Genomic DNA, 489,801 nt, shown 5'->3' with positions numbered 1-489,801 from the left:
CCTTCTCACACCACCTCCCCCCTTCTCACCCCCCTCCCCCTTCTCACCTCCCTCCCCACTTCTCACCCCTCTCCCCCCCTTGTCACCCCCCTCCCCCCTTCTAACCCTCCATCACCCCCCCTCACCCCCTTCTCACACCCCCGTCCTCCCCTCCCTTCCTTCTCCCCCCCTCCCCTCCCACCCTTCTCCCACACTCCACCCACCTCCCCCCCACTCCACCAACTCCACCCTCTCTCCCCCACTCCACCCCCTCCCCCCACTCCACCCACTTCCCCCACTCCCCTCACTCCACCCACTCCACCACCCCTCCCCATCCCCCCCCCCCTCCCCATCCTTCCCCTCCCCTCCACCCCTCGCTGTCAGAAACACAGACACTGACAGACAAAGAGTGAGAGAGACACACAGACAGACAGAGAGATAGAGACACTAATAGAGACACACTGGGGGGGGGGGTTGGGGGGGCGCGTCCCAGCATGCTGTTGGAGGACTCCTGGTACTGCAGTCAGTAAGTAGAAAATGGTTTATTTTTTATTAATTTTTCTTGATTTATTTATTGGTTGATTTATTGATGTATTTATCATTTGTTATTGATGATGGCTCTTTTTGTAAAACTGAAGTGTTTAATGTTTGTAAACTTCCCTTTAAACCCCCCCATCCCCCCATTCCCTACGCCTGATTTGTAACCCACGCCTGATTTTCTAAGTGTAGACAATGTTTTTCTGAGCATACAAAAATCTACACTTACTCCATTCTAAGTTAGTTTGGAGTAAGTTTTCACTGTCTAAACTTTCAAAACGGGTGTAAGTGGCCGGACACGCCCCCTTTTGAAAAAGAAAATCTGTTCCAAACTGAAACTGTTCTAACTGACTAGAACTGGAGCAAACTAAATGCCGAGAATTGCAATTTCTAAGATAGTCCATTCTAAACCAGTTGCTCCAAAAAAACAGGAGCAACTCAGGCCGAAACTTGGCCCCATAGAAACTAGGTGCAGGAGTAGGCCATTCAGCCCTTCGAGCCTGCACCGCCATTCAATGAGTTCATGGCTGAACATGCAACTTCAGTACCCCATTCCTGCTTTCTCGCCATACCCTTTGATCCCCCTAGTAGTAAGGACTACATCTAACTCCTTTTTGAATATATTTGGTGAATTGGCCTCAACAGCTTTCTGTGGTAGAGAATTCCACAGGTTCACCACTCTCTGGGTGAAGAAGTTTCTCCTCATCTCGGTCCTAAATGGCTTACCCCTAATCCTTCGACTGTGACCCTTTGGTTCTGGACTTCCCCCAACATTGGGAACATTCTTCCTGCATCTAAACTGTCTAAACCCGTCAGAATTTTAAACGTTTCTATGAGATCCCCTCTCATTCTTCTGAACTTCAGTGAATACAAGCCCAGTTGATCCAGTCTTTCTTAATATGTCGATTTCGCCATCCCAGGAATCAGTCTGGTGAACCTTCGCCACACTCCTTCAGCAGCAAGAATATCCTTCCTTAAGTTAGGAGACCAAAACTGTACACAATACTCCAGGTGTGGCCTCACCAAGGCCCTGTACAACTGTAGTAACACCTCCCTGCCCCTGTACTCAAATCCCCTCGCTATGAAGGCCAACATGCCATTTGCTTTCTTAACCGCCTGCTGTACCAGCATGCCAACTTTCAATGACTGATGTACCATGACACCCAGGTCTCGTTGCACCTCCCCTTTTCCTAATCTGTCACCATTCAGTTAATAGTCTGTCTCTCTGTTTTTACCACTAAAGTTGATAACCTCACATTTATCCACATTATACTGCATCTGCCATGCATGATACAGGGCTATGGGGAGAGAGCGGGCCAGTGGGATTAGTTTGGGATTGATACAGGTCTATGAGGAGAGAGTGGGGCAGTGTGATTAGTTTAGGATTGATACAGGGCTATGGGGAGAGAACAGAACAGTGGGATTAGTTTGGTGATTGATACAGGGCGATGGGGAGAGAACGGGGCAGTGGGAATAATTTCGGGATTGATACAGGGCTATGGGTCGAGAGCGGGGCAGTGGGATTAGTTTGGGGATTGATACAGGGCTATGGGGACAGAGCGGGTCAGTGGGATTAGTTTGGGGAATGACACAGGGCTATGGGAGGAGAGCGGGCTGTGGGATTAGATTGGGGATTCATACAGGGCTATGGGGAAGAGCGGGGCAGTGGAATTCGTTTCAGAGAGAAAGCGGGGCAGTGGGATTAGTTTGGAATTGATCCAGGACTATGGGGAGAGAGCGGGGCAGTGAGATTAGTTTGGGGATTGATACAGTGATATGGGGAGAGAGCGGGGCAGTGGGATTAGTTTGGGGATTGATACAGGGCTATGGGGAGAGAGTGGGGCAGTGAGATTAGTTTGGGATTGATACAGGGCTATGGGGAGAGAGCGGGGCAGTGGGATTAGTTTGGGGATTGATACAGGGCTATGGGGAGAGAGCGGGGCAGTGGGATTAGTTTGGGGATTGATACAGGGCTATGGGGAGAGAGCAGGGCAGTGCGATTAGCTTGGGGCTGATACAGGGTCATGCCAAGAGAGCGGGCCAGTGGGTTTCGTTTAGGATTAATACAGAACTATGGGGAGAGAGCGGGGCAGTGGGATTAGTTTGAGTTTGATACAGGGCGATGGGTAGAGAGCGGGGCAGTGGGATTAGCTTGGAATTGATAGAGGACTATGGGAAGAGAGCGGGGCATTGGAATTAGTTTGGGGATTGATACAGGGCTATGGGGAGAGAGCATGGCAGTGGGATTAATTTGGGATTAATACAGGACTATGTGGAATGTGGGGCAGTGGGATTAATTTGGGATTGTTACAGGACTATGGGGTGAGCGGTTCAGTGGGATTAGTTTGGGGATTGATCCAGGGCTATGGGGAGAGAGCGGGGTAATGGATGCAAATCTTCCAACAAATGGTGCTTGTTGTTGTGTTGGGACCATTCCTTCTGCTCACACAATCTTCTCTCACTGTTTCTCTGTCTCCCTCTGTTTCTCTCTCTGTCTGTCTACCTCTTCTGTCTCTGTCTCTGTCTCTCCTTCTGTCTCTCTGTCTCCTTCTGTTTCTCTTTCTCTCTCTGTCTCTCTCTCTTTCTTTCAATCTCTCTCTCTCTCCTTTCTCTTGCTCGCTGTCTTTCCCACACCCCGTCCCACTCTCTCTGTCCATCTGTCGCTCTCTGTCTGTCTGTCTCTGTCTCTCTCTGTCTCTCATCTTCTCTGTCTGTCTGTCTCTGTCTCTCTCTGTCTCTCTCTGTCTGTCTCTCTCTGTCTCTCGCTCTCTCTGTCTCTGTCTCTCTCTGTCTGTCTCTCTTTGTCTCTCGCTCTCTCTGTCTGTCTCTCTCTGTCTCTCGCTCTCTCTGTCTCTGTCTCTCTCTGTCTGTCTCTCTTTGTCTCTCGCTCTATCTGTCTGTCTCTCTCTGTCTCTCGCTCTCGCTATCTCTCTCTCTCCCTCTATTGGGGCTCGGTGCTGTTTGGGGTCCTGATGTTAACTTTTCTCTGCTTTCTGTTGCAGGTTAGGGAATTGCGTTATGCGCAGGTGTTGTCAGGAAGATGTCCACAGTGTGTGCCACTGATACAGACTATGGTGAGTCATTCTGTTCCCCAATTAGACCCTGGAACCAGGATTTCCAACGCTTTGAACATCAACATATTTATTCGTCTCACAACTTAAAATATTGACACCCTGTTTCACTAACCCTATTTTTCATCCAATTTTCTGCCCTCAATGTCTCATTCAAGCAACCAGACTTTCTGTGTGAACTTTAGGAACATTGGAACAGGAGGAGGCCATTCAGCCCCTCGAGCCTGTTCCGTCATTCCGTCATTCGACCGAACTCCATGTACCTGCCTTTTCCTTAATCCCTTTGGTTAACAAAAAGCTATTATTCTCAGATCTAAAATTAACAATTGATCTCGCATCAATTGCCATTTGCGGAAGAGAGTTCCAAACTTCTACTACCCTTACAGGCAATTTGATCAAGGGGCAGTCAACTTTAACCCTGATCCTCGGGGCCGAAATTCGTTACCTCACCGCCCGCTGCAGCCGACATTCCTCCTGAAGACCCACCCAGTGCCACTTTCGGGGTGGCCTGGAGTGTGCGGGAGGGGAAGGGAGAGCTGCCGGGAAGCACCCGCTGACGTCAGCGGACGGCCGAGTGACGCAGCTGAGCTCCCGCCCGCCGAGCTCCCAGGTTCCTGCGGGCGGGAGTCGGCGGGAGTCGGTGGCAGAACGGGGATGGACCGCTGGCTGGAGGCTGGTCTGTCCCCGACGGTATGTCTGAAGAACCTGAAAAAAAGGTAAGTGAACATTTAAAAACATGTTTCAACAGCGACTTAGCGGCATGGGGTCCCCTGAAGGTCTTCCGATAGTTTAAAATAATTTTTACTGTTGATTTTTTTTCAAGTGGGCCCGACTCCATCCTCGGCGGCACTTTGGCGACAAGCGCCTCTGGCACCGACAATGAGAGCTCACGCCCGCTGCCACCCAGATTGGTGGCGTACATCATCCATTTGCCACCTCCGGCCATGAATATCCTTCCCAAAATACCGTCCAGTATCTCAGCAGCCATCAACGGCACTTTGACACTTGGGCGGGCAGAGGCATTGATCAAAATCGACCCTCAGTCTCACCGGACACACACACGCACGCACACGCACACACACACGCGCACACGCACACACACCCTACTCCTGATAAAATGTCTACAACACAAACTTCTCATGACCAACACCCTGTTCCGCCAGAGGGACAAATACAAGGCATCGTGGCAACACCCTCGCTCCAAACACTGGTACCTGCTGGACGATGTCATCGCTCGAGCCAGGGATCGCAAGGATGTGCGCATCACCCGCGCCATGACAGGAGCTGATGACTGCTGGACGGACCATCGCCTAATCCGATCCATCATCAACATTAACATTGCCCCAAAGCAGAGGGGACAGCAGAAGCTGCTCTGCAAAAAAGTTAATGCCGGGGCACTGAGAGACCCAGCTAAGAGAGCCCTATACAGCCAGCACCTCACAGCTAATCTGGCGTGCCTTGATGACCCTGAGATGCTGAATGTCCACAGCACTTGGTCTGCTCTCCAGGCCTCCATAAACAGTGTCTGTGAAGAGACACTTGGTCACTCAACCAGAAAACACCAGGACTGGTTTGACGAAAACGATAGATCGCAAGTGCAAAGCAATTCTGAGCCTCAAGCAACAACATTACAGACGGCTCAAGGCTCAGGTCCAACAAAAAACCCGGGACCTAAAGAACAGGTGGTGGATGGAGAAAGCACAGGAGACACAACAACTGGCCGACAGCCACGATATGCGAGGATTCTTCGCTACAGTCAAGGCCACCTACGATCCAAACTCCCAAGGCCCCACCCCACTCCTGGCCAAGAACGGGGAAACATTCATCAAGGACACCAAGGCTGTCAGGGCCCGATGGAAGGAGCAGTTTGAAGATCTCCTCAATCGAGACTCTGCCTTTGACTCGAGTGTTCTCGACTCCATCCCGCAGCACACGACCCGCCACCACCTCGGTGAAACTCCAACGTTGCACGAGGTAGGCAAAGCCATAAAACAGCTCAAGAATAACAAGGCTACGGGTGCGGATGGAATCCCTGCTGAGGCGCTAAAGTATGGCAGAGAGGCGCTGTTGTCGCGGATACATGACCTCATCTCTCTCATCTGGAGGGAGGAGAGCATGCTGGGAGATCTCAGAGATGCAGTGATCGTGACCATCTTTAAAAAGGGGACAAGTCCGACTGCGGCAACTACAGGGGAATCTCCCTGCTATCAGCCACTGGGAAAGTTGTCGCTAGAGTTCTCCTCAATCGTCTTCTCCCTGTGGCCGAGGAGCTCCTCCCAGAATCATAGTGCGGATTTTGTCCCCTACGGGGCACAACAGACATGATCTTTGCAGCGCGACAGCTGCAGGAAAAATGTAGGGAACAGCACCAGGCCTTATACATGGCCTTCTTCGATCTTACAAAGGCCTTTGACACTGTCAACCGTGAGGGTCTATGGAGTGTCCTCCTCCGTTTCGGATGCCCCCAAAAGTTTGTCACCATACTTCGCCTGCTCCACGATGACATGCAGGCCGTGATCCTTACCAACAGGTCCAATACCGACCCAATCCACGTCCGGACCGGGGTCAAACAGGGCTGCGTCATCACTCCAACCCTCTTCTCAATCTTCATCGCCGCCATGCTCCACTTCACTGTCAACAAGCTCCCCGCTGGAGTGGAAGTAAATAACAGAACCAGTGGGAAGCTGTTTAACTTACGCCGCCTCCAGGCCAGGTCCAAGACCTCTCCAACCTGTTGTTGAGCTGCAGTATGCGGACGACGCCTGCGTCTGTGCACATTCTGAGGCTGAACTCCAGGATATAGTCAATGTATTCACTGAGGCATCTGAAAGCATGGGCCTTACACTTAACATCCGTAAGACAAAGGCCCTTCACCAGTCTGTCCCTGCCCCACAGCACCAATCATCAAGATCCACGGCGCGGCCCTCGACAACGTGGACCATTTCCCATATCTCGGGAGACTCTTATCAACAAAGGCAGACATTGATGCGGAGATTCAACATCGCCTCCAGTGTGTCAGTGCAGCCTTCGGCCTCCTGAGAAAAAGAGTGTTTGAAGACCAGGCCCTCAAATCTACCACCAAGCTCATGGTCTACAGAGATGTAGTAATACCCGCCCTCCTGTATGGGTCTGAGGCATGGACTATATACAGAAGGCACCTCAAGTCGCTGGAGATATATCACCAACAATGGCTCCGTAAGATCCTGCAAATCCCCTTGGAGGGCAGGCGCACCACATCAGTGTCCTCGTCTAGGCTAACATCCCCAGTATTGAAGCACTGACCACACTCGATCAGCTTCGCTGGGCAGGCCACATAGTTCGCATGCCAGATACGAGACTCCCTAAGCAAATGCTTTATGCGGAGCTCCTTCATGGTAAATGAGCCAAAGGAAGGCAGCGGAAATGTTACAAGGACACCCTCAAAGCCTCCCTGGTAAAGTGTGACATTACCCCTGACACCTGGGAGACCCTGGCCACAGACCGCCCGAGGTGGAGAAAGTGCATCCGGGAGGGCGATCCCTTCCCTCGACGAATGTCTGTCCCACCTGTGACAGGGTCTCGTATCGGACTGTTCAGCCATCAAAGAACTCACTTTGGGAGTGGAAGCAAGTCCTCCTCGATTCCGAGGGACTGCCTCTGATGACACTCACACACACTCACTCACACACACACCCGAACACACACACACACACTCACACACACACACACACACTCACTCTCACACTCACACACACAGACACACTCACACACACACACACACACACACACACACACACCCGAACACACACACACTCACACACACACACTCACTCACACACACACACACACCCAAACACACACACACTCACACACACACACTCACTCTCACACACACACACACACCCAAACACACACACACTCACACACACACACTCACTCTCACACACTCACACACACACACTCACTCTCACACACACACACACACACACACACCCGAACATACACACACTCAAACACACTCACTCACTCTCACACTCGCACTCACACACACAGACACACTCACACACACTCACACACACACACTCACTCTCACACTCACACTCATGCACACAGACACACTCACACACACTCACACACACACACACACTCACACACACACACACACACTCACACACACACACTCACACTCACACACTCACACTCCCAGACGCACTCACACACACTCACTCACTCTCACACTCGCACTCACACACACAGACACACTCACACACACTCACACACACACACTCACTCTCACACTCACACTCACGCACACAGACACACTCACACACACTCACACACACACACACACACTCACACACTCACACTCACACACACACACTCACACACACACACTCACTCTCACACACACACACACACACCCGAACACACACACACTCACACACACTCACTCACTCTCACACTCGCACTCACACAAACAGACATACTCACACACACTCACACACACACACTCACTCTCACACTCACACTCACACACACTCACACACTCACACACTCACAGGCACAGACACACTCACTCTCACATTAACACCCACACATACACACTCACACACACACCAGACATGCTCACACTCTCACACACACACACACACTCACACTCACACTCTCACACACACACACACACACACACACACCCGAGCACACACACACACAAATACCCAGACACACACACACACACTCGCATAAGAATATAAGAATTAGGAGCAGGAGCAGGCCATTCGGCCCCTCGAGCCTGCTCCACCATTCAATAAGATCATGGCTGATCTTCTGCCTCACTCCCACTTTCCTGCACTATCCCTATATCCCTTGAATCCCTTAGTATTCAAAAATCTATCGATCTCTGTCTTGAATATACGTAAAGACTGAGCATCCACAACCCTCTGGGGCCAAGAATTCCAAAGATTCACCACCCTCCGAGTGAAGAAATTTCAGTCCAAAATGGTCGACTCCTTATCCTGAGACTGTGACCCTGGTTCTAGACTCCCCAGCCCGGGGGAAACATCCTCCCTGCATCTACACTGTCAAGCCCTGTAAGAATTTTGTATGTTTCAATGAGATCACCTCTCATTCTTCTAAACTCTAGAGAATATCGGCCTAGTCTACTCAATCTCTCCTCATAGGACAATCCCCCCATCCCAGGAATCAGTCTGGTGAACCTTCATTGCACTCCCTCTATGACAAGTATATCCTTCCTTAGGTAAGGAGACCAAAACTGTACACAATACTCCAGGTGTGGTCTCACCAGGGCCCTATATAATTTCAGTAAGACATCTTTACTCTTATACTCAAATCCTTTTGTAATAAAGGCCAACATACCATTTGCGTTCTTAATTGCTTGCTATACCTGCATGTTAACTTTCAGTGATTGGTGTACAAGATCACCCAGGTCCCTCTGAACACCAACATTTACCAATCTCTCACCGTTTAAAAAATACTCTGCTTTTCTATTTTTCCTACCAAAGTGGATAACTTCACATTTCCCCACATTATATTCCATTTGTAGTTTACCCACACAAACTCACAAACGCATACAGACACACATACACACACACAGACATACACACACTCGAACTCACACACACCCAAACTCTCACACACCCAAACTCTCACACACCCGAACTCACACATACATACATTCATAGTCACACAGACACACAGACAGACAGACACACTCACACACACACACACACACACAGACATACACACACTCGAACTCATACACACCCAAACTCTCACACACCCAAACTCTCACACACCCGAACTCACACATACATACATTCATAGTCACACAGGCAGACACACACACACACACACACACACACACACACACACATACACACACTCGAACTCACACACACCCAAACTCTCACACACCCGAACTCACACATACATACATTCATAGTCACACAGACAGACAGACACACACACACAGACATTCTCGAAACAACGCATCGATAATGGTGCCTCTGCTCTCCCAAGCTTGTGGGATGAGCAGCTTGTCTGACTTGAGCACATATTGGGACACTCTTTGGTACGTCCCTTTAGTCCCGTGAACACAGCCTGCTGCTTTGTTTAACTTATTTGATACATGTTCAATCGTTTGGGGCTCGCCCGCTACTTTTGCTTGCTGCACAACACTCCCGACCCCGTGCGGTGACATCTCACTTGCTATGAATACTTTGTCAGATACATATACAACTGGTTGGGGTTCGCCCGCTACTTTGGTTTGTTGTAAGGTGTCCCCAACGCCATACAATGGTACATCATTGGCCGCGAAAGAGCGCTCACATGGGTTACATAGTGCACACAACTTATTGGAATGTAGTGGGTTCCTGGCCTTCACTGCGGCCACCCCTTTACCTTTGCTCCAAACCCAGTCGTCTTCCTTGCTGGGCAACACATTCCTCCGTTCCGTTGCGGCGACTTTCGTGGTCTGGACGCTCTCTCGTCCCGTGGTCTGGACACTCTCTTGTCCCGTGGTCTGGACGCTCTCTCGTCCCGTGGTCTGGACGCTCTCTTGTCCCGTGGTCTGGACGCTCTCTCGTCCCGTGGTCTGGACGCCTTCTCGCCCCGTGGTCTGGACGCCCTCTCGTCCCGTGGTCTGGACGCTCTCTCGTCCCGTGGTCTGGACACTCTCTCGTCCCGTGGTCTGGACGCTCTCTCGTCCCGTGGTCTGGACGTTCTCTTGTCCCGTGGTCTGGACGCTCTCTCGCCCCGTGGTCTGGACGCCCTCTCGCCCCGTGGTCTGGACGCCCTCTCGTCCCGTGGTCTGGACGCTCTCTGGTCCCGTGGTCTGGACGCTCTCTGGTCCCGTGGTCTGGACACTCTCTCGCCCCGTGGTCTGGACGCCCTCTCGTCCCGTGGTCTGGACGCTCTCTCGTCCCGTGGTCTGGACGCCTTCTCGCCCTGTGGTCTGGACACTCTCTCGTCCCGTGGTCTGGACGCTCTCTTGTCCCGTGGTCTGGACGCCTTCTCGCCCCGTGATCTGGACACTCTCTCGTCCCGTGGTCTGGACGCTCTCTTGTCCCGTGGTCTGGACGCTCTCTCGTCCCGTGGTCTGGACGCCCTCTCGTCCCGTGGTCTGGACGCCTTCTCGTCCTGTAGTCTGGACACTCTCTCGTCCCGTGGTCTGGACGCCCTCTCATCCCGTGGTCTGGACACTCTCTCGTCCCGTGGCCTGGACACTCTCTCGTCCAGTGGTTTGGACGCTCTCTCATCCCCGGTCTGGATGCCTTCTCGCCCCGTGGTCTGGACGCCCTCTCCGTGATGCCGACTGCCGTGATCTTCCTCCCCAGGTATTTTGCCTCTGGCATTGGGAAGACGCATTCGGATCATTTCGGCCAGAGTCCCACCCTGCATGGTCAACCTGGAGCCTTTTCAATTGTCACAAAGAGGTCGTCGGCTTCGGGTGGTGGGTACCTCGCCTGTACCGCTGCTCGGTTGATCGTCACCTCCTCGTGGTTGTGATGAGCGGCCTGTGCATCGGGGATCTGCAAATGGATCTGCACTTCGATGCCTGGTTCAGCTGGAAGTGGGGGTTTGATCGGCCTTTGGGAAAAGGAGGCCTCGTTCACCGGCGAGGGTACGCAGAGGTCTTCCCAGTTCCACCGAATTGTCCCGATCCACCTCCTGCCAAGCAGCATTGGCCCATTACCTGAAACAATCCACAGTGGTAAATCGTGCACTGCTCCCTTATGGAGTATACCCTTATGTTCGCACTGCCAATAACTGGTATCAGTTCCTTGGTGTAGGTGTGCAGCTTTGCCTGAAGCGGGATCAGCTTGGGTGGCTGTGCTTTGTCGCTCCACAGCCTCTCGAAAGCCTTCTGGCTCATAACTGACTGACTTGCCCCCGTGTCTAGTTCCATGGAGACTGGAGTGCTATTAAGTTCAACTTTTAACATTATCGGAGGGCTTTTGGTGGTGAAGGTGTGTATCCCATATACTTCCTCCATCCTCAGGTTCGGTTGCCTCTCCTGCTTGTTCAGCATGATCCGCGCTGGATTGGTTGTCCTCTGCTGACTCTGCCACGTGGTGAGTCAGAGATCATTTGCACATTCGCTGGAGGTGCCCCATTGTTCCACAGCCCTTGCACACATAGTGCTTGAATCGACATTGATGGGCCCTATGGCTGTCCCCGCAACGCCAACATGGTGTTAATGGATACGTATTCACGCCCCACAGCGGCCTCTGAGTCACTCTAGGCCTAGGCCTGGCCTCTGCAATCGGGTGGGTCCTGCTCTGTACAGTTCTGCCTGCTGCAAACATTATTTCATGCACAGTACTTGCCGGTGAGCCTCGATGCTGTAAAGATATCTGTTTTGTGTTGTCACTGGTGGATATGAAAGCTTGGGATATTGTGATGGCCTTGCTCAGATCGAGGGATTCGGCAGACAGCAGTTTGCGAAGGATGACCTCGTGGCCAATTCCAAGCACGAAAAAGTCCCACAACATTTCCCCCAAAGATCCGGCAAATTCACACTGTCCCGCAAGACGTTTTAGGTCGGCGACAAAACTCGCCACGTTCTGGCCCTCGGAGCAATGGTGCGTGTAAAAGTGATACCTGGCCATTAGGATGCTCTCCTTTGACTTGAGATGTTCCTTAGCCAGAGTAAGATTTGTCTGTTATTTTGATCGGTGCCAGCTAATTTTTTAGGAGGCTATATACCGATGACCCATATACGGTGAGGAGAATCGCCCTACACTTAGCCGCCGTCTCAGTCTTGTCCAATTTGTTGGCCACAAAGTATTGGTCGAGGTGCTCAACGAAGACTTCCCAATCATCACCCTCAGCAAATCTCTCAAGAATACCAATGGCAGCCATTACCGTGTGAAAGTTCATGATCCGTTACTCGTCGCCAATTTGTTATGGTCAGAATAGCTCCACAGGACTGTATTGTAAGCTCAAACTGTTGTGACCTTGGTCTCTTTATTCAGACTCCAGAGTGGGGAAGCAGCATGGTGAATCACCTTTTATATCTGCTTGCCCCAGGGTGCACAGGTGACCCTTAGATCTCCCACAGGTGTGCCCTCTACTGACAAGTCTTACATTTGGGTAAGGTCTACATATATACATAACACATGCACACACTGTAAACCTATCTTAGACCATCCTGTATTCTCTTAGTCTGACCCCACCTAATACCACACTATTTATTGCATTAGTGTTAGCCAACTCTCCAAATCTTTTGTGCCCTGTGTTTCTCCTTTCTAATGTTACATCTTGGTGCCCATCCCCCTGCCAAATTAGTTTAAACCCTCTCCAAAAGTACTCGCAAACCCCTCCCGCTCTGCGAGGATATTGGTTCTGGCGCTGTTGAGGTGCAACCTGCCCGGCCTGTACAGGTACCACCTCCCCCAGAAGCGGTCCCAATGTCCCAGGAATCTAAAGCCCTCCCGCCCGCACCATCTCTCCAGCCACGAATCCATCTGCTCTATCCTCCTGTTTCTGTACCCACTCGCGCATGGCACCGGGGTAAACAGGAGATTACTACCTTTGAGGTCCTGCTTTTTAGCTCCCTAAACTCTGCCTGCAGGACCTCATCTCTCTTTCTACCTACGTCATTGGTCCTGATATGGACTATGACCTCTGGCTGTTCACCCTCCTCCCTCAGAATGTTTTGCAGGCACTCAGTGACATCCTTGACCCTGGCACCAGAGAGGCAACATACCATCCTGGAGTCACGTCTGCAGCCGTAGAAACATCTGTCTGCTCCCTTGACTATCGAATCCCCTACCACTATTGCTTTCTCCGTCTTCTTCACCCCCCTCCCCGCCGTGCAGCTGAGCCACCGTGGTGCCGTGGATGTGGCTCTGGCTGCATTCCCCAGAGGCACCATCGCCCTCACCAGCACTCAGAACAGATTACTGGTTGGAGAGCGAGATGGACTCAGGGGACTCCTGCTCTACCTGCCTAGTCCTCCCCTTCTGTCTGGCGGTTACCCGCTCCCTCTCTGCCTGCACACTCCTTAGCTGTGGTCACTTCACATAGCTCTCAGCCTCGCAGATACACCGCAGTGATGCCAGCTGCTGTTCAAGCTCCAAAACCCGGAGCCCGAGCTCCTCCAGCTATCGACACTTCCTGCACATGTGGTTGTCCAGGACACAGGAAGCATCCTGGACTTCCCACATGGCACAGGATGTGCATTCCACGGGACCGAGCCACCCTGCCATGCCTTTATGTATTCGACTATTAATAAGCTTCTTTTTTTAAGAAACTTAGCAGATATAACTTAATACTTAAAAAAAAAATCACCAACTACTCACCAATCAGTTCCTTCCCTTGCATTGACATCACTTACCTCACTCGCGCTCCCTCCGGGCTCTTGGGCCGACCTTTATCTGCGGCCGCTCCTCTCGCTGTCCCGCAGATCCGCTCTCATGTCTATTAACGTACAGACCTTGGGCTCTGTGGTTCCACTCCTCCTTTTCAGTCAGACATCTCCTCCTCGCCACCAAATTCCTCACACACACAAAGATACACACACACACACACATATACACATACACACACACACACACACACACTCACACACTCACACACACTCACACACACTCACACACACACACACTCACACACACTCACACCCACACACACACACATAGTCACATTCACACTTTCACACTGACACAAACCTATACAAAGACAGGCACACACACTCATAGAGACACACATAGACACATACACACTGACACAAACATATACACAGACAGACACACACAAACACACATGGATTCACACAACATTATGGTAGAGGTCAGGCAACAGGATCCCCGGCTGATGGTTCCCCACTCCGTGATCCGGGAGGGGTGTTGGGGTTGCTGAGTCTGATTTGCAGTGCACCACACCTGATGTCAAACCTGAACTCAGCACACACCTGGGATTGAAGCTGGATCACCCCGGTACAGTCCTCATCTTCACTCCCTCAAGTCCAAGGGACGCAGACTTGAATGGATATGGTAGACAACTGGTTTAGCCATTCACTGCCAGATCTGGCTGGTCCACAGAAAGCATTATCGGGTCCTACTCTTGTCTGCCAAAACTGTTCACTATTCCAGGAGCGCTCTGGAATGCAAAGATATCACCCACCCCCCCGGCTTCTATTCCCCACTGCTAACCGTCTCCTTAAATCCCTCCCCCGTCTCCACCACACTCACCTCCAACAACAAGTGCGAGGAGCTCATGGACTTCTTCGTCTGTAAGATCTGTTCAGCTGCCTCTGCCCCTTCCCTTCCTTCCCCGAGCCCACCGGGCCGAACTCCCTCTGAGGTCCCCCCTGTCCTGGCCCTAACCTTGCATCTCTCTCCAGTTTCTCTCCGATCTCCTCTCTTGACCTCTCCGAGCTTATCCTGTCCATCAGACCCACTTCCTGCTCCCTTGACCCTATTCCCACTAAACTGCTGACCACCCAACTTCCTTTTCAGGCTCCCATGTTAGCCGACATTGTTAACGGTTCTCTCTCCTCAGGTACTGTCCCTCTCTCCTTCAAACCTGTCGTCATCACCCCTCTCCTCAAAAAATCAACCCTTGACCCCTCCGTCCTTGCAAGCTATCGCCCCATCTCCAACCTCCCTTTCCTCTCCAAAGTCCTTGACCGTGTTGTCGCCTCCCAAGTCCGTGCCCATCTTTCCCACAATTCCATGTTTGAATCCCTCCAATCCGATTTCCGTCCCTGCCACAGTATCGAAACGGTTCTCATCAAAGTCACAAATAACATCCTGTGTGAGTGTGACACAGGTAAACTATCCCTCCTCGTCCTTCTCGACCTGTCTGCAGCCTCTGACACGGCTGACCACTCCATCCTCCTCCAACACCTCTCCACCATCGTCCAGCTGGGTGGGACTGCACTCGCCTGGTTCCATTCTTATCCATCTAATCGTAGCTAGAGAATCTCCTGCAACGGCTTCTCTTCCCACTCCCCCATCGTTACCTCTGGTGTCCCCCAAGGATCTATCCTTGGCCCCTCCGATTTCTCATCTACATGTTGTCCCTTGGCGACATTATCCAGAAACACATCGTCAGTTTCCACATGTACACTGATAACACCCAGCTCTACCTCACCCCCACTTCTCTCAACCCCTCCATGGTCTCTAAACTGTCAGACTGCTTGTCCCACATACAGTACTGGATGAGCAGAAATATTCTCCAATTAAATATTGGGAAGACCGAAGCCACAGCTTTCAGTTCCTGCCACAAACTCTGTTCCCTAGACACTGACTCTATCCCTCTCCCCAACTCCTGTCTGAGGCTGAACCACTCTGTTTGCAACCTAGGTGTCATATTTGACCCTGAAATGAGCTCCTGGCCACATATCCGCAGCATAACTAAAACCGTCTATTTCCACCTCCGTAACATCACCCATCTCTGCCCCTGCCTCAGCTCATCTGCTGCTGAAACCCTCATCCGTGCCTTTGTTACCTCCGGACTTGACTATTCCAGCGCACTCCTGGCTGGCCTCCCACATTCTACCCGACATAAACTAGAGGTGATCCAAAACTCAGCAGCCCGTGTCCTAACTCCCACCAAGTTCCGCTCACCCATCACCCCCTGTGCTCGCTGACCTACATTGGCTCCTGGTTCAGCAACGCCTCGATTTCAAAATTCTCATCCTTGTTTACAAATCCCTCCATGGCCTCGCCCCTCCCTATCTCTGTAATCTCCTCCAGCCCCACAAACCCCGAGATGTCTGCGTTCCTTTAATTCTGCCCTCCATCTCTGATTATAATCACTCTACCATCGGAGGTCTGCCTTCAGCTGCCTGGGCCCCAAGCTCTGGAACTTCCTCCCTAAACCCCTCCGCCTTGCTACCTCTCTTCCTCCTTTAAAATGCTCCTTAAAACCTACCTCTTTCTGCCACAATTTCTTCTTATGTGACTCGGTGTCAAATGTATTTGTTTTGTCTTACAACGCTGCTGTGAAGCACCTTGGGACGTTTTACTACGTTAAAGGCGCTATATAAATACAAGTTGTTGTTGTTTTATATATTTTTTAATAATATGGCGACCAGAACTGTACGCAGTACTCCAAGTGTGGTCTAACCAAAGTTCAATACAAGTTTAGCTTAACGTCCCTACTTTTTAATTCTATCCCTGTAGAAATAAACCCTGGTGCTTGGTTAGCTTTTGTTATGGCCTTGTTAACCGGTGTCGCAACATTTAGTGATTGGTGTATTTGTATTCTGAGATCCCTTTGTTCCTCTACCCCACCCAGACTCACCCTCCAAGTAATAAGTGACCAAAATATAATACCTCACATTTATCTGTGTTGAACATCATTTGCCAATTATATGCCCATCTACAAGTTTATTCATGTCCTCCTTTAATGTGTTGCAGCCCTCCTCAGTATCGACTATCCAGCAGTTTGGTGTCATCCGCAAATTTAGAGATTGTGTTTTTGATTCCAAAGTCTAAATTGTTAAAGTAAATAGTGAACAACAGTAGTCCCAGCACTGATCCTTGAGGAACACCATTACCCACCTTCTGCCACTGTGAATAGCTGCCCTTTATCCCGACTCTCTGCTTTCTGTTTTGAAGCCAGCTCGCGATCCATTCTGTTACTTGTCCCCTGATCTTGTTCATCAGTCTATTGTGGAGAACCTTATCGAAGGCCTTTTGAAAACCTAGATAAATTACATCTACTGCATTACCCTTGTCTACTCTCTCTGTTACCTCGTCAAAAAACTCAATTAGTTTGGTCAAGCAAGACTTTCCCCTTTGAAATCCATACTGACTTCATTATTATATTTTTGGTTTCTAGATGTTCTTCTATTTTCTCCTTTAGTAGGGATTCCATTATTTTCCCTACCCCCGATGTTAAGCTGACTTATCTATAATTCCCTGGACATGGGGTATGGCGGGAAAGCAGGAATGGGGTACTGAAGTTGCATGTTCATCCATGAACTCATTGAATGGCGGTGCAGGCTAGAAGGGCCGAATGGCCTACTCCTGCACCTATTTTCTATGTTTCTATGTTTCTATGTTCTATCCCCCTTCTTAATTATAGGTATTACGTTAGCTATCCACCAGTCCTCTGGCACTACACCTTTTTCTAATGAATTATTAAATATGTGTAGTAATGCCTCTGCTATCCCTTCCCTCAATGTGTGGATGTAATCAGGGTTTTCTTCCTCTTTGAGTTTGCTTGAGTTTATTTAATATATCCCCTTTATTTATTTTAAATGCACTTATCTCATTACTAATCTCATCATCCAATGTCATGATCACCTGTTCTATCTCCCTGGTAAATACTGAAGCAAAATAATGATTTAATATCCTGCCATCTCTCTATCGTTACCTGTGGTATTCTCCTGTCGATCCCTTTAAGGCCCTATTCCCATCCCAACCTCCCTGTTTTAAGTTATGTGCCTATAAATTATTTCACTATTTTGTTTTAAGTTCCTTGATAATTTAATTTTGGTGTTGTGGGCAATATTTATCACTTATCAATAAAACTGATTATCTGGTCATTTATTGCATTGCTGTTTGTATGATTTGCTGTGCGCAAATTCCCTGCACGGTTTGTCTACATTATAACAGTGACTGCACTTCGTACAGAAATAAACAAAAGGCCTAGTATTGAGGGACTGGGGCAAACTACACTGATTTGCAAAAGTTATCTTTGTGCCTACATAACGACAGACTCTACACTTCAAAAGTAATTCATTGGCAGTGCATGGCAGTGGGATTTTTCTGAGAAACGTGATATACGAATGCAAGTTAGAATCATAGAATCAAACGGCCATCGTGCCCGTGCTGGCTCTGTGGTGGAGCTGTGCAATCAGGGCCTGGCTCTGTGGTGGAGCTGTGCAATCAAGGCCTAGCCCTGTGGTGGAGCTGTGCAATCGGGGTCTGGTCCTGTGGTGGAGCTGGGCAATCAAAGCCTGGCCCTGTGGTGGAGCTGTGCAATCAGTGCCTGGCCCTGTGGTGGAAAATGTCTGTAAGCTTGTAATGTTTGTAGCGCCACACTGTGGATGTGGACATATTGTGTACTGCAAGTGTAGGGTTAATAATAAACAGAACCAGGCAGATTCCGGAGGCTTCCGAGAGAGCTGCCTGCCATGTTAGGAGCTGTGTGTGCTGTGCTGTGTGAGTATATCTCTTTTGGCAGCAAGATGGGATTTTTTTTGGATGATTTAAAGCTTAAATTTTGTTGATGAAGGATTCAGCCAGCCGACAGAGGGACTTTGGAAATTTCTGTCTTTGGAAAAAGCTACAAAAATCCGAGGTAAAATACAGCACACGGTGTGAACAGCTAGAGATTAAAATGGCAGGTGTAATGGAACACTTGGGGGAATGTAGACATGACCGGGAACATTTACAAACGTATGTGGATCAGCTAGAAATGTATTTCACTGCAAATAATATAATCGAAGTTCCAGACAATGCAGTCCAGAACCGGGCTGTGTTGGAACGTAAGAGAGCGATCTTCTTATCGGAGGCGTGTCCGGCATTGTATGAAACATTGGTAAATCTGCTTGTGCCTGACGAGCCAAAGGACACACTGCTTAAAGAGATTTTAATGAAACTGGAGCAGCACTATAACCCCAAACCATTAGAAATTGCTGAAAGCTATCGTTTTGGGATTTGGAATCAAAAGACTGATGAATGTATCAGTGATTACATCATAGCATTAAAAAAGCTATCACTGCACTGTAATTTTGGAAACTTTCAAAACCGAGCATTATGGGATCATTTTGTTTGTGGAGTGAAAAATGATGCGATCAGAAGGAAGTTATTGACGACGGATGACTTGACTTTTGAGATTGCTTGTTAGACAGTGAGGTCGATGGGCATAGCCGAACAATATTCCCGAGAATTAAATAATAATTACGGTCGTCAGTCAACCGAGGTAAATCACCTGCATGTTCAAAATAAAAGACGGTGGGAGGCCAAAGTCTCAGAAACTGGAAATTCTAACAGAGCGTCGAAGTCGTGCTATAGGTGCCTGGGACAACACATTGCTCAAAGTTGTCCATACGTGAAGGCAGAGTGTTTATTCTGCAGAAAGACTGGGCATCTTGTGAAGGCATACCGACTGAAGGGTAAATCAGTTTTTAAAGCTATGAGTCTAGCGTTCAAAGCTATGAGTAGAAATCCCAAGAGACTACATAGCATGGAAGAACAACAACAGGACAAGGAGATGTTAGAGTTACACGTCATCAGGAGCACGAGATTAACGGACAGCGATTCGAAAGGCATCAAAATCCACATAGATGTTGCGGGATTCAAGATACCAATGGAAATTGACATGGGTGCATCCATGAGTGTAGTACCGGAGTCACTGTACCTCGACAAATTGCGTGATTTCCAACTGGAGAAATCCAAGATAGAGCTGCGAGGCTACTCGGGAGAGAAAATTCCTGTTGTAGGTCGTATCACCGTACCGGTGAAATATAAAGATCAATTTCAGAACTTGCCTCTAATAGTAGTGAAAGGAGACAAGTCTGCCTTACTAGGAAGAAATTGGTTGAGCTCACTGAAGCTGGATTGGAGTAAGATTTTCTGTGTGGAAGCGAGATTTTCATCAACGGATGAGGTTATCAAAAAGTATCCGAAGGTGTTCTGCGAATTGGGCAGTCCGATCCAAGGCTTTAAGGTGAGTGTCAGGGTCCAGAAGGACACTAGATCGGTTTACTACAAGCCACGTTCCGTACCAAATGCACTCAAGGAGAAAGTTGAGCAAGAACTCAAAAGACTAGAGACTGAGAACATTATTTGTAAGATAGATCGATGTAATTGGGCTACACCCATTGTTGTTGTACCTAAGTCCGATGGTAAGGTAAGATTGTGTGGTGATTATAAAGTAACCGTAAACCAGGTTCCAGAGGGTAATGTCCCCAATACATTGCTGAATATAGAAGATTTATTCACAACACTGACAGGTGGTCAGATCTTCTCAAAACTGGATCTTACGAAAATGCCTACTTACAGCTTGAACTAGATGAGGAGTCCAAGTCATGTTTGACTATAAATACTCATCTTGGCCTATATCAATTTAATAGGCTACCGTTTGGAGTGTCTTCCGCCCCTGCCATATTCCAAGAGGTGATGAATCAGATTTTGCAAGGTATTGAAGGGGTAGTATGTTATTTGAATGACATACTCATTTCAGCACCAAACAGGAAATTTCATAATAACATATTGAATGAAGTCCTCAAATGGCTAGAGAAGCACAGAGTACAAGTTTCTGCTCGTAAGTGTGAGTTATTTAAAAACTCAGTGGAGTACTTAGGGCACAGAGTAGACAAAGATGGTATACATTCAACCATGGAAAAATTGGATGCAATTAGAAATGCACCCACTCCCAGGAATGTCACTGAACTTCGTTCATTCTTGGGGTTTTTGAACTATTATGGGAAGTTCCTACCAAATTTGGCTACAGTATTACATCCACTGAATGAACTTATGAAAAAACAGGTCCATTGGAAGTGGTCAAAAGAATGCGATACAGCATTCAAGGAGTGTAAAAGCAAATTGGTAGAGAGCACCATGTTAGTTCACTAAGACATATCTAAGGAGATTAAGCTAGCATGTGATGCCTCTCCGTATGGAGTTGGGGCAGTGATCTCTTATATATCACATAGTGGGGAGGAGAGACCAATTGCTTTTGCTTCATGCACTCTCAGTGCCAGTGAGCGTAATTATGCGCAAATTGAAAGGGAAGCTTTGGCATTAATTTTTGGGGTCAAGAAGTTTCACAAATACTTGTATAGTCGTAAGTTTACCATCGTTACAGACCATAAGCCCCTAACAGCAATCCTCCATCCAAAGTCCCCAGTTCCAACATTAGCTGCAGCCAGAATGCAGAGATGGGCTTTGATTTTTGTCAGCATTTACATATGATATTGAATACAGATGATCAGCTGATCATAGTAATGCTGATGCAATGTCTAGATTGCCTTCCCCATCACAAGTTACACCCGATAGGGAAGAAGTGTTTTATTTTTCATTCATTGATGAACTGCCAGTCACAGCTGAAGAGATTGGTAGAGCAACTAAACATGACCCAGTGATGTCAAAGGTGTATGAGTATATTGCGAATGGCTGGCCAAACCAGGTAACAGATAAAGATATACATCCATTCTTCATTCGTAGGAATGAATTATCAGTCGATAAAGATTGTATCATGTGGCGTGCAAGAGTCATTATACCAAATAAATTCAGGTCTAAATTATTAGGAGACCTCCATGACCAGCACCTGGGAATGTGCTTGACCAAGAGTTTTGCAGACAGTTATTTATGGTGGCCAGGTCTTGATAAAGATATAGAGTACATCGTGAGTCAGTGTACGACATGTCAATCGGTAAGCAAGCAACCACCACCAGTACCATTACAGCCATGGAAATGGCCTCCCAGGGTGTGGCAAAGGCTACATATTGATTTTGTTGAGTTAGAAGGACCACAATTTCATTCAGAAGAATTTGCACAATTCACCAGCAAAAATGGTGTGAAATATACCAAGGTTCCACCATAGCATCTGCTTCGAATGGTGCAGCAGAGCGCACTGTACAACGTGCCCTCATAAAACAAATGTTAGATCCAAATTCAAGGAAATGACTGTTGTCATTAGATCACAAATTGGCAAATTTTTTGATTACGTATTGAAATACTCCTCATACAACTACTGGTAGAACACCAGCAGAGTTGATTCTCAAATGACAGCCACGAACCAGATTCTCGTTGTTAAAGCCAAATTTGGCACAGTCCGTAGAAGAGACACAATTAAGATAGAAAGAGAATCATAATAGAGGTAGAGTAAAAGAGAGAAGTGTGAAATTAAACCAGAAGGTGAGAGTGAAGAACCATCACCATAACTGGTTAAAGTGGTTACCAGGAAGAGTGGTGAAGATATGTGGTGCTCGCACATATTTGGTAAAGATGTTTGATAATGGACAGGTTAGGTTTGTTCACATTGATCATATTTTACCTACAGACATGGAAAGAGTTGAAGGTGGGAATGATTCAATTATTTCTGACTCATCAGATAGTTTTGATATACCAGTGGCAAATCCTAAATCCAATGTACTGGAAACAAATCCAGGAGAGAATCAGAATGAAAGTCTGTGTCCGAGTCAGGAAAACAAAGAGCCTGAAGTTAGAGTGAGTTCAAATGAAAATCAAGGAAATTCCGTGGAGGAAAACATTCCTCAGGATGAGCCTCGAATGAGTTTAGATTCGACACCATGTTTGGAAGGTTCTGTTCGAGAGCGAAGGTATCCTCTTCGAAACAGAAACCAGGTGGTAAAGTTAAATTTGTAAATATGAAAAAAAAATAAGTTTATATCCTGTGTTATGCATAAACATGAAAGTTATGTATGGTTATGTATGGTGGAGCTGTGCAATCAGGGTCTGGCTCTGTGGTGGAGCTGGGCAATCAGTGCCTGACCCTGTGGTGGAGCTGTGCAATTAGAGACTGGCTCTGTGGTAGAGCTGGGCAATCAGGGTCTGGCCCTGTGGTGGAGCTGGGCAATCAGTGCCTGGCCCTGCAGTGGAGCTGGGCAATCAGTGCTTGTCTCTGTGGTGGAGCTGGGCAATCAGTGCCTGGCCCTGTGGTGGAGCTGTGCAATTAGAGACTGGCTCTGTGGTGGAGCTGGGCAATCAGGGTCTGGCCCTGTGGTGGAGCTGGGCAATCAGCGCACTGTATTTTCCAATTCCCGGTTAAATGTCACTGTTGAATTTGCATGTTCCACCCTTTCAGGCAGTGCATTCCAGATCATTACAACTCGTTTCTCCCCATCTCGCCTCTGGTAAAAATTAACATTTGCAAACCCTGTGCCTTGCAGGAGAAAGCAAAGTGTTTGTGCATGGACCGCCCGCACTGCAGGAACTGAGCCAGGACCCCCGCAACAGCTGGCTCCGAACAGCCAGAGAGCCCGGGAATATGACAGGCGCCCCGCTCCATCTCGCGACTCACAGCTACTGCACTGCAAGTGTGAAAATAGCAGCTGGGCTCTTCCATTACACCGAGCACAGTATGGGTGAGCAAAGTGCTCATGGGCAACGCCGGGCTCCTCCACACACACACTGCAAACACACCGCAGGCACTGGCACTGTGTGGGCACTAGGGAGGTACTGGCACTGGGGGACACTGGCACTGGGGGGCACAGGCACTGGGGGGGCTGGCACTGGGGAGCACTGCCACTGGGGGCTAGCACTGGATCGGCACTGGCACTGGAGAGGGCACTGGCACAGGGGGCGAGCACCAGGGGGCACTGGCATTGGAGGGAAACTGGCACTGGGGGTCATCTGCAGTGGGGGGCTAGCATCGTGGGCCACTGGCACTGGGGGGCTGGCACTGGGAGGAACTGGCACTGGGGGGGCACTGTCACGGGGGCGGCACTAGGGTGGGGCACTGGCAGTGGGGGGCTAGCACTGGGGGCACTGGCACTGGGGGGGCACAGGCACGGAGGGGCATGGCATTGGGAGGCACTGCACTGGGAAGCAATGGCACTGGGGGGCACTGGCTCTGGAGGGGCAGGTCCTGGTGTAAAACGGCGCAGCATAGAGTGACTGAGGGGAGGGGTCAGAGAGGGTCAGAAAGGTGAAGGTCGGGGGAGGGTCAGTAAGGTGAGGGGTCGGGGAGTGGTTAGCTCAGTGGAACGTTGGTTTTGGGCAACAGAGGGAACTGAGCTGCCATCTAGTGGCGATGTCTGTCACAGCTCCGCATTGATCAGATCGAAGCGACATTAAACCCCATTCAGTGACTGAATCTATTCACAGTGTATAACGTGCTCACTGACTGACTCTATTCACAGTGTGTAACCTGCTCACTGACTGACTCTATTCACAGTGTGTAACCTGCTCATGACTGACCCTATTCACAGTGTGTAACCTGCTCACTGACTGACCCGATTCACAGTGAGTAACCTGCTCACTGACTGACACTATTCACAGTGTGTAACCTGCTCACTGACTGATCCTATTCACGGTGTGTAACCTGCTCATTGACTGTCGCTATTCACAGTGTGTAACCTGCCCACTGACTGACCCTATTCACAGTGTGTTCTGCTTACTGACTGACCCTATTCACAGTGTGCAACCTGCTCACTGACTGACTCTATTCACAGTGTGTAACCTGCTCACTGACTGACCCTATTCACAGTGTGTAACCTGCTCACCGACTGACCCTATTCATAGTGTGTAACCTGCCCACTGACAAACTCAATTCACAGTGTGTAAACTGCTCACCATCTGATCCTATTCACAGTGTGTAACCTGCTCACTGACTGACCCTATTCACAGTATGTAAGCTGCTCACTGACTGACCCTATTCACAGTGTGTAACCTGCTCACTGACTGATCCTATTCACTGTGTGCAACTTGCTCACTGACTGACCCTATTCAAAGTGTGTAACCTGCTCACTGACTGACCGTATTCACAGTGTGTAACCTGATCACTGAATGACCCTATTCACAGTGTGTAACCTGCTCACTGACTGACCCTATTCACAGTGTGCAACCTGCTCACTGACTGGTCCTATTCAATTGTGTAACCTGCTCATTAACTGACCCTATTCACGGTGTGTTACCTGCTCACTGACTGACCCTATTCACGGTGTGTAACCAGCTCACTGACTGAACCTATTCACAGTGTGTAACCTGCTCACTGACTGACCCGATTCACAGTGTGTAATCTGCTCACTGACTGACCCTATTCACAGTGTGTAAACTGGTCACTGACTGACCCTTTTCACAGTGTGTAACCTGCTCACTGACTGACCCTATTTACAGTGTGTAACCTGCTCACTGACTGGTCCTATTCACATTGTATAACTTGCTCACTGACTGACCCTATTCACAGTGTGTAACCTGCTCACTGACTGACCCTATTCATTGTGTGTAACCTGCTCACTGACTGACCATATTCACGGTGTGTAACCTGCTCACTGACTGACCCTATTCACGGTGTGTAACCTGCTCACTGACTGGTCCTATTCACATTGTGTAACCTGCTCATTGACTGACCCTATTCACGGTGTGTAACCTGCTCACTGACTGACCGTATTCACGGTGTGTAACAAGCTCACTGACTGAACCTATTCACAGTGTGTAACATGCTCACTGACTGACCCTATTCACAGTGTGTAAACTGGTCACTGACTGACCCTATTCACAGTGTGTAACTTGCTCACTGACTGACCCTATTCACAGTGTGTAACCTGCTCACTGACTGACCCTATTCACAGTGTGTAACCTGCTCACTGACTGACCCTATTCACAGTGTGTAACTTGCTCACTGACTGACCCTATTCACAGTGTGTAACCTGCTCACTGACTGACCCTATTCACAGTGTGTAACCTGCTCACTGACTGACCCTATTCACAGTGTGCAACCTGCTCACTGACTGACCCTATTCACAGTGTGTAACCTGCTCACTGACTGACCCTATTCATTGTGTGTAACCTGCTCACTGACTGACCATATTCACGGTGTGTAACCTGCTCACTGACTGACCCTATTCACGGTGTGTAACCTGCTCACTGACTGGTCCTATTCACATTGTGTAACCTGCTCATTGACTGACCCTATTCACGGTGTGTAACCTGCTCACTGACTGACCGTATTCACGGTGTGTAACAAGCTCACTGACTGAACCTATTCACAGTGTGTAACATGCTCACTGACTGACCCTATTCACAGTGTGTAAACTGGTCACTGACTGACCCTATTCACAGTGTGTAACTTGCTCACTGACTGACCATATTCACAGTTTGTAACCTGCTCACTGACTGGTCCTATTCACATTGTGTAACCTGCTCATTGACTGACCCTATTCACGGTGTGTAACCTTCTCACTGACTGACCCTATTCACGGTGTGTAACCAGCTCACTGACTGAACCTATTCACAGTGTGTAACATGCTCACTGACTGACCCTATTCACAGTGTGTAACCTGCTCACTGACTGAGCCTATTCACAGTGTCTAACCTGCTCACTGACTGGTACTATTCACATTGTGTAACCTGCTCACTGACCGACCCTATTCACAGTGTGTAACCTGCTAACTGACTGACCCTATTCACAGTGTGTAACCTGCTCACAGACTGAAATTATTCACATTTATAACCTGCTCACTGACTGACCCTATTCATAGTGTGTAACGTGCACACTGACTGACCCTATTCACAGTGTGTAAACTGGTCACTGACTGACCCTATTCACAGTGTGTAACCTGCTCACTGACTGACCCTATTCACAGTGTGTAACCTGCTCACTGACTGACCATATTCACAGTGTGTAACCTGATCACTGACTGACCCTATTCACAGTGTGTAATCTGCTCACTGACTAACTCTATTCACAGTGTCTAACCTGCTCACTGACTGAACCTATTCACAGTGTGAAACCAGCTCACTGACTGACGCTATTCACAGTGTGTTACCTGCTCACTGATTGTCCCTATTCACAGTGTGTAACCTGCTCACTGACTGACCCTATTCACAGTGTGTAACCTACTCACTGACTGACCCTATTCACAGTGTGTAACCTGCTCACTGACTGAACCTATTCACAGTGTGTAACATGCTCACTGACTGACCCTATTCACAGTGTGTAACCTGCTCACTGACTGAGCCTATTCACAGTGTGTAACCTGCTCACTGACTGGTACTATTCACATTGTGTAACCTGCTCATTGACTGACCCTATTCACGGTGTGTAACCTGCTCACTGACTGACCGTATTCACGGTGTGTAACAAGCTCACTGACTGAACCTATTCACAGTGTGTAACATGCTCACTGACTGACCCTATTCACAGTGTGTAACCTGCTCACTGACTGACCGTATTCACAGTGTGTAACCTGATCACTGAATGACCCTATTCACAGTGTGTAACCTGCTCACTGACTGACCCTATTCACAGTGTGCAACCTGCTCACTGACTGGTCCTATTCACATTGTGTAACCTGCTCATTAACTGACCCTATTCACGGTGTGTAACCTGCTCACTGACTGACCCTATTCACGGTGTGTAACCAGCTCACTGACTGAACCTATTCACAGTGTGTAACCTGCTCACTGACTGACCCGATTCACAGTGTGTAATCTGCTCACTGACTGACCCTATTCACAGTGTGTAAACTGGTCACTGACTGACCCTTTTCACAGTGTGTAACATGCTCACTGACTGACCCTATTCACAGTGTGTAACCTGCTCACTGACTGGTCCTATTCACATTGTATAACTTGCTCACTGACTGGCCCTATTCATACTGTGTAATCTGCTCACTGACTGACTTTATTCACAGTGTGTAACCTGCTCACTGATAGGCCCTATTCACAGTGTGTAACCTAGTCACTGACTGACTCTATTCACGGTGTGTAACCTTTTCACTGACTGACCCTATTCACAGTGTGTAACCTGCTCACTGACAGACCCTGTTCACAGTGTGTAACCTGCTCACTGATTGACCCTATTCACAGTGTGTAACCTGCTCACTGACTGACCGTATTCACGGTGTGTAACAAGCTCACTGACTGAACCTATTCACAGTGTGTAACATGCTCACTGACTGACCCTATTCACAGTGTGTAAACTGGTCACTGACTGACCCTATTCACAGTGTGTAACTTGCTCACTGACTGACCCTATTCACAGTGTGTAACCTGCTCACTGACTGACCCTATTCACAGTGTGTAACCTGCTCACTGACTGACCCTATTCACGGTGTGTAACCTGCTCACTGACTGTCGCTATTCACAGTGTGTAACCTGCCCACTGACTAACTCTATTCACAGTGTGTAAACTGCTCACTATCTGACCCTATTCACAGTGTGTAACCTGCTCACTGACTGACCCTATTCACAGTGTGTAACCTGCTCACTGACTGACCCTATTCACTGTGTGTAATCTGCTCACTGACTGACCCTATTCACAGTGTGTAACCTGCTCACTGACGGACGCTATTCACAGTGTGTAACCTGCTCACTGACTGACCCTATTCACAGTGTGTAACCTGCTCACTGACTGACCCTATTCACAGTGTGTAACCTGCTCACAGACTGAAATTATTCACAGTGTGTAACCTGCTCACTGACTGACCCTATTCATAGTGTGTAACCTGATCACTGAATGACCCTATTCACAGTGTGTAACCTGCTCACTGACTGACCCTATTCACAGTGTGCAACCTGCTCACTGACTGGTCCTATTCAATTGTGTAACCTGCTCATTAACTGACCCTATTCACGGTGTGTAACCTGCTCACTGACTGACCCTATTCACGGTGTGTAACCAGCTCACTGACTGAACCTATTCACAGTGTGTAACCTGCTCACTGACTGACCCGATTCACAGTGTGTAATCTGCTCACTGACTGACCCTATTCACAGTGTGTAAACTGGTCACTGACTGACCCTTTTCACAGTGTGTAACATGCTCACTGACTGACCCTATTTACAGTGTGTAACCTGCTCACTGACTGGTCCTATTCACATTGTATAACTTGCTCACTGACTGGCCCTATTCATACTGTGTAATCTGCTCACTGACTGACTTTATTCACAGTGTGTAACCTGCTCACTGATAGGCCCTATTCACAGTGTGTAACCTAGTCACTGACTGACCCTATTCACGGTGTGTAACCTTTTCACTGACTGACCCTATTCACAGTGTGTAACCTGCTCACTGACAGACCCTGTTCACAGTGTGTAACCTGCTCACTGATTGACCCTATTCACAGTGTGTAACCTGCTCACTGACTGACCCTATTCACATTGTGTAACCTGCTCACTGACTGACTCTATTCACAGTGTGTAACCTGCTCAGTGACTGACCGTATTCACAGTGTGTAACCTGTTCACTGACTGACCCTATTCACAGTGTGTAACCTGCTCACTGACTGACCCTATTCACATTGAGTAACCTGCTCACTGACTGACACTATTCACAGTGTGTAACCTGCCCACTGACTAACTCTATTCACAGTGTGTAACCTGCTCACTGACTGACCCTATTCACATTGAGTAACCTGCTCACTGACTGACCCTATTCACAGTGTGTAACCTGCTCACTGACTGACCCTATTCACAGTGTGTAACCTGCTCACTGACTGACCCTATTCATTGTGTGTAACCTGCTCACTGACTGACCATATTCACGGTGTGTAACCTGCTCACTGACTGACCCTATTCACGGTGTGTAACCTGCTCACTGACTGGTCCTATTCACATTGTGTAACCTGCTCATTGACTGACCCTATTCACGGTGTGTAACCTGCTCACTGACTGACCGTATTCACGGTGTGTAACAAGCTCACTGACTGAACCTATTCACAGTGTGTAACATGCTCACTGACTGACCCTATTCACAGTGTGTAAACTGGTCACTGACTGACCCTATTCACAGTGTGTAACTTGCTCACTGACTGACCCTATTCACAGTGTGTAACCTGCTCACTGACTGACCCTATTCACAGTGTGTAACCTGGTCACTGACTGACCCTATTCACAGTGTGTAACTTGCTCACTGACTGACCCTATTCACAGTGTGTAACCTGCTCACTGACTGACCCTATTCACAGTGTGTAACCTGCTCACTGACTGACCCTATTCACAGTGTGCAACCTGCTCACTGACTGACCCTATTCACAGTGTGTAACCTGCTCACTGACTGACCCTATTCATTGTGTGTAACCTGCTCACTGACTGACCATATTCACGGTGTGTAACCTGCTCACTGACTGACCCTATTCACGGTGTGTAACCTGCTCACTGACTGGTCCTATTCACATTGTGTATCCTGCTCATTGACTGACCCTATTCACGGTGTGTAACCTGCTCACTGACTGACCGTATTCACGGTGTGTAACAAGCTCACTGACTGAACCTATTCACAGTGTGTAACATGCTCACTGACTGACCCTATTCACAGTGTGTAAACTGGTCACTGACTGACCCTATTCACAGTGTGTAACTTGCTCACTGACTGACCATATTCACAGTTTGTAACCTGCTCACTGACTGGTCCTATTCACATTGTGTAACCTGCTCATTGACTGACCCTATTCACGGTGTGTAACCTTCTCACTGACTGACCCTATTCACGGTGTGTAACCAGCTCACTGACTGAACCTATTCACAGTGTGTAACATGCTCACTGACTGACCCTATTCACAGTGTGTAACCTGCTCACTGACTGAGCCTATTCACAGTGTCTAACCTGCTCACTGACTGGTACTATTCACATTGTGTAACCTGCTCACTGACTGACCCGATTCACAGTGTGTAATCTGCTCACTGACTGACCCTATTCACAGTGTGTAAACTGGTCACTGACTGACCCTTTTCACAGTGTGTAACATGCTCACTGACTGACCCTATTTACAGTGTGTAACCTGCTCACTGACTGGTCCTATTCACATTGTATAACTTGCTCACTGACTGGCCCTATTCACAGTGTGTAACCTGCTCACTGACTGACCCTATTCACAGTGTGTAACCTGCTCACTGACTGACCATATTCACAGTGTGTAACCTGATCACTGACTGACCCTATTCACAGTGTGTAATCTGCTCACTGACTAACTCTATTCACAGTGTCTAACCTGCTCACTGACTGAACCTATTCACAGTGTGAAACCAGCTCACTGACTGACGCTATTCACAGTGTGTTACCTGCTCACTGATTGTCCCTATTCACAGTGTGTAACCTGCTCACTGACTGACCCTATTCACAGTGTGTAACCTACTCACTGACTGACCCTATTCACAGTGTGTAACCTGCTCACTGACTGAACCTATTCACAGTGTGTAACATGCTCACTGACTGACCCTATTCACAGTGTGTAACCTGCTCACTGACTGAGCCTATTCACAGTCTGTAACCTGCTCACTGACTGGTACTATTCACATTGTGTAACCTGCTCATTGACTGACCCTATTCACGGTGTGTAACCTGCTCACTGACTGACCGTATTCACGGTGTGTAACAAGCTCACTGACTGAACCTATTCACAGTGTGTAACATGCTCACTGACTGACCCTATTCACAGTGTGTAACCTGCTCACTGACTGACCGTATTCACAGTGTGTAACCTGATCACTGAATGACCCTATTCACAGTGTGTAACCTGCTCACTGACTGACCCTATTCACAGTGTGCAACCTGCTCACTGACTGGTCCTATTCACATTGTGTAACCTGCTCATTAACTGACCCTATTCACGGTGTGTAACCTGCTCACTGACTGACCCTATTCACGGTGTGTAACCAGCTCACTGACTGAACCTATTCACAGTGTGTAACCTGCTCACTGACTGACCCGATTCACAGTGTGTAATCTGCTCACTGACTGACCCTATTCACAGTGTGTAAACTGGTCACTGACTGACCCTTTTCACAGTGTGTAACATGCTCACTGACTGACCCTATTCACAGTGTGTAACCTGCTCACTGACTGGTCCTATTCACATTGTATAACTTGCTCACTGACTGGCCCTATTCATACTGTGTAATCTGCTCACTGACTGACTTTATTCACAGTGTGTAACCTGCTCACTGACAGACCCTGTTCACAGTGTGTAACCTGCTCACTGATTGACCCTATTCACAGTGTGTAACCTGCTCACTGACTGACCGTATTCACGGTGTGTAACAAGCTCACTGACTGAACCTATTCACAGTGTGTAACATGCTCACTGACTGACCCTATTCACAGTGTGTAAACTGGTCACTGACTGACCCTATTCACAGTGTGTAACTTGCTCACTGACTGACCCTATTCACAGTGTGTAAACTGCTCACTGACTGACCCTATTCACGGTGTGTAACCTGCTCACTGACTGTCGCTATTCACAGTGTGTAACCTGCCCACTGACTAACTCTATTCACAGTGTGTAAACTGCTCACCATCTGACCCTATTCACAGTGTGTAACCTGCTCACTGACTGACCCTATTCACAGTGTGTAACCTGCTCACTGACTGACCCTATTCACTGTGTGTAATCTGCTCACTGACTGACCCTATTCACAGTGTGTAACCTGCTCACTGACGGACGCTATTCACAGTGTGTAACCTGCTCACTGACTGACCCTATTCACAGTGTGTAACCTGCTCACTGACTGACCCTATTCACAGTGTGTAACCTGCTCACTGACTGACCCTATTCACAGTGTGTAACCTGCTTACTGACCGACCCTATTCACAGTGTGTAACCTGCTAACTGACTGACCCTATTCACAGTGTGTAACCTGCTCACAGACTGAAATTATTCACAGTGTGTAACCTGCTCACTGACTGACCCTATTCATAGTGTGTAACGTGCACACTGACTGACCCTATTCACAGTGTGTAAACTGGTCACTGACTGACCCTATTCACAGTGTGTAACCTGCTCACTGACTGACCCTATTCACAGTGTGTAAACTGCTCACTGACTGACCCTATTCACGGTGTGTAACCTGCTCACTGACTGTCGCTATTCACAGTGTGTAACCTGCCCACTGACTAACTCTATTCACAGTGTGTAAACTGCTCACCATCTGACCCTATTCACAGTGTGTAACCTGCTCACTGACTGACCCTATTCACAGTGTGTAACCTGCTCACTGACTGACCCTATTCACTGTGTGTAATCTGCTCACTGACTGACCCTATTCACAGTGTGTAACCTGCTCACTGACGGACGCTATTCACAGTGTGTAACCTGCTCACTGACTGACCCTATTCACAGTGTGTAACCTGCTCACTGACTGACCCTATTCACAGTGTGTAACCTGCTCACTGACTGACCCTATTCACAGTGTGTAACCTGCTTACTGACCGACCCTATTCACAGTGTGTAACCTGCTAACTGACTGACCCTATTCACAGTGTGTAACCTGCTCACAGACTGAAATTATTCACAGTGTGTAACCTGCTCACTGACTGACCCTATTCATAGTGTGTAACGTGCACACTGACTGACCCTATTCACAGTGTGTAACCTGCTCACTGACTGACCCTATTCACAGTGTGTAATCTGCTCACTGACTGACTCTATTCACAGTGTCTAACCTGCTCACTGACTGAACCTATTCACAGTGTGAAACCAGCTCACTGACTGACGCTATTCACAGTGTGTTACCTGCTCACTGATTGTCCCTATTCACAGTGTGTAACCTGCTCACTGACTGACCCTATTCACAGTGTGTAACCTGCTCACTGACGGACCCTATTCACGGTGTGTAACCTGCTCACTGACTGTCCCTGTTCACAGTCTGTAACTTGCTCACTGACTGACCCTATTCATTGTGTGTAACCTGCTCACTGAATGACCATATTCACAGTTTGTAACCTGCTCACTGACTGACCCTATTCACAGTGTGTAGCCTGCTCTCTGACTGGTCCTATTCACATTGTGTAACCTGCTCATTGACTGACCCTATTCACGGTGTGTAACCTTCTCACTGACTGACCCTATTCACGGTGTGTAACCAGCTCACTGACTGAACCTATTCACAGTGTGTAACATGCTCACTGACTGACCCTATTCACAGTGTGTAACCTGCTCACTGACTGAGCCTATTCACAGTGTGTAACCTGCTCACTGACTGGTACTATTCACATTGTGTAACCTGCTCATTGACTGACCCTATTCACGGTGTGTAACCTGCTCACTGACTGACCGTATTCACGGTGTGTAATAAGCTCACTGACTGAACCTATTCACAGTGTGTAACATGCTCACTGACTGACCCTATTCACAGTGTGTAACCTGCTCACTGACTGACCCTATTCACAGTGTGTAACCTGTGCACTTACTGATCCTATTGAAATTGTGTAAACTGGTCACTGACTGACCCTATTCACAGTGTGTAACTTGCTCACTGACTGACCCTATTCACAGTGTGTAACCTGCTCACTGACTGACCCCATTCACAGTGTGTAACCTGCTCACTGACTGACCCTATTCACGGTGTGTAACCTGCTCACTGACTGTCGCTATTCACAGTGTGTAACCTGCCCACTGACTAACTCTATTCACAGTGTGTAAACTGCTCACCATCTGACCCTATTCACAGTGTGTAACCTGCTCACTGACTGACCCTATTCACAGTGTGTAACCTGCTCACTGACTGACCCTATTCATTGTGTGTAACCTGCTCATTGACTGACCCTATTCACAGTGTGTAACCTGCTCACTGACGGACGCTATTCACAGTGTGTAACCTGCTCACTGACTGACCCTATTCACAGTGTGTAACCTGCTCACTGACTGACCCTATTCACAGTGTGTAACCTGCTCACTGACTGACCCTATTCACAGTGTGTAACCTGCTCACTGACCGACCCTATTCACAGTGTGTAACCTGCTAACTGACTGACCCTATTCACAGTGTGTAACCTGCTCACAGACTGAAATTATTCACAGTTTGTAACCTGCTCACTGACTGACCCTATTCATAGTGTGTAACGTGCACACTGACTGACCCTATTCACAGTGTGTAAACTGGTCACTGACTGACCCTATTCACAGTGTGTAACCTGCTCACTGACTGACCCTATTCACAGTGTGTAACCTGCTCACTGACTGACTATATTCACAGTGTGTAACCTGCTCACTGACTGACCCTATTCACAGTGTGTAATCTGCTCACTGACTGACTCTATTCACAGTGTCTAACCTGCTCACTGACTGAACCTATTCACAGTGTGAAACCAGCTCACTGACTGACGCTATTCACAGTGTGTTACCTGCTCACTGATTGTCCCTATTCACAGTGTGTAACCTGCTCACTGACTGACCCTATTCACAGTGTGTAACCTGCTCACTGACTGTCGCTATTCACAGTATGTAACTTGCTCACTGACTGACCCTATTCACAGTGTGTAACCTGCTCACTGACGGACCCTATTCACGGTGTGTAACCTGCTCACTGACTGTCCCTGTTCTCAGTCTGTAACTTGCTCACTGACTGACCCTATTCACAGTGTGTAGCCTGCTCACTGATTGACCCTATTCACAGAGTGTAACCTGCTCACTGACTGACCCTATTCACAGTGTGTAACCTGCCCACTAACTGACCCTTTTCACAGTGTGTAACCTGCTCACTGACTGACCCTATTCACGGTGCGTAACCTGCTCACTGACTGTCCCTGTTCACAGTGTGTAACTTGCTCACTGACTGACCCGATTCACAGTGTGTAACCTGCTCACTGACTGACCCTATTCACAGTGTGTAACCTGCTCATTGACTGAACCTATTCACAGTGTTTAACGTGCTCACTGACTGATCCTATTCACAGTGTGTAACCTGCTCACTGACTGACCCTATTCACAGTGTGTAACCTGCTCACTGACTGTCGCTATTCACAGTATGTAACTTGCTCACTTACTGACCCTATTCACAGTGTGTAACCTGCTCACTGACGGACCCTATTCACGGTGTGTAACCTGCTCACTGACTGTCCCTGTTCACAGTCTGTAACTTGCTCACTGACTGACCCTATTCATTGTGTGTAACCTGCTCACTGACTGACCATATTCACAGTTTGTAACCTGCTCACTGACTGACCCTATTCACAGTGTCTAACCTGCTCACTGACTGGTCCTATTCACATTGTGTAACCTGCTCACTGACTGACCCTATTCACGGTGCGTAACCTGCTCACTGACTGTCCCTGTTCACAGTGTGTAACTTGCTCACTGACTGACCCTATTCACAGTGTGTAACCTGCTCACTGACTGACCGTATTCACGGTGTGTAACAAGCTCACTGACTGAACCTATTCACAGTGTGTAACATGCTCACTGACTGACCCTATTCACAGTGTGTAAACTGGTCACTGACTGACCCTATTCACAGTGTGTAACTTGCTCACTGACTGACCCTATTCACAGTGTGTAAACTGCTCACTGACTGACCCTATTCACGGTGTGTAACCTGCTCACTGACTGTCGCTATTCACAGTGTGTAACCTGCCCACTGACTAACTCTATTCACAGTGTGTAAACTGCTCACCATCTGACCCTATTCACAGTGTGTAACCTGCTCACTGACTGACCCTATTCACAGTGTGTAACCTGCTCACTGACTGACCCTATTCACTGTGTGTAATCTGCTCACTGACTGACCCTATTCACAGTGTGTAACCTGCTCACTGACGGACGCTATTCACAGTGTGTAACCTGCTCACTGACTGACCCTATTCACAGTGTGTAACCTGCTCACTGACTGACCCTATTCACAGTGTGTAACCTGCTCACTGACTGACCCTATTCACAGTGTGTAACCTGCTTACTGACCGACCCTATTCACAGTGTGTAACCTGCTAACTGACTGACCCTATTCACAGTGTGTAACCTGCTCACAGACTGAAATTATTCACAGTGTGTAACCTGCTCACTGACTGACCCTATTCATAGTGTGTAACGTGCACACTGACTGACCCTATTCACAGTGTGTAACCTGCTCACTGACTGACCCTATTCACAGTGTGTAATCTGCTCACTGACTGACTCTATTCACAGTGTCTAACCTGCTCACTGACTGAACCTATTCACAGTGTGAAACCAGCTCACTGACTGACGCTATTCACAGTGTGTTACCTGCTCACTGATTGTCCCTATTCACAGTGTGTAACCTGCTCACTGACTGACCCTATTCACAGTGTGTAACCTGCTCACTGACGGACCCTATTCACGGTGTGTAACCTGCTCACTGACTGTCCCTGTTCACAGTCTGTAACTTGCTCACTGACTGACCCTATTCATTGTGTGTAACCTGCTCACTGAATGACCATATTCACAGTTTGTAACCTGCTCACTGACTGACCCTATTCACAGTGTGTAGCCTGCTCTCTGACTGGTCCTATTCACATTGTGTAACCTGCTCATTGACTGACCCTATTCACGGTGTGTAACCTTCTCACTGACTGACCCTATTCACGGTGTGTAACCAGCTCACTGACTGAACCTATTCACAGTGTGTAACATGCTCACTGACTGACCCTATTCACAGTGTGTAACCTGCTCACTGACTGAGCCTATTCACAGTGTGTAACCTGCTCACTGACTGGTACTATTCACATTGTGTAACCTGCTCATTGACTGACCCTATTCACGGTGTGTAACCTGCTCACTGACTGACCGTATTCACGGTGTGTAATAAGCTCACTGACTGAACCTATTCACAGTGTGTAACATGCTCACTGACTGACCCTATTCACAGTGTGTAACCTGCTCACTGACTGACCCTATTCACAGTGTGTAACCTGTGCACTTACTGATCCTATTGAAATTGTGTAAACTGGTCACTGACTGACCCTATTCACAGTGTGTAACTTGCTCACTGACTGACCCTATTCACAGTGTGTAACCTGCTCACTGACTGACCCCATTCACAGTGTGTAACCTGCTCACTGACTGACCCTATTCACGGTGTGTAACCTGCTCACTGACTGTCGCTATTCACAGTGTGTAACCTGCCCACTGACTAACTCTATTCACAGTGTGTAAACTGCTCACCATCTGACCCTATTCACAGTGTGTAACCTGCTCACTGACTGACCCTATTCACAGTGTGTAACCTGCTCACTGACTGACCCTATTCATTGTGTGTAACCTGCTCATTGACTGACCCTATTCACAGTGTGTAACCTGCTCACTGACGGACGCTATTCACAGTGTGTAACCTGCTCACTGACTGACCCTATTCACAGTGTGTAACCTGCTCACTGACTGACCCTATTCACAGTGTGTAACCTGCTCACTGACTGACCCTATTCACAGTGTGTAACCTGCTCACTGACCGACCCTATTCACAGTGTGTAACCTGCTAACTGACTGACCCTATTCACAGTGTGTAACCTGCTCACAGACTGAAATTATTCACAGTTTGTAACCTGCTCACTGACTGACCCTATTCATAGTGTGTAACGTGCACACTGACTGACCCTATTCACAGTGTGTAAACTGGTCACTGACTGACCCTATTCACAGTGTGTAACCTGCTCACTGACTGACCCTATTCACAGTGTGTAACCTGCTCACTGACTGACTATATTCACAGTGTGTAACCTGCTCACTGACTGACCCTATTCACAGTGTGTAATCTGCTCACTGACTGACTCTATTCACAGTGTCTAACCTGCTCACTGACTGAACCTATTCACAGTGTGAAACCAGCTCACTGACTGACGCTATTCACAGTGTGTTACCTGCTCACTGATTGTCCCTATTCACAGTGTGTAACCTGCTCACTGACTGACCCTATTCACAGTGTGTAACCTGCTCACTGACTGTCGCTATTCACAGTATGTAACTTGCTCACTGACTGACCCTATTCACAGTGTGTAACCTGCTCACTGACGGACCCTATTCACGGTGTGTAACCTGCTCACTGACTGTCCCTGTTCTCAGTCTGTAACTTGCTCACTGACTGACCCTATTCACAGTGTGTAGCCTGCTCACTGATTGACCCTATTCACAGAGTGTAACCTGCTCACTGACTGACCCTATTCACAGTGTGTAACCTGCCCACTAACTGACCCTTTTCACAGTGTGTAACCTGCTCACTGACTGACCCTATTCACGGTGCGTAACCTGCTCACTGACTGTCCCTGTTCACAGTGTGTAACTTGCTCACTGACTGACCCGATTCACAGTGTGTAACCTGCTCACTGACTGACCCTATTCACAGTGTGTAACCTGCTCATTGACTGAACCTATTCACAGTGTTTAACGTGCTCACTGACTGATCCTATTCACAGTGTGTAACCTGCTCACTGACTGACCCTATTCACAGTGTGTAACCTGCTCACTGACTGTCGCTATTCACAGTATGTAACTTGCTCACTTACTGACCCTATTCACAGTGTGTAACCTGCTCACTGACGGACCCTATTCACGGTGTGTAACCTGCTCACTGACTGTCCCTGTTCACAGTCTGTAACTTGCTCACTGACTGACCCTATTCATTGTGTGTAACCTGCTCACTGACTGACCATATTCACAGTTTGTAACCTGCTCACTGACTGACCCTATTCACAGTGTCTAACCTGCTCACTGACTGGTCCTATTCACATTGTGTAACCTGCTCATTGACTGACCCTATTCACGGTGTGTAACCTTCTCACTGACTGACCCTATTCACGGTGTGTAACCAGCTCACTGACTGAACCTATTCACAGTGTGTAACATGCTCACTGACTGACCCTATTCACAGTGTGTAACCTGCTCACTGACTGAGCCTATTCACAGTGTGTAACCTGCTCACTGACTGGTACTATTCACATTGTGTAACCTGCTCATTGACTGACCCTATTTACGGTGTGTAACCTGCTCACTGACTGACCGTATTCACGGTGTGTAACAAGCTCACTGACTGAACCTATTCACAGTGTGTAACATGCTCACTGACTGACCCTATTCACAGTGTGTAACCTGCTCACTGACTGACCGTATTCACAGTGTGTAACCTGATCACTGAATGACCCTATTCACAGTGTGTAACCTGCTCACTGACTGACCCTATTCACAGTGTGCAACCTGCTCACTGACTGGTCCTATTCATACTGTTTAATCTGCTCACTGACTGACTTTATTCACAGTGTGTAACCTGCTCACTGATAGGCCCTATTCACAGTGTGTAACCTAGTCACTGACTGACCCTATTCACGGTGTGTAACCTTTTCACTGACTGACCCTATTCACAGTGTGTAACCTGCTCACTGACAGACCCTGTTCACAGTGTGTAACCTGCTCACTGATTGACCCTATTCACAGTGTGTAACCTGCTCACTGACTGACCCTATTCACATTGTGTAACCTGCTCACTGACTGACTCTATTCACAGTGTGTAACCTGCTCAGTGACTGACCGTATTCACAGTGTGTAACCTGTTCACTGACTGACCCTATTCACAGTGTGTAACCTGCTCACTGACTGACCCTATTCACATTGAGTAACCTGCTCACTGACTGACACTATTCACAGTGTGTAACCTGCCCACTGACTGACCCTATTCACAGTGTGTAACCTGCTCACTGACTGACCCTATTCACAGTGTGTAACCTGCTCACTGACTGACCCTATTCATTGTGTGTAACCTGCTCACTGACTGACCATATTCACAGTTTGTAACCTGCTCACTGACTGACCCTATTCACAGTGTGTAACCTGCTCACTGACTGGTCCTATTCACATTGTGTAACCTGCTCATTGACTGACCCTATTCACGGTGTGTAACCTTCTCACTGACTGACCCTATTCACGGTGTGTAACCTGCTCACTGACTGACCGTATTCACGGTGTGTAACAAGCTCACTGACTGAACCTATTCACAGTGTGTAACATGCTCACTGACTGACCCTATTCACAGTGTGTAAACTGGTCACTGACTGACCCTATTCACAGTGTGTAACTTGCTCACTGACTGACCCTATTCACAGTGTGTAACCTGCTCACTGACTGACCCTATTCACAGTGTGTAACCTGCTCACTGACTGACCCTATTCACGGTGTGTAACCTGCTCACTGACTGTCGCTATTCACAGTGTGTAACCTGCCCACTGACTAACTCTATTCACAGTGTGTAAACTGCTCACCATCTGACCCTATTCACAGTGTGTAACCTGCTCACTGACTGACCCTATTCACAGTGTGTAACCTGCTCACTGACTGACCCTATTCACTGTGTGTAACCTGCTCACTGACTGACCCTGTTCACAGTGTGTAACCTGCTCACTGACGGACGCTATTCACAGTGTGTAACCTGCTCACTGACTGACCCTATTCACAGTGTGTAACCTGCTCACTGACTGACCCTATTCACAGTGTGTAACCTGCTCACTGACTGACCCTATTCACAGTGTGTAACCTGCTCACTGACCGACCCTATTCACAGTGTGTAACCTGCTAACTGACTGACCCTATTCACAGTGTGTAACCTGCTCACAGACTGAAATTATTCACAGTGTGTAACCTGCTCACTGACTGACCCTATTCATAGTGTGTAACGTGTACACTGACTGACCGTATTCACAGTGTGTAAACTGGTCACTGACTGACCCTATTCACAGTGTGTAACCTGCTCACTGACTGACCCTATTCACAGTGTGTAACCTGCTCACTGACTGACCATATTCACAGTGTGTAACCTGCTCACTGACTGACCCTATTCACAGTGTGTAATCTGCTCATTGACTGACTCTATTCACAGTGTCTAACCTGCTCACTGACTGAACCTATTCACAGTGTGAAACCAGCTCACTGACTGACGCTATTCACAGTGTGTTACCTGCTCACTGATTGTCCCTATTCACAGTGTGTAACCTGCTCACTGACTGACCCTATTCACAGTGTGTAACCTGCTCACTGACGGACCCTATTCACGGTGTGTAACCTGCTCACTGACTGTCCCTGTTCACAGTCTGTAACTTGCTCACTGACTGACCCTATTAATTGTGTGTAACCTGCTCACTGACTGACCATATTCACAGTTTGTAACCTGCTCACTGACTGACCCTATTCACAGTGTGTAACCTGCTCACTGACTGGTCCTATTCACATTGTGTAACCTGCTCATTGACTGACCCTATTCACGGTGTGTAACCTTCTCACTGACTGACCCTATTCACGGTGTGTAACCAGCTCACTGACTGAACCTATTCACAGTGTGTAACATGCTCACTGACTGACCCTATTCACAGTGTGTAACCTGCTCACTGACTGAGCCTATTCACAGTGTGTAACCTGCTCACTGACTGGTACTATTCACATTGTGTAACCTGCTCATTGACTGACCCTATTCACGGTGTGTAACCTGCTCACTGACTGACCGTATTCACGGTGTGTAACAAGCTCACTGACTGAACCTATTCACAGTGTGTAACATGCTCACTGACTGACCCTATTCACAGTGTGTAACCTGCTCACTGACTGACCCTATTCACAGTGTGTAACCTGTGCACTTACTGATCCTATTGAAATTGTGTAAACTGGTCACTGACTGACCCTATTCACAGTGTGTAACTTGCTCACTGACTGACCCTATTCACAATGTGTAACCTGCTCACTGACTGACCCTATTCACAGTGTGTAACCTGCTCACTGACTGACCCTATTCACGGTGTGTAACCTGCTCACTGACTGTCGCTATTCACAGTGTGTAACCTGCCCACTGACTAACTCTATTCACAGTGTGTAAACTGCTCACCATCTGACCCTATTCACAGTGTGTAACCTGCTCACTGACTGACCCTATTCACAGTGTGTAACCTGCTCACTGACTGACCCTATTCACAGTGTGTAACCTGCTCACTGACCGACCCTATTAACAGTGTGTAATCTGCTCACTGACTGACTCTATTCACAGTGTCTAACCTGCTCACTGACTGAACCTATTCACAGTGTGAAACCAGCTCACTGACTGACGCTATTCACAGTGTGTTACCTGCTCACTGATTGTCCCTATTCACAGTGTGTAACCTGCTCACTGACTGACCCTATTCACAGTGTGTAACCTGCTCACAGACTGAAATTATTCACAGTGTGTAACGTGCACACTGACTGACCCTATTCACAGTGTGTAAACTGGTCACTGACTGACCCGATTCACAGTGTGTAACCTGCTCACTGACTGACCCTATTCACAGTGTGTAACCTGCTCACTGACTGACTATATTCACAGTGTGTAACCTGCTCACTGACTGACCCTATTCACAGTGTGTAATCTGCTCACTGACTGACTCTATTCACAGTGTCTAACCTGCTCACTGACTGAACCTATTCACAGTGTGAAACCAGCTCACTGACTGACGCTATTCACAGTGTGTTACCTGCTCACTGATTGTCCCTATTCACAGTGTGTAACCTGCTCACTGACTGACCCTATTCACAGTGTGTAACCTGCTCACTGACTGTCGCTATTCACAGTATGTAACTTGCTCACTGACTGACCCTATTCACAGTGTGTAACCTGCTCACTGACGGACCCTATTCACGGTGTGTAACCTGCTCACTGACTGTCCCTGTTCAGAGTCTGTAACTTGCTCACTGACTGACCCTATTCACAGTGTGTAGCCTGCTCACTGATTGACCCTATTCACAGAGTGTAACCTGCTCACTGACTGACCCTATTCACAGTGTGTAACCTGCCCACTAACTGACCCTTTTCACAGTGTGTAACCTGCTCACTGACTGACCCTATTCACGGTGCGTAACCTGCTCACTGACTGTCCCTGTTCACAGTGTGTAACTTGCTCACTGACTGACCCTATTCACAGTGTGTAACCTGCGCACTGACTGACCCTATTCACAGTGTGTAACCTGCTCACTGACTGAACCTATTCACAGTGTGTAACCTGCTCATTGACTGACCCTATTCACAGTGTGTAACCTGCTCACTGACTGAGCCTATTCACAGTGTGTAACCTGCTCACTGACTGACCCTATTCACAGTGTGTATCCTGCTCACTGACTGACGCTATTCACAGTGTGTAACATGCTCACTGACTGACCATATTCACAGTGTCTAACCTGCTCACTGACTGACCTTATTCACAGTGTGTAACCTACTCACTGACTGTCCCTACTCACAGTGTTTAACGTGCTCACTGACTGACCCTATTCACAGTGTGTAACCTGCTCACTGACTGACCCTATTCCGTGTGTAACCTGCTCACTAACTGACCTTATTCACAGTGTGTAACCTATTCACTGACTGACCCTATTCACAGTGTTTAACGTGCTCACTGACTGATCCTATTCACAGTGTGTAACCTACTCACTGACTGACCCTATTCAGTGTGTAACCTGCTCACTAACTGAACTTATTCACCATGTGTAACGTGCTCACTGACTGAGCCTATTCACAGTGTGTAACCTGCTCACTGACTGACCCTATTCAAAGTGTGTAATCTGCTCACTGACTGACCCTATTCACAGTGTGTAACCTGCTCACCGACTGACTCTATTCACAGTGTGTAACCTACTCACTGTCTGACCCGATTCAGTGTGTAACCTGCTCATGAACTGAACTTATTCACCGTGTGTAATGTGCTCACTGACTGACCCTATTCACAGTGTGTAACCTGCTCACTGACTGACCCTATTCACAGTGTGTAACCTACTCACTGACTGACCCGATTCAGTGTGTAACCTGCTCATTAACTGAACTTATTCACCGTGTGTAACGTGCTCACTGACTGACCCAATTCACAGTGTGTAACCTGCTCACTGACTGACCCTATTCACAGTGTGTAATCTGTTCACAGCAAAATTCTAAAAGGACAAAGGGTGTTAATAAAACAAGCCTGAAGGCTTTGTGTCTTAATGCAAGGAGTATCCGCAATAAGGTGGATGAATTAATTGTGCAAATAGATGTTAACAAATATGATGTGATTGGGATTACGGAGACGTGGCTCCAGGATGATCAGGGCTGGGAACTCAACATTCAGGGGTATTCAACATTCAGGAAGGATAGAATAAAAGGAAAAGGAGGTGGGGTAGCATTGCTGGTTAAAGAGGAGATTAATGCAATAGTTAGGAAAGACATTAGCTTGGATGATGTGGAATCTATATGGGTAGAGCTGCAGAACACCAAAGGGCAAAAAACGTTAGTAGGAGTTGTGTACAGACCTCCAAACAGTAATAGGGATGTTGGGGAGGGCATCAAACAGGAAATTAGGGGTGCATGCAATAAAGGTGTAGCAGTTATAATGGGTGACTTTAATATGCACATAGATTGGGCTAGCCAAACTGGAAGCAATACGGTGGAGGAGGATTTCCTGGAGTGCATAAGGGATGGTTTTCTAGACCAATATGTTGAGGAACCAACTAGGGGGGAGGCCATCTTAGACTGGGTGTTGTGTAATGAGAGAGGATTAATTAGCAATCTCATTGTGCGAGGCCCCTTGGGGAAGAGTGACCATAATATGGTGGAATTCTGCATTAGGATGGAGAATGAAACAGTAATTTCAGAGACCATGGTCCAGAACTTAAAGAAGGGTAACTTTGAAGGTATGAGGCGAGAATTGGCTAGGATAGATTGGCGAATGATACTTAGGGGGTTGACTGTGGATGGGCAATGGCAGACATTTAGAGACCGCATGGATGAAGTACAACAATTGTACATTCCTGTCTGGCGTAAAAATAAAAAGGGGAAGGTGGCTCAACCGTGGCTATCTAGGGAAATCAGGGATAGTATTAAAGCCAAGGAAGTGGCATACAAATTGGCCAGAAATAGCAGCGAACCTGGGGACTGGGAGAAATTTAGAACTCAGCAGAGGAGGACAAAGGGTTTGATTAGGACAGGGAAAATGGAGTACGAGAAGAAGCTTGCAGGGAACATTAAGGCGGATTGCAAAAGTTTCTATAGGTATGTAAAGAGAAAAAGGTTGGTGAAGACAAACGTAGGTCCCCTGCAGTCAGAATCAGGGGAAGTCATAACGGGGAACAAAGAAATGGCGGATCAATTGAACAAGTACTTTGGTTCGGTATTCACTAAGGAGGATACAAACAACCTTCCGGATATAAAAGGGGTCAGAGGGTCTAGTAAGGAAGAGGAACTGAGGGAAATCTTTATTAGTCGGGAAATTGTGTTGGGGAAATTGATGGGATTGAAGGCAGATAAATCCCCAGGGCCTGATGGCCTGCATCCTAGAGTACTTAAGGAGGTGGCCTTGGAAATAGCGGATGCATTGACAGTCATTTTCCAACATTCCATTGACTCTGGATCAGTTCCTATGGAGTGGAGGGTAGCCAATGTAACCCCACTTTTTAAAAAAGGAGGGAGAGAGAAAACAGGGAATTATAGACCGGTCAGCCTGACCTCAGTAGTGGGTAAAATGATGGAATCAATTATTAAGGATGTCATAGCAGTGCATCTGGAAAATGGTGACATGATAGGTCCAAGTCAGCATGGATTTGTGAAAGGGAAATCATGCTTGACAAATCTTCTGGAATTTTTTGAGGATGTTTCCAGTAAAGTGGACAAAGGAGAACCAGTTGATGTGGTATATTTGGACTTTCAGAAGGCTTTCGACAAGGTCCCACACAAGAGATTAATGTGCAAAGTTAAAGCACATGGGATTGGGGGTAGTGTGCTGACGTGGATTGAGAACTGGTTGTCAGACAGGAAGCAAAGAGTAGGAGTAAACGGGTACTTTTCAGAATGGCAGGCAGTGACTAGTGGAGTGCCGCAAGGTTCTGTGCTGGGGCCCCAGCTGTTTACATTGTACATTAATGATTTAGACGAGGGGATTAAATGCAGTATCTCCAAATTTGCGGATGATACTAAGTTGGGTGGCAGTGTGAGCTGCGAGGAGGATGCTATTAGGCTGCAGAGTGACTTGGATAGGTTAGGTGAGTGGGCAAATGCATGGCAGATGAAGTATAATGTGGATAAATGTGAGGTTATCCACTTTGGTGGTAAAAACAGAGAGACAGACTATTATCTGAATGGTGACAGATTAGGAAAAGGGAAGGTGCAACGAGACCTGGGTGTCATGGTACATCAGTCATTGAAGGTTGGCATGCAGGTACAGCAGGCGGTTAAGAAAGCAAATGGCATGTTGGCCTTCATAGCGAGGGGATTTGAATACAGGGGCAGGGAGGTGTTGCTACAGTTGTACAGGGCCTTGGTGAGGCCACACCTGGAGTATTGTGTACAGTTTTGGTCTCCTAACTTGAGGAAGGACATTCTTGCTATTGAGGGAGTGCAGCGAAGGTTCACCAGACTGATTCCCGGGATGGCGGGACTGACCTATCAAGAAAGATTGGATCAATTGGGCTTGTATTCACTGGAGTTCAGAAGAATGAGAGGGGACCTCATAGAAACGTTTAAAATTCTGACGGGTTTAGACAGGTTAGATGCAGAAAGAATGTTCCCAATGTTGGGGAAGTCCAGAACCAGGGGTCACAGTCTGAGGATAAGGGGTAAGCCATTTAGGACCGAGATGAGGAGAAACTTCTTCACCCAGAGAGTGGTGAACCTGTGGAATTCTCTACCACAGAAAGTAGTTGAGGCAAATTCACTAAATATATTCAAAAGGGAGTTAGATGAAGTCCTTACTACTCGGGGGATCAAGGGTTATGGCGAGAAAGCAGGAAGGGGGTACTGAAGTTTCATGTTCAGCCATGAACTCATTGAATGGCGGTGCAGGCTAGAAGGGCTGAATGGCCTGCTCCTGCACCTATTTTCTATGTTTCTATGTTTCTATGATCCTATTCACAGTGTGTAACCTGGTCACTGACTGACCCTATTCCGTGTGTAACCTGCTCACTGACTGACCCTATTCACAGTGTGTAACCTGCTCACTGACTGATCCTATTCACAGTGTGTAACCTGCTCACTGACTGTCACAGTTCACAGTGTGTAACTTGCTCACTGATTGACCCTATTCACAGTGTGTCACATGGTCACTGACTGACCATGTTCACAGTGTCTAACCTGCTCACTGACTCACCCTGTTCACATTGTGTAACCTACTCACTGACTGACCCTATTCACAGTGTGTAACCTACTCACTGACTGACCCTATTCACAATGTGTAACCTGCTCACTGACTGACTCTATTCACAGTGTGTAACCTGCTCACTGACTGACCCTATTCACAGTGTGTAACCTGCTCACTGACTGACCATATTCGCAGTGTGTAACCTGCTCACTGACTGACTCTATTCACAGTGTGTAACCTAATCACTGACTGACCCTATTCACAGTGTAATGTGCTCACTGACTGACTATATTCACAGTGTGTAACCTGCTCACTGACTGACCCTATTCACAGTGTGTAACCTGCTCACTGACTGACCCTATTCACGGTGTGTAACCTGCACACTGACTGTCCCTGTTCACAGCCTGTAACTAGCTCACTGACTGACCCTATTCACAGTGTGTAACCTACTCACTGACTGACCCTATACACAATGTGTAACCTGCTCACTGACTGACTCTATTCACAGTTGTAACCTGCTAACTGACTGACCCTATTCACAGTGTGTAACCTGCCCACTGACTGACCCTATTCACATTGTGTAACCTGCTCACTGACTGATCCTATTCACGGTGCGTAACCTGCTCACTGACTGTCCCTGTTCACAGTGTGTAACTTGCTCACTGACTGACCCTATTCACAGTGTTTAACGTGCTCACTGACTGATCCTAATCACAGTGTGTAACCTACTCACTGACTGACCCGATTCAGTGTGTAACCTGCTCACTAACTGAACTTATTCACCGTGTGTAACGTGCTCACTAACTGTCCTTATTCACAGTGTGTAACCTACTCACTGACTGACCCTATTCACAGTGTTTAACGTACTCACTGTCTGATCCTATTCACAGTGTGTAACCTGCTCACTGACTGACCCTACTCACAGTGTGTAACCTGCTCACTGACTGACCCTATTCACAGTGTGTAACCTGGTCACTGACTGACCCTATTCAAAGTGTGTAACCTGGTACTGACTGACCCAATTCCGTGTGTAACCTGTTCACTAACTGACCTTATTCACAGTGTATAACCTACTCACTGACTGACCCTATTCACGGTGTGTAACCTGCACACTGACTGTCCCTGTTCACAGTCTGTAACTAGCTCACTGAATGATGCTATTCACAGTGTGTAAACTACTCACTGACTGACCCTATTCAGTGTGTAACCTGCTCACTAACTGAACTTATTCACCATGTGTAACGTGCTCACTGACTGACCCAATTCACAGTGTGTAACCTACTCACTGACTGACCCTATTCACGGTGTGTAACCTGCACACTGACTGTCCCTGTTCACAGTCTGTAACTAGCTCACTGAATGATCCTATTCACAGTGTGTAAACTACTCACTGACTGACCCTATTCAGTGTGTAACCTGATCACTAACTGAACTTATTCACCATGTGTAACGTGCTCACTGACTGACCCAATTCACAGTGTGTAACCTGCTCACTGAATGACCCTATTCGCAGTGTGTAACCTGCTCACTGACTGACCCTATTCACAGTGCGTAACCTGCTCACTGACTGACCCTATTCACAGTGTGTAACCTGCTCACTGACTGACCCTATTCACGGTGCGTAACCTGCTCACTGACTGTCCCTGTTCACAGTGTGTAACTTGCTCACTGACTGAACCTATTCACAGTGTGTAACCTGCTCACTGACTGACCCTATTCCGTGTGTAACCTGCTCACTAACTGACCTTATTCACAGTGTGTAACCTATTCACTGACTGACCCTATTCACAGTGTTTAACGTGCTCACTGACTGATCCTATTCACAGTGTGTAACCTACTCACTGATTGACCCTATTCAGTGTGTAACCTGCTCACTAACTGAACGTATTCACCATGTGTAACGTGCTCACTGACTGAGCCTATTCACAGTGTGTAACCTGCTCACTGACTGACCCTATTCAAAGTGTGTAATCTGCTCACTGACTGACCCTATTCACAGTGTGTAACCTGCTCACCGACTGACTCTATTCACAGTGTGTAACCTACTCACTAATTGAACTTATTCACCATGTGTAACGTGCTCACTGACTGACTCTATTCACAGTGTGTAACCTACTCACAGACTGACACTATTCACAGTGTGTAATCTGCTCACTGACTGACTATTCACAGTGTATTACCTGCTCACTGACTGTCCCAGTTCACAGTGTGTAACTTGCTCACTGATTGACCCTATTCACAGTGTGTCACATGGCCACTGACTGACCATGTTCACAGTGTCCAACCTGCTCACTGACTCACCCTATTTACAGTGTGTAACCTACTCACTGACTGACCCTATTCACAGTGTGTAACCTACTCACTGACTGACCCTATTCACAATGTGTAACCTGCTCACTGACTGACTCTATTCACAGTGTGTAACCTGCTCACTGACTGACCCTATTCACAGTGTGTAACCTGCTCACTGACTGACCATATTCGCAGTGTGTAACCTGCTCACTGACTGACTCTATTCACAGTGTGTAACCTAATCACTGACTGACCTTATTCACAGTGTGTAATGTGCTCACTGACTGACCCTATTCACGGTGTGTAACCTGCACACTGACTGTCCCTGTTCACAGTCTGTAACTAGCTCACTGACTGACCCTATTCACAGTGTGTAACCGACTCACTGACTGACCCTATACACAATGTGTAACCTGCTCACTGACTGACTCTATTCACAGTTGCAACCTGCTCACTGACTGACCCTATTCACAGTGTGTAACCTGTCCACTGACTGACCCTATTCACAGTGTGTAACCTGCTCACTGACTGATCCTATTCACGGTGCGTAACCTGCTCACTGACTGACCTTATTCACAGTGTGTAACCTACTCACTGACTGACCCTATTCACGGTGTGTAACCTGCACACTGACTGTCCCTGTTCACAGTCTGTAACTAGCTCACTGAATGATCCTATTCACAGTGTGTAACCTGCTCACTCACTGACCCTATTCACAGTGTGTAACCTGCTCACTGACTGACCCTATTCACAGTGTGTAACCTGCTCACTGACCGACCCTATTCAAAGTGTGTAACCTGCTAACTGACTGACCCTATTCACAGTGTGTAACCTGCTCACAGACTGAAATTATTCACAGTGTGTAACCTGCTCACTGACTGACCCTATTCATAGTGTGTAACGTGCACACTGACTGACCCTATTCACAGTGTGTAAACTGGTCACTGACTGACCCTATTCACAGTGTGTAACCTGCTCACTGACTGACCCTATTCACAGTGTGTAACCTGCTCACTGACTGACTATATTCACAGTGTGTAACCTGCTCACTGACTGACCCTATTCACAGTGTGTAATCTGCTCACTGACTGACTCTATTCACAGTGTCTAACCTGCTCACTGACTGAACCTATTCACAGTGTGAAACCAGCTCACTGACTGACTCTATTCACAGTGTGTTACCTGCTCACTGATTGTCCCTATTCACAGTGTGTAACCTGCTCACTGACTGACCCTATTCACAGTGTGTAACCTGCTCACTGACTGTCGCTATTCACAGTATGTAACTTGCTCACTGACTGACCCTATTCACAGTGTGTAACCTGCTCACTGACGGACCCTATTCACGGTGTGTAACCTGCTCACTGACTGTCCCTGTTCACAGTCTGTAACTTGCTCACTGACTGACCCTATTCACAGTGTGTAGCCTGCTCACTGATTGACCCTATTCACAGAGTGTAACCTGCTCACTGACTGACCCTATTCACAGTGTGTAACCTGCCCACTAACTGACCCTTTTCACAGTGTGTAACCTGCTCACTGACTGACCCTATTCACGGTGCGTAACCTGCTCACTGACTGTCCCTGTTCACAGTGTGTAACTTGCTCACTGACTGACCCTATTCACAGTGTGTAACCTGCTCACTGACTGACCCTATTCACAGTGTGTAACCTGCTCACTGACTGAACCTATTCACAGTGTGTAACCTGCTCATTGACTGACCCTATTCACAGTGTGTAACCTGCTCACTGACTGAGCCTATTCACAGTGTGTAACCTGCTCACTGACTGACCCTATTCACAGTGTGTATCCTGCTCACTGACTGACGCTATTCACAGTGTGTAACATGCTCACTGAGTGACCATATTCACAGTGTCTAACCTGCTCACTGACTGACCTTATTCACAGTGTGTAACCTACTCACTGACTGTCCCTACTCACAGTGTTTAACGTGCTCACTGACTGACCCTATTCACAGTGTGTAACCTGCTCACTGACTGACCCTATTCCGTGTGTAACCTGCTCACTAACTGACCTTATTCACAGTGTGTAACCTATTCACTGACTGACCCTATTCACAGTGTTTAACGTGCTCATTGACTGATCCTATTCACAGTGTGTAACCTACTCACTGACTGACCCTATTCAGTGTGTAACCTGCTCACTAACTGAACTTATTCACCATGTGTAACGTGCTCACTGACTGAGCCTATTCACAGTGTGTAACCTGCTCACTGACTGACCCTATTCAAAGTGTGTAATCTGCTCACTGACTGACCCTATTCACAGTGTGTAACCTGCTCACCGACTGACTCTATTCACAGTGTGTAACCTACTCACTGTCTGACACGATTCAGTGTGTAACCTGCTCATGAACTGAACTTATTCACCGTGTGTAACGTGCTCACTGACTGACCCTATTCACAGTGTGTAACCTGCTCACTGACTGACCCTATTCACAGTGTGTAACCTACTCACTGACTGACCCGATTCAGTGTGTAACCTGCTCATTAACTGAACTTATTCACCGTGTGTAACGTGCTCACTGACTGACCCAATTTACAGTGTGTAACCTGCTCACTGACTGACCCTATTCACAGTGTGTAATCTGTTCACTGACTGATCCTATTCACACTGTGTAACCTGGTCACTGACTGACCCTATTCCGTGTGTAACCTGCTCACTGACTGACCCTATTCACAGTGTGTAACCTGCTCACTGACTGATCCTATTCACAGTGTGTAACCTGCTCACTGACTGACTCTATTCACAGTGTGTAACCTACTCACTGACTCACACTATTCACAGTGTGTAATCTGCTCACTGACTGACTATTCACAGTGTATTACCTGCTCACTGACTGTCACAGTTCACAGTGTGTAACTTGCTCACTGATTGACCCTATTCACAGTGTGTCACATGGTCACTGACTGACCATGTTCACAGTGTCTAACCTGCTCACTGACTCACCCTGTTCACATTGTGTAACCTACTCACTGACTGACCCTATTCACAGTGTGTAACCTACTCACTGACTGACCCTATTCACAATGTGTAACCTGCTCACTGACTGACTCTATTCACAGTGTGTAACCTGCTCACTGACTGACCCTATTCACAGTGTGTAACCTGCTCACTGACTGACCATATTCGCAGTGTGTAACCTGCTCACTGACTGACTCTATTCACAGTGTGTAACCTAATCACTGACTGACCCTATTCACAGTGTAATGTGCTCACTGACTGACTATATTCACAGTGTGTAACCTGCTCACTGACTGACCCTATTCGCAGTGTGTAACCTGCTCACTGACTGACCCTATTCACGGTGTGTAACCTGCACACTGACTGTCCCTGTTCACAGTCTGTAACTAGCTCACTGACTGACCCTATTCACAGTGTGTAACCTACTCACTGACTGACCCTATACACAATGTGTAACCTGCTCACTGACTGACTCTATTCACAGTTGTAACCTGCTAACTGACTGACCCTATTCACAGTGTGTAACCTGCCCACTGACTGACCCTATTCACATTGTGTAACCTGCTCACTGACTGATCCTATTCACGGTGCGTAACCTGCTCACTGACTGTCCCTGTTCACAGTGTGTAACTTGCTCACTGACTGACCCTATTCACAGTGTTTAACGTGCTCACTGACTGATCCTAATCACAGTGTGTAACCTACTCACTGACTGACCCGATTCAGTGTGTAACCTGCTCACTAACTGAACTTATTCACCGTGTGTAACGTGCTCACTAACTGTCCTTATTCACAGTGTGTAACCTACTCACTGACTGACCCTATTCACAGTGTTTAACGTACTCACTGTCTGATCCTATTCACAGTGTGTAACCTGCTCACTGACTGACCCTACTCACAGTGTGTAACCTGCTCACTGACTGACCCTATTCACAGTGTGTAACCTGGTCACTGACTGACCCTATTCAAAGTGTGTAACCTGGTACTGACTGACCCAATTCCGTGTGTAACCTGTTCACTAACTGACCTTATTCACAGTGTATAACCTACTCACTGACTGACCCTATTCACGGTGTGTAACCTGCACACTGACTGTCCCTGTTCACAGTCTGTAACTAGCTCACTGAATGATCCTATTCACAGTGTGTAAACTACTCACTGACTGACCCTATTCAGTGTGTAACCTGCTCACTAACTGAACTTATTCACCATGTGTAACGTGCTCACTGACTGACCCAATTCACAGTGTGTAACCTACTCACTGACTGACCCTATTCACGGTGTGTAACCTGCACACTGACTGTCCCTGTTCACAGTCTGTAACTAGCTCACTGAATGATCCTATTCACAGTGTGTAAACTACTCACTGACTGACCCTATTCAGTGTGTAACCTGCTCACTAACTGAACTTATTCACCATGTGTAACATGCTCACTGACTGACCCAATTCACAGTGTGTAACCTGCTCACTGAATGACCCTATTCGCAGTGTGTAACCTGCTCACTGACTGACCCTATTCACAGTGCGTAACCTGCTCACTGACTGACCCTATTCACAGTGTGTAACCTGCTCACTGACTGACTCTATTCACAGCGTGTAACCTACTCACTGACTGACCCTATTCACAGTGTGTAACCTGCTCACTGACTGACCCTATTCACAGCGTGTAACCTACTCACTGACTGACCCTATTCACAGTGTGTAATCTGCTCACTGACTGACCCTATTCACGGTGCGTAACCTGCTCACTGACTGTCCCTGTTCACAGTGTGTAACTTGCTCACTGACTGAACCTATTCACAGTGTGTAACCTGCTCACTGACTGACCCTATTCCGTGTGTAACCTGCTCACTAACTGACCTTATTCACAGTGTGTAACCTATTCACTGACTGACCCTATTCACAGTGTTTAACGTGCTCACTGACTGATCCTATTCACAGTGTGTAACCTACTCACTGACTGACCCTATTCAGTGTGTAACCTGCTCACTAACTGAACGTATTCACCATGTGTAACGTGCTCACTGACTGAGCCTATTCACAGTGTGTAACCTGCTCACTGACTGACCCTATTCAAAGTGTGTAATCTGCTCACTGACTGACCCTATTCACAGTGTGTAACCTGCTCACCGACTGACTCTATTCACAGTGTGTAACCTACTCACTAATTGAACTTATTCACCATGTGTAACGTGCTCACTGACTGACTCTATTCACAGTGTGTAACTAGCTCACTGACTGACCCTATTCACAGTGTGTAATCTGCTCACTGACTGACTATTCACAGTGTATTACCTGCTCACTGACTGTCCCAGTTCACAGTGTGTAACTTGCTCACTGATTGACCCTATTCACAGTGTGTCACATGGTCACTGACTGACCATGTTCACAGTGTCCAACCTGCTCACTGACTCACCCTATTCACAGTGTGTAACCTACTCACTGACTGACCCTATTCACAGTGTGTAACCTACTCACTGACTGACCCTATTCACAATGTGTAACCTGCTCACTGACTGACTCTATTCACAGTGTGTAACCTGCTCACTGACTGACCCTATTCACAGTGTGTAACCTGCTCACTGACTGACCATATTCGCAGTGTGTAACCTGCTCACTGACTGACTCTATTCACAGTGTGTAACCTAATCACTGACTGACCTTATTCACAGTGTGTAATGTGCTCACTGACTGACCCTATTCACGGTGTGTAACCTGCACACTGACTGTCCCTGTTCACAGTCTGTAACTAGCTCACTGACTGACCCTATTCACAGTGTGTAACCGACTCACTGACTGACCCTATACACAATGTGTAACCTGCTCACTGACTGACTCTATTCACAGTTGTAACCTGCTCACTGACTGACCCTATTCACAGTGTGTAACCTGTCCACTGACTGACCCTATTCACAGTGTGTAACCTGCTCACTGACTGATCCTATTCACGGTGCGTAACCTGCTCACTGACTGACCTTATTCACAGTGTGTAACCTACTCACTGACTGACCCTATTCACGGTGTGTAACCTGCACACTGACTGTCCCTGTTCACAGTCTGTAACTAGCTCACTGAATGATCCTATTCACAGTGTGTAACCTGCTCACTCACTGAACTTATTCACCGTGTGTAACGTGCTCACTGACTGACCCAATTCACAGTCTGTAACCTACTCACTGACTGACCCTATTCAGTGTGTAACCTGCTCACTAACTGAACGTATTCACCATGTGTAACTTGCTCACTGACTGACCCTATTCACAGTGTGTAACCTGCTCACTGACTGACCCTATTCAAAGTGTGTAATCTGCTCACTGACTGACCCTATTCACAGTGTGTAACCTGCTCACCGACTGACTCTATTCACAGTGTGTAACCTACTCACTAATTGAACTTATTCACCATGTGTAACGTGCTCACTGACTGACTCTATTCACAGTGTGTAACCTACTCACTGACTGACACTATTCACAGTGTGTAATCTGCTCACTGACTGACTATTCACAGTGTATTACCTGCTCACTGACTGTCCCAGTTCACAGTGTGTAACTTGCTCACTGATTGACCCTATTCACAGTGTGTCACATGGTCACTGACTGACCATGTTCACAGTGTCCAACCTGCTCACTGACTCACCCTATTCACAGTGTGTAACCTACTCACTGACTGACCCTATTCACAGTGTGTAACCTACTCACTGACTGACCCTATTCACAATGTGTAACCTGCTCACTGACTGACTCTATTCACAGTGTGTAACCTGCTCACTGACTGACCCTATTCACAGTGTGTAACCTGCTCACTGACTGACCATATTCGCAGTGTGTAACCTGCTCACTGACTGACTCTATTCACAGTGTGTAACCTAATCACTGACTGACCTTATTCACAGTGTGTAATGTGCTCACTGACTGACCCTATTCACGGTGTGTAACCTGCACACTGACTGTCCCTGTTCACAGTCTGTAACTAGCTCACTGACTGACCCTATTCACAGTGTGTAACCGACTCACTGACTGACCCTATACACAATGTGTAACCTGCTCACTGACTGACTCTATTCACAGTTGTAACCTGCTCACTGACTGACCCTATTCACAGTGTGTAACCTGTCCACTGACTGACCCTATTCACAGTGTGTAACCTGCTCACTGACTGATCCTATTCACGGTGCGTAACCTGCTCACTGACTGACCTTATTCACAGTGTGTAACCTACTCACTGACTGACCCTATTCACGGTGTGTAACCTGCACACTGACTGTCCCTGTTCACAGTCTGTAACTAGCTCACTGAATGATCCTATTCACAGTGTGTAACCTGCTCACTCACTGAACTTATTCACCGTGTGTAACGTGCTCACTGACTGACCCAATTCACAGTCTGTAACTTGCTCACTGACTGACCCTATTCACAGTGTGTAAGCTACTCACTGACTGACCCTATTCACAATGTGTAACCTGCTCACTGACTGACTCTATTCACAGTGTGTAACCTGCTCACTGACTGACTCTATTCACAGTTGTAACCTGCTCACTGACTGACCCTATTCACAGTGTGTAACCTGTCCACTGACTGACCCTATTCACAGTGTGTAACCTGCTCACTGACTGACTCTATTCACAGCGTGTAACCTACTCACTGACTGACCCTATTCACAGTGTGTAACCTGCTCACTGACTGACCCTATTCACAGCGTGTAACCTGCTCACTGACGGACCCTATTCACGGTGTGTAATCTGCTCACTGACTGTCCCTGTTCACAGTCTGTAACTTGCTCACTGACTGACCCTATTCACAGTGTGTAGCCTGCTCACTGATTGACCCTATTCACAGAGTGGAACCTGCTCACTGACTGACCCTATTCACAGTGTGTATCCTGCCCACTAACTGACGCTATTCACAGTGTGTAACCTGCTCACTGACTGACCCTATTCACGGTGCGTAACCTGCTCACTGACTGTCCCTGTTCACAGTGTGTAACTTGCTCACTGACTGACCCTATTCACAGTGTGTAACCTGCTCACTGACTGACCCTATTCACAGTGTGTAACCTGCTCACTGACTGAACCTATTCACAGTGTGTAACCTGCTCATTGACTGACCCTATTCGCAGTGTGTAACCTGCTCACTGACTGAGCCTATTCACAGTGTGTAACCTGCTCACTGACTGACCCTATTCACAGTGTGTATCCTGCTCACTGACTGACGCTATTCACAGTGTGTAACATGCTCACTGACTGACCATATTCACAGTGTCTAACCTGCTCACTGACTGACCTTATTCACAGTTTGTAACCTACTCACTGACTGTCCCTACTCACAGTGTTTAACGTGCTCACTGACTGACCCTATTCACAGTGTGTAACCTGCTCACTAACTGACCTTATTCACAGTGTGTAACCTATTCACTGACTGACCCTATTCACAGTGTTTAACGTGCTCACTGACTGATCCTATTCACAGTGTGTAACCTACTCACTGACTGACCCTATTCAGTGTGTAACCTGCTCACTAACTGAACTTATTCACCATGTGTAACGTGCTCACTGACTGAGCCTATTCACAGTGTGTAACCTGCTCACTGACTGACCCTATTCAAAGTGTGTAATCTGCTCACTGACTGACCCTATTCACAGTGTGTAACCTGCTCACCGACTGCCTCTATTCACAGTGTGTCACCTACTCACTGTCTGACCCGATTCAGTGTGTAACCTGCTCATGAACTGAACTTATTCACCGTGTGTAACGTGCTCACTGACTGACCCAATTCACAGTGTGTAACCTGCTCACTGACTGACCCTATTCACAGTGTGTAACCAGCTCACTGACTGATCCTATTCACAGTGTGTAACCTGCTCACTGACTGACCCTATTCACAGTGTGTAACCTGCTCACTGACTGACCCTATTCACAGTGTGTAACCTGCTCACTGACTGACCCGATTCAGAGTGTAACCTGCTCATTAACTGAACTTATTCACCGTGTGTAACGTGCTCACTGACTGACCCAATTCACAGTGTGTAACCTGCTCACTGACTGACCCTATTCACAGTGTGTAATCTGCTCACTGACTGATCCTATTCACACTGTGTAATCTGCTCACTGACTGACCCTATTCACAGTGTGTAACCTGCTCACTGACTGACCCTATTCACAGAATGTAACCTGCTCACTGACTGACTCTATTCACAGCGTGTAACCTACTCACTGACTGACCCTATTCACAGTGTGTAATCTGCTCACTGACTGACTCTATTCACAGTGTGTAACCTGGTCACTGACTGACCCTATTCCGTGTGTAACCTGCTCACTGACTGAACCTATTCACAGTGTGAAACCAGCTCACTGACTGACCCTATTCACAATGTGTAACCTGCTCACTGAATGTCGCTATTCACAGTATGTAACTTGCTCACTGACTGACCCTATTCACAGTGTGTAACCTGCTCACTGATGGACCCTATTCACGGTGTGTAACCTGCTCACTGACTGTCCCTGTTCACAGTCTGTAACTTGCTCACTGACTGACCCTATTCACAGTGTGTAGCCTGCTCACTGATTGACCCTATTCACAGAGTGTAACCTGCTCACTGACTGACCCTATTCACAGTGTGTAACCTGCCCAATAACTAACTCTTTTCACAGTGTGTAACCTGCTCACTGACTGACCCTATTCACAGTGTGTAACCTACTCACTGACTGACCCGATTCAGTGTGTAACCTGCTCACTCACTGAACTTATTCACCGTGTGTAACGTGCTCACTGACTGACCCAATTCACAGTGTGTAACCTGCTCACTGACTGACCCTATTCACAGTGTGTAACCTGCTCACTGACTGATCCTATTCACAGTGTGTAACCTGCTCACTGACTGACTCTATTCACAGTGTGTAACCTACTCACTGACTGACTATTCACAGTGTATTACCTGCTCACTGACTGTCCCAGTTCACAGTGTGTAACTTGCTCACTGATTGACCCTATTCACAGTGTGTCACATGTTCACTGACTGACCATGTTCACAGTGTCTAACCTGCTCACTGACTCACCCTATTCACAGTGTGTAATCTACTCACTGACTGACCATATTCGCAGTGTGTAACCTGCTCACTGACTGACTCTATTCACAGTGTGTAACCTAATCACTGACTGACCCTATTCACAGTGTAATGTGCTCACTGACTGACTATATTCACAGTGTGTAACCTGCACACTGACTGTCCCTGTTCACAGTCTGTAACTAGCTCACTGACTGACCCTATTCACAGTGTGTAACCTGCTCACTGACTGACTCTATTCACAGTGTGTAACCTGGTCACTGACTGACCCTATTCCGTGTGTAATCTGCTCACTGACTGAACCTATTCACAGTGTGAAACCAGCTCACTGACTGACCCTATTCACAATGTGTAACCTGCTCACTGAATGTCGCTATTCACAGTATGTAACTTGCTCACTGACTGACCCTATTCACAGTGTGTAACCTGCTCACTGATGGACCCTATTCACGGTGTGTAACCTGCTCACTGACTGTCCCTGTTCACAGTCTGTAACTTGCTCACTGACTGACCCTATTCAGTGTGTAACCTGCTCACTAACTGAACGTATTCACCATGTGTAACGTGCTCACTGACTGAGCCTATTCACAGTGTGTAACCTGCTCACTGACTGACCCTATTCAAAGTGTGTAATCTGCTCACTGACTGACCCTATTCACAGTGTGTAACCTGCTCACCGACTGACTCTATTCACAGTGTGTAACCTACTCACTAATTGAACTTATTCACCATGTGTAACGTGCTCACTGACTGACTCTATTCACAGTGTGTAACCTACTCACTGACTGACACTATTCACAGTGTGTAATCTGCTCACTGACTGACTATTCACAGTGTATTACCTGCTCACTGACTGTCCCAGTTCACAGTGTGTAACTTGCTCACTGATTGACCCTATTCACAGTGTGTCACATGGTCACTGACTGACCATGTTCACAGTGTCCAACCTGCTCACTGACTCACCCTATTCACAGTGTGTAACCTACTCACTGACTGACCCTATTCACAGTGTGTAACCTACTCACTGACTGACCCTATTCACAATGTGTAACCTGCTCACTGACTGACTCTATTCACAGTGTGTAACCTGCTCACTGACTGACCCTATTCACAGTGTGTAACCTGCTCACTGACTGACCATATTCGCAGTGTGTAACCTGCTCACTGACTGACTCTATTCACAGTGTGTAACCTAATCACTGACTGACCTTATTCACAGTGTGTAATGTGCTCACTGACTGACCCTATTCACGGTGTGTAACCTGCACACTGACTGTCCCTGTTCACAGTCTGTAACTAGCTCACTGACTGACCCTATTCACAGTGTGTAACCGACTCACTGACTGACCCTATACACAATGTGTAACCTGCTCACTGACTGACTCTATTCACAGTTGTAACCTGCTCACTGACTGACCCTATTCACAGTGTGTAACCTGTCCACTGACTGACCCTATTCACAGTGTGTAACCTGCTCACTGACTGATCCTATTCACGGTGCGTAACCTGCTCACTGACTGACCTTATTCACAGTGTGTAACCTGCTCACTGACTGACCCTATTCACAGTGTGTAACCTGTCCACTGACTGACCCTATTCACAGTGTGTAACCTGCTCACTGACTGATCCTATTCACGGTGTGTAACCTGTCCACTGACTGACCCTATTCACAGTGTGTAACCTGCTCACTGACTGATCCTATTCACGGTGCGTAACCTGCTCACTGACTGACCTTATTCACAGTGTGTAACCTACTCACTGACTGACCCTATTCACGGTGTGTAACCTGCACACTGACTGTCCCTGTTCACAGTCTGTAACTAGCTCACTGAATGATCCTATTCACAGTGTGTAACCTGCTCACTCACTGAACTTATTCACCGTGTGTAACGTGCTCACTGACTGACCCAATTCACAGTCTGTAACTTGCTCACTGACTGACCCTATTCACAGTGTGTAAGCTACTCACTGACTGACCCTATTCACAATGTGTAACCTGCTCACTGACTGACTCTATTCACAGTGTGTAACCTGCTCACTGACTGACTCTATTCACAGTTGTAACCTGCTCACTGACTGACCCTATTCACAGTGTGTAACCTGTCCACTGACTGACCCTATTCACAGTGTGTAACCTGCTCACTGACTGACTCTATTCACAGCGTGTAACCTACTCACTGACTGACCCTATTCACAGTGTGTAACCTGCTCACTGACTGACCCTATTCACAGCGTGTAACCTGCTCACTGACGGACCCTATTCACGGTGTGTAATCTGCTCACTGACTGTCCCTGTTCACAGTCTGTAACTTGCTCACTGACTGACCCTATTCACAGTGTGTAGCCTGCTCACTGATTGACCCTATTCACAGAGTGGAACCTGCTCACTGACTGACCCTATTCACAGTGTGTATCCTGCCCACTAACTGACGCTATTCACAGTGTGTAACCTGCTCACTGACTGACCCTATTCACGGTGCGTAACCTGCTCACTGACTGTCCCTGTTCACAGTGTGTAACTTGCTCACTGACTGACCCTATTCACAGTGTGTAACCTGCTCACTGACTGACCCTATTCACAGTGTGTAACCTGCTCACTGACTGAACCTATTCACAGTGTGTAACCTGCTCATTGACTGACCCTATTCACAGTGTGTAACCTGCTCACTGACTGAGCCTATTCACAGTGTGTAACCTGCTCACTGACTGACCCTATTCACAGTGTGTATCCTGCTCACTGACTGACGCTATTCACAGTGTGTAACATGCTCACTGACTGACCATATTCACAGTGTCTAACCTGCTCACTGACTGACCTTATTCACAGTTTGTAACCTACTCACTGACTGTCCCTACTCACAGTGTTTAACGTGCTCACTGACTGACCCTATTCACAGTGTGTAACCTGCTCACTAACTGACCTTATTCACAGTGTGTAACCTATTCACTGACTGACCCTATTCACAGTGTTTAACGTGCTCACTGACTGATCCTATTCACAGTGTGTAACCTACTCACTGACTGACCCTATTCAGTGTGTAACCTGCTCACTAACTGAACTTATTCACCATGTGTAACGTGCTCACTGACTGAGCCTATTCACAGTGTGTAACCTGCTCACTGACTGACCCTATTCAAAGTGTGTAATCTGCTCACTGACTGACCCTATTCACAGTGTGTAACCTGCTCACCGACTGCCTCTATTCACAGTGTGTCACCTACTCACTGTCTGACCCGATTCAGTGTGTAACCTGCTCATGAACTGAACTTATTCACCGTGTGTAACGTGCTCACTGACTGACCCAATTCACAGTGTGTAACCTGCTCACTGACTGACCCTATTCACAGTGTGTAACCAGCTCACTGACTGATCCTATTCACAGTGTGTAACCTGCTCACTGACTGACCCTATTCACAGTGTGTAACCTGCTCACTGACTGACCCTATTCACAGTGTGTAACCTGCTCACTGACTGACCCGATTCAGAGTGTAACCTGCTCATTAACTGAACTTATTCACCGTGTGTAACGTGCTCACTGACTGACCCAATTCACAGTGTGTAACCTGCTCACTGACTGACCCTATTCACAGTGTGTAATCTGCTCACTGACTGATCCTATTCACACTGTGTAATCTGCTCACTGACTGACCCTATTCACAGTGTGTAACCTGCTCACTGACTGACCCTATTCACAGAATGTAACCTGCTCACTGACTGACTCTATTCACAGCGTGTAACCTACTCACTGACTGACCCTATTCACAGTGTGTAATCTGCTCACTGACTGACTCTATTCACAGTGTGTAACCTGGTCACTGACTGACCCTATTCCGTGTGTAACCTGCTCACTGACTGAACCTATTCACAGTGTGAAACCAGCTCACTGACTGACCCTATTCACAATGTGTAACCTGCTCACTGAATGTCGCTATTCACAGTATGTAACTTGCTCACTGACTGACCCTATTCACAGTGTGTAACCTGCTCACTGATGGACCCTATTCACGGTGTGTAACCTGCTCACTGACTGTCCCTGTTCACAGTCTGTAACTTGCTCACTGACTGACCCTATTCACAGTGTGTAGCCTGCTCACTGATTGACCCTATTCACAGAGTGTAACCTGCTCACTGACTGACCCTATTCACAGTGTGTAACCTGCCCAATAACTAACTCTTTTCACAGTGTGTAACCTGCTCACTGACTGACCCTATTCACAGTGTGTAACCTACTCACTGACTGACCCGATTCAGTGTGTAACCTGCTCACTCACTGAACTTATTCACCGTGTGTAACGTGCTCACTGACTGACCCAATTCACAGTGTGTAACCTGCTCACTGACTGACCCTATTCACAGTGTGTAACCTGCTCACTGACTGATCCTATTCACAGTGTGTAACCTGCTCACTGACTGACTCTATTCACAGTGTGTAACCTACTCACTGACTGACTATTCACAGTGTATTACCTGCTCACTGACTGTCCCAGTTCACAGTGTGTAACTTGCTCACTGATTGACCCTATTCACAGTGTGTCACATGTTCACTGACTGACCATGTTCACAGTGTCTAACCTGCTCACTGACTCACCCTATTCACAGTGTGTAATCTACTCACTGACTGACCATATTCGCAGTGTGTAACCTGCTCACTGACTGACTCTATTCACAGTGTGTAACCTAATCACTGACTGACCCTATTCACAGTGTAATGTGCTCACTGACTGACTATATTCACAGTGTGTAACCTGCACACTGACTGTCCCTGTTCACAGTCTGTAACTAGCTCACTGACTGACCCTATTCACAGTGTGTAACCTGCTCACTGACTGACTCTATTCACAGTGTGTAACCTGGTCACTGACTGACCCTATTCCGTGTGTAATCTGCTCACTGACTGAACCTATTCACAGTGTGAAACCAGCTCACTGACTGACCCTATTCACAATGTGTAACCTGCTCACTGAATGTCGCTATTCACAGTATGTAACTTGCTCACTGACTGACCCTATTCACAGTGTGTAACCTGCTCACTGATGGACCCTATTCACGGTGTGTAACCTGCTCACTGACTGTCCCTGTTCACAGTCTGTAACTTGCTCACTGACTGACCCTATTCAGTGTGTAACCTGCTCACTAACTGAACGTATTCACCATGTGTAACGTGCTCACTGACTGAGCCTATTCACAGTGTGTAACCTGCTCACTGACTGACCCTATTCAAAGTGTGTAATCTGCTCACTGACTGACCCTATTCACAGTGTGTAACCTGCTCACCGACTGACTCTATTCACAGTGTGTAACCTACTCACTAATTGAACTTATTCACCATGTGTAACGTGCTCACTGACTGACTCTATTCACAGTGTGTAACCTACTCACTGACTGACACTATTCACAGTGTGTAATCTGCTCACTGACTGACTATTCACAGTGTATTACCTGCTCACTGACTGTCCCAGTTCACAGTGTGTAACTTGCTCACTGATTGACCCTATTCACAGTGTGTCACATGGTCACTGACTGACCATGTTCACAGTGTCCAACCTGCTCACTGACTCACCCTATTCACAGTGTGTAACCTACTCACTGACTGACCCTATTCACAGTGTGTAACCTACTCACTGACTGACCCTATTCACAATGTGTAACCTGCTCACTGACTGACTCTATTCACAGTGTGTAACCTGCTCACTGACTGACCCTATTCACAGTGTGTAACCTGCTCACTGACTGACCATATTCGCAGTGTGTAACCTGCTCACTGACTGACTCTATTCACAGTGTGTAACCTAATCACTGACTGACCTTATTCACAGTGTGTAATGTGCTCACTGACTGACCCTATTCACGGTGTGTAACCTGCACACTGACTGTCCCTGTTCACAGTCTGTAACTAGCTCACTGACTGACCCTATTCACAGTGTGTAACCGACTCACTGACTGACCCTATACACAATGTGTAACCTGCTCACTGACTGACTCTATTCACAGTTGTAACCTGCTCACTGACTGACCCTATTCACAGTGTGTAACCTGTCCACTGACTGACCCTATTCACAGTGTGTAACCTGCTCACTGACTGATCCTATTCACGGTGCGTAACCTGCTCACTGACTGACCTTATTCACAGTGTGTAACCTACTCACTGACTGACCCTATTCACGGTGTGTAACCTGCACACTGACTGTCCCTGTTCACAGTCTGTAACTAGCTCACTGAATGATCCTATTCACAGTGTGTAACCTGCTCACTCACTGAACTTATTCACCGTGTGTAACGTGCTCACTGACTGACCCAATTCACAGTCTGTAACCTACTCACTGACTGACCCTATTCAGTGTGTAACCTGCTCACTAACTGAACGTATTCACCATGTGTAACTTGCTCACTGACTGACCCTATTCACAGTGTGTAACCTGCTCACTGACTGACCCTATTCAAAGTGTGTAATCTGCTCACTGACTGACCCTATTCACAGTGTGTAACCTGCTCACCGACTGACTCTATTCACAGTGTGTAACCTACTCACTAATTGAACTTATTCACCATGTGTAACGTGCTCACTGACTGACTCTATTCACAGTGTGTAACCTACTCACTGACTGACACTATTCACAGTGTGTAATCTGCTCACTGACTGACTATTCACAGTGTATTACCTGCTCACTGACTGTCCCAGTTCACAGTGTGTAACTTGCTCACTGATTGACCCTATTCACAGTGTGTCACATGGTCACTGACTGACCATGTTCACAGTGTCCAACCTGCTCACTGACTCACCCTATTCACAGTGTGTAACCTACTCACTGACTGACCCTATTCACAGTGTGTAACCTACTCACTGACAGACCCTATTCACAATGTGTAACCTGCTCACTGACTGACTCTATTCACAGTGTGTAACCTGCTCACTGACTGACCCTATTCACAGTGTGTAACCTGCTCACTGACTGACCATATTCGCAGTGTGTAACCTGCTCACTGACTGACTCTATTCACAGTGTGTAACCTAATCACTGACTGACCTTATTCACAGTGTGTAATGTGCTCACTGACTGACCCTATTCACGGTGTGTAACCTGCACACTGACTGTCCCTGTTCACAGTCTGTAACTAGCTCACTGACTGACCCTATTCACAGTGTGTAACCGACTCACTGACTGACCCTATACACAATGTGTAACCTGCTCACTGACTGACTCTATTCACAGTTGTAACCTGCTCACTGACTGACCCTATTCACAGTGTGTAACCTGTCCACTGACTGACCCTATTCACAGTGTGTAACCTGCTCACTGACTGATCCTATTCACGGTGCGTAACCTGCTCACTGACTGACCTTATTCACAGTGTGTAACCTACTCACTGACTGACCCTATTCACGGTGTGTAACCTGCACACTGACTGTCCCTGTTCACAGTCTGTAACTAGCTCACTGAATGATCCTATTCACAGTGTGTAACCTGCTCACTCACTGAACTTATTCACCGTGTGTAACGTGCTCACTGACTGACCCAATTCACAGTCTGTAACTTGCTCACTGACTGACCCTATTCACAGTGTGTAAGCTACTCACTGACTGACCCTATTCACAATGTGTAACCTGCTCACTGACTGACTCTATTCACAGTGTGTAACCTGCTCACTGACTGACTCTATTCACAGTTGTAACCTGCTCACTGACTGACCCTATTCACAGTGTGTAACCTGTCCACTGACTGACCCTATTCACAGTGTGTAACCTGCTCACTGACTGACTCTATTCACAGCGTGTAACCTACTCACTGACTGACCCTATTCACAGTGTGTAACCTGCTCACTGACTGACCCTATTCACAGCGTGTAACCTGCTCACTGACGGACCCTATTCACGGTGTGTAATCTGCTCACTGACTGTCCCTGTTCACAGTCTGTAACTTGCTCACTGACTGACCCTATTCACAGTGTGTAGCCTGCTCACTGATTGACCCTATTCACAGAGTGGAACCTGCTCACTGACTGACCCTATTCACAGTGTGTATCCTGCCCACTAACTGACGCTATTCACAGTGTGTAACCTGCTCACTGACTGACCCTATTCACGGTGCGTAACCTGCTCACTGACTGTCCCTGTTCACAGTGTGTAACTTGCTCACTGACTGACCCTATTCACAGTGTGTAACCTGCTCACTGACTGACCCTATTCACAGTGTGTAACCTGCTCACTGACTGAACCTATTCACAGTGTGTAACCTGCTCATTGACTGACCCTATTCACAGTGTGTAACCTGCTCACTGACTGAGCCTATTCACAGTGTGTAACCTGCATACTGACTGACCCTATTCACAGTGTGTATCCTGCTCACTGACTGACGCTATTCACAGTGTGTAACATGCTCACTGACTGACCATATTCACAGTGTCTAACCTGCTCACTGACTGACCTTATTCACAGTTTGTAACCTACTCACTGACTGTCCCTACTCACAGTGTTTAACGTGCTCACTGACTGACCCTATTCACAGTGTGTAACCTGCTCACTAACTGACCTTATTCACAGTGTGTAACCTATTCACTGACTGACCCTATTCACAGTGTTTAACGTGCTCACTGACTGATCCTATTCACAGTGTGTAACCTACTCACTGACTGACCCTATTCAGTGTGTAACCTGCTCACTAACTGAACTTATTCACCATGTGTAACGTGCTCACTGACTGAGCCTATTCACAGTGTGTAACCTGCTCACTGACTGACCCTATTCAAAGTGTGTAATCTGCTCACTGACTGACCCTATTCACAGTGTGTAACCTGCTCACCGACTGACTCTATTCACAGTGTGTCACCTACTCACTGTCTGACCCGATTCAGTGTGTAACCTGCTCATGAACTGAACTTATTCACCGTGTGTAACGTGCTCACTGACTGACCCAATTCACAGTGTGTAACCTGCTCACTGACTGACCCTATTCACAGTGTGTAACCAGCTCACTGACTGATCCTATTCACAGTGTGTAACCTGCTCACTGACTGACCCTATTCACAGTGTGTAACCTGCTCACTGACTGACCCTATTCACAGTGTGTAACCTGCTCACTGACTGACCCGATTCAGAGTGTAACCTGCTCATTAACTGAACTTATTCACCGTGTGTAACGTGCTCACTGACTGACCCAATTCACAGTGTGTAACCTGCTCACTGACTGACCCTATTCACAGTGTGTAATCTGCTCACTGACTGATCCTATTCACACTGTGTAATCTGCTCACTGACTGACCCTATTCACAGTGTGTAACCTGCTCACTGACTGACCCTATTCACAGTATGTAACCTGCTCACTGACTGACTCTATTCACAGCGTGTAACCTACTCACTGACTGACCCTATTCACAGTGTGTAATCTGCTCACTGACTGACTCTATTCACAGTGTGTAACCTGGTCACTGACTGACCCTATTCCGTGTGTAACCTGCTCACTGACTGAACCTATTCACAGTGTGAAACCAGCTCACTGACTGACCCTATTCACAATGTGTAACCTGCTCACTGAATGTCGCTATTCACAGTATGTAACTTGCTCACTGACTGACCCTATTCACAGTGTGTAACCTGCTCACTGATGGACCCTATTCACAGTGTGTAACCTGCTCACTGACTGATCCTATTCACAGTGTGTAACCTGCTCACTGACTGACTCTATTCACAGTGTGTAACCTACTCACTGACTGACTATTCACAGTGTATTACCTGCTCACTGACTGTCCCAGTTCACAGTGTGTAACTTGCTCACTGATTGACCCTATTCACAGTGTGTCACATGGTCACTGACTGACCATGTTCACAGTGTCTAACCTGCTCACTGACTCACCCTATTCACAGTGTGTAACCTACTCACTGACTGACCATATTCGCAGTGTGTAACCTGCTCACTGACTGACTCTATTCACAGTGTGTAACCTAATCACTGACTGACCCTATTCACAGTGGAATGTGCTCACTGACTGACTATATTCACAGTGTGTAACCTGCTCACTGACTGACCCTATTCACAGTGTGTAACCTGCTCACTGACTGACCCTATTCACAGTGTGTAACCTGCTCACTGACTGGTCCTATTCACATTGTGTAACCTGCTCATTGACTGACCCTATTTACGGTGTGTAACCTTCTCACTGACTGACCCTATTCACGGTGTGTAACCAGCTCACTGACTGAACCTATTCACAGTGTGTAACATGCTCACTGACTGACCCTATTCACAGTGTGTAACCTGCTCACTGACTGCGCCTATTCACAGTGTGTAACCTGCTCACTGACTGGTACTATTCACATTGTGTAACCTGCTCATTGACTGACCCTATTCACGGTGTGTAACCTGCTCACTGACTGACCGTATTCACGGTGTGTAACAAGCTCACTGACTGAACCTATTCACAGTGTGTAACATGATCACTGACTGACCCTATTCACAGTGTGTAAACTTGTCACTGACTGACCCTATTCACAGTGTGTAACCTGCTCACAGACTGAAATTATTCACAGTGTGTAACCTGCTCACTGACTGACCCTATTCATAGTGTGTAACGTGCACACTGACTGACCGTATTCACAGTGTGTAAACTGGTCACTGACTGACCCTATTCACAGTGTGTAACCTGCTCACTGACTGACCCTATTCACAGTGTGTAACCTGCTCACTGACTGACCATATTCACAGTGTGTAACCTGCTCACTGACTGACCCTATTCACAGTGTGTAATCTGCTCACTGACTGACACTATTCACAGTGTCTAACCTGCTCACTGACTGAACCTATTCACAGTGTGAAACCAGCTCACTGACTGACGCTATTCACAGTGTGTTACCTGCTCACTGATTGTCCCTATTCACAGTGTGTAACCTGCTCACTGACTGACCCTATTCACAGTGTGTAACCTGCTCACTGACGGACCCTATTCACGGTGTGTAACCTACTCACTGACTGTCCCTGTTCACAGTCTGTAACTTGCTCACTGACTGACCCTATTCATTGTGTGTAACCTGCTCACTGACTGACCATATTCACAGTTTGTAACCTGCTCACTGACTGACCCTATTCACAGTGTGTAACCTGCTCACTGACTGGTCCTATTCACATTGTGTAACCTGCTCATTGACTGACCCTATTCACGGTGTGTAACCTTCTCACTGACTGACCCTATTCACGGTGTGTAACCAGCTCACTGACTGAACCTATTCACAGTGTGTAACATGCTCACTGACTGACCCTATTCACAGTGTGTAACCTGCTCACTGACTGAGCCTATTCACAGTGTGTAACCTGCTCACTGACTGGTACTATTCACATTGTGTAACCTGCTCATTGACTGACCCTATTCACGGTGTGTAACCTGCTCACTGACTCACCGTATTCACGGTGTGTAACAAGCTCACTGACTGAACCTATTCACAGTGTGTAACATGCTCACTGACTGACCCTATTCACAGTGTGTAACCTGCTCACTGACTGACCCTATTCACAGTGTGTAACCTGTGCACTTACTGATCCTATTGAAATTGTGTAAACTGGTCACTGACTGACCCTATTCACAGTGTGTAACTTGCTCACTGACTGACCCTATTCACAGTGTGTAACCTGCTCACTGACTGACCCTATTCACAGTGTGTAACCTGCTCACTGACTGACCCTATTCACGGTGTGTAACCTGCTCACTGTCTGACCCTATTCACAGTGTGTAACCTGCCCACTGACTAACTCTATTCACAGTGTGTAAACTGCTCACCATCTGACCCTATTCACAGTGTGTAACCTGCTCACTGACTGACCCTATTCACAGTGTGTACCCTGCTCACTGACTGACCCTATTCATTGTGTGTAACCTGCTCACTGACTGACCCTATTCACAGTGTATAACCTGCTCACTGACGGACGCTATTCACAGTGTGTAACCTGCTCACTGACTGACCCTATTCACAGTGTGTAACCTGCTCACTGACTGACCCTATTCACAGTGTGTAGCCTGCTCACTGATTGACCCTATTCACAGAGTGTAACCTGCTCACTGACTGACCCTATTCACAGTGTGTAACCTGCCCACTAACTGACCCTTTTCACAGTGTGTAACCTGCTCACTGACTGACCCTATTCACGGTGCGTAACCTGCTCACTGACTGTCCCTGTTCACAGTGTGCAACTTGCTCACTGACTGACCCTATTCACAGTGTGTAACCTGCTCACTGACTGACCCTATTCACAGTGTGTAACCTGCTCACTGACTGAACCTATTCACAGTGTGTAACCTGCTCATTGACTGACCCTATTCACAGTGTGTAACCTGCTCACTGACTGAGCCTATTCACAGTGTGTAACCTGCTCACTGACTGACCCTATTCACAGTGTGTAACCTGCTCACTGACTGACGCTATTCACAGTGTGTAACATGCTCACTGACTGACCCTATTCACAGTGTGTAACCTGGTCACTGACTGACCCTATTCACGGTGTGTAACCTGCACACTGACTGTCCCTGTTCACAGTCTGTAACTAGCTCACTGAATGATCCTATTCACAGTGTGTAAACTACTCACTGACTGACCCTATTCAGTGTGTAACCTGCTCACTAACTGAACTTATTCACCATGTGTAACGTGCTCACTGACTGACCCAATTCACAGTGTGTAACCTGCTCACTGAATGACCCTATTCGCAGTGTGTAACCTGCTCACTGACTGACCCTATTCACAGTGCGTAACCTGCTCACTGACTGACCCTATTCACAGTGTGTAACCTGCTCACTGACTGACTCTATTCACAGCGTGTAACCTACTCACTGACTGACCCTATTCACAGTGTGTAACCTGCTCACTGACTGACCCTATTCACAGCGTGTAACCTACTCACTGACTGACCCTATTCACAGTGTGTAATCTGCTCACTGACTGACCCTATTCACGGTGCGTAACCTGCTCACTGACTGTCCCTGTTCACAGTGTGTAACTTGCTCACTGACTGAACCTATTCACAGTGTGTAACCTGTTCACTGACTGACCCTATTCCGTGTGTAACCTGCTCACTAACTGACCTTATTCACAGTGTGTAACCTATTCACTGACTGACCCTATTCACAGTGTTTAACGTGCTCACTGACTGATCCTATTCACAGTGTGTAACCTACTCACTGACTGACGCTATTCAGTGTGTAACCTGCTCACTAACTGAACGTATTCACCATGTGTAACGTGCTCACTGACTGAGCCTATTCACAGTGTGTAACCTGCTCACTGACTGACCCTATTCAAAGTGTGTAATCTGCTCACTGACTGACCCTATTCACAGTGTGTAACCTGCTCACCGACTGACTCTATTCACAGTGTGTAACCTACTCACTAATTGAACTTATTCACCATGTGTAACGTGCTCACTGACTGACTCTATTCACAGTGTGTAACCTACTCACTGACTGACACTATTCACAGTGTGTAATCTGCTCACTGACTGACTATTCACAGTGTATTACCTGCTCACTGACTGTCCCAGTTCACAGTGTGTAACTTGCTCACTGATTGACCCTATTCACAGTGTGTCACATGGTCACTGACTGACCATGTTCACAGTGTCCAACCTGCTCACTGACTCACCCTATTCACAGTGTGTAACCTACTCACTGACTGACCCTATTCACAGTGTGTAACCTACTCACTGACTGACCCTATTCACAATGTGTAACCTGCTCACTGACTGACTCTATTCACAGTGTGTAACCTGCTCACTGACTGATCCTATTCACAGTGTGTAACCTGCTCACTGACTGACCATATTCGCAGTGTGTAACCTGCTCACTGACTGACTCTATTCACAGTGTGTAACCTAATCACTGACTGACCTTATTCACAGTGTGTAATGTGCTCACTGACTGACCCTATTCACGGTGTGTAACCTGCACACTGACTGTCCCTGTTCACAGTCTGTAACTAGCTCACTGACTGACCCTATTCACAGTGTGTAACCGACTCACTGACTGACCCTATACACAATGTGTAACCTGCTCACTGACTGACTCTATTCACAGTTGTAACCTGCTCACTGACTGACCCTATTCACAGTGTGTAACCTGTCCACTGACTGACCCTATTCACAGTGTGTAACCTGCTCACTGACTGATCCTATTCACGGTGCGTAACCTGCTCACTGACTGACCTTATTCACAGTGTGTAACCTACTCACTGACTGACCCTATTCACGGTGTGTAACCTGCACACTGACTGTCCCTGTTCACAGTCTGTAACGAGCTCACTGAATGATCCTATTCACAGTGTGTAACCTGCTCACTCACTGAACTTATTCACCGTGTGTAACGTGCTCACTGACTGACCCAATTCACAGTCTGTAACTTGCTCACTGACTGACCCTATTCACAGTGTGTAAGCTACTCACTGACTGACCCTATTCACAATGTGTAACCTGCTCACTTACTGACTCTATTCACAGTGTGTAACATGCTCACTGACTGACTCTATTCACAGTTGTAACCTGCTCACTGACTGACCCTATTCACAGTGTGTAACCTGTCCACTGACTGACCCTATTCACAGTGTGTAACCTGCTCACTGACTGATCCTATTCACGGTGCGTAACCTGCTCACTGACTGACCTTATTCACAGTGTGTAACCTACTCACTGACTGACCCTATTCACGGTGTGTAACCTGCACACTGACTGTCCCTGTTCACAGTCTGTAACTAGCTCACTGAATGATCCTATTCACAGTGTGTAACCTGCTCACTCACTGAACTTATTCACCGTGTGTAACGTGCTCACTGACTGACCCAATTCACAGTCTGTAACTTGCTCACTGACTGACCCTATTCACAGTGTGTAAGCTACTCACTGACTGACCCTATTCACAATGTGTAACCTGCTCACTGACTGACTCTATTCACAGTGCGTAACCTGCTCACTGACTGACCCTATTCACAGTGTGTAACCTGCTCACTGACTGACTCTATTCACAGCGTGTAACCTACTCACTGACTGACCCTATTCACAGTGTGTAACCTGCTCACTGACTGACCCTATTCACAGCGTGTAACCTGCTCACTGACGGACCCTATTCACGGTGTGTAATCTGCTCACTGACTGTCCCTGTTCACAGTCTGTAACTTGCTCACTGACTGACCCTATTCACAGTGTGTAGCCTGCTCACTGATTGACCCTATTCACAGAGTGGAAACTGCTCACTGACTGACCCTATTCACAGTGTGTAACCTGCCCACTAACTGACGCTATTCACAGTGTGTAACCTGCTCACTGACTGACCCTATTCACGGTGCGTAACCTGCTCACTGACTGTCCCTGTTCACAGTGTGTAACTTGCTCACTGACTGACCCTATTCACAGTGTGTAACCTGCTCACTGACTGACCCTATTCACAGTGTGTAACCTGCTCACTGACTGAACCTATTCACAGTGTGTAACCTGCTCATTGACTGACCCTATTCACAGTGTGTAACCTGCTCACTGACTGAGCCTATTCACAGTGTGTAACCTGCTCACTGACTGACCCTATTCACAGTGTGTATCCTGCTCACTGACTGACGCTATTCACAGTGTGTAACATGCTCACTGACTGACCATATTCACAGTGTCTAACCTGCTCACTGACTGACCTTATTCACAGTTTGTAACCTACTCACTGACTGTCCCTACTCACAGTGTTTAACGTGCTCACTGACTGATCCTATTCCCACAGTGTGTAACCTACTCACTGACTGACCCTATTCAGTGTGTAACCTGCTCACTAACTGAACTTATTCACCATGTGTAACGTGCTCACTGACTGAGCCTATTCACAGTGTGTAACCTGCTCACTGACTGACCCTATTCAAAGTGTGTAATCTGCTCACTGACTGACCCTATTCACAGTGTGTAACCTGCTCACCGACTGACTCTATTCACAGTGTGTCACCTACTCACTGTCTGATCCGATTCAGTGTGTAACCTGCTCATGAACTGAACTTATTCACCGTGTGTAACGTGCTCACTGACTGACCCAATTCACAGTGTGTAACCTGCTCACTGACTGACCCTATTCACAGTGTGTAACCTGCCCACTAACTAACCCTTTTCACAGTGTGTAACCTGCTCACTGACTGACCCTACTCACAGTGTGTAACCTACTCACTGACTGACCCGATTCAGTGTGTAACCTGCTCACTCACTGAACTTATTCACCGTGTGTAACGTGCTCACTGACTGACCCAATTCACAGTGTGTAACCTGCTCACTGACTGACCCTATTCACAGTGTGTAACCTGCTCACTGACTGATCCTATTCACAGTGTGTAACCTGCTCACTGACTGACCCTATTCACAGTGTGTAACCTACTCACTGACTGACCCGATTCAGTGTGAAACCTGCTCATTAACTGAACTTATTCACCGTGTGTAACGTGCTCACTGACTGACCCAATTCACAGTGTGTAACCTGCTCACTGACTGACCCTATTCACAGTGTGTAACCAGCTCACTGACTGATCCTATTCACAGTGTGTAACCTGCTCACTGACTGACCCTATTCACAGTGTGTAACCTGCTCACTGACTGACCCTATTCACAGTGTGTAACCTACTCACTGACTGACCCGATTCAGTGTGAAACCTGCTCATTAACTGAACTTATTCACCGTGTGTAACGTGCTCACTGACTGACCCAATTCACAGTGTGTAACCTGCTCACTGACTGACCCTATTCACAGTGTGTAATCTGCTCACTGACTGATCCTATTCACACTGTGTAATCTGCTCACTGACTGACCCTATTCACAGTGTGTAACCTGCTCACTGACTGACCCTATTCACAGTATGTAACCTGCTCACTGACTGACTCTATTCACAGCGTGTAACCTACTCACTGACTGACCCTATTCACAGTGTGTAATCTGCTCACTGACTGACTCTATTCACAGTGTGTAACCTGGTCACTGACTGACCCTATTCCGTGTGTAACCTGCTCACTGACTGAACCTATTCACAGTGTGAAACCAGCTCACTGACTGACCCTATTCACAATGTGTAACCTGCTCACTGAATGTCGCTATTCACAGTATGTAACTTGCTCACTGACTGACCCTATTCACAGTGTGTAACCTGCTCACTGATGGACCCTATTCACGGTGTGTAACCTGCTCACTGACTGTCCCTGTTCACAGTCTGTAACTTGCTCACTGACTGACCCTATTCACAGTGTGTCGCCTGCTCACTGATTGACCCTATTCACAGAGTGTAACCTGCTCACTGACTGACCCTATTCACAGTGTGTAACCTGCCCACTAACTAACCCTTTTCACAGTGTGTAACCTGCTCACTGACTGACCCTACTCACAGTGTGTAACCTACTCACTGACTGACCCGATTCAGTGTGTAACCTGCTCACTCACTGAACTTATTCACCGTGTGTAACGTGCTCACTGACTGACCCAATTCACAGTGTGTAACCTGCTCACTGACTGACCCTATTCACAGTGTGTAACCTGCTCACTGACTGATCCTATTCACAGTGTGTAACCTGCTCACTGACTGACTCTATTCACAGTGTGTAACCTACTCACTGACTGACACTATTCACAGTTTGTAATCTGCTCACTGACTGACTATTCACAGTGTATTACCTGCTCACTGACTGTCCCAGTTCACAGTGTGTAACTTGCTCACTGATTGACCCTATTCACAGTGTGTCACATGGTCACTGACTGACCATGTTCACAGTGTCTAACCTGCTCACTGACTCACCCTATTCACAGTGTGTAACCTACTCACTGACTGACCCTATTCACAGTGTGTAACCTACTCACTGACTGACCCTATTCACAATGTGTAACCTGCTCACTGACTGACTCTATTCACAGTGTGTAACCTGCTCACTGACTGACCCTATTCACAGTGTGTAACCTGCTCACTGACTGACCATATTCGCAGTGTGTAACCTGCTCACTGACTGACTCTATTCACAGTGTGTAACCTAATCACTGACTGACCCTATTCACAGTGTAATGTGCTCACTGACTGACTATATTCACAGTGTGTAACCTGCTCACTGACTGACCCTATTCAAAGTGTGTAACCTGGTACTGACTGACCCAATTCCGTGTGTAACCTGTTCACTAACTGACCTTATTCACAGTGTGTAACCTGCTCACTGACTGACCCTATTCACGGTGTGTAACCTGCACACTGACTGTCCCTGTTCACAGTCTGTAACTAGCTCACTGACTGACCCTATTCACAGTGTGTAACCTACTCACTGACTGACCCTATACACAATGTGTAACCTGCTCACTGACTGACTCTATTCACAGTTGTAACCTGCTAACTGACTGACCCTATTCACAGTGTGTAACCTGCTCACTGACTGATCCTATTCACGGTGCGTAACCTGCTCACTGACTGTCCCTGTTAACAGTGTGTAACTTGCTCACTGACTGACCCTATTCACAGTGTTTAACGTGCTCACTGACTGATCCTAATCACAGTGTGTAACCTACTCACTGACTGACCCGATTCAGTGTGTAACCTGCTCACTAACTGAACTTATTCACCGTGTATAACGTGCTCACTAACTGTCCTTATTCACAGTGTGTAACCTACTCACTGACTGACCCTATTCACAGTGTTTAACGTACTCACTGTCTGATCCTATTCACAGTGTGTAACCTGCTCACTGACTGACCCTACTCACAGTGTGTAACCTGCTCACTGACTGACCCTATTCACAGTGTGTAACCTGGTCACTGACTGACCCTATTCAACGTGTGTAACCTGGTACTGACTGACCCAATTCCGTGTGTAACCTGTTCACTAACTGACCTTATTCACAGTGTGTAACCTACTCACTGACTGACCCTATTCACGGTGTGTAACCTGCACACTGACTGTCCCTGTTCACAGTCTGTAACTAGCTCACTGAATGATCCTATTCACAGTGTGTAAACTACTCACTGACTGACCCTATTCAGTGTGTAACCTGCTCACGAACTGAACTTATTCACCATGTGTAACGTGCTCACTGACTGACCCAATTCACAGTGTGTAACCTGCTCACTGAATGACCCTATTCGCAGTGTGTAACCTGCTCACTGACTGACCCTATTCACAGTGCGTAACCTGCTCACTGACTGACCCTATTCACAGTGTGTAACCTGCTCACTGACTGACTCTATTCACAGCGTGTAACCTACTCACTGACTGACCCTATTCACAGTGTGTAACCTGCTCACTGACTGACCCTATTCACAGCGTGTAACCTACTCACTGACTGACCCTATTCACAGTGTGTAATCTGCTCACTGACTGACCCTATTCACGGTGCGTAACCTGCTCACTGACTGTCCCTGTTCACAGTGTGTAACTTGCTCACTGACTGAACCTATTCACAGTGTGTAACCTGCTCACTGACTGACCCTATTCCGTGTGTAACCTGCTCACTAACTGACCTTATTCACAGTGTGTAACCTATTCACTGACTGACCCTATTCACAGTGTTTAACGTGCTCACTGACTGATCCTATTCACAGTGTGTAACCTACTCACTGACTGACCCTATTCAGTGTGTAACCTGCTCACTAACTGAACTTATTCACCATGTGTAACGTGCTCACTGACTGAGCCTATTCACAGTGTGTAACCTGCTCACTGACTGACCCTATTCAAAGTGTGTAATCTGCTCACTGACTGACCCTATTCACAGTGTGTAACCTGCTCACCGACTGACTCTATTCACAGTGTGTAACCTACTCACTAATTGAACTGATTCACCATGTGTAACGTGCTCACTGACTGACTCTATTCACAGTGTATTACCTGCTCACTGACTGTCCCAGTTCACAGTGTGTAACTTGCTCACTGATTGACCCTATTCACAGTGTGTCACATGGTCACTGACTGACCATGTTCACAGTGTCCAACCTGCTCACTGACTCACCCTATTCACAGTGTGTAACCTACTCACTGACTGACCCTATTCACAGTGTGTAACCTACTCACTGACTGACCCTATTCACAATGTGTAACCTGCTCACTGACTGACCATATTCGCAGTGTGTAACCTGCTCACTGACTGACTCTATTCACAGTGTGTAACCTAATCACTCACTGACCCTGTTCACAGTGTGTAATGTGCTCACTGACTGACCCTATTCACGGTGTGTAACCTGCACACTGACTGTCCCTGTTCACAGTCTGTAACTAGCTCACTGACTGACCCTATTCACAGTGTGTAACCTACTCACTGACTGACGCTATACACAATGTGTAACCTGCTCACTGACTGACTCTATTCACAGTTGTAACCTGCTCACTGACTGACCCTATTCACAGTGTGTAACCTGTCCACTGACTGACCCTATTCACAGTGTGTAACCTGCTCACTGACTGATCCTATTCACGGTGCGTAACCTGCTCACTGACTGTCCCTGTTAACAGTGTGTAACTTGCTCACTGACTGACCCTATTCACAGTGTTTAACGTGCTCACTGACTGATCCTAATCACAGTGTGTAACCTACTCACTGACTGACCCGATTCAGTGTGTAACCTGCTCACTAACTGAACTTATTCACCGTGTATAACGTGCTCACTAACTGTCCTTATTCACAGTGTGTAACCTACTCACTGACTGACCCTATTCACAGTGTTTAACGTACTCACTGTCTGATCCTATTCACAGTGTGTAACCTGCTCACTGACTGACCCTACTCACAGTGTGTAACCTGCTCACTGACTGACCCTATTCACAGTGTGTAACCTGGTCACTGACTGACCCTATTCAACGTGTGTAACCTGGTACTGACTGACCCAATTCCGTGTGTAACCTGTTCACTAACTGACCTTATTCACAGTGTGTAACCTACTCACTGACTGACCCTATTCACGGTGTGTAACCTGCACACTGACTGTCCCTGTTCACAGTCTGTAACTAGCTCACTGAATGATCCTATTCACAGTGTGTAAACTACTCACTGACTGACCCTATTCAGTGTGTAACCTGCTCACGAACTGAACTTATTCACCATGTGTAACGTGCTCACTGACTGACCCAATTCACAGTGTGTAACCTGCTCACTGAATGACCCTATTCGCAGTGTGTAACCTGCTCACTGACTGACCCTATTCACAGTGCGTAACCTGCTCACTGACTGACCCTATTCACAGTGTGTAACCTGCTCACTGACTGACTCTATTCACAGCGTGTAACCTACTCACTGACTGACCCTATTCACAGTGTGTAACCTGCTCACTGACTGACCCTATTCACAGCGTGTAACCTACTCACTGACTGACCCTATTCACAGTGTGTAATCTGCTCACTGACTGACCCTATTCACGGTGCGTAACCTGCTCACTGACTGTCCCTGTTCACAGTGTGTAACTTGCTCACTGACTGAACCTATTCACAGTGTGTAACCTGCTCACTGACTGACCCTATTCCGTGTGTAACCTGCTCACTAACTGACCTTATTCACAGTGTGTAACCTATTCACTGACTGACCCTATTCACAGTGTTTAACGTGCTCACTGACTGATCCTATTCACAGTGTGTAACCTACTCACTGACTGACCCTATTCAGTGTGTAACCTGCTCACTAACTGAACTTATTCACCATGTGTAACGTGCTCACTGACTGAGCCTATTCACAGTGTGTAACCTGCTCACTGACTGACCCTATTCAAAGTGTGTAATCTGCTCACTGACTGACCCTATTCACAGTGTGTAACCTGCTCACCGACTGACTCTATTCACAGTGTGTAACCTACTCACTAATTGAACTGATTCACCATGTGTAACGTGCTCACTGACTGACTCTATTCACAGTGTATTACCTGCTCACTGACTGTCCCAGTTCACAGTGTGTAACTTGCTCACTGATTGACCCTATTCACAGTGTGTCACATGGTCACTGACTGACCATGTTCACAGTGTCCAACCTGCTCACTGACTCACCCTATTCACAGTGTGTAACCTACTCACTGACTGACCCTATTCACAGTGTGTAACCTACTCACTGACTGACCCTATTCACAATGTGTAACCTGCTCACTGACTGACCATATTCGCAGTGTGTAACCTGCTCACTGACTGACTCTATTCACAGTGTGTAACCTAATCACTCACTGACCCTGTTCACAGTGTGTAATGTGCTCACTGACTGACCCTATTCACGGTGTGTAACCTGCACACTGACTGTCCCTGTTCACAGTCTGTAACTAGCTCACTGACTGACCCTATTCACAGTGTGTAACCTACTCACTGACTGACGCTATACACAATGTGTAACCTGCTCACTGACTGACTCTATTCACAGTTGTAACCTGCTCACTGACTGACCCTATTCACAGTGTGTAACCTGTCCACTGACTGACCCTATTCACAGTGTGTAACCTGCTCACTGACTGATCCTATTCACGGTGCGTAACCTGCTCACTGACTGACCTTATTCACAGTGTGTAACCTACTCACTGACTGACCCTATTCACGGTGTGTAACCTGCACACTGACTGTCGCTGTTCACAGTCTGTAACTAACTCACTGAATGAACCTATTCACAGTGTGTAAACTACTCACTGACTGACCCTATTCAGTGTGTAACCTGCTCACTAACTGAACTTATTCACCATGTGTAACGTGCTCACTGACTGACCCAATTCACAGTGGGTAAGCTGCTCACTGAATGACCCTATTCGCAGTGTGTAACCTGCTCACTGACTGACCCTATTCACAGTGCGTAACCTGCTCACTGACTGACCCTATTCACAGTGTGTAACCTGCTCACTGACTGACTCTATTCACAGCGTGTAACCTACTCACTGACTGACCCTATTCACAGTGTGTAACCTGCTCACTGACTGACCCTATTCACAGCGTGTAACCTACTCACTGACTGACCCTATTCACACTGTGTAATCTGCTCACTGACTGACCCTATTCACGGTGCGTAACCTGCTCACTGACTGTCCCTGTTCACAGTGTGTAACTTGCTCACTGACTGAACCTATTCACAGTGTGTAACCTGCTCACTGACTGACCCTATTCCGTGTGTAACCTGCTCACTAACTGACCTTATTCACAGTGTGTAACCTATTCACTGACTGACCCTATTCACAGTGTTTAACGTGCTCACTGACTGATCCTGTTCATAGTGTGTAACCTACTCACTGACTGACCCTATTCAGTGTGTAACCTGCTCACTAACTGAACTTATTCACCATGTGTAACGTGCTCACTGACTGAGCCTATTCACAGTGTGTAACCTGCTCACTGACTGACCCTATTCAAAGTGTGTAATCTGCTCACTGACTGACCCTATTCACAGTGTGTAACCTGCTCACCGACTGACTCTATTCACAGTGTGTAACCTACTCACTAATTGAACTTATTCACCATGTGTAACGTGCTCACTGACTGACCCTATTCACAGTGTGTAACCTACTCACTGACTGACTCTATTCACAGTGTGTAACCTACTCACTGACTGACCCTATTCACAGTGTGTAACCTACTCACTGACTGACCCGATTCAGTGTGTAACCTTCTCATTAACTGAACTTATTCACCGTGTGTAACGTGCTCACTGACTGACCCTATTCACAGTGTGTAACCAGCTCACTGACTGATCCTATTCACAGTGTGTAACCTGCTCACTGACTGACCCTATTCACAGTGTGTAACCTGCTCACTGACTGACCCTAATCACAGTGTGTAACCTACTCACTGACTGACCCGATTCAGTCTGTAACCTGCTCATTAACTGAACTTATTCACCGTGTGTAACGTGCTCACTGACTGACCCAATTCACAGTGTGTAACCTGCTCACTGACTGACCCTATTCACAGTGTGTAATCTGCTCACTGACTGATCCTATTCACAGTGTGTAATCTGCTCACTGACTGACCCTATTCACAGTGTGTAACCTGCTCACTGACTGACCCTATTCACAGTGTGTAACCTGCTCACTGAATGACTCTATTCACAGTGTGTAACCTACTCACTGACTGACCCTATTCACAGTGTGTAATCTGCTCACTGACTGACTCTATTCACAGTGTCTAACCTGCTCACTGACTGAACCAATTCACAGTGTGAAACCAGCTCACTGACTGACGCTATTCACAGTGTGTAACCTGCTCACTGATTGTCCCTATTCACAGTGTGTAACCTGCTCACTGACTGACCCTATTCACAATGTGTAACCTGCTCACTGAATGTCGCTATTCACAGTATGTAACTTGCTCACTGACTGACCCTATTCACAGTGTGTAACCTGCTCACTGACGGACCCTATTCACGGTGTGTAACCTGCTCACTGACTTTCCCTGTTCACAGTCTGTAACTTGCTCACTGACTGACCCTATTCACAGTGTGTAGCCTGCTCACTGATTGACCCTATTCACAGAGTGTAACCTGCTCACTGACTGACCCTATTCACAGTGTGTAACCTGCCCACTAACTGACCCTTTTCACAGTGTGTAACCTGCTCACTGACTGACCGTATTCACAGTGTGTAACCTACTCACTGACTGACCCGATTCAGTGTGTAACCTGCTCACTCACTGAACTTATTCACCGTGTGTAACGTGCTCACTGACTGACCCAATTCACAGTCTGTAACCTGCTCACTGACTGACCCTATTCACAGTGTGTAACCTGCTCACTGACTGATCCTATTCACAGTGTGTAACCTGCTCACTGACTGACCCTATTCACAGTGTGTAATCTGCTCACTGACTGACTATTCACAGTGTATTACCTGCTCACTGACTCTCCCAGTTCACAGTGTGTAACTTGCTCACTGATTGACCCTATTCACAGTGTGTCACATGGTCACTGACTGACCATGTTCACAGTGTCTAACCTGCTTACTGACTCACCCTATTCACAGTGTGTAACCTACTCACTGACTGACCCTATTCACAGTGTGTAACCTACTCACTGACTGACCCTATTCACAATGTGTAACCTGCTCACTGACTGACTCTATTCACAGTGTGTAACCTGCTCACTGACTGACCCTATTCACAGTGTGTAACCTGCTCACTGACTGACCATATTCACAGTGTGTAACCTGCTCACTGACTGACCCTATTCACAGTGTAATGTGCTCACTGACTGACTGTATTCACAGTTATGCAACCTGCTCACTGACTGACCCTATTCACAATGTGTAACCTGCTCACTGACTGACCCTATTCACAGTGTGTAACCTGCCCACTGACTGATCCTATTCACAGTGTGTAACCTGCTCACTGACTGATCCTATTCACGGTGCGTAACCTGCTCACTGACTGCCCTGTTCACAGTGTGTAACTTGCTCACTGACTGACCCTAGTCACAGTGTTTAACGTGCTCACTGACTGATCCTATTCACAGTGTGTAACCTACTCACTGACTGACCCGATTCAGTGTGTAACCTGCTCACTAACTGAACTTATTCACCGTGTGTAACGTGCCCACTAACTGACCTTATTCACAGTGTGTAACCTGCTCACTGACTGACCCTATTCACAGTGTTTAACGTACTCACTGTCTGATCCTATTCACAGTGTGTAACCTGCTCACTGACTGACCCTACTCACAGTGTGTAACCTGCTCACTGACTGACCCTATTCACAGTGTGTAACCTGGTCACTTACTGACCCTATTCACAGTGTGTAACCTGGTCACTGACTGACCCAATTCCGTGTGTAACCTGTTCACTAACTGACCTTATACACAGTGTGTAACCTGCTCACTGACTGACCCTATTCACAGTGCGTAACCTGCTCACTGACTGACCCTATTCACAGTGTGTAACCTGCTCACTGACTGACTCTATTCACAGCGTGTAACCTACTCACTGACTGACCCTATTCACAGTGTGTAATCTGCTCACTGACTGACTCTATTCACAGCGTCTAACCTCCTCACTGACTGAACCTATTCACAGTGTGCAACCAGCTCACTGACTGACGCTATTCACAGTGTGTAACCTGCTCACTGAATGTCGCTATTCACAGTATGTAACTTGCTCATTGACTGACCCTATTCACAGTGTGTAACGTGCTCACTGACGGACCCTATTCACGGTGTGTAACCTGCTCACTGACTGTCCCTGTTCACAGTCTGTAACTTGCTCACTGACTGACCCTATTCACAGAGTGTAACCTGCTCACTGACTGACCCTATTCACAGTGTGTAACCTGCCCACTAACTGACCCTTTTCACAGTGTGTAACCTGCTCACTGACTGACCCTATTCACAGTGTGTAACGTGCTCACTGACTGACCCAATTCACAGTCTGTAACTTGCTCACTGACTGACCCTATTCACAGTGTGTAAGCTACTCACTGACTGACCCTATTCACAATGTGTAACCTGCTCACTGACTGACTCTATTCACAGTGTGTAACCTGCTCACTGACTGACCCTATTCACAGTGTGTAACCTGCCCACTGACTAACCCTATTCACAGTGTGTAACCTGCTCACTGACTGATCCGATTCACGGTGCGTAACCTGCTCACTGACTGTCCCTGTTCACAGTGTGTAACTTGCTCACTGACTGACCCTATTCACAGTGTTTAACGTGCTCACTGACTGATCCTATTCACAGTGTGTAACCTACTCACTGACTGACCCGATTCAGTGTGTAACCTGCTCACTAACTGAACTTATTCACCGTGTGTAACGTGCTCACTGACTGTCCCTGTTCACAGTGTGTAACTTGCTCACTGACTGACCCTATTCACAGTGTGTAACCTGCTCACTGACTGACCCTATTCACAGTGTGTAACCTGCTCACTGACTGAGACTATTCACAGCGTGTAACCTGCACACTGACTGACCCTATTCACAGTGTGTATCCTGCTCACTGACTGACGCTATTCACAGTGTGTAACATGCTCACAGACTGATCCTATTCACAGTGTGTAAACTACTCACTGACTGACCCTATTCAGTGTGTAATCTGCTCACTAACTGAACTTATTCACCATGTGTAACGTGCTCACTGACTGACCCAATTCACAGTGTGTAACCTGCTCACTGAATGCCCCTATTCGCAGTGTGTAACCTGCTCATTGACTGATTCTATTCACAGTGTGTAACCTACTCACTAACTGAACTTATTCACCATGTGGAACGTGCTCACTGAATGACCCAATTCACAGTGTGTAACCTGCTCACTGACTGACCCTATTCACAGTGTGTAACCTGCTCACTGACTCACCGTATTCACAGTGTGTAACCTACTCACTGACTGACCCTATTCACAGTGTGTAACCTGCTCACTGACTGACCCTATTCACAGTGTGTAACCTGCTCACTGACTGACCCTATTCACAGTGTGTAAGCTGCTCACTGACTGACCCTATTCACAGTGTGTAATCTGCTCACTGACTGTCGCTATTCACAGTGTAACGTTCTCACTGACTGACCCTATTCACGGTGTGTAACCTGCTCACTGACTGTCCCTACTAACAGTGTGTAACTTGCTCACTGACTGACCCTATTCACAGTGTGTAACCTCCTCACTGACTGACCCTATTCACGGTGTGCAACCTGCTCACTGACTGTCCCTATTAACAGTGTGTAACTTGCTCCTTGACTGACCCTATTCACAGTGTGTAACCTGCTCACTGACTGACCCTATTCACGGTGTGTAACCTGCTCACTGACTATCCCTGTTCACAGTCTGTAACTTGCTCACTGACTGACCCTATTCACAGTGTGTAGCCTGCTCACTGACTGGCTCTATTCACAGTGTGTAACCTGCTCACTGACTGACCCTATTCACAGTGTGTAACTTGCTCACTGACTGACCCTATTCACAGTGTGTAACCTGCCCACTGACTGACCCTATTCACAGTGTGTAACCTGCTCACTGACTGATCCTATTCACGGTGCGTAACCTGCTCACTGACTGTCCCTGTTCACAGTGTGTAACTTGCTCACTGACTGACCCTATTCACAGTGTGTAACCTGCTCACTGACTGACCCTATTCACAGTGTGTAACCTGCTCACTGACTGAGCCTATTCACAGCGTGTAACCTGCACACTGACTGACCCTATTCACAGTGTGTATCCTGCTCACTGACTGACGCTATTCACAGTGTGTAACATGCTCACTGACTGACCATACACACAGTGTCTAACCTGCTCACTGACTGACCTTATTCACAGTGTGTAACCTACTCACTGACTGTCCCTACTCACAGTGTTTAACGTGCTCACTGACTGACCCTATTCACAGTGTGTAACCTGCTCACTGACCCTATTCACAGTGTGTAACCTGCTCACTAACTGACCCTATTCACAGTGTGTAACATGCTCACTGACTGATCCTATTCACGGTGCGTAACCTGCTCACTGACTGTCCCTGTTCACAGTGTGTAACTTGCTCACTGACTGACCCTATTCACAGTGTGTAACCTGCTCACTGACTGAGCCTATTCACAGCGTGTAACCTGCACACTGACTGACCCTATTCACAGTGTGTATCCTGCTCACTGACTGACGCTATTCACAGTGTGTAACCTACTCACTGACTGACCATATTCACAGTGTGTAATCTGCTCACTGACTGACTCTATTCACAGCGTCTAACCTCCTCACTGACTGAACCTATTCACAGTGTGCAACCAGCTCACTGACTGACGCTATTCACAGTGTGTAACCTGCTCACTGAATGTCGCTATTCACAGTATGTAACTTGCTCATTGACTGACCCTATTCACAGTGTGTAACGTGCTCACTGACGGACCCTATTCACGGTGTGTAACCTGCTCACTGACTGTCCCTGTTCACAGTCTGTAACTTGCTCACTGACTGACCCTATTCACAGAGTGTAACCTGCTCACTGACTGACCCTATTCACAGTGTGTAACCTGCCCACTAACTGACCCTTTTCACAGTGTGTAACCTGCTCACTGACTGACCCTATTCACAGTGTGTAACGTGCTCACTGACTGACCTAATTCACAGTCTGTAACTTGCTCACTGACTGACCCTATTCACAGTGTGTAAGCTACTCACTGACTGACCCTGTTCACAATGTGTAACCTGCTCACTGACTGACTCTATTCACAGTGTGTAACCTGCTCACTGACTGACCCTATTCACAGTGTGTAACCTGCCCACTGACTAACCCTATTCACAGTGTGTAACCTGCTCACTGACTGATCCGATTCACGGTGCGTAACCTGCTCACTGACTGTCCCTGTTCACAGTGTGTAACTTGCTCACTGACTGACCCTATTCACAGTGTTTAACGTGCTCACTGACTGATCCTATTCACAGTGTGTAACCTACTCACTGACTGACCCGATTCAGTGTGTAACCTGCTCACTAACTGAACTTATTCACCGTGTGTAACGTGCTCACTAACTGACCTTATTCACAGTGTGTAACCTGCTCACTGACTGACCCTACTCACAATGTGTAACCTGCTCACTGACTGGCCCTATTCACAGTGTGTAACCTGCTCACTGACTGACCCTATTCACAGTGTGTAACCTGGTCAGTGACTGACCCAATTCCGTGTGCAACCTGTTCACTAACTGATCTTATTCACAATGTGTAACCTACTCACTGACTGACCCTATTCACAGTGTTTAACGTGCTCACTGACTGATCCTATTCACAGTGTGTAAACTACTCACTGACTGACCCTATTCAGTGTGTAACCTGCTCACTAACTGAACTTATTCACCATGTGTAACGCGCTCACTGACTGACCCAATTAACAGCGTGTAACCTGCTCACTGAATGCCCCTATTCGCAGTGTGTAACCTGCTCATTGACTGATTCTATTCACAGTGTGTAACCTGCTCACTGAATGCCCCTATTCGCAGTGTGTAACCTGCTCATTGACTGATTCTATTCACAGTGTGTAACCTACTCACTAACTGAACTTATTCACCATGTGGAACGTGCTCACTGAATGACCCAATTCACAGTGTGTAACCTGCTCACTGACTGACCCTATTCACAGTGTGTAACCTGCTCACTGACTCACCGTATTCACAGTGTGTAACCTACTCACTGACTGACCCTATTCACAGTGTGTAACCTGCTCACTGACTGACCCTATTCACAGTGTGTAACCTGCTCACTGACTGACCCTATTCACAGTGTGTAAGCTGCTCACTGACTGACCCTATTCACAGTGTGTAATCTGCTCACTGACTGTCGCTATTCACAGTGTAACCTGCTCACTGACTGACCCTATTCACGGTGTGTAACCTGCTCACTGACTGTCCCTACTAACAGTGTGTAACTTGCTCACTGACTGACCCTATTCACACTGTGTAACCTCCTCACTGACTGACCCTATTCACGGTGTGCAACCTGCTCACTGACTGTCCCTATTAACAGTGTGTAACTTGCTCCTTGACTGACCCTATTCACAGTGTGTAACCTGCTCACTGACTGACCCTATTCACGGTGTGTAACCTGCTCACTGACTATCCCTGTTCACAGTCTGTAACTTGCTCACTGACTGACCCTATTCACAGTGTGTAGCCTGCTCACTGACTGGCTCTATTCACAGTGTGCAACCTGCTCACTGACTGACCCTATTCACAGTGTGTAACTTGCTCACTGACTGACCCTATTCACAGTGTGTAACCTGCCCACTGACTGACCCTATTCACAGTGTGTAACCTGCTCACTGACTGATCCTATTCACGGTGCGTAACCTGCTCACTGACTGTCCCTGTTCACAGTGTGTAACTTGCTCACTGACTGACCCTATTCACAGTGTGTAACCTGCTCACTGACTGACCCTATTCACAGTGTGTAACCTGCTCACTGACTGAGCCTATTCACAGCGTGTAACCTGCACACTGACTGACCCTATTCACAGTGTGTATCCTGCTCACTGACTGACGCTATTCACAGTGTGTAACATGCTCACTGACTGACCATGTTCACAGTGTCGAACCTGCTCACTGACTGACCCTATTCCGTGTGTATCCTGCTCACTAACTGACCTTATTCACAGTGTGTAACCTACTCACTGACTGTCCCTACTCACAGTGTTTAACGTGCTCACTGACTGACCCTATTCACAGTGTGTAACCTGCTCACTGACCCTATTCACAGTGTGTAACCTGCTCACTAACTGACCCTATTCACAGTGTGTAACATGCTCACTGACTGATCCTATTCACGGTGCGTAACCTGCTCACTGACTGTCCCTGTTCACAGTGTGTAACTTGCTCACTGACCGACCCTATTCACAGTGTGTAACCTGCTCACTGACTGACCCTACTCACAGTGTTTAACGTGCTCACTGACTGACCCTATTCACAGTGTGTAACCTGCTCACTGACCCTATTCACAGTGTGTAACCTGCTCACTAACTGACCCTATTCACAGTGTGTAACATGCTCACTGACTGACCCTATTCACAGTGTGTCACCTGCTCACTGACTGACTCTATTCACAGTGTGTAACCTACTCACTAACTGAAATTATTCACCATGTGTAACGTGCTCACTGACTGACCCAATTCACAGTGTGTAACCTGCTCACTGACTGACCCTATTCACAGTATGTAACCTGGTCACTGACTGACCCTATTCACGGTGCGTAACCTGCTCACTGACTCACCCTTTTCACAGTGTGTAACCTGGTCACTGACTGACCCTATTCCGTGTGTAACCTGCTCACTAACTGACCTTATTCACAGTGTGTAACCTACTCACTGACTGACCCTTTTCACAGTGTCTAACCTGCTCACTGACTGACCTTATTCACAGTGTGTAACCTACTCACTGACTGTCCCTACTCACAGTGTTTAACGTGCTCACTGACTGACCCTATTCAGAGTGTGTAACCTGCTCACTGACCCTATTCACAGTGTGTAACCTGCTCACTAACTGACCCTATTCACAGTGTGTAACATGCTCACTGACTGACCCTATTCACAGTGTGTAACCTGCTCACTGACTGACTCTATTCACAGTGTGTAACCTACTCACTAACTGAACTTATTCACCATGTGTAACGTGCTCACTGACTGACCCAATTCACAGTGTGTAACCTGCTCACTGACTGACCCTATTCACAGTGTGTAACCTGCTCACTGACTGACCCTATTCACGGTGCGTAACCTGCTCACTGACTCACCCTTTCCACAGTGTGTAACCTGGTCACTGACTGACCCTATTCCGTGTGTAACCTGCTCACTAACTGACCTTATTCATAGTGTGTAACCTACTCACTGACTGACCCTATTCACAGTGTTTAACATGCTCACTGACTGATCCTATTCACAGTGTGTAACCTACTCAATGACTGACCCGATTCAGCGTGTAACCTGCTCACTAACTGAACTTATTCACCGTGTGTAACGTGCTCACTGACTGACCAAATTCACAGTGTGTAACCTGCTCACTGACTGACTCTATTCACAGTGTGTAACCTGCTCACTGACTGACCCTATTCACAGTGTGTAATCTGCTCACTGACTGACTCTATTCACAGTGTGTAACCTGCTCACTGACTGTCCCTGTTCACAGTGTGTAACTTGCTCACTGACTGACCCTATTCATAGTGTGTAACCTGCTCACTGACTGACCCTATTCACAGTGTGTAACCTGCTCACTGACTGTCCCTGTTCACAGTGTGTAACCTACTCACTGACTGACCCTATTCACAGTGTGTAACCTACTCACTGACTGACCCTCTTCACAGTGTTTAACGTGCTCACTGACTGACCCTATTAACAGTGTGTAACCTGCTCACTGACTGACCCTATTCACATTGTGTAACCTGGTCACTGACTGACCCTATTCACAGTGTGTAACCTGCTCACTAACTGACCTTATTCACAGTGTGTAACCTACTCACAGACTGACCCTATTCACAGTGTGTAACCTGCTCACTGACTGAACCTATTCACAGTGTGTCACCTGCTCACTGACTGAGACTATTCACAGTGTGTAACCTGCTCACTGACTGACCCTATTCACAGTGTGTTACCTGCTCACTGACTGACCATATTCACAGTGTGTAACATGCTCACTGACTGACCATATTCAGTGTCTAACCTGCTCACTGACTCACCATTTTCACAGTGTGTAACCTGGTCACTGACTGACCCTATTCCGTGTGTAACCTGCTCACTAACTGACCTTATTCACAGTGTGTAACCTACTCACTGACTGACCCTTTTCACAGTGTTTAACGTGCTCACTGACTGTCGCTATTCACAGTGTGTAACCTACTCACTGACTGACCGTATTCACAGTGTGTAACCTGGTCACTGACTGACCCTATTCCGTGTGTAACCTGCTCACTAACTGACCTTATTCATAGTGTGTAACCTGCTCACTGACTGACCCTATTCACAGTGTGTAACCTGCTCACTGACTGACCCTATTTAGAGTGTGTAACCTGCTCACTGACTGATTCTATTCACAGTGTGTCAACTAGTCGCTGACTGACCCTATTCACAGTGTGTAATCTGCTCACTGACTGACTCTATTCACAGTGTGTAACCTGCTCACTGACTGTCTCTGTTCACAGTGTGTAACTTGCTCACTGACTGACCCTATTCATAGTGTGTAACCTGCTCACTGACTGCCCCTATTCACAGTGTGTAACCTGCTCACTGACTGTCCCATGTTCACAGCGTGTAACCTGCTCACTGACTGACCCTATTCACAGAGTGTAACCTACTCACTGACTGACCCTCTTCACAGTGTTTAACGTGCTCACAGACTGACCCTATTAACAGTGTGTAACCTGCTCACTGACTGACCCTATTCACAGTGTGTAACCTGGTCACTGACTGACCCTATTCCGTGTGTAACCTGCTCACTAACTGACCTTATTCACAGTGTGTAACCTACTCACTGATTGACCCTATTCACAGTGTTTAACGTGCACACTGACTGATCCTATTCACAGTGTGTAACCTACTCACTGACTGAACTTATTCAGCATGTGTAACGTGCTCACTGACTGACCCAATTCACAGTGTGTAACCTGCTCACTGACTGACCCTATTCACAGTGTGTAACCTGGTCACTGACTTACCCTATTCCGTGTGTCACCTGCTCACTAACTGACCTTATTCACAGTGTGTAACCTGCTCACTGACTGAGACTATTCACAGTGTGTAACCTGCTCACTGACTGACCCTATTCACAGTGTGTTACCTGCTCACTGACTGATCATATTCACAGTGTGTAACATGCTCACTGACTGACCATATTCAGTGTCTAACCTGCTCACTGACTCACCATTTTCACAGTGTGTAACCTGGTCACTGACTGACCCTATTCCGTGTGTAACCTGCTCACTAACTGACCTTATTCATAGTGTGTAACCTACTCACTGACTGACCCTATTCACAGTGTTTAACATGCTCACTGACTGATCCTATTCACAGTGTGTAACCTACTCAATGACTGACCCGATTCATCGTGTAACCTGCTCACTAACTGAACTTATTCACCGTGTGTAACGTGCTCACTGACTGACCAAATTCACAGTGTGTAACCTGCTCACTGACTGACTCTATTCACAGTGTGTAACCTGCTCACTGACTGACCCTATTCACAGTGTGTAATCTGCTCACTGACTGACTCTATTCACAGTGTGTAACCTGCTCACTGACTGTCCCTGTTCACAGTGTGTAACTTGCTCACTGACTGACCCTATTCATAGTGTGTAACCTGCTCACTGACTGACCCTATTCACAGTGTGTAACCTGCTCACTGACTGTCCCTGTTCACAATGTGTAACCTACTCACTGACTGACCCTATTCACAGTGTGTAACCTACTCACTGACTGACCCTCTTCACAGTGTTTAACGTGCTCACTGACTGACCCTATTAACAGTGTGTAACCTGCTCACTGACTGACCCTATTCACATTGTGTAACCTGGTCACTGACTGACCCTATTCACAGTGTGTAACCTGCTCACTAACTGACCTTATTCACAGTGTGTAACCTACTCACAGACTGACCCTATTCACAGTGTGTAACCTGCTCACTGACTGAACCTATTCACAGTGTGTAACCTGCACACTGACTGAACCTATTCACAGTGTGTCACCTGCTCACTGACTGAGACTATTCACAGTGTGTAACCTGCTCACTGACTGACCCTATTCACAGTGTGTTACCTGCTCACTGACTGACCATATTCACAGTGTGTAACATGCTCACTGACTGACCATATTCAGTGTCTAACCTGCTCACTGACTCACCATTTTCACAGTGTGTAACCTGGTCACTGACTGACCCTATTCCGTGTGTAACCTGCTCACTAACTGACCTTATTCACAGTGTGTAACCTACTCACTGACTGACCCTTTTCACAGTGTTTAACGTGCTCACTGACTGTCGCTATTCACAGTGTGTAACCTGCTCACTGACTGACCGTATTCACAGTGTGTAACCTGCTCACTGACTGACCCTATTCCGTGTGTAACCTGCTCACTAACTGTCCTTATTCATAGTGTGTAACCTACTCACTGACTGACTCTATTCACAGTATTTAACATGCTCACTGACTGATCCTATTCACAGTGTGTAACCTACTCAATGACTGACTCGATTCAGTGTGTAACCTGCTCACTAACTGAACTTATTCGCCGTGTGTAACGTGCTCACTGACTGACCAAATTCACAGTGTGTAACCTGCTCACTGACTGACTCTATTCACAGTGTGTAACCTGCTCACTGACTGACCCTATTCACAGTGTGTAACCTGCTCACTGACTGACCCTATTTAGAGTGTGTAACCTGCTCACTGACTGATTCTATTCACAGTGTGTCAACTAGTCGCTGACTGACCCTATTCACAGCGTGTAACCTGCTCACTGACTGACCCTATTCACAGAGTGTAACCTACTCACTGACTGACCCTCTTCACAGTGTTTAACGTGCTCACAGACTGACCCTATTAACAGTGTGTAACCTGCTCACTGACTGACCCTATTCACAGTGTGTAACCTGGTCACTGACTGACCCTATTCCGTGTGTAACCTGCTCACTAACTGACCTTATTCACAGTGTGTAACCTACTCACTGATTGACCCTATTCACAGTGTTTAACGTGCACACTGACTGATCCTATTCACAGTGTGTAACCTGCTCACTGACTGACACGATTCACAGTGTGTAACCTGGTCACTGACTTACCCTATTCCGTGTGTAACCTGCTCACTAACTGACCTTATTCACAGTGTGTAACCTGCTCACTGACTGAGACTATTCACAGTGTGTAACCTGCTCACTGACTGACCCTATTCACAGTGTGTTACCTGCTCACTGACTGATCATATTCACAGTGTGTAACATGCTCACTGACTGACCATATTCAGTGTCTAACCTGCTCACTGACTCACCATTTTCACAGTGTGTAACCTGGTCACTGACTGACCCTTTTCACAGTGTTTAACGTGCTCACTGACTGTCGCTATTCACAGTGTGTAACCTGCTCACTGACTGGCCGTATTCACAGTGTGTAACCTGCTCACTGACTGACCCTATTCCGTGTGTAACCTGCTCACTAACTGACCTTATTCATAGTGTGTAACCTACTCACTGACTGACCCTATTCACAGTGTTTAACATGCTCACTGACTGATCCTATTCACAGTGTGTAACCTACTCAATGACTGACTCGATTCAGTGTGTAACCTGCTCACTAACTGAACTTATTCGCCGTGTGTAACGTGCTCACTGACTGACCAAATTCACAGTGTGTAACCTGCTCACTGACTGACTCTATTCACAGTGTGTCACCTAGTCACTGACTGACCCTATTCACAGTGTGTAATCTGCTCACTGACTGACTCTATTCACAGTGTGTAACCTGCTCACTGACTGTCCCTGTTCACAGTCTGTAACTTGCTCACTGACTGACCCTGTTCACAGTGTGTAACCTACTCACTGACTGACCCTATTCACAGTGTGTAACCTACTCATTGACTGAGCCTATTCACAGTGTGTAACCTGCTCACTGACTGTCCCATGTTCACAGCGTGTAACCTGCTCACTGACTGACCCTATTCACAGAGTGTAACCTACTCACTGACTGACCCTCTTCACAGTGTTTAACGTGCTCACAGACTGACCCTATTAACAGTGTGTAACCTGCTCACTGACTGACCCTATTCACAGTGTGTAACCTGGTCACTGACTGACCCTATTCCGTGTGTAACCTGCTCACTAACTGACCTTATTCACAGTGTGTAACCTACTCACTGATTGACCCTATTCACAGTGTTTAACGTGCACACTGACTGATCCTATTCACAGTGTGTAACCTGCTCACTGACTGACCCTATTCACAGTGTGTAACATGCTCACTGACGGACCCTATTCACAGTGTGTAACCTGCTCACTGACTGACTCTATTCACAGTGTGTAACCTACTCACTAACTGAACTTATTCACCATGTGTAACGTGCTCACTGACTGACCCAATTCACAGTGTGTAACCTGCTCACTGACTGACTCTATTCACAGTGTGCAACCTGCTCACTGACTGACCCTATTCACAGTGTGTAACCTGCTCACTGACTGACCCTATTCACAGTGTGTAACCTGCTCACTGACTGACTCTATTCACAGTGTGTCACCTAGTCGCTGACTGACCCTATTCACAGTGTGTAACTTGCTCACTGACTGACCCTATTCACAGTGTGTAACCTGCCCACTGACTGACCCTATTCACAGTGTGTAACCTGCTCACTGACTGATCCTATTCACGGTGCGTAACCTGCTCACTGACTGTCCCTGTTCACAGTGTGTAACTTGCTCACTGACCGACCCTATTCACAGTGTGTAACCTGCTCACTGACTGACCCTATTCACAGTGTGTAACCTGCTCACTGACTGAGCCTATTCACAGCGTGTAACCTGCACACTGACTGACCCTATTCACAGTGTGTATCCTGCTCACTGACTGACGCTATTCACAGTGTGTAACATGCTCACTGACTGACCATATTCAGAGTGTCTAACCTGCTCACTGACTGACCTTATTCACAGTGTGTAACCTACTCACTGACTGTCCCTACTCACAGTGTTTAACGTGCTCACTGACTGACCCTATTCACAGTGTGTAACCTGCTCACTGACCCTATTCACAGTGTGTAACCTGCTCACTAACTGACCCTATTCACAGTGTGTAACATGCTCACTGACTGACCCTATTCACAGTGTGTAACCTGCTCACTGACTGACTCTATTCACAGTGTGTAACCTACTCACTAACTGAAATTATTCACCATGTGTAACGTGCTCACTGACTGACTCAATTCACAGTGTGTAACCTGCTCACTGACTGACCCTATTCACAGTATGTAACCTGCTCACTGACTAACCCTATTCACGGTGCGTAACCTGCTCACTGACTCACCCTTTTCACAGTGTGTAACCTGGTCACTGACTGACCCTATTCCGTGTGTAACCTGCTCACTAACTGACCTTATTCACAGTGTGTAACCTACTCACTGACTGACCCTTTTCACAGTGTCTAACCTGCTCACTGACTGACCTTATTCACAGTGTGTAACCTACTCACTGACTGTCCCTACTCACAGTGTTTAACGTGCTCACTGACTGACCCTATTCACAGTGTGTAACCTGCTCACTGACCCTATTCACAGTGTGTAACCTGCTCACTAACTGACCCTATTCACAGTGTGTAACATGCTCACCGACTGACCCTATTCACAGTGTGTAACCTGCTCACTGACTGACTCTATTCACAGTGTGTAATCTACTCACTAACTGAACTTATTCACCATGTGTAACGTGCTCACTGACTGACCCAATTCACAGTGTGTAACCTGCTCACTGACTGACCCTATTCACAGTGTGTAACCTGCTCACTGACCCTATTCACAGTGTGTAACCTGCTCACTAACTGACCCTATTCACAGTGTGTAACATGCTCACTGACTGACCCTATTCACAGTGTGTAACCTGCTCACTGACTGACTCTATTCACAGTGTGTAACCTACTCACTAACTGAACTTATTCACCATGTGTAACGTGCTCACTGACTGACCCAATTCACAGTGTGTAACCTGCTCACTGACTGACCCTATTCACAGTGTGTAACCTGCTCACTGACTGACCCTATTCACGGTGCGTAACCTGCTCACTGACTCACCCTTTCCACAGTGTGTAACCTGGTCACTGACTGACCCTATTCCGTGTGTAACCTGCTCATTAACTGACCTTATTCATAGTGTGTAACCTACTCACTGACTGACCCTATTCACAGTGTTTAACATGCTCACTGACTGATCCTATTCACAGTGTGTAACCTACTCAATGACTGACCCGATTCAGCGTGTAACCTGCTCACTAACTGAACTTATTCACCGTGTGTAACGTGCTCACTGACTGACCAAATTCACAGTGTGTAACCTGCTCACTGACTGACTCTATTCACAGTGTGTAACCTGCTCACTGACTGACCCTATTCACAGTGTGTAATCTGCTCACTGACTGACTCTATTCACAGTGTGTAACCTGCTCACTGACTGTCCCTGTTCACAGTGTGTAACTTGCTCACTGACTGACCCTATTCATAGTGTGTAACCTGCTCACTGACTGACCCTATTCACAGTGTGTAACCTGCTCACTGACTGTCCCTGTTCACAGTGTGTAACCTACTCACTGACTGACCCTATTCACAGTGTGTAACCTACTCACTGACTGACCCTCTTCACAGTGTTTAACGTGCTCACTGACTGACCCTATTAACAGTGTGTAACCTGCTCACTGACTGACCCTATACACATTGTGTAACCTGGTCACTGACTGACCCTATTCACAGTGTGTAACCTGCTCACCAACTGACCTTATTCACAGTGTGTAACCTACTCACAGACTGACCCTATTCACAGTGTGTAACCTGCTCACTGACTGAACCTATTCACAGTGTGTAACCTGCACACTGACTGAACCTATTCACAGTGTGTCACCTGCTCACTGACTGAGACTATTCACAGTGTGTAACCTGCTCACTGACTGACCCTATTCACAGTGTGTCACCTGCTCACTGACTGAGACTATTCACAGTGTGTAACCTGCTCACTGACTGAGACTATTCACAGTGTGTAACCTACTCACTGACTGACCATATTCACAGTGTGTAACATGCTCACTGACTGACCATATTCAGTGTCTAACCTGCTCACTGACTCACCATTTTCACAGTGTGTAACCTGGTCACTGACTGACCCTATTCCGTGTGTATCCTGCTCACTAACTGACCTTATTCACAGTGTGTAACCTACTCACTGACTGACCCTTTTCACAGTGTTTAACGTGCTCACTGACTGTCGCTATTCACAGTGTGTAACCTGCTCACTGACTGACCGTATTCACAGTGTGTAACCTGGTCACTGACTGACCCTATTCCGTGTGTAACCTGCTCACTAACTGACCTTATTCATAGTGTGTAACCTACTCACTGACTGACCCTATTCACAGTGTTTAACATGCTCACTGACTGATCCTATTCACAGTGTGTAACCTACTCAATGACTGACTCGATTCAGTGTGTAACCTGCTCACTAACTGAACTTATTCGCCGTGTGTAACGTGCTCACTGACTGACCAAATTCACAGTGTGTAACCTGCTCACTGACTGACTCTATTCACAGTGTGTAACCTGCTCACTGACTGACCCTATTCACAGTGTGTAACCTGCTCACTGACTGACCCTATTTAGAGTGTGTAACCTGCTCACTGACTGATTCTATTCACAGTGTGTCAACTGCTCACTGACTGACTCTATTCACAGTGTGTAACCTGCTCACTGACTGTCTCTGTTCACAGTGTGTAACTTGCTCACTGACTGACCCTATTCATAGTGTGTAACCTGCTCACTGACTGCCCCTATTCACAGTGTGTAACCTGCTCACTGACTGTCCCATGTTCACAGCGTGTAACCTGCTCACTGACTGACCCTATTCACAGAGTGTAACCTACTCACTGACTGACCCTCTTCACAGTGTTTAACGTGCTCACAGACTGACCTTATTAACAGTGTGTAACCTGCTCACTGACTGACCCTATTCACAGTGTGTAACCTGGTCACTGACTGACCCTATTCCGTGTGTAACCTGCTCACTAACTGACCTTATTCACAGTGTGTAACCTACTCACTGATTGACCCTATTCACAGTGTTTAACGTGCACACTGACTGATCCTATTCACAGTGTGTAACCTACTCACTGACTGAACTTATTCAGCATGTGTAACGTGCTCACTGACTGACCCAATTCACAGTGTGTAACCTGCTCACTGACTGACCCTATTCACAGTGTGTAACCTGGTCACTGACTTACCCTATTCCGTGTGTAACCTGCTCACTAACTGACATTATTCACAGTGTGTAACCTGCTCACTGACTGAGACTATTCACAGTGTGTAACCTGCTCACTGACTGACCCTATTCACAGTGTGTTACCTGCTCACTGACTGATCATATTCACAGTGTGTAACATGCTCACTGACTGACCATATTCAGTGTCTAACCTGCTCACTGACTCACCATTTTCACAGTGTGTAACCTGGTCATTGACTGACCCTATTCCGTGTGTAACCTGCTCACTAACTGACCTTATTCATAGTGTGTAACCTACTCACTGACTGACCCTATTCACAGTGTTTAACATGCTCACTGACTGATCCTATTCACAGTGTGTAACCTACTCAATGACTGACCCGATTCAGCGTGTAACCTGCTCACTAACTGAACTTATTCACCGTGTGTAACGTGCTCACTGACTGACCAAATTCACAGTGTGTAACCTGCTCACTGACTGACTCTATTCACAGTGTGTAACCTGCTCACTGACTGACTCTATTCACAGTGTGTAACCTGCTCACTGACTGTCCCTGTTCACAGTGTGTAACCTACTCACTGACTGACCCTATTCACAGTGTGTAACCTACTCACTGACTGACCCTCTTCACAGTGTTTAACGTGCTCACTGACTGACCCTATTAACAGTGTGTAACCTGCTCACTGACTGACCCTATTCACATTGTGTAACCTGGTCACTGACTGACCCTATTCACAGTGTGTAACCTGCTCACTAACTGACCTTATTCACAGTGTGTAACCTACTCACAGACTGACCCTATTCACAGTGTGTAACCTGCTCACTGACTGAACCTATTCACAGTGTGTAACCTGCACACTGACTGAACCTATTCACAGTGTGTCACCTGCTCACTGACTGAGACTATTCACAGTGTGTAACCTGCTCACTGACTGACCCTATTCACAGTGTGTTACCTGCTCACTGACTGACCATATTCACAGTGTGTAACATGCTCACTGACTGACCATATTCAGTGTCTAACCTGCTCACTGACTCACCATTTTCACAGTGTGTAACCTGGTCACTGACTGACCCTATTCCGTGTGTAACCTGCTCACTAACTGACCTTATTCACAGTGTGTAACCTACTCACTGACTGACCCTTTTCACAGTGTTTAACGTGCTCACTGACTGTCGCTATTCACAGTGTGTAACCTTCTCACTGACTGAACCTATTCACAGTGTGTAACCTGCACACTGACTGAACCTATTCACAGTGTGTCACCTGCTCACTGACTGAGACTATTCACAGTGTGTAACCTGCTCACTGACTGACCCTATTCACAGTGTGTTACCTGCTCACTGACTGACCATATTCACAGTGTGTAACATGCTCACTGACTGACCATATTCAGTGTCTAACCTGCTCACTGACTCACCATTTTCACAGTGTGTAACCTGGTCACTGACTGACCCTATTCCGTGTGTAACCTGCTCACTAACTGACCTTATTCACAGTGTGTAACCTACTCACTGACTGACCCTTTTCACAGTGTTTAACGTGCTCACTGACTGTCGCTATTCACAGTGTGTAACCTGCTCACTGACTGACCGTATTCGCAGTGTGTAACCTGGTCACTGACTGACCCTATTCCGTGTGTAACCTGCTCACTAACTGACCTTATTCATAGTGTGTAACCTACTCACTGACTGACCCTATTCACAGTGTTTAACATGCTCACTGACTGATCCTATTCACAGTGTGTAACCTACTCAATGACTGACTCGATTCAGTGTGTAACCTGCTCACTAACTGAACTTATTCGCCGTGTGTAACGTGCCCACTGACTGACCAAATTCACAGTGTGTAACCTGCTCACTGACTGACTCTATTCACAGTGTGTAACCTGCTCACTGACTGACCCTATTCACAGTGTGTAACCTGCTCACTGACTGACCCTATTTAGAGTGTGTAACCTGCTCACTGACTGATTCTATTCACAGTGTGTCAACTAGTCGCTGACTGACCCTATTCACAGTGTGTAATCTGCTCACTGACTGACTCTATTCACAGTGTGTAACCTGCTCACTGACTGTCTCTGTTCACAGTGTGTAACTTGCTCACTGACTGACCCTATTCATAGTGTGTAACCTGCTCACTGACTGCCCCTATTCACAGTGTGTAACCTGCTCACTGACTGTCCCATGTTCACAGCGTGTAACCTGCTCACTGACTGACCCTATTCACAGAGTGTAACCTACTCACTGACTGACCCTCTTCACAGTGTTTAACGTGCTCACAGACTGACCCTATTAACAGTGTGTAACCTGCTCACTGACTGACCCTATTCACAGTGTGTAACCTGGTCACTGACTGACCCTATTCCGTGTGTAACCTGCTCACTAACTGACCTTATTCACAGTGTGTAACCTACTCACTGATTGACCCTATTCACAGTGTTTAACGTGCACACTGACTGATCCTATTCACAGTGTGTAACCTACTCACTGACTGAACTTATTCAGCATGTGTAACGTGCTCACTGACTGACCCAATTCACAGTGTGTAACCTGCTCACTGACTGACCCTATTCACAGTGTGTAACCTGGTCACTGACTTACCCTATTCCGTGTGTAACCTGCTCACTAACTGACCTTATTCACAGTGTGTAACCTGCTCACTGACTGAGACTATTCACAGTGTGTAACCTGCTCACTGACTGACCCTATTCACAGTGTGTTACCTGCTCACTGACTGATCATATTCACAGTGTGTAACATGCTCACTGACTGACCATATTCAGTGTCTAACCAGCTCACTCACTCACCATTTTCACAGTGTGTAACCTGGTCACTGACTGACCCTATTCCATGTGTAACCTGCTCACTAACTGACCTTATTCACAGTGTGTAACCTACTCACTTACTGACCCTTTTCACAGTGTTTAACGTGCTCACTGACTGTCGCTATTCACAGTGTGTAACCTGCTCACTGACTGACCGTATTCACAGTGTGTAACCTGGTCACTGACTGACCCTATTCCGTGTGTAACCTGCTCACTAACTGACCTTATTCATAGTGTGTAACCTACTCACTGACTGACCCTATTCACAGTGTTTAACATGCTCACTGACTGATCCTATTCACAGTGTGTAACCTACTCAATGACTGACTCGATTCAGTGTGTAACCTGCTCACTAACTGAACTTATTCGCCGTGTGTAACGTGCTCACTGACTGACCAAATTCACAGTGTGTAACCTGCTCACTGACTGACTCTATTCACAGTGTGTAACCTGCTCACTGACTGACCCTATTCACAGTGTGTAACCTGCTCACTAACTGACCCTATTTAGAGTGTGTAACCTGCTCACTGACTGATTCTATTCACAGTGTGTCACCTAGTCGCTGACTGACCCTATTCACAGTGTGTAACCTAATCATTGACTGAGCCTATTCACAGTGTGTAACCTGCTCACTGACTGTCCCATGTTCACAGCGTGTAACCTGCTCACTGACTGACCCTATTCACAGAGTGTAACCTACTCACTGACTGACCCTCTTCACAGTGTTTAACGTGCTCACAGACTGACCCTATTAACAGTGTGTAACCTGCTCACTGACTGACCCTATTCACAGTGTGTAACCGGGTCACTGACTGACCCTATTCCGTGTGTAACCTGCTCACTAACTGACCTTATTCACAGTGTGTAACCTACTCACTGATTGACCCTATTCACAGTGTTTAACGTGCACACTGACTGATCCTATTCACAGTGTGTAACCTACTCACTGACTGAACTTATTCAGCATGTGTAACGTGCTCACTGACTGACCCAATTCACAGTGTGTAACCTGCTCACTGACTGACCCTATTCACAGTGTGTAACCTGGTCACTGACTGACCCTATTCCGTGTGTAACCTGCTCACTAACTGACCTTATTCACAGTGTGTAAACTACTCACTGACTGACCCTATTCACAGTGTTTAACATGCTCACTGACTGATCTTATTCAAAGTGTGTAACGTACTCAATGACTGACCCGATTCAGTGTGTAACCTGCTCACTAACTGAACTTATTCGCCGTGTGTAACGTGCTCACTGACTGACCAAATTCACAGTGTGTAACCTGCTCACTGACTGACCCTATTCCGTGTGTAACCTGCTCACGAACTGACCTTATTCACAGTGTGTAACCTACTCACTGACTGACCCTATTCACAGTGTTTAACGTGCTCACTGACTGTCCCTATTCACAGTGTGTAACCTGCTCACTGACTGATCCTATTCACAGTGTGTAACCTACTCACTGACTGACCCTATTCTGTGTGTAACCTGCTCACTAACTGAGCTTATTCACCGTGTGTAACGTGCTCACTGACTGACCCTATTCACAGTGTGTAACCTGCTCACTGACTGACCCTATTCACAGTGTGTAACCTGCTCACTGACTGACCCTATTCACAGTGTGTAACCTGCTCACTGACTGCCTGTATTCACAGTGTGTATCCTACTCACTGACTGACCCTATTCACAGTGTGTAACCTGCTCACTGACTGAACCTATTCACAGTGTGTAACGTGCTCACTGACTGACCCTATTCACAGTGTGTAACCTGCTCACTGACTGACCCTATTCACAGTGTGTAACCTGCTCACTGACTGACTCTATTCACAGTGTGTCACCTAGTCGCTGACTGACCCTATTCACAGTGTGTAACTTGCTCACTGACTGACCCTATTCACAGTGTGTAACCTGCCCACTGACTGACCCTATTCACAGTGTGTAACCTGCTCACTGACTGATCCTATTCACGGTGCGTAACCTGCTCACTGACTGTCCCTGTTCACAGTGTGTAACTTGCTCACTGACCGACCCTATTCACAGTGTGTAACCTGCTCACTGACTGACCCTATTCACAGTGTGTAACCTGCTCACTGACTGAGCCTATTCACAGCGTGTAACCTGCACACTGACTGACCCTATTCACAGTGTGTATCCTGCTCACTGACTGACGCTATTCACAGTGTGTAACATGCTCACTGACTGACCATATTCAGAGTGTCTAACCTGCTCACTGACTGACCTTATTCACAGTGTGTAACCTACTCACTGACTGTCCCTACTCACAGTGTTTAACGTGCTCACTGACTGACCCTATTCACAGTGTGTAACCTGCTCACTGACCCTATTCACAGTGTGTAACCTGCTCACTAACTGACCCTATTCACAGTGTGTAACATGCTCACTGACTGACCCTATTCACAGTGTGTAACCTGCTCACTGACTGACTCTATTCACAGTGTGTAACCTACTCACTAACTGAAATTATTCACCATGTGTAACGTGCTCACTGACTGACCCAATTCACAGTGTGTAACCTGCTCACTGACTGACCCTATTCACAGTATGTAACCTGCTCACTGACTGACCCTATTCACGGTGCGTAACCTGCTCACTGACTCACCCTTTTCACAGTGTGTAACCTGGTCACTGACTGACCCTATTCCGTGTGTAACCTGCTCACTAACTGACCTTATTCACAGTGTGTAACCTACTCACTGACTGACCCTTTTCACAGTGTCTAACCTGCTCACTGACTGACCCTATTCACAGTGTGTAACCTGCTCACTGACTGTCCCTGTTCACAGTGTGTAACCTACTCACTGACTGACCCTATTCACAGTGTGTAACCTACTCACTGACTGACCCTCTTCACAGTGTTTAACGTGCTCACTGACTGACCCTATTAACAGTGTGTAACCTGCTCACTGACTGACCCTATTCACATTGTGTAACCTGGTCACTGACTGACCCTATTCACAGTGTGTAACCTGCTCACCAACTGACCTTATTCACAGTGTGTAACCTACTCACAGACTGACCCTATTCACAGTGTGTAACCTGCTCACTGACTGAACCTATTCACAGTGTGTAACCTGCACACTGACTGAACCTATTCACAGTGTGTCACCTGCTCACTGACTGAGACTATTCACAGTGTGTAACCTGCTCACTGACTGACCCTATTCACAGTGTGTCACCTGCTCACTGACTGAGACTATTCACAGTGTGTAACCTGCTCACTGACTGAGACTATTCACAGTGTGTAACCTACTCACTGACTGACCATATTCACAGTGTGTAACATGCTCACTGACTGACCATATTCAGTGTCTAACCTGCTCACTGACTCACCATTTTCACAGTGTGTAACCTGGTCACTGACTGACCCTATTCCGTGTGTATCCTGCTCACTAACTGACCTTATTCACAGTGTGTAACCTACTCACTGACTGACCCTTTTCACAGTGTTTAACGTGCTCACTGACTGTCGCTATTCACAGTGTGTAACCTGCTCACTGACTGACCGTATTCACAGTGTGTAACCTGGTCACTGACTGACCCTATTCCGTGTGTAACCTGCTCACTAACTGACCTTATTCATAGTGTGTAACCTACTCACTGACTGACCCTATTCACAGTGTTTAACATGCTCACTGACTGATCCTATTCACAGTGTGTAACCTACTCAATGACTGACTCGATTCAGTGTGTAACCTGCTCACTAACTGAACTTATTCGCCGTGTGTAACGTGCTCACTGACTGACCAAATTCACAGTGTGTAACCTGCTCACTGACTGACTCTATTCACAGTGTGTAACCTGCTCACTGACTGACCCTATTCACAGTGTGTAACCTGCTCACTGACTGACCCTATTTAGAGTGTGTAACCTGCTCACTGACTGATTCTATTCACAGTGTGTCAACTAGTCGCTGACTGACCCTATTCACAGTGTGTAATCTGCTCACTGACTGACTCTATTCACAGTGTGTAACCTGCTCACTGACTGTCTCTGTTCACAGTGTGTAACTTGCTCACTGACTGACCCTATTCATAGTGTGTAACCTGCTCACTGACTGCCCCTATTCACAGTGTGTAACCTGCTCACTGACTGTCCCATGTTCACAGCGTGTAACCTGCTCACTGACTGACCCTATTCACAGAGTGTAACCTACTCACTGACTGACCCTCTTCACAGTGTTTAACGTGCTCACAGACTGACCTTATTAACAGTGTGTAACCTGCTCACTGACTGACCCTATTCACAGTGTGTAACCTGGTCACTGACTGACCCTATTCCGTGTGTAACCTGCTCACTAACTGACCTTATTCACAGTGTGTAACCTACTCACTGATTGACCCTATTCACAGTGTTTAACGTGCACACTGACTGATCCTATTCACAGTGTGTAACCTACTCACTGACTGAACTTATTCAGCATGTGTAACGTGCTCACTGACTGACCCAATTCACAGTGTGTAACCTGCTCACTGACTGACCCTATTCACAGTGTGTAACCTGGTCACTGACTTACCCTATTCCGTGTGTAACCTGCTCACTAACTGACCTTATTCACAGTGTGTAACCTGCTCACTGACTGAGACTATTCACAGTGTGTAACCTGCTCACTGACTGACCCTATTCACAGTGTGTTACCTGCTCACTGACTGATCATATTCACAGTGTGTAACATGCTCACTGACTGACCATATTCAGTGTCTAACCTGCTCACTGACTCACCATTTTCACAGTGTGTAACCTGGTCATTGACTGACCCTATTCCGTGTGTAACCTGCTCACTAACTGACCTTATTCATAGTGTGTAACCTACTCACTGACTGACCCTATTCACAGTGTGTAACATGCTCACTGACTGACCCTATTCACAGTGTGTAACCTGGTCACTGACTTACCCTATTCCGTGTGTAACCTGCTCACTAACTGACCTTATTCACAGTGTGTAACCTGCTCACTGACTGAGACTATTCACAGTGTGTAACCTGCTCACTGACTGACCCTATTCACAGTGTGTTACCTGCTCACTGACTGATCATATTCACAGTGTGTAACATGCTCACTGACTGACCATATTCAGTGTCTAACCTGCTCACTGACTCACCATTTTCACAGTGTGTAACCTACTCAATGACTGACCCGATTCAGCGTGTAACCTGCTCACTAACTGAACTTATTCACCGTGTGTAACGTGCTCACTGACTGACCAAATTCACAGTGTGTAACCTGCTCACTGACTGACTCTATTCACAGTGTGTAACCTGCTCACTGACTGACCCTATTCACAGTGTGTAATCTGCTCACTGACTGACTCTATTCACAGTGTGTAACCTGCTCACTGACTGTCCCTGTTCACAGTGTGTAACTTGCTCACTGACTGACCCTATTCATAGTGTGTAACCTGCTCACTGACTGACCCTATTCACAGTGTGTAACCTGCTCACTGACTGTCCCTGTTCACAGTGTGTAACCTACTCACTGACTGACCCTATTCACAGTGTGTAACCTACTCACTGACTGACCCTCTTCACAGTGTTTAACGTGCTCACTGACTGACCCTATTAACAGTGTGTAACCTGCTCACTGACTGACCCTATTCACATTGTGTAACCTGGTCACTGACTGACCCTATTCACTGTGTGTAACCTGCTCACTAACTGACCTTATTCACAGTGTGTAACCTACTCACAGACTGACCCTATTCACAGTGTGTAACCTGCTCACTGACTGAACCTATTCACAGTGTGTAACCTGCACACTGACTGAACCTATTCACAGTGTGTCACCTGCTCACTGACTGAGACTATTCACAGTGTGTAACCTGCTCACTGACTGACCCTATTCACAGTGTGTTACCTGCTCACTGACTGACCATATTCACAGTGTGTAACATGCTCACTGACTGACCATATTCAGTGTCTAACCTGCTCACTGACTCACCATTTTCACAGTGTGTAACCTGGTCACTGACTGACCCTATTCCGTGTGTAACCTGCTCACTAACTGACCTTATTCACAGTGTGTAACCTACTCACTGACTGACCCTTTTCACAGTGTGTCACCTGCTCACTGACTGAGACTATTCACAGTGTGTAACCTGCTCACTGACTGACCCTATTCACAGTGTGTAACCTACTCACTGACTGACCCTTTTCACAGTGTTTAACGTGCTCACTGACTGTCGCTATTCACAGTGTGTAACCTGCTCACTGACTGACCGTATTCACAGTGTGTAACCTGGTCACTGACTGACCCTATTCCGTGTGTAACCTGCTCACTAACTGACCTTATTCATAGTGTGTAACCTACTCACTGACTGACCCTATTCACAGTGTTTAACATGCTCACTGACTGATCCTATTCACAGTGTGTAACCTACTCAATGACTGACTCGATTCAGTGTGTAACCTGCTCACTAACTGAACTTATTCGCCGTGTGTAACGTGCTCACTGACTGACCAAATTCACAGTGTGTAACCTGCTCACTGACTGACTCTATTCACAGTGTGTAACCTGCTCACTGACTGACCCTATTCACAGTGTGTAACCTGCTCACTGACTGACCCTATTTAGAGTGTGTAACCTGCTCACTGACTGATTCTATTCACAGTGTGTCAACTAGTCGCTGACTGACCCTATTCACAGTGTGTAATCTGCTCACTGACTGACTCTATTCACAGTGTGTAACCTGCTCACTGACTGTCTCTGTTCACAGTGTGTAACTTGCTCACTGACTGACCCTATTCATAGTGTGTAACCTGCTCACTGACTGCCCCTATTCACAGTGTGTAACCTGCTCACTGACTGTCCCATGTTCACAGCGTGTAACCTGCTCACTGACTGACCCTATTCACAGAGTGTAACCTACTCACTGACTGACCCTCTTCACAGTGTTTAACGTGCTCACAGACTGACCCTATTAACAGTGTGTAACCTGCTCACTGACTGACCCTATTCACAGTGTGTAACCTGGTCACTGACTGACCCTATTCCGTGTGTAACCTGCTCACTAACTGACCTTATTCACAGTGTGTAACCTACTCACTGATTGACCCTATTCACAGTGTTTAACGTGCACACTGACTGATCCTATTCACAGTGTGTAACCTACTCACTGACTGAACTTATTCAGCATGTGTAACGTGCTCACTGACTGACCCAATTCACAGTGTGTAACCTGCTCACTGACTGACCCTATTCACAGTGTGTAACCTGGTCACTGACTTACCCTATTCCGTGTGTAACCTGCTCACTAACTGACCTTATTCACAGTGTGTAACCTGCTCACTGACTGAGACTATTCACAGTGTGTAACCTGCTCACTGACTGACCCTATTCACAGTGTGTTACCTGCTCACTGACTGATCATATTCACAGTGTGTAACATGCTCACTGACTGACCATATTCAGTGTCTAACCAGCTCACTGACTCACCATTTTCACAGTGTGTAACCTGGTCACTGACTGACCCTATTCCATGTGTAACCTGCTCACTAACTGACCTTATTCACAGTGTGTAACCTACTCACTTACTGACCCTTTTCACAGTGTTTAACGTGCTCACTGACTGTCGCTATTCACAGTGTGTAACCTGCTCACTGACTGACCGTATTCACAGTGTGTAACCTGGTCACTGACTGACCCTATTCCGTGTGTAACCTGCTCACTAACTGACCTTATTCATAGTGTGTAACCTACTCACTGACTGACCCTATTCACAGTGTTTAACATGCTCACTGACTGATCCTATTCACAGTGTGTAACCTACTCAATGACTGACTCGATTCAGTGTGTAACCTGCTCACTAACTGAACTTATTCGCCGTGTGTAACGTGCTCACTGACTGACCAAATTCACAGTGTGTAACCTGCTCACTGACTGACTCTATTCACAGTGTGTAACCTGCTCACTGACTGACCCTATTCACAGTGTGTAACCTGCTCACTGACTGACCCTATTTAGAGTGTGTAACCTGCTCACTGACTGATTCTATTCACAGTGTGTCACCTAGTCGCTGACTGACCCTATTCACAGTGTGTAACCTAATCATTGACTGAGCCTATTCACAGTGTGTAACCTGCTCACTGACTGTCCCATGTTCACAGCGTGTAACCTGCTCACTGACTGACCCTATTCACAGAGTGTAACCTACTCACTGACTGACCCTCTTCACAGTGTTTAACGTGCTCACAGACTGACCCTATTAACAGTGTGTAACCTGCTCACTGACTGACCCTATTCACAGTGTGTAACCGGGTCACTGACTGACCCTATTCCGTGTGTAACCTGCTCACTAACTGACCTTATTCACAGTGTGTAACCTACTCACTGATTGACCCTATTCACAGTGTTTAACGTGCACACTGACTGATCCTATTCACAGTGTGTAACCTACTCACTGACTGAACTTATTCAGCATGTGTAACGTGCTCACTGACTGACCCAATTCACAGTGTGTAACCTGCTCACTGACTGACCCTATTCACAGTGTGTAACCTGGTCACTGACTGACCCTATTCCGTGTGTAACCTGCTCACTAACTGACCTTATTCACAGTGTGTAAACTACTCACTGACTGACCCTATTCACAGTGTTTAACATGCTCACTGACTGATCTTATTCACAGTGTGTAACGTACTCAATGACTGACCCGATTCAGTGTGTAACCTGCTCACTAACTGAACTTATTCGCCGTGTGTAACGTGCTCACTGACTGACCAAATTCACAGTGTGTAACCTGCTCACTGACTGACCCTATTCCGTGTGTAACCTGCTCACGAACTGACCTTATTCACAGTGTGTAACCTACTCACTGACTGACCCTATTCACAGTGTTTAACGTGCTCACTGACTGTCCCTATTCACAGTGTGTAACCTGCTCACTGACTGATCCTATTCACAGTGTGTAACCTACTCACTGACTGACCCTATTCTGTGTGTAACCTGCTCACTAACTGAGCTTATTCACCGTGTGTAACGTGCTCACTGACTGACCCTATTCACAGTGTGTAACCTGCTCACTGACTGACCCTATTCACAGTGTGTAACCTGCTCACTGACTGACCCTATTCACAGTGTGTAACCTGCTCACTGACTGCCTGTATTCACAGTGTGTATCCTACTCACTGACTGACCCTATTCACAGTGTGTAACCTGCTCACTGACTGAACCTATTCACAGTGTGTAACCTGCACACTGACTGAACCTATTCACAGTGTGTAACCTGCTCACTGACTGAGACTATTCACAGTGTGTAACCTGCTCACTGACTGACCCTATTCACAGTGTGTTACCTGCTCACTGACTGACCATATTCACAGTGTGTAACATGCTCATTGACTGACCATATTCAGTGTCTAACCTGCTCACTGACTCACCCTTTTCACAATGTGTAACCTGGTCACTGACTGACCCTATTCCGTGTGTAACCTGCTCACTAACTGACCTTATTCACAGTGTGTAACCTACTCACTGACTGACCCTTTTCACAGTGTTTAACGTGCTCACTGACTGTCGCTATTCACAGTGTGTAACCTGCTCACTGACTGACCGTATTCACAGTGTGTAACCTGGTCACTGACTGACCCTATTCCGTGTGTAACCTGCTCACTAACTGACCTTATTCATAGTGTGTAACCTACTCACTGACTTAACTTATTCACCATGTGTAATGTGCTCACTGACTGACCCAATTCACAATGTGTAACCTGGTCACTGACTGACCCTATTCCGTGTGTAACCTGCTCACTAACTGACCTTATTCACAGTGTGTAACCTACTCACTGAATGACCCTTTTCACAGTGTTTAACGTGCTCACTGACTGACCCTATTCACAGTGTGCAACCTGCTCACTGACTGACCCTATTCACAGTGTGTAACCTGGTCACTGACTGACCCTATTCCGTGTGTAACCTGCTCACTAACTGACCTTATTCACAGTGTGTAACCTACTCACTGACTGACCCTATTCACAGTGTTTAACATGCTCACTGACTGATCTTATTCACAGTGTGTAACCTACTCAATGACTGACCCGATTCAGTGTGTAACCTGCTCACTAACTGAACTTATTCGCCGTGTGTAACGTGCTCACTGACTGACCAAATTCACAGTGTGTAACCTGCTCACTGACTGACCCTATTCCGTGTGTAACCTGCTCACTAACTGACCTTATTCACAGTGTGTAACCTACTCACTGACTGACCCTATTCACATTGTTTAACGTGCTCACTGACTGTCCCTATTCACAGTGTGTAACCTGCTCACTGACTGACCCTGTTCACAGTGTTTAACGTGCTCACTGACTGTCCCTATTCACACTGTGTAACCTGCTCACTAACTGAGCTTATTCACCGTGTGTAACGTGCTCACTGACTGACCCTATTCACAGTGTGTAACCTGCTCACTGACTGATCTTATTCACAGTGTGTAACCTACTCACTGACTGACCCTATTCTGTGTGTAACCTGCTCACTGACTTGACCCTATTCACAGTGTTTAACGTGCTCACTGACTGTCCCTATTCACAGTGTGTAACGTGCTCACTGACTGACCCTATTCACAGTGTGTAACCTGCTCACTGACTGACCCTATTCACAGTGTGTAACCTGCTCACTGACTGACCCTATTCACAGTGTGTAACCTGCTCACTGACTGCCTGTATTCACAGTGTGTATCCTACTCACTGACTGACCCTATTCACAGTGTGTAACCTGCTCACTGACTGACTCTATTCACAGTGTGTAACCTGCTCACTGACTCCTGTGTATTTTCCCCAGCGGAGCAGCAGCCATTGAAGCGTAAGAAAGGCCCAGCCCCGAAGATGCTGGGTAACGAGGTGTGCAGTGTGTGTGGGGACAAGGCCTCGGGCTTCCATTACAATGTGCTGAGTTGTGAGGGCTGCAAAGGATTCTTCAGACGCAGCGTGATCAAGGGCGCCCGCTACTCCTGCAAGTCCAGTGGGCAGTGCGAGATGGACATGTACATGCGCAGGAAGTGCCAGGAGTGTCGTCTGCGCAAGTGTCGGCAGGCAGGGATGTTGGAGCAATGTAAGTCAGTGAAGGGTGAGCAGTGCTGAGACCTCAGAGCGCAAACTGACTGCACTGTGCTGGGACACAGCGGACAGTGAGGGTTCCACTGAGAGACATCAGTGATTGTACAGATATCTCCCTGAGGGAGAGGGACTGAGAGACACCAGTCAGTGCACAGATATCTCCCTGAGGGAGAGGGACTGAGAAACACCAGTCAGTGTACAGATATCTCCCTGAGGGAGAGAGGACTGAGAGACACCAGTCAGTGCACAGATATCTCCCTGAGGGAGAGGGACTGAGAAACACCAGTCAGTGTACAGATATCTCCCTGAGGGAGAGAGGACTGAGAGACACCAGTCAGTGCACAGATATCTCCCTGAGAGAGAGGGAACTGAGAGACACCAGTCAGTGTACAGATCTCACCCTGAGGGAGAGGGGACTGAGAGACACCAGTCAGTGTACAGATATATCCCCGAGGGAGCAGGGACTGAGAGACACCAGTCAGTGTACAGATATATCCCTGAGGGAGAGGGACTGAGAGACACTAGTCAGTGTACAGATATCTGCCTGAGGAAGAGAAAGACAGAGAGACATCAGTCAGTGTACAGATATCTCCCTGAGCTAGAGGGACTGAGAGACACCAGTCAGTGTACAGATATCTCCCTGAATGAGAGGGACTGAGAGTCACCGGTCAGTGTGCAGATATCTCCCTGAGAGCAGGACTGAGTAACACCAGTCAGTGTACAGATATCTCCCTGAGGGAGAGGGACTGAGAGACACCGGTCAGTGTAAAGATATCTCCCAGAGAGAGAGGGACTGAGAGTCACCAGTTAGTGTACAGATATATCCCCGAGAGAGCGGGTACTGAGAGACACCAGTCAGTGTACAGATATCTCCCTGAGGGAGAGAGGACTGAGAGACACCAGTCAGTGTACAGATATCTCCCTGAGGGAGAGGGACTGAGAGACACCGGTCAGTGTAAAGATATCTCCCAGAGAGAGAGGGACTGAGAGTCACCAGTCAGTGTACAGATATCTCCCTGAATGAGAGGGACTGAGAGTCACCGGTCAGTGTGCAGATATCTCCCTGAGGGGTGGGACTGAGAGACACCAGTCATTGTACAGATATCTCCCTGAGGGAGAGGGACTGAGAGACACCAGTCAGTGTACAGATATCTCCCTGAGCGAGAGGGACTGAGAGACCCCAGTCAGTGTACAGATATCTCCCTGAGGGAGAGGGACTGAGAGACACCAGTCAGTGTACTGATATCTCCCTGAGGGAAAGGGACTGAAAGACACCAGTCAGTGTACAGATATCTCCCTGTGGGGGAGGGACTGAGAGACAACAGTCATTTTACGGATATCTCCCTGAGGGAGAGAGACTGAGAGACACCAGTCAGTGTACAGATATCTCCCTGAGGGAGAGTGACTGTTAGATCTCTAAATTTTCAATGAAATGAGAACTCCGGTTGTAGTTTTAACATAAGTTTTATTCTGGCAGCAGCAACATGCTTCTGGCTGATTGCTAGTTGCTATGTCTCACTGAGACCACATGGCCAACATGGCTGTGCTTATACCTGGCTCAGTTTACAGAAAATAATGCGCCTTCTTTGACCTAATTGGCTCAATTGATATTCTGTTAACCTTTAATTGGCTCGCTACCAAAGGTCCTAAAATGTCAAGTTGATTGATGACTTCATGCAACATGCTCCCACTCACGTAGCAGCTCTCTGACTGGGGGTCTGTGAATTTTCACAGACTGTCTGAATGCAGCCTGTTTGAATTCTCTATCAATCCCCCCTTTGACACTTTCACAAATTGAATCATAAAACATCAGCTATCACTGGTTAAACATTCTACAACATAATTTCATGCATGCTAATAGAGTTTCCTTCTAAAATTTGTTGATGTGTTTCGCCACATGTCCGGACCAGTAGCTTCCACACAAATTTACACCAGCCCGAATTCCATCATGGCCACAATGGAAGTCTGGTTTTAGTCAGTTAATTAACCTTGTTCCAATATCTTAATTCAACCAGCAAACAACCTTCCCTTTAGCATAACATACCCCTGTGCCACGTACAGACAGTCTGCTGGGACCTGCAAGGTGTCTCACATGCGGGACAGCAGCTACAGCCGCCTGGTCGCAACAACATTTAATCAACATAAACAAACAATATAAAAGTAAAATAATTACAATGAATAGAATTAAACCTTCCACCAATGAAGTTCCTATTGAACCTAGCCATTCTGTGGCTCCGCTCCACAAAGTGAATGATGGGGGTTGCTTAAATTTTTCTACCTCCTTTTGGATATGCTCCGCTAAGTGGGTAATTTCTTCGGAGCTATCTGGGATATATGTGCAACACTCAGTTCCGAGTAGGGCGCAAGTACCTCCCTTTTCAGCCAGGATGTAATCAAGGGCCAGTCTATTCTGTGGGGCTACTGTGCGGATTGCTACCATTTCTGCATTGATGTTAACTCGGGCCTCTGAGGTATCATTGGCTACCACAACAGATGCCATGTTAATGGATTCCCTTGCCAGTCTGGCGGTCCCATACCTGGGATCAGAATGGCAAAGAACCGCTCTGTTTCTGTGATAGCTCTCTGAGGACGGTGTAAATGTTCCGACAGTGACTTTATATGATACATATAAGGCACAATGTAGGCTAAATAGCAGGATCCCGTCCAATTCTGGGGCAGCCAAGGTTAGGCCTTGCGGCCACACACGCAATAGGTGCCATTATAGGCAATGAAGGTTAGCTGTTTCTTTGTCAGCAACACTCCGGGGCCTGTCCAGGCTTTTCCATCTGTTTTATTCAGAATCACCATTACGTTAAAAACTCCCACATCAGCCCAGTTTGGACGGTCCCGTGGCTTGATTATATTATAATTCTGGGAGCAGTTACTATACCCCATATTTTGGCCTCCTTTGATGTTTCTAATCAGACAGACCGATTCCCCCGGTCTTCCTATTCCCGTTGTATTAGTGATAACAAAAAATGGGGGTCGTTTGGAATTATTGTAGCACGATTGGTATCCCCCTTCAAACATAGTCAGATTGTAACCTGCTGACTTCCATTTACGTGCCCAGTTTTCCGTATCCTGAAACGCATTGCTTGTTTTGTTTTGATTAATTATCCACTCAGCCATTTCCGAGATATTCAAGGTAACTGGCCTCATGGGAATCCCTCCCTTTGAATGAATAGGAATATGCGCGCACACCCAACAATTGGAAATGTTACCTTGTTTGGCATAAATGTATGACATATATAAAAAGGTATTTACATGTAATTCCTTTGCTACTCTACTATTTCCCTTTGGTGCAGAGGGTCGGCTAGTAAGAAGTAGGCCTATGCCTAGAATACCTACAATCAATAATACAGTAAAGTTATACATTTTCGCAAAAAGTAATTGTCCTTATTAGATTTCAGCTTCAGTTACAGGTACTTGTTTTAGCGTGGATCTAGGCTTTCTTTCCTTGGACTTTAACAGCTGCCTTGGTGGTCAATAACACTTGATAAGGTCCCTCCCACTTAGCACCCAAAGGTTCTTTATGCAACTTTTTAACATACACCCAGACTCCCAGGATGATGTTGTGTCCTTCTTCGGGTGGATTACCCCAAGCTGCCGATACCTGTTGGGAAACAGAACGAATAGCATTGGTTAGGTTCTGACAGTATGATAACAAAGTGTCATTCATTAAGTGAACTTCAGCTTTCAGTAAATCAATAGTTCCTGGCAGCTACATGGGTCTTCCTGTTATAATTTCAAATGGGCTTAGACCTGTTTAAGTCTGTTTGGGATTGCCCTAATGCTACATAGCACTATTGCTAGTGCCTGGGGCCATGGTGTTCCTTCTTGGTGATATTTGGCAAGCCGTTGTTTCAGAGTTCGATTCATTCGCTCTACTTGTCCTGATGATTGTGGATGATAAGGACAGTGTAAATCCCACGTAATGTTCAGTAACCTACAGACTTCTTGGCAGACAGCACCTGTGAAGTGTGTTCCCTGATCTGAGTCAATGCTACTCGGGACTCTCCATCGGGGAATGTAATCCTTACACAAGACCTTTGCAGTGTGATTGGCTGTGGCTCTTTTAGTTGGGACAGCTTCTACCCATCTAGAGAATTTGTCGACCATGACAAGAATGTTAGTATATCCTTGGCATGGAGGAAGAGATATATAATCAACGAACAGATGCTGGAATGGTCCGACAGGGGCAGGGGGCCTCAGTTGGGGCATTACCGTGATGGGTCCAGAATTATTTTTCTGGCAGACCACACAGCGGTCTGCTACCAGCTGGGCATGTTTTTTAAATCCCCGACCCTACCAGCTTTTCTGGAACCGTGCCGTCATCTGTTGTGAGGCCAAGTGTCCCCACGAGTGGATCTGTTGGGCTAAAAAAGGCATAAGCGCTTGTGGCGCGACTGGCTTGTCAGTAACTCTTTGTCTCCAGACACCATCTTCGCATAGCTTAATTCCTGCCTCAATCCATGTCCATTTTTCCTCTCGGGAGCACTCGCCTTGCATTGTTTGAAGGTCTCGTGTCAGAGTCCTGAGTGCTTTCAATCTGCACATCTGTGTTGGTTCTTCTGGGTGAACGCCCTGTGAGGCGGCATCTTTAGCTGCCTGGTCGGCTAGGGCATTTCCCTGTGCTTCTGTGGTATTTTCCTTGGTATGGGCCTTACACTTCAGGATGGAGACTTCCTGAGGTAATTGTATGGCCTCTAGTAAGTCTCGGACTTTTTTTCCATTTCGGATAGGTGTACCAGCAGCAGTGAGGAATCCCCTTTTCCGCTATAACAGACCAAAGTCGTGAGCGACCCCAAAAACATAACGTGAATCTGTGTAGACATTAGCTGTCTGTCCTTCTGCTATTCGACATGCTTCTGAAAGGGCCATAACTCGGCCTGTTGTGCTGATGTTCCTGAGGATAAACATCCTTTTGCCACTACCTCATATAAGGTTGTAACTGCCCATCCTGCTTTTCTGGTACCATTGTCAACAAAGGAGGAACCATCTGTAAGCAGGATGAGGTCTGGGTTGTGCAGAGGTTCCTCTGCTGCTAAGGCTGCTTCTTCTGTTTCTTTCAAAATCTCCACGCAGTCATGCTCTTCACATTCTTCCCCCTCTTGCTCCCTCGATTCTGACATCGGGAGCATAGTTGCGGGATTAACCGGGCTGGCCTGGACGATATGGAGATTAGGAGCTTCCAAAATTGCTGTCCAGCGGGTCCATCTAGCTGCCATCACCTGAGACATTCTATTCATAGACAGCAAAGCATGTACGGTGTGGGGACATTTGACAATCAGCTTTTGGTCGAGGACTAGACCCACAGTGATCATTATCGCTCGACATGTAGCTTCCATAGCCCTTAGGCAACTTCCCCATCCAAGGGCTACCTCATCCAGTTTTGCCGAATAATAGCCAATAGGTCTTTGCCGATCCCCATGTTCTTGTGTCAGTATAGCTGTCATATATCCTTCTTTCTCATGGACAAACAGGGTAAATGCCTTACCACTGTCGGGGATTCCCAGAACCGGTGCCGAACACAAAGCCTTTTTCAAACTCAGGAAGGCCTCTTGCTGTTCCTTCGTGAAGGTGATGGCTTCTTTAGAGGCACGTTTCCCCTTTAAGATATCATTCAATGGCTGAGCAAGCTGTGTGAAGGAGTCAATCCAATTTCTGTTAAAATTACACAATCCCAAAAAAGTCCTTAGTTCCTGAATAGTGGTGAATTTTTTAGCAGCCCGAATGGCTGCAGTTCTATCCTGGGTAAGTTCTCTCTTTCCTTGTGAAATCTTTTGTCCCATGTATACAACCTCTTCTTGGGATATTTGTGCTTTGTCGATGCTGGCTTTATGTCCTTTCAGCCAAAGGTGGTCCAGCAAAGCTCGTAAATCTTGTTCATGCTGTTCTTCCATGTTTGAAGCTAGCAGGATATCATCTACATATTGGATGACTGTGGATGACAGGGGCGGTAATTCTCGCAAATGGCTTTGTAAAGCCATGTGGAATACCGTAGGGCTGTTGTGGAAACCCTGCGGTAACCGGGCCCAAGTATACTGTTGTCCTTGGACTGTGAAAGCAAACCACTGTCGAACCTCCGGTGCCAGAGGCACCGACCAAAATCCGTTGGCCATATCTATAACCGAGAAATATTTATGTTCCGGTTTGAGGGCATTAAAAATGGTGGAGGGATCTGCGACCAAAGGAGCTTTTTGATCAATACACTGGTTAGCTTTCCTATAATTGACGGTCAAATGCCAAGTTTCATTAGATTTCTGTACTGGCCACACGGGGCTATTGGAGGAGCTATGCATTTTAATAAGCACCCCTTGTTTCTCCAATTGCTGAATAACCGGTAAGATTCCCGCGATAGCAGTTGGACTGATGGGTTACTGTTTAGTGCATGGAGGTTTGGTCCCGGTAAATGCCGCAGGCTCCATCTGGAGTAGGCCACAATCGTTCTTATCTTTAGCCCATATCGGGTGTTCCTTCAATTCTTCTTTCTTCAAAGTTCTAATTGACCATGTCACCCGACCATCCTCGAAATGCAACGATGAATCTACTTGGATTAAACGTCCATTCCCAAAAGGGGTTGATCTACTGGGCCTATCCAGACCGGCGTGGTTAGTTCATGTGGACCCAGCCCTATGAGTACCGGTGTTGTCCTTTTAATTTCCATTTTATGGCCCCCAACTCCATAGGCTGTACATGCCCTACCATCCAACGGCAAAAAATCTCCATATTGTGGGGGTAAGCATGTTAATTCCGCCCCTGTGTCTAAAAGACAGTCCACATCCTTATCGCCCACCCTCACAGTTATATATAGCCCATCTCCCCTTTGTTGTATTAGTGCGAGGAGGGGGACCAGGGTGGGCTCTAATCGTTTTTTGCTATCTTAAGTAACTCCTTCTGTTGTTGTATTGTCAGTCACTTAAATGCTTCTATGAGGTCGTTATCCTGTGACAAGCCTGGTTTGTTGGCTGAATTGTATCCCTAGCTGCGTCCTCTTCCCCGGCCGCGACCTTGCTGTTTTGCCCTGCACGACTTGGCCCAGTGTCCTTCTTTCCCACAATAATGACATTTTCCGGGTAATTTTCCTAATGACTGTTTATCGGAATCCTGGGATTTCCATCCCATAGCCTGTACAGCTCGGACTTTAGCTCCCATATCCCGATCTAATTGATTACATCGATCCACCAATGCTGCAAAGGTAGTTCCTCTACCTTCCCAATCCGGTAACACTACCTAAAGCATTTTGAACAGTTTTGGCTTTAGACCTGCCACGAAAGCTGCTTTCAGGGGTCCAAACACTTGTTCATCCATTTCCTCATCCGTATTATTCATACCCGAATGTTCTAGCCACGTGCATATAAACCGCTCGTCATACTCCAGGACCTCGTCTGTTCCTTTCTGTTGGCAGGCTGCAATTTTTCTCCAGTCTGTCTTAGCTGGACTGAAGGCTTGCAGCCAGTGTTTAATCGCCTCCCATCCTGCATTTAGTTCTTGCTCATCCTGCCCCAAAGCTTCTTCTACCTTGTTGTGCAATTTTCTTCCCTGTGTTTTTGGGACCATTATGGTCAAAATTTGCACTCCGTCCCAGGGATAAAGTTGATATATATTTCTTAAGCGGTCCAATTGGTCCCACGTTTTTACTCCCCCTTTCTTTGGATTGGGCAATTCCTTGGACCATTTATCAATTTTCTCTGGATCTGCCGGATCATGAACTAAATATTCTGCATGCACCCTTTTCTTCGTTTTTTTGGTTCCGCCCTCATCTGCAGTCTCTTCTGATTTGACTACAACTCGTCTTTTTTTAAATGGGGCAAAGCGCACCCCTAATTCTTCATCCTCCGACCCTGTATCATCAGAGGATTCAGAATCCATATCTATCCCTCGGTCGTGTCTTCGGGTTTGCGCTTTTAATTTATCCCAACATGGGTACCCTGGGAATTGACCGATACATTTTCCTTTTCCTATTACTGTCTCTTGACCAAATGATTTTTTCCATTCTTTAATTTCACCTTTTAAGATCTTTAACTTCCGCTTCCGACTTTTCAAGTTCAAGATTTTTCTGTCGTAGCTGTGCACAAACAGCTTGCAATTGGTCCTTTGTACTGGTCATGTCCCTATCATATTGGGAACACGTTATAATTTCATTCCGCTGTCGGATCGGTCCCATAATGGCTAGGGACCATCTGATTCGCTCTTTATTTTTCATACGGGTCGTTTTTCCCCAGACCCTTTTGATCTCGTCCAAGGACCATTGTCCTTTGGAAGTTCCGTACTTTTATTCGATCTTAATACAGATTTTAGACAAGTCGAAGTGTTGCTCTATGTATTCTTTCAACTGTTGGAGGATTTAGAAACATAGAAAATAGGTGCAGGTGCAGGATAGATTTCATCTATCAAAACCTCAGGTGGTGCCTGCCCACCTTTACAGTTGTAGGCAATTCTTTGCTCTTATCTCCTGCTGCCATTATACTGATTTCTTTACTGCGGTCTCGAGTCGTAGGCTTTCCAGCCGATCAGTGGGTCGGTGATTAATTAACTAACACACCACTGAAGTTAGACGTCTATGGGAGTTTGAGCCGATTACCAACCGGAGGGTTCGCAAACCGGAGGCTTTTGGAATCGCGTAGGAGAGGCGAATTTAGACTGTTGACCGAGGACTTTTAAAAAGAGGAGTCCTTACCTCAGTATGTAGGTCCGATGTCCAAAATTCAGTTTTTTCCCTCAGCGAACCTGTTCGCGACGCCAAAATTGTTAGATCTCTAAATTTTCAATGAAATGCGAACTCCGGTTGTAGTTTTAACATAACTTTTATTCTGTCAACAGCAACCAGTTCCTTTGTCTTACTGAGACCACATGGCCAATATGGCTGTTCTTATACCTGATCAGTTTACAGAAAAGAATGCGCCTTCTTTGACCTTATTGGCTCAATTGATATTCTGTTAACCTTTATTTGCCTCGCTACCAAAGGTCCTAAAATGTCAAGTTGATTGATGACTTAATGCAGCATGCTCCCACTCACGTAGCAGCTCTGTTTAGGGGTCTGTGAATTATGACAGACTGTCTGAATTCAGCCTGTTTCAATTCTCTGTCAGGGACTGAGAGACACCAGTCAGTGTACACATATCTCGCTGAGGGAGAGGGACAGAGAGACACCAATCAGTGTACATATATCTCACTGAGGCAGAGGGACTGAGAGTCACCAATCAGTGTACATATATCTCCCAGAGGCAGAGGGACTGAGAGTCACCAGCCAATTTACAGATATCCACCTGAGGGAGAGGGACTGAGAGACACCAGTCAGTGTACATATATCTCCCTGAGGGAGAGGGGACTGAGAGACACCAGTAAGTGTACAGATATCTCCCTGAGGGAGAGGGACAGAGAGACACCAGTCAGTGTACACATATCTCCCTGAGGGAGAGGGACAGAGAGACACCAATCAGTGTACATATATCTCCCTGAGGCAGAGGGACTGAGAGTCACCAGTCAATGTACAGATATCCACCTGAGGGAGAGGGACTGAGAGACACCAGTCAGTGTACAGATATCTCCCTGAGGGAGAGAGGACTGAGTGACACCAGTCAGTGTACAGATATCTCCCTGTGGAGAGGGACTGAGAGACACCAGTCAGTGTACAGATATCTCCCTGAGGGACAGGGACTGAGAGACACCAGTCAGTGTCCAGATATCCACCTGAGAGAGAGGGACTGAGAGACACCAGTTTTTGTCCAGCTACCTCCCTGAGGGAGAGGGACTGAGAGATACCAGTCAGTGTACAGATATCTCCGTGAGGGAGCGGGACAGAGAAACAACAGTCAGTGTACAGATATCTCCATGAGGGAGCGGGACAGAGAAACAACAGTCAGTGTACAGATATCTCCCTGAGGGAGAGGGACAGAGAGTCACCAGTCAGTGTACAGATATCTCCGTAAGGGAGAGGGACTGAGAGAACACCGTTCAGTGTACAGATATCTTCCTGAGGGAGAGGGACTGGGAGACAGTAGTCAGTGTACAGATATCTCCCTGAGGGAGAGAGGGACTGAGAGACACCAGTCAGTGTACAGATATCTCCCTAAACGAGAGAGGTACTGAGAGTCACCAGTCAATGTACAGATATCTCCGTGAGGGAGAGGGACTGAGCGACACCAGTCAGTGTACAGATATCCACCTGAGGGAGAGGGACTGAGAGACACCAGTCAGTGTACAGATATCTCCCTGAGGGAGAGGGGACTGAGTGACACCAGTCAGTGTACAGAAATCTCCCTGAGGGAGAGGGACTGAGAGACACCAGTCAGTGTACCGATATCTCCCTGAGGGACAGGGACTGAGAGACACCAGTCAGTGTACAGATATCCACCTGAGAGAGAGGGACTGAGACACACCAGTCAGTGTACAGATATCTCCCTGAAGGAGAGGGACTGAGAGACACCAGTCAGTGTGCAGATATCTCCTTGAGGGAGAGGGACAGAGAGACAGCAGTCAGTGTACATATAACTCCCTGAGGCAGGGGGACTGAGAGACACCAGTCAGTGTACAGATATCTCCGTGAGGGAGAGGGACTGAGCGACACCAGTCAGTGTACAGATATCTCCCTGAGAGAGAGCGACTGAGAGACACCAGTCATTGTCCAGATACCTCCCTGAGGGAGAGGGACTGAGAGACACCAGTCAGTGTACAGATATCTCCATGAGGGAGCGGGACAGAGAGACAACAGTTAGTGTACAGATATCTCCCTGAGGGAGAGGGACAGAGAGACATCAGTCAGTGTCCATATATCTCCCTGAGTCAGAGAGACTGAGAGTCACCAGTCAGTGTACAGATATCTCCGTGAGGGAGAGGGACTGAGCGACACCAGTCAGTGTACAGATATCCACCTGAGGGAGAGGGACTGAGAGACACCAGTTGGTGTACAGATATCTCCCTGAGGGAGAGGGACTGAGAGACACCAGTCAGTGTACAGATATCTCTCTGAGGGAGAGGAACATAGAAACATAGGAACATAGAAAATAGGTGCAGGAGTCGGCCATTCAGCCCTTCTAGCCTGCACCGCCATTCAATGAGTTCATGGCTGAACATGTAACTTCAGCACCCACTTCCTGCTTTCTCGCCAAACCCCTTGATCCCCCGAGTAGTAAGGACTTCATCTAACTCCCTTTTGAATATACTTAGTGAATTGGCCTCAACTACTTTCTGTGGTAGAGAATTCAACAGGTTCACCACTCTCTGGGTGAAGAAGTTTCTCCTCATCTCGGTCCTAAATGGCTTACCTCTTACCCTTAGACTGTGACCCCTGGTTCTGGACTTCCCCAACATTGGGAACATTCTTCCTGCATCTAACCTGTCTAACCCCGTCAGAATTTTAAACGTTTCTATGAGGTCCCCTCTCATTCTTCTGAACTCCAGTGGATACAAGCCCAGTTGATCCAGTCTTTCTTGATAGGTCAGTCCCACCATCCCGGGAATCAGTCTGGTGAATCTTCGCTGCACTCCCTCAATAGCAAGAATGTCCTTCCTCAAGTTAGGACACCAAAACTGTACACAATACTCCAGGTGTGGCCTCACCAAGGCCCTGTACAACTGTAGTAACACCTCCCTGCCCCTGTACTCAAATCCCATCGCTATGAAGGCCAACATGCCATTTGCTTTCTTCACCGCCTGCTGTACCTGCATGCCAACCTTCAATGACTGATGTACCATGACACTCAGGTCTCATTGCACCTCCCCTTTTCCTAATCTGTCACCATTCAGATAATAGTCTGTCTCTCTGTTTTTACCACCAAAGTGGATAACCTCACATTTATCCACATTATACTTCATCTGCCAAGCATTTGCCCACTCACCTAACCTATCCAAGTCACTCTGCAGCCTCATAGCATCCTCCTCGCAGCTCACACTGCCACCCAACTTAGTGTCATCCGCAAATTTGGAGATACTACATTTAATCCCCTCGTCTAAATCATTAATGTACAATGTAAACAGCTGGGGCCCCAGCACAGAACCTTGCGGTACCCCACTAGTCACTGCCTGCCATTCTGAAAAGTACCCATTTACTCTTACTCTTTGCTTCCTGTCTGACAACCAGTTCTCAATCCACGTCAGCACACTACTCCCAATCCCATGTGCTTTAACTTTGCACATTAATCTCTTGTGTGGGACCTTGTCGAAAGCCTTCTGAAAGTCCAAATATACCACATCAACTGGTTCTCCATTTTTCACTTTACTGGAAACATCCTCAAAAAATTCCAGACGATTTGTCAAGCATGATTTCCCTTTCACAAATCCATGCTGACTTGGACCTATCATGTCAACATTTTCCAAATGCACTGCTATGAAATCCTGAATAATTGATTCTATCATTTTACCCACTACTGAGGTCGGGCTGACCGGTCTATAATTCCCTGTTTTCTCTCTCCCTCCTTTTTTAAAAAGTGGGGTTACATTGACTACCCTCCACTAGAAAGGAACTGATCCAGAGTCAATAGAATGTTGGAAAATGACTGTCAATGCATCTGCTATTTGCAAGGCCACCTCCTTAAGTACTCTGGGATGCAGTCCATCAGGCCCTGGAGATTTATCGGCCTTCAATCCCATCAATTTCCCCAACACAAATGCCCGACTAATAAAGATTTCCCTCAGTTCCTCCTCCTTACGAGACCCTCTGACTGAGAGACACCAGTCAGAGTCCCGATATCTCCCTGAGGGAGAGGGACTGAGAGACACCAGTCAGTGTACAGATATTTCTCTGATGGAGTGGGACAGAGAGACACCAGTCAGTGTACAGATATCTCCCTGAGGGAGAGGGACCGAGAGACACCAGTCAGTGTACAGATATCTCCCTGAGGGAGAATGACTGAGAGACGCCAGTCAGTGTTGAGATATCTTCCTGAGGGAGCAGGACTGAGAGACACAAGTCAGTGTACAGCTATCTCCCTGACGGAGAAGGACTGAGAGACACCAGTCAGTGTACAGGTATCTCCCTGATGGAGAGGGGACTGAGAGACACCAGTCAGTGTCCAGATATCTCCCTGAGGGAGAGGGGCTGAGAGACACTAGTCAGTGTACTGATATCTCCCTGAGGGAGAGGGATTGAGAGACACCAGTCAGTGTACAGATATCTCCCTGAGGGAGAGGAACTGAGAGACACCAATCAGTGTCCAGATATCTCCCTGAGAGAGAGGGACTGAGAGACACCGGTCAATGTACAGATATCTCCCTGAGGGAGAGGGACTGAGAGACAGCAGTCAGTGTACAGACATCTCCCGGCGGGATAGGGACTGAGAGACACCAGTCATTGTACAGATATCTCCCTGAGGGAAAGGGACTGAGACACACCAATCAGTATCCAGATATCTCCCTGAGGAAGGGTGACTGAGAGACACCAGTCAGTGTACAGATATCTCCATGAGAGTGAGGGGACTGAGAGACACCAGTCAGTGTCCAGATATCTCCCTAAGGGAGAGGGACTGAGAGACTCCAGTGAGTGTACTGATATCTGCCTGAGGGAGAGTGACTGAGAGGCACCAGTCAGTGTACAGATATCTCCTTGAGATACAGGGGACTGAGAGACACCAGTCAGTGTATGGATATCTCACTGAGGGAGATGGTCTCAGTGACACCAGTCAGTGTACAGATATCTCCTTGAGATACAGGGAACTGAGAGACACCAGACAGTGTACAGATATCTCCCTGAAGCAGAGGCACTGAGAGAACACCGTTCAGTCTACAGATATCTCCTTGAGGGAGAGGGGACTAAGAGATACCTGTCAGTGTACAGATATATTCCTGAGAGAGAGGGACTGAGAGGCACCAGTCTGTGTACAGATAACTTCCTGAGGGAGAGGGACTGAGAGACAGCAGTCAGTGTACAGATATCTCCCTGAGGGAGAGGGACTGAGAGTCACCGGTCAGTGTGCAGATATCTCCCTGAGAGCAGGACTGAGTAACACCAGTCAGTGTACAGATATCTCCCTGAGGGAGAGGTACTGAGAGACACGGGTCAGTGTACAGATATCTCCCAGAGAGAGAGGGACTGACAGTCACCAGTGAGTGTACAGATATCTCCCTGAGGGAGAGGGACTGAGAGACACCAGTCAGTGTACAGATATCTCCCTGAGGGAGAAGGGACTGAGAGACACCAGTCTGTGTACAGATATATCCCCGAGGGAGCGGGATTGAGAGACACCAGTCAGTGTAGAGATATCTCCCTGAGGGAGAGGAACTGAGAGACACCAATCAGTGTCCAGATATATCCTTGAGAGAGAGGGACTGAGAGACACCGGTCAATGTACAGATATCTCCCTGAGGGAGAGGGGATTGAGAGACACCCATCAGTATACAGATATCTCCCTGAGAGAGAGGAGACTGAGACACACCAGTCAGTGTACAGATATCTCCCTGAGGGAGAGGGACCAAGAGACGCCAGTCAGTGTGTAGATATCTCCCTGAGAGAGGGACTGAGTGACACCAGTCAGTGTACAGATATCTCCATGAGGGAGAGGGACTGAGAGACACCAGTCAGTGTCCAGATATCTCCCTGAGGGAGAGGGACTGAGAGACGCCAGTCAGTGTCCAGATATCTCCCTGAGGGAGAGGGACTGAGAGACACCAGTCAGTGTACTGATATCTCCCTGAGGGAGAGGCACTGAGAGAACACCGTTCAGTCTACAGATATCTCCTTGAGGGAGAGGGGACTAAGAGACACCAGTCAGTGTACAGATATATTCGTGAGAGAGATGGACTGAGAGTCACCAGTGAGTGTACAGATATCTCCCTGAGGGAGAGGGACTGAGAGACACCAGTCAGTGTACAGATATCTCCCTGAGGGAGAGGGACTGAGAGACACCAGTCAGTGTACAGATATCTTCCTGGGGGAGAGGGGACTGAGAGACACCAGTCCATGTACAGATATATCCCCGAGGGAGCGGGGACTGAGAGACACCAGTCAGTGTACAGATATATGCCCGAGGGAGCGGGGACTGAGACACCAGTGAGTTTACAGATATCTCCTTGAGGGAGAGGGACTGAGAGACACCAGTCAGTGTACAGATATATTCCGGAGTGTGAGTGGACTGAGAGACATCAGTCAATGTACAGATATCTCCCTGAGGGAGAAGGACTGAGAGACACCAGTGAGTTTACAGATATCTCCTTGAGGGAGAGGGACTGAGAGACACCAGTCAGTGTACAGATATATTCCGGAGTGTGAGTGGACTGAGAGACACCAGTCAGTGTACAGATATCTCCCTGAGGGAGAGGTGGCGGAGATACTCCAGTCAGTGTACAGATATCTCCCTGAGAGAGAGGGAACTGAGAGACACGAGTCAGTGTACAGATATCTCCCTGAGGGAGAGGGACTGAGAGACACCAATTAGTTTACAGATATCTCCCTGAGGGAGAGGGATTGAGAGACACCGGTCAGTGTAAAGATATCTTCCAGAGAGACAGGGACTGAGAGTCACCAGTTAGTGTACAGATATATCCCTGAGCAACAGGGACTAAAAGACACCAGTCAGTGTACAGATATCTCCGTGAGGGAGAGGGGCTGAGAGACACCAGTCAGTGTACATATATATCCCCGAGGGAGAGGGGACTAAGAGATAGCTGTCAGTGTACAGATATCTCCCTGAGGGAGAGGGACTGAGAGACACCGGTCAGTGTCCAAATATCTCCCAGAGAGAGAGGGACTGAGAGTCACCAGTGAGTGTACAGATATCTCCCTGAGGGAGAGGGACTGAGAGACACCAGTCAGTGTACAGATATCTCCCTGAGGGAGAGGGGACTGAGAGACACCAGTCCGTGTACAGATATATCCCCGAGGGAGCGGGGACTGAGAGACACCAGTCAGTGTACAGATATATCCCCGAGGGAGCGGGGACTGAGAGACACCAGCCAGTGTACAGAAATATCCCAGAGGGGAAGGGACTGAGAGACACCAGTCAGTGTACACATATCTCCCTGAGGGAGAGGGACAGAGAGACACCAATCAGTGTACATATATCTCCCTGAGGCAGAGGGACTGAGAGTCACCAGTCAATGTACAGATATCCACCTGAGGGAGAGGGACTGAGAGACACCAGTCAGTGTACAGATATCTCCCTGAGAGAGAGGGACTGAGAGACACCAGTTTTTGTCCAGGTACCTCCCTGAGGGAGAGGGACTGAGAGACACCAGTCAGTGTACAGATATCTCCATGAGGGAGCGGGACAGAGAAACAACAGTCAGTGTACAGATATCTCCCTGAGGGAGAGTGAGACTGAGAGACAAAGATCAGTGTACAGCTATATCCCTGAGGGAGAGGGACTGAGAGACACTACTCAGTGTACAGATATCTCCCCGAGGGAGCGGGGACTGAGAGACACCAGTGAGTGTACAGATATCTCCCTGAGGGAGAGGGACTGAGAGACACCAGTCAGTGTCCAGATATCTCCCTGAGGGAGAGGGACTGAGAGACACCAGTCAGTGTACAGATATCTTCCTGGGGGAGAGGGGACTGAGAGACACCAGTCCATGTACAGATATATCCCCGAGGGAGCGGGGACTGAGAGACACCAGTCAGTGTACAGATATATGCCTGAGGGAGCGGGGACTGAGAGACACCAGTGATTTTACAGATATCTCCTTGAGGGAGAGGGACTGAGAGACACCAGTCAGTGTACAGATATATTCCGGAGTGTGAGTGGACTGAGAGACACCAGTCAATGTACAGATATCTCCCTGAGGGAGAAGGACTGAGAGACACCAGTGAGTTTACAGATATCTCCTTGAGGGAGAGGGACTGAGAGACACCAGTCAGTGTACAGATATATTCCGGAGTGTGAGTGGACTGAGAGACACCAGTCAGTGTACAGATATCTCCCTGAGGGAGAGGTGGCGGAGATACTCCAGTCAGTGTACATATATATCCGCGAGGGAGGGGACTAAGAGATAGCTGTCAGTGTACAGATATCTCCCTGAGGGAGAGGGACTGAGAGACACCGGTCAGTGTCCAGATATCTCCCAGAGAGAGAGGGACTGAGAGTCACCAGTGAGTGTACAGATATCTCCCTGAGGGAGAGGGACTGAGAGACACCAGTCAGTGTACAGATATCTCCCTGAGGGAGAGGGGACTGAGACACACCAGTCCGTGTACAGATATATCCCCGAGAGAGCGGGGACTGAGAGACACCAGTCAGTGTACAGATATATCCCCGAGGGAGCGGGGACTGAGAGACACCAGTCAGTGTACAGAAATATCCCAGAGGGGAAGGGACTGAGAGACACCAGTCAGTGTACACATATCTCCCTGAGGGAGAGGGACAGAGAGACACCAATCAGTGTACATATATCTCCCTGAGGCAGAGGGACTGAGAGTCACCAGTCAATGTACAGATATCCACCTGAGGGAGAGGGACTGAGAGACACCAGTCAGTGTACAGATATCTCCCTGAGAGAGAGGGACTGAGAGACACCAGTTTTTGTCCAGGTACCTCCCTGAGGGAGAGGGACTGAGAGACACCAGTCAGTGTACAGATATCTCCGTGAGGGAGCGGGACAGAGAAACAACAGTCAGTGTACAGATATCTCCATGAGGGAGCGGGACAGAGAAACAACAGTCAGTGTACAGATATCTCCCTGAGGGAGAGGGACAGAGAGACACCAGTCAGTGTCCATATATCTCCCTGAGGCAGAGAGACTGAGAGTCACCAGTCAGTGTACAGATATCTCCGTGAGGGAGAGGGACTGAGAGACACCAGTCAGTGTACAGATATATGCCTGAGGGAGCGGGGACTGAGAGACACCAGTGATTTTACAGATATCTCCTTGAGGGAGAGGGACTGAGAGACACCAGTCAGTGTACAGATATATTCCGGAGTGTGAGTGGACTGAGAGACACCAGTCAATGTACAGATATCTCCCTGAGGGAGAAGGACTGAGAGACACCAGTGAGTTTACAGATATCTCCTTGAGGGAGAGGGACTGAGAGACACCAGTCAGTGTACAGATATATTCCGGAGTGTGAGTGGACTGAGAGACACCAGTCAGTGTACAGATATCTCCCTGAGGGAGAGGTGGCGGAGATACTCCAGTCAGTGTACAGATATCTCCCTGAGAGAGAGGGAACTGAGAGACACGAGTCAGTGTACAGATATCTCCCTGAGGGAGAGGGACTGAGAGACACCAATTAGTTTACAGATATCTCCCTGAGGGAGAGGGATTGAGAGACACCGGTCAGTGTAAAGATATCTTCCAGAGAGACAGGGACTGAGAGTCACCAGTTAGTGTACAGATATATCCCTGAGCAACAGGGACTAAAAGACACCAGTCAGTGTACAGATATCTCCGTGAGGGAGAGGGGCTGAGAGACACCAGTCAGTGTACATATATATCCGCGAGGGAGGGGACTAAGAGATAGCTGTCAGTGTACAGATATCTCCCTGAGGGAGAGGGACTGAGAGACACCGGTCAGTGTCCAGATATCTCCCAGAGAGAGAGGGACTGAGAGTCACCAGTGAGTGTACAGATATCTCCCTGAGGGAGAGGGACTGAGAGACACCAGTCAGTGTACAGATATCTCCCTGAGGGAGAGGGGACTGAGACACACCAGTCCGTGTACAGATATATCCCCGAGGGAGCGGGGACTGAGAGACACCAGTCAGTGTACAGATATATCCCCGAGGGAGCGGGGACTGAGAGACACCAGTCAGTGTACAGAAATATCCCAGAGGGGAAGGGACTGAGAGACACCAGTCAGTGTACACATATCTCCCTGAGGGAGAGGGACAGAGAGACACCAATCAGTGTACATATATCTCCCTGAGGCAGAGGGACTGAGAGTCACCAGTCAATGTACAGATATCCACCTGAGGGAGAGGGACTGAGAGACACCAGTCAGTGTACAGATATCTCCCTGAGAGAGAGGGACTGAGAGACACCAGTTTTTGTCCAGGTACCTCCCTGAGGGAGAGGGACTGAGAGACACCAGTCAGTGTACAGATATCTCCGTGAGGGAGCGGGACAGAGAAACAACAGTCAGTGTACAGATATCTCCATGAGGGAGCGGGACAGAGAAACAACAGTCAGTGTACAGATATCTCCCTGAGGGAGAGGGACAGAGAGACACCAGTCAGTGTCCATATATCTCCCTGAGGCAGAGAGACTGAGAGTCACCAGTCAGTGTACAGATATCTCCGTGAGGGAGAGGGACTGAGAGACACCAGTCAGTGTACAGATATATGCCTGAGGGAGCGGGGACTGAGAGACACCAGTGATTTTACAGATATCTCCTTGAGGGAGAGGGACTGAGAGACACCAGTCAGTGTACAGATATCTCCCTGAGGGAAAGGGACTGAGACACACCAATCAGTATCCAGATATCTCCCTGAGGAAGGGTGACTGAGAGACACCAGTCAGTGTACAGATATCTCCATGAGAGTGAGGGGACTGAGAGACACCAGTCAGTGTCCAGATATCTCCCTAAGGGAGAGGGACTGAGAGACTCCAGTGAGTGTACTGATATCTGCCTGAGGGAGAGTGACTGAGAGGCACCAGTCAGTGTACAGATATCTCCTTGAGATACAGGGGACTGAGAGACACCAGTCAGTGTATGGATATCTCACTGAGGGAGATGGTCTCAGTGACACCAGTCAGTGTACAGATATCTCCTTGAGATACAGGGAACTGAGAGACACCAGACAGTGTACAGATATCTCCCTGAAGCAGAGGCACTGAGAGAACACCGTTCAGTCTACAGATATCTCCTTGAGGGAGAGGGGACTAAGAGATACCTGTCAGTGTACAGATATATTCCTGAGAGAGAGGGACTGAGAGGCACCAGTCAGTGTACAGATAACTTCCTGAGGGAGAGGGACTGAGAGACAGCAGTCAGTGTACAGATATCTCCCTGAGGGAGAGGGACTGAGAGTCACCGGTCAGTGTGCAGATATCTCCCTGAGAGCAGGACTGAGTAACACCAGTCAGTGTACAGATATCTCCCTGAGGGAGAGGTACTGAGAGACACGGGTCAGTGTACAGATATCTCCCAGAGAGAGAGGGACTGACAGTCACCAGTGAGTGTACAGATATCTCCCTGAGGGAGAGGGACTGAGAGACACCAGTCAGTGTACAGATATCTCCCTGAGGGAGAGGGGACTGAGAGACACCAGTCTGTGTACAGATATATCCCCGAGGGAGCGGGATTGAGAGACACCAGTCAGTGTAGAGATATCTCCCTGAGGGAGAGGAACTGAGAGACACCAATCAGTGTCCAGATATATCCTTGAGAGAGAGGGACTGAGAGACACCGGTCAATGTACAGATATCTCCCTGAGGGAGAGGGGATTGAGAGACACCCATCAGTATACAGATATCTCCCTGAGAGAGAGGAGACTGAGACACACCAGTCAGTGTACAGATATCTCCCTGAGGGAGAGGGACCAAGAGACGCCAGTCAGTGTGTAGATATCTCCCTGAGAGAGGGACTGAGTGACACCAGTCAGTGTACAGATATCTCCATGAGGGAGAGGGACTGAGAGACACCAGTCAGTGTCCAGATATCTCCCTGAGGGAGAGGGACTGAGAGACACCAGTCAGTGTCCAGATATCTCCCTGAGGGAGAGGGACTGAGAGACACCAGTCAGTGTACTGATATCTCCCTGAGGGAGAGGCACTGAGAGAACACCGTTCAGTCTACAGATATCTCCTTGAGGGAGAGGGGACTAAGAGACACCAGTCAGTGTACAGATATATTCGTGAGAGAGATGGACTGAGAGTCACCAGTGAGTGTACAGATATCTCCCTGAGGGAGAGGGACTGAGAGACACCAGTCAGTGTACAGATATCTCCCTGAGGGAGAGGGACTGAGAGACACCAGTCAGTGTACAGATATCTTCCTGGGGGAGAGGGGACTGAGAGACACCAGTCCATGTACAGATATATCCCCGAGGGAGCGGGGACTGAGAGACACCAGTCAGTGTACAGATATATGCCCGAGGGAGCGGGGACTGAGACACCAGTGAGTTTACAGATATCTCCTTGAGGGAGAGGGACTGAGAGACACCAGTCAGTGTACAGATATATTCCGGAGTGTGAGTGGACTGAGAGACATCAGTCAATGTACAGATATCTCCCTGAGGGAGAAGGACTGAGAGACACCAGTGAGTTTACAGATATCTCCTTGAGGGAGAGGGACTGAGAGACACCAGTCAGTGTACAGATATATTCCGGAGTGTGAGTGGACTGAGAGACACCAGTCAGTGTACAGATATCTCCCTGAGGGAGAGGTGGCGGAGATACTCCAGTCAGTGTACAGATATCTCCCTGAGAGAGAGGGAACTGAGAGACACGAGTCAGTGTACAGATATCTCCCTGAGGGAGAGGGACTGAGAGACACCAATTAGTTTACAGATATCTCCCTGAGGGAGAGGGATTGAGAGACACCGGTCAGTGTAAAGATATCTTCCAGAGAGACAGGGACTGAGAGTCACCAGTTAGTGTACAGATATATCCCTGAGCAACAGGGACTAAAAGACACCAGTCAGTGTACAGATATCTCCGTGAGGGAGAGGGGCTGAGAGACACCAGTCAGTGTACATATATATCCCCGAGGGAGAGGGGACTAAGAGATAGCTGTCAGTGTACAGATATCTCCCTGAGGGAGAGGGACTGAGAGACACCGGTCAGTGTCCAAATATCTCCCAGAGAGAGAGGGACTGAGAGTCACCAGTGAGTGTACAGATATCTCCCTGAGGGAGAGGGACTGAGAGACACCAGTCAGTGTACAGATATCTCCCTGAGGGAGAGGGGACTGAGAGACACCAGTCCGTGTACAGATATATCCCCGAGGGAGCGGGGACTGAGAGACACCAGTCAGTGTACAGATATATCCCCGAGGGAGCGGGGACTGAGAGACACCAGCCAGTGTACAGAAATATCCCAGAGGGGAAGGGACTGAGAGACACCAGTCAGTGTACACATATCTCCCTGAGGGAGAGGGACAGAGAGACACCAATCAGTGTACATATATCTCCCTGAGGCAGAGGGACTGAGAGTCACCAGTCAATGTACAGATATCCACCTGAGGGAGAGGGACTGAGAGACACCAGTCAGTGTACAGATATCTCCCTGAGAGAGAGGGACTGAGAGACACCAGTTTTTGTCCAGGTACCTCCCTGAGGGAGAGGGACTGAGAGACACCAGTCAGTGTACAGATATCTCCATGAGGGAGCGGGACAGAGAAACAACAGTCAGTGTACAGATATCTCCCTGAGGGAGAGTGAGACTGAGAGACAAAGATCAGTGTACAGCTATATCCCTGAGGGAGAGGGACTGAGAGACACTACTCAGTGTACAGATATCTCCCCGAGGGAGCGGGGACTGAGAGACACCAGTGAGTGTACAGATATCTCCCTGAGGGAGAGGGACTGAGAGACACCAGTCAGTGTCCAGATATCTCCCTGAGGGAGAGGGACTGAGAGACACCAGTCAGTGTACAGATATCTTCCTGGGGGAGAGGGGACTGAGAGACACCAGTCCATGTACAGATATATCCCCGAGGGAGCGGGGACTGAGAGACACCAGTCAGTGTACAGATATATGCCTGAGGGAGCGGGGACTGAGAGACACCAGTGATTTTACAGATATCTCCTTGAGGGAGAGGGACTGAGAGACACCAGTCAGTGTACAGATATATTCCGGAGTGTGAGTGGACTGAGAGACACCAGTCAATGTACAGATATCTCCCTGAGGGAGAAGAACTGAGAGACACCAGTGAGTTTACAGATATCTCCTTGAGGGAGAGGGACTGAGAGACACCAGTCAGTGTACAGATATATTCCGGAGTGTGAGTGGACTGAGAGACACCAGTCAGTGTACAGATATCTCCCTGAGGGAGAGGTGGCGGAGATACTCCAGTCAGTGTACAGATATCTCCCTGAGAGAGAGGGAACTGAGAGACACGAGTCAGTGTACAGATATCTCCCTGAGGGAGAGGGACTGAGAGACACCAATTAGTTTACAGATATCTCCCTGAGGGAGAGGGATTGAGAGACACCGGTCAGTGTAAAGATATCTTCCAGAGAGACAGGGACTGAGAGTCACCAGTTAGTGTACAGATATATCCCTGAGCAACAGGGACTAAAAGACACCAGTCAGTGTACAGATATCTCCGTGAGGGAGAGGGGCTGAGAGACACCAGTCAGTGTACATATATATCCGCGAGGGAGGGGACTAAGAGATAGCTGTCAGTGTACAGATATCTCCCTGAGGGAGAGGGACTGAGAGACACCGGTCAGTGTCCAGATATCTCCCAGAGAGAGAGGGACTGAGAGTCACCAGTGAGTGTACAGATATCTCCCTGAGGGAGAGGGACTGAGAGACACCAGTCAGTGTACAGATATCTCCCTGAGGGAGAGGGGACTGAGACACACCAGTCCGTGTACAGATATATCCCCGAGGGAGCGGGGACTGAGAGACACCAGTCAGTGTACAGATATATCCCCGAGGGAGCGGGGACTGAGAGACACCAGTCAGTGTACAGAAATATCCCAGAGGGGAAGGGACTGAGAGACACCAGTCAGTGTACACATATCTCCCTGAGGGAGAGGGACAGAGAGACACCAATCAGTGTACATATATCTCCCTGAGGCAGAGGGACTGAGAGTCACCAGTCAATGTACAGATATCCACCTGAGGGAGAGGGACTGAGAGACACCAGTCAGTGTACAGATATCTCCCTGAGAGAGAGGGACTGAGAGACACCAGTTTTTGTCCAGGTACCTCCCTGAGGGAGAGGGACTGAGAGACACCAGTCAGTGTACAGATATCTCCGTGAGGGAGCGGGACAGAGAAACAACAGTCAGTGTACAGATATCTCCATGAGGGAGCGGGACAGAGAAACAACAGTCAGTGTACAGATATCTCCCTGAGGGAGAGGGACAGAGAGACACCAGTCAGTGTCCATATATCTCCCTGAGGCAGAGAGACTGAGAGTCACCAGTCAGTGTACAGATATCTCCGTGAGGGAGAGGGACTGAGAGACACCAGTCAGTGTACAGATATATGCCTGAGGGAGCGGGGACTGAGAGACACCAGTGATTTTACAGATATCTCCTTGAGGGAGAGGGACTGAGAGACACCAGTCAGTGTACAGATATATTCCGGAGTGTGAGTGGACTGAGAGACACCAGTCAATGTACAGATATCTCCCTGAGGGAGAAGGACTGAGAGACACCAGTGAGTTTACAGATATCTCCTTGAGGGAGAGGGACTGAGAGACACCAGTCAGTGTACAGATATATTCCGGAGTGTGAGTGGACTGAGAGACACCAGTCAGTGTACAGATATCTCCCTGAGGGAGAGGTGGCGGAGATACTCCAGTCAGTGTACAGATATCTCCCTGAGAGAGAGGGAACTGAGAGACACGAGTCAGTGTACAGATATCTCCCTGAGGGAGAGGGACTGAGAGACACCAATTAGTTTACAGATATCTCCCTGAGGGAGAGGGATTGAGAGACACCGGTCAGTGTAAAGATATCTTCCAGAGAGACAGGGACTGAGAGTCACCAGTTAGTGTACAGATATATCCCTGAGCAACAGGGACTAAAAGACACCAGTCAGTGTACAGATATCTCCGTGAGGGAGAGGGGCTGAGAGACACCAGTCAGTGTACATATATATCCGCGAGGGAGGGGACTAAGAGATAGCTGTCAGTGTACAGATATCTCCCTGAGGGAGAGGGACTGAGAGACACCGGTCAGTGTCCAGATATCTCCCAGAGAGAGAGGGACTGAGAGTCACCAGTGAGTGTACAGATATCTCCCTGAGGGAGAGGGACTGAGAGACACCAGTCAGTGTACAGATATCTCCCTGAGGGAGAGGGGACTGAGACACACCAGTCCGTGTACAGATATATCCCCGAGGGAGCGGGGACTGAGAGACACCAGTCAGTGTACAGATATATCCCCGAGGGAGCGGGGACTGAGAGACACCAGTCAGTGTACAGAAATATCCCAGAGGGGAAGGGACTGAGAGACACCAGTCAGTGTACACATATCTCCCTGAGGGAGAGGGACAGAGAGACACCAATCAGTGTACATATATCTCCCTGAGGCAGAGGGACTGAGAGTCACCAGTCAATGTACAGATATCCACCTGAGGGAGAGGGACTGAGAGACACCAGTCAGTGTACAGATATCTCCCTGAGAGAGAGGGACTGAGAGACACCAGTTTTTGTCCAGGTACCTCCCTGAGGGAGAGGGACTGAGAGACACCAGTCAGTGTACAGATATCTCCGTGAGGGAGCGGGACAGAGAAACAACAGTCAGTGTACAGATATCTCCATGAGGGAGCGGGACAGAGAAACAACAGTCAGTGTACAGATATCTCCCTGAGGGAGAGGGACAGAGAGACACCAGTCAGTGTCCATATATCTCCCTGAGGCAGAGAGACTGAGAGTCACCAGTCAGTGTACAGATATCTCCGTGAGGGAGAGGGACTGAGCGACACCAGTCAGTGTACAGATATCCACCTGAGGGAGAGGGACTGAGAGACACCAGTTGGTGTACAGATATCTCCCTGAGGGAGAGGGACTGAGAGACATCAGTCAGTGTACAGATATCTCCCTGAGGGAGAGGGGACTGAGAGACACCAATCAGTGTACAGATATATCCCTGAGGGAGAGGGGACTGAGAGACACCAGACAGTGTACAGATATCTCCCTGAAGCAGAGGCACTGAGAGAACACCGTTCAGTCTACAGATATCTCCTTGAGGGAGAGGGGACTAAGAGATACCTGTCAGTGTACAGATATATTCCTGAGAGAGAGGGACTGAGAGGCACCAGTCAGTGTACAGATAACTTCCTGAGGGAGAGGGACTGAGAGACAGCAGTCAGTGTACAGATATCTCCCTGAGGGAGAGTGAGACTGAGAGACAAAGATCAGTGTACAGCTATATCCCTGAGGGAGAGGGACTGAGAGACACTACTCAGTGTACAGATATCTCCCTGAGGGAGAGGGACTGAGAGTCACCGGTCAGTGTGCAGATATCTCCCTGAGAGCAGGACTGAGTAACACCAGTCAGTGTACAGATATCTCCCTGAGGGAGAGGTACTGAGAGACACGGGTCAGTGTACAGATATCTCCCAGAGAGAGAGGGACTGACAGTCACCAGTGAGTGTACAGATATCTCCCTGAGGGAGAGGGACTGAGAGACACCAGTCAGTGTACAGATATCTCCCTGAGGGAGAGGGGACTGAGAGACACCAGTCAGTGCACAGATATCTCCCTGAGGGAGAGGGACTGAGAGACACCAGTCAGTGTACAGATATCTTCCTCGGGGAGAGGGGACTGAGAGACACCAGTCCATGTACAGATATATCCCCGAGGGAGCGGGGACTGAGAGACACCAGTCAGTGTACAGATATATGCCCGAGGGAGCGGGGACTGAGAGACACCAGTGAGTTTACAGATATCTCCTTGAGGGAGAGGGACTGAGAGACACCAGTCAGTGTACAGATATATTCCGGAGTGTGAGTGGACTGAGAGACACCAGTCAATGTACAGATATCTCCCTGAGGGAGAAGGACTGAGAGACACCAGTGAGTTTACAGATATCTCCTTGAGGGAGAGGGACTGAGAGACACCAGTCAGTGTACAGATATATTCCGGAGTGTGAGTGGACTGAGAGACACCAGTCAGTGTACAGATATCTCCCTGAGGGAGAGGTGGCGGAGATACTCCAGTCAGTGTACAGATATCTCCCTGAGAGAGAGGGAACTGAGAGACACGAGTCAGTGTACAGATATCTCCCTGAGGGAGAGGGACTGAGAGACACCAATTAGTTTACAGATATCTCCCTGAGGGAGAGGGATTGAGAGACACCGGTCAGTGTAAAGATATCTTCCAGAGAGACAGGGACTGAGAGTCACCAGTTAGTGTACAGATATATCCCTGAGCAACAGGGACTAAAAGACACCAGTCAGTGTACAGATATCTCCGTGAGGGAGAGGGGCTGAGAGACACCAGTCAGTGTACATATATATCCGCGAGGGAGGGGACTAAGAGATAGCTGTCAGTGTACAGATATCTCCCTGAGGGAGAGGGGACTGAGAGACACCAGTAAGTGTACAGATATCTCCCTGAGGCAGAGGGACTGAGAGTCACCAGTCAATGTACAGATATCCACCTGAGGGAGAGGGACTGAGAGACACCAGTCAGTGTACAGATATCTCCCTGAGGGAGAGAGGACTGAGTGACACCAGTCAGTGTACAGATATCTCCCTGTGGAGAGGGACTGAGAGACACCAGTCAGTGTACAGATATCTCCCTGAGGGACAGGGACTGAGAGACACCAGTCAGTGTCCAGATATCCACCTGAGAGAGAGGGACTGAGAGACACCAGTTTTTGTCCAGGTACCTCCCTGAGGGAGAGGGACTGAGAGACACCAGTCAGTGTACAGATATCTCTGTGAGGGAGCGGGACAGAGAAACAACAGTCAGTGTACAGATATCTCCATGAGGGAGCGGGACAGAGAAACAACAGTCAGTGTACAGATATCTCCCTGAGGGAGAGGGACAGAGAGACACCAGTCAGTGTCCATATATCTCCCTGAGGCAGAGAGACTGAGAGTCACCAGTCAGTGTACAGATATCTCCGTGAGGGAGAGGGACTGAGAGAATACCGTTCAGTCTACAGATATCTCCTTGAGGGAGAGGGGACTAAGAGACACCAGTCAGTGTACAGATATATTCCTGAGAGAGAGGGACTGAGAGGCACCAGTCAGTGTACAGATATCTTCCTGAGGGAGAGGGACTGGGAGACAGTAGTCAGTGTACAGATATCTCCCTGAGGGAGAGAGGGACTGAGAGACACCAGTCAGTGTACAGATATCTCCCTAAACGAGAGAGGTACTGAGAGTCACCAGTCAATGTACAGATATCTCCGTGAGGGAGAGGGACTGAGCGACACCAGTCAGTGTACAGATATCCACCTGAGGGAGAGGGACTGAGAGACACCAGTCAGTGTACAGATATCTCCCTGAGGGAGAGGGGACTGAGTGACACCAGTCAGTGTACAGATATCTCCCTGAGGGAGAGGGACTGAGAGACACCAGTCACTGTACAGATATCTCCCTGAGGGACAGGGACTGAGAGACACCAGTCAGTGTGCAGATATCTCCTTGAGGGAGAGGGGCAGAGAGACAGCAGTCAGTGTACATATAACTCCCTGAGGCAGGGGGACTGAGAGACACCAGTCAGTGTACAGATATCTCCATGAGGGAGAGGGACTGAGCGACACCAGTCAGTGTACAGATATCTCTCTGAGAGAGAGCGACTGAGAGACACCAGTCATTGTCCAGATACCTCCCTGAGGGAGAGGGACTGAGAGACACCAGTCAGTGTACAGATATCTCCATGAGGGAGCGGGACAGAGAGACACTAGTTGGTGTACAGATATCTCCCTGAGGGAGAGGGACTGAGAGACACCAGTCAGTGTACAGATATCTCTCTGAGGGAGAGGAACATAGAAACATAGGAACATAGAAAATAGGTGCAGGAGTCGGCCATTCAGCCCTTCTAGCCTGCACCGCCATTCAATGAGTTCATGGCTGAACATGCAACTTCAGCACCCACTTCCTGCTTTCTCGCCAAACCCCTTGATCCCCCGAGTAGTAAGGACTTCATCTAACTCCCTTTTGAATATACTTAGTGAATTGGCCTCAACTACTTTCTGTGGTAGAGAATTCAACAGGTTCACCACTCTCTGGGTGAAGAAGTTTCTCCTCATCTCGGTCCTAAATGGCTTACCTCTTACCCTTAGACTGTGACCCCTGGTTCTGGACTTCCCCAACATTGGGAACATTCTTCCTGCATCTAACCTGTCTAAACCCGTCAGAATTTTAAACGTTTCTATGAGGTCCCCTCTCATTCTTCTGAACTCCAGTGGATACAAGCCCAGTTGATCCAGTCTTTCTTGATAGGTCAGTCCCACCATCCCGGGAATCAGTCTGGTGAATCTTCGCTGCACTCCCTCAATAGCAAGAATGTCCTTCCTCAAGTTAGGACACCAAAACTGTACACAATACTCCAGGTGTGGCCTCACCAAGGCCCTGTACAACTGTAGTAACACCTCCCTGCCCCTGTACTCAAATCCCATCGCTATGAAGGCCAACATGCCATTTGCTTTCTTCACCGTCTGCTGTACCTGCATGCCAACCTTCAATGACTGATGTACCATGACACTCAGGTCTCATTGCACCTCCCCTTTTCCTAATCTGTCACCATTCAGATAATAGTCTGTCTCTCTGTTTTTACCACTAAAGTGGATAACCTCACATTTATCCACATTATACTTCATCTGCCAAGCATTTGCCCACTCACCTAACCTATCCAAGTCACTCTGCAGCCTCATAGCATCCTCCTCGCAGCTCACACTGCCACCCAACTTAGTGTCATCCGCAAATTTGGAGATACTACATTTAATCCCCTCGTCTAAATCATTAATGTACAATGTAAACAGCTGGGGCCCCAGCACAGAACCTTGCGGTACCCCACTAGTCACTGCCTGCCATTCTGAAAAGTACCCATTTACTCTTACTCTTTGCTTCCTGTCTGACAACCAGTTCTCAATCCACGTCAGCACACTACTCCCAATCCCATGTGCTTTAACTTTGCACATTAATCTCTTGTGTGGGACCTTGTCGAAAGCCTTCTGAAAGTCCAAATATACCACATCAACTGGTTCTCCATTTTTCACTTTACTGGAAACATCCTCAAAAAATTCCAGACGATTTGTCAAGCATGATTTCCCTTTCACAAATCCATGCTGACTTGGACCTATCATGTCAACATTTTCCAAATGCACTGCTACGAAATCCTGAATAATTGATTCTATCATTTTGCCCACTACTGAGGTCGGGCTGACCGGTCTATAATTCCCTGTTTTCTCTCTCCCTCCTTTTTTAAAAAGTGGGGTTACATTGACTACCCTCCACTAGAAAGGAACTGATCCAGAGTCAATAGAATGTTGGAAAATGACTGTCAATGCATCTGCTATTTGCAAGGCCACCTCCTTAAGTACTCTGGGATGCAGTCCATCAGGCCCTGGAGATTTATCGGCCTTCAATCCCATCAATTTCCCCAACACAAATGCCCGACTAATAAAGATTTCCCTCAGTTCCTCCTCCTTACGAGACCCTCTGACTGAGAGACACCAGTCAGAGTCCCGATATCTCCCTGAGGGAGAGGGACTGAGAGACACCAGTCAGTGTACAGATATTTCTCTGATGGAGTGGGACAGAGAGACACCAGTCAGTGTACAGATATCTCCCTGAGGGAGAGGGACCGAGAGACACCAGTCAGTGTACAGATATCTCCCTGAGGGAGAATGACTGAGAGACGCCAGTCAGTGTTGAGATATCTTCCTGAGGGAGCAGGACTGAGAGACACAAGTCAGTGTACAGCTATCTCCCTGACGGAGAAGGACTGAGAGACACCAGTCAGTGTACAGGTATCTCCCTGATGGAGAGGGGACTGAGAGACACCAGTCAGTGTCCAGATATCTCCCTGAGGGAGAGGGGCTGAGAGACACGAGTCAGTGTACTGATATCTCCCTGAGGGAGAGGGATTGAGAGACACCAGTCAGTGTACAGATATCTCCCTGAGGGAGAGGAACTGAGAGACACCAATCAGTGTCCAGATATCTCCCTGAGAGAGAGGGACTGAGAGACACCGGTCAATGTACAGATATCTCCCTGAGGGAGAGGGACTGAGAGACAGCAGTCAGTGTACAGACATCTCCCGGCGGGATAGGGACTGAGAGACACCAGTCATTGTACAGATATCTCCCTGAGGGAAAGGGACTGAGACACACCAATCAGTATCCAGATATCTCCCTGAGGAAGGGTGACTGAGAGACACCAGTCAGTGTACAGATATCTCCATGAGAGTGAGGGGACTGAGAGACACCAGTCAGTGTCCAGATATCTCCCTAAGGGAGAGGGACTGAGAGACTCCAGTGAGTGTACTGATATCTGCCTGAGGGAGAGTGACTGAGAGGCACCAGTCAGTGTACAGATATCTCCTTGAGATACAGGGGACTGAGAGACACCAGTCAGTGTATGGATATCTCACTGAGGGAGATGGTCTCAGTGACACCAGTCAGTGTACAGATATCTCCTTGAGATACAGGGAACTGAGAGACACCAGACAGTGTACAGATATCTCCCTGAAGCAGAGGCACTGAGAGAACACCGTTCAGTCTACAGATATCTCCTTGAGGGAGAGGGGACTAAGAGATACCTGTCAGTGTACAGATATATTCCTGAGAGAGAGGGACTGAGAGGCACCAGTCAGTGTACAGATAACTTCCTGAGGGAGAGGGACTGAGAGACAGCAGTCAGTGTACAGATATCTCCCTGAGGGAGAGGGACTGAGAGTCACCGGTCAGTGTGCAGATATCTCCCTGAGAGCAGGACTGAGTAACACCAGTCAGTGTACAGATATCTCCCTGAGGGAGAGGTACTGAGAGACACGGGTCAGTGTACAGATATCTCCCAGAGAGAGAGGGACTGACAGTCACCAGTGAGTGTACAGATATCTCCCTGAGGGAGAGGGACTGAGAGACACCAGTCAGTGTACAGATATCTCCCTGAGGGAGAGGGGACTGAGAGACCCAGTCTGTGTACAGATATATCCCCGAGGGAGCGGGATTGAGAGACACCAGTCAGTGTAGAGATATCTCCCTGAGGGAGAGGAACTGAGAGACACCAATCAGTGTCCAGATATATCCTTGAGAGAGAGGGACTGAGAGACACCGGTCAATGTACAGATATCTCCCTGAGGGAGAGGGGATTGAGAGACACCCATCAGTATACAGATATCTCCCTGAGAGAGAGGAGACTGAGACACACCAGTCAGTGTACAGATATCTCCCTGAGGGAGAGGGACCAAGAGACGCCAGTCAGTGTGTAGATATCTCCCTGAGAGAGGGACTGAGTGACACCAGTCAGTGTACAGATATCTCCATGAGGGAGAGGGACTGAGAGACACCAGTCAGTGTCCAGATATCTCCCTGAGGGAGAGGGACTGAGAGACACCAGTCAGTGTCCAGATATCTCCCTGAGGGAGAGGGACTGAGAGACACCAGTCAGTGTACTGATATCTCCCTGAGGGAGAGGCACTGAGAGAACACCGTTCAGTCTACAGATATCTCCTTGAGGGAGAGGGGACTAAGAGACACCAGTCAGTGTACAGATATATTCGTGAGAGAGATGGACTGAGAGTCACCAGTGAGTGTACAGATATCTCCCTGAGGGAGAGGGACTGAGAGACACCAGTCAGTGTACAGATATCTCCCTGAGGGAGAGGGACTGAGAGACACCAGTCAGTGTACAGATATCTTCCTGGGGGAGAGGGGACTGAGAGACACCAGTCCATGTACAGATATATCCCCGAGGGAGCGGGGACTGAGAGACACCAGTCAGTGTACAGATATATGCCCGAGGGAGCGGGGACTGAGACACCAGTGAGTTTACAGATATCTCCTTGAGGGAGAGGGACTGAGAGACACCAGTCAGTGTACAGATATATTCCGGAGTGTGAGTGGACTGAGAGACATCAGTCAATGTACAGATATCTCCCTGAGGGAGAAGGACTGAGAGACACCAGTGAGTTTACAGATATCTCCTTGAGGGAGAGGGACTGAGAGACACCAGTCAGTGTACAGATATATTCCGGAGTGTGAGTGGACTGAGAGACACCAGTCAGTGTACAGATATCTCCCTGAGGGAGAGGTGGTGGAGATACTCCAGTCAGTGTACAGATATCTCCCTGAGAGAGAGGGAACTGAGAGACACGAGTCAGTGTACAGATATCTCCCTGAGGGAGAGGGACTGAGAGACACCAATTAGTTTACAGATATCTCCCTGAGGGAGAGGGATTGAGAGACACCGGTCAGTGTAAAGATATCTCCCTGAGGGAGAGGGACCAAGAGACGCCAGTCAGTGTGTAGATATCTCCCTGAGAGAGGGACTGAGTGACACCAGTCAGTGTACAGATATCTCCATGAGGGAGAGGGACTGAGAGACACCAGTCAGTGTCCAGATATCTCCCTGAGGGAGAGGGACTGAGCGACACCAGTCAGTGTACAGATATCCACCTGAGGGAGAGGGACTGAGAGACACCAGTTGGTGTACAGATATCTCCCTGAGGGAGAGGGACTGAGAGACACCAGTCAGTGTACAGATATCTCTCTGAGGGAGAGGAACATAGAAACATAGGAACATAGAAAATAGGTGCAGGAGTCGGCCATTCAGCCCTTCTAGCCTGCACCGCCATTCAATGAGTTCATGGCTGAACATGTAACTTCAGCACCCACTTCCTGCTTTCTCGCCAAACCCCTTGATCCCCCGAGTAGTAAGGACTTCATCTAACTCCCTTTTGAATATACTTAGTGAATTGGCCTCAACTACTTTCTGTGGTAGAGAATTCAACAGGTTCACCACTCTCTGGGTGAAGAAGTTTCTCCTCATCTCGGTCCTAAATGGCTTACCTCTTACCCTTAGACTGTGACCCCTGGTTCTGGACTTCCCCAACATTGGGAACATTCTTCCTGCATCTAACCTGTCTAACCCCGTCAGAATTTTAAACGTTTCTATGAGGTCCCCTCTCATTCTTCTGAACTCCAGTGGATACAAGCCCAGTTGATCCAGTCTTTCTTGATAGGTCAGTCCCACCATCCCGGGAATCAGTCTGGTGAATCTTCGCTGCACTCCCTCAATAGCAAGAATGTCCTTCCTCAAGTTAGGACACCAAAACTGTACACAATACTCCAGGTGTGGCCTCACCAAGGCCCTGTACAACTGTAGTAACACCTCCCTGCCCCTGTACTCAAATCCCATCGCTATGAAGGCCAACATGCCATTTGCTTTCTTCACCGCCTGCTGTACCTGCATGCCAACCTTCAATGACTGATGTACCATGACACTCAGGTCTCATTGCACCTCCCCTTTTCCTAATCTGTCACCATTCAGATAATAGTCTGTCTCTCTGTTTTTACCACCAAAGTGGATAACCTCACATTTATCCACATTATACTTCATCTGCCAAGCATTTGCCCACTCACCTAACCTATCCAAGTCACTCTGCAGCCTCATAGCATCCTCCTCGCAGCTCACACTGCCACCCAACTTAGTGTCATCCGCAAATTTGGAGATACTACATTTAATCCCCTCGTCTAAATCATTAATGTACAATGTAAACAGCTGGGGCCCCAGCACAGAACCTTGCGGTACCCCACTAGTCACTGCCTGCCATTCTGAAAAGTACCCATTTACTCTTACTCTTTGCTTCCTGTCTGACAACCAGTTCTCAATCCACGTCAGCACACTACTCCCAATCCCATGTGCTTTAACTTTGCACATTAATCTCTTGTGTGGGACCTTGTCGAAAGCCTTCTGAAAGTCCAAATATACCACATCAACTGGTTCTCCATTTTTCACTTTACTGGAAACATCCTCAAAAAATTCCAGACGATTTGTCAAGCATGATTTCCCTTTCACAAATCCATGCTGACTTGGACCTATCATGTCAACATTTTCCAAATGCACTGCTATGAAATCCTGAATAATTGATTCTATCATTTTACCCACTACTGAGGTCGGGCTGACCGGTCTATAATTCCCTGTTTTCTCTCTCCCTCCTTTTTTAAAAAGTGGGGTTACATTGACTACCCTCCACTAGAAAGGAACTGATCCAGAGTCAATAGAATGTTGGAAAATGACTGTCAATGCATCTGCTATTTGCAAGGCCACCTCCTTAAGTACTCTGGGATGCAGTCCATCAGGCCCTGGAGATTTATCGGCCTTCAATCCCATCAATTTCCCCAACACAAATGCCCGACTAATAAAGATTTCCCTCAGTTCCTCCTCCTTACGAGACCCTCTGACTGAGAGACACCAGTCAGAGTCCCGATATCTCCCTGAGGGAGAGGGACTGAGAGACACCAGTCAGTGTACAGATATTTCTCTGATGGAGTGGGACAGAGAGACACCAGTCAGTGTACAGATATCTCCCTGAGGGAGAGGGACCGAGAGACACCAGTCAGTGTACAGATATCTCCCTGAGGGAGAATGACTGAGAGACGCCAGTCAGTGTTGAGATATCTTCCTGAGGGAGCAGGACTGAGAGACACAAGTCAGTGTACAGCTATCTCCCTGACGGAGAAGGACTGAGAGACACCAGTCAGTGTACAGGTATCTCCCTGATGGAGAGGGGACTGAGAGACACCAGTCAGTGTCCAGATATCTCCCTGAGGGAGAGGGGCTGAGAGACACTAGTCAGTGTACTGATATCTCCCTGAGGGAGAGGGATTGAGAGACACCAGTCAGTGTACAGATATCTCCCTGAGGGAGAGGAACTGAGAGACACCAATCAGTGTCCAGATATCTCCCTGAGAGAGAGGGACTGAGAGACACCGGTCAATGTACAGATATCTCCCTGAGGGAGAGGGACTGAGAGACAGCAGTCAGTGTACAGACATCTCCCGGCGGGATAGGGACTGAGAGACACCAGTCATTGTACAGATATCTCCCTGAGGGAAAGGGACTGAGACACACCAATCAGTATCCAGATATCTCCCTGAGGAAGGGTGACTGAGAGACACCAGTCAGTGTACAGATATCTCCATGAGAGTGAGGGGACTGAGAGACACCAGTCAGTGTCCAGATATCTCCCTAAGGGAGAGGGACTGAGAGACTCCAGTGAGTGTACTGATATCTGCCTGAGGGAGAGTGACTGAGAGGCACCAGTCAGTGTACAGATATCTCCTTGAGATACAGGGGACTGAGAGACACCAGTCAGTGTATGGATATCTCACTGAGGGAGATGGTCTCAGTGACACCAGTCAGTGTACAGATATCTCCTTGAGATACAGGGAACTGAGAGACACCAGACAGTGTACAGATATCTCCCTGAAGCAGAGGCACTGAGAGAACACCGTTCAGTCTACAGATATCTCCTTGAGGGAGAGGGGACTAAGAGATACCTGTCAGTGTACAGATATATTCCTGAGAGAGAGGGACTGAGAGGCACCAGTCAGTGTACAGATAACTTCCTGAGGGAGAGGGACTGAGAGACAGCAGTCAGTGTACAGATATCTCCCTGAGGGAGAGGGACTGAGAGTCACCGGTCAGTGTGCAGATATCTCCCTGAGAGCAGGACTGAGTAACACCAGTCAGTGTACAGATATCTCCCTGAGGGAGAGGTACTGAGAGACACGGGTCAGTGTACAGATATCTCCCAGAGAGAGAGGGACTGACAGTCACCAGTGAGTGTACAGATATCTCCCTGAGGGAGAGGGACTGAGAGACACCAGTCAGTGTACAGATATCTCCCTGAGGGAGAGGGGACTGAGAGACACCAGTCTGTGTACAGATATATCCCCGAGGGAGCGGGATTGAGAGACACCAGTCAGTGTAGAGATATCTCCCTGAGGGAGAGGAACTGAGAGACACCAATCAGTGTCCAGATATATCCTTGAGAGAGAGGGACTGAGAGACACCGGTCAATGTACAGATATCTCCCTGAGGGAGAGGGGATTGAGAGACACCCATCAGTATACAGATATCTCCCTGAGAGAGAGGAGACTGAGACACACCAGTCAGTGTACAGATATCTCCCTGAGGGAGAGGGACCAAGAGACGCCAGTCAGTGTGTAGATATCTCCCTGAGAGAGGGACTGAGTGACACCAGTCAGTGTACAGATATCTCCATGAGGGAGAGGGACTGAGAGACACCAGTCAGTGTCCAGATATCTCCCTGAGGGAGAGGGACTGAGAGACACCAGTCAGTGTCCAGATATCTCCCTGAGGGAGAGGGACTGAGAGACACCAGTCAGTGTACTGATATCTCCCTGAGGGAGAGGCACTGAGAGAACACCGTTCAGTCTACAGATATCTCCTTGAGGGAGAGGGGACTAAGAGACACCAGTCAGTGTACAGATATATTCGTGAGAGAGATGGACTGAGAGTCACCAGTGAGTGTACAGATATCTCCCTGAGGGAGAGGGACTGAGAGACACCAGTCAGTGTACAGATATCTCCCTGAGGGAGAGGGACTGAGAGACACCAGTCAGTGTACAGATATCTTCCTGGGGGAGAGGGGACTGAGAGACACCAGTCCATGTACAGATATATCCCCGAGGGAGCGGGGACTGAGAGACACCAGTCAGTGTACAGATATATGCCCGAGGGAGCGGGGACTGAGACACCAGTGAGTTTACAGATATCTCCTTGAGGGAGAGGGACTGAGAGACACCAGTCAGTGTACAGATATATTCCGGAGTGTGAGTGGACTGAGAGACATCAGTCAATGTACAGATATCTCCCTGAGGGAGAAGGACTGAGAGACACCAGTGAGTTTACAGATATCTCCTTGAGGGAGAGGGACTGAGAGACACCAGTCAGTGTACAGATATATTCCGGAGTGTGAGTGGACTGAGAGACACCAGTCAGTGTACAGATATCTCCCTGAGGGAGAGGTGGTGGAGATACTCCAGTCAGTGTACAGATATCTCCCTGAGAGAGAGGGAACTGAGAGACACGAGTCAGTGTACAGATATCTCCCTGAGGGAGAGGGACTGAGAGACACCAATTAGTTTACAGATATCTCCCTGAGGGAGAGGGATTGAGAGACACCGGTCAGTGTAAAGATATCTCCCTGAGGGAGAGGGACCAAGAGACGCCAGTCAGTGTGTAGATATCTCCCTGAGAGAGGGACTGAGTGACACCAGTCAGTGTACAGATATCTCCATGAGGGAGAGGGACTGAGAGACACCAGTCAGTGTCCAGATATCTCCCTGAGGGAGAGGGACTGAGAGACACCAGTCAGTGTCCAGATAACTCCCTGAGGGAGAGGGACTGAGAGACACCAGTCAGTGTACTGATATCTCCCTGAGGGAGAGGCACTGAGAGAACACCGTTCAGTCTACAGATATCTCCTTGAGGGAGAGGGGACTAAGAGACACCAGTCAGTGTACAGATATATTCGTGAGAGAGATGGACTGAGAGTCACCAGTGAGTGTACAGATATCTCCCTGAGGGAGAGGGACTGAGAGACACCAGTCAGTGTACAGATATCTCCCTGAGGGAGAGGGACTGAGAGACACCAGTCAGTGTACAGATATCTTCCTGGGGGAGAGGGGACTGAGAGACACCAGTCCATGTACAGATATATCCCCGAGGGAGCGGGGACTGAGAGACACCAGTCAGTGTACAGATATATGCCCGAGGGAGCGGGGACTGAGACACCAGTGAGTTTACAGATATCTCCTTGAGGGAGAGGGACTGAGAGACACCAGTCAGTGTACAGATATATTCCGGAGTGTGAGTGGACTGAGAGACATCAGTCAATGTACAGATATCTCCCTGAGGGAGAAGGACTGAGAGACACCAGTGAGTTTACAGATATCTCCTTGAGGGAGAGGGACTGAGAGACACCAGTCAGTGTACAGATATATTCCGGAGTGTGAGTGGACTGAGAGACACCAGTCAGTGTACAGATATCTCCCTGAGGGAGAGGTGGCGGAGATACTCCAGTCAGTGTACAGATATCTCCCTGAGAGAGAGGGAACTGAGAGACACGAGTCAGTGTACAGATATCTCCCTGAGGGAGAGGGACTGAGAGACACCAATTAGTTTACAGATATCTCCCTGAGGGAGAGGGATTGAGAGACACCGGTCAGTGTAAAGATATCTTCCAGAGAGACAGGGACTGAGAGTCACCAGTTAGTGTACAGATATATCCCTGAGCAACAGGGACTAAAAGACACCAGTCAGTGTACAGATATCTCCGTGAGGGAGAGGGGCTGAGAGACACCAGTCAGTGTACATATATATCCCCGAGGGAGAGGGGACTAAGAGATAGCTGTCAGTGTACAGATATCTCCCTGAGGGAGAGGGACTGAGAGACACCGGTCAGTGTCCAAATATCTCCCAGAGAGAGAGGGACTGAGAGTCACCAGTGAGTGTACAGATATCTCCCTGAGGGAGAGGGACTGAGAGACACCAGTCAGTGTACAGATATCTCCCTGAGGGAGAGGGGACTGAGAGACACCAGTCCGTGTACAGATATATCCCCGAGGGAGCGGGGACTGAGAGACACCAGTCAGTGTACAGATATATCCCCGAGGGAGCGGGGACTGAGAGACACCAGCCAGTGTACAGAAATATCCCAGAGGGGAAGGGACTGAGAGACACCAGTCAGTGTACACATATCTCCCTGAGGGAGAGGGACAGAGAGACACCAATCAGTGTACATATATCTCCCTGAGGCAGAGGGACTGAGAGTCACCAGTCAATGTACAGATATCCACCTGAGGGAGAGGGACTGAGAGACACCAGTCAGTGTACAGATATCTCCCTGAGAGAGAGGGACTGAGAGACACCAGTTTTTGTCCAGGTACCTCCCTGAGGGAGAGGGACTGAGAGACACCAGTCAGTGTACAGATATCTCCATGAGGGAGCGGGACAGAGAAACAACAGTCAGTGTACAGATATCTCCCTGAGGGAGAGTGAGACTGAGAGACAAAGATCAGTGTACAGCTATATCCCTGAGGGAGAGGGACTGAGAGACACTACTCAGTGTACAGATATCTCCCCGAGGGAGCGGGGACTGAGAGACACCAGTGAGTGTACAGATATCTCCCTGAGGGAGAGGGACTGAGAGACACCAGTCAGTGTCCAGATATCTCCCTGAGGGAGAGGGACTGAGAGACACCAGTCAGTGTACAGATATCTTCCTGGGGGAGAGGGGACTGAGAGACACCAGTCCATGTACAGATATATACCCGAGGGAGCGGGGACTGAGAGACACCAGTCAGTGTACAGATATATGCCTGAGGGAGCGGGGACTGAGAGACACCAGTGATTTTACAGATATCTCCTTGAGGGAGAGGGACTGAGAGACACCAGTCAGTGTACAGATATATTCCGGAGTGTGAGTGGACTGAGAGACACCAGTCAATGTACAGATATCTCCCTGAGGGAGAAGGACTGAGAGACACCAGTGAGTTTACAGATATCTCCTTGAGGGAGAGGGACTGAGAGACACCAGTCAGTGTACAGATATATTCCGGAGTGTGAGTGGACTGAGAGACACCAGTCAGTGTACAGATATCTCCCTGAGGGAGAGGTGGCGGAGATACTCCAGTCAGTGTACAGATATCTCCCTGAGAGAGAGGGAACTGAGAGACACGAGTCAGTGTACAGATATCTCCCTGAGGGAGAGGGACTGAGAGACACCAATTAGTTTACAGATATCTCCCTGAGGGAGAGGGATTGAGAGACACCGGTCAGTGTAAAGATATCTTCCAGAGAGACAGGGACTGAGAGTCACCAGTTAGTGTACAGATATATCCCTGAGCAACAGGGACTAAAAGACACCAGTCAGTGTACAGATATCTCCGTGAGGGAGAGGGGCTGAGAGACACCAGTCAGTGTACATATATATCCGCGAGGGAGGGGACTAAGAGATAGCTGTCAGTGTACAGATATCTCCCTGAGGGAGAGGGACTGAGAGACACCGGTCAGTGTCCAGATATCTCCCAGAGAGAGAGGGACTGAGAGTCACCAGTGAGTGTACAGATATCTCCCTGAGGGAGAGGGACTGAGAGACACCAGTCAGTGTACAGATATCTCCCTGAGGGAGAGGGGACTGAGACACACCAGTCCGTGTACAGATATATCCCCGATGGAGCGGGGACTGAGAGACACCAGTCAGTGTACAGATATATCCCCGAGGGAGCGGGGACTGAGAGACACCAGTCAGTGTACAGAAATATCCCAGAGGGGAAGGGACTGAGAGACACCAGTCAGTGTACACATATCTCCCTGAGGGAGAGGGACAGAGAGACACCAATCAGTGTACATATATCTCCCTGAGGCAGAGGGACTGAGAGTCACCAGTCAATGTACAGATATCCACCTGAGGGAGAGGGACTGAGAGACACCAGTCAGTGTACAGATATCTCCCTGAGAGAGAGGGACTGAGAGACACCAGTTTTTGTCCAGGTACCTCCCTGAGGGAGAGGGACTGAGAGACACCAGTCAGTGTACAGATATCTCCGTGAGGGAGCGGGACAGAGAAACAACAGTCAGTGTACAGATATCTCCATGAGGGAGCGGGACAGAGAAACAACAGTCAGTGTACAGATATCTCCCTGAGGGAGAGGGACAGAGAGACACCAGTCAGTGTCCATATATCTCCCTGAGGCAGAGAGACTGAGAGTCACCAGTCAGTGTACAGATATCTCCGTGAGGGAGAGGGACTGAGAGACACCAGTCAGTGTACAGATATATGCCTGAGGGAGCGGGGACTGAGAGACACCAGTGATTTTACAGATATCTCCTTGAGGGAGAGGGACTGAGAGACACCAGTCAGTGTACAGATATATTCCGGAGTGTGAGTGGACTGAGAGACACCAGTCAATGTACAGATATCTCCCTGAGGGAGAAGGACTGAGAGACACCAGTGAGTTTACAGATATCTCCTTGAGGGAGAGGGACTGAGAGACACCAGTCAGTGTACAGATATATTCCGGAGTGTGAGTGGACTGAGAGACACCAGTCAGTGTACAGATATCTCCCTGAGGGAGAGGTGGCGGAGATACTCCAGTCAGTGTACAGATATCTCCCTGAGAGAGAGGGAACTGAGAGACACGAGTCAGTGTACAGATATCTCCCTGAGGGAGAGGGACTGAGAGACACCAATTAGTTTACAGATATCTCCCTGAGGGAGAGGGATTGAGAGACACCGGTCAGTGTAAAGATATCTTCCAGAGAGACAGGGACTGAGAGTCACCAGTTAGTGTACAGATATATCCCTGAGCAACAGGGACTAAAAGACACCAGTCAGTGTACAGATATCTCCGTGAGGGAGAGGGGCTGAGAGACACCAGTCAGTGTACATATATATCCGCGAGGGAGGGGACTAAGAGATAGCTGTCAGTGTACAGATATCTCCCTGAGGGAAAGGGACTGAGAGACACCGGTCAGTGTCCAGATATCTCCCAGAGAGAGAGGGACTGAGAGTCACCAGTGAGTGTACAGATATCTCCCTGAGGGAGAGGGACTGAGAGACACCAGTCAGTGTACAGATATCTCCCTGAGGGAGAGGGGACTGAGACACACCAGTCCGTGTACAGATATATCCCCGAGGGAGCGGGGACTGAGAGACACCAGTCAGTGTACAGATATATCCCCGAGGGAGCGGGGACTGAGAGACACCAGTCAGTGTACAGAAATATCCCAGAGGGGAAGGGACTGAGAGACACCAGTCAGTGTACACATATCTCCCTGAGGGAGAGGGACAGAGAGACACCAATCAGTGTACATATATCTCCCTGAGGCAGAGGGACTGAGAGTCACCAGTCAATGTACAGATATCCACCTGAGGGAGAGGGACTGAGAGACACCAGTCAGTGTACAGATATCTCCCTGAGAGAGAGGGACTGAGAGACACCAGTTTTTGTCCAGGTACCTCCCTGAGGGAGAGGGACTGAGAGACACCAGTCAGTGTACAGATATCTCCCTAAACGAGAGAGGTACTGAGAGTCACCAGTCAATGTACAGATATCTCCGTGAGGGAGAGGGACTGAGCGACACCAGTCAGTGTACAGATATCCACCTGAGGGAGAGGGACTGAGAGACACCAGTCAGTGTACAGATATCTCCCTGAGGGAGAGGGGACTGAGTGACACCAGTCAGTGTACAGATATCTCCCTGAGGGAGAGGGACTGAGAGACACCAGTCACTGTACAGATATCTCCCTGAGGGACAGGGACTGAGAGACACCAGTCAGTGTGCAGATATCTCCTTGAGGGAGAGGGGCAGAGAGACAGCAGTCAGTGTACATATAACTCCCTGAGGCAGGGGGACTGAGAGACACCAGTCAGTGTACAGATATCTCCATGAGGGAGAGGGACTGAGCGACACCAGTCAGTGTACAGATATCTCTCTGAGAGAGAGCGACTGAGAGACACCAGTCATTGTCCAGATACCTCCCTGAGGGAGAGGGACTGAGAGACACCAGTCAGTGTACAGATATCTCCATGAGGGAGCGGGACAGAGAGACACTAGTTGGTGTACAGATATCTCCCTGAGGGAGAGGGACTGAGAGACACCAGTCAGTGTACAGATATCTCTCTGAGGGAGAGGAACATAGAAACATAGGAACATAGAAAATAGGTGCAGGAGTCGGCCATTCAGCCCTTCTAGCCTGCACCGCCATTCAATGAGTTCATGGCTGAACATGCAACTTCAGCACCCACTTCCTGCTTTCTCGCCAAACCCCTTGATCCCCCGAGTAGTAAGGACTTCATCTAACTCCCTTTTGAATATACTTAGTGAATTGGCCTCAACTACTTTCTGTGGTAGAGAATTCAACAGGTTCACCACTCTCTGGGTGAAGAAGTTTCTCCTCATCTCGGTCCTAAATGGCTTACCTCTTACCCTTAGACTGTGACCCCTGGTTCTGGACTTCCCCAACATTGGGAACATTCTTCCTGCATCTAACCTGTCTAAACCCGTCAGAATTTTAAACGTTTCTATGAGGTCCCCTCTCATTCTTCTGAACTCCAGTGGATACAAGCCCAGTTGATCCAGTCTTTCTTGATAGGTCAGTCCCACCATCCCGGGAATCAGTCTGGTGAATCTTCGCTGCACTCCCTCAATAGCAAGAATGTCCTTCCTCAAGTTAGGACACCAAAACTGTACACAATACTCCAGGTGTGGCCTCACCAAGGCCCTGTACAACTGTAGTAACACCTCCCTGCCCCTGTACTCAAATCCCATCGCTATGAAGGCCAACATGCCATTTGCTTTCTTCACCGCCTGCTGTACCTGCATGCCAACCTTCAATGACTGATGTACCATGACACTCAGGTCTCATTGCACCTCCCCTTTTCCTAATCTGTCACCATTCAGATAATAGTCTGTCTCTCTGTTTTTACCACCAAAGTGGATAACCTCACATTTATCCACATTATACTTCATCTGCCAAGCATTTGCCCACTCACCTAACCTATCCAAGTCACTCTGCAGCCTCATAGCATCCTCCTCGCAGCTCACACTGCCACCCAACTTAGTGTCATCCGCAAATTTGGAGATACTACATTTAATCCCCTCGTCTAAATCATTAATGTACAATGTAAACAGCTGAGGCCCCAGCACAGAACCTTGCGGTACCCCACTAGTCACTGCCTGCCATTCTGAAAAGTACCCATTTACTCTTACTCTTTGCTTCCTGTCTGACAACCAGTTCTCAATCCACGTCAGCACACTACTCCCAATCCCATGTGCTTTAACTTTGCACATTAATCTCTTGTGTGGGACCTTGTCGAAAGCCTTCTGAAAGTCCAAATATACCACATCAACTGGTTCTCCATTTTTCACTTTACTGGAAACATCCTCAAAAAATTCCAGACGATTTGTCAAGCATGATTTCCCTTTCACAAATCCATGCTGACTTGGACCTATCATGTCAACATTTTCCAAATGCACTGCTATGAAATCCTGAATAATTGATTCCATCATTTTACCCACTACTGAGGTCGGGCTGACCGGTCTATAATTCCCTGTTTTCTCTCTCCCTCCTTTTTTAAAAAGTGGGGTTACATTGACTACCCTCCACTAGAAAGGAACTGATCCAGAGTCAATGGAATGTTGGAAAATGACTGTCAATGCATCCGCTATTTGAAAGGCCACCTCCTTAAGTACTCTGGGATGCAGTCCATCAGGCCCTGGGGATTTATCGGCCTTCAATCCCATCAATTTCCCCAATACAAATTCCCGACTAATAAAGATTTCCCTCAGTTCCTCCTCCTTACGAGACCCTCTGACTGAGAGACACCAGTCAGAGTCCCGATATCTCCCTGAGGGAGAGGGACTGAGAGACACCAGTCAGTGTACAGATATTTCTCTGATGGAGTGGGACAGAGAGACACCAGTCAGTGTACAGATATCTCCCTGAGGGAGAGGGACCGAGAGACACCAGTCAGTGTACAGATATCTACCTGAGGGAGAATGACTGAGAGACGCCAGTCAGTGTTGAGATATCTTCCTGAGGGAGCAGGACTGAGAGACACAAGTCAGTGTACAGCTATCTCCCTGACGGAGAGGGACTGAGAGACACCAGTCAGTGTACAGGTATCTCCCTGATGGAGAGGGGACTAAGAGACACCAGTCAGTGTACGGATACTCCCTGAGCGAGAGGGGACTGAGAGACACCCTTCAGTGTACAGATATCTCCCTGAGAGAGAGGAGACTGAGACACACCAGTCAGTGTACAGATATCTCCCTGAGGGAGAGGGACTAAGAGACGCCAGTCAGTGTACAGATGTCTCCCTGAGAGAGGGACTGAGAGACACCAGTCAGTGTACAGATATCTCCATGAGGGAGAGGGACTGAGAGACACCAGTCAGTGTCCAGATATCTCGCTGAGGGAGAGGGACTGAGAGACACCAGTCAGTGTCCAGATATCTCCCTGAGGGAGAGGGGCTGAGAGACACTAGTCAGTGTACTGATATCTCCCTGAGGGAGAGGGATTGAGAGACACCAGTCAGTGTACAGATATCTCCCTGAGGGAGAGGAACTGAGAGACACCAGTCAGTGTCCAGATATCTCCCTGAGAGAGAGGGACTGAGAGACAGCAGTCAGTGTACAGACATCTCCCGGCGGGACAGGGACTGAGAGTCACCAGTCATTGTACAGATATCTCCCTGAGGGAAAGGGACTGAGACACACCAATCAGTATCCAAATATCTCCCTGAGGAAGGGTGACTGAGAGACACCAGTCAGTGTACAGATATCTCCATGAGAGTGAGGGGACTGAGAGACACCAGTCAGTGTCCAGATATCTCCCTGAGGGAGAGGGACTGAGAGACTCCAGTGAGTGTACTGATATCTGCCTGAGGGGGAGTGACTGAGAGGCACCAGTTAGTGTACAGATATCTCCTTGAGATACAGGGGACTGAGAGACACCAGTCAGTGTATGGATATCTCACTGAGGGAGATGGTCTCAGTGACACCAGTCAGTGTACAGATATATTCCTGAGGGAGAGGGACTGAGAGACACCAGTCAGTGTACAGATATCTCCCTGAGGGAGAGGGGACTGAGAGACACCAATCAGTGTACAGATATATCCCTGAGGGAGAGGGGACTGAGAAACACCAGACAGTGTACAGATATCTCTCTGAAGCAGAGGCACTGAGAGAACACCGTTCAGTCTACAGATATCTCCTTGAGGGAGAGGGGACTAAGAGATACCTGTCAGTGTACAGATATATTCCTGAGTGACAGGGACTGAGAGGCACCAGTCAGTGTACAGATAACTTCCTGAGGGAGAGGGACTGAGAGACAGCAGTCAGTGTACAGATATCTCCCTGAGGGAGAGTGAGACTGAGAGACAAAGATCAGTGTACATCTATATCCCTGAGGGAGAGTGACTGAGAGACACTACTCAGTGTACAGATATCTCCCTGAGGGAGAGGGACAGAGAGTCACCGGTCAGTGTGCAGATATCTCTCTGAGAGAGAGGGACTGACAGTCACCAGTGAGTGTACAGATATCTCCCTGAGGGAGAGGGACTGAGAGACACCAGTCAGTGTGCAGATATCTCCTTGAGGGAGAGGGACAGAGAGACAGCAGTCAGTGTACATATAACTCCCTGAGGCAGGGGGACTGAGAGACACCAGTCAGTGTACAGATATCTCCATGAGGGAGAGGGACTGAGCGACACCAGTCAGTGTACAGATATCTCCATGAGGGAGCGGGACAGAGAGACACCAGTTGGTGTACAGATATCTCCCTGAGGGAGAGGGACTGAGAGACACCAGTCAGTGTACAGATATCTCTCTGAGGGAGAGGAACATAGAAACATAGGAACATAGAAAATAGGTGCAGGAGTCGGCCATTCAGCCCTTCTAGCCTGCACCGCCATTCAATGAGTTCATGGCTGAACATGCAACTTCAGCACCCACTTCCTGCTTTCTCGCCAAACCCCTTGATCCCCCGAGTAGTAAGGACTTCATCTAACTCCCTTTTGAATATACTTAGTGAATTAGCCTCAACTACTTTCTGTGGTAGAGAATTCAACAGGTTCACCACTCTCTGGGTGAAGAAGTTTCTCCTCATCTCGGTCCTAAATGGCTTACCTCTTACCCTTAGACTGTGACCCCTGGTTCTGGACTTCCCCAACATTGGGAACATTCTTCCTGCATCTAACCTGTCTAAACCCGTCAGAATTTTAAACGTTTCTATGAGGTCCCCTCTCATTCTTCTGAACTCCAGTGGATACAAGCCCAGTTGATCCAGTCTTTCTTGATAGGTCAGTCCCACCATCCCGGGAATCAGTCTGGTGAATCTTCGCTGCACTCCCTCAATAGCAAGAATGTCCTTCCTCAAGTTAGGACACCAAAACTGTACACAATACTCCAGGTGTGGCCTCACCAAGGCCCTGTACAACTGTAGTAACACCTCCCTGCCCCTGTACTCAAATCCCATCGCTATGAAGGCCAACATGCCATTTGCTTTCTTCACCGTCTGCTGTACCTGCATGCCAACCTTCAATGACTGATGTACCATGACACTCAGGTCTCATTGCACCTCCCCTTTTCCTAATCTGTCACCATTCAGATAATAGTTTGTCTTTTTGTTTTTACCACTAAAGTGGATAACCTCACATTTATCCACATTATACTTCATCTGCCAAGCATTTGCCCACTCACCTAACCTATCCAAGTCACTCTGCAGCCTCATAGCATCCTCCTCGCAGCTCACACTGCCACCCAACTTAGTGTCATCCGCAAATTTGGAGATACTACATTTAATCCCCTCGTCTAAATCATTAATGTACAATGTAAACAGCTGAGGCCCCAGCACAGAACCTTGCGGTACCCCACTAGTCACTGCCTGCCATTCTGAAAAGTACCCATTTACTCTTACTCTTTGCTTCCTGTCTGACAACCAGTTCTCAATCCACGTCAGCACACTACTCCCAATCCCATGTGCTTTAACTTTGCACATTAATCTCTTGTGTGGGACCTTGTCGAAAGCCTTCTGAAAGTCCAAATATACCACATCAACTGGTTCTCCATTTTTCACTTTACTGGAAACATCCTCAAAAAATTCCAGACGATTTGTCAAGCATGATTTCCCTTTCACAAATCCATGCTGACTTGGACCTATCATGTCAACATTTTCCAAATGCACTGCTATGAAATCCTGAATAATTGATTCCATCATTTTACCCACTACTGAGGTCGGGCTGACCGGTCTATAATTCCCTGTTTTCTCTCTCCCTCCTTTTTTAAAAAGTGGGGTTACATTGACTACCCTCCACTAGAAAGGAACTGATCCAGAGTCAATGGAATGTTGGAAAATGACTGTCAATGCATCCGCTATTTGCAAGGCCACCTCCTTAAGTACTCTGGGATGCAGTCCATCAGGCCCTGGGGATTTATCGGCCTTCAATCCCATCAATTTCCCCAACACAAATTCCCAACTAATAAAGATTTCCCTCAGTTCCTCCTCCTTACGAGACCCTCTGACTGAGAGACACCAGTCAGAGTCCCGATATCTCCCTGAGGGAGAGGGACTGAGAGACACCAGTCAGTGTACAGATATTTCTCCGATGGAGTGGGACAGAGAGACACCAGTCAGTGTACAGATATCTCCCTGAGGGAGAGGGACCGAGAGACACCAGTCAGTGTACAGATATCTACCTGAGGGAGAATGACTGAGAGACGCCAGTCAGTGTTGAGATATCTTCCTGAGGGAGCAGGACTGAGAGACACAAGTCAGTGTACAGCTATCTCCCTGACGGAGAGGGACTGAGAGACACCAGTCAGTGTACAGGTATCTCCCTGATGGAGAGGGGACTAAGAGACACCAGTCAGTGTGCGGATACTCCCTGAGCGAGAGGGGACTGAGAGACACCCTTCAGTATACAGATATCTCCCTGAGAGAGAGGAGACTGAGACACACCAGTCAGTGTACAGATATCTCCCTGAGGGAGAGGGACTAAGAGACGCCTGTCAGTGTACAGATGTCTCCCTGAGAGAGGGACTGAGAGACACCAGTCAGTGTACAGATATCTCCATGAGGGAGAGGGACTGAGAGACACCAGTCAGTGTCCAGATATCTCCCTGAGGGAGATGGGCTGAGAGACACTAGTCAGTGTACTGATATCTCCCTGAGGGAGAGGGACTGAGAGACACCAGTCAGTGTACAGATATCTCCATGAGGGAGCGGGACAGAGAGACACCAGTTGGTGTACAGATATCTCCCTGAGGGAGAGGGACTGAGAGTCACCGGTCAGTGTGCAGATATCTCTCTGAGAGAGAGGGACTGACAGTCACCAGTGAGTGTACAGATATCTCCCTGAGGGAGAGGGACTGAGAGACACCAGTCAGTGTACAGATATCTCCCTGAGGGAGAGGGGACTGAGAGACACCAGTCTGTGTACAGATATATCCCCGAGGGAGCGGGATTGAGAGACACCAGTCAGTGTAGAGATATCTCCCTGAGGGAGAGGAACTGAGAGACACCAATCAGTGTCCAGATATCTCCCTGAGAGAGAGGGACCGAGAGACACCAGTCAGTGTACAGATATCTCCCTGAGGGAGAATGACTGAGAGACACCAGTCAGTGTTGAGATATCTTCCTGAGGGAGCAGGACTGAGAGACACCATTCAGTGTACAGGTATCTCCTTGACGGAGAGGGGACTAAGAGATACCAGTCAGTGTGCGGATACTCCCTGAGCGAGAGGGGACTGAGAGACACCCATCAGTATACAGATATCTCCCTGAGAGAGAGGAGACTGAGACACACCAGTCAGTGTACAGATATCTCCCTGAGGGAGAGGGACCAAGAGACGCCAGTCAGTGTCCAGATATCTCCCTGAGGGAGAGGGACTGAGAGACACCAGTCAGTGTCCAGATATCTCCCTGAGGGAGAGGGACTGAGAGACACCAGTCAGTGTACTGATATCTCCCTGAGGGAGAGGCACTGAGAGAACACCGTTCAGTCTACAGATATCTCCTTGAGGGAGAGGGGACTAAGAGACACCAGTCAGTGTACAGATATATTCGTGAGAGAGATGGACTGAGAGTCACCAGTGAGTGTACAGATATCTCCCTGAGGGAGAGGGACTGAGAGACACCAGTCAGTGTACAGATATCTCCCTGAGGGAGAGGGACTGAGAGACACCAGTCAGTGTACAGATATCTTCCTGGGGGAGAGGGGACTGAGAGACACAAGTCCATGTACAGATATATTCCGGAGTGTGAGTGGACTGAGAGACACCAGTCAATGTACAGATATCTCCCTGAGGGAGAAAGACTGAGAGACACCAGTGAGTTTACAGATATCTCCTTGAGGGAGAGGGACTGAGAGACACCAGTCAGTGTACAGATATATTCCGGAGTGTGAGTGGACTGAGAGACACCAGTCAGTGTACAGATATCTCCCTGAGGGAGAGGTGGCGGAGATACTCCAGTCAGTGTACAGATATCTCCCTGAGAGAGAGGGAACTGAGAGACACGAGTCAGTGTACAGATATCTCCCTGAGGGAGAGGGACTGAGAGACACCAATTAGTTTGCAGATATCTCCCTGAGGGAGAGGGATTGAGAGACACCGGTCAGTGTAAATATATCTTCCAGAGAGACATGGACTGAGAGTCACCAGTTAGTGTACAGATATATCCCTGAGCAACAGGGACTAAAAGACACCAGTCAGTGTACAGATATCTCCGTGAGGGAGAGGGGCTGAGAGACACCAGTCAGTGTACATATATATCCCCGAGGGAGAGGGGACTAAGAGATAGCTGTCAGTGTACAGATATCTCCCTGAGGGAGAGGGACTGAGAGACACCAGTCAGTGTACAGATATCTCCCTGAAGGAGAGGGGACTGAGAGACACCAGTCCGTGTACAGATATATCCCGGAGGGAGCGGGGACTGAGAGACACCAGTCAGTGTACAGATATATCCCCAAGGGAGCGGGGACTGAGAGACAACAGTCAGTGTACAGAAATATCCCAGAGGGGAAGGGACTGAGAGACAGCAGTCAGTGTACAGATATATTCCTGACAGAGAGGGACTGAGAGGTACCAGTCAATGTACAAATATCTCCGTGAGGGAGAAGGACTGAGAGGTACCAGTCAATGTACAGATATCTCCTTGAGGGAGAGGGACTGAGAGACACCAGTCAGTGTACAGATATATTCCGGAGTGTGAGTGGACTGAGAGACACCAGTCAGTTTACAGATATCTCCCTGAGGGAGAAGGACTGAGAGACACCAGTCAGTGTACAGATATCTCCCTGATGGAGAGGAACTGAGAGACAGCAGTCAATGTACAGATATCTCCCTGGGAAACACCAGTCAGTGTACAGATATCTCCCTGAGGGAGAGTGGACTGGGAGACACCAGTCAGTGTACAGATATCTCCCTGAGGGAGAGGTGGCGGAGATACTCCAGTCAGTGTACAGATATCTCCCTGAGAGAGAGGGAACTGAGAGACACGAGTCAGTGTACAGATATCTCCCTGAGGGAGAGGGACTGAGAGACACCAATTAGTTTACAGATATCTCTCTGAGGGAGAGGGATTGAGAGACACCGGTCAGTGTAAAGATATCTTCCAGAGAGACATGGACTGAGAGTCACCAGTTAGTGTACAGATATATCCCTGAGCAACAGGGACTAAAAGACACCAGTCAGTGTACAGATATCTCCGTGAGGGAGAGGGGCTGAGAGACACCAGTCAGTGTACATATATATCCCCAAGGGAGAGGGGACTAAGAGATAGCTGTCAGTGTACAGATATCTCCCTGAGGGAGAGGGACTGAGAGACACCGGTCAGTGTCCAGATATCTCCCAGAGAGAGAGGGACTGAGAGTCAGCAGTGAGTGTACAGATATCTCCCTGAGGGAGAGGGACTGAGAGACACCAGTCAGTGTACAGATCTCTCCCTGAGGGAGAGGGGACTGAGAGACACCAGTCCGTGTACAGATATATCCCCGAGGGAGCGGGGACTGAGAGACACCAGTCAGTGTACAGATATATCCCCGAGGGAGCGGGGACTGAGAGACACCAGTCAGTGTACAGATATATCCCAGAGGGGAAGGGACTGAGAGACAGCATTCAGTGTACAGATATATTCCTGACAGAGAGAGACTGAGAGGTACCAGTCAATGTACAGATATCTCCCTGAGGGAGAAGGACTGAGAGACACCAGTCAGTTTACAGATATCTCCCTGAGGGAGAAGGACTGAGAGACACCAGTCAGTGTACAGATATCTCCCTGATGGAGAGGAACTGAGAGAAAGCAGTCAATGTACAGATATCTCCCTGGGAAACACCAGTCAGTGTACAGATATCTCCCTGAGGGAGAGGGACTGAGAGACACCAATTAGTTTACAGATATCTCCCTGAGGAAGAGGGATTGAGAGACACTGGTCAGTGTAAAGATATCTTCCAGAGAGACAGGGACTGAGAGTCACCAGTTAGTGTACAGATATATCCCTGAGCAACAGGGACTGAGAGACACCAGTCAGTGTACAGATATCTCCGTGAGGGAGAGGGGCTGAGAGACACCAGTCAGTGTACATATATATCCCCGAGGGAGAGGGGACTAAGAGATAGCTGTCTGTGTACAGATATCTCCCTGAGGGAGAGGGACTGAGAGACACCGGTCAGTGTCCAGATATCTCCCAGAGAGAGAGGGACTGAGAGTCAGCAGTGAGTGTACAGATATCTCCCTGAGGGAGAGGGACTGAGAGACACCAGTCCGTGTACAAATATATCCCCGAGGGAGCGAGGACTGAGAGACACCAGTCAGTGTACAGATATATCCCCGAGGGAGCGGGGACTGAGAGACACCAGTCAGTGTACAGATATCTCCCTGAGGGAGAGGGGACTGAGAGACACCAGTCCGTGTACAGATATATCCCCGAGGGAGCGGGGACTGAGAGACACCAGTCAGTGTACAGATATATTCCCGAGGGAGCGGGGACTGAGAGACACCAGTCAGTGTACAGATATATCCCAGAGGGGAAGGGACTGAGAGACAGCAGTCAGTGTACAGATATATTCCTCACAGAGAGGGACTGAGAGGTACCAGTCAATGTACAGATATCTCCCTGAGGGAGAAGGACTGAGAGACACCAGTGAGTTTACAGATATCTCCTTGAGGGAGAGGGACTGAGAGACATCAGTCAGTGCACAGATATATTCCGGAGTATGAGTGGACTGAGAGACACCAGTCAGTTTACAGATATCTCGCTGAGGGAGAAGGACTGAGAGACACCAGTCAGTGTACAGATATCTCCCTGATGGAGAGGAACTGAGAGACAGCAGTCAATGTACAGATATCTCCCTGGGAAACACCAGTCAGTGTACAGATATCTCCCTGAGGGAGAGGGGACTGAGAGACACCAGTCAGTGTACATATATCTCCCTGAGGGAGAGGGGGCGGAGATACTCCAGTCAGTGTACAGATATCTCCCTGAGAGAGAGGGAACTGAGAGACACGAGTCAGAGTACAGATATCTCCCTGAGGGAGAGGGACTGAGAGACACCAATTAGTTTACAGATATCTCCCTGAGGGAGAGGGATTGAGAGACACCGGTCAGTGTAAAGATATCTTCCAGAGAGACAGGGACTGAGAGTCACCAGTTAGTGTACAGATATATCCCTGAGCAACAGGGACTAAAAGACACCAGTCAGTGTACAGATATCTCCGTGAGGGAGAGGGGCTGAGAGACACCAGTCAGTGTACATATATATCCCCGAGGGAGAGGGGACTAAGAGATAGCTGTCAGTGTACAGATATCTCCCTGAGGGAGAGGGACTGAGAGACACCGGTCAGTGTCCAGATATCTCCCAGAGAGAGAGGGACTGAGAGTCACCAGTGAGTGTACAGATATCTCCCTGAGGGAGAGGGACTGAGAGACACCAGTCAGTGTACAGATATCTCCCTGAAGGAGAGGGGACTGAGAGACACCAGTCCGTGTACAGATATATCCCCGAGGGAGCGGGGACTGAGAGACACCAATCAGTGTACAGATATATCCCCGAGGGGAAGGGACTGAGAGACACCAGTCAGTGTACAGATATATTCCCGAGGGAGCGGGGACTGAGAGACACCAGTCAGTGTACAGAAATATCCCAGAGGGGAAGGGACTGAGAGACAGCAGTCAGTGTACAGATATATTCCTGACAGAGAGGGACTGAGAGGTACCAGTCAATGTACAAATATCTCCGTGAGGGAGAAGGACTGAGAGGTACCAGTCAATGTACAGATATCTCCTTGAGGGAGAGGGACTGAGAGACACCAGTCAGTGTACAGATATATTCCGGAGTGTGAGTGGACTGAGAGACACCAGTCAGTTTACAGATATCTCCCTGAGGGAGAAGGACTGAGAGACACCAGTCAGTGTACAGATATCTCCCTGATGGAGAGGAACTGAGAGACAGCAGTCAATGTACAGATATCTCCCTCGGAAACACCAGTCAGTGTACAGATATCTCCCTGAGGGAGAGGGGACTGGGAGACACCAGTCAGTGTACAGATATCTCCCTGAGGGAGAGGTGGCGGAGATACTCCAGTCAGTGTACAGATATCTCCCTGAGAGAGAGGGAACTGACAGACACGAGTCAGTGTACAGATATCACCCTGAGGGAGAGGGACTGAGAGACACCAATTAGTTTACAGATATCTCCCTGAGGGAGAGGGATTGAGAGACACCGGTCAGTGTAAAGATATCTTCCAGAGAGACAGGGACTGAGCGTCACCAGTTACTGTACAGATATATCCCTGAGCAACAGGGACTAAAAGACACCAGTCAGTGTACAGATATCTCCGTGAGGGAGAGGGGCTGAGAGATAGCTGTCTGTGTACAGATATCTCCCTGAGGGAGAGGGACTGAGAGACACCGGTCAGTGTCCAGATATCTCCCAGAGAGAGAGGGACTGAGAGTCAGCAGTGAGTGTACAGATATCTCCCTGAGGGAGAGGGACTGAGAGACACCAGTCCGTGTACAAATATATCCCCGAGGGAGCGAGGACTGAGAGACACCAGTCAGTGTACAGATATATCCCCGAGGGAGCGGGGACTGAGAGACACCAGTCAGTGTACAGATATCTCCCTGAGGGAGAGGGGACTGAGAGACACCAGTCCGTGTACAGATATATCCCCGAGGGAGCGGGGACTGAGAGACACCAGTCAGTGTACAGATATATCCCCGAGGGAGCGGGGACTGAGAGACACCAGTCAGTGTACAGATATATCCCAGAGGGGAAGGGACTGAGAGACAGCAGTCAGTGTACGGATATATTCCTGACAGAGAGGGACTGAGAGGTACCAGTCAATGTACAGATATCTCCCTGAGGGAGAAGGACTGAGAGACACCAGTGAGTTTACAGATATCTCCTTGAGGGAGAGGGACTGAGAGACATCAGTCAGTGCACAGATATATTCCGGAGTATGAGTGGACTGAGAGACACCAGTCAGTGTACATATATCTCCCTGAGGGAGAGGGGGCAGAGATACTCCAGTCAGTGTACAGATATCTCCCTGAGAGAGAGGGAACTGAGAGACACCAATTAGTTTACAGATATCTCCCTGAGGGAGAGGGATTGAGAGACACCGGTCAGTGTAAAGATATCTTCCAGAGAGACAGGGACTGAGAGTCACCAGTTAGTGTACATATATATCCCTGAGCAACAGGGACTGAGAGACACCAGTCAGTGTACAGATATCTCCGTGAGGGAGAGGGGCTGAGAGACACCAGTCAGTGTACAGATATATCCCCGAGGGAGAGTGGACGAAGAGACAGCGGTCAGTGTGCAGATATCTCCCTGAGGGAAAGGTGACTAAGAGACACTAGTCAGTGTACAGATATCTCCCTGAGGGAGAGGGACTCAGAGACAACAATCAGTTTACAGATATCTCCCTGAGGGAGAGGGACTGAGAGTCACCAGTCAGTGTGCACAAAGCTGCCTGAGGGAGAGAGGGACTGAGAGGTACCAGTCAGTGTACAGATATCTCCCAGAAAGAGAGAGAGACTGAGATACACCAGTCAGTGTACAGATATATCCCCGAGGGAGAGGGGACTGAGAGACACCGGTCAGTGTACAGATATCTCCCCGAGGAAGAGGGGACTGAGAGACACCAATCAGTGTACAGATATATCCCTGAGGAATAAGGGACTGAGAGACACCAGTCAGTGTACAGATATCTCCCTGAGCGAGAGGGAGCGGAGATACTCCAGTCAGTGTACAGATATCTCACTGAGGGAGAGGGACTGAGAGACACCGGTCAGTGTAAAGATATCTCCCAGAGAGAGAGGGACTGAGAGTCACCAGTTAGTGCACAGATATATCCCCGAGAGAGCGGGTACTGAGAGACACCAGTCAGTGTACAGATATCTCCCTGAGGGAGAGGGGCTGAGAGTCACCAGTTAGTGTACAGATATGTCCCCGAGAGAGCGGGTACTGAGAGACACCAGTCAGTGTACAGATATCTCCCTGAGGGAGAGGGACTGAGAGACACCAGTCAGTGTACAGATATCTCCCTGAAAGAGAGGGACTGAGAGTCACCAGTCAGTGTACAGATATCTTCCTGAGGGAGAGGGGCTGAGAGACAATAGTCAGTGTACAGATATCTCCCTGAGGGAGAGGGACTGAGACAACAGTCAGTTTACAGATATCTCCCTGAGGGAGAGGGACTGAGAGACACCGGTCAGTGTAAAGATATCTCCCAGAGAGAGAGGGACTGAGAGTCACCAGTTAGTGTACATATATATCCCTGAGCAACAGGGACTGAGAGACACCAGTCAGTGTACAGATATCTCCGTGAGGGAGAGGGGCTGAGAGACACCAGTCAGTGTACAGATATATCCCCGAGGGAGAGGGGACTAAGAGACAGCGGTCAGTGTGCAGATATCTCCCTGAGGGAAAGGTGACTAAGAGACACTAGTCAGTGTACAGATATCTCCCTGAGGGAGAGGGACTCAGAGACAACAATCAGTTTACAGATATCTCCCTGAGGGAGAGGGACTGAGAGTCACCAGTCAGTGTGCACAAAGCTGCCTGAGGGAGAGAGGGACTGAGAGGTACCAGTCAGTGTACAGATATCTCCCAGAAAGAGAGAGAGACTGAGATACACCAGTCAGTGTACAGATATATCCCCGAGGGAGAGGGGACTGAGAGACACCGGTCAGTGTACAGATATCTCCCCGAGGAAGAGGGGACTGAGAGACACCAATCAGTGTACAGATATATCCCTGAGGAATAAGGGACTGAGAGACACCAGTCAGTGTACAGATATCTCCCTGAGCGAGAGGGAGCGGAGATACTCCAGTCAGTGTACAGATATCTCCCTGAGGGAGAGGGACTGAGAGACACCGGTCAGTGTAAAGATATCTCCCAGAGAGAGAGGGACTGAGAGTCACCAGTTAGTGCACAGATATGTCCCCGAGAGAGCGGGTACTGAGAGACACCAGTCAGTGTACAGATATCTCCCTGAGGGAGAGGGGCTGAGAGTCACCAGTTAGTGTACAGATATGTCCCCGAGAGAGCGGGTACTGAGAGACACCAGTCAGTGTACAGATATCTCCCTGAGGGAGAGGGACTGAGAGACACCAGTCAGTGTACAGATATCTCCCTGAAAGAGAGGGACTGAGAGTCACCAGTCAGTGTACAGATATCTTCCTGAGGGAGAGGGGCTGAGAGAGACAATAGTCAGTGTACAGATATCTCCCTGAGGGAGAGGGACTGAGAGACACCGGTCAGTGTAAAGATATCTCCCAGAGAGAGAGGGACTGAGAGTCACCAGTTAGTGTACAGATATATCCCCGAGAGGTCGGGGACTGACAGACACCAGTCAGTGTACAGATATCTACCTGAGCAAAAGGGACTGAGAGACACCAGTCAGTGTATAGATATCTCCCTGAAAGAGAGGGACTGAGAGTCACCAGTCAGTGTACAGATATCTCCCTGGGAAACACAAGTCAGTGTACAGATATCTCCCTGAGGGAGAGGGGACTGAGAGACACCAGTCAGTGTACAGATATACCCCCGAGGGAGCGGGGACTGAGAGACACCAGTGAGTTTACAGATAACTCCCTGAGGGAGAGGGAATGAGAAACACAAGTCAGTGTGCAGATATCTCCCTGAGGGAGAGGGACTGAGAGACACCAGTCAGTGTACAGTTATATTCCCTGAGGGAGAGGGGACTAAGAGACAGCGGTCAGTGTACAGATATCTCCCTGAGGGAGAGGGGACTGAGAGATACCAGTCAGTGTACAGATATCTCCGTGAGGGAGAGGGGACTGAGAGACACCAGTCAATGTACAGATATCTCCCTGAGGGAGAAGGACTGAGAGACACCAGTGAGTTTACAGATATCTCCTTGAGGGAGAGGGACTGAGAGACATCAGTCAGTGCACAGATATATTCCGGAGTATGAGTGGACTGAGAGACACCAGTCAGCTTACAGATATCTCGCTGAGGGAGAAGGACTGAGAGACACCAGTCAGTGTACAGATATCTCCCTGATGGAGAGGAACTGAGAGACAGCAGTCAATGTACAGATATCTCCCTGGGAAACACCAGTCAGTGTACAGATATCTCCCTGAGGGAGAGGGGACTGAGAGACACCAGTCAGTGTACATATATCTCCCTGAGGGAGAGGGGGCGGAGATACTCCAGTCAGTGTACAGATATCTCCCTGAGAGAGAGGGAACTGAGAGACACGAGTCAGAGTACAGATATCTCCCTGAGGGAGAGGGACTGAGAGACACCAATTAGTTTACAGATATCTCCCTGAGGGAGAGGGATTGAGAGACACCGGTCAGTGTAAAGATATCTTCCAGAGAGACAGGGACTGAGAGTCACCAGTTAGTGTACAGATATATCCCTGAGCAACAGGGACTAAAAGACACCAGTCAGTGTACAGATATCTCCGTGAGGGAGAGGGGCTGAGAGACACCAGTCAGTGTACATATATATCCCCGAGGGAGAGGGGACTAAGAGATAGCTGTCAGTGTACAGATATCTCCCTGAGGGAGAGGGACTGAGAGACACCGGTCAGTGTCCAGATATCTCCCAGAGAGAGAGGGACTGAGAGTCACCAGTGAGTGTACAGATATCTCCCTGAGGGAGAGGGACTGAGAGACACCAGTCAGTGTACAGATATCTCCCTGAAGGAGAGGGGACTGAGAGACACCAGTCCGTGTACAGATATATCCCCGAGGGAGCGGGGACTGAGAGACACCAATCAGTGTACAGATATATCCCCGAGGGGAAGGGACTGAGAGACACCAGTCAGTGTACAGATATATTCCCGAGGGAGCGGGGACTGAGAGACACCAGTCAGTGTACAGAAATATCCCAGAGGGGAAGGGACTGAGAGACAGCAGTCAGTGTACAGATATATTCCTGACAGAGAGGGACTGAGAGGTACCAGTCAATGTACAAATATCTCCGTGAGGGAGAAGGACTGAGAGGTACCAGTCAATGTACAGATATCTCCTTGAGGGAGAGGGACTGAGAGACACCAGTCAGTGTACAGATATATTCCGGAGTGTGAGTGGACTGAGAGACACCAGTCAGTTTACAGATATCTCCCTGAGGGAGAAGGACTGAGAGACACCAGTCAGTGTACAGATATCTCCCTGATGGAGAGGAACTGAGAGACAGCAGTCAATGTACAGATATCTCCCTCGGAAACACCAGTCAGTGTACAGATATCTCCCTGAGGGAGAGGGGACTGGGAGACACCAGTCAGTGTACAGATATCTCCCTGAGGGAGAGGTGGCGGAGATACTCCAGTCAGTGTACAGATATCTCCCTGAGAGAGAGGGAACTGACAGACACGAGTCAGTGTACAGATATCACCCTGAGGGAGAGGGACTGAGAGACACCAATTAGTTTACAGATATCTCCCTGAGGGAGAGGGATTGAGAGACACCGGTCAGTGTAAAGATATCTTCCAGAGAGACAGGGACTGAGCGTCACCAGTTACTGTACAGATATATCCCTGAGCAACAGGGACTAAAAGACACCAGTCAGTGTACAGATATCTCCGTGAGGGAGAGGGGCTGAGAGATAGCTGTCTGTGTACAGATATCTCCCTGAGGGAGAGGGACTGAGAGACACCGGTCAGTGTCCAGATATCTCCCAGAGAGAGAGGGACTGAGAGTCAGCAGTGAGTGTACAGATATCTCCCTGAGGGAGAGGGACTGAGAGACACCAGTCCGTGTACAAATATATCCCCGAGGGAGCGAGGACTGAGAGACACCAGTCAGTGTACAGATATATCCCCGAGGGAGCGGGGACTGAGAGACACCAGTCAGTGTACAGATATCTCCCTGAGGGAGAGGGGACTGAGAGACACCAGTCCGTGTACAGATATATCCCCGAGGGAGCGGGGACTGAGAGACACCAGTCAGTGTACAGATATATCCCCGAGGGAGCGGGGACTGAGAGACACCAGTCAGTGTACAGATATATCCCAGAGGGGAAGGGACTGAGAGACAGCAGTCAGTGTACGGATATATTCCTGACAGAGAGGGACTGAGAGGTACCAGTCAATGTACAGATATCTCCCTGAGGGAGAAGGACTGAGAGACACCAGTGAGTTTACAGATATCTCCTTGAGGGAGAGGGACTGAGAGACATCAGTCAGTGCACAGATATATTCCGGAGTATGAGTGGACTGAGAGACACCAGTCAGTGTACATATATCTCCCTGAGGGAGAGGGGGCAGAGATACTCCAGTCAGTGTACAGATATCTCCCTGAGAGAGAGGGAACTGAGAGACACCAATTAGTTTACAGATATCTCCCTGAGGGAGAGGGATTGAGAGACACCGGTCAGTGTAAAGATATCTTCCAGAGAGACAGGGACTGAGAGTCACCAGTTAGTGTACATATATATCCCTGAGCAACAGGGACTGAGAGACACCAGTCAGTGTACAGATATCTCCGTGAGGGAGAGGGGCTGAGAGACACCAGTCAGTGTACAGATATATCCCCGAGGGAGAGGGGACGAAGAGACAGCGGTCAGTGTGCAGATATCTCCCTGAGGGAAAGGTGACTAAGAGACACTAGTCAGTGTACAGATATCTCCCTGAGGGAGAGGGACTCAGAGACAACAATCAGTTTACAGATATCTCCCTGAGGGAGAGGGACTGAGAGTCACCAGTCAGTGTGCACAAAGCTGCCTGAGGGAGAGAGGGACTGAGAGGTACCAGTCAGTGTACAGATATCTCCCAGAAAGAGAGAGAGACTGAGATACACCAGTCAGTGTACAGATATATCCCCGAGGGAGAGGGGACTGAGAGACACCGGTCAGTGTACAGATATCTCCCCGAGGAAGAGGGGACTGAGAGACACCAATCAGTGTACAGATATATCCCTGAGGAATAAGGGACTGAGAGACACCAGTCAGTGTACAGATATCTCCCTGAGCGAGAGGGAGCGGAGATACTCCAGTCAGTGTACAGATATCTCACTGAGGGAGAGGGACTGAGAGACACCGGTCAGTGTAAAGATATCTCCCAGAGAGAGAGGGACTGAGAGTCACCAGTTAGTGCACAGATATATCCCCGAGAGAGCGGGTACTGAGAGACACCAGTCAGTGTACAGATATCTCCCTGAGGGAGAGGGGCTGAGAGTCACCAGTTAGTGTACAGATATGTCCCCGAGAGAGCGGGTACTGAGAGACACCAGTCAGTGTACAGATATCTCCCTGAGGGAGAGGGACTGAGAGACACCAGTCAGTGTACAGATATCTCCCTGAAAGAGAGGGACTGAGAGTCACCAGTCAGTGTACAGATATCTTCCTGAGGGAGAGGGGCTGAGAGACAATAGTCAGTGTACAGATATCTCCCTGAGGGAGAGGGACTGAGACAACAGTCAGTTTACAGATATCTCCCTGAGGGAGAGGGACTGAGAGACACCGGTCAGTGTAAAGATATCTCCCAGAGAGAGAGGGACTGAGAGTCACCAGTTAGTGTACATATATATCCCTGAGCAACAGGGACTGAGAGACACCAGTCAGTGTACAGATATCTCCGTGAGGGAGAGGGGCTGAGAGACACCAGTCAGTGTACAGATATATCCCCGAGGGAGAGGGGACTAAGAGACAGCGGTCAGTGTGCAGATATCTCCCTGAGGGAAAGGTGACTAAGAGACACTAGTCAGTGTACAGATATCTCCCTGAGGGAGAGGGACTCAGAGACAACAATCAGTTTACAGATATCTCCCTGAGGGAGAGGGACTGAGAGTCACCAGTCAGTGTGCACAAAGCTGCCTGAGGGAGAGAGGGACTGAGAGGTACCAGTCAGTGTACAGATATCTCCCAGAAAGAGAGAGAGACTGAGATACACCAGTCAGTGTACAGATATATCCCCGAGGGAGAGGGGACTGAGAGACACCGGTCAGTGTACAGATATCTCCCCGAGGAAGAGGGGACTGAGAGACACCAATCAGTGTACAGATATATCCCTGAGGAATAAGGGACTGAGAGACACCAGTCAGTGTACAGATATCTCCCTGAGCGAGAGGGAGCGGAGATACTCCAGTCAGTGTACAGATATCTCCCTGAGGGAGAGGGACTGAGAGACACCGGTCAGTGTAAAGATATCTCCCAGAGAGAGAGGGACTGAGAGTCACCAGTTAGTGCACAGATATGTCCCCGAGAGAGCGGGTACTGAGAGACACCAGTCAGTGTACAGATATCTCCCTGAGGGAGAGGGGCTGAGAGTCACCAGTTAGTGTACAGATATGTCCCCGAGAGAGCGGGTACTGAGAGACACCAGTCAGTGTACAGATATCTCCCTGAGGGAGAGGGACTGAGAGACACCAGTCAGTGTACAGATATCTCCCTGAAAGAGAGGGACTGAGAGTCACCAGTCAGTGTACAGATATCTTCCTGAGGGAGAGGGGCTGAGAGAGACAATAGTCAGTGTACAGATATCTCCCTGAGGGAGAGGGACTGAGAGACACCGGTCAGTGTAAAGATATCTCCCAGAGAGAGAGGGACTGAGAGTCACCAGTTAGTGTACAGATATATCCCCGAGAGGTCGGGGACTGACAGACACCAGTCAGTGTACAGATATCTACCTGAGCAAAAGGGACTGAGAGACACCAGTCAGTGTATAGATATCTCCCTGAAAGAGAGGGACTGAGAGTCACCAGTCAGTGTACAGATATCTCCCTGGGAAACACAAGTCAGTGTACAGATATCTCCCTGAGGGAGAGGGGACTGAGAGACACCAGTCAGTGTACAGATATACCCCCGAGGGAGCGGGGACTGAGAGACACCAGTGAGTTTACAGATAACTCCCTGAGGGAGAGGGAATGAGAAACACAAGTCAGTGTGCAGATATCTCCCTGAGGGAGAGGGACTGAGAGACACCAGTCAGTGTACAGTTATATTCCCTGAGGGAGAGGGGACTAAGAGACAGCGGTCAGTGTACAGATATCTCCCTGAGGGAGAGGGGACTGAGAGATACCAGTCAGTGTACAGATATCTCCGTGAGGGAGAGGGGACTGAGAGACACCAGTCAGTGTACAGATATATCCCCGAAGGAGCGGGGACTGAGAGACACTAGTCAGTGTACAGAATAATCGCTGAGGGAAAGGGACTGAGAGACAGCAGTCAGTGTACAGATGTATTCCTGAGTGTGAGGGGACTGAGAGACACCAGTCAGTTTACAGATATCTCCCTGAGGGAGAGGGACTGAGAGACACCAGTCAGTGTACAGGTATCTTCCTGAGGGAGAGCCGGTCTCAGAGACCACCTGTCAGTGTACAGATATCTCGCTGATGGAGAAGGACTGAGAGACAGCATTCAACGTGCAGATATGTCCCTGGGAAAGATGAGTCAGTTTACAGACATCTCCCTGAGGGAGAGGGACGGAGATACTCCAGTCAGTGTACAGATATCTGCCTGAGAGGGCGGAACTGAGAGACACCAGTCAGTTTACAGACATTTCCCTGAGGGAGAGGGACTGAGAGACACCGGTCAGTGTAAAGATATCTCCCAGAGAGAGAGGGACTGAGAGTCACCAGTCAGTGTACAGATATCTCCCTGAGGGAGAGGGACTGAGAGACACCGGTCAGTGTACAGATATCTCCCTGAGGGAGAGGGACTGCGAGAACACAATTCAGTGTACAGATATTTCCCGAGGGAGAGGGACTGAGAGACACCAGTCAGTGTACAGATGTCTCCCTGAGCAAGCGGGACTGAGAGACACCGGTCAGTGCACAGATATATCCCAGAGGGAGAGGGACTGAGAGACACTTGTCAGTGTACAGATATCTTCCTGAGGGAGAGGGACTGAGAGACACCAGTCAGTTTACAGACATTTCCCTGAGGGAGAGGGACTGAGAGACACCGGTCAGTGTAAAGATATCTCCCTGAGAGAGAGGGACTGAGAGTCACCAGTCAGTGTACAGATATCTCCCTGAGGGAGAGGGACTGAGAGACCAGTCAGTTTACAGGTATCTCCCTGAGCAACAGGGACTGAGAGACACCAGTCAGTGTACAGATATCTCCCTGAGGGAGAGGGGATTAAGAGACAGCGGTCAGTGTACAGATATCTCCCTGAGGGATAGGGGACTGAGAGATACCAGTCAGTGTACATATATCTCCCTGGGGGAGAGAAACTGAGAGACACCAGTCAGTGTACAGATATCTCCATGAGGGAGAGGGGACTGAGAGACACCAGTCAGTGTACAGATATATCCCTGAGAGAGAGGGACAGAGAGATACCAGTCAGTGTCCAGATATATTCCTGCGTGTGAGGGGACTGAGAGACACCAGTCAGTTTACAGATATCTCCCTGAGGGAGAGGGACAGAGAGACACCAGTCAGTGTACAGATATCTTCCTGAGGTAGAGCGGGATTGAGAGACACCAGTCAGTGTACAGATATCTCGCTGATGGAGAGGGACTGAGATACTCAAGTCAGTGTGCAGATATCTGCCTGAGAGAGAGGGAACTGAGAGACACCAGTCAGTTTACAGACATTTCCCTGAGGGAGAGGGACTGAGAGACAGAAGTCAGTGTACAGATATCTCCCTGGGAAACACAAGTCAGTGTACAGATATCTCCCTGAGGGAGAGGGGACTGAGAGACACCAGTCAGTGTACAGATATACCCCCGAGGGAGAGGGACTGAGAGACACCAGTCAGTGTACAGATATCTCCCTGAGCAACAGGGACTGAGAGGCACCAGTCAGTGTACAGTTATATTCCCGAGAGAGCGGGGACTGAGAGACAGCGGTCAGTGTACAGATATCTCCCTGAGGGAGAGGGGACTGAGAGATACCAGTCAGTGTACAGATATCTCCCTGAGGGAGAGGGACTGAGAGACACCAGTCAGTGTACAGATATCTCCCTGAGCAACAGAGACTGAGAGACACCAGTCAGTATACAGATATCTCCCTGAGGGAGAGGGGACTAAGAGACAGCGGTCAGTGTACAGATATCTCCCTGAGGGAGAGGGGACTGAGAGATACCAGTCAGTGTACATATATCTCCCTGAGGGAGAGGGACTGAGAGACACCAGTCAGTGTACAGATATCTCCGTGAGGGAGAGGGGACTGAGAGACACCAGTCAGTGTACAGATATATCCCCGAAGGAGCGGGGACTGAGAGACACCAGTCAGTGTACAGAATAATCGCTGAGGGAAAGGGACTGAGAGACAGCAGTCAGTGTACAGATGTATTCCTGAGTGTGAGGGGACTGAGAGACACCAGTCAGTTTACAGATATCTCCCTGAGGGAGAGGGACTGAGAGACACCAGTCAGTGTACAGGTATCTTCCTGAGGGAGAACCGGTCTCAGAGAAACCTGTCAGTGTACAGATATCTCGCTGATGGAGAAGGACTGAGAGACAGCATTCAACGTGCAGATATGTCCCTGGGAAAGATGAGTCAGTTTACAGACATCTCCCTGAGGGAGAGGGATGGAGATACTCCAGTCAGTGTACAGATATCTGCCTGAGAGAGAGGGAACTGAGAGACACCAGTCAGTTTACAGACATTTCCCTGAGGGAGAGGGACTGAGAGTCACCAGTCAGTGTACAGATATCTCCCCGAGGGAGAGGGACTGAGAGACACCAGTCAGTGTACAGATGTCTCCCTGAGCAAGCGGGACTGAGAGACACCGGTCAGTGCACAGATATATCCCTGAGGGAGAGGGACTGAGAGACACTTGTCAGTGTACAGATATCTTCCTGAGGGAGAGGGACTGAGAGACACCAGTCAGTGTGCACATATCTGCCTGAGGGAGAGAGGGACTGAGAGATACATTTCAGTGCACAGATATCTCCCAGAAAGAGAGAGGGACTGAGATACACCAGTCAGTGTACAGATATCTCCCTGAGGGAGAGGTGACTGAGAGACACCAATCACTGTACAGATATATCCCTGAGGGAGAGGGGACTGAGAGACACCAGTCAGTGTACAGATATATTCCTGAGAGAGAGGGACTGAGAGGCACCAGTCAATGTAAAGATATCTTCCCGAGGGAGAGGGACTGAGAGACAGCAGTCAGTGTACAGATATCTCCCTGAGGGAGAGTGGGACTGAGAGACACCAGTCAGTGTACAGATATCTCCCTGAGGGAGAGGGACTGAGAGACACCGGTCAGTGTAAAGATATCTCCCAGAGAGAGAGGGACTGAGAGTCACCAGTTCGTGTACAGATATATCCCCGAGAGATCGGGGACTGACAGACACCAGTCAGTGTACATATATCTCCCTGAGCAAAAGGGACTGAGAGACACCAGTCAGTGTACAGATATCTCCCTGAGGGAAAGGGACTGAGAGAACACCAGGAAGTGTACAGATATATTCCTGAGCGAGAGAGAACTGAGAGACAGCATTCAACATACAGATATCTCCCTGGGAAACACCAGTCAGTGGATAGATATCTCCCTGAGGGAGAGGGGACTGAGAGACACCATTCAGTGTGCAGATATTTCCCTGAGGGAGAGGGACGGAGATACTCCAGTCAGTGTACAGATATCTGCCTGAGAGAGAGGGAACTGAGAGACACTAGTCAGTGTACAGATATCTCCCTGAGGGAGAGGGACTGAGAGACACCAGTCAGTTTACAGATATCTCCCAGAGAGAAAGGGACTGAGACTCACAAGTTAGTTTACAGATATCTCCCTGAGGGAGAGGGACTGAGAGGCACCAGTCAGCGTACAGATATCTACCTGAGGCGGAAGGGACTGAGAGACACCAGTTAGTGTGTAGATATATCCCCGAGAGAGCGGGGACTGAGAGACACCGATCAGTGTTCAGATGTCTCCCTGAGCGAGAGGGACTAAGAGACACCAGTCAGTGTGCAGATATCTCTCAGAGAGAGAGGAACTGAGAGTCACCAGTGAGTGTTTAGATATATTCCTGAGTGTGAGGGCACTGAGAGACACCAGTCAGTGTGCAGATATCTCCCTGAGGGAGAGGGACTGAGAGACGGCAGTCAATGTACAGATATCTCCCTGGGAAACACCAGTCAGTGTACAGATATCTCCCTGAGGGCGAGGGGACTGAGAGACACTCGTCAGTGTACAGATATCTCGCTGAGGGAGAGGGACTGTGAGACAATAGTCAGTTTACAGATATCTCCCTGAGGGAGAGTGACTGAGAGACACCGGTCAGTGTAAAGATATCTCCCAGAGAAAGAGGGACTGAGAGACACCGGTCAGTGTAAAGATATCTCCCAGAGAGCGGGGACTGAGAGACACCAGTCAGTGTACAGATATCTCCCTGGGCAACAGGGACTAAAAGACACCAGTCAGTGCACAGATATCTCCCTGAAAGAGGGGGACTGAGAGTCACCAGTCAGTGTACAGATATCTCCCTGAGGGAAAGGGACTGAGAGAACACCAGTCAGTGTACAGATATCTCCCTGAGGGAGAGGGACTGCGAGAACACCAGTCAGTGTACAGATATCTCCGTGAGGGAGAGGGACTGAGCGACACCAGTCAGTGTACAGATGTCTCCCTGAGCAAGCGGGACTGAGAGACACCGGTCAGTGCACAGATATATCCCTGAGGGAGAGGGACTGAGAGACATTTATCAGTGTACAGATATCTTCCTGAGGGAGCGGGACTGAGAGACAGCAGTCAGTGTACAGATTACTCCCTGACGGAGAGCAGAACTGAGAGACACCAGTCAGTATACAGATATCTCCCTGATGGAGAGGAGACTGAGAGACACCGGTCAGTGTACAGATATCTCCCTGAGGGAGAGGGACTGAGAGACACCAGTCAGTGTACAGATATCTCCCTGAGGGAGCGGGACTGGGAGACAGTAGTCAGTGTACAGATATCTCCCTAAACGAGAGAGGTACTGAGAGATGCCGGCCAGTGTGCAGATATATTCCTGAGGGTGAGGGGACTGTGAGACACCAGTCAATGTACAGATATATCCCTGATGGAGAGGGACTGAGAGACAGCAGTCAATGTACAGATATCTCACTGAGGGAGAGGGGACTGAGAGACACCAGTCAGTGTACAGATATCTCCCTGAGGGAGAGGGGGCAGACATACTCCAGTCAGTGTACAGATATCTCCCAGAGAGAGAGGGACTGAGAGTCACCAGTTAGTGTACAGATATATCCCCGAGGGAGCGGGGACTGAGAGACATCAGTCAGTGTACAGATATCTCCCTGAGCAACAGGGACTGAGAGACACCAGTCAGTGTACAGATATCTGCCTGAGCAACAGGGACTGAGAGACACCAGTCAGTGTACAGATATCTCCCTGAAAGAGAGGGACTGAGAGTCACCAGTCAGTGTACAGATATATCCCCGAGGGAGAGGTGACTTAGAGACACCTGTCAGTGCACCGATACATCCCCGAGGGAGAGAGAATGAGAGACACCGGTCAGTGTACAGATATCTCCCTGAGGGAGAGGGACTGAGAGACACCGGTCAATGTATAGATATCTCCCAGAAAGAGAGGAACTGAGAGTCACCAGTGAGTGTACAGATATCTCCCTGAGGGAGAGGGACTGAGAGACACCAGTCAGTGGACAGATATATCCCTGAGGGTGAGGGACTGAGAGACAGCAGTCAGTGTACAGATATATTCCTGAGAGAGAGGGACTGAGAGGCACCAGTCAATGTACAGATATCTCCCTGAGGGACAGCAGAACTGAGAGACGCCAGTCAGTATACAGATATCTCCCTGATGGAGAGGGGACTGTGAGACACCAGTCAGTGTACAGATATCTTCCTGAGGGAGAGGGACTGAGAGACAGCAGTCAGTGTACAGATATCTCCCTGAGGGAGAGCAGGACTGAGAGACACCAATCAGTATACAGATATCTCCCTGAGGGAGAGGGACTGAGAGACCAGTCAGTTTACAGGTATCTCCCTGAGGGAGAGGGACTGAGAGACACCAGTCAGTGTACAGATATATCCCCGAGAGAGTGGGGACTGAGAGACACCAGTCAGTGTACAGGTATCTTCCTGAGGGAGAGCTGGTCTCAGAGACACCTGTCAGTGTACAGATATCGCGCTGATGGAGAAGGACTGAGAGACAGCATTCAACGTGCAGATATGTCCCTGGGAAAGATGAGTCAGTTTACAGACATCTCCCTGAGGGAGAGGGACGGAGATACTCCAGTCAGTGTACAGATATCTGCCTGAGAGAGAGGGAACTGAGAGACACCAGTCAGTTTACAGACATTTCCCTGAGGGAGAGGGACTGAGAGACACCGGTCAGTGAAAAGATATCTCCCAGAGAGAGAGGGACTGAGAGTCACCAGTCAGTGTACAGATATCTCCCTGAGGGAGAGGGACTGAGAGACACCGGTCAGTGTACAGATATCTCCCTGAGGGAGAGGGACTGCGAGAACACAAGTCAGTGTACAGATATCTCCCCGAGGGAGAGGGACTGAGAGACACCAGTCAGTGTACAGATGTCTTCCTGAGCAAGCGGGACTGAGAGACACCGGTCAGTGCACAGATATATCCCTGAGGGAGAGGGACTGAGAGACACTTGTCAGTGTACAGATATCTTCCTGAGGGAGAGGGACTGAGAGACACCAGTCAGTTTACAGACATTTCCCCGAGGGAGAGGGACTGAGAGACACCGGTCAGTGTAAAGATATCTCCCAGAGAGAGAGGGACTGAGAGTCACCAGTCAGTGTACAGATATCTCCCTGAGGGAGAGGGACTGAGAGACACCGGTCAGTGTACAGATATCTCCCTGAGGGAGAGGGACTGTGAGAACACAAGTCAGTGTACAGATATCTCCCCGAGAGAGCAGAACTGAGAGACACCAGTCAGTGTACAGATATCTCCTTGATGGAGAGGGGACTGAGAGACACCAGTCAGTGTACAGATATCTTCCTGAGGGACAGGGACTGAGAGACAGCAGTCAGTGTACAGATATCTCCCTGAGGGAGAGCAGGACTTAGAGACACCAATCAGTATACAGATATATCCCTGATGGAGAGGGGACTGAGAGACACCAGTCAGTGTGCACATATCTGCCTGAGGGAGAGAGGGACTGAGAGATACATTTCAGTGCACAGATATCTCCCAGAAAGAGAGAGGGACTGAGATACACCAGTCAGTGTACAGATATCTCCCTGAGGGAGAGGTGACTGAGAGACACCAATCACTGTACAGATATATCCCTGAGGGAGAGGGGACTGAGAGACACCAGTCAGTGTACAGATATATTCCTGAGAGAGAGGGACTGAGAGGCACCAGTCAATGTAAAGATATCTTCCCGAGGGAGAGGGACTGAGAGACAGCAGTCAGTGTACAGATATCTCCCTGAGGGAGAGTGGGACTGAGAGACACCGGTCAGTGTACAGATATCTCCCTGAGGGAGAGGGACTGAGAGACACCAGTCAGTGTACAGATATCTCCCTGAGGGAGCGGGACTGGGAGACAGCAGTCAGTGTACAGATATCTCCCTAAACGAGAGAGGTACTGAGAGATACCGGTCAGTGTGCAGATATATTCCTGAGGGTGAGGGGACTGTGAGACACCAGTCAGTGTGCAGATATCTGCCTGAGGAAGAGAGGGACAGAGAGACATCAGTCAGTGTACAGATATCTCCCTGAGCTAGAGGGACTGAGAGACATCAGTCAGTGTGCAGATATCTCCCTGAGGGAGAGGGACTGAGAGACACCAGTCAGTGCACAGATATATCCCCGACAGAGCGGGTACTGAGAGACACCAGTCAGTGTACAGATATCTCCCTGAGGGAGAGGGACTGAGAGACACCAGTCAGTGTACAGATATCTCCCTGAAAGAGAGGGACTGAGAGTCACCAGTCAGTGTACAGATATCTCCCTGAGGGAGAGGGGCTGAGAGACACCAGTCAGTGTACAGATATCTCCCTGAGGGAGAGGGACTGAGACAACAGTCAGTTTACAGATATCTCCCTGAGAGAGAGGGACTGAGAGACACCGGTCAGTGTAAAGATATCTCCCAGAGAGAGAGGGACTGAGAGTCACCAGTTAGTGTACAGATATATCCCCAAGAGATCGGGGACTGACAGACACCAGTCAGTGTACATATATCTCCCTGAGCAAAGGGGACTGAGAGACACCAGTCAGTGTACAGATATCTCCCTGAGGGAAAGGGACTGAGAGAACACCAGGAAGTGTACAGATATATTCCTGAGAGAGAGAGAACTGAGAGACAGCATTCAACGTACAGATATCTCCCTGGGAAACACCAGTCAGTGGATAGATATCTCCCTGAGGGAGAGGGGACTGAGAGACACCATTCAGTGTACAGGTATTTCCCTGAGGGAGAGGGACGGAGATACTCCAGTCAGTGTACAGATAACTGCCTGAGAGAGAGGGAACTGAGAGACACTAGTCAGTGTACAGATATCTCCCTGAGGGAGAGGGACTGAGAGACACCAGTCAGTTTACAGATATCTCCCAGAGAGAAAGGGACTGAGACTCACAAGTTAGTTTACAGATATCTCCCTGAGGGAGAGGGACTGAGAGGCACCAGTCAGCGTACAGATATCTCCCTGAGGCGGAAGGGACTGAGAGACACCAGTTAGTGTGTAGATATATCCCCGAGAGAGCGGGGACTGAGAGACACAAGTCAGTGTTCAGATATCTCCCTGAGCGAGAGGGACTAAGAGACACCAGTCAGTGTGCAGATATCTCTCAGAGAGAGAGGAACTGAGAGTCACCAGTGAGTGTTTAGATATATTCCTGAGTGTGAGGGCACTGAGAGACACCAGTCAGTGTACAGATATCTCCCTGAGGGAGAGGGACTGAGAGACGGCAGTCAATGTACAGATATCTCCCTGGGAAACACCAGTCAGTGTACAGATATCTCCCTGAGGGCGAGGGGACTGAGAGACACTCGTCAGTGTACAGATATCTCGCTGAGGGAGAGGGACTGAGAGACAATAGTCAGTTTACAGATATCTCCCTGAGGGAGAGGGACTGAGAGACACCGGTCAGTGTAAAGATATCTCCCAGAGAGCGGGGACTGAGAGACACCAGTCAGTGTACAGATATCTCCCTGGGCAACAGGGACTAAAAGACACCAGTCAGTGCACAGATATCTCCCTGAAAGAGGGGGACTGAGAGTCACCAGTCAGTGTACAGATATCTCCCTGAGGGAAAGGGACTGAGAGAACACCAGTCAGTGTACAGATATCTCCCTGAGGGAGAGGGACTGCGAGAACACCAGTCAGTGTACAGATATCTCCGTGAGGGAGAGGGACTGAGCGACACCAGTCAGTGTACAGATGTCTCCCTGAGGGAGAGCAGAACTGAGAGACACCAGTCAGTATACAGATATCTCCCTGATGGAGAGGGGACTGATAGACACCGGTCAGTGTACAGATATCTCCCGGAGGGAGAGGGACTGAGAGACAACAGTCAGTGTACAGATATCTCCCTGAGGGAGCGGGACTGGGAGACAGTAGTCAGTGTACAGATATCTCCCTAAACGAGAGAGGTACTGAGAGATGCCGGTCAGTGTGCAGATATATTCCTGAGGGTGAGGGGACTGTGAGACACCAGTCAATGTACATATATCTCCCTGAGGGAAAGGGACTGAGAGACAGCAGTCAGTGTACAGATATCTTCCTGAGGGAGAGGGACTGAGAGACACCAGTCAGTGTACAGATATATCCCTGATGGAGAGGGACTGAGAGACAGCAGTCAATGTACAGATATCTCCCCGAGGGAGAGAGAATGAGAGACACCGGTCAGTGTACAGATATCTCCCTGAGGGAGAGGTACTGAGAGACACCGGTCAGTGTACAGATATCTCCCAGAAAGAGAGGAACTGAGAGTCACCAGTGAGTGTACAGATATCTCCCTGAGGGAGAGGGACTGAGAGACACCAGTCAGTGTACAGATATCTCCCCGAGGGAGCGGGGACTGAGAGACACCAGTCAGTGTACAGATATCTCCCTGAGCAACAGGGACTGAGAGACACCAGTCAGTGTACAGATATATTCCTGAGAGAGAGGGACTGAGAGGCACCAGTCAATGTACAGATATCTCCCTGAGGGACAGCAGAACTGAGAGACGCCAGTCAGTATACAGATATCTCCCTGATGGAGAGGGGACTGTGAGACACCAGTCAGTGTACAGATATCTTCCTGAGGGAGAGGGACTGAGAGACAGCAGTCAGTGTACAGATATCTCCCTGAGGGAGAGGGGACTGAGAGACACCAGTCAGTGTACAGATATATCCCCGAAGGAGCGGGGACTGAGAGACACCAGTCAGTGTACAGAATAATCGCTGAGGGAAAGGGACTGAGAGACAGCAGTCAGTGTACAGATGTATTCCTGAGTGTGAGGGGACTGAGAGACACCAGTCAGTTTACAGATATCTCCCTGAGGGAGAGGGACTGAGAGACACCAGTCAGTGTACAGGTATCTTCCTGAGGGAGAACCGGTCTCAGAGAAACCTGTCAGTGTACAGATATCTCGCTGATGGAGAAGGACTGAGAGACAGCATTCAACGTGCAGATATGTCCCTGGGAAAGATGAGTCAGTTTACAGACATCTCCCTGAGGGAGAGGGATGGAGATACTCCAGTCAGTGTACAGATATCTGCCTGAGAGAGAGGGAACTGAGAGACACCAGTCAGTTTACAGACATTTCCCTGAGGGAGAGGGACTGAGAGACACCGGTCAGTGTAAAGATATCTCCCAGAGAGAGAGGGACTGAGAGTCACCAGTCAGTGTACAGATATCTCCCCGAGGGAGAGGGACTGAGAGACACCAGTCAGTGTACAGATGTCTCCCTGAGCAAGCGGGACTGAGAGACACCGGTCAGTGCACAGATATATCCCTGAGGGAGAGGGACTGAGAGACACTTGTCAGTGTACAGATATCTTCCTGAGGGAGAGGGACTGAGAGACAGCCGTCAGTGTACAGATATCTCCCTGAGGGAGAGCAGAACTGAGAGACACCAGTCAGTGTACAGATATCTCCTTGATGGAGAGGGGACTGAGAGACACCAGTCAGTGTACACATATCTTCCTGAGGGACAGGGACTGAGAGACAGCAGTCAGTGTACAGATATCTCCCTGAGGGAGAGCAGGACAGGGAGTCACCAATCAGTATACAGATATATCCCTGATGGAGAGGGGACTGAGAGACACCAGTCAGTGTGCACATATCTGCCTGAGGGAGAGAGGGACTGAGAGATACATTTCAGTGCACAGATATCTCCCAGAAAGAGAGAGGGACTGAGATACACCAGTCAGTGTACAGATATCTCCCTGAGGGAGAGGTGACTGAGAGACACCAATCACTGTACAGATATATCCCTGAGGGAGAGGGGACTGAGAGACACCAGTCAGTGTACAGATATATTCCTGAGAGAGAGGGACTGAGAGGCACCAGTCAATGTAAAGATATCTTCCCGAGGGAGAGGGACTGAGAGACAGCAGTCAGTGTACAGATATCTCCCTGAGGGAGAGTGGGACTGAGAGACACCAGTCAGTGTACAGATATCTCCCTGAGGGAGAGGGACTGAGAGACACCGGTCAGTGTAAAGATATCTCCCAGAGAGAGAGGGACTGAGAGTCACCAGTTCGTGTACAGATATATCCCCGAGAGATCGGGGACTGACAGACACCAGTCAGTGTACATATATCTCCCTGAGCAAAAGGGACTGAGAGACACCAGTCAGTGTACAGATATCTCCCTGAGGGAAAGGGACTGAGAGAACACCAGGAAGTGTACAGATATATTCCTGAGCGAGAGAGAACTGAGAGACAGCATTCAACATACAGATATCTCCCTGGGAAACACCAGTCAGTGGATAGATATCTCCCTGAGGGAGAGGGGACTGAGAGACACCATTCAGTGTGCAGATATTTCCCTGAGGGAGAGGGACGGAGATACTCCAGTCAGTGTACAGATATCTGCCTGAGAGAGAGGGAACTGAGAGACACTAGTCAGTGTACAGATATCTCCCTGAGGGAGAGGGACTGAGAGACACCAGTCAGTTTACAGATATCTCCCAGAGAGAAAGGGACTGAGACTCACAAGTTAGTTTACAGATATCTCCCTGAGGGAGAGGGACTGAGAGGCACCAGTCAGCGTACAGATATCTACCTGAGGCGGAAGGGACTGAGAGACACCAGTTAGTGTGTAGATATATCCCCGAGAGAGCGGGGACTGAGAGACACCGATCAGTGTTCAGATGTCTCCCTGAGCGAGAGGGACTAAGAGACACCAGTCAGTGTGCAGATATCTCTCAGAGAGAGAGGAACTGAGAGTCACCAGTGAGTGTTTAGATATATTCCTGAGTGTGAGGGCACTGAGAGACACCAGTCAGTGTGCAGATATCTCCCTGAGGGAGAGGGACTGAGAGACGGCAGTCAATGTACAGATATCTCCCTGGGAAACACCAGTCAGTGTACAGATATCTCCCTGAGGGCGAGGGGACTGAGAGACACTCGTCAGTGTACAGATATCTCGCTGAGGGAGAGGGACTGTGAGACAATAGTCAGTTTACAGATATCTCCCTGAGGGAGAGGGACTGAGAGACACCGGTCAGTGTAAAGATATCTCCCAGAGAGAGAGGGACTGAGAGACACCGGTCAGTGTAAAGATATCTCCCAGAGAGCGGGGACTGAGAGACACCAGTCAGTGTACAGATATCTCCCTGGGCAACAGGGACTAAAAGACACCAGTCAGTGCACAGATATCTCCCTGAAAGAGGGGGACTGAGAGTCACCAGTCAGTGTACAGATATCTCCCTGAGGGAAAGGGACTGAGAGAACACCAGTCAGTGTACAGATATCTCCCTGAGGGAGAGGGACTGCGAGAACACCAGTCAGTGTACAGATATCTCCGTGAGGGAGAGGGACTGAGCGACACCAGTCAGTGTACAGATGTCTCCCTGAGCAAGCGGGACTGAGAGACACCGGTCAGTGCACAGATATATCCCTGAGGGAGAGGGACTGAGAGACATTTATCAGTGTACAGATATCTTCCTGAGGGAGCGGGACTGAGAGACAGCAGTCAGTGTACAGATTACTCCCTGACGGAGAGCAGAACTGAGAGACACCAGTCAGTATACAGATATCTCCCTGATGGAGAGGAGACTGAGAGACACCGGTCAGTGTACAGATATCTCCCTGAGGGAGAGGGACTGAGAGACACCAGTCAGTGTACAGATATCTCCCTGAGGGAGCGGGACTGGGAGACAGTAGTCAGTGTACAGATATCTCCCTAAACGAGAGAGGTACTGAGAGATGCCGGCCAGTGTGCAGATATATTCCTGAGGGTGAGGGGACTGTGAGACACCAGTCAATGTACAGATATATCCCTGATGGAGAGGGACTGAGAGACAGCAGTCAATGTACAGATATCTCACTGAGGGAGAGGGGACTGAGAGACACCAGTCAGTGTACAGATATCTCCCTGAGGGAGAGGGGGCAGACATACTCCAGTCAGTGTACAGATATCTCCCAGAGAGAGAGGGACTGAGAGTCACCAGTTAGTGTACAGATATATCCCCGAGGGAGCGGGGACTGAGAGACATCAGTCAGTGTACAGATATCTCCCTGAGCAACAGGGACTGAGAGACACCAGTCAGTGTACAGATATCTGCCTGAGCAACAGGGACTGAGAGACACCAGTCAGTGTACAGATATCTCCCTGAAAGAGAGGGACTGAGAGTCACCAGTCAGTGTACAGATATATCCCCGAGGGAGAGGTGACTTAGAGACACCTGTCAGTGCACCGATACATCCCCGAGGGAGAGAGAATGAGAGACACCGGTCAGTGTACAGATATCTCCCTGAGGGAGAGGGACTGAGAGACACCGGTCAATGTATAGATATCTCCCAGAAAGAGAGGAACTGAGAGTCACCAGTGAGTGTACAGATATCTCCCTGAGGGAGAGGGACTGAGAGACACCAGTCAGTGGACAGATATATCCCTGAGGGTGAGGGACTGAGAGACAGCAGTCAGTGTACAGATATATTCCTGAGAGAGAGGGACTGAGAGGCACCAGTCAATGTACAGATATCTCCCTGAGGGACAGCAGAACTGAGAGACGCCAGTCAGTATACAGATATCTCCCTGATGGAGAGGGGACTGTGAGACACCAGTCAGTGTACAGATATCTTCCTGAGGGAGAGGGACTGAGAGACAGCAGTCAGTGTACAGATATCTCCCTGAGGGAGAGCAGGACTGAGAGACACCAATCAGTATACAGATATCTCCCTGAGGGAGAGGGACTGAGAGACCAGTCAGTTTACAGGTATCTCCCTGAGGGAGAGGGACTGAGAGACACCAGTCAGTGTACAGATATATCCCCGAGAGAGTGGGGACTGAGAGACACCAGTCAGTGTACAGGTATCTTCCTGAGGGAGAGCTGGTCTCAGAGACACCTGTCAGTGTACAGATATCGCGCTGATGGAGAAGGACTGAGAGACAGCATTCAACGTGCAGATATGTCCCTGGGAAAGATGAGTCAGTTTACAGACATCTCCCTGAGGGAGAGGGACGGAGATACTCCAGTCAGTGTACAGATATCTGCCTGAGAGAGAGGGAACTGAGAGACACCAGTCAGTTTACAGACATTTCCCTGAGGGAGAGGGACTGAGAGACACCGGTCAGTGAAAAGATATCTCCCAGAGAGAGAGGGACTGAGAGTCACCAGTCAGTGTACAGATATCTCCCTGAGGGAGAGGGACTGAGAGACACCGGTCAGTGTACAGATATCTCCCTGAGGGAGAGGGACTGCGAGAACACAAGTCAGTGTACAGATATCTCCCCGAGGGAGAGGGACTGAGAGACACCAGTCAGTGTACAGATGTCTTCCTGAGCAAGCGGGACTGAGAGACACCGGTCAGTGCACAGATATATCCCTGAGGGAGAGGGACTGAGAGACACTTGTCAGTGTACAGATATCTTCCTGAGGGAGAGGGACTGAGAGACACCAGTCAGTTTACAGACATTTCCCCGAGGGAGAGGGACTGAGAGACACCGGTCAGTGTAAAGATATCTCCCAGAGAGAGAGGGACTGAGAGTCACCAGTCAGTGTACAGATATCTCCCTGAGGGAGAGGGACTGAGAGACACCGGTCAGTGTACAGATATCTCCCTGAGGGAGAGGGACTGCGAGAACACAAGTCAGTGTACAGATATCTCCCCGAGAGAGCAGAACTGAGAGACACCAGTCAGTGTACAGATATCTCCTTGATGGAGAGGGGACTGAGAGACACCAGTCAGTGTACAGATATCTTCCTGAGGGAGAGCAGGACTTAGAGACACCAATCAGAATACAGATATATCCCTGATGGAGAGGGGCATGAGAGACACCAGTCAGTGTGCACATATCTGCCTGAGGGAGAGAGGGACTGAGAGATACATTTCAGTGCACAGATATCTCCCAGAAAGAGAGAGGGACTGAGATACACCAGTCAGTGTACAGATATCTCCCTGAGGGAGAGGTGACTGAGAGACACCAATCACTGTACAGATATATCCCTGAGGGAGAGGGGACTGAGAGACACCAGTCAGTGTACAGATATATTCCTGAGAGAGAGGGACTGAGAGGCACCAGTCAATGTAAAGATATCTTCCCGAGGGAGAGGGACTGAGAGACAGCAGTCAGTGTACAGATATCTCCCTGAGGGAGAGTGGGACTGAGAGACACCGGTCAGTGTACAGATATCTCCCTGAGGGAGAGGGACTGAGAGACACCAGTCAGTGTACAGATATCTCCCTGAGGGAGCGGGACTGGGAGACAGCAGTCAGTGTACAGATATCTCCCTAAACGAGAGAGGTACTGAGAGATACCGGTCAGTGTGCAGATATATTCCTGAGGGTGAGGGGACTGTGAGACACCAGTCAGTGTGCAGATATCTGCCTGAGGAAGAGAGGGACAGAGAGACATCAGTCAGTGTACAGATATCTCCCTGAGCTAGAGGGACTGAGAGACATCAGTCAGTGTGCAGATATCTCCCTGAGGGAGAGGGACTGAGAGACACCAGTCAGTGCACAGATATATCCCCGACAGAGCGGGTACTGAGAGACACCAGTCAGTGTACAGATATCTCCCTGAGGGAGAGGGACTGAGAGACACCAGTCAGTGTACAGATATCTCCCTGAAAGAGAGGGACTGAGAGTCACCAGTCAGTGTACAGATATCTCCCTGAGGGAGAGGGGCTGAGAGACACCAGTCAGTGTACAGATATCTCCCTGAGGGAGAGGGACTGAGACAACAGTCAGTTTACAGATATCTCCCTGAGAGAGAGGGACTGAGAGACACCGGTCAGTGTAAAGATATCTCCCAGAGAGAGAGGGACTGAGAGTCACCAGTTAGTGTACAGATATATCCCCAAGAGATCGGGGACTGACAGACACCAGTCAGTGTACATATATCTCCCTGAGCAAAGGGGACTGAGAGACACCAGTCAGTGTACAGATATCTCCCTGAGGGAAAGGGACTGAGAGAACACCAGGAATTGTACAGATATATTCCTGAGAGAGAGAGAACTGAGAGACAGCATTCAACGTACAGATATCTCCCTGGGAAACACCAGTCAGTGGATAGATATCTCCCTGAGGGAGAGGGGACTGAGAGACACCATTCAGTGTACAGGTATTTCCCTGAGGGAGAGGGACGGAGATACTCCAGTCAGTGTACAGATAACTGCCTGAGAGAGAGGGAACTGAGAGACACTAGTCAGTGTACAGATATCTCCCTGAGGGAGAGGGACTGAGAGACACCAGTCAGTTTACAGATATCTCCCAGAGAGAAAGGGACTGAGACTCACAAGTTAGTTTACAGATATCTCCCTGAGGGAGAGGGACTGAGAGGCACCAGTCAGCGTACAGATATCTCCCTGAGGCGGAAGGGACTGAGAGACACCAGTTAGTGTGTAGATATATCCCCGAGAGAGCGGGGACTGAGAGACACCAGTCAGTGTTCAGATATCTCCCTGAGCGAGAGGGACTAAGAGACACCAGTCAGTGTGCAGATATCTCTCAGAGAGAGAGGAACTGAGAGTCACCAGTGAGTGTTTAGATATATTCCTGAGTGTGAGGGCACTGAGAGACACCAGTCAGTGTACAGATATCTCCCTGAGGGAGAGGGACTGAGAGACGGCAGTCAATGTACAGATATCTCCCTGGGAAACACCAGTCAGTGTACAGATATCTCCCTGAGGGCGAGGGGACTGAGAGACACTCGTCAGTGTACAGATATCTCGCTGAGGGAGAGGGACTGAGAGACAATAGTCAGTTTACAGATATCTCCCTGAGGGAGAGGGACTGAGAGACACCGGTCAGTGTAAAGATATCTCCCAGAGAGCGGGGACTGAGAGACACCAGTCAGTGTACAGATATCTCCCTGGGCAACAGGGACTAAAAGACACCAGTCAGTGCACAGATATCTCCCTGAAAGAGGGGGACTGAGAGTCACCAGTCAGTGTACAGATATCTCCCTGAGGGAAAGGGACTGAGAGAACACCAGTCAGTGTACAGATATCTCCCTGAGGGAGAGGGACTGCGAGAACACCAGTCAGTGTACAGATATCTCCGTGAGGGAGAGGGACTGAGCGACACCAGTCAGTGTACAGATGTCTCCCTGAGGGAGAGCAGAACTGAGAGACACCAGTCAGTATACAGATATCTCCCTGATGGAGAGGGGACTGATAGACACCGGTCAGTGTACAGATATCTCCCGGAGGGAGAGGGACTGAGAGACAACAGTCAGTGTACAGATATCTCCCTGAGGGAGCGGGACTGGGAGACAGTAGTCAGTGTACAGATATCTCCCTAAACGAGAGAGGTACTGAGAGATGCCGGTCAGTGTGCAGATATATTCCTGAGGGTGAGGGGACTGTGAGACACCAGACAATGTACATATATCTCCCTGAGGGAAAGGGACTGAGAGACAGCAGTCAGTGTACAGATATCTTCCTGAGGGAGAGGGACTGAGAGACACCAGTCAGTGTACAGATATATCCCTGATGGAGAGGGACTGAGAGACAGCAGTCAATGTACAGATATCTCCCCGAGGGAGAGAGAATGAGAGACACCGGTCAGTGTACAGATATCTCCCTGAGGGAGAGGTACTGAGAGACACCGGTCAGTGTACAGATATCTCCCAGAAAGAGAGGAACTGAGAGTCACCAGTGAGTGTACAGATATCTCCCTGAGGGAGAGGGACTGAGAGACACCAGTCAGTGTACAGATATCTCCCCGAGAGAGCGGGGACTGAGAGACACCAGTCAGTGTACAGATATCTCCCTGAGCAACAGGGACTGAGAGACACCAGTCAGTGTACAGATATATTCCTGAGAGAGAGGGACTGAGAGGCACCAGTCAATGTACAGATATCTCCCTGAGGGACAGCAGAACTGAGAGACGCCAGTCAGTATACAGATATCTCCCTGATGGAGAGGGGACTGTGAGACACCAGTCAGTGTACAGATATCTTCCTGAGGGAGAGGGACTGAGAGACAGCAGTCAGTGTACAGATATCTCCCTGAGGGAGAGCAGGACTGAGAGACACCAATCAGTATACAGATATCTCCCTGAGGGAGAGGGACTGAGAGACACCAGTCAGTTTACAGGTATCTCCCTGAGGGAGAGGGACTGAGAGACACCAGTCAGTGTACAGATATATCCCCGAGAGAGCGGGGACTGAGAGACACCAGTCAGTTTACAGGTATCTCCCTGAGGGAGAGGGACTGAGAGATACCAGTCAGTGTACATATATCGCCCTGAGGGAGAGAAACTGAGAGACATCAGTCAGTGTACAGATATCTCCGTGAGGGAGAGGGGACTGAGAGTCACCAGTCAGTGTACAGATATATCCCTGAGGGAGAGGGACAGAGAGATACCAGTCAGTGTCCAGATATATTCCTGCGTGTGAGGGGACTGAGAGACACCAGTCAGTTTACAGATATCTTCCTGAGGGAGAGCGGGATTGAGAGACACCAGTCAGTGTACAGATATCTCGCTGATGGAGAGGGACTGAGATACTCCAGTCAGTGTACAGATATCTGCCTGAGAGAGAGGGAACTGAGAGACATCAGTCAGTTTACAGACATTTCCCTGAGGGAGAGGGACTGAGAGACAGAAGTCAGTGTACAGATATCTCCCTGGGAAACACAAGTCAGTGTACAGATATCTCCCTGAGGGAGAGGGGACTGAGAGACACCAGTCAGTGTTCAGATATACCCCCGAGGGAGCGGGGACTGAGAGACACCAGTCAGTGTACAGATATATACTTGAGGGTGAGGGACTGAGAGACACCAGTGAGTTTACAGATAACTCCCTGAGGGAGAGGGGACTGAGAAACACCAGTCAGTGTACAGATATCTCCCTGAGGGAGAGGGACTGAGAGACACCAGTCAGTGTACAGATATCTCCCTGAGCAACAGGGACTGAGAGGCACCAGTCAGTGTACAGTTATATTCTCGAGAGAGCGGGGACTGAGAGACACCAGTCAGTGTACAGATATATCCCCGAGGGAGAGGGAATGAGAGACACCAGTCAGTGTACAGATATCTCCCTGAGCAACAGAGACTGAGAGACACCAGTCAGTGTACAGATATCTCCCTGAGGGAGAGGGGACTAAGAGACAGCGGTCAGTGTACAGATATCTCCCTGAGGGAGAGGGGACTGAGAGATACCAGTCAGTGTACATATATCTCCCTGAGGGAGAGGGACTGAGAGACACCAGTCAGTGTACAGATATCTCCGTGAGGGAGAGGGGACTGAGAGACACCAGTCAGTGTACAGATATATCCCCGAAGGAGCGGGGACTGAGAGACACCAGTCAGTGTACAGAATAATCGCTGAGGGAAAGGGACTGAGAGACAGCAGTCAGTGTACAGATATATTCCTGAGTGTGAGGGGACTGAGAGACACCAGTCAGTTTACAGATATCTACCTGAGGGAGAGGGACTGAGAGACACCAGTCAGTGTACAGGTATCTTCCTGAGGGAGAGCCGGTCTCAGAGACACCAGTCAGTGTACAGATATCTCGCTGATGGAGAAGGACTGAGAGACAGCATTCAACGTGCAGATATGTCCCTGGGAAAGATCAGTCAGTGTACAGACATCTCCCTGAGGGAGAGGGACTGAGAGACACCGGTCAGTGTAAAGATATCTCCCAGAGAGAGAGGGACTGAGAGTCACCAGTCAGTGTACAGATATCTCCCTGAGGGAGAGGGACTGAGAGACACCGGTCAGTATAAAGATATCTCCCAGAGAGAGAGGGAACTGAGAGATACCAGTCAGTGTACAGATATCTCCCTGAGGGAGAGGGACTGAGAGACACCAGTCAGTGAACAGATATCTCCCTGAGGGAGACGGACTGAGAGACACCAGTGAGTTTACAGATATCTCACTGAGAGCAGGACTGAGTGACACCGGTCGGTGTACAGATATCTCCCTGAGGGAGACGGACTGAGAGACACCGGTCAGTGTAAAGTTATCTCCCAGAGAGAGAGGGACTGAGAGTCACCAGTCAGTGTACAGATATCTTCCTGAGGGAGAGGGACTGAGAGACACCAGTCAGTGTACAGATATATCCCTGAGGGAGAGGGACTGAGAGACAGCAGTCAATGTACAGATATCTCCCCGAGGGACAGAGAATGAGAGACACCGGTCAGTGTACAGATATCTTCCTGAGGGAGAGGGACTGAGAGACACCGGTCAGTGTACAGATATCTCCCAGAAAGAGAGGAACTGAGAGTCACCAGTGAGTGTACAGATATCTCTCTGAGGGAGAGGGATTGAGAGACACCAGTCAGTGTACAGATATCTCCCCGAGGGAGCGGGGACTGAGAGACACCAGTCAGTGTACAGATATCTCCCTGAGCAACAGGGACTGAGAGACACCAGTCAGTGTACAGATATATTCCTGAGAGAGAGGGACTGAGAGGCACCAGTCAATGTACAGATATCTCCCTGAGGGACAGCAGAACTGAGAGACGCCAGTCAGTATACAGATATCTCCCTGATGGAGAGGGGACTGTGAGACACCAGTCAGTGTACAGATATCTTCCTGAGGGAGAGGGACTGAGAGACAGCAGTCAGTGTACAGATATCTCCCTGGTGGAGAGCAGGACTGAGAGACACCAATCAGTATACAGATATCTCCCTGAGGGAGAGGGACTGAGAGACACCAGTCAGTTTACAGGTATCTCCCTGAGGGAGAGGGACTGAGAGACACCAGTCAGTGTACAGATATATCCCCGAGAGAGCGGGGACTGAGAGACACCAGTCAGTGTACAGATATCTCCCTGAGCAACAGGGACTGAGAGACACCAGTCAGTGTACAGATATCTCCCTGAGGGAGAAGGGATTAAGAGACAGCGGTCAGTGTACAGATATCTCCCTGAGGGATAGGGAACTGAGAGATACCAGTCAGTGTACATATATCTCCCTGAGGGAGAGAAACTGAGAGACACCAGTCAGTGTACAGATATCTCCGTGAGGGAGAGGGGACTGAGAGTCACCAGTCAGTGTACAGATATATCCCTGAGGGAGAGGGACAGAGAGATACCAGTCAGTGTCCAGATATATTCCTGCGTGTGAGGGGACTGAGAGACACCAGTCAGTGTACAGGTATCTCCCTGAGCAACAGGGACTGAGAGACACCAGTCAGTGTACAGATATCTCCCTGAGGGAGAAGGGATTAAGAGACAGCGGTCAGTGTACAGATATCTCCCTGAGGGATAGGGGACTGAGAGATACCAGTCAGTGTACATATATCGCCCTGAGGGAGAGAAACTGAGAGACACCAGTCAGTGTACAGATATCTCCGTGAGGGAGAGGGGACTGAGAGTCACCAGTCAGTGTACAGATATATCCCTGAGGGAGAGGGACAGAGAGATACCAGTCAGTGTCCAGATATATTCCTGCGTGTGAGGGGACTGAGAGACACCAGTCAGTTTACAGATATCTCCCTGAGGGAGAGGGACTGAGAGACACCAGTCAGTGTACAGATATCTTCCTGAGGGAGAGCGGGATTGAGAGACACCAGTCAGTGTACAGATATCTCGCTGATGGAGAGGGACTGAGATACTCCAGTCAGTGTACAGATATCTGCCTGAGAGAGAGGGAACTGAGAGACACCAGTCAGTTTACAGACATTTCCCTGAGGGAGAGGGACTGAGAGACAGAAGTCAGTGTACAGATATCTCCCTGGGAAACACAAGTCAGTGTACAGATATCTCCCTGAGGGAGAGGGGACTGAGAGACACCAGTCAGTGTTCAGATATACCCCCGAGGGAGCGGGGACTGAGAGACACCAGTCAGTGTACAGATATATCCTTGAGGGTGAGGGACTGAGAGACACCAGTGAGTTTACAGATAACTCCCTGAGGGAGAGGGGACTGAGAAACACCAGTCAGTGTACAGATATCTCCCTGAGGGAGAGGGACTGAGAGACACCAGTCAGTGTACAGATATCTCCCTGAGCAACAGGGACTGAGAGCCACCAGTCAGTGTACAGTTATATTCTCGAGAGAGCGGGGACTGAGAGACACCAGTCAGTGTACAGATATATCCCCGAGGGAGAGGGACTGAGAGACACCAGTCAGTGTACAGATATCTCCCTGAGCAACAGAGACTGAGAGACACCAGTCAGTGTACAGATATCTCCCTGAGGGAGAGGGGACTAAGAGACAGCGGTCAGTGTCCAGGTATCTCCCTGAGGGAGAGGGGACTGAGAGATACCAGTCAGTGTACATATATCTCCCTGAGGGAGAGGGACTGAGAGACACCAGTCAGTGTACAGATATCTCCGTGAGGGAGAGGGGACTGAGAGACACCAGTCAGTGTACAGATATATACCCGAAGGAGCGGGGACTGAGAGACAACAGTCAGTGTACAGAATAATCGCTGAGGGAAAGGGACTGAGAGACAGCAGTCAGTGTACAGATATATTCCTGAGTGTGAGGGGACTGAGAGACACCAGTCAGTTTACAGATATCTCCCTGAGGGAGAGGGATTGAGAGACACCAGTCAGTGTACAGGTATCTTCCTGAGGGAGAGCCGGTCTCAGAGACACCAGTCAGTGTACAGATATCTCGCTGATGGAGAAGGACTGAGAGACAGCATTCAACGTGCAGATATGTCCCTGGGAAAGATCAGTCAGTGTACAGACATCTCCCTGAGGGAGAGGGACTGAGAGACACCGGTCAGTGTAAAGATATCTCCCAGAGAGAGAGGGACTGAGAGTCACCAGTCAGTGTACAGATATCTCCCTGAGGGAGAGGGACTGAGAGACACCGGTCAGTGTAAAGATATCTCCCAGAGAGAGAGGGAACTGAGAGACACCAGTCAGTGTACAGATATCTCCCTGAGAGAGAGGGACTGAGAGACACCAGTCAGTGTACAGATATCTCCCTGAGCAACAGGGACTGAGAGCCACCAGTCAGTGTACAGTTATATTCTCGAGGGAGAGGGGACTGAGAGATACCAGTCAGTGTACATATATCTCCCTGAGGGAGAGGGACTGAGAGACACCAGTCAGTGTACAGATATCTCCGTGAGGGAGAGGGGACTGAGAGACACCAGTCAGTGTACAGATATATACCCGAAGGAGCGGGGACTGAGAGACAACAGTCAGTGTACAGAATAATCGCTGAGGGAAAGGGACTGAGAGACAGCAGTCAGTGTACAGATATATTCCTGAGTGTGAGGGGACTGAGAGACACCTGTCAGTTTACAGATATCTCCCTGAGGGAGAGGGATTGAGAGACACCAGTCAGTGTACAGGTATCTTCCTGAGGGAGAGCCGGTCTCAGAGACACCAGTCAGTGTACAGATATCTCGCTGATGGAGAAGGACTGAGAGACAGCATTCAACGTGCAGATATGTCCCTGGGAAAGATCAGTCAGTGTACAGACATCTCCCTGAGGGAGAGGGACTGAGAGACACCGGTCAGTGTAAAGATATCTCCCAGAGAGAGAGGGACTGAGAGTCACCAGTCAGTGTACAGATATCTCCCTGAGGGAGAGGGACTGAGAGACACCGGTCAGTGTAAAGATATCTCCCAGAGAGAGAGGGAACTGAGAGACACCAGTCAATGTACAGATATCTCCCCGAGGGAGAGAGAATGAGAGACACCGGTCAGTGTACAGATATCTCCCTGAGGGAGAGGGACTGAGAGACACCGGTCAGTGTACAGATATCTCCCAGAAAGAGAGGAACTGAGAGTCACCAGTGAGTGTACAGATATCTCTCTGAGGGAGAGGGACTGAGAGACACCAGTCAGTGTACAGATATCTCCCCGAGGGAGCGGGGACTGAGAGACACCAGTCAGTGTACAGATATCTCCCTGAGCAACAGGGACTGAGAGACACCAGTCAGTGTACAGATATATTCCTGAGAGAGAGGGACTGAGAGGCACCAGTCAATGTACAGATATCTCCCTGAGGGACAGCAGAACTGAGAGACGCCAGTCAGTATACAGATATCTCCCTGAGGGAGAGGGGACTGTGAGACACCAGTCAGTGTACAGATATCTTCCTGAGGGAGAGGGACTGAGAGACAGCAGTCAGTGTACAGATATCTCCCTGGTGGAGAGCAGGACTGAGAGACACCAATCAGTATACAGATATCTCCCTGAGGGAGAGGGACTGAGAGACACCAGTCAGTTTACAGGTATCTCCCTGAGGGAGAGGGACTGAGAGACACCAGTCAGTGTACAGATATATCCCCGAGAGAGCGGGGACTGAGAGACACCAGTCAGTGTACAGGTATCTCCCTGAGCAACAGGGACTGAGAGACACCAGTCAGTGTACAGATATCTCCCTGAGGGAGAAGGGATTAAGAGACAGCGGTCAGTGTACAGATATCTCCCTGAGGGATAGGGAACTGAGAGATACCAGTCAGTGTACATATATCTCCCTGAGGGAGAGAAACTGAGAGACACCAGTCAGTGTACAGATATCTCCGTGAGGGAGAGGGGACTGAGAGTCACCAGTCAGTGTACAGATATATCCCTGAGGGAGAGGGACAGAGAGATACCAGTCAGTGTCCAGATATATTCCTGCGTGTGAGGGGACTGAGAGACACCAGTCAGTGTACAGATATCTCCCTGAGCAACAGGGACTGAGAGACACCAGTCAGTGTACAGATATCTCCCTGAGGGAGAAGGGATTAAGAGACAGCGGTCAGTGTACAGATATCTCCCTGAGGGATAGGGCACTGAGAGATACCAGTCAGTGTACATATATCGCCCTGAGGGAGAGAAACTGAGAGACACCAATCACTGTACAGATATATCCCTGAGGGAGAGGGGACTGAGAGACACCAGTCAGTGTACAGATATATTCCTGAGAGAGAGGGACTGAGAGGCACCAGTCAATGTAAAGATATCTTCCCGAGGGAGAGGGACTGAGAGACAGCAGTCAGTGTACAGATATCTCCCTGAGGGAGAGTGGGACTGAGAGACACCGGTCAGTGTACAGATATCTCCCTGAGGGAGAGGGACTGAGAGACACCAGTCAGTGTACAGATATCTCCCTGAGGGAGCGGGACTGGGAGACAGCAGTCAGTGTACAGATATCTCCCTAAACGAGAGAGGTACTGAGAGATACCGGTCAGTGTGCAGATATATTCCTGAGGGTGAGGGGACTGTGAGACACCAGTCAGTGTGCAGATATCTGCCTGAGGAAGAGAGGGACAGAGAGACATCAGTCAGTGTACAGATATCTCCCTGAGCTAGAGGGACTGAGAGACATCAGTCAGTGTGCAGATATCTCCCTGAGGGAGAGGGACTGAGAGACACCAGTCAGTGCACAGATATATCCCCGACAGAGCGGGTACTGAGAGACACCAGTCAGTGTACAGATATCTCCCTGAGGGAGAGGGACTGAGAGACACCAGTCAGTGTACAGATATCTCCCTGAAAGAGAGGGACTGAGAGTCACCAGTCAGTGTACAGATATCTCCCTGAGGGAGAGGGGCTGAGAGACACCAGTCAGTGTACAGATATCTCCCTGAGGGAGAGGGACTGAGACAACAGTCAGTTTACAGATATCTCCCTGAGAGAGAGGGACTGAGAGACACCGGTCAGTGTAAAGATATCTCCCAGAGAGAGAGGGACTGAGAGTCACCAGTTAGTGTACAGATATATCCCCAAGAGATCGGGGACTGACAGACACCAGTCAGTGTACATATATCTCCCTGAGCAAAGGGGACTGAGAGACACCAGTCAGTGTACAGATATCTCCCTGAGGGAAAGGGACTGAGAGAACACCAGGAAGTGTACAGATATATTCCTGAGAGAGAGAGAACTGAGAGACAGCATTCAACGTACAGATATCTCCCTGGGAAACACCAGTCAGTGGATAGATATCTCCCTGAGGGAGAGGGGACTGAGAGACACCATTCAGTGTACAGGTATTTCCCTGAGGGAGAGGGACGGAGATACTCCAGTCAGTGTACAGATAACTGCCTGAGAGAGAGGGAACTGAGAGACACTAGTCAGTGTACAGATATCTCCCTGAGGGAGAGGGACTGAGAGACACCAGTCAGTTTACAGATATCTCCCAGAGAGAAAGGGACTGAGACTCACAAGTTAGTTTACAGATATCTCCCTGAGGGAGAGGGACTGAGAGGCACCAGTCAGCGTACAGATATCTCCCTGAGGCGGAAGGGACTGAGAGACACCAGTTAGTGTACAGATATCTCCGTGAGGGAGAGGGACTGAGCGACACCAGTCAGTGTACAGATGTCTCCCTGAGGGAGAGCAGAACTGAGAGACACCAGTCAGTATACAGATATCTCCCTGATGGAGAGGGGACTGATAGACACCGGTCAGTGTACAGATATCTCCCGGAGGGAGAGGGACTGAGAGACAACAGTCAGTGTACAGATATCTCCCTGAGGGAGCGGGACTGGGAGACAGTAGTCAGTGTACAGATATCTCCCTAAACGAGAGAGGTACTGAGAGATGCCGGTCAGTGTGCAGATATATTCCTGAGGGTGAGGGGACTGTGAGACACCAGACAATGTACATATATCTCCCTGAGGGAAAGGGACTGAGAGACAGCAGTCAGTGTACAGATATCTTCCTGAGGGAGAGGGACTGAGAGACACCAGTCAGTGTACAGATATATCCCTGATGGAGAGGGACTGAGAGACAGCAGTCAATGTACAGATATCTCCCCGAGGGAGAGAGAATGAGAGACACCGGTCAGTGTACAGATATCTCCCTGAGGGAGAGGTACTGAGAGACACCGGTCAGTGTACAGATATCTCCCAGAAAGAGAGGAACTGAGAGTCACCAGTGAGTGTACAGATATCTCCCTGAGGGAGAGGGACTGAGAGACACCAGTCAGTGTACAGATATCTCCCCGAGAGAGCGGGGACTGAGAGACACCAGTCAGTGTACAGATATCTCCCTGAGCAACAGGGACTGAGAGACACCAGTCAGTGTACAGATATATTCCTGAGAGAGAGGGACTGAGAGGCACCAGTCAATGTACAGATATCTCCCTGAGGGACAGCAGAACTGAGAGACGCCAGTCAGTATACAGATATCTCCCTGATGGAGAGGGGACTGTGAGACACCAGTCAGTGTACAGATATCTTCCTGAGGGAGAGGGACTGAGAGACAGCAGTCAGTGTACAGATATCTCTCTGAGGGAGAGCAGGACTGAGAGACACCAATCAGTATACAGATATCTCCCTGAGGGAGAGGGACTGAGAGACACCAGTCAGTTTACAGGTATCTCCCTGAGGGAGAGGGACTGAGAGACACCAGTCAGTGTACAGATATATCCCCGAGAGAGCGGGGACTGAGAGACACCAGTCAGTGTACAGATATCTCCCTGAGCAACAGGGACTGAGAGACACCAGTCAGTGTACAGATATCTCCCTGAGGGAGAAGGGATTAAGAGACAGCGGTCAGTGTACAGATATCTCCCTGAGGGAGAGGGGACTGAGAGTCACCAGTCAGTGTACAGATATATCCCTGAGGGAGAGGGACAGAGAGATACCAGTCAGTGTACAGATATATCCCTGAGGGAGAGGGACAGAGAGATACCAGTCAGTGTCCAGATATATTCCTGCGTGTGAGGGGACTGAGAGACACCAGTCAGTTTACAGATATCTTCCTGAGGGAGAGCGGGATTGAGAGACACCAGTCAGTGTACAGATATCTCGCTGATGGAGAGGGACTGAGATACTCCAGTCAGTGTACAGATATCTGCCTGAGAGAGAGGGAACTGAGAGACATCAGTCAGTTTACAGACATTTCCCTGAGGGAGAGGGACTGAGAGACAGAAGTCAGTGTACAGATATCTCCCTGGGAAACACAAGTCAGTGTACAGATATCTCCCTGAGGGAGAGGGGACTGAGAGACACCAGTCAGTGTTCAGATATACCCCCGAGGGAGCGGGGACTGAGAGACACCAGTCAGTGTACAGATATATACTTGAGGGTGAGGGACTGAGAGACACCAGTGAGTTTACAGATAACTCCCTGAGGGAGAGGGGACTGAGAAACACCAGTCAGTGTACAGATATCTCCCTGAGGGAGAGGGACTGAGAGACACCAGTCAGTGTACAGATATCTCCCTGAGCAACAGGGACTGAGAGGCACCAGTCAGTGTACAGTTATATTCTCGAGAGAGCGGGGACTGAGAGACACCAGTCAGTGTACAGATATATCCCCGAGGGAGAGGGAATGAGAGACACCAGTCAGTGTACAGATATCTCCCTGAGCAACAGAGACTGAGAGACACCAGTCAGTGTACAGATATCTCCCTGAGGGAGAGGGGACTAAGAGACAGCGGTCAGTGTACAGATATCTCCCTGAGGGAGAGGGGACTGAGAGATACCAGTCAGTGTACATATATCTCCCTGAGGGAGAGGGACTGAGAGACACCAGTCAGTGTACAGATATCTCCGTGAGGGAGAGGGGACTGAGAGACACCAGTCAGTGTACAGATATATCCCCGAAGGAGCGGGGACTGAGAGACACCAGTCAGTGTACAGAATAATCGCTGAGGGAAAGGGACTGAGAGAAAGCAGTCAGTGTACAGATATATTCCTGAGTGTGAGGGGACTGAGAGAAACCAGTCAGTTTACAGATATCTACCTGAGGGAGAGGGACTGAGAGACACCAGTCAGTGTACAGGTATCTTCCTGAGGGAGAGCCGGTCTCAGAGACACCAGTCAGTGTACAGATATCTCGCTGATGGAGAAGGACTGAGAGACAGCATTCAACGTGCAGATATGTCCCTGGGAAAGATCAGTCAGTGTACAGACATCTCCCTGAGGGAGAGGGACTGAGAGACACCGGTCAGTGTAAAGATATCTCCCAGAGAGAGAGGGACTGAGAGTCACCAGTCAGTGTACAGATATCTCCCTGAGGGAGAGGGACTGAGAGACACCGGTCAGTATAAAGATATCTCCCAGAGAGAGAGGGAACTGAGAGATACCAGTCAGTGTACAGATATCTCCCTGAGGGAGAGGGACTGAGAGACACCAGTCAGTGAACAGATATCTCCCTGAGGGAGACGGACTGAGAGACACCAGTGAGTTTACAGATATCTCACTGAGAGCAGGACTGAGTGACACCGGTCGGTGTACAGATATCTCCCTGAGGGAGACGGACTGAGAGACACCGGTCAGTGTAAAGTTATCTCCCAGAGAGAGAGGGACTGAGAGTCACCAGTCAGTGTACAGATATCTTCCTGAGGGAGAGGGACTGAGAGACACCAGTCAGTGTACAGATATATCCCTGAGGGAGAGGGACTGAGAGACAGCAGTCAATGTACAGATATCTCCCCGAGGGAGAGAGAATGAGAGACACCGGTCAGTGTACAGATATCTTCCTGAGGGAGAGGGACTGAGAGACACCGGTCAGTGTACAGATATCTCCCAGAAAGAGAGGAACTGAGAGTCACCAGTGAGTGTACAGATATCTCTCTGAGGGAGAGGGACTGAGAGACACCAGTCAGTGTACAGATATCTCCCCGAGGGAGCGGGGACTGAGAGACACCAGTCAGTGTACAGATATGTCCCTGAGCAACAGGGACTGAGAGACACCAGTCAGTGTACAGATATATTCCTGAGAGAGAGGGACTGAGAGGCACCAGTCAATGTACAGATATCTCCCTGAGGGACAGCAGAACTGAGAGACGCCAGTCAGTATACAGATATCTCCCTGATGGAGAGGGGACTGTGAGACACCAGTCAGTGTACAGATATCTTCCTGAGGGAGAGGGACTGAGAGACAGCAGTCAGTGTACAGATATCTCCCTGGTGGAGAGCAGGACTGAGAGACACCAATCAGTATACAGATATCTCCCTGAGGGAGAGGGACTGAGAGACACCAGTCAGTTTACAGGTATCTCCCTGAGGGAGAGGGACTGAGAGACACCAGTCAGTGTACAGATATATCCCCGAGAGAGCGGGGACTGAGAGACACCAGTCAGTGTACAGATATCTCCCTGAGCAACAGGGACTGAGAGACACCAGTCAGTGTACAGATATCTCCCTGAGGGAGAAGGGATTAAGAGACAGCGGTCAGTGTACAGATATCTCCCTGAGGGATAGGGAACTGAGAGATACCAGTCAGTGTACATATATCTCCCTGAGGGAGAGAAACTGAGAGACACCAGTCAGTGTACAGATATCTCCGTGAGGGAGAGGGGACTGAGAGTCACCAGTCAGTGTACAGATATATCCCTGAGGGAGAGGGACAGAGAGATACCAGTCAGTGTCCAGATATATTCCTGCATGTGAGGGGACTGAGAGACACCAGTCAGTGTACAGGTATCTCCCTGAGCAACAGGGACTGAGAGACACCAGTCAGTGTACAGATATCTCCCTGAGGGAGAAGGGATTAAGAGACAGCGGTCAGTGTACAGATATCTCCCTGAGGGATAGGGGACTGAGAGATACCAGTCAGTGTACATATATCGCCCTGAGGGAGAGAAACTGAGAGACACCAGTCAGTGTACAGATATCTCCGTGAGGGAGAGGGGACTGAGAGTCACCAGTCAGTGTACAGATATATCCCTGAGGGAGAGGGACAGAGAGATACCAGTCAGTGTCCAGATATATTCCTGCGTGTGAGGGGACTGAGAGACACCAGTCAGTTTACAGATATCTCCCTGAGGGAGAGGGACTGAGAGACACCAGTCAGTGTACAGATATCTTCCTGAGGGAGAGCGGGATTGAGAGACACCAGTCAGTGTACAGATATCTCGCTGATGGAGAGGGACTGAGATACTCCAGTCAGTGTACAGATATCTGCCTGAGAGAGAGGGAACTGAGAGACACCAGTCAGTTTACAGACATTTCCCTGGGGGAGAGGGACTGAGAGACAGAAGTCAGTGTACAGATATCTCCCTGGGAAACACAAGTCAGTGTACAGATATCTCCCTGAGGGAGAGGGGACTGAGAGACACCAGTCAGTGTTCAGATATACCCCCGAGGGAGCGGGGACTGAGAGACAGCAGTCAGTGTACAGATATATCCTTGAGGGTGAGGGACTGAGAGACACCAGTGAGTTTACAGATAACTCCCTGAGGGAGAGGGGACTGAGAAACACCAGTCAGTGTACAGATATCTCCCTGAGGGAGAGGGACTGAGAGACACCAGTCAGTGTACAGATATCTCCCTGAGCAACAGGGACTGAGAGCCACCAGTCAGTGTACAGTTATATTCTCGAGAGAGCGGGGACTGAGAGACACCAGTCAGTGTACAGATATATCCTTGAGGGAGAGGGGACTGAGAAACACCAGTCAGTGTACAGGTATCTCCCTGAGCAACAGGGACTGAGAGACACCAGTCAGTGTACAGATATCTCCCTGAGGGAGAAGGGATTAAGAGACAGCGGTCAGTGTACAGATATCTCCCTGAGGGATAGGGAACTGAGAGATACCAGTCAGTGTACATATATCTCCCTGAGGGAGAGAAACTGAGAGACACCAGTCAGTGTACAGATATCTCCGTGAGGGAGAGGGGACTGAGAGTCACCAGTCAGTGTACAGATATATCCCTGAGGGAGAGGGACAGAGAGATACCAGTCAGTGTCCAGATATATTCCTGCGTGTGAGGGGACTGAGAGACACCAGTCAGTGTACAGATATCTTCCTGAGGGAGAGCGGGATTGAGAGACACCAGTCAGTGTACAGATATCTCGCTGATGGAGAGGGACTGAGATACTCCAGTCAGTGTACAGATATCTGCCTGAGAGAGAGGGAACTGAGAGACACCAGTCAGTTTACAGACATTTCCCTGAGGGAGAGGGACTGAGAGACAGAAGTCAGTGTACAGATATCTCCCTGGGAAACACAAGTCAGTGTACAGATATCTCCCTGAGGGAGAGGGGACTGAGAGACACCAGTCAGTGTTCAGATATACCCCCGAGGGAGCGGGGACTGAGAGACACCAGTCAGTGTACAGATATATCCTTGAGGGTGAGGGACTGAGAGACACCAGTGAGTTTACAGATAACTCCCTGAGGGAGAGGGGACTGAGAAACACCAGTCAGTGTACAGATATCTCCCTGAGGGAGAGGGACTGAGAGACACCAGTCAGTGTACAGATATCTCCCTGAGCAACAGGGACTGAGAGCCACCAGTCAGTGTACAGTTATATTCTCGAGAGAGCGGGGACTGAGAGACACCAGTCAGTGTACAGATATATCCCCGAGGGAGAGGGACTGAGAGACACCAGTCAGTGTACAGATATCTCCCTGAGCAACAGAGACTGAGAGACACCAGTCAGTGTACAGATATCTCCCTGAGGGAGAGGGGACTAAGAGACAGCGGTCAGTGTCCAGGTATCTCCCTGAGGGAGAGGGGACTGAGAGATACCAGTCAGTGTACATATATCTCCCTGAGGGAGAGGGACTGAGAGACACCAGTCAGTGTACAGATATCTCCGTGAGGGAGAGGGGACTGAGAGACACCAGTCAGTGTACAGATATATACCCGAAGGAGCGGGGACTGAGAGACAACAGTCAGTGTACAGAATAATCGCTGAGGGAAAGGGACTGAGAGACAGCAGTCAGTGTACAGATATATTCCTGAGTGTGAGGGGACTGAGAGACACCAGTCAGTTTACAGATATCTCCCTGAGGGAGAGGGATTGAGAGACACCAGTCAGTGTACAGGTATCTTCCTGAGGGAGAGCCGGTCTCAGAGACACCAGTCAGTGTACAGATATCTCGCTGATGGAGAAGGACTGAGAGACAGCATTCAACGTGCAGATATGTCCCTGGGAAAGATCAGTCAGTGTACAGACATCTCCCTGAGGGAGAGGGACTGAGAGACACCGGTCAGTGTAAAGATATCTCCCAGAGAGAGAGGGACTGAGAGTCACCAGTCAGTGTACAGATATCTCCCTGAGGGAGAGGGACTGAGAGACACCGGTCAGTGTAAAGATATCTCCCAGAGAGAGAGGGAACTGAGAGACACCAGTCAGTGTACAGATATCTCCCTGAGAGAGAGGGACTGAGAGACACCAGTCAGTGAACAGATATCTCCCTGAGGGAGACGGACTGAGAGACACCAGTGAGTTTACAGATATCTCACTGAGAGCAGGACTGAGTGACACCGGTCGGTGTACAGATATCTCCCTGAGGGAGACGGACTGAGAGACACCGGTCAGTGTAAAGTTATCTCCCAGAGAGAGAGGGACTGAGAGTCACCAGTCAGTGTACAGATATCTTCCTGAGGGAGAGGGACTGAGAGACACCAGTCAGTGTACAGATATATCCCTGATGGAGAGGGACTGAGAGACAGCAGTCAATGTACAGATATCTCCCCGAGGGAGAGAGAATGAGAGACACCGGTCAGTGTACAGATATCTCCCTGAGGGAGAGGGACTGAGAGACACCGGTCAGTGTACAGATATCTCCCAGAAAGAGAGGAACTGAGAGTCACCAGTGAGTGTACAGATATCTCTCTGAGGGAGAGGGACTGAGAGACACCAGTCAGTGTACAGATATCTCCCCGAGGGAGCGGGGACTGAGAGACACCAGTCAGTGTACAGATATCTCCCTGAGCAACAGGGACTGAGAGACACCAGTCAGTGTACAGATATATTCCTGAGAGAGAGGGACTGAGAGGCACCAGTCAATGTACAGATATCTCCCTGAGGGACAGCAGAACTGAGAGACGCCAGTCAGTATACAGATATCTCCCTGAGGGAGAGGGGACTGTGAGACACCAGTCAGTGTACAGATATCTTCCTGAGGGAGAGGGACTGAGAGACAGCAGTCAGTGTACAGATATCTCCCTGGTGGAGAGCAGGACTGAGAGACACCAATCAGTATACAGATATCTCCCTGAGGGAGAGGGACTGAGAGACACCAGTCAGTTTACAGGTATCTCCCTGAGGGAGAGGGACTGAGAGACACCAGTCAGTGTACAGATATATCCCCGAGAGAGCGGGGACTGAGAGACACCAGTCAGTGTACAGGTATCTCCCTGAGCAACAGGGACTGAGAGACACCAGTCAGTGTACAGATATCTCCCTGAGGGAGAAGGGATTAAGAGACAGCGGTCAGTGTACAGATATCTCCCTGAGGGATAGGGAACTGAGAGATACCAGTCAGTGTACATATATCTCCCTGAGGGAGAGAAACTGAGAGACACCAGTCAGTGTACAGATATCTCCGTGAGGGAGAGGGGACTGAGAGTCACCAGTCAGTGTACAGATATATCCCTGAGGGAGAGGGACAGAGAGATACCAGTCAGTGTCCAGATATATTCCTGCGTGTGAGGGGACTGAGAGACACCAGTCAGTGTACAGATATCTCCCTGAGCAACAGGGACTGAGAGACACCAGTCAGTGTACAGATATCTCCCTGAGGGAGAAGGGATTAAGAGACAGCGGTCAGTGTACAGATATCTCCCTGAGGGATAGGGGACTGAGAGATACCAGTCAGTGTACATATATCACCCTGAGGGAGAGAAACTGAGAGACACCAATCACTGTACAGATATATCCCTGAGGGAGAGGGGACTGAGAGACACCAGTCAGTGTACAGATATATTCCTGAGAGAGAGGGACTGAGAGGCACCAGTCAATGTAAAGATATCTTCCCGAGGGAGAGGGACTGAGAGACAGCAGTCAGTGTACAGATATCTCCCTGAGGGAGAGTGGGACTGAGAGACACCGGTCAGTGTACAGATATCTCCCTGAGGGAGAGGGACTGAGAGACACCAGTCAGTGTACAGATATCTCCCTGAGGGAGCGGGACTGGGAGACAGCAGTCAGTGTACAGATATCTCCCTAAACGAGAGAGGTACTGAGAGATACCGGTCAGTGTGCAGATATATTCCTGAGGGTGAGGGGACTGTGAGACACCAGTCAGTGTGCAGATATCTGCCTGAGGAAGAGAGGGACAGAGAGACATCAGTCAGTGTACAGATATCTCCCTGAGCTAGAGGGACTGAGAGACATCAGTCAGTGTGCAGATATCTCCCTGAGGGAGAGGGACTGAGAGACACCAGTCAGTGCACAGATATATCCCCGACAGAGCGGGTACTGAGAGACACCAGTCAGTGTACAGATATCTCCCTGAGGGAGAGGGACTGAGAGACACCAGTCAGTGTACAGATATCTCCCTGAAAGAGAGGGACTGAGAGTCACCAGTCAGTGTACAGATATCTCCCTGAGGGAGAGGGGCTGAGAGACACCAGTCAGTGTACAGATATCTCCCTGAGGGAGAGGGACTGAGACAACAGTCAGTTTACAGATATCTCCCTGAGAGAGAGGGACTGAGAGACACCGGTCAGTGTAAAGATATCTCCCAGAGAGAGAGGGACTGAGAGTCACCAGTTAGTGTACAGATATATCCCCAAGAGATCGGGGACTGACAGACACCAGTCAGTGTACATATATCTCCCTGAGCAAAGGGGACTGAGAGACACCAGTCAGTGTACAGATATCTCCCTGAGGGAAAGGGACTGAGAGAACACCAGGAAGTGTACAGATATATTCCTGAGAGAGAGAGAACTGAGAGACAGCATTCAACGTACAGATATCTCCCTGGGAAACACCAGTCAGTGGATAGATATCTCCCTGAGGGAGAGGGGACTGAGAGACACCATTCAGTGTACAGGTATTTCCCTGAGGGAGAGGGACGGAGATACTCCAGTCAGTGTACAGATAACTGCCTGAGAGAGAGGGAACTGAGAGACACTAGTCAGTGTACAGATATCTCCCTGAGGGAGAGGGACTGAGAGACACCAGTCAGTTTACAGATATCTCCCAGAGAGAAAGGGACTGAGACTCACAAGTTAGTTTACAGATATCTCCCTGAGGGAGAGGGACTGAGAGGCACCAGTCAGCGTACAGATATCTCCCTGAGGCGGAAGGGACTGAGAGACACCAGTTAGTGTGTAGATATATCCCCGAGAGAGCGGGGACTGAGAGACACCAGTCAGTGTTCAGATATCTCCCTGAGCGAGAGGGACTAAGAGACACCAGTCAGTGTGCAGATATCTCTCAGAGAGAGAGGAACTGAGAGTCACCAGTGAGTGTTTAGATATATTCCTGAGTGTGAGGGCACTGAGAGACACCAGTCAGTGTACAGATATCTCCCTGAGGGAGAGGGACTGAGAGACGGCAGTCAATGTACAGATATCTCCCTGGGAAACACCAGTCAGTGTACAGATATCTCCCTGAGGGCGAGGGGACTGAGAGACACTCGTCAGTGTACAGATATCTCGCTGAGGGAGAGGGACTGAGAGACAATAGTCAGTTTACAGATATCTCCCTGAGGGAGAGGGACTGAGAGACACCGGTCAGTGTAAAGATATCTCCCAGAGAGCGGGGACTGAGAGACACCAGTCAGTGTACAGATATCTCCCTGGGCAACAGGGACTAAAAGACACCAGTCAGTGCACAGATATCTCCCTGAAAGAGGGGGACTGAGAGTCACCAGTCAGTGTACAGATATCTCCCTGAGGGAAAGGGACTGAGAGAACACCAGTCAGTGTACAGATATCTCCCTGAGGGAGAGGGACTGCGAGAACACCAGTCAGTGTACAGATATCTCCCTGAGGGAGAGGGACTGCGAGAACACCAGTCAGTGTACAGATATCTCCGTGAGGGAGAGGGACTGAGCGACACCAGTCAGTGTACAGATGTCTCCCTGAGGGAGAGCAGAACTGAGAGACACCAGTCAGTATACAGATATCTCCCTGATGGAGAGGTGACTGATAGACACCGGTCAGTGTACAGATATCTCCCGGAGGGAGAGGGACTGAGAGACAACAGTCAGTGTACAGATATCTCCCTGAGGGAGCGGGACTGGGAGACAGTAGTCAGTGTACAGATATCTCCCTAAACGAGAGAGGTACTGAGAGATGCCGGTCAGTGTGCAGATATATTCCTGAGGGTGAGGGGACTGTGAGACACCAGACAATGTACATATATCTCCCTGAGGGAAAGGGACTGAGAGACAGCAGTCAGTGTACAGATATCTTCCTGAGGGAGAGGGACTGAGAGACACCAGTCAGTGTACAGATATATCCCTGATGGAGAGGGACTGAGAGACAGCAGTCAATGTACAGATATCTCCCCGAGGGAGAGAGAATGAGAGACACCGGTCAGTGTACAGATATCTGCCTGAGAGAGAGGGAACAGAGAGACATCAGTCAGTTTACAGACATTTCCCTGAGGGAGAGGGACTGAGAGACAGAAGTCAGTGTACAGATATCTCCCTGGGAAACACAAGTCAGTGTACAGATATCTCCCTGAGGGAGAGGGGACTGAGAGACACCAGTCAGTGTTCAGATATACCCCCGAGGGAGCGGGGACTGAGAGACAGCAGTCAGTGTACAGATATATCCTTGAGGGTGAGGGACTGAGAGACACCAGTGAGTTTACAGATAACTCCCTGAGGGAGAGGGGACTGAGAAACACCAGTCAGTGTACAGATATCTCCCTGAGGGAGAGGGACTGAGAGACACCAGTCAGTGTACAGATATCTCCCTGAGCAACAGGGACTGAGAGCCACCAGTCAGTGTACAGTTATATTCTCGAGAGAGCGGGGACTGAGAGACACCAGTCAGTGTACAGATATATCCTTGAGGGAGAGGGGACTGAGAAACACCAGTCAGTGTACAGGTATCTCCCTGAGCAACAGGGACTGAGAGACACCAGTCAGTGTACAGAGTTCTCCCTGAGGGAGAAGGGATTAAGAGACAGCGGTCAGTGTACAGATATCTCCCTGAGGGATAGGGAACTGAGAGATACCAGTCAGTGTACATATATCTCCCTGAGGGAGAGAAACTGAGAGACACCAGTCAGTGTACAGATATCTCCGTGAGGGAGAGGGGACTGAGAGTCACCAGTCAGTGTACAGATATATCCCTGAGGGAGAGGGACAGAGAGATACCAGTCAGTGTCCAGATATATTCCTGCGTGTGAGGGGACTGAGAGACACCAGTCAGTGTACAGATATCTTCCTGAGGGAGAGCGGGATTGAGAGACACCAGTCAGTGTACAGATATCTCGCTGATGGAGAGGGACTGAGATACTCCAGTCAGTGTACAGATATCTGCCTGAGAGAGAGGGAACTGAGAGACACCAGTCAGTTTACAGACATTTCCCTGAGGGAGAGGGACTGAGAGACAGAAGTCAGTGTACAGATATCTCCCTGGGAAACACAAGTCAGTGTACAGATATCTCCCTGAGGGAGAGGGGACTGAGAGACACCAGTCAGTGTTCAGATATACCCCCGAGGGAGCGGGGACTGAGAGACACCAGTCAGTGTACAGATATATCCTTGAGGGTGAGGGACTGAGAGACACCAGTGAGTTTACAGATAACTCCCTGAGGGAGAGGGGACTGAGAAACACCAGTCAGTGTACAGATATCTCCCTGAGGGAGAGGGACTGAGAGACACCAGTCAGTGTACAGATATCTCCCTGAGCAACAGGGACTGAGAGCCACCAGTCAGTGTACAGTTATATTCTCGAGAGAGCGGGGACTGAGAGACACCAGTCAGTGTACAGATATATCCCCGAGGGAGAGGGACTGAGAGACACCAGTCAGTGTACAGATATCTCCCTGAGCAACAGAGACTGAGAGACACCAGTCAGTGTACAGATATCTCCCTGAGGGAGAGGGGACTAAGAGACAGCGGTCAGTGTCCAGGTATCTCCCTGAGGGAGAGGGGACTGAGAGATACCAGTCAGTGTACATATATCTCCCTGAGGGAGAGGGACTGAGAGACACCAGTCAGTGTACAGATATCTCCGTGAGGGAGAGGGGACTGAGAGACACCAGTCAGTGTACAGATATATACCCGAAGGAGCGGGGACTGAGAGACAACAGTCAGTGTACAGAATAATCGCTGAGGGAAAGGGACTGAGAGACAGCAGTCAGTGTACAGATATATTCCTGAGTGTGAGGGGACTGAGAGACACCAGTCAGTTTACAGATATCTCCCTGAGGGAGAGGGATTGAGAGACACCAGTCAGTGTACAGGTATCTTCCTGAGGGAGAGCCGGTCTCAGAGACACCAGTCAGTGTACAGATATCTCGCTGATGGAGAAGGACTGAGAGACAGCATTCAACGTGCAGATATGTCCCTGGGAAAGATCAGTCAGTGTACAGACATCTCCCTGAGGGAGAGGGACTGAGAGACACCGGTCAGTGTAAAGATATCTCCCAGAGAGAGAGGGACTGAGAGTCACCAGTCAGTGTACAGATATCTCCCTGAGGGAGAGGGACTGAGAGACACCGGTCAGTGTAAAGATATCTCCCAGAGAGAGAGGGAACTGAGAGACACCAGTCAGTGTACAGATATCTCCCTGAGAGAGAGGGACTGAGAGACACCAGTCAGTGAACAGATATCTCCCTGAGGGAGACGGACTGAGAGACACCAGTGAGTTTACAGATATCTCACTGAGAGCAGGACTGAGTGACACCGGTCGGTGTACAGATATCTCCCTGAGGGAGACGGACTGAGAGACACCGGTCAGTGTAAAGTTATCTCCCAGAGAGAGAGGGACTGAGAGTCACCAGTCAGTGTACAGATATCTTCCTGAGGGAGAGGGACTGAGAGACACCAGTCAGTGTACAGATATATCCCTGATGGAGAGGGACTGAGAGACAGCAGTCAATGTACAGATATCTCCCCGAGGGAGAGAGAATGAGAGACACCGGTCAGTGTACAGATATCTCCCTGAGGGAGAGGGACTGAGAGACACCGGTCAGTGTACAGATATCTCCCAGAAAGAGAGGAACTGAGAGTCACCAGTGAGTGTACAGATATCTCTCTGAGGGAGAGGGACTGAGAGACACCAGTCAGTGTACAGATATCTCCCCGAGGGAGCGGGGACTGAGAGACACCAGTCAGTGTACAGATATCTCCCTGAGCAACAGGGACTGAGAGACACCAGTCAGTGTACAGATATATTCCTGAGAGAGAGGGACTGAGAGGCACCAGTCAATGTACAGATATCTCCCTGAGGGACAGCAGAACTGAGAGACGCCAGTCAGTATACAGATATCTCCCTGAGGGAGAGGGGACTGTGAGACACCAGTCAGTGTACAGATATCTTCCTGAGGGAGAGGGACTGAGAGACAGCAGTCAGTGTACAGATATCTCCCTGGTGGAGAGCAGGACTGAGAGACACCAATCAGTATACAGATATCTCCCTGAGGGAGAGGGACTGAGAGACACCAGTCAGTTTACAGGTATCTCCCTGAGGGAGAGGGACTGAGAGACACCAGTCAGTGTACAGATATATCCCCGAGAGAGCGGGGACTGAGAGACACCAGTCAGTGTACAGGTATCTCCCTGAGCAACAGGGACTGAGAGACACCAGTCAGTGTACAGATATCTCCCTGAGGGAGAAGGGATTAAGAGACAGCGGTCAGTGTACAGATATCTCCCTGAGGGATAGGGAACTGAGAGATACCAGTCAGTGTACATATATCTCCCTGAGGGAGAGAAACTGAGAGACACCAGTCAGTGTACAGATATCTCCGTGAGGGAGAGGGGACTGAGAGTCACCAGTCAGTGTACAGATATATCCCTGAGGGAGAGGGACAGAGAGATACCAGTCAGTGTCCAGATATATTCCTGCGTGTGAGGGGACTGAGAGACACCAGTCAGTGTACAGATATCTCCCTGAGCAACAGGGACTGAGAGACACCAGTCAGTGTACAGATATCTCCCTGAGGGAGAAGGGATTAAGAGACAGCGGTCAGTGTACAGATATCTCCCTGAGGGATAGGGGACTGAGAGATACCAGTCAGTGTACATATATCACCCTGAGGGAGAGAAACTGAGAGACACCAATCACTGTACAGATATATCCCTGAGGGAGAGGGGACTGAGAGACACCAGTCAGTGTACAGATATATTCCTGAGAGAGAGGGACTGAGAGGCACCAGTCAATGTAAAGATATCTTCCCGAGGGAGAGGGACTGAGAGACAGCAGTCAGTGTACAGATATCTCCCTGAGGGAGAGTGGGACTGAGAGACACCGGTCAGTGTACAGATATCTCCCTGAGGGAGAGGGACTGAGAGACACCAGTCAGTGTACAGATATCTCCCTGAGGGAGCGGGACTGGGAGACAGCAGTCAGTGTACAGATATCTCCCTAAACGAGAGAGGTACTGAGAGATACCGGTCAGTGTGCAGATATATTCCTGAGGGTGAGGGGACTGTGAGACACCAGTCAGTGTGCAGATATCTGCCTGAGGAAGAGAGGGACAGAGAGACATCAGTCAGTGTACAGATATCTCCCTGAGCTAGAGGGACTGAGAGACATCAGTCAGTGTGCAGATATCTCCCTGAGGGAGAGGGACTGAGAGACACCAGTCAGTGCACAGATATATCCCCGACAGAGCGGGTACTGAGAGACACCAGTCAGTGTACAGATATCTCCCTGAGGGTGAGGGACTGAGAGACACCAGTCAGTGTACAGATATCTCCCTGAAAGAGAGGGACTGAGAGTCACCAGTCAGTGTACAGATATCTCCCTGAGGGAGAGGGGCTGAGAGACACCAGTCAGTGTACAGATATCTCCCTGAGGGAGAGGGACTGAGACAACAGTCAGTTTACAGATATCTCCCTGAGAGAGAGGGACTGAGAGACACCGGTCAGTGTAAAGATATCTCCCAGAGAGAGAGGGACTGAGAGTCACCAGTTAGTGTACAGATATATCCCCAAGAGATCGGGGACTGACAGACACCAGTCAGTGTACATATATCTCCCTGAGCAAAGGGGACTGAGAGACACCAGTCAGTGTACAGATATCTCCCTGAGGGAAAGGGACTGAGAGAACACCAGGAAGTGTACAGATATATTCCTGAGAGAGAGAGAACTGAGAGACAGCATTCAACGTACAGATATCTCCCTGGGAAACACCAGTCAGTGGATAGATATCTCCCTGAGGGAGAGGGGACTGAGAGACACCATTCAGTGTACAGGTATTTCCCTGAGGGAGAGGGACGGAGATACTCCAGTCAGTGTACAGATAACTGCCTGAGAGAGAGGGAACTGAGAGACACTAGTCAGTGTACAGATATCTCCCTGAGGGAGAGGGACTGAGAGACACCAGTCAGTTTACAGATATCTCCCAGAGAGAAAGGGACTGAGACTCACAAGTTAGTTTACAGATATCTCCCTGAGGGAGAGGGACTGAGAGGCACCAGTCAGCGTACAGATATCTCCCTGAGGCGGAAGGGACTGAGAGACACCAGTTAGTGTGTAGATATATCCCCGAGAGAGCGGGGACTGAGAGACACCAGTCAGTGTTCAGATATCTCCCTGAGCGAGAGGGACTAAGAGACACCAGTCAGTGTGCAGATATCTCTCAGAGAGAGAGGAACTGAGAGTCACCAGTGAGTGTTTAGATATATTCCTGAGTGTGAGGGCACTGAGAGACACCAGTCAGTGTACAGATATCTCCCTGAGGGAGAGGGACTGAGAGACGGCAGTCAATGTACAGATATCTCCCTGGGAAACACCAGTCAGTGTACAGATATCTCCCTGAGGGCGAGGGGACTGAGAGACACTCGTCAGTGTACAGATATCTCGCTGAGGGAGAGGGACTGAGAGACAATAGTCAGTTTACAGATATCTCCCTGAGGGAGAGGGACTGAGAGACACCGGTCAGTGTAAAGATATCTCCCAGAGAGCGGGGACTGAGAGACACCAGTCAGTGTACAGATATCTCCCTGGGCAACAGGGACTAAAAGACACCAGTCAGTGCACAGATATCTCCCTGAAAGAGGGGGACTGAGAGTCACCAGTCAGTGTACAGATATCTCCCTGAGGGAAAGGGACTGAGAGAACACCAGTCAGTGTACAGATATCTCCCTGAGGGAGAGGGACTGCGAGAACACCAGTCAGTGTACAGATATCTCCCTGAGGGAGAGGGACTGCGAGAACACCAGTCAGTGTACAGATATCTCCGTGAGGGAGAGGGACTGAGCGACACCAGTCAGTGTACAGATGTCTCCCTGAGGGAGAGCAGAACTGAGAGACACCAGTCAGTATACAGATATCTCCCTGATGGAGAGGTGACTGATAGACACCGGTCAGTGTACAGATATCTCCCGGAGGGAGAGGGACTGAGAGACAACAGTCAGTGTACAGATATCTCCCTGAGGGAGCGGGACTGGGAGACAGTAGTCAGTGTACAGATATCTCCCTAAACGAGAGAGGTACTGAGAGATGCCGGTCAGTGTGCAGATATATTCCTGAGGGTGAGGGGACTGTGAGACACCAGACAATGTACATATATCTCCCTGAGGGAAAGGGACTGAGAGACAGCAGTCAGTGTACAGATATCTTCCTGAGGGAGAGGGACTGAGAGACACCAGTCAGTGTACAGATATATCCCTGATGGAGAGGGACTGAGAGACAGCAGTCAATGTACAGATATCTCCCCGAGGGAGAGAGAATGAGAGACACCGGTCAGTGTACAGATATCTCCCTGAGGGAGAGGTACTGAGAGACACCGGTCAGTGTACAGATATCTCCCAGAAAGAGAGGAACTGAGAGTCACCAGTGAGTGTACAGATATCTCCCTGAGGGAGAGGGACTGAGAGACACCAGTCAGTGTACAGATATCTCCCCGAGAGAGCGGGGACTGAGAGACACCAGTCAGTGTACAGATATCTCCCTGAGCAACAGGGACTGAGAGACACCAGTCAGTGTACAGATATATTCCTGAGAGAGAGGGACTGAGAGGCACCAGTCAATGTACAGATATCTCCCTGAGGGACAGCAGAACTGAGAGACGCCAGTCAGTATACAGATATCTCCCTGATGGAGAGGGGACTGTGAGACACCAGTCAGTGTACAGATATCTTCCTGAGGGAGAGGGACTGAGAGACAGCAGTCAGTGTACAGATATCTCTCTGAGGGAGAGCAGGACTGAGAGACACCAATCAGTATACAGATATCTCCCTGAGGGAGAGGGACTGAGAGACACCAGTCAGTTTACAGGTATCTCCCTGAGGGAGAGGGACTGAGAGACACCAGTCAGTGTACAGATATATCCCCGAGAGAGCGGGGACTGAGAGACACCAGTCAGTGTACAGATATCTCCCTGAGCAACAGGGACTGAGAGACACCAGTCAGTGTACAGATATCTCCCTGAGGGAGAAGGGATTAAGCGACAGCGGTCAGTGTACAGATATCTCCCTGAGGGATAGGGGACTGAGAGATACCAGTCAGTGTACATATATCTCCCTGAGGGAGAGAAACTGAGAGACACCAGTCAGTGTACAGATATCTCCGTGAGGGAGAGGGGACTGAGAGTCACCAGTCAGTGTACAGATATATCCCTGAGGGAGAGGGACAGAGAGATACCAGTCAGTGTCCAGATATATTCCTGCGTGTGAGGGGACTGAGAGACACCAGTCAGTGTACAGATATCTCCCTGAGCAACAGGGACTGAGAGACACCAGTCAGTGTACAGATATCTCCCTGAGGGAGAAGGGATTAAGAGACAGCGGTCAGTGTACAGATATCTCCCTGAGGGATAGGGGACTGAGAGATACCAGTCAGTGTACATATATCGCCCTGAGGGAGAGAAACTGAGAGACACCAGTCAGTGTACAGATATCTCCGTGAGGGAGAGGGGACTGAGAGTCACCAGTCAGTGTACAGATATATCCCTGAGGGAGAGGGACAGAGAGATACCAGTCAGTGTACAGATATATCCCTGAGGGAGAGGGACAGAGAGATACCAGTCAGTGTCCAGATATATTCCTGCGTGTGAGGGGACTGAGAGACACCAGTCAGTTTACAGATATCTTCCTGAGGGAGAGCGGGATTGAGAGACACCAGTCAGTGTACAGATATCTCGCTGATGGAGAGGGACTGAGATACTCCAGTCAGTGTACAGATATCTGCCTGAGAGAGAGGGAACTGAGAGACATCAGTCAGTTTACAGACATTTCCCTGAGGGAGAGGGACTGAGAGACAGAAGTCAGTGTACAGATATCTCCCTGGGAAACACAAGTCAGTGTACAGATATCTCCCTGAGGGAGAGGGGACTGAGAGACACCAGTCAGTGTTCAGATATACCCCCGAGGGAGCGGGGACTGAGAGACACCAGTCAGTGTACAGATATATACTTGAGGGTGAGGGACTGAGAGACACCAGTGAGTTTACAGATAACTCCCTGAGGGAGAGGGGACTGAGAAACACCAGTCAGTGTACAGATATCTCCCTGAGGGAGAGGGACTGAGAGACACCAGTCAGTGTACAGATATCTCCCTGAGCAACAGGGACTGAGAGGCACCAGTCAGTGTACAGTTATATTCTCGAGAGAGCGGGGACTGAGAGACACCAGTCAGTGTACAGATATATCCCCGAGGGAGAGGGAATGAGAGACACCAGTCAGTGTACAGATATCTCCCTGAGCAACAGAGACTGAGAGACACCAGTCAGTGTACAGATATCTCCCTGAGGGAGAGGGGACTAAGAGACAGCGGTCAGTGTACAGATATCTCCCTGAGGGAGAGGGGACTGAGAGATACCAGTCAGTGTACATATATCTCCCTGAGGGAGAGGGACTGAGAGACACCAGTCAGTGTACAGATATCTCCGTGAGGGAGAGGGGACTGAGAGACACCAGTCAGTGTACAGATATATCCCCGAAGGAGCGGGGACTGAGAGACACCAGTCAGTGTACAGAATAATCGCTGAGGGAAAGGGACTGAGAGAAAGCAGTCAGTGTACAGATATATTCCTGAGTGTGAGGGGACTGAGAGACACCAGTCAGTTTACAGATATCTACCTGAGGGAGAGGGACTGAGAGACACCAGTCAGTGTACAGGTATCTTCCTGAGGGAGAGCCGGTCTCAGAGACACCAGTCAGTGTACAGATATCGCGCTGATGGAGAAGGACTGAGAGACAGCATTCAACGTGCAGATATGTCCCTGGGAAAGATCAGTCAGTGTACAGACATCTCCCTGAGGGAGAGGGACTGAGAGACACCGGTCAGTGTAAAGATATCTCCCAGAGAGAGAGGGACTGAGAGTCACCAGTCAGTGTACAGATATCTCCCTGAGGGAGAGGGACTGAGAGACACCGGTCAGTATAAAGATATCTCCCAGAGAGAGAGGGAACTGAGAGATACCAGTCAGTGTACAGATATCTCCCTGAGGGAGAGGGACTGAGAGACACCAGTCAGTGAACAGATATCTCCCTGAGGGAGACGGACTGAGAGACACCAGTGAGTTTACAGATATCTCACTGAGAGCAGGACTGAGTGACACCGGTCGGTGTACAGATATCTCCCTGAGGGAGACGGACTGAGAGACACCGGTCAGTGTAAAGTTATCTCCCAGAGAGAGAGGGACTGAGAGTCACCAGTCAGTGTACAGATATCTTCCTGAGGGAGAGGGACTGAGAGACACCAGTCAGTGTACAGATATATCCCTGAGGGAGAAGGGATTAAGAGACAGCGGTCAGTGTACAGATATCTCCCTGAGGGATAGGGAACTGAGAGATACCAGTCAGTGTACATATATCTCCCTGAGGGAGAGAAACTGAGAGACACCAGTCAGTGTACAGATATCTCCGTGAGGGAGAGGGGACTGAGAGTCACCAGTCAGTGTACAGATATATCCCTGAGGGAGAGGGACAGAGAGATACCAGTCAGTGTCCAGATATATTCCTGCGTGTGAGGGGACTGAGAGACACCAGTCAGTGTACAGGTATCTCCCTGAGCAACAGGGACTGAGAGACACCAGTCAGTGTACAGATATCTCCCTGAGGGGGAAGGGATTAAGAGACAGCGGTCAGTGTACAGATATCTCCCTGAGGGATAGGGGACTGAGAGATACCAGTCAGTGTACATATATCGCCCTGAGGGAGAGAAACTGAGAGACACCAGTCAGTGTACAGATATCTCCGTGAGGGAGAGGGGACTGAGAGTCACCAGTCAGTGTACAGATATATCCCTGAGGGAGAGGGACAGAGAGATACCAGTCAGTGTCCAGATATATTCCTGCGTGTGAGGGGACTGAGAGACACCAGTCAGTTTACAGATATCTCCCTGAGGGAGAGGGACTGAGAGACACCAGTCAGTGTACAGATATCTTCCTGAGGGAGAGCGGGATTGAGAGACACCAGTCAGTGTACAGATATCTCGCTGATGGAGAGGGACTGAGATACTCCAGTCAGTGTACAGATATCTGCCTGAGAGAGAGGGAACTGAGAGACACCAGTCAGTTTACAGACATTTCCCTGGGGGAGAGGGACTGAGAGACAGAAGTCAGTGTACAGATATCTCCCTGGGAAACACAAGTCAGTGTACAGATATCTCCCTGAGGGAGAGGGGACTGAGAGACACCAGTCAGTGTTCAGATATACCCCCGAGGGAGCGGGGACTGAGAGACAGCAGTCAGTGTACAGATATATCCTTGAGGGTGAGGGACTGAGAGACACCAGTGAGTTTACAGATAACTCCCTGAGGGAGAGGGGACTGAGAAACACCAGTCAGTGTACAGATATCTCCCTGAGGGAGAGGGACTGAGAGACACCAGTCAGTGTACAGATATCTCCCTGAGCAACAGGGACTGAGAGCCACCAGTCAGTGTACAGTTATATTCTCGAGAGAGCGGGGACTGAGAGACACCAGTCAGTGTACAGATATATCCTTGAGGGAGAGGGGACTGAGAAACACCAGTCAGTGTACAGGTATCTCCCTGAGCAACAGGGACTGAGAGACACCAGTCAGTGTACAGATATCTCCCTGAGGGAGAAGGGATTAAGAGACAGCGGTCAGTGTACAGATATCTCCCTGAGGGATAGGGAACTGAGAGATACCAGTCAGTGTACATATATCTCCCTGAGGGAGAGAAACTGAGAGACACCAGTCAGTGTACAGATATCTCCGTGAGGGAGAGGGGACTGAGAGTCACCAGTCAGTGTACAGATATATCCCTGAGGGAGAGGGACAGAGAGATACCAGTCAGTGTCCAGATATATTCCTGCGTGTGAGGGGACTGAGAGACACCAGTCAGTGTACAGATATCTTCCTGAGGGAGAGCGGGATTGAGAGACACCAGTCAGTGTACAGATATCTCGCTGATGGAGAGGGACTGAGATACTCCAGTCAGTGTACAGATATCTGCCTGAGAGAGAGGGAACTGAGAGACACCAGTCAGTTTACAGACATTTCCCTGAGGGAGAGGGACTGAGAGACAGAAGTCAGTGCACAGATATCTCCCTGGGAAACACAAGTCAGTGTACAGATATCTCCCTGAGGGAGAGGGGACTGAGAGACACCAGTCAGTGTTCAGATATACCCCCGAGGGAGCGGGGACTGAGAGACAGCAGTCAGTGTACAGATATATCCTTGAGGGTGAGGGACTGAGAGACACCAGTGAGTTTACAGATAACTCCCTGAGGGAGAGGGGACTGAGAAACACCAGTCAGTGTACAGATATCTCCCTGAGGGAGAGGGACTGAGAGACACCAGTCAGTGTACAGATATCTCCCTGAGCAACAGGGACTGAGAGCCACCAGTCAGTGTACAGTTATATTCTCGAGAGAGCGGGGACTGAGAGACACCAGTCAGTGTACAGATATATCCCCGAGGGAGAGGGACTGAGAGACACCAGTCAGTGTACAGATATCTCCCTGAGTAACAGAGACTGAGAGACACCAGTCAGTGTACAGATATCTCCCTGAGGGAGAGGGGACTAAGAGACAGCGGTCAGTGTCCAGGTATCTCCCTGAGGGAGAGGGGACTGAGAGATACCAGTCAGTGTACATATATCTCCCTGAGGGAGAGGGACTGAGAGACACCAGTCAGTGTACAGATATCTCCGTGAGGGAGAGGGGACTGAGAGACACCAGTCAGTGTACAGATATATACCCGAAGGAGCGGGGACTGAGAGACAACAGTCAGTGTACAGAATAATCGCTGAGGGAAAGGGACTGAGAGACAGCAGTCAGTGTACAGATATATTCCTGAGTGTGAGGGGACTGAGAGACACCAGTCAGTTTACAGATATCTCCCTGAGGGAGAGGGATTGAGAGACACCAGTCAGTGTACAGGTATCTTCCTGAGGGAGAGCCGGTCTCAGAGACACCAGTCAGTGTACAGATATCTCGCTGATGGAGAAGGACTGAGAGACAGCATTCAACGTGCAGATATGTCCCTGGGAAAGATCAGTCAGTGTACAGACATCTCCCTGAGGGAGAGGGACTGAGAGACACCGGTCAGTGTAAAGATATCTCCCAGAGAGAGAGGGACTGAGAGTCACCAGTCAGTGTACAGATATCTCCCTGAGGGAGAGGGACTGAGAGACACCGGTCAGTGTAAAGATATCTCCCAGAGAGAGAGGGAACTGAGAGACACCAGTCAGTGTACAGATATCTCCCTGAGAGAGAGGGACTGAGAGACACCAGTCAGTGAACAGATATCTCCCTGAGGGAGACGGACTGAGAGACACCAGTGAGTTTACAGATATCTCACTGAGAGCAGGACTGAGTGACACCGGTCGGTGTACAGATATCTCCCTGAGGGAGACGGACTGAGAGACACCGGTCAGTGTAAAGTTATCTCCCAGAGAGAGAGGGACTGAGAGTCACCAGTCAGTGTACAGATATCTTCCTGAGGGAGAGGGACTGAGAGACACCAGTCAGTGTACAGATATATCCCTGATGGAGAGGGACTGAGAGACAGCAGTCAATGTACAGATATCTCCCCGAGGGAGAGAGAATGAGAGACACCGGTCAGTGTACAGATATCTCCCTGAGGGAGAGGGACTGAGAGACACCGGTCAGTGTACAGATATCTCCCAGAAAGAGAGGAACTGAGAGTCACCAGTGAGTGTACAGATATCTCTCTGAGGGAGAGGGACTGAGAGACACCAGTCAGTGTACAGATATCTCCCCGAGGGAGCGGGGACTGAGAGACACCAGTCAGTGTACAGATATCTCCCTGAGCAACAGGGACTGAGAGACACCAGTCAGTGTACAGATATATTCCTGAGAGAGAGGGACTGAGAGGCACCAGTCAATGTACAGATATCTCCCTGAGGGACAGCAGAACTGAGAGACGCCAGTCAGTATACAGATATCTCCCTGAGGGAGAGGGGACTGTGAGACACCAGTCAGTGTACAGATATCTTCCTGAGGGAGAGGGACTGAGAGACAGCAGTCAGTGTACAGATATCTCCCTGGTGGAGAGCAGGACTGAGAGATACCAATCAGTATACAGATATCTCCCTGAGGGAGAGGGACTGAGAGACACCAGTCAGTTTACAGGTATCTCCCTGAGGGAGAGGGACTGAGAGACACCAGTCAGTGTACAGATATATCCCCGAGAGAGCGGGGACTGAGAGACACCAGTCAGTGTACAGGTATCTCCCTGAGCAACAGGGACTGAGAGACACCAGTCAGTGTACAGATATCTCCCTGAGGGAGAAGGGATTAAGAGACAGCGGTCAGTGTACAGATATCTCCCTGAGGGATAGGGAACTGAGAGATACCAGTCAGTGTACATATATCGCCCTGAGGGAGAGAAACTGAGAGACACCAGTCAGTGTACAGATATCTCCGTGAGGGAGAGGGGACTGAGAGTCACCAGTCAGTGTACAGATATATCCCTGAGGGAGAGGGACAGAGAGATACCAGTCAGTGTCCAGATATATTCCTGCGTGTGAGGGGACTGAGAGACACCAGTCAGTTTACAGACATCTTCCTGAGGGAGAGCGGGATTGAGAGACACCAGTCAGTGTACAGATATCTCGCTGATGGAGAGGGACTGAGATACTCCAGTCAGTGTACAGATATCTGCCTGAGAGAGAGGGAACAGAGAGACATCAGTCAGTTTACAGACATTTCCCTGAGGGAGAGGGACTGAGAGACAGAAGTCAGTGTACAGATATCTCCCTGGGAAACACAAGTCAGTGTACAGATATCTCCCTGAGGGAGAGGGGACTGAGAGACACCAGTCAGTGTTCAGATATACCCCCGAGGGAGCGGGGACTGAGAGACAGCAGTCAGTGTACAGATATATCCTTGAGGGTGAGGGACTGAGAGACACCAGTGAGTTTACAGATAACTCCCTGAGGGAGAGGGGACTGAGAAACACCAGTCAGTGTACAGATATCTCCCTGAGGGAGAGGGACTGAGAGACACCAGTCAGTGTACAGATATCTCCCTGAGCAACAGGGACTGAGAGCCACCAGTCAGTGTACAGTTATATTCCCGAGAGAGCGGGGACTGAGAGACACCAGTCAGTGTACAGATATATCCCCGAGGGAGAGGGACTGAGAGACACCAGTCAGTGTACAGATATCTCCCTGAGCAACAGAGACTGAGAGACACCAGTCAGTGTACAGATATCTCCCTGAGGGAGAGGGGACTAAGAGACAGCGGTCAGTGTACAGATATCTCCCTGAGGGAGAGGGGACTGAGAGATACCAGTCAGTGTACATATATCTCCCTGAGGGAGAGGGACTGAGAGACACCAGTCAGTGTACAGATATCTCCGTGAGGGAGAGGGGACTGAGAGACACCAGTCAGTGTACACATATATACCCGAAGGAGCGGGGACTGAGAGACAACAGTCAGTGTACAGAATAATCGCTGAGGGAAAGGGACTGAGAGACAGCAGTCAGTGTACAGATATATTCCTGAGTGTGAGGGGACTGAGAGACACCAGTCAGTTTACAGATATCTCCCTGAGGGAGAGGGACTGAGAGACACCAGTCAGTGTACAGGTATCTTCCTGAGGGAGAGCCGGTCTCAGAGACACCAGTCAGTGTACAGATATCTCGCTGATGGAGAAGGACTGAGAGACAGCATTCAACGTGCAGATATGTCCCTGGGAAAGATCTGTCAGTGTACAGACATCTCCCTGAGGGAGAGGGACTGAGAGACACCGGTCAGTGTAAAGATATCTCCCAGAGAGAGAGGGACTGAGAGTCACCAGTCAGTGTACAGATATCTCCCTGAGGGAGAGGGACTGAGAGACACCGGTCAGTGTAAAGATATCTCCCAGAGAGAGAGGGAACTGAGAGACACCAGTCAGTGTACAGATATCTCCCTGAGGGAGAGGGACTGAGAGACACCAGTCAGTGAACAGATATCTCCCTGAGGGAGACGGACTGAGAGACACCAGTGAGTTTACAGATATCTCATTGAGAGCAGGACTGAGTGACACCGGTCGGTGTACAGATATCTCCCTGAGGGAGACGGACTGAGAGACACCGGTCAGTGTAAAGTTATCTCCCAGAGAGAGAGGGACTGAGAGTCACCAGTCAGTGTACAGATATCTCCCTGAGGGAGATGGACTGAGTGACACCAGTCAGTGTACAGATATCTCCCTGAGTGAGAGTGGACTGAGAATCAGTGTACAGATATCCCCCTGAAAGTGAGGGGCTGTGAGACATCAGCCCGTGTACAGATATCTCCCTGAGAGATGGGATTGAGAGACACCCATCAGTGCACAGATATCTCCCTGAGAGATGGGATTGAGAGACACCCATCAGTGCACAGATATCTCCCTGAGCGAGAGGGGACTGAGAGACACTAGTCAGTGTACAGATATCTCCCTGAGGGAGCAGGACTGAGAGACACCAGTCAGTGTACATATATCTCCCTGAGGGAGAGTGGACTGAGAGACAACAGTCAGTGTTCAGATATTTCCCTGAGGGAGACGGGACTGAGAGACACCAGTCAGTGTACAGATATCTCCCTGAGGGAGAGGGACTGAGAGGTACCAGTCAGTCTCCGGATACCTCCCTGAGGGACAGGGACTGAGAGACGCCAGTCAGTGTACATATATCTCCCTGAGGGAGAGGGATTGAGAGACACCAGTCAGTGTACAGATATCTCCCTGAGGGAGAGAGATTGAGAGACACCAGACAGTGTACAGATATCTCCTTGAGAGAGAGGGGATTGAGAGGCACCAATCTGTATGGATATCTCCCTGAGGGAGAGGGACTGAGAGATACGAGTCAGTGTATAGTTATCTCCTTGAGAGAGGGGACTGAGAGACACCAGTCAGTATACAAATTTTTCCCTGAGGGCGAGCGACTGAGAAACACCAGTCAGTGTACAGCTATCTCCCTGAGAGAGAGGGACTGAGAGAGACCAGTCAGTGTACAGATATCTCCCTGAGGGAGAACACTGAGAGACACCAGTCAGTGTTAATACGTCATTACTATAGAGTATAAATGGACACGAGGCCCATGCTTGAGAGAAGGTCAGTCTGTGACCTGTCCTTTATTCCTTAGCACTCAAGTGATGGAAGTGGGTGGAGCTTCCCCTTTTATATCTGAAGGTCGAGGTTAGGAGTGTCTCCCACAAGTTCACCACCTAGTGGTCATTGTTCTCACAGTGTACAATTTAGGTCAGATTATACATGGGTTACAATGCTGGTTGAATACATGACATCACCTTCCCCCACAAAGTCTTATTGGGATCACAGGTTGAGTCTCTCTGGTGGTTTACGTTTCCTTGTAGAGTGCCTGAGTTGGGCGCTGGCCTGAGTGTCTGCTGTTTGCGGTGCCTCAGGCCTGTCCGGACTGCCCACAGTGATTGGGCTCTCCTCCCTTTGGTTCCTGTGTTCGGTCACCTGTGGTGGAGTGAACTCTACATCGTGTTCTGCCTCTGCTTCTTCTATGGGGTTGCTGAACCTCCTTTTTGTTTGATCCACATGTTTGCGGCAGATTTGTCCATTGGTAAGTTTAACTACCAGAATCCTATTTCCCTCTTTGGCAACCCAGTGCCTGCGAGCCATTTGGGCCCTGCAGCGTAGTTGAGGACAAAAACAGGGTAATTTACATCAATACATCGCGCCCTCTCATTCCTGTCATGGTAGTCATATTGTGACTGGCGCCTGCTCTCGACAATTTATTTCATGGTGGGGTGTATAAGGGATAACCGGGTTTTGAGCGTCCTTTTCATTAGCAGCTCTGCGGGTGGAACCCCTGTGAGCGAGTGTGGTCGGGATCTGTAGGCCAACAGGAGGCGTGATAAGCGGCATTGTAGGGAACCCCCTTGGATTCTGAGCATCCCCTGTTTGATTATCTGCACTGCTTGTTCTGCCTGGCCGTTTGAGGTCGGCTTGAACGGTGCTGTTCTAACATGGTTAATTCCATTGCCTGCCATGAAGTCCTGGAATTCAGTGCTTGTGAAGCACGGGCCATTGTCGCTGACCAAGGTGTCCGGTAGACCGTGGGTGGTGAACATTGCCCATAGACTTTCTACTGTGGCAGAAGATGTGCTTCAATTTAAAATGTCACACTCGATCCATTTGGAGTAGGTGTCTACTACAACCAAAAACATTTTTCCCATGAAAGGACCTGCGTAGTCCACATGGATGCGTGACCAAGGTTTGGCGGGCCATGGCCAGGAGCTAAGGGGGGCTTCCCTGGGCGCATTGCCCAGCTGGGCACACGTGTTGCACCTGCAAACACAAAGTTCCAGATCTGCGTCTATCCCTGGCCAACAAACGTGTGACCTGGCAATTGCCTTCATCGTGACAATGCCCGGGTGCTCATTGTGGAGTTCTCTGATGAACACCTCTCTGCTCATCTGGGGCATGACTACGTGGTTTCCTCACAGTAGGCAATCGGCCTGAATCGAGAGTTAATCCTTGCGCATGTGAAATGGTTTAAATTTCTCAGGGCATGCCCTGTACGTGGCTGCCCAGTCCCCATTCAGGACACATTTCTTGACTAGAGACAATAGCGGGTCTCTATTTGTCCAGACTTTAATCTGACGGGCTGTCACGGGTGAGCCTTCGCTTCCGAAAGCTTCAACAGCCATGACCATCTCAGCAGCATGCTCGGTAGTCCCCTCAGTGGTGGCTAGTGGGAGCCTGCTGAGTGCATCGGCGCAGTTTTCAGTGCCCGGTCTGTGCCAAATTGTGTAGTCATAGGCGGCTAACGTGAGTGCCCACCTCTGTATGCGGGCCGATGCGTTTGCATTTATGGCCTTGTTGGCGGCCAAAAGGGACGTTAGGGGTTTCTGATCTGTCTCCAGCTCAAATTTCCTGCCAAACAGGTACTGGTGCATTTTCTTTACCGCATAAACACATGTGAGTGCCTCCTTTTCTCCCATCCCGTAGCCCCTTTCTGCCTGGGACAGACTTCTGGTGGCATAAGCTACCGGCTGTAACTGACCCTTGGCATTGACATGCTGCAACACACACCGACACCATAGGACGACGCATCGCACGTTAAAACAAGTTTCTTACATGGGTCATATAGCGTTAACAGATTGTTGGAACATAACAAATTGCGTGCTCTATTAAAAGTCCTTTCCTGGCTGTCCCCCCAGATCCATTCACGACCTTTGCATAGGAGTACGTGTAGCGGCTCTAGCAGCATGCTCAATTTGGGAAGAAAGTTCCCAAAATAGTTCAGGAGCCCCAGGAATGAACGCAACTCCGTCGTGTTACGGGGTCTGGGTGCTCTCTGGATCGCTTCTGTCTTGGACACAGTAGGGCTGATCCCGACTGCTGCTATCTTCATTCCCAGGAATTCTGCCTCTGGAGCTAGGAACACGCACTTCGCCTTTTTCAGTCGCAACCCTACCCGGTCCAGTCTGTGTAGCACCTTCTCCAGGTTGTGGAGGTGTTCTTCAGTATCGTAACCCGTGGTGAGGATGTCGTCCTGAAAAACCATCGTCCCTGGAATCGACTTGAGGAGGCTTTCCATATTTCGTTGGAAGATCGCGGCAGCCGAGCGAATCCCGAAAGGACATCTGTTGTACTCAAACAACCCCTTGTGTGTCGTGATGGTGGTCAGCTTCTTCGACTCACTCGCCAGCTCCTGGGTCATGTAAGCTGAGGTCAGGTCCAATTTTGAAAAAAGTTTGCCACCGGATAGCGTCGCAAAGAGGTCCTCCGCTCTCGGTAGCGGGTACTGGTCTTGGAGTGACACCCGATTGATGGTGGCCTTGTAATCACCACATATCCTGACCGACCCATCCGCCTTGAGCACCGGCACAATCGGGCTTGCCCAGTCACTGAATTCGAGATGATGCCTTCCCTCAGCAGGCGGTCCAATTCGCCTTCTATCTTTTCCCGCATCATGTATGGCATCGCTCTGGCCTTGTGGTGTACTGGTTTATGTGAATCACTACCTTGGCCCCCATGAAAGTGCCAAAGCCAGGTCGAAATAATGAGTCGAATTTGTCTTGTATCTGTGAGCATGATACGCGCTCCACAGAGGAAATTGCATTGACATCGCCCCATTTCCAGTTAATGACAGCAAGCCAACTCCTCCCCAGTAGTGCTCCCCCGGGACAACCCAGAGTGGCAGTCTGTTCTCCGAATCGTTGTGGGTCACGACTACCGTGGCGCTGCCTAGCACCAGAATGATCTCCTTTGTGTAAGTCCATAGCTGTGCGTCAATCGGCGATAATTTTGGCCTCCTGGCCTTGGACACCCACAACTTTTCGAACGGTTTGATACCCATCAGGGACTGGCTGGCACCCGTGTCTAACTCCATTTATACTGGGATGCCATTGAGGAGCACTTTCATCATTATTGGTGGTGTCCTGGTGTATGAACTGTATACGTGCTCCACATGAACTCACTGAACTTCAGCTTCCAGCGATTTCCCCCAGCATTCATTTCTGCAATTTCTGCAGGTATTTTGCTCACCTCTGCAAACTCCGGCTGAGTGTGTGCTTCCATGCCTCCAGCATGAGCTGCTGTTTGAAACAAAAGGTCCCTTGCCAGTCGATCGTCCCTGACTGCCCCTGTTATTGCCCTTGAGTGCGCCATTAACAGGTGTTGATGGCCCCATTACTGGCCGCATTGTCCCTTGCAAAGGCGTGAATCGCCGTTCAGCTTGCCATTGTCTCTGTCGAACTCCCCCTTTGGGTTCGACTACATGTTGTGGCTTGCCCGACTGCCCGTGTCTGCCAGGAGAACTGTGTGCTGCTTTGACAATGTTGAATCTCTGTCCAACCATTCCTTAACACAGTACCTCTCATGTGTTCTGCTAATGGCCATGCTCGCGTGCTTTAAATCACAGTTTCTTGTCGCCATTAATACGTCCTTGCTATAAAGTATAAATGCTTGAGAGAAGGTCAGTCTGTGGCCTGTCCTTTATTCCTTAGCACTCAAGTGATGGAAGTGGGAAGTGGGTGGAGCTTCCCTTTTTATATCTGAATGTCGAGGTTAGGAGTATCTCCCACAAGTTCACCACCTAGTGGTCAGTGTTCTCATAGTGTACAACTTAGGTCAGATTATACATGGGTTACAATGCTGGTTGAATACATGACAAGTGCACAAATATCTCCCTGAGAGAGAGGGACTGAGAGACACCAGTCGGTGTACAGATATCTCCCTGAGGGACAGGGACTGAGAAACACCAGTCAATGTACAGATATCTCCCTGAGGGAGTGGACTGAGAGACACCAGTCAGTGTACAGATGTCTCTCTGAAGGAGAGGGACTGAGAGACACTAGTCAGTGTACAGATATCTCCTTGAGAAAGGGGATTGAGCGACACCAGTCAGCGGACAGATATCTCCCTCAGGGAGCAGGACTGAGAGACACCAGTCAGTGTACAGATATCCCCTGATAGAGAGGGACTGTGAGACACAAGCCCGTGCACAGATATCTCGCTGAGAGAGAGGGACTGAGAGACACCAGTCAGTGTACAGATATCTCCTGAGGGTGAGGGGACTGAGAGACACCAGTCAGTATACACTTATATCCCTGAGGGAGAGGGGAGTGAGATACACCAGTCAGTGATCAGATATCTTCCTGAGGGAGCGGGACTGAGAGACACCAGTCAGTCTACAGATATCTCCCTGAGAGAGAGGGGTTGAGAGACACCAGTCAGTGTACAGATATCTCTCTGAGAGAGAGGGGTTGAGAGACACCAGTCAGTGTACAGATATCTCCCTAAGGCAGCAAGGCTGAGAGACATCAGTCCGTGTACAGATATCTCCCTGAGAGAGAGGGCCTGAGAGACACCAGTCAGTGTCCAGATATCTCCCTGAGAGAGAGGGCCTGAGAGACACCAGTCAGTGTACAGAAATCTCCCTGAGGGAGAGGGACTGAGAGACACCAGTCAGTGTACAGATATCTGCCTGAGTGAGAGGGACTGATAGACCCCAGTCAGTGTACAGATATCTCCCTGAGGGAGAGGGACTGAGAGACACCAGTCAGTGTACAGATATATCCCTGAGGGAGAGGGACCGAGAGACACCAGTCAGTGTACAGATATATCCCTGAGGGAGAGGGACCGAGAGACACCAGTCAGTGTACAGATATATCCCTGAGGTAGCGGACTGAGAGACACCAGTCAGTGTACAGATATCTCCCTGAGGTAGCGGACTGAGAGACGCCAGTCAGTGTACAGATATCTCCCTGAGGTAGCGGACTGAGAGACACCAGTCAGTGTACAGATATCTCCCTGAGGTAGCGGACTGAGAGACGCCAGTCAGTGTACAGATATATCCCTGAGGTAGCGGACTGAGAGACACCAGTCAGTGTACAGATATCTCCCTGAGGGAGAGGGACTGAGAGACACCAGTCAGTGTACAGATATCTCCCTGAGGTAGCGGACTGAGAGACGCCAGTCAGTGTACAGATATCTCCCTGAGGTAGCGGACTGAGAGACGCCAGTCAGTGTACATTGGCGTGTGACTGTGCGCTGAGATTAATGTGTGACTGTATGTACAGTGCCCTGTGACTGCGCTGAATTTAATGAGTATTTTACAGGCGTCCTGTCGGAGGAACAGATCCGACTAAAGAAGATGAAGAAGCTGGAGGAAGAGGTGACAAAGACAATGATGGTGACCCCAAGTCCTCTCTCCGGCTGGGACATTCCGAGACTTACCGTGGCGCAGGTTGAGATGATCAGAAAACTCGTGGTTGCTCAGCAGCAGTGTAACAAGCGTTCGTTCAGTGACCGATTGAAAGTGACGGTAAGTGTTGGGCACGCCGATCGCTGACCTGAACCCAGCAAAGGCATTCAGGCATACAGCATCACTGGCTCACAGTTCTGGAGACACACAGTCGCCAAAATTCACTGCACGTAATTCATTGCCCAGTGTCAGCCTTGGCTCATTGCATAAGATTACATAGGATTAGAAACATAGAAATATAGAAAATAGGTGCAGGAGTAGGCCATTTGGCCCTTTGAGCCTGCACCACCATTCAATATGATCATGGCTGATCATGCAACTTCAGTACCCCATTCCTGCTTTCCCTCCATACCCCTTGATCCTTTTAGCCGTAAGGGCCATATCTAACTTCCTTTTGAATATATCTAACGAACTAGCCTCAACAACTTTCTGTGGTTGAGAATTCCAGAAGTTCATAATTCTCTGAGTGAAGAAGTTTCTCCTCATCTCGGTCCGAAATGGCTTACCCCTTACCCTTAAACTGTGACCCCTGGTTCTGGACTTCCCCAACATCGGGAACATTCTTCCCGCATCCAATCCCGTCAGAATTTTTAATGTTTCTATGAGGTCCCCTCTCATTCTTCTAAACTCCAGTGAATAAAGTCCCAGTTGATCCAGTCTCTCCTCATATGTCAGTCCTGCCATCCCGGGAATCAGTCTGGTGAACCTTCGCTGTACTCCCTTAATAGCAAGAACGTTCTTCCTCAGATTAGGAGACCAAAACTGAACACAATATTCCAGGTGAAGCCTCACCAAGGCTCTGTACAACTGCAGTAAGACCTCCCTGCTCCTATACTCAAATCCTCTCGCAATGAAGGCCAACACGCCATTTGCCTTCTTCACTACCTGCTGTACCTGCATGCCAACTTTCAATGACACAGGTTAACAAGGCCATAACAAAAGCTAAACAAGCACTCGGGTTTATTTCTAGAGAGATAGAATTGAAAAGTAGGGCAGTCATGCTAAACCTGTATGGAACCTTGGTTAGACCACACTGCGTACAGTTGTGGTCACCATATTATAAAAAGGATATCGAGGCACTGGAGAGGGTGCAGAGAAGATTTACAAGGATGATACCAGAAATGCGAGGGTATATATATCAGGAAAGGATGAACAGGCTGGGTCTCTTTTCTCTTGAAAAAAGAAGGCTGAGGGCCATGACACGCAGGTCTCGTTGCACCTCCCCTTTTCCTAATCTGTCACCATTCCGATAATATTCCGCCTCCCTGTTTTTGCCACCAAAGTGGATATCCTCACATTTATCCACATTATACTGCATCTGCCATGCTTTTGCCCACTCACCTAACCTGTCCAAGTCACCCTGCAGCCTCTTAGCATCCTCCTCACAGCTCACACTTCCAGCCAGTTTAGTGTCATCCGCAAACTTGGAGATATTACATTCAATTCGTCCATAGGATATATGGCACAGAACAGGACATTTGGCCCAACCAGTCCATGCCGACGTTTATGCTCCATTTCTCCCATCTTTCCTCAGCTAAATCTATCAGCATGACCCACTATTCCCTTCTCCCTCATATGCTTATCTAGCCTCCCCTTAAATGCATCGATACTATTCGCTTCAGCATTCTCTGTGGTCGCGAGTTCCACATTCTCACCACTTTCTGGGTAAGGAAGTTTCTTCTGAATTCCCTATTGGATTTCTTGGTGACTATCTTATATTGATGACCTCCAGTTATGCTCTTCCCCACAAGTGGTAACACTCTCTGTATCCACTCTATCAAAAGCTTTCATCATTTTAAAAACCTCTATTAGGTCACCCCTCAGCCTTCTTTTTTCATGAGAAAAGAGACCCAGCCTGTTCATCCTTTCCTGATATGTATACCCTCGCATTTCTGGTATCATCCTTATAATTCTTCTCTGCACCCTCTCCAGTGCCTCGATATCCTCTTTATAATATGGCGACCACAACTGTACGCAGTGTGGTCTAACCAAGCTTCCTTACAGGTTTAGCATAACTGCCCTACTTTTCAATTCTATCCCTCTAGAAATAAACCCTGGTGCTTGTTTAGCTTTTGTTATGGCCTTGTTAACCTGTGTCGCAACGTTTATTAATGTCCTCTTGTAATTTGTTGCAATATTGACTATCCCCCCTAATTTGGTGTCATCCGCAAATTTAAAGATAGTGTTTTTGATTTCAAAGTCTAAATTGTTAATATAAATTGTGAACAACAGTGGTCCCAGCACTGATCCTTGTGGAACACCATTACCCACCTTCTGCCACTGTGAATAGCTGCCCATTACCCCTACTCTCTGCTTTCTGTCTTGAAGCCAGCTAGCGATCCATTCTGCGACTTGTCCCCTGACTCTGCATTCTCGGACCTTGTCCATCAGTCTATTGTGGGGATCCTTATCGAAGGCCTTTTGAAAACCTAGATATATTACATCTACTGCATTACTCTCTCTGTTACCTCTTTCCCTGATGTCACCTTAGTCACTGATGCCCTATGACCTTTGTGACTCTCTGCCCTTTCCTGACCCACTCGGCTTATTTTTACCCAACACTCTGCTCTGTTCTACCGCCTTGACATTTCTCTTGCTGCTTTTAAATTTACTCTTTCCTGAATCCTCCCAACCCCCCTTCATTAGTTTAAAGCTCTATCTGCTACCCGAGATATTCAATTCAGCAGGACACTGGTTCCAGGTGGTCTGTAAACGACACCTATTTGTATGACTAATCCTTTATTATCTTCATTATCTTTTATCTCTATCGAAATGGACTCGATTTTTGTCTTGCTGATAGCTGCGTCACTTTTTCCACTGTTGGCCGAATTCACATCCCTGCCTTGACCCGCAATCTGCCTCCTGGGCTGGGAATGGGCCCGTAACTCACCCATTCTATCTCAGTGAGGCCAGCAGACCAGTTAGCCTCATTAGGCGCGAGGCTACCGTGTGTTGCTCCAACACCGGGCCCTAACTCACCGCCCTGGTGTCGGGCAGTGCGGATTTGGGATCAGTCACTGCCCTGGTGTCGGACAGTGGGTGTTATATATATGGACTTGTATTTACTCTGTACAGCCACCAGAGGGCTCATTCACCAGAGTCCGAAGGGATCCCATAGTCCCTTGGGAGCACAGGTATGGAGAGGCACTCTGGAGGCCTGAAATAAAAGACTACGGTCACACTTTACTTTGAGCTCACAGTGTTCAGTCTGATTCTTTCTCCATACACAACAACTGGTGATGAGATACAGATAGCCAACCCAAAGATACAGAGAACAATGGGCATCCTGGAGAAATTTTCAGAAGGAGATGGTTGGGAAACTTTTGTGGAGCGATTCGACCAATACATCGTGGCCAACGAGCTAGATGGGGAAGAGAACGCTGCCAAACGTAGAACAATCCTCCTCACTGTCTGTGGGGCACCAACGTATGGTCTCATGAAGAATCTGCTCACTCCAGCAAAACCCACGGAGAAACCGTACAACGACTTGTGCACACTGGTCCGGGAGCATTTGAACTCGAAGGAAAGCGTTCTGATGGTGAGGTACCGGTTCTACACTGACAAAAGGTCTGAAGGCCAGGAAGTGGCGAGTTATGTCGCCGAGCTAAGACACCTTGCAGGACATTGCGAATTTGGAGCATATGCTCAGAGACTTTATCGTACTTGGCATTGGCCAAAAAACCATACTTCGCAAACTTTTGACTGTAGAGACCCCAACCTTGAGTAAGGCCATAGAGATAGCCCAGGCGTTCATTGCCACCAGTGACAATACGAAGCAAATCTCTCAGCACACAAGTGTTGCTACAAGTACTGTGAACAAAGTGATGCTGGTTTTCAAATCATAACATACAGGGCAGGTCACATATACCTGCAGCTACATGTCTGCAGATGTCTCAGAGTCCACCATCAAGGGTGATGAATGCAAGGCCATGAACACCTTGTTGGTGCTGCGGGGGTGATCATCATTTCCATTCATGCTGATTCAAAGGATATGTTTGCAAGGGCTGTGGAACAATGAGACACCTCCAACGAGTGTGCAGGCGAGCTGCGAAGCCTGTTAAACCTGCAAACCACCACGTTGCAGAGGAGGACAGATCCACGGAGGATCACTACGAACCAGAGCCTCAGATCGAGGAGGCAGAGGTACATGGAGTGCACACATTCACCATGAATTGTCCCCCGATAACGCTGAATGTTGAACTAAATGGACTCCCGGTGTCAATGGAGCTGGACACGGGCGCGAGCCAGTCCATCATGGGTAAAAAGACTTTCGAAAGGTTGTGGTGCAACAAGGCCTCAAGGCCAGTCTTAACTCCAGTTCGTACGAGACTAAGAACTTACACAAAAGAACTGATTCCTGTAATCGGTAGTGCTACCGTAAAGGTCTCCTACGATGGAGTGGTGCACAAGCTACCACTCTGGGTGGTACCGGGCGATGGTCCCACGCTGCTCGACAGGAGCTGACTGGAAAAGATACGCTGGAACTGGGACGACGTCTGAGCGCTATCGCTCGCTGACGACACTTCGTGTGGCCAAGTTTTAAACAAATTTCCTTCGCTGTTCGAACCAGGCATCGGGAAATTCCAAGGAGCAAAAGTGCAGATCCACCTAATTCCGGGGGCGCGACCCATCCATCACAAGGCGAGAGCAGTACCGTACATGATGAGAGAAAGGGTAGAGATTGAGCTAGACTGGCTGCAACGAGAGGGCATCATTTCACCGATCGAGTTCAGTGAGTGGGCCAGTCCTATTGTCCCAGTCCTCAAGGGAGACAGGACCGTCAGAATTTGTGGAGATTACAAAGTAACTATCAATCGTTTCTCCCTGCAGGACCAATACCCACTACCAAAAGTCAATGACCTCTTTGCAACGTTGGCGGGAGGAAAGGCATTCATGAAGCTGGATCTGACTTCAGCCTACATGACGCAGGAACTGGAGGAATCATCGAAGGCCCTCACCTGCATCAACACGCACAAAGGTCTTTTTGTTTATAACAGATGCTCGTTTGGAATCCGATCAGCGGCGGTGATATTCCAGAGAAACATGGAAAGTTTACTGAAGTCGGTCCCGCACACCGTGGTCTTCCAGGATGACATCTTGGTCACAGGTCAGAACACAGTCGAGCATCTGCAGAACCTGGAGGAAGTTCTTAGTTGACTCAACCGCGTGGGGCTCAGGTTAAAACGTTCGAAGTGCGTTTTCCTGGCGCCTGAAGTGGAGTTCTTGGGAAGGAGGATTGCGGCGGATGGCATCAGACCCACCAACGCGAAGACAGAGGCAATCGAGAATGCACCAAGGCCACAGAACGTGACAGAGCTGCGGTCGTTTCTGGGACTCTTGAACTACTTTGGTAACTTCTTACCGGGTCTCAGCACCCTGCTAGAACCACTACATGTCTTACTACGAAAAGGGAGCGAATGGGTTTGGGGAAAAAGCCAAGAAAATGCCTTTGTAAAAGCGAGAACATTTTTATGCTCAAACAAATTGCTTGTGTTGTATGATCCATGTAAGTGTTTGGTGCTAGCATGTGATGCGTCGTCATATGGCGTCGGGTGTGCAACAAGCTAATGATTTCAGGAAACTACAACCGGTTGCTTCTGCATCTAGGAGTCTGTCTAAGGCCGAGAGAGCCTACAGCATGATTGAAAAAGAAGCGTTAGCATGTGTCTATGGGGTAAAGAAAATACAACAATACCTGTTGGGCTCAAATTCAAATTGGAAACTGACCATAAGCAACTTATATCCCTGTTTTTCAAGAGTAAAGGGATAAATACCAACGCATCAGCCCACAGAGATTGGCGCTCACGTTGTCCGCATACAACTATGCCATCCGGCACAGGCCAGGCACAGAAAACTGCGCCGATGCTCTCAGTCGGCTGCCATTGTCCACCACGGGGGTGTAAATGGCGCAGCCCGCAGATCTAGCCATGGTTATGGAAGCATTTGAGAGTGAGCAATCACCCGTCACTGCCCGACAGATCAAAACCTGGACAAGCCAGGACCCCTTATTATCTCTCGTCAAAAGCTGTGTGCTTCACAGGAGCTGGTCCAGTATCCCAGTGGAAATGCAGGAAGAGATAAAGCAGTTCCAGCGGTGCAAAGATGAAATGTCTACACAGGCACACTGCCTTCTGTGGGGCAATCGAGTAGTGGTCCCCAAGCAGGGCAGAGACACCTTCATCAATGACCTCCACAGTACCCACCCAGGCATCGTAATGATGAAAGCAAAGCCAGATCCCACATATGGTGGCCCGGTATCGATGTGGACTTAGAGTCCTGTGTTCACAGATGTAATACATGCTCGCAGTTAAGCAATGTACCCAGGGAGGCACCGCTAAGTTTATGGTCTTGGCCCTCCAAACCGTGGTCTAGGGTACACGTCGACTATGCAGGCCCGTTCTTGGGTAAAATGTTCCTTGTGGTTGTAGACGCGTACTCCAAGTGGATTGAATGTGAGATAATGTCGGCTAGCACGTCCGCTGCCACTACTGAAATCCTGCGGGCCATGTTTGCCACACACGGCTTACCCGATGCCCTGGTGAGCAACAACGGGCCATGTTTTACCAGTGCTGAGTTCAAAGAATTCATTACCCGTAACGGGATCAAACATGTCACATCTGCCCCGTTTAAACCAGCGTCCAATGGTCAGGCAGAGGGAGCAGTGCAAACCATCAAGCAAGGCTTGAAGAGGGTAAGTGAAGGCTTACTGCAGACTCGCCTATCCCGAGTCCTGCTCAGCTACCGCACGAGACCACACTCACTCACTGGGATCCCACCTGCTGAACTGCTCATGAAAAGAGCATTTAAGACAAGGCTCTCGTTAGTTCACCCTGATCTACATGAACAGGTAGACAGCAGGTGGCTTCAACAAAGTGCATACCATGATAGTGCAAATGTGTCAAGCGAGATTGAAATCAATGATTCTGTAGTTGTATTGAACTATGGACAAGGTCCCAAGTGGCTTCCCGGCATTGTCGTGGCCAAAGAGGGGAGCAGGGTGTTTCAGGTCAAACTTTCAAATGGACTCATTCACCGGAAACACTTGGACCAAATCAAACTCAGATTCACAGACTATCCTGAGCAGCCCACCTTGGACCCTACCTTTTTTGATCCCCCAACATACATACCAGTGGCAACCGGCATCACGGTTGACTACGAAGCAGAACCCATCATCTACAGCAGCCCAGCAGGGCCCAACACACCAGGCAGCCCAGCAAGGCCAGCTGCACAGCAGCCCAGCGAGGGCCCAACAAATGATTCAATAACACCAGCTTTCACACCGAGACGATCAACCAGGGCAAGAAGGGCCCCAGATCGACTCACATTGTAAATAGTTACACTATTTACTTTGGGGGGAATGTTGTTATATATGTGGACTTGTATTTACTCTGTACAGCCACCAGAGGGCTCATTCCCCAGAGTCCCAAGGGATCCCATAATCCCTTGGGAGCACAGGTATTTAAGGAGGCCTCACAGGCTGGAGAGGCACCCTGGAGACCTGCAATAAAAGACTAAGGCCACAATTTATTTTGAGCTCACAGTGTTCAGTCTGACTCTTTCTCCACACACAACAGTGGGGATTTAAGATCAGTCACTGCCCTGGTGTCGGAGAGTGGGGACTTGGGATCAGTCACTGCCCTGGTTGGGTAACAAAGCAGTACTATAAATAACAAGGGCGATCTGATAGTTCTCACTAAAACTATTAACCACTCCTAGTGACCAGAGCAATCCGCCCCCGCCCCCACCACAGCTCATGAGACCTTATTTTTTTATGCTTCATGCACAAAGTTTCTGAGATTGATGGGTTCAGTGCCTCATGTCTTTTATCACATGATTATCCAAAACTTGGCTGCCTGTGTCCTAACTCACACGAAGTCTTGCTCACCTATCATCGTCACCCCTGTGCTTGCTGACCAACATTGGCTCGCTCGATTTCAAAATTATTGTTTTCAATACACTTAATGGCCTCGTCCCTCCCTATCTCTGTGAACTCCTCCAGCCCCACACTACCCGAGATAGCTGCACTCCACTAATTCTGCACACTTGAGCATCCCTGATTATAATCGTTCCACCATCGGTTGCCGTGCCAATAGCTGCTGAGGCTAAGCTCAAGAATTCCCTGCCTAAACCTCTCTGCCTCTTTATCCCTATTTCCTCCTTTAAGATGCTCCTTAAAACCTACCTCTTTGACCAAGCTTTTGGTCACCTGCCCTAATTTCAACTTAATGTCAAATATTTGTTTTATAATACTTGTGTGAAGCGCCTTGGGACGTTTACTTTGTTAAAGCTGCTATTTAAAGACAAGTTGTTGTTGATGATGGATTCAATGCTTTGTCCCACAGCCTTGGCCGCTAAGTGTCGATTCACACAATCGAGAACTGAGGCAGCAGAGGTTTGCACACTTCACCGAACTGGCCATCATCTCTGTCCAGGAAATAGTTGACTTCGCAAAACAGGTGACGGGGTTCCTGGATCTCACCCGTGAAGATCAGATCGCTCTGCTCAAGACTTCCACCATTGAGGTATGGTTCCAATTCCAGCGGGGCTGCAGCAGCATGCACTGCTCGGGCACAAACAGCACGTTAGCACATTGCCAAGATAATTGCTGATTGGCACATGAGATCCAAAGAGGTTCTGTTTGCAAATCTCATTCAGTCACTGAGCCACATCCAAAACATCACTGAGCATAGTGAGAAAATCTACAATGGGATTACAACTGATTCCTGGCCCGTGGGAGAGTGTGTTTTACACTGAGATTATCACTGATTCCTGGCCCATGGGAGAGTGTGTTTAAACTGGGATTATCACTGGGACATGGCACGTGAGAGAGTGTGTTTTACACTGGGATCATCACTGAGTCCTGGCCCGTGGGACAGTGTGTGTTACACTGGGTTTATCACTGATTTCTGGCCCGTGGGGGAGTGTGTTTTACACTGGAATTATCACTGATTCCTGGCCCATGGGAGAGTGTGTTTTATACTGGGATTATCACTGATTCCTAGCCCGTGGGAGAGTGTGTTTTACACTGGGATTATCACTGATTCCTGGCCCGGGGGACAGTGTGATTTACACTGGGATTATCACTGATTCCTGGCCCGGGGGAGAGTGTGTTTTACACTGGGATTATCACTGATTCCTGGACCGTGGGAGAGTGTGTTTTACACTGGGATTATCACTGATTCCTGGCCCGGGGGAGAGTGTGTTTTACACTGGGATTTTCACTGATACCTGGCCTGTGTGAGAGTCTGTATTACACTGGGATTATCACTGATTCCTGGCCCGTGGGAGAGTGTGTTTTACATTGGGATTATCACTGAGTCCTGGCCCGTGGGAGAGTGTGTTTTACACTGGGATTATCACTGCTTCATGGCCCGGCGGAGAGTGCGTTTTACACTGGGATTATCACTGATTCCTGGCACGTGAGAGAGTGTGTTTTACACTGGGATTATCCCTGATTCATGGCCCGGGGGAGAGTGTGTTTTACACTGGGACTGTCACTAATTCCTGGCCCATGGGAGAGTGTGTTTTTTCGATGGAATTATCACTGATTCCCAGCCCGGGGGAGAGTCTGTTTGAACTGGGATTATCACTGGGACATGGCCCATGGGAGAGTGTGTTTTACACTGGGATTATTACTGATTCCTGGCCCGTGGGAGAGTGTGTTTTACACTGGGATTATCACTGATTCCAGGCCCGTGGGAGAGTGTGTTTTACACTGGGATTACCACTGGGGCATGGCCCGAGGGAGAGTGTGTTTTACACTGGGATTATCACTGATTCCAGGCCCGTGGGAGATGGTGTTTTACACTGGGACTATCCCTGTATCCTGGCACGTGAGAGAGTGTGTATTACACTGGGATTATCACTGATTCCTGGCACATGAGAGAGAGTGTTTTACACTGGGATTATCACTGATTCCTGGCCCGTGGGAGATTGTGTTTTACACTGGGATTATCACTGATTCATGGCCCAGGGGAGAGTGTGTTTTACACTGGGATTATCACTGATTCCTGCCCCTGGGAGAGTGTGTTTTACACTGGGATTATCACTGATTCCTCGCACGTGAGAGTGAGTATTTTACACTGGGATTGTCACTGATTCCTGGCCCGTGGGAGAGTGTGTTTTAGACTGGGATTATCACTGATTCATGTCCCGGGGGAGAGGGTGTTTTAAACTGGGATTATCACTGACTCCTGGCCTGTGGGAGAGTGTGTTTTACACTGGGATTATCACTGATTCCTGGCCCGTGGGAGAGTGTGTTTTACAGTGGGATTATCACTGATTCCTGGCCCATGGGAGAGTGTGTTTTACACTGGGATTATCACTGATTCCTGGCCCGTGGGAGAGTGTGTTTTACACTGGGATTATCACTGAGTCCTGGCCCGTGGGTGAGTGTGTTTTACACTGGGATTATCACTGATTCCTGGCCCGTGGGAGAGTGTGTTTTACACTGGGATTATCACTCATTCCTGGCCTGTGGGAGAGTGTGTTTTACACTGGGATTATCACTGGGACATGGCCCGTGAGAGAGTGTGTTTTACACTGGGATTATCCCTGATTCCTGGCCCCTGGGAGAGTGTGTTTTACACTGGGATTATCACTGATTCCTGGCCCGTGTGAGAGTGTGTTTTACACTGGGATTATCCCTGATTCCTAGCCTGTGGGAGAGTGTGTTTTACACTGTGATTATCACTGGGACATGGCCCGTGGGAGAGTGTGTTTTACACTGCGATTATCACTGATTCCTGGCCCGTGGGAGAGTGTGTTTTACACTGGGATTATCCCCGATTCCTGGCCCGTGGGATAGTGTGTTTTACACTGGGATGATCCCTGATCCCTGGCCCGTGTGAGAGTGTGTTTTACACTGGGATTATCCCTGATTCCTGGCCCGTGGTTGAGTGTGCTTTACACAGGGATTATCCCTGATTCCTGGCCTGTGGGAGAGTGTGTTTTACACTGGGACTGTCACTGATTCCTGGCCGGTGGGAGAGTGTGTTTTACACTGGGATTATCACTGATTCCTGGCCCGGGGGACAGTGTGTTTTACACTGAGATTGTCACTAATTCCTGGACGGTGGGAGAGTGTGTTTTACACTGGGATTATCACTGATTCATGGCACATGAGAGAATGTGTTTTACACTGAGATTATCCCTGATTCATGGCATAGGGCAGAGTATGTTTTACATTGGGATAATCACTGATTTCTGGCCCGTGGGATAGTGTGTTTTACACTGGGATGATCCCTGATTCCTGGCCCCTGGGAGAGTGTGTGTTTTACACTGGGATTATCCCTGATTCATGGCCCGGGGGAGAGTGTGTTTTACACTATGACTGTCACTAATTCCTGGCCCATGGGAGAGTGTGTTTTACATTGGGATTATCACTGATTCCCGGCCCGGTGGAGAGTCTGTTTTAACTGGGATTATCACTGGGACATGGCCCATGGGAGAGTGTGTTCTACACTGGGATTATCACTGATTCCTGGCCCGTGGGAGAGTGTGTTTTACACTGGGATTATCACTGCTTCATGGCCCGGCGGAGAGTGCGTTTTACACTGGGATTATCACTGATTCCTGGCACGTGAGAGAGTGTGTTTTACACTGGGATTATCCCTGATTCATGGCCCGGGGGAGAGTGTGTTTTACACTGGGACTGTCACTAATTCCTGGCCCATGGGAGAGTGTGTTTTACGTTGGGATTATCACTGATTCCCAGCCCGGGGGAGAGTCTGTTTTAACTGGGATTATCACTGGGACATGGCCCATGGGAGAGTGTGTTTTACACTGGGATTATCACTGATTCCTGGCCCGTGGGAGAGTGTGTTTTACACTGGGATTATCACTGATTCCAGGCCCGTGGGAGAGTGTGTTTTACACTGGGATTACCACTGGGGCATGGCCCGAGGGAGAGTGTGTTTTACACTGGGATTATCACTGATTCCAGGCCCGTGGGAGATGGTGTTTTACACTGGGATTATCACTGATTCCTGGCCCGTGGGAGAGTGTGTTTTACACTTGGACTATCCCTGTATCCTGGCACATGAGAGAGTGTGTATTACACTGGGATTATCACTGATTCCTGGCACATGAGAGAGAGTGTTTTACACTGGGATTATCACTGATTCCTGGCCCGTGGGAGATTGTGTTTTACACTGGGATTATCACTGATTCATGGCCCAGGGGAGAGTGTGTTTTACACTGGGATTATCACTGATTTCTGCCCCTGGGAGAGTGTGTTTTACACTGGGATTATCACTGATTCCTCGCATGTGAGAGTGAGTGTGTTTTACACTGGGATTGTCACTGATTCCTGGCCCGTGGGAGAGTGTGTTTTAGACTGGGATTATCACTGATTCATGTCCCGGGGGAGAGGGTGTTTTAAACTGGGATTATCACTGACTCCTGGCCTGTGGGAGAGTGTGTTTTACACTGGGATTATCACTGATTCCTGGCCCGTGGGAGAGTATGTTTTACAGTGGGATTATCACTGATTCCTGGCCCATGGGAGAGTGTGTTTTACACTGGGATTATCACTGATTCCTGGCCCGTGGGAGAGTGTGTTTTACACTGGGATTATCACTGATTCCTGGCCCGTGGGAGAGTGTGTTTTACACTGGGATTATTACTCATTCCTGGCCTGTGGGAGAGTGTGTTTTACACTGGGATTATCACTGGGACATGGCCCGTGAGAGAGTGTGTTTTACACTGGGATTATCCCTGATTCCTGGCCCCTGGGAGAGTGTGTTTTACACTGGGATTATCACTGATTCCTGGCCCGTGTGAGAGTGTGTTTTACACTGGGATTATCCCTGATTCCTAGCCTGTGGGAGAGTGTGTTTTACACTGTGATTATCACTGGGACATGGCCCGTGGGAGAGTGTGTTTTACACTGCGATTATCACTGATTCCTGGCCCGTGGGAGAGTGTGTTTTACACTGGGATTATCCCCGATTCCTGGCCCGTGGGATAGTGTGTTTTACACTGGGATGATCCCTGATCCCTGGCCCGTGTGAGAGTGTGTTTTACACTGGGATTATCCCTGATTCCTGGCCCGTGGTTGAGTGTGCTTTACACAGGGATTATCCCTGATTCCTGGCCTGTGGGAGAGTGTGTTTTACACTGGGACTGTCACTGATTCCTGGCCGGTGGGAGAGTGTGTTTTACACTGGGATTATCACTGATTCCTGGCCCGGGGGACAGTGTGTTTTACACTGAGATTGTCACTAATTCCTGGACGGTGGGAGAGTGTGTTTTACACTGGGATTATCACTGATTCATGGCACATGAGAGAATGTGTTTTACACTGAGATTATCCCTGATTCATGGCATGGAGCAGAGTATGTTTTACATTGGGATAATCACTGATTTCTGGCCCGTGGGATAGTGTGTTTTACACTGGGATGATCCCTGATTCCTGGCCCCTGGGAGAGTGTGTGTTTTACACTGGGATTATCCCTGATTCATGGCCCGGGGGAGAGTGTGTTTTACACTATGACTGTCACTAATTCCTGGCCCATGTGAGAGTGTGTTTTACATTGGGATTATCACTGATTCCCGGCCCGGCGGAGAGTCTGTTTTAACTGGGATTATCACTGGGACATGGCCCATGGGAGAGTGTGTTCTACACTGGGATTATCACTGATTTCTGGCCCGTGGGAGAGTGTGTTTTACACTGGAATTATCACTGATTCCTGGCCCATGGGAGAGTGTGTTTTATACTGGGATTATCACTGATTCCTAGCCCGTGGGAGAGTGTGTTTTACACTGGGATTATCACTGATTCCTGGCCCGGGGGACAGTGTGATTTACACTGGGATTATCACTGATTCCTGGCCCGGGGGAGAGTGTGTTTTACACTGGGATTATCACTGATTCCAGGCCCGTGGGAGAGTGTGTTTTACACTGGGATTATCACTGATTCCTGGCCCGGGGGAGAGTGTGTTTTACACTGGGATTTTCACTGATACCTGGCCTGTGTGAGAGTCTGTATTACACTGGGATTATCACTGATTCCTGGCCCGTGGGAGAGTGTGTTTTACATTGGGATTATCACTGAGTCCTGGCCCGGGGGAGAGTGTGTTTTACACTGGGATTATCACTGCTTCATGGCCCGGCGGAGAGTGCGTTTTACACTGGGATTATCACTGATTCCTGGCACGTGAGAGAGTGTGTTTTACACTGGGATTATCCCTGATTCATGGCCCGGGGGAGAGTGTGTATTACACTGGGACTGTCACTAATTCCTGGCCCATGGGAGAGTGTGTTTTACGTTGGGATTATCACTGATTCCCAGCCCGGGGAGAGTCTGTTTTAACTGGGATTATCACTGGGACATGGCCCATGGGAGAGTGTGTTTTACACTGGGATTATCACTGATTCCTGGCCCGTGGGAGAGTGTGTTTTACACTGGGATTATCACTGATTCCAGGCCCGTGGGAGAGTGTGTTTTACACTGGGATTACCACTGGAGCATGGCCCGAGGGAGAGTGTGTTTTACACTGGGATTATCACTGATTCCAGGCCCGTGGGAGATGGTGTTTTACACTGGGATTATCACTGATTCCTGGCCCGTGGGAGAGTGTGTTTTACACTGGGACTATCCCTGTATCCTGGCACGTGAGAGAGTGTGTATTACACTGGGAATTTTCACTGATTCCTGGCACATGAGAGAGAGTGTTTTACACTGGGATTATCACTGATTCCTGGCCCGTGGGAGATTGTGTTTTACACTGGGATTATCACTGATTCATGGCCCAGGGGAGAGTGTGTTTTACACTGGGATTATCACTGATTCCTGCCCCTGGGAGAGTGTGTTTTACACTGGGATTATCACTGATTCCTCGCACGTGAGAGTGAGTGTGTTTTACACTGGGATTGTCACTGATTCCTGGCCCGTGGGAGAGTGTGTTTTAGACTGGGATTATCACTGATTCATGTCCCGGGGGAGAGGGTGTTTTACACTGGGATTATCACTGACTCCTGGCCTGTGGGAGAGTGTGTTTTACACTGGGATTATCACTGATTCCTGGCCCGTGGGAGAGTGTGTTTTACAGTGGGATTATCACTGATTCCTGGCCCATGGGAGAGTGTGTTTTACACTGGGATTATCACTGATTCCTGGCCCGTGGGAGAGTGTGTTTTACACTGGGATTATCACTGTGTCCTGGCCCGTGGGTGAGTGTGTTTTACACTGGGATTATCACTGATTCCTGGCCCGTGGGAGAGTGTGTTTTACACTGGGATTATCACTCATTCCTGGCCTGTGGGAGAGTGTGTTTTACACTGGGATTATCACTGGGACATGGCCCGTGAGAGAGTGTGTTTTACACTGGGATTATCCCTGATTCCTGGCCCCTGGGAGAGTGTGTTTTACACTGGGATTATCACTGATTCCTGGCCCGTGTGAGAGTGTGTTTTACACTGGGATTATCCCTGATTCCTAGCCTGTGGGAGAGTGTGTTTTACACTGTGATTATCACTGGGACATGGCCCGTGGGAGAGTGTGTTTTACACTGCGATTATCACTGATTCCTGGCCCGTGGGAGAGTGTGTTTTACACTGGGATTATCCCCGATTCCTGGCCCGTGGGATAGTGTGTTTTACACTGGGATGAACCCTGATCCCTGGCCCGTGTGAGAGTGTGTTTTACACTGGGATTATCCCTGATTCCTGGCCCGTGGTAGAGTGTGCTTTACACAGGGATTATCCCTGATTCCTGGCCTGTGGGAGAGTGTGTTTTACACTGGGACTGTCACTGATTCCTGGCCGGTGGGAGAGTGTGTTTTACACTGGGATTATCACTGATTCCTGGCCCGGGGGAGAGTGTGTTTTACACTGAGATTGTCACTAATTCCTGGACGGTGGGAGAGTGTGTTTTACACTGGGATTATCACTGATTCATGGCACATGAGAGAATGTGTTTTACACTGAGATTATCCCTGATTCATGGCATGGGGCAGAGTATGTTTTACATTGGGATAATCACTGATTTCTGGCCCGTGGGATAGTGTGTTTTACACTGGGATGATCCCTGATTCCTGGCCCCTGGGAGAGTGTGTGTTTTACACTGGGATTATCCCTGATTCATGGCCCGGGGGAGAGTGTGTTTTACACTATGACTGTCACTAATTCCTGGCCCATGGGAGAGTGTGTTTTACATTGGGATTATCACTGATTCCCGGCCCGGCGGAGAGTCTGTTTTAACTGGGATTATCACTGGGACATGGCCCATGGGAGAGTGTGTTTTACACTGGGATTATCACTGATTCCTGGCCCGTGGGAGAGTGTGTTTTACACTGGGATTATCACTGATTCCAGGCCCGTGGGAGAGTGTGTTTTACACTGGGATTATCACTGGGACATGGCCCGAGGGAGAGTGTGTTTTACACTGGGATTATCACTGATTCCAGGCCCGTGGGAGAGTGTGTTTTACACTGGGATTATCACTGATTCCTGGCCTGTGGGAGAGTGTGTTTTACACTGGGATTATCACTGATTCCTGGACCGTGGGAGATTGTGTTTTACACTGGGATTATCACTGATTTCTGGCCCGGGGGAGAGTGTGTTTTACACTGGGATTATCACTGATCCTGGCCCGTGGGAGAGTGTGTTTTACACTGGGATTATCACTGCAACATGGCCCGTGGGAAGAGTGTGTTTTACACTGGGATTATCACTGCAACATGGCCCGTGGGAAGAGTGTGTTTTATACTGGGATTATCACTGCAACATGGCCGGTGGGAAGAGTGTGTTTTACACTTACTTTATCACTGATTCCTGGCTCGTGGGAGAGTGTGTTTTACACTGGGATTATCATTGCAACATGGCCCGTGGGAAGAGTGTGTTTTACACGAACATTATCACTGATTCCTGGTCCGTGGGAGAGTGTGTTTTACACTGGGATTATCACTGCAACATGGCCCGTGGGAAGAGTGTGTTTTACACTGGGATTATCACTGATATCCAGGCCATGGGAGAGTATGTTTTACACTGGGATTATCACTGATATCCAGGCCATGGGAGAGTATGTTTTACACTGGGATTATCGCTGATTCCTGGCCCGTGGGAGAGTGTGTTTCACACTGGGATTATCAATGATCCCCGGCCCGTGGGAGAGTGTGTTTTACACTGTGATTATCACTGATATCCAGGCCATGGGAGAGTATGTTTTACACTGGGATTATCGCTGATTCCTGGCCTGTGCGAGAGTGTGTTTTACACTGGGATTATCACTGATTCCATGCCCGTGAGAGAGTGTCTTTTACACTGGGATTATCACTGATTCCTGGCCCGTGAGAGAGTGTGTTTTACACTGGGATTATCACTGATTCCTGGCTGGAGAAGAGTGTGTTCTAACTGGGATTATCACTGATTCCTGGCTCGTGGGAGAGCGTGTTTTACACTGGGATTATCACTGATTCCAGGCCCGTGGGAGACTGTATTTTACACTGGGATTATCACTGATTCCAGGCCCGTGGGAGAGTGTGTTTTACACTGAGATTATCACTGATTCCTGGCCTGTGGGAGAGTGTGATTTACACTGGGATTATCACTGATTCCTGGATTGTGAGAGAATGTGTTTTACACTGAGATTATCACTGATTCCTGGCCCGTGGGAGAGTGTGTTTTACACTGGGATTATCACTGATTCCTGGCCCATGGAAGAGTGTGTTTTACACTGGGATTATCACTGATTCCTGGCCGTGGGAGAGTGTGTTTTACACTGGGATTATCACTGATTCCTGGCCCATGGAAGAGTATGTTTTACACTGGGATTATCGCTGATTCCTGGCCTGTGCGAGAGTGTGTTTTACACTGGGATTATCACTGATTCCATGCCCGTGAGAGAGTGTCTTTTACACTGGGATTATCACTGATTCCTGGCCCGTGAGAGAGTGTGTTTTACACTGGGATTATCACTGATTCCTGGCTGGAGAAGAGTGTGTTCTAACTGGGATTATCACTGATTCCTGGCTCGTGGGAGAGCGTGTTTTACACTGGGATTATCACTGATTCCAGGCCCGTGGGAGACTGTATTTTACACTGGGATTATCACTGATTCCAGGCCCGTGGGAGAGTGTGTTTTACACTGAGATTATCACTGATTCCTGGCCTGTGGGAGAGTGTGATTTACACTGGGATTATCACTGATTCCTGGATTGTGAGAGAATGTGTTTTACACTGAGATTATCACTGATTCCTGGCCCGTGGGAGAGTGTGTTTTACACTGGGATTATCACTGATTCCTGGCCCATGGAAGAGTGTGTTTTACACTGGGATTATCACTGATTCCTGGCCGTGGGAGAGTGTGTTTTACACTGGGATTATCACTGATTCCTGGCCCATGGAAGAGTGTGTTTTACACTGGGATTATCACTGATTCCTGGCCCATGGGAGAGCGTGTTTTACACTGGGATTATCACTGATTCCTGGCCGTGGGAGAGTGTGTTTTACACTGGGATTATCACTGATTCCTGGCCCATGGGAAAGTGTGTTTTACACTGGGATTATCACTGATTCCAGGCCCGTGCGAGAGTGTGTTTTACACTGGGATTATCACTGCAACATGGCCCGTGGTAGTGTATGTTTTACACTGGGATTATCACTGATTCTTGGCCCATGGGAGAGTGTGTTTTACACTGGGATTATCACTGCAACATGGCCCGTGGTAGTGTGTGCTTTGCACTGGGATTATCACTAATTCCTGGCCCGTGGGTGAGTGTGTTTTACACTGGGATTGTCACTAATTCCTGGCCCGGGGGAAAGAGTGTTTTACACTGGGATTATCACTGATTTCTGGCCCGTGGGAGAGTGTGTTTTACACTGGGATTATCACTGGGACATTGCCTGTGGGAGAGTGTGTTTTACGCTGGGATTATCACTGATTCCTGGCCCATGGGAGAGTGTGTTTTACACTGGGATTTTCACTGATTACTGGCCCATGGGAGAGTGTGTTTTACACTGGGATTTTCACTGATTACTGGCCCGTGGGAGAGTGTGTTTTACACTGGTATTATGATTGGGACATGGCCCGTGAGAGTGTGTGTTTTACACTGGGATTATCACTGATTACTGGCCCGTGGGAGAGTGTGTTTTACACTGGGATTATCACTGGGACATGGCATGTGGGAGAGTGTGTTTTACACTGGGATTATCACTGATTACTGGCCCGTGGGAGAGTATGTTTTACACTGGGATTATCACTGATTACTGGCCCGTGGGAGAGTGTATTTTACACTGGGATTATCACTGGTACATGGCCCGTGGGAGAGTGTGTTTTACACTGGGATTATCACTGATTCCTGGCCCGCGGGAGATTGTGTTTTACACTGGGATTATCACTGATTCCTTGCCTGTTGGAGAATGTGTGTTACACTGGCATTATCACTGGGACATGGCCCGTGAGAGAGTGTGTTTTGCACGCGATTATCACTGATTGATGGCCCGTGGAAGAGTGTGTTTTACAATGGGATTATCACTGATTTCTGGCCTGTGGGAGAGGGTGTTTTACACTGGGATTATCACTGCGACATGGTCAAAGGGAGAGTGTGTTTTACACTGAGATTATAACTAATTCCAGGCCCGTAGGAGAGTGTGTTTTACACTGGGATTATCACTGATTCCTGGCCCATGGGAAAGTGTGTTTTACACTGGGATTATCACTGATTACTGCCCCATGGGAGAGTGTGTTTACACTGGGATTCTCACTGATTACTGGCCCGTGGGTGAGTGTGTTTTACATTGGGATTATCACTGATTCCTGGCCTGTGCGAGAGTGTGTTTTACACTGGGATTCTCACTGGGATATGGTCAATGGGAGAGTGAGTTTTACACTGGGATTATCACTAATTCCTGGCCCGTGGGAGAGTGTGTTTTACACTGGGATTATCACTGATTCCTGGCCCATGGGAGAGTGTGCTTTACACTGGGATTATTACTGAGTCCTGGCCCGTGAGAAAGTGTGTTTTACACTGGGGTTATCACTGATTACTGGCCCGTGGGAGAGTGTGTTTTACACTGGGATTATCACTGATTACTGACCTTTGGGTGAGTGTGTTTTGCACTGGGATTATCGCTGATTCCTGGCCCGTGCGAGAGTGTGTTTTACACTGGGATTATCAATGATCCCCAGCCCGTGGGAGAGTGTGTTTTACACTGGGATTATCACTGATTCCTGGCCCGTGAGAGAGTGTCTTTTACACTGGGATTATCACTGATTCCTGGCCCGTGAGAGAGTGTTTTTTACACTGGGATTATCACTGATTCCTGGCTGGAGAAGAGTGTGTTCTAACTGGGATTATCACTGATTCCTGGCTCGTGGGAGAGCGTGTTTTACACTGGGATTATCACTGATTCCAGGCCCGTGGGAGACTGTATTTTACACTGGGATTATCACTGATTCCAGGCCCGTGGGAGAGTGTGTTTTACACTGAGATTATCACTGATTCCTGGCCTGTGGGAGAGTGTGATTTACACTGGGATTATCACTGATTCCTGGATTGTGAGAGAATGTGTTTTACACTGAGATTATCACTGATTCCTGGCCCGTGGGAGAGTGTGTTTTACACTGGTATTATGACTGGGACATGGCCCGTGGGAGAGTGTGCTTTACACTGGGATTGTCACTGATTCCTGGCCCGTGGGAGAGTGTGTTTTACACTGGGATTATCACTGATTCCTGGCCCATGGAAGAGTGTGTTTTACACTGGGATTATCACTGATTCCTGGCCCATGGAAGAGTGTGTTTTACACTGGGATTATCACTGATTCCTGGCCGTGGGAGAGTGTGTTTTACACTGGGATTATCACTGATTCCTGGCCCAAGGAAGAGTGTGTTTTACACTGGGATTATCACTGATTCCTGGCCCATGGGAGAGCGTGTTTTACACTGGGATTATCACTGATTCCTGGCCGTGGGAGAGTGTGTTTTACACTGGGATTATCACTGATTCCTGGCCCGTGGGAGAGTGTGTTTTACATTGGGATTATCACTGCGACATGTCCCGTGGGAGAGTGTGTTTTAAATTGGGATTATCACTGATTCCAGGCCCGTGGGAAAGTGTGTTTTACACTGGGATTATCACTGATCCCCGGCCCGTGGTAGAATGTGTTTTACACTGGGATTATCACTGATTCTTGGCCCATGGGAAAGTGTGTTTTACACTGGGATTATCACTGCAACATGGCCCGTGGTAGTGTGTGTTTTACACTGGGATTATCACTGATTCCTGGCCCGTGGGAAAGTGTGTTTTACACTGGGATTTTCACTGGGACATGGCCCGTGGGAGAGTGTGTTTTACACTGGGATTATCACTGCAACATGGCCCGTGGTAGTGTGTGCTTTGCACTGGGATTATCACTAATTCCTGGCCCGTGGGTGAGTGTGTTTTACACTGGGTTTGTCACTAATTCCTGGCCCGGGAGAAAGAGTGTTTTACACTGGGATTATCACTGATTTCTGGCCAGTGGGAGAGTGTGTTTTACACTGGGATTATCACTGGGACATTGCCTGTGGGAGAGTGTGTTTTACGCTGGGATTATCACTGATTCCTGGCCCATGGGAGAGTGTGTTTTACACTGGGATTATCACTGATTACTGGCCCGTGGGAGAGTGTGTTTTACACTGGGATTATCACTGGGACATGGCATGTGGGAGAGTGTGTTTTACACTGGGATTATCACTGATTACTGGCCCGTGGGAGAGTATGTTTTACACTGGGATTATCACTGATTACTGGCCCATGGGAGAGTGTATTTTACACTGGGATTATCACTGGTACATGGCCCGTGGGAGAGTGTGTTTTACACTGGGATTATCACTGATTTCTGGCCTGTGGGAGAGGGTGTTTTACACTGGGATTATCACTGCGACATGGTCAAAGGGAGAGTGTGTTTTACACTGAGATTATAACTAATTCCAGGCCCGTAGGAGAGTGTGTTTTACACTGGGATTATCACTGATTCCTGGCCCATGGGAAAGTGTGTTTTACACTGGGATTATCACTGATTACTGCCCCATGGGAGAGTGTGTTTACACTGGGATTCTCACTGATTACTGGCCCGTGGGTGAGTGTGTTTTACATTGGGATTATCACTGATTGCTGGCCTGTGCGAGAGTGTGTTTTACACTGGGATTATCACTAATTCCTGGCCCGTGGGAGAGTGTGTTTTACACTGGGATTATCACTGATTCCTGGCCCATGGGAGAGTGTGCTTTACACTGGGATTATTACTGATTCCTGGTCCGTGAGAAAGTGTGTTTTACACTGGGGTTATCACTGATTACTGGCCCGTGGGAGAGTGTGTTTTACACTGGGATTATCACTGATTAATGACCTGTGGGTGAGTGTGTTTTGCACTGGGATTATCGCTGATTCCTGGCCCGTGCGAGAGTGTGTTTTACACTGGGATTATCAATGATCCCCAGTCCGTGGGAGAGTGTGTTTTACACTGGGATTATCACTGATTCCTGGCCCGTGAGAGAGTGTCTTTTACACTGGGATTATCACTGATTCCTGGCCCGTGAGAGAGTGTGTTTTACACTGGGATTATCACTGATTCCTGGCTGGAGAAGAGTGTGTTCTAACTGGGATTATCACTGATTCCTGGCTCGTGGGAGAGCGTGTTTTACACTGGGATTATCACTGATTCCAGGCCCGTGGGAGACTGTATTTTACACTGGGATTATCACTGATTCCTGGCCTGTGGGAGAGTGTGATTTACACTGGGATTATCACTGATTCCTGGATTGTGAGAGAATGTGTTTTACACTGAGATTATCACTGATTCCTGGCCCGTGGGAGAGTGTGTTTTACACTGGTATTATGACTGGGACATGGCCCGAGGGAGAGTGTGCTTTACACTGGGATTGTCACTGATTCCTGGCCCGTGGGAGAGTGTGTTTTACACTGGGATTATCACTGATTCCTGGCCCATGGAAGAGTGTGTTTTACACTGGGATTATCACTGATTCCTGGCCCATTGAAGAGTGTGTTTTACACTGGGATTATCACTGATTCCTGGCCCATGGGAGAGCGTGTTTTACACTGGGATTATCACTGATTCCTGGCCGTGGGAGAGTGTGTTTTACACTGGGATTATCACTGATTCCTGGCATATGGGAGAGTGTGTTTTACATTGGGATTATCACTACGACATGTCCCGTGGGAGAGTGTGTTTTAAATTGGGATTATCACTGATTCCAGGCCCGTGGGAAAGTGTGTTTTACACTGGGATTATCACTGATTGCCGGCCCGTGGTAGAATGTGTTTTACACTGGGCTTATCACTGATTCCTGGCCGTGGGAGAGTGTGTTTTACACTGGGATTATCACTGATTCCAGGCCCGTGGGAGAGTGTGTTTTACACTGGGATTACCACTGGGGCATGGCCCGAGGGAGAGTGTGTTTTACACTGGGATTATCACTGATTCCTGGCCCGTGGGAGAGTGTGTTTTACACTGGGATTATCACTGATTCCAGGCCCGTGGGAGAGTGTGTTTTACACTAGGATTACCACTGAGGCATGGCCCGAGGGAGAGTGTGTTTTACACTGGGATTATCACTGATTCCAGGCCCGTGGGAGATGGTGTTTTACACTGGGATTATCACTGATTCCTGGCCCATGGGAGAGTGTGTTTTACACTGGGACTATCCCTGTATCCTGGCACGTGAGAGAGTGTGTATTACACTGGGAATTTTCACTGATTCCTGGCACATGAGAGAGAGTGTTTTACACTGGGATTATCACTGATTCCTGGCCTGTGGGAGATTGTGTTTTACACTGGGATTATCACTGATTCATGGCCCAGGGGAGAGTGTGTTTTACACTGGGATTATCACTGATTCCTGCCCCTGGGAGAGTGTGTTTTACACTGGGATTATCACTGATTCCTCGCACGTGAGAGTGAGTGTGTTTTACACTGGGATTGTCACTGATTCCTGGCCCGTGGGAGAGTGTGTTTTAGACTGGGATTATCACTGATTCATGTCCCGGGGGAGAGGGTGTTTTACACTGGGATTATCACTGACTCCTGGCCTGTGGGAGAGTGTGTTTTACACTGGGATTATCACTGATTCCTGGCCCGTGGGAGAGTGTGTTTTACAGTGGGATTATCACTGATTCCTGGCCCATGGGAGAGTGTGTTTTACACTGGGATTATCACTGATTCCTGGCCCGTGGGAGAGTGTGTTTTACACTGGGATTATCACTGTGTCCTGGCCCGTGGGTGAGTGTGTTTTACACTGGGATTATCACTGATTCCTGGCCCGTGGGAGAGTGTGTTTTACACTGGGATTATCACTCATTCCTGGCCTGTGGGAGAGTGTGTTTTACACTGGGATTATCACTGATTCCTGGCCCGTGGGAGAGTGTGTTTTACACTGGGATTATCACTGATTCCAGGCCCGTGGGAGACTGTATTTTACACTGGGATTATCACTGATTCCTGGCCTGTGGGAGAGTGTGATTTACACTGGGATTATCACTGATTCCTGGATTGTGAGAGAATGTGTTTTACACTGAGATTATCACTGATTCCTGGCCCGTGGGAGAGTGTGTTTTACACTGGTATTATGACTGGGACATGGCCCGAGGGAGAGTGTGCTTTACACTGGGATTGTCACTGATTCCTGGCCCGTGGGAGAGTGTGTTTTACACTGGGATTATCACTGATTCCTGGCCCATGGAAGAGTGTGTTTTACACTGGGATTATCACTGATTCCTGGCCCATGGAAGAGTGTGTTTTACACTGGGATTATCACTGATTCCTGGCCGTGGGAGAGTGTGTTTTACACTGGGATTATCACTGATTCCTGGCCCATGGAAGAGAGTGTTTTACACTGGGATTATCACTGATTCCTGGCCCATGGGAGAGCGTGTTTTACACTGGGATTATCACTGATTCCTGGCCGTGGGAGAGTGTGTTTTACACTGGGATTATCACTGATTCCTGGCCGTGGGAGAGTGTGTTTTACACTGGGATTATCACTGATTCCTGGCCCATGGGAGAGTGTGTTTTACATTGGGATTATCACTACGACATGTCCCGTGGGAGAGTGTGTTTTAAATTGGGATTATCACTGATTCCAGGCCCGTGGGAAAGTGTGTTTTACACTGGGATTATCACTGATTGCCGGCCCGTGGTAGAATGTGTTTTACATTGGGCTTATCACTGATTTCTGGCCCGTGGGAGAGTGTGTTTTACACTGGGATTATCACTGATTCCTGGCCCGTGTGAGAGTGTGTTTTACACTGGGATTATCCCTGATTCCTAGCCTGTGGGAGAGTGTGTTTTACACTGTGATTATCACTGGGACATGGCCCGTGGGAGAGTGTGTTTTACACTGCGATTATCACTGATTCCTGGCCCGTGGGAGAGTGTGTTTTACACTGGGATTATCCCCGATTCCTGGCCCGTGGGATAGTGTGTTTTACACTGGGATGAACCCTGATCCCTGGCCCGTGTGAGAGTGTGTTTTACACTGGGATTATCCCTGATTCCTGGCCCGTGGTTGAGTGTGCTTTACACAGGGATTATCCCTGATTCCTGGCCTGTGGGAGAGTGTGTTTTACACTGGGACTGTCACTGATTCCTGGCCGGTGGGAGAGTGTGTTTTACACTGGGATTATCACTGATTCCTGGCCCGGGGGAGAGTGTGTTTTACACTGAGATTGTCACTAATTCCTGGACGGTGGGAGAGTGTGTTTTACACTGGGATTATCACTGATTCATGGCACATGAGAGAATGTGTTTTACACTGAGATTATCCCTGATTCATGGCATGGGGCAGAGTATGTTTTACATTGGGATAATCACTGATTTCTGGCCCGTGGGATAGTGTGTTTTACACTGGGATGATCCCTGATTCCTGGCCCCTGGGAGAGTGTGTGTTTTACACTGGGATTATCCCTGATTCATGGCCCGGGGGAGAGTGTGTTTTACACTATGACTGTCACTAATTCCTGGCCCATGGGAGAGTGTGTTTTACATTGGGATTATCACTGATTCCCGGCCCGGCGGAGAGTCTGTTTTAACTGGGATTATCACTGGGACATGGCCCATGGGAGAGTGTGTTTTACACTGGGATTATCACTGATTCCTGGCCCGTGGGAGAGTGTGTTTTACACTGGGATTATCACTGATTCCAGGCCCGTGGGAGAGTGTGTTTTACACTGGGATTATCACTGGGACATGGCCCGAGGGAGAGTGTGTTTTACACTGGGATTATCACTGATTCCAGGCCCGTGGGAGAGTGTGTTTTACACTGGGATTATCACTGATTCCTGGCCTGTGGGAGAGTGTGTTTTACACTGGGATTATCACTGATTCCTGGACTGTGAGAGAATGTGTTTTACACTGGGATTATCACTGATTCCTGGCCCGTGGGAGAGTGTGTTTTACACTGGTATTATGACTGGGACATGGCCCGTGGGAGAGTGTGTTTTACACTGGGATTGTCACTGATTCCTGGCACGTGGGTGAGTGTGTTTTACACTGAGATTATCACTGATTCCTGGCCCATGGAAGAGTGTGTTTTACACTGCGATTATCACTGATTCCTGGCCCATGAAATGTGTGTTTTACACTGGGATTATCACTGATTCCTGGCCGTGGGAGTGTCTTTTACACTGGGAGTATCACTGATTCCTGGCCCATGGGAGAGTGTGTTTTACATTGGGATAATCACTGTGACATGTCCCGTGGGAGAGTGTGTTTTAAATTGGGATTATCACTGATTCCAGGCCCGTGGGAGAGTGTGTTTTACACTGGAATTATCACTGATTGCCGGCCGGTGGTAGAATGTGTTTTACACTGGGATTATCAATGATTCCTGGACCGTGGGAGATTGTGTTTTACACTGGGATTATCACTGATTTCTGGCCCGGGGGAGAGTGTGTTTTACACTGGGATTATCACTGATCCTGGCCCGTGGGAGAGTGTGTTTTACACTGGGATTATCACTGCAACATGGCCCGTGGGAAGAGTGTGTTTTACACTGGGATTATCACTGCAACATGGCCCGTGGGAAGAGTGTGTTTTATACTGGGATTATCACTGCAACATGGCCGGTGGGAAGAGTGTGTTTTACACTTACATTATCACTGATTCCTGGCCCGTGGGAGAGTGTGTTTTACACTGGGATTATCATTGCAACATGGCCCGTGGGAAGAGTGTGTTTTACACGAACATTATCACTGATTCCTGGTCCGTGGGAGAGTGTGTTTTACACTGGGATTATCACTGCAACATGGCCCGTGGGAAGAGTGTGTTTTACACTGGGATTATCACTGATATCCAGGCCATGGGAGAGTATGTTTTACACTGGGATTATCACTGATATCCAGGCCATGGGAGAGTATGTTTTACACTGGGATTATCGCTGATTCCTGGCCCGTGGGAGAGTGTGTTTCACACTGGGATTATCAATGATCCCCGGCCCGTGGGAGAGTGTGTTTTACACTGTGATTATCACTGATATCCAGGCCATGGGAGAGTATGTTTTACACTGGGATTATCGCTGATTCCTGGCCCGTGCGAGAGTGTGTTTTACACTGGGATTATCAATGATCCCCAGCCCGTGGGAGAGTGTGTTTTACACTGGGATTATCACTGATTCCATGCCCGTGAGAGAGTGTCTTTTACACTGGGAGTATCACTGATTCCTGGCCCATGGGAGAGTGTGTTTTACATTGGGATAATCACTGTGACATGTCCCGTGGGAGAGTGTGTTTTAAATTGGGATTATCACTGATTCCAGGCCGTGGGAGAGTGTGTTTTACACTGGAATTATCACTGATTGCCGGCCGGTGGTAGAATGTGTTTTACACTGGGATTATCAATGATTCCTGGACCGTGGGAGATTGTGTTTTACACTGGGATTATCACTGATTTCTGGCCCGGGGGAGAGTGTGTTTTACACTGGGATTATCACTGATCCTGGCCCGTGGGAGAGTGTGTTTTACACTGGGATTATCACTGCAACATGGCCCGTGGGAAGAGTGTGTTTTACACTGGGATTATCACTGCAACATGGCCCGTGGGAAGAGTGTGTTTTATACTGGGATTATCACTGCAACATGGCCGGTGGGAAGAGTGTGTTTTACACTTACATTATCACTGATTCCTGGCCCGTGGGAGAGTGTGTTTTACACTGGGATTATCATTGCAACATGGCCCGTGGGAAGAGTGTGTTTTACACGAACATTATCACTGATTCCTGGTCCGTGGGAGAGTGTGTTTTACACTGGGATTATCACTGCAACATGGCCCGTGGGAAGAGTGTGTTTTACACTGGGATTATCACTGATATCCAGGCCATGGGAGAGTATGTTTTACACTGGGATTATCACTGATATCCAGGCCATGGGAGAGTATGTTTTACACTGGGATTATCGCTGATTCCTGGCCCGTGGGAGAGTGTGTTTCACACTGGGATTATCAATGATCCCCGGCCCGTGGGAGAGTGTGTTTTACACTGTGATTATCACTGATATCCAGGCCATGGGAGAGTATGTTTTACACTGGGATTATCGCTGATTCCTGGCCCGTGCGAGAGTGTGTTTTACACTGGGATTATCAATGATCCCCAGCCCGTGGGAGAGTGTGTTTTACACTGGGATTATCACTGATTCCATGCCCGTGAGAGAGTGTATTTTACACTGGGATTATCACTGATTCCAGGCCCATGGGAGAGTGTGTTTTACACTGAGATTATCACTGATTCCTGGCCTGTGGGAGAGTGTGATTTACACTGGGATTATCACTGATTCCTGGCCCGGGGGAGAGTGTGTTTTACACTGGGATTTTCACTGATACCTGGCCTGTGTGAGAGTCTGTATTACACTGGGATTATCACTGATTCCTGGCCCGTGGGAGAGTGTGTTTTACATTGGGATTATCACTGAGTCCTGGCCCGTGGGAGAGTGTGTTTTACACTGGGATTATCACTGATTCCTGGCCCATGGGAGAGCGTGTTTTACACTGGGATTATCACTGATTCCTGGCCGTGGGAGAGTGTGTTTTACACTGGGATTATCACTGATTCCTGGCCCATGGGAAAGTGTGTTTTACACTGGGATTATCACTGATTCCAGGCCCGTGCGAGAGTGTGTTTTACACTGGGATTATCACTGCAACATGGCCCGTGGTAGTGTATGTTTTACACTGGGATTATCACTGATTCTTGGCCCATGGGAAAGTGTGTTTTACACTGGGATTATCACTGCAACATGGCCCGTGGTAGTTTGTGTTTTACACTGGGATTATCACTGATTCCTGGCCCGTGGGAAAGTGTGTTTTACAGTGGGATTTTCACTGGGACATGGCCCGTGGGAGAGTGTGTTTTACACTGGGATTATCACTGCAACATGGCCCGTGGTAGTGTGTGCTTTGCACTGGGATTATCACTAATTCCTGGCCCGTGGGTGAGTGTGTTTTACACTGGGATTGTCACTAATTCCTGGCCCGGGGGAAAGAGTGTTTTACACTGGGATTATCACTGATTTCTGGCCCGTGGGAGAGTGTGTTTTACACTGGGATTATCACTGGGACATTGCCTGTGGGAGAGTGTGTTTTACGCTGGGATTATCACTGATTCCTGGCCCATGGGAGAGTGTGTTTTACACTGGGATTTTCACTGATTACTGGCCCATGGGAGAGTGTGTTTTACACTGGGATTTTCACTGATTACTGGCCCGTGGGAGAGTGTGTTTTACACTGGTATTATGATTGGGACATGGCCCGTGAGAGTGTGTGTTTTACACTGGGATTATCACTGATTACTGGCCCGTGGGAGAGTGTGTTTTACACTGGGATTATCACTGGGACATGGCATGTGGGAGAGTGTGTTTTACACTGGGATTATCACTGATTACTGGCCCGTGGGAGAGTATGTTTTACACTGGGATTATCACTGATTACTGGCCCGTGGGAGAGTGTATTTTACACTGGGATTATCACTGGTACATGGCCCGTGGGAGAGTGTGTTTTACACTGGGATTATCACTGATTCCTGGCCCGCGGGAGATTGTGTTTTACACTGGGATTATCACTGATTCCTTGCCTGTTGGAGAATGTGTGTTACACTGGCATTATCACTGGGACATGGCCCGTGAGAGAGTGTGTTTTGCACGCGATTATCACTGATTGATGGCCCGTGGAAGAGTGTGTTTTACAATGGGATTATCACTGATTTCTGGCCTGTGGGAGAGGGTGTTTTACACTGGGATTATCACTGCGACATGGTCAAAGGGAGAGTGTGTTTTACACTGAGATTATCACTGATTCCTGGCCCATGGAAGAGTGTGTTTTACACTGCGATTATCACTGATTCCTGGCCCATGAAATGTGTGTTTTACACTGGGATTATCACTGATTCCTGGCCGTGGGAGTGTCTTTTACACTGGGAGTATCACTGATTCCTGGCCCATGGGAGAGTGTGTTTTACATTGGGATAATCACTGTGACATGTCCCGTGGGAGAGTGTGTTTTAAATTGGGATTATCACTGATTCCAGGCCCGTGGGAGAGTGTGTTTTACATTGGAATTATCACTGATTGCCGGCCGGTGGTAGAATGTGTTTTACACTGGGATTATCAATGATTCCTGGACCGTGGGAGATTGTGTTTTACACTGGGATTATCACTGATTTCTGGCCCGGGGGAGAGTGTGTTTTACACTGGGATTATCACTGATCCTGGCCCGTGGGAGAGTGTGTTTTACACTGGGATTATCACTGCAACATGGCCCGTGGGAAGAGTGTGTTTTACACTGGGATTATCACTGCAACATGGCCCGTGGGAAGAGTGTGTTTTATACTGGGATTATCACTGCAACATGGCCGGTGGGAAGAGTGTGTTTTACACTTACATTATCACTGATTCCTGGCCCGTGGGAGAGTGTGTTTTACACTGGGATTATCATTGCAACATGGCCCGTGGGAAGAGTGTGTTTTACACGAACATTATCACTGATTCCTGGTCCGTGGGAGAGTGTGTTTTACACTGGGATTATCACTGCAACATGGCCCGTGGGAAGAGTGTGTTTTACACTGGGATTATCACTGATATCCAGGCCATGGGAGAGTATGTTTTACACTGGGATTATCACTGATATCCAGGCCATGGGAGAGTATGTTTTACACTGGGATTATCGCTGATTCCTGGCCCGTGGGAGAGTGTGTTTCACACTGGGATTATCAATGATCCCCGGCCCGTGGGAGAGTGTGTTTTACACTGTGATTATCACTGATATCCAGGCCATGGGAGAGTATGTTTTACACTGGGATTATCGCTGATTCCTGGCCCGTGCGAGAGTGTGTTTTACACTGGGATTATCAATGATCCCCAGCCCGTGGGAGAGTGTGTTTTACACTGGGATTATCACTGATTCCATGCCCGTGAGAGAGTGTCTTTTACACTGGGAGTATCACTGATTCCTGGCCCATGGGAGAGTGTGTTTTACATTGGGATAATCACTGTGACATGTCCCGTGGGAGAGTGTGTTTTAAATTGGGATTATCACTGATTCCAGGCCGTGGGAGAGTGTGTTTTACACTGGAATTATCACTGATTGCCGGCCGGTGGTAGAATGTGTTTTACACTGGGATTATCAATGATTCCTGGACCGTGGGAGATTGTGTTTTACACTGGGATTATCACTGATTTCTGGCCCGGGGGAGAGTGTGTTTTACACTGGGATTATCACTGATCCTGGCCCGTGGGAGAGTGTGTTTTACACTGGGATTATCACTGCAACATGGCCCGTGGGAAGAGTGTGTTTTACACTGGGATTATCACTGCAACATGGCCCGTGGGAAGAGTGTGTTTTATACTGGGATTATCACTGCAACATGGCCGGTGGGAAGAGTGTGTTTTACACTTACATTATCACTGATTCCTGGCCCGTGGGAGAGTGTGTTTTACACTGGGATTATCATTGCAACATGGCCCGTGGGAAGAGTGTGTTTTACACGAACATTATCACTGATTCCTGGTCCGTGGGAGAGTGTGTTTTACACTGGGATTATCACTGCAACATGGCCCGTGGGAAGAGTGTGTTTTACACTGGGATTATCACTGATATCCAGGCCATGGGAGAGTATGTTTTACACTGGGATTATCACTGATATCCAGGCCATGGGAGAGTATGTTTTACACTGGGATTATCGCTGATTCCTGGCCCGTGGGAGAGTGTGTTTCACACTGGGATTATCAATGATCCCCGGCCCGTGGGAGAGTGTGTTTTACACTGTGATTATCACTGATATCCAGGCCATGGGAGAGTATGTTTTACACTGGGATTATCGCTGATTCCTGGCCCGTGCGAGAGTGTGTTTTACACTGGGATTATCAATGATCCCCAGCCCGTGGGAGAGTGTGTTTTACACTGGGATTATCACTGATTCCATGCCCGTGAGAGAGTGTATTTTACACTGGGATTATCACTGATTCCAGGCCCATGGGAGAGTGTGTTTTACACTGAGATTATCACTGATTCCTGGCCTGTGGGAGAGTGTGATTTACACTGGGATTATCACTGATTCCTGGCCCGGGGGAGAGTGTGTTTTACACTGGGATTTTCACTGATACCTGGCCTGTGTGAGAGTCTGTATTACACTGGGATTATCACTGATTCCTGGCCCGTGGGAGAGTGTGTTTTACATTGGGATTATCACTGAGTCCTGGCCCGTGGGAGAGTGTGTTTTACACTGGGATTATCACTGATTCCTGGCCCATGGGAGAGCGTGTTTTACACTGGGATTATCACTGATTCCTGGCCGTGGGAGAGTGTGTTTTACACTGGGATTATCACTGATTCCTGGCCCATGGGAAAGTGTGTTTTACACTGGGATTATCACTGATTCCAGGCCCGTGCGAGAGTGTGTTTTACACTGGGATTATCACTGCAACATGGCCCGTGGTAGTGTATGTTTTACACTGGGATTATCACTGATTCTTGGCCCATGGGAAAGTGTGTTTTACACTGGGATTATCACTGCAACATGGCCCGTGGTAGTTTGTGTTTTACACTGGGATTATCACTGATTCCTGGCCCGTGGGAAAGTGTGTTTTACAGTGGGATTTTCACTGGGACATGGCCCGTGGGAGAGTGTGTTTTACACTGGGATTATCACTGCAACATGGCCCGTGGTAGTGTGTGCTTTGCACTGGGATTATCACTAATTCCTGGCCCGTGGGTGAGTGTGTTTTACACTGGGATTGTCACTAATTCCTGGCCCGGGGGAAAGAGTGTTTTACACTGGGATTATCACTGATTTCTGGCCCGTGGGAGAGTGTGTTTTACACTGGGATTATCACTGGGACATTGCCTGTGGGAGAGTGTGTTTTACGCTGGGATTATCACTGATTCCTGGCCCATGGGAGAGTGTGTTTTACACTGGGATTTTCACTGATTACTGGCCCATGGGAGAGTGTGTTTTACACTGGGATTTTCACTGATTACTGGCCCGTGGGAGAGTGTGTTTTACACTGGTATTATGATTGGGACATGGCCCGTGAGAGTGTGTGTTTTACACTGGGATTATCACTGATTACTGGCCCGTGGGAGAGTGTGTTTTACACTGGGATTATCACTGGGACATGGCATGTGGGAGAGTGTGTTTTACACTGGGATTATCACTGATTACTGGCCCGTGGGAGAGTATGTTTTACACTGGGATTATCACTGATTACTGGCCCGTGGGAGAGTGTATTTTACACTGGGATTATCACTGGTACATGGCCCGTGGGAGAGTGTGTTTTACACTGGGATTATCACTGATTCCTGGCCCGCGGGAGATTGTGTTTTACACTGGGATTATCACTGATTCCTTGCCTGTTGGAGAATGTGTGTTACACTGGCATTATCACTGGGACATGGCCCGTGAGAGAGTGTGTTTTGCACGCGATTATCACTGATTGATGGCCCGTGGAAGAGTGTGTTTTACAATGGGATTATCACTGATTTCTGGCCTGTGGGAGAGGGTGTTTTACACTGGGATTATCACTGCGACATGGTCAAAGGGAGAGTGTGTTTTACACTGAGATTATAACTAATTCCAGGCCCGTAGGAGAGTGTGTTTTACACTGGGATTATCACTGATTCCTGGCCCATGGGAAAGTGTGTTTTACACTGGGATTATCACTGATTACTGCCCCATGGGAGAGTGTGTTTACACTGGGATTCTCACTGATTACTGGCCCGTGGGTGAGTGTGTTTTACATTGGGATTATCACTGATTCCTGGCCTGTGCGAGAGTGTGTTTTACACTGGGATTCTCACTGGGATATGGTCAATGGGAGAGTGAGTTTTACACTGGGATTATCACTAATTCCTGGCCCGTGGGAGAGTGTGTTTTACACTGGGATTATCACTGATTCCTGGCCCATGGGAGAGTGTGCTTTACACTGGGATTATTACTGATTCCTGGCCCGTGAGAAAGTGTGTTTTACACTGGGGTTATCACTGATTACTGGCCCGTGGGAGAGTGTGTTTTACACTGGGATTATCACTGATTACTGACCTGTGGGTGAGTGTGTTTTGCACTGGGATTATCGCTGATTCCTGGCCCGTGCGAGAGTGTGTTTTACACTGGGATTATCAATGATCCCCAGCCCGTGGGAGAGTGTGTTTTACACTGGGATTATCACTGATTCCTGGCCCGTGAGAGAGTGTCTTTTACACTGGGATTATCACTGATTCCTGGCCCGTGAGAGAGTGTTTTTTACACTGGGATTATCACTGATTCCTGGCTGGAGAAGAGTGTGTTCTAACTGGGATTATCACTGATTCCTGGCTCGTGGGAGAGCGTGTTTTACACTGGGATTATCACTGATTCCAGGCCCGTGGGAGACTGTATTTTACACTGGGATTATCACTGATTCCAGGCCCGTGGGAGAGTGTGTTTTACACTGAGATTATCACTGATTCCTGGCCTGTGGGAGAGTGTGATTTACACTGGGATTATCACTGATTCCTGGATTGTGAGAGAATGTGTTTTACACTGAGATTATCACTGATTCCTGGCCCGTGGGAGAGTGTGTTTTACACTGGTATTATGACTGGGACATGGCCCGTGGGAGAGTGTGCTTTACACTGGGATTGTCACTGATTCCTGGCCCGTGGGAGAGTGTGTTTTACACTGGGATTATCACTGATTCCTGGCCCATGGAAGAGTGTGTTTTACACTGGGATTATCACTGATTCCTGGCCGTGGGAGAGTGTGTTTTACACTGGGATTATCACTGATTCCTGGCCCATGGAAGAGTGTGTTTTACACTGGGATTATCACTGATTCCTGGCCCATGGGAGAGAGTGTTTTACACTGGGATTATCACTGATTCCTGGCCGTGGGAGAGTGTGTTTTACACTGGGATTATCACTGATTCCTGGCCCATGGGAGAGTGTGTTTTACATTGGGATTATCACTGCGACATGTCCCGTGGGAGAGTGTGTTTTAAATTGGGATTATCACTGATTCCAGGCCCGTGGGAAAGTGTGTTTTACACTGGGATTATCACTGATTGCCGGCCCGTGGTAGAATGTGTTTTACACTGGGCTTATCACTGATTCCTGGCCCGTGGGAGAGTGTGTTTTACACTGGGATTATCACTGATTCCTGGCCCGTGGGAGAGTGTGTTTTACACTGGGATTATCACTGCAACATGGCCCGTGGTAGTGTGTGCTTTGCACTGGGATTATCACTAATTCCTGGCCCGTGGGTGAGTGTGTTTTACACTGGGATTGTCACTAATTCCTGGCCCGGGGGAAAGAGTGTTTTACACTGGGATTATCACTGATTTCTGGCCCGTGGGAGAGTGTGTTTTACACTGGGATTATCACTGGGACATTGCCTGTGGGAGAGTGTGTTTTACGCTGGGATTATCACTGATTCCTGGCCCATGGGAGAGTGTGTTTTACACTGGGATTTTCACTGATTACTGGCCCATGGGAGAGTGTGTTTTACACTGGGATTTTCACTGATTACTGGCCCGTGGGAGAGTGTGTTTTACACTGGTATTATGATTGGGACATGGCCCGTGAGAGTGTGTGTTTTACACTGGGATTATCACTGATTACTGGCCCGTGGGAGAGTGTGTTTTACACTGGGATTATCACTGGGACATGGCATGTGGGAGAGTGTGTTTTACACTGGGATTATCACTGATTACTGGCCCGTGGGAGAGTATGTTTTACACTGGGATTATCACTGATTACTGGCCCGTGGGAGAGTGTATTTTACACTGGGATTATCACTGGTACATGGCCCGTGGGAGAGTGTGTTTTACACTGGGATTATCACTGATTCCTGGCCCGCGGGAGATTGTGTTTTACACTGGGATTATCACTGATTCCTTGCCTGTTGGAGAATGTGTGTTACACTGGCATTATCACTGGGACATGGCCCGTGAGAGAGTGTGTTTTGCACGCGATTATCACTGATTGATGGCCCGTGGAAGAGTGTGTTTTACAATGGGATTATCACTGATTTCTGGCCTGTGGGAGAGGGTGTTTTACACTGGGATTATCACTGCGACATGGTCAAAGGGAGAGTGTGTTTTACACTGAGATTATAACTAATTCCAGGCCCGTAGGAGAGTGTGTTTTACACTGGGATTATCACTGATTCCTGGCCCATGGGAAAGTGTGTTTTACACTGGGATTATCACTGATTACTGCCCCATGGGAGAGTGTGTTTACACTGGGATTCTCACTGATTACTGGCCCGTGGGTGAGTGTGTTTTACATTGGGATTATCACTGATTCCTGGCCTGTGCGAGAGTGTGTTTTACACTGGGATTCTCACTGGGATATGGTCAATGGGAGAGTGAGTTTTACACTGGGATTATCACTAATTCCTGGCCCGTGGGAGAGTGTGTTTTACACTGGGATTATCACTGATTCCTGGCCCATGGGAGAGTGTGCTTTACACTGGGATTATTACTGATTCCTGGCCCGTGAGAAAGTGTGTTTTACACTGGGGTTATCACTGATTACTGGCCCGTGGGAGAGTGTGTTTTACACTGGGATTATCACTGATTACTGACCTGTGGGTGAGTGTGTTTTGCACTGGGATTATCGCTGATTCCTGGCCCGTGCGAGAGTGTGTTTTACACTGGGATTATCAATGATCCCCAGCCCGTGGGAGAGTGTGTTTTACACTGGGATTATCACTGATTCCTGGCCCGTGAGAGAGTGTCTTTTACACTGGGATTATCACTGATTCCTGGCCCGTGAGAGAGTGTTTTTTACACTGGGATTATCACTGATTCCTGGCTGGAGAAGAGTGTGTTCTAACTGGGATTATCACTGATTCCTGGCTCGTGGGAGAGCGTGTTTTACACTGGGATTATCACTGATTCCAGGCCCGTGGGAGACTGTATTTTACACTGGGATTATCACTGATTCCAGGCCCGTGGGAGAGTGTGTTTTACACTGAGATTATCACTGATTCCTGGCCTGTGGGAGAGTGTGATTTACACTGGGATTATCACTGATTCCTGGATTGTGAGAGAATGTGTTTTACACTGAGATTATCACTGATTCCTGGCCCGTGGGAGAGTGTGTTTTACACTGGTATTATGACTGGGACATGGCCCGTGGGAGAGTGTGCTTTACACTGGGATTGTCACTGATTCCTGGCCCGTGGGAGAGTGTGTTTTACACTGGGATTATCACTGATTCCTGGCCCATGGAAGAGTGTGTTTTACACTGGGATTATCACTGATTCCTGGCCCATGGAAGAGCGTGTTTTACACTGGGATTATCACTGATTCCTGGCCGTGGGAGAGTGTGTTTTACACTGGGATTATCACTGATTCCTGGCCCATGGGAGAGTGTGTTTTACATTGGGATTATCACTGCGACATGTCCCGTGGGAGAGTGTGTTTTAAATTGGGATTATCACTGATTCCAGGCCCGTGGGAAAGTGTGTTTTACACTGGAATTATCACTGATTGCCGGCCCGTGGTAGAATGTGTTTTACACTGGGCTTATCACTGATTCCTGGCCCGTGGGAGAGTGTGTTTTACACTGGGATTATCACTGATTGCCGGCCCGTGGTAGAATGTGTTTTACACTGGGCTTATCACTGATTCCTGGCCCGTGGGAGAGTGTGTTTTACACTGGGATTATCACTGATTCCTGGCCCGTGGGAGAGTGTGTTTTACATTGGGATTATCACTGCGACATGTCCCGTGGGAGAGTGTGTTTTAAATTGGGATTATCACTGATTCCAGGCCCGTGGGAAAGTGTGTTTTACACTGGAATTATCACTGCAACATGGCCCGTGGTAGAATGTGTTTTACACTGGGATTATCACTGATTCCAGGCCCGTGGGAGAGTGTGTTTTACACTGGGATTATCACTGCAACATGGCCCGTGGTAGTGTATGTTTTACACTGGGATTATCACTGATTCTTGGCCCATGGGAAAGTGTGTTTTACACTGGGATTATCACTGCAACATGGCCCGTGGTAGTGTGTGTTTTACACTGGGATTATCACTGATTCCTGGCCCGTGGGAAAGTGTGTTTTACACTGGGATTTTCACTGGGACATGGCCCGTGGGAGAGTGTGTTTTACACTGGGATTATCACTGCAACATGGCCCGTGGTAGTGTGTGCTTTGCACTGGGATTATCACTAATTCCTGGCCCGTGGGTCAGTGTGTTTTACACTGGGTTTGTCACTAATTCCTGGCCCGGGAGAAAGAGTGTTTTACACTGGGATTATCACTGATTTCTGGCCAGTGGGAGAGTGTGTTTTACACTGGGATTATCACTGGGACATTGCCTGTGGGAGAGTGTGTTTTACGCTGGGATTATCACTGATTCCTGGCCCATGGGAGAGTGTGTTTTACACTGGGATTATCACTGATTACTGGCCCGTGGGAGAGTGTGTTTTACACTGGGATTATCACTGGGACATGGCATGTGGGAGAGTGTGTTTTACACTGGGATTATCACTGATTACTGGCCCGTGGGAGAGTATGTTTTACACTGGGATTATCACTGATTACTGGCCCATGGGAGAGTGTATTTTACACTGGGATTATCACTGGTACATGGCCCGTGGGAGAGTGTGTTTTACACTGGGATTATCACTGATTTCTGGCCTGTGGGAGAGGGTGTTTTACACTGGGATTATCACTGCGACATGGTCAAAGGGAGAGTGTGTTTTACACTGAGATTATAACTAATTCCAGGCCTTTAGGAGAGTGTGTTTTACACTGGGATTATCACTGATTCCTGGCCCATGGGAAAGTGTGTTTTACACTGGGATTATCACTGATTACTGCCCCATGGGAGAGTGTGTTTACACTGGGATTCTCACTGATTACTGGCCCGTGGGTGAGTGTGTTTTACATTGGGATTATCACTGATTCCTGGCCCGTGGGAGAGTGTGTTTTACACTGGGATTATCACTGATTCCTGGCCCATGGGAGAGTGTGCTTTACACTGGGATTATTACTGATTCCTGGTCCGTGAGAAAGTGTGTTTTACACTGGGGTTATCACTGATTACTGGCCCGTGGGAGAGTGTGTTTTACACTGGGATTATCACTGATTAATGACCTGTGGGTGAGTGTGTTTTGCACTGGGATTATCGCTGATTCCTGGCCCGTGCGAGAGTGTGTTTTACACTGGGATTATCAATGATCCCCAGCCCGTGGGAGAGTGTGTTTTACACTGGGATTATCACTGATTCCTGGCCCGTGAGAGAGTGTCTTTTACACTGGGATTATCACTGATTCCTGGCCCGTGAGAGAGTTTGTTTTACACTGGGATTATCACTGATTCCTGGCTGGAGAAGAGTGTGTTCTAACTGGGATTATCACTGATTCCTGGCTCGTGGGAGAGCGTGTTTTACACTGGGATTATCACTGATTCCAGGCCCGTGGGAGACTGTATTTTACACTGGGATTATCACTGATTCCTGGCCTGTGGGAGAGTGTGATTTACACTGGGATTATCACTGATTCCTGGATTGTGAGAGAATGTGTTTTACACTGAGATTATCACTGATTCCTGGCCCGTGGGAGAGTGTGTTTTACACTGGTATTATGACTGGGACATGGCCCGAGGGAGAGTGTGCTTTACACTGGGATTGTCACTGATTCCTGGCCCGTGGGAGAGTGTGTTTTACACTGGGATTATCACTGATTCCTGGCCCATGGAAGAGTGTGTTTTACACTGGGATTATCACTGATTCCTGGCCCATGGGAGAGCGTGTTTTACACTGGGATTATCACTGATTCCTGGCCGTGGGAGAGTGTGTTTTACACTGGGATTATCACTGATTCCTGGCCCATGGGAGAGTGTGTTTTACATTGGGATTATCACTACGACATGTCCCGTGGGAGAGTGTGTTTTAAATTGGGATTATCACTGATTCCAGGCCCGTGGGAAAGTGTGTTTTACACTGGGATTATCACTGATTGCCGGCCCGTGGTAGAATGTGTTTTACACTGGGTTTATCACTGATTCCTGGCCGTGGGAGAGTGTGTTTTACACTGGGATTATCACTGATTCCTGGCCCGTGGGAAAGTGTGTTTTACACTGGGCTTATCACTGATTCCTGGCCCGTGGGAGAGTGTGTTTTACACTGGGATTATCACTGATTCCAGGCCCGTGCGAGAGTGTGTTTTACACTGGGATTACCACTGCAACATGGCCCGTGGTAGTGTATGTTTTACACTGGGATTATCACTGATTCTTGGCCCATGGGAAAGTGTGTTTTACACTGGGATTATCACTGCAACATGGCCCGTGGTAGTGTGTGTTTTACACTGGGATTATCACTGATTCCTGGCCCGTGGGAAAGTGTGTTTTACACTGGGATTTTCACTGGGACATGGCCCGTGGGAGAGTGTGTTTTACACTGGGATTATCACTGCAACATGGCCCGTGGTAGTGTGTGCTTTGCACTGGGATTATCACTAATTCCTGGCCCGTGGGTGAGTGTGTTTTACACTGGGATTGTCACTAATTCCTGGCCCGGGGGAAAGAGTGTTTTACACTGGGATTATCACTGATTTCTGCCCCATGGGAGAGTGTGTTTTACACTGGGATTATCACTGGGACATTGCCTGTGGGAGAGTGTGTTTTACGCTGGGATTATCACTGATTCCTGGCCCATGGGAGAGTGTGTTTTACACTGGGATTATCACTGATTACTGGCCCGTGGGAGAGTATGTTTTACACTGGGATTATCACTGATTACTGGCCCGTGGGAGAGTGTATTTTACACTGGGATTATCACTGGTACATGGCCCGTGGGAGAGTGTGTTTTACACTGGGATTATCACTGATTCCTGGCCCGTGAGAGTGTGTGTTTTACACTGGGATTATCACTGATTCCTTGCCTGTTGGAGAATGTGTGTTACACTGGCATTATCACTGGGACATGTCCCGTGAGAGAGTGTGTTTTGCACGGGATTATCACTGATTGATGGCCCGTGGAAGAGTGTGTTCTAACTGGGATTATCACTGATTCCTGGCTCGTGGGAGAGCGTGTTTTACACTGGGATTATCACTGATTCCAGGCCCGTGGGAGACTGTATTTTACACTGGGATTATCACTGATTCCAGGCCCGTGGGAGAGTGTGTTTTACACTGAGATTATCACTGATTCCTGGCCTGTGGGAGAGTGTGATTTACACTGGGATTATCACTGATTCCTGGATTGTGAGAGAATGTGTTTTACACTGAGATTATCACTGATTCCTGGCCCGTGGGAGAGTGTGTTTTACACTGGTATTATGACTGGGACATGGCCCGTGGGAGAGTGTGCTTTACACTGGGATTGTCACTGATTCCTGGCCCGTGGGAGAGTGTGTTTTACACTGGGATTATCACTGATTCCTGGCCCATGGAAGAGTGTGTTTTACACTGGGATTATCACTGATTCCTGGCCCATGGAAGAGTGTGTTTTACACTGGGATTATCACTGATTCCTGGCCGTGGGAGAGTGTGTTTTACACTGGGATTATCACTGATTCCTGGCCCATGGAAGAGTGTGTTTTACACTGGGATTATCACTGATTCCTGGCCCATGGGAGAGCGTGTTTTACACTGGGATTATCACTGATTCCTGGCCGTGGGAGAGTGTGTTTTACACTGGGATTATCACTGATTCCTGGCCCATGGGAGAGTGTGTTTTACATTGGGATTATCACTGCGACATGTCCCGTGGGAGAGTGTGTTTTAAATTGGGATTATCACTGATTCCAGGCCCGTGGGAAAGTGTGTTTTACACTGGGATTATCACTGATTGCCGGCCCGTGGTAGAATGTGTTTTACACTGGGCTTATCACTGATTCCTGGCCGTGGGAGAGTGTGTTTTACACTGGGATTATCACTGATTCCTGGCCCGTGGGAGAGTGTGTTTTACATTGGGATTATCACTGCGACATGTCCCGTGGGAGAGTGTGTTTTACACTGGGATTATCACTGATTCCTGGCCCGTGCGAGAGTGTGTTTTACACTGGGATTATCACTGATTCCTGGCCCGTGGGAGAGTGTGTTTTACACTGGGATTATCACTGATTCCAGGCCCGTGCGAGAGTGTGTTTTACACTGGGATTATCACTGCAACATGGCCCGTGGTAGTGTATGTTTTACACTGGGATTATCACTGATTCTTGGCCCATGGGAAAGTGTGTTTTACACTGGGATTATCACTGCAACATGGCCCGTGGTAGTGTGTGTTTTACACTGGGATTATCACTGATTCCTGGCCCGTGGGAAAGTGTGTTTTACACTGGGATTTTCACTGGGACATGGCCCGTGGGAGAGTGTGTTTTACACTGGGATTATCACTGCAACATGGCCCGTGGTAGTGTGTGCTTTGCACTGGGATTATCACTAATTCCTGGCCCGTGGGTGAGTGTGTTTTACACTGGGTTTGTCACTAATTCCTGGCCCGGGAGAAAGAGTGTTTTACACTGGGATTATCACTGATTTCTGGCCAGTGGGAGAGTGTGTTTTACACTGGGATTATCACTGGGACATTGCCTGTGGGAGAGTGTGTTTTACGCTGGGATTATCACTGATTCCTGGCCCATGGGAGAGTGTGTTTTACACTGGGATTATCACTGATTACTGGCCCGTGGGAGAGTGTGTTTTACACTGGGATTATCACTGGGACATGGCATGTGGGAGAGTGTGTTTTACACTGGGATTATCACTGATTACTGGCCCGTGGGAGAGTATGTTTTACACTGGGATTATCACTGATTACTGGCCCATGGGAGAGTGTATTTTACACTGGGATTATCACTGGTACATGGCCCGTGGGAGAGTGTGTTTTACACTGGGATTATCACTGATTTCTGGCCTGTGGGAGAGGGTGTTTTACACTGGGATTATCACTGCGACATGGTCAAAGGGAGAGTGTGTTTTACACTGAGATTATAACTAATTCCAGGCCCGTAGGAGAGTGTGTTTTACACTGGGATTATCACTGATTCCTGGCCCATGGGAAAGTGTGTTTTACACTGGAATTATCACTGATTACTGCCCCATGGGAGAGTGTGTTTACACTGGGATTCTCACTGATTACTGGCCCGTGGGTGAGTGTGTTTTACATTGGGATTATCACTGATTCCTGGCCCGTGGGAGAGTGTGTTTTACACTGGGATTATCACTGATTCCTGGCCCATGGGAGAGTGTGCTTTACACTGGGATTATTACTGATTCCTGGTCCGTGAGAAAGTGTGTTTTACACTGGGGTTATCACTGATTACTGGCCCGTGGGAGAGTGTGTTTTACACTGGGATTATCACTGATTAATGACCTGTGGGTGAGTGTGTTTTGCACTGGGATTATCGCTGATTCCTGGCCCGTGCGAGAGTGTGTTTTACACTGGGATTATCAATGATCCCCAGCCCGTGGGAGAGTGTGTTTTACACTGGGATTATCACTGATTCCTGGCCCGTGAGAGAGTGTCTTTTACACTGGGATTATCACTGATTCCTGGCCCGTGAGAGAGTGTGTTTTACACTGGGATTATCACTGATTCCTGGCTGGAGAAGAGTGTGTTCTAACTGGGATTATCACTGATTCCTGGCTCGTGGGAGAGCGTGTTTTACACTGGGATTATCACTGATTCCAGGCCCGTGGGAGACTGTATTTTACACTGGGATTATCACTGATTCCTGGCCTGTGGGAGAGTGTGATTTACACTGGGATTATCACTGATTCCTGGATTGTGAGAGAATGTGTTTTACACTGAGATTATCACTGATTCCTGGCCCGTGGGAGAGTGTGTTTTACACTGGTATTATGACTGGGACATGGCCCGAGGGAGAGTGTGCTTTACACTGGGATTGTCACTGATTCCTGGCCCGTGGGAGAGTGTGTTTTACACTGGGATTATCACTGATTCCTGGCCCATGGAAGAGTGTGTTTTACACTGGGATTATCACTGATTCCTGGCCCATGGAAGAGTGTGTTTTACACTGGGATTATCACTGATTCCTGGCCGTGGGAGAGTGTGTTTTACACTGGGATTATCACTGATTCCTGGCCCATGGAAGAGTGTGTTTTACACTGGGATTATCACTGATTCCTGGCCCATGGGAGAGCGTGTTTTACACTGGGATTATCACTGATTCCTGGCCGTGGGAGAGTGTGTTTTACACTGGGATTATCACTGATTCCTGGCCCATGGGAGAGTGTGTTTTACATTGGGATTATCACTACGACATGTCCCGTGGGAGAGTGTGTTTTAAATTGGGATTATCACTGATTCCAGCCCCGTGGGAAAGTGTGTTTTACACTGGGATTATCACTGATTGCCGGCCCGTGGTAGAATGTGTTTTACACTGGGCTTATCACTGATTCCTGGCCCGTGGGAGAGTGTGTTTTACACTGGGATTATCACTGCAACATGGCCCGTGGTAGTGTATGTTTTACACTGGGATTATCACTGATACTTGGCCCATGGGAAAGTGTGTTTTACACTGGGATTATCACTGATTCCAGGCCCGTGCGAGAGTGTGTTTTACACTGGGATTATCACTGATTCCAGGCCCGTGCGAGAGTGTGTTTTACACTGGGATTATCACTGCAACATGGCCCGTGGTAGTGTATGTTTTACACTGGGATTATCACTGATTCTTGGCCCATGGGAAAGTGTGTTTTACACTGGGATTATCACTGCAACATGGCCCGTGGTAGTGTGTGTTTTACACTGGGATTATCACTGATTCCTGGCCCGTGGGAAAGTGTGTTTTACACTGGGATTTTCACTGGGACATGGCCCGTGGGAGAGTGTGTTTTACACTGGGATTATCACTGCAACATGGCCCATGGTAGTGTGTGCTTTGCACTGGGATTATCACTAATTCCTGGCCCGTGGGTGAGTGTGTTTTACACTGGGATTGTCACTAATTCCTGGCCCGGGGGAAAGAGTGTTTTACACTGGGATTATCACTGATTTCTGGCCCATGGGAGAGTGTGTTTTACACTGGGATTATCACTGGGACATTGCCTGTGGGAGAGTGTGTTTTACGCTGGGATTATCACTGATTCCTGGCCCATGGGAGAGTGTGTTTTACACTGGGATTATCACTGATTACTGGCCCGTGGGAGAGTGTGTTTTACACTGGGATTATCACTGATTCCTGGCCCGTGAGAGTGTGTGTTTTACACTGGGATTATCACTGATTCCTTGCCTGTTGGAGAATGTGTGTTACACTGGCATTATCACTGGGACATGTCCCGTGAGAGAGTGTGTTTTGCACGGGATTATCACTGATTGATGGCCCGTGGAAGAGTGTGTTTTACAATGGGATTATCACTGATTTCTGGCCTGTGGGAGAGGGTGTTTTACACTGGGATTATCACTGCGACATGGTCAAAGGGAGTGTGTGTTTTACACTGAGATTATAACTAATTCCAGGCCCGTAGGAGAGTGTGTTTTACACTGGGATTATCACTGATTCCTGGCATGTGGGAAAGTGTGTTTTACACTGGGATTATCACTGATTACTGCCCCATGGGAGAGTGTGTTTACACTGGGATTCTCACTGATTACTGGCCCGTGGGTGAGTGTGTTTTACATTGCGATTATCATTGATTCCTGGCCTGTGCGAGAGTGTGTTTTACACTGGGATTTTCATGATTCCTGGCCCGTGGGAGAGTGTGTTTTACACTGGGATTCTCACTGGGATATGGTCAATGGGAGAGTGAGTTTTACACTGGGATTATCACTAATTCCTGGCCCGTGGGAGAGTGTGTTTTACACTGGGATTATCACTGATTCCTGGCCCATGGGAGAGTGTGCTTTACACTGGGATTATCACTGATTCCTGGTATGTGAGAGAGTGTGTTTTGCACTGTGATTATCACTGATTCCTGGCCTGTGAGAGAGTGTGTTTTACACTGGGATTATTACTGATTCCTGGCCCGTGAGAAAGTGTGTTTTACACTGGGGTTATCAATGATTACTGGCCCGTGGGAGAGTGTGTTTTACACTGGGATTATCACTGATTACTGACCTGTGGGTGAGTGTGTTTTGCACTGGGATTATCACTGATTCCTGGCCTGTGGGTGAGTGTGTTTTACACTGGGATTTTCACTGATTCCTGGCCCGTGGGAGAGTGTGTTTTACACTGTTATTCTCACTGGGACATGGTCAATGGGAGATTGTGTTTTACACTGGGATTATCACTGATTCCTGGCCCGTGGGAGAGTATGTTTTAGATTTGGATTTTCACTGATTCCTGGCCTGTGAGAGTCTGGTTTTTGCACTGGGATTATCACTGATTCCGGGCCTGTGGGAGAGTGCGTTTTACACTGGGATTATCACTGATTCCTGGCCCGTGGGAGAGTGTGTTTTACACTGGGCTTATCACTGATTTCTGGCCTGTGGGCCACTGTTTTTTACACTGAGATTATCACTGGGACTTGGCCCGTGTGAGAGTGTGTTTTACACTGGGATTATCACTGATTCCTGGCCCGTGGGAGAGTGGGTTTTACACAGGGATTATCACTGATTCCAGGCCTGGGATTATCACTGGGGCATGGCCCGTGGGAGAGTGTGTTTTGCACTGAGATTATAACTGATTCCTGGCCCGTGGGAGAGTGTGTTTTACACTGGGATTATCACTAATTCCTGGCCCGTGGATGAGTGTGTTTTACACTGGGATTATCACTAATTCCTGGCCCGGGGGACAGAGTGTTTTACACTGGGATTATCACTGATTCCTGGCCCATGGGAAAGTGTGTTTTACACTGGGATTATCACTGATTACTGCCCCATGGGAGAGTGTGTTTTACATTGGCATTATCACTGATTCCTGGCCTGTGCGAGAGTGTGTTTTACATTGGCATTATCACTGATTCCTGGCCTGTGCGAGAGTGTGTTTTACACTGGGATTTTCACTGATTCCTGGCCCGTGGGAGAGTGTGTTTTACACTGGGATTCTCACTGGGATATGGTCAATGGGAGAGTGTGTTTTACACTGGGATTATCACTGATTCCGGGCCCGTGGGAGAGTGTGTTTTACACTGAGATTATCACTGATTCCGGGCCCGTGGTAGAGTGAGTTTTACACTGGGATTATCACTAATTCCTGGCCCGTGGGAGAGTGTGTTTTACACTGGGATTATTACTGATTCCTGGCCCATGGGAGAGTGTGCTTTACACTGGGATTATCACTGATTCCTGGCCTGTGCGAGAGTGTGTTTTGCACTGTGATTATCACTGATTCCTGGCCTGTGAGAGAGTGTGTTTTACACTGGGATTATTACTGATTCGTGGCCCGTGAGAAAGTGTGTTTTACACTGGGATTATCACTGATTACTGGCCCGTGGGAGAGTGTGTTTTACACTGGGATTATTACTGATTACTGGCCTGTGGGTGAGTGTGTTTTACACTGGGATTTTCACTGATTCCTGGCCCGTGGGAGAGTGTGTTTTACACTGTTATTCTCACTGGGACATGGTCAATGGGAGATGGTGTTTTACACTGGGATTATCACTGATTCCTGGCCCGTGGGAGAGTGTGTTTTACACTGGGATTATCACTAATTCCTGGCCAGTGGGAGAGTATGTTTTACACTGGGATTATCACTGATTCCTGGCCCGTGGGAGTGTGTGTTTTACACTGGGATTATCACTGATTTCTGGCCCGTGGGAGAGTTTGTTTTACACTGGGATTATCATTGGGACATGGCCCGTGGGAGAGTGTGTTTCACACTGGGATTATCACTGATTCCTGGCCCGTGGGAGAGTGTGTTTTACACTGGGATTTTCACTGATTCCTGGCCTGTGAGAGTCTGTTTTTTGCACTGGGATTATCACTGATTCCTGGCCTGTGGGAGAGTGCGTTTTACACTGGGCTTATCACTAATTTCTGGCCTGTGGGCCAGTGTTTTTTACACTGAGATTATCACTGGGACTTGGCCCGTGGGAGAGTGTGTTTTACAATGGGATTATCACAGATTCCTGGCCCGTGGGAGAGTGGGTTTTACACTGGGATTATCACTGATTCCAGGCCTGGGATTATCACTGGGGCATGGCCCGTGGGAGAGTGTGTTTTCCACTGGGATTATCACTGATTCCTGGCCCGTGAGAGAGTGTGTTTTACAATGGGTTTATTCTGGCAGGCAGTTATATATCCAACAGTGAGCTAATCACAGTCTCCTCACTTTTGTCCAGTGGCAAGGGGATCCAAAATGACTGGAGAACAAGCTTTAATGTTTGGGTCTAGTTGCCTCTGGTGGGATGCTAGCCGTAAGCTGGGAGCTGAGCTGCACCCTTGTGGAGATGGTGGAAGGTCCAATGTGTGGAGAATGGGGGTGAGAGATTTGAGTTTATGCTTCCCTCTCACAGGTATTAACTTCTGACTGAGGGCATGCATTGCGATGGCCAGCGGTTCACTTTGTGGAAGGAGGAGAGGTCAGAGAGGTCACAGCCATTGTGCACACCATGACAGAGGCTCCGCCGTTGAGTGGGATATGCGGCCGGAGAGAATCCCGAACGTGGCCGGAGAATGCAGGCCCGGTCATGGCCCAAGAATGCAGGCCCGGACGTGGCCGAAGAATGCAGGCCCGGATGTCACTGGAGGAGCGCAGGCCCGGATGTGGCCGGAGAATGCAGGCCCGGACGTCGCCGGAGGAGCGCAGGCCCGGATGTGGCCGGAGAATGCAGGCCTGGACGTCGCCGGAGGAGCGCAGGCCCGGACGTCGCTGGAGGAGCGCAGGTCCGGACGTCGCTGGAGGAGCGCAGGCCCGGATGTGGCCGGAGAATGCAGGCCCGGACGTCGCTGGAGGAGCGCAGGTCCGGACGTCGCTGGAGGAGTGCAGGTCCGGACGTCGCCGGAGAAAGCAGGCCCGGACGTCGCCGGAGAACGCAGGCCCGGACGTCGCTGGAGGAGCGCAGGTCCGGACGTAGCTGGAGGAGCGCAGGTCCAGACGTCGCTGGAGGAACACAGGTCCAGACGTCGCTGGAGGAGCGCAGGTCCGGACGTCGCTGGAGGAGCGCAGGTCCGGACGTCGCTGGAGGAGCGCAGGTCCGGACGTCGCTGGAGGAGCGCAGGCCCGGACGTCGCCGGAGAAAGCAGGTCCGGACGTCGCTGGAGGAGCGCAGGTCCGGACGTCGCTGGAGGAGCGCAGGTCCGGACGTCGCTGGAGGAGCGCAGGTCCGGACGTCGCTGGAGAATGCAGGCCCGGACGTCGCTGGAGTAGTGCAGGCTCGGACGTCGCTGGAGGAATGCAGGCTCGGACGTCGCTGGAGGAGCGCAGGCCCGGACATCACTGGAGAATGCAGGCCCGGACGTCACCAGAGAATGCAGGCCCGGATGTCACTGGAGGAATGCAGGCCCGGACGTCACTGGAGAATGCAGGCCCGGACGTCACCGGAGAATGCAGGCCCGGACGTCACTGGAGGAATGCAGGCCCGGACATCACCGGAGAATGCAGGCCCGGACATCGCCGGAGAATGCAGGCCCGGACGTCGCCGGAGAATGCAGGCCCGGACGTCACTGGAGTAGTGCAGGCTCGGATGTCGGCGGAGAATGCCAGCCCGGACGTCGCCGGAGGAGCGCAGCCTAGGACGTCGCCGGAGAATGCAGGCCCGGACGTCGCCGGAGAATGCAGGCCCGGACATGCCGGAGAATGCAGGCCCGGACGTCGCTGGAGGAATGCAGGCCCGGACGTCGCTGGAGAATGCAGGCCTGGACGTCGCTGGAGGAGCGCAGGCCCGGACGTCGCTGGAGGAATGCAGTCCCGGACATCGCTGGGGAACGCAGGCCCGGACTTCGCTGGAGAATGCAGGCCCGGATGTCGCTGGAGAATGCAGGCCCGGATGTCGCTGGAGAATGCAGGCCCGGACGTCGCTGGAGAACGCAAGCCCGGATGTCGCTGGAGAATGCAGGCCCAGACATCACTGGAGGAATGCAGGCCCGGACGTCGCTGGAGAATGCAGGCACGGATGTCGCTGGAGAATGCAGGCCCGGATGTCGCTGGAGAATGCAGGCCCGGACGTCGCTGGAGAATGCAAGCCCGGATGTCGCTGGAGAATGCAGGCCCGGACGTCGCTGGAGAATGCAGGCCCCGACGTCGCTGGAGAATGCAAGCCCGGATGTCGCTGGAGAATGCAGGCCCAGACATCGCTGGAGGAATGCAGGCCCGGACGTCGCTGGAGGAATGCAGGCCCGGACGTCGCTGGAGAATGCAGGCTCGGATGTCTGCGGCGGGAGGATGGCCCGGACGTGAGGGTGGAGAGAGAAGCTAGGGCCCAAACCTGTGATCAGAGCCTGGCCAAAGACCAACCTAAGTGGAGGAAGAGCATCCGGGAGGGCGCTGAGCACCTCGAGTCTCGTCGCCGAGAGCATGCAGAAATGCAGGCAGCAGAAGGAGCGTGCGACAAACCAGTCCCACCCTCCCCTTCAATCAACCACTGTCTGTCCCACCTGTGACAGAGACTGTAATTCCCCCATCAGACTGTACAGTCACCTCAGAACTCACTTTTAGAGTGGAAGTCTTCCTGGATTCCGAGGGACTGCCTAGGATGATGATGATTTATGTCCTGGAATAACTTAACTTTGATAAACTTTGAATTATCATTGTGATTTGATTTTCTTGCTCTTTTTAAGATCATGCTGCTGGAAACATCACGAAGGTATGACCCGCGGATAGAGTGCATCACCTTTCTGAAGGACTTCAATTACAATAGAGAGGACTTCGTCAGGGCCGGTGTGTGACACTCCTTCACATCATTCTAACTTATTGTAATGTTGTAATAACTTGTTATTGTCGCAGTGTTAATGACTGGAGACTCCCCTCTTGTAATATCTTGCTATTAGTGTTATTGACTAGTGGAGGCTCCCATTGTAATATCTTACTATTGTTGGGGATTATTCACTGGAGGAGTGCCTTTTGTTGTGATGTCATGTCAGTGAGTAATTATGATGAGCTACACATTGCCTGAAAGGGTGGTGGAAGCAGATTCAAAAGTAACTTCCAAAGGGAATTAGATATACACTTGAAAGGAAAAATGACAAAGCTATGGGGATTCAGCAGGAGAGGGTGGCTAGTTGGATAACTCTTTTCTGTGCTGTATTATTCTATTAGTGAAAAAAACGAGGTGTGTAGTTGGAAATCTGGCAAGTATTTCAGAAGACCTGAATTTAACAATGTAATATAAATCAGGTCTGTGGTGAAAAACAAGAAGCATTTCAGCAATCTGCTCTCTGGCAGCCTGACCAAGTATCGAGTAAAAAGGGCACTCAGTGAACACAAAGAAGCTGGAGAGTGGATTTGCACTTTGTAAGCTGTGGTGAATAATGGGCCCACTCATCAAGAAATTGGACAGCGGTCAAACCTCCCGGAGGCACTCGTTCTGACTGGGATCCAGACAAAAGAGCTGGCAACTCAGCTGTTGCCCTGGCTGTATTGTGTGTAATGGTGGGATATAACGAGGGGCTGGGACCCCATACTAATACAATGTAATGGTGGGATATAACGAGGGGCCGGGACCCCATTCTAATACAATGTAATGGCGGGATATACCAAGGGATCGGGACCCCATTCTAATACTATGTGTAATGGTGGGATATACCGAGGGGCCTGGACCCCATACTAATACAATGTAATGGTGGGATATACCGAGGGGCCTAGACCCCATACTAATACAATGAAATGGTGGGATATACCGAGGGGCCTAGACCCCATACTAACACAATGTAATGGTGGGATATACCGAGGGGCCGGGACCCCATTCTAATACAATGTAATGGCGGGATATACCGAGGGATCGGGACCCCATTCTAATACTGCGTGTAATGGTTAGATATCATCATCATCATCATCGGCAGTCCCTCGGAATCGAAGAAGACTTGCTTCCACTCTAAAAGTGAGTTCTCAGGTGGCTAAACAGTTCAATACAGGAATTACAGTCTCTGTCACAGTGGGACAGACAGTGGTTGATTGAAAGGGTGGATGGGGAGTCTGGTTTGCCGCACGCTCCTTCCGCTGCCTGCACTTGATTTCTGCATGCTCTCGGCGACGAGACTCGAGGTGCTCAGTGCCCGCCCGGATGCTTTTCCACCACTTAGGCCGATCCTGAGCCAGTGATTCCCAGGTGCCAGTGGGGGTGTTGCACTTTATCAAGGAGGCTTTGAAGGTGAAACATTTCCTCTGCCCACCTGGAGCTCGCTTGCCATGTTGGAGCTCCGACTCGAGTGCTTGCTTAGGCAAGTCTGGTCGAGCGTGGTCAGTGCTTCAATGCTGGTGATGTTGGCCTGAGCAAGAACACTGACATTGGTGCATCTATCGTCCCAGTGGATTTGCAGGATCTTGTGGAGGCAGCGCTGATACTACTTCTCCAGCCCTTTGAGATGTCTGCTGCATATGGTCCATGTCTCTGAGCCATGCAAGAGGGTGGGTATTACTAGAGCTCTGTAGACCGTGAGCTTGGTGCCAGATTTGAGGTCCTGGTCTTTGAACACTCTCTTCCTCAGGCATCCGAAGGCTGCGCTGGCGCACTGGAGGCGGTGTTGGACCTCATCATCTCTGCCTGCCTTTGCTGATAGTAGGCTCTCAAGGTATGGGAAATGGTCCACATTGTCCAAGGCTGTGCCGTGGATTTTGATGATTGGGAGGCAGTGCTGTGTGTCGGGGTCAGATTGGTGGAGAACCTTTGTCTTACGGATGTTTAATGTAAGACCCATGCTTTCGTATACCTTGGTGAAGATGTTGACGATGGTATGGAGTTCAGCCTCTGAGTGTTTGCAAATGCAAGAGTCGTCCGCATACCGTAGCTCGATGACAGTGGATGGGGCAACCTTGGATCTAGCCTGTAGGTGACAAAGGTTGAACAGGTTCCCATTGGTTCTATAGTTTAGTTCCACTCCAGCGGGGAGCTTGTTGAGAGTGAGATGGAGCATTGCAGCGAGGAAGATTGAGAAGAGGGTTGGTGCGATGACGCAGCCCTGTATGACTCCGGTCTGGACGTGGATTGGGTCTGTGGTAGATTTATCCCTTTTTTTGAAGATGGTCACGATTACAGCATCTCTGAGATCTCCTGACATGCTCTCCTCCTTCCAGATAAGAGAGATAAGGTCATGCCTTCATGCCAATAGTGCCTCACCGCCATACTTTAGTGCCTCAGTGGGGATTCCATCTGCTCCCGATGCCTTGTTGTTCTTGAGCTGACGGATAGCCTTTTCTACTTCGTGCAGGGCTGGGGTTTTGCTTAGATGGTGGAGGGCAGCATGCTTAGGGATGGAGTCAAGGACACTCTCGTTGAAGACAGAGTCTCGGTTAAAGAGATCTTCAAAGTGCTCCTTCCAGCGGGCCCTGACTGCCTTTGTGTCCTTAATGAGTGACTCTCCGTTCTTGGCTCGCAGTGGGGTGGGGACTTGGGTGTTTGGGCCGTAGGTGGTCTTGACTGCGCTAAAGAATCCTCGCACATCACGGCTGTCGGCTAGTAGCTGGACCTCCTGTGCTTTCTCCACCCATCATCTATTCTTTAGGTCATGGTTTTTTTGTTGGTCCTCAGTCTTCAGCCACCTGTAGAGCTGCTTTGTTGCTCCCGAATTGGGTTGTTGCTTTAGGTTCAGAAATGCCCTGCACTTGCGGCTTATTGGTTCCTGGATCTCCTGGTCATTCTCGTCAAACCAGTCTTGGTGTTTCCTGGTTGAGTGACCAAGCATTTCTTTGCAGGTGCTGGTTATGGGGAACTGGAGGGCAGACCAGGCACTGTGCACATTCTGCGTCTCGGGGTCATCAAGGGTCGCCAGGTTGGCACTGGCTGTATATGGCTCTCTTAACTGGGTCTTTGAGTGCCCCAGCGTTGATTTTCCTGTGGTATTATTTCTGTTACTGTCGCTGCTTTGGGGCTATATTGATGTTAATGATGGATCGAATTAGGCGGTGGTCCATCCAGCAGTCGTCGGCTCCTGTCATGACGCTGTTGTGATGCACACGTCCTTGCGATCCCTCGCTCGGACGATGACGTAGTCGAGCAGGTGCCAGTGCTTGGAGCGAGGGTGTTGCCACGATACCTTGAGCTTGTCCCTCTGACGGAACAGAGTGCTGGTGATGACAAGGTCATGTTCTAAGCATTTTGTCAGGAACAGGGTACCGCTGGAGTTGGTTTTCTCTACCCCCTCTCTGCCGATCATGCCTCCCCAGACATCTGTGTCCTTACCAACTCTGGCGTTGAAGTCGCCGATGAGGATCAGTTTATCATCCATAGGGAATCGGGACAGGGATTGTTCGGGGTTGGAGTAGAATTCCTTTTTGGTCTCATCTGTTGCGTCGAGTGTTGGGGCGTACGCATTGATGACTGTGGCGCACTGGTTCCGGGATAGGGTGAGCCAGAGTGTCATGAGATGTTCGCTAATCCCACAGGGGCAGAAACATAGAAACATAGAAAATAGGTGCAGGAGTAGGCCATTCGGCCCTTCAAGCCTGCACCACCATTCAATATGATCATGGCTGATCATTCACCTCAGTACCCCTTTCCTGCTCCTTGATCCCTTTAGCCGTATGGGCTACATCTAACTCCCTTTTGAATATATCTAACGAACTGGCCTCAACAACTTTCTGTGGTAGAGAATTCCACAGGTTCACAATTCTCTGAATGAAAAAGTTTCTCCTCATCTCGGTCTAAAATGGCTTACCCCTTAGACTTTGTCCCCTGGTTCTGGACTTCCCCAACATCGGGAACATTCTTCCTGCATCTAGCCTGTCCAATCCCGTCAGAATTTTATATGTTTCTATGAGATCCCCTCTTATTCTTCTAAATTCTAGTGAATACAGGCACAGTTGATCCAGTCTTTCTTCATATGTCAGTCCTGCCATCCCGGGAATCAGTCTGGTGAACCTTCGCTGCACTCCCTCAATAGCAAGAACGTCCTTCCTCAGATTAGGAGACCAAAACTGAACACAATATTCCAGGTGTAGTCTCACCAAGGCCCTGTACGACTGTAGTAACACCTCCCTGCCCCTGTACTCAAATCCCCTCGCTATGAAGACCAACATGCCATTTGCTTTCTTCACCGCCTGCTGTACCTGCATGCCTACCTTCAATGACTGATGTACCATGACACCCAGGTCTCATTGCACCTCCCCTTTTCCTAATCTGCCGCCATTCAGATAATAATCTGCCTCCCTGTTTTTGCCACCAAAGTGGATAACCTCACATTTATCCACATTATACTGCATCTGCCATGCATTTGCCCACTCACCTAACCTGTCCAAGTCGCTCTGCAGCCTCTTAGCGTCCTCCTCACAGCTCACACTGCCACCCAGCTTAGTGTCATCTGAAAACTTGGAGATATTACATTCAACTCCATCGTCTAAATCATTAATATATATTGTAAATAGCTGGGGTTCCAGCACTGAACCCTACGGCAACCTATTAGTCACTGCCTGCCATTCTGAAAAGGACCCGTTTATTCCCACTCTTTGCTTCCTGTCTGCCAACCAGTTCTCTATCCACGTCAATACATTACCCCCAATACCATGTGCTTTGATTTTGCACACTAATCTCTTGTCAAAAGCCTTTTGAAAGTCCAAATACACCACATCCACTGGTTCTCCCTTGTCCACTCCACTGGTTACATCCTCAAGAAATTCAAAAAGATTTGTCAAGCATGATTTCCCTTTCATAAATCCATGCTGACTTGGACTGATCCTGTCACTGCTTTCCAAATGCGCTGCAATTACATCTTTAATAATTGATTCCAGCATTTTCCCCACGACTGATGTCAGGCTAACCGGTCTATAATTCCCTGTTTTCTCTCTCCCTCCTTTTTTAAAAAGTGGGGTTACATTAGCTGCCCTCCAATCCATAGGAACTGAACCAGATTCCATGGAATGTTCAAAAATGACCACCAATGCATCTACTATTTCTAGGGCCACTTCCTTAAGTACTTTGGGATGCAGACTATCGGGCCCTCGGGATTTATCGGCCTTCAGTCCCTTCAATTTCCCTAACAACATTTCCCGACTAATAAGGATTTCCCTCAGTTCCCCCTTCTCGCTAGAACCTCGGTCCCCTAGTATTTTCGGGAGGTTATTCGTGTCTTCCTTAGTGAAGACAGAACCAAAGTATTTGTTCGATTGGTCTGCCATTTCCTTGTTCCCCATTATGAATTCACCTGATTCTGACTACATTAGTATTCACTAATCTTTTTCTCTTCACATATCTATAGAAGTTTATGCAGTCAGTTTTTATGTTCCCTGCAAGCTTACTCACATACTCTATTTTCCCCTTCCTAATTAAACCCTTTGTCCTCCTCTGTTGAATTCTAAATTTCTCCCAGTCCTCATGTTTGCTGCTTTTTCTGGCCAATTTATATGCCTCTTCCTTGTATTTAGCACTTTCCCTAATTTCCTTTGTTAGCCACAGTTGAGCCACCTTCCCCGTTTTATTCTTACGCCACACAGGGATGTAGAATTGTTGTAGTTCATCCATGTGATATTTAAATGTCTGCTATTGCCTATACACAGTCAACCCTTTAAGTATCATTCTCCAGTCTATCCTAGCCAATTTACATCTCATACCGTCGAAGTTTCCTTTCTTTAAGTTCAGGACCCTAGTCTCTGAATTAACTGTGTCACTCTCCATCTTAATGAAGAATTCTACCATATTATGGTCACTCTGCCCCAAGGGGCCTCGCACAACAATATTTCTAAGTAATCCTCTCTCATTACACATCACCCAGTCAAGGATGGCCTGCTCTCTAGTTGGTTCCTCGACATATTGGTCCAGAAAACCATCCCTAATACACTTCAGGAAATCTTCCTCCACAGTATTGCTACCAGTTTGGTTAGCCCAATCAATATGTAGATTAAAGGCACTCATGATAACTGCTGTACCTTTATTGCACGTGTCCCTAATTAATGATTTGGATGAGGGAATTGAGTGTAATATCTCCAAGTTTGCAGATGACACTAAGCTGGGTGGCGGTGTGAGCTGTGAGGAGGATGCTAAAAGGCTGCAGGGCGATTTGGACAGGTTAGGTGAGTGGGCAAACACGTGGAAGATGCAGTATAACGTGGATAAATGTGAGGTTATCCACTTTGGTGGCAAAAACACGAAGGCAGAATGTTATCTGAATGGCGGCAGATTGGAAAAGGGGAGGTGCAACGAGACCTGGGTGTCATGGTACATCAGTCATTGAAAGTTGGCATGCAGGTACAGCAGGCGGTGAAGAAGGCAAATGGTATGCTGGCCTTCATAGCTAGGGGATTTGAATATAGGAGCAGGGAGGTCTTACTGCAGTTGTACAGGGCCTTGGTGAGGCCTCACCTGGAATATTGTTTTGGTCTCCTAATCTGAGGAAGGACGTTCTTGCTATTGAGGGAGTGCAGCGAAAGTTCACCAGACTGATTCCCGGGATGGCAGGACTGACATATGAGGAGAGATTGGATCAACTAGGCCTGTATTCACTGGAGTTTAGAAGGATGAGAGGGGATCTCATAGAAACATATAAAATTCTGATGGGACTGGACAGGTTAGATGCAGGAAGAATGTTCCTGATGTTGGGGAAGTCCAGAACCAGGGGACAAAGTCTAAGGATAAGGGGTAAGCCATTTAGGACTGAGATGAGGAGAAGCTTCTTCACTCAGAGAGTTGTTAACCTGTAGAATTTCCTGCCGCAGAGAGTTGTTGATGCCAGTTCATTGGATATATTCAAGAGGGAGTTAGATATGGTCCTTACGGCTAAAGGGATCAAGGGGTATGGAGAGAAAGCAGGAAAGGGGTACTGAGGTGAATGATCAGCCATGATCTTATTGAATGATGGTGCAGGCTCAAAGGGCCGAATGGCCTGCTCCTGCACCTATTTTCTATCTTTCTATGTTTCCTATTTAATGCCATCCCCAACTTCCCTACTACTGTTTGGTGGTCTGTACACAACTCCCACTATCGTTTTCTGCCCTTTGGTGTTTCGCAGCTCTACCCATATAAATTCCATATCATCCATTCTAATGTCCTTCCTTACTATTGCGTTAATCTCCTCTTTAACCAGTAACGCTACCCCACCTCCTTTTCCTTCCAGTCTGTCCTTCCTGAATATTGAATACCACTGGATGTTGAGTTCCCAGCCTTGGTTACCCTGGAGTCATGTCTCCGTAATCCCAATTACATCATATCCGTTAACAGCTATCTGCGCAGTCAATTCATCCACCTTATTACGAATACTCCTCGCATTGAGGCACAGAGCCTTCAGGCTTGTTTTTTTTAACACTCTTTGTCCTTTTAGAATTATGTTGTAATGTGGCCCTTTTTGATTTTTGCCCTTGATTTCTCTGCCCTCCACTCTTGCTTTTCTCCTTCCTACCTTTTGCTTCTGTCCCCTCTGAGATGGTCGACCAACTCGTTCTTGATGGTGAAACCAACTCCATGGAGGCAGCGTTCTTCTTCTGGTTTGCCTTTCCAGAATAAGATGTAACCACCACCTTGTTCTTTGAGCTGGCCTTCCCCTGCCCGTTGGGTCATCCTTAAGGCAACAATGTCGAAGCGTCTAAGTTCCAAGGCAATGATGGCGATGCGATGTTCCGGTCTGTCGCTGTTGGAGTTGTCCATGAGGGTCCTGATGTTCCAGATCCCGAACTTGATTTTGAAGGGTGGAAGATACCTGTGTGTGAGTTGCACACCGGCTACCACACAGACTTAGCTGAGCAAGGTCTTGGTCCAGTGGCAAGGGGGTCCAAGAAAACTGGAGACCAGACTCTACTGCATGGGCCTAGTTGCCTACGGTGGGATGCAAGCCGTATGCAAGAGTGGAGGTGAGAGATTTGAGGTAATGCTTCCCTCTCCCAGGTGTTAGCTCCTGGCTGAGGGCAGGCATTTCAAAGGCCAGAGATCCAGGTCGTGGCAGGAAGAGAGGTGAGAGTGGCCACTGCCATTGCACGTACCATGTGCTCAAAGGGGCTCCGCAGTTGTGGTGGACCAGCGGCCGGGGACAAGGAAGCCAGAACAGGTGATGTTCTGACCTCCCTCCAGCGGTTGGATATACCGAGGGGCTGGGACCCCATTCTTATACAATGTAATGGTGGGATATACCAAGGGGCCGGGACCCCATTCTTATACAATGTAATGGTGGGATACACCGAGGGGCCGTGACCCCATTCTATTACAATGTAATGGTGGGATATACCGAGGGGCCGGGACCCCATTCTAATACAATTTAATGGTGGGATATACCGAGGGGCCGTGACCCCATTCTAATACAATGTAATGGTGGGATATACCGAGGGGCCGGGACCCCATTCTAATACAATGTAATGGTGGGATATACCGAGGGGCCGTGACCCCATTCTAATACAATGTAATGGTGGGATATACCGAGGGGCCGGGACCCCATTCTTATACAATGTAATGGTGGGATATACCGAGGGGCCGGGACCCCATTCTAATACAATGTAATGGCGGGATATACCAAGGGGCCGGGACCCCATTCTAATACAATGTAATGGTGGGATATACCGAGGGGCATGGACCCCATTCTAATATAATGTAATGGTGGAATATACCGAGGGGCCGGGACCCCATTCTAATATAATGTAATGGTGGGATATACCGAGGGGCCGGGACCCCATTCTAATACAATGTAATGGTGGGATATACCGAGGGGCATGGACCCCATTCTAATATAATGTAATGGTGGGATATACCGAGGGGCCGGGACCCCATTCTAATATAATGTAATGGTGGGATATACCGAGGGGCCGGGACCCCATTCTAATACAATGTAATGGTGGGATATACCGAGGGGCCGTGACCCCATTCTATTACAATGTAATGGTGGGATATACCGAGGGGCATGGACCCCATTCTAATATAATGTAATGGTGGGATATACCGAGGGGCATGGACCCCATTCTAATATAATGTAATGGTGGGATATACCGAGGGGCCGGGACCCCATTCTAATACAATGTAATGGTGGGATATACCGAGGGGCCGGGACCCCATTCTAATATAATGTAATGGTGGGATATACCGAGGGGCCGGGACCCCATTCTAATTCTGTATGTAATTTCTTTCCCTCATTCATCTTGCCTGGCTCAGGTCTACAGTTTGAGTTTATCAATCCCATCTTTGAGTTCTCAAAGGGTATGAATGAACTACACTTGGATGATGCGGAATATGCTCTACTGATCGCCATCAATCTCTTCTCAGCAGGTATGGGGTCTTGTTCATCTGTACACTTATCGGGACACTGCACATTGTTGCCTGACTCCTACACTGGTCTTTAATTGGTACTTCAATTCGGAAATGAATACTATCAGATTGTGGTGTGGGCTAGAAACTATGGAAAGTGACAGATAGACAAAAGCATGAGACAATGCAGCAGATTGTATTAGTTCAGAAAATGTCACTGTGACACGAAAATGCACACGAATGTTCTGATGTGCAAGATGCTCCCTAAGAAAAGTACATAATATCAATTGGTTTGGCGTATGCTTGATCAGCACTAAAAGTTTTGTACAAGCTGGACGGGTTGCACATCAACAGAGCCGGGACCAATATCTTCACAGGCGGGTTTGTTAGTACTGTTGGGGAGGGTTTAAACTAACTTAGCAGGGGGATGGGAACCTGAAAATAGATTCAGTAGGGAGGGGAGTAAAGCTGAAATTAGAAAGCAAAAATAAATAAAGTGAGTTTGAAGGAGAGAGGAAACAAGCAGGGAAAAAGAGTAAAAAAAACAAATTTAAAGGCACTTTGTCTAAATGCACACAGCATTGGTAACAAAATAGATGAGTTGACAGCACAAATAGATTTGATAGCCATTATAGAGTCATGGTTGCAAGGTGACCAGGACTGGGAACTAAATATTCAGGTGTACTTGACATTCCCGAAGGACAGGCAGAAAGGAAAAGGAGATGGGGTAGCTCGGTTGATAAAGGATGGAATCACTGCAATAGTGAGAAATGATATTGCCTCAAATGATCAGGATGTTGAAACAGTTTGGGTGGAGATAAGGACTAATAAGGGGAAAAAGTCACTCGTGGGCGTAGTCTATAGGCCCCCTAACAGTAGCAACTCTGTTGAACGGAGCATAAACCAATAAATAGTGGGGGCATGTAAAAAGGGAGCAGCAATAATCATGGGTGATTTTAACCTCCACATTGATTGGACAAATCAAATTGGTCAGGGTAGCCTGAAGGAAGAGTTCATAGAGTGCATAAGGGGCGGGTTCCTTGAGCAGTATGTAATGGAACCTACCAGGGGGCAGGCTATCTTAGATCTGGTCCTGTGCAATGAGACAGGATTAATAAACAATCTCCTAGTAAAGGATCCCCTCAGAATGAGTGATCGTAGCATGGCTGAATTTCAAATTCAGATGGATGGTGACAAAGTTGGATCTCAAACCAGCGTTCTAAGCTTAAATAAAGGAGACTATGAAGGTATGAGGGCAGAGTTGGCAACTGTGGACTGGGAAACAGATTAAAGTGTAGGACGGTTGATGAACAGTGGTGTACATTTAAGGAGATATTTCACAACTCTCAAGAAAAATATATTCCAGTGAGGAGGAAAGGTGTAAAAGAAAAGATAGCCATCCGTGGCTAACTAAAGAAATAAAGGACGGTATCCAATTAAAAATAAGGGCATACAAAGAGGTCAAAACTAGTGGGAGGACAGAAGACTGGGAAGCTTTTAAAAGCTAGCAAAGAATGACTAAAAAATGATTAAGAAAGGGAAAATAGACTATGAAGGTAAACGAGCACAAAATATAAAAACAGATAGCAAGTGTTTCTATAAAAAGGAAAAGAGTGGCTAAAGTAAATGTTGGTCCCTTAGAGGACGAGACCGGGGAATTAGTAATGGGGAACATGGAGATGGCAGAAATTCTAAACAAATATTTTGTATCTGTCTTTACGGTAGAAGACACTTACAATATCCCAACAGTGGATAGTCAAGGGGCTATAGGGGGGGAATAACTTAACACAATCACAATCACTAAGGAGGTGGTACTCAGTAAGATAATGGGACAAAAGGCGGATAAATCCCCTGGACCTGATGGCTTGCATCCTAGGGTCTTAAGAGAAGTAGCGGCAGGGATAGTGGATGCATTGGTTGTAATTTACCAAAATTCCCTAGATTCTGGGGAGGTCCCAGCAGATTGGAAAACCGCAAATGTAATGCCCCAATTAAAAAGGAGGCAAACAAAAAGCAGGAAACATAAACCAGTTAGCCTAACATCTGTGACTGGGAAAATGTTGGAGTCCATTATTAAAGAAGCAGTAGCAGGACATTTGGAAAAGCATAATTCAGTCAGGCAGAGTCAGCATGGATTTATGAAGGGGAAGTCATGTTTGACAAATTTGCTGGAATTCTTTGAGCATGTAACGAACAGGGTGGATGAAGGGGAACCCATGCATGTGGTGTATTTGGACTTCCAGAAGGCATTTGACAAGGTGACACATAAAAGGTTACTGCACAAGATAAAAGTTCACGGGGTTGGGGGTAATATGTCAGCTTGGATAGAGGATTGGTGAACTAACAGAAAACAGAGAGTTGGGATAAATGGTTCATTCTTGAGTTGCCAATCAGTAACTAGTGGGGTACCACAGGGATCAGTGCTGGGACCCCAACTATTTACAATCTATATTAACGACTTGGATGAAGGGACCGAGTGTAATGTCATCAAGTTTGCTGACGATACAAAGATGGAAGGAAAAGTAATGTGTGAGGACACAAAAAATCTGTAAAAGGACATAGACAAGCTAAGTGAGTGAGCAAAAATTTGGCAGATGGAGTATACTGTTGGAAAGTGTGAGGTTATGCACTTTGGCAGAAAAAAAATCAAAGAGCAAGTTATTATTTAAATCGAGAAAGTGCTGCAGTACAGCAGGACCTGGGGGTACTTGTGCATGAAACACAAAAGGTTAGTATTATATATATGTGGACTTGTATTTACTCTGTACAGCCACCAGAGGGCTTGTCCCCAGGAGTCCTAAGGGATCCCATAATCCTTTGGGAGCACAGGTATTTAAGGAGGCGTCACTGGTTGGAGAGGCACTCTGGAGACCTGCAATAAAAAACAAAGGTCACACTTTACTTTGAGCTCACAGTGTTCAGTCTGACTCTTTCTCCATACACAACAACTGGCGACGAGATACAGATAGCGAACCCAAAGATGCAGAGAACAGTGGGCATCCTGGAGAAATTTTCAGAGGGAGATGATTGGGAAACCTTTGTAGAGCGACTCAACCAATAGTTTGTGGCCAACGAGCTAGATGGGGAAGAGAGTGCGATTCCCCTCACCGTCTGTGGGGCACCAATGTATGGCCTCATGAAGAATCTGCTTACTCCAGCGAAACCCACGGAGAAATTGTACGATGATTTGTGCACACTGGTCCGAGAGCATTTGAACCCGAAGAAAAGCGTTCTGATGGCGAAGTATCGGTTCTACACCTACAAAAGTTCTGAAGGCCAGGAAGTGGCGAGTTATGTCGCCGAGCTAAGACGCCTTGCAGGACATTGCGAATTTGAAGGACATTTATAGCACATGCTCAGAGACTTTTTCGTACTTGGCATTGGCCACGAAACCATACTTCACAAACTTTTGCCTATAGAGACCCCAACCTTGAGTAAGGCCATAATGATAACCCAGGCGTTCATTGCCACCAGTGACAATACTAAGCAAATCTCTCAGCACACAAGTACTGCTACAAGTACTGTGAACAAAGTGATGTTGTTTTTGAATCGTAACGTACAGGGCAGGTCACACATATACCTGCAGCTGCACGTCCGTAGATGACTCAGAGTCCACCATCAAGGGGTGATGAATGCAAGGCCATTAACCCCTTGTTGGCGCTGCAGGGGTGATCATCATTTCCATTCATGTCGATTCAAAGAGTACGTTTGCAAGGGCTAGGGCTGTAGAACAATGGGACATCTCCAACTAGTGTGCAGGCAAGTGGCTAAGCCTGTTAAACCTGCAAACCGCCATGTTGAAAAGGAGAACAGATCCACGGAGGATCACGATGAACCAGAGCCTCAGTTAGAGGAGGCAGAGGTACATCGGGTACACACATTCACCACGAATTGTCCCCAAATAATGCTGAATGTTGAACTAAATGGACTCCCAGTGTCAATAAAGCTGGACACGGGAGCGAGCCAGTCCATCATGGGCAAAAAGACTTTCGAAAGGTTGTGGTGCAACAAGGCCTCAAGGCCAGTCTTAACTCCAGTTCACACGAAACTAAGAACTTACACGAAAGAACTGATTCCTGTAATCGGCAGTGCTACCGTAAACGTCTCCTACGATGGAACGATGCACAAGCTACCACTCTGGGTGGTACTGGGCGATGGTCCCACGCTGCTCGGCAGGAGCTGGCTGGGAAAGATATGCTGGAACTGGGTTGACGTCTGAGCGGTATCGCCCGCTGACGACATTTTGTGTGCCCAGGTCTTAAACAAATTTCCTTCGCTGTTTGAACCAGGCATCGGGAAATTCCAATGAGCAAAAGTGCAGATCCACCTAATTCCGGGGTCGCGACCCATCCATGACAAGGCGAGAGTGGTAGCGTACATGATGAGAGAAAGGGTAGAGATCGAGCTCGACCGGCTGCAAAGAGAGGGCATCATTTCACTGATCGAGTTCAGCGAGTGGGCCAGTCCTATTGTCCCAGTCCTCAAGGGAGACGGCACTGTCAGAATCTGTGGCAATTACAAAGTACCTATCAATCGTTTCTCCCTGCAGGACCAATACCCACTACCAAAGGCCGACGACCTCTTTGCAATGCTGGCGGCAGGAAAGACATTCACGAAGCTGTATCTGACCTCAGCCTACATGACGCAGGAACTGGAGGAATCATCGAAGGCCCTCACCTGCATCAACACGCACAAAGGTCTTTTTGTTTATAACAAATGCCCGTTTGGAATCTGATCAGCGGCGGTGATATTCCAGAGAAACATGGAAAGTTTACTGAAGTCGGTCCCCCACACCGTGGTCTTCCAGCACGACATTTTGGTCACAGGTTGGAACACAGTCGAGCATCTGCAGAACCTGGAGGAGGTTCTTAGTTGACTCAACCGCGTGGGGCTCAGTTTAAAACACTCGAAGGGCGTTTTCCTGGCGCCTGAAGTGGAGTTCTTGGGAAGGAGGATTGCAGCGGATGGCATCAGGCCCACCAATGCAAAAATGGAGGCAATCGAGAACGCACCGAGGCCACAGAACGTGACGGAGCTGCGGTCATTTCTGGGACTCTTGAACTACTTTGGTAACTTCTTACTGGGTCTCAGCACCCTGCTAGAACCACTGCATGTCATCCTACGAAAAGAGGGCGAATGGGTTTGGGGAAAAAGCCAAGAAAATGCCTTTGTAAAAGCGAGAAAATTGTTATGCTCAAACAAATTGCTTGTGTTCTATGATCCATGTAAGCATTTGGTACTAGAATGTGATGCGTCGTCATATGGCGTCGGGTGTGTATTGCAACAAGCTAATGGTTTCGAGAAACTGCAACTGGTTGCTTATGCATCCAGGAGTCGTCTAAGGCTGAGAGAGCCTACATCATGATTGGCGTGTGTCTATGGGGTAAAGAAAATGCATCAATATCTGTTTGGGCTAAAATTAGAATTGGAAACTGACCATAAGCCACTTATATCCCTGTTCTCCGAGAGTAAAGGGATAAATACCAACACATCGGCCCACATCCAGAGATGGGCGCTCATGTTGTCCGCAAACAACTATGCCATCCGCCATAGGCCAGGCACAGAAAACTGCGGCGATGCTCTCAGTAGGTTGCCATTGCCCACCACGGGGGTGGAAATGGTGCAACCCGCAGATCTAGCCATGGTTATGGAAGCATTTGAGAGTGAGCAATGACCCATCACTGCCCGGCAGACCAAAACCTGGACAAACCAGGACCCTTTATTATCTCTAGTCAAAAGCTGTGTGCTTCACGGGAGCTGGTCCAGTGTCCCAGTGGAAATGCAGAAAGAGATAAAGCCTTTCCAGCGGCGCAAAGGTGAAATGTCTATACAGGCAGACTGCCTTCTGTGGGGCAATCGAGCAGTGGTCCCCAAGAAGGGCAGAGACACCTTCATCAATGACCTCCACAGTACCCACCCAGGCATCGTAATGATGAAAGCGATCGTCAGATCCCACGTGTGGTGGCCCGGTATCGATGCGGACTGCATTCACAGATGTAATACATGCTCGCAGTTAAGCAATGTACCCAGGGAAGCTCCGCTAAGTTTATGGTCTTGGCCCTCCAAACCGTGGTCTCGGATACACGTCGACTATGCAGGCCCGTTCTTGAGTAAAATGTTCCTTGTGGTTGTAGACGCGTACTCCAAGTGGATTGAATGTGAGATAATGTCGGCTAGCACGTTCACTGCCACTACTGAAAGTCTGCGGGCCATGTTTGCCACACACGGCTTACCCGATGTCTTGGTGAGCGACAACGGGCCATGTTTTACCAGTGCTGAGTTCAAAGAATTCATTACCCGTAACGGAATCAACCATGTCACATCTGCCCCGTTTGAACCAGATTCCAATGGTCAGGCAGAGAGAGCAGTGCAAACCATTAAGCAAGGCTTGAAGAGGGTAACTGAAGGCTCACTGCAGACTCGCCTATCCCGAGTCCTGCTTAGCTACCGCACGAGACCCCACTCACTCACTGGGATCCCACCTGCTGAACTGCTCATGAAAAGAGTACTTAAGACAAGGCTCTCATTAGTTCACCCTGATCTACATGAACAGGTAGAGAGCAGGCAGCTTCAATAAAGTACATACCATGATAGCGCAAATGTGTCATGCGAGATTAAAATCAATGATCCTGTATTTGTATTAAATTGTGGACAAGGTCCCAAGTGGCTTCCCGCACTGTCGTGGCCAAAGAGGGGAGCAGGGTGTTTCGGTCAAACTTTCAAATGGACTCATTCACCGGAAACACTTGGACCAAATCAAACTCAGATTCACGGACTATCCTGAGCAACCCACCTTGGACCCTACTTTTTTGATCCCCCAACATACACACCAGTGGCAACCGGCATCACGGTTGACTACAAAGCAGAACCCATCATCCACAGCAACCCAGCAGGACCCAACACACCAGGCAGCCCAGCAAGGCCAGCTGCACAGCAGCCCAGCGAGGGCCCAACAAATGATTCAACAATTACCGAGACGATCAACCAGGGCAAGAAGGGCCCCAGATCGACTCACATTGTAAATAGTTACACTATTGACTTTGGGGGGGGGGGGAGTGTTGATATATATGTGGACTTGTATTTACTCTGTACAGCCACCAGAGGGCTCATCCCCTGGAGTCCCAACGGATCCCATAATCCTTTGGGAGCACAGGTATTTAAGGAGGCCTCACAGGTTGGAGAGGCACTCTGGAGACCTGCAATAAAAGACTAAGGTCACACTTTACTTTGAGCTCACAGTGCTCAGTCTGACTCTTTCTCCACACACAACAGTTAGTATGCAGGTACAGCAAGTGATCAGGAAGGCCAATGGAATCTTGGCCTTTATTGCAAAGGGGATGGAGTATAAAAGCAAAGAAGTCTACAGTTATACAGAGTATTGGTTTCCATATTTACGAAAGGATATACTTGCTTTGGAGGCAGTTCAGAGAAGGTTCACTAGGTTGATTCCGGAGATGAGGGGATTGAGTTTTGCGGAAAGGTTGAGTAGATTGGGCCTCTACTCATTGGAATTCAGAAGAATGAGAGGTGATCTTATTGAAATGTATAAGATTATGAGGGGGCTTGACAAGGTGGATGCAGAGAGGATGTTTCCACTGATAGGGGAGACTAGAACTAGAGGGCATAATCTTAGAATAAGGGGCCACCCATTTAAAACTGAGATGAGGAGGAATTTCTTCTCTCAGAGGTTTGTGAATCTGTGGAATTCGTTGCCTGAGAGAGCTGTGGAAGCTGGGTCATTGAATAAATTTCAGAAAAAAATAGACAGTTTCTTGAACGATAAGGGAATAAGGGGTTATGGGGAGTGGGCAGGGAAGTGGAGTTGAGTCCATTATCGGATCAGCCATGATCGTATTAAATGGCGGAACAGGCTCGAAGGGCCATATGGCCTACTCCTGCTCCTATTTCTTATGTTCTTATGTTCTTATGTTAAGTTTTAAATGTTTAAGAATATTATGTTGCAATGTATCCTGCATAGTTTTAAATACTGTGAGAATATTAGAGTCGAGTCAACACCTGTACCATGATGTATTCAATGAAATCAATGGAAATGAAATTCAGGCAGTCTATGAAGGGAGGACCATTTGTAACAGCAAGGTGGACAAGTTGGAAATCCACCCCACGGTGCATCAGCTCTCTCAGCGGCTTCAGAAATAAAAATTCGAGCAAGGGCGTCTGAGAATTTCCCCGTGAATAAGAATTGAAACGAGGGAATGAATGCTGGTCAGAGCGCTCTGCTTGTAGGCTTTGAGTTAAGACCTCAGGTATAGGAAACCTAAAGGGCCTCTGCCTGATAATTATATGTGCAGCTGAAAGGAAATATGTTGTGAAACACTAATTGAAAACCCAACACAGGCTGCATCCATCTGGGAGATGGTGGATGCAAACCCACTTGGCCTATGTTGTAGAACTCTTTTGGAACCAAAAATCCAAAGCAAGTAAAGTAAACAAAACTGCAATTCAAACATTAAAGAAAGACATTTGTATCATGCCTTACCACGTCTCACATCCAATGAACTTTTTGAAGTGTTGTCGCTGTTGTTACGTGAGCAAATGAGGCAGCCTCCTGCTGATTACCACCTCCTGCCCTCCCTCAGCTGATGAATCAGTACTCCTCCATGTTGTACACCACTTGGAAGAAGCACTGAGAGTAGCAAAGACACAGAATGTGCTCTGGGTGGGGGACTTCAATGTCCATCACCAAGAGTGGCTCGGTAGCACCACTACTGACCGAGCTGGCCGAGTCCTGAAGGACATAGCTGCCAGACTGGGCCAACATGAGGGAAAAACCTATTGCCCTCATCCTTACCAATCTAACTGTCACAGTTGCATCTATCCATGACGGCATTGGAAGCAGATATTAAGGGGAACAGATAGTGTAGATAGAGAGAAATTATTTCCACCGGTTGGGAATTCTAGGACTAGAGCCACACCTTTCAGGAGTGAAATTAGGAAACATTTCTATACACAAAGGGTGGTAGAAGTTTGGAATTCTCTTCCGCAAATGGTAATTGATGTTAGATCAATTGTTAATTATAAATCGGAGAGTGATAGCTTTCTGTTAACCAAAGACATTAAAGGATATGGGCCAAAGGTGGGTATATGCAGTTAGATCGCAGATCAGCAATGATCTCATTGAGTGGCATAGCAGGCTCGCGGGGCTGAATGGCCCACTCTGTACAGGGTATTGGTGAGGCCACACCTAGAGTACCGCGTACAATTTTGGTCTCCGTATTTAAGGAAGGATATACTTGCATTGGAGGCTGTTCAGAGGAGGTTCACTTGGTTGATTCCGGAGATGAGGGGGTTGACTTATGGAGATAGGTTGAGTAGATTGGGCCTCTACTCATTGGAGTCCAGAAGAATGAGAGGTGAAATATATAAGATAATGACGGGGCTCGACAAGGTGGATGCAGAGAGGATATTTCCACTCACAGGGAAAACTAAAACTAGGGGACATAGTCTCAGAATAAGGGACCGCCCATTTAAAACTGAGATGAGGAGGAATTTCTTCTCTCAGAGGGTTGTAAATCTATGGAATTCCCTGCCCCGGAGAGCTATGGAGGCTGGGTCATTGAATATATTTAAGGTGGAGATAGACAGATTTTTGAGCGATAAGGGAGTAAAGGGTTATGGGGAGTCAGCAGGGAAGTGGAGCTGAGTCCATGATCAGATCAGCCATGCTTTTTTGAATGGCGGAGCAGGCTCAAGGGGCCAAGTGGCCTACTCCTACTCCTATTTCTTATGTTCTTAATCTTGTTCCCATGTTCCTGTGGTCAGTGACCAGCCCAAAGTCTTTGTGGAGATCCAATCCCATCTTCACAGTGAAGACACCCTGCATTGTGTTGTGTGGCATTATCAGTGTGCTAAATGGGATAGATTGAGAAGAGATACAGCATCATCATCTTCATAGGCAGTCCCTCAAAATCGAGGAAGACTTGCTTCCACTCAAAAAGTGAGTTCTTAGGTGACTGAACAGTCCAATACGGAAATTACAATCCCTCTCACAGGTAGGATAGACAGTCGTTGAAGGAAAGGGAGGGTGGGACTGGTTTGCCGCACGCTCCTTCCGCTGCCTGCACTTGATTTCTGCATGCTCTCAGCGACGAGGCTCGAGGTGCTCAGCGCCCTCCCGGATGCTCTTCCTCCACTTAGGGCGGTCTTTGGCCAGGGACTGCCAGGTGTCGGTGGGGGTGTTGCATTTTATCAAGGAGGCTTTGAGGATGTCCCTGTAATGTTTCCTCTGTCCACCTTGGGTTCGCTTGCCGTGAAGAAGTTCCGAGTAGAGCGCTTGCTTTGGGAGTCTTGTGTCAGGCATGCGAATAATGTGGCCCACCCAGCGGAGCTGGTCTAGTGTGGTCAGTACTTCGATGCTGGGGATGTTGGCCTGCGTCTGTCCTCCCAGGGGATTTGCAGGATCTGTGGAGACATCGTTGGTGGTATTTCTCCAGCAATTTGAGGTGTGTACTGCACATGGTCCATGGCTCTGAGCCATACAGGAGAGCGGGTATCACTGCAGCCCTGTAGACTATGAGCTTGGTGGTATGGGGTACAATGGACAAGAGATACAGCAGATCAAAACTGGACATCCATGAGGCACAGATGGCCATCAGCAGCAGCAGAAGAATTATACTCCATCACAGTCTGTAACCTCCTGGCCCAGCATATCCCTCCCTCTACCATTACCATCAAGCCAGTGGACTAATCGTGGTTCATTGAGGAGTGCAGAACAGCATGCCAGGAGCAGCATCAGGCGTAGCTAAAAATGAGGTACCAACCTTAGATAATCATAACATGATTAGACAGAGTGAACATGGTTTTATAAAAGGGAAATCGTGTTTGACAAATTTATTAGAGATTTTTGAGAATGTAACTAGCAGGGTAGATAAAGGGGAACCAGTGGATGTAGTATATTTGGATTTCCAAAAGGCATTCAATAAGTTGCCACATAAAAGGTTATTACACAAGATAAGGGCTCATGGGATTGGAGGTAATGTATTGGCATGGATAGAGGATTGGTTAATGGACAGAAAAAAGAGAGTCGGGATAAATGGGTCTTTTTCAGGTTGTCAGGCTGTAACTAGTGGGGTGCCACAGAGATCAATGCTGGGGCCTCAGCTATTTACTATCTATATTAATGATCTAGATGAAGGGACCGAGTGTAATGTATTTAAGTTTGCTGGCGATACAAAGCTAGGTGGGACAGTAAGCTGTGAGGAGAACACAAAGCGGCTGCAAAGGGATATAGATAGACTGAGTGAGTGGGCAGTGAGGTGGTGGATGGGGAAATGTGAGGTTAGTCACTTTGATAGGAAGAGTAAAAAAACAGAATATTTTTTAAATGGTGAGAAACTGTTAAATATTGGTGTTCTGAGAGATTTGGATGTGCTTGTGCAAGAAACAGAAAGCTAGCATACAGGTACAGCAAGCAATAAGGAAGGCAAATGGTATGTTGTCCTGTATTGCAGGGGTTTGGGCATAAGAGTAAGGAAGTCTTGCTACAGTTGTACAGGGTCTTGGTGAGACCACACCTGGAGTACTGTGTACAGGGCCTTGGTGAGACCACACCTGGAGTACTGTGTACAGGGACTTGGTGAGACCACACCTGGAGTACTGTGTATAGGGCCTTGGTGAGACCACACCTGGAGTACTGTGTATAGGGCCTTGGTGAGACCACACCTGGAGTACTGTGTACAGGGCCTTGGTGAGACCACACCTGGAGTACTGTGTATAGGGCCTTGGTGAGACCACACCTGGAGTACTGTGTACAGGGTCTTGGTGAGACCACACCTGGAGTACTGTGTACAGGGCCTTGGTGAGACCACACCTGGAGTACTGTGTACAGGGCCCTGGTGAGACCACACCTGGAGTACTGTGTACAGGGCCCTGGTGTGACCACACCTGGAGTACTGTGTACAGTTTTGGTCTCCTTATCTATGGAAGGATATACTTGCCTTGGAGGCGGTACAACGGAGAATCACTGGATTGATTCCTGGGATGAGAGAGCTGTCTTACGATGAGTGATTGTGTAGAATGGGCCTATACGCTCTGGAGTTTAGAAGAATGAGTTGAAACATACAAGATTCCGAAAGGGATTGACAGGGTAGATGCTGAAAGGTTGTTCTCCCTAGCTGGTGTGTCTAGAACTAAGGGCACAGTCTCTGGATGAGGTGTAGGCCATTTAAGACTGAGATGAGGGTTGTGAATCTTTGAAATTCACTGCCCCAGAGGGCTATGGATGCTGAGTCTCTGAGTATATTCAAGGCTGAGATCGCTAAATTTTTGGAGTCTAGGTGAACGAAGGGATATGGAGATCGAGCGGGAAAGTGGAGTTGAGGTCAATGATCAGCCATGATCGTATTGAATGGCGGAGCAGGCTTGAGGGACTGCAGGGCCTACTCCTGCTCCTATTTATTATGTTCTTAACCTGGGGAAGCTGTAACACAGGACTACATGCATGCTAAACAGCGGAAGCAACATGCTATAGAAATAGCTAAGCGATCCCACAATCAACAGATCAGATCAAAGTTCTGCAGTCCTGCCACATTCAGTCATGAATGGTGATGGACAGTTAAACAACTAACTGGAGGAGGAGGCTACATGAACATCCCTATCCTCAGTGATGGCGGAGCCCAGCACGTGAGTTGACAAAACAAGGCTCAAGCATTTGCAACTATCTTCAGCCAGAAGTGTCCAGTGGATGATCCATATCACAGAAGCCAGTCTTCAGCCAATTCGATTCACTCCATGTGATATCAAGGAACGGCTAAGCACACTGGATACAGCAAAGGATATGGGCTCCAACAACATCCCAGCTGTCGTGCTGAAGACTGGTGCTCCAGAACTAGCCGTGCCTCTAGCCAAGCTGTTCCAGTGCAGCTACAACACTGACATCTACCCGAGAATGTGGAAAACTGCCCAAGTATGTCCTATCCATGCCCGTATGTAGCAAGACCTGGATGACATTCAGACTTGGGCTGATAAGTGGCAAGTAACATTCGCGCCACACAAGTGCCAGGCAATGACTATCTCCAACAAGCAAGAGTGTAACCACCACCCCATGACATTCAACGGCATTACCCTCTCTGCCTTTGTAACCTTTATCTGCGGTGTGACCAACTCACTGAACGTGCTATCCATGACATCCTCAGCATCGCGCATGCTCCAGAGTGAATCCATCCGCAGCTCCAGTGCCGTCATGCAGTCTAACAGGAGCTGCAACTGGATACACTTCCTGCACACATAGTCATCAGGGACACTGGAAGCGTCCTTGATTTCCCACATGGCACAGGAGGAGCATGACATGGGTCTGGGCTCTCCTGCCAAGTCTAAATCACTGATATATACCACAAAAAGCAAGAGATTTACTAGGATGCTGCCTGGAATGGAGAATATTAGCTATGAGGACAGATTGGATAGGCTGGGTTTGTTCTCATTGGAACAGAGGAAGTTGAGAGGAGACCTCATTGAGGTGTACAAAATTTTGAAGGGCCTGGATATAGTGGATAGTAAGGGTCTATTTCCATTGGTGGAAGGGTCTATTACAAAGGAGCATAGTTATAAGGTGGTTGTGGAAGGTTCAGAGGGGATTTGAGGGGCGGTTTCTTCACGCAGAGGATTGTGGGGGTCTGGAACTCACTGCCTCGAAAGGTGATGGATGCAGAAACCCTCACCACATTTAAAAGATGCTTGGATGGGCACTTGAAGTGCCGTAACCTGCAGGGTTACGGACCTAGAACTGATCATTGGGATTAGACTGGATAACCTCTTGTTGGATGGCGCAGATACGATGGTAAGTACTGCAGCGAATCGAATACGGCCAGGGTGATCTCCTGGACTAGTGTCAATCGCCTTGATGGGTCGGAGAGGAATTTTCCCAGATTTTTTTCCCCCAATTGGCCTTAGTTTTTATCTGGTTTTTGCCTCTCCCAGGCGATCACATGGCTCCGGTTGAGGTGGAGTGTAGAATGTTTCAGTATAAGGGGTGTCGCAGTTGTGTGAGGCGGACTGGTTGGGCTGGGTGCTCTTTGCCTTTCCGTCATTGTTCATAGGTTTATATATAACCTTCAGGACTGCTGACCGAGGGCCGTGCGGCTCTTTGTCGGCCAGCGCGGACACGATGGGCCGAAATGGCCTTCTTCTGCGCTGTAAATTTCTATCTTTCTAACCCCACTGGAAACAGCCTTCCAGTCACAAAAACACCCATCAACCATTACTATTTACTTCCTGCCTCTGAGCCAAGTTTGGATCCAACAAACCACTTTGCCCTGGATCCCATGGGCTTTTACTTTCATGAGCAGTCTGTCATGTGGGACCTTATCAAAAGCCTTGCTAAAAGCCACTATATACACTACATCAAACACACTACCCTCATCAACTTTCTCAAAAAATTCAATTAAGTTAGTCAGACACGACCTTCACTTAACAAATCCATGCTGACTGTCCTTGATTAATCCATGTCTTTCTAAATTAAGATTTATCCTGTCCGTCAGAATTTTCTCTAATAATTTTCCCACCATTGAGGTTAGGCTGACTAGTCTGTAATTACTTGATCTATCCCTTTCTCCCTTTTTAAACAAAGGTACCACGTTAGCAGTTCTCCAGCACCACACCTGTAGCCAGAGAGAATTGCAAATGATGGTCAGAGCCTTTGCTATTTCCTCTTTTGCTTCTCTTAACAGCCTGGGATACCTTTCATCCGGGTCTGGGGATTTATCCACTTTCAAAACTGCTAAACCCCTTAATACTTCCTCTCTCACTATGTTTATTTCATCTAATGTTTCACACTCCTCCTCCCTGATTGCAATTTCTGCATCGCCCCTGCAGACGTAAAGTATTCATTCAGAACCATACCCACATCTTCCGCCTCCACAGACACATGACCTTTATGGTCTCCAATAGGCCCCACCCTTTCTTTAGTTATCCTCTTGCTCTTAATGTATTTATAAACACCTTAGCATTTAGCTTGATTTTACTTGCCAAAATGTTTTCATGCTCTCTCTTTGCTTTCACCCCTGCACTTTCTAACTCCTCTAAGCTTTCTGCAATATTTAGCCCTCGGTATCTGTCATAATCCTCCCTTTTTTCCTTTATCCTGCCCTGTATGTCTCTTGACATCCAGGGGGTTCTAGATTTGTTAGTCCCACCCTTTTTCTTTAAGGGAACATACTTGCTCTGAACCCTCAGGATCTCCTCCTTGAATGTCTCCCACTGCTCTGACACTGATTTACCATCAAGTAGCTTTTTGCAGTCCACTATGGCCAAATCTCATCTCAGCTCAGCAAAATTGGCTTTTCCCCAATTGAGAACTTTTATTCCTGGTCTATCTTTGTTCTTTTCCATAACTACCCTAAATTTAACGGAATTATGATCACTAGCTCTCCCTCTGATACCCCTTCCACCTGCCCAGCTTCATTCCCTAAAACTAATCCAGAACTGCCCCCTCCCATGTTGGGCTTGCTACATACTGGCTAAAAAAGTTCTCCTGAATGCATTTTAGGAATTCCGCACCCTCTATTTGCTCTTCTATCTCCCTCTGACAGTTTGGGGGTCTATCGTGCACTCCCAGCAGTGTGATCACCCCTTTTTGGTTCTTCAGTTCAACCCATATGGCCTCATTTGATGATCCTTCTAACAGATCATCCCGCCTCACAACTGTAATTGTTTTCTTAATCAATACTGCGACCCCCCCTCCTTTCACTCCCCCTCTCTATCCTGTCTGAAAACCCTGTAACCAGGCATATTGAGCTGCCATACCTGCCCTTCTTTCAGCCATGTCTCAGTAATAGCTAAATCATACTCCCAAATGTCTATCTGTGCTCTCAGCTCATCTGCCTTATTCTCTATACTCCTTGCATTGAAGTATACACTATTTAGTTCGGCCAGACTCCCTTGTTGTCTATTTTCTAGTCCCTGTTTCCTCTATCTTCCAAATTCACTTTCTACGCTTTTGCTTTCCAATTCCAGCTTTGCTTCTCTCCCCACTGAATCTACTCTCCGGTTCCCATCCCCCTGCCAAGCTAGTTTAAACCCTCCCCAACAGCACTAGCAAACCCTCCCAGGGGGATACTGGTCCCGACTCTGTTGAGGTGCAACCCGTTCGACTTGTACAGGTTCCACCTCCCACAGAAACAGTCCTACTGCCTCAGGAATCTAAAGCCCTCCCTCCTGCACCATCTCTCCAGCCATATATTCATCTTCTCTATCCTCCTATTTCTGTTCTCACTACCTTTGAGGTCCTGCTTTTTAATCTCTTTCTTAGCTCCCTAAAATCTGCCTGCAGGACCTCATCCCTCTTTCTACCGATGTCATTGGTCCCGATATGGACCACGACCTCTGGCTGTTCACCCTCTCCCCCCCGAATGCCCTGCAGCCGCTCGGTGACATCCTTGACCCTGGCACCAGGGAGGCAACACACCATCCTGGAGTCACGTCTGTGGTCGCAGAAACGCCTGTCTGCTCCCTTATCAAATCCCCTACCACTATTGCTCTTCCTCCCCCTGTGCAGCTGAGCCACCTATGGTGCCATGCACTTTGCTCTGGCTACCCTCCCCAGAGGAACCATCGCTCACCAGTACTCAGAACAGAATACTGGTTGGAGAGCGAGATGGACTCAGGGGACTCCTGCACTACCTGCCTAGTCCTCCTCTTCTGCCTGGCGGCCACCTACTCCTTCTCTGCCACATAAATCATCATCATAGGCAGTCCCTCGTAATTGAGGAAGACTTGCTTCCACTCTTTAAACGAGTTCTTAGGTGACTGAACAGCCCAATACCATAACCATAGTCCCTATCACAGGTGGGACAGATAGTGGTTGAGGAAAGGGGTGGGTGGGACTGGTTTGCCGCACGCTCTTTACGCTGCCTGTGCTTGGTTTCTGCATGCTTTCGGTGATGAGACTCAGCACCCTCCCGGATTCACTTCCTCCACTTAGGGCGGACTGGTCTTTGGCCAGGGACGCCCAGGTATCAGTGGGGATGTTGCATTTTATCAGAAAGGCTTTGAAGGTGTCCTTGTAACATTTCCTCTGCTCGTTTGCCGTGAAGGAGTTCCGAGTAGAGCACTTGCTTTGGGAGTAGTGTGTCAGGCATGTGAACTATGTGGCCTGCCCAGTGGAGCTGATCAAGTGTGGTCAGTGCTTCAATGCTGGGGATGTTGGCCTGGTCGAGGACACTAATGTTGGTGCGTCTGTCCTCCCAGGGAATTTGTAGGATCTTGCGGAGATATCGTTGGTGGTATTTCTCCAGCGACTTGAGGTGTCTACTGTACATGGTCCATGTCTCTGAGTCATACAGGAGGGCGGGTATTACTACAGCCCTGTAGACCATGAGCTTAGTGGCAGATTTGAGGGCCTGGTCTTTAAACACTCTTTTCCTCAGGCGGCCGAAGGCTGCACTGGCGCACTGGAGGTGGTGTTGGATCTCGTCATCAATGCCTGTGCTTGCTGATAAGAGGCTCCCGAGGTATGGGAAATGGTCCACGTTGTCCAGGGCCGTGCCGTGGATCTTGATGACTGGGGGGCAGTACTGTGCAGTGAGGACAGGCTGGTGGAGGACCTTTATCTTATGGATGTTTAGTGTAAGGCCCATGCTTTCGTACGCCTCATTAAATACATCGACTACATCCTGGAGTTCAGCCTCTGAATGTGGGCAGATGCAAGCGTCGTCCGCGTACTGTATCTCAACGACAGGTTGGGGTGATCTTGGACCTGGCCTGGAGATGGTGAAGGTGGAACAGCTTCCCACTGGTTCTGTAGTTTAGTTCCACTTCAGCGGGGAGCTTGTTGACTATGAGGTGGAGCATGGCAGCGAGGAAGATTGAGAAGAGGGTTGGGGCGATGACACAGCCCTGTTTGACCCTGGTCCGGGCGTGGATTGGGTCTGTATTGGACCTGTTGGTAAGGATCACGACCTGCATGTCGTCATGAAGCAGGCGGAGGATAGTGACGTACTTTTGGGGCCTTCCGAAACGGAGGACGCTCCATAGACCCTCGTGTTTGACAGTGTCAAAGGCCTTTGTAAGGTCAAAGAAGGCCATGTATAAGGGCTGGCGCTGTTCCCTGCATTTTTCCTGCAAAAATCATGCCCATTGTGCCTCGTATGGGACGAAATCTGCACTGTGACTCCGGGGGAGTTCCTCGGCACGGGGAGAAGGCGGTTGAGGAGGACTCTAGCGACGACTTTCCCAGTGGCTGATAGCAGGGAGATTCCTCTGTAGTTGCCCCAGTCGGACTTGTCCCCTTTTTTAAAGGTGGTCACAATCACTGCATCTCTGAGATCTCCCGGCATGCTCCCCTCCCTCCAGATGAGAGAGATGAGGTCAACCGTGCCTCTCCACCATACTTCAGTGCCTCAGCAGGGATTCCATCCTCTCCCGTAGCCTTGTATTTCTTAAGCTGCCTTATGGCTTTTTCTACCTTGTGCATAAATACTGTGGCAACAAGAACGGGTCAGAGGTTGGGTATTCTGCGACAAGTGTCACACCGCCTGACTCCCCAAAGCCTTTCCATCATCTACAAGGCTAAAGTCAGGGGTATGGTGGAATACTCTCCACTTTAACAACACTTAAAAAACTTGACACTATCCAGGACAAAGCAGCCCGCTTAATTGGCACCCCGTCCAGCACCGGTGCACCGTGGCTGCAGTGTGTACCATCTATAAGATATACTACAGCAACTCACCAAGGCTTCTTCAGCAGCTCCCCCCAAATCTGCAACATCTCCCACCTAAAAGGTCAAGGGCAGCAGGCTCATGGAAACACCACCACCTCCACATCCCCCTCCAAGTCACACATCATCCTGACTTGGAAATATATCATCGTTCCTTCATCGTCGCTGGGTCACAATCCTGGAACTCCCTCCCTAACAGCACTGTGGGAGCACCATCACCACACAGACTGCAGCGGTTCAAGAAGGCGGGTCACCACCATCTTCTCAAGGGGCAATTAGGGATGGGCAATAAATGCCAGCTTTGCCAGCGATGCCCACATACCGGAACAAATTTTTAAGAAAAGCCAATTTGCATACAGCAAAAGCCAGCCAGGATTTCCTGATCCTGCTCACTGCCCACTGAGCCCTGGTGAGAATCTCAAGCCCTAACAACCTACTGCCCCTCCATTGTTTAGGCTCACTCAGGAAGACTGTCTGCTTGGGCAAGAGGGGGGCACATGGCACCTGTGGAACCATATCCCAGCAAGGAGTTGGCTCATTTCAGCACCAACCGTGGCTCAGTTACAGCACTCTCACCTCAGTATCAGGAGTTGAGGGTTCAAGTCCAGGGGCTTGGGAACATGATCCAGGCTCACACTCCAGTGCAGTACAGAGGGAGTGTTACACTGTCGGAGATGAGACATTAAACTGAGGCCCCATCTGCTCTACAACTGGGTGTAAAATATCCCCTGGCACTAGTAGGAGCGGGGCAGTTCTCCCCGGTGTCCTGAATAATATTCATCCCTCAACCAACATAATTAAAAAAGATTATCGGCTCAATATCACATTGCTGTTTGTGGGTGCTTGCTTCTGTGCAAATTGGCTGCCGTTTTCTGATATTGTAACAGTGACGGCACGTCAAAAGTACTTTGTCGGCTGTAAAGCGCTTTGAGACAGCCGGAGGTCGTGAAAGGCGCTATAGAAATGCAAGTCCTTTCGTCTTTCATTCAGGAGAGATGGGGAATAGATGGGCTGCTCCTGACAATGGCCTCTCAGTCGCAATCGGGGGACGGATGGGAGAGACGGGGTGCTGGAGGGAGTCTTACCCTTGGGGATAAATGACACTGCAGACTGTACATTATAGCTTGATGTACTTGGCTGTGTCTCACCCTACCTGTACTGCTGCAATACTTCCCAACCTGCGGAGGTGTTCTCTCCCAGGTCGGGAGCCTACGATGCTCCAGGGCCTGCCACTCCAGCTCTTATACGAGAGCCACTACAACTTCTAGTGCGAGCTGCTCCAAGTGTGCGACAGCTTCGAGGAGGGCGACTGGGTGACATCACCAGGACCCAGGTCACCGTTTGGAGCGTGGGCAGGAACATCAGCGGGGCCCAGGTACAGCAGAGGAGCGGGAAGGTCGGGGTGGAGATGCGATGAGTGATCGAGGCGGAGGAGCGATGAGGGATCATGGCTTAGATTCAATGGGTGATCGTGGCAGAGGTGCGGCAAATGAGGGCTCGGAGTCCAGAAGAGCCGAGGATTCAGGGGCAGTACGGACCAGCCCACACTGCGATATGTGTGCGCACTAGGTCCGTGCAGCAGAGCAGGTCTCCAGTCGTCTTGGTTAACCCTTGCCACTGGACCAAGCCCGTGTGGTGGCTGGTGTGCAACGATCACCACACGTTAAAAAAATCCATACACAGGCATCCTCCAGCCTTCAATTGGAGTTCAGGACTGGAATATTGGGTCCATCTGTGAACTCATGCAGAAGCAAGTCATCCTGGTTTGAGGGAGCGCCTGTGATGATGATGGCCGCTGCAATTTCCAGTGAATGCATTCGGCCAGTACAAGCAGTAGGTTAGTGGTGGTGTTCTGAGGTAAGCACACTGAATCTCATTGTCTCTTTTCCCAGATCGGCCGAATGTTGAAGATCACGAGTTGGTTGAAAGGCTGCAGCAGCCTTACGTCGAGGCTCTCCATTCCTACACCCGGATAAAGAGACCAAACGTGAGTGATGGGTTCTGCCTCTGGACCATCGCATTCACCTAGATCCTTTCATTTCACCGTCTCTACTTTAAATATCAACAATACCACCTCGCCCTTCAGGGTCACAAAAAGAATCAAGTTTTATTATAATAATTACTCAGTGAACCCCTAACCATGCAATCTCACCTCAAGCATCAGCTAGAGCAACAACCAATGCCATCATTAAACGTAATAGAAAGTGTCGATCAGATTAGGTTTGCCCACCATGGCGAGTCACTACTCCCATTCCCAGTATTGATCAGTATTGACCGACCCACCCTGGGGTGCCCCTACTTCCATTCCCAGTATAGACCCTTCCACCCCGGGGTGCCCCTACCTCCATTCCCAGTATTGAGCCTCCCACCCCGGGGTGCTCCTACCTCCATTCCCAGTATTGACCCACCCACCCTGGGGTGCCCCTACCTCCATTCCCAGTATTGATCAGTATATGTAAATAAATAATAACGGACATATCTTACTCAGCAGATTGGGTCCCAAGCTGTACACCCTGGCATTGACTCCCAGTCTTCGCTCCTTGAGCATCCCGTGTCAAATTCTTACTAACCTTTGTATTGCTGACGGCCTCATATTCCTTGCCTTGCTTTATTTCCCCTTCTCTTACTTCCTTTCCACATCCCAACATCTGAAAATACTTTTATAGCTTCCTGTAGGTTTGATTTTCTGGTTCCACTAACGACGGCGTCCTCTCTCATTCCCTACTCATTGGTCTGAAGCATTTGCCTTTGCCTTTAATACTGTCAAATGTGATCAGTGCAATTAAAGATGCATTGCAAAATTAAGCCATGTGTATGAAGTTCTTCCTGATTTGTTCCCAGGATTCATGCACTGTGCTCCAGAGAGTGCCACAATAATCCATAAATGATACCCGTATCTTTCAGATAGGTTCTACCCAAACACGAACTTGCCCTCGCTTTCAGGTGCTGCGTGTACAATGAGTTCACAGTGACTGACATACTCACTCAGTACCATCTATCTGTTGCAGGACCATTTGATGTTTCCGCGAATGCTGATGAAGCTGGTTTGCCTGCGGACTCTGAGCAGTGTCCATTCTGAGCAAGTCTTTGCACTACGACTTCAGGATAAAAAATTGCCACCTCTCCTTTCAGAAATCTGGGATGTGCATGAATGACCCCGGAGCTCTTGATGGAGGGCCCATCTCACCGTCTCAAGCAGGCCGCCTCACTCAGAGTCAACAAGGGGTGGGAAATAAAACCAATTGAGGAAGCGGTCAGTTCATGGAAGGAGTTACAGAGAGCACCAAGCGCAATTATCAATGTAACAGTCTCAAAATGTTGAGAGACCTTTTAAAGGGACTTCCTGTATTGGAACTAGAGAGATCCCATTTTGCTACGCTTTGTTTTTAATTTGTTAACTGTTTGGGAGCTGACGGTCTCTGTTCATGTTTATTGTACGGATCTTTAACCAGCAATCTTTAATGTCACGTTGCGGTCTCTCAATGCACTGGACTTGCTCAGAGCAGGCTAGTGTCTCACTGGAATCACCTGCTCCTGTCTTTGTGCCATAGCTACCGTCTCAACCTCAGACCCGGCTGAGGGAATGCACTTTATACGACAGTGAACTGTAGCAGGACAACAAGGGAGCACATCACTGGGAGAGGTGCCTCGAAGCAGCTTTACATGAAGCCATTTCATTTGTACTAATGCACTAAAAACAACCTGAAAACTCACACAGACTGGTGTCTACTTACAGTGTCTGTCAGTCCCAGACTGGTGTCTATTTACAATGTCTGTCAGTCCCAGACTGGTGTCTACTTACAGTGTCTGTCAGTCCCAGACTGGTGTCGATTTACAGTGTCTGTCAGTCCCATACTGGTGTCCACTACAATGTCTGTCTGTCCCAGACTGGTGTCTATTTACAGTTTTATCAGTCCCAGACTGGTGTCTATTTACAGTGTCTGTCTGTCCCAGACTGGTGTCTATTTACAGTGTCTGTCAGTCCTAGACTGGTGTCGATTTACAGTGTCTGTCAATCCCAGAATGGTGTCTATTTACAGTGTCTGTAAGTCCCAGACTGGTGTCTATTTACAGTGTCTGTCAGTGCCAGGCCGGTGTCTAATTACAGTCACTGCCTGTCCCAGACTGGTGTCTATTTACAGTGTCTGTCAGTCCCAGACTGGTGTCTATTTACAGTGTCTGTCAGTCCCAGACTGGTGTCTATTTACAGTGCCTGTCGGTGCCAGACTGGTGTCTATTTATAGTGACCGACAGTCCTAGATGGGTGTCTATTTACAGTGTCTGTCAGTCCCAGACTGGTGTCTATTTACACTGTCTGTCAGTCCCAGACAGGTGTCTATTTACAGTGTCTGTATGTCCATGACTGGTGTCTATTTACAGTATCTGTCAGTCCAAGACTTGTGTCTATTTACAGTGTAGGTCAGTCCCAGACTTGTGTCTAATACAAAGTCTGTCTGTCCCAGACTTGTATCTAATTACAGTGTCTGTCAGTCCCAGACTTGTGTCTATTTACAGTGTGGTTCTGTCCCAGATAGGTGACTATTTACAGTGCCTGTCAGTCCCAGATTGGTGTCTATTTACAGGGTCTATCAATCACAGATTGGTGTCTATTTACAATGTCTGTCAATCCCAGATTGGTGTCTATTTACAATGTCTGTCAATCCCAGATTGGTGTCTATTTGCAATGTCTGTCAGTCCCAGACTGCTGTCTATTTACAATGTTTGTCAATCCCAGATTGGTGTCTATTTACAATGTCTGTCAGTCCCAGATTGGTGTCTATTGACAGTGTCTGTCAATCCCAGATTGGTGTCTAGTTACAATGTCTGTCCCAGACCGGTCTCTACTTACAGTGTCTATCAGTCCCAAACTGGTGTCTATTTACAGTGTCTGTCCATCCCAGACTGGTGTCTATTTAGAGTGTGGGTCAGTCCCAGGTTGTTGTTGTCTATTTACAGTTTTATCAGTCCAAGACTGGTGTCTATTTACAGTGTCTGTATGTCCCTGACTGGTGTCTATTTACAGTGTCTGGCAGTCTGTCTGTCCCAGACTGGTGTCTATTTACAGTTTCTATCAGTCCCAGACTGGTGTCTATTTACAGTGTGGGTCAGTCCCAGACTGCTGTCTATTTACAGTGCCTGTCAGTCCCAGACTGGTGTCTATTTATAGTGTCTGACTGTCCCAGACTGGTGTCTATTTACAGTGCCTGTCAGTCCCAGACTGGTGTCTATTTACAGTGACTGTCAATCCCAGACTGGTGTCTATTTACAGCGTCTGTCAGTCCCAGACTGATGTCTATTTTCAGTGTCAGTCAATCCCATCCTGGTGTCTATTTACAGTGCCTGTTTGTCCATGACTGGTGTCTATTTACAGTGTCTGTCAGTCCCAGACTGGTGTCTATTTACAGTGTCTGTTTGTCCATGACTGGTGTCTATTTACAGTGTCTGTCAATCCCAGAATGGTGTCTATTTACAAAGTCTGTCAATCCCAGATTGGTGTCTATTTACAATGTCTGTCAATCCCAGACTGGTGTCTATTTATAGTAACCGACTGTCCCAGACTGGTGTCTATTTACAGTGCCTGTCAGTCCCAGACTGGCGTCTATTTATAGTGACCAACTGTCCCAGACTGGTGTCTATTTACAGTGTCAGTCCCAGACTTGGGTCTATTTGCAGTGTCCGTCTGTCACGGAATGGTGTCTATTTACAGTGTCTGTCAGTCCCAGACTGGTGTCTGTTTACAGTGTCAGTCCCAGACTAGTGTCTATTTGCAGTGTCTGTCTGTCACGGAATGGTGTCTATTTACATTGTCTGTCTCTCCCAGACTGGTGTCTATTTACAGTGTCTTTCAGTCCCAGACTGGTGTCTATTTACAGTGCCTATTTGTCCATGACTGCTGTCTATTTACAGTGTCTATCAGTCCCAAACTGGTGTCTATTTACAGTGTCTGTCAATCCCAGACTGGTGCCTATTTAGAGTGTGGGTATGTCCCAGACTGTTGTCTAATTACAGTTTTATCAGTCCCAGACTGGTGTCTATTTCCAGTGACCGAATGTCCCAGACATGTATCTATTTATAGTGACCGACTGTCCCATACTGGTGTCTATTTACAGTGCCTGTCAGTCCGAGACTGGTGTCTATTTATAGTGACCGACTGTCCCAGCCTGGTGTCTATTTAAAGTGCCTGTCAGTCCCAGACTGGTGTCTATTTACAGTGTCTGTCAATCCCAGATTGGTGTCTATTTACAGTGTCTGTCAATCCCAGATTGGTGTCTATTTACAATGTCTGTCAATCCGAGATTGGTGTCTATTTACAATGTGTGTCAATCCCAGACTGGTGTCTATTTATAGTGACTGACTGTCCAAGACTGGTGTCTATTTAAAGTGCCTGTCAGTCCCAGACTGGTGTCTATTTACAGTGTCTGTCAATCCCAGATTGGTGTCTATTTACAGTGTCTGTCAATCCCAGATTGGTGTCTATTTACAATGTGTGTCAATCCCAGACTGGTGTCTATTTATAGTGACCGACTGTCCAAGACTGGTGTCTATTTACAGTGCCTGTCAGTCCCAGACTGGTGTCTATTTACAGTGTCAGTCACTGCCATCCTGGAGTCTATTTACAGTGTCTGTCTGTCCAAGACTGATGTCTATTTACAGTGTCAGTCCCAAACTAGGGTCTATTTGCAGTGTCCATCTGTCACGGAATGGTGTCTATTTACAGTGTCTGTCTCTCCCAGACTGGTGTCTATTTACAGTGTCTTTCAGTCCCAGACTGGTGTCTATTTACAGTGCCTATTTGTCCATGACTGCTGTCTATTTACAGTGTCTATCAGTCCCAAACTGGTGTCTATTTACAGTGTCTGTCAATCCCAGACTGGTGCCTATTTAGAGTGTGGGTCAGTCCCAGACTGTTGTCTAATTACAGTTTTATCAGTCCCAGACTGGTGTCTATTTCCAGTGACCGAATGTCCCAGACATGTGTCTATTTATAGTGACCGACTGTCCAATACTGGTGTCTATTTACAGTGCCTGTCAGTCCGAGACTGGTGTCTATTTATAGTGACCGACTGTCCCAGCCTGGTGTCTATTTAAAGTGCCTGTCAGTCCCAGACTGGTGTCTATTTACAGTGTCTGTCAATCCCAGATTGGTGTCTATTTACAGTGTCTGTCAATCCCAGATTGGTGTCTATTTACAATGTCTGTCAATCCCAGATTGGTGTCTATTTACAATGTGTGTCAATCCCAGACTGGTGTCTATTTATAGTGACCGACTGTCCCAGACTGGTGTCTATTTACATGCCTGTCAGTCCCAGACTGGTGTCTATTTACAGTGTCAGTCACTCCCATCCTGGAGTCTATTTACAGTGTCTGTCTGTGCAAGACTGATGTCTATTTACAGTGTCAGTCCCAGACTAGGGTCTATTTGCAGTGTCCATCTGTCACGGAATGGTGTCTATTTACAGTGTCTGTCAGTCCCAGACTGGTGTCTATTTACAGTGTCAGTCCCAGACTAGTGTCTATTTGCAGTGTCCGTCTGTCACGGAATAGTGTCTATTTACACTGTCTGTCTCTCCCAGACTGGTGTCTATTTACAGTGTCTGTATGTCCCTGACTGGTGTCTATTTACAGTGTCTGGCAGTCTGTCTGTCCCAGACTGGTGTCTATTTACAGTTTCTATCAGTCCCAGACTGGTGTCTATTTACAGTGTGGGTCAGTCCCAGACTGCTGTCTATTTACAGTGCCTGTCAGTCCCAGACTGGTGTCTATTTATAGTGTCCGACTGTCCCAGACTGGTGTCTATTTACAGTGCCTGTCAGTCCCAGACTGGTGTCTATTTACAGTGACTGTCAATCCCAGACTGGTGTCTATTTACAGCGTCTGTCAGTCCCAGACTGATGTCTATTTTCAGTGTCAGTCAATCCCATCCTGGTGTCTATTTACAGTGCCTGTTTGTCCATGACTGGTGTCTATTTACAGTGTCTGTCAGTCCCAGACTGGTGTCTATTTACAGTGTCTGTTTGTCCATGACTGGTGTCTATTTACAGTGTCTGTCAATCCCAGAATGGTGTCTATTTACAAAGTCTGTCAATCCCAGATTGGTGTCTATTTACAATGTCTGTCAATCCCAGACTGGTGTCTATTTATAGTAACCGACTGTCCCAGACTGGTGTCTATTTACAGTGCCTGTCAGTCCCAGACTGGCGTCTATTTATAGTGACCAACTGTCCCAGACTGGTGTCTATTTACAGTGTCAGTCCCAGACTTGGGTCTATTTGCAGTGTCCGTCTGTCACGGAATGGTGTCTATTTACAGTGTCTGTCAGTCCCAGACTGGTGTCTGTTTACAGTGTCAGTCCCAGACTAGTGTCTATTTGCAGTGTCTGTCTGTCACGGAATGGTGTCTATTTACACTGTCTGTCTCTCCCAGACTGGTGTCTATTTACAGTGTCTTTCAGTCCCAGACTGGTGTCTATTTACAGTGCCTATTTGTCCATGACTGCTGTCTATTTACAGTGTCTATCAGTCCCAAACTGGTGTCTATTTACAGTGTCTGTCAATCCCAGACTGGTGCCTATTTAGAGTGTGGGTATGTCCCAGACTGTTGTCTAATTACAGTTTTATCAGTCCCAGACTGGTGTCTATTTCCAGTGACCGAATGTCCCAGACATGTATCTATTTATAGTGACCGACTGTCCCATACTGGTGTCTATTTACAGTGCCTGTCAGTCCGAGACTGGTGTCTATTTATAGTGACCGACTGTCCCAGCCTGGTGTCTATTTAAAGTGCCTGTCAGTCCCAGACTGGTGTCTATTTACAGTGTCTGTCAATCCCAGATTGGTGTCTATTTACAGTGTCTGTCAATCCCAGATTGGTGTCTATTTACAATGTCTGTCAATCCCAGATTGGTGTCTATTTACAATGTGTGTCAATCCCAGACTGGTGTCTATTTATAGTGACTGACTGTCCAAGACTGGTGTCTATTTAAAGTGCCTGTCAGTCCCAGACTGGTGTCTATTTACAGTGTCTGTCAATCCCAGACTGGTGTCTATTTACAGTGTCTGTCAATCCCAGATTGGTGTCTATTTACAATGTCTGTCAATCCCAGATTGGTGTCTATTTACAATGTGTGTCAATCCCAGACTGGTGTCTATTTATAGTGACCGACTGTCCAAGACTGGTGTCTATTTACAGTGCCTGTCAGTCCCAGACTGGTGTCTATTTACAGTGTCAGTCACTGCCATCCTGGAGTCTATTTACAGTGTCTGTCTGTCCAAGACTGATGTCTATTTACAGTGTCAGTCCCAAACTAGGGTCTATTTGCAGTGTCCATCTGTCACGGAATGGTGTCTATTTACAGTGTCTGTCTCTCCCAGACTGGTGTCTATTTACAGTGTCTTTCAGTCCCAGACTGGTGTCTATTTACAGTGCCTATTTGTCCATGACTGCTGTCTATTTACAGTGTCTATCAGTCCCAAACTGGTGTCTATTTACAGTGTCTGTCAATCCCAGACTGGTGCCTATTTAGAGTGTGGGTCAGTCCCAGACTGTTGTCTAATTACAGTTTTATCAGTCCCAGACTGGTGTCTATTTCCAGTGACCGAATGTCCCAGACATGTGTCTATTTATAGTGACCGACTGTCCCATACTGGTGTCTATTTACAGTGCCTGTCAGTCCCAGACTGGTGTCTATTTATAGTGACCGACTGTCCCAGCCTGGTGTCTATTTAAAGTGCCTGTCAGTCCCAGACTGGTGTCTATTTACAGTGTCTGTCAATCCCAGATTGGTGTCTATTTACAGTGTCTGTCAATCCCAGATTGTCTATTTACAATGTCTGTCAATCCCAGATTGGTGTCTATTTACAATGTGTGTCAATCCCAGACTGGTATCTATTTATAGTGACCGACTGTCCCAGACTGGTGTCTATTTACATGCCTGTCAGTCCCATACTGGTGTCTATTTACAGTGTCAGTCACTCCCATCCTGGAGTCTATTTACAGTGTCTGTCTGTGCAAGACTGATGTCTATTTACAGTGTCAGTCCCAGACTAGGGTCTATTTGCAGTGTCCATCTGTCACGGAATGGTGTCTATTTACAGTGTCTGTCAGTCCCAGACTGGTGTCTATTTACAGTGTCAGTCCCAGACTAGTGTCTATTTGCAGTGTCCGTCTGTCACGGAATAGTGTCTATTTACACTGTCTGTCTCTCCCAGACTGGTGTCTATTTACAGTGTCTGTCAGTCCCAGACTGGTGTCTATTTACAGTGTCTTTCAGTCCCAGACTGGTGTCTATTTACAGTGCCTATTTATCCATGACTGCTGTCTATTTGCAGTGTCTGTCAGTCTCAGAATGGTGTCTATTTACATTGTCAGTCTGTCCCAGACTGGTGTCTATTTGCAGTTTGGCTCAATCCCAGACTGGTGTCTATTTACAGTCACTGCCTGTCCAAGACTGGTGTCTATTTACAGTGTCAGTCACTCCCAGACTGGTGTCTATTTAAAGTGTCTGTCAGTCCCAGACTGGTGTCTATTTACAATATCTGCCAGTCCCAGACTGGTGTCTATTTACGGTGTCAGTCCCAGACTGGTTACTATTTAGAGTGTCTGTCAGTACCAGACTGGTGTCTATTTACGGTGTCAGTCCCAGACTGGTGTCTATTTACAGTGTCTGTCAATCCCAGACTGCTGTCTATTTATGGTGTCAGTCCAAACTGGTTACTATTTAGAGTGTCTGTCTGTACCAGACTGGTGTCTATTTAGTGTCTGTCCCAGAAGGGTGCCTATTCACAGTTTCAGTCCCAGACTGTTGTCTATTTACAGTGTCTGTCTACCTAGATTGGTGTCTATTTTCATTATCTGTCAGTCCCAGACTGGTGTCTAGTTACAGTGTCTGTCAGTCCCAGACTGGTGCATATTTACCATGTCTGACAATCCCAGACTGATGTCTATTTACAGTGTCTGCCTCTCCTAGACTGGTGTCTATTTACAGTGTCTGCCTGTCCCCGAATGGTGTCTATTTAGTGTGTCTGTCATTCCTAGACTGGTGTCTATTTACAATGTCTGTCGGTCCCAGACTGATGTCTATTTACAATGTCTTCAGTCCCAGACTGATGTCTATTTACGTGTCTGTCCCAGACTGGTATCTAGTTACAGTGTCTGTCAGTCCCAGACAGGTGTCTATTTACAGTGTCTGTTGGTCCCAGACTGGTGTCTATTTGCAACATCTGTCAGTCCCAAATTGGCGTCTATTTACGTGTCAGTTCGAGACTGGTGTCTATTTACAATGTCTGCCTGTCCCAGACTGATGTCTATTCACAGTGTCTGCCTGTCCCAGACTGGTGTCTATTTACTGTGTCTGTCACTCTCAGACTGGTGTCTGTTTACAGTGTCAGTCTGTCCCAGACTCATGTCTATTTACAGCGTCTGCCTCTCCTAGACAGGTGTCTATTTACAGTATCTGCCTGTCCAAGATTGGTGTCTATTTACAGTGTCAGTCATTCCTAGACTGGTGTCTATTTACAATGTCTGTCAGTCCCAGACTGGTGTCTAGTAACAGTGTCTGTCAGTCCCAGACTGGTGTCTAGTTACTGTGTCTGTCCGTCCTAGATTGGTGTCAATTTTCATTGTCTGTCAGTCCCACATTGGTGTCTATTTACAGTGTCTGTCAGTCCCAGACTGCTGTCTATCTATGTGTCTGTCTCAGACTGGTATCTAGTTACAGTGTCTGTCAGTCCCAGACAGGTGTCTATTTACAATGTCTTCAGTCCCAGACCGATGTCTATTTAGGTGTCTGTCCCATATTGGCATCTAGTTACAGTGTCTGTCAGTCCCAGACAGGTGTCTATTTACAGTGTCCGTTGCTCCCAGACTGGTGTCAATTTACAGTTCTGTCCATCCCAGACTGGTGTCTATTTGCAATATCTGTCAGTCCCAAATTGGCGTCTATTTACGTGTCAGTTCGAGACTGGTGTCTATTTACAATGTCTGCCTGTCCCAGACTGGTGTCTATTCACAGTGTCTGCCTGTCCCAGACAGGTATCTATTTACAGTGTCTGTCACTCTCAGACTGGTGTCTATTTACTGTGTCAGTCTGTCCCAGACTGATGTCTATTTACAGTGTCAGTCCCAGACTAGTGTCTATTTGCAGTGTCCGTCTGTCACGGAATGGTGTCTATTTACACTGTCCCAGACATGTGTCTATTTGCAGGGTCTGTCAGTCCCAGACTGGTGTCTATTTACAGCGTCTGTCAATCCCAGACTGGTGTCTATTTACAGTGTCTGTCAGTGACAGACTGGTGTCTATTTACAGTGTCTTTCAGTCCGAGACTGGTGTCTATTTACAGTGTCTGTCAGTCCCAGACTGGTGTCTGGTTACAGTGTCTATCAGTCCCAGACTGGTGTTTATTTACAGTATGTGTCAGTCCCAGACTGGTGACTAATTACATTGCCCTTCTATTTACAGTTTCTGTTGGACCCAGCCTGGTGTCGATTTACAGTTGTGTCCATCCCAGACTGGTGTCTATTTACAATGTCTGCCTGTCCCAGACTGGTGTCTATTTACAGTATCTGTCAGTGCCAGACTGGTATCTCTTTACAATGTCTGCCTGTCCCCCAGAATGGAGTCTATTTACAGTGTCTGTCAGTGCCAGACTGGTATCTCTTTACAATGTCTGACAGTCCCAGGCTTGTATCTATTTACAGTGTCTGTCAGTCCCAGACTGGTGTCTATTTACAGTGTCTGTCAGTGACTGACTGGTATCTCTTTACAATTTCTGCCTGTCCCAGAATGGTGTCTATTTACAATGTCTGTCAGTGCCAGACTGGTATCACTTTACAATGTCTGTCATTCCCAGACAGGTGTCTATTTACAGTGTCTGTCAATCCCAGACTGGTGACTATTTACGGTATCAGTCCCAGACTGGTGTCTACTTGCAGTGTCTTTCAATCACAGACAGCTGTCTATTTACGGTGTCAGTCCCAGACTGGTTACTATTTAGAGTGTCTGTCTATACCAGACTAGTGTCTATTTAGTGTCTGTCCCAGAAGGGTGTCTATTCACAGTTTCAGTCCCAGACTGGTGTCTATTTACAGTGTTTGTCTGCCTAGACTGGTGTCTATTTTCATTGTCTGTCAGTCCCAGACTGGTGTCTAGTTACCGTGTCTGTCAGTCCCAGACTGGTGCATATTTACCATGTCTGTCAATCGCAGACCGATGTCTATTTACGTGTCTGTCCCAATTTGATGTCTACTTACAATGTCTGTCAGTCACAGACTGGTGTCTATTTAAACTATATGTCAGTCGCAGACTGGTGTCCAGTTACAGTGTCTGTCCATCCCAGATTGGTGTCAATTTTCATTGTCTTCTGGCCCAGAATGGTGTTTATTTAGAGTGTCTGTCATTCCTAGACTGGTGTCTATTTTCAGTGTCTGTCAGTCCCAGACTGGTGTCTATTTACAGTGTCTTTCAGTCCCAGACTGGTGTCTATTTACAGTGCCTATTTGTCCATGACTGCTGTCTATTTACAGTGTCTATCAGTCCCAAACTGGTGTCTATTTACAGTGTCTGTCAATCCCAGACTGGTGCCTATTTAGAGTGTGGGTCAGTCCCAGACTGTTGTCTAATTACAGTTTTATCAGTCCCAGACTGGTGTCTATTTCCAGTGACCGAATGTCCCAGACATGTATCTATTTATAGTGACCGACTGTCCCATACTGGTGTCTATTTACAGTGCCTGTCAGTCCGAGACTGGTGTCTATTTATAGTGACCGACTGTCCCAGCCTGGTGTCTATTTAAAGTGCCTGTCAGTCCCAGACTGGTGTCTATTTACAGTGTCTGTCAATCCCAGATTGGTGTCTATTTACAGTGTCTGTCAATCCCAGATTGGTGTCTATTTACAATGTCTGTCAATCCCAGATTGGTGTCTATTTACAATGTGTGTCAATCCCAGACTGGTGTCTATTTATAGTGACCGACTGTCCAAGACTGGTGTCTATTTAAAGTGCCTGTCAGTCCCAGACTGGTGTCTATTTACAGTGTCTGTCAATCCCAGATTGGTGTCTATTTACAGTGTCTGTCAATCCCAGATTGGTGTCTATTTACAATGTCTGTCAATCCCAGATTGGTGTCTATTTACAATGTGTGTCAATCCCAGACTGGTGTCTATTTATAGTGACCGACTGTCCAAGACTGGTGTCTATTTACAGTGCCTGTCAGTCCCAGACTGGTGTCTATTTACAGTGTCAGTCACTGCCATCCTGGAGTCTATTTACAGTGTCTGTCTGTCCAAGACTGATGTCTATTTACAGTGTCAGTCCCAAACTAGGGTCTATTTGCAGTGTCCATCTGTCACGGAATGGTGTCTATTTACAGTGTCTGTCTCTCCCAGACTGGTGTCTATTTACAGTGTCTTTCAGTCCCAGACTGGTGTCTATTTACAGTGCCTATTTGTCCATGACTGCTGTCTATTTACAGTGTCTATCAGTCCCAAACTGGTGTCTATTTACAGTGTCTGTCAATCCCAGAGAGGTGCCTATTTAGAGTGTGGGTCAGTCCCAGACTGTTGTCTAATTACAGTTTTATCAGTCCCAGACTGGTGTCTATTTCCAGTGACCGAATGTCCCAGACATGTGTCTATTTATAGTGACCGACTGTCCCATACTGGTGTCTATTTACAGTGCCTGTCAGTCCGAGACTGGTGTCTATTTATAGTGACCGACTATCCCAGCCTGGTGTCTATTTAAAGTGCCTGTCAGTCCCAGACTGGTGTCTATTTACAGTGTCTGTCAATCCCAGATTGGTGTCTATTTACAGTGTCTGTCAATCCCAGATTGTCTATTTACAATGTCTGTCAATCCCAGATTGGTGTCTATTTACAATGTGTGTCAATCCCAGACTGGTATCTATTTATAGTGACCGACTGTCCCAGACTGGTGTCTATTTACATGCCTGTCAGTCCCATACTGGTGTCTATTTACAGTGTCAGTCACTCCCATCCTGGAGTCTATTTACAGTGTCTGTCTGTGCAAGACTGATGTCTATTTACAGTGTCAGTCCCAGACTAGGGTCTATTTGCAGTGTCCATCTGTCACGGAATGGTGTCTATTTACAGTGTCTGTCAGTCCCAGACTGGTGTCTATTTACAGTGTCAGTCCCAGACTAGTGTCTATTTGCAGTGTCCGTCTGTCACGGAATAGTGTCTATTTACACTGTCTGTCTCTCCCAGACTGGTGTCTATTTACAGTGTCTGTCAGTCCCAGACTGGTGTCTATTTACAGTGTCTTTCAGTCCCAGACTGGTGTCTATTTACAGTGCCTATTTGTCCATGACTGCTGTCTATTTGCAGTGTCTGTCAGTCTCAGAATGGTGTCTATTTACATTGTCAGTCTGTCCCAGACTGGTGTCTATTTGCAGTTTGGCTCAATCCCAGACTGGTGTCTATTTACAGTCACTGCCTGTCCAAGACTGGTGTCTATTTACAGTGTCAGTCACTCCCAGACTGGTGTCTATTTACAGTGTCTGTCAGTCCCAGACTGGTGTCTATTTAAAGTGTCTGTCAGTCCCAGACTGGTGTCTATTTACAATATCTGCCAGTCCCAGACTGGTGTCTATTTACGGTGTCAGTCCCAGACTGGTTACTATTTAGAGTGTCTGTCAGTACCAGACTGGTGTCTATTTACGGTGTCAGTCCCAGACTGGTGTCTATTTACAGTGTCTGTCAATCCCAGACTGCTGTCTATTTATGGTGTCAGTCCAAACTGGTTACTATTTAGAGTGTCTGTCTGTACCAGACTGGTGTCTATTTAGTGTCTGTCCCAGAAGGGTGCCTATTCACAGTTTCAGTCCCAGACTGTTGTCTATTTACAGTGTCTGTCTACCTAGATTGGTGTCTATTTTCATTATCTGTCAGTCCCAGACTGGTGTCTAGTTACAGTGTCTGTCAGTCCCAGACTGGTGCATATTTACCATGTCTGACAATCCCAGACTGATGTCTATTTACAGTGTCTGCCTCTCCTAGACTGGTGTCTATTTACAGTGTCTGCCTGTCCCCGAATGGTGTCTATTTAGTGTGTCTGTCATTCCTAGACTGGTGTCTATTTACAATGTCTGTCGGTCCCAGACTGATGTCTATTTACAATGTCTTCAGTCCCAGACTGATGTCTATTTACGTGTCTGTCCTAGACTGGTATCTAGTTACAGTGTCTGTCAGTCCCAGACAGGTGTCTATTTACAGTGTCTGTTGGTCCCAGACTGGTGTCTATTTGCAACATCTGTCAGTCCCAAATTGGCGTCTATTTACGTGTCAGTTCGAGACTGGTGTCTATTTACAATGTCTGCCTGTCCCAGACTGATGTCTATTCACAGTGTCTGCCTGTCCCAGACTGGTGTCTATTTACTGTGTCTGTCACTCTCAGACTGGTGTCTGTTTACAGTGTCAGTCTGTCCCAGACTCATGTCTATTTACAGCGTCTGCCTCTCCTAGACAGGTGTCTATTTACAGTATCTGCCTGTCCAAGATTGGTGTCTATTTACAGTGTCAGTCATTCCTAGACTGGTGTCTATTTACAATGTCTGTCAGTCCCAGACTGGTGTCTAGTAACAGTGTCTGTCAGTCCCAGACTGGTGTCTAGTTACTGTGTCTGTCCGTCCTAGATTGGTGTCTATTTACAGTGTCTGTCAGTCCCAGACTGCTGTCTATCTATGTGTCTGTCTCAGACTGGTATCTAGTTACAGTGTCTGTCAGTCCCAGACAGGTGTCTATTTACAATGTCTTCAGTCCCAGACCGATGTCTATTTAGGTGTCTGTCCCATATTGGCATCTAGTTACAGTGTCTGTCAGTCCCAGACAGGTGTCTATTTACAGTGTCCGTTGCTCCCAGACTGGTGTCAATTTACAGTTCTGTCCATCCCAGACTGGTGTCTATTTGCAATATCTGTCAGTCCCAAATTGGCGTCTATTTACGTGTCAGTTCGAGACTGGTGTCTATTTACAATGTCTGCCTGTCCCAGACTGGTGTCTATTCACAGTGTCTGCCTGTCCCAGACAGGTATCTATTTACAGTGTCTGTCACTCTCAGACTGGTGTCTATTTACTGTGTCAGTCTGTCCCAGACTGATGTCTATTTACAGTGTCAGTCCCAGACTAGTGTCTATTTGCAGTGTCCGTCTGTCACGGAATGGTGTCTATTTACACTGTCCCAGACATGTGTCTATTTGCAGGGTCTGTCAGTCCCAGACTGGTGTCTATTTACAGCGTCTGTCAATCCCAGACTGGTGTCTATTTACAATGTCTGTCAGTGACAGACTGGTGTCTATTTACAGTGTCTTTCAGTCCGAGACTGGTGTCTATTTACAGTGTCTGTCAGTCCCAGACTGGTGTCTGGTTACAGTGTCTATCAGTCCCAGACTGGTGTTTATTTACAGTATGTGTCAGTCCCAGACTGGTGACTAATTACATTGTCCTTCTATTTACAGTTTCTGTTGGACCCAGCCTGGTGTCGATTTACAGTTGTGTCCATCCCAGACTGATGTCTATTTGCAACGTCTGTCAGTCCCAGATTGGTGTCTATTTACGTGTCAGTTCTAGACTGGTGTCTATTTACAGTGTCTGCCTCTCCCAGACTGGTGTCTATTTACAGTTTCTGCCTGTCCCAGAATGGTGTATATTTAGTGTGTCTGTCATTCCTAGACTGGTGTCTATTTACAATGTCTGTGGGTCCCAGACTGATGTCTATTTACAATGTCTGTCAGTCCCAGAGCGATGTCTATTTATGTGTCTGTCCAAGATTGGTGTCTACTTACAGTGTCTGTCAGTCCCAGACTGGTGTCTATTTACAGTGTCTGTCAATCCCAGACTGGTGTCTATTTACAGTGTCACTCCAAGACTGGTTACTATTTAGAGTGTCTGTCTGTACCAGACTGGTGTCTCTTCAGTGTCTGTCCCAGAAGGGTGTGTATTCACAGTTTCAGTCCCAGGCTGGTGTCTATTTACAGTGTCTGTCTGCCTAGACTGGTGTCTATTTTCATTGTCTGTCAGTCCCAGACTGGTGTCTAGTTACAGTGTCTGTCAGTCCCAGACTGGTGCGTATATACCGTGTCTGTCAATCCCAGACTGATGTCTATTTACAATGTCTGCCTCTCCCAGACTGGTGTCTATTTATAGTGTCTGCCTGTCCCAAAATGGTGTCTATTTAGTGTGTCTTTCATTCCTAGACTGGTGTCTATTTACAATGTCTGTCGGTCCCACACTGATGTCTATTTACAATGTCTGTCAGTCCCAGACCGATGTCTATTTACATGTCTGTCCAAGATTCGTGTCTACTTACAGTGTCTGTCAGTCCCAGACTGGTATCTATTTATAGTGTCTGTCAGTCCCAGACTGGTGTCTATTTACATTCTCTGTCAGTCCCAGACTAGTGTCTATTTACGTGCCTGTCCCAGATTGGTGTCTGTTTACAGTGTTTGTCAGTCCCAGGCTGGTGTCTATTTACAGTGTCTGTCAGTCCCAGACTTGTATCTATTTACAGTGTCTGTCAGTGCCAGACTGGTATCTCTTTACAATGTCTGCCTGTCCCCCAGAATGGAGTCTATTTACAGTGTCTGTCAGTGCCAGACTGGTATCTCTTTACAATGTCTGCCTGTCCCCCAGAATGGAGTCTAGTTACATTGTCTGTCAGTGCCAGACTGGTATCTCTTTACAGTGTCTGTCAGTCCCAGACTGCTGTCTATCTATGTGTCTGTCTCAGACTGGTATCTAGTTACAGTGTCTGTCAGTCCCAGACAGGTGTCTATTTACAATGTCTTCAGTCCCAGACCGATGTCTATTTAGGTGTCTGTCCCATATTGGCATCTAGTTACAGTGTCTGTCAGTCCCAGACAGGTGTCTATTTACAGTGTCCGTTGCTCCCAGACTGGTGTCAATTTACAGTTCTGTCCATCCCAGACTGGTGTCTATTTGCAATATCTGTCAGTCCCAAATTGGCGTCTATTTACGTGTCAGTTCGAGACTGGTGTCTATTTACAATGTCTGCCTGTCCCAGACTGGTGTCTATTCACAGTGTCTGCCTGTCCCAGACAGGTATCTATTTACAGTGTCTGTCACTCTCAGACTGGTGTCTATTTACAGTGTCAGTCTGTCCCAGACTGATGTCTATTTACAGTGTCAGTCCCAGACTAGTGTCTATTTGCAGTGTCCGTCTGTCACGGAATGGTGTCTATTTACACTGTCCCAGACATGTGTCTATTTGCAGGGTCTGTCAGTCCCAGACTGGTGTCTATTTACAGCGTCTGTCAATCCCAGACTGGTGTCTATTTACAGTGTCTGTCAGTGACAGACTGGTGTCTATTTACAGTGTCTTTCAGTCCGAGACTGGTGTCTATTTACAGTGTCTGTCAGTCCCAGACTGGTGTCTGGTTACAGTGTCTATCAGTCCCAGACTGGTGTTTATTTACAGTATGTGTCAGTCCCAGACTGGTGACTAATTACATTGCCCTTCTATTTACAGTTTCTGTTGGACCCAGCCTGGTGTCGATTTACAGTTGTGTCCATCCCAGACTGGTGTCTATTTACAATGTCTGCCTGTCCCAGACTGGTGTCTATTTACAGTATCTGTCAGTGCCAGACTGGTATCTCTTTACAATGTCTGCCTGTCCCCCAGAATGGAGTCTATTTACAGTGTCTGTCAGTGCCAGACTGGTATCTCTTTACAATGTCTGACAGTCCCAGGCTTGTATCTATTTACAGTGTCTGTCAGTCCCAGACTGGTGTCTATTTACAGTGTCTGTCAGTGCCAGACTGGTATCACTTTACAATGTCTGTCATTCCCAGACAGGTGTCTATTTACAGTGTCTGTCAATCCCAGACTGGTGACTATTTACGGTATCAGTCCCAGACTGGTGTCTACTTGCAGTGTCTTTCAATCACAGACAGCTGTCTATTTACGGTGTCAGTCCCAGACTGGTTACTATTTAGAGTGTCTGTCTATACCAGACTAGTGTCTATTTAGTGTCTGTCCCAGAAGGGTGTCTATTCACAGTTTCAGTCCCAGACTGGTGTCTATTTACAGTGTTTGTCTGCCTAGACTGGTGTCTATTTTCATTGTCTGTCAGTCCCAGACTGGTGTCTAGTTACCATGTCTGTCAGTCCCAGACTGGTGCATATTTACCATGTCTGTCAATCGCAGACCGATGTCTATTTACGTGTCTGTCCCAATTTGGTGTCTACTTACAATGTCTGTCAGTCACAGACTGGTGTCTATTTAAACTATATGTCAGTCGCAGACTGGTGTCCAGTTACAGTGTCTGTCCATCCCAGATTGGTGTCAATTTTCATTGTCTTCTGGCCCAGAATGGTGTTTATTTAGAGTGTCTGTCATTCCTAGACTGGTGTCTATTTTCAGTGTCTGTCAGTCCCAGACTGGTGTCTATTGACAGTGTCTGTCAGTCCCAGACCGATGTCTATTTACGTGTCTGTCCCAGATTGGTGTCTACTTAAAGTGTTTGTCATCCCAGACAGGTGTCTATTTACAGTGTCTGTCAGTGCCAGACTGGTGTCTATTTACAGTGTCTGTTAATCCCAGACTGGTGACTATTTACAGCGTCTGTCAGTTCCAGATTGGTGTCTATTTACAGCGTCTGTCAGTCCCAGACGGGTGTCTATTTACAGTGTCTGTCAGTCCCAGACTGATGTCTATTTACAGTGTCTGTCAGCCCAGACTGGTGTCTAGTTACACTGTTTGGCAGTCCCAGACTGGTGCGTATTTACCGTGTCTGTCAATCCCAGACTGATGTCTATTTACAGTGTCTGTCTGTACCAGACTGGTGTCTATTTGCAACGTCTGTCAGTCCCAGATTGGTGTCTATGTACGTGTCAGTCCCAGACTGATGTCTATTCACAGTGTCAGTCAGTCCCAGACTGGTGTCTATTTACAGTATGTGTCAGTTCTAGACTGGTGTCTATTTATAGTGTCTGCCTGTCCCAGAATGGTGTCTATTTACAGTGTCAGTCCCAGACTCGTGTCTATTTGCAGTGTCCATCTGTCACAGAATGATGTCTATTTACAGTGTCTGTCTCTCCCAGACTGGTGTCTATTTACAGTGTCTGTCAGTCACTGACTGGTGTCTATTTACAGTGTCTGTCAGTCTCAGACTGGTTTCTATTTACAGTGTATGTCAGTCCCAGACTGGTGTCTATTTACAGTATCTGTCAGTCCCAGACTGGTGTCTATTTACAGTGTCAGTCACTCCCATCTTGGAGTCTATTTACAGTGTCTGTTTGTCCATGACTGATGTCTATTTACAGTGTCTGTCAGTCCCAGACTGATATTTATTTACAGTGTCTGTCAGTCCCAGACTGGTGTCTATTTACAGTGTCTGTCAGTCCCAGACTGGTGTCTATTTATAGTGTCTGCCTGTCCCAGACTGGTGTCTATTCACAGTGCCTGTCAGTCCAGGACTGGTGTCTATTTACAGTGTCTGTTCAGTCCCAGACTGGTGTCTATTTACAATGTCTGTCAGTCCCAGACCGATGTCTATTTACGTTTCTGTACCAGACTGGTATCTATTTACAGTGTCTGTCAGTGCCAGACTGGTGTCTATTTACAGTGTATGTCAGTCCAAGACTGGTGTCTATTTACAGTGTCTGTCAATCCCATCCTGGTGTCTATTTACCGTGTCTGTATGTCCCTGACTGGTGTCTATTTACAGTTTGGGTCAATCCCAGAATGGTGTCTATTTATAGTGTCAGTCAGTCCCAGACTGGTGTCTATTTACAGTGTCTGTCAATCCCAGACTGGTGTCTATTTACAGTGTCTGTCAGTCCCAGACTGGTGTCTATTTACAGTGTCTGTCAATCCCAGATTGGTGTCTATTTACAGTGTCTGTCAATCCCAGATTGGTGTCTATTTACAATGTCTGTCAATCCCAGATTGGTGTCTATTTACAATGTGTGTCAATCCCAGACTGGTGTCTATTTATAGTGACTGACTGTCCAAGACTGGTGTCTATTTAAAGTGCCTGTCAGTCCCAGACTGGTGTCTATTTACAGTGTCTGTCAATCCCAGACTGGTGTCTATTTACAGTGTCTGTCAATCCCAGATTGGTGTCTATTTACAATGTCTGTCAATCCCAGATTGGTGTCTATTTACAATGTGTGTCAATCCCAGACTGGTGTCTATTTATAGTGACCGACTGTCCAAGACTGGTGTCTATTTACAGTGCCTGTCAGTCCCAGACTGGTGTCTATTTACAGTGTCAGTCACTGCCATCCTGGAGTCTATTTACAGTGTCTGTCTGTCCAAGACTGATGTCTATTTACAGTGTCAGTCCCAAACTAGGGTCTATTTGCAGTGTCCATCTGTCACGGAATGGTGTCTATTTACAGTGTCTGTCTCTCCCAGACTGGTGTCTATTTACAGTGTCTTTCAGTCCCAGACTGGTGTCTATTTACAGTGCCTATTTGTCCATGACTGCTGTCTATTTACAGTGTCTATCAGTCCCAAACTGGTGTCTATTTACAGTGTCTGTCAATCCCAGACTGGTGCCTATTTAGAGTGTGGGTCAGTCCCAGACTGTTGTCTAATTACAGTTTTATCAGTCCCAGACTGGTGTCTATTTCCAGTGACCGAATGTCCCAGACATGTGTCTATTTATAGTGACCGACTGTCCCATACTGGTGTCTATTTACAGTGCCTGTCAGTCCCAGACTGGTGTCTATTTATAGTGACCGACTGTCCCAGCCTGGTGTCTATTTAAAGTGCCTGTCAGTCCCAGACTGGTGTCTATTTACAGTGTCTGTCAATCCCAGATTGGTGTCTATTTACAGTGTCTGTCAATCCCAGATTGTCTATTTACAATGTCTGTCAATCCCAGATTGGTGTCTATTTACAATGTGTGTCAATCCCAGACTGGTATCTATTTATAGTGACCGACTGTCCCAGACTGGTGTCTATTTACATGCCTGTCAGTCCCATACTGGTGTCTATTTACAGTGTCAGTCACTCCCATCCTGGAGTCTATTTACAGTGTCTGTCTGTGCAAGACTGATGTCTATTTACAGTGTCAGTCCCAGACTAGGGTCTATTTGCAGTGTCCATCTGTCACGGAATGGTGTCTATTTACAGTGTCTGTCAGTCCCAGACTGGTGTCTATTTACAGTGTCAGTCCCAGACTAGTGTCTATTTGCAGTGTCCGTCTGTCACGGAATAGTGTCTATTTACACTGTCTGTCTCTCCCAGACTGGTGTCTATTTACAGTGTCTGTCAGTCCCAGACTGGTGTCTATTTACAGTGTCTTTCAGTCCCAGACTGGTGTCTATTTACAGTGCCTATTTATCCATGACTGCTGTCTATTTGCAGTGTCTGTCAGTCTCAGAATGGTGTCTATTTACATTGTCAGTCTGTCCCAGACTGGTGTCTATTTGCAGTTTGGCTCAATCCCAGACTGGTGTCTATTTACAGTCACTGCCTGTCCAAGACTGGTGTCTATTTACAGTGTCAGTCACTCCCAGACTGGTGTCTATTTAAAGTGTCTGTCAGTCCCAGACTGGTGTCTATTTACAATATCTGCCAGTCCCAGACTGGTGTCTATTTACGGTGTCAGTCCCAGACTGGTTACTATTTAGAGTGTCTGTCAGTACCAGACTGGTGTCTATTTACGGTGTCAGTCCCAGACTGGTGTCTATTTACAGTGTCTGTCAATCCCAGACTGCTGTCTATTTATGGTGTCAGTCCAAACTGGTTACTATTTAGAGTGTCTGTCTGTACCAGACTGGTGTCTATTTAGTGTCTGTCCCAGAAGGGTGCCTATTCACAGTTTCAGTCCCAGACTGTTGTCTATTTACAGTGTCTGTCTACCTAGATTGGTGTCTATTTTCATTATCTGTCAGTCCCAGACTGGTGTCTAGTTACAGTGTCTGTCAGTCCCAGACTGGTGCATATTTACCATGTCTGACAATCCCAGACTGATGTCTATTTACAGTGTCTGCCTCTCCTAGACTGGTGTCTATTTACAGTGTCTGCCTGTCCCCGAATGGTGTCTATTTAGTGTGTCTGTCATTCCTAGACTGGTGTCTATTTACAATGTCTGTCGGTCCCAGACTGATGTCTATTTACAATGTCTTCAGTCCCAGACTGATGTCTATTTACGTGTCTGTCCCAGACTGGTATCTAGTTACAGTGTCTGTCAGTCCCAGACAGGTGTCTATTTACAGTGTCTGTTGGTCCCAGACTGGTGTCTATTTGCAACATCTGTCAGTCCCAAATTGGCGTCTATTTACGTGTCAGTTCGAGACTGGTGTCTATTTACAATGTCTGCCTGTCCCAGACTGATGTCTATTCACAGTGTCTGCCTGTCCCAGACTGGTGTCTATTTACTGTGTCTGTCACTCTCAGACTGGTGTCTGTTTACAGTGTCAGTCTGTCCCAGACTCATGTCTATTTACAGCGTCTGCCTCTCCTAGACAGGTGTCTATTTACAGTATCTGCCTGTCCAAGATTGGTGTCTATTTACAGTGTCAGTCATTCCTAGACTGGTGTCTATTTACAATGTCTGTCAGTCCCAGACTGGTGTCTAGTAACAGTGTCTGTCAGTCCCAGACTGGTGTCTAGTTACTGTGTCTGTCCGTCCTAGATTGGTGTCAATTTTCATTGTCTGTCAGTCCCACATTGGTGTCTATTTACAGTGTCTGTCAGTCCCAGACTGCTGTCTATCTATGTGTCTGTCTCAGACTGGTATCTAGTTACAGTGTCTGTCAGTCCCAGACAGGTGTCTATTTACAATGTCTTCAGTCCCAGACCGATGTCTATTTAGGTGTCTGTCCCATATTGGCATCTAGTTACAGTGTCTGTCAGTCCCAGACAGGTGTCTATTTACAGTGTCCGTTGCTCCCAGACTGGTGTCAATTTACAGTTCTGTCCATCCCAGACTGGTGTCTATTTGCAATATCTGTCAGTCCCAAATTGGCGTCTATTTACGTGTCAGTTCGAGACTGGTGTCTATTTACAATGTCTGCCTGTCCCAGACTGGTGTCTATTCACAGTGTCTGCCTGTCCCAGACAGGTATCTATTTACAGTGTCTGTCACTCTCAGACTGGTGTCTATTTACTGTGTCAGTCTGTCCCAGACTGATGTCTATTTACAGTGTCAGTCCCAGACTAGTGTCTATTTGCAGTGTCCGTCTGTCACGGAATGGTGTCTATTTACACTGTCCCAGACATGTGTCTATTTGCAGGGTCTGTCAGTCCCAGACTGGTGTCTATTTACAGCGTCTGTCAATCCCAGACTGGTGTCTATTTACAGTGTCTGTCAGTGACAGACTGGTGTCTATTTACAGTGTCTTTCAGTCCGAGACTGGTGTCTATTTACAGTGTCTGTCAGTCCCAGACTGGTGTCTGGTTACAGTGTCTATCAGTCCCAGACTGGTGTTTATTTACAGTATGTGTCAGTCCCAGACTGGTGACTAATTACATTGCCCTTCTATTTACAGTTTCTGTTGGACCCAGCCTGGTGTCGATTTACAGTTGTGTCCATCCCAGACTGGTGTCTATTTACAATGTCTGCCTGTCCCAGACTGGTGTCTATTTACAGTATCTGTCAGTGCCAGACTGGTATCTCTTTACAATGTCTGCCTGTCCCCCAGAATGGAGTCTATTTACAGTGTCTGTCAGTGCCAGACTGGTATCTCTTTACAATGTCTGACAGTCCCAGGCTTGTATCTATTTACAGTGTCTGTCAGTCCCAGACTGGTGTCTATTTACAGTGTCTGTCAGTGACTGACTGGTATCTCTTTACAATTTCTGCCTGTCCCAGAATGGTGTCTATTTACAATGTCTGTCAGTGCCAGACTGGTATCACTTTACAATGTCTGTCATTCCCAGACAGGTGTCTATTTACAGTGTCTGTCAATCCCAGACTGGTGACTATTTACGGTATCAGTCCCAGACTGGTGTCTACTTGCAGTGTCTTTCAATCACAGACAGCTGTCTATTTACGGTGTCAGTCCCAGACTGGTTACTATTTAGAGTGTCTGTCTATACCAGACTAGTGTCTATTTAGTGTCTGTCCCAGAAGGGTGTCTATTCACAGTTTCAGTCCCAGACTGGTGTCTATTTACAGTGTTTGTCTGCCTAGACTGGTGTCTATTTTCATTGTCTGTCAGTCCCAGACTGGTGTCTAGTTACCGTGTCTGTCAGTCCCAGACTGGTGCATATTTACCATGTCTGTCAATCGCAGACCGATGTCTATTTACGTGTCTGTCCCAATTTGATGTCTACTTACAATGTCTGTCAGTCACAGACTGGTGTCTATTTAAACTATATGTCAGTCGCAGACTGGTGTCCAGTTACAGTGTCTGTCCATCCCAGATTGGTGTCAATTTTCATTGTCTTCTGGCCCAGAATGGTGTTTATTTAGAGTGTCTGTCATTCCTAGACTGGTGTCTATTTTCAGTGTCTGTCAGTCCCAGACTGGTGTCTATTTACAGTGTCTTTCAGTCCCAGACTGGTGTCTATTTACAGTGCCTATTTGTCCATGACTGCTGTCTATTTACAGTGTCTATCAGTCCCAAACTGGTGTCTATTTACAGTGTCTGTCAATCCCAGACTGGTGCCTATTTAGAGTGTGGGTCAGTCCCAGACTGTTGTCTAATTACAGTTTTATCAGTCCCAGACTGGTGTCTATTTCCAGTGACCGAATGTCCCAGACATGTATCTATTTATAGTGACCGACTGTCCCATACTGGTGTCTATTTACAGTGCCTGTCAGTCCGAGACTGGTGTCTATTTATAGTGACCGACTGTCCCAGCCTGGTGTCTATTTAAAGTGCCTGTCAGTCCCAGACTGGTGTCTATTTACAGTGTCTGTCAATCCCAGATTGGTGTCTATTTACAGTGTCTGTCAATCCCAGATTGGTGTCTATTTACAATGTCTGTCAATCCCAGATTGGTGTCTATTTACAATGTGTGTCAATCCCAGACTGGTGTCTATTTATAGTGACCGACTGTCCAAGACTGGTGTCTATTTAAAGTGCCTGTCAGTCCCAGACTGGTGTCTATTTACAGTGTCTGTCAATCCCAGATTGGTGTCTATTTACAGTGTCTGTCAATCCCAGATTGGTGTCTATTTACAATGTCTGTCAATCCCAGATTGGTGTCTATTTACAATGTGTGTCAATCCCAGACTGGTGTCTATTTATAGTGACCGACTGTCCAAGACTGGTGTCTATTTACAGTGCCTGTCAGTCCCAGACTGGTGTCTATTTACAGTGTCAGTCACTGCCATCCTGGAGTCTATTTACAGTGTCTGTCTGTCCAAGACTGATGTCTATTTACAGTGTCAGTCCCAAACTAGGGTCTATTTGCAGTGTCCATCTGTCACGGAATGGTGTCTATTTACAGTGTCTGTCTCTCCCAGACTGGTGTCTATTTACAGTGTCTTTCAGTCCCAGACTGGTGTCTATTTACAGTGCCTATTTGTCCATGACTGCTGTCTATTTACAGTGTCTATCAGTCCCAAACTGGTGTCTATTTACAGTGTCTGTCAATCCCAGAGAGGTGCCTATTTAGAGTGTGGGTCAGTCCCAGACTGTTGTCTAATTACAGTTTTATCAGTCCCAGACTGGTGTCTATTTCCAGTGACCGAATGTCCCAGACATGTGTCTATTTATAGTGACCGACTGTCCCATACTGGTGTCTATTTACAGTGCCTGTCAGTCCGAGACTGGTGTCTATTTATAGTGACCGACTATCCCAGCCTGGTGTCTATTTAAAGTGCCTGTCAGTCCCAGACTGGTGTCTATTTACAGTGTCTGTCAATCCCAGATTGGTGTCTATTTACAGTGTCTGTCAATCCCAGATTGTCTATTTACAATGTCTGTCAATCCCAGATTGGTGTCTATTTACAATGTGTGTCAATCCCAGACTGGTATCTATTTATAGTGACCGACTGTCCCAGACTGGTGTCTATTTACATGCCTGTCAGTCCCATACTGGTGTCTATTTACAGTGTCAGTCACTCCCATCCTGGAGTCTATTTACAGTGTCTGTCTGTGCAAGACTGATGTCTATTTACAGTGTCAGTCCCAGACTAGGGTCTATTTGCAGTGTCCATCTGTCACGGAATGGTGTCTATTTACAGTGTCTGTCAGTCCCAGACTGGTGTCTATTTACAGTGTCAGTCCCAGACTAGTGTCTATTTGCAGTGTCCGTCTGTCACGGAATAGTGTCTATTTACACTGTCTGTCTCTCCCAGACTGGTGTCTATTTACAGTGTCTGTCAGTCCCAGACTGGTGTCTATTTACAGTGTCTTTCAGTCCCAGACTGGTGTCTATTTACAGTGCCTATTTGTCCATGACTGCTGTCTATTTGCAGTGTCTGTCAGTCTCAGAATGGTGTCTATTTACATTGTCAGTCTGTCCCAGACTGGTGTCTATTTGCAGTTTGGCTCAATCCCAGACTGGTGTCTATTTACAGTCACTGCCTGTCCAAGACTGGTGTCTATTTACAGTGTCAGTCACTCCCAGACTGGTGTCTATTTACAGTGTCTGTCAGTCCCAGACTGGTGTCTATTTAAAGTGTCTGTCAGTCCCAGACTGGTGTCTATTTACGGTGTCAGTCCCAGACTGGTTACTATTTAGAGTGTCTGTCAGTACCAGACTGGTGTCTATTTACGGTGTCAGTCCCAGACTGGTGTCTATTTACAGTGTCTGTCAATCCCAGACTGCTGTCTATTTATGGTGTCAGTCCAAACTGGTTACTATTTAGAGTGTCTGTCTGTACCAGACTGGTGTCTATTTAGTGTCTGTCCCAGAAGGGTGCCTATTCACAGTTTCAGTCCCAGACTGTTGTCTATTTACAGTGTCTGTCTACCTAGATTGGTGTCTATTTTCATTATCTGTCAGTCCCAGACTGGTGTCTAGTTACAGTGTCTGTCAGTCCCAGACTGGTGCATATTTACCATGTCTGACAATCCCAGACTGATGTCTATTTACAGTGTCTGCCTCTCCTAGACTGGTGTCTATTTACAGTGTCTGCCTGTCCCCGAATGGTGTCTATTTAGTGTGTCTGTCATTCCTAGACTGGTGTCTATTTACAATGTCTGTCGGTCCCAGACTGATGTCTATTTACAATGTCTTCAGTCCCAGACTGATGTCTATTTACGTGTCTGTCCTAGACTGGTATCTAGTTACAGTGTCTGTCAGTCCCAGACAGGTGTCTATTTACAGTGTCTGTTGGTCCCAGACTGGTGTCTATTTGCAACATCTGTCAGTCCCAAATTGGCGTCTATTTACGTGTCAGTTCGAGACTGGTGTCTATTTACAATGTCTGCCTGTCCCAGACTGATGTCTATTCACAGTGTCTGCCTGTCCCAGACTGGTGTCTATTTACTGTGTCTGTCACTCTCAGACTGGTGTCTGTTTACAGTGTCAGTCTGTCCCAGACTCATGTCTATTTACAGCGTCTGCCTCTCCTAGACAGGTGTCTATTTACAGTATCTGCCTGTCCAAGATTGGTGTCTATTTACAGTGTCAGTCATTCCTAGACTGGTGTCTATTTACAATGTCTGTCAGTCCCAGACTGGTGTCTAGTAACAGTGTCTGTCAGTCCCAGACTGGTGTCTAGTTACTGTGTCTGTCCGTCCTAGATTGGTGTCTATTTACAGTGTCTGTCAGTCCCAGACTGCTGTCTATCTATGTGTCTGTCTCAGACTGGTATCTAGTTACAGTGTCTGTCAGTCCCAGACAGGTGTCTATTTACAATGTCTTCAGTCCCAGACTGATGTCTATTTAGGTGTCTGTCCCATATTGGCATCTAGTTACAGTGTCTGTCAGTCCCAGACAGGTGTCTATTTACAGTGTCCGTTGCTCCCAGACTGGTGTCAATTTACAGTTCTGTCCATCCCAGACTGGTGTCTATTTGCAATATCTGTCAGTCCCAAATTGGCGTCTATTTACGTGTCAGTTCGAGACTGGTGTCTATTTACAATGTCTGCCTGTCCCAGACTGGTGTCTATTCACAGTGTCTGCCTGTCCCAGACAGGTATCTATTTACAGTGTCTGTCACTCTCAGACTGGTGTCTATTTACTGTGTCAGTCTGTCCCAGACTGATGTCTATTTACAGTGTCAGTCCCAGACTAGTGTCTATTTGCAGTGTCCGTCTGTCACGGAATGGTGTCTATTTACACTGTCCCAGACATGTGTCTATTTGCAGGGTCTGTCAGTCCCAGACTGGTGTCTATTTACAGCGTCTGTCAATCCCAGACTGGTGTCTATTTACAATGTCTGTCAGTGACAGACTGGTGTCTATTTACAGTGTCTTTCAGTCCGAGACTGGTGTCTATTTACAGTGTCTGTCAGTCCCAGACTGGTGTCTGGTTACAGTGTCTATCAGTCCCAGACTGGTGTTTATTTACAGTATGTGTCAGTCCCAGACTGGTGACTAATTACATTGTCCTTCTATTTACAGTTTCTGTTGGACCCAGCCTGGTGTCGATTTACAGTTGTGTCCATCCCAGACTGATGTCTATTTGCAACGTCTGTCAGTCCCAGATTGGTGTCTATTTACGTGTCAGTTCTAGACTGGTGTCTATTTACAGTGTCTGCCTCTCCCAGACTGGTGTCTATTTACAGTTTCTGCCTGTCCCAGAATGGTGTATATTTAGTGTGTCTGTCATTCCTAGACTGGTGTCTATTTACAATGTCTGTGGGTCCCAGACTGATGTCTATTTACAATGTCTGTCAGTCCCAGAGCGATGTCTATTTATGTGTCTGTCCAAGATTGGTGTCTACTTACAGTGTCTGTCAGTCCCAGACTGGTGTCTATTTACAGTGTCTGTCAATCCCAGACTGGTGTCTATTTACAGTGTCACTCCAAGACTGGTTACTATTTAGAGTGTCTGTCTGTACCAGACTGGTGTCTCTTCAGTGTCTGTCCCAGAAGGGTGTGTATTCACAGTTTCAGTCCCAGGCTGGTGTCTATTTACAGTGTCTGTCTGCCTAGACTGGTGTCTATTTTCATTGTCTGTCAGTCCCAGACTGGTGTCTAGTTACAGTGTCTGTCAGTCCCAGACTGGTGCGTATATACCGTGTCTGTCAATCCCAGACTGATGTCTATTTACAATGTCTGCCTCTCCCAGACTGGTGTCTATTTATAGTGTCTGCCTGTCCCAAAATGGTGTCTATTTAGTGTGTCTTTCATTCCTAGACTGGTGTCTATTTACAATGTCTGTCGGTCCCACACTGATGTCTATTTACAATGTCTGTCAGTCCCAGACCGATGTCTATTTACATGTCTGTCCAAGATTCGTGTCTACTTACAGTGTCTGTCAGTCCCAGACTGGTATCTATTTATAGTGTCTGTCAGTCCCAGACTGGTGTCTATTTACATTCTCTGTCAGTCCCAGACTAGTGTCTATTTACGTGCCTGTCCCAGATTGGTGTCTGTTTACAGTGTTTGTCAGTCCCAGGCTGGTGTCTATTTACAGTGTCTGTCAGTCCCAGACTTGTATCTATTTACAGTGTCTGTCAGTGCCAGACTGGTATCTCTTTACAATGTCTGCCTGTCCCCCAGAATGGAGTCTATTTACAGTGTCTGTCAGTGCCAGACTGGTATCTCTTTACAATGTCTGCCTGTCCCCCAGAATGGAGTCTAGTTACATTGTCTGTCAGTGCCAGACTGGTATCTCTTTACAGTGTCTGTCAGTCCCAGACTGCTGTCTATCTATGTGTCTGTCTCAGACTGGTATCTAGTTACAGTGTCTGTCAGTCCCAGACAGGTGTCTATTTACAATGTCTTCAGTCCCAGACCGATGTCTATTTAGGTGTCTGTCCCATATTGGCATCTAGTTACAGTGTCTGTCAGTCCCAGACAGGTGTCTATTTACAGTGTCCGTTGCTCCCAGACTGGTGTCAATTTACAGTTCTGTCCATCCCAGACTGGTGTCTATTTGCAATATCTGTCAGTCCCAAATTGGCGTCTATTTACGTGTCAGTTCGAGACTGGTGTCTATTTACAATGTCTGCCTGTCCCAGACTGGTGTCTATTCACAGTGTCTGCCTGTCCCAGACAGGTATCTATTTACAGTGTCTGTCACTCTCAGACTGGTGTCTATTTACAGTGTCAGTCTGTCCCAGACTGATGTCTATTTACAGTGTCAGTCCCAGACTAGTGTCTATTTGCAGTGTCCGTCTGTCACGGAATGGTGTCTATTTACACTGTCCCAGACATGTGTCTATTTGCAGGGTCTGTCAGTCCCAGACTGGTGTCTATTTACAGCGTCTGTCAATCCCAGACTGGTGTCTATTTACAGTGTCTGTCAGTGACAGACTGGTGTCTATTTACAGTGTCTTTCAGTCCGAGACTGGTGTCTATTTACAGTGTCTGTCAGTCCCAGACTGGTGTCTGGTTACAGTGTCTATCAGTCCCAGACTGGTGTTTATTTACAGTATGTGTCAGTCCCAGACTGGTGACTAATTACATTGCCCTTCTATTTACAGTTTCTGTTGGACCCAGCCTGGTGTCGATTTACAGTTGTGTCCATCCCAGACTGGTGTCTATTTACAATGTCTGCCTGTCCCAGACTGGTGTCTATTTACAGTATCTGTCAGTGCCAGACTGGTATCTCTTTACAATGTCTGCCTGTCCCCCAGAATGGAGTCTATTTACAGTGTCTGTCAGTGCCAGACTGGTATCTCTTTACAATGTCTGACAGTCCCAGGCTTGTATCTATTTACAGTGTCTGTCAGTCCCAGACTGGTGTCTATTTACAGTGTCTGTCAGTGCCAGACTGGTATCACTTTACAATGTCTGTCATTCCCAGACAGGTGTCTATTTACAGTGTCTGTCAATCCCAGACTGGTGACTATTTACGGTATCAGTCCCAGACTGGTGTCTACTTGCAGTGTCTTTCAATCACAGACAGCTGTCTATTTACGGTGTCAGTCCCAGACTGGTTACTATTTAGAGTGTCTGTCTATACCAGACTAGTGTCTATTTAGTGTCTGTCCCAGAAGGGTGTCTATTCACAGTTTCAGTCCCAGACTGGTGTCTATTTACAGTGTTTGTCTGCCTAGACTGGTGTCTATTTTCATTGTCTGTCAGTCCCAGACTGGTGTCTAGTTACCATGTCTGTCAGTCCCAGACTGGTGCATATTTACCATGTCTGTCAATCGCAGACCGATGTCTATTTACGTGTCTGTCCCAATTTGGTGTCTACTTACAATGTCTGTCAGTCACAGACTGGTGTCTATTTAAACTATATGTCAGTCGCAGACTGGTGTCCAGTTACAGTGTCTGTCCATCCCAGATTGGTGTCAATTTTCATTGTCTTCTGGCCCAGAATGGTGTTTATTTAGAGTGTCTGTCATTCCTAGACTGGTGTCTATTTTCAGTGTCTGTCAGTCCCAGACTGGTGTCTATTGACAGTGTCTGTCAGTCCCAGACCGATGTCTATTTACGTGTCTGTCCCAGATTGGTGTCTACTTAAAGTGTTTGTCATCCCAGACAGGTGTCTATTTACAGTGTCTGTCAGTGCCAGACTGGTGTCTATTTACAGTGTCTGTTAATCCCAGACTGGTGACTATTTACAGCGTCTGTCAGTTCCAGATTGGTGTCTATTTACAGCGTCTGTCAGTCCCAGACGGGTGTCTATTTACAGTGTCTGTCAGTCCCAGACTGATGTCTATTTACAGTGTCTGTCAGCCCAGACTGGTGTCTAGTTACACTGTTTGGCAGTCCCAGACTGGTGCGTATTTACCGTGTCTGTCAATCCCAGACTGATGTCTATTTACAGTGTCTGTCTGTACCAGACTGGTGTCTATTTGCAACGTCTGTCAGTCCCAGATTGGTGTCTATGTACGTGTCAGTCCCAGACTGATGTCTATTCACAGTGTCAGTCAGTCCCAGACTGGTGTCTATTTACAGTATGTGTCAGTTCTAGACTGGTGTCTATTTATAGTGTCTGCCTGTCCCAGAATGGTGTCTATTTACAGTGTCAGTCCCAGACTCGTGTCTATTTGCAGTGTCCATCTGTCACAGAATGATGTCTATTTACAGTGTCTGTCTCTCCCAGACTGGTGTCTATTTACAGTGTCTGTCAGTCACTGACTGGTGTCTATTTACAGTGTCTGTCAGTCTCAGACTGGTTTCTATTTACAGTGTATGTCAGTCCCAGACTGGTGTCTATTTACAGTATCTGTCAGTCCCAGACTGGTGTCTATTTACAGTGTCAGTCACTCCCATCTTGGAGTCTATTTACAGTGTCTGTTTGTCCATGACTGATGTCTATTTACAGTGTCTGTCAGTCCCAGACTGATATTTATTTACAGTGTCTGTCAGTCCCAGACTGGTGTCTATTTACAGTGTCTGTCAGTCCCAGACTGGTGTCTATTTATAGTGTCTGCCTGTCCCAGACTGGTGTCTATTCACAGTGCCTGTCAGTCCAGGACTGGTGTCTATTTACAGTGTCTGTTCAGTCCCAGACTGGTGTCTATTTACAATGTCTGTCAGTCCCAGACCGATGTCTATTTACGTTTCTGTACCAGACTGGTATCTATTTACAGTGTCTGTCAGTGCCAGACTGGTGTCTATTTACAGTGTATGTCAGTCCAAGACTGGTGTCTATTTACAGTGTCTGTCAATCCCATCCTGGTGTCTATTTACCGTGTCTGTATGTCCCTGACTGGTGTCTATTTACAGTTTGGGTCAATCCCAGAATGGTGTCTATTTATAGTGTCAGTCAGTCCCAGACTGGTGTCTATTTACAGTGTCTGTCAATCCCAGACTGGTGTCTATTTACAGTGTCTGTCAGTCCCAGACTGGTGTCTATTTACAGTGTCTGTCCATCCCAGACTGGTGTCTATTTACAGTTTGGGGCAATCCCAGACTGGTGTCTATTTACAGTGTCAGTCCTAGACTTGTGTCTATTTACAGTGTCAGTCCCACACTTGTGTCTATTTACATTGTCTGTCAGTCCAGGACTGGTGTCTATTTACAGTTTTTGTTGGTCCCAGATTGGTGTCTAGTAACAATGTCTGTCAGTCCGAGACTGGTCTTTATTTACAGTGTCTGTCAGTCCCAGACTGGTGTCTATTTACAGTTTTTGTTGGTCCCAGACTGGTGTCTAGTAACAATGTCTGTCAGTCCGAGACTGGTCTTTATTTACAGTGTCTGTCAGTCCTAGACTGGTGTTTATTTACAGTATGTGTCAGTCCCAGACTGGTGCCTATTTACATTGTCTGTCAGTCCAGGACTGGTGTCTATTTACAGTTTCTGTTGGTCCCAGACTGGTGTCGATTTACAGTTGTGTCCGTCCCAGACTGGCGTCTATTTGCAACATCTGTCAGTACGAGATTGGTGTCTATTTACGTGTTAGATCTCGGCTGGTGTCTATTTACAGTGTCTGCCTCTCCCAGACTGGTGTCTATTTACAATGTCTGTCAGTCCCAGACTGATGTCTACTTACAAAGTCTGTCAGTCCCTGACCGATGTCTATTTACGTGTCTGTCCAAGATTGATGTCTACTTACAGTGTCTGTCAGTCCCAGACTGGTATCTATTTTCAATGTCTGTCAGTCCCAGACTGGTATTTATTTACAGTGTCTGTCAGTCCCAGACTGCTATCTATTTATGTGTCTGTCCCAGACTGGTGTCTATTTACAGTATGTGTCATTCCCAGACAGGTGTCTATTTACATTGTCTGTCAGTCCCAGATAGGTGTCCATTTACTTGTCAGTTCTAGACTGGTGTCTATTTACAGTGTCTGTCAGTGCCAGACTGGTATCTCTTTACAATGTCTCTCAGTCCAAGACTGGTGTCTATTTACAGTGTCTGTCAGTCCCAGACTGGTGTCTATTTAAAGTGTCTGTCAGTGCCAGACTGGTATCTCTTTACAATGTCTGCCTGTCCAAGAATGGTGTCTATTTACAGTGTCTGTCAGTGCCAGACTGGTATCTCTTTTACAATGTCAGTCAGACCCAGACTGGTGTCCATTTACAGTGTCTGTCAGTCCGAGACTGGTATCTATTTACAGTGTCTGTCAGTGCCAGACTGGTATCTCTTTACACTGTCTGCCTGTCCCAGAATGGTGTCTATTCACAGTGTCTGTCAGTTCCAGACTGGTATCTCGTTACAATGTCTGTCAGTCCCAGACTGGTGTCTATTTACAGTGTCTGTCAATCCCAGACTGGTGTCTATTTACGGTGTCCGTCCCAGACTGGTGTCTAATTACATTGTCTGTCAATCCCAGACTGCTGTCTATTTACGGTGTCAGTCCCAGACTGGTTACTATTTAGAGTGTCTGTCTGTACCAGACTGGTGTCTATTTAGTGTCTGTCCCAGAAGGGTGTCTATTCACAGTTTCAGTCCCAGACTGGTGTCTATTTATAGTGTCTGTCTGCCTTGACTGGTGTCTATTTTCATTGTCTGTCAGTCCCACATTGGTATCTAGTTACAGTGTCTGTCAGTCCCAGACTAATGTCTATTTACAGTGTCTGCCTCTCCCAGACTGGTGTCGATTTACAGTGTCTGCCTGTCCCAGAATGGTTTCTATTTAGTGTGTCTGTCATTCCTAGACTGGTTTCTATTTACAATGTCTGTCGGTCCCAGACTGATGTCTTTTACAATGTCTGTCAGTCCTAGACCGATGTCTATTTACGTGTATGTCCAAGATTGGTGTCTACTTACAGTGTCTGTCAGTCCCAGACTGGTATCTATTTACAGTTTCTGTCTGTCCCCGACTGGTGTCTATTTACATTCTCTGTCAGTCCCAGACTGGTGTCTATTCAGTAGTTTGTCCCAGATTGGTGTCTATTTACAGTGTCTGTCAGTCCCAGACTGGTGTCTATTTACAATGCCTGTCAATCGAAGACTGGTGTCTATTTACAGTGTCTGTCAGTCCCAGATTGGTGTCTATTTACATTCTCTGTCAGTCCCAGACTGGTGTCTATTTACAGTGTCTGTCAATCCCAGACTGGTGTCTATTCACAGTGTCTGTCAGTCCCAGACTGGTGTCTATTTATAGTGTCTGCCTATCCCAGACTGGTGTCTATTCACAGTGCCTGTCAGTCCAGGACTGGTGACTATTAGCAGTGTCTGCCTGTCCTAGAATCCTGTCTATTTAGAGTGTCCATTATTCCGAGACTGGTGTCTATTTACAGTGTCTGTCAGTCCCAGACTTGTGTCTATTTACAGTGCTGTCAGTCCCAGACCGATGTCTATTTACGTGTCTGTACCAGACTGGTGTCTATTTACAGTGTCTGTCAGTGCCAGACTGGTGTCTATTTACAGTGTCTGTCAGTGCCAGACTGGTGTCTATTTACAGTGTCTGTCAGTCCCAGACATGTGTCTATTTGCAGGGTCTGTCAGTCCCAGACTGGTGTCTATTTACAGCGTCTGTCAGTCCCAGACTGGTGTCTATTTACAGTGTCTGTCAGTGACAGACTGGTGTCTATTTACAGTGTCTTTCAGTCTGAGACTGGTGTCTATTTACAGTGTCTGTCTGTCCCAGACTGGTGTCTGGTTACAGTGTCTATCAGTCCCAGACTGGTGTTTATTTACAGTATGTGTCAGTCCCAGACTGGTGATTAATTACATTGCGGTTCAGTCCAGGACTGGTGTCTATTTACAGTTTCTGTTGGTCCCAGCCTGGTGTCGATTTACAGTTGTGTCCATCCCAGACTGCTGTCTATTTGCAACGTCTGTCAATCCCAGATTGGTGTCTATTTACGTGTCAGTTCTAGACTGGTGTCTATTTACAGTGTCTGACTCTCCCAGACTGGTGTCTATTTACAGTTTCTGCTTGTCCCAGAATGGTGTCTATTTAGTGTGTCTGTCATTCCTAGACCGGTGTCTATTTACAATGTCTGTCGGTCCCAGACTGAGGTCTATTTACAATGTCTGTCAGTCCCAGAGCGATGTCTATTTACGTGTCTGTCCAAGATTGGTGTCTACTTACAGTGTCTGTCAGTCCCAGACTAGTGTCTATTTACAGTGTCTGTCAATCCCAGACTAGTGTCTATTTACAGTGTCGGTCAGTCCCAGACTGGTATCTATTTACAGTGTCTGTCAGTCCCAGACTGCTGTCTATTTAGTGTCTGTCCCAGAAGGGTGTCTATTCACAGTTTCAGTCCCAGACTGGTGTCTATTTATAGTGTCTGTCTGCCTTGACTGGTGTCTATTTTCATTGTCTGTCAGTCCCACATTGGTATCTAGTTACAGTGTCTGTCAGTCCCAGACTAATGTCTATTTACAGTGTCTGCCTCTCCCAGACTGGTGTCGATTTACAGTGTCTGCCTGTCCCAGAATGGTTTCTATTTAGTGTGTCTGTCATTCCTAGACAGTTTCTATTTACAATGTCTGTCGGTCCCAGACTGATGTCTTTTACAATGTCTGTCAGTCCTAGACCGATGTCTATTTACGTGTATGTCCAAGATTGGTGTCTACTTACAGTGTCTGTCAGTCCCAGACTGGTATCTATTTACAGTCTCTGTCTGTCCCCGACTGGTGTCTATTTACATTCTCTGTCAGTCCCAGACTGGTGTCTATTCAGTAGTTTGTCCCAGATTGGTGTCTATTTACAATGTCTGTCAGTCCCAGACTGGTGTCTATTTACAATGCCTGTCAATCGAAGACTGGTGTCTATTTACAGTGTCTGTCAGTCCCAGATTGGTGTCTATTTACATTCTCTGTCAGTCCCAGACTGGTGTCTATTTACAGTGTCTGTCAATCCCAGACTGGTGTCTATTCACAGTGTCTGTCAGTCCCAGACTGGTGTCTATTTATAGTGTCTGCCTATCCCAGACTGGTGTCTATTCACAGTGCCTGTCAGTCCAGGACTGGTGACTATTAGCAGTGTCTGCCTGTCCTAGAATCCTGTCTATTTAGAATGTCCATTATTCCGAGACTGGTGTCTATTTACAGTGTCTGTCAGTCCCAGACTTGTGTCTATTTACAGTGCTGTCAGTCCCAGACCGATGTCTATTTACGTGTCTGTACCAGACTGGTGTCTATTTACAGTGTCTGTCAGTGCCAGACTGGTGTCTATTTACAGTGTCTGTCAGTGCCAGACTGGTGTCTATTTACAGTGTGTGTCAGTCCCAGACATGTGTCTATTTGCAGGGTCTGTCAGTCCCAGACTGGTGTCTATTTACAGCGTCTGTCAGTCCCAGACTGGTGTCTATTTACAGTGTCTGTCAGTGACAGACTGGTGTCTATTTACAGTGTCTTTCAGTCTGAGACTGGTGTCTATTTACAGTGTCTGTCTGTCCCAGACTGGTGTCTGGTTACAGTGTCTATCAGTCCCAGACTGGTGTTTATTACAGTATGTGTCAGTATTAGACTGGTGATTAATTACATTGCGGTTCAGTCCAGGACTGGTATCTATTTACAGTTTCTGTTGGTCCCAGCCTGGTGTCGATTTACAGTTGTGTCCATCCCAGACTGGTGTCTATTTGCAACGTCTGTCAATCCCAGATTGGTGTCTATTTACGTGTCAGTTCTAGACTGGTGTCTATTTACAGTGTCTGACTCTCCCAGACTGGTGTCTATTTACAGTTTCTGCTTGTCCCAGAATGGTGTCTATTTAGTGTGTCTGTCATTCCTAGACCGGTGTCTATTTACAATGTCTGTCGGTCCCAGACTGAGGTCTATTTACAATGTCTGTCAGTCCCAGAGCGATGTCTATTTACGTGTCTGTCCAAGATTGGTGTCTACTTACAGTGTCTGTCAGTCCCAGACTAGTGTCTATTTACAGTGTCTGTCAATCCCAGACTAGTGTCTATTTACAGTGTCGGTCAGTCCCAGACTGGTATCTATTTACAGTGTCTGTCAGTCCCAGACTGCTGTCTATTTACGTGTCTGTCCCAGACTGATATCTAGTTACAGTATCTGTCAGTCTCAGACTGGTGTCTATTTACAGTATGTGTCAGTCCCAGACAGGTGTCTATTTACATTGTCTGTCAGTCCCAGATAGGTGTCTATTTACTTGTCAGTTCTAGACTGGTGTCTATTTACAGTGTCTGTCAGTGCCAGACTGGTATCTCTTTACAATATCTGTCAGTGCCAGACTGGTATCTCTTTACAATGTCTGCCTGTCCCAGAATGGTGTCTATTTACAGTGTCTGACAGTGCCAGACTGGTATCTCGTCACAATGTCTGTCAATCCCAGACTGGTGTCTATTTACGGTGTCAGTCCCAGACTGGTGTCTATTTACAGTGTCTGTCAATCCCAGACTGCTGTCTATTTACGGTGTCACTCCAAGACTGGTTACTATTTAGAGTGTCTGTCTGTACCAGACTGGTGTCTCTTTAGTGTCTGTCCCAGAAGGGTGTGTATTCACAGTTTCAGTCCCAGGCTGGTGTCTATTTACAGTGTCTGTCTGCTGAGATTGGTGTCTATTTTCATTGTCTGTCAGTCCCAGACTGGTGTCTAGTTACAGTGTCTGTCAGTCCCAGACTGGTGCGTATATACCGTGTCTGTCAATCCCAGACTGATGTCTATTTACAATGTCTGCCTCTCCCAGACTGGTGTCTATTTATAGTGTCTGCCTGTCCCAGAATGGTGTCTATTTAGTGTGTCTTTCATTCCTAGACTGGTGTCTATTTACAATGTCTGTCGGTCCCACACCGATGTCAATTTACATGTCTGTCCAAGATTGGTGTCTACTTACAGTTCTGTCAGTCCCAGACTGGTATCTATTTATAGTGTCTGTCAGTCCCAGACTGGTGTCTATTTACATTCTCTGTCAGTCCCAGACTAGTGTCTATTTACGTGTCTGTCCCAGATTGGTGTCTATTTACAGTGTTTGTCAGTCCCAGACTGGTGTCTATTTACAGTGTCTGTCAATCACAGACTGGTGTCTATTTACAGTGTCTGTCAGTCCCAGACTTGTACCTATTTACAGTGTCTGTCAGTCCCAGACTGCTGTCTATTTACGCGTCTGTCCCAGACTGGTGTCTAGTTACAGTATCTGTCAGTCCCAGACTGATATCTATTCACAGTATGTGTCAGTCCCAGACAGGTGTCTATTTACATTGTCTGTCAGTCCCAGATTGGTGTCTATTTACTTGTCAGTTCTAGACTGGTGTCTATTTACAGTGTCTGTCAGTGCCAGACTGGTATCTCTTTACAATGTCTGCCTGTCCCAGGCTTGTATCTATTTACAGTGTCTGTCAGTCCCAGACTGGTGACTATTTATGGTATCAGTCCCAGACTGGTGTCTACTTGCAGTGTCTTTCAATCACAGACAGCTGTCTATTTACGGTGTCAGTCCCAGACTGGTTACTCTTTAGAGTGTCTGTCTATACCAGACTAGTGTCTATTTAGTGTCTGTCCCAGAAGGGTGTCTATTCACAGTTTCAGTCCCAGACTGGTGTCTATTTACAGTGTTTGTCTGCGTAGACTGGTGTCTATTTTCATTGTCCGTCAGTCCCAGACTGGTGTCCAGTTACCGTGTCTGTCAGTCCAGACTGGTGCGTATTTACCATGTCTGTCAATCGCAGACTGATGTCTATTTACAGTGTCTGTCTGTTCCAGACTGGTGTCTATTTGCAACAGCTGTCAGTCCCAGATTGGTGTCTATTCACGTGTCAGTCCGAGACTGGTGTCTATTCACAGTGTCTGTCAGTCCCAGACTGGTGTCTATTTACAGCATGTGTCAGTTCTAGACTGGTGTCTATTTACAGAGTCTGCCTGTCCCAGAATGGTGTCTATTGACAATGTCTGTCAGTCCCAGACCAATGTCTATTTACGTGTCTGTCCCAATTTGGTGTCTACTTACAATGTCTGTCAGTCACAGACTGGTGTCTATTTAAACTATATGTCAGTCGCAGACTGGTGTCCAGTTACAGTGTCTGTCCGTCCCAGATTGGTGTCAATTTTCATTGACTGTCTTGCCCAGAATGGTGTTTATTTAGAGTGTCTGTCATTCCTAGACTGGTGTCTATTTCCAGTGTCTGTCAGTCCCAGACTGGTGTCTATTTACAATGTCTGTCAGTCCCAGACCGATGTCTATTTACGTGTCTGTCCCAGATTGGTGTCTACTTAAAGTGTCTGTCAGTCCCGCACTGGTGTCTATTTACAGTGTCTGTCAGTCCCAGATTGGTGTCTATTTACAGTGTCTGTCAGTGCCAGACTGGTGTCTATTTACAGTGTCTGTTAATCCCAGACTGGTGTCTATTTACAGCATCTGTCAGTTCCAGATTGGTGTCTATTTACAGCGTCTGTCAGTCCCAGACGGGTGTCTATTTACAGTGTCTGTCAGTCCCAGACTGATGTCTATTTACAGTGTCTGTCAGCCCAGACTGGTGTCTATTTACGTGTCTGTCCCAGACTGGTATCTAGTTACAGTGTCTATCAGTCCCAGACAGGTGTCTATTTACATTGTCTGTCAGTCCAGGACTGGTGTCTATTTTCAGTGTATGTCAGTCCCAGACTGGTGTCTATTTACAGTGTCTGTTGGTCCCAGACCGATGTCTATTTTCGTGTCTGTCCCAGAATGGTGTCTACTTTCAATGTCTGTCAGTCCCAGACTGGTGTCTATGTACACTGTCTGTCAGTCCCAGACTGCTGTCTATTTACGTGTCTGTCCCAGACTGGTATCTAGTTACAGTGTCTGTCAGTCCCAGACAGGTGTCTATTTACATTGTCTGTCAGTCCAGGACTGATGTCAATTTTCAGTGTATGTCAGTCCCAGACTGGTGTCTATTTACAGTGTCTGTTGGTCCCAGACTGGTGTCTATTTGCAAAATCTGTCAGTCCCAAATTGATGTCTATTTACGTGTCAGTTCTAGACTGGTGTCTATTTACAGTGTCTGCCTGTCCCAGACTGGTGTCTATTCACAGTGTCTGCCTGTCCCAGACTGGTGTCTTTTTACAGTGTCTGCCTGTCAGTCCAGGACTGGTGTCTCTTTACAGTGTCTGCCTGTCCCAGAATGGTGTCTATTTAGAGTGTTTGTCATTCCTTGACTGGTGTATATTTACAATGTCTGTCTCTCCCAGACAAGTGTCTATTTACAGTGTCTGTCAGTCCCAGACTGGTGTCTATTTACAGTGTCAGTTCCAGACTCGTGTCTATTTGCAGTGTCCGTCTGTCACAGAATGGTGTCTATTTACAGTGTCTGTCTCTCCCAGACTGGTGTCTATTTACAGTGTCTGTCAGTCACTGACTGGTGTGTATTTACAGTGTCTGTCAGTCTCAGACTGGTTTCTATTTACAGTGTCTGTCAGTCCCAGACTGGTGTCTATTTACAGTATCTGTCAGTCCCAGACTGGTGTCTATTTACAGTGTCAGTCACTCCCATCCTGGAGTCTATTTACAGTGTCTGTTTGTCCATGACTGATGTCTATTCACAGTGTCTGTCAGTCCCAGACTGATATTTATGTACAGTGTCTGTCAGTCCCAGACTGGTGTCTATTTACAGTGTCTGTCAGTCCCAGACTGGTACCTATTTACAGTGTCTGCCTGTCCCAGACTGGTGTCTATTCACAGTGCCTGTCAGTCCAGGACTGGTGTCTATTTACAGTGTCTGCCTGTCCTAGAATGCTGTCTATTTAGAGTGTCTGTTATTCCTAGACTGGTGTCTATTTACAGTGTCTGTCAGTCCCAGACTGGTGTGTATTTACAATGTCTGTCAGTCCCAGACCGATGTCTATTTACGTGTCTGTACCAGACTGGTATCTATTTACAGTGTCAGTCAGTCCCAGACTGGTGTCTATTTACAGTGTCTGTCAATCCCAGACTGGTGTCTATTTACAGTGTCTGTCAGTCCCAGACTGGTGTCTATTTACAGTGTCTGTCCATCCCAGACTGGTGTCTATTTACAGTTTGGGGCAATCCCAGACTGGTGTCTATTTACAGTCAATGCCTGTCCAGGACTGGTGTCTATTGACAGTGTCAGTCCTAGACTGGGGTCTATTTACAGTGTCAGTCCCACACTTGTGTCTTTTTACCGTGTCCGTTTGCCCAGATTGCTGTCTATTTTCAGTGTCTTTCAGTCCCGGACTTGTGTCTAGTTACATTGTTTTTCAGTCCCAGACTGGTGTCTATTTACAGTATCTGTCAGTCCCTGACTGGTGTCTGTTTACAGTGTCTGTCTGTCCAAGACTGATGTCCATTTACAGTATCAGTCCCAGACTAGTGTCTATTTGGAGTGTCCGTCTGTCACGGAATGGTGTCTATTTACAGTGTCTGTCTCTCCCAGACTGGTGTCTACTTACAGTGTCTGTCAGTCACTGACTGGTGTCTATTTACAGTGTCTGTCAGCCCCAGACTGGTGTCTATTTACAGTGTCTGTCAGTCCCAGACTGGTGTCTCTTTACAGTGTCTGTCAGTCCCAGACTGGTGTCTATTTACAGTATCTGTCAGTCCCAGACTGGTGTCTATTTACAGTGTCAGTCACTCCCATCCTGGAGTCTATTTACAGTGTCTGTCTGTACCAGACTGGTGTCTACTTAGTGTCTGTCCCAGAAGGGTGTCTGTTCACAGTTTCAGTCCCTGATTTCTGTCTATTTACAGTGTCTGTTTGCCGAGACTGGTGTCTATTTTCATTGTCAGTCTCAGACAGCTGTCTAGTTACAGTATCTGTCAGTCCCAGTCTGGTGTCTATTTACAGTCTCAGTCGGTCCCAGACTGGTGCGTATTCACCGTATCTGTCAATCCCAGATGGTTGTCTATTTACAGTGTCTGTCAGACCCAGACTGGTGTCTATTTGCAAGGTCTGTCAGTCCCAGATTGGTGTCTATTTATAGTGTCTGTCTGTCCCAGACTGGTGTCTATTTGCAATGTCTGTCAGTCCCAGATTGGTGTCTATTTACAGTGTCTGTCAGTCCCAGACTGGTGTCTATTTACAAAATCTGTCAGTCCCAGACCGATGTCTATTTACGTCTCTGTCCCAGACTGGTGTCTATTTACAGTGTCTGTCAGTGCCAGAGTGGTGTCTGTTTACAGTGTGTCAGTCCCAGACTGGTGTCTATTTACAAAATCTGTCAGTCCCAGACCGATGTCTATTTACGTGTCTGTCCCAGACTGGTGTCTATTTACAGTGTCTGTCAGTCCCAGACCGATGTCTATTTACGTGTCTGTCCCAGACTGGTGTCTATTTACAGTGTCTGTTATTCCTAGACTGGTGTCTATTTACAGTGTGTCAGTTTCAGACTGGTGTCAATTTACAGTGTCTTTCAGTCCGAGACTGGTGTCTATTTGCGGTGTCAGTCCCAGACTGGTGTCTATTTACTGTGTCTGTCTGTCCCAGACTGGTGTCTATTAGCGGTGTCAGTCCCAGACTGGTGTTTATTTAGAGTGTCTGTCAGTTTCAGACTGGTGTCAATTTACAGTGTCTTTCAGTCCGAGACTGGTGTCTATTTACAGTGTCTGTCAGTCCCAGACTGGTGTCTATTTACAGCGTCTGTCTGTCCCAGACTGGTGTCTAGTAACAGTGTCTGTCAGTCCCAGACTGGTATCTATTTACAGTGTCTGTCAGTCCCAGACTGGTGTCTATTTACAATGTCAGTCACTCCCATCCTGGAGTCTATTTACTGTGTCTGTTTGTCCATGACTGGTGTCTATTTACAGTGTCTGTCAGTCTCAGACTGGTGTCTTCTTTCAGTGTGGTTCAGTCCCAGACTGGTGTCTATTTACAGTTTGGGTCAATCCCAGACTGGTGTCTATTTACAGTGTCTGTCTGTCCAAGACTGATGTCTATTTATAGTGTCAGTCCCAGACTAGTGTATATTTGCAGTGTCCGTCAGTCCCAGACTGGTGTCTATTTACAGTGCCTGTTTGTCCATGACTGGTGTCTATTTACAGTGTCTGTCAGTCTCAGACTGGTGTCTATTTACAGTGTCAGTCTGTCTCAGACTGGTGTCTATTTACAGTGTCAGTCTGTCCCAGACTGGTGTCTATTTACAGTTTGGGTCAATCCCAGACTGGTGTCTATTTACAGTCACTGCCTGTCCAGGAATGGTGTCTATTTACACTGTCAGTCAATCCCAGACTGGTGTCTATTTACAGTCACTGCCTCTCCAGGACTGGTGTCTATTTACAGTGTCAGTCACTCCCAGACTGGTGTCTATTTACAGTGCCAGTCAGTCCCAGACTGGTGTCTTTTTTCAGTGTGGTTCAGTCCCAGACTGGTGTCTATTTACAGTGTCTGTCAGTCCCAGACTGGTGTCTATTTACTGTGTCTGTCTGTCCCAGACTGTTGTCTATTTGCGGTGTCAGTCCCAGACTGGTGTCTATTTACTGTGTCTGTCTGTCCCAGACTGGTGTCTATTAGCGGTGTCAGTCCCAGACTGGTTACTATTTAGAGTGTCTGTCTGTACCAGACTGGTGTCTACTTCGTGTCTGTCCCAGAAGGGTGTCTATTCACAGTTTCAGTCCCAGATTTCTGTCTATTTACAGTGTCTGTTTGCCGAGACTGGTGTCTATTTTCATTGTCAGTCTCAGACAGCTGTCTAGTTACAGTATCTGTCAGTCCCAGACTGGTGTCTATTTACAAAATCTGTCAGTCCCAGACCGATGTCTATTTACGTGTCTGTCCCAGACTGGTGTCTATTTACAGTGTCTGTCAGTGCCAGAGTGGTGTCTGTTTACAGTGTCTGTCAGTCCCAGACTGGTGTCTATTTATAGTGTCTGTCTGTCTCAGATTGGTGTCTATTTACAGCATCTGTCAGTCTCAGACTGGTGTCTATTTACAGCGTCTGTCAGTCCCAGACTGGTGTCTATTTACAGTGTCTGTCAGTTTCAGACTGGTGTCAATTTACAGTGTCTTTCAGTCCGAGACTGGTGTCTATTTACAGTGTCCGTCTGTCCCAGACTGGTGTCTTTTTTCAGTGTGGATCAGTCCCAGACTGGTGTCTATTTACAGTGTCTGTCAGTCCCAGACTGGTGTCTATTTACTGTGTCTGTCTGTCCCAGACTGGTGTCTATTTGCGGTGTCAGTCCCAGACTGGTGTCTATTTACTGTGTCTGTCTGTCCCAGACTGGTGTCTATTAGCGGTGTCAGTCCCAGACTGGTTACTATTTAGAGTGTCTGTCTGTACCAGACTGGTGTCTACTTCGTGTCTGTCCCAGAAGGGTGTCTATTCACAGTTTCAGTCCCAGATTTCTGTCTATTTACAGTGTCTGTTTGCCGAGACTGGTGTCTATTTTCATTGTCAGTCTCAGACAGCTGTCTAGTTACAGTATCTGTCAGTCCCAGTCTGGTGTCTATTTACAGTCTCAGTCGGTCCCAGACTGGTGCGTATTCACCGTATCTGTCAATCCCAGATGGTTGTCTATTTACAGTGTCTGTCAGTCCCAGACTGGTGTCTATTTGCAAGGTCTGTCAGTCCTAGATTGGTGTCTATTTATAGTGTCTGTCTGTCCCAGACTGGTGTCTATTTGCAATGTCTGTCAGTCCCAGATTGGTGTCTATTTACAGTGTCTGCCTGTCCCAGACTGGTGTCTATTCACAGTGCCTGTAAGTCCAGGACTGGTGTCTATTTACAGTGTCTGCCTGTCCCAGAATGGTGTCTATTTAGAGTGTCTGTTATTCCTAGACTGGTGTCTATTTACAGTGTGTCAGTCCCAGACTGGTGTCTATTTACAAAATCTGTCAGTCCCAGACCGATGTCTATTTACGTGTCTGTCCCAGACTGGTGTCTATTTACAGTGTCTGTCAGTGCCAGAGTGGTGTCTGTTTACAGTGTCTGTCAGTCCAAGACTGGTGTCTATTTATAGTGTCTGTCTGTCTCAGATTGGTGTCTATTTACAGCATCTGTCAGTCTCAGACTGGTGTCTATTTACAGTGTCTGTCAGTCCCAGACTGGTGTCTATTTACAGTGTCTGTCAGTTTCAGACTGGTGTCAATTTACAGTGTCTTTCAGTCCGAGACTGGTGTCTATTTGCGGTGTCAGTCCCAGACTGGTGTCTATTTACTGTGTCTGTCTGTCCCAGACTGGTGTCTATTAGCGGTGTCAGTCCCAGACTGGTGTTTATTTAGAGTGTCTGTCTGTACCAGACTGGTGTCTACTTCGTGTCTGTCCCAGAAGGGTGTCTATTCACAGTTTCAGTCCCAGATTTCTGTCTATTTACAGTGTCTGTTTGCCGAGACTGGTGTCTATTTTCATTGTCAGTCTCAGACAGCTGTCTAGTTACAGTATCTGTCAGTCCCAGTCTGGTGTCTATTTACAGTCTCAGTCGGTCCCAGACTGGTGCGTATTCACCGTATCTGTCAATCCCAGATGGTTGTCTATTTACAGTGTCTGTCAGTCCCAGACTGGTGTCTATTTGCAAGGTCTGTCAGTCCTAGATTGGTGTCTATTTATAGTGTCTGTCTGTCCCAGACTGGTGTCTATTTGCAATGTCTGTCAGTCCCAGATTGGTGTCTATTTACAGTGTCTGCCTGTCCCAGACTGGTGTCTATTCACAGTGCCTGTAAGTCCAGGACTGGTGTCTATTTACAGTGTCTGCCTGTCCCAGACTGGTGTCTATTTAGAGTGTCTGTTATTCCTAGACTGGTGTCTATTTACAGTGTGTCAGTCCCAGACTGGTGTCTATTTACAAAATCTGTCAGTCCCAGACCGATGTCTATTTACGTGTCTGTCCCAGACTGGTGTCTATTGACAGTGTCTGTCAGTTTCAGACTGGTGTCAATTTACAGTGTCTTTCAGTCCGAGACTGGTGTCTATTTACAGTGTCCGTCTGTCCCAGACTGGTGTCTAGTAACAGTGTCTGTCAGTCCTAGACTGGTGTTTATTTACAGTATGTGTCAGTCCCAGACTGGTGTTTATTTACAGTGTCTGTCAGTCCAGGACTGGTGTCTATTTACATTGTCTGTCAGTCCAGGACTGGTGTCTATTTACAGTTTCTGTTGGTCCCAGACCGGTGTCTATTTACAGTTGTGTCCATCCCAGACTGGTGTCTATTTGCAACGTCTGTCAGTCCCAGATTGGTGTCTATTTACGTGTCAGTTCTCGGCTGGTGTCTAATTACAGTGTCTGCCTCTCCCAGACTGGTGTCTATTTACAGTGTCTGCCTGTCCCAGAATGTTGTCTATTTAGTGTGTCTATCATTCCTGGACTGGTGTTTATTTACAATGTCTGTCAGTCCCAGACCGATGTCTATTTACGTGTCTGTCCAAGATTGGTGTCTATTTACAGTGTCTGTCAGTCCCAGACTGGTGTCTATTTACATGTCTGTCCCAGAATGGTGTCTATTTGCAGTGTCCGTCAATCCCAGACTTGTGTCTATTTACATTATGTGTCAGTCCCAGACAGGTGTCTATTTACATTGTCTGTCAGTCCCAGATTGGTGTCTATTGACTTGTCAGTTTTAGACTGGTGTCTATTTACAGTGTCTGTCAGTGCCAGACTGGTATCTCTTTACAATGTCTCTCAGTCCCAGACTGGTGTTTATTTACAGTGTCTGTCAGTCCCAGAATGGTATCTCTTTGCACTGTCTGCATGTCCCAGAATGGTGTCTATTCACAGTGTCTGTCAGTTCCAGACTGGTATCTCGTTACAATGTCTGTCAGTCCCAGATTGGTGTCTATTGACTTGTCAGTTTTAGACTGGTGTCTATTTACAGTGTCTGTCAGTGCCAGACTGGTATCTCTTTACAATGTCTCTCAGTCCCAGACTGGTGTTTATTTACAGTGTCTGTCAGTCCCAGAATGGTATCTCTTTGCACTGTCTGCATGTCCCAGAATGGTGTCTATTCACAGTGTCTGTCAGTTCCAGACTGGTATCTCGTTACAATGTCTGTCAGTCCCAGACTGGTGTCTATTTACAGTGTCTGCCTGTCCCAGACTGGTGTCGATTTAGTGTCTGTCCCAGAAGGGTGTCTATTCACTGTTTCAGTCCCAGATTGGTGTCTATTTACAGTGTCTGTCTGCCTTGACTGGTGTCTATTTTCATTGTCTGTCAGTCCCACATTGGTATCTAGTGACGGTGTCTGTCAGTCCCAGACTGGTGTCGATTTACAGTGTCTGTCAGTCCCAGACTGGTGTCTATTTACAGTGTCTGTCCATCCCAGACTGGTGTCTATTTACAGTTTGGGGCAATCCCAGACTGGTGTCTATTTACAGTCAATGCCTGTCCAGGACTGGTGTCTATTTACAGTGTCAGTCCTAGACTGGTGTCTATTTACAGTGTCAGTCCCACACTTGTGTCTTTTTACCGTGTCCGTTTGCCCAGATTGCTGTCTATTTTCAGTGTCTTTCAGTCCCGGACTTGTGTCTAGTTACATTGTTTGTCAGTCCCAGACTGGTGTCTATTTACAGTATCTGTCAGTCCCTGACTGGTGTCTGTTTACAGTGTCTGTCTGTCCAAGACTGATGTCCATTTACAGTATCAGTCCCAGACTAGTGTCTATTTGGAGTGTCCGTCTGTCACGGAATGGTGTCTATTTACAGTGTCTGTCTCTCCCAGACTGGTGTCTACTTACAGTGTCTGTCAGTCACTGACTGGTGTCTATTTACAGTGTCTGTCAGCCCCAGACTGGTGTCTATTTACAGTGTCTGTCAGTCCCAGACTGGTGTCTCTTTACAGTGTCTGTCAGTCCCAGACTGGTGTCTATTTACAGTATCTGTCAGTCCCAGACTGGTGTCTATTTACAGTGTCAGTCACTCCCATCCTGGAGTCTATTTACAGTGTCTGTCTGTACCAGACTGGTGTCTACTTAGTGTCTGTCCCAGAAGGGTGTCTGTTCACAGTTTCAGTTCCAGATTTCTGTCTATTTACAGTGTCTGTTTGCCGAGACTGGTGTCTATTTTCATTGTCAGTCTCAGACAGCTGTCTAGTTACAGTATCTGTCAGTCCCAGTCTGGTGTCTATTTACAGTCTCAGTCGGTCCCAGACTGGTGCGTATTCACCGTATCTGTCAATCCCAGATGGTTGTCTATTTACAGTGTCTGTCAGACCCAGACTGGTGTCTATTTGCAAGGTCTGTCAGTCCCAGATTGGTGTCTATTTATAGTGTCTGTCTGTCCCAGACTGGTGTCTATTTGCAATGTCTGTCAGTCCCAGATTGGTGTCTATTTACAGTGTCTGTCAGTCCCAGACTGGTGTCTATTTACAAAATCTGTCAGTCCCAGACCGATGTCTATTTACGTCTCTGTCCCAGACTGGTGTCTATTTACAGTGTCTGTCAGTGCCAGAGTGGTGTCTGTTTACAGTGTCTGTCAGTCCAAGACTGGTGTCTATTTATAGTGTCTGTCAGTGCCAGACTGGTGTCTATTTACAGTGTCTGTCAGTCCCAGACTGGGGTCTATTTACAATGTCTGTCTGTCCCAGATTGGTGTCTATTTACAGCATCTGTCAGTCCCAGACTGGTGTCTATTTACAGCGTCTGTCAGTCCCAGACTGGTGTCTATTTACAGTGTCTGTCAGTTTCAGACTGGTGTCAATTTACAGTGTCTTTCAGTCCGAGACTGGTGTCTATTTACAGTGTCTGTCAGTCCCAGACTGGTGTCTATTTACAGCGTCTGTCTGTCCCAGACTGGTGTCTAGTAACAGTGTCTGTCAGTCCCAGACTGGTATCTATTTACAGTGTCTGTCAGTCCCAGACTGGTGTCTATTTACAATGTCAGTCACTCCCATCCTGGAGTCTATTTACTGTGTCTGTTTGTCCATGACTGGTGTCTATTTACAGTGTCTGTCAGTCTCAGACTGGTGTCTTCTTTCAGTGTGGTTCAGTCCCAGACTGGTGTCTATTTACAGTTTGGGTCAATCCCAGACTGGTGTCTATTTACAGTGTCTGTCTGTCCAAGACTGATGTCTATTTATAGTGTCAGTCCCAGACTAGTGTATATTTGCAGTGTCCATATGTCACAGAATGGTGTCTCTTTACAGTGTCTGTCTCTCCCAGACTGGTGTCTATTTACAGTGCCTGACATTCACTGACTGGTGTCTATTTACAATGTCTGTCAGTCCCAGACTGATGTCTATTTACAGTGTCTGTCAGTCCCATCATGGAGTCTATTTACAGTGCCTGTTTGTCCATGACTGGTGTCTATTTACAGTGTCTGTCAGTCCCAGACTGGTATTTATTTACAGTGTCCGTCAGTCCCAGACTGGTGTCTATTTACAGTGCCTGTTTGTCCATGACTGGTGTCTATTTACAGTGTCTGTCAGTCTCAGACTGGTGTCTATTTACAGTGTCAGTCTGTCTCAGACTGGTGTCTATTTACAGTGTCAGTCTGTCCCAGACTGGTGTCTATTTACAGTTTGGGTCAATCCCAGACTGGTGTCTATTTACAGTCACTGCCTGTCCAGGAATGGTGTCTATTTACACTGTCAGTCAATCCCAGACTGGTGTCTATTTACAGTCACTGCCTCTCCAGGACTGGTGTCTATTTACAGTGTCAGTCACTCCCAGACTGGTGTCTATTTACAGTGCCAGTCAGTCCCAGACTGGTGTCTTTTTTCAGTGTGGTTCAGTCCCAGACTGGTGTCTATTTACAGTGTCTGTCAGTCCCAGACTGGTGTCTATTTACTGTGTCTGTCTGTCCCAGACTGTTGTCTATTTGCGGTGTCAGTCCCAGACTGGTGTCTATTTACTGTGTCTGTCTGTCCCAGACTGGTGTCTATTAGCGGTGTCAGTCCCAGACTGGTTACTATTTAGAGTGTCTGTCTGTACCAGACTGGTGTCTACTTCGTGTCTGTCCCAGAAGGGTGTCTATTCACAGTTTCAGTCCCAGATTTCTGTCTATTTACAGTGTCTGTTTGCCGAGACTGGTGTCTATTTTCATTGTCAGTCTCAGACAGCTGTCTAGTTACAGTATCTGTCAGTCCCAGACTGGTGTCTATTTACAAAATCTGTCAGTCCCAGACCGATGTCTATTTACGTGTCTGTCCCAGACTGGTGTCTATTTACAGTGTCTGTCAGTGCCAGAGTGGTGTCTGTTTACAGTGTCTGTCAGTCCCAGACTGGTGTCTATTTATAGTGTCTGTCTGTCTCAGATTGGTGTCTATTTACAGCATCTGTCAGTCTCAGACTGGTGTCTATTTACAGCGTCTGTCAGTCCCAGACTGGTGTCTATTTACAGTGTCTGTCAGTTTCAGACTGGTGTCAATTTACAGTGTCTTTCAGTCCGAGACTGGTGTCTATTTACAGTGTCCGTCTGTCCCAGACTGGTGTCTTTTTTCAGTGTGGTTCAGTCCCAGACTGGTGTCTATTTACAGTGTCTGTCAGTCCCAGACTGGTGTCTATTTACTGTGTCTGTCTGTCCCAGACTGGTGTCTATTTGCGGTGTCAGTCCCAGACTGGTGTCTATTTACTGTGTCTGTCTGTCCCAGACTGGTGTCTATTAGCGGTGTCAGTCCCAGACTGGTTACTATTTAGAGTGTCTGTCTGTACCAGACTGGTGTCTACTTCGTGTCTGTCCCAGAAGGGTGTCTATTCACAGTTTCAGTCCCAGATTTCTGTCTATTTACAGTGTCTGTTTGCCGAGACTGGTGTCTATTTTCATTGTCAGTCTCAGACAGCTGTCTAGTTACAGTATCTGTCAGTCCCAGTCTGGTGTCTATTTACAGTCTCAGTCGGTCCCAGACTGGTGCGTATTCACCGTATCTGTCAATCCCAGATGGTTGTCTATTTACAGTGTCTGTCAGTCCCAGACTGGTGTCTATTTGCAAGGTCTGTCAGTCCTAGATTGGTGTCTATTTATAGTGTCTGTCTGTCCCAGACTGGTGTCTATTTGCAATGTCTGTCAGTCCCAGATTGGTGTCTATTTACAGTGTCTGCCTGTCCCAGACTGGTGTCTATTCACAGTGCCTGTAAGTCCAGGACTGGTGTCTATTTACAGTGTCTGCCTGTCCCAGAATGGTGTCTATTTAGAGTGTCTGTTATTCCTAGACTGGTGTCTATTTACAGTGTGTCAGTCCCAGACTGGTGTCTATTTACAAAATCTGTCAGTCCCAGACCGATGTCTATTTATGTGTCTGTCCCAGACTGGTGTCTATTTACAGTGTCTGTCAGTGCCAGAGTGGTGTCTGTTTACAGTGTCTGTCAGTCCAAGACTGGTGTCTATTTATAGTGTCTGTCTGTCTCAGATTGGTGTCTATTTACAGCATCTGTCAGTCTCAGACTGGTGTCTATTTACAGTGTCTGTCAGTCCCAGACTGGTGTCTATTTACAGTGTCTGTCAGTTTCAGACTGGTGTCAATTTACAGTGTCTTTCAGTCCGAGACTGGTGTCTATTTGCGGTGTCAGTCCCAGACTGGTGTCTATTTACTGTGTCTGTCTGTCCCAGACTGGTGTCTATTAGCGGTGTCAGTCCCAGACTGGTGTTTATTTAGAGTGTCTGTCTGTACCAGACTGGTGTCTACTTCGTGTCTGTCCCAGAAGGGTGTCTATTCACAGTTTCAGTCCCAGATTTCTGTCTATTTACAGTGTCTGTTTGCCGAGACTGGTGTCTATTTTCATTGTCAGTCTCAGACAGCTGTCTAGTTACAGTATCTGTCAGTCCCAGTCTGGTGTCTATTTACAGTCTCAGTCGGTCCCAGACTGGTGCGTATTCACCGTATCTGTCAATCCCAGATGGTTGTCTATTTACAGTGTCTGTCAGTCCCAGACTGGTGTCTATTTGCAAGGTCTGTCAGTCCTAGATTGGTGTCTATTTATAGTGTCTGTCTGTCCCAGACTGGTGTCTATTTGCAATGTCTGTCAGTCCCAGATTGGTGTCTATTTACAGTGTCTGCCTGTCCCAGACTGGTGTCTATTCACAGTGCCTGTAAGTCCAGGACTGGTGTCTATTTACAGTGTCTGCCTGTCCCAGACTGGTGTCTATTTAGAGTGTCTGTTATTCCTAGACTGGTGTCTATTTACAGTGTGTCAGTCCCAGACTGGTGTCTATTTACAAAATCTGTCAGTCCCAGACCGATGTCTATTTATGTGTCTGTCCCAGACTGGTGTCTATTGACAGTGTCTGTCAGTTTCAGACTGGTGTCAATTTACAGTGTCTTTCAGTCCGAGACTGGTGTCTATTTACAGTGTCCGTCTGTCCCAGACTGGTGTCTAGTAACAGTGTCTGTCAGTCCTAGACTGGTGTTTATTTACAGTATGTGTCAGTCCCAGACTGGTGTTTATTTACAGTGTCTGTCAGTCCAGGACTGGTGTCTATTTACATTGTCTGTCAGTCCAGGACTGGTGTCTATTTACAGTTTCTGTTGGTCCCAGACCGGTGTCTATTTACAGTTGTGTCCATCCCAGACTGGTGTCTATTTGCAACGTCTGTCAGTCCCAGATTGGTGTCTATTTACGTGTCAGTTCTCGGCTGGTGTCTAATTACAGTGTCTGCCTCTCCCAGACTGGTGTCTATTTACAGTGTCTGCCTGTCCCAGAATGTTGTCTATTTAGTGTGTCTATCATTCCTGGACTGGTGTTTATTTACAATGTCTGTCAGTCCCAGACCGATGTCTATTTACGTGTCTGTCCAAGATTGGTGTCTATTTACAGTGTCTGTCAGTCCCAGACTGGTGTCTATTTACATGTCTGTCCCAGAATGGTGTCTATTTGCAGTGTCCGTCAATCCCAGACTTGTGTCTATTTACATTATGTGTCAGTCCCAGACAGGTGTCTATTTACATTGTCTGTCAGTCCCAGATTGGTGTCTATTGACTTGTCAGTTTTAGACTGGTGTCTATTTACAGTGTCTGTCAGTGCCAGACTGGTATCTCTTTACAATGTCTCTCAGTCCCAGACTGGTGTTTATTTACAGTGTCTGTCAGTCCCAGAATGGTATCTCTTTGCACTGTCTGCATGTCCCAGAATGGTGTCTATTCACAGTGTCTGTCAGTTCCAGACTGGTATCTCGTTACAATGTCTGTCAGTCCCAGATTGGTGTCTATTGACTTGTCAGTTTTAGACTGGTGTCTATTTACAGTGTCTGTCAGTGCCAGACTGGTATCTCTTTACAATGTCTCTCAGTCCCAGACTGGTGTTTATTTACAGTGTCTGTCAGTCCCAGAATGGTATCTCTTTGCACTGTCTGCATGTCCCAGAATGGTGTCTATTCACAGTGTCTGTCAGTTCCAGACTGGTATCTCGTTACAATGTCTGTCAGTCCCAGACTGGTGTCTATTTACAGTGTCTGCCTGTCCCAGACTGGTGTCGATTTAGTGTCTGTCCCAGAAGGGTGTCTATTCACTGTTTCAGTCCCAGATTGGTGTCTATTTACAGTGTCTGTCTGCCTTGACTGGTGTCTATTTTCATTGTCTGTCAGTCCCACATTGGTATCTAGTGACGGTGTCTGTCAGTCCCAGACTGGTGTCGATTTACAGTGTCTGTCAGTCCCAGACTGGTGTCTATTTACAGTGTCTGTCAGTCCCAGACTGGTGTCTATTACAGTGTCTGCCTGTCCCAGACTGGTGACTATTCACAGTGCCTGTCAGTCCAGGACTGGTGTCTGTTTACAGTGTCTGCCTGTGCTAGAATGGTGTCTATTTAGAGTGTCTGTTATTCCTAGACTGGTGTCTATTTACAGTGTCTGTCAGTCCCAGACTGGTGTCTATTTACAATGTCTGTCAGTCCCAGACCGATGTCTATTTACGTGTCTGTACCAGACTGGTGTCTATTTACAGTGTCTGTCCATCCCAGACTGGTGTCTATTTACAGTTTGGGGCAATCCCTGACTGGTGTCTATTTACAGTCAATGCCTGTCCAGGACTGGTGTCTATTTACAGTGTCAGTCCTAGACTGGTGTCTATTTACAGTGTCAGTCCCACACTTGTGTCTATTTACCGTGTCCGTTTGCCCAGATTGCTGTCTATTTTCAGTGTCTTTCAGTCCCGGACATGTGTCTAGTTACAGTGTTTGTCAGTCCCAGACTGGTGTCTATTTACAGTGTCTGCCTGTCCCAGACTGATGTCTATTCACAGTGCCTGTCAGTCCAGGACTGGTGTCTATTTACAGTGTCTGCCTGTGCTAGAATGCTGTCTATTTACAGTGTCTGTTATTCCTAGACTGGTGTCTATTTACAGTGTCTGTCAGTCCCAGACTGATGTCTATTTACAATGTCTGTCAGTCCCAGACTAATGTCTATTTACGTGTCTGTACCAGACTGGTATCTATTTACCGTGTCTGTCAGTGCCAGACTGGTGTCTCTTTACAGTGTCTGTATGTCCCTGACTGGTGTCTATTTACAGTTTGGGTCAATCCCAGACTGGTGTCTATTTATAGTGTCAGTCAGTCCCAGACTGGTGTCTATTTACAGTGTCTGTCAATCCCAGACTGGTGTCTATTTACAGTGTCTGTCAGTCCCAGACTGTAAGGGGTTTTCACAGGGTTGTTGTTGTGCCTTGGGTGTCTCTCTCTGGGCTTCTGCCCTCACAGCTTATGCCTGGCCTGTGAGGTACCCTGAGTGCTGCAAGAGCACCCCTGGAGAGACTGTGTCCACAGCTTATGAAGGGGGTTTTGAGACTCGTGCGTCCCCACAGCTTATGCCTAGCCTGTGAGGCACCTGTGAGTGTCAAACACTCCTAACCCCTTCTTCCCTAGCCTGTGACACACAGTTGAGCGTTTTCGAGGCGCTCCTAGCTTCCCTTACACGGTTCTGACATAAGACTCACGATCAGGAGATGTAATACAATAGAACTGAGACAAGGTGATTCCAAGAGGAACTTTAGGCTTCCAATTTATTTGGCAAGGTGTAACTCAACAGACAGCAATACACCAACAAAACAATCCCCCTAAATCCCACTAAACGGACACAACGAAAATCTTTACACCAGTTTAGCAGTACAATGCCCAACCTCCCACCTTTCCTGGCCTAACTGAGTTTGGAGTTCTGGGGACCAGAGGTTATACTCACTACTGTGCCTTCCGCAGTCTGGTGGTTTGTTTCTTCTATCTTTGGTGTCTTCGGACACTGGTTTTCCTTCAGTGTCGAGAGGCCTGTGGTTGTGGTTGTTGAATCACGAGGGCAGGGAAAATCATCACTCCTCTCCCTCACTACGTCAGAAACCCCTTTTTTTATAGCCAGATTATCCAGTCCGCCTCTCCTGCTGAAGTCGATTCTTCTCATTGGTGGACTTTTGATTTTGAAAAATGCAGCAGTATGAGGTTTTTAGGTTTTTTTCCCACTGATCTTAACCTACTCAAGGTTTGAGTGGGTGTTGATTGCATTGGCCTCCTGTAGCCATTGTGCTAGTCTGGCCTGAGCCAGATATTTCTATGCCTGATGAAAAAGGTGTTGGAATATGTATGTGGCATTGTTTAAATGCTAATGTTTTCAAGGGGCAAGTTTCGAGGGTATACAGTTCCCAGACAATTTGATTAGTTCCAATGTCCAAACTGGCCTTTTGATATTGACTCCACCCCTTTTCTTGCAGACCTTTAAAAAAATCCCAAATTCGATTAAAGTTCGTAGTTTCTTCCATGTGCACTTTAGGATTTCAAACTTTCTAGTGGATAGTTCCAAATTAAATTCCCTTTCTTATGAGTTCAAACACTGGGGGGGGGGGGGGGGGGGCGGTCTCCATTTGTGTCCCAAAGTTTTCCTTCCATCGGTTTCAATTCACAGCACAGACTGATCCCACAGCCCTTTTCCTTCTGGGTAAAATGAGGGGTTTTTGTCCTCCCTACATAATCCCCCATCTGACACAGTCAGACACCACTCGAGTGTGTCAAAGTTCAGGGTGGTGAGAAAACCCTAGGTCTCCCAAATTGCCCAACTTTCCCCAGTTTAACTCTAAACTGATCCCGTCGATATATATCGTAATTCCTTTTAACGCGGTACTAAACACAGAAATCCAACAGGTTACAATACACGACAGCAACATCCATATATGTACTTAAGGTTACAGCAGTAATTGTACATTGAGTCTCATTTCGGTCTCAAACGTAAAACAAAGAAACCTGCCCTGCAAACTCCCCAGGAGCCATGTATGAAAACGCAGTCATCCCTGGAAATAACAAAACCGCCTAAGTGTCACGGTCAAGATTTGTTTACACGCCTTGAGTGTTTAGCAACGGCTCTCCTGGCTGTGTAGTAGTCTGAGGAACTGCGTTCCTTTTCCTTTTCTCCTGAGCTTACAGCTTGTAACTAGCAGATAAGCTACAATCAGGAGTTGGCCGATTACTAAGGCATGCGATCCCACCCGGATCCATGCAGGTATGTCTGCCCGTATTCCCAAATCCCACCATGCTGGGGGTTTAATCTGGGCAATCTCCCCTGCTAGAATTTCAGTTTTCTGCTCCATGGTGTAAAAATGTTTTTGAGACAAATCCACTGCCTGGAGGAGGGCTGTAAGTTTCTCAGGTAGTGGGGCAATGGGATAGCCAAACTGGGCGACATATTGTTGTGGATGGCTGAGGTTGTTTTGTACCGTGAGGTGAATCGTGGAAGGTTCAGGGATGGGTGTGATTCTGGTGTGTGCCACTTGAACCTCTGCCCTGGGTTTAAAGCAAAAGCTGCTGTACGGAATTGGACACCTTCCCGGTCCGTGTTCATACCGTTGGGCACTTGTGGTGACACAATATGTCCCACCGCCTACATATGCTACATGTGGAGGCATGTGGTTAGGGGCCATTACCTCCATTGTGCAATTGATAGGCTCTGCCCCAGCAGTGCTGAACCCGCATTGTGGCCTTGCAAAAGCGTTCAAGTGCTGGGGGCACAGGATTACCTGTGCTCCCCTGCTCCGACAACCCGAGAGGTCTGTACCTGTCACAGTGTGCTCCCACATTGTGACATAAGGTGGGACCTCTTGGAATCGAACATGCACCCCTCCACGAATGACTCCCACATTCTCCACTCGGTACAGGGGTGCTGGTCGTGGGGACGCCCCCATCACGGGCATCCTGACCACCATATCCATGATGGTATGATTTGACTTTCCACAGTCCACCGGTACCGGGTAGGCTTCCGATGCTACACGAAGTTGGCAAGGACTCAAAACATTATCGTAAGGGTGCAGTGCTGCTAAGTGCTGGTTGCTGATCCAGGAGGGGACCTGTCCCTGTCTCAGATCCTCGAGGTTACTCCGTCCCTCTCCCAGCAACCAGGCCCCATAGAGCACGCACACCTCATTTTGGGCGGCTTGATCGGAGGCGTTTCTATCCTCCCGAATCAAGGCATTTACAGCCCTGGCCTGCGCCTCCAATTGAGAGATAATCTCCTTTAAGTGAACTGTCATTGCCACCTCTTCATGGAGCGCGGATCCCACTATGGTATTCTCGTCCCCCAGGACTTTGCGCAGCTGATTCATTTAACCCATTTATCTGGAGGGCCAGCTGCATGTTATCCAAACTGTTTATGGCAGACGCCCCGGTGTTAAACCCCGTAAGAATGTCATTTAAAGTGCCACGCTTCTGCCTGCCCGGTTCGGCCCTATCCCACTGTTTATACAAGTCTGTCACTTTGACATCCCCGAAGTCCAGTTCATAGAACTTCCGGAACATCTCCCGCAGCAGAGCCTGGTATAACAGCTCGGTTTCCCGGGGACACCACGTAGGTAGGCAGACTTCTGTCAGATTTAGCACCACTGATGCCACTGCGTAGTGTACCCCCTGATAAAATAGTTTCTCGGTAGGGACCAACACTAAACCATTCCCCGGCCCCCTGGTTGTTGTCGGGCACTCGCGTGGGACGGTGGGCTTGGCCGTGGGTGGGGGCTTCCTTTCCCGAACTACAAGTTCAGTGGCATTTACTGGTACCCGGGGATTAGGGATCATACACGCCTCCCCGCTGCGATCCCATACCACCCCATCCCCGACATCCTGCCACCACCTATAAAAAGCAATGGAGACCCTCTCTGAACACACGCGAATAGATCCCCACATACACAAATAAATTCCTTGGTCGTACGCCCACCATTTTTCCCAGCACACCGTTACCCCGCGGGATGACCCCATGATGGTTCGGTAGGTATCATTATCCAGACGTTCCCAGTCCGAGTGTCGGTCTCTCATTTCCCTCTTGAGCTTTCTGAGCCACCACCACCGTCCCAGAGTATGTCCCCTTGGCAAGTTAGGCATACCTTCCTGCCTTCTGTCACTCTCACTCTGGAAGTGGCCACAGTGATCTCCGGGCAGGGGATGGAGGCCTCTCCGTAGGTAAAGTCCTTATGGTTGGAGTACTTGGTGGAGTTCGATCCCAACCATCCAGGCCATCTCCCCTCGTGGGAGTAGGTGACCCGGCCATCCGCCACCGGAGTCCCTTCTCCTGTGGTCACTGTCGGCGCTCTGCCCCCGGAGCATCCGAAAACTAGGGAGTCCTCGGTGTCCCCTCGGTGCCCGGTGCAGATCCTTAGCGATACCAGCATCACTAACGTCCAGTAGGGAGGTGTTGACATCTGAAAGGCAAGAAGAACATGGCCTTGCCTTGCGAGACCTCTCCAGGCTCGGCCCGCGTAACATGTTCCAAACACAAAAATGCTGTACCCAACCGTCACTGCCTTACCTAAACACATATACTCACAACACAAAGTAACAAAACAGGAAGGGAAAATATACACACCGCCACCCGTCCCCGGGTGGCCAGGCTATATCCTGTCACTGTAAAGGCGTCGTCGACCACTTGGCTGACCGTACCCTGGGGACCAGGATGTCCTCCGCTGAGGGGCTCGGATGGTCCCCCTTAATGAGTTTTGTGCTGCCCTCCAAGGCCGTCCTGAGCCCCGGATAATCGGTGGGAGACCCTTGCTAGCGCAACAGAGCACCCTCCCTGTTGTCTTTCGCCGTATCAGTCTGCAGCGGGAGGCTAAGTAAACAGGGGACCACGGCGCCCTGGGCTGTGGCACTCTGTTACTCCTCCTTACTGTCGGTGCAGAGTCCCACGTTATGGGCTGCAGTGCCATCTCCTCCACCTCTTGGGCTAGCCCCAGCTGATCCACCATGGGAGGTTCAGCTTCCCCTTGAACCTTGCTAATGGTAGAGCCTTTGTCCCTACTTCTGTTAGTGGGCTGGGAACCTCTACCCAGTGGTGGGATAGCCTTACAGGAGCAATGAACCAGCCCCGGCTGTAGAGCTTCGGAGCCCGCTGCCTCCTCCGGAGCCTCCAAATCCACTGGGGCCTGTTCTTCCCCCAGTGCCTGATTCCCTTCCCTTGCTCGTCCCCTCTGTTTTTTACCTCTTTTGGGGTCAAACAATTTACACTGATTAATGTGATACCACTTCACCCGGCGAGGCAGTCGAACCGCATAGACCATAGGGCTAGCCTTGTCGACTATGCTGTATGGTCCCATATATAATGCTTCAAAAACCCCGACCCGAGCATAGTTCCTCACCATGACCTGGTCCCCTATCTCCCATTCTTGGTGCTTGCTGGGTTCTAGCAGCAATCGGTTACTCTGATGCTGTCTGCCCATGTTACTAGCAGTCTGCCAGTGAATCTGTTTCAGGTGTTCAAACAGGTTCCTAACAAACCGGTCCCGGTTCACCTCTCGGAGCTGCCCTTCGGTGAGAACCGGCGCCAACACATGCACTGGGGTTTTCATGATCCGGCCCGTCATCAGCTCATGGGGTGAGTACCCTGTGCTCTTTGACTGACTGGCCCGGATTCCCATGAGAACCAACGGTAAGACCTCCACCCACTTGTTCGGTGAGTCTCCCGTCTCCTTGCGCAGCCTTTCCTTTAGGGTCCGGTTCAGGCGTTCTACGGGGCCTGAGGACTGAGGGTTGTAGGCGACATGCCATTTGGCTCTTATCCCCAGCACCTTTAGGGTGGCCTGCATCACCTGGCCGGTGAAGTGGCTTCCTCGGTCGGACTCCACGATTTGAGGTAGACCCCACCGAGAGAACACCTCCCTCACCAGGATTTTTGCAGTCCCCACCGCGGTAGCTGTTCGGCAAGGGAAGGCTTCCACCCACTTGGAAAACACATCCACCAGGACAAGGCAGTATTTATAACCTCCCTGGGCGGCCAGTAGGGGTCCGATGTAGTCGATCTGGATCGACTGCCATGGTCCCTCTACCCGCCTGACGTGTCCCATAGATGCCTTCCTTTTCTGAGGGTCTGGATTGTTTGCAGCGCAAACCAGACAGCCCGCACAGAAGTTGCGGACGTCTTCCCGGAGGTCTGGCCACCACCCTGCCTTTTCTACCCGTTGCCAGGTAGATTCTGGCCCAGGGTGTCCCGCACCTGGACCCTCATGGGCCAGCTGAAGGAATTCCCTCCGGTGTTGTGGCGGCACTACCCATTTGTCCCCTTTAAACAACATGCCTTCCCGCACAGCAATATCTACAGCACTGTATGGGCCCTCTGCCTTTTCCCCCCTTTTGATAGCAGCCAAGGCAGCCTTCAGGATCGGATCCTGCATCTGGACTACTTTAAGGTCCGGGGGCGCAGCCGCCCCTACGCTCCCTTGTGTCCCTGGCTTGCTTCTTGCTGCTGCTATCCTGCCTGCCTCATATGGGTCCCATGGGCGACCTGTGCGAGCACCTTCCCTTGCCAGCAGGTCTGCCTACTGGTTACCTTCCCCCCGTGGCTCAGTTTTGGAGTGGGCCTTTACCTTATGGATATATACATCCCCGGTTTCTCCCACTGCAGCCACGATCTTTTCTAGCAGGGGTTTGGTCACAAGGGGCTTCCCATCCGCAGAGGTGTACCCCCGGCGTGACCAAATCGCCAGATACTCTGTACATGAATTGCAAGTGAACATGCTGTCCGAGCAAATCGTGTATGGGGTAGGGAATTCCTCGGGGTGTGTGACCACATACATCACCGCCGAGAGTTCCGCCTGCTGGGCGCTCAGGGTGCATGGGAGTTTAAGAGCCAAGGCAATTCCTGCCTTGGGATCCCAAACTCCGCAGCCCGTGAGTCTTGTACCCGCGGACACTGAACTGGAGCCATCAACATAGATCTCGCGGCCTGTGGGGTGTATCCCTGCCCGAAATCCAAAGTTAATGTCCCATACTCCCTCCACAGAGCATCGATGCGGCTGCCCTGGATAGATTAAATTTGCTGCGAGCCTGGGCTCGCAGAGGCCCTTGACCTTTAAAGTCATTTGGGAGAGGAGGAGGGTCCAGCGAGTGATTCTAGTACTGCTCACTGTCCCGTCCTTAATCCTCCCGTCCAACAGCATCTGCGTCGGGGTATGATGGGTGAGGAGTGTAATGGGGGATATTCCGGTAAAGATCTGAGCTCTCTTTACTGCCCAGTGGGTGGCAAGCAAGTGCCTCTCACAATTGGAGTATCCCTTTTCTACCTCCGTGAGGGCCCTGGAGGAGTCCACCACTGGTCTCAGCTGACCGTTTCGCCCCTGGAGCAACACTGCACTTAAGCTGTCACCACTGGCTGCCACCTCCAGGAAGAATTCCTCACCCCCATCAATTGCCCCTAGGGCTGGTGCTACCTGCAGGTCTCTCTAAAGACGGACAAATGCTGCCTCATAGCCCTCGTCCCATTCCCACTCGACCCCCTTATGTAGGAGTCTGAGCAGAGGGGCGGCAGTGGCTGCATAGTCCTCGATGAAGTCCCTACAGTAGCTGGTGATTCCCAGGAAAGACCTTACCCCCGACACATCCCTAGGGACAGGGAGTTCCTGCACTGCCTTTCTTCTAGCCTCATCAATGGCCCTTTCTCCTGCCCTTATCGTCAGGCCCAGGAATTTTACCTCTCCTAGACCTATCTGGGGTTAACTTTAAAACCCCCTTCCTTCAGTAAGACCAGCAGTTCGGCCAGCAGTGGACCGTGTTCCTCACTGCTGTCCGTGAACAACAACAGGTCGTCCACATACTGGACCAGCTGGTGTGATTGGCTGAAGCCTTTTAAGCAGTTCGCCATGCATTGGTGAAAGATGCTGGGACTATTATGAAAGCCCTGTGGGAGGCAGCTCCATGTATACTGCTGTTCCCGGAAGGTGAAGGCAAACTTGTACTGGTCTTCCCTCCGTACAGGGATAGACCAGAACCCGTTGGATATGTCCAACACTGTGAACGTGGTTGCGGATACAGGGATTTCCCCCATCAGATCCGCAACCGCCGCTACTGTGGGGGCACAAGCTGGGATGTTTTTATTGAGCACCCTATAATCCACCGTAGCCCTCCAAGAATTGTCCGGTTTCCTAACCGGCCAAAGCGGGGAGTTGACATGGGTGGCTATAGGTCTCAAAACACCCTGCTCGACAAGCGAGCTTAAAGCTGTCTCCAAGTCTGCTTCTGCCTCTCGGGGAAAACCATACTGCTTTTGCGGGCGCGACATGGGATCCCCATCTATTCTAACCTCCACTCCTGTGACTCTCCCACAGTCGTGTTTATGGGTGGCAAATGCTGCAAGATTTGCTTGCACATAGGTCCGGTACTCGGCCGGGGTGTTACAGACCAGAACCTCCAGGTCGTAACCCCCTTTTGGCTTCATTGTACACAGAGTCCCTTTTCCCTGTTTCTTATCAATAACCATGACTTCTCCCTCTGCTCCCGTGCCCACTGTGCCCCATAGACAGTGATTCCTCAAGTCTACTAGGATCTGGCGAGCGATGATAAAATCAGCCCCCAAAATCCCTTTTCCCACCTGCTTCCAGTTCATCAGGACGCACTTCCATTGTATTTGGAGTGCTCCTAAACGAACTGCAAGCGGGACTGAGAAAAACCCAGCCTTCTCATTACCTGTGAACCCAACTAGTTGATACGGCACCCCATTTGATAGAGGTGAGGTTGCGGGGTCCTCCGAATGGACTATCGTGCTGGAAGCACCAGTGTCCAAAAGGTAGGTACCCAATACACCCTCAACCTCCATCTTGACCCAGGGTCGTCCCCAGGGGTCGTATTCTAGTGGGCACAGGTATGCAGGCTGGGTCTGGGCTAGTCACGGCCTCTGTACTGGCAGGGTTGCTGGTGCTTCCCTGCCTGTTGCCGTGGCTACCTTCCCAGTCCCCTCCAGCGCTGTCCTCACAGCAGCTACTATCTGGTCAAGGGATAGTGAGGAGCTCACTCCACTTCCCCCACTCTGGGCGGCTCCTGAAGGACTTCTCCCCCCATATCTCTTTACTGGGCTCCTGCAATCCCTTTTAAAATGCCCAGCTTTCCCGCACCCGTAGCACACACCCTCCTTATCAATCGAGCGGCCACCCTCCTGGTGCCATTCCCTTTTGGGAATCGAGTTGGGCTTTACTTCATTTACCCGACCTTTGGAGGTTTTCTCCTCCTCCCCTCCTCCATTCCGTTGGACCAGTGCCAGTTGCCTGACCACTGCTTCCTCGGTGAGGTTGGGGTCCCGGGAATCGAACCACAGTTCTGCCCTGGCCTTGAGCCGGGGCAAGCAGTTTGCCACCTGCATCCTCAGCCAGCGGCCAGTCTGTACCGCGGAAAGATTCGCCCGGTCGAGGAGCTCCCCACAGGCTGCATGGTACACCACCCACAGTCTGTCCGCAAACGCCTGCGGGGTTTCCCCTGCGAGCTGCCTTGTCCTTTCGACCCGTTCGAAAGGACTGCCGTCATCGAAGCCCATAGCCTCAAGGATGGTCCTCTGGACCTCAGTAAATGTACGCTGTCCCCTCCGGCATTCTGCCGGTAGGGTCTGGTACAATTTGCTGTCCAGAGAGAAGAGCAGCAGCTTGGCTGTCTCTTCCTCGTCGCACCCATTAATTTCCCCTGCCTGCATCACCTCCATGAAGTGGATAGACGGGTCCCCGCTGCGAGTGAGTTTGGCCAAATGGGCCACCATGGCCCTGAGTGATTGAACTCCATGGGGAATAATAAAGTCGCTCTCCAGCGCTCCCCGACCTTGGCCACCTCCCTGTGGAGGACCGTACTTGCGCTGCCTGACCGGGCACATCCGCCCTGGTTCAGGATCTTTCTGCGCTGGTCCCTCTACCTCCGGCTGTCCCACCATACCCGGTGCAGCAGACAGTGCCTGGTCGCCTGATCCAGCCTTTAACTGACCCTCGGCTGGAGCCTCACATCCCTGCTGCCGAGCGGGACACATTGGTCCTGCCCCCAGCCCTGGGAATGCTACTACCTGCGTGCCTCGCCCCTCCTGGTACCCCACCGGACAAACAACCGGTGCCTCAGGAGGTGGTCGGGCGTCTCTTGCCTTTGGATTCTCCTCTACCCCCCAATACTCTCCTTTGTCCCCTGTGGACCCTCCAGGTCCTATCAGGGCAACCATCCCCGTTGCCTGGGATAGAGCGTGGGTGAGAGTTTTAATCCTCTCCTGGCAGGGACCGTGATCTGCAAACTCACTGCTACTGGCCACTTTATAGGCTGCCTGTACGTCTTTTAATTTATTCTCCAGTTCCCAAATTTTCTGGGTGTGCCGAGAATTCTGTTCCCGGAGGGACCCCTCACTACCCTTGGCCTCAGTGACCTGACACTGAAGATAGTCCCGGCTATTTCGGAAGGTCTCCTCCAACTGCTGGTTCCTTTGCTACTCCCCAGCTAATTCGGCCAGCAGGTTGTCCCCAACCACAGCCCGGATAGCAGAGAGCTCCTCTGATTTCTGAAGACTCTGTTCCAAGTCCTTCACCCGCTGGTCGAGCTTTCAGACTTGGCGGGTGAGGCAGATAAGCCAGATGGCCTTTTCCACCTTGTGGTTGTGGTCCTTCCCTGCTGTCCACTGAGCAGCAGCATCCACTGGGCGCTCTGCCCGAGTGAGGGCTTGTACCCAAGGTTTGGTGAGGTTCACCTTGCCAAAAATGTATGAGGAAATTCTCTCCTCCATTTTAGTTTCCTCTCTTATCACCTCATCTGTTATATTAACATCTCCTGTTTGCTTATGTCCCATCTGGGTCGCCATGTTCTGTAAGGGGTTTTCACAGGGTTGTTGTTGTGCCTTGGGTGTCTCTCTCTGGGCTTCTGCCCTCACAGCTTATGCCTGGCCTGTGAGGTACCCTGAATGCTGCAAGAGCACCCCTGGAGAGACTGTGTCCACAGCTTATGAAGGGGGTTTTGAGACTCGTGCGTCCCCACAGCTTATGCCTAGCCTGTGAGGCACCTGTGAGTGTCAAACACTCCTAACCCCTTCTTCCCTAGCCTGTGACACACAGTTGAGCGTTTTCGAGGCGCTCCTAGCTTCCCTTACACGGTTCTGACATAAGACTCACGATCAGGAGATGTAATACAATAGAACTGAGACAAGGTGATTCCAAGAGGAACTTTAGGCTTCCAATTTATTTGGCAAGGTGTAACTCAACAAACAGCAATACACCAACAAAACAATCCCCCTAAATCCCACTAAACGGACACAACGAAAATCTTTACACCAGTTTAGCAGTACAATGCCCAACCTCCCACCTTTCCTGGCCTAACTGAGTTGGGAGTTCTGGGGACCAGAGGTTATACTCACTACTGTGCCTTCCGCAGTCTGGTGGTTTGTTTCTTCTATCTTTGGTGTCTTCGGACACTGGTTTTCCTTCAGTGTCGAGAGGCCTGTGGTTGTGGTTGTTGAATCACGAGGGCAGGGAAAATCATCACTCCTCTCCCTCACTACGTCAGAAACCCCTTTTTTTATAGCCAGATTATCCAGTCCGCCTCTCCTGCTGAAGTCGATTCTTCTCATTGGTGGACTTTTGATTTTGAAAAATGCAGCAGTATGAGGTTTTTAGGTTTTTTTCCCACTGATCTTAACCTACTCAAGGTTTGAGTGGGTGTTGATTGCATTGGCCTCCTGTAGCCATTGTGCTAGTCTGGCCTGAGCCAGATATTTCTATGCCTGATGAAAAAGGTGTTGGAATATGTATGTGGCATTGTTTAAATGCTAATGTTTTCAAGGGGCAAGTTTCGAGGGTATACAGTTCCCAGACAATTTGATTAGTTCCAATGTCCAAACTGGCCCTTTTGATATTGACTCCACCCCTTTTCTTGCAGACCTTTAAAAAAATCCCAAATTCGATTAAAGTTCGTAGTTTCTTCCATGTGCACTTTAGGATTTCAAACTTTCTGGTAGATAGTTCCAAATTAAATTCCCTTTCTTATGAGTCCAAACACTGGGGGGTGGGTCTCCATTTGTGTCCCAAAGTTTTCCTTCCATCGGTTTCAATTCACAGCACAGACTGATCCCACAGCCCCTTTCCTTCTGGGTAAAATGAGGGGGTTTTCGTCCTCCCCTACAAGATTGGTGTCTATTTACAGTGTCTGTCAGTCCCAGACTGGTGTGTATTTACAGTGTCTGTCAGTCCCAGACTGGTGTCTATTTACTGTGTCTGTCCATCCCAGACTGGTGTCTATTTACAGTTTGGGGCAATCCCAGACTGATGTCTATTTACTGTGTCTGTCCATCCCAGACTGGTGTCTATTTACAGTTTGGGGCAATCCCAGACTGGTGTCTATTTACAGTCAATGCCTGTCCAGGACTGGTGTCTATTTACAGTGTCAGTCCTAGACTGGGGTCTATTTACAGTGTCAGTCCCACACTTGTGTCTTTTTACCGTGTCCGTTTGCCCAGATTGCTGTCTATTTTCAGTGTCTTTCAGTCCCGGACTTGTGTCTAGTTACAGTGTTTGTCAGTCCCAGATTGGTGTCTATTTACAGTATCTGTCAGTCCCAGACTGGTGTCTGTTTACAGTGTCTGTCTGTCCAAGACTGATATCTATTTACAGTGTCAGTCCCAGACTAGTGTCTATTTGGAGTGTCCGTCTGTCAAGGAATGGTGTCTATTTACAGTGTCTGTCTCGCCCAGACTGGTGTCTATTTACATTGTCTGTCAGTCACTGACTGGTGTCTATTTACAGTGTCTGTCAGTCCCAGACTGGTGTCTATTTACAGTGTCTGTCAATCCCAGACTGGTGTCTATTTACAGTGTCTGTCAGTCCCAGATTGGTGTCTATTTACAGTGTCTGTCCGTCCCAGACTGGTGTCTATTTACAGTTTGGGGCAATCCCAGACTGGTGTCTATTTACATTTACTGCCTGTCCAGGACTGGTGTCTATTTACAGTGTCAGTCCTAGATTGGTGTCTATTTACAGTGTCAGTCCCACACTTGTGTCTATTTACAGTGTCCGTTTGCCCAGATTGCTGTCTATTTTCAGTGTCTTTCAGTCCCGGACTTGTGTCTAGTTACAGTGTTTGTCAGTCCCAGACTGGTGTCTATTTACAGTATCTGTCAGTCCCAGACTGGTGTCTATTTACAGTGTCTGTCTGTCCAAGACTGATGTCTATTTACAGTGTCAGTCGCAGACAAGTGTCTATTTGCAGTGTCAGTCTGTCACGGAATGGTGTCTATTTACAGTGTCTGTCTCTCACAGACTGGTGTCTATTTACAGTGTCTGTCTCTCACAGACTGGTGTCTATTTACAGTGTCTGTCAGTCCCAGACTGATGTCTATTTACAATGTCAGTCACTCGCATCCTGGAGTCTATTTACTGTGTCTGTTTGTTGATGACTGGTGTCTATTTACAGTGTCTGTCAGTCTCAGACTGGTGTCTTTTTTCAGTGTGGTTCAGTCCCAGACTGGTGTCTATTTACAGTTTGGGTCAATCCCAGACTGGTGTCTATTTGCAGTCACTGCCTGTCCAGGACTGGTGTCTATTTGTATTGCCTGTCAGTCCCAGACTGGTGTCTATTTACAGTGTCTGTCTGTCCAAGACTGATGTATATTTATAGTGTCAGTCCAAGACTAGTGACTATTTGCAGTGTCCATCTGTCACGGAATGGTGTCTCTTTACAGTGTCTGTCTCTCCCAGACTGGTGTCTATTTACAGTGCCTGACATTCACTGACTGGTGTATATTTACAATGTCTGTCAGTTCCAGACTGATGTCTATTTACAGTGTCTGTCAGTCCCATCATGGAGTCTATTTACAGTGTCTGTTTGTCCATGACTGGTGTCTATTTACAGTGTCTGTCAGTCCCAGACTGGTATTTATTGACAGTGTCCGTCAGTCCCAGACTGGTGTCTATTTACAGTGCCTGTTTGTCCATGACTGGTGTCTGTTTACAGTGTCTGTCAGTCTCAGACTGGTGTCTAGTTACAGTGTCAGTCTGTCTCAGACTGGTGTCTATTTACAGTGTCAGTCTGTCCCAGACTGGTGTCTATTTACAGTTTGGGTCAATCCCAGACTGGTGTCTATTTACAGTCACTGCCTGTCCAGGACTGGTGTCTATTTACACTGTCAGTCAATCCCAGACTGGTGTCTATTTACAGTCACTGCCTCTCCAGGACTGGTGTCTATTTACAGTATCAGTCACGCCCAAATTGGTGTCTATTTACAGTGCCAGTCAGTCCCAGACTGGTGTCTTTTATCAGTGTGGTTCAGTCCCAGACTGGTGTCTATTTACAGTGTCTGTCTGTCCCAGACTGGTGTCTATGTGCGGTGTCAGTCCCAGACTGGTTACTATTTAGAGTGTCTGTCTGTACCAGACTGGTGTCTACTTAGTGTCTGTCCCAGAAGGGTGTCTATTCACAGTTTCAGTCCCAGATTTCTGTCTATTTACAGTGTCTGTTTGCCGAGACTGGTGTCTATTTTCATTGTCAGTCTCAGACTGCTGTCTAGTTGCAGTATCTGTCAGTCCCAGTCTGGTGTCTATTTACAGTGTCTGTCAGTCCCAGACTGGTGTCTATTTGCAAGGTCTGTCAGTCCCAGATTGGTGTCTATTTATAGTGTCTGTCTGTCCCAGACTGGTGTCTATTTGCAATGTCTGTCAGTCCCAGATTGGTGTCTATTTGCAATGTCTGCCTGTCCCAGACTGGTGTCTATTTAGAGTGTCTGTTATTCCTAGACTGGTGTCTATTTACAGTGTCTGTCAGTCCCAGACTGGTGTCTATTTACAAAATCTGTCAGTCCCAGACCGATGTCTATTTACGTGTCTGTCCCAGACTGGTGTCTATTTACAGTGTCTGTCAGTGCCAGAGTGGTGTCTGTTTACAGTGTCTGTCAGTCAAAGACTGGTGTCTATTTATAGTGTCTTATCAGTGCTAGACTGGTGTCTATTTACAGTGTCTGTCAGTCCCAGACTGGTGTCTATTTACAATGTCTGTCTGTCCCAGATTGGTGTCTATTTACAGCATCTGTCAGTCCCAGACTGGTGTCTATTTACAGCGTCCGTCAGTCCCAGATTGGTGTCTATTTACAGTGTCTGTCAGTTTCAGACTGGTGTCAATTTACGGTGTCTGTCAGTTTCAGACTGGTGTCTATTTACAGCGTCTGTCAGTCCCAGACTGGTGTCTATTTACAGCGTCTGTCAGTCCCAGACTGGTGTCTATTTACAGCGTCTGTCAGTCCCAGACTGGTGTCTATTTACAGCGTCTGTCAGTCCAAGACTGGTGTCTATTTACAGTGTCTGTCAGTCCTAGACTGGTGTTTATTTACAGTATGTGTCAGTCCCAGACTGGTGCCTATTTACATTGTCTGTCAGTCCAGGACTGGTGTCTATTTACAGTTTCTGTTGGTCCCAGACTGGTGTCGATTTACAGTCTCTGTCTGTCCCAGACTGGTGTCTATTTACGTGTCAGTTCTCGGCTGGTGTCTATTTACAGTGTCTGCCTCTCCCAGACTGGTGTCTATTTACAGTGTCTGCCTGTCCCAGAATGTTGTCTATTTAGTGTGTCTGTCATTCCTGGACTGGTGTTTATTTACAATGTCTGTCAGTCCCAGACCGATGTCTATTTACGTGTCTGTCCAAGATTGGTGTCTACTTACAGTGTCTGTCAGTCCCAGACTGGTATCTATTTACAGTGTCTGTCAGTCCCAGACTGGTGTCTATTCACATGTCTGTCCCAGATTGGTGTCTATTTACAGTGTCTGTCAATCCCAGACTTGTGTCTATTTACAATGTCTGTCAGTCCCAGACTGGTATTTATTTACAGTGTCTGTCAGTCCCAGACTGCTGTCTATTTATGTGTCTGTCCCAGACTGGTGACTATTTACAGTATGTGTCAGTCCCAGACAGGTGTCTATTTACATTGTCTGTCAGTCCCAGATTGGTGTCTATTGACTTGTCAGTTCTAGACTGGTGTCTATTTACAGTGTCTGTCAGTGCCAGACTGGTATATCATTACAATGTCTATCAGTCCCAGACTGGTGTTTATTTACAGTATCTGTCAGTCCCAGAATGATATCTATTTACAGTGTCTGTCAGTGCCAGACTGGTATCTCTTTACACTGTCTGCCTGTCCCAGAATGGTGTCTATTCACAGTGTCTGTCAGTTCCAGACTGGTATGTCGTTACAATATCTGTCAGTCCCAGACTGGTGTCGATTTACAGTGTCTGTCAATCCCAGACTGCTGTCTATTTACGGTGTCAGTCCCAGACTGGTTACTATTTAGAGTGTCTGTCTGTACCAGACTGGTGTCTATTTTCATTGTCTGTCAGTCCCACATTGGTATCTAGTGACAGTGTCTGTCCGTCCCAGACTAATGTCTATTTACAGTGTCTGCCTCTCCCAGACTGGTGTCAATTTACAGTGTCTGCCTGTCCCAGATTGGTGTCTATTTAGTGTGTCTGTCATTCCTCGACTGGTTTCTATTTACAATGTCTGTCGGTCCCAGACTGATGTCTTTTACAATGTCTGTCAGTCCCAGACCGATGTCTATTTACGTGTATGTCCAAGATTGGTGTCGACTTACAGTGTCAGTCAGTCCCAGACTGGTATCTATTTACAGTGTCTGTTAGTCCCCGACTGGTGTCTATTTACATTCTCTGTCAGTCCCAGACTGGTGCCTATTTATAGTGTCTGTCAATCCCAGACTGGTGTCTATTCACAGTGTCTCTCAGTCCCAGACTGGTGTCTATTTACAGTGTCAGTCACTCCCATCCTGGCTCTATTTACAGTGTCTGTTTGTCCATGACTGATGTCTATTTACAGTGTCTGTCAGTCCCAGACTGATATTTATTTACAGTGTCTGTCAGTCCCAGACTGGTGTCTATTTACATTCTCTGTCAGTCCCAGACTGGTGTCTATTTACAGTGTCTGCTGTCCCAGACTGGTGTCTATTCACAGTGCTGTCAGTCCAGGACTGGTGTCTATTTACAGTGTCTGTCAGTCCCAGACTGGTATCTATTTACAGTGTCTGTCAGTCCCAGACTGCTGTCTATTTACGTGTCTGTCCCAGACTGGTGTATAGTAACAGTGTCTGTCAGTCTCAGACTGGTGTCTATTTACAGTATGTGTCAGTCCCAGACAGGTGTCTATTTACATTCTCTGTCAGTCCCAGACTGGTGTCTATTTACAGTGTCTGCTGTCCCAGACTGGTGTCTATTCACAGTGCCTGTCAGTCCAGGACTGGTGTCTATTTACAGTGTCTGCCTGTCCTAGAATGCTGTCTATTTAGAGTGTCTGTTATTCCTAGACTGGTGTCTATTTACAGTGTCTGTCAGTCCCAGACTGGTGTTTATTTACAATGTCTGTCAGTCCCAGACTGATGTCTATTTACGTGTCTGTACCAGACTGGTGTCTATTTACAGTGTCTGTCAGTACCAGACTGGTGTCTATTTACAGTGTCTGTCAGTCCCAGACTGGTGTCTATTTACAGTGTCTGTCAGTGCCAGACTGGTATCTCTTTACAATGTCTGTCAGTCCCAGACTGGTGTCTATTTATAGTGTGTGTCAGTCCCAGACTGGTGTCTATTTACAGTGTCCGTAAATCCCATCCTGGTGTCTATTTACAGTGTTTCTATGTCCCTGACTGGTGTCTATTTACAGTTTGGGTCAATCCCAGACTGGTGTCTACTTATAGTGTCAGTCAGTCCCAGACTGGTGTCTATTTACAGTGTCTGTCAATCCCAGACTGGTGTCTATTTACAGTGTCTGTCAGTCCCAGACTGGTGTCTATTTACAGTGTCTGTCCGTCCCAGACTGGTGTCTATTTACAGTTTGGGGCAATCCCAGACTGGTGTCTATTTACAGTCACTGCCTGTCCAGGACTGGTGTCTATTTACAGTGTCAGTCCTAGACTGGTGTCTATTTACAGTGTCAGTCCCACACTTGTGTCTATTTACAGTGTCCGTTTGCCCAGATTGCTGTCTATTTTCAGTGTCTTTCAGTCCCGGACTTGTTTCTAGTTACAGTGTTTGTTAGTCCCAGACTGGTGTCTATTTACAGTGTCTGTCAGTCCCAGACTGGTGTCTATTTACAGTGTCTGTCTGTCCAAGACTGACGTCTATTTACAGTGTCAGTCCCAGACTAGTGTCTATTTGCAGTGTCCGTCTGTCACGGAATGGTGTCTATTTACAGTGTCTGTCTCTCCCAGACTGGTGTCTACTTACAGTGTCTATCAGTGACTGACTGGTGTCTATTTACAGTGTCTGTCAGTCCCAGACTGGTGTCTATTTACAGTGTCTTCATTCCCAGACTGGTGTCTATTTACAGTGTCTGTCAGTCCCTGACTGGCGTCTATTTACAGTGTCAGTCACTCCCATCCTGGAGTCTATTTACTGTGTCTGTTTGTCCATGACTGGTGTCTATTTACAGTGTCTGTCAGTCTCAGACTGGTGTCTTTTTTCAGTGTGGTTCAGTCCCAGATTGGTATCTATTTACAGTTTGGGTCAATCCCAGACTGGTGCCTATTTACAGTCACTGCCTGTCCAGGACTGGTGTCTGTTTACAGTGTCAGTCTGTCCCAGACTGGTGTCTATTTACACTGTCAGTCTGTCCCAGACTGGTGTCTATTTACAGTCACTGCCTGTCCAGGATTGGTGTCTATTTACAGTGTCAGTCACTCCCATCCTGGAGTCTATTTACAGTGTCTGTTTGTCCATGACTGATGTCTATTTACAGTGTCTATCAGTCCCAGACTGATATTTATGTACAGTGTCTGTCAGTGCCAGACTGGTGTCTATTTACAGTGTCTGTCAGTCCAAGACTGATGTCTATTTACAGTGTCTGTCAGTGCCAGACTTGTATCTCTTTACAATGGCTGTCAGTCCCAGACTGGTGTCTATTTATAGTGTGTGTCAGTCCCAGACTGGTGTCTATTTACAGTGTCTGTAAATCCCATCCTGGTGTCTATTTACAGTGTCTCTATGTCCCTGACTGGTGTCTATTTACAGTTTGAGTCAATCCCAGACTGGTGTCTATTTATAGTGTCAGTCAGTCCCAGACTGGTGTCTATTTACAGTGTCTGTCAATCCCAGACTGGTGTCTATTTACAGTGTCTGTCAGTCCCAGACTGGTGTCTATTTACAGTGTCTGTCCATCCCAGACTGGTGTCTATTTACAGTCTGGGGCAATCCCAGACTGGTGTCTATTTACAGTCACTGCCTGTCCAGGACTGGTGTCTATTTACAGTGTCAGTCCGAGACTGGTGTCTATTTACAGTGTCAGTCCCACACTTGTGTCTATTTACAGTGTCCGTTTGCCCAGATTGCTGTCTATTTTCAGTGTCTTTCAGTCCCGGACTTGTTTCTAGTTACAGTGTTTGTTAGTCCCAGACTGGTGTCTATTTACAGTATCTGTCAGTCCCAGACTGGTGTCTATTTACAGTGTCTGTCTGTCCAAGACTGACGTCTATTTACAGTGTCAGTCCCAGACTAGTGTCTATTTGCAGTGTCCGTCTGTCACGGAATGGTGTCTATTTACAGTGTCTGTCTCTCCCAGACACTGGTGTCTACTTACAGTGTCTGTCAGTCATTGACTGGTGTCTATTTACAGTGTCTGTCAGTCTCAGACTGGTGTCTATTTACAGTGTCTTCATTCCCAGACTGGTGTCTATTTACAGTATCTGTCAGTCCCTGACTGGCGTCTATTTACAGTGTCAGTCACTCCCATCCTGGAGTCTATTTACTGGGTCTGTTTGTCCATGACTGGTGTCTATTTACAGTGTCTGTCAGTCTCAGACTGGTGTCTTTTTTCAGTGTGGTTCAGTCGCAGACTGGTGTCTATTTACAGTTTGGGTCAATCCCAGACTGGTGCCTATTTACAGTCGCTGCCTGTCCAGGACTGGTGTCTGTTTACAGTGTCAGTCTGTCCCAGACTGGTGTCTATTTACACTGTCAGTCTGTCCCAGACTGGTGTCTATTTACAGTTTGGGTCAATCCCAGACTGCTGTCTATTTACAGTCACTGCCTGTCCAGGACTGGTGTCTATTTACACTGTCAGTCAATCCCAGACTGGTGTCTATTTACAGTCACTGCCTGTCCAGGATTGGTGTCTGTTTACAGTGTCAGTCACTCGTATCCTGGAGTCTATTTACAGTGTCTGTTTGTCCATGACTGATGTCTATTTACAGTGTCTGTCAGTCCCAGACTGATATTTAATTACAGTGTCTGTCAGTGCCAGACTGGTGTCTATTTACAGTGTCTGTCAGTCCCAGACTGGTGTCTATTTACAGTGTCTGTCAGTGCCAGGCTGGTATCTCTTTACAATGTCTGTCAGTCCCAGACTGGTGTCTATTTACAGCGTCTGTCAGTCCCAGACTGGTGTCTATTTACAGCGTCTGTCAGTCCCAGACTGGTGTCTATTTACAGTGTCTGCCTGTCCCAGAATGTTGTCTATTTAGTGTGTCTGTCATTCCTGGACTGGTGTTTATTTACAATGTCTGTCGGTCCCAGACTGATGTCTATTTACAATGTCTGTCAGTCCCAGACCGATGTCTATTTACGTGTCTGTCCAAGATTGGTGTCTACTTACAATGTCTGTCAGTCCCAGACTGATGTCTATTTACAATGTCTGTCAGTCCCAGACCGATGTCTATTTACGTGTCTGTCCAAGATTGGTGTCTACTTACAGTGTCTGTCAGTCCCAGACTGGTATCTATTTACAGTGTCTGTCAGTCCCAGACTGGTGTCTATTCACATGTCTGTCCCAGATTGGTGTCTATTTGCAGTGTCTGTCAATCCCAGACTTGTGTCTATTTACAATGTCTGTCAGTCCCAGACTGGTATTTATTTACAGTGTCTGTCAGTCCCAGACTGCTGTCTATTTATGTGTCTGTCCCAGACTGGTGACTATTTACAGTATGTGTCAGTCCCAGACAGGTGTCTATTTACATTGTCTGTCAGTCCCAGATTGGTGTCTATTGACTTGTCAGTTCTAGACTGGTGTCTATTAACAGTGTCTGTCAGTGCCAGACTGGTATATCATTACAATGTCTATCAGTCCCAGACTGGTGTTTATTTACAGTATCTGTCAGTCCCAGAATGATATCTATTTACAGTGTCTGTCAGTGCCAGACTGGTATCTCTTTACACTGTCTGCCTGTCCCAGAATGGTGTCTATTCACAGTGTCTGTCAGTTCCAGACTGGTATGTCGTTACAATATCTGTCAGTCCCAGACTGGTGTCTATTTACAGTGTCTGTCCATCCCAGACTGGTGTCTATTTACAGTCAGGGGCAATCCCAGACTGGTGTCTATTTACAGTCAATCCCTGTCCAGGACTGGTGTCTATTGACAGTGTCAGTCCTAGACTGGGGTCTATTTACAGTGTCAGTCCCACACTTGTGTCTTTTTACCGTGTCCGTTTGCCCAGATTGCTGTCTATTTTCAGTGTCTTTCAGTCCCGGACTTGTGTCTAGTTACAGTGTTTGTCAGTCCCAGACTGGTGTCTATTTACAGTATCTGTCAGTCCCAGACTGGTGTCTGTTTACAGTGTCTGTCTGTCCAAGACTGATGTCTATTTACAGTGTCAGTCCAAGAGTAGTGTCTATTTGGAGTGTCTGTCTGTCACGGAATGGTGTCTATTTACAGTGTCTGTCTCTCCCAGACTGGTGTCTACTTACAGTGTCTGTCAGTCACTGACTGGTGTCTATTTACAGTGTCTGTGGGTCCCAGACTGGTGTCTATTTACAGTATCTGTCAGTCCCAGACTGGTGTCTATTTACAGTGTCAGTCACTCCCATCCTGGAGTCTATTTACAGTGTCTGTTTGTCCATGACTGGTGTCTATTTACAGTGTCTGTCAGTCTCAGACTGGTGTCTTTTTTCAGTGTGGTTCAGTCCCAGACTGGTGTCTATTTACAGTTTGGGTCAATCCCAGACTGGTGTCTATTTGCAGTCACTGCCTGTCCAGGACTGGTGTCTATTTACATTGCCTGTGAGTCCCAGACTGGTGTCTATTTACAGTGTCTGTCTGTCCAAGACTGATGTCTATTTATCGTGTCAGTCCCAGACTAGTGTCTATTTGCAGTGTCCATCTGTCACGGAATGGTGTCTCTTTACAGTGTCTGTCTCTCCCAGACTGGTTGCTATTTACAGTGCCTGACATTCACTGACTGGTGTCTATTTACACTGTCTGTCAGTCCCAGACTGATGTCTATTTACAGTGTCTGTCAGTCCCATCATGGAGTCTATTTTCAGTGTCTGTTTGTCCATGGCTGGTGTCTATTTACAGTGTCTGTCAGTTCCAGACTGGTATTTATTTACAGTGTCCGTCAGTCCCAGACTGGTGTCTATTTACAATGCCTGTTTGTCCATGACTGGTGTCTATTTACAGTGTCTGTCAGTCTCAGACTGGTGTCTCTTTACAGTGTCAGTCTGTCTCAGACTGGTGTCTATTTACAGTGTCAGTCTGTCCCAGACTGGTGTCTATTTACAGTTGGGTCAATCCCAGACTGGTGTCTATTTACAGTCACTGCCTCTCCAGGACTGGTGTCTATTTACACTGTCAGTCAATCCCAGACTGGTGTCTATTTACAGTCACTGCCTCTCCAGGACTGGTGTCTATTTACAGTGTCAGTCACTCCCAGACTGGTGTCTATTTACAGTGCCAGTCAGTCCCAGACTGGTGTCTTTTTTCAGTGTGGTTCAGTCCCAGACTGGTGTCAATTTACAGTGTCTGCCTGTCCCAGATTGGTGTCTATTTAGTGTGTCTGTCATTCCTCGACTGGTTTCTATTTACAATGTCTGTCGGTCCCAGACTGATGTCTTTTACAATGTCTGTCAGTCCCTGACCGATGTCTATTTACGTGTATGTCCAAGATTGGTGTCGACTTACAGTGTCTGTCAGTCCCAGACTGGTATCTGTGTACAGTGTCTGTCAGTCCCCGACTGGTGTCTATTTACATTCTCTGTCAGTCCCAGACTGGTGCCTATTTATACTGTCTGTCAATCCCAGACTGGTGTCTATTCACAGTGTCTCTCAGTCCCAGACTGGTGTCTATTTACAGTGTCAGTCACTCCCATCCTGGAGTCTATTTACAGTGTCTGTTTGTCCATGACTGATGTCTATTTACAGTGTCTGTCAGTCTCAGACTGGTGTCTTTTTTCAGTGTGGTTCAGTCCCAGACTGGTGTCTATTTACAGTTTGGGTCAATCCCAGACTGGTGTCTATTTGCAGTCACTGCCTGTCCAGGACTGGTGTCTATTTACATTGCCTGTGAGTCCCAGACTGGTGTCTATTTACAGTGCCAGTCAGTCCCAGACTGGTGTCTTTTTTCAGTGTGGTTCAGTCCCAGACTGGTGTCTATTTACAGTGTCTGCTGTCCCAGACTGGTGTCTATTCACAGTGCCTGTCAGTCCAGGACTGGTGTCTATTTACAGCGTCTGCCTGTCCTAGAATGCTATCTATTTAGAGAGTCTGTTATTCCTGGACTGGTGTCTATTTACAATGTCTGTCAGTCCCAGACCGATGTCTATTTACGTGTCTGTACCAGACTGGTGTCTATTTACAGTGTCTGTCAGTCCCAGACTGGTGTTTATTTACAATGTCTGTCAGTCCCAGACCGATGTCTATTTACGTGTCTGTACCAGACTGGTGTCTATTTACAGTGTCTGTCAGTCCCAGACTGGTGTCTATTTACAGTGTCTGTCAGTGCCAGACTGGTATCTCTTTACAATGTCTGTCAGTCCCAGACTGGTGTCTATTTATAGTGTGTGTCAGTCCCAGACTGGTGTCTATTTACAGTGTCTGTCAATCCCATCCTGGTGTCTATTTACAGTGTCTCTATGTCCCTGACTGGTGTCTATTTACAGTTTGGGTCAATCCCAGACTGGTGTCTATTTATAGTGTCAGTCAGTCCCAGACTGGTGTCTATTTACAGTGTCTGTCAATCCCAGACTGTTGTCTATTTACAGTGTCTGTCCGTCCCAGACTGGTGTCTATTTACAGTTTGGGGCAATCCCAGACTGGTGTCCATTTACAGTCACTGCCTGTCCAGGACTGGTGTCTATTTACAGTGTCAGTCCTAGACTGGTGTCTATTTACAGTGTCAGTCCCACACTTGTGTCTATTTACAGTGTCCGTTTGCCCAGATTGCTGTCTATTTTCAGTGTCTTTCAGTCCCGGACTTGTTTCTAGTTACAGTGTTTGTTAGTCCCAGACTGGTGTCTATTTACAGTATCTGTCAGTCCCAGACTGGTGTCTATTTACAGTGTCTGTCTGTCCAAGACTGACGTCTATTTACAGTGTCAGTCCCAGACTAGTGTCTATTTGCAGTGTCCGTCTGTCACGGAATGGTGTCTATTTACAGTGTCTGTCTCTCCCAGACTGGTGTCTACTTACAGTGTCTGTCAGTCACTGACTGGTGTCTATTTACAGTGTCTGTCAGTCCCAGACTGGTGTCTATTTACAGTGTCTTCATTCCCAGACTGGTGTCTATTTACAGTATCTGTCAGTCCCTGACTGGCGTCTATTTACAGTGTCAGTCACTCCCATCCTGGAGTCTATTTACTGTGTCTGTTTGTCCATGACTGGTGTCTATTTACAGTGTCTGTCAGTCTCAGACTGGTGTCTTTTTTCAGTGTGGTTCAGTCCCAGACTGGTGTCTATTTACAGTTTGGGTCAATCCCAGACTGGTGCCTATTTACAGTCACTGCCTGTCCAGGACTGGTGTCTGTTTACAGTGTCAGTCTGTCCCAGACTGGTATCTATTTACACTGTCAGTCTGTCCCAGACTGGTGTCTATTTACAGTTTGGGTCAATCCCAGACTGGTGACTATTTACAGTCACTGCCTGTCCAGGACTGGTGTCTATTTACACTGTCAGTCAATCCCAGACTGGTGTCTATTTACAGTCACTGCCTGTCCAGGATTGGTGTCTATTTACAGTGTCAGTCACTCCCAGACTGGTGTCTATTTACAGTGTCTGCCTGTCCCAGACTGGTGTCTATTCACAGTGCCTGTCAGTCCAGGACTGGTGTCTATTTAGAGTGTCTGTTATTGCTAGACTGGTGTCTATTTACAGTGTCTGTCAGTTCCAGACTGGTGTCTATTTACAATGTCTGTCAGTCCCAGACCGATGTCTATTTACGTGTCTGTACCAGACTGGTATCTATTTACAGTGTCTGTCAGTGCCAGACTGGTGTCTATTTACAGTATCTGTCAGTCCCTGACTGGCGTCTATTTACAGTGTCAGTCACTCCCATCCTGGAGTCTATTTCCTGTGTCTGTTTGTCCATGACTGGTGTCTATTTACAGTGTCTGTCAGTCTCAGACTGGTGTCTTTTTTCAGTGTGGTTCAGTCCCAGACTGGTGTCTATTTACAGTTTGGGTCAATCCCAGACTGGTGCCTATTTACAGTCACTGCCTGTCCAGGACTGGTGTCTGTTTACAGTGTCAGTCTGTCCCAGACTGGTGTCTATTTACACTGTCAGTCTGTCCCAGACTGGTGTCTATTTACAGTTTGGGTCAATCCCAGACTGGTGACTATTTACAGTCACTGCCTGTCCAGGACTGGTATCTACTTACACTGTCAGTCAATCCCAGACTGGTGACTATTTACAGTCACTGCCTGTCCAGGACTGGTGTCTACTTACACTGTCAGTCAATCCCAGACTGGTGTCTATTTACAGTCACTGCCTGTCCAGGATTGGTGTCTATTTACAGTGTCAGTCACTCCCAGACTGGTGTCTATTTACAGTGTCTGCCTGTCCCAGACTGGTGTCTATTCACAGTGCCTGTCAGTCCAGGACTGCTGTCTATTTACAGTGTCTGCCTGTGCTAGAATGCTGTCTATTTAGAGTGTCTGTTATTGCTAGACTGGTGTCTATTTACAGTGTCTGTCAGTTCCAGACTGGTGTCTATTTACAATGTCTGTCAGTCCCAGACCGATGTCTATTTACGTGTCTGTACCAGACTGGTATCTATTTACAGTGTCTGTCAGTGCCAGACTGGTGTCTATTTACAGTGTCTGTCAGTCCCAGACTGGTGTCTATTTACAGTGTCTGTCAATCCCATCCTGGTGTCTATTTACAGTGTCTGTATGTCCCTGACTGGTGTCTATTTACAGTTTGGGTCAATCCCAGACTGGCGTCTATTTATAGTGTCAGTCAGTCCCAGACTGGTATCTATTTACAGTGTCTGTCAATCCCAGACTGGTGTCTATTTACAGTGTCTGTAAGTCCCAGACTGGTGTCTATTTACAGTGTCTGTCCATCCCAGACTGGTGTCTATTTACAGTCAGGGGCAATCCCAGACTGGTGTCTATTTACAGTCAATCCCTGTCCAGGACTGGTGTCTATTGACAGTGTCAGTCCTAGACTGGGGTCTATTTACAGTGTCAGTCCCACACTTGTGTCTATTTACCGTGTCCGTTTGCCCAGATTGCTGTCTATTTTCAGTGTCTTTCAGTCCCGGACTTGTGTCTAGTTACAGTGTTTGTCAGTCCCAGACTGGTGTCTATTTACAGTATCTGTCAGTCCCAGACTGGTGTCTGTTTACAGTGTCTGTCTCTCCAAGACTGATGTCTATTTACAGTGTCAGTCCAAGAGTAGTGTCTATTTGGAGTGTCCGTCTGTCACGGAATGGTGTCTATTTACAGTGTCTGTCTCTCCCAGACTGGTGTCTACTTACAGTGTCTGTCAGTCACTGACTGGTGTCTATTTACAGTGTCTGTGGGTCCCAGACTGGTGTCTATTTACAATATCTGTCAGTCCCAGACTGGTGTCTATTTACAGTGTCAGTCACTCCCATCCTGGAGTCTATTTACAGTGTCTGTTTGTCCATGACTGGTGTCTAGTTACAGTGTCTGTCAGTCTCAGACTGGTGTCTTTTTTCAGTGTGGTTCAGTCCCAGACTGGTGTCTATTTACAGTTTGGGTCAATCCCAGACTGGTGTCTATTTGCAGTCACTGCCTGTCCAGGACTGGTGTCTATTTACATTGCCTGTGAGTCCCAGACTGGTGTCTATTTACAGTGTCTGTCTGTCCAAGACTGATGTCTATTTATCGTGTCAGTCCCAGACTAGTGTCTATTTGCAGTGTCCATCTGTCACGGAATGGTGTCTCTTTACAATGTCTGTCAGTCCCAGACTGATGTCTATTTACAGTGTCTGTCAGTCCCATCATGGAGTCTATTTTCAGTGTCTGTTTGTCCATGGCTGGTGTCTATTTACAGTGTCTGTCAGTCCCAGACTGGTATTTATTTACAGTGTCCGTCAGTGCCAGACTGGTGTCTATTTACAATGCCTGTTTGTCCATGACTGGTGTCTATTTACAGTGTCTGTCAGTCTCAGACTGGTGTCTCTTTACAGTGTCAGTCTGTCTCAGACTGGTGTCTATTTACAGTGTCAGTCTGTCCCAGACTGGTGTCTATTTACAGTTTGGGTCAATCCCAGACTGGTGTCTATTTACAGTCACTGCCTCTCCAGGACTGGTGTCTATTTACACTGTCAGTCAATCCCAGACTGGTGTCTATTTACAGTCACTGCCTCTCCAGGACTGGTGTCTATTTACAGTGTCAGTCACTCCCAGACTGGTGTCTATTTACAGTGCCAGTCAGTCCCAGACTGGTGTCTTTTTTCAGTGTGGTTCAGTCCCAGACTGGTGTCAATTTACAGTGTCTGCCTGTCCCAGATTGGTGTCTATTTAGTGTGTCTGTCATTCCTCGACTGGTTTCTATTTACAATGTCTGTCGGTCCCAGACTGATGTCTTTTACAATGTCTGTCAGTCCCAGACCGATGTCTATTTACGTGTATGTCCAAGATTGGTGTCGACTTACAGTGTCTGTCAGTCCCAGACTGGTATCTATGTACAGTGTCTGTCAGTCCCCGACTGGTGTCTATTTACATTCTCTGTCAGTCCCAGACTGGTGCCTATTTATACTGTCTGTCAATCCCAGACTGGTGTCTATTCACAGTGTCTCTCAGTCCCAGACTGGTGTCTATTTACAGTGTCAGTCACTCCCATCCTGGAGTCTATTTACAGTGTCTGTTTGTCCATGACTGATGTCTATTTACAGTGTCTGTCAGTCCCAGACTGATATTTATTTACAGTGTCTGTCAGTCCCAGACTAGTGTCTATTTACAGTGTCTGTCAGTCCCAGACTGGTGTCTATTTACAGTGTCTGCTGTCCCAGACTGGTGTCTATTCACAGTGCCTGTCAGTCCAGGACTGGTGTCTATTTACAGCGTCTGCCTGTCCTAGAATGCTATCTATTTAGAGAGTCTGTTATTCCTAGACTGGTGTCTATTTACAGTGTCTGTCAGTCCCAGACTGGTGTTTATTTACAATGTCTGTCAGTCCCAGACCGATGTCTATTTATGTGTCTGTACCAGACTGGTGTCTATTTACAGTGTCTGTCAGTGCCAGACTGGTGTCGATTTACAGTGTCTCTATGTCCCTGACTGGTGTCTATTTACAGTTTGGGTCAATCCCAGACTGGTGTCTATTTATAGTGTCAGTCAGTGCCAGACTGGTATCTCTTTACAATGTCTGTCAGTCCCAGACTGGTGTCTATTTACAGTGTCTGTCAGTGCCAGACTGGTATCTCTTTACAATGTCTGTCAGTCCCAGACTGGTGTCTATTTATAGTGTGTGTCAGTCCCAGACTGGTGTCTATTTACAGTGTCTGTCAATCCCATCCTGGTGTCTATTTACAGTGTCTCTATGTCCCTGACTGGTGTCTATTTACAGTTTGGGTCAATCCCAGACTGGTGTCTATTTATAGTGTCAGTCAGTGCCAGACTGGTATCTCTTTACAATGTCTGTCAGTCCCAGACTGGTGTCTATTTACAGTGTCTGTCAGTGCCAGACTGGTATCTCTTTACAATGTCTGTCAGTCCCAGACTGGTGTCTATTTATAGTGTGTGTCAGTCCCAGACTGGTGTCTATTTACAGTGTCTGTCAATCCCATCCTGGTGTCTATTTACAGTGTCTCTATGTCCCTGACTGGTGTCTATTTACAGTTTGGGTCAATCCCAGACTGGTGTCTATTTATAGTGTCAGTCAGTCCCAGACTGGTGTCTATTTACAGTGTCTGTCAACCCCAGACTGGTGTCTATTTACAGTGTCTGTCAGTCCCAGATTGGTGTCTATTTACAGTGTCTGTCCGTCCCAGACTGGTGTCTATTTACAGTTTGGGGCAATCCAAGACTGGTGTCCATTTACAGTCACTGCCTGTCCAGGACTGGTGTCTATTTACAGTGTCAGTCCCACACTTGTGTCTATTTACAGTGTCCGTTTGCCCAGATTGCTGTCGATTTTCAGTGTCTTTCAGTCCCGGACTTGTTTCTAGTTACAGTGTTTGTTAGTCCCAGACTGGTGTCTATTTACAGTATCTGTCAGTCCCAGACTGGTGTCTATTTACAGTGTCTGTCTGTCCAAGACTGACGTCTATTTACAGTGTCAGTCCCAGACTAGTGTCTATTTGCAGTGTCCGTCTGTCACGGAATGGTGTCTATTTACAGTGTCTGTCTCTCCCAGACTGGTGTCTGTCAGTCACTGACTGGTGTCTATTTACAGTGTCTGTCAGTCCCAGACTGGTGTCTATTTACAGTGTCTTCATTCCCAGACTGGTGTCTATTTACAGTATCTGTCAGTCCCTGACTGGCGTCTATTTACAGTGTCAGTCACTCCCATCCTGGAGTCTATTTACTGTGTCTGTTTGTCCATGACTGGTGTCTATTTACAGTGTCTGTCAGTCTCAGACTGGTGTCTTTTTTCAGTGTGGTTCAGTCCCAGACTGGTGTCTATTTACAGTTTAGGTCAATCCCAGACTGGTGCCTATTTACAGTCACTGCCTGTCCAGGACTGGTGTCTGTTTACAGTGTCAGTCTGTCCCAGACTGGTGTCTATTTACACTGTCAGTCTGTCCCAGACTGGTGTCTATTTACAGTTTGGGTCAATCCCAGACTGGTGACTATTTACAGTCACTGCCTGTCCAGGACTGGTGTCTATTTACACTGTCAGTCAATCCCAGACTGGTGTCTATTTACAGTCACTGCCTGTCCAGGATTGGTGTCTATTTACAGTGTCAGTCACTCCCAGACTGGTGTCTATTTACAGTGTCTGCCTGTCCCAGACTGGTGTCTATTCACAGTGCCTGTCAGTCCAGGACTGGTGTCTATTTACAGTGTCTGTCAGTCCCAGACTGGTGTTTATTTACAATGTCTGTCAGTCCCAGACCGATGTCTATTTATGTGTCTGTACCAGACTGGTGTCTATTTACAGTGTCTGTCAGTGCCAGACTGGTGTCGATTTACAGTGTCTCTATGTCCCTGACTGGTGTCTATTTACAGTTTGGGTCAATCCCAGACTGGTGTCTATTTATAGTGTCAGTCAGTGCCAGACTGGTATCTCTTTACAATGTCTGTCAGTCCCAGACTGGTGTCTATTTACAGTGTCTGTCAGTGCCAGACTGGTATCTCTTTACAATGTCTGTCAGTCCCAGACTGGTGTCTATTTATAGTGTGTGTCAGTCCCAGACTGGTGTCTATTTACAGTGTCTGTCAATCCCATCCTGGTGTCTATTTACAGTGTCTCTATGTCCCTGACTGGTGTCTATTTACAGTTTGGGTCAATCCCAGACTGGTGTCTATTTATAGTGTCAGTCAGTGCCAGACTGGTATCTCTTTACAATGTCTGTCAGTCCCAGACTGGTGTCTATTTACAGTGTCTGTCAGTGCCAGACTGGTATCTCTTTACAATGTCTGTCAGTCCCAGACTGGTGTCTATTTATAGTGTGTGTCAGTCCCAGACTGGTGTCTATTTACAGTGTCTGTCAATCCCATCCTGGTGTCTATTTACAGTGTCTCTATGTCCCTGACTGGTGTCTATTTACAGTTTGGGTCAATCCCAGACTGGTGTCTATTTATAGTGTCAGTCAGTCCCAGACTGGTGTCTATTTACAGTGTCTGTCAACCCCAGACTGGTGTCTATTTACAGTGTCTGTCAGTCCCAGACTGGTGTCTATTTACAGTGTCTGTCCGTCCCAGACTGGTGTCTATTTACAGTTTGGGGCAATCCAAGACTGGTGTCCATTTACAGTCACTGCCTGTCCAGGACTGGTGTCTATTTACAGTGTCAGTCCCACACTTGTGTCTATTTACAGTGTCCGTTTGCCCAGATTGCTGTCGATTTTCAGTGTCTTTCAGTCCCAGACTTGTTTCTAGTTACAGTGTTTGTTAGTCCCAGACTGGTGTCTATTTACAGTATCTGTCAGTCCCAGACTGGTGTCTATTTACAGTGTCTGTCTGTCCAAGACTGACGTCTATTTACAGTGTCAGTCCCAGACTAGTGTCTATTTGCAGTGTCCGTCTGTCACGGAATGGTGTCTATTTACAGTGTCTGTCTCTCCCAGACTGGTGTCTGTCAGTCACTGACTGGTGTCTATTTACAGTGTCTGTCAGTCCCAGACTGGTGTCTATTTACAGTGTCTTCATTCCCAGACTGGTGTCTATTTACAGTATCTGTCAGTCCCTGACTGGCGTCTATTTACAGTGTCAGTCACTCCCATCCTGGAGTCTATTTACTGTGTCTGTTTGTCCATGACTGGTGTCTATTTACAGTGTCTGTCAGTCTCAGACTGGTGTCTTTTTTCAGTGTGGTTCGGTCCCAGACTGGTGTCTATTTACAGTTTAGGTCAATCCCAGACTGGTGCCTATTTACAGTCACTGCCTGTCCAGGACTGGTGTCTGTTTACAGTGTCAGTCTGTCCCAGACTGGTGTCTATTTACACTGTCAGTCTGTCCCAGACTGGTGTCTATTTACAGTTTGGGTCAATCCCAGACTGGTGACTATTTACAGTCACTGCCTGTCCAGGACTGGTGTCTATTTACACTGTCAGTCAATCCCAGACTGGTGTCTATTTACAGTCACTGCCTGTCCAGGATTGGTGTCTATTTACAGTGTCAGTCACTCCCAGACTGGTGTCTATTTACAGTGTCTGCCTGTCCCAGACTGGTGTCTATTCACAGTGCCTGTCAGTCCAGGACTGGTGTCTATTTACAGTGTCTGCCTGTGCTAGAATGCTGTCTATTTAGAGTGTCTGTTATTGCTAGACTGGTGTCTATTTACAGTGTCTGTCAGTTCCAGACTGGTGTCTATTTACAATGTCTGTCAGTCCCAGACCGATGTCTATTTACGTGTCTGTACCAGACTGGTATCTATTTACAGTGTCTGTCAGTGCCAGACTGGTGTCTATTTACAGTGTCTGTCAGTCCCAGACTGGTGTCTATTTACAGTGTCTGTCAATCCCATCCTGGTGTCTATTTACAGTGTCTGTATGTCCCTGACTGGTGTCTATTTACAGTTTGGGTCAATCCCAGACTGGCGTCTATTTATAGTGTCAGTCAGTCCCAGACTGGTGTCTATTTACAGTGTCTGTCAATCCCAGACTGGTGTCTATTTACAGTGTCTGTCAGTCCCAGACTGATGTCTATTTACAGTGTCTGTCCATCCCAGACTGGTGTCTATTTACAGTCTGGGGCAATCCCAGACTGGTGTCTCTTTACAGTCAATGCCTGTGCAGGACTGGTGTCTATTGACAGTGTCAGTCCTAGACTGGGGTCTATTTACAGTGTCAGTCCCACACTTGTGTCTTTTAACGTGTCCGTTTGCCCAGATTGCTGTCTATTTTCAGTGTCTTTCAGTCCCGGACTTGTGTCTAGTTACAGTGTTTGTCAGTCCCAGACTGGTGTCTATTTACAGTATCTGTCAGTCCCAGACTGGTGTCTGTTTACAGTGTCTGTCTGTCCAAGACTGATGTCTATTTACAGTGTCAGTCCAAGACTAGTGTCTATTTGGAGTGTCCGTCTGTCACGGAATGGTGTCTATTTACAGTGTCTGTCTCTCCCAGACAGATGTCTACTTACAGTGTCTGTCAGTCACTGACTGGTGTCTATTTACAGTGTCTGTCAGTCCCAGACTGGTGTCTATTTACAGCATCTGTCAGTCCCAGACTGGTGTCTATTTACAGTGTCAGTCACTCCCATCCTGGATTCTATTTACAGTGTCTGTTTGTCCATGACTGGTGTCTATTTACAGTGTCTGTCAGTCCCAGACTGGTATCTATTTACAGTGTCTGTCAGTCCCAGACTGGTGTCTATTTACAATGTCAGTCACTCCCATCCTGGAGTCTATTTACTGTGTCTGTTTGTCCATGACTGGTGTCTATTTACAGTGTCTGTCAGTCTCAGACTGGTGTCTTTTTTCAGTGTGGTTCAGTCCCAGACTGGTGTCTATTTACAGTTTGGGTCAATCCCAGACTGGTGTCTATTTGCAGTCACTGCCTGTCCAGGACTGGTGTCTATTTACATTGCCTGTGAGTCCCAGACTGGTGTCTATTTACAGTGTGTGTCTGTCCAAGACTGATGTCTATTTATCGTGTCAGTCCCAGACTAGTGTCTATTTGCAGTGTCCATCTGTCACGGAATGGTGTCTCTTTACAGTGTCTGTCTCTCCCAGACTGGTTGCTATTTACAGTGCCTGACATTCACTGACTGGTGTCTATTTACAATGTCTGTCAGTCCCAGACTGATGTCTATTTACAGTGTCTGTCAGTCCCATCATGGAGTCTATTTTCAGTGTCTGTTTGTCCATGGCTGGTGTCTATTTACAGTGTCTGTCAGTCCCAGACTGGTATTTATTTACAGTGTCCGTCAGTCCCAGACTGGTGTCTATTTACAATGCCTGTTTGTCCATGACTGGTGTCTATTTACAGTGTCAGTCTGTCTCAGACTGGTGTCTATTTACAGTGTCAGTCTGTCCCAGACTGGTGTCTATTTACAGTTTGGGTCAATCCCAGACTGGTGTCTATTTACAGTCACTGCCTCTCCAGGACTGGTGTCTATTTACACTGTCAGTCAATCCCAGACTGGTGTCTATTTACAGTCACTGCCTCTCCAGGACTGGTGTCTATTTACAGTGTCAGTCACTCCCAGACTGGTGTCTATTTACAGTGCCAGTCAGTCCCAGACTGGTGTCTTTTTTCAGTGTGGTTCAGTCCCAGACTGGTGTCAATTTACAGTGTCTGCCTGTCCCAGATTGGTGTCTATTTAGTGTGTCTGTCATTCCTCGACTGGTTTCTATTTACAATGTCTGTCGGTCCCAGACTGATGTCTTTTACAATGTCTGTCAGTCCCAGACCGATGTCTATTTATGTGTATGTCCAAGATTGGTGTCGACTTACAGTGTCTGTCAGTCCCAGACTGGTATCTGTGTACAGTGTCTGTCAGTCCCCGACTGGTGTCTATTTACATTCTCTGTCAGTCCCAGACTGGTGCCTATTTATACTGTCTGTCAATCCCAGACTGGTGTCTATTCACAGTGTCTCTCAGTCCCAGACTGGTGTCTATTTACAGTGTCAGTCACTCCCATCCTGGAGTCTATTTACAGTGTCTGTTTGTCCATGACTGATGTCTATTTACAGTGTCTGTCAGTCCCAGACTGATATTTATTTACAGTGTCTGTCAGTCCCAGACTGGTGTCTATTTACATTCTCTGTCAGTCCCAGACTGGTGTCTATTTACAGTGTCTGCTGTCCCAGACTGGTGTCTATTCACAGTGCCTGTCAGTCCAAGACTGGTGTCTATTTACAGTGTCTGTCAGTCCCAGACTGGTATCTATTTACAGTGTCTGTCAGTCCCAGACTGCTGTCTATTTACGTGTCTGTCCCAGACTGGTGTATAGTTACAGTATCTGTCAGTCTCAGACTGGTGTCTATTTACAGTATGTGTCAGTCCCAGACAGGTGTCTATTTACATTGTCTGTCAGTCCCAGATAGGTGTCTATTTACTTGTCAGTTCTAGACTGGTGTCTATTTACAGTGTCTGTCAGTGCCAGACTGGTATCTCTTTACAATGTCTGCCTGTCCCAGAATGGTGTCTATTTACAGTGTCTGTCAATCCGAGACTGCTGTCTATTTACGGTGTCACTCCCAGACTGGTTACTATTTAGAGTGTCTGTCTGTACCAGATTGGTGTCTATTTAGTGTCTGTCCCAGAAGGGTGTGTATTCACAGTTTCAGTCCCAGACTAGTGTCTATTTACAGTGTCTGTCTGCCTAGACTGGTGTCTATTTTCATTGTCTGTCAGTCCCAGACTGGTGTCTAGTTACAGTGTCTGTTAGTCCCAGACTGGTGCGTATATACCGTGTCTGTCAATCCCAGACTGATGTCTATTTACAATGTCTGCCTCTCCCAGACTGGTGTCTATTTATAGTGTCTGCCTGTCCTAGAATGCTGTCTATTTAGAGTGTCCATTATTCTTAGACTGGTGTCTATTTACAGTGTCTGTCAGTCCCAGACTGGTGTCTATTTACAATGTCTGTCAGTCCCAGAGCGATGTCTATTTACGTGTCTGTACCAGACTGGTGTCTATTTACAGTGTCTGTCAGTGCCAGACTGGTGTCTATTTACAGTGTCTGTCAATCCCAGACTGGTGTCTATTTACAGTGTCTGTCAGTCCCAGACTGGTGTCTATTTACAGTGTCTGTCCATCCCAGACTGGTATCTATTTACAGTCTGGGGCAATCCCAGACTGGTGTCTCTTTACAGTCAATGCCTGTCCAGGACTGGTGTCTATTGACAGTGTCAGTCCTAGACTGGGGTCTATTTACAGTGTCAGTCCCACACTTGTGTCTTTTAACGTGTCCGTTTGCCCAGATTGCTGTCTATTTTCAGTGTGTATCAGTCCCGGACTTGTGTCTAGTTACAGTGTTTGTCAGTCCCAGACTGGTGTCTGTTTACAGTGTCTGTCTGTCCAAGACTGATGTCTATTTACAGTGTCAGTCCAAGACTAGTGTCTATTTGGAGTGTCCGTCTGTCACGGAATGGTGTCTATTTACAGTGTCTGTCTCTCCCAGACTGGTGTCTATTTACAGTGTCTGCTGTCCCAGACTGGTGTCTATTTACAGTGTCTGTCAGTCCCAGACTGGTGTCTATTTACAGTGTCTGCCTGTCCTAGAATGCTGTCTATTTAGTGTGTCTGTTATTCCTAGACTGGTGTCTATTTACAGTGTCTGTCAGTCGCAGACTGGTGTTTATTTACAATGTCTGTCAGTCCCAGACCGATGTCTATTTACATGTCTGTACCAGACTGGTGTCTATTTACAGTGTCTGTCAATGTCAGACTGGTGTCTATTTACAGTGTCTGTCAATCCCAGACTGGTGTCTATTTACAGTGTCTGTCAGTGCCAGACTGGTATCTCTTTACAATGTCTGTCAGTCCTAGACTGGTGTCTATTTACAGTGTCAGTCTGTCCCAGACTGGTATCTATTTACAGTTTGGGTCAATCCCAGACTGGTATCTATTTACAGTCACTGACTCTCCAGGACTGGTGTCTATTTACACTGTCAGTCAATCCCAGACTGGTGGCTATTTACAGTCACTGCCTCTCCAGGACTGGTGTATATTTACAGTGTCAGTCAGTCCCAGACTGGTGTCTTTTTTCAGTGTGGTTCAGTCCCAGACTGGTGTCAATTTACAGTGTCTGCCTGTCCCAGATTGGTGTCTATTTAGTGTGTCTGTCATTCCTCGACTTGTTTCTATTTACAATGTCTGTCGGTCCCAGACTGATGTCTTTTACAATGTCTGTCAGTCCCAGACCGATGTCTATTTACGTGTATGTCCAAGATTGGTGTCGACTTACAGTGTCTGTCAGTCCCAGACTGGTATCTATGTACAGTGTCTGTCAGTCCCCGACTGGTGTCTATTTACATTCTCTGTCAGTCCCAGACTGGTGCTTATTTATAGTGTCTGTCAATCCCAGACTGGTGTCTATTCACAGTGTCTCTCAGTCCCAGACTGGTGTTTATTTACAGTGTCAGTCACTCCCATCCTGGAGTCTATTTACAGTTTCTGTTTGTCCATGACTGATGTCTATTTACAGTGTCTGTCAGTCCCAGACTGATATTTAATTACAGTGTCTGTCAGTGCCAGACTGGTGTCTATTTACAGTGTCTGTCAGTCCCAGACTGGTGTCTATTTACAGTGTCTGTCAGTGACAGACTGGTATCTCTTTACAATGTCTGTCAGTCCCAGACTGGTGTCTATTTACGTGTCTGTCCCAGACTGGTGTATAGTTACAGTATCTGTCAGTCTCAGACTGGTGTCTATTTACAGTATGTGTCTGTCCCAGACAGGTGTCTATTTACATTGTCTGTCAATCCCAGATAGGTGTCTATTTACTTGTCAGTTCTAGACTGGTGTCTATTTACAGTGTCTGTCAGTGCCAGACTGGTATCTCTTTACAATGTCTGCCTGTCCCAGAATGGTGTCTATTTACAGTGTCTGTCAATCCGAGACTGCTGTCTATTTACGGTGTCACTCCCAGACTGGTTACTATTTAGAGTGTCTGCCTGTACCAGATTGGTGTCTATTTAGTGTCTGTCCCAGAAGGGTGTATTCACAGTTGCAGTCCCAGACTAGTGTCTATTTACAGTGTTTGTCTGTACCAGACTGGTGTATATTTACAGTGTCTGTCAGTGCCAGAATGGGGTCTATTTACAGTGTCTGTCAGTCCCAGACTGGTGTCTATTTACAGTGTCTGTCAGTGCCAGACTGGTGTCTATTTACAGTGTCTGTCAGTCCCAGACTGGTGTCTATTTACAGTGTCTGTCTGTCCCAGACTTGTGTCTACTTACAGCGTCTGTCAGTCCCAGACTGGTGTCTATTTACAGCGTCTGTCTGTCCCAGACTGGTGTCTATTTACAGTGTCTGTCAGTGACAGACTGGTGTCTATTTACAGTGTCTGTCAGTCCCAGACTGGTGTCTATTTACAGTGTGTGTCTGTCCCAGACTGGTGTCTAGTTACAGTGTCTATCAGTCCCAGACTGGTGTTCATTTACAGTATGTGTCAGTCCCAGACTGGTGACTATTTACATTGTCAGTCAATCCCAGACTGGTGTCTATTTACAGTCATTGCCTGTCCAGGATTGGTGTCTATTTACAGTGTCAGTCACTCCCAGACTGGTGTCTATTTACAGTGCCAGTCAGTCCCAGACTGATGTCTTTTTTCAGTGTGGTTCAGTCCCAGACTGGTGTCTATTTACAGTGTCTGTCAGTCCCAGACTGGTGTCTATTTACAGTGTCTGTCAGTCACAGACTGGTATCTATTTGCGGTGTCAGTCCCAGACTGGTTGCTAGTTAGAGTGTCTGTCTGTACCAGACTGGTGTCTACTTAGTGTCTGTCCCAGAAGGGTGTCTATTCACAGTTTCAGTCCCAGATTTGTGTCTATTTACAGTGTCTGTTTGCCGAGACTGGTGTCTATTTTCATTGTCAGTCTCAGACTGCTGTCTGGTTACAGTCTCAGTCGGACCCAGACTGGTGCGTATTTACCGTATCTGTCAATCCCAGACGGTTGTCTATTTATAGTGTCTGTCTGTCCCAGATTGGTATCTATTTGCAATGTCTGTCAGTCCCAGATTGGTGTCTATTTACAGTGTCTGTCTGTCCCAGACTGGTGTCTATTCACAGTGCCTGTAAGTCCAGGACTGGTGTCTATTTAGAGTGTCTGCCTGTCCCAGAATGGTGTCCATTTAGAGTGTCTGTTATTCCTAGACTGGTGTCTATTTACAGTGTCTGTCAGTCCCAGACTGGTGTCTATTTACAATGTCTGTCAGTCCCAGACCGATGTCTATTTACGTGTCTGTCCCAGACTGGTGTCTATTTACAGTGTCTGTCAGTCCCAGACTGGTGTCTGTTTACAGTGTCTGTCAGTGCCAGACTGGTGTCTATTTACAGTGTCTGTCAGTCCCAGACTGGTGTCTATTTACAGTGTCTGTCTGTCCCAGATTGGTGTCTATTTACAGCGTCTGTCAGTCCCAGACTGGTGTCTATTTACAGCGTCTGTCAGTCCCAGACTGGTGTCTATTTGCAGTGTCTGTCAGTTTCAGACTGGTGTCTATTTACAGTGTCTTTCAGTCCGAGACTGGTGTCTATTTACTGTGTCTGTCTGTCCCAGACTGGTGTCTAGTAACAGTGTCTGTCAGTCCTAGACTGGTGTTTATTTACAGTATGTGCCAGTCCCAGACTGGTGTCTATTTACAGTATGTGTCAGTCCCAGACTGGTGCCTATTTACATTGTCTGTCAGTCCAGGACTGGTGTCTATTTACAGTTTCTGTTGGTCCCAGACTGGTGTCGATTTACAGTTGTGTCCGTCCCAGACTGGTGTCTATTTGCAACGTCTGTCAGTCCCAGATTGGTGTCTATTTACGTGCCAGTTCTCGGCTGGTGTCTATTTACAGTGTCTGCCTCTCCCAGACTGGTGTCTATTTACAGTGTCTGCCTGTCCCAGAATGGTGTCTATTTAGTGTGTCTGTCATTCCTGGACTGGTGTCTATTTACAATGTCTGTCGGTCCCAGACTGATGTCTATTTACAATGTCTGTCAGTCCCAGACCGATGTCTATTTACGTGTCTGTCCAAGATTGGTGTCTACTTACAGTGTCTGTCAGTCCCAGACTGGTATCTATTTACAGTGTCTGTCAGTCCCAGACTGGTGTCTATTTACGTGTCTGTCCAAGATTGGTGTCTATTTACAGTGTCTGTCGATCCCAGACTGGTGTCTATTTACAATATCTGTCAGTCCCAGACTGGTATTTATTTACAGTGTCTGTCAGTCCCAGACTGCTGTCTATTTATGTGTCTGTCCCAGACTGGTATCTATTTACAGTATGTGTCAGTCCCAGACAGGTGTCTATTTACATTGTCTGTCAGTCCCAGATAGGTGTCTATTTACTTGTCAATTCTACACTGGTGTCTAGTTACAGTGTCTGTCAGTGCCAGACTGGTATCTCTTTAAAATGTCTCTCAGTCCCAGACTAGTGTCTATTTACAGTGTCTGTCAGTCCCAGGCTGGTGTCTATTTACAGTGTCTGTCAGTGCCAGACTGGTATCTCTTTACAATGTCTGCCTGTCACAGAATGGTGTCTATTTACAGTGTCTGTCAGTGCCAGACTGGTATCTCTTTTACAATGTCAGTCAGACCCAGACTGGTGTCTATTTACAGTGTCTGTCAGTCCTAGACTGGTATCTATTTACAGTGTCTGTCAGTGCCAGACTGGTATCTCTTTACACTGTCTGCCTGTCCCAGAATGGTGTCTATTCACAGTGTCTCTCAGTTCCAGACTGATATCTCGTTACAATGTCTGTCAGTCCCAGACTGGTGTCTATTTACAGTGTCTGTCAATTCCAGACTGGTGTCTATTTACGGTGTCAGTCCCAGACTGGTGTCTATTTACAGTGTCTGTCAATCTCAGACTGCTGTCTATTTACGGTGTCAGTCCCAGACTGGTTACTATTTAGAGTGTCTGTCTGTACCAGACTGGTGTCTATTTAGTGTCTGTCCCAGAAGGGTGTCTATTCACAGTTTCAGTCCCAGACTGGTGTCTATTTACAGTGTTTGTCTGCCTTGACTGGTGTCTATTTTCATTTTCTGTCAGTCCCACATGGGTCCCAGACTAATGTCTATTTACAGTGTCTGCCTGTCCCAGAATGGTGTCTATTTAGTGTGTCTGTCATTCCTAGACTGGTTTCTATTTACAATGTCTGTCGGTCCCAGACTGATGTATTTTACAATGTCTGTCAGTCCCAGACCGATGTCTATTTACGTGTATGTCCAAGATTAGTGTCTACTTACAGTGTCTATCAGTGCCAGACTGGTATCTATTTACAGTGTCTGTCAGTCCCCGACTGGTGTCTATTTACATTCTCTGTCAGTCCCAGACTGGTGTCTATTTAGGTGTTTGTCCCAGATTGGTGTCTATTTACAGTGTCTGTCAGTCCCAAACAGGTGTCTATTTACAATGTCTGTCAATCGAAGACTGGTGTCTATTTACAGTGTCTGTCAGTCCCAGACTAGTGTCTATTTACATTCTCTGTCAGTCCCAGACTGGTGTCTATTTACAGTGTCTGTCAATCCCAGACTGGTGTCTATTCACAGTGTCTGTCAGTCCCAGACTGGTGTCTATTTACAGTGTGTGTCAGTCCCAGACTGGTATCTATTTACAGTGTCTGCCTGTCCCAGACTGGTGTCTATTCACAGTGCCTGTCAGTCCAGGACTGGTGTCTATTTACAGTGTCTGCCTGTCCTAGAATGCTGTCTATTTAGAGTGTCCGTCATTCCTAGACTGGTGTCTATTTACAGTATGTGTCAGTCCCAGAGAGGTGTCTATTTACATTCTCTATCAGTCCCAGATAGGTGTCTATTTACTTGTCAATTCTAGACTGGTGTCTATTTACAGTGTCTGTCAGTGCCAGACTGGTATCTCTTTACAATGTCTGCCTGTCCCAGAATGGTGTCTATTTACAGTGTCTGCCTGTCCCAGACTGGTGTCTATTCACAGTGCCTGTCAGTCCAGGACTGGTGTCTATTTACAGTGTCTGCCTGTCCTAGAATGCTGTCTATTTAGAATGTCCATTATTCCTAGACTGGTGTCTATTTACAGTGTCTGTCAGTGCCAGACTGGTGTCTATTTACAGTGTCCGTCAGTCCAATATTGGTGTCTATTTACAGTGTCTGCGTGTCCTAGAATGCTGTCTATTTAGAGTGTCCGTTATTCCTAGACTGGTGTCTATTTACAGTGTCTGTCTGTACCAGACTGGTGTATATTTATAGTGTCTGTCAGTGCCAGACTGTTGTCTATTTACAGCGTCTGTCAGTCCCAGACTGGTGTCTATTTACAGTGTCTGTCAGTGACAGACTGGTGTCTATTCACAGTGCCTGTCAGTCCAGGACTGGTGTCTATTTACAGTGTCTGCCTGTCCTAGAATGCTGTCTATTTAGAATGTCCATTATTCCTAGACTGGTGTCTATTTACAGTGTCTGTCAGTGCCAGACTGGTGTCTATTTACAGTGTCCGTCAGTCCAATATTGGTGTCTATTTACAGTGTCTGCGTGTCCTAGAATGCTGTCTATTTAGAGTGTCCGTTATTCCTAGACTGGTGTCTATTTACAGTGTCTGTCTGTACCAGACTGGTGTATATTTATAGTGTCTGTCAGTGCCAGACTGTTGTCTATTTACAGCGTCTGTCAGTCCCAGACTGGTGTCTATTTACAGTGTCTGTCAGTGACAGACTGGTGTCTAGTTTCAGTGTCTGTCACTCCCAGACTGGTGTCTATTTACAGTGTGTGTCTGTCCCAGACTGGTTTCTAGTTACACTGTCTATCAGTCCCAGACTGGTGTTTATTTACATTATGTGTCAGTCCCAGACTGGTGACTATTTACATTGTCTGTCAGTCCAGGACTGGTGTCTGTTAACAGTTTCTGTTGGTCCCAACCTGGTGTCGATTTACAGTTGTGTCCGTCCCAGACTGGTGTCTATTTGCAATGTCTGTCAGTTCTAGACTGGTGTCTATTTACAGTGTCTGCCTCTCCCAGACTGGTGTCTATTTACAGTGTCTGCCTGTCCCAGACTGGTGTCTATTTAGTGTGTCTGTCATTCCTAGACTGGTGTCTATTTACAATTTATGTCGGTCCGAGACTGATGTCTATTTACAATGTCTGTCAGTCCCAGAGCGATGTCTATTTACGTGTCTGTCCAAGATTGGTGTCTACTTACAGTGTCTGTCAGTCCCAGACTAGTATCTATTTACAGTGTCTGTCAGTCCCAGACTGGTGTCTATTTACATTCTCTGTCAGTCCCAGACTGGTGTCTATTTACGTGTCTGTCCCAGATTTGTGTCTATTTACAGTGTCTGTCAGTCCCAGACTAGTGTCTATTTACAGTATGTGTCAGTCCCAGACAGGTGTCTATTTACATTGTCTGTCAGTCCCAGATAGGTGTCTATTTACTTGTCAGTTCTAGACTGGTGTCTATTTACAGTGTCTGTCAGTGCCAGACTGGTATCTCTTTACAATGTCTGCCTGTCCCAGAATGGTGTCTATTTACAGTGTCTGTCAATCCAAGACTGCTGTCTATTTACGGTGTCACTCCCAGACTGGTTACTATTTAGAGTGTCTGTCTGTACCAGACTGGTGTCGATTTAGTGTCTGTCCCAGAAGGGTGTGTATTCACAGTTTCAGTCCCAGACTGGTGTCTATTTACAGTGTCTGTCTGCCTAGACTGGTGTCTATTTTCATTGTCTGTCAGTCCCAGACTGGTGTCTAGTTACAGTGGCTGTCAGTCCCAGACTGGTGCGTATATACCGTGTCTGTCAATCCCAGACTGATGTCTATTTACAATGTCTGCCTCTCCCAGACTGATGTCTATTAATAGTGTCTGGCTGTCCTGGAATGCTGTCTATTTAGAGTGTCCGTTATTCCTCGACTGGTGTATATTTACAGTGTCTGTCAGTCCCAGACTGATGTCTATTTACAATGTCTGTCAGTCCCAGACCGATGTCTATTTACGTGTCTGTACCAGACTGGTGTCTATTTACAGTGTCTGTCAGTGCCAGACGGGTGTCTATTTACAGTGTCTGTCAGTCCCAGACTGGTGTCTATTTACAGTGTCTGTCTGTCCCAGACTTGTGTCTACTTACAGCATCTGTCAGTCCCAGACTGGTGTCTATTTACAGTGTCTGTCAGTTTCAGGCTAGTGTCTATTTACAGTGTCTTTCAGTCCGAGTCTGGTGTCTATTTACAGTGTCTGTCTGTCCCAGACTGGTGTCTAGTTACAGTGTCTATCAGTCCCAGACTGGTGTTTATTTACAGTCTGTGTCAGTCCCAGACTGGTGACTATTTACATTGTCTGTCAGTTCAGGACTGGTGTCTATTTACAATTTCTGTTGGTCCCAGCCTGGTGTCTATTTACAGTTGTGTCCATCCCAGACTGGTGTCTATTTGCAACGTCTGTCAGTCCCAGATTGATGTCTATTTACATGTCAGTTCTAGACTGGTGTCTATTTACAGTGTCTGCCTCTCCCAGACTGGTGTCTATTTACAGTGTCTGCCTGTCCCAGAATGGTGTCTATTTAGTGTGTCTGTCATTCCTAGACTGGTGTCTATTTACAATGTCTGTCAGTTCCAGACTGATGTCTATTTACAATGTCTGTCAGTCCCAGAGCGATGTCTATTTACGTGTCTGTCCAAGATTGGTGTCTACTTACAGCGTCTGTCAGTCTCGAACTGGTATCTATTTACAGTGTCTGTCAGTCCCAGACTGGTGTCTATTTACTTGTCTGTCCCAGACTGGTGTCTAGTTACAGTATCTGTCAGTCTCAGAATGGTGTCTATTTACATTATGTGTCAGTCCCAGACAGGTGTCTATTTACATTGTCTGTCAGTCCCAGATAGGTGTCTATTTACTTGTCAGTTCTAGACTGGTGTCTATTTACAGTGTCTGTCAGTGCCAGACTGGTATCTCTTTACAATGTCTGCCTGTCCCAGAATGGTGTCTATTTACAGTGTCTGTCAGTGCCAGACTGGTATCTCTTTACAATGTCTGTCAGTCCCAGACTGGTGTCTATTTACGGTGTCAGTCCCAGACTGGTGTCTATTTACAGTGTCTGTCAATTCGAGACTGCTGTCTATTTATGGTGTCAGTCCCATACTGGTTACTATTTAGAGTGTCTGTGTGTACCAGACTGTTGTCTATTTAGTGTCTGTCCCAGAAGGGTGTGTATTCACAGTTTCAGTCCCAGACTGGTGTCTATTTATAGTGTCTGTCTGCCTAGACTGGTGTCTATTTTCATTGTCTGTCAGTCCCAGCCTGGTGTCTAGTTACAGTGTCTGTCAGTCCCAGACTGTTGCGTATATACCGTGTCTGTCAATCCCAGACTGATGTCTATTTACAATGTCTGCCTCTCCCAGACTGGTGTCTATTTATAGTGTCTGGCTGTCCTAGAATGCTGTCTATTTAGAGTGTCCGTTATTCCTAGACTGGTGTCTATTTACAGTGTCTGTCAGTCCCAGGCTGGTTTCTATTTACAATGTCTGTCAGTCCCTGACCGATGTCTATTTACGTGTCTGTACCAGACTGGTGTCTATTTACAGTGTCTGTCAGTGCCAGACTGGTGTCTATTTACAGTGTCTGTCAGTCCCAGACTGGTGTCTATTTACAGTGTCTGTCAGTGCCAGACTGGTGCCTATTTACAGTGTCTGTCAGTCCCATACTGCTGTCTATTTACAGTGTCTGTATTTCCCAGACTGGTGTCTAGTTACAGTGTCTATCAGTCCCAGACTGGTGTTTATTTACAGTATGTGTCAGCCCCAGACTGGTGACTATTTACATTGTCTGTCAGTTCAGGACTGGTGTCTATTTATAGTTTCTGTTGGTCCCAGCCTGGTGTCGATTTACAGTTGTGTACATCCCAGACTTGTGTCTATTTGCAACGTCTGTCAGTCCCGGATTGGTGTCTATTTACGTGTCAGTTCTAGACTGGTGTCTATTTACAGTGTCTGCCTCTCCCAGACTGGTGTCTGTTTACAGTGTCTGGCTGTCCCAGAATGGTGGTCATTTAGTGTGTCTGTCATTCCTAGACTGATGTCTATTTACAATGTCTGTCAGTCCCAGAGCGATGTCTATTTACGTGTCTGTCCAAGATTGGTGTCTACTTACAGTGTCTGTCAGTCTAGGACTGGTATCTATTTACAGTGTCTGTCAGTCCCAGACTGGTGTCTATTTACATTCTCTGTCAGTCCCAGACTGGTGATTACTTACGTGTCTGTCCCAGATTGGTGTCTATTTGCTGTGTCTGTCAGTCCCAGACTAGTGTCTATTTACAGTGTGTGTCAATCCCAGACTCGTGTCTATTTACAGTGTCTGTCAGTCCCAGACTGGTATCTATTTACAGTGTCTGTCAGGCCCAGACTGCTGTCTATTTATGTGTCTGTCCCAGACTGGTGTCTAGTTACAGTATCTGTCAGTCTCAGACTGGTGTCTATTTACAGTATGTGTCAGTCCCAGACAGGTGTCTATTTACATTGTCTGTCAGTCCCAAATTGGTGTCTATTTACGTGTCAGTTCTAGACTGGTGTCTATTTACAGTGTCTGCCTCTCCCAGACTGGTGTCTATTCACAGTGTCTGCCTGTCCCAGACTGGTGTCTATTTACAGTGTCTGCCTGTCATTCCTAGACTGGTGTCTATTTACAATGTCTGTCAGGCCCAGACCGATGTCTATTTACGTGTCTGTCCCAGATTGGTGTCTACTAATAATGTCTGTCAGTCCCAGACTGGTGTCTATTTACACTCTCTGTCAGTCCCAGACTGGTGTCAAGTTACAGTGTCTGTCCGTCCCAGATTGGTGTCAATTTGCATTGTCTGTCAATCCCAGATTGTTGTCTATTTACAGTGTCTGTTAGTCCCAGACTGCTGTCTATTTACATGTCTGTCCCAGACTGGTATCTAGTTGCAGTGTCTGTCAGTCACAGACAGGTGTCTATTTACATTGTCTGTCAGTCCCAGACTGGTGTCTATTTACAGTGTCTGTCAGTCCCAGACTGGTGTCTATTTACAGTGTCTGTCAGTCCCAGACTGGTGTCTATTTACAGTGTCTGTTGGTCCCAGACTGGTGTCGATTTACAGTTCTGTCCGTCCCAGACTGGTGTCTATTTGCAACATCTGTCAGTCCCAAATTGGTGTCTATTTACGAATCAGTTCTAGACTTGTGTCTATTTACAGTGTCTGCCTTTTCCAGACTGGTGTCTATTTACAGTGTCTGTCAGTCCCAGACTGATGTCTATTTACAGTGTCTGCCTTTTCCAGACTGGCGTCTATTTGCAACGTCTGTCAGTCGCAGATTGGTGTCTATTTACATGTCAGTCCCAGACTGGTGTCTATTTACAGTGTCTGTCAGTCACAGACTGGTGTCTATTTACAGTGTCAGTCACTCCCATCTTGGAGTCTATTTACAGTGTCTGTCAGTCCCAGACTGGTGTCTATTTACAGTATCTGTCAGTCTCAGACTGGTGTCTATTTACAGTATGTGTCAGTCCCAGACAGGTGTCTATTTACATTGTCTGTCAGTCCCAAATTGGTGTCTATTTACGAATCAGTTCTGGACTGGTGTCTATTTACAGTGTCTGCCTGTCCCAGACTGGTGTCTATTTACAGTGTCTGTCAGTCCCAGACTGGTGTCTATTTACAGTATCTGTCAGTCCCAGACTCGTGTCTATTTTTAGTGTCAGTCACTCCCATCGTGGAGTCTATTTACAGTGTCTGTTTGTCCATGACTGGTGTCTATTTACAGTGTCTGTCAGTCCCAGACTGGTATTTATTTACAGTGTCTGTCAGTCTCAGACTGGTGTCTATTTACAGTGCCTGTTTGTCCATGACTGGTGTCTATTTACAGTGTCTGTCGGTCTCAGACTGGTGTCTATTTACAGAGTCAGTCTGTCCCAGACTGGTGTCTATTTACAGTTTGGGTCAATCCCAGACTTTTGTCTATTTACAGTCACTGCCTGTCCAGGACTGGTGTCTATTTAAAGTGTCAGTCACTCCCAGACTGGTGTCTATTTATAGTGCCTGTCAGTCCCAGACTGGTGTCTTTTTTCAGTGTGGTTCAGTCCCAGACTGGTGTCTATTTACAGTGTCTGTCAGTCCCAGACTGGTGTTTATTTGCAGTGTCTGTCAGTCCCAGACTGGTGTCTATTTACAATATCTGTCAGTCCCAGACTGGTGTCTGTTTACAGTGTCAGTCACTCCCATCGTGGAGTCTATTTACAGTGTCTGTTTGTCCATGACTGGTGTCTATTTACAATGTCTGTCAGTCCCAGACTGGTATTAATTGACAGTGTCTGTCAGTCCCAGACTGGTGTCTATTTACAGTGTCAGTCACTCCCATCCTGGAGTCTATTTACAGTGCCTGTTTGTCCATGACTGGTGTCTATTTACAGTGTCTGTCAGTCTCAGACTGGTGTCTATTTACAGTGTCTGTCAGTCTCAGACTATTGTCTATTTACAGTATCTGTCAGTCCCAGACTGGTGTCTTTTTACAGTATCTGTCAGTCCCAGACTGGTGCGTATTTACCGTATCTGTCAATCCCAGACTGATGTCTATTTACAGTGTCTGTCTTTTCCAGAATGGTGTCTATTTGCAACGTCTGTCAGTCGCAGATTGGTGTCTATTTACATGTCAGTCCCAGACAGGTGTCTATTTACATTATCTGTCAGTCCAGGACTGGTGTCTATTTACAGTTCTTTCCGTCCCAGACTGGTATCTATTTGCAACATCTGTCAGTCCCAAATTGGTGTCTATTTACGAATCAGTTCTAGACTGGTGTCTATTTACAGTGTCTGCCTGTCAGTCCAGGACTGGTGTCTCTTTACAGTTTCTGCCTGTCCCAGACTGGTGTCTATTTAGAGTGTCTGTCATTCCTAGACTGGTGTCTATTTATAATGTCTTTCTCTCCCAGACTGGTGTCTATTTACAGTGTCTGTCCCAGACTGGTTACTATTTAGAGTGTCTGTCTGTACCAGACTGGTGTCTATTTACAATGTCTGTCAATTCCAGACTGGTGTCTATTTACGGTGTCAGTCCCAGACTGGTGTCTATTTACAGTGTCTGTCAATCCCAGACTGCTGTCTATTTATGGTGTCAGTCCCAGACTGGTTACTATTTAGAGTGTCTGTCTGTACCAGACTGGTGTCTATATAGTGTCTGTCCTAGAAGGGTGTCTATTCACAGTGTCAGTCCCAGACTGGTGTCTATTTACAGTGTCTCTCTGCCTTGACTGGTGTCTATTTTCATTGTCTGTCAGTCCCACATGGGTCCCAGACTAATGTCGATTTACAGTGTCTGCGTGTCCCAGAATGGTGTCTATTTAGTGTGTCTGTCATTCCTAGACTGGTTTCTATTTACAATGTCTGTCGGTCCCAGACTGATGTCTTTTACAATGTCTGTCAGTCCCAGACCGATGTCTATTTACGTGTATGTCCAAGATTGGTGTCTACTTACAGTGTCTATCAGTCCCAGACTGGTATCTATTTACAGTGTCTGTCAGTCCCCGACTGATGTCTATTTACATTCTCTGTCAGTCCCAGACTGGTGTCTATTTAGGTGTTTGTCCCAGATTGGTGTCTATTTACAGTGTCTGTCAATCGAAGACTGGTGTCTATTTACAGTGTCTGTCAGTCCCAGACTGGTGTCTATTTACATTCTCTGTCAGTCCCAGACTGGTGTCTATTTACAGTGTCTGTCAATCCCAGACTGGTGTCTATTCACAGTGTCTGTCAGTCCCAGACTGGTGTCTATTTACAGTGTGTGTCAGTCCCAGACTGGTGTCTATTCACAGTGTTGTCAGTCCCAGACTGGTGTCTATTTACAGTGTGTGTCAGTCCCAGACTGGTGTCTATTTACAGTGTCTGCCTGTCCCAGACTGGTGTCTATTTACAGTGTCTGCCTGTCCTAGAATGCTGTCTATTTAGAGTGTCCGTTATTCCTAGACTGGTGTCTATTTACAGTATGTGTCAGTCCCAGACAGGTGTCTATTTACATTGTCTATCAGTCCCAGATAGGTGTCTATTTACTTGTCAATTCTAGACTGGTGTCTATTTACAGTGTCTGTAAGTGCCAGACTGGTATCTCTTTACAATGTCTCTCAGTCCCAGACTGGTATCTATTTACAGTGTCTGTCAGTCCCAGGCTGGTATCTATTTTACAATGTCAGTCAGACCCAGACTGGTGTCTATTTACATTCTCTGTCAGTCCCAGACTGGTGTCTATTTAGGTGTTTGTCCCAGATTGGTGTCTATTTACAGTGTCTGTCAGTCCCAGACTGGTGTCTATTTACATTCTCTGTCAGTCCCAGACTGGTGTCTATTTACAGTGTCTGCCAATCCCAGACTGGTGTCTATTCACAGTGTCTGTCAGTCCCAGACTGGTGTCTATTTACAGTGTATGTCAGTCCAAGACTGGTGTCTATTCACAGTGTCTGTCAGTCCCAGACTGGTGTCTATTTACAGTGTGTGTCAGTCCCAGACTGGTGTCTAGTAACAGTGTCTGTCAGTCCTAGACTGGTGTTTATTTACAGTATGTGCCAGTCCCAGACTGGTGTCTATTTACAGTATGTGTCAGTCCCAGACTGGTGCCTATTTACATTGTCTGTCAGTCCAGGACTGGTGTCTATTTACAGTTTCTGTTGGTCCCAGACTGGTGTCGATTTACAGTTGTGTCCGTCCCAGACTGGTGTCTATTTGCAACGTCTGTCAGTCCCAGATTGGTGTCTATTTACGTGCCAGTTCTCGGCTGGTGTCTATTTACAGTGTCTGCCTCTCCCAGACTGGTGTCTATTTACAGTGTCTGCCTGTCCCAGAATGGTGTCTATTTAGTGTGTCTGTCATTCCTGGACTGGTGTCTATTTACAATGTCTGTCGGTCCCAGACTGATGTCTATTTACAATGTCTGTCAGTCCCAGACCGATGTCTATTTACGTGTCTGTCCAAGATTGGTGTCTACTTACAGTGTCTGTCAGTCCCAGACTGGTATCTATTTACAGTGTCTGTCAGTCCCAGACTGGTGTCTATTTACGTGTCTGTCCAAGATTGGTGTCTATTTACAGTGTCTGTCGATCCCAGACTGGTGTCTATTTACAATATCTGTCAGTCCCAGACTGGTATTTATTTACAGTGTCTGTCAGTCCCAGACTGCTGTCTATTTATGTGTCTGTCCCAGACTGGTATCTATTTACAGTATGTGTCAGTCCCAGACAGGTGTCTATTTACATTGTCTGTCAGTCCCAGATAGGTGTCTATTTACTTGTCAATTCTACACTGGTGTCTAGTTACAGTGTCTGTCAGTGCCAGACTGGTATCTCTTTAAAATGTCTCTCAGTCCCAGACTAGTGTCTATTTACAGTGTCTGTCAGTCCCAGGCTGGTGTCTATTTACAGTGTCTGTCAGTGCCAGACTGGTATCTCTTTACAATGTCTGCCTGTCACAGAATGGTGTCTATTTACAGTGTCTGTCAGTGCCAGACTGGTATCTCTTTTACAATGTCAGTCAGACCCAGACTGGTGTCTATTTACAGTGTCTGTCAGTCCTAGACTGGTATCTATTTACAGTGTCTGTCAGTGCCAGACTGGTATCTCTTTACACTGTCTGCCTGTCCCAGAATGGTGTCTATTCACAGTGTCTCTCAGTTCCAGACTGATATCTCGTTACAATGTCTGTCAGTCCCAGACTGGTGTCTATTTACAGTGTCTGTCAATTCCAGACTGGTGTCTATTTACGGTGTCAGTCCCAGACTGGTGTCTATTTACAGTGTCTGTCAATCTCAGACTGCTGTCTATTTACGGTGTCAGTCCCAGACTGGTTACTATTTAGAGTGTCTGTCTGTACCAGACTGGTGTCTATTTAGTGTCTGTCCCAGAAGGGTGTCTATTCACAGTTTCAGTCCCAGACTGGTGTCTATTTACAGTGTTTGTCTGCCTTGACTGGTGTCTATTTTCATTTTCTGTCAGTCCCACATGGGTCCCAGACTAATGTCTATTTACAGTGTCTGCCTGTCCCAGAATGGTGTCTATTTAGTGTGTCTGTCATTCCTAGACTGGTTTCTATTTACAATGTCTGTCGGTCCCAGACTGATGTATTTTACAATGTCTGTCAGTCCCAGACCGATGTCTATTTACGTGTATGTCCAAGATTAGTGTCTACTTACAGTGTCTATCAGTGCCAGACTGGTATCTATTTACAGTGTCTGTCAGTCCCCGACTGGTGTCTATTTACATTCTCTGTCAGTCCCAGACTGGTGTCTATTTAGGTGTTTGTCCCAGATTGGTGTCTATTTACAGTGTCTGTCAGTCCCAAACAGGTGTCTATTTACAATGTCTGTCAATCGAAGACTGGTGTCTATTTACAGTGTCTGTCAGTCCCAGACTAGTGTCTATTTACATTCTCTGTCAGTCCCAGACTGGTGTCTATTTACAGTGTCTGTCAATCCCAGACTGGTGTCTATTCACAGTGTCTGTCAGTCCCAGACTGGTGTCTATTTACAGTGTGTGTCAGTCCCAGACTGGTATCTATTTACAGTGTCTGCCTGTCCCAGACTGGTGTCTATTCACAGTGCCTGTCAGTCCAGGACTGGTGTCTATTTACAGTGTCTGCCTGTCCTAGAATGCTGTCTATTTAGAGTGTCCGTCATTCCTAGACTGGTGTCTATTTACAGTATGTGTCAGTCCCAGAGAGGTGTCTATTTACATTCTCTATCAGTCCCAGATAGGTGTCTATTTACTTGTCAATTCTAGACTGGTGTCTATTTACAGTGTCTGTCAGTGCCAGACTGGTATCTCTTTACAATGTCTGCCTGTCCCAGAATGGTGTCTATTTACAGTGTCTGCCTGTCCCAGACTGGTGTCTATTCACAGTGCCTGTCAGTCCAGGACTGGTGTCTATTTACAGTGTCTGCCTGTCCTAGAATGCTGTCTATTTAGAATGTCCATTATTCCTAGACTGGTGTCTATTTACAGTGTCTGTCAGTGCCAGACTGGTGTCTATTTACAGTGTCCGTCAGTCCAATATTGGTGTCTATTTACAGTGTCTGCGTGTCCTAGAATGCTGTCTATTTAGAGTGTCCGTTATTCCTAGACTGGTGTCTATTTACAGTGTCTGTCTGTACCAGACTGGTGTATATTTATAGTGTCTGTCAGTGCCAGACTGTTGTCTATTTACAGCGTCTGTCAGTCCCAGACTGGTGTCTATTTACAGTGTCTGTCAGTGACAGACTGGTGTCTATTCACAGTGCCTGTCAGTCCAGGACTGGTGTCTATTTACAGTGTCTGCCTGTCCTAGAATGCTGTCTATTTAGAATGTCCATTATTCCTAGACTGGTGTCTATTTACAGTGTCTGTCAGTGCCAGACTGGTGTCTATTTACAGTGTCCGTCAGTCCAATATTGGTGTCTATTTACAGTGTCTGCGTGTCCTAGAATGCTGTCTATTTAGAGTGTCCGTTATTCCTAGACTGGTGTCTATTTACAGTGTCTGTCTGTACCAGACTGGTGTATATTTATAGTGTCTGTCAGTGCCAGACTGTTGTCTATTTACAGCGTCTGTCAGTCCCAGACTGGTGTCTATTTACAGTGTCTGTCAGTGACAGACTGGTGTCTAGTTTCAGTGTCTGTCACTCCCAGACTGGTGTCTATTTACAGTGTGTGTCTGTCCCAGACTGGTTTCTAGTTACACTGTCTATCAGTCCCAGACTGGTGTTTATTTACATTATGTGTCAGTCCCAGACTGGTGACTATTTACATTGTCTGTCAGTCCAGGACTGGTGTCTGTTAACAGTTTCTGTTGGTCCCAACCTGGTGTCGATTTACAGTTGTGTCCGTCCCAGACTGGTGTCTATTTGCAATGTCTGTCAGTTCTAGACTGGTGTCTATTTACAGTGTCTGCCTCTCCCAGACTGGTGTCTATTTACAGTGTCTGCCTGTCCCAGACTGGTGTCTATTTAGTGTGTCTGTCATTCCTAGACTGGTGTCTATTTACAATTTATGTCGGTCCGAGACTGATGTCTATTTACAATGTCTGTCAGTCCCAGAGCGATGTCTATTTACGTGTCTGTCCAAGATTGGTGTCTACTTACAGTGTCTGTCAGTCCCAGACTAGTATCTATTTACAGTGTCTGTCAGTCCCAGACTGGTGTCTATTTACATTCTCTGTCAGTCCCAGACTGGTGTCTATTTACGTGTCTGTCCCAGATTGGTGTCTATTTACAGTGTCTGTCAGTCCCAGACTAGTGTCTATTTACAGTATGTGTCAGTCCCAGACAGGTGTCTATTTACATTGTCTGTCAGTCCCAGATAGGTGTCTATTTACTTGTCAGTTCTAGACTGGTGTCTATTTACAGTGTCTGTCAGTGCCAGACTGGTATCTCTTTACAATGTCTGCCTGTCCCAGAATGGTGTCTATTTACAGTGTCTGTCAATCCAAGACTGCTGTCTATTTACGGTGTCACTCCCAGACTGGTTACTATTTAGAGTGTCTGTCTGTACCAGACTGGTGTCGATTTAGTGTCTGTCCCAGAAGGGTGTGTATTCACAGTTTCAGTCCCAGACTGGTGTCTATTTACAGTGTCTGTCTGCCTAGACTGGTGTCTATTTTCATTGTCTGTCAGTCCCAGACTGGTGTCTAGTTACAGTGGCTGTCAGTCCCAGACTGGTGCGTATATACCGTGTCTGTCAATCCCAGACTGATGTCTATTTACAATGTCTGCCTCTCCCAGACTGATGTCTATTAATAGTGTCTGGCTGTCCTGGAATGCTGTCTATTTAGAGTGTCCGTTATTCCTCGACTGGTGTATATTTACAGTGTCTGTCAGTCCCAGACTGATGTCTATTTACAATGTCTGTCAGTCCCAGACCGATGTCTATTTACGTGTCTGTACCAGACTGGTGTCTATTTACAGTGTCTGTCAGTGCCAGACGGGTGTCTATTTACAGTGTCTGTCAGTCCCAGACTGGTGTCTATTTACAGTGTCTGTCTGTCCCAGACTTGTGTCTACTTACAGCATCTGTCAGTCCCAGACTGGTGTCTATTTACAGTGTCTGTCAGTTTCAGGCTAGTGTCTATTTACAGTGTCTTTCAGTCCGAGTCTGGTGTCTATTTACAGTGTCTGTCTGTCCCAGACTGGTGTCTAGTTACAGTGTCTATCAGTCCCAGACTGGTGTTTATTTACAGTCTGTGTCAGTCCCAGACTGGTGACTATTTACATTGTCTGTCAGTTCAGGACTGGTGTCTATTTACAATTTCTGTTGGTCCCAGCCTGGTGTCTATTTACAGTTGTGTCCATCCCAGACTGGTGTCTATTTGCAACGTCTGTCAGTCCCAGATTGATGTCTATTTACATGTCAGTTCTAGACTGGTGTCTATTTACAGTGTCTGCCTCTCCCAGACTGGTGTCTATTTACAGTGTCTGCCTGTCCCAGAATGGTGTCTATTTAGTGTGTCTGTCATTCCTAGACTGGTGTCTATTTACAATGTCTGTCAGTTCCAGACTGATGTCTATTTACAATGTCTGTCAGTCCCAGAGCGATGTCTATTTACGTGTCTGTCCAAGATTGGTGTCTACTTACAGCGTCTGTCAGTCTCGAACTGGTATCTATTTACAGTGTCTGTCAGTCCCAGACTGGTGTCTATTTACTTGTCTGTCCCAGACTGGTGTCTAGTTACAGTATCTGTCAGTCTCAGAATGGTGTCTATTTACATTATGTGTCAGTCCCAGACAGGTGTCTATTTACATTGTCTGTCAGTCCCAGATAGGTGTCTATTTACTTGTCAGTTCTAGACTGGTGTCTATTTACAGTGTCTGTCAGTGCCAGACTGGTATCTCTTTACAATGTCTGCCTGTCCCAGAATGGTGTCTATTTACAGTGTCTGTCAGTGCCAGACTGGTATCTCTTTACAATGTCTGTCAGTCCCAGACTGGTGTCTATTTACGGTGTCAGTCCCAGACTGGTGTCTATTTACAGTGTCTGTCAATTCGAGACTGCTGTCTATTTATGGTGTCAGTCCCATACTGGTTACTATTTAGAGTGTCTGTGTGTACCAGACTGTTGTCTATTTAGTGTCTGTCCCAGAAGGGTGTGTATTCACAGTTTCAGTCCCAGACTGGTGTCTATTTATAGTGTCTGTCTGCCTAGACTGGTGTCTATTTTCATTGTCTGTCAGTCCCAGCCTGGTGTCTAGTTACAGTGTCTGTCAGTCCCAGACTGTTGCGTATATACCGTGTCTGTCAATCCCAGACTGATGTCTATTTACAATGTCTGCCTCTCCCAGACTGGTGTCTATTTATAGTGTCTGGCTGTCCTAGAATGCTGTCTATTTAGAGTGTCCGTTATTCCTAGACTGGTGTCTATTTACAGTGTCTGTCAGTCCCAGGCTGGTTTCTATTTACAATGTCTGTCAGTCCCTGACCGATGTCTATTTACGTGTCTGTACCAGACTGGTGTCTATTTACAGTGTCTGTCAGTGCCAGACTGGTGTCTATTTACAGTGTCTGTCAGTCCCAGACTGGTGTCTATTTACAGTGTCTGTCAGTGCCAGACTGGTGCCTATTTACAGTGTCTGTCAGTCCCATACTGCTGTCTATTTACAGTGTCTGTATTTCCCAGACTGGTGTCTAGTTACAGTGTCTATCAGTCCCAGACTGGTGTTTATTTACAGTATGTGTCAGCCCCAGACTGGTGACTATTTACATTGTCTGTCAGTTCAGGACTGGTGTCTATTTATAGTTTCTGTTGGTCCCAGCCTGGTGTCGATTTACAGTTGTGTACATCCCAGACTTGTGTCTATTTGCAACGTCTGTCAGTCCCGGATTGGTGTCTATTTACGTGTCAGTTCTAGACTGGTGTCTATTTACAGTGTCTGCCTCTCCCAGACTGGTGTCTGTTTACAGTGTCTGGCTGTCCCAGAATGGTGGTCATTTAGTGTGTCTGTCATTCCTAGACTGATGTCTATTTACAATGTCTGTCAGTCCCAGAGCGATGTCTATTTACGTGTCTGTCCAAGATTGGTGTCTACTTACAGTGTCTGTCAGTCTAGGACTGGTATCTATTTACAGTGTCTGTCAGTCCCAGACTGGTGTCTATTTACATTCTCTGTCAGTCCCAGACTGGTGATTACTTACGTGTCTGTCCCAGATTGGTGTCTATTTGCTGTGTCTGTCAGTCCCAGACTAGTGTCTATTTACAGTGTGTGTCAATCCCAGACTCGTGTCTATTTACAGTGTCTGTCAGTCCCAGACTGGTATCTATTTACAGTGTCTGTCAGGCCCAGACTGCTGTCTATTTATGTGTCTGTCCCAGACTGGTGTCTAGTTACAGTATCTGTCAGTCTCAGACTGGTGTCTATTTACAGTATGTGTCAGTCCCAGACAGGTGTCTATTTACATTGTCTGTCAGTCCCAAATTGGTGTCTATTTACGTGTCAGTTCTAGACTGGTGTCTATTTACAGTGTCTGCCTCTCCCAGACTGGTGTCTATTCACAGTGTCTGCCTGTCCCAGACTGGTGTCTATTTACAGTGTCTGCCTGTCATTCCTAGACTGGTGTCTATTTACAATGTCTGTCAGGCCCAGACCGATGTCTATTTACGTGTCTGTCCCAGATTGGTGTCTACTAATAATGTCTGTCAGTCCCAGACTGGTGTCTATTTACACTCTCTGTCAGTCCCAGACTGGTGTCAAGTTACAGTGTCTGTCCGTCCCAGATTGGTGTCAATTTGCATTGTCTGTCAATCCCAGATTGTTGTCTATTTACAGTGTCTGTTAGTCCCAGACTGCTGTCTATTTACATGTCTGTCCCAGACTGGTATCTAGTTGCAGTGTCTGTCAGTCACAGACAGGTGTCTATTTACATTGTCTGTCAGTCCCAGACTGGTGTCTATTTACAGTGTCTGTCAGTCCCAGACTGGTGTCTATTTACAGTGTCTGTCAGTCCCAGACTGGTGTCTATTTACAGTGTCTGTTGGTCCCAGACTGGTGTCGATTTACAGTTCTGTCCGTCCCAGACTGGTGTCTATTTGCAACATCTGTCAGTCCCAAATTGGTGTCTATTTACGAATCAGTTCTAGACTTGTGTCTATTTACAGTGTCTGCCTTTTCCAGACTGGTGTCTATTTACAGTGTCTGTCAGTCCCAGACTGATGTCTATTTACAGTGTCTGCCTTTTCCAGACTGGCGTCTATTTGCAACGTCTGTCAGTCGCAGATTGGTGTCTATTTACATGTCAGTCCCAGACTGGTGTCTATTTACAGTGTCTGTCAGTCACAGACTGGTGTCTATTTACAGTGTCAGTCACTCCCATCTTGGAGTCTATTTACAGTGTCTGTCAGTCCCAGACTGGTGTCTATTTACAGTATCTGTCAGTCTCAGACTGGTGTCTATTTACAGTATGTGTCAGTCCCAGACAGGTGTCTATTTACATTGTCTGTCAGTCCCAAATTGGTGTCTATTTACGAATCAGTTCTGGACTGGTGTCTATTTACAGTGTCTGCCTGTCCCAGACTGGTGTCTATTTACAGTGTCTGTCAGTCCCAGACTGGTGTCTATTTACAGTATCTGTCAGTCCCAGACTCGTGTCTATTTTTAGTGTCAGTCACTCCCATCGTGGAGTCTATTTACAGTGTCTGTTTGTCCATGACTGGTGTCTATTTACAGTGTCTGTCAGTCCCAGACTGGTATTTATTTACAGTGTCTGTCAGTCTCAGACTGGTGTCTATTTACAGTGCCTGTTTGTCCATGACTGGTGTCTATTTACAGTGTCTGTCGGTCTCAGACTGGTGTCTATTTACAGAGTCAGTCTGTCCCAGACTGGTGTCTATTTACAGTTTGGGTCAATCCCAGACTTTTGTCTATTTACAGTCACTGCCTGTCCAGGACTGGTGTCTATTTAAAGTGTCAGTCACTCCCAGACTGGTGTCTATTTATAGTGCCTGTCAGTCCCAGACTGGTGTCTTTTTTCAGTGTGGTTCAGTCCCAGACTGGTGTCTATTTACAGTGTCTGTCAGTCCCAGACTGGTGTTTATTTGCAGTGTCTGTCAGTCCCAGACTGGTGTCTATTTACAATATCTGTCAGTCCCAGACTGGTGTCTGTTTACAGTGTCAGTCACTCCCATCGTGGAGTCTATTTACAGTGTCTGTTTGTCCATGACTGGTGTCTATTTACAATGTCTGTCAGTCCCAGACTGGTATTAATTGACAGTGTCTGTCAGTCCCAGACTGGTGTCTATTTACAGTGTCAGTCACTCCCATCCTGGAGTCTATTTACAGTGCCTGTTTGTCCATGACTGGTGTCTATTTACAGTGTCTGTCAGTCTCAGACTGGTGTCTATTTACAGTGTCTGTCAGTCTCAGACTATTGTCTATTTACAGTATCTGTCAGTCCCAGACTGGTGTCTTTTTACAGTATCTGTCAGTCCCAGACTGGTGCGTATTTACCGTATCTGTCAATCCCAGACTGATGTCTATTTACAGTGTCTGTCTTTTCCAGAATGGTGTCTATTTGCAACGTCTGTCAGTCGCAGATTGGTGTCTATTTACATGTCAGTCCCAGACAGGTGTCTATTTACATTATCTGTCAGTCCAGGACTGGTGTCTATTTACAGTTCTTTCCGTCCCAGACTGGTATCTATTTGCAACATCTGTCAGTCCCAAATTGGTGTCTATTTACGAATCAGTTCTAGACTGGTGTCTATTTACAGTGTCTGCCTGTCAGTCCAGGACTGGTGTCTCTTTACAGTTTCTGCCTGTCCCAGACTGGTGTCTATTTAGAGTGTCTGTCATTCCTAGACTGGTGTCTATTTATAATGTCTTTCTCTCCCAGACTGGTGTCTATTTACAGTGTCTGTCCCAGACTGGTTACTATTTAGAGTGTCTGTCTGTACCAGACTGGTGTCTATTTACAATGTCTGTCAATTCCAGACTGGTGTCTATTTACGGTGTCAGTCCCAGACTGGTGTCTATTTACAGTGTCTGTCAATCCCAGACTGCTGTCTATTTATGGTGTCAGTCCCAGACTGGTTACTATTTAGAGTGTCTGTCTGTACCAGACTGGTGTCTATATAGTGTCTGTCCTAGAAGGGTGTCTATTCACAGTGTCAGTCCCAGACTGGTGTCTATTTACAGTGTCTCTCTGCCTTGACTGGTGTCTATTTTCATTGTCTGTCAGTCCCACATGGGTCCCAGACTAATGTCGATTTACAGTGTCTGCGTGTCCCAGAATGGTGTCTATTTAGTGTGTCTGTCATTCCTAGACTGGTTTCTATTTACAATGTCTGTCGGTCCCAGACTGATGTCTTTTACAATGTCTGTCAGTCCCAGACCGATGTCTATTTACGTGTATGTCCAAGATTGGTGTCTACTTACAGTGTCTATCAGTCCCAGACTGGTATCTATTTACAGTGTCTGTCAGTCCCCGACTGATGTCTATTTACATTCTCTGTCAGTCCCAGACTGGTGTCTATTTAGGTGTTTGTCCCAGATTGGTGTCTATTTACAGTGTCTGTCAATCGAAGACTGGTGTCTATTTACAGTGTCTGTCAGTCCCAGACTGGTGTCTATTTACATTCTCTGTCAGTCCCAGACTGGTGTCTATTTACAGTGTCTGTCAATCCCAGACTGGTGTCTATTCACAGTGTCTGTCAGTCCCAGACTGGTGTCTATTTACAGTGTGTGTCAGTCCCAGACTGGTGTCTATTCACAGTGTTGTCAGTCCCAGACTGGTGTCTATTTACAGTGTGTGTCAGTCCCAGACTGGTGTCTATTTACAGTGTCTGCCTGTCCCAGACTGGTGTCTATTTACAGTGTCTGCCTGTCCTAGAATGCTGTCTATTTAGAGTGTCCGTTATTCCTAGACTGGTGTCTATTTACAGTATGTGTCAGTCCCAGACAGGTGTCTATTTACATTGTCTATCAGTCCCAGATAGGTGTCTATTTACTTGTCAATTCTAGACTGGTGTCTATTTACAGTGTCTGTAAGTGCCAGACTGGTATCTCTTTACAATGTCTCTCAGTCCCAGACTGGTATCTATTTACAGTGTCTGTCAGTCCCAGGCTGGTATCTATTTTACAATGTCAGTCAGACCCAGACTGGTGTCTATTTACATTCTCTGTCAGTCCCAGACTGGTGTCTATTTAGGTGTTTGTCCCAGATTGGTGTCTATTTACAGTGTCTGTCAGTCCCAGACTGGTGTCTATTTACATTCTCTGTCAGTCCCAGACTGGTGTCTATTTACAGTGTCTGCCAATCCCAGACTGGTGTCTATTCACAGTGTCTGTCAGTCCCAGACTGGTGTCTATTTACAGTGTATGTCAGTCCAAGACTGGTGTCTATTCACAGTGTCTGTCAGTCCCAGACTGGTGTCTATTTACAGTGTGTGTCAGTCCCAGACTGGTGTCTATTTACAGTGTCTGCCTGTCCCAGACTGGTGTCTATTTACAGTGTCTGCCTGTCCTAGAATGCTGTCTATTTAGAGTGTCCGTTATTCCTAGACTGGTGTCTATTTACAGTATGTGTCAGTCCCAGACAGGTGTCTATTTACATTGTCTATCAGTCCCAGATAGGTGTCTATTTACTTGTCAATTCTAGACTGTTGTCTATTTACAGTGTCTGTAAGTGCCAGACTGGTATCTCTTTACAATGTCTCTCAGTCCCAGACTGGTATCTATTTACAGTGTCTGTCAGTCCCAGGCTGGTATCTATTTTACAATGTCAGTCAGACCCAGACTGGTGTCTATTTACAGTGTGTGTCAGTCCTAGACTGGTATCTATTTACAGTGTCTGTCAGTTCCAGACTGGTATCTCGTTACAATGTCTGTCAGTCCCAGATTGGTGTCTATTTACAGTGTCTGTCAATCCCAGACTGGTGTCTATTTACGGTGTCAGTCCCAGACTGGTGTCTATTTACAGTGTCTGTCAATCCCAGACTGCTGGCTATTTACGGTGTCAGTCCCAGACTGGTTACTATTTAGAGTGTCTGTCTGTACCAGACTGGTGTCTATTTAGTGTCTGACCCAGAAGGGTGTCTATTCACAGTTTCAGTCCCAGACTGGTATCTCTTTACAATGTCTCTCAGTCCCAGACTGGTATCTATTTACAGTGTCTGTCAGTCCCAGGCTGGTGTCTATTTACAGTGTCTGTCAGTCCCAGACTGGTGTCTATTTACAGCATCTGTGAGTCCCAGAATGGTGTCTATTTACAGTGTCTGTCAGTGCCAGACTGGTGTCTCTTTACATGTCTGCCTGTCCCAGACTGGTATCTATTTACAGTGTCTGTCAGTCCCAGACTGGTGTCTATTTAAAGTGTCAGTCACTCCCATCCTGGAGTCTATTGACAGTGTCTGTCAGTCCCAGACTGGTGTCTATTTCCAGTGTCTGTCTGTCCCAGACTGGTGTCTATTTACGTTGTCAGTCCCATACTGGTTACTATTTAGAGTGTCTCTCTGTACCAGACTGGTATCTACTTAGTGTCTGTCAGTCCCAGACTGGTGTCTATTTACAGCATCTGTGAGTCCCAGAATGGTGTTTATTTACAGTGTCTGTCAGTGCCAGACTGGTGTCTATTTACAGTGTCTGTCAGTCCCAGACTGGTCTCTATTTACAGTGCCTGTCTGTCCATGACTGGTGTCTATTTGCAATGTCTGTCAGTCCCAGATTGGTGTCTATTTACAGTGTCTGCCTGTCCCAGACTGGTGCCTATTCACAGTGCCTGTCAGTCCAGGACTGGTGTCTATTTGCAGTGTCTGCCAGTCCCAGAATGGTGTCTATTCAGAGTTTCTGTCATTCCTAGACTGGTGTCTATTTACAGTCTCACTCGGTCCCAGACTGCTGCATATTTACCGTATCTGTCAATCCCAGACTGATGTCTAATTACAGTATCTGTCTGTCCCAGACTGGTGTCTATTTGCAAGGTCTGTCAGTCCCAGATTAGTGTCTATTTACAGTGTCTGCCTGTTCCAGACTGGTGTCTATTCACAGTGCCTGTCAGTCCAGGACTGGTGTCTATTTACAGTGTCTGCCTGTCCCAGAATAGTGTCTATTTAGAGTGTCTGTCATTCCTAGACTGCTGTCTATTTACAGTGTCTGTCAGTCCCAGACTGGTGTCTATTTACAATGTCTGTCAGTCCCAGACCGATGTCTATTTACGTGTCTGTACCAGATTGGTGTCTACTTAAAGTGTCTGTCAGTCCCGCACTGGTGTCTATTTACAATGTCTGTCAGTCCCAGATTGGTGTCTATTTACAGTGTCTGTCAGTGCCAGACTGGTGTCTATTTACAGCGTCTGTCAGTCCCAGACTGATGTCTATTTACAGCATCTGTCAGTCCCAGACTGGTGTCTATTTACAGCGTCTGTCAGTCCCAGACTGGTGTCTATTTACAGCATCTGTCAGTCCCAGACTGGTGTCTATTTACAGTGTCTGTCAGTCCAAGACTGGTATCTATTTACAGTGTCTGTCAATCCCAGACTGATGTCTATTTACAGTATCTGTCTGTCCCAGACTGGTGTCTATTTGCAAGGTCTGTCAGTCCCAGATTAGTGTCTATTTACAGTGTCTGCCTGTCCCAGACTGGTGTCTATTCACAGTGTCTGTCATTCCTAGACTGGTGTCTATTTACAGTGTCTGTCAGTCCCAGACTGGTGTCTATTTACAATGTCTGTCAGTACCAGACTGGTGTCTATTTACGTGTCTGTCCCAGATTGGTGTCTACTTAAAGTGTCTGTCAGTCCCGCGCTGGTGTCTATTTACAATGTCTGTCAGTCCCAGACTGGTGTCTATTTACAGTGTCTGTCAGTGCCAGACTGGTGTCTATTTACAGCATCTGTCAGTCCCAGACTGGTGTCTATTTACAACGTCTGTCAGTCCCAGACTGGTGTCTATTTACAGCGTCTGTCAGTTCCATACTGGTGTCTATTCACAGTGCCTGTCAGTCCAGGACTGGTATCTATTTGCAGTGTCTGCCAGTCCCAGAATGGTATCTATTTAGAGTTTCTGTCATTCCTAGACTGGTGTCTATTTACAGTCTCATTCGGTCCCAGACTGGTGCATATTTACCGTATCTGTCAATCCCAGACTGATGTCTATTTACAGTATCTGTCTGTCCCAGACTGGTGTCTATTTGCAAGGTCTGTCAGTCCCAGATTGGTGTCTATTTACAGTGTCTGTCAGTCCGAGACTGGTGTCTATTTACAGTGCCTGTCTGTCCCAGACAGGTGTCTATTCACAGTGCCTGTCAATCCAGGACTGGTGTCTATTTGCAGTGTCTGCCAGTCCCAGAATGGTGTCTATTTAGAGTTTCTGTCATTCCTAGACTGGTGTCTATTTACAGTCTCATTCGGTCCCAGACTGGTGCATATTTACCGTATCTGTCAATCCCAGACTGATGTCTATTTACAGTATTTGTCTGTCCCGGACTGGTGTCTATTTGCAAGGTCTGTCAGTCCCAGATTGGTGTCTATTTACAGCGTCTGTCAGTCCCAGACTGATGTCTATTTACAGCGTCTGTCAGTCCCAGACTGGTGTCTATTTACATGGTCTGTCAGTCCCAGACTGGTGTCTATTTACAGTGTCTGTCAGTGCCAGACTGGTGTCTATTTACAGTGTCTGTCAGTCCGAGACTGGTGTCTATTTACATTGCCTGTCTGTCCCAGACTGGTGTCTAGTTACAGTGTCTGTCAGTCCCAGACTGGTGTTTATTTACAGTATGTGTCAGTCCCAGACTGGTGTCTATTTACATTGTCTGTCAGTCCAGGACTGGTGTCTATTTACAGTTTCTGTTGGTCCCAGACTGGTGTCTATTTACAGTGCCTGTTTGTCCATGACTGGTGTCTATTTACGTGTCTGCCTGTCCCAGAATGGTGTCTATTTACAATGTCTGTCAGTCCCAGACCGATGACTATTTATGTGTCTGTCCCAGATTGGTGTCTATTTACAGTGTCTGTCAGTCCCAGACTGGTGTCTATTTACAGTGTCTGTCAGTGCCAGACTGGTGTCTATTTACAGTGTCTGTCAGTCCGAGACTGGTATCTATTTACAGTGTCTGTCAATCCCAGACTGATGTCTATTGACAGTGTCTGTCAGTCCCAGACTGGTGTCTATGTACAGTCACTGCCTGTCCAGGACAGGTGTCTTTTTACAGTGTCAGTCACTCCCAGACTGGTGTCTATTTACAGTGCCTGTCAGTCCCAGACTGGTGTCTTTTATCAGTGTGGTTCAGTCCCAGATTGGTGTCTATTTACAGTGTCCGTCTGTCACAGACTGGTGTCTATTTACAGTGTCTGTCAGTCACTGACTGGTGTCTATTGACAGTGTCTGTTTGTCCATGACTGGTGTCTATTTACAGTGTCTGTCAGTCCCAGACTGGTGTCTATTTACAGTGCCTGTTTGTCCAGGACTGGTTTCTATTTAGTGTCTGTCAGTCCCAGACTGGTTTCTATTTACAGTGTCTGTTAGTCCGAGACTGGTGTCTTTTTTCAGTGTGGTTCAGTCCCAGATTTGTGTCTATTTACAGTGTCTGTCAGTCCCAGACTGGTGTCTATTTACAGTGCCTGTTTGTCCAGGACTGGTGTCTATTTAGTGTCTGTCAGTCCCAGACTGGTTTCTATTTACAGTGTCTGCCTGTCCCAGACTGGTGTCTATTCACAGTGCCTGTCAGTCCAGGACTGGTGTCTATTTGCAGTGTCTGCCAGTCCCAGAATGGTGTCTATTCAGAGTTTCTGTCATTCCTAGACTGGTGTCTATTTACAGTCTCATTCGGTCCCAGACTGCTGCATATTTACCGTATCTGTCAATCCCAGACTGATGTCTATTTACATTATTATTTACATTATCTGTCTGTCCCAGACTGGTGTCTATTTGCAAGGTCTGTCAGTCCCAGATCAGTGTCTATTTACAGTGTCTGCCTGTCCCAGACTGGTGTCTATTCACAGTGCCTGTCAGTCCAGGACTGGTGTCTATTTACAGTGTCTGCCTGTCCCAGAATAGTGTCTATTTAGAGTGTCTGTCATTCCTAGACTGCTGTCTATTTACAGTGTCTGTCAGTCCCAGACTGGTGTCTATTTACAATGTCTGTCAGTCCCAGACCGATGTCTATTTACGTGTCTGTCCCAGATTGGTGTCTACTTAAAGGGTCTGTCAGTCCCGCACTGGTGTCTAGTTACAATGTCTGTCAGTCCCAGATTGGTGTCTATTCACAGTGTCTGTCAGTGCCAGACTTGTGTCTATTTACAGCGTCTGTCAGTCCCAGACTGGTGTCTATTTACAGCATCTGTCAGTCCCAGACTGGTGTCTATTTACAGCGTCTGTCAGTCCCAGACTGGTGTCTATTTACAGTGTCTGTCAGTGCCAGACTGGTGTGTATTTACAGTGTCTGTCAGTCCGAGACTGGTATCTATTTACAGTGTCTGTCAATCCCAGACTGATGTCTATTTACAGTATCTGTCTGTCCCAGACTGGTGTCTATTTGCAAGGTCTGTCAGTCCCAGATTAGTGTCTATTTACAGTGTCTGCCTGTCCCAGACTGGTATGTATTTACAGTGTCTGTCAATCCCAGACTGATGTCTATTTACAGTATCTGTCTGTCCCAGACTGGTGTCTATTTGCAAGGTCTGTCAGTCCCAGATTAGTGTCTATTTACAGTGTCTGCCTGTCCCAGACTGGTGTCTATTCACAGTGTCTGTCATTCCTAGACTGGTGTCTATTTACAGTGTCTGTCAGTCCCAAACTGGTGTCTATTTACAATGTCTTTCAGTACCAGACTGGTGTCTATTTACGTGTCTGTCCCAGATTGGTGTCCACTTAAAGTGTCTGTCAGTCCCGCACTGGTGTCTATTTACAATGTCTGTCAGTCCCAGACTGGTGTCTATTTACAGCATCTGTCAGTCCCAGACTGGTGTCTATTTGCAACGTCTGTCAGTCCCAGACTGGTGTCTATTTACAGCGTCTGTCAGTCCCAGACTGGTGTCTATTCACAGTGCCTGTCAGTCCAGGACTGGTATCTATTTGCAGTGTCTGCCAGTCCCAGAATGGTATCTATTTAGAGTTTCTGTCATTCCTAGACTGGTGTCTATTTACAGTCGCATTCGGTCCCAGACTGGTGCATATTTACCGTATCTGTCAATCCCAGACTGATGTCTATTTACAGTATCTGTCTGTCCCAGACTGGTGTCTATTTGCAAGGTCTGTCAGTCCCAGATTGGTGTCTATTTACAGTGTCTGTCAGTCCGAGACTGGTGTCTATTTACAGTGCCTGTCTGTCCCAGACTGGTGTCTATTCACAGTGCCTGTCAATCCAGGACTGGTGTCTATTTGCAGTGTCTGCCAGTCCCAGAATGGTGTCTATTTAGAGTTTCTGTCATTCCTAGACTGGTGTCTATTTACAGTCTCATTCGGTCCCAGACTGGTGCATATTTACCGTATCTGTCAATCCCAGACTGATGTCTATTTACAGTATCTGTCTGTCCCGGACTGGTGTCTATTTGCAAGGTCTGTCAGTCCCAGATTGGTGTCTATTTACAGCGTCTGTCAGTCCCAGACTGATGTCTATTTACAGCGTCTGTCAGTCCCAGACTGGTGTCTATTTACAGTGTCTGTCAGTCCCAAACTGATGTCTATTTACAGTGTCTGTCTGTCCCAGACTGGTGTCTATTTGCAATGTCTGTCAGTCCCAGATTGGTGTCTATTTGCAGTGTCTGCCTGTCCCAGACTGGTGTCTATTCACAGTGCCTGTCAGTCCAGGACTGGTGTCTATTTACAGTGTCTGCCTGTCCCAAAATGGTGTCTATTTAGTGTGTCTGTCATTCCTAGACTGGTGTCTATTGACAGTCTCATTTGGTCCCAGACTGGTGCATATTTACCGTGTATGTCAATCCCAGACTGATGTCTATTTACAGTATCTGTCTGTCCCAGACTGGTGTCTATTTGCAAGGTCTGTCAGTCCCAGATTGGTGTCTATTTACAGTGTCTGCCTGTCCCAGACTGGTGTCTATTCACAGTGCCTGTCAGTCCAGGACTGGTGTCTATTTACAGTGTCTGCCTGTCCCAGAATAGTGTCTATTTAGAGTGTCTGTCATTCCTAGACTGGTGTCTATTTACAGTGTCTGTCAGTCCCAGACTGGTGTCTATTTACAGTGTCTGTCAGTCCCAGACTGGTGTCTATTTAAAGTGTCAGTCACTCCCATCCTGGAGTCTATTTACAATGTCTGTCAGTCCCAGACTGGTGTCTATTTCCAGTGTCTGTCAGTCCCAGATTGGTGTCTATTTACGTTGTCAGTCCCATACTGGTTACTATTTAGAGTTTCTCTCTGTACCAGACTGGTATCTACTTAGTGTCTGTCAGTCCCAGACTGGTGTCTATTTACAGCATCTGTGAGTCCCAGAATGGTGTTTATTTACAGTGTCTGTCAGTGCCAGACTGGTGTCTATTTACAGTGTCTGTCAGTCCCAGACTGGTCTCTATTTACAGTGCCTGTCTGTCCATGACTGGTGTCTATTTGCAATGTCTGTCAGTCCCAGATTGGTGTCTATTTACAGTGTCTGCCTGTCCCAGACTGGTGCCTATTCACAGTGCCTGTCAGTCCAGGACTTGTGTCTATTTGCAGTGTCTGCCAGTCCCAGAATGGTGTCTATTCAGAGTTTCTGTCATTCCTAGACTGGTGTCTATTTACAGTCTCACTCGGTCCCAGACTGCTGCATATTTACCGTATCTGTCAATCCCAGACTGATGTCTAATTACAGTATCTGTCTGTCCCAGACTGGTGTCTATTTGCAAGGTCTGTCAGTCCCAGATTAGTGTCTATTTACAGTGTCTGCCTGTTCCAGACTGGTGTCTATTCACAGTGCCTGTCAGTCCAGGACTGGTGTCTATTTACAGTGTCTGCCTGTCCCAGAATAGTGTCTATTTAGAGTGTCTGTCATTCCTAGACTGCTGTCTATTTACAGTGTCTGTCAGTCCCAGACTGGTGTCTATTTACAATGTCTGTCAGTCCCAGACCGATGTCTATTTACGTGTCTGTCCCAGATTGGTGTCTACTTAAAGTGTCTGTCAGTCCCGCACTGGTGTCTATTTACAATGTCTGTCAGTCCCAGATTGGTGTCTATTTACAGTGTCTGTCAGTGCCAGACTGGTGTCTATTTACAGTGTCTGTCAGTCCCAGATTGATGTCTATTTACAGCATCTGTCAGTCCCAGACTGGTGTCTATTCACAGTGCCTGTCAGTGAAGGACTGGTGTCTATTTACAGTGTCTGCCTGTCCCAGAATAGTGTCTATTTAGAGTGTCTGTCATTCCTAGACTGGTGTCTATTTACAGTGTCTGTCAGTCCCAGACTGATGTCTATTTACAGTGTCTGTCTGTTCCAGACTGGTGTCTATTTGCAATGTCTGTCAATCCCAGATTGGTGTCTATTTACGTGTCAGTCCCAGACTGGTGTCTATTCACATTGTCTGTCAGTCCCAGACTGGTGTCTATTTACAGTTTGTTTCAGTTCTAGACTGGTGTCTATTTACAGTGTCTGCCTTTCCCAGAATGGTGTCTATTTACAATGTCTGTCAGTCCCAGACCGATGTCTATTTACGTGTCTGTCCCAGATTGGTGTCTACTTAAAATATCTGTCAGTCGCAGACTGGTGTCTAGTTACAGTGTCTGTCCGTCCCAGATTGGTGTCAATTTTCATTGTCTGTCAGTCCCAGACTGGTGTCTAGTTACAGTGTCTGTCAGTCCCAGACTAGTGTCTATTTACAGTGTCTGTTGGTCCCAAACTGGTATCGATTTACAGTTCTGTCCGTCCCAGACTGGTGTCTATTTGCAACATCTGTCAGTCCCAAATTGGTGTCTATTTACAAATCAGTTCTTGACTGGTGTCTATTTACAGTGTCTGCCTGTCCCAGACTGGTCTCTATTTACAGTGTCTGCCTGTCCCAGAATGGTGTCTATTTAGAGTGTCTGTCAGTCCCAGACTGCTGTCTATTTACAGTGTCTGTTTGTCCATGACTGGTGTCTATTTACAGTGTCTGTCAGTCTAAGACTGGTGTCTATTGACAGTGTCAGTCTGTCCCAGATTGGTGTCTATTTACAGTGTCAGTCCCAGACTAGTGTTTATTTGAAGTGTACATATGTCACAGAATGGTGTCTATTTACAGTGTCTGTCTCTGCAGACTGGTGTCTATTTACAGTGTCTGTCAGTCACTGACTGGTGTCTATTTACAGTGTCTGTCAGTCCCAGACTGGTGTCTATTGACAGTATCTGTCAGTCCCAGACTGGTATCTATTTACAGTGTCTGTCAGTCCCAGACTGGTGTCTATTTACAGTGTCTGTCAGTCACTGACTGGTGTCTATTTACAGTGTCTGTCAGTCACTGACTGGTGTCTATTTACAGTGTCTGTCAGTCCCAGACTGGTGTCTATTGACAGTATCTGTCAGTCCCAGACTGGTGTCTATTTAAAGTGTCAGTCACTCCCATACTGGAGTCTATTTACAGTGTCTGTCAGTCCCAGACTGGTGTCGATTGACAGTGTCTGTCAGTCCCAGACTGGTGTCGATTGACAGTGTCTGTCAGTCCCAGACTGGTGTCTATTTCCAGTGTCTGTCAGTCCCAGACTGGTGTCTATTTACGTTGTCAGTCCCATACTGGTTACTATTTAGAGTGTCTCTCTGTACCAGACTGGTATCTACTTAGTGTCTGTCAGTCCCAGACTGGTGTCTATTTCCAGCATCTGTGAGTCCCAGAATGGTGTTTATTTACAGTGTCTGTCAGTGCCAGACTGGTGTCTATTTACAGTGTCTGTCAGTCCCAGACTGGTCTCTATTTACAGTGCCTGTCTGTCCATGACTGGTGTCTATTTGCAATGTCTGTCAGTCCCAGATTGGTGTCTATTTACAGTGTCTGCCTGTCCCAGACTGGTGCCTATTCACAGTGCCTGTCAGTCCAGGACTGGTGTCTATTTGCAGTGTCTGCCAGTCCCAGAATGGTGTCTATTCAGAGTTTCTGTCATTCCTAGACTGGTGTCTATTTACAGTCTCACTCGGTCCGAGACTGCTGCATATTTACCGTATCTGTTAAACCCAGACTGATGTCTAATTACAGTATCTGTCTGTCCCAGACTGGTGTCTATTTGCAAGGTCTGTCAGTCCCAGATTAGTGTCTATTTACAGTGTCTGCCTGTTCCAGACTGGTGTCTATTCACAGTGCCTGTCAGTCCAGGACTGGTGTCTATTTACAGCATCTGTCAGTCCCAGACTGATGTCTATTTACAGCATCTGTCAGTCCCAGACTGGTGTCTATTTACAGCGTCTGTCAGTCCCAGACTGGTGTCTATTTACAGCATCTGTCAGTCCCAGACTGGTGTCTATTTACAGTGTCTGTCAGTCCAAGACTGGTATCTATTTACAGTGTCTGTCAATCCCAGACTGATGTCTATTTACAGTATCTGTTTGTCCCAGACTGGTGTCTATTTGCAAGGTCTGTCAGTCCCAGATTAGTGTCTATTTACAGTGTCTGCCTGTCCCAGACTGGTGTCTATTCACAGTGTCTGTCATTCCTAGACTGGTGTCTATTTACAGTGTCTGTCAGTCCCAGACTGGTGTCTATTTACAATGTCTGCCAGTACCAGACTGGTGTCTATTTACGTGTCTGTCCCAGATTGGTGTCTACTTAAAGTGTCTGTCAGTCCCGCGCTGGTGTCTATTTACAATGTCTGTCAGTCCCAGACTGGTGTCTATTTACAGTGTCTGTCAGTGCCAGACTGGTGTCTATTTACAGCATCTGTCAGTCCCAGACTGGTGTCTATTTACAACGTCTGTCAGTCCCAGACTGATGTCTATTTACAGCATCTGTCAGTTCCAGACTGGTGTCTATTCACAGTGCCTGTCAGTCCAGGACTGGTATCTATTTGCAGTGTCTGCCAGTCCCAGAATGGTATCTATTTAGAGTTTCTGTCATTCCTAGACTGGTGTCTATTTACAGTCTCATTCGGTCCCAGACTGGTGCATATTTACCGTATCTGTCAATCCCAGACTGATGTCTATTTACAGTATCTGTCTGTCCCAGACTGGTGTCTATTTGCAAGGTCTGTCAGTCCCAGATTGGTGTCTATTTACAGTGTCTGTCAGTCCGAGACTGGTGTCTATTTACAGTGCCTGTCTGTCCCAGACAGGTGTCTATTCACAGTGCCTGTCAATCCAGGACTGGTGTCTATTTGCAGTGTCTGCCAGTCCCAGAATGGTGTCTATTTAGAGTTTCTGTCATTCCTAGACTGGTGTCTATTTACAGTCTCATTCGGTCCCAGACTGGTGCATATTTACCGTATCTGTCAATCCCAGACTGATGTCTATTTACAGTATTTGTCTGTCCCGGACTGGTGTCTATTTGCAAGGTCTGTCAGTCCCAGATTGGTGTCTATTTACAGCGTCTGTCAGTCCCAGTCTGATGTCTATTTACAGCGTCTGTCAGTCCCAGACTGGTGTCTATTTACAGTGTCTGTCAGTGCCAGACTGGTGTCTATTTACAGTGTCTGTCAGTCCGAGACTGGTGTCTATTTACATTGCCTGTCTGTCCCAGACTAGTGTCTAGTTACAGTGTCTGTCAGTCCCAGACTGGTGTTTATTTACAGTATGTGTCAGTCCCAGACTGGTGTCTATTTACATTGTCTGTCAGTCCAGGACTGGTGTCTATTTACAGTTTCTGTTGGTCCCAGACTGGTGTCTATTTACAGTGCCTGTTTGTCCATGACTGGTGTCTATTTACGTGTCTGCCTGTCCCAGAATGGTGTCTATTTACAATGTCTGTCAGTCCCAGACCGATGACTATTTATGTGTCTGTCCCAGATTGGTGTCTATTTACAGTGTCTGTCAGTCCCAGACTGGTGTCTATTTACAGTGTCTGTCAGTGCCAGACTGGTGTCTATTTACAGTGTCTGTCAGTCCGAGACTGGTATCTATTTACAGTGTCTGTCAATCCCAGACTGATGTCTATTGACAGTGTCTGTCAGTCCCAGACTGGTGTCTATGTACAGTCACTGCCTGTCCAGGACAGGTGTCTTTTTACAGTGTCAGTCACTCCCAGACTGGTGTCTATTTACAGTGCCTGTCAGTCCCAGACTGGTGTCTTTTATCAGTGTGGTTCAGTCCCAGATTGGTGTCTATTTACAGTGTCCGTCTGTCACAGACTGGTGTCTATTTACAGTGTCTGTCAGTCACTGACTGGTGTCTATTGACAGTGTCTGTTTGTCCATGACTGGTGTCTATTTACAGTGTCTGTCAGTCCCAGACTGGTGTCTATTTACAGTGCCTGTTTGTCCAGGACTGGTTTCTATTTAGTGTCTGTCAGTCCCAGACTGGTTTCTATTTACAGTGTCTGTTAGTCCGAGACTGGTGTCTTTTTTCAGTGTGGTTCAGTCCCAGATTTGTGTCTATTTACAGTGTCTGTCAGTCCCAGACTGGTGTCTATTTACAGTGCCTATTTGTCCAGGACTGGTGTCTATTTAGTGTCTGTCAGTCCCAGACTGGTTTCTATTTACAGTGTCTGCCTGTCCCAGACTGGTGTCTATTCACAGTGCCTGTCAGTCCAGGACTGGTGTCTATTTGCAGTGTCTGCCAGTCCCAGAATGGTGTCTATTCAGAGTTTCTGTCATTCCTAGACTGGTGTCTATTTACAGTCTCATTCGGTCCCAGACTGCTGCATATTTACCGTATCTGTCAATCCCAGACTGATGTCTATTTACATTATTATTTACATTATCTGTCTGTCCCAGACTGGTGTCTATTTGCAAGGTCTGTCAGTCCCAGATCAGTGTCTATTTACAGTGTCTGCCTGTCCCAGACTGGTGTCTATTCACAGTGCCTGTCAGTCCAGGACTGGTGTCTATTTACAGTGTCTGCCTGTCCCAGAATAGTGTCTATTTAGAGTGTCTGTCATTCCTAGACTGCTGTCTATTTACAGTGTCTGTCAGTGACATACTGGTGTCTATTTACAATGTCTGTCAGTCCCAGACCGATGTCTATTTACGTGTCTGTCCCAGATTGGTGTCTACTTAAAGTGTCTGTGAGTCCCGCACTGGTGTCTATTTACAATGTCTGTCAGTCCCAGATTGGTGTCTATTTACAGTGTCTGTCAGTGCCAGACTTGTGTCTATTTACAGCGTCTGTCAGTCCCAGACTGGTGTCTATTTACAGCATCTGTCAGTCCCAGACTGGTGTCTATTTACAGCGTCTGTCAGTCCCAGACTGGTGTCTATTTACAGTGTCTGTCAGTGCCAGACTGGTGTCTATTTACAGTGTCTGTCAGTCCGAGACTGGTATCTATTTACAGTGTCTGTCAATCCCAGACTGATGTCTATTTACAGTATCTGTCTGTCCCAGACTGGTGTCTATTTGCAAGGTCTGTCAGTCCCAGATTAGTGTCTATTTACAGTGTCTGCCTGTCCCAGACTGGTATGTATTTACAGTGTCTGTCAATACCAGACTGATGTCTATTTACAGTATCTGTCTGTCCCAGACTGGTGTCTATTTGCAAGGTCTGTCAGTCCCAGATTAGTGTCTATTTACAGTGTCTGCCTGTCCCAGACTGGTGTCTATTCACAGTGTCTGTCATTCCTAGACTGGTGTCTATTTACTGTGTCTGTCAGTCCCGCACTGGTGTCTATTTACAATGTCTGTCAGTCCCAGACTGGTGTCTATTTGCAACGTCTGTCAGTCCGAGACTGGTGTCTATTTGCAGTGTCTGCCAGTCCCAGAATGGTGTCTATTTAGAGTTTCTGTCAGTCCAGGACTGGTGTCTATTTACAGTTTCTGTTGGTCCCAGACTGGTGTCGATTTGCAACGTCTGTCAGACCCAGATTGGTGTCTATTTACATGTCAGTCCCAGACTGGTGTCTATTCACAGTGTCTGTCAGTCCATGACTGGTGTCTATTTACAGTGTCTGTCAGTCCGAGACTGGTATCTATTTACAGTGTCTGTCAATCCCAGACTGATGTCTATTTACAGTATCTGTCTGTCCCAGACTGGTGTCTATTTTCAATGTCTGTCAGTCCCAGACCGATGTCTATTTACGTGTCTGTCCCAGATTAGTGTCTACTTAAAGTGTCTGTCAGTCCCGCACTGGTGTCTATTTACAATGTCTGTCAGTCCCAGATTGGTGTCTATTTACAGTGTCTGTCAGTGCCAGACTGGTGTCTATTTAGAGCATCTGTCAGTCCCAGACTGGTGTCTATTTACAATGTCTGTCAGTCCAAGACTGGTGTCTATTTACAGCATCTGTCAGTCCCAGACTGGTGTCTATTCACAGTGCCTGTCAGTCCAGGACTGGTATCTATTTGCAGTGTCTGCCAGTCCCAGAATGGTATCTATTTAGAGTTTCTGTCATTCCTAGACTGGTGTCTATTTACAGTCTCATTCAGTCCCAGACTGGTGCATATTTACCGTATCTGTCAATCACAGACTGATGTCTATTTACAGTATCTGTCTGTCCCAGACTGGTGTCTATTTGCAAGGTCTGTCAGTCCCAGATTGGTGTCTATTTACAGTGTCTGTCAGTCCGAGACTGGTGTCTATTTACAGTGCCTGTCTGTCCCAGACTGGTGTCTCTTCACAGTGCCTGTCAGTCCAGGACTGGTGTCTATTTGCAGTGTCTGCCAGTCCCAGAATGGTGTCTATTTAGAGTTTCTGTCATTCCTAGACTGGTGTCTATTTACAGTCGCATTCGGTCCCAGACTGGTGCATATTTACCGTATCTGTCAATCACAGACTGATGTCTATTTACAGTATCTGTCTGTCCCAGACTGGTGTCTATTTGCAAGGTCTGTCAGTCCCAGATTGGTGTCTATTTACAGTGTCTGTCAGTCAGAGACTGGTGTCTATTTACAGTGCCTGTCTGTCCCAGACTGGTGTCTATTCACAGTGCCTGTCAATCCAGGACTGGTGTCTATTTGCAGTGTCTGCCAGTCCCAGAATCGTGTCTATTTAGAGTTTCTGTCATTCCTAGACTGGTGTCTATTTACAGTCTCATTCGGTCCCAGACTGGTGCATATTTACCGTATCTGTCAATCCCAGACTGATGTCTATTTACAGTATCTGTCTGTCCCGGACTGGTGTCTATTTGCAAGGTCTGTCAGTCCCAGATTGGTGTCTATTTACAGCGTCTGTCAGTCCCAGACTGATGTCTATTTACAGCGTCTGTCAGTCCCAGACTGGTGTCTATTTACAGCGTCTGTCAGTCCCAGACTGGTGTCTATTTACAGTGTCTGTCAGTGCCAGACTGGTGTCTATTTACAGTGTCTGTCAGTCCGAGACTGGTGTCTATTTACAGTGCCTGTCTGTCCCAGACTGGTGTCTAGTTACAGTGTCTGTCAGTCCCAGACTGGTGTTTATTTACAGTATGTGTCAGTCCCAGACTGGTGTCTATTTACATTGTCTGTCAGTCCAGGACTGGTGTCTATTTACAGTTTCTGTTGGTCCCAGACTGGTGTCGATTTGCAACGTCTGTCAGACCCAGATTGGTGTCTATTTACATGTCAGTCCCAGACTGGTGTCTATTCACAGTGTCTGTCAGTCCATGACTGGTGTCTATTTACATGTCTGCCTGTCCCAGAATGGTGTCTATTTACAATGTCTGTCAGTCCCAGACCGATGTCTATTTATGTGTCTGTCCCAGATTGGTGTCTATTTACAGTGTCTGTCAGTCCCAGACTGGTGTCTATTTACAGTGTCTGTCAGTGCCAGACTGGTGTCTATTTACAGTGTCTGTCAGTCCGAGACTGGTATCTATTTACAGTGTCTGTCAATCCCAGACTGATGTCTATTTACAGTATCTGTCTGTCCCAGAGTGGTGTCTATTTTCAATGTCTGTCAGTCCCAGACCGATGTCTATTTACGTGTCTGTCCCAGATTAGTGTCTACTTAAAGTGTCTGTCAGTCCCGCACTGGTGTCTATTTACAATGTCTGTCAGTCCCAGATTGGTGTCTATTTACAGTGTCTGTCAGTGCCAGACTGGTGTCTATTTAGAGCATCTGTCAGTCCCAGACTGGTGTCTATTTACAATGTCTGTCAGTCCAAGACTGGTGTCTATTTGCAAGGTCTGTCAGTCCCAGACTGGTGTCTATTCACAGTGCCTGTCAGTCCAGGACTGGTATCTATTTGCAGTGTCTGCCAGTCCCAGAATGGTATCTATTTAGAGTTTCTGTCATTCCTAGACTGGTGTCTATTTACAGTCTCATTCGGTCCCAGACTGGTGCATATTTACCGTATCTGTCAATCACAGACTGATGTCTATTTACAGTATCTGTCTGTCCCAGACTGGTGTCTATTTGCAAGGTCTGTCAGTCCCAGATTGGTGTCTATTTACAGTGTCTGTCAGTCCGAGACTGGTGTCTATTTACAGTGCCTGTCTGTCCCAGACTGGTGTCTCTTCACAGTGCCTGTCAGTCCAGGACTGGTGTCTATTTGCAGTGTCTGCCAGTCCCAGAATGGTGTCAATTTAGAGTTTCTGTCATTCCTAGACTGGTGTCTATTTACAGTCTCATTCGGTCCCAGACTGGTGCATATTTACCGTATCTGTCAATCCCAGACTGATGTCTATTTACAGTATCTGTCTGTCCCAGACTGGTGTCTATTTGCAAGGTCTGTCAGTCCCAGATTGGTGTCTATTTACAGCGTCTGTCAGTCCCAGACTGGTGTCTATTTACAGCGTCTGTCAGTCGCAGACTGGTGTCTATTTACAGCGTCTGTCATTCCCAGACTGGTGTCTATTTACAGCGTCTGTCAGTCCCAGACTGGTGTCTATTTACAGTGTCTGTCAGTGCCAGACTGGTGTCTATTTACAGTGTCTGTCAGTCCGAAACTGGTGTCTATTTACAGTGCCTGTCTGTCCCAGACTGGTGTCTAGTTACAGTGTCTGTCAGTCCCAGACTGGTGTTTATTTACAGTATGTGTCAGTCCCAGACTAGTGTCTATTTACATTGTCTGTCAGTCCAGGACTAGTGTCTATTTACAGTTTCTGTTAGTCCCAGACTGGTGTCGATTTGCAACGTCTGTCAGTCCCAGATTGGTGTCTATTTACGTGTCAGTCCCAGACTGGTGTCTATTCACAGTGTCTGTCAGTCCCAGACTGGTGTCTATTTACAGTGCCTGTTTGTCCATGACTGGTGTCTATTTACAGTGTCTGTCAGTCCCAGACTGATGTCTATTTGCAGTGTCTGTCCGAGAAGGGTGTCAATTCACAGTTTCAGTCCCAGACTGATGTCTATTTACAGTGCCTGTCAGTCCCAGAATGGTGTCTATTTACAGTGTCTGTCCGAGAAGGGTGTCAATTCACAGTTTCAGTCCCAGACTGATGTCTATTTACAGTATCTGTCAGTCCCAGACTGGTGTCACACTGTCCAGTCACTTGGTAACCTTTTCCAGGTTGTGCAAATGTTCAATGGTGTTGCGGCCAGTGATCAAGATGTTGTCTTGGAACACCAAGTGCACTGAACCAATTTCAGCAGATTCTCCATGTACCCCTGGCAGATGGCCGACGCCGAACGAATCCCAAAGTGTTGTCTGTGGTATATGCACGTCAATTTTTCGAATGTTCAGCCAGCTCCTGTGTCATGTAACCAGAGGTAAGATCCAGCTTAGTGAACGACTTCCCCCTGCTAACGTTGCAAAGAGGTCATTCGCTTTGGGTAGTGGGCACTGGTCCTGTAACGAGACTTGGTTGATCATTACCTTGTAGTCCCCACAGATTCTGGCCATCCCATCGCTCTTCAACACCGGAACAATTGGATTGGCCCACTCGTTGAACTCGACAGGCGATATAATCCCCTCTCGTTGAAGTCAGGCCAACTGGATACTCAGCTTTCTCTTGCATCATGTATGGAACCGCTCGGGCCTTGTGATGAATGGGTCGTGCATCAGGGACTTGATGGATCTGCACTTTGGCTTTTGTGAATTTGCCGATGCCTGGCTCGAATAATAACGGGAATTTGTTTCGCACTTGGGTGCATGAGGCGTGATCCTCCGAAGACAGTGCTTTAATGTCGTCCCAGTTCCTAGCCAGCTTCTGCTGAACAGTGTTGGGCCATCGCCTGGTACAATCCATAGTGGTAAATCATGCACAGCTCCATCGTATGATACCTCCCCTGCCGCACTGCCAATGACTGGTATGAGCTCTTTGGTATAAGTGCACAGTTTGGTGTGGATAGGACTTAGTTTTGGCCTTTGTGCCTTGTTGCCCCACAGTTTTGCAAAAGCTTTCTGGCTCATAATTGACTGACTCACCCCCGTGTCCAATTCCAAAGAGACTGGAATGCTATTTAATTTGACTTTCAACATTATCGTTGGTGGTGAAGGTATGTACCCCATACACTTCCTCTTCACCCCCAGGTTGAGTTGCCTCTCTTACTCGTTCAGTGTGATCCACGCCGGATCGCTCATCTTCTGCCGACTCTGCCACGTGGTGAGTCGCAGCACGTCTGCACATTCGCTGGAGGTGCCCCATTGTTCCACAGCCCTTGCACACGTAGTGCTTGAATCGACATTGATGGGCCCGATGATTACCCTCGCAGCGCCAACATGGTGCTAATGGGTTCGTGTTCATGCCCCACGGCGGACTGAGTCATCCTAGGTCTGGCCTCTGCGGGCGTGTAGGCCCTGCCATGTACAGTTCTGCCTGCTGAAGGCATTATTTTATGCACAGTACTTACCGGTGAGCTTCGTTGCTGCAATGATATCTATTTAGTGTTGTCGTTTGTGGACATGAAAGCCTGGGATATCGTGATGGCCTTGCTCAGATCTAGGGATTCGGCAGACAGCAGTTTGCGAAGAATGACCTCGTGGCCGATTCCAAGCACGAAAAACTTCCCACAACACTTCCCCTAAAAATCCAGCAAATACGCACGGTCCCGCAAGGGGTCTTAGGTCAGCGACCTAAGAAGCTTTGCCTTCGGACGTTCTGACCCTCGGAACGGTGGTGCTTGAGGTGTTCCCGAACCAGCATGCACAACTCTTCATATGTCTTCTCCGTTGGTTTCGTCGGTGCTCGCAGATTTTTGATGAGACCATATATCGTGGACCCGCAAGCAGTGAGGAGAATCGCCCTGCGCTTGTCCGCGGTTTCTGCCTTTTCCAGCTCATTGGCCACGAAGTACTGGTCAAGGCGCTCAACAAAGGCTTCCCAATCATCACTCTCAACAAATCAAGAATACCAACGGCAGCCATAACTGCGTGAAAGTTCGTGATCTGTTACTCGTCGCCAATTGTTACGTTTAGAATAACTCCACAAGACTGTATATTGTAAGCTCAAACTGTTGTGACCTTGGTCTCTTTATTGTAACTCCAGAGTGAGGAGGCAGCGTGGTAGACTGTCTTTTATACCTGCTTGCCCGGGGTGTGCAGGTAACCCTTTTGTCTCCCACAGGTGCACTCCCTGGTGGCAAGTCTTACACATTGGTAATGTTTACATACATAACAGATTGTATCCATGCATTTTAAAAGAATCTAGGGCAGATATAGTGGAGGCTCTCATTAGAAAAAGGTTAGTGCCAGAGGACTGGTGGATAGCTAACGTAATACCTATAAGTAAGAAGGGGGATAGGACATGTCCAGGGAATTATAGACCAGTCAGCTTAACATCGGGGGTAGGGAAAATAATGGAATCCCTACTAAAGGAGAAAATAGAAGAACATCTAGAAACCAAAAATATAATAACGAAGTCAGTATGGATTTCAAAAGGAAAGTCTTGCTTGACCAAACTCATTGAGTTTTTTCAAGAGGTGAGAGAGAGAGTAGACAATGGTAATGCAGTAGATATAATTTATCTAGATTTTCAACAGGCCTTTTGATAACGTCCCCCATAATAGACTGATGAACAAGGTCACAGAATGCAGAGTCAGGGGACAAGTAGCAGAATGGATTGCTAGCTGGCCTCAAGACAGAAAGCAGAGAGTATGGGTAAGCAGTAGCTATTCACAACAACAACTACTTGTATTTATATAACGCCTTTAACATAGTGAAATGTCCCAAGGTGATTCACAGGAGTATGAGGAGATTTTAAAAAACTGAGCTGCATAAGGAGAAATATAACAGTAACTTGATCAAAGAGGTAGGTTTTAAGGAGCATCTTGAAGGAGCAAAGAGAGGTAGAGAAGTTTAGGCAGGGAGTTCCAGACCTTGGGGCCCAGGCACAGCCTCCAATGGTTGTGCGATTATAATCAAGGATGCTCAAGAGAGCAAAATTAGAGGAGCACAGACAGCTCAGGGATTTGTGGGATTGGAGATTAGCGATATAGGGAGGGGCGAGGAATGGAGGGATTTTGAAAACAAGGAGGAGAATTTTGAAATCGAGGCGTTGCTTAACCGGGGGTCAATGCAAGCACAGGGGTGATGGGTGAGCAGGACTTGGTGCGAGTTATGACACGGGCAGCCGTGTTTTGGATCACCTGTAGTTTACATAGGGTAGAATGTGGGAGAACAGCCAGGAGTGCGTTGGAATAGTGAAGTCTAGAGTTAAGGTAGATGAGCTGAGGCAAGGGCGGAGACAGGCGATATTATGGACGTGGAAATAGGTGGTCTTAGTTATGCTGCGGCTATGTGGTCGAAAGCTGATTTCAGGGTCAAATATGACACCAAGGTTGCGAACAGTCTGGTTCAGCCTCAGACAGAAGTTGGGGAGAGGGATGGAGTCAGTGGCTAGGGAACGAGTTTGTGGCAGGGACTGAAAACAATGGCTTCGGTCTTCCCAATATTTAATTGGAGATAATTTCTGCTCACCCAGTACTGGATGTCGGACGAGCAGTCTGACAGTTTAGAGACCGTGGAGGGTTGAGAGAAGTGGGGGTGAGGTAGAGCTGGGTGTTATCAGTGTACATGTGGAAACTGACGCTGTGTTTCCGGATGATGTCACCAAGGGGCAACATGTAGATGAGAAATAGGAGGGGCCAAGGATAGATCCTTGGGAGACACCAGAGGTAACGATGCGGGAGTGGGAAGAGAAGCCATTGCAGGAGATTCTCTGGCTACGATTAGATGGATAAGAATGGAACCAGGCGAGTGCAGTCCCACCCAGCTGGACGATGGTGGAGAGGTGTTGGAGGAGGATGGAGTGGTCAACCATGTCAAAGGCTGCAGACAGGTCGAGAACGACAAGGAAGGAGAGTTTACCTTTCTCACAGGCACAAAGGATGTCATTTGTAACTTTGATGAGAGCCATGTAGTGTAGTGTAGTGTCACAAAATTTGCAAATGACACAAAGATTAGTGGGAAAGCGGGTTGTGTCGAGGACACAGAGAGGCTGCAAAGAGATTTAGATAGGTTAAGCGAATGGGCTAAGGTTTGGCAGATGGAATACAATGTCGGAAAATGTGAAATCATCCACCTTGGAAAAAACAGTAAAAGGGAATATTATTTGAATGGGGAGAAATTACAACATGGGGGTCCTTGTGCATGAATCCCAAAAAGTTAGTTTGCAGGTGCAGCAGGTAATCAGGAAGGCGATGGAATGTTGGCCTTCATTGCGAGAGGGATGGAGTACAAAAGCAGGGAGGTCCTGCTGCAACTGTACAGGGTATTGGTGAGGCCGCACCTGGAGTACTGCGTGCAGTTTTGGTCACCTTACTTAAGGAAGGATATACTGGCTTTGGAAGGTGTACCGAGACAATTCACTAGGCTGATTCCGGAGATGAGGGGGTTATCTTATGATGATAGATTGAGTAGACTGGGTCTTTACTCGTTGGAGTTCAGAAGGATGAGGGGTGATCTTATAGAAACATTTAAAATAATGAAAGGAATAGACAAGATAGAGGCAGAGAGGTTGTTTCCACTGGTCGGGGAGACTAGAACGAGGGGGCACAGCCTCAAAATACGGGGAGCCAATTAAAAATCGAGTTGAGAAGGAATTTCTTCTCCCAGAGGATTGTGAATCTGTGGAATTCTCTGCCCAAGGAAGCAGTTGAGGCTAGCTCATTGAATGTATTCAAATCACAGATAGATAGATTTTTAACCAATAAGGGAATTAAGGGTTACGGGGAGCAGACGGGTAAGTGGAGCTGAGTCCACGGCCAGATCAGCCATGATCTTGTTGAATGGCGGAACAGGCTCGAGGAGCTAGATGGCCTACTCCTGTTCCTAATTCTTATGTTCTTATGTTCTTATGTTTCGGTACTGTGGCAGCGACGGAAACCGGATTGGAGGGATTCAAACATGGAATTGCGGGAAAGATGGGCACGGATTTGGGAGGCAATATAACATTCAAGGACGTTGGAGAGGAAAGGGAGGTTGAAGATTGGGTGGTAGTTTGCAAGGACGGAGGGATCGAGGATTTTATTGAGAGGGGTGATGACGGCAGATTTGAGGGAGAGAATATATAAAATAGGAGCAGGAGTCGGCCATTTAGCCCCTCGAGTCTGCTCCGCCATTCAAGAAGATCGTGGTTGATCTGATCTTGGCCTCAACTCCACTTCCTGCCCGCTCCCCATAACCCTTGACTCCCTTATCATTCAAAAATCTTAAATATATTCAATGACCCAGCCTCCACAGCTCTCTTGGGTAGAGAATTCCAAAGATTCACCACCCTCTGAGAGAGTACTGAGCCCTGCGGAACCCCACTGGAAACAGCCTTCCAGTCACAAAAACACCCATCAACCATTACCCTTTGCTTCCTGCCTCTGAACCAATTTTGGATCCAACTTGCCACTTTGCCTCGGATCCCATGGGCTTTTACTTTCGTGACCAGTCTGCCATGTGGGACCTTATCAAAAGCTTGGCTAAAATCCATATACTTTAGGCCATGTAGATTAAGAAGGCATACGGAAGATTGGCCTTTATTAGCCGAGGCATAGAACATAAGAGCAGGGAGATTATGCTTAAACTGTATAAAACACTAGTTAGGCCACAGCTAGAGTACTGCATGTAGTTCTGGTCATCTCATTACAGGAAAGATGTGACTGCATTGGAGAGGATACAAAGATTTACGAGGATGTTGACTGGACTGGAGAATTTTAGCTGTGAAGAAAGATTGTATGGACTGGGTTTGTTTTCTTTGGAACAGAGGAGGTTGATGGGAAGACCTTATTGAGGTGTATAAAATTATGGGGGGCCTAGACAGAGTGGATAGGACGGACCTATTTCCCTTGGCAGAGGGGTCAACAACCAGGGGGCATAGATTTAAAGTAATTGGTAGAAGGTTTAGAGGGGATTTGAGGGGAAATTTCTTCACCCAGAAGGTGGTGGGGTCTGGAACTCACTGCCTGAAAGGGTGGTAGAGGCAGAAACCCTCACTACATTTAAAAAATATTTAGATGTGCACTTAAAGTGCCATAACCTATAGGGCTACGGATCAGGTGCTGCAAAGTGGGATTAGGCTGGGTAGCTCTTTGTTGGCCGCTGTGGACACGATGGGCTGAAATGGCCTCCTACCGTGCTGTAAATTTCTATGATTCTATGATACCAGAAATGCGAGGGTATACATATCAGGAAAGGATGAACATGCTGGGACTCTTTTTTCTTGAAAAAAGATTGAGGGGGTGCCCTAATTGAGGTCTTTAAAATTATGGAAGGTTTTGATAGAGTGGATACAGAGAGAATGTTTCCACTTATGGGGAAGAGCATAAATAGTGGCCATCAATATAAGATAGTCACGAAGAAATCCAATCGGGAATTCAGAAGAAACTTCTTTACCCAAAGAGTGGTGAGAATATGGAGCTCGCTACCACAGAGTGGTTGAAGCGAATAGTATCGATGCATTTAAAGGAAGGCTCGACATTTGAGGGAGAAGGGAATAAAAGACTAGAATTAATGTAGTGCCTTTCCTGACCACCGGACGTCTCAAAGCACTTTCGAATACTTTTGGAGAGTAATGTGGGAAACCCGGCAGCCAATTTGTGCACAGCAAGCTCCCACAAACAGTAATGTAATAATGACCAGATACACTGCTTTTGTTATGTTGATTGAGGGATAAATATTGGCCAGGATAACTCCCCTGCTCTTCTTCGAAATAGTGCCGTGGGATCTTTTACATCCACCTCAGAGAGCAGATGGGACCTTGGTTTAGCATCTCATCTGAAAGATGGCACCTCCGACAGTGCAGCACTCCCTCAGCACCGCACTGGAGAGTCAGCCTAGATTTTTGTGCTCAAGTCCCTGGCCGGGAGGCAGCTTGAGTGAAGCATAAACACCGGCATGGACTGATTGGGCCGAATGGCCTGTTTCTGTGTTGTATACCCTATGTAAGCCTTTGTGTAATATAGCCTACACCTGCTCCTATTTCTTATGTTATGTTCCTCTTGATTAGATTCCAGCCTGTAACTCCATCCCAGGTATCAGTTACTCTATACATAAACCAACCAAAACTCTCCATTAGATTCCAGCCTGTAACTCCCGACCGGGTATCGGTTACTCTATACGTAAACCAACCGAAAGTCTTGATTAGATTCTAGCCTGTAACTCCCTCCCAGGTATCGGGTACTCTATACATAAACCAACCGAAACTCTCCATTAGATTCCTGCCGGTAACGAACTCCCAATTATTTATTACTAATGGCAAATGAATTTCAATATACATTAGTGTGAGATGGTGCATTTTGGTAGGAGGAATAAGGAGGTCACATAGTCCTTGAACAATAAGAGTCTAAATGGAGTGGAGGAGCAAAGTCCATTAAAAGTAGCAAGACAGGCTAACAGAGTAATAAAACACAGGGGTTCAATTCTAGAGTTCAAAGAAGCAGAGACGTTATGTTAAACTAATATAGAAACTGGTTAGACCACACTAGGAGTACAGTGCACAGTTCTGGTCTCCATATTACATGCAGGATATGGAAGCATTGGAGAAAGTGCAGAAAGGGTTTACAAGGATGATACCAGAATTGAGCGGATATAACTATCAGGAAAGACTGAACGAGCTGAAGCTCTTTTCTCTTGAGAAGGCCAATTCCGATATGTTGATAGGGTGAGATGAAGTAATGTAGGAGTAGAGTCATGTGGAGCATAAACACTGGCATCAAACTCTTGGGCCAAATGGCCTGTTTCTATGCTATAAAAACTATGTAATCCTATGTAATTCCAGAGTCCCCATCATTAACATCCTGGAGGGTTGCCATTGACCAGCCATATAAATGTTGTGGCTACTAGAGCGAGTCAGAGGCTGGGTATTTTGTAGGGAGTAGTTCACCTCCTGACCCCCAAAGCCTTTCCACCTACAAGGCACAAGTCATGTGATGGAATACTCTCCACTTGCCTGGATGGGTGCAGCTCCAACAACACTCAAGAAGTTTGACACCATCCAGGACAAAACAATACAGTTGATCGGCTCCCCATCCACCACATTAAATATTCACTGCCACCGGCGCACCATGCCTGCAGTGTGTGCCATCTACAAAATGCACTGCAGCATTTCCCGAACCCACAGCCTCTAGCCCCTAGAAGGACAAGGGCAGCAAGCGCATGGGAACACCACCACCTCCAAGCTCCTCTCCAAGTCACACACCATCCTGATTTTGGAAAAATATTGCTATGGCTTCATCGTCGTTGGGTCAAAATTCTGGAACTCACTCCCTAACAGCACTGTAGGAGCACCTTCACCACACGGGACTGCAGCTCAAGGTGCTCACCACCACCTTCTCAAGATCAATTAGGGATGGGCAATAAATGCCGGCCAGTGACACTCACATTGCTAAAATGAAAAAAATTGCAGTGAGTGCCAATGGTGCTTGATGGGGCCATATTATTAGTGATGTGTACCCTCCCTATGTACTTCACATGTACAATGTTTGTTTATGGAGTTTCCCATATGCACAGTAACAACCCACTTATACCAGTTGTATACACCCAGCAACAAAATAAAACGCAATCTGTAGGGTACATACAATGACATAACACAGTTAAGTGCATACAAACGATTACGAAGTGTACAATTCTTAATGCACAATTAGTGATGGATTCTTTTTCAGTGTCTAATGCAAGGAATCCAGGTCGAATGAAAAATAGACTGCCCAAATGGTCAGTACATTATTACCCTCGCTATCTCCTCTCCCCTCTGATAGCCACACCCTCAGTTCCCCATCTCCTGCCCTCACTATCTCCTCTCCCTCTGATAGCCCCACCCTCAGTTCCCCATCTCTTGCCCTCACTATTTCCTCACCCTCTGATAGCCCCACCCTCAGTTCCCCATCTACTGCCCTCACTATCTCCTCACCCTCTGATAGCCCCACCCTTAGTTCCTCATCTCCTGCCCTCACTAACTCCTCAACCTCTGATAGCCCCACCCTCAGTTCCCCATCTCCTGCCCTCACTATCTGCTCTCCCCTCTGATAGCCCCACCCTCAGTTCCCCATCTACTGCCCTCACTATCTCCTCACCCTCTGATAGCCCCACCCTTAGTTCCTCATCTCCTGCCCTCACTATCTCCTCACCCTCTGATAGCCCCACCCTCAGCTCCCCATCTCCTGCCCTCACTATCTCCTCTCCCTCTGATAGCCCCACCCTCAGTTCCCCATCTCCTGCCCTCACTATCTCCTCTCCCTCTGATATCTCCACCCTCAGTCTCCCATCTCCTGCCCTCACTATCTCCCACTCCCCTCTGATAGCCCCACCCTCAATTCCCCTTCTCCTGCCCTCACTATCTCCTCTCCCTCTCATAGCCCCAACCTCAGTTCCCCATCTCCTGCCCTCACTATCTCCTCAGCCTCTGATAGCCCCACCCTCAGTTCCCCATCTACTGCCCTCACTATCTCCTCACCCTCTGATAGCCCCACCCTTAGTTCCTCATCTCCTGCCCTCACTATCTCCTCACCCTCTGATAGCCCCACCCTCAGTTCCCCATCTCCTGCCCTCACTATCTCCTCTCCCTCTGATAGCCCCACCCTCAGTTCCCCATCTCCTGCCCTCACTATCTCCTCTTCCTCTGATATCTCCACCCTCAGTCTCCCATCTTCTGCCCTCACTATCTCCCTCTCCCCTCTGATAGCCCCACCCTCAGTTCCCCATCTCCTGCCCTCACTATCTCCTCTCCCTCTGATAGCCACACCCTCAGTTCCCCATCTCCTGCCCTCACTATCTCCTCTTCCTCTGATATCTCCACCCTCAGTCTCCCATCTCCTGCCCTCACTATCTCCGTCTCCCCTCTGATAGCCCCACCCTCAGTTCCCCATCTCCTGCCCTCACTATCTCCTCTCCCTCTGATATCTCCACCCTCAGTCTCCCATCTTCTGCCCTCACTATCTCCCTCTCCCCTCTGATAGCCCCACCCTCAGTTCCCCATCTCCTGCCCTCACTATCTCCTCTCCCTCTGATAGCCACACCCTCAGTTCCCCATCTCCTGCCCTCACTACCTCCTCTCCCTCTGATAGCCTCACCCTCAGTTCCCCATCTCCTGCCCTCACTATCTCCTCTCCCTCTGATAGCCCCACCCTCAGTTCCCCATCTCCTGCCCTCACTATCTCCTCTCCCCTCTGATAGCCCCACCATCAGTTCCCCATCTCCTGCCCTCACTATCTCCTCTCCCTCTGATAGCCCCAACCTCAGTTCCCCATCTACTGCCCTCACTATCTCCTCTCCCTCTGATAGCCCCACCCTCAGTTCCCCATCTCCTGCCCTCACTATCTCCTCTCCCTCTGATATCTCCACCCTCAGTCTCCCATTTCCTGCCCTCACTATCTCCTCTCCCTCTGATAGCCCCACCCTCAGTTCCCCATCTCCTGCCCTCACTATCTCCTCTCCCCTCTGATAGCCCCACCCTCAGTTCCCCATCTACTGCCCTCACTATCTCCTCTCCCTCTGATAGCCCCACCCTCAGTTCCCCATCTCCTGCCCTCACTATCTCCTCTCCCTCTGATAGCCCCACCCTCAGTTCCCCATCTACTGCCCTTACTATCTCCTCTCCCTCTGATAGCCCCACCCTCAGTTCCCCATTTACTGCCCTCACTATCTCCTCTCCCTTTGATATCTCCACCCTCAGTCTCCCATCTCCTGCCCTCACTATCTCCTCACCCTCTGATAGCCCCACCCTCAGTCTCCCATCTCCTGCCCTCACTATCTCCCACTCCCCTCTGATAGCCCCACCCTCAGTTCCCCATCTTCTGCCCTCACTATCTCCTCTCCCTCTCATAGCCCCAACCTCAGTTCCCCATCTACTGCCCTCACTATCTCCTCTCCCTCTGATAGCCCCACCCTCAGTTCCCCATCTCCTGCCCTCACTATCTCCTCTCTCTCTGATATCTCCACCCTCAGTCTCCCATCTCCTGCCCTCACTATCTCCTCTCCCTCTGATAGCCCCACCCTCAGTTCCCCATCTCCTGCCCTCACTATCTCCTCTCCCCTCTGATAGCCCCACCCTCAGTTCCCCATCTACTGCCCTCACTATCTCCTCTCCCTCTGATAGCCCCACCCTCAGTTCCCCATCTCCTGCCCTCACTATCTCCTCTCCCTCTGATAGCCCCACCCTCAGTTCCCCATCTACTGCCCTTACTATCTCCTCTCCCTCTGATAGCCCCACCCTCAGTTCCCCATTTACTGCCCTCACTATCTCCTCTCCCTTTGATATCTCCACCCTCAGTCTCCCATCTCCTGCCCTCACTATCTCCTCACCCTCTGATAGCCCCACCCTCAGTCTCCCATCTCCTGCCCTCACTATCTCCCACTCCCCTCTGATAGCCCCACCCTCAGTTCCCCATCTCCTGCCCTCACTATCTCCTCTCCCTCTCATAGCCCCACCCTCAGTTCCCCATCTCCTGCCCTCACTATCTCCTCTCCCCTTTGATAGCCCCACCCTCAGTTCCCCATCTCCTGCCCTCACTATCTCCTCAGCCTCTGATAGCCCCACCTCAGTTCCCCATCTACTACCCTCACTATCTCCTCACCCTCTGATAGCCCCACCCTTAGTTCCTCATCTCCTGCCCTCACTATCTCTTCACCCTCTGATAGCCCCACCCTCAGTTCCCCATCTCCTGCCCTCACTATCTCCTCTCCCTCTGATAGCCCCACCCTCAGTTCCCCATCTACTGCCCTCACTATCTCCTCACCCTCTGATAGCCCCACCCTTAGTTCCTCATCTCCTGCCCTCACTATCTCCTCACCCTCTGATAGCCCCACCCTCAGTTCCCCATCTCCTGCCCTCACTATCTCCTCTCCCTCTGATAGCCCCACCCTCAGTTACCCATCTCCTGCCCTCACTATCTCCTCTTCCTCTGATATCTCCACCCTCAGTCTCCCATCTTCTGCCCTCACTATCTCCCTCTCCCCTCTGATAGCCCCACCCTCAGTTCCCCATCTCCTGCCCTCACTATCTCCTCTCCCTCTGATAGCCACACCCTCAGTTCCCCATCTCCTGCCCTCACTACCTCCTCTCCCTCTGATAGCCTCACCCTCAGTTCCCCATCTCCTGCCCTCACTATCTCCTCTCCCTCTGATAGCCCCACCCTCAGTTCCCCATCTCCTGCCCTCACTATCTCCTCTCCCCTCTGATAGCCCCACCATCAGTTCCCCATCTCCTGCCCTCACAATCTCCTCTCCCTCTGATAGCCCCAACCTCAGTTCCCCATCTACTGCCCTCACTATCTCCTCTCCCTCTGATAGCCCCACCCTCAGTTCCCCATCTCCTGCCCTCACTATCTCCTCTCCCTCTGATATCTCCACCCTCAGTCTCCCATTTCCTGCCCTCACTATCTCCTCTCCCTCTGATAGCCCCACCCTCAGTTCCCCATCTACTGCCCTTACTATCTCCTCTCCCTCTGATAGCCCCACCCTCAGTTCCCCATTTACTGCCCTCACTATCTCCTCTCCCTTTGATATCTCCACCCTCAGTCTCCCATCTCCTGCCCTCACTATCTCCTCACCCTCTGATAGCCCCACCCTCAGTCTCCCATCTCCTGCCCTCACTATCTCCCACTCCCCTCTGATAGCCCCACCCTCAGTTCCCCATCTCCTGCCCTCACTATCTCCTCTCCCTCTCATAGCCCCACCCTCAGTTCCCCATCTCCTGCCCTCACTATCTCCTCTCCCCTTTGATAGCCCCACCCTCAGTTCCCCATCTCCTGCCCTCACTATCTCCTCAGCCTCTGATAGCCCCACCTCAGTTCCCCATCTACTACCCTCACTATCTCCTCACCCTCTGATAGCCCCACCCTTAGTTCCTCATCTCCTGCCCTCACTATCTCTTCACCCTCTGATAGCCCCACCCTCAGTTCCCCATCTCCTGCCCTCACTATCTCCTCTCCCTCTGATAGCCCCACCCTCAGTTCCCCATCTCCTGCCCTCACTATCTCCTCTTCCTCTGATATCTCCACCCTCAGTCTCCCATCTCCTGCCCTCACTATCTCCGTCTCCCCTCTGATAGCCCCACCCTCAGTTCCCCATCTCCTGCCCTCACTATCTCCTCTCCCTCTGATAGCCCCAACCTCAGTTCCCCATCTACTGCCCTCACTATCTCCTCTCCCTCTGATAGCCCCACCCTCAGTTCCCCATCTCCTGCCCTCACTATCTCCTCTCTCTCTGATATCTCCACCCTCAGTCTCCCATCTCCTGCCCTCACTATCTCCTCTCCCTCTGATAGCCCCACCCTCAGTTCCCCATCTCCTGCCCTCACTATCTCCTCTCCGCTCTGATAGCCCCACCCTCAGTTCCCCATCTACTGCCCTCACTATCTCCTCTCCCTCTGATAGCCCCACCCTCAGTTCCCCATCTCCTGCCCTCACTATCTCCTCTCCCTCTGATAGCCCCACCCTCAGTTCCCCATCTACTGCCCTTACTATCTCCTCTCCCTCTGATAGCCCCACCCTCAGTTCCCCATTTACTGCCCTCACTATCTCCTCTCCCTTTGATATCTCCACCCTCAGTCTCCCATCTCCTGCCCTCACTATCTCCTCACCCTCTGATAGCCCCACCCTCAGTCTCCCATCTCCTGCCCTCACTATCTCCCACTCCCCTCTGATAGCCCCACCCTCAGTTCCCCATCTCCTGCCCTCACTATCTCCTCTCCCTCTCATAGCCGCACCCTCAGTTCCCCATCTCCTGCCCTCACTATCTCCTCTCCCCTTTGATAGCCCCACCCTCAGTTCCCCATCTCCTGCCCTCACTATCTCCTCAGCCTCTGATAGCCCCACCTCAGTTCCCCATCTACTACCCTCACTATCTCCTCACCCTCTGATAGCCCCACCCTTAGTTCCTCATCTCCTGCCCTCACTATCTCTTCACCCTCTGATAGCCCCACCCTCAGTTCCCCATCTCCTGCCCTCACTATCTCCTCTCCCTCTGATAGCCCCACCCTCAGTTCCCCATCTACTGCCCTCACTATCTCCTCACCTCTGATAGCCCCACCCTTAGTTCCTCATCTCCTGCCCTCACTATCTCCTCACCCTCTGATAGCCCCACCCTCAGTTACCCATCTCCTGCCCTCACTATCTCCTCTTCCTCTGATATCTCCACCCTCAGTCTCCCATCTTCTGCCCTCACTATCTCCCTCTCCCCTCTGATAGCCCCACCCTCAGTTCCCCATCTCCTGCCCTCACTATCTCCTCTCCCTCTGATAGCCACACCCTCAGTTCCCCATCTCCTGCCCTCACTACCTCCTCTCCCTCTGATAGCCTCACCCTCAGTTCCCCATCTCCTGCCCTCACTATCTCCTCTCCCTCTGATAGCCCCACCCTCAGTTCCCCATCTCCTGCCCTCACTATCTCCTCTCCCCTCTGATAGCCCCACCATCAGTTCCCCATCTCCTGCCCTCACTATCTCCTCTCCCTCTGATAGCCCCAACCTCAGTTCCCCATCTACTGCCCTCACTATCTCCTCTCCCTCTGATAGCCCCACCCTCAGTTCCCCATCTCCTGCCCTCACTATCTCCTCTCCCTCTGATATCTCCACCCTCAGTCTCCCATTTCCTGCCCTCACTATCTCCTCTCCCTCTGATAGCCCCACCCTCAGTTCCCCATCTACTGCCCTTACTATCTCCTCTCCCTCTGATAGCCCCACCCTCAGTTCCCCATTTACTGCCCTCACTATCTCCTCTCCCTTTGATATCTCCACCCTCAGTCTCCCATCTCCTGCCCTCACTATCTCCTCACCCTCTGATAGCCCCACCCTCAGTCTCCCATCTCCTGCCCTCACTATCTCCCACTCCCCTCTGATAGCCCCACCCTCAGTTCCCCATCTCCTGCCCTCACTATCTCCTCTCCCTCTCATAGCCCCACCCTCAGTTCCCCATCTCCTGCCCTCACTATCTCCTCTCCCCTTTGATAGCCCCACCCTCAGTTCCCCATCTCCTGCCCTCACTATCTCCTCAGCCTCTGATAGCCCCACCTCAGTTCCCCATCTACTACCCTCACTATCTCCTCACCCTCTGATAGCCCCACCCTTAGTTCCTCATCTCCTGCCCTCACTATCTCTTCACCCTCTGATAGCCCCACCCTCAGTTCCCCATCTCCTGCCCTCACTATCTCCTCTCCCTCTGATAGCCCCACCCTCAGTTCCCCATCTCCTGCCCTCACTATCTCCTCTTCCTCTGATATCTCCACCCTCAGTCTCCCATCTCCTGCCCTCACTATCTCCGTCTCCCCTCTGATAGCCCCACCCTCAGTTCCCCATCTCCTGCCCTCACTATCTCCTCTCCCTCTGATAGCCCCACCCTCAGTTCCCCATCTCCTGCCCTCACTACCTCCTCTCCCTCTGATAGCCCCACCCTCAGTTCCCCATCTCCTGCCCTCACTATCTCCTCTCCCTCTGATAGCCCCACCCTCAGTTCCCCATCTCCTGCCCTCACTATCTCCTCTCCCTCTGATAGCCACACCCTCAGTTCCCCATCTCCTGCCCTCACTACCTCCTCTCCCTCTGATAGCCTCACCCTCAGTTTCCCATCTCCTGCCCTCACTATCTCCTCTCCCTCTGATAGCCCCACCCTCAGTTCCCCATCTCCTGCCCTCACTATCTCCTCTCCCCTCTGATAGCCCCACCCTCAGTTCCCCATCTCCTGCCCTCACTATCTCCTCTCCCTCTGATAGCCCCAACCTCAGTTCCCCATCTACTGCCCTCACTATCTCCTCTCCCTCTGATAGCCCCACCCTCAGTTCCCCATCTCCTGCCCTCACTATCTCCTCTCCCTCTGATATCTCCACCCTCAGTCTCCCATCTCCTGCCCTCACTATCACCTCTCCCTCTGATAGCCCCACCCTCAGTTCCCCATCTCCTGCCCTCACTATCTCCTCTCCCCTCTGATAGCCCCACCCTCAGTTCCCCATCTACTGCCCTCACTATCTCCTCTCCCTCTGATAGCCCCACCCTCAGTTCCCCATCTCCTGCCCTCACTATCTCCTCTCCCTCTGATAGCCCCACCCTCAGTTCCCCATCTACTGCCCTTACTATCTCCTCTCCCTCTGATAGCCCCACCCTCAGTTCCCCATTTACTGCCCTCACTATCTCCTCTCCCTTTGATATCTCCACCCTCAGTCTCCCATCTCCTGCCCTCACTGTCTCCTCACCCTCTGATAGCCCCACCCTCAGTCTCCCATCTCCTGCCCTCACTATCTCCCACTCCCCTCTGATAGCCCCACCCTCAGTTCCCCATCTTCTGCCCTCACTATCTCCTCTCCCTCTCACAGCCCCAACCTCAGTTCCCCATCTACTGCCCTCACTATCTCCTCTCCCTCTGATAGCCCCACCCTCAGTTCCCCATCTCCTGCCCTCACTATCTCCTCTCCCTCTGATATCTCCACCCTCAGTCTCCCATTTCCTGCCCTCACTATCTCCTCTCCCTCTGATAGCCCCACCCTCAGTTCCCCATCTCCTGCCCTCACTATCTCCTCTCCCCTCTGATAGCCCCACCCTCAGTTCCCCATCTACTGCCCTCACTATCTCCTCTCCCTCTGATAGCCCCACCCTCAGTTCCCCATCTCCTGCCCTCACTATCTCCTCTCCCTCTGATAGCCCCACCCTCAGTTCCCCATCTACTGCCCTTACTATCTCCTCTCCCTCTGATAGCCCCACCCTCAGTTCCCCATTTACTGCCCTCACTATCTCCTCTCCCTTTGATATCTCCACCCTCAGTCTCCCATCTCCTGCCCTCACTATCTCCTCACCCTCTGATAGCCCCACCCTCAGTCTCCCATCTCCTGCCCTCACTATCTCCCACTCCCCTCTGATAGCCCCACCCTCAGTTCCCCATCTCCTGCCCTCACTATCTCCTCTCCCTCTCATAGCCCCACCCTCAGTTCCCCATCTCCTGCCCTCACTATCTCCTCTCCCCTTTGATAGCCCCACCCTCAGTTCCCCATCTCCTGCCCTCACTATCTCCTCAGCCTCTGATAGCCCCACCTCAGTTCCCCATCTACTACCCTCACTATCTCCTCACCCTCTGATAGCCCCACCCTTAGTTCCTCATCTCCTGCCCTCACTATCTCTTCACCCTCTGATAGCCCCACCCTCAGTTCCCCATCTCCTGCCCTCACTATCTCCTCTCCCTCTGATAGCCCCACCCTCAGTTCCCCATCTACTGCCCTCACTATCTCCTCACCCTCTGATAGCCCCACCCTTAGTTCCTCATCTCCTGCCCTCACTATCTCCTCACCCTCTGATAGCCCCACCCTCAGTTCCCCATCTCCTGCCCTCACTATCTCCTCTCCCTCTGATAGCCCCACCCTCAGTTCCCCATCTCCTGCCCTCACTATCTCCTCTTCCTCTGATATCTCCACCCTCAGTCTCCCATCTTCTGCCCTCACTATCTCCCTCTCCCCTCTGATAGCCCCACCCTCAGTTCCCCATCTCCTGCCCTCACTATCTCCTCTCCCTCTGATAGCCACACCCTCAGTTCCCCATCTCCTGCCCTCACTACCTCCTCTCCCTCTGATAGCCTCACCCTCAGTTCCCCTTCTCCTGCCCTCACTATCTCCTCTCCCTCTGATAGCCCCACCCTCAGTTCCCCATCTCCTGCCCTCACTATCTCCTCTCCCCTCTGATAGCCCCACCATCAGTTCCCCATCTCCTGCCCTCACTATCTCCTCTCCCTCTGATAGCCCCAACCTCAGTTCCCCATCTACTGCCCTCACTATCTCCTCTCCCTCTGATAGCCCCACCCTCAGTTCCCCATCTCCTGCCCTCACTATCTCCTCTCCCTCTGATATCTCCACCCTCAGTCTCCCATTTCCTGCCCTCACTATCTCCTCTCCCTCTGATAGCCCCACCCTCAGTTCCCCATCTCCTGCCCTCACTATCTCCTCTCCCCTCTGATAGCCCCACCCTCAGTTCCCCATCTACTGCCCTCACTATCTCCTCTCCCTCTGATAGCCCCACCCTCAGTTCCCCATCTCCTGCCCTCACTATCTCCTCTCCCTCTGATAGCCCCACCCTCAGTTCCCCATCTACTGCCCTTACTATCTCCTCTCCCTCTGATAGCCCCACCCTCAGTTCCCCATTTACTGCCCTCACTATCTCCTCTCCCTTTGATATCTCCACCCTCAGTCTCCCATCTCCTGCCCTCACTATCTCCTCACCCTCTGATAGCCCCACCCTCAGTCTCCCATCTCCTGCCCTCACTATCTCCCACTCCCCTCTGATAGCCCCACCCTCAGTTCCCCATCTCCTGCCCTCACTATCTCCTCTCCCTCTCATAGCCCCACCCTCAGTTCCCCATCTCCTGCCCTCACTATCTCCTCTCCCCTTTGATAGCCCCACCCTCAGTTCCCCATCTCCTGCCCTCACTATCTCCTCAGCCTCTGATAGCCCCACCTCAGTTCCCCATCTACTACCCTCACTATCTCCTCACCCTCTGATAGCCCCACCCTTAGTTCCTCATCTCCTGCCCTCACTATCTCTTCACCCTCTGATAGCCCCACCCTCAGTTCCCCATCTCCTGCCCTCACTATCTCCTCTCCCTCTGATAGCCCCACCCTCACTTCCCCATCTCCTGCCCTCACTATCTCCTCTTCCTCTGATATCTCCACCCTCAGTCTCCCATCTCCTGCCCTCACTATCTCCGTCTCCCCTCTGATAGCCCCACCCTCAGTTCCCCATCTCCTGCCCTCACTATCTCCTCTCCCTCTGATAGCCCCACCCTCAGTTCCCCATCTCCTGCCCTCACTACCTCCTCTCCCTCTGATAGCCCCACCCTCAGTTCCCCATCTCCTGCCCTCACTATCTCCTCTCCCTCTGATAGCCCCACCCTCAGTTCCCCATCTCCTGCCCTCACTATCTCCTCTCCCCTCTGATAGCCCCACCATCAGTTCCCCATCTCCTGCCCTCACTATCTCCTCTCCCTCTGATGGCCCCACCCTCAGTTCCCCATCTACTGCCCTCACTATCTCCTCTCCCTCTGATAGCCCCACCCTCAGTTCCCCATCTCCTGCCCTCACTATCTCCTCTCCCTCTGATATCTCCACCCTCAGTCTCCCATCTCCTGCCCTCACTATCTCCCTCTCCCCTCTGATAGCCCCACCCTCAGTCCCCATCTCCTGCCCTCACTATCTCCTCTCCCTCTGATAGCCCCACCCTCAGTTCCCCATCTCCTGCCCTCACTATCTCCTCTCCCTCTGATATCTCCACCCTCAGTCTGCCATCTTCTGTCCTCACTATCTCCCTCTCCCCTCTGATAGCCCCACCCTCAGTTCCCCATCTCCTGCCCTCACTATCTCCTCTCCCTCTGATAGCCCCACCCTCAGTTCCTCATCTCCTGCCCTCACTATCTCCTCACCCTCTGATAGCCCCACCCTCAGTTCCCCATCTCCTGCCCTCACTATCTCCCTCTCCCCTCTGATAGCCCCACCCTCAGTTCCCCATCTCTTGCCCTCACTATCTCCTCTCCCTCTGATAGCCCCAGCCTCAGTTCCCCATCTCCTGCCCTCACTATCTCCTCTTCCTCTGATATCTCCACCCTCAGTCTCCCATCTCCTGCCCTCACTATCTCCCTCTCCCCTCTGATAGCCCCACCCTCAGTTCCCCATCTCCTGCCCTCACTATCTCCTCTCCCTCTGATAGCCCCACCCTCAGTTCCCCATCTCCTGCCCTCACTACCTCCTCTCCCTCTGATAGCCCCACCCTCAGTTCCCCATCTCCTGCCCTCACTATCTCCTCTCCCTCTGATAGCCCCACCCTCAGTTCCCCATCTCCTGCCCTCACTATCTCCTCTCCCCTCTGATAGCCCCACCATCAGTTCCCCATCTCCTGCCCTCACTATCTCCTCTCCCTCTGATAGCCCCAACCTCAGTTCCCCATCTACTGCCCTCACTATCTCCTCTCCCTCTGATAGCCCCGCCCTCAGTTCCCCATCTCCTGCCCTCACTATCTCCTCTCCCTCTGATATCTCCACCCTCAGTCTCCCATCTCCTGCCCTCACTATCTCCTCACCCTCTGATAGCCCCACCCTCAGTCTGCCATCTCCTGTCCTCACTATCTCCCTCTCCCCTCTGATAGCCCCACCCTCAGTTCCCCATCTCCTGCCCTCACTATCTCCTCTCCCTCTGATAGCCCCACCCTCAGTTCCTCATCTCCTGCCCTCACTATCTCCTCACCCTCTGATAGCCCCACCCTCAGTTCCCCATCTCCTGCCCTCACTATCTCCCTCTCCCCTCTGATAGCCCCACCCTCAGTTCCCCATCTCTTGCCCTCACTATCTCCTCTCCCTCTGATAGCCCCACCCTCAGTTCCCCATCTCCTGCCCTCACTATCTCCTCTCCCTCTGATAGCCCCACCCTCAGTTCCCCATCTACTGCCCTCACTATCTCCCTCTCCCCTCTGATAGCCCCACCCTCAGTTCCTCATCTCCTGCCCTCACTATCTCCTCACCCTCTGATAGCCCCCACCCTCAGTTCCCCATCTCCTGCCCTCACTATCTCCTCTCCCTTTGATAGCCCCACCCTCAGTTCCCCATCTACTGCCCTCACTAACTCCTCTCCCCTCTGATAGCCCCACCCTCAGTTCCCCATCTCGTGCCCTCACTATCTCCTCTCCCTCTGATAGCCCCACCCTCAGTTCCCCATCTCCTGCCCTCACTACCTCCTCTCCCTCTGATAGCCCCACCCTCAGTTCCCCATCTCCTGCCCTCACTATCTCCTCTCCCTCTGATAGCCCCACCCTCAGTTCCCCATCTCCTGCCCTCACTATCTCCTCTCCCCTCTGATAGCCCCACCCTCAGTTCCCCATCTACTGCCCTCACTATCTCCTCACCCTCTGATAGCCCCACCCTTAGTTCCTCATCTCCTGCCCTCACTATCTCCTCACCCTCTGATAGCCCCACCCTCAGTTCCCCATCTCCTGCCCTCACTATCTCCTCTCCCTCTGATAGCCCCACCCTCAGTTCCCCATCTCCTGCCCTCACTATCTCCTCTCCCTCTGATATCTCCACCCTCAGTCTCCCATCTCCTGCCCTCACTATCTCCCACTCCCCTCTGATAGCCCCACCCTCAGTTCCCCTTCTCCTGCCCTCACTATCTCCTCTCCCTCTCATAGCCCCACCCTCAGTTCCCCATCTCCTGCCCTCACTATCTCCTCAGCCTCTGATAGCCCCACCCTCAGTTCCCCATCTACTGCCCTCACTATCTCCTCACCCTCTGATAGCCCCACCCTTAGTTCCTCATCTCCTGCCCTCACTATCTCCTTACCCTCTGATAGCCCCACCCTCAGTTCCCCATCTCCTGCCCTCACTATCTCCTCTCCCTCTGATAGCCCCACCCTCAGTTCCCCATCTCCTGCCCTCACTATCTCCTCTTCCTCTGATATCTCCACCCTCAGTCTCCCATCTCCTGCCCTCACTATCTCCCTCTCCCCTCTGATAGCCCCACCCTCAGTTCCCCATCTCCTGCCCTCACTATCTCCTCTCCATCTGATAGCCCCACCCTCAGTTCCCCATCTCCTGCCCTCACTACCTCCTCTCCCTCTGATAGCCCCACCCTCAGTTCCCCATCTCCTGCCCTCACTATCTCCTCTCCCTCTGATAGCCCCACCCTCAGTTCCCCATCTCCTGCCCTCACTATCTCCTCTCCCCTCTGATAGCCCCACCATCAGTTCCCCATCTCCTGCCCTCACTATCTCCTCTCCCTCTGATAGCCCCAACCTCAGTTCCCCATCTACTGCCCTCACTATCTCCTCTCCCTCTGATAGCCCCGCCCTCAGTTCCCCATCTCCTGCCCTCACTATCTCCTCTCCCTCTGATATCTCCACCCTCAGTCTCCCATCTTCTGCCCTCACTATCTCCTCTCCCTCTGATAGCCCCACCCTCAGTTCCCCATCTCCTGCCCTCACTATCTCCTCTAACCCTCTGATAGCCCCACCCTCAGTTCCCCATCTACTGCCCTCACTATCTCCTCTCCCTCTGATAGCCCCACCCTCAGTTCCCCATCTCCTGCCCTCACTATCTCCTCTCCCTCTGATAGCCCCACTTTCAGTTCCCCATCTACTGCCCTTACTATCTCCTCTCCCTCTGATAGCCCCACCCTCAGTTCCCCATTTACTGCCCTCACTATCTCCTCTCCCTCTGATATCTCCACCCTCAGTCTCCCATCTCCTGCCCTCACTATCTCCTCACCCTCTGATATCTCCACCCTCAGTCTCCCATCTTCTGCCCTCACTATCTCCTCTCCCTCTGATAGCCCCACCCTCATTTCCCCATCTCCTGCCCTCACTATCTCCTCTAACCCTCTGATAGCCCCACCCTCAGTTCCCCATCTACTGCCCTCACTATCTCCTCTCCCTCTGATAGCCCCACCCTCAGTTCCCCATCTCCTGCCCTCACTATCTCGTCTCCCTCTGATAGCCCCACTTTCAGTTCCCCATCTACTGCCCTTACTATCTCCTCTCCCTCTGATAGCCCCACCCTCAGTTCCCCATTTACTGCCCTCACTATCTCCTCTCCCTCTGATATCTCCACCCTCAGTCTCCCATCTCCTGCCCTCACTATCTCCTCACCCTCTGATAGCCCCACCCTCAGTCTCCCATCTCCTGCCCTCACTATCTCCCACTCCCCTCTGATAGCCCCACCCTCAGTTCCCCATCTCCTGCCCTCACTATCTCCTCTCCCTCTCATAGCCCCACCCTCAGTTCCCCATCTCCTGCCCTCACTATCTCCTCTCCCTTTTGATAGCCCCACCCTCAGTTCCCCATCTCCTGCCCTCACTATCTCCTCAGCCTCTGATAGCCCCACCCTCAGTTCCCCATCTACTACCCTCACTATCTCCTCACCCTCTGATAGCCCCACCCTTAGTTCCTCATCTCCTGCCCTCACTATCTCTTCACCCTCTGATAGCCCCACCCTCAGTTCCCCATCTCCTGCCCTCACTATCTCCTCTCCCTCTGATAGCCCCACCCTCAGTTCCCCATCTCCTGCCCTCACTATCTCCTCTTCCTCTGATATCTCCACCCTCAGTCTCCCATCTCCTGCCCTCACTATCTCCCTCTCCCCTCTGATAGCCCCACCCTCAGTTCCCCATCTCCTGCCCTCACTATCTCCTCTCCCTCTGATAGCCCCACCCTCAGTTCCCCATCTCCTGCCCTCACTACCTCCTCTCCCTCTGATAGCCCCACCCTCAGTTCCCCATCTCCTGCCCTCACTATCTCCTCTCCCTCTGATAGCCCCACCCTCAGTTCCCCATCTCCTGCCCTCACTATCTCCTCTCCCCTCTGATAGCCCCACCATCAGTTCCCCATCTCCTGCCCTCACTATCTCCTCTGCCTCTGATAGCCCCACCCTCAGTTCCCCATCTACTGCCCTCACTATCTCCTCTCCCTCTGATAGCCCCACCCTCAGTTCCCCATCTCCTGCCCTCACTATCTCCTCTCCCTCTGATATCTCCACCCTCAGTCTCCCATCTCCTGCCCTCACTATCTCCCTCTCCCCTCTGATAGCCCCACCCTCAGTCCCCATCTCCTGCCCTCACTATCTCCTCTCCCTCTGATAGCCCCACCCTCAGTTCCCCATCTCCTGCCCTCACTATCTCCTCTCCCTCTGATATCTCCACCCTCAGTCTGCCATCTCCTGCCCTCACTATCTCCCTCTCCCCTCTGATAGCCCCACCCTCAGTTCCCCATCTCCTGCCCTCACTATCTCCTCTCCCTCTGATAGCCCCACCCTCAGTTCCTCATCTCCTGCCCTCACTATCTCCTCACCCTCTGATAGCCCCACCCTCAGTTCCCCATCTCTTGCCCTCACTATCTCCCTCTCCCCTCTGATAGCCCCACCCTCAGTTCCCCATCTCCTGCCCTCACTATCTCCTCTCCCTCTGATAGCCCCACCCTCAGTTCCCCATCTCCTGCCCTCACTATCTCCTCTCCCTCTGATAGCCCCACCCTCAGTTCCCCATCTACTGCCCTCACTATCTCCCTCTCCCCTCTGATAGCCCCACCCTCAGTTCCCCATCTCCTGCCCTCACTATCTCCTCTCCCTCTGATAGCCCCACCCTCAGTTCCGCATCTCCTGCCCTCACTATCTCCTCACCCTCTGATAGCCCCACCCTCAGTTCCCCATCTCCTGCCCTCACTATCTCCTCTCCCTCTGATAGCCCCACCCTCAGTTCCCCATCTACTGCCCTCACTAACTCCTCTCCCCTCTGATAGCCCCACCCTCAGTTCCCCATCTCCTGCCCTCACTATCTCCTCTCCCTCTGATAGCCCCACCCTCAGTTCCCCATCTACTGCCCTCAATATCTCCTCTCCCTCTGATAGCCCCACCCTCAGTTCCCCATCTCCTGCCCTCACTATCTCCTCTCCCTCTGATAGCCCCACCCTCAGTTCCCCATCTACTGCCCTCAGTATCTCCTCTCCCTCTGATAGCCCCACCCTCAATCTCCCATCTCCTGTCACTCCTACATCCCTGTCGCTCCACCCACATGCTTCTGTCTCCTGACAGAGTGGTGAGGTCAGTCACTTTGGATCTAAGGAAATCAAATTGAATTATTTTCTTAATGGTGAGAGACTAGGAACTGTGGAAAAGCACAGGGCTTTAGCTGTCCAGCTACACAAATCACTAAAAGAGTCATCTAATCAAGTGTTTTAAATTGATAAATGGAATTCAGTGGGGGTAGATACAGAGAAATTATTTCCCCTGCTGGGGGATTCACGAACAAGTGGACATCATCTTAAAATTTGAGCTCGGTCATTTAGCAGTGAAATCATAAAATACTTTTTCATACAAAGGGTAGTGGAAATCTGGAAGAAGGGAAACCAAAGGCGGGGAAGAGGGGAAATTCAAAGTGGAGAAGAGGGGAACCAAACCTGGCTAAATGCAGTGGTGGAACTTTGATTCCACCAGTAACTAATGGTAACTCACTGAAACTGCAATGATAACTAATAGTAACACTGGTAACATTCAGGTTTCCCCACATAACCAACAGTAATACAACAACAACTTGTATTTGTTGCGCTTTTAACGTCGTAAAACCTCCGAAGGTGCTTCACAGGAGTGTATTAAAACAAAATTTGACACCAAGCCACAGGAGAAATTAGGGCAGGTGACCAAAAGCTCGGTCAAAGAGGTAGGTTTTAAGGAGCGTATTAAAGGGGGAAAGCGAGGTGGAGAGATTTAGGGAGGGAGTTCCAGAGTTTAGGGTCTAGGTAATGAAGGCACAGCTATCAATGGTTCAGCAATTATAATCAGGGATGCTCAAGAGGGCAGAATTAGAGGATCACAGATATCTCGGGGAGTTGTGGGGCTGGAGGAGATTACAGAGATAGGACGGGGCGAGTCCAACTAGTGATTTGAAAACAAGGATGAGAATTTTAAAATTGAGACGTTGCTTAGCCGGGAGCCAATGTTGGTCAACGAGCACAGGGGTGATGGATGAACAGGATTTGGTCCAAGTTAGGACATGGGCTGCCGAGTTCGGTAACCTCAAGTTCACGTCGTGTAGAAATGGGAGACTAGCCAGGAGTGCATTGGAATAGTCAATAGAGGTAACAAAAGCATGGATAAGAGTATCAGCAGCAGATGAGCTGAGGCAGGGGCAGAGACGGGCGATGTTACAGAGGTGGAAATAGGTGGTCTTAGTTATGCTGCGGATATGTGGTCGGAAGCTCATTTCAGGGTCAAATATAACACTAAGGTTGCGAACAGTCTGGTTCAGCCTCAGACAGATGCTAGGAAGAGGGATGGGGTCAGTGACTAGGGAACGGAGTTTGTGACGGGGACCGAAAACAATGGCTTCTTGATCCTTGGGAGACACCAGAGGTAACGATGGGGGGGTGGGAAGAGAAGCCGTTGCAGGAGATTCTCTGGCTACGATTAGATGGATAAGAATGGAACCAGGCGAGTGCAGTCCCACCCAGCTGGAGAGGTGTTGGAGGAGGATGGAGTGGTCAACCGTGTCAAAGGCTGCAGACAGGTCGAGAAGGACGAGGAGGGATAGTTTACCTGTGTCACACTCACACAGGATGTTATTTGTGACTTTGATGAGAGCCGTTTCGGTACTGTGGCAGGGACGAAAACCGGATTGGAAGGATTCAAACATGAAATTGCGGGAAAGATGGGCACGGATTTGGGAAGCAACAACACGTTCAAGGACTTTGGAGAGGAAACGGAGGTTGGATATGGGGCGATAGCTTGCAAGGACGGAGGGGTCAAGGAATGTTTTTTTGAGGAGAGGGGTGATGTCGGCAGATTTGATGGAAAGACGGACAATACCTGAGGCGAGAGAACCGTTAACAATGTCAGCTAACATGGGAGCTAGAAAAGGAATGTGGCTGGTCAACAACTTAGTGGGAATACTGATAGTTTATATTTAACTGGTAGAAGAGGTGTAATGCTCCAATATCCTGCCTATAACCCGCTGATATTCGCCCTGAAATTAGAGCCAGAATCGCTTTGCACTGCACAAGCTGCAGTCAGGCTGCCCATCTCCTGTCACTCTCGTTTGGACTCTGTGCGAAGGTGACCGACTTAAACCAAACCGAGAGATCACACAAAGGGCAGTGGGCTCAGTTTTTGGGCACTCCTCACAGGGCAGATCATAACAAACTCAGCTCAACAACAACATTTCTAAACCACTCCCTGGCTCCGGCACAATAAAGGAGGGGGTCTCGTATGACAGTAATTACAGCACAGGAGGAACCTATTCAACCCTCCAGGCCTGTGCTGCCTGCTGCAAGCCTAGTATTCCTCCTTTTCAAATAATGATCTCATTCCCTTTTCAATGAAGTTTAAGGGGCCACTGAAAAGCGGGCACATTACCCATATTCAGCAACAAAAAGGCAGGTTTGCTTCCGGCAGTGACCCCGCGAGGTTTTTGCGTCAGTCCACAAACACAACACCATTCGACTATTTCCATCATCCAGTCCTTTTTTTCGGAAAGATTGGTTTATATTTTTTGCCTCCATTGAACTGGCTGAGTGCTGTTCAGGGGTTTTGAGAGATTTTGGAGGACTTTCAGGTCTGACTCTTTAGTGGAGGCCTGTAGGCCTCAATCTGGGCTCCAGAGACCTGCTTGGCAGGGTATAGCCTAAAATGGGATTAATGTTGGCAGGGGAACAGCTGGTCAGAAGCAGGACTGCACGCAGCAGAAGGCGTCGCTGTCAGCATCGTGCAGAGAGACAGCGGGTAAGGGAGGCAGCAGCTAACGCTGCCCAACAGAGAGAAGAGCCTGCAGATGTGCACTGACCTGCAGCTAGAGAGGGTGACCAGGAGGGAGATGGCATCAGGAGGAAGGTTAGGTACGCTGACCCCAAGACCCCCGCGCCGCCCCCCCCCCCCCCTCACCCCCACCACCACATACTGGGCCAGGAGCCTTTGCAGCAAGAGCCTCCAGAAGCACCCGAAAATGAGGGGGACCAGGGAGATGGCCAACATCCAGCTGCCAGGGGAGGAGGCCATATCCTCAAAGGGTCTACAGACCTCAGCTCTCCTTCCTGCAGTTCAGTGATGAGCAATGCCTGCGAAGGCTAAGATTTCAGAAAGAAGTACTCAGGGAGCTCTGCACTGTCCCGCGAGAAGATCCGCAGCCTCAAACAAGGCTCAGAACTGCTCTCACTGTGGAGACCAAGGTCACCATTGCATTGAATTTTAATGCCACAGAGTCTTTCCAGTCTGCCACTGCAGACATTGGCAACATCTCCCAATCCTCAGCACATTGTTGCATCCGGCAGGTCACAGATGCACTGTACAGGAGAAGGGTCCAGTACATCATCTTGCCGATGACAAGCAATAAACAGGTGGAGCAGCAGGCCAGATTTGCCTGAATTGCAGGGTTCCCGAGGGTGCAGGGTGCGATTGACTGCACACACGTTGGGCTGAGGGCACCACAACATCACCCCGAGATCTTTGTGAACCACAAGGGCTTCCACTCGCTGAACGTGCAGCTCGTGTGTGACCACCAGTGTCGAATCCTGGCAGTTGATGCGAGATACCCAGGCAGCAGTCTTGATTCCTTTCTTCTGTGCCAGACCAGTGTGCCCGCCCTCTTCACTGGCCTAAATCAGGATTGCGGTTGGCTGCTTGGGGACAAGGGATACCCCCTGTCCACTTGGCTGCTCACTTCACTGAGGAACCCCAGGACAGCGTCAGAGCATGCCTACAATGTCGCTCATTCTGGTACTAGGTGCATCATCGAGCACTGCATCGGGAACCTCAAACAGAGGTTCCATTGCCTGGACCGCTCTGGTGGCGCCTTGCAGTACTCTCCTCAACGGGTCTCCATATTCATCGTGTTCTGCTGCATGCTGCACAACCTGGCCCTCACAAGGGGACAGCCGCTGGAGGTTGAGCCAACAGTACCACCTGATGATGATGAGGAGGAGGAGAATCCCTGTTGCCTCAGAGCTAGGAGGCGTCCCTCCCCCATCGCCACCCTGCAAGGGAGGTGCAACTGCACCTCATAGCTGCTCGCTTCAGATAAGCCCATCCACACATGACCCTTCAGCTCCCACTTTCAATGGCCATTGCTATGAGGGCCTTCACACAGAATGGCCCACTCCCAAATGAACCACGTGGCCAGATATATGTGCCAAAAATAAAGATTTATCAAATGATGCAAGTCAGTGCAAAAACACAACAGAACCAAAAATACTACCACAAAACAGTTAATCATTTTTGACTCCGTGCATCTCGCTATAACACCTCTTACACTAGACTACCCCAACACTACTCCCAAGTGTCACCCTGTGGCTGCATCATGGGTCCGGGAAAGCTGCTCTGGTTGTTGACTGGGAGCTACAGCTGTCCTTGGGTGCCCTATAACACCTTTGGCCCTGGAAGGGCAGGGTGCAGACTGGCCAGCACTCTCCTGGGAGGGTTCAGTCTGGCTTGGCTCGGGTGGAACCATGCATGGAGGCACTGGAGGAGTGGGAGGTCTGGGGCCAGGAATGTTGTGATCCAGAGAGAGCACGTCATCAGGATCCTGGTCTGAGGAGCCTATGTCACTCCCCGGAGCAGGCACATGACCACCACCACCAAGCTGAGGGAGGCCAGGTTGGTGCTGTGGCTCAAGACCGGAGCGTCCCCCGTGGCCCGTGTTAGACCCAGCCATGAACAAAACACTGAGCTGGTGTCGGGTGGCATCAAGCTGAGACTGCACGAGAGCAGCCACAGTCTCAAATCCACCAGTGATGGCAGCAGTTTGATGCTCCATGGCAGTATTAAGGTGCTCCTTGGCCTGTTGCCCAGAGTGCATAAGAGCATTCTGCACTTCCAGTGCCGCGGCCATCCTCTCCAATCCAGCACCGATACGCTCGTTCACTCACGCCTGTGCCGAAATGGCAGCTGCCACATCGGCCACGACATGCGACATCACAGCTGGATCCGCACGGACAATCTGGGAGTCCACCATCGCCTGCACACTGGCAATGATGGGCTCCATGGTGTGCGCAGAGCTGTCAAGTATTCGAGAAGCGGACTCCGCCACACTCCTGACCACTTCCGACAGGCTCTCTGGCAATCTCAGTGCCCCCAACATCTGGGAATGCATGGCCTTCTCTCATAAGCTGCAACATCGACGGCATCATCCGAGTCCTCCTCGGCAGAACTCCGCTGTGGACTCGCCCTCCGTACAGGTGGCTCCTGAGGTTCACTAGCCCCGTCACCATGCTGCAGCCTGTTAGGCTCCGGTGCAACACCCAGTTCCGCCCCACATACTACGTCAACTACTTCAGACTGCACACTCCCACCAGCATCTGAGCTGGCACACCTGGGTGGAAGCAGTGACACGCTTGTGCCAGCTGTGTTGTCCTCTTCCTCATTATTTGTTGGCATGAGCCGGGGAGTGCTGAATATCGTGTCTTCAATACTGGAGATCTCAATGTCCTCATCGCTGCTTGGCAAGATATCAGGAAGCCTGCACTTCAGGCCTGTATGTGGTCTCAGAGGTGTCTGTCTTGGTATCTGCTGCCACTCGGTGTCTCATCTGCATAAATGGGAGAAGGGCTGTCGTGAGGGGAAGGTGGGGGATGAAGGCATGGAGAATGCAACTAGCAGACTTCCGTGAAGGTAAGGAACAGTAGGCGCTGGCGTAGTGAAGAAGAGACATTCAAGGAGGGCCTTCACTTACCCACATCAGCCTCTGCACTACCCTGGCTCACAGGGAACGCAGCATGGCCGCCCACCGCCTGAGCTCTCTGCTCTACAGGTGTCAGCACCTGTGTCTCCGCTTCTCCACCCCCAGGCATCCTTTGCTCAGCTCTACTGAGAGACAGTTTGGCCTGCAAAAGAAAGCATGGTTGGTGAGTACCACTTCGATGACACATCAGAAATGAGTGCACAAGTGTATGTCCCTGACATGCAGCTGTAAGTGTGAGACGAAAGGGAGCCTCCATTGTAAGAACACATACATATATCTATAGAGGCGTGAACAATGAAATGCTGCTTGAGTGACTAAACAGTGAGGATGGGAAATAATAGCATGTTGAAGGAGAGGCTCGCAGAATCAATGTCAGCAGTTGATGGAAAAGGGACTCACTTTCATAAGCTGGATGATGTCACTGAACATCTTCCTGCGCTGCAAGGGTGACCTCTCATATATGGAGGTGCCTGACACCTCCCCTGCAATCTCCCTCCATGCATCATTTACTGCCTGTCTGCAAGGTCTCCTCACGTCAGGAAACAGTATTGTCCTTCTGTTCTCCACATCGTCCATCAGTGTCTCCAGCTCCAGATCTGTCAATCTGTTTGCTCTTCTTCCACCTCGAAGACCAGCCATCCTTCCAAACTCCTTCCCCCCTCAGGGCCTTGCTGCTAAAGAGGCCAGGGAGCAGCTGGCGCATTAGAAACCCTTTCCTGCATGCTGATTTCTCCATGGTGATAATGCTCCAATTAAGACAGCCACACCGCTGAAAAATGCACCTTGGAAGGGTTCCTGAGCACAGGAACCCATTTTTTCACTTTTAAAGCTGAATATCATCAGTAATTTCGGCAGTAATGGCCCCAAAAAGTCGGGGGAGCACCAGCTTTCCAGCGACGCTGAATTTCGGCCCCTTAGTCTCTGCCTCAAAAACTACGTGTGATAAAGGATCCCACAGTCTAATAGCCCTCAGATCAAAAACAGTCCTTCTGGTTTGCCCTTGGTTCTTCCAGTCAGAATCCTCAGTCTTTGACCATTTGTTCTCCATTCACCCACCAGTGGAAACAAACTTTCACGGTTTACCCACAGTAAGTTCCCCAGATTTCACTCGACCCTTTATTGGCTGCTCCGCTTTCCCACTCACCACATCGTTGTTGCTGCTCCCAGCTCTGCAGATAATGCTGGTCCCCACACTCCCCCCTTCACTCAACTCTCCCCACCCCCGCTTGAGCCCCAGTCCCTTTAGCTGCCCTGATCCCATCCCGATGCCTCATCCAGACTCACTGTCTCCCCATCTCCTATTAGCCAATCTCCCACATCCTCAACCCCATTTTCCCTCTCTCCTCGAACCCTGTTCCCGTTGTCCTCTCTCTCTAGAATCCTAGAGTACTGCAGCTCAGAAGGAGATCATTCAGCCCTGGTCTGCGCTGGTTCTTTCGGAGAGCAATCCAATTAGTTCCACTCCCCTGCTCTTTCCCCATATCCCTGCAAATTTTTCCCCTTCCAGTATTTATCCATCATCATCATAGGAGGTCCCTTGAAACGAGATGACTTGCTTCCACGCCAAAAAGGGAAGAGTTTCAAAGAAGAACCTAATATTCCAGATCCCGAACTACACGTTGAAGGGTGGAAGATGCCTGTGCGTGGATTTTTTTAAGACCGTTGCACACCAGCCACCACACGGGCTTGACAGAGCTCGGTCTTGGTCCAGTGGCAAGGATTACCCAAGACGACTGGAGACCTGCTCTGCTGCACGGACCTAGCATGCACACATATCACAGTGTAGGCTGGCCCGTGCTGCCCCTGCGCCCTCGCCTCTTCTGGCCCCAAACTCATGCCTCTCCTAGGCCCTGATCACGTCCCTCTACAGTCTCTCGCCGTTTCTTTGTCCCGACCTCGCCGCTCCTTCGCTCCGACCTCACCGCTCCTGCTGTACCTGCCCACGCTTCCATCATCGACCTGGACCTTGATGATGTCCATCTTTGCTGCCGTCGCCCTCCTGCACCAGCTCGCGCTGTACCCTGAAGTGGTACGCACGAAACTGCCCATGGTCGGCGCTCCTTTTATGGCCCCAACCTGCCGCTGATGGTTCCTCGTAGGTCGGGCCGCCACGCTGTTCATCCAATTATCTTTTGAAGGCTACTATTGAATCTGTATCTACCACCCTATCAGGCAGTGCATTCCAAATCCTAAGCACTCGTCAACTTAAAAAGTATTTCCTTATGTCACCTTTGATTCTTTTGTCAATTACCTTAAATCTATGCCCTCTGGTTACCGACCCTTCAGCCATTGGAAACAGTTTTTAGTTATTTAGTCCGTCATGATTTTGAAAACCTCGATCAAATCGCCTCTTAGCCTTCTCTGCTTTAAGGAGAACAACCCCAGATTCTCCAATCTCCACATATCTTAATCCCTCATCCCTGGAACCATTCTCCAAAGCCTGGACATCCTTCCTAAAGTGTGGTGCCCAGAATTGGACACAATACTCCAGCTGGGGCCAAACTAGTGTTTTATATAACACCTTGCATTTATATAGCGCCTTTAATGTAGTGAAACGTCCCAAAGCACTTCACAGGAGTATTATGAGACAAAAAAAATTGATACCAAGCCACATAAGGAGAAATTAGAGCAGATGTACAAAAGCTTGGTCAAAGAGGTAGGTTTTAAGAAACGTCTTAAAGGAAGAAAGGTCGAGAGGCAGAGACGTTTAGGCAGGGAATACATCCCTTAGCCAATCTTGTATCCATGCTGCTCCTGACCCTTTTATCCCATGGGCTTCAGTTTTGCGAATAAGTGGTACTTTTTAAAGTTAATACACACATCAACTGCACTGCCCTCATCCATCCTCTGTTACCTCATCGGAAAACTCAATCAAGTTGGTCAAACAGAATTTGCCCTTACAATAATCTGTGCTGACTCTCCTTTATTAATCCATGCTTGTCAAGAGGCTGTTAATCTTCTTCTGTTATGTATGCAATAAAGGTACAAACTGAGTACTGGTTAACTGAACAAGGTAAAACCTTGCTTCTGCTTTATTACGGCCCAAAGTGCCTGATTCACAAAATGGCTGGCCTTTTATACCAGAGCAGCACTGCTCAGTGACCTCCAACAATGACACCATCTGGTGGCTACAAACAGCATGTACATACATGACAATACCCTCCTCGGAGATCTTATCACAGTCTTTCACAGGTTGAGACGGTCTGGTGCTTTACGCTCCCGGGTTGACCGTCTCAGTTCGATTCCAGCCTTGGGTGAATGTGCGAAGTTTGTTGTGGCTGGTGGCTGGATGGCTGACTTGTTGGGGGTGGCAGTGGCTATGTCAGGAATTGCAAGTCCATTTTTATTGAACAAGTCCGTGATGGGAATTCCGTGTTCACTGATGACCTTTGATGGTAGGTTGGTTGGTCGTCAACGGTTTCTTTGTCCAACTGCTCTGGCTCGTCTGTGTGCCTCAGCTTTGTTTGATCCATGTGTTTCCTGAAAGTTTGCCTATTCTTGAGCTTAATAGCAAATACTCTGTTGCACTCCTTGGCCATGAGTGTACCAGCGATCCATTTGGGATCCTGACCATAGTTCAACACATATACAGGATCATTAGCAGAAATCTCACGTGACACAGTTGTGCAATCGTGGTACCCTTGTTGACTGTGTCTACTGTATTCAACATGATTACTTAAATCCGGGTGTACAAGAGATAACTTGGTCTTAAGACCTCTTTTCAACATGAGTTCAGCAAGCGAGACCTCCTGTATGTGGGGTCTTGTCCTGTAACTCAGCAGTATGCAAGACAAGCGGGTCTGCAGTGACCCTTGGGTTACTCTCCTCATGCTTTGCTTGATAATTTGTGCTGAATATTCTGCTTGCCTGTTGAACGCAGGCTTGAATGGTGCTGACCTTACATGTTTTATGCTGTTAAATTTTACAAACTCCTGACTGGTGAAGCACGACTCATTGTCGCTCACCGCTATGTCAGGCAGACCATGTGTCACGAACATGACATTGAGATTCTCTATGGTTGCTGTGGGCGTATTGGATGACATGATTATGCATTCTATCCACTTGAAATAAGCATCCACCACCACTAAAAACATCTTGCCCAGGAAGGGACCTGCAAAATCTACGTCCTGGACCAAGGTTTGGATGGCCATGACCACAGACTCAGCAGTGATTCCCCTGGTGCTTTGCTGAGCTGCATGCAGGTGTTGCACTGATGCATGCATGTTTCCAGCTCAGAATCAATTCCTGGCCACCATACATGGGACCTGGCGATGGCCTTCATCATCACTATACCAGGATGTGTGCTGTGTAACTCACGTATAAACTTCTCTCTCCCTTTCTTAGGCATTACAACTCGATTGCCCCACAATATTTGCTTGAATAGACAATTCATCCTTGTGACGAATGTACGGTTTGGCCTCCTCGCACATTTGCTTAGGTATGGCAGACCAATCCCCTTTGAGGATGCGACCCTTTACCACCGATAATATCGGGTCCTGGCTGGTCCATGTCTTAACTTGTTGAGCCGTGACAGGGTACCTTCACTCTCAAAAGCATCCATGATTAACATTAAATCTGCCGACTGTGGCATTGCCACCTCCGGTGTGGGCAACGGCAATCGGCTCAAAGCATCGGCACAATTCTCTGTGCCAGGTCTGTGGCGAATTACATAATCATAGACAGATAATGTCAGTGCCCACCTTTGAATGCGGGATGATGAATTGGTATTGATATCTTTGCTCTCGGAAAACAACAAAATGAGCGGCTTGTGATCGGTTTCTAATTCAAATCTCAGACCGAACAGGTATTGATGCATCTTTTTAACACCGTACACACATGCTAAAGCTTCTTTTTCTACCATACTGTCGGCTCTTTCTGCTTTAGACAAACATTTGGATGCATATGCGACAGGCTGAAGTTTCCCCGACTCATTGGCTTGTTGTAACATGCAACCAATTCCATATGACGATGTGTCACAGGCCAAAACTAAACTTTTACATGGGTCAAAATGTACCAGCAGCTTGTTCGAGCAAAGCAGATTGGTGGCTTTCTCGAAAGCTCTGTCTTGCAAAGCGTCCCACACCCAGTTGTTGCCTTTTCTCAATAGCATGTGCAGTGGTTCAAGTAAGGTGCTCAATTTTGGTAGGAAGTTACCAAAGTAGTTGAGTAGACCCAGGAACGAATGCAGCTCCATCATGTTCTGCGGCTTGGGTGCATTCTTGACGGCTTTGGTTTTCATGTCAGTAGGTCTGATGCCATCAGCAGCGATTTTCCTCCCGAGGAATTCGACCTCCAGTGCCATGAAGATGCATTTCGAGCATTTAAGACTGAGTCCCAATCTGTCCAAATGCAGAACCTCTTCCAGGTTGATCAGATGTTCCTTGGAGTCATGACCAGTGATCAGGATGTCATCTTGGAACACGACGGTTCTGTGGACGGACTTCAGTAGACTTTCCATATTCCTCTGGAATATTGCTGCAGCCGAGCGAATCTGTGGTAAATAAACATCCTTGCATGTAAGTCTCTTCGACGTCTCGTCCAACTCCTGCTTCATATAGGCCGACGTCAAGTCCAGTTTTGTGAACGACTTCCCTCCGGCTAGCATCGCAAACAAGTCATCAGCCTTCGGTAATGGGTACTGATCTTGTTTCAAAACCCTATTGATCATAGCCTTGTCGTCTCCACAGATTCTGACTGTGCCATCACTTTTCAGCACAGGAACAATGGGGTTGGCCTATTCATTAAATTCGACCGGCGATATGATCCCTTCACACTGGAGTCTGTCCAGTTCAATTTCGACCTTCTCCCTCATCATATACGGCACTGCCCGAGCTTTATGAAGAATGGGTCCTGCAACTGAGTCCATGTGGATCTGCACCTTGGCTCCCGTGAAGTTGCTGATACCCGGTTCGAGCAGTGAGGGGAACTTGTTCAATACTTGGGCACATGTATCTTCCTCCAACGATGCCTTTATGTCGTTCCAATCGCATCTGATTTTCTCCAACCAGCTCCTGCCGAGCAGCGTTGTGCCATTGGCTGGAACAATCTACAGCAGTAACTCATGAACCGCACCGTTATATGACACATTGATTTGTGCACTGCCAATCACCTTTATCAGTTCTTTGGTGTACGTATGCACAGCTTGGCGTTAACAGGGCTCAGCCTGGACCTCACAGTCTTAGTATCCAACAGCTTATTAAATGCCATCTCATTCACGATCGATTGATTCACCCCTGTATCCAGTTCCATTGATACTGGTATCCTGTTAAACTTCACATTAATCAAAATTGGTTTACTCTTGGTTATGAAAGAGTACAGTCCATTCACTTCCTCCTCTGGCATCTCGGATTGTGTATCCGGATCCACGCTAGTCTGACTCTCATCCACTACATGGTGTGTCGCAGCTCGCTTGCTCATTTGCAGACACTTGCACTGGAGATGCCCCACTCTCAGACAGCCTTTGCAACTATATTGCTTAAATCGCCACAACGCCAACACGGAGAAGTCGGATACATTCCTGCTGGCGAACTTTGGGCAGCCACAGGTTTCGCGAACGCAGCCGGATAGGCCCTGTCATGTGCCGCTCTGCTGAACGCCGAATGAATCTCATTTACAGTACTTGCTGAGGTTCAGTTCTTCACCGATATTTGCTTTAAACTCCTGTCCGTCGTCATACATGATTGAGCGATCTGGATGGCCCTTTTTAAATCCAACTCTTCCACCGCCAGAAGTTTGCGCAGGATCACCTCGTGGTTGATATCTATAACAAAGAAGTCCCGCAGCATGTCTGCCAACACCGTCCCAAACTTGCACGGTTCTGCTAGACGTCTCAGATCGGCAACTAATTCTGCCGCGCTCTGGCCCTCCGATCGAACGTGTGTATAAAACCTGTATCTCGAGATGTGCCGTCGTCTGGCTTGAGGTGCTCCTGTACCAATGTACATAACTCCTCGTACGTTTTCTCTGTTGGATCACTAGGCATGAGTAGATTCTTTATCAGACCGTAGATCTTTGAACCGCACACGGTGAGGAACACGGCACGGCGCCGATCTGCATCGTCGACCCCTTCATTTTGTTGGCTACGAAGTACTGGTTCAAACGGCTCACAAAGTCTGTCCAATCATCTCCCTCCACAAATTGCTCTAAAAATCCAATCGTGCTCATTTTATAAACACAGGTTCTTATATTCTCGTCACCAAATGTTATGTATGCAATAAAGGTTCAAACTGAGTACTGTTAAACTAAGCAAGGTACAACCTTGGCTCTGCTTTATTACGGCCCAAAGTGCCTGACTCACAAAATGGCTGGCCTTTTATACCAGAGCAGCACCATGTGTGTGCTGCTCAGTGGCCTCCAACAATTACATCATCTGGTGGCTACAAACTGCATGTACAAACATGACAGTTTCTAAAAGCTTCCCCATCGTGCTTTTATG

At 48.2% G+C, this 489,801-nt stretch overlaps 1 protein-coding gene across 1 annotated transcript; it reads left to right on the top strand.

The window, feature by feature from the left end:
* Nucleotides 1-3,515: 3,515 nt before the first annotated feature.
* On the top strand, nt 3,516-321,435 carry LOC139247600 (oxysterols receptor LXR-alpha-like). The gene is made up of 9 exons (XM_070871678.1): nt 3,516-3,590; nt 23,407-23,601; nt 115,320-115,589; nt 238,281-238,486; nt 246,769-246,948; nt 289,529-289,628; nt 298,963-299,076; nt 319,615-319,709; nt 320,731-321,435. Exons 1-9 carry the CDS (start codon nt 3,557-3,559, stop codon nt 320,875-320,877), a joined length of 1,341 nt encoding a protein of 446 aa, XP_070727779.1. The 5' UTR covers nt 3,516-3,556; the 3' UTR covers nt 320,878-321,435.
* Nucleotides 321,436-489,801: the final 168,366 nt, after the last annotated feature.

The sequence above is a fragment of the Pristiophorus japonicus genome, unplaced genomic scaffold (assembly GCF_044704955.1).
Source record: "Pristiophorus japonicus isolate sPriJap1 unplaced genomic scaffold, sPriJap1.hap1 HAP1_SCAFFOLD_274, whole genome shotgun sequence".
Classification (NCBI taxonomy): Eukaryota; Metazoa; Chordata; class Chondrichthyes; family Pristiophoridae; genus Pristiophorus; species Pristiophorus japonicus.
This window is presented reverse-complemented; position numbering and strand designations above follow the sequence as displayed.

What these genes read in the sequence shown, in the direction of transcription:
- LOC139247600 (XM_070871678.1), top strand. Translation starts at nt 3,557, where the DNA reads ATGTCCACAGTGTGTGCCACTGATACAGACTATG. An exon ending in TGCCACTGATACAGACTATG is followed by an intron (nt 3,591 to 23,406) that starts GTGAGTCATTCT and finishes TGTGCCTTGCAG; the next exon opens with GAGAAAGCAAAGTGTTTGTG. An exon ending in TTACACCGAGCACAGTATGG is followed by an intron (nt 23,602 to 115,319) that starts GTGAGCAAAGTG and finishes TATTTTCCCCAG; the next exon opens with CGGAGCAGCAGCCATTGAAG.